General features: G+C 34.8%; 7 protein-coding genes and 3 long non-coding RNA genes across 46 annotated transcripts in view; 6 read left to right on the top strand and 4 right to left on the bottom strand.

Moving 5' to 3' along the window:
- Positions 1-138277, bottom strand: part of nrxn3a (neurexin 3a) — a 546951-nt gene extending 408674 nt beyond the window's left edge. For 8 of the 25 annotated variants that reach the window (XR_002455904.3, XM_021467197.3, XM_073927380.1 and 5 more), the window contains exons 1-9: positions 138102-138277; positions 131123-132317; positions 123843-123860; positions 120104-120133; positions 119888-119899; positions 36558-36859; positions 30233-30394; positions 7987-8425; positions 3139-3522 (exon numbers count right to left, since the gene is read on the bottom strand). Coding sequence is in view for 24 of the 25 variants with exons in the window: in XM_021467197.3 (XP_021322872.1) it covers positions 3139-3522; positions 7987-8425; positions 30233-30394; positions 36558-36859; positions 119888-119899; positions 120104-120133; positions 123843-123860; positions 131123-131819 (2044 nt within the window). In the remaining variant the exon portion in view is untranslated. Of the gene's footprint in view, positions 1-3138; positions 3523-7986; positions 8426-30232; positions 30395-34392; positions 34438-36557; positions 36860-119887; positions 119900-120103; positions 120134-123842; positions 123861-131122; positions 132318-138101 lie in introns of those variants that run through there. The other 17 variants (XM_021467201.3, XM_021467198.3, NM_001430850.1 and 14 more) reach the window with 6 other exon arrangements.
- Positions 138278-182574: 44297 nt separating this feature from the next.
- adck1 (aarF domain containing kinase 1) lies at positions 182575-449747 on the bottom strand. Of its 8 annotated transcripts, none has more exon segments than NM_001123049.1 (11): positions 182575-183466; positions 192604-192797; positions 235113-235310; positions 240654-240803; positions 277146-277262; positions 283220-283378; positions 285659-285817; positions 337967-338170; positions 446020-446103; positions 446748-446887; positions 449722-449731. In NM_001123049.1, coding segments are annotated over 10 exon segments (1566 nt in total). In that variant the 5' UTR covers positions 446880-446887; positions 449722-449731; the 3' UTR covers positions 182575-183297.
- Positions 251877-254846, top strand: LOC141378548 (uncharacterized). Its single transcript, XR_012393319.1, has 2 exons — positions 251877-252786; positions 252933-254846. It is a non-coding gene; the product is annotated as an uncharacterized lncRNA (long non-coding RNA).
- On the top strand, positions 359982-367120 carry LOC137488086 (uncharacterized). 2 transcript variants are annotated; one of them, XR_011006984.2, is made up of 7 exons: positions 361044-361606; positions 362573-362919; positions 363235-363352; positions 364311-364437; positions 364615-364700; positions 365033-365075; positions 365173-365609. It is a non-coding gene; the product is annotated as an uncharacterized lncRNA (long non-coding RNA). The 2 variants fall into 2 exon arrangements; XR_012393312.1 differs by lacking the exons at positions 361044-361606; positions 362573-362919; positions 363235-363352; ... (1 more) ...; positions 365033-365075; positions 365173-365609 and adding exons at positions 359982-360028; positions 360349-360457; positions 366155-366240; positions 366567-366609; positions 366707-367120.
- Positions 369544-396935, bottom strand: LOC141378542 (uncharacterized). The gene is made up of 4 exons (XR_012393313.1): positions 396878-396935; positions 396582-396777; positions 394727-395073; positions 369544-370845 (listed from the first exon to the last, which is right to left on the bottom strand). It is a non-coding gene; the product is annotated as an uncharacterized lncRNA (long non-coding RNA).
- On the top strand, positions 373209-379435 carry LOC137488037 (uncharacterized). The gene is made up of 3 exons (XM_068214479.2): positions 373209-375212; positions 376289-376429; positions 376568-379435. Exons 1-3 carry the CDS (start codon positions 374906-374908, stop codon positions 377512-377514), a joined length of 1395 nt encoding a protein of 464 aa, XP_068070580.1. The 5' UTR covers positions 373209-374905; the 3' UTR covers positions 377515-379435.
- Positions 401372-405465, top strand: LOC137488087 (uncharacterized). Of its 3 annotated transcripts, XM_073928372.1 has the most exons (4): positions 401372-402706; positions 403772-403912; positions 404051-404643; positions 404724-405081. In XM_073928372.1, the coding sequence occupies exons 1-4, from the start codon at positions 402400-402402 to the stop codon at positions 405018-405020; spliced, it is 1338 nt and encodes a 445-aa protein (XP_073784473.1). In that variant the 5' UTR covers positions 401372-402399; the 3' UTR covers positions 405021-405081. The 3 variants fall into 3 exon arrangements, with proteins under 3 accessions (XP_073784473.1, XP_068070669.1, XP_073784474.1); XM_068214568.2 differs by having other exon boundaries at positions 404051-405465; XM_073928373.1 differs by lacking the exon at positions 403772-403912 and having other exon boundaries at positions 401517-402706; positions 404051-405056.
- A 73-nt stretch (positions 449748-449820) lies between the features above and the next one.
- On the top strand, positions 449821-465801 carry alkbh1 (alkB homolog 1, histone H2A dioxygenase). Of its 3 annotated transcripts, XM_005158674.5 has the most exons (7): positions 455600-455735; positions 455939-455983; positions 456180-456288; positions 458661-458823; positions 459112-459202; positions 463281-463474; positions 465293-465801. In XM_005158674.5, the coding sequence occupies exons 2-7, from the start codon at positions 455960-455962 to the stop codon at positions 465699-465701; spliced, it is 990 nt and encodes a 329-aa protein (XP_005158731.1). In that variant the 5' UTR covers positions 455600-455735; positions 455939-455959; the 3' UTR covers positions 465702-465801.
- slirp (SRA stem-loop interacting RNA binding protein) lies at positions 453622-455422 on the bottom strand. The gene is made up of 4 exons (NM_001305612.1): positions 455303-455422; positions 455098-455156; positions 454882-454989; positions 453622-454048 (listed from the first exon to the last, which is right to left on the bottom strand). Exons 1-4 carry the CDS (start codon positions 455379-455381, stop codon positions 453983-453985), a joined length of 312 nt encoding a protein of 103 aa, NP_001292541.1. The 5' UTR covers positions 455382-455422; the 3' UTR covers positions 453622-453982.
- Positions 465802-495656: 29855 nt separating the features above from the next.
- Positions 495657-540000, top strand: part of sptlc2a (serine palmitoyltransferase, long chain base subunit 2a) — a 56954-nt gene continuing 12610 nt past the window's right edge. Inside the window, 9 exon segments of the mRNA NM_001020619.2 lie at positions 495657-495918; positions 498864-499058; positions 502595-502749; positions 503037-503185; positions 506978-507102; positions 510912-511005; positions 514450-514555; positions 514668-514887; positions 516565-516691. Coding sequence (NP_001018455.2) covers positions 495799-495918; positions 498864-499058; positions 502595-502749; positions 503037-503185; positions 506978-507102; positions 510912-511005; positions 514450-514555; positions 514668-514887; positions 516565-516691 — 1291 coding nt within the window. The 5' untranslated portion in view covers positions 495657-495798.

A 540000-nucleotide genomic window follows, 5' to 3' on the forward strand; every position in this document is an offset into this window, starting at 1 on the left:
AATAAACGATAAATGAATGGATGGATGAATAAACAAATGGATAAATGACTAAAACAATTAATTAATGAATAAACAAATGGATGATCAAATAAACAAATGGATAAATGAATAAACAAATGTATGGATGGATGGATGAATAAACAAATAGATAGATGATGGATGAATAAACAGATGGATGGATGGATGAATGGATGGATAAATGAATAAATGACTGAACAAATTAATTAATGAACAAACGAACAAATGGATGAATGATTGAACAAGTGGATAAATAAATAAATAGATGGATGGATGGGTGGGTGGATTAATAAATGAATGAACAAACAATGAATGAATGAATAAACGAATGAATGGATGAATAAACAAATGGATGGATGGGTTGGTGAATGAATAAACGAATTGATGCATGGATGGATGAATAAACAAACAAAGGAATGAATGAACGAATAAACAAATTAATGAACAAGCAAATGACAAACAAACAAGTGAGTAAAAGAGTGAGTGAACAAACGATCAAACAAACAAACGGATTGATGAATGAATAAAAGAATAGATTAATAAACAAAGAAATAGATGAATGAACGAATGAATGAAGGGAAAAATTGAACGAATATGAACGAACTATCACACACAAATTGCTAATGGTTTTAAATAAATTATTGTTATCAGGTTTAATTGTGATCTGATATTGAAGAGTTATCCAAACTGAGACATTATCTTTATTACATTTCAAAATATTTAAAACCTACTGCTTTACTGCACTTGAAATTCAAATATCGTTATCAAAATATGTTAAGACTAAACATTAAAACAAACATCAAATCAAATAACTGAACAAAGCAAAAAGCAGCCCACCCGAGAAACCAACTCTCATGCCAAAATAACAAGCATTATGTTTTGCTCCATGTTCACAGAGATGCTGGAAGTCCCTCTATTACCTGGTTACCTGGAACCCCTGCGTACCTGTCCATATGGAGCCTAACACGCAGACACAACAGAAAACACTAAAGATCCTGACCCACTGAAAACACACTCATCTCATTTCATCTCCTCTCCTCGGTATACCGAAGCATCAACCTGTGCATTGCTCCTGTTTCACCTTCATGCACACTCAAATGTTAAATGCAGAATTATGTATTAGTTACGCATGAACACACTTGTAATTAGTTATTAATTAATACTGTGCTCATGCTTAACTTATGCAACAGTTAATCAACAAATGATTAACTTGTTCACAACTATGCATAAGTTAAGCATGGGCACACTAGTAATTAATCGTTAACATCATCTATAGTTGCCTTTTTTAACTATAAATTAAACATCTGAAAGATCCACATTAGTGTAATAAATAAGTCATTAATAACTGATGTACCTGAATGTACTAAAAATGCCTAAGACATTTATTTAGAACTTCTCAACAAATGCAATATGATTTTTTTGTGCGTGTAATGACAATCTTTTACCTATTCATAATCTGTTAAGGGAACAATATGAAGCTAAAACTATTCCCTTGGGCTTATTTTACAGCTATAAATGACTAAAATTGTGTAATAAAGACAGATCATATTACAGAATAACTGCTAAACGAACCACTAGTGTAAATAATTGTGTATAAAAATAAATAAATAAAAACACTTTAAATCCGATGGTCAAATGTTCATGAATACTGCTTAGTGGCAGTATAACTATAATACAATTTTTATGTCTATTTTAGGCAAGTTTAATTAAGTTTTAATCCACATTTTATTGGTTATTTTGGTCAAGAAGCAAATATATTCCCACAAATATCATAATAATGATGTAATTAATTTTATAAAAACATTTATTAATCAAGTTAGCAATCATAACTAATCAACAAGAATTAAAAACTTTTACTTGAGAACATGAGGTCAAATTGTCTTTTTTACACAATTAGCAAAACTAATTTAAAAACTAATTTAATTTAAACATTTATAGCTTCATATTGTTCAGTAAATTTAAAGGATGGTTATAAAAATTCTACACAAAAATAATATATGGTTTGCTAAGTTGTAAATAATGGCTTCAAGATGTTTTCTGTACATCCTTTCAAACATGAATTACTACCTTAATTTTGCTTTATTTTGTGACTAATATGCCCTTACAATATGTTAAGTAAATAAGTAGTGCGTTCATGCATAAGTAATACGCAATTCTGAACCCTTAAAATACAGTGTAACCAAAATGGTTGGCCCTTTTCCAAGTTATGACATCATCACAAACCCCAAACCATCAGCTTTCATACAGCAACATGCAGAGATATTAATGAGCTTAGTTTAACTGATTATGTGCGAGCTAATCCGCTGTTTACAAACAGCAGCAGATGGGATTTTACAGGTGAGAAGCTAAACAAACTGGCGTGACGGTGATTTTTTCTTTTTCTTTTTTGTTCTATTCAATATTGAAATGAAGGCAAGACTCTCCAGGTAAATGAAGTAAAAAAAAGTAACCCATAGTAAGTTGCAAGAATTAAACGTCTTTGTTTTACAAAGTTTCTAAAATGTTATGTTTTATCAAATATGTCAATGTTGGGTCTTGTAAGAATGAATGCAAATTTAGATAAATTTCTAGCATGAAAATCTGAACATCAAATGAAGTTTTGTTTTAAATATGTGCTTTTTAAAAACATAGTGGGGTGTTATCTTTTTATCATCTATAATTCTGAAAATACTGAGAACAGCTAATTGGAGTGGAATAAAATGTTTTGTAAAATCAGACAAATTATGTATGAACAAATCCATCTTTAAAAACCATCAGGACCCAAAAATTTTAATTACCTCATCATCTACTCTCCCTCATGTGATTTTAAACCTATATAAATTTCTTTCTTCTGTTGAACATGAAGAAAGGAAGAAGAAAAAAACATTAATTTCCACAGTAGTAAAAAAAAATACATTGGACTTCAATGGATCTCAACAACCAGCCTTTTTAAAAATATCTTCTTTTATGTTTAACAAAAGAGAGAAGTTCAAATAGGTTTTGAACAAGTCAAGAGTAACTAAATGATGACAAAATTTTCATTTTTGGGTGAACTATCCCTATTAACCCCAACACTTGGGTTTATTCTTGCACCCAAACTCCATAAATCCAGGCTTGTAAGTGTAAAATCAGTGAACTCACCCCTCTCGCAGGTGCGGGACCAGTAACCAGTGCCTGTGCAGTCACAGATAAACCGATTCCAGCCTTCTTTGCACAAGCCTTTGTTTTTGCATGGGTAACTGTCGCACTGTTTGCCTGACATCTTGTTGCAGGATGGTTTGATGCCTGCTCCGTTCTGGGCCTCAGCGATCTGCCGGATGTCTTTACTGCGACCATCAATGAACAGGTCCCGAATGCAGCCCACATAGCCGTAGTTCAACATGGCGGTCCACAGTTCGGTGGGCAGGATGAGACTACCCCGGCTGTCAGGAAGGCCGCCTAAGTACATGTCACCCTCCAGGTCCAGAATCTCATTTTCCCCACTGGCAGTGAAAGGAGTGCGGCGGCTGTTTACTGATATGGTGCCTGGAAAAAAAGACCAAAAATGCACTAAACTTTCAATCATAAAACTTAAAAGAAGTTTTGTCGCATGAACTGAAGAACTTTTTAACTGAAAAATCAAACAAAAGATTATTTCTGTTAACTGATGAAGAAATGTTTTAATGTAAATTTAGTTTAAATAAAATTTTAGATTTCTTGTTTTCACTTTAAAGTGTGTACATAGTATTCCTTGCGTTGTGGGGACCCCACAAATACTAGTCAATTTTGATAAATCACACTCAAAATCACACCGAATAAAGCGTGTTTGTGTGACTGTGTGTAACTTTGGTCTGTGTTTACTACACACATTGGCTGTTTCTCAATATGCATTCACACGATCTTGTGTCCTCGTGTTCTTGTGTCAAGTCATCATCAGCTGCCAAAGTTCAGTTCCAAAACACAAGACCGGAGGACATGTGAAAGTTCCCGAATGTGTTCTTGGTATCGAGGACGAATGGATGCAGACTTGAGCACAGAACTCGCTCGAGATGTCCCAGAAGTCATTGCGACTGGAGGTAGGAAGCGCAGCATTTTATAAAGATTTACTATTAAAATTCAGAGATATAACTTATTTGCCTCGGGCTTTTCCCTAAATGAAATGGTGAAAGTAAACATTTCCATGAAAATCTTGGTAAAGGAATAAACGCTTAAGGGTGTTTATTTGCTAAAATTAGTATTAAAATTAGTTTTATTTGTATTGTGCAAAGTATATTTGTAAATTCTTTATGCATAGTATATATTGCAAATGGGATAAATAACAAATTGCTGTATGAATTATGTAATTAGATAATTTTCCATTAAAAACACATGAAGGTCACATGACCATCAGGAAGAATGCAGCATCTCATTTCTCACAAGACGCGTTCTGTGTTCTCATGGTCTCCCGAGTTCATTTTTCCAAGGTGACCTTCACAGGAACTTAAGTCCATGCAATGCGTTCTTGGAATTGAGAAACAGCCATTAATAACATGAATAAAATTTAATTAATAACAATTAAAAACAGTACCTATTAATAAAAAAACTAATACCTGAATTATACAGGTTAATGTTAACATTATTGATGTTACAGTTTGTTTTAACAACTTAATGTTTTAACCCAATAAAATGTTAGCAAAAATCATTTTAAGCTGTACAAGATATTAAAGAATAAAATATAGTTCCAAATATTAATAAAAACAACATTATACAACCATAATCCTGTGAAATTTAGATTTTTTTATGTTCAAATATGTTTAATGTTTCAAAATTGTTGTTTATCTGGGATTTTTTTTTTTTTCAAAATGTTTAAACATAATAGTCTTAAAAATTAATTTCTAATAACCATTTTCTTTAGCCATAATGACAGTACATACAGGTAAAATATTTAAGTAGGTTAATTAGGCTAGTTAGGGTAATAAGGCAAGTCATTCAACAACAACAGTTGATTGTTTTGTAGCCAATCAAAAGATATATAGTAAGGGAGCTAATAATATTGACATCAATTCTTATATATATATATATATATATATATATATATATATATATATATATATATATATATATATATATATATATATATATATATATATATATATATATAAGAATATATACACACACACACACACATACATACATACATACATGTGCACACACACACATATACACATACAGTTGAAGTCAGAATTATTAGCCCCCCTTTTAATTTTTTTTTTTTTTTTTTTTTGCTTTTTTAAATATTTCACAAATAATACAAAATACATACAAAATGAGTTATGGGACATACATAATGCATAATCATAATTTTATTATCTATTAGAAATCCTCTTTATTAAATTAAACTGTTATAGAATATTATAACTGTTGTAGAATAAATGAATGAATAAATGAATGAATGAACGAATGAAGTACGAACGAGCAAACAAGCAAACGAACGAATTAATGTTTCTTGGCTGCTAACTAAAATAGCTTTTGACTAATATAGCAAACTTTTCATGGTGATGTTAAAATGCTTCCAAAAAAATGCTTGTTTAGATGTGAAGAGACTAAACGGCATTAATGTGTAATCCAGCAGTCTCTTCTGCACAACAGCCAAAGTCAGAGACATGAAGACCATTCACAGTGTATGTGATAGAGAAAGTGTAGAGCTATGAGTGGATTATTTCATATTTATAACCTCGTCAGAGTGTGAATCCTATAAAGCAGTGTCTCTCACGCAGACGCACGGATGTAAACAATGCATCCCATGAGAGTCAGCAGGGATCAATGAGAATAATCTCCTCAATACGGACACCGGTTCAGTCCAAAAACCTGACATTATTGATATCCGACAAGACGTCCCGAGGGCCCCGTGCTATGAAGTGATATGGAGTATTCGTGGATCGATTGAGAAACACAGTGCTGGTGATTCAAGGGCAATGGAAGAAAGAACGAGGTGAAGGAGGAGGATACAGAGACTGATAGAGAGGATAAAACCTAATAGAAAGTTCTGTCAGAGCAGATGTGAAATGAAAATGTCAAGCTACTTTGGTCTAAATCTGCCCATTATTGGTGACAAACCACTGTGCTTTTTGGAATGAAGCGGTTATCTTTGGGCTGCAGAGCTTAAGGCCTATGGAAACACACAAGCAATTACAGTATCCGACTGATTTGATAATGAAACAAAGTGGGAGTTCTTCGAGTGTGTTAAACTTAAAAAATGTGTTTAATAAATTGATAGGTGATGCCTTTTTCCTCCCACCAAGGATATTTCTCACATGTGAGATGTAAAAAAAATAAAATAAAAATAATAATAATATATTAATTTACATATAAATTTCATTTCTTTCCTTCTTCCTTTCTTTCAGTATGCTATTGCTTTTGTGTGTGAAATATTAAATATAAGTTTTAATTGATAATTATTTAAATTAGTTTTATTATGAATTGTTATTTTTATAATTATGATTTTGGCAAGGCAGTGGCGCAGTAGGTAGTGCTGTCACCTCACAGCAAGAAGGTTGCTGGTTTGAACCTCGGCTCAGTTGGCGTTTCTGTGTGGAGTTTGCATGTTCTCTCTGCCTTCGCGTGGGTTTCCTTCAGGTGCTCCGGTTTCCCCCACAGTCCAAAGACATGCGGTACAGGTGAATTGGGTAGGTTAAATTGCCCGTAGTGTATGAGTGTGTGTGTGAATGTGTGTGTGGATGTTTCCCAGAGATGGGTTGCGGCTGCAAGGGCATCCGCTGCGTAAAAACTTGCTGGATAAGTTGGCGGTTCATTCCGCTGTGGCGACCCCGGATTAATAAAGGGACTAAGCCGACAAGAAAATGAATGAATAAATTATGATTTTATTTTTCTAAATGATAAATTAAGTTATGTGCATAAAAACCAATTTGTTAAATAACTGATAATAAATGTGTAATAATATTAATAATAATAATAATCATCATCATCATCACAATATTACTACTAATAATAAAAATAGTAATGATATTAATAATAATAATAATATTATTATTATTCCTATTAATATTATTCCTTTTAATATTATTATTATTTTCATTATAACCATTAAAATAGCAATCATTATTGTTATTACTATTATAAAAACTATTATTATAACTTTGCATCTGTAATCCCCAATAATTATAAAAAATCTGAAATACTGTATTTGCAGAAAAATATTAACTATTATTTTGCTTTTTATTCCATAATGTGTATATTTTTATTTAGTAACTATAATCATCATTATCATTTAATTTATCATCATATTACAGCTTAAATAATGATTACAAAAACAATGTTAGCAACAAACAATAAAGAGCCCCTATTATGGGTTTTTGAAAATGACCATCCATGCAGTGTCTAACACAGCTCTAAGTGTAGCAAAATTTCTAGCTAAGGCTTAAATCTGAAAGTGCACCATGTTTAAAACTATTGATTCATCTATAAAAGAGTTGACTTAGAGTGGTTCGAATGAATAGTCGCTGTAACGAGTCTTTAGCCTTGTCGGCGTGATGTCAATATGGAACTTAAGCCCCGCCTTTGTTGCGCGTGCAGACCCAGGAAAGGGGTTTGGGAACAAATGAATTACTAAACGAATCATATGGGAGTCGTTAGAATAATTAGGTAAAAGTAAATGCATAATATAAGACAAATTTTGGAGACCCCCAAAACCAAAATATGACCCTTTTGAATACATAATAGTTCTTTAATAATTAATCACTAGTACTATTTCTTTAGCAACAACAACAGCTTAACAACCTTAGCATACTTATAGGCTTAGCATAAATATTAGCTGAACTGTTTAAATACAATACGTTGTATTTAATACAAAAGCTATAAAATACAAAAACATTATATTATATTATATTATATTATATTATATTATATTATATTATATTATATTATATTATCTGAATGTTTAATAAAAAAAGTCACAACCATTTAATAATTTCAACATCTTGTAAAAAGCCCCTTTAAGTGTGTGTAACTGACCTGATCTTCCATCTCTCTGGATGTCCACATGGTACCAGGCCCCGTCGTTCACCTTGTTCTGTGTGGCTTTCACTTTGATTGTCCCAGAGCCCATATCCAGCAGCAAGTACAGACTTCCATCCAGCAGCTCCACGGCAAAGAAGTCCACTTTTGTGTTCTTCTGGCTGCGGGCGTCCTTTCTCTCCTGTGGCTTGCCGTGGGTGAAGAGAATAAGGCCGTTGGGTTCGGTGGTGCGGAAGTCAAAAGAGATGGAGCCCATGCGTTTGGTGTTCCACTTAGGCAGGCTGATGTAGGCCTCAGGCGTCTCGAACGAAATCGGATCCAGCGTTGCCACGTTTTCACACTTGAACACCACATCGCCCTGGATCTTCATCTTGGGGTCCACAATGCGGGCGAGCCGGGACAGCTCCAGCCGGATGTCATTGTTTTTGTAAACAACCTGCGTGGATGCAAGCAAAGAATCACTCAATTGCTCCTTTTAAAGAGTTCATTTGCAAAACCTGACAACTCATTTAAAATGTTCATAAATCTTTTTTTTATATATAGTTTTTTGTGTGAACATATGTTACATGAATAAATGAAATTTAAAAAAGGCATACTGGATAGAAGCAGAAAATGATTTTTTTTTTATTACCTCTTCATTTCCATCCATGTTTTATGCATATTTAATGATATCACATCTAAAATTTAAATTAAAAACAAACACTAAATGAAAACACAAAGATGTAAAGAAATTACATGGATTATAAAAATTGCTCATTTAAGATACATGCTTGACCTAATTATATAAACTTGAAATACGTTGCTACATTTTGTTACATATTTGAGACTACAGCTGCGTCCCAAATGGCACACTATACACTATGCACTCATGCACTATGTACTTATGCACTTACACACTCAACAGCATAGTATATGTATGTAGTGTCGTCCCAAATGGCACATTAATGTTTTTTTTACTAAGCGGAAATTCAAACCGTTTCCCTGATGACGTTTGAGGCTTGCCAAATCAGTGAAATAAACGACCGAATTATCAGATAATACCTGCCGTGAGTATAACCGCATTCACTATCGGGAGGCGCTATAATCACTCTCGTAGTAGAATTTTGCTTTCACCATCCAAAATAAATAAAGTTATTCAACATGTGCGTCCGATAGCTCCGCCCCTTCCGCTACGTAAGCAAACCTGCGTTCGTTGAGTGCGTGAAGTGTCCATCATTACACACTTGAGTGCACTGAGTGCAATGAGTGCATCATCCGGGTAACTAAAGTGCACTTATTATTTGTAGAGTTTTCAGTGTGAACACACTACTTGCACTATTTATACTACAAAATGGCGTAGAATAGTGCATAAGTATGCGATTTGGGACGCAGCTTATAAATCCACTAGAGGGTGCTGTATACATTTTTGCTAAATCTGAAAGGTTTCTTAGGCCTGGTTTACACCAATACATTTTTGTTTCAAAACGCTTTAGTTTTGTTACGGTTACGCCATCTGTCCACACTACCCTGGAGTTTTCGAGCGCCACCTCTCCGATTGGGGCTTTTCCTCTATATTAAGTAGCCTACACAAAGTTCAGTCTTGCATCCTTTCCTTGTAAGTTCCTTTGCAAGTTTGAAATGGAAAACAAACTCCAGAGGACATGTTGGGTAAATCTTCAAAGGGAACAGTGTACTTTATAATGTCATTCACATCACCCTGGCACATCTTAACAATAAAATTAAAACAATTTGTCAACTTTCACCGTTAATTTTCATTTTGATATTAACAACTTAACAAACACCAAAAATGTTGAGGCGTTGTGTAGCTACATATTTCCATGAGTGTCATCTTTACTGTATGCATATTTACAACAAAATTGAGTCTATAACATACTGTAACTGCCACCTTTTATTTTCAGTGAAAAATACAAAACATACTTCTTTTACTGAATATCAGTTTTAATAATCAATAATGACCATTAAATACAGTATAACGTACAATACATTTAGACATTAAAGGAAATTAAGGCAAGCAATCAGTCAAATGTGCAGAATCAGTGTACGTGGTTACATAAATTAATAGATAAGCTTATCTTTGCCCTGAGCCAAAACACCTGAGAACAATAGATTCAAAAAAACAAAGTTAGAGAATGTATCATTAGACCTAGACAACCAGATTAATTAAACATCACGTTTAACAAATATATTGATATTAGATTTTTGATGAACCTTCCCAAGTGCATAGCTCTCACCAAGGTTCTGTGCTCAAAGCACCCGCTGGCTGCCTGGAGCTCAGACTAGCACATCCGCTGCAGCGCATGCCAGAGTGTTTGTGGTCACATGATGTGCGTTTTCAGCGGTGTAGCATGAAAAGAGAGCTGTTCAGAAATGCTAGGTGAAACGCCAGTGTGGATGTGGATCGTTTTCATTCTAAAACACAGTTTTAAAATGTATTAGTGTAAACGGGGCCCTAGAGTATGCTTTGTTTTAGGCTTCAGATACTTCTTCTCCACCAATAAAAAAGGGCAGGAAACTGTCTTACAGAACCATTTTTCACCGGACTCTATCTCAGGCACTCTGCATGACAAGTTCAGAAAAAGCCAGGAAAGTTGTCCATATGGATGGACATACAGCAGATAGGTAAGGCAAATTATTAAATAACAATTCATGGACATTGTTAAAGTGTGTTGTGGTATTTATTTGGTGTTGTGCAAAGAACTGCAGAAACATAATTCTCTATTTGTCGATATTATGTCCCTGTAAATATCATTAGCAAGAGAATAAACAAAAGTAGCCTCATTTTTTTTTTTAAATTAAATCACTTTTTGTTGCTATTTTCGTTGTCGAAGACCTACTCCTCAGTAGATACTGCATTTGAATTTAAATGTACAACTTGGTCGTTAGAAAAGTACATTCTATGAATGTCAGCAGTACGAATGAAACTCGGACGTACTACATCCACAATATTCTCATCATCACATGACCTTCCCGCATAAGATACCTCTCTTCACTCCCATTCATGAATTCTCTCGCAGTGCATCATGGGATACAGTAGTGTCTATCCAATGCAAACTTCTGAATCTTGCCGGAAGTAGTAGGAGTAGGTAATTTGGAGACTTTTCATATACTGTTTTTTTAATTCAATGAAGTAGGACATACTACTCAGCTAGTATACCGGTTTTAGCGTACTCTATTGTATGGAAGTATGCAAATTCAGACGCAGCTTATGCCTTTTTGCTTCCACCATCACATGGTAAAACTGCCACACCTTAAATGTTATCCATTTTACCCTGGACCAACATAAAAGAGGTTGTAACACCCTGAAATTGCATGCATTTGAACCCTGGGATTTGTCAGTTGCATGTTGTTGTTGCTTTTTTGTGTGGTTTTACAAAAACGTAGGCTAAAGCATGTTTCAAATGAGTCTGTTTTGCAATAAACACATTATGTTCAAATGACTCAGATACTGAACATATTTAATCCAATAAAAGTAAAAGTACATATACTTCAGTTGTCATGAGTCTGGTTTGCCTGTGTTGTGTTCAAGATGTTGTCATTGTGTATATTTGTTATGTGATTCTGGATGTGCTGTGCCCCATGTGCTTTATGTTATATCATGTGATTCCTATGTTCAGTTTTCCCACCATGTTGTTAATTTCAGTAGTTCCACCTGTGTCACAACCCTGTTTTTAATCCATTTAATCATGTATTCTGTATTTGTACCCCCAGTTCAGCCGCAGTTACACTAGTAACTATCAATATTGGTAGGCAGGGGGACCACACTCCTACATCAAGTCGCGGTCAATCTAAAAACCGCTCCAATTGGTCCACCGTTGTTATGTTGTTAAATTGAAAAAAATTTATTAGGTGTGTTTATATCACCCCAATATGATGGTCTATACACTATACTTACACACATGTCTGTCCAAAAAGCTTGAAAAGTAGATTTTTCACCATAGGTGCCCTTTAAAACAATCTCTTCAAAAAAATAAAATAACATGACAGAATTTATTACTTTGTATTTCGTCTGCCATTTCAATGTACAATCTATTTCCTATGAAACACAACTTTCCCAAAAAGTGATGATCTTTAACCTCTTTATTTGCAAATTTTTGATGTCATATTTTAAAATAAACATCGCAACGTTGAATGGAAACATAACTAATGGCCATGATTTATGGAAATATCTTTATCTGGCTTTAGAAAATACTGAATATGAATATTCAGATTAGTTTTTTTTTAATGCCGGATGCTAAATAGATAGACCAGGAAAGGTGGCTTTATTCAAATACGACCTGTGATAATACCAATAGGCCAGGCCATTGCCTACCTCTCAATGGTAATTGACTCGGGCGACGCTGGCACAAGCTGCTGGGTCAGGTTTCCTTGATAACTATGGTAATGGCTTGACAAAGCTGCACTGACACTTCTTCTGCCACAAAAAGCTCTGAGGAAGTCCTGGCCCTAGCCCTGCTTCCCAAATCTGACTGTGTGCTCAGGGTCCTAAGAGGCTGTCATTCAAAGGCAAGATTTTATGTGTGGTGAAATAGTATCTAGGATGGAGCTGCATAATATTGGGAAGGGGAATAAAAATATGATGTTTGCTTTTCTGCAATATAAAAAAATAAAAATAAAAACACAGGAAGTTTCACTAGATGGCTTGAAATAATCATTCTACAATGACTAAATGATTCAGTGTAGAGTATGAAAAGAGCAAAAATGACAATAGCACTATTTATTATTATTCACTAATTATTAGTATTAAAATATTAGCAAATACAAAATTATTTTGAAATATCAGTAACATTTTAGTGTAAGTCACAATTCATGGTGTCAACTGCTAGCCTATTGCCTGCCTACTATTAAGTTATTAACTGTTCATTAGCAATAATAATTCCTTACATTTATATCTCACTTTTAGACACATCTAGACACATCTAGACACTTAAAGCGCTTTACACATTGGAGGGAATCTCCTCATCCACCACCAGTGTGTAGCATCCACCTAGATGATGCAACGACAGCCATATTGCGCCGCACACCAGCTGATTGGTGGAGAGGAGACAATTATGATATGGAAAGCTTAAGAGTCCATGGTGGACAGAGGCCAGTGGGAGTTTTCATAAGCACAGGGAGTCAGGACTTCGGTTTAACGTCTCATCTGAAAGATGGCGCTCACTGAGCAGTAGCAACATAGGTTTCCAATTTGGTCTCCCATCCAGGTACTGACCAGACGTAGACCTGCATAGCTTCAGTGGGCGACCATGTGAGTAGTTATAAAGTATTATCTTATTCTACATCCCTACCCCAAACCTAAACCCATCTGCAACCTTATTATTATTATTAAGCAGCTAATTAGAATTTATTAAGCTTGCAGTGTTTATTCATTCATTCATTTATTTTCCTTTGGCTAAGTCCCTTTATTGTTTAGGGGTCGCCACAGCGGAATGAACCACCAACTTATTACATAGCTGATGTTCTTCCAGCCGCAACCCAGTACTGACAAACATCCATACACACTCAATCACACACACTAGAGCCAATTTAGTTTTTCAAGTCACCTATAAACATGTCTTTGGACTGTTGGGGAAACCGGAGCATCCAGAGAGAACCAACGCAAACACAGAAAGAACATGCAAACTCCAAACAGAAATGCCAGCCAGGACTCGAAGAAGTAACCTTCATGCTATAAGTTGACAGTGCTAACCACAAAGCCACTGTGTCGCTGCTAGCAGCGATAGTTAATGATTTGTTAATACCGTGAATTGTGACTAAAAATAAAGTGTTACGGAAATATCAACTTTAGTGTTACATTTTAGGTCACACTTTATTTTAATGTGCAAATTATGCTATTAACAAACCGCTATTTACATGCATGCTATTTTAAAATTATGTTGTAAAAAAAAGTTTCTTTTTGTGTAAATGCACCTTTTCCATTTACAATAAATAAAAAAATACTCTAACATAAATCAAAAGATCTATTTTTTGCTAAACATTTCACAACACTTTTTCACAAACATGTTATAGAAATACATTCTTCCATGTACAAACTTTTTTTCTCCAATTTTCTCACAAAACCTGTGTATTACTTAAGTGGAATCACTTAAAAGTTAGTTTAATTTACTTAATTTTAAAATAGAAATAGAAATATGCAAAAGTATTGTAATGAGATATGCACAATGTCTGATTAGTTTTACAATACTAAAATGTCAGCATGAACACTTCACATATGCAGGACTTTTGCCAATTCATGTGCGTAGTGGAAAGCAAACGCCAAAAGGAGAAGATATCAATAAGGAAAATGTATTTATCAAAAAATGCTAACCAAACGTTTATTAAAAATGCCTTAAATGTTTAGTTTACAATATCTATAGTTTTGCTTTACCAGTTGTTTTGTATTATAGAACTTAATAATTCATGTTTATGAGTTTCTTTAAACTTATGCTTTTAAATGATGATTCAAGTTTTAATATGGAAGCTATTCAAAAAATAATTTTGCCTCTCCAGTAACATTTATTTTCATAAATATTGTAATAAAGATGGAGTTGTCCAACACTTATGTACCTTTTTAATGAGAACAATTGAGTACCTTCATTTAAATTGTACCATAAAATGTACAGAACAGTACCATAAGATGTCTTTTCTGTACTATATAAGGTACAACTTTTACAAAGGTACAAAACTGTGCCTTAAGGAACATTATTTGTAGAGGTGTGAACCTACACTGGTCTCACGGTTCAGTTACGATTATCATGCCATCGATTTGGTTGGATATCTCAGTGCATCGCCGATGCTTTCCATACACAGTTTTAAATTTGGGGGAGGGTTACAAGCTACAAACAAGCTGTATAAACACACACACACACACGCACGCACGCACACGCACGCACGCACACGCACGCACGCACGCACGCACGCACGCACGCACGCACGCACGCACGCACACACACACACACACACACACACACACACACGCATGTTTGTTTTTGTGAAAAGTGGGGACATTACATAGGTTTCCATTCATTTTATACTGTCCAAACTGTATATTGTATTGCCCTCACCCCACCCCACCCCTAAACCCAACCATCACAGGAGACTGTGTGCAGCTTTACTCTCTGATTAAACTCATTCAGTGTGATTTATAAGCATTTTGAGAAATGAGGACGTCACCAATGTCCTCATATTTCACCTCCTTTTTGTAATACCTGTGTCATACCCATGTCATTATACAGATTTGTGTCCTGATATGTCACAAAAACACGTACACACACACACACACACACACACACACACACAGCACCTAGCAAGCGACACACAGCATCATGCTCTCTCTCATTCACACACAAACATACACACACACACGCACGCACGCACGCACACAGTATCAATATTGTTAGACCACCTGTCTCCGTTCAAAATACACCAGAGTTACTGGCCATTTAGTTCATTACAAAAGGAGATAAATGATTTAAAATAGTTTAAATGTAATGTATTCTCACACAAAAAAATTATTAAAATATAAATACAGAACAATCATAACTGTTTATAGAAAAATCTATTGCTATTCACTGTAAACAAAGTTATTATAAACTTTATTTTCCTTTAAGTCAGGGGTGTCAAAGTCAATTCTTGGAGGGCCGGAGCCCTGCAGAGTTTAGTTCAAGCCCTGCTTCAACACAGCTATCTGTAGGTATCAAACGAGCTTAATCACTCAGTTAGTTTGACCATGTGCATTTAATTAGGGTTGTAATTAAACAGTGCAGAGCTGCGGCTCTCCAGGAACGGGCGTTGACACCTGTGCTTTAAGTGAAACTGCAATTTATCGGGGAAAGTGTGCCAAACAAAAAGTCACAAATCCAAAAGTATGTTTTACTTGCTTGATGTATCTGCATTCTATATAAATTACAGTTTATTTTAATTGACGACACACCATAATTATTTAGCATCTTGTTTGATTTGTCATATCGCAATATTGATTTCATTTCAATATATCATGCAATCCTAAACCAGGCTATTTTTTGCAAGCAGAAGCAGGTGCTTTTCCTCAGTCTGAGTGTACACTATTTAATAAAGATGAAACCAGTATAGACCTGCAAACACACACAAGCTCACCAGGGTGTGAAATTGCCCGCTTTAGCTAATTTCTCCTGGAAAGAGATCTTTTTTTGTGAGTGTGTTCATTTTTAGAACACCGTAATGTTTGTGAGCACAAGCACTCAACGCAAACCTTTCAGCCCTGCTGTTCCAGTTAATCCTGCTGTGAATCAAACATCTTCTCAGGTTCAGGAAGGGCAAAGCGCAATGGAAAGGATTCACTTCTGTTCCTCTAGAAAAGCCACAGTGATATCCAGGCTTTTCTCCTCCATCGTCTTTCTTATCTGATAGATCATAAATATCATTGTCCCTGAGGGGGATCCATTCCTCAGACAAAGCCCTACGTTGGTTCTTCTGCATCTCTTACAAACATTGTCATTTTTCCTCCACAAGACTGAAAATGTTTGCTGCAGTCCCTTATTGTTCTTTCAGAAACAGGATTTCTGCTCTGTAAGCCATCACAGTGCTGTCAGACAGATTGACGCACCACAGCTCTGTTAAAACATCACCAAGGTGAGATTGCTTCAGCTGCAGAATCAGAGATGTTTCAAATACTGTAATCCACAATCTGAAGAATAAGAGTCTGTTTACAGCTGGCACTAAGATGAATTTTCGTCAATCAAAGCACAAGCGGATGACAGTAAATGCAGGTGTAAGCTAGTCATAAAAGCAGTTATGTCTCGACAAAAAAAGTGAAGCATGACGAAATAAGTGTCTCAAAGTTATCTGAAGCAGACATAACAGATGCATTTGAAAGTTGACACCAGGTTAAAATGGAAAACAAAAAAAAGAATTCCTTGTATCAAATATTGGCTGTAACAGACTTTTATTTTGATCAACTATTATGTTAGAGTGATAAAATTAACTAAATTGTCAAATTCATAATTTTTTAAATATTTCCTAAGGGCTGTTTAATGGAGAGATTATATTGACACATTTTTAAACATAATTGTTTAATAACTAATTTCAAATAGATTTTTTTTTTGTCTTTGTCATGATAACAGTACATATTTCACTTGTTATTTTCCCTAGTTATGTGTTTTAATGGTGCCAGCTACAAAAAACAGGAGTTGTGGACAATGTAAAACAGATTGTTCTCAGTAGAGTCCACCTTCATTGTCTTTCTCACATCCGTGAGAGTTACAGTGTGGAGAAGTCCCAAAGAATTGCACCACCCAGACTGTTGCATGGCCAGAGTGAAGCATGGGGTGGATCAGTGATGGTTTGGGCTGCAATATAGCATTCCCTAGGCCTAATACTTGTGCTAGATGGGCGCATCACTGTCAAGGACTACCAAACCATTCTGGAGAACCATGTGAACCCAATGGTTTAAACATTGTATCCTAAAGGCGATGTTGTATATCAGGATGCTAATTCACCAATACATACAGCAAGACTGATGACAGAAGGGTTTGATGAACATGAAAGTGAAGTTAAACATCTCCCATGGCCTGCACAGTCACCAGACCTAAATATTAATTCAGCCAATTTGAGATGTTTTGGAGGAGAGAGTCAGGAAAAATATCCTACACCAGCATCACATAGTGACCTTGGGCCTCATGTACGATGACTTGCGTTGAATTCAAACAAAAACATTGCTTACGCACAAAGCAGTACATGTGCATTCGCAGTAAAAAAAATCATATATATGAAACACTGCGTACGCTAAATCCCACGCATATTATCTTTGTACATCCGAATTAACGTGAAACTGAGCGCACTTGCACGAGCGCAAAATCCCTCCCCTGCCTCCTCCCCCTAATGAATATGGTAATGATTCTACTTTGGCAAAACCAAATTAAAAAGCAATGGCAAAAGAAAGCAAAAAAAAAAGAAACTTTAAACAGAATGTGAATTGGAGGTGCTCCTATCGGAGATAGACCGGGGAAAAACGGTATTATTTGCAGGTTTGTCCTCCGGAATTAATAACACAAGAAAAAATAGAGTGGGAGAGTTTTGCTGATGCGATTAACGCAGTGGGGTCTGAACATCGCACACATAAAGTGGCACACCTCGTTGGACATCAGCAGCGCAAGTGGCGTAGCTTGTAAAGCGCATGGCAACATGTTTTGTCACTATCATTCATGACCCCAGTTCGAATCCAGCGTCTGATAAAGTCATTCTTCTTTTTTCCCCCACTACATATCAGATTTTGCCTACTCTGCATCACGAGAAAGACAAGTAGGAATCATTAATAAGCATGTGTATTATGTTAAGCGCATTTGAGAATCACATATTATTTGCACATTTATTGAATGGAAATGTTTCCGATTCACGTAGCCTATGCAAATTCATCTTCAGATGGAGCCTTTATGGCAATGTGTGTGCAGTGTGTGTGGGCAATCTCTGCAAGTTGCGCTTTAATGTTTGGCTTGTCAACTGCATGGTATGGAAACCTTATATACCTGCTAAACATGCGGATGATCCCGTCCCATACAGCTGCTATTGCACGGTTCAAAGATACTTTGTAGTGTGCAATTTAACACAATTGCCTCTAGGAGTCGCCAATGAAAATAAAACAAACACACAGACGAAATGCACAAAGGCCAGAGAGGAAGTTGGCGTGGACCAACGCACATTCTCACTTTAATTTCATCTTTAGTTAATCCAAACATGAGCGTAAAATCTGGCTTATGCAAAGTTTTTGTGCGTACGCACCATTGATACATGAGGCTCCTGGCCACTATTCTGCAAGAGGAATAGCTCAAAATCCATCTGGCCACAGTGCAGGACTGCTTTCTGTCATTCCCAAGACAAAGTGATGCTGTACTTGCTGCAAAAGCGGAGACCCTACACCATATTAAAGAATTATTGTGGCCTAAAACCAGGGGGGGTAGTTTCATTGTCCAACCCCTGTACATATAAGTTTAGAACCTAAGGGTAGTAATTGTTAAACAGCCAAAATGATAGAATAGCAAAATATCTGTATATAAACCATTTCTGTCTCTGAAACAAGTATAATATAGTAGTTGTAGTAGTAGTAGTAGTAGTAGTAGTAGTAGCAGTAGTAGTAGTGGTATTTCTGAAATAATATGAAAACAGAACAGCAATGGCAAATATGTCTTCAGTGATTCTTCAAAAAGATTTGACAATTAATGGAACCAGAATATTAAAAAAACAGCATTTGTTTAATTTATTCCTTCTGGGGAAAATAGTATTATTACCTTACTACTTATCAATAAATTAGAATCAATCTCTAAACGCAAAGAAAGGACCAGTAGTAATGGAGAAAGTGAATATATGCTGAATCACTGCATGGATCTCCCAGGCCTCAAAAATGACCTTGAGGAGTTTGACATGACTGAAAACTGCCAGACGCTGATTAGACAATGATTGCTGTTATTTGTAACATTATCATTTCTATTTATCCTGTCTGGTATGTTTTTCATCACCTAAATCAAGTTTCATCTTTGCAAATTGCCCACAACACCAGGGGCAGCCATAGTGTCTGACACAAATTGATACTCTGCAATTTGGTCCGTTCCGTGGCATTGTCATTTTGATGCGTACGGGCGGCCCGTGAAATGTCAGCCGGTTAATTCAGCTGATGAGCCGCTCAGAGCTGTGAAACATCCGCACCAATCCTCTAGTCTGTAACCAAGCTGGCAAATCGTATTCCAGTTGTCCAAACTGTTAAACCTCTTCCAGGACATGTACTTTAATTGTTTTAATAGACTTTTGGAGCAACAAAATTGCCATTTCAAATGTTTAATCCGCTAGGAGAACTGAGAATTTACTTGAATACAGAGAGAAAACATTTGACATTGAATATAATGCCAATGCTTTATCTAACAACGCCTGGTACTGTAAGTGGAAAGAGCCAAGCTGGTGTAACTGAAATATAATCTACAGATAGACACGAGAAGACTCACAGTAAGGATCTGTCTGTCTGCGTGGAGCTATATCCTGGCTTTATGGATTCTGCCGTGAGGGGACGTATAAGGATTGACTGTTTCCAGACACGGAAAGGAATTTGTATGTGTGGTTGGACTAAAAATTTCAGTAGGTTGTTATCTTGTCTTGCAGACTCTGAATAAAACTGGAAAAAGGAAGACAAACTAAATAAAATGGATGGGTAGAGCAGTGTTTCTTGTGCTACTCTTTGCTGTACAGCTAAGCTATTTACAAGCAGAGAGGTTCAGCGTACACAACATCAGTCTGATTTTGGAACAATCCACTTGATGTTTGAGTGTTGTAGGGGTTTGTGAATGACAATGGGTGCTGGGAAGTAAAAATCAATGGTTTTATCCCATTTAGTGACACAGTGGACAACAACTATTTCCACTTCTGAGACTCTTCATAATGTGCAACATAAAGGTCTGAATACTTTTTTTTTCTGATCCTGCATGACTTGTTTAAGTAAAATGCGTTTTATTCTCCAAGGCCTGTTAAAATGTCTTTCTAAATTAGAGAATTTTTATAACACGCTTGTTATGATGGAAAATTAAGTCTATTCCAAGAAATATTGACTTCATAACTCTTTCAGAAGTTAAAATATATTTCTGTTGTCTAAAAATGACTAAATATAGCAAAAACATGGGACCTTGTGTCACGATCACCAGCAATCTAGCATTTGCAGATCCCTGGGGAACTACACATTTGCCACTACATAAACTACAACTCCCAGAATTATTTGCACGCACACACCCGTTTCTGATTCCCCTGATTACACACACATAGATGGAAGCTCATGTACTGACTACCAAGAATATGAACGCATCTTACATACACTTTGCTGAGTTTTGTCAACTGAAAAGGTTATTGTACACTGAATCTGAAATTTTCGTTCTTATTTTTTTAGCACGTAAAATAAATAAATAAATAAATAAAATAATTTTAGCATCCGAAAAATCTTTTGAGGGGTGTTTTGACAGTTCAGAGCCACTGTACAAGCAATAAAGCTAAATACAGGTTACCGTCAATTAAGCTACATTGCATAAAATAAAGACAGAATATGGTGGACAGATGAGAACCCCTAAATGCTGGATTCAGTGACTGCCGCACCTCTGAACTGACTCCAAAATGTTTTGTGCTTTGTAATTATATTTCTGCAATATATATGTATTCCTCATTTGTAAATCCCCTTGGATAAACGTCCCACTTTCGCTTTCCACTAAATTAATAAACTTAAATTCATAAAACGATATCAGAATGCACTGCACCAAGCTTCATGGAAAAAGAAACAGAGAATAATCCACAATTTATTTAGAATACTCAATGAATTGTTTTTATTTACTTAATATTTTATGTATCACTGATGTTGTATTTGTGATATACTTGTATATAATAATGTTTATGCATGGTTTATAACTTTTCTAATTCCTCATTTCTAAGTCACTTTGGATGGAAAAACTCCACTAAATCAATAAATCTAATTTCATAAAACATTAACAGAATGCACTGCAACGAGCTTCATAGAAAAACATATCCAGTTGAATATTTTGAATAATAAATACATGTTTTTCTTTGTTTAATTTATCTAATACTGTATATAAAAGTTGTCCAAGCTAAGATGCTCCCACTTAGCTTCAACAATAATAAATGGTATTATTGTGCACCAGAATGCCGATTCTGCTTATGAAATATTGAAAATATGTCTTTTCTCAAAACAAATAAAAAATCCAGTGCATTGAAGGTTGTGAAAGACAGTAAAGAATTAAATCCCAGTAAAGACAGTAAATCCCATCAGATGATGCCTCACTAAGAGCTCTGGATGTAAAATAAGCAAAGGGTGATTTGCCTGATCTGCAGCTCAGGTTATGTTGATCTGAGGTCTAGATGTGCCCATTCTGCGGGTTCGTCCCGTGCCTGCGGCCTCCTCTCTGCCTGTGCCGGGCCTGTAGTGACATCCGCATTCATCATCCACAGCTGTCTGCTTCTACTATAAATCTCTGCCTACAGTGCCAACCCACCACTCTCAAGGAATTAATAGCCCTCGGGGTCAAACTGGAGAAAACTTGGAAATGGGTATAGATTATTCACTAGTCGAGCGTGCCAGGTGGCCCTTTGTGGATGTTTTGCATGGGAGCTTGGGGCAGCAAGGTGCAGATAGGTCTGGATGGACTGGTTTGACACGGTCTGACAGGTTAAGGCTCGGGCAACGAGACATTTGACTGTAGCTATTAAAGCTTTTGTTTGCCGTTTATTTGGGCCTAGATTTACAACAAGCCATATATTTATCTTTGTTTAGTGTGTCCTTTGGGAGAGGTGAATGTGGTCACATATACAGTTGACGTTAAAATGTTAAGATCTGATTACAAGTGGACAATACTTCATTCAAATGGTTAAAAATGGGTCTAAAAATGTTTGTCCACTTTCGAAAATGCTTTAAGACAGGTCTATATATGGTTGCTTTCATTTATTGCTTTAAAAAAAAGACTATTTCTTAATTGTGAAGCAAAATAAAGTCATCGTTTAGTCTCTTGTTGTTCCAAACTTGCATAACTTTAACCAAAAATTTGAATTCCTTATATTGATTTAACATATTGTTTTTATTTATTTTATAACACTGGCAGTTTATATTTCTTTTCTACTTTATTTAAAATTGCTGACTTTCTTATGAATGATAGATATAAGAGAAAGAATAGATAAGAGAGTGTTAGTATAATATAATAAATTTGGATTTCTAACACTAGCAATTCCTTTTCTTTTTTCTAGTTTAAGTTTTTTATTGATAGATATTAGTGAAACAGCCAAAGCACCAAATACATACAATCACTAGACATCAACTGCTTTAATCTAGCAGTAGAACACAATTTGCTCACATTTTCTCTCTCTCTGAATAAAGTAATACAATGACATATTCCTGCATTAAGGAAAAAAACACAAAACAATTAAAAAATGTAATAATAATAATAATAATAGCAGTGGCAGTGGCACAGTAGATTGTGCTGTTGCCTCACAGCAAGAAGGTCGCTGGTTCGAGCCCCGGCTGGGTCAGTTGGCGTTTCTGTGTGAAGTTTGCATGTTCTCCCTGCCTTCGCATGGGTTTCCTCCGGGTGCTCTGGTTTCCCCCACAGTCCAAAGACATGCGGTACAGGTGAATTGGGTAGGCTAAATTGTCCGTAGTGTATGAGTATATTTCATATTTATATATTTTATAATTTCATATTTAAAAATATTTCTTCATTAAATATTTAACAGACCAAGGAAATATTCACAGTATTTATCATGACATGTTTTTCTTCTGGAGAAACTCTTATTTCATTTAGTTTGGCTGGAATTGACATGATCTACAAATCTGCCAGCAAAAGAACTACAAGAGCCAGTCATGAATCACTTACACACCTGGTCTAAATCCTGTCTGATTGCAAACACCCACAGCTGAAGCCGCTTATGAACTGATTACAGGGACTATAAAGTCAGTACACAAGCACACAGAAATTGCTGAGTCTTGTGAACATTACAACGCACTTTCCTTGCCTAGTTTTTGACCCAGTGCCTTGTTTTGTTTATTTACATTGCTGCCTGCCTTCAGACCTCTCGCCTGATATTTAACCACGATTCTGGATTTGCCTGTATATGTCTGTTTGCCCCTGTGTTGACCGTTGCTTGCCTGACTATTCTTAATAAACCTGTGTTTGAATCCACACAACCATGTTGTCAGTGTCCACATTACAGAAATGAAAACAGTGTTTAATGTTTTTCTTCAATTTGCTACAAAACAAACCACATATACCTTGCCTAATTAACCTTACTTGCCTAGTTAACGTAAGCTAGTTAAGCCTTTGGGTAATATATTTGGCTTTCATTAATATTTTGGCACATTAAGCTGAATACTAGCATCTTGCAAAAAAAGTAGAACACTATTATGAACTGTCAGGATGGCAAAGTCGACAGAAATTGGTTATTAAAAACTAGTTATTAAAAGCTAAATTCTCTCTCCATGACACGTACAGTAGTATCATTTTAAATGAAGGTTTGTTTTATTTTACCAACAGATCCTAGCACATCTTACATGCCCCTTTTATTTGAACACTACCCAACAGATACAGAAGACTGAGAGCACCCCTGGTGTTTTAGTCTGGCCAGTTTTTCCAGCAATGAGCCTTTGCTAAATATTGCCAATCCTGCGGTGCACACTGAAACAAATCTGCTAGACGGAGAAAGAGCAAGAGAGAGCGACTATCTATCAGACCTCTCAGAGCCATCTCACATCCATGGAGCAGGGCTGGCTCTGAAGAGTCCAGAGAGCAGCGACAGTTTTATCCAGCCGCACCAGCAAAAGTGACAAACGACCATCACCCGGCGCACATCCTGGAAAGAGATTGTGATGGCGAAGCACAGAGTCCAGCTCAGTGTCCAGTCATTAGTGCTGGCAGAACCCTGTGCAGTGAGCAGCCCAACATACCCTGATTACTGCCCTTCATGCTCAAGCTGAAAGACAGACACAAGATGCTCTCAGGAGAGGCCTTTTCAATTCAAGATGCTGCAGGTCAATAGAGTAATAAAAAAAAAAAAAAAAAAAAATATATATATATATATATATATATATATATATATATATATATATATATATATATATATATATATACACACACTGTAAAAATATTCATAAACTAGCAGTTTTCTTTTTTTTTGATTTATGTTTAATTGTTTTATTAACCTAACTGATTTATCCTTTTGAATTGCATTATGGGACCTTGATCTTTCTACATTTAACCTTGAAAAGTATAACAATAAAAGTGAGTTTTATTAACTCTTTAAATATTTTAAAGTGATATATTATCTGGATTGGTGTAGTATATTATGGCATATTTCTTTATATATTATCTCCTAAACATTATACTATTTCATTAGTAAAATGTCAATGAAAGTCACTTTGTTAGACTGCAGTTAAATTTTTAACATCCAAAGTCGACAGATCAAAGATTAACATGCCATAATGCAATTCACAACCATAAATAAATGGAAAACATGTGAATCACAAAATACAGAAACAGTTAATTAACAGATAAGTTTACATTGTAGTTATCAATTATTTACAGTTAATTGTGTTAAGAACATCAAACCTTTTTTTTACATTACCAATTATTCAAATAAGTTAATTAGGCATTATTTATTTAAATATTTTCATATTTTATTCATTAATTCACTAATCACTAATTTCCATGCATTTCTAAAAAAAAAAATCTGAATATTGAATCTGAATATTGCATCAAGTAAATATTGTTTAAAGAAATTATTGCTTTATCATTATTGTTTTATTTTTAAGAATAATCCTTGTAAATAATCCAAAAATATGAATGAACAGATTTCTCTGCAAACACCATCAGAGCTCAAATATGATTAAAACATAAGTTAATAAGCTTGGTTTATTTAAGTTATGCTAAAGTGGAAATTTATGAAAAATATTTGGAGAAAATGGCCTTTAAATATAAAGACAACAAATGAATCAAGTCTGAAAAAAGGAACACTTCACATCTCGCCTTAAGAAAGAAAACAAAATTCACTGTGCTAAAGAAAAGCTGGTAATCAATCATTTATATTTAGCTAATGCCATATTTCTTATATTAAGAACACTCATTTTCTTTTTCAGTCATCAGCCATATCTGCAAAGCTTCATGTGTCTGTGTTTCACCCTTTCTATATCACTACTGCAGTAAGCAACCTGTGCCACAGGGTGGTACATTACACATTTTGTCTTCAAATAATAGATTTATTTATTTACTTATTTTTACGATTAGCTTGAATTAAAGTTTATTTATATATATTTTCTGTTTGGCTGCATTTCTGTGTGGAGTTTGCATGTTCTCTTCATGTTCCTGTGGGTTTCCTCTGGGTGCTCTGGTTTCCCTGCCACAACCAAAGACATTTGGTATAGGTGAATTGGGTAGGCTAAATTGTCCGTAGGGTATGATGTATGTGAATGAGTGTGTATGGATGTTTCCCAGTGATTGGTTGCAGCTGGAAGGGCATTCACTGCGTAAAACTTATGCTAAATAAATTGGCAGTTCATTCCGCTGTGGCGACCCCAAATTAAAAAGGGTAATGAATAAATGAATGAATGAATATCTCCTGTTGTATACGACTTCAATTTCAGTTGTGCTTTTAGATTATTTACTTCCATATAGTTTTATTAATATTAATTTTAAGATATTCATCCAGTTAATCTTAATATTTTTAACTCTTTAGTTAATTATATAATTTTTTATCTTCTCTTATGTCTTTCCATAAACATAATAAATGACATGATGTAAATATGAATTAATATAAATAAAATAAATAAAAATAAATAAATAAAAATAAAAGTCAATAAAAAGGTAACATTTATGTTAAACAATATTTATTTTTTTATAAGTTTATAATATTTTTATATTTAAAAATATGCTGTTTTTTGAATATTATTATTACTATTATTATTCATTTATTTATTTATTTATTGCTGATTGAAGTATTAATTTACTTACAAAGTGATAAAAAGAGACACTGAAAATTCTTTAACTAAAACATTTGAGTCTGCTGTGTTTAAAATAATTATAAGATAAACAGTAACTTCATTTAATGCTCATCTTTCTGTGCTAGAAATGTACACAATTCAATCCGTATCTCACTAAATATTACAGAATTTTCATATTTAAATATAACCTTTTGGAAAGCTTAAAAAAATCTATTAATGCAATCCTGGTGAAGTATAGTGATATTAGTTAACTTTTTCACCCTATTCATCTGCCGCACCTTGCCTTGAAGCAGAGAAGCACATACAGTAAAAATGTCTTTTCATTATTAAGCTCAGAGTAAGAGAAAGCGAGAAGAGTCTGAAGTAATTATAATTACGGCCACTCTTGGGTGGTTGAAGAATGTATACAAGTTCAGATATCTCGTCTTGAGCCGCTCTTAGCATTCTATTTAGCCACCTAACGCAGCAGTGTTATGTAAGCATTCGCTATACTGCAGCACATATGAGGCTGATTACTGTAATCTCTGACATGGCTAGCAGTTTATTCGAACTCAGCACAGCAAAGAGCAAAAGAAATGTGTTTTTTTTTTTTTTTTGCACAAACGCCGATGTTGCAGGTTTTTAGCCATGCGATAGGAGGGTTGGTCTGTGATGGAAACGGCAGTGATAGCTTGATGGCGGGTCATTAAAAGATAGCAAGCTGTTGTAGAGCTCACTTGCGAAGAGGAGGTTCTGTTGTCTGCTGTTTGTTCCGAATGAATTAATGGAGGATCTCACCGGCAGCCGCACACCAGAGTAATTGCCTATTTCCAGCTAAATTAAAGATTAGTCCATTTGCTGATAATGTAATCCAAAACCTGACAACTGAGAAATGTGGAAACGAACAGCTGATCAAAGAAATTAGCATCTGACTTCCGCAAACAGCGTATAATGGCTCTCGGAGTGATGGAGAATTTCTTGAAATCTGCTTAGATTGAAAGAAACTAAATGAATTAAACATAATAAATGAATTCATTAATGCAACTTTGGTCACACTTTGTTTTATAGGTACAATTATTGATAGTAAATTGCAAATGAAATCAAAACTAACCTTAGAATTTTGTTAGCTCACATTGCTAGTTTGTGGTGAATAAATCATCTTTGCCTGTCATTAAGAAAAAAATAGTTTGTTCTTGTAATGTAAAACCTAAATCTGCAAAATCTCTTTCTGTTTGCTTTTAGACAGATTGTCAGATTACGTCTGTCTGAGGTACTGGGCGTGGCTCACATATTTAACCACGCCCCTCCAACTGTTAGTTCGACAACAAATGGTGACGACGTGTCTTGTAGTTTGTAATAACTCTCCCAAAACCCTTTTCCCAATCTTTCTGGGAAAGACCAGCCAGCTCACAGTGTATATATATATATATATATATATATATATATATATATATATATATATATATATATATATATATATATATATATATATATATATATATAAAATACAACAGTTCTGTCTAATTCTTAAATCTGATTGGCTGATAGCCGTGCAATATTCTGCCAGTAACAGCACTCATACCCCCTTTTCACCCTTCACCCTTGTGTATTACTCCACCCAAATACAGCAAAAAGCTGAGGATACTCTACAGCTTGACAAATATTGCTGCTGTTGGGCAATGTACTTTTGAGGCTTTTTTAGTCGAGAATGTGGCTGTTTAGATTGCAACTATGCAGTTTATTTACAAATATAGTGCCTATTTTAAAATATTTATAATTTCTGTGAGACACTGCGAAAGCGGCCATTAGCCTGCCATTCTGAGCAGACCAACGATGGCTGACGTTGTCCATCCGAAAGAAAACGATAGAGATAATAAACCCTTAGAGGAGGAGAAACCCAGCACAATTTTAAAATACAGCTGATCAAATCATTATTAAACTGGTAAGTCACTTTCTAAGTTGATCTCTCTCTCTTTTGTATGTTGTGGTAATGCTAAAGTAAAGTTTTCACTACGGCAGACAAGTTCAGTAAACAGAAAGAAAGTAGAAATGCCCGCATGTGTTTAGCGTCTCTTTTAGCGTTTTTCTTATCACAAACACAACAGTACTCTGGTGATTGCGTTGCTTTGGCTTTTTCTGGGTTAATTGTTGTAAACTGATTGCAACAGAGAAATCTGTCGACTGATGGAATTTCATGCCTTTCAGCCTTATAATCTAATAATGTCAGCAAAATTACCTGTTTTGTCAACACTTCAGACATTATGTTAGAATCATTCAAATACTTTATATACACGAATATGCCGTCAATCTGTTGTATAAACACAATATCACACTTTTAGCAGTGCGATGTGGCTGTGTATCATCACTGGTGGAAATATGCACTTTATAAGTACTAATAAAAATCCAGACAGGTAATAAGTCTATAGTTAATAGTGAGAATTACTACTTAAACTAAAGTGTTACCAAAGTGTTTTTGACTACTAACATAATATGCACTTTCATAAAAGATACAGTTTTTCTCATTATTGTTATATATTAGTTTTAATTTTTATGAGTCAGTTTTGTGTTATGATCAAAATCAAGTTGAACTATTTTAACTAGTTATATAGTTTAACCATTTCATTGAAACCACTAGGCTTTACCCTTTTCTCAGTCCAGCACTACATTTTATTATTTAAAAGTATTAAACATACTTAGTAAGATGAAAAGTTATGAATTAAGTTCAATATTTATTTATTTTAATAATTATTTTTATTTGATTATTTGATTTTTTTTTTTTTTTTATTCTTTAATTCTATACATTTATTTATGCATTTATACTGTTTGTTTGTTTATTTTGTATGCTTTTTTTTATTAAAAATCAAACCATCTAACCAAATCAGCAGCATCAGCTATAATCATGGCAATAAATAAGGTTAATAAATATTCAATACATAATTTACAAACATAGCAGCTTCTTAATAAACTGGCATTATACTGATAATAACAATACTTAAAATATAAGATCTATCAATTTAGTTAGTGATAAATATTCTAAAATTCTTCCAGGAGACACTTTCTTAAACATTTCCCTTGAAATATTGTATAGTAACATTTTCTTATATCATTTGAAACTATACTTTATAAAATATGTTTCATAATCAAACTATTTTTTTAACAAGTCAACAACTGCTTTTTATTCCGTTTTCAATAAATATCAGTGTGTATGAGTGGCCACTTCTATATCCTGCATGTAAAACCTTGCCAGGTGTATTTTTTAAATTAATATGTTCAGTATATTGTTTTATTTTAAAATATACATTGAATAACAATAGTTTAATGGTAAAACATGATTTGTTATCTTTAAAGATTCTTCCGATGGAGAGTCACAGATGTCTACACGTCCAATTGTTCAAAACAATCTCTTCGGAGTTCCCTTTCTGAGCCTGATGCATATGATTATGCAAAGTCTCATCTCATTCAATCACCTCATCTTCTTCTCTGTCCTCTGAAACCTTAATCAAATGAATCATCACAATTGAAAAGTCAAATTAAATACGCCTGAAACAATTTTGCGTCAAGCCCAAAAAAAAAAAAAAAGAAAAAAAACCTGTATAACTCCAGTGGATTTCATTAGAGAAACACACCACAGGTTATGATGTCTGCTCTATCTTTTTCACAAGATAAGCTGTACTGAATCTATTATTCTGCTCAGACTATGGTCTATTCAAACTTGTTCCCTCCCAGTCCAGACAAGGACACTCTGATATGATGCATGTAGACGAAAAATTGCAATGGAGTTTGACAACCTACCTCTTTCAGGCAACCCATAAAGTTGTTGCTGACGGGCGACCCAGGTAAGTCTGCTGTACTCGGAGATCCACCGACATAGAAAAAGTCATCTGATCCCAGCATTGTATAGTCTTCCTGCGTGTAGCCTGTCGTGGTCAGGATGCCATCCACAGATATCGTCACCTGATTGAGAGGAACGACAAAAAAAAAGAAGAGGGAAAAATCCATTCATGAGCGTCAAGGTTGTGATGGCGATTCTACCAGGAATAGGTTTGCTTCGTCTTGCTGGTTGTGGTCTGTCTTTGATTGTGTACCTGCACTTCAAGACTTTGAGTAGGCCGTTCTTGTCTAGTGTTGGTGGACTTTACAAAGGACAGGTAAAGAAAATATTTGCCGGCATATTTTCTTTATCCTTGATGGTGTCAGAAATGGTATTCTGGTTAGTTTTGAGGGATTAGTGTTATGTGACAAACTACAGACAAATTGCTTGTGCTTGATTTATTTGAAATTCTGTGCAACACTGGGTTAGTAGACAGAAATATTAGCATGCATTCATAATGCTAAAACTAGGGGTGTGCGATTTTGACACAAATCTTAGTATTTTTTGGGATGGTTGAGGCCTGTCATAAAATTACCAATTGGTGCCGGAAAGCCATGCATTAATAAGTAATTGAATCATTCATTCAAATTATTTATTCAAAAAAGCCAATTAATTTAGAAACCAAAAAACTATGTTTATAATTCTTTCTCCATAGCTAGCTAGAGGAAAGAGCGCTTTATGTCTTTTTTTATTTAACAAAGTACATATCAGAAAAAAGGGTACTCAAAACTGAAATAATTGATTATCGCCCATATTGCTGATTACATTACACTTATGTAACCAAGACAAGGATTGACACATTTGTTTTACATTTTAAAGAGTAAATGTTTCATGTTTTTTTTTTTTTTTTTTTTTTAGACATATCTAATTATCGTCCATATTGCTGTTTACATTACACTTATGTAACCAAGACAAGGATTGACACATTTGTTTTACATTTTAAAGAGTAAATGTTTCATGTTTTTTTTTATTTATTTATTTTTTTAAACATATCTAATTATCGTCCATATTGCTGTTTACGTTACATTTATGTTACCAAGGCAATGACTAACTGTTAAGTCTATGACGTTATACAGTTTGGGGACTGTTGTTTCGCTTTTGCTGGTTTCATTTTGCGTTTATAGGACACGCAGGTTGGCTGTATTGGATGTCAGTTATCCGGGACATGGACTGATGAAGCAAATAAAGAATAGCTCCAATCGTTGCGCTGCAGTTGCGATCAGTTTGGGATAGCCGGCGTTTAATGTGAACTTGAGTGTTTCTTCTCCTTTTGCTTTGATCAATCACTGTTTGATTAACTTTTGTTGGTGTGCTTTGTTTGCCATGTAAATTAAAATGTTTTTTCAAACTCTTGAGAACTGGAGTGTGAACTTCTTATCAGTGTATTATTCTAGATGGAGGAGATGCAAGTAAGATACGATGTCTCACACGTTGAAGGTTTAATTTTTGTTTTATTTTGTAGTTCTAGGGGAAGAGTTTATTGGCTTAGTTAGTTGATTTTTGTAATATTCTTTTCTTTGGCACAGTCCCTCCGCTTTGTCCTCCTTATGTCTGTTAAACTTGGTTAATTATTTTTGATGAAATCATTGTCTTATTTTTAACTCATTTTGTGTGAAACTTTATTTTTCCATAAATATTTAAAAAAAACACAGCTTGTTTATAATAAGCAAGTTTATCTAAATAGCACTTTGGCGTCTTGTTGTTCCTCATCTATTGCAAATGGTAGCAATAATTACAACTGGCATAATGTTTTTCTCTTCATTCCCCCATGACCATTGAATGGAATAGATGTAACACTGACGCATGTGTATTACATTCTAAAGAGTAAATATCCCTATATATAACGTAAATATCAGAAAAAAGGAGTCCCAAAAATAGAAATATCTTATGTTTCATATGGCTGATTGCATTACACTTATGTTACCAAAGCAATGATTGACACATCTGTATTACATTCCAAAGAGTTCTACTATCAGCTTCACCATAGAAAATGAAATGGTTTCCATGCTAACTGAACCGAATAGGCCCGAAATGAAGCAGTTTAGCAAACAGAAGCATTCAGCCTGATAGTGGAAAAGCGGCTTAAGTGTTTTTAACTTTTTCTTTCCCCGATAACTCATTCGGAAAATCATTATGGCGGATGTTGGTCAGTTTATGGAATTTATATCACAGCCACTAGCAATTATTTTGAATGCAAACAAGACGTAGGCACATTATTCAGGCATTAATGAAAGGAAAGGCTTTTATATTTGGGAGAGACCCAGTATGAGGCACTTCTGTAAAGTAACTGTACAGAGGACTCATGGATTCAAATTTCCGGCTGAACAGATCAACTTTTTTAAGTTGTACAATTCAATAATGTCCCTTGTAGTGCCTCGTGCATCATGCCCAAGGAATCCAATTTCTACAAATAAATGCATACAAGTATCTTTAAAAATCGTCATGTGACTTTTATGTGGGTCAGCGTGTTATGTGGTATATTAGAAAGATTTTCAATTTGCTGTGTTATGAGCCCAAGTGTAATAGGTCAAAAGGAAGGAGAGTAACATTCATTTTGGGACGGAACCAAACATAAACAAATACATAATGTTAATTTCAGTTTGTGCAATTTGAAGGGCAATGGAAATGCAGTTTCTCACTCAAATGATTAATTCAAACCAAGATTAATTCTGCAAACAACACAGCAGTGTTGCTTTGAGACAGAAATATTTGTGCCAACTTTATTTGGAACAGGCAAAGGATGACTGTATTATGTGTAAAATGCAATTCAAGCAACATTAACTTGAACGCTAACTTCATTTTTGAAGTGTTTTATAAAATTAAATGACATTTTGCTCACAAGCTGATTACTTGTGTTATGTAGTTGAAGGCATAGTTCACCCGAATATGAAAATGACCTCATCATTTACTCCTCCTCATGGTTTTACACCTTTATGAGTTTCGTTCTTCTGTTGAACACAAAAGATGATATTTTGAAGAATGCTGGCTGTGGCACCTATAGACTACCATAGTAGAAGAAAAAATATTATGTAAGTCAATGGGTACCAACTACCTGCATTTTTAAAAACTATCTTCTCTGTGTTTAACAGAAGAATTACCTCAAACAGGTTTTGTGAAGAGTGAATTTTTTATTTTTGTGTGAACAATCTATTTTATCATTCCCTGTAAATTACAACAACAACAAGTAAATGTATTGCTTTCATAACTTCCCATTCTAACTGCCTTCAAATAGGCTTCAACATGCACTTGATGTTCTGGATTCTCAGGAAGTGTTTGATTGTTTTTTTTTGCAAAGTTATTGGCACTAAAATATGTCAGCTTAAATAAATGTTATTATCATATACTTATCAGAAACTAAACGCACACCCCTAGCTAATGCTACCAAAAAAAGCATGCAACACAGATTTTACATGTTTTTTTCCTAATAAAAGGGTTAACAGTGAGGTATACAACCACTGCAAACATGGAAGCATGCAAAAAAACATGGAATCAGACACAACATGCTAAAGGAAGCAGCACACCAGAACAGAGCAAAAGCCATGAGAGGTAATGAGGGAAGACACAGGAAGTCATGACCTTCACCACGATACAGACAAGACAGGACACTGGGCAGATGGTGGGCTGCTCACACAAGAGTTTTGGTGTTAGTAACACAAGGACAGGTCAGCATGGCATGCGCAAACAACTGGAATCAACTGTCAGAGCTCCATTGCTGAAGTAGCTTTTTTTATTCTTGCACTTTGTATGCTGTTGTTTTTGACACTTTTCCCATTTTGGAAAGCTTCTGCCAGTTTCTGTCAGTATTTGACTTGGAAAATAAAACAAAAAACAAGGGCTTTTTAAAAAAGACTAAGCCTTCAAAACTTAAAAAAAGGGCCACAGAGGAAGTTCAAAGAAGGGAAATGGCGGTGAAGCTGTGGCGAAAAATGGGATGAAGACAATTTGAACTGAAAAGGAAATCCCCGAAATACAAACCCCAGACTGTCTATTTTTTATGATGCCATGAAACCCCAAAAAAGAAGAAAGAGGGCCAGGAAAACACACGGTAAACCCAAAAAAGGACAATAAGAATGATATCTACCAGACAATGTAGTTTGTTTACCATAGCGTGTCCAATACCTGAATGCTTTGAGAAAAGGGGGAAGAAAGGAAATTAAACAATGAACAAAAGGGTTGTTAATAAAATGGAATAAACGCAAATGAAGTTATGATTAGTTTAGGTTCTGTTTAGTAAATTAGTTAATGGTTCATGAGTGGTTAGTTTGGATCTGAACAAATGTTATCCATAGACAAGCAAAGCATATGAGTGAGTAAGAAAAGGTGGAAAAGAAAAAGGATCATAGCCACATTCTCCAAAATTTCTCTGGCTTCTGTTCAAAATATTAGAGCGCATACTCACTTGAAAAAGAACACAGACAGTATTTTTCCCTAACTAAAATACATCTAGATTTTATTTTTTTTTTAGATCCCTTCTAATAGTGGTGTAACAGATCACAAATCTCACGATTCGGATTGGACCTTTTTCAGATCAGCCAAAAAGAGTAGGAAACAAATGTATTTTGCTTTCCATTTATTACAAAAACAGCACTGAAAGACTTTTGGTTTCATAAAATAAAATAAAGAAATAATCAGTTGAATAAAAATAAATTGTAAAATATTCAGCACTGTGAAAAATTCACTGTTTCTACTACTGTTTCTGATCACGCTAAATGCAGATATCTAACATTATAATTTGTACAATATATTTATTTTGAAACTCATTTTCAATAAATGATTCAGTTATTCACATTAAACTTCATGTTTCATTGCTAGATGTGTCATTTTTTGAAGAATTATTTAGTGGCATATTTTTGATGGCTGCCACCTATTAGTTAAATAATGTAATTGCTGCCTACAACTTTTAAGCGCATGATGGTGATTTTAATCTTTACCATAAGCCATACCCGTCAACCCTCCTGTTTTTCCCGGGATTCTCCTGTATTTTACAATTCTATCCTGTTATCATGGCGTGAAGGTAATTTATGTATTTCTCCTGTATTTTCAATCAAAGGGTGGCAATAAACATTAAAGAGCCAAACCTCCCTATGCGCAACCCATACCGCCAAACCACCATTATTTGACTGTTTTGTAAATTCATAACTAACTCAAAAGACTGAAATCTCTTAGGATTAATAAAGATCACCATCATTTATAATTTATGCTGCATGAGTGTTGAGATACCGATCTTTTAATGATAATCGTGCAGCTTACACTGAATGCATTAATACAGGCTAAACAGGTAGTGACGAAAACACCTTTAATAAACTAAGAAACCCACCACATCCCAAATAACCAACCACAACGTCTTCTTTTACCATCAGTAGTTTTTACAGGATAGCTTAAATGCCTCCATACATGTGATTTGAACGCCCCGAGAGGTGATCTCTCCGCAATCCTTACAAATTAAGGATTAATCTACAAGTACAAGTAAAAAATTACTAATCCGTGGGTTATGTGCGTTTCGAACCGCGAGTTGTGATCCGACGAATCACAAATTCACCATTATCCATTACACCCCTGCCTTCCAATGTAATGTTTCATAACATGCCGCTTTCTACTACAACCACAACTGCTGACCTCTATCTAGCTGGCACTTTGTTGTGATTCATATTGTTTCGACTTTCCTCAGGCAATTGTATAAGGTAATTCTAATGCATGTTCTTGGCGTAATAGTAAAACAGCTATTAAACAAAGCGGGAAAAAAAGTGACAGTCCAAGTGGATCAGAGCAAAAATAGCTTATGCTTGTGGGCACTCGCGCCTCCACACACACTCCCGCGCAAAAGCAACATCCTTTCACTCCTGAGGGGCAAAACCACCCAAACTATTTACATATTTTAAAATGCAGCGGCGGAGTGATTTAACAGTTCAACAAAGATTGGCTGTGAGTAAATGGAACGGTTGAGGTTGGATGGAGCCTCTCCCCGTTGCCCTGATAAGACAGACTATTTGGAGAAGCGAGGTGAATATCTAGACGGGTGAGAGAGACAGCCTCTTGAAGCCATCACACTTCTGATAGCTTCAGACATAGGTAACTGCCTGAGGAGGCAAAACATGAGGCAAGGTAGAAGAACTCAGAGAAGAAACAGTTACGTTAGCATTTCGGAGAACTCAAAAAAAGATCTAACTTAAATTTAACCAATATTTTGAAGCATTTAGCTCTGAATGGCATCAATAAAACACTTTTATTTTGTATTTTTAGCGTTACCTGTCTGAGGTTGCGCGTGACCTTCACATCATGCCAAGAGTTGTCATTGAATTTGCCATTGACAGGTTCGACAATGGCCTCGAAGGCTCCGGAACCCAAGTTGATGACCAATGAAACAGCCCCATCTTTCAAGGCCAGGTTGACGTAGTCCGCTGATTTGCCCGTGTGGAGGATAAGCCCATTTCTTTGCCAGGTCTTGAAGGACAACGTGATCTCATCACTGCTGCTCTGGATGGGATTCTGAGATAAGTCGTAGCAGAAGAACTCCGAGCCTCGGAAAGTGGCCACATTCTCTTCTCGTGCTACAAAAGAGGAGATAAATGCTATTAGAGCTTCTTGAAATCAAAATAAACTCAACTCTATGAATTATGGAAGCTTTCCAAAAAACTGACCACTCAAGATCAGACCAAATGAAACAAGATGACGCACTTCAAAAGGCAGAGTGGGCAGCAAAACACTCAAAGTGCTGCGCGTTTGAAGCCATAAATCTGATGAGATCATCAATGAGATCATTTCCCTCGTTGAGGCATATACCGTATGCACTAATGTTCACAGTGTTTGTGTAGCACGTCTGAGTCATGATTCAAGAAGTTGCAGTGCCCCACAATCCATCAACATCAAGTCTGTTTAAGCTCCTCAAACTTTAACCATATGCCTGATCTATGAGATCCTCCACAGATGATGCAGAGGCTGCATTTAAAGTGGCATTTAGATTTATTTGTTTTTGGAGAGGATTTACCCAACTGAAAAGACTACTCCAGCACATCTCAAAGACTTTTAGTGGTGTTAATGTGTGAAAATAAAGCTTTCTTTGATATCGCTTTGCATCGTCGTCCTGCAATATGACCATGCATGCATCTTCTAACATTGGTTATCTTTTTTAAAAATTGCACATTCCTCAAACTGGGGATAAAATAATTTTTGTCAAACCTATAACATGCCACAAAGAGGCCTGTCGCAATAATTAAATAACCATCTAATTGTGTTCAGTCCAAGAGAAGCTGTTTCAGACAACTGTGATTGCTGCAATGACTGTAATACCCCAAAGAAGAAACATAAAACAAAATAGTCATTTTACTTTCACTTTTTAAATCTGCAATAGTGAGTGTGTCTCTCTAATAACTAGTCATAACTCGTTAAAAAACATCAGACAACAGCAAGCCAACAACATGCTGAGAAAGTAGCAACAAATAACTAAAGAAACTATGCCATTTAGTGTTTTAGGCCAATTTGTTGTGATTTTGTGGCTCGTAGCCACCAACAACTTAATCATTGCAATAAAGGTCAATATCTATCATTATTGTGTTTGGTGTGATCTGTTTGATGTTTGATTAGTGGTGGTGTGGTGAGACCCCTCTCATGATTGTAAAGCGCTTTGGGGGATAAATGCGTTATATAAAAACACATTACATTAAGCATTTGCTCATTACATTCCTTCAGAGGATGTGTAGTGTGAGTTTTGCGCCATTTATTTTGTATGACAGAGTTTTGTAGCCTGTAAATGCTAACTCCTACCACATGTTTCAAACTGTACAACAAACAAACTTAAAAAAAAATAAAAAATTTAATCATTATCATCTTCTTGTGAACTATCAAAACATGATTGAAAAATGGTGACCATGTTTACTCATATTTTGTGTCCACTCCATTGGCACTCAAAAGTGTTTGAAAATCAACATAATAATGGACCATACACTCTGTTTGTGATGCTTCCATGCATAATACAGTATTTTTCATCTTTTTACCTGGATCTGTGTGAAAGGAAATCGTATTGACTGCATTGTTGTCTATACACAAAACATCAAACTAAGAAGAAAAATTTTACTGGGGTAAGGGATTTTTCTAAGTAAATAATAATAATAATAATAATAATAATAATGACAAATAACAACAATAGGACATATCTTAAATTTTTCCATCATAATTTAATTGGATCATGAATATTATTCATTGAATTTCCTTCAGCGTAGTGCCTTATGAGGGGTTGCCACTGTGGAATGAACTGCCAACTATTCCAGCATATGTTTTAATCAGTGGATGCTTTTCCAGCCACAAGTCAGTACTGGGAAACATCCATACACTAGCGCATTCACACAAGCACTTATACACTAAGGCCAATTTCAGTTCATTCAATTCTCCAATAGCACATGTCTTTGAACTCTGGGGGAAACCAAAGCACCTGGAGCAAACCCATGCGAACATAAGGAGAACATGCAAACTCCACACAGAAATAGCAACTGGCCCGGCCAGGACTCGAACTAGAGGTCTGCATACCACGAGAGCCGTGGGACCGGAACAGATTTTTTGCGTCGTGGAAATAAATTGGCGAATAAAATGCGGTAGCGGTCGGTAACTCTGGTGTAATTTGAATAGGAGCAGGCGGTCTAACAATACAGCGCTTCAGTCCCAACATTATTTCGGAACAGCATATCTGGGATTTCCTCATTCTTATTGAGCTCCGGTACAGCCAGTGCTCACAACTGTTACACATGATGAACGCATGGACCAGTGTTTACTGCATATGCCTTTTTTTCCCCACAGTCTGTGCATCTATCATCGGCATTAAAGTCTTCAGAGCATTTACTAACATGAGAGATACAAGTGAAGGTGCGCTGTCTTTCAGTTTGCAGTAGAAAATAGTCAGTTTACTGTTAGAAAACCCACATCAGTCAAATTTGATGTGAGAGTCTTTTTCATGCATCATACAGTAGCTGGTAGTAGTTGGTAATTTAAACCCAATTTAAAAACCCAATTTAAAAACCCAATTTAAACGTACGATTTTGGAAACCAATGGCTGAATATACAGTACAGCGGGAGTGGTCGGGTGCAGAATGAAACCTTGCGGGAGCGCAAGACCTGTAACCATACGTTCACACCGAAAGCGGCTAGAGCATCAAAGTAGCTGGAAATCATTCATGTAGGCGCGCAGAAGAGTTTAAATCAAATCACCTTTATGGCAATAAGCTATGATGCGGTTCAGCGGCAAGCAATCAGAATGTAGAAATCCACCGCTTGAGAGGAGAACATAGACCTGTGATTTTTGGTTCCGACCACAGTTGTTCCCAAGGGTTTGATTATTGTTGTCGCCGGATTTCCAGTATTTACAATGTTTTCTTACAGGAACATGCATTAAATAAGCGAGTTACCGATGTACATTAATGTTATATATTTATTTTATAGTAAAAAAAAACGGGAATCTCATGCGACAGTACAAAACAGTATTGCTGCTTCAGGATATTTCAGACAAATAGACGCATTGGATTATCAAGTGGAGCAAAGCCACACCACATGCAACTTGATCTTCCATTGTTAAATGAATTTGATAAAAAAAAATGTGCAACATTTTTATGGTAGAAAGCATGTTTTATGCAGGAATGTAACTGATGCGCTACAATGGCCCATTTAAATACGAGATCAATGTTGCGAATTTTGACGCTCTTGCCACCGGAGCTGAAGGACCTTAGATGCTCTCACCGCTTTTGGTGTGAACGCACAGTAACTCAAGCCAGTGACCATCTTGCTGTAAGGTCACAGTGCAAACCACTGAGCCACTGTCCTCAAATCATGAATATCATCTATAATAAAAAATTAAATCTGAAAAAAGTCAACTGAGCAATTAAATCATTTCAAAGTTGGTAGATCAATTTTGAGAACAAATGTCTTCTTGTGTATTAAGAGAAAAACAAATTCCGACATCAAACTGACTTCAAGTGTTAGTGACTGCATGCTAAGCTCCCATTGGTCATTGGGATTCAGAGTAGATAATCTACTGCATCCACACTCATGGAAATCAGTTCACTCTAGGTCTCTATGGTCCCCAGTCCATTAATCACCAAGCCACAGAGATGCACACATAACACACACATATCCTCCAAACCAACAGTGAACATCATTTACATCAGGTGGCCAGAGGAGGACCGTAACACTAATGACACCATTGATTTATCAGCGCTTCATTTGGGCCATTGTGAGGTCGATAGATTTTCGGCCCAAATGTTGACAAAACAGTCACACGTCCAAGTCTATGCTCCACCTCAGCCATCAGCATTAGTGGATGTAGTTTGTGTTTTAACAGAGCAGGTAAAGATGTCTTGAGCTGTTTTGCACTGGACTAAGGGAGTCTGCAGGGTTGTGGATTTTCTCATCATGCCTGTTTCTGCAGTGCCTCTGATAAACTTCACATGGTAATACACTCAAGGTTATAAATAAATAAATAAATAAATAAACTGACTGATTCCATTGGAAATGCATGAGACTTTGGTGCAGCTGATGAACAACAAAATGGTGATTCTATAACTGCGGATGCAAAAATGGCAAATATGAAAATAAAAACCTATTAAAATAATTATTTCTGGTATCCTATTTTATTTATTTTTTAATTGTCAAACTTGTACAATAACTGGGAAATATGACAATTATATCTTTTAAGTATTAAGATATCACACAGAGGGGAAAAAAAATTAACAATAACAAGAAAATGAATAAAAATATGTGGGTTTGCATGAATTAAAGCCATTACATTCATTCATTCATTTTCTTTTCAGCTTAGTCCCTTTATTAATCTGGGGTCACCACAGCGGAATGAACCGCCAACTTATCCAGCATATGTTTTACGCAGCAAATACCCTTCCAGCTGCAACCCATCTCTGGGAAACATCCATACACACTTATTCACACTCATACACTACGGACAATTAAGCCTACCCTATTGACACGTACTGCATGTCTTTGGACTGCTGGGGAAACAGGAGCACCCAGAGGAAACTTACGCAAATGCGGAGAGAACATGCAAACTCCACACAGAAACGCCAACTGACCCAGCCGAGGCTCGAACTAGCGACCTTCTTGCTGTGAGGAAACAGTACTTCCTACTGCGCCACCGCGATTACCAAGGTATTACATAATAGAGAAAAATAAATAAAATCTGCAAGGGTTTATGTGTCCTTTAAAAGGTTGTCAATGTATCAAAAAGTTGCACTTGAAAACTGTTTTACGCAGCGGATGCTCTTCCAGCTGCATCCCATCACTGGGAAACATCCACTCACTCATTCACACTCATACACTACGGCCAATTTAGCTCATTCAATTCACCTATACCACATGTTTTTTGATACGTGGGGGAAACCGGAGCACCCGGAGGAAACCCACACGAACACGAGGAGAACATGCAAACTCAACACAGAAATGCTGACCCAGCTGTGGCTCAAAGCAGCTACCTTCATGCTGTGAGGCGATTGTGCTACCTACTGTGCCACGGTGCTGCCCACTAATGCATTATTAAAATCCAAATTCATGCTTGTTTACATTAGTTAATGCAGTGTGAGTTAACATGAACTAACAATCTACAACTTTATTTCCATTAACTAATGTCAACTAACATGAGCAAACAGTAGCCTATTGTTTTTAAACTATTTAAAATCATTGAATTAGAAAATGATGAATATGTCTTTTTCAATAACTAAACTAAATACAAAGGAAAGGAAAATAAAATAAAATATTTGATTACAACAAACAATACATGATAGAAAAGAAATACTCTGAAAATCATGTTTTGCAAAAAAATAAAATAAAAAAATACAATATTACCATGGCCTGTGACATATTGTGATCCAAGACGATGTGTGACAAAACCTTTTCAATGATCTTCCCTTTCCCACACGGACTTCTGATTCACTAATACCATTTAAATGACAACTAAAAAGCCATTTCTCTGGGAACAACTGAACCAAGTGTGACCAAAACCAAGACCAGCTTTTCTCTCCCCTCCACCACAACATAAGACAACCTCAGAACAAAATGAAATTTTGAGTGTGCCTCACACAGGTAAGTAGGTTTGACAAACTCTCTGAAACTAACTGACACTTGCACCCATTTTGCACATTTACATCAGATACTTTAACAAAAACTACAATGTACATTTATGAAAAGTGCTTCACATAGGTGAGTGGGCTTGACAAACCACCTGTAGAAACATTCTTCTCTCTATAAAAGAAAAATACTCTTCCCCTCCTCATTCTAGCACTTCCATTCTATACAGCATCACAGTAGCATTCCTTGTGTGTATTGCCTCCTCTTGTTAAACTGCTTAAATGCCTCCTCTATTGTACGTGATAATAAATGTCTAAATATGACAAATAAATACAATTATAATATTCCAAAAAGGTGACGCAGTGGCGCAGTAGGTAGTGCTGTTGCCTCACAGCAAGAAGGTCGCTGGTTCGAGCCCCGGCTGGGTCAGTTGGCATTTCTGTGTGGAGTTTGCATGTTCTTCCTGCGTTCGCGTGGGTTTTCTCTGGGTGCTCCGGTTTCCCTTATAGTCCAAAGACATGCAATACAGGTGGGTAGACTAAATTGTCCATAGTGTGTTTGTGTGTGTGTTTGTGCGAATGAGTGTTTGTGGATGTTTCCCAGAGATGGATTGCGGCTGGAAGGGCATCCGCTGCGTAAAAACGTGCTGGAGAAGCTGGCGGTTCATTCCGCTGTGGCAACCCCAGATTAATAAAGGGACTAAGTTAAAAAGAAAATGAATGATTAAATGAATATTCCAAAAACAAAAACTTAAAGAAATAATGACTTTGGACACCAAATACATGCAATTGCAGAATGACCCAAAATTTGAATATTTCTCTGCAGTCAGAGAGATGACTCAGATTATATGAAAATGCAGCCTAATGGAAGATGACGGGATAAATATTGGGAAAGAGTTTTGTCCAGCAGAGGAGGATGGCGTATCATCCATGTGTCAAAAACTGGCAGTTCAATGTACTTGGCTACTCGCAAATCCCACAGTGCTCAAGAGATTCTCAAGTCTATTAATATTTGGCTAGACGGAACAGGAAAAAAAAAAAGAGCTTAATGTTTAGCCTGTGGAGATTACTGGACCACACCAACAGGGTCAAGGAGTTTCTCTAGCACTCACAAAAATTTATGTGGAAACTCACAGATGCTCAACAGATATCACAGACCTCTGATCTGTATGTGTTTTGCTAACTACTGAAGAGATTTCTTCTGATTTTAAAATAAAATAAACGCTGCTTTTTACATGTTTGGTTTACCATGTAAAAGTGTACAAAAAATTACAACAAACAACAATAAATTTAGAGCAAGTACTGATGGTGTTGGGATTGATAAGTGATTGATGGGGAGACAGGGATTTTACTTCAGGTGCGCTGGTTTTGAACTGATTATGCATTTAATTTATAAAATAAATGTAGAAAAACTATTTATTTTTCAGTTAGTTTCCAAGAACTTAAATTCATGTTTTTTTTTCATATTTACATTTAATAAACTAAAATACAAGCAATGAAACAAAAAGTATTAAAATGAAAATAGCTATACTATACTAAAGATGACTATTACAATAACTAATATTTTACAATAATGAAATCTAAATAAATAAAATCGAAATATTAAATGAAAACAAACTCAAATAATATTAATAGTACTTAATACTTAATAATAATTAAAAAGAACTGAGAAACTTAATTATATCAAAATAACGGCAGCTTGTACATGTTAAAATATACTTCTATATCTATCATATCTATAATATCTATTTTTATGTAAATTTCAACAAAACAACAGCATGGATCTTATCCGTTTTTTTTTTTTTTTTAAGAGCGTTCACCCAAGAGCCAGTTTCTCGATCGGGTTGTCATGATCCTAACCGGGTTGATGTGGTCCTAACCTTCAATCACCACCCGTTCCACAATGCACCGGCCCCTTACAGCTCCCCCTGTAGGTGAAGGGCCTGCAGGAAGATGGTCCCACGTTGCTCCTTTGGGCTAAGCCCGGCCGGGTTTCGTGGGAAAAAACCCCAGCCACCAGGCACTCTCATACGAGCCCCAACCCCAGGCCTGGCTCCAGGGTGGGGCCCTGGCTGCGCCATGGTGCTCCACCGGAAAAAGGTGGTTTGCCATCTCCAGGTTGGAGGAGAGTCCTTACCCCAGGTGGAGGAGTTTAAGTATCTAGGGATTTTGTTTATGAATGAGGGAAGGATGGAACATGAGATGGACAGGCGGAGTAGCAGCAGTAATGCGATTGATGTACTAGAAGGAGCTGAGCCTATAAAGGCAAAGCTTTCAATTTACTGGTCAATCTACAATCCTACTCTCACCTATGGTCATGAGCTTTGGGTCATGACCGAAAGGACAAGATCCCGGACACAAGCGGATGAAATTAGTTTCCTTCGAAGGGTGGCAGTGCGCACCCTTATAGACTGGGTGAGGAGCTCTGACACTCGGAAGGAGCTCAGAGTAGAGCCGCTGCTCCTCCACATCGAGAGAAGTAAGCTGAGGTGGCTCAGGCATCTGTTTCAGATGCCTCCTGGATGCCTACATAGGGAAGTGTTGCAGGCATGTCCCACCGGGAGAAGGCCCGCGGTTCTCTCCTAAGACTGCTGCCTCCGCGACCAGGCCCCGGAAAAAGTGGTAGAAAATGAATGAATGAATGATAGTTCACCCAAAAATGTTTGAATGCATGCCATTTACTCTAGTGGTTAAAAATCTATAATGAAGAAAGCTTAAAACCTTTAACTATTGGCTTCCTTTTGTAAAAAAAAAATAAAATAAATACTATGGAGGTCGATGGTTATTGGTAACCTTTTTTCAGCTTTCCTCAAAAACGTTTCTATGTGTTCAAAAGAAGAAATGAAATAAAACAGGTTTGGAAAAAGTAAAAAATAAAGAAAGTTTTCATTTTCATGTGAACTATACCATTAGGGCTTTGTCTGTGTAAAATAAAGTGAATGCATTTGATCAAAATCCTCCACTAAACTCCAAATCTCATCGAAGTCCATCAGTTGCTCAATATAACTCAAGCAAATCTCCAAGAGTCTTTCAGAGAACAACCCCGAGTGTTATCCCTCAGTGAAGCTCATGTCCACACCTCAGCAGATACATTATTTCTCCCCAGAGCCTGGCTGCTGTTTCTGGCCCTTCAAACAGCTCCTCGACACCTGATCTGTCTCCTCCTGCTGGACTCAGAGCGGTAACCGCATCCCTGAGATCCACACACACAGTTAAAAGTGCCTAGAGAGAGTACTGATCAATTATTAATTAAACAGGGTGTTGTTTTTACTGAAGACACCGCTCCACGTTCCTGCCAGATTCTACACTGTACAGTCATCTTCAGCTCTAAATGCTTAATAGGAGTGAAGCCCTCATGCTGACATTATGATCAGCAAAATAGTGCAGAGTGGAAAATATGAAGAAAAAGAGGAAATATTTTTGGCTATCTAATCAATAAAGTTAAAAAAAAAATCACAAAAAAATAGATAATATGATAATTAATCAATTTAATTTCATAATGAGATAATGAATGAATATCACTTTTCTGGAATTGTTATTATATTTGCTCTAATAATAATATATTTATATTAAAAAGTAAGTAATATAAATTTAAAAATATGTAATTAAATATAATTCATATTTAAACATTTGGCATTTTTGCAAAGTCTGGGGTTAGATGGTTTATAAAAAAACTCACTGCTCACTAGTTTATTTTAGTAAATATGCAAATTACAATAAAATACTATAATACAGTAATAGTGCAGGGCTGGAAGATAAAATCGGTATCAATATTTATTGACCAAACACCATTGCCAATAAATTATATTACATATTAATATTAAAATGTGGCTGTTGAGCGCACGCCTTGAAAGCAATGCCAATAATCTTGGAGTGTCAGTTCGTCATTTCCAATGGAGGAGTGTGACTTGTATGATGCACCGCATGAACATGTGCAAGCGGCGCACACATACACACGTGACATTTGTTTTTGACTATTAAAACTATTTGCTTTAGTAATGTTGGTAAACTAAAATAAAGTTTTTAAAAAATCCTTATATTCCTAACTGGATGGTTATAAAATATTTAATAATTATCAATATCGAATGATCTGAAACATGAAATTATGACAATTTTATTGCAATAATCACATCTTTAAATTACTTCATAAATAAAGAAATAATTACTTGCATGAAAAAGTTTTAGTCTTAATTTTAGCTTTATAAATAGTAGAAATAAAATTAATATTTTCTTGGCAGCTGGTTATGTTTCAGGATCAGAATATTCTGTTTTGAGTTTTTGGTTAAAACTGCAGTAATCTTATTTTTTTGTTTATTTATTTTTTTCTCAGGGAATATTAAATTTAATTTTCTTTTTTTCAGATGTATTACTTTCATATTTAAACAAAATAAATTGATGAATATTTATTTGTCAGTTAGCTGAAATAAAACGTTTAATTTTTGCAATTTCATTTAGTTATAATTTTTTTTTTCCCAGGCCATAATATAAAGTTACAGAAAAAAAACTATCCTCTTCGCCAGATTCTTGGCCAAGAAAATAAATTGATTTGCCTCCAAAAAGTTATGTGTTCATTACAGTACACGGTGTACAATAATTAAACTGCAATATCAGAAGACATACTGCTGGCCACCTACAGTAGCACACGCACAATCAATACCAGCCTTTCAGAAAACCCAACAGAGATTAAAACACCCAATACCATTTATTCATCCCTTTGTATTTGTTTCAAGACGTGCTCCTCTAAAGCTTCCACAGCCTATCATCTAGAAACTGTGAACAAAAACCCGAGCGCAGAAGCACATTTCCACCAGTTTCTGTCTGGTCACAGCACTCCTTTCAAAACAAACCTTATCTGTCCAGATATTTAATGAAAATCCTCAGGGGGGGCAAAGGTACTTAATCTCCTCCATAATGGAGAATCCCACAGAAAGCAGGGCCATGTGCGAGATAGTTAACGTGCTGAAATTATGAAATCTTAATGAAAACATCATTATTAGTCAAATAGCACCGGGGACAGAGATTGTTATCGGGTCATAATTACAATATTTGGCTAATGCCATTTCTCTGCTGCATGCAGAGACAGACAGTGTTTTATTTTTATTTTTTCGGACAGAGACGTGTTCATGCGTACAGCTGTCAGAGGCTCACGAATGGAGAAAAGTAGTGTCGTTAGAGGAGCCATTAAATCCGGCATGCTTTGGGGAGGAGACCATTACAGAGAAAGAGCTCTCAAAATGTCAATCACATGTGAGAGGATGCAGGACACTTTCTGACCGATTGGCCTCTCGACTCCTGAGAACAAAACTGGCGTTTGCCACTAGGTGCCCTTCACAGAACTACAGTCTGCCATGACAGACGCTGATGGAAAGATGATGGCTGTGTATAGCACTACGAACTTTATAGCTCATATCAAGCAAAGATGAACATTGTCATTCCCCTTCGGGGGGAACTTCAGCACTATAAGTGGATTTGATTGTAAAATCCACGCATTGGGAGGTTCGGTTCAGAAGCTACTCGTCTGAAAGAGTATTGAACGGGCCAATTAAGAATGAATTGGCAGCGCAAGCCTGCGCAGGTGAGCGGCATAAGCAATCAACTGAGTATATAAGCTCACCTGGCGCAGCAGACGCTATCCTTTTCGCTTCAGAGACTTTCTGATCGAGTCGATGAGGGTTCCTCCTGCTGTGACCAGCGATTCTGAGCGAACGAGAGCATTCTCCCGGTCCAGAGTGTGTACACGCAGTGGCAGACGGTCGAGCTGGGTTTCTCCCTTGCCTGGCGTTCTTTGGGTCCGGTCCTCCAGAGCGGTGCGTATAAAGTTGCAAACTTCACAGAAAGAGCAACACAGTCGTGCAGCACGTCCTTATCAGGACGGCGCTCCGACTGTGCGTTTCTGGATGCGGTGGTTTCCTGTCCTCGGATGATGGGCGCGGGCACTGTGTTACATGTCTGGGGGTCCAGCATGTTAATGCGCTGCTCGCGGGCAGTTCATGTCGTCATCGCGATGCCATGACTGTTGCGCAAGATCGCGGTTAGCCTTTGCAAAAAGGCGAACCACCCCAGTTGTCCCCTGCTCTGCAGCGGGCACTCGGGCAGATCTGAGGGTTTCAGCGAGAGATAATCCGTCGCCCACGGGCCCGCGGACCTCCCGCTCCTCTAAGCGCTCCATCCAAGCTTCGGGCGGAGGAAGCGATCCGTCTAACAGATGGTAGCCCTTACGCCCGATGACACCGGAGACCAGATGTCCACCGCGGCATCGGAGGGTGGGCTTTCATTGTCCGATGATGATCCAGACCCGCTCGCCCCCTTCGGGCTGGTGAGCGCTGTCACTACGGATCCTGAAACGGACATGTTAGCCGTGCTTTCCCGGGCTGCTTCGGCCGTGGGTTGGAGATGGTTTATCCCCCAGCTCCGCGGCCGGACCGACTAGAGGGGCGTTCCCTTCTTCCCGGAGGTGCACAGTAGGCTCACGCGGTCTTGTAAAGCACTTTTTTTCTGCTCGTGCTGCGTGTTCCTCCACCCTAACCACTCTTGACGGTGAAACAGCCAGGGGGTATGTGGCGATTCCTCAGGTTGAGTGCGCGATGGCGGTAAATCCGCGCGGCGCCTCTTCTTGGCGGGGTCCGCCTCGTCTCCCATCCAAAGCCTGTAAGTTATCTACCTCCCTCGGAGCTAGAGCTTACATAGCTGCGGGCCAGGCTGCTTCCGCCTTGCATGCGATAGCCACCTACCAGCGCTACCAAGCGCAGGCGCTGGCCGAGCTGCACGAGGGTGGGTCCAACCCAGGCTTACGAGCTTCGCACCGCCGCCGACTTAGCTCTTCGGACTACTGAGTCCGCTGCGTGTGCGTTGGGGAGGACGATGTCCACATTAGTGGTCCAGGAGCGCCACCCCTGGCTGATATGCGCAAAGTCGACAAAGTCCGCTTTCTTGACTTCCCCATATCCCCAGCCAGGTTCGGCGACACTGTCTGTGAATTCACCCAGGAATTCAAGGCGGTGAGAGAGCAGTTGGTGGGTGATGTCTTATCGGCGGTCCGTAGCCCGCTCCGCCCGCCGTGCCATTCATACCTGCTCCTCGCCGAAGGCGCCCGCCTACGAGAGCTGCTCCGCCCCCGCACACGCCTAAGGCGAAGCGAGCGCGTCGGGCACCTCGGAAGCAGGCAGCCCCCCTGCCCAGAACGCCGCTAAGTCCGGCAACGGACCGCGAAGCGCCCCTGGGACAGGCCATCTGGAGAAGAGGGAACTTGCTCTTTCCCCGCTGGAGGGCGGGGCCCCATTCCAACGGCACTTTTTACTGCCATGAAAACATTATGAAAGGGCACTTTTCACTTCCCCAGATGTGACAGCCCGAAATCTGCCAGTCTGGGACGCTATGCTTTCTAGCTTGCAGATTCGGTGCGTTTCGCCAGTGGCTCACGAGCGCTGGGAGGACGGTCTCCTTTCTCCCACCCCTCGAGCCTCCCCTCCGGAGCTCGGGTTTGGAGTGAGAGCAAATATCTCACCTCCAGCTTTTCTGTGGGACCCGCGAGCTTCCCGGATCAGCACACCCACTCCGCGCTGCCCCACTGCTGGTACGTCAGCGATTGTAGCGATGAGTCCATTAGCGAGAGCTCTGCCTGCCTGGTTAGCGCGGGCCAGCTCTTCGCGGTGGCTCATACGCACAATCAGACTCGGCTATGCGATTCAGTTCGCGAAACGGCCCCCCAAGTCACGGGTGTGTATTCACCAGGGTCAGCCCCCTGTCCGCCCCTGTCTTGCGAGAGGAGATTGCTGTCCTCCTGGCGAAGGATGCAATCGAGCCGCTCCCTCCAGCCGAGATGGAGAGCGGGTTTTACAGCCCACGCTTCATCGTGCCCAAAAAGAGCGGTGGGTCACGGCCAATCCTAGATCTGCGCGTTTTGAACCGCTGCCTGCACAAGCTGCCGTTCAGAATGCTCACGCAGAAGCGCATCCTCCGGTGCGTTCGTCCTCTGGGTTGGTCTGCAGCATTAGACCTGATGGACGCGTATTTCCATGTCTCCACTCTTCCTCGCCACCGACAGTTTCTGCGGTTTGCGTTTGAAGGTCGAGCTTGGCAATACAAAGCCCTCCCCTTCGGGCTCTCTCTGTCTCCGCGGGTCCTCACCAAGCCCGCGGAGGGTGCCTCAGCGCCCCTTCGGCTCGCGGGCATCTGCATACTCAATTTCTTTACGACTGGCTGAATTGCCCTCTCTTTTGATTATGCACAGAGTTGATTATGCACAGAGACAAAGTGCTCTGGCACTTCCACCTGTGGGGGTTTCAGGTCAACCGAGAAAAGAGCAAACTCGCCCCCGTGCAGAGGATCTCTTCTCTCGGGCTGGAGCTGGACTCGGTCACCATGGCAGCGCGCCTCTCCGGAGAGCGCGCTCAGCTGATGCTGTACTGTCTGAGAGAGCTCGACAGTAAAATAGTGGTCCCACTGAAACAATTTCAGAGGCTCCTGGGGCATATGGCATCCGCAGCCGCTTCATGCCGCTCGGATTATTCTATATGAGACCACTTCAGCACTGGCTTCACAATCGAGTCCCCAGACGCGCATGGCACGCGCGCGCACACCGAGTCTCTGTTACTGCGCTGTGTCGCCGCGCCCTCAGCCCTTGGAGCGACCCCTCGTTCCTACAGGCCTGGGTGTCTCTAGAACAGGCGTCCAGTCTTGTTGTCGTTTCAGCAGACGCTTCCAACACGGGCTGGGGGGCTGTGCGTTGCGGGCATGCGGCTGCGGACCTGTGGAAAGGTACCCAGTTGCATTGGCATATCGCCTGGAGCTGTTGGCAGTGTTCCCCGCTCTCCACCGTTTTTTTCCGGTGTTGGAGCGGCAACACGTGCTGGTCAGGACGGACAGTACGGCGGCGGTGGCGTATATCTGCCGTATAGGGGGTATGCGCTCTCGCCGCATGTCTCAGCTCGCCCGCCGTCTGCTCCTCTGGAGTCATCCGCGGCTGAAATCGCTGCACGCCATTCATATTCAGGCAAGCTCAACCGTGCAGCCGATGCGCTCTCACGGCAGCCTTGCGTCCTGGAGAATGGAGACTCCACCCCGAGTCTGTTCAGCTGATATGGGCGCGATTCGGGGAAGCCCAGATCGATCTGTTGCTTCCCCCGAGATCGCTCATTGCCAGTTGTTCTTTCCCTGACCGAGTGCTCTCGGCACGGATGCACTGGCTTACAGCTGGCCTCGGGGCACGCGCAATACGCGTTTCCCCCAGTGAGCCTGCTCGCGCAGTTACTGTGCATGGTCAGGGAGGACGAGGAACAGGTTGCTGGTTGCGCCCCTCTGGCTCAACCGGACCTGGATGTCAGAGCTCTCCCTCGCGATAGCCCTCCCCTGGCAGTCCCTTCGAGAGAGCACCTACTCTCTCAGGGACAGGGCACCACCTGGCACCCTCGCCGATCTTTGAAGAGATTTTTAGACGCGAGGAAGACTTAGGTAACCTCCGATTGCGGTGGCTAATACCGTCACTCGGGCTAGAGCCCCCTCCCCGAGCGCGCCTATGCCCTGACGTGAAGTCTATTCACTGAATGGTGTGTCTCTCGCTGAGAAGACCCCCGTAATTTGCCAGATCAGCGTTGTGCTTTCTTTACGCCGAGAGAAGTTGGAGAGCAGGCTGTCGCCCTCCACACTCAAGGTTACGTGGCTGCCATCTCCGCTCTCATAACGCGGTGGCTGGCAGCACCGTGGGAACGCATAACCTCATCATCCGGTTCCTCAGGGGCGTTAAGCGAATTAATCCACTCCGCCCCCTCTCATGCCCTCTTAGGATCTCGCCCTCGCTACACAAGCCGCGTCAGATCCCTTTGATCCTCGACTCAGTATTTTCTGTCCCTGAAGACAGCTCTGCTGGTCGCGTTGATATCGATTAGAGGGTCGGGGACCCGGAGGCATTTTTCGGTCAGTGACTCGTGCCTGTAATTGGGCTGGCTTCTCTCACGTATGAGACCCCGCCCGCGATATGTGCCCAAGGTTCCTACCACTCCGTTTTAATACGAGGTAGTGAGCCTGCAAGCGCTGCCCTCGGAGGAGGCAGACCCAGCCCTTATTTATTGTCCAGTTCGCGTTTTGCGTATTATCCGGACCGCACTCAGAGTTTAGATCATCTGAGCAGCTCTTCGTCTGTTATAGCGGTCGGCAGCAGGGAAGTGCCGTACCGAAATAAGTTCCCACTAGATTGTGGATGCCTTTCTTTCACTATCAGAGCCGAGATGAGCCGCGTCCCCCGAGAGCGCGTGCGCACTCCACTCGGAGCTTCGCATCCTCTCGAGCGCGCGCACGCGGCGCCCCTCTAACAGACATCTGTAGAGCTGCGGGCTGGGTGACACCCAACACATTTGCAAGGTTTTACAATCTGCGAGTGGAGCCGGTTTCCTCAAGGGTATTAGGTAACCCTTGGTGATTGAGGAAACAATTCGGTAGGGTGTTGAAACACGCTTGCTGCGCCATTTTCCCTAACACGGAGATACGTGCGCCTTTTTATCTGTCAGTAAAGTTCCCCGTCAGGTGAGCCCTGCAGATTCCTCCGTGGCCCCCAGCACTGACTCAGCGGAGGAGTCACTTGCAGGCCCACTACGTTGTAGGTCTGCCCGCTGGTCAGCCCGCGTTTTGGGTAAAGGTGCCTGCTATGCGTGGTCCCCACTAGGCGATCCCATATGCTTATTCAGCCACGGTTAAGTCCCCCCCCCCCCCCCCCCCCTGGGCGGACCCGTGTCTTCCCTCCCCGCTAACCACTCTTTTGCTATGCGTACTCCCCCTTTTAGGGCTAGTCCATATGTAAATTCTGCCATCTATCCCCCCTTGGGTAACGGATGGCCTCCGCAGCGTCCTCCCTATCGGGATTGCACGCTTCCCAACGTACTGTCGTATTTTCCTAGAATTATCTAGATGCTCACGACTTCCCAAAAAATATATATAAATCCGTAAAACTTCTGTTGAAGTAGGATAAATTAGGGCCAGGGACACGTTGGAGGACCGCGCCCCCCATGATGTGGGTGCGTCACGCTTGCTTGACTATCTCCTCATCGGGGGTGTTGGTAAGGTGCAGTCATTATGGCGCTTTCAATGGGCTCCCAATGCGTGGATTTTACAATCAAATCCACTTATAGTGCTGAAGTTCCCCCCGAAGGGGAACGTTCGAGGTTACTAAAGTAACCCTTCGTTCCCCGAGGAGGGGAACGGAAGCACTATACTCCGTCGCCATAATGACTGTCCCTTAGCTGTTGAAAGTCTCTTCAGCTTAAAAAGGATAGCGTCTGCTGCGCCAGGTGAGCTTATATACTCAGTTGATTGCTTATGCCGCTCACCTGCGCAGGCTTGCGCTGCCAATTCATTCTTAATTGGCCCGTTCAATACTCTTTCAGACGAGTAGCTTCTGAACCGAACCTCCCAATGCGTGGATTTTACAATCAAATCCACTTATAGTGCTTCCGTTCCCCTCCTCGGGGAACGAAGGGTTACTTTAGTAACCTCGAACGTTACTGACTATGTGTTTACATTTGCAAACAGGATGAGATATATACATATCTCATCCTCATGTTTGTTACACACACACACACACACACAAACACAGACACAGACACAGACACACAGACACAGACACACAGAGTGTTGAAGTCAGAATTATTATTTTCTCCCCAATTTCTGTTTAAGGGAGAGATCTATTTAACACGTTGCTAAACACAAGTTTTAATAACTACTTTCTAAAAACGGATTTATCTTTGACATGACATTAAATAACATTTTACTAGACATTTTTCAAGACACTTCTATACAGTTTAAAATGGCATTTAAAAGCTTACCATAGGTTAATTAGGTTAACTACGCAGGTTAGGTTAATTAGGCAAGTTATTGTATAACAATGGTTTGTTCTGTAGACTGTCGGGGAAAAAAAATAGCTCAAAGGGGCAAATAATTTTGACCTTAGAATGTTTTTTTTGTTTGTTTGTTTTTTTTTTCAACAGATAACATTTTCTCCACACGTAAAAATATTTTCAGACATACTGTGAACATTTCCTTGATCGGTTAAACATCATGCTGAAAACTGTTTGAAAATTTTTTTTAAATCTTTTACTTTTTTGTTTCAAGTCATATTAAACAATCTTAAGAAACGTTACATGCATTCCAGCTAATCTAACATAAATAAATTAAAAAGAAACAATTAACAAAACATTACCATGTAATCAATATTATCATGTTGTAACTCAATACAAAAAGCTGATGTGAAAAACACACAGATTCACTCACTTATTCATTTTCTTATCGGCTTAGTCCCTTTATTAATCTGGGGTTGCCACAGCGGAATGAACCACCAACTTATCCAGCATGTTTTGCGCAGTGGATGCCCTTCAGCCGCGACCTATCCCTGGGAAACATCCATAAACACTCATACACTACGGACAATTTAGCTTAATGCCGATTTGCAATCAGCAGTCCACCAAAATCACTAATCATTCCATGTGACCAGAAGTGAAGAGAAGTCATTTTGCAGATAAGGTAGATAAGGTTATGGTATTTGATTAAAGATTTTGAGGGCTAATTATTTTGTATAAAATAATAGAGTGCACAGATTTGTTTATAACAAGCCCTACTACACTACAGTATAAACAAATGAAACTAAAAAGAGTAGATGTTGAATTCACGTCGAGTTTAAAGTGAGCAAAAGATGAGTGCATTCTTTAAAACAGAGTAGATAATGAGAGCTAATCAATCTGGCTCAGTCTTTGTCTCTGTCAAGCGAAGGCAGCGTTAAGGCTAATCTATGGCTGCAGATCCAGAGGGAGCTTCCAGACAGTGTGGCCTGAGCATCCGTCATGCAGAGCTGATGGAGGAGATCAATAAAGAGAGAAGGAGAAGCGGAGCTCGTCTCCCTTAGAATGACCTGGAGAGACCCCGATGACCAAACTCCTGCTGACTCACTCGGTTTTACAACCTGGGATGGTCAACTCACTGCACATAGACTTTACAACTGTATACTGACTTCAATATAAGGTCTATTTGTCATCTGTCTAAAGCATCCAACTACAACTCGAGGTGCTGTTCAAAAAAATCACCCAAACTCACACCCCAGAGCACAACTCGCATACATACTGTCACCCTAGGCAGTATATAGATTGTTAATATTTTGGCAAACATTTGTCTTTCTATAGAGACCTGTAATATTATAGATTAAAGTTAATTTTAGACCTAAATTTAAGTCTTTGACACCACTTTGCTCATTCTTGAAGTAAACTTTTTGTTAAGAAATTATGATTTATTTTACATGTATTGACGGTCAAGTATCAAGCATAGTAAGGACAGTAACATTTTAAAATATTTATACAAATGAGATGTGTTGAAATATCTGTCCAGAAACATGAATATAGTGATGTTATAATTTGAAAATAAGTTGAACCATTAATGAATTAATTGTTAAATGCTATTACTGCATTGGTAATAACAGAAAAAAACAATATTATATGAGAAATTAACACCTATAAATAAATATATGACTATATATATGACTATATATATATATATATATATATATATATATATATATATATATATATATATATATATATATATATATATACATACATATATATATACATATATATATATATATATATATATATATATATATATATATATATATATATATACACATATATATATACACATTTATATATATATATATATATATATATATATATATATATATATATATATATATATATATATATACACACACACACACACATATATAAATATATACATATTTATATACATACATATATATACACATATATATATATATATATATATATATATATATATATATATATATATATATAACTCTCTCTCTCTCTCTCTCTCTCTCTCTCTATATATATATATATATATATATATATATATATATATATATATATATATATATATATATATATATATATATATATATATATATATATATATATATATATATATATATATATATATATATATTTATTTATTTATTTTATTTTTTTATTTTTTTTGCATGTTATAATTAATTCAATGTTTCTTGCCCTAATTATTAAAAACCAAGAAACACTGTATTTTTTTTTAAATAGATCAGTTTATTGCAGTAAAAAAATAATAAAAAATTTATGAGGGAAATTTTATGATGTTTTGTACTTTTTATATTTAGTCCAATATTTCAAAAAAGCTACATCTAAGGTGAGAAAAGAAAATACACATTCCAAATAACATTTGACATAAAAAAGCTTTAAAGCATGATTTTTAACCTCTTAAACATGGGATTAAAAACATTTATTCGCAAATGTTTTGTCATATTTTAAAGTAAGTATCGCAACTTTAAACAGAAACTAATGAGCATGATAATACAGTATGGTGATATCTTTATCTGGCTTTTTGAAGATACTGAATATGAATATGCAGATAATATTATTTTATTTTTTTGCATAATTTTTTTTATAAAAGTTTCTTATTTAGTGTTTTTTTTTTCATAGAAAGTTGGGTTTGCTTCTGTAAGTGTGTGTCTGAGAGCAGACTGTGGTTAGGAAAGGCCTGCCGCAGTCTGTGTTCAGCTTCAATGACTCGCTCCTCCTTTCTGCAGATTTTAGCAGCTACTATTTAGCTTTCTCTCAGTCCGTCTGCTTCCTGCTGCTGTCTGGGTCACAGACTACAGATCTTAACCTGCATGCATTTTTTTTTTCTGGGCAAAAATATAAGCTTAATATGTTTAATTACTGTGAGTCTCAAAATTATTTTTTAAAATCAAAAATTTAATTACAACTTTCAAATGTCACAATATTTCAAAAAGGGTTTCAAGGTCAAAAAAAATCATTGCCAAATTTACAACAAAATGTGGATGGAGCTCTAAAGAATCCTCCTTTTAATCCAAAAAATTAATTTACTAAGAATGACAAAATTCTAAAACATCTTATAGAGCTATTTATTCATGTATTCATGTATTTATTTATTCATTTATGCACTTTTATTTTTTAATTATTTTTATTAGCGCATTTTTATTTTTTTTGGCATGTTTATGCATATGTATGCATATTTATGCATATTTATTTATTTGTGCATTTTTATTTTATTTATTTATTTATTTATTTATTTATGCATTTTTACTTATTTGTTTATTTTTTTTTATTTGTGCATATTTATGTATATTTATTTACTTAATTATTTATTTGTGCCCTTTATTTATCTGTGCATTTTATTTATTTATTTATTTATTCATTATTATTTACTCATCAATTTGTGCATATTTATTTATTTATTTATTTATTTATTTATTCATTTATTTACTTGTTTATTGTTTTTGCATTTTTATCTACTTGTTTATTTGTGTTTTGACATAAAAAATATTTTCTTCACTTTTACATACATATTTTCTTTAAACTAGTAAAATGTACATTGTAAATATTTATATATATATATTTAAACAAAAAATATAAAAATATATTTGAACAAAATATATTTATGTAAATATGTATTTTTAAATATTTTAAGCAAAATAATTTTTGGGCCACTTTTTGAAACATTTGTATTATAACAAGAAGTCCAAAGTTATTAAAACCTGAACAGTGAATTTAGTTTTGTCCACTTGAACCTAAAAACTGATTAGTCAGGTCAGACAAGCTCACCAGCAACTGCACAGATCAGAAGTACAGATGGCTGTATTGAGCGTGGTGTAGGAATGACGTAATGTTATGGTTGTGGGGAGTGTGTGTGTGCGCATGTGTGTCTGATCGTGTCTGACTGTGGGTGTGTGACGTGTCTTGTTAGGACAGGAGTGGGAGTGAAATCAGCATGGATTTTGGACTCAGACCAGGTACAAGAAGACAAGGAATTCCAGATCCGACCATCTGCTGGACTTTCTCTGAGCAAGCAAACATGCAAACTTAAGTTTTAAACAGGGTTATTAGAGGTTACTGGAATTACAAACCACACACACAGGCACTCAAATTGTGATATACCTAAAATAAAACTGAAACAAAATACAGACATATTTATTAATAGTCTAATAAAAATTCCTAAATCACCAAAATTACAAATATAATAAGGTGAAAATATTTATTTCTGAATATTACAATTCTATTTTTTTTACATAAAAAACATGGCTAAAATTAAACAAAATATTAAAATGTTTATTTTATTTATGTTTCTTTCTAACACAACATTTATAATTTCCATTAAGTTGAAGTTGAAGTGCTAAAATAACTAAAAGCAAAATGTAAATGAAAATAAATAGGCACTGTATATAGAGATATTTACAACAACAAAAAGCTTTTTTTTTACTTAATAATATTATTTATTTATTAAGTTATGTCAATTTTAACTTGATATTTTAAGCGCATTTAAATTGATTGAATTGACTTTAAAAGGTATCTCAAATTAAAAAAAGATATGCATTTATGTTTATTTATTTATCTATATATAAAAGATATAATAATCACATCACAGAAAGTGTAATGTTGAGTTTAAATGTCACAGTTCAGAACACAGAAGATGTTTGGAGTCACTGATGAGTTTATTCATAAAGGAGGAAAAGTTTATCATTTGTGTGTGTTTTAAGCCCTGTAATTGTGCAGGCATTTAGACAGGAGAGTTTAAAGCATTTAAACACAGATAAATTGTACCATTTGTAACTCTAATAATTATATTTTTGTTGCTTTGTTTATACAATAAAGACTATACAGTGTTATTTCGCAGTTGACTATTTAATTTCTGCACCTGATTAATATGATGTAAAACATTTTACTTTTTTTCTTTCCAATAATGATTCAAAACAACCCTCATAATCTTCCAGAATACTCCTAATCAGCCTAAATGAATGAATCTTTCCAAATAGAGCTATTCAAGTTATCTGGTGAAACTGTATTCATATCGCAATATATAAATCACGGCAAAACAAAATATCGCAATGTCAAATTTTTCCAATATTATGCAGCCCTGATACATATATTTATCTTAAAATATCACTTATGCTCACCTTTAAATCTGTATAAAAGCCATATACAAACAAAACATATAATAATGCTTTGCCGGTTTAAATACATAAGCATAACGCATTAAAACACACAAGCATTACCAAACTTGACGTCATGAAGACAGCTCTAAAGTTCACAGCACAACAGAGTTTAGGCATTTTTTGCAACATTTCTTTAAAATCTTGTGAGATGAGATCCGTTAAACACTGAGTGGCAGATTAAACAAACTTCCACCAAACCAGCAAAGCCTTTTCCTCATGTGAATAAAGAAATGAAAAGATAGCAGTGTCCAATCTACACCCTGTTAAAGGCCATGTTCTATCAGTTCATCTGTCGGCAACGAGAGTATTATCTGTTTTACTGCAGCAAAAGTGAAACTACATGCAGTTCAGCTCTTGAAATGAGGAGCACCGCTGCTCTCTGTTCCACTCAAATTGTTATTCGTCTTTTGAAAAGCTTCGGGATACTGTTTAAGCATTTGCTTTCACAATCGAGGGAAAGCAATTTCATACCCAGCTATTTTAAACTTGCAGCTCTTTTTGATCTCTGGAATTAAATGTATTTCATTAACTTTTTTCCCTTGTGTATTCAATTACAGGTATGGCGCTGCAGGATTGAGGTACTGAGGATTAATAATGGAAAGAAATATAACTATTTAAGACTACCAGTAAGGTCTTCACTGATGGTGCATTTCCAGAAACGGATTGTTAAATAAGCACAGGACATGTGAAGGCATTAAGGGATCAGGATTTCAAGAAAGTTGAAATCCAGGGTTGATCTGATTGATGCTCTCTTATAAAAGGGCAGCTGTTATTAAAGTCTTTCAGGCTCATTTAGGATGGATATTGTCCAAAATGTGTCCAAAAATAAATAAATGTCAATCTTACATTTTACATATAGCCAATAAAATGTCATTTAGTAGAGGGGTTTACTCAGAGGCCCACCTTCTCTGAATATTCTTTGAAGGTCCAATAATAATAAAAATTGTATGTATATATATATATATATATATATATATATATATATATATATATATATATATATATATATATATATATATATAGACATTATTTTATTATTTTATTATTACTATATTTTAAATAATATATATATTAAACCTGACAGGACAACAGGAGATGGCAAAAAAAACTACTGCTGCTTTGAATTAGACTGACTACTGTTTACAAATTGATCTACTATTCATATCCGTTAAAATAAATGTAAAACACTGTAAAACATGGTAAATCTGTTGAAACATCGATCTGAAGGCGGTTGGGTATGTAGCTGGACATTATTGGAGTTTGCTGACAGGAACAGTTAACAGCTGTTCAAGGACGAGCCTCACTGGAACCTACTGTACTGGCGAACATCTGTTATAAAACGCTTGCAAGACATTAATTTAGACAACTATGCGGGTATTTTAAAGTGTTCACACAAAGACAGCACACATAGTTTGTGAATCAACTTGTGCGACTCTGATACAGTGCGAGTTGCAGACATGAGGCACGCGCAAGCTGGTTATATAACTGTAATCATCATTACCTTTACCTTTCCATGACGGTTTAATTTATACAACTGAGGATGTTGTCCTAGTTGTTGCGCAGGGGTTGGAAATTTAAGCCGCAGTCTGGATTTAACAGTGAGGCTGTTTTTACACCGAGTCCTAATTAGCTTATTCAATCACATAAAACGGGAAACGCCATTACTTTGATCTTTTTAATATGACATATTTAATAATGAAATCAAATAAGTATAGTATAATATTAAATTAATTTAAAGCTATCTCGCGGCCCTCCTGCAGGATCACTAGGGGCCACCAGTGGGCCGCGGCCCACCGGTTAAGAATCCCTGATTTAGTACATACTGCATATAGTGAATATAAACAGTGCTCAGCACATACTGTATGAGTACACACCTCACATTTATCGCTTTTTTTAAATTTCTTTTTTTTAAATTGGATGCTTACAATGTTATATTTATACATAAAATTTGTTAGTATTATTTTAACAAAATAACTTAATGGTATAAAATGATAATGGTATAAAAAATTGTAGCACAAATGGATATGTTAGGGGAAAATATAGATTTTTTTTTTTGCACACACAATTAAAACACACGCATGTATGCAATTTAATTTGACGTGAACAGCAAAATCAGTCTTCTTTTTAAGCAAAAGTGTTTAATTTGGGATGTATTTGTGTAATGTTATAATGTTATTTGTGATTCTGCAATATTTATCGTTTTACTGTGTTATTAATGTGATTTTATTATGCAAACTTGCTATTCTGTTTTTGGTTGTATTCTGATTGTGTATACTCGTGGTTTTAGTTTAAGAAAAGCGCATAATAAATATTTTTATTATTTTTATAATAATAATAATAATAGACACAAATAAATAAATCATTTGCATTATTTTCATCCACAGGCCTTCAACGACATTCAAAATAACCTACAAAAACAAACTAAAGATGCACCAGAGTTTTTGCACCACTGGAGATGCTGTTGACTTTAGGAGTAATGATGCCACTAATGATGCATCACACAATTATTAAACACACAAACATTCAAATATGCACTGGAGAAAATACAAATCCTTTCACACATGTTCCTCTCTAGAATCTACATTCCCTTTATATAAATATATATATATATATAAATATATATATATATATATATATTTATTTATTTATTTATTTATTTGTATCTACATTGAAGAGATATACTGAAATTTCCTTCTGAAAAATATAATTATACTGAAATACCTCTGCTGCTGTAATTTGGTGTAATGGTTGATGTAATCCTGAAAAAGCTAAATAAAAGCAGAGGAAAACTACAACGAGCATGCTTGATATCAAAGGAGAAAGACACTGCCATCTCAGGAGAAAGACGAGGGCGAGACAAGCTAAAATACAGCTCAAAATGAGAGTCGGGCTGAAGAGGAGAGATTCCGCCAATAGAACGGAGAAGAGATAATCATCAGAAATGTCTGCACACACAAGAGAAATCATTTGTTAGTCCTCACAACCAATGAAAGGCCCGGATGTCTGTGAATTTAACGTCACAAACAACAGCAGGAAAACACTGGCTTCCATTTTTACTACAATCAATCGTGATGGATGTGGCTTTTTTCATGTAACACACACACACTATATATTAACAATATACAGATCTATGTCACATCTACGTAGATCTATGCAGTATACAATAAGTTGAGGATATATACATTATTTGTGTATTTATTTACACACTTTTCATTTTAAAAAAATGTACTGGATTTACTAGCCATGCATTTGAGTAACTGATCCCACTGATGTTTTTTTTTTTTTTTTTTTTTTTTGCTTGCTTGCTTGTTTTTCAAATTTATTATTAAAATTGTGTTGTTTAGAGCATTTATTTTTGACCAAAAATGAAAATTCATAACAACAACAAATGTTTTGTTGTGATGGAAAAAATAGGGTTATTTCATCAAATACTGCTTTCTTGTTTCATCTGAAGTGAAAACATTGTATTATGTTGTCTAAAAATGTTGTCTAAAAATCTGAAAACATGCCACCTTTTTTTTTTATTGTATGCAAAAAAGCTCTAAATGAGCTTATGCTTTAAAAGGGGCATTATAAACACAATTGTGATTATAATAAATAATAAATAACAATACTATTAATAACAACAACAATAATAATAATACTATTATGATCATTATTTTTTACCCAAATAAATAAAAGAATAAATAAATGAATATATAACTAAATAGATAAATAAATGTATAAATAAATAAATAAATAAATAAATATATAGATAAATAGATGAATTGATAGATGATAGACAGATAGATCATAGATAGATAGATGACAGACAGACAGACACATAAATAAAATAAATAAATAAATAAATATATAGATAAATAGATGAATTGATAGATGATAGACAGATATATAGATAGATGACAGACATACACATAAATAAAATAAATAAATAAATATATATATATATATATATATATATATATATATATATATATATATATATATATATATATATATATATATATATATATATATATATATATATCCTCTGCACAATTTTCATATAAATAACTGTCCTACAGAAATATTTGAAACAGAGTATTTAAAGCAGTCTCTTCATATTTTACCCCACAGCTGTGAAGCTTCATTCACAAAGCACACAACCACAAATTGACCACTAACTCTGTATTTGTGAGCACTGGCTAGTGAGTTATGCAGAGAGGCCGTGTTATTCATATATATGCCTGTTCTTTTGGGTCAGTATGTATTCTCGCCCTAGGCATGACAACCGGTCCCATGAGCATTTCATTTACTTTCAACATAATACAGTGTTATTGGCCATTATCTCCGCTGTCAGCTGCTGTGCTGATATTTAATGAAGGGGCATCTATGTCTGGGTGCCATTTTTCAGCTGCCTTGGCGTTGCCGTGGAGACGTGCCGGTGGAGGGCAGCGGGGCTTGGCCCATCATTTTCCACTTGAACCAGATAAGACAGGCATTTAGTGCCAGAGCCCAGATTCAATATTTATTTTCCAGCCCCCTTCATTTGCATCTTACAATGTTTCACCCAGAGAGAGAGAGAGAAAGAGAGAGAGAGAGAGAGAGAGAGAGAGAGAGAGAGAGAGAGAGAGAGAGAGAGAGAGAGAGAGAGAGAGAGAGAGAGAGAGAGAGAGAGCGAGAGCTTGTTAGTAGGATTACTGTTTTGTAACATGCATTGGAAGGTTATATTGGGGGATAGAGGACAGATATATTTCACAATTCTACTGTGATGTGAAATAGCACTGCATCAGAAGTGTACACATTATTGTTAACAACTGAGTGCACTTAGAGAGGTCAAATAATGCCACTTGATTTCCATGTGCATTTGCATTTATATTCCAAATGCAAATGCATCCGAGTAAACAACAATAAATTGCATGCACCATGTAAATGGGATGTAGCTGGACAGGTGGGAGAAGACATTAAATGCTAAGCTTGGTATAATACATAAAAAATAAAAATAAAAAGAAATAACTGAAAATAAAATGCATTGTGGGTTTTTTGTTACTAAATTAATATAATTATAGAATCACAAACATAGCACAGAGTCTTAGACAGAGGCAGGAATGATAGCACAAAACATTTGTAGTGCAGATGTAGAAAAACAGAAGTTACTATTGGGATTTTTTTTTAAATCATACAATAATTGCTCAGGCAATATTAAATGATAAATGAAATGGAAACAAAGTTTTCATAAACTGATAAAGCTGATAAAACATACTAAAACTAAATAAAACTGGCCCAAAGCCTTCTAGACAAGTGCATGAATGCAAATATTTCACATGATTTACACAAGCTACTTTAATATTATTAGTAGTAGTAGTAGCAGTAATAGTAGTAGTAGTAGCAGCAGTAGTAGTAGTAGTAGTAGTAGTAGTAGTAGTAGTAGCTGTAGTAGTAGTAGTAGTAGTAGCAGTGCTGGTAGCTGTAGTAGTAGTATTAGAACACCTCATTTTGAATTCCACATAAAAGCATATTAAATGCAAGTAAAGTTTCTAATTTAATGTTTCAAATAACATTTGTGAAAATAAAAAGGCAAAGCAATATGAGAGTGCAGTAATATGCAATCATCGAGCAGAATATATATTTTATTGCAAAAAAGAAACAACTCATTCCTACCTGTGCTTAGAAAACATTGAAAACACTAAAATTACCATTTATATTGAATGAATACAAACTTTCTGACAATAGGGCAAAACCTAGTAGTTTGAAAATAGGGGCAAAATAAAAAGATTTATAATGACAATCACTTATTATTTGGTGGATGAACTTTTTTGGACGGTGCATTTTTGAATAGTGCCTTAATGACATCAAATAATGCATGTATTTGGTATGTAAACAATTTTTTAACTAAATTACAATTGTGTATTTTGTAAATAAAATTGTAAAAAATATATAAAAGATTTTTTAATATGCAAATAAATAAATAAATAAATAAATAAACAATTTGTTGTGTGGCAAGAAGCAATTATATGCTTTCAAACCTTTCATGAATTATTATCAGAACAAAAGGATGCATTTCAGTTTCTGCATTGTCACCGTTTGGTACTATATGATGTATTGGCATAAAAAATTTTCTACTGTTAAGTTTCTCTTTCAATTTAATTAAACCTATTTTGCTGACCCACTTAAGTCACTTTAATGTCAACGTGTGCATAGTTACCCATGTGAATATTCCAAATATTAGACTATGCATAGGATCAATAGTTTAAAAAAAAAAGAAGTGAAATTCTTTACATAAAATTTTATTTTTATTGTATTACTTGCCCATCTGAATTAATAGCCCCCTGTATATTTTTCCCCAATTTCTGTTTAACAAATGATTTTAACACATTTGTAGTTTTAATACAAACATTTTTTAACTGATTCATGCTTTACTGGGTTAAAACAGCAAATTAGGGTAACTAGGCAAGTCATTGTATAACATTGTTTAACAAATATTGCTTAAGGGAGCTAATAATATCGATTTTAAAATTGTTTTGAAAAAATTAAAAACCTCATTTTATTTAAGCTGAAATAAAACAAATAAGATTTTCTCAAGAAGGAAAAATATTATCAGACATACTGTGAAAATGTCCTTGCTTTGTTAAACATCAATTAGGAAATATTCAAAAAAGAAAAGATAATTCACAGGAGGGCTTATAATTTTGACTTCAACCCTATATCAAAAAACTACAGCCACAAAAGGACAAACAGGACAGTACTCTGTCTCCTATGAGCAAATACTACAAAAACACATTAGCTCTGCTCCACAAACATAACCAGAATGCCCTTTACCCTCCACAGAGGTATATCCATGCCTCGCACCAGTCAATAAACTCACGACCCCAAGAAACACCATTAAACACAAAGTAATAGCCCATTCACTTCCAAAGAAAAAGAGCAGGTGACACTGATAAAGGATATTGATCAAGCAAGGGCATCTATTCCCTAGATATCTCTTTATTCGTCCGTACATCTATTCATCTGCATTTGGAAAAGCAGCGGCTGAATCTTAAATCTCCACATTTCATGCTTCGCATCTTTTCTGCTTGGGAATCAAAGAAAGGTCGTAAAACGGCATGAAGATTCTATTGAATCACATCTAACATATTATTGGTTCTGAATGATTAGTGATTATAGAGACTCAAAGGCTGTGTATGCGTGCGATTCATAAGTGTTGAAGACGCCTGTCTCCTTGGCTTTCCATAATTCCTCATAAAGCCTGTGCCACGTTCCAGTTAGAGGGAATAATTGACGCTTTGACGTGAGAGATCGCACAAGCTGAGATTAATCAAAATGTTAAACTAATTTACGGAAGGATTTAGAGTGTTTGTGATCAATTACACATATTAAAGTCAATGTGCTTTCTCCGTTTAGGTAAGTGAATGGGACAGGCAAAAAAAGGAAAAAGTTGCAAAAGAACATTTAACAGAGCTAAGGAAAGGTCATTTGAGCGGTGTCTACAAACATGCATTAAAAATTTGAAATCTTTATAAAATATTTTTAACAATCTCTTTATGTTGAAATAAGGGCAATGTGTCAACAGAACCGGTTTAATTTTTTGTCGTCAGTTAACTATAATCATTGTGGAAAAAAAATTACAATTTCTTTCTGAAGTGTATTCAGTAAGTCTGGAACCTGATGCTAGTATTGGACTCTTAGGCGTTGTCTACACTGCCAGTAAATGTCACCCTATTCCGACTTTTTGCTCAAATGTGACACAGATCAGGGGCCTCATGTACGAAGACTTGCTTTGAAATCATACTAAAACACTGCATTCGCACAAAGCTGTAAATGTGCATACGCAGTAAAAAATTTAGATGTATGAAACACTGCGTATGCCATATCACACGCATATTCTCTCTACATCCGCAAGAACGTGAAACTGAGCACACCTGCACGAGCTCAAAACTCAATCTACAAATAAAATACAAATTCATCTTCAGATAGAGCCTTTATAGCAATGAGTATGCAGTAGATTGCACCGATTATAATGGGCAACCGCTGCAAATTGCGCTTTAATGTTTGGCTGGTCAACTGCATAGTATGGAAACCTTATATACCTGCTAGACATGCGGATGAACCCGTCTCATACAGCTGCCATAGCACAGCTCTAAGACACTTTGTAGAGTGAAATTTAACACAGCTGCCTCTAGGAGTCGCCAATGGAAATAAAACAGACACACACAAGAAATGTGCGTAAGCCAGTCATGAAGTTGGCGTGGACCTGCGCACATTCCCACGTTGATTTCATTGTTAGTAAATCCAAACGCAAGCGTGAAACCTGCTGTATGCAAAGTTTTTGTGCATACGCAGCGTTGATACATGAGGCCCCAGATCTGTTCAATGACCATGCGAACAAAAAAAAAATGCATGCATTTGAATATTCAAAGATCGGTTTCAGGCTTCCTTCATATGTGGAAATAAATCAGATATAAATTGGATTTGTGACAATGCGACTATAATGTAAACAGGCAGATTGGATTTCCATAAATAAAAAACAATAGTTGCCTTAACGTTTTAAGTTGACTCAAATGAACCCTTATTTAAGTTATTTTAACTTCAATGACATTTTTTTTTTCCACCTAACAAAAGTTTTTCTTATAACACATGCAAAGCATAATGAGACAAAAAGAACATGGATACATGAATAAATCTGTGCACATTAAGTCACTTTAAGCATCAAATAAAAACAAAACCTGCTTCTATGTGTAGGACATTGCGGCATGATTGGTTGTCCACATGTAACCAGTGGCAAAAACAACAAGCCGTCCTTTAAAGTGACATAGGTCTAGGCTGAACTTTCCCTGAGGGAAGAAAAACAAATCAAGGTTTCAGAATTGTAGAAGCGTTCCTTTGACGTTACTGTACTTGTTTTGCCACTGTTTAACTCCACAGTGCATTAAGCCCATATTGAACAACTTGCAAACAAAAAGAAATGAGACCAAAAAAAAAAAAATAAATAAAGTGACAATATTTACAGTCTCAAGGGACTAGGTTGACAAAATACCTGTGAGTTTTAGCTGTCCTTTCAGTACAGACTGGATAGAGAAGTGCACTGCTCACAGTGTTGTTGGCTAGCATTCACACAGAGAAGCTCAGGAAGTGTTAGCTCATCAGTGTGAATAAACAGCCTGAATGTGATTCTCTAGAGAGAGGGACACTATTATGCCCCGTGGCCCAGGGAAATGTTTCCTCATTTGAGGAACATTAATTGTAATGACAATGATGGACATTTTGTATGCCTGTCAACACCAATCTTCGTATTAGTCTAGCAAAAATAAATAAATAAATATTGTTATATTCTATTGCTTTAAATAAATAAATAAATAAATAAATGATATTGTTATTTTATATTGCTATAAATAAATAAATATTGTTATTTTATACTGCTGTAAATAAATAAATTTTGTTATTTTATATTGCTATAAATAAATAAATAAATTATACTGTAATTTTATATTGCTGTAAATAAATAAATATTGTTATTTTAAATTGCTATTAATAAATTAACATAGTTATTTTATATTGCTATGAATAAATAAATAAATGATATTGTTATTTTAAATTGTGATAAATAAATAAATGATATTGTTATTTTATATTAGTATATATAAACAAAATGATATTGTTAATCAGGGTTTCTGCAGGTTTAAAGAGAAATTTAAGACTTTAAGACATTTTTAAGACCATTATGACTGAAATTTTAGACTCATAAAGCACTAAAGCCTAAGGATTTTTTTCAAATGGACCAGATGGAAAAGATTTTTATTTGCTCTATCAAAAATATGTTATTATAATTTAATACATGTAATAATACAATAACACATAAATAATTTAAAAAATAAATATTTTAGATTCAAAATATTTTAAATATTGTGTAAAAACAAGCTTGTATCCATACACTTTTTTCCCAACATACACTTTTTTTTAAAATAAAAAAAATGAACAAATGTTTTAAAGGTTTTAAAAACTGTTATAAAGTAAATCTACGTGGAGAACTTTTAAAGAAATGTTATTTTAAGGAAAATAATTAACCCATTATGATAAACAGAGTTAAAAAAGTTTTTTTTTAAATAAAACGTAAAAGTTTTATTGAGATAGATTGTTGATGATTGTATGGATTTTGGCTATTGGATTTACTATTGTGTAGCAATTTATGAACAAAGGAAAATTAAGACTTGTTAAAAAAAGATTTAAGACATAAAACACAATATTTTAGTAAATTTAAGACATTTTAAGGCCTAAAATTTGGATTTTGAGATTTAAGACATTTTAAGACTTTTTAAGGCACTGCAGAAACCCTGTTTTTATATTGCTAATATTGCTATTTTATATAGCTATAAATGAAAAATAAACAAACATTGATATTGCTATTTTACATTGCTATAAATAAAAAATAATAATATTGATATTGCTATTTTATATTGTTTAAAATAAATAAATAAATAAAATAAATATTGATATTGCTATTTTTATTGCTATAAATAAATAACTGAATAAATAAATAAATAAATAAATAAATAAATAAACATTTATATTGCTATTTTATATTGCTATAAATAAAATAAATAAATAAATAAATAAACATTGCTATTGCTATTTTATATTGCTATAAATAAACAAACAAATAAACATTGGTATTAGTATTTTATATTGATATATATAAATAAATAAATAAATAAATAATATTGACATTGCTATTTGATATTGCTGAACTAAAAAATAAAAATAAAAACAGGGAAAGAATTTGCGAAAGAGCTCACCATAAAAAAATCATATTGTTTCTTTATTTATTATTTATTATTCAAATAAAACCACAGCAAACTGAATCCAGGGTGTTTCCACTAATTACTGATATCTAAACTATTTAAAGTATAATCAATAGTATTGTGTTCTCTTAAAAATTAAAATTAGCAGGTAAAACTGACTCATACTTTTATTTTGTAAAACTGGCTTTTAATTTGATCAAGTATTATTAACTACATTCATTAGCACAAATTAGCTACAGATCTACAAATCATGCTGTAGAATTAATATTCCTCAAGAAGCTACATGGGAGCCGTTTCTCAGTCGCATTAATGACACTTTAATGAATTTGCAGATTAACTGCAGATTGTAGCTATGGCTGTGAACATGTTCAATAAAGTGTAAGAGACAGAAAGACAGATGCGTCTGACAGATCCACTGCTGGGCTCTTGCTCACAGGAACGGGATCTCGGCCAACAGCAGCTCCTCACAGGGCCCTCGGCAAACCAGTGTCAAACACAATGACCCTGCAAACACTCGCGCAAGTCCATATTATCCATAAGGGACCTGAGTCAAGAGCAGAGAGACAGGAAAGCCTATTTTTCATATACCCCTCCTCCTATACCCAGTCTATACAGCCCAAACCAAACCCCCCTGGGCTAAGTGTTTTTAACCCGCTCTCTCATGGGTACCAGACAGAAGGAGTCCCCAGGCGGCCCATAATCACCTCCTTTCAGAATGACTCCCCCTCCACACTCTCTCACTCTCGCTCTCTCTCTCTTTCTGATTCACTCTCCTATTGCAAGGAATTCCTCAGACTGCATTGTCTAAATCTGTCCAAAATTCCCTTTGATTCGGATGTTTTTCTTGACCCAATTAAGACTACTGTGGTGGGCAAAAAAGCCATACTGTATGCTCAGTAAACATTTTAATGAAGTAATAAACTAAACATATTTAAAATTCCAAAGGAGACATTTCAATTGAAAAGGATTAGAGTAATTTAGACTAAATCTGACTGAGTATTATTATTTATTATTATTTTACTTGTTACTTTTATTTTGTATATTGTATATTTTATTGATAATCGTTGTATAAATGTTTGTTGGACAAACTTTGTAAGTCAATGTGTTTGAATGTTTAAAAAAATATATAAAAACACATAAACAGACTCATACATACCACGTAAACATTCATAAATATACAGTGTGTGCGAGTGTGTGTGGGTGTGTGTTACATAAAACAATGTCTTGACCCAATTAAGACTGTGGTGGGCAAAAAAGCCATACTCTATACCCTAGGAACAACTTAATGAAGTAATAAAATAAACAAATTAGAAATTCTACAGAAGAATTTCAATTGAAAAGGATTAGACTATATTAGATTAAATCTTACAGTGAGTTTTTTGTTTATACTTTTTATAATTTATTTTATTTATTTTTTTTATTTACTTAATTTTTTTTATCAAGTTATATAAAAAACACAAACTAGTAAAAACACGCATAAACATAGATACATACATCTGCTTAAACATTCATAAATATACAGTAAGTGTGTGTGTGTGTGTGTGTGTGTGTGTGTGTGTGTGTGTGTGTGTGTGTGTGTGTGTGTGTGTGTGTGTGTGTGTGTGTGTGTGTGTGTGTGTGTGTGTGTGTGTTTGGTACACTAAACAATTTATAACTAATAATTATGAAACACATTATTAACATACAGTAAATATGAATATATGCAAAAACATAGTAATGGGATGCGAAATTAAAAAATACAAAAAACGTAATTTTGCTGTATCTTTATTGTGTTTCCAATTGTTAAATGTGCATGTTGGTTTATATTATTTTAGAAGTAAAAGTAAGTAGTACAAGTAGTAGGGCTGCATGATTAATCGAAGAAAGATCACGTTCTTGATTCGACCCCTATACACGATCTTAATTCTGCTTTTTTACCATTCAGCCAATAATATTTTCAAGGTCAGGAGAAGCATTAAGGCAGTCGCACAAGATCTAACATTGTTTTATATACGTGGCTCAGCAACATGGACACCTCCATATTGTGTTAAAAGAGTCACACTCTGTATTAATAAGTCCTCATGTAAAGATGTATTCGCAGCTGTGAAATCACACGGGAGCTGACCGTGAGCTGTGTGTTTACCACAGAGAGGACGTACGAGAAGTATGATTTTCATGTATGCTTGCGTTTTCAGAATGACAGCAGCCATGACATGAACTGCACTGAAACCGATAGTGTGCATGTCATTTAAAAAATAATGTCATATTTTAGAATTATGATTACGACAAGCATTGGATATGTGGATATGGATATGTTTTTTTTTTTTTTTTTCATAGCAAATAGAGTTGTGCCAATATAACATTGAATATGATGCCAGAGGGAATCTGATAATGACAAAACTCTCATTTTACCAGTGAATAAATAGTCTAATAATGTTGTCAATGACAAATTGCAAGCATAGGTCTCAAATACAATTCACCTTCAGAATTCTTCAGAATTATGAATAGCTGCATTCTGATTTAATAACTTTACTGTGCATTAGTGACCAGGGCAAAGTTAAAGTCTATTCAAGTCCGCCATGACAAATCTATACAAAATCTAGCATTAACCAATAGCAGACCTACACATACAGTAGGCCTAATATCATTAGTGCTGTTTTACAATATGTTTGAGAAATAACAATAATATTAGCCTACTCATATTAATTTTTATTTTACAAGCAAAACAATTAGAGATTCTCATTTTAGTCAGAATCGTGTCACCCTTAGTAGTCTTAGTTTTAGTGATACATAGTTTTAATAATACTATTAGTTTTGGGAGGCTTATTTTATGATTATTTAGACAGTAAAAAGTTTGTATTTTTTTAAAGCAAAATAAATTCCATTGTAAAACAGTTATAGAATAAACAGTATTAATACGGATTATTAATAATATTATTTTTCACATTTTAACAATGCAAAACAATAATACTAATTTACATGATTATACCTAAAAAGAATATACTATATATCATGTCTTATATGAGAAAGGAAGCAAATAAAGGTACAGGGCTACAGAGGGGGGAAGAGCTTGAGCCTGCTGCTCAGTCAAGAGGAATGATGGGAGAATGCAGGCATAAACCGAACGATATTATTCCATGACCTGAGTCTAAATCATTCTTTTCCTTCAGTCTGGGCCAGCGGCCACCAAACAAAAGGACGCTTCTCTACCAGCAGATCCCTTACGGCCAGGTTAAACCTGATGGATAAACCTAGAAAGCGGGGTTTGTGTGTGCGGGCCGCTTTGGATTGGCTCTGTGTTAGAGATGGCAGGACGGCAGAGAGGAAGCCACTCATGTGTGAAGCTCCACACGCCGGACTGATTGCCTGCTTCTGCGCATGTAGTTTTTCAAAGAGAAGATTGACAGTGATGTCTCTGGCCGTCCCTCCTTCCTCTACCGCTCAGTGCACCTCAATGGAAAACTTGAAATCCAAGCCATGACTGGCTGTTTAGGGTTTGTTTATACCTCAGTTTGTATTATTGAAAAAAAAAAATTATGAAAAAGTCTAAAGCAACGTCTTACTGTAGAGCTTAGATATATGACATCTACTCTGTGACCATTTCAGTTTAGTCTTATCTCAATATCAAAATAATATTTTTTTTGTAAACTGCAGTGAGTGGCCCAATCCACGCTTATCAATAGTTGTTCAATGCAATATGAAAGAAAAACTCCATCTACCAAAAGGCATTGCACAACAGTTGCAGAACGTTTTTTATATTAGAAAATTTGTTTACCTAGTAAAAGAGGTTACCATAAACTGTTAACAAAATGAGTATTAATTTCATCTAAATGTTTTCATGAAAATTGCAGCTTTCATGATTATCACACCAACAAGAGTGCCATTATACACAAATATCAGCACAAGTGCTAAAGCAAATTATTATTAAGATAAGAACACCAAGATGTTAATACTTGTTATCGAAATATAGCAAAATACACAGCACAATTGTTTGATCCGGTAAAAAATCAGTTTCCTGTAGTTTGTGTTTTTATTTATACCCTTTTATTATTGCTTTTACATTGCATTATGGGACCTTGACCTTTCTTCTAACAACTTTTAATCTTGAAAATTTTAAAGTGATTTTTTTTATTAACATTTTTTATAGTTTAAAGTTATTTATGGTCTGGTTTGTTGTTTTACATTACGCTACAAAACAACTTGTAATAACCTGCCAGTATATTTTCTGTTATTTTACACACTTCTCTAAATGTCATTTTAATCTACTAACATGTCAATAAAAGTCTCTTTGACAAATCAAAAGTAGGCAGAACAGAGATCAAGCTGCCATAATGCTATTCACAACCGTAAATAAATGAAAAAACTTGTGTGAATTACAAAATACAGAAACTGTTATTAAACCAATATATTTACAGTGTAATAAGAGAGGACATGGCGGTTTTCTTATCCAAAAATATGTAATGATTTTTGTATGGGAGTCAAAATATGGCCAAGCATTCAGCATTTTCTAATAGTACACTTTTTTACTGTAATCAGGGTTCACACTCTTTTATAAAGAGCAGACACAAGAACTTTTAAATCTCAATTAATTTACAATCAAGTACTTTTGTAATTTAAACCACCAGCACACAAGCCCTAAAATTCCTTACTGTATTAACATTTCCCATACAACATATTTACAATAAAATGTCAGAGTAATGATGATGTTTTGAATGTGTAATTTGCAAAAGTTATAGACCTTCATGCTCCAAGAACTTTAATAAAATGTGTTGAAATCAATACTGGTAATATTCAAATGCAGAGCTTGAAAAAGAGCTTGATTTGTGGGTTCAGGTGTGTTTAATGGAAGTTGGAGCTAAAATATGCCGGACGCCGGCCCTCCAAAACTGAGTTTGCAAACCCCCTGTAGTACAAGATGTATTTTTTTTTCTGTTATTGACAGCAGCAAAATACAATTGTTGAAATGGTATCAAATTCAAACACTTTCAAGCATCCATGTTTGTTTTTAAGTGCTTTCCAGGCCTTGAACGCAAATGTCTAAAATTCAAGTACTTTCAAAAAGCATGGAACCCTGTGTAATTATGACAACAAATCCATATTTGGTGTGAAAAAGATGCCTTTTAAAAACTACAAACATCCTTATGGTTATTTGAACATATGGTCGCATTAAAAATCAGTAGTAAACACAGGAGACTAAATATCTACCATGCCACAACACCACAATGTTCTCATCAAATTAAATGCGGCATTTACTCTGACTAAAGTGGTCTAGGTGAGCGTCTGTAGGGACTTGTTTGTTTTCTCTGCTGTTCATTTAATTTCAGCTTCTGTCTGCTGCATCATTACAATGCACTTTGTGGTTGAAAGGTGAAGGAACCAATGTGAGAAACGCATAGCATAATTGCACAAATGTGTACAGACCCAAATAGGTTTCCTCCAAATGGCTTACAGTCTAATGCATTCTTTTGCCGTATAACGAGAGCGTAATTAATTACCATCATTTAGGACATGAAGTAAAGTTTTCAGCTGCAATTAAACAATCTGGATATGAAAATAATGATGCACGATGGTGGAAAAAACTGACATTGCAATATTTTGTTTACCTGCAATTATATATGAATATAATTTCACAAAATGACTATTTTACATAGAATTATATTATATTATATTATATATATATATATATATATATATATATATATATATATATATATATATATATATATATATATATATATAAATAAAATATATACACTTGAAGTCAGAATTATTAGCTCCCCTGAATAATTAGCGCCCCTGTTTATTTTTTTCTCCAATTTCTGTTTAATGGAGGGAAGATTGTTTCAGCAAATTTCGAAGCATAATAGTTTTTAAAACTTATTTCTAATAACTGATTTATTTTATCTTTTCCATGATGACAGTAAATAATATTTTACTAGATATTTTTCAAGACACTTTTATACAGCTTAAAGAGACATTTAAAGGCTTAACTAAGTTAATTAGGTTAACTAGGCAGTTTAGGGTAATTAGGCAAGTTATTCTATATCAATGGTTTGTTCTGAAGACGGAAAAAAATTAGCTTAAAGGGGCTAATAATTTTGTCCCAAAAATGTTTTTAAAAAAATTAAAAACTGCTTTTATTCTTGCCGAAATAAAACAAATAAGACTTTTTCCAGAACAAAAAATATTATCAGACATACTGTAAAAATTTCCTTGCTCTGCTTAAAATCATTTGGGAAATATTTAAAAAAGAAAAAAAAAATCTAAAGGGGGCTAATAATTCTGACTTCAATTGTGTGTGTGTGTATATATATATATATATATATATATATATATATATATATATATATATATATATATATATATATATATATATATATATATACACACACACACACACACACACACACACACACACACACACACACACACACACACACACACACACACACACACAACACATTTATGTCAGGATCTCGAATCCGATTGGCTGATAGCCGTGATATATTTAATTAACATCAGCATCCATACAACTCATTTAGTTAATCTTTGCCATGATGACAGTAAATATTATTTTACTAGAAATTTTTTCAAGACACTTCTATACAGCTTAAAGTGACACTTAAAGGCTTAACTAGGTTAATTAGGTTAACTAGATTGGGTAGGGGTATGTAGGCAAGGTATTGTATAACATTGGTAAGTCTATCGGGGAAAAAAAACTTAAATCCTGTAAAATATAAAATAAATTAATTAATTTATAATTTTATTTTTATTTATAGTTGAAGTCAGAGTTAATAGACCCCCTTTTAATTAATTAATTAATTAATTAAAAGAGGGTCTAATAATTCTGACTTCAACTATAAATAAAAAATAAAATGAAAGCACTGATAAAAACAATAGACAAAAAAAACACAAATTCCAATACCTAAATGTAAAATAGCATGGTGTAATCTTAATTGTACAAACAATTAATTTAATCTTTGTTAAAGTGGCTTTATTTAATTTCTTGTAAAATGGTTTAAATTCCTTTGCAATAAGATTAAGCAATTTCAGATTCGCACATTACAATGCTGAAACTATATATTGTACAGCCTTAATTTGAATCACCAATTTCTATGTGGCAGTCAGACTGGTGTCCCTAGACTGAATTCCTCAGGTTTGGTCAAAGGTGAACTGCGATTTTAATTAATTCTGAAGCCTGATTTGCATAATGCTAACTTTGGAGGTTGAAGATGGCAGCCATGTTTGCTCAGTTTCATGACAGCAGATCGGCCTGTAACAACAACGACAGGACAAGATAAAAAGATTGTTTATCTGCTCAGAGTATCTGTGAAGACCGTGTAGGGCTTTCATTCTGACCTTTTTCAGTCAAAGACTGAATGAGTTATTCATAAGATAGCAGAAAACACTGCTTGCTTAGTATTAGGGTCAATCCATGTACATTGATGTACGTTTAAAGACACTTTTGAAAAGTTCACTTTGCTCACACGTCTTCAGCCATTTAGACTCTTGTTTTCAGTGACAAGACATAAATTTGGTACATTTATGTGACTGTTAAATATAATATAAACAAAAATATAAATATACTATCATACATTAGATTTAAGACCAAAAGTGACATCTATTCATATGCATATTGTAAAAAAAAATTATAATAAAATAAAAAGAAAATAGAATAAAATAAAATGGAAAAGAATAAAATAAAACATAATATATTATAATAAAAATGTAATATAAAATAAAGTAAAATAATATAAAAAATAAAATAAAATAAAAAAGAATAAAAAGAATAAAATAAAATAGAATAAAATTAAATTAAATTAAATGCAGTTAAGTTAAAATTGTAGGTTTTTGAGAAAAAATAAAAATCTCATATTTAACCAGGCTTTCTTTAGTTAAAAACACAGCAATATTACTAACCATTTAGCCAATTTTAAAGGAAGGCTCTATTTTAATATATGTAAAAATGGAATTTCCAACTGATATTAAAAAAAGAATATTATAAATAAATAAAGAAAGAAAGAAAGAAAGAAAGAAAGAAAGAAAGAAAGAAAGAAAGAAAGAAAGAAAGAAAGAAAGAAAGAAAGAAAGAAAGAAAGAAAGAAAGAAAGAAAGAAAGAAAGAAAGAAAGAAAGAAAGAAAGAAAGAAAGAAATTATCATGATCACAAAATAAAAGAACATAATATCTTGTCAACGATTGATGACCATGATTTAATTCCTGCTACACTCAATGTCCTTGAGATTCCAAATATAACAAATGACCAAATAATAAAAATGTCCAAATTCTTCAATATTTAGAGTAATAAATCCGTGTGGCTGCACAGTTCATCAAAACAGGAAGAAAAATCAGAGCAGAAGGATTGTAATCTCCCAGTGGAGCTGCAGTCAAAGTTGCAGTGAAGTGCAGACGCAGGCCTTTTTGTTTATCTGAGTCTGTTCAGCTGTCACAGACACAAAAGGACAGACACAGCGGCAAAGTGACTGTCAGAAACCCACTGAAACAAAAGAAGAGGAGGCTTTTTCTTTCCTATTCTCTGTCTCTCTTCCAGCTTAGTTTCCTCCTAGCCTTATCTCACACTGCTAACAGTCACTGCACTCAACAAGGTGCTCCTTTGCAAAACAAAACAAAATCTAAATTGTGTTGCTTCATGTTCGTAAGCTTTGTAAAAATAATTGAATTGAAAACAAATTATAATTTACAATACACAACTAAACATTAAAAGGAACATTTTTATTGCAGTTATGTCCTGAACTGTCAAGGTTCACAACTTTTAAAAAGTTTCAATTCATTATCAATTTACCATTAACCCTAAATAAATTTTTCAGGCAAAAATGACAATTACCTCACCATTTACTCTACCTTATGTGGTTATAAACCTTTATGAACTCAAAAGAAGATATTTTGAAGAATGCTTGATGACGCCACCATATTGACTTCTACAGTAGGATGTAATTACAATGGAAGTAAATGGGTGACATCAACCAGCATTCTTCAAAATATCTTGTTTTGTGTTCAGAAATAATATTCTAATTGGTTTTAAAAGTGAAGGGTGACTAAAAGATGACATATTTTAATTTGAGGTAAACTATCCCTTCAATAATCTTAATGGCTACATAAGTGAAACATTGGCACCAATGTATGCAAGAATATGTATTTTACTTAAAATGCAAACATGCACACCCAAAAGAAAAAGTTTCTGTTTTTTTTACTAAACATGAAAGGCTTGTAGGATTGTAAATTAATTAACCAGTGATAAAACATTTAATGATTAAATGTAAAGACAAATATACAACCTCAATAGGGCTGTCTCAAATGTATGTGTTGATATAAGAAAATAGTTAGTTACTGCAGGTGGAATATTTCCTTCCTAAATGCAAAGTGGCTATTGCGTGAATCACTGCATTAGATGATGGTTAATGCCTTTAGACCCTTTCCACTCAAAATGTGTCTTGAAAAATTAGAATCAATGAACTCCTTGTTGCAGGTCAAAATAAACTCATTTAATTTCAAAGTAAATGCATTTCTGCACTGATTATTTATATTAACACGAACAAATAGTCTTGGAGAAAGTTTTTCGTGTTGTCATGAACGTGACATACAGTTTGAATTGTGAATTAATGGAGAATGATTGACAGGCGCAGCAGCGGAAAGCGCTGAATTGAACATGAATTTAACCACGTGAATATTCATTTGTACTTCACATTAAACAATAGAATGGCTTTAGAACATTTGGGATATGGTAGGCCCTCTAGTGACATGACAACCCTCTAGTGCTTTATAATAGGCTACCTTCATGACTTTTGTTGGCTCATAAATTACACAGAATATAGCAAACGCAAGATCGGATTTGGATCGGTACCAGCTGGTCCAGTAAAAATATGCAGTATAAAACCAATATTCGATCCAAGTATTAGGATCAGTGCATCCCTACAAATTTTTGAAGTAAAAACTCTAGGCTACAAGATTCAGTTCTCAAAAGACTTTGAGATAAATATATTATGTGTGTTTTTCAGTGTTTTTCCACCAACCACGCATAAATGTTTCTCTCAAAAACACAATCAAGTACATCAACTTTGGAAACATGGTATTGTCCATTTTGTGCTGTTTACATTGTTGTTAGACTTTAGTCACTTTTCTGTTTATAAGCAACTGAAAAATGCATAAATGCCAAGGCATGTCAGAACAGCTCCAGTCCCCCAAAACAGCCTCAGACCCCAAAGGATTAAAAGGTACACTTCACCAAAAAAAATTTTCAAAAACACTATTTAATCACTTACAGATGTTTCAAAACATTTATGAATTTCTTCATTCTGTTTAACACAAAATAGAATACTCTGAAGAAAGCAGATAACCGATAAGCATTGACTTCCATAGTAGGGAAAACAAATACTATGGAAGTCAATGGTTACCGAATTTCCTCAAAATAACTGTTTAAAAGAAGAATAAAACTCAAACAGCTCTGAAATGTGTGAAAGCAGGGTTAATAATAGCAACTTTCAATTTTGGGTGAATTTTCCCTTCAAGGAAAATTTGGAGAATGCGAAAAAATGTGAATGTGAAAGCCTAATGTTTACTCAATGTTTGTAACATGATAATTGACCCTACTAGTCGAGCAAGTTGATATGCAAATATTTTTCAGATAATTACCTATTATTAATATTGAGTAAGGGCAGGGCGCCTCACAGCAAGAAGGTCGCTGATTCAAGTCCCAGCTGGGTCAATTGGCATTTCTGTGTGGAGTTTGCATGTTCTCCCCGTGTTTGTATGGGTTTCCTCCGGGTGCTCCGGTTTCCCCCACTGTCCAAACATATGCGCTATAGGCGAATTGAATAAAATAAATTGGACGTAGTGCATGAGTTTAAATGTGAGAGTGTATGGGTGTTTCCCAGTACTGGGTTGCAGATGGAAGGACAACCGCTGTGTAAAACATTTGCTGATTAAATTGGTTGTTCTTTCCGCTGTGGCGGCCCCCTGATGAATATAGTGACTAAGCCAAGGGAAAATGAATGAATGAATGAATGAGTAGGGGCGGGATTTTCTTTTTTCACATCAATCTGTTGGAGCAAACTAACCGTAAAAGGGGTGTGGTTAAGAATATTGTGGCTGAAACCATTAAACTGATGTCAACGGAAGAAATGCAACTCCAAATGTGGAATTAGACTTCGGTTAAAGATTACCAAAACAAACCGTTTTTTTTTTTTTAGTGGACTAGCTTGCATGGGTTATTTGTTCTCCTGTAACAATGTGCGCTAGCAAAATAAACATAGTAAATTTTGATTTCACAAACACTTTAAGGGTATTCAGAAATAATTAATCATATATTTACTGTTGACATCCCATCACCAGTCATACATATAAACCACTGCTCTTTTATCTGTATTCATCCATAAATCCAGTGCTTTTATCAACACTGGTGCTCTTTTCACTAAGCATAAGACTAAAACTCTCAAGGGCAACTGTGGAATGATAATAGGCTTTTTGCAAAAAACAAAAAAAGCTTTACTTCCATTTCATTTTCAAGGTACTGTAATCTGAGCCTTCAAAAGTCATTGCTGTTTTCCCTGAGTAAACTCAATGAGCTAAAGTCCTGCGAGGCACAAGCGCTGGAGAAATCAAATATTAGCTAATCAAGAAAACTCGCTACACAAACGGCTATGATTCCACTCATTAGCCCCACAAGGCATCAGTCTTTGTTCTCCTCCTTCCTGTTCCTTGCTTCAAAGACAATCTCCTGGAGAACACAGACAACGCAAGAAGAACACAAGACATTTAGTGTAATGCGTTTTCTAGATCTCCCTTTAATATGTTAATCTCTGTGTACTGTGGTTTCAACAAAAAGAAAAGAAAAGAAAAATAACACTGAATGCATTACAGGCAAAGACAGAAGCTGTAAATTATAACTATACAAATACACCAGCAGATACATTTCAATTCTCATTATGAGTAATATCTAATGTAGCACGAAATGCATCTACTCGCATCTGATCTTAGTATTACTTTATAACAAAATGTTTAATGTCCTTAAATAAATTTTATTGTACTACTACTAATAACAATATATATATATATATATATATATATATATATATATATATATATATATATATATATATATATATATATATATATATATATATATATATATATATATATATATGATAAATATATATTATAGGAGCTTTTTGATTTTGGGTATACATTAAACAATTTAAATCTAAAAAATTCTCAGATAGTTTTTTTTTTTTTTTTTTGCTGTATTGAAAACATACTAAATCGTGACACCACTGTGTCGTATCAAACCGAGCCATAATTTTTATAAACAGTTACACCCCTAATATATCTACTTTAATTATTAAATTATGTATACCTTAATATATACATTTACATTATATTTTTGTGTTTAATAATATTATATAATAAAATATACAGATATTATATATCAAAACAGCATCAAAACAGCAGAAGCAGTTACTGATTCATCAACATCACTTTAGAGCTAGTATTTGAATGATTCTCTATAGCATAATGTCTAAAGTGATGACAGAACAGCTGATTTTGCTCACATTTTAAGATTATAAGGCTGAATGTGTAATGAAATGCCATCCCCCTACAGGGATATCTCCCTACAGTCTATTACAGTCTACAGTACTTCTCTGTTGCCATCTGTATTACGACGGGTGACAGCGTTTACCCGGAGATTTTAAGGAATGAAAAAAAACGAGACAAACTATTTCACTCTTCCTATTGGCCTTTATGCGTTTCTGCCAGTCAACGACAATGAGTAGGCTAAAGAAAAATAAAAAGACACTCAAACATCCATTGCAAAATAAAATGTTACAATATTGAAATAAAAGAATAATACATTGGTAGAGCGTCCATCATAAACTTCTCTTCAGAGCTCGCCTGAACTGAAACAAGCTCCCATGCATGCGTGCTTACAACTCATAGGTTAATCAACCACAGAAGAAGTCCTCTTGAAGGGCACATTTATACACAATGCATATCAAACATTAAGCGACCATTACAACCATTTAGTGACCGTTACAATATTACAATAATTAACCACGAAAAAGCAGCGCAATCACTACCAGACTGCCGTTGTGTTTGCGATAAGGAGGGACGAGGCTGAATCTAGCTTCTTATTTGCAGCTTCTTATTGACTATCCGGTCCACCTTAAAAATCACGATGCTTCTGTTTTTCAGCTTCTTATGCATGCTCAAGAAAACACAACAGTTTTAATCTTCTAAGCAAGGGCTTATTATGCGGTACTGGCGTAACCGTCTTTGACTAATGGACACCGAGGCGCAATCTCTCAGAAATAATAGGCACTATCTTTATAAATAAACTGCATAGTTGCAATCTAAACAACTAAATTTTTTACTTAAATGGCCTCAAAAGTGCATTATGTTGCCAAACAGCAGGAATATTTGTCAAACTATAGAGCGTCCTCTGCTTGTATGTGGGCGGAGCAACATCTTAACAAAGGTGAAGAGGCCTTTGTGTGCTGTTACTGGCAAAATATCTCACGGCTATCAGCCAATCAGATTCAAGAACCAGACAGAACTGTTGTGTGTGTGCCTGTATAAATAAACTATTACTATTACACACAAAACAATCGTTGTATTTGCAGCTTTAACAATGTTTGGGATGGACAAATACATCCCTGTATAGGACAGAGAAGTTAAAAGAGATGCAGCTTGTGTCTTTTCTCATTTCGTCCATGACTGAAGCACACCGTGCTGTCTGGGGCTGATTACAGTAATTGCCTGAACCTTTATATGACGTCTTAGACCCCCAAAAATGACAGGGGCCTCTTCCGCCCTCAATTTCAAAGTGCTGAACACGGCCTGCAATTACTCTCGTCTGGATAGGAGCAGGGTACTGATTAAGGGGCATAATTGGGTTAATTTTCTCTCAGTACATGTGCTCAAATTGACTTGCTTTATATAAACAGCCCGAGGCAGATTGTACAGCTGTCTGGACTTATTTGTAGAGCAAACACTTTTGGGACATAAGTCACAGCACGTTTCAGACGATACAGTATACAGAGCTCTTTGGTTTCTGCTTTATTGTTTGTCACAGTGCTGCTGATGTCTTGTTTGTGGAACAACATACAGGATTAACTATTCTTTCACAAAGATTTACAGATAATGAATTTTGCACCCATGCAGACAAAGCATCATCAAAATGAACTCAAAGAGCACAGTTTTGTGTCAGTGGGCATGTGGTAGGGGGTCAAACAAAAGAGGATTAACCCAAACCAATTCACTGAAATCATCAAAATCATCTCCCCATGAAATCGCAAGAGACTCAAGCCGTGCACTCGGTGGAAGCCCCATCCTTTCAGAACAAATTATGAGGAAGAGCGAAGAGCGCCTGATAATCTGTCCTTGGGGGCACCAGACACTACTACAGCACTATTGTTCTTGAGTTCAGCACCATGGAGAGCTCTCAACCAATCACACGGCTGAGAGAGAGAACACCATCACATGCCAATCACAATGCATGTAAATCTCTCCAAATTTGTCAGTGCGTCTCCCTGCACCCTCTTTTGACTGGGTGAGCAGTGCTTTTAGGCATAAAATATATTTCTTGGCTTCATGTATGTCCATTTATTGAGTGCTCTAAGAATAATGTAAAGCAAGTATTTTGATTGTTTGTTTTGTCACCCCAAACTACACCTAAAATATATCACCAAAAAACATTATTTTATATTATATTATATTATATTATATTATATTATATTATATTATATTATATTATATTATATTATATGCACAATACATTTTATACTGTTGTTACATATTATTTGCCCAATTTCTGTACTTATCTAAAAATAATTTGATAGTGAATGGTGCCTCATATTCTTCTCCAGTCTCAGTGGGAAAGCTGTGCATTTGGACTTACTCCCAGTCTCCCTGTCTTTCCAAAATAAGGCCGTCTTCACCTAAAAACAACCCTCGCATCTCTCTGGACAGTTAAAAAGGATGACGCCAACGTGGACCGTTTCTGACAATCTGCTAACTGTATGAGTACAAAGCAATGAAGGCAAAGTGTCACAGACTAATCTGTACTGAAAGCAGCCAGGAACTAGAATGATTGGTAAGACACCCAATCCATCAGCCTACTTGCAGAATGCAGAGACAGAGAGAGAGAAAAAAAGAGGGGGATGAGTAATGTGCATCATTATGACTGTAACAACTAAATAGACCATTTACTTTGCTTCAAATGCATCATCAAAAGGAACATAAAAGCATATAGGTGACTGTATAGCACATAAGCATGGATGGGGAAAGCATCCAATAGCTATAGAAATAACAGAGACCACTTGACAATTCTCAATTTCTATAGATTTACTGAATTTATTAGGTTTGGGTTTGAGTAAAACGTTAATATTTGTCTGAGTATGTTTCTGCCAAATCTATTTATTTATTTATTTATTTATTTGTTTATTTATTTATTTATTTATTTATTTGTTTGTTTATTTAAATTAATAAGTAAATAAATTTGGAATTTATTTACTCAGAAAATGACAGTTGGTCGTAAAAACAATTGCTTTCAAAACATGGCATTTTTGAGGGTCATATAATGCAAAATAAAATAATAGTTCTAATTAGCAATATTTTAATAACATTTGGAATAAACTTCATCAGTAGGCCAAAAAAAAAAAAACATTTTACTGAAATCCATTCACTCTGGATGAATCAATTCATCTAGAATTAGTAGAAACAGAGTAAATGAGAACTTTTAAGTGGTGTCTTACTTCGTTCCACAAATGTAAATCTGCAGAATATTAAATCCATGCATACCAAAACAAACTTGAGAAGCACAAACAAAAAGCACTTCCATTTCAGTGCTGTGTTTTTAAATGCTAATGTTCTTTGATAATGCAGACCTAGTAAGAGATATTTACCCTTAGGGAAATTTTTCCACCGTGGGGAAAAAAAAAAGCCAACCAGTTTGTCTGAAGAAAATGGCGGTGTTTTTAGATGAGCCATTTTGTTTGGCAAACCAAACCGAAAGCCAGAGGCAGGACAGAAGGTTTTTGGTATCTCCCCCACAAAAAAAGGACAGATGAGTATGAGGGCAGGCAGCTTACTGACAAAATCATAACACAGTAAAACCATGTACTGAATCAGTATCATGTACCGAATCACAGTTGTACTTAGTGCTGCACAATATTGGAAAAAAATAGACATTGCAATATTTTGTTTTACTGTGATTATATATTGCAATATGAATACAGTTTCACCAGATAACTTGAATAGCTCTATTATTAGAATTAATATATTTAGGCTGATTGTGATTATTCCGAAAGATTGGGGTTTTTCTGGATTATTATTGGGAAGTGAAATGTTTTACATCCCAGTATTTAGGTACAGAAATTAAATAACGAATAATATATATATAATTATTAGAGTTAAAAACTCAATTTCATGTGCCTGAAAACTTTAAACACTCCTGCCTAAATGAATGCACAGCCACAGACCTTAAAACACACACTCATAAACGATAAACTTTCACTCATTTATGGGTAAACTCATCAGTGACTCCAAATATCTTGTATTCTGAACTGTGACTTCTGCAATGTGACTATTGCGGATGCGCGCATTGCGATATCAATGCGGGAACGATATATTGTGCAGCTCTAGTTGTAGTATACAAAATAATAGATATTGCAAAAGTAAAACACTTTTCCCTACAGTAAGCTTCATGTTTGGTCAACTAATAAAGTATAAAAAAAAATCCAAAAATCCAAATTTATGCATGTCTGTTATCAAGACTTCAGTATTATTACTACAGTTATACGGCAGCTAAATGTTTATTATCTTCATACACTAAATATCAGGTTTCCTATTTATCAGGTATCTATTTGATGATGAACTGTAATCAAAACTGTGGGTAAAACAAAAAATACTTCAATCTGAAATGCCCGGAGGTCATATTCCTATAGACCAATAAATATACAATTAAATACACACATACAATTATTTTTGGTAAAATATAGTTGTAAATTTAGAAATAAAATCACATTCAGGAAGCAAACCCTTAGTTGATACCACATCATATTGTTTTTACAATGATTTCAGTGTTTCAAATTGATCAGAGTACTCTCAATCAAGGAAACATAAATAACGGTATTTCAAAAAAATCAGCAAAGAATTATAATTCATATTAAATGAAGTCAGTGGAATGAATTTTTTTAGTGCATATACTAGTTAATATTTGCAATAAGATTAAATATTAGAGAGAATAAACTGCTTTTTTCTTAGCACACGTAAATGACAGCAAGATTACAACAAATTATCAATGGCCCTTACCAGTTCTCTAAAAGAGTGACCATCAACCCACAATGCACTGCACATTATCAGATAGTAGAAGGGCACTCTGGAAAAGGGCAAATATAGGAATCAAACAAATACACACACGCTTAAACACTTGTTCTTTTCCTTGACGCTCCAACAGGTAATTTTGCGATGCCAGACTGAAGCTAAAACCCCATCACACACTGCGTGTTTATCTCTTCCAATATAATCTAAGCACCAGCGACTTATGTGTCGGATAGGGATCCCACATATGAGGAGCTCACTATCCGATAACAGACAGAAACCTTTCTATAATTAAACTACGATGGAAATTATTACGAGGAATAATTGGTGCTGATTAAAATAAAAGGGTCACAAGTATTCTCACCTTGCATAACATGCAATCAGATACATCGCTCTCATTGGCTTCAAAAATCCATATAGGCCATTCAGCTATCTTGATCATCATGCTGTTGGAAATATATCATTTTCCTGTATTAATGAGGTCACTTTCATAAAGGCAATAAGCGAGCATACACGTGTGGGAGTTTCAGTCCCAACTCTAGTGAAATGTTCATAGTAGATACAAAATTTAAAAAAATAAATAAATAAATAATTTAATATAAAATAACATAAAAATTCTATAAATTAAATAAAAGTTAAACAAATAAAAAATTAAACAAATACAAAAAAAATAAAATAAGACAAAAATAAAAAAGTGTACTTAAATAAAAACTAATAAAAAAATAAAAAATGTACAAATCAAAAATAAAATAAAATAATAAAATAAAAATTACAAAAATTACAAAAAAGTAATAAAAATTAAATCAAAATATAAACATTAAACAATTATAAAAAAATTATTAAATAAACATTTAACAAAACAAATAAAATAAAATGTCAAAAAACAAATCAAGTTTAAAAGAAATTATAAAAATATTAACAAAGAAAATAACAAACTAAAATGAATAAAATGAAAATATAAACATTTAATTTAATATAAAATAACATGAAAAATTCAAAAAAAAAAAAATTTATGACAAATGTTATGTTAGTCATGTTTAGTGCATGTGTGCTTAACAGTGATAGATTAATTCAACAGTGGCAACACAAACCTGCATAAAGTTTTTTTTTTCATACATGCAGTACATTAAGCTTTTAAAATGCTAAGATTTGCAAAAATTTACCAAAAATATGCTCATCCAGGCAACAAAATCAGGCCTGTCAGAATTTTTTTTTTTTTCTAGATACACAGACCAGAATCTCAGTAATGTCATTTTGATTACTCTTCTGCTTATCAATTAGTGGAAAGAGCTAAACAAATCAAATGCATAAAAATCAGTACAATAACTGAGTGCGTGGGAAGCAGCCAGTGCTGTTCATTTTCCACAGATTTTTTGCCCAAAGGGGGACATCTACAATATCTTTGTTTTTTAGAGTTTTTTTCCCCACAAATAAATGCATCATTAAGTTGCACTTTTTATTGTACTTCTGATCAATATTGCCCCCAAGTTTTATTGTCAGGATCAAGAAATTCATTTTTGTCCTCTGTAGATCTTTTTTTTTTTTTTTTGCTTAATGTCACTGGGAAGACAGATACTGTATAAAATTAAAAAGAACATTGTGTGCTTTAGAAAGAGACTTGTTAAAACTAGAGAAAACATTATTCAAGAAGATAACTACAGGTGACACTAATGTTAAGACAAACTTTCACTTGGGAATGTAAAAGCAATCTAAGGGTTTGCTTGTTGAGATGTGAATGACAAAACTCAAGGTTATATCTATGATAAAGATCATCACAGAATAAAGATGCTTTTTTGCTAAATATCATTTTTCTTTCATATTAAACATGATTTTTTTCATACTTTACTACAATGCTCCAAAAAGCAATAATTTTCTATAATATTTTTTATATTTATAAGCTCATTATTCAGGAAAAATGTATATATTTATATAATCTGTTTTATCTATTATTTTCTGTAAAGCTGCTTCTGACCATGACATGATCACACCTAAATTGCTATAAGAGAGGTGTTTAAGGGATTTATATGCAGTACCCTAATTTAGCCTTTTAGTTAAGGAGAGATCTCCACTTAAGTATCATACTTAGAGGGAAAATGTTCTTTATGCATCATTGTGTTATACATCAGAATTGATACTTTGTATCGGCCGATCTCCATGACAAAGAAACAGTACAAAATTAAAGCCTATGAATGTAAATATATATATATATATATATATATATATATATATATATATATATATATATATATATATATATATATATATATATATATTATGTAAAAAAATGTATAATAAATGTAATGTTTCTAATTATTTTATCTGAAATGCATTTTTTTCAAAGCAGAAATAACAAAAAAAGACAAGTCTCTTAAACTAGTAATACAGACTAGTAGTAATATTAAATTAGTAATACAGAAAAAACTTTATTTTCAGTTTGAAGTGGTGATGATCAGATAAAATGAATGTTATAATCCATGTTAATTAGTTCAAATGCATATCTTCAAAATACACAATTTCCAAGCTAAACTGACTGTAAATATGATGTATGTTTTGACAAAACTAGCTGAAATGTATGTTTTGAAATGTTATTTAATTCATTTCACAAAACTGCACACAAAGAAAGAAAGGTAGCGTCTTCCTTTACCCAAAAAAACAAAGGAAAAAAAAAGATTTCTCTGTTAGCGTGAGGGTGCAGGCGCTCATGGCCCAGGCCCAGGCACAAGAAAGATGAATGATGGGCCCTAAATGAAATGTCACTCCCAGTAATGGGAAAAGTCGAAGCCGGAAAGCAGGTCACTTAAATTGCAAAAGATACACTTAAGCGCTTTCGCCACAGGCACAGTAGAGTTGACAAAACTGTTAATATTAGCTGCTGCTAAAAATAGAAATGAGAAAGAATAAACATTTTGGCGTAGCTAACCAAGGCCTGAATCATCCAGCACGATGACATTTATTTTAAATCAGTTGTTCTTTGATGTTTCTCAACACCCCATTCCTTGATGCTAATATCTACTTTAGCTTAAACTACATTAATTTCAGCAATTTTACCGAGCATCTAATAAATATATATGACCAAAATTCATAGTTAGGGCTCCATGATAAAATGAAAAAAATTACATAAATAAATAAACTAAAGTAAACTTGGTTCCCAGTTACATTTTCAGCATTTTCTCTTTTCCTTTAAAGCTAAAATGTCTAGGGAGAGGGAAAAAAACTGAGTCTGTAATACAAGGATGGGTTATCTGTCATTCCTCCAAGCCTCTGGCTCTCTGTGCTCTGTCATTGGCAGATGTGAGGAATGACACCTTAAACTCACCAAATGTTGGATGAATGTGAAAATAACACCAATGGAGTATTCATTATTTTAAGCTTCAAAATGTTGCACAAGTTCTCATTATTCACAGACACTGGTGTGTAACAAATTGCTGTAAGCGCAGCAGCAAATGCCAGCTACATCTGATGTGCCAGAGCAAACTTAAAATATTTTTTTCTTTACAAAACAAGCCTGATAGGAGTATTAAAGGTCATACACATGAGAACTATAAAAAAAATAATAAAAAAATCTAAATTTGAGATTTATGGAAGATGTTTAAACTTTCCACAAAAACTTAAGACCATCATTTTAATGGCGATTAAAATATTCTCACAATTTCTGTATCATGTAAACTTTAACTGAGTAACCCACTTTCAATTGATGTTAACTGCTGGAACAATACTGGAATTTGAATACGATACCAAGAAAAATCAATATTTATCAAAAACACGCTATTGAACTACAGTACAATAACTATATTAACTTGAAAGATTTTTAAAAAAGTGACAACAGGCATATCGGCAACACTTATTTAATGCATTATTAATATTGCGATGGAAGCAGTAATAATAAAATAATAATTGAAAATAATATTAAAAATCATGTAAACTTTAACTGTAACCCATGTTCAATTAATGTTACCTATGTTGTCACAATACTGTAATTTCAATATGATACCAAAAAAAACGCAGATATTTGAAACCATTTTTGATATTATGAATATGTATCGAATACACACTATTGAACTGCAATAACTGTTAACTTGAGAGATTTAAAAAAAATAAAAGAGATTTTAAAAGAGGCAACGGCCATATCGGCAACACTTATTTAATGCATTATTAATATTGAGATGAAAGCAATTACCAACCTCTCAAAATTGTTTTTACAACTCTGCATGTGTTTTTTTTTTTGTTTGTTTTTGCTTTGCTATTAGTGCATTTACTTAGCGCCGCTCTGTAGCAATGCTTCCATATTGGCTTGTTTGTGTTCTTGCTTACTTGTTCGTTTGTTCGCAAACCAAAAATCTTTAACCAAAACTGGTCGAAAGGGTCAAATAAAATAAAATAAAATAAAAAACAAAACAAAAAGCAAAATAAATAGCTTCTTTTAGTTTAATGTTACACAATTGCCGTCATTAAAGACTAAATTTGTCCACAGATACAAAACTGTGTAAAGGGTTTACATTAATGTGTGTATAAGCTACTCCTCCTTAAAACATTGTGCCTTTGTTAATGAAATAAAATGTAGTTATTTCGTTTACAGAGGCACTATGGTTACATGATGCATATCTATCATGATGTTAATTTTACATTCTAGTTTTATGCCTTAATGGTTAATCCTGAAGTGGTTTGAGCAATTAGATTTACAGTCTGTCCATCGCAAGTGCGTCTCGAATGCATTTTCAAGGGCATTTACACCTGCCCTTTCACAATCAGATAGACATCTAATCAGAAAAAAATGCATGAAGTGACCATCAGATTTGAAACTAAGGCACTGAAGTTGATCTTGACCTTCAGTCTTCGCCTTCATTTATTTTCAAGAAGCCCTCAAAAAGTGACGCCACACTCACATCTAAGACTGTGAACAATTTCTATTTTAATCCAAATTGAAGTTAAAAAGTTGCAGATTTACTTTCAGTAACAATGAAAAGAATGAAAGCTACATTTTCTTCTGTACATTTAATGCATAGAAACAGCACATCTAATTAACAATTGTGTTTTTGTCCAAAATTAAATGTAATTAAATTAAATTTAAAAAGAAAAAAGAAGAAAAATAATAAATAAATAAATAAATAAAAGAAAAAAAGAAAAAAAAAATTAAAAAAATATATATATATTTAAATTAAAAAGCAAAAAATAAAATAAAATAAAATAAAATAAAATAGGGAATATAAACGATAAAATAATTTTTAATAATAATTTCCAAGCTTTTTTTTTTTGTTTGTTTTCTTTCAGTGATCGCCACTGGCAGTAAATTAAATTTATTTGCAATTTATGTCATATTACGCAGTACTTTTTAGCTGATTGTTATGTGATGAGAAGACTATCACATCTTCTGTTGTACTGAAGGTATAAAATGAGATGATACACAGTTTAATGAGTTTTAGCAACCAAAATAACAACAGGAAAGGCAAGTATTAGTCTAGTAGCGTATATTCCATCAAATAATTGCAATAAGCATTAGATTTTTTATATGTTAGAGTCAAATTTTGAATTCTGGGGAGGGGCAAAGTAGCATACATTATACGTTTTCTTCCTTTTTTTCCTGTGAAAATTAAATTATTAGTTTTCGGCCTGTCTAAACTGCACCAGTAATTTCCCTCAATTAACACCATTAACTAATAAACCTAGCCTGCCTTCAGCAAATATTTCAGGTAAACAGCTTCTCTTGTGGTAGAGCTGAACTAAAATTGCTGAATATTTTATTCAATCCAGTCAACTTACCCAAAATAGCAACCGATCTCATACCAAAGGTCGGCTATGTTAAATTCATAAGCCATGTCGGATGCCAGTGGGTGTAAACAGAGGAAGTCCTCATCTAGCGTAATGCTCCTGGCACATACGAGCAAGACTTGCAAAACCCTGGCAGCAAACTTGACACATGAGCACATGATGACATCCAAACAACAGCTTGTGATTAGCCAGAAGCATGAATGTCTGGTGGTCTCGCTCTCAGCTATGTTACCCATCACTCCCACAGAGCTCAGACGATGTAGAAAGTGACAGGGGAAATGGTAATCAAAGCAGTGACCTCCTCACAGGAAGTCCACACCTTCAGCATGAAGCTGCCAGCTATACTGAGTAAGATCTTTACATGATAAATTAGAGTTTGGTAAAAAAAACAAAAAACAAAAATACTTTTCAATTAATGTGTTTTTGTTTTATTATTATTATTATTTATTCATTTTTCTTCGTTTGTTTCAAAGTAGCTGATTCTATAGGTTGCCAAAAGCTGTGAACAGCATTGTATTTTTAAAAATTATACTATGTAATATCCATGCAGCACATTATTGCTTACTGTTTATACTGTACATTAGAGTAGCAAAGACACATGGTTGAACACAATGTGCGATCTGTTTGATTTTTAATGGCTCATCTTTCAGAGACACCTCAGCATGTTGATTTTCTTATTGCTATATTGCTATATTGCAAAATGAACAGTCAAATATACAGTTATAATATAATCACATAAACAAGGAGTCAAGTCTAAAGTGAAAGCAATTTGGAGACGTGGTCAGTGTATAACTTCCCTAAAAAAGACACTGTTTATTATAATATTTTTATTATAAAGGAATAATATTAATAATAATAATAACATCTTCCAATTAATTATGTATTATTGATAAGATTAATATTAACCCAAAATAAATAAATAAATAATGACTGCTATTGGCTGAATGTTTCATAGCTCTCTTATATGTAGAATTTGCTGGACCTAAATGTATTCATATGTATCCTTATACTTATGTGTGTGTAAATGTGCATTTATATATAATATATTTTTGCAATATTATTGTTATTTATATATTTATATTGCGATAAAAATGCAATTTCAGCAGATGACTTATATATTAAAGAATTCATAATTTTAGATCGATTGGGATGATTGTGTAAGGCAACATATCTGCATACAATATATTTTAAAAATGACAAGCAAAGTTAAATTCAACAGAGAAAATATGCAAATAAACAAGGATTTATGATTTTCTTGGGAGTCGAACAGTTTTGAGAAGCAGAAATTAAATAATCACTGTGTAATAATAATAATAATAATAATAATAATAACACTGTGTCATTTTAATTGAGTAAATAATTATATAACGTACAATTAATCTTTTAGCTACGAATATTTAATTTATTGTGCAAGGATGGCTTAAATTTGTGGTTTTTCTAAGTTGTTCTAAGGATAAAATCTGAAATTAATCCACTATGTTTAAACTGAAATGCCTTGTCAATACTGTGTGTCGTTTCACAGTATTTCATATTATATATACACTAGAGCTGTAATCGGGCCATAAAAGTTAGGCCCGATAGAGCCAGAGCCCGACAAGTACATTTTGGTTGACAGCTTTTTAAAAGCCCAAACCCGCGTAAAGCCAGACATTATTCAAATATGCTCTGTGGCCTTTTTTCAAGAATGAGTAGTTTATATGCGTTTTAACAATTTATTCATAACAAACAAATAGGCCACTTAGAAGTTGGAACAAAGAATTAAAATAAGTCCACTGTAACATCATAATACCTCAGCACTCTAAATAGGTATATACAGTAGACTACACTTAGCCTTTTTAACTGGTTACACACCATTAAAAATAAGTCTTTGTTAAAAAATTAAATTAAGATAAATTCTAAATTATGCCAGGTATTTGGCAATAACGAAATTAAAAGAAAGGCTCTGCGGGATTTGTTTCACCACTTCTCTTCACAATCCAGCCTTAGAGCGACGGTGAAGCTGAATGTTAAAAGAATAATGCCAATTTTAGTCTATATACTCTGACTACATTACACATTTTTGATTTTATATGTTTTTAGTTATAATTTGAAAATCCTTTACTCACCAAGATTAGGCTTTGTAAACGTGTTTATGTGGAGGAACATTATTGAATCCACTGTAGATGTCTTTAGCGCAGTCCTGCACTCACTGATGGTGTGTCCAGTAGCACTGAACACCCTTTCACTGCTGCTGCTGCAACTGACAAGTTTTGGGTATTGCTTGTTCATCTTCCACCAGCCAAGAACATCCATTTCATTTTCCATGACGGCAGTTTTAATGTAGCGAGGGACCTCGTCATTTTCCCCGTCAGCTTGCTGTACATTTTCCCACTCCACAAAATTCACTCTTTTTGACTATTCCGTCATCGTTTGTTTTACCTTTGCAGAGATGGTGTTTGATGTTGATAGAAATGCATCACATGACAGCCGGAGTGCAAACCCGAGCCCAACTCAACCCTGTCTAAAATGAGGGGGGGAAAGGGATCTCGTCTTCAGCTCTAATATACACACATTTATATATTTTTTTATTTTTTTATTATAAAGCAATTCAATTTTACAGGTAATAATACATTTGTCTTTAACTGTATATTAAATTAAAGCCAACTGTTTTGAAAAAAACCCTGCTACATTTCATTTTATGAATATTATTCAATGTATCTGTATTACAGATGTCAATGTGTTACAGGTTGTCAATGCACCTGAAATAAAATATTTACAAATATTTGTTAGTAATATCAATAGCATTTGTATTCAAATTCACTGAAAGATTCTCTAAAGCGAATTGAGGATCAAATCAACACAATCTAATCATTAGAACTGCACTGACACCCAGCCCTAATGGAGCAAATATATGTATTTGTCAGATGTGGCATGTGTCGAACAAAATCAAACCGATGTACGACAAGAAAAGAATATTAACACAGCAGACAATCTCATAATCTGATGCGTCACCTCCTGCCTTATTTCCATTCAACACCAATCTCTTCACAAGCATCTTGTGCACAAATCTGCATATCACAGAAGCTAAATGTCATGCAGAGGAACACCTATAAATTTTCCTACACGTATGATGAGAGCCCGGATTTCCCTGCGTGTGGAGCAGACCCACTCGTGCAGCGTGCAGTGTTTAATCTGGGACATGAAAGGGCACAACACAGCCTTTGAAGTCTTTCATTTCCTAAATCGAGGTTTCTGAGAGACGAAGACCCACAGTGTCTATTAAAAAAAAGAATACCGGCAGCTTTTTTCCCTCCCTATGCTTTTGTGATGGTGTCATCATGGCGGATGGTGGATCTGAAGGCCTTAAAACATTAACCGCCCCACTATAAAGGAGCGGCAGTGCTTGTGTCTTTTGGATTACTAACACCGGAAACAGTGGCTTTACTAGCAGCTAAAAATAAAAATGCTTGAGTATCTATAAGTATTACTCATCTAGAAAATGCATTTGTTTATTTATAACTATAATTTCTTCAAAATTTACAATTTGAACTTATTAAAATGTGAAAATAAAAATTGACATTATTGACATTATTATTATTGACATTATTGATATTATATTAACTGACATTATAACAATTGACATTACTGACATAATATTAATTGACATTAAACTCTCCCAATCATTGCTCTCTAAGATTGTTTTTTCGGCTGATGAAAAAACTGGAAATGTGAAAAGGGTCTATATTAGGGATGCAACGATTAACCAATTTCACAATTAAATCGCACTTTAATTAATTACTGTTAATAAATTGTAAAGGTTTCTCAACACCCCATTTCAGCACAGATCAAAACTGCTGCTACTAAACAAAGTTACACTAACTGTGCGCTAGTTTGAAGTACCAAGCTTGTACACAGAGGCTAATACACACACACACACACACACACACACACACACACACACACACACACACAGAGAGAGACACACAGAGACACACAGAGACACACACGATTAACTATGACTGAGGCTATTAACTATTCGTTCACATAACATCCTTTGTGTGTACAAGTTTGTTATTTCCAATTGAGGTGCACGGCTTGCATATGCATATTGGGGGTGATGCAAGGCACTCATGATTTCCAGATGCACCTAGTTGAAAGAATGCCACAAGGGCACTCCGAGTCTCATGACAAGAAATGACCAGTCAGCTTCATACTTTGTATAGAATATACACTTTTCTACTCTAACTATATTCATTTTGTTTTTTTTTTTCTCTTTGATCAAAAGTGCCTTTCAGACAGAGGTTCAACAGCCTTTGACTATATTTGTTTATTAAGATAAATACTTAACTAATATGTAGCTTAGATTTACGTAAGACAAATACATTTTTTTATTCTTGTTTATTCATTGTTCTGTCATTTATTTTCAGTGTAAAAATATTACTTATGTTTAAATCTCAAAAACAAAAGACTATTGTTTGTTTTTAATATTATTTTGTGCTGTATTATTTAGCCACTGAGCAGCAAATAAATTACACTTTAAAATATAAAAAGGTTATCAGATTTTTTTTTTAAACTAGTAGTGTCTTGAAATTATTGAATGGATAATAATCATGATAACCATGAAACTGTGATTATTCCTCAAACTGTAATCGTACAACCAAATTCTATAATCATTGCATCCCTAGTCTATATACAGTAATAACTTTTGTTCATATCTAACACAACTTAATTTTTTACTGACAGCACAGACACTTTGGGCATTTTTAAACCCATTTAAATAACTGTTAATTTCCTAGAAAACAAAAGACTGACCTCTAGATTTTATTGTCTTTAAATTAAACAATATCACCATGGGTCAATTTAATTTGTTGTAACTGCAAATGGTGATCCCTTAACACTTCAAAAATGTGATTTTGGCCACAGAGTATGTATTTATGTGTCCTAATTATCTTTATATTTTGTCACTATATTCAAGCCTCTAAGTTTTACTCTTTTTTTTTTTTCAGCAAGACACTTTTAAATAATTAATGATATAATCAAACTTAGTATTACCATTTATTTTATAAATCTTAATAGGGACAGGTAAAACTAATTATGATGAAACGGTATTTTAAGCATATGATAACATTAGGTATTTCAAATAGGAAAGTACATTACGTGCATTTGCTATAGTTTCAATAGAAAATCACTTTTGTCCATTTAATTGCATGCAAACAGCAAAATGGGTAAAAATATACTATTTGATTTGACAATTAATATGGCTATTTTACTGTCTCCAAATACATACTCAGAAGAGCTGAATACCATATTCTTACTGGTACAAGAAATGATAAGTAGGCTTTTAATAACGGTTTGCTGGCTGTTCATCAGTATTCTGATGTGGATCTGTTGGTGTCTGGCCCCTATGCTTTCTAAACACAACAGATGTGTGCAACAGATAAATCACGCTCTGCCCTCTGCTATTGACTTTGCCTGAGGTAAAACTGTCTTTTGGGCCAATTGGGAATTCTCATCTGATTTACGGAAACTACAGATTATATCATAACACTATTAAATGAACGGTATTCGATTTTATTTTGTCAGCCTCCACTGACATGTTTGTACAGACACATAAATTGAATGTCTTTTCTAGAAGACAGCTTGATCGAACAGCAACTTGCATTATAAAAAGTTTAAAGGAGACATATGCCACTTTTCAAAAGACATAAAAACAAATCTCTGGTTTTCAGCTCAAAATATACCCCACAAATTATTTATTGTAGCTTGTTAAATATGCTCTGATGTGGTTGGGAGCCAAAATAGGGCCTTTTTGTACAAGCTGATGCTTCCCAGAGGAGAGCGGAGCCTTTACATGCTAATCTGATACTCCAGAAACAACAAAATAAGTGAATCTCACTCAGAAATGAGCAGAGGTGGATTAAAGCCTTGTTTGTTCAAACTAGAGTCAGACAATGATGGTAGAGATTACAACTTTGAGACTACAACATTTAGAACAGTTAGTGGAAGAATAGTTATTCAACTAGCATACTACTGATGTTCGGCCTTTGCAAGTAAACCTTACACTATAAGAAAAATACAGACATCTACAGATTTTGAAATACAGTCAGAGACAATGGTAACTTTAGCCACATTAGCAAACAACATATTAACAAGCATATACAGATTTTTTTTTTTTTTTTTATTTGAAGTGAAATCCTTGGTTTGAATATAATTGAGACAAAAAAATGGTGATATTGGCTCCTCATTCAGAAATGGCATTGAACTGACCATCGTTGCCAAAGCAGTTTACTAAAACATTTTTTTACATATATAACTGGATGATTTTTAAAATTCACAAAATATACACACTGTTTATGTTATACTAGAAAATGTATTCTATTCTTCTCCCAGTTAAAGTCACTTACTTGCATACATTTCAATAGAAAATGATGACTAGGCATATTGTAAATCCAGATGATCTGATTCCTCCTTCAACGTAAACTAAATATCACCCATTATATGCTCAAATAATATGATCATTATTAAGCTGACTAAATAAATGTTCTTACATCAGATATTTTATAATTAGGAAGTTTGTCATAAACCTGATATATAAATAACTCATTTTGGCTGCGGTGTGTCACGTGATAAATGTGACACGTCACTATGGGAATTTTAAAGGGGGGTCCAGAGTGTATTTTTAAGGCTTGGTTGTGTTTATGACATGCAAAGCAATGTGTGCTCATGCCTTATTTGTAGAAAATCACGTTACTTTTGTCATATATCATACTTTGATTATATACAGCTACTCAGCTAATATTAAAACGACTGTCATATTTCCTAGTTCCTCCAAAAGGCCCACCCTCAACAGGCTCTGATTGGTCAGCTAACATAATGTGCTGTGATTCGCGGATCAGCTCCACATCCGCCCCTACAAGTGCACACATTTGCATTGTGTAAACAGTGGCTGAATCAGAAAGAAAATGACGAGCACACAGCTGAACCTCAAGCCTACACTCTAAAATAAAATCTGACAAGTGTCTTTCACATATATTTAGGTTATAAGCATGTGTAAGTAATATGAAACCTTCAAATTTCTTTTGCAAGTTTGTTAATTGGGATGTAGAACGCATGGAAAGCGGCCACATAGAGAGACACTGCAGCGCTACTGAAGATTGTTGGTGTTTTAAGGGGTTACATCCTTGTTTACGTCCTCACTACAACATACCATTAATGCTAAACACTATGCATGTAATAGATCAATTTTAACAAACAAAAATACTTTCAGGTTGTGGCTCACAATCCACAAGTCCGTCTATTATGGTTGGAGAAGTTTTAGCAGAATCCAGCACCGAACTGGGAGAGACTCTGGAAGCTGTCCTGTGTCAAATGCTAGCTGTATATTTTTTTTATTTCTCTGGAACATAATAAAAATTAAATTGTAAGCATTTCACTCTTTGTGTCGTGTCGTTTTGAAGCCCAAATACAGAAACAGAAGAAGATCTGTGGAAATAGCAACGTTTGGACGGCATTTTAGCTTTCTCTGCTATAACATTACAGTGTCTTTGGCAACGCACCGTTGTTGCAGGGTGTATGCGCGTGGTGAATGCAGGTAACCTGAAGCACTTGTGATCTCACTAGCCCAGATGGGTTTTTTTTTTGTAGTCCCCAAATGTGTTTGCTGTAAGCTTTGCTAAGCTAAACCCTGTAAAAGCCATTGTCTCCCATTGCATTGAACTTTGACCATATTAGATTTAAGAGATCATTCACACAGCTACATTACACATCAAATAAAGTTTAAAATATGATATTGGGACCACCCTTTTAAAGCGATGCATTCTAAATAACAATCACAAAAAATTAAAATAAAAAACTCACAAATGATAGTCAGTAGAAGTATTTAGAATTTACATGCGAAAAGGTTAGTTAATGTGTTGTAATTTTCATGTTTTTTGACTCTGAAGATGCACTAAGAACCCGATTAAAACACTGAAACATGATTTTCATGATATGTCTCCTTTAAGTCTTGGATGGAGTACTCAGGAGCACAGTAATTGCCCTTTGATGAAATACTGTTTGCTTGGAAAAAGACAATCATCCTTCATTATTGTTTTGCCTGGCTTTTGTCAGCAGAGCATCTCATCTGGCTTGAGGTCACAAACTCTATCCTTTCACAGCAAGGCCAGATCAGGTGATGATCTCAGGCTTACAAAGCACCAAGGGGGGTTACCAACACCAAACATAGGCCTGACACCGACACCACTTACGTTCAGTGTGTATGTGTGTGTGTGTTCTAGGAAACAGAAGAGCAGGAAGGCAAGATGTGCAGCGTTTAACCAAAAGCACAGGTCAGAATGTGCACTGTAAGAACAGGATCCTGTCCCCAAACACCATTAAAGTGATTCAGCCATTAAATAAAAGAGGGAAAGTGTGATTAAAATTAACAACAACAAAAAACACTACAAATTGAAAATAACCTTTTACAAAATTTAACTATACAATTATTATCTTTGTACAAGGCAAGGTGATTTTTTTAATTAATTAATGATTTTTTTATATTGTGCAGCCAAAAACAATTTTTTCATTCATTTTATTTTCGGCTTAGTCCCTTTATTAATCTGGGGTCTCCACAGAGGAATGAACTGCCAACTTATTCAGCATATATACAAATATATTTTGCATTCCTAGCAAAAAAAATAAATAAGAAATAGATGTTCAAATCTATCAAACAAGGTTTCTCTGCTTCTTTTTTAGTGACTGTAAAAATACCTGCTGTTGAGCATGTGCTCAGAAAGGTCCTGTGGTGTGTGTGTTTTTGTGTGTGTATACACACTTAACAGGTTCTCAAGACCAGGCCAGAGCTGACCTGCTTCCTCATGGCTCTTTGCCCAGGCAAGACTCATGCATTTTTCACAACGCACACAATTCAAACGGTGCTCTGTACACACACACACACACACACACACACACACACACACACACACACACACACACACACACACACACACACACACGCTGCAGGTTAGCCATGCCTGGGTAAAAAGTGGGTCAGAATCTGCCATCCACACTGAGATTTTTCCAGCAGTCATAGGGATCAGTTGCTGTACTGTGTAGCAAGTAGTTTAGCACTGCTATTAAATCATTTGCTATAGAATGAATGTTAACTTTTGAATGTCTCTATTCTGAAACGCACAAATAACTGATAAATGGGAAAACATTCTGCTACATTCACATATTTACAAATGTTCTGTTACTTGCTAAAGTTGTATTGAAAAATAAGTATACACCTTAGTTTTTATATTAGTAAACTACATGTGTTTGATTTTGTTTAGAATGAGGATTTGGTTTAGGGTTAGTTGCATGTACCATGAATTCTTATTACGATAGTAAATGTTACCCACTTTTCCATGTCTGACATCAAGTGGCATTTACTTTGGCACTATAATTCTCCAAGTTATTCTTAGCCCTTAAGCATTGTCACGCATTGTGAGAAATGCCTACGTGCAACATGTCATTATAAGGGTCTATATTGTGAAAGCGTGAGTTAGTGCTTTGATGCACTATTAAATCCCACATGCAGATTACAACAGCAAAGAAAATTAGCGTGAGGAAGAGCAGCGTGAGCGAGGCTAAGAATTCCATGGATGCACAAAAATGTCGGCTGGAGTTAGACTAAGCTAAGAAAATGGAGAACGGGCCAGGGACAATGCTAGCACAAACCATCCCAAGAAAACCGCTTGACAGAGGTTACTATGGCAGGCAGGCTCTGCTTGACAAGGGTATTGATTACTTGCAGGTGTAGGTTGTCTCACACAGACCTACACACACATTTACTTAGTTAACCACATGACTGTTGTTTTTATATCAGACTCGTAACTATAAATGCTTATTAAAGAGTTTCATCAAATCAACAGCAAACAGAATAATGAGTAAAACAGAAAAGTTGATTTATAAGTTATATTGTTGCAAAAGTCACATGTTGTAATGTAATTCAGGAATAATGTAGAATAGTCTACCGGTACTAAATAAAACTAACACCTTGATTTCACTGAGTGCTATGATGCAGTTTAATACAATAAGATAAAGTTCATCCTGATGAGATGCTTCTCTTTAAACCAATAGTGTATATTGATATAGTTAGTGTAAACCAGCAGCAGACTGTTCAGCTCCATCTGTTCACAACAGTATTATTATGTTAGATACCATTACAAAAGGGCCACAAGAACGTGGTATGGTACGGTTTGCTATATTGGTGTTCGGAAACTGGCAATGTAAATAATTAAGTAGTGTACTGTGCCAAATCCACCAATTATTTAACTTTTTTTATTTTAAACATTACAGACAAGTACTTTACTACTCCCACATCTACAAGAAATTCTTTAAATTTAACTCAAATTGTTTCATGTAGTTAAAAAAAAAAAAAAGTTATTGAAAGCAAATCTGACTCTATTAGTGTGTGATGAATGCATGGCATGATTACGTATCTCTCTTATTCAGCACCCAGCTAGACTTACGTGTGCTTTGAGCATATTTTGCATTCCTGACAATAATTGCATTATATAATCAGCCATATTTGTGATGCCTTTTGGCAGTTCATCCAAGACCAAAGTCCTATCTGAACGAATAGGGGAAATACTGCACTTAAATCTCAAAAATTACTCACTGGACTTAAACGACCAATTTCAAACCAGCAACACAATCTGAAGTGACCATTATTTTTGTTGATAAGTTCTAATTACTTAAATTTGATCAGATTCAACTTATTACATACTCAAATTACATTAAACTGACTTAAAATAGTTTGTATTACTTTATAAACTAACTTAGAAATAGGCCCAGTTTGGCTAATCAGAAAGAGCGGGTGAATTTCTGGTGGGCCAGTCCATTCATTGGCCGCAAGGGAGGGTGTCCCTAGCTGCCTGCACTCTCAGAAGTTGCACTTTTTTTATTCATTCATTCATTCATTCATTCATTCTTTCATTCATTCTTTCATTCATTCTTTCATTAAGACAATAGCCTCACTCTTTTGATTCATTAGTTAGTTTCATTAGTAGAATGAAGCCTGCAGGTTAATGATGATAATTATCATTCGACTCCCCAACAGCAGTTAAGAGATATGCAAGAGATAAAAAATTAATTTAAAAAAAGGCCAGAATTAAAAAATTTGAAGTATATTTTTCAATAAAACCAGCGGCAGTGAGAGTATAACAACATATGAAGATGATAAAACGACGGGTAAGTTAATGCTAAGCTAGTTAGGAGCAGTGCAAAAAAAACGATCTCACCAAACCACCGTTTATGTACCAAACTTTTTCTTGTGCTGTAGCTCATCAGCAGCAGCCTCTCGTCCAGTTTGCTAACAGTGATGAGACAGGTCCCATCATGTTAGCAAGCACCAGTCATGAGCCATAAACACTAGAATGGGCAAGTAGGATTGTCATTGAGTGAATATAAGAATTCAAATTATTAACATTATTATTAATGAATATCACACCAGCTCAATAAAAAATGCCCTGGCTGAGACAATTAATGAAATCAGATGACTAAACTACATTAATAAATCTTAACTTAACTTGATCTTAACTTGATCAGAAATCTAAAAAAAGGGGAAAAAAAGATGAAGCCATGATTAGAAAGTAATACTGTGGTTAAAAATGTCTGGCAGATAACAGTGCAATACTTGTTTTATTCTTTATTTTTTAGGACTGGATATCTGCAATCAATTTTACACAGATTATATTCAGATATTATGGAAAAGGACAGTGTGATGTTTTAAAGAAAAGTGCTGGAGATTTAGCTACCCTTTAATGTTCTTATATTTATGAGAAAATGTTTAAGTTTAAAGCACCTGTGTCCTTGAAAAGGACACGATAGTTTCATTAGAAAATCCAATACATTTAAATGTAATCTTTATATATATATATATATATATATATATATATATATATATATATATATATATATATATATATATGTGTGTGTGTGTGTGTGTGTGTGTGTGTATTTATTTGATATTTTTTCATTTCAAGGTTTAGATTTGTCTTTCAATCCTTTTAATAAATAGTAAATAATGTTCTTTCAATGTCCAGCAAAATGACCAGCAGAAACAATCATCCCAAATAACTCTCAATCAATGCATCTTAATAGTGCTAAATATGCTCGTTTCATGCTTGTCACAATTAAAGAGTGATTGTGGGAGTGAAAGCCCTCTGCTGTCTCCAAGTACACAAAGTAATGAGGATCAATAGGTGCATTGCAGGACACCAGATGTTCACTTCTGCCCACTGCTGCTAACAACACAATTACAGCTTGGCACTGCATGACCTCTATGCAGAACCAGGTAATATGTATATCACAGGGACTATCTCATGGAAAGTCTCATTACAAACAACATAGCAATAACTACTCTGAAATTATTCATTATATTTACTTAGTTTTTAAGGTAAGTGGATGCAAACAATTTATATGGGCTGAATTTAAACAAACAAATTAAGTTGAACATTACTAAATTTAATTTGCTTGTTAAAAATGATACCCATTTAAATTGTTTGCAGCCACTTGCCTTAAAGTTAGTAAACAAGCATAAACAATAAACAATATTTAAACAATAATGGTCCTTTGTTTAACCTTACAACCAACACAACATTAGAATACAAATATTCATCACAAATTCCAAAGACTAAATGCTGAAAATATCCATAAGTCTGTGTGCAAATAAAAGCAGGTTCTATTTCTCCATTGTTTTGTTCTATGAAAACTAGAGAACTCCATTACCTCTGTCCCAGTCTTATTTTTTGTCAGTGTCATGAAGACAAGTTGTGTCATTTCTGAATCAATTCCCATTACTGAAACATGACATTTCCAAATGACAAATAACAGGCCAATGTCATTTATTCAGAAGGTAGGGGGAAAAAAATCTTATTAGAGTCTGAAGCGCAACATTTTCAAAAAGATGTAACCAAGTGATTGAGATGTCTCAAAACAGAAAGAGAGAGAGATGCGGAATATCTTAAAGAAGTTACCAAACTAAGCACAAAAAAAAGCATGAAGGAAGAAACAACTTTAAGTGACCCTATAATAATTTAGCAGCAAAGATGGATTCATGTATATATAAATATCTATACTTTAAATATTTAATCCATACATTCTTTCGCTTCATCACCAGAATGGAGAGGTTAAATTTTCCTAACTGAAGTGGTTTTAAATAAGTAGTCATTTTTGCAAATGTGCCTCCTACTTCTGCATGTCTGATGAGCCTGGCCAAAAATATCTTGCACTCAGGCAAAATATATGCAGGCAAGCAAACAGAAAGTAAGCAATAAGCTATACAAGATTGTGTTTATTGATTGGTGAGGAGGCACAGTGTGAAATGGAGTCCTTAAAATCGTAATACTGTAAACGACATCCTTGAATGAATAATTGCCTTTCTTTTACAAACAAAAAAATAAGTTATAAAAGCTATTTTAAAAAAGCTATTAATGCTCTCATAAATATTAATAAAATAATCTTATTATTTATAAAATAATTAATAAAATGAAATAAATAATGATTGCCGTTAGTAGTAATAGTAATAGTAGCAGCAGTATAATATAAAGGTTATTATATCGTCATTTAAATAATAATTTATTTTGGATAATATAAATATTTAATGTCTAAAAAAATAAATAAAAATAAAATTTAACATTCTATAACATACTATGCTTACTATAAATGTACCACAAACATGTTGCGTTGCTTGCTTTAAACTTAAATAACTTTTTTTTGCACAATATTGAAAATTAAATATCTTTTTTGCACAATATTCAACTGTTAATTCTTCTCATAAAGGTACTTGTATAACCTGTCTTGTGTATAATTAAGTAAATGTAATTATCTTACAGTATATGTTATGCATACTGTAGGTTTTTAAAATAGCTCTAATGTCCAGTGTTGTGTTTGTATTTATGATTAAATATTTAGCACCATTGTCCTGTAAAACACAACATTTTGTTCCTCTATAGGTCTACACATGAAACAGAATGAAAAAAAACTATTCAACAAACTATCTTGTGACAGAATCTTTTTTCCCGCATAATTCCTGATTCCCCCTGATTTCTTTTTGTCGTTTATTCCATTGTGTCTATGATTGCTTATTTAGACAAATAATTAGCTGTTTTTATGCTCAGTGGGCAACAACATCCGGCCTGGTCCATCACAATCAAGAGTGCCCGGCCTTGTTCTCTTGTTTTGGACAAAAGACCGCCACGAGGCAAGAGGACAATAATCACATTTAGCCATAATCAAATGGCACTTGTTCCCTCCGGGGACCAGAAAGGAAATCGTTGTGTACAGTAGCTTAATATGTCAGGTGTGACTCAGGGAAATTGGAGGCAATTATGAGCATAACTGCATTCAGATGGGTGGACGGGAAGGGAGGTAATGCTTCATTTTTTGTTTGTTTGCGTGTGCATCGGGTGTGATTGATGGTCTTTTTGGTGTTGCACTGAAGAAAAAGCCATTGGGAATTGAGGGCTCTGCTGTCTCTATTTCAGCATTTGGAGAGAGGGTAATTTGGTGTGCGTTTTTGGGATTTTTCTGATTTAGTTAAATATATTTCTTCAGAGTATTCAGAATTTTTCTTTTCTTCCATTAATATTTTATTTAATATTTTGTAGTTTTTAATTTAAACTAAATGAAAATAAGTAGGGGTGTCAAAATTAATTGTTTCTTCAGTGCACCGCGATGCAGATGAGGACAAGTCGATATCGGATCAGTAATAGATCATAACCGGTTATTAAGTACTGACGTCATTTATTTCCTATATGCGTGATGTCGCAGTAGAATACTATAGCAAAGGAGGCGAGGGCGACTAAATAAAGTGCACCTACTACTTAAAAGGTAGATAATTATGTTCATAATTATGCTGCTATTTCACTACTAAGGAGAGATGCTGTAAAAATCCATCTCTGCCTCTCTCACACACATTTTGGACATTTAACTCGCTGCGTTAGCCTATTTGTGAGGTAACTTTTTCTCTCCTCTCGGCAGTTAAATCGTCACTTGTGGATCTAGACTCATCGTTGAACATCGCTTTCATTTCTAAAGCCAAACACAGCTCTTTATGTTGAACGGGTGAAGAAGACAAGGACCAATCATAGGGGTATAAGGCAGCGTTTAAAAAAACAAGCGGGATAATATTTACATTAGTTTATTTGCTATAAATGCTCGTTTTGTCTTCTGTGCATGTATTGTACGCAATACTTGATACATAAAAAAAAAAAGAGTGTTTTCTTTGAGCAGGTCAAATTAAAGGTGCAGTTCATATATCTTACTGCTTGTATTAAAGGACAAAATTTTATTACAAATATAATATAAATATTAATATATTTATAGATTTTAATTAAAAAAATATATAAATTATATATATATATGTAGTGTTGTGAAAAAAAAATCTAATTATGTTTGGAAAGCATCATCAATGCACCGTGATGCACCCAGATATCAAATTGAACCGAATCAATGACATAATAATCGTGAGACTAGTGTAGGTTCACACCCCTAAAAATAAGAAATATTCCCTTGACAAATATATTAAAAATCAAATATTCATTCATTCGTTTTCCTTCAGCTTAGTCACTTTATTAATCAGGGATCCACAGCGGAATGAACCTCCAACTGTTCCAGCATATGTTTTACACAGCGGACACCCTTTCAGCTGCAACCCATTACTAAGAAACACCCATTCACGCTCATTCACATATACGGCCAATTAAACTATAGCGCATGCCTTTGGACTGTGGGAGAAACAGGAGCACCTGGAGGAAACCCATGCAAACACGGGTAGAAATGCTTCCTCCACATAGAAATGCCAACCGACCCAGCTGAGGCTCAAACCAGCGACGTTCTTGCTGTGAGATGACACCAGTACCTACTGTGCCACCGCATAACCCTTATTTTCAAGGTTTTGAAAAGTAAAAAAAAAATAAGTTAGATTATTTGATTTCCAATGATATTTTCCATCCCTGTTATTTTTTCCATTATTATATTTGTATTAATCTATTTAATTAATTTTATTTAATTTAAAGAACCGAGAAATATGTGATTGTGAGGTATATATGTCTGCATTTTATGTGTAAAACGAAGGCTACGGGGTGGTACTTGAAACGCAGAGTGGAACAGAACCCAGAGTCCGAGTTTGGCGATAGATGGTTCCAGAAACCAGGTAAAACGAGACCCAAAAAATAGCACATAAGGTCTCTTCTAGTTTGCTTTAAAAAAAATAAAAATAAATAATAATAATAATAATAATAATAATATATATATATATATATATATATATATATATATATATATATATATATATATATATATATATATATATATATATATATATATAATATTAGGGAAGGAGGTGTGTGGGTTAGTCCAGTGTTTCTCAACCACATTCCTGGAGGACCACTAGTACGGCACATTTTTGTCTCCCTAACCAAGCACACTTGATTCAGATGATCAGCTCATTACCAAAGACCACAAAATCTGAAAAGGGTGTGGCAGACAAAGAAGACATGCAAAATGTGTAATGCTGGTGGTCCAATGTGGTTGAGATCCACTGGGTTAGTCGATATTATTATTTGCAGAAATGTATACATCGGCCTTTGGTAGATTTACAAAAATCCCAATTCTATCCCAATTCTAACCCTTTGTTCTTCCCCTTACCCCTCATATTGAGAGCCCACGTGAAGGGGTAGGGGTGTCCTAATTAATAAAGGGACTAAGCCGAAAAGAAAATGAACAAGTTAATAAATTACGTTTTACGGTACTTCCAAAATCATTCACACATTAATCTGCAGATTTTTGACAAAATTCTGCACAGACATAGTAAAAAAAACATCCACAGATTCTGTCTGGCTGAAGTTATAGGTTATGAGTTTCAGTTTTGTTTCTTTTTAGTTGTGTCCCAGCCTTAGTCGGAATATTTGATGAGAAACTGAAGTATGAGGTGACTTCCTAAGAATCGTTGATTTACACTGGCAGAAGAGAAAAACTGTTCGCTTATATGCTTAGCTTCAAACATACTGATACGAAATCCCCAAAAATAAAACTTTAATCTTGATTTCTGGGGAACTTTATTATGTGAGGTGTGACTCAGGTAAACTATAGATAATAATGGGCATAACTGCATTCAGATGGGTGGACGGGGAGCGAGTTATGCTTCACTTTATCTTTGTTTGTGTGCGTCAGTGTGATCGATGCTCTTTTCACTGTTGCGCTGAAGAAAGAGCCTTTGGGAGGTGGAAACAGAGGGGTGGTGAGGGCTCTGCTGTCTCGGTTTCAGCGTTTGGAGAGGGGGGGTGTCACGCTGGGGGAGGTGATGAGGTTATTCTGTTGGAGGACGCCCTGTGCGGCGCTCCTGATTACACAAGAGAGGCCATCGCTCTCTCTGATCAGCAGACAGCCTCAATCAGCCTCTTCTAAGAGCTCTTCCTGCACTGATGAGGCCTGAGGAGGCTTCAGTGCATGACATTTAACAAAAAAAATATATGTAAAAAAAAAAAAAATACAAACTATGGACAGCATCAAATATAAAACACCAAGTAACACCAGGCTGGCCTGTTTCCCATAACATGCATTTTATTGAAAATGAGTAGTGATGCTTTTTAATTTTTCTGAAATGTGCTGTAACTGAAACACTGTTCCAATGTAACTTACTATAATGCAATAATATCAATCAAGCTAAACACGCACAAATTCACAAAGTGAATAGAAACTTGTGCAGAATGAGAAAGTAATGTCAGTACTTTTAAGACTTTTCCCAATATTGCTATTTTAACATCACTGAGTAACTATTGTAGTTTTGATTTTTTTTTTTTTTTTTTTTTGCTTTAATTTTTGTTAAAGATTTAGTAATTTGGAAGCATTTTGGGCATTTGTATTTATTTACTTGCAATCAAATAAATATGTTAAATATATGATTGTTGTTTTGAATTTTGTATTGATTTTTAGCTTTGGTTTTATAGGGATAATCTAATATTTAATGTGTCTGAAAAAAGGTTATTCTTTGGGTTTCTTTAGTTTTAGGTTTTTAATTTAGTCTTTTGTTGTTAATTAATGGTATTGACGCCAGCACACTAATTTTGGCTGCTGTCATAAAAAGAAATTCTTCCACCAATGTGTACCTTCACTTTAGACTGTTAAATATGGGTATTCTAACACTATGTCACTTGCATTCCTACTATATGTTGACGCACAAGAACATCTTGAATTAAAAAAAAGCATCATTTCTGAGCTGAGAGAGAAACGCACACAAGCATGAGTATTGAGTTTCTGCTGCGTCTTGCCACCCCACGCCCATCATCTACTACAAATTTAAATAAGTTTGATTAAAATGTTCCCTGGCAGGTTTTATTTTTAAAGGTAGTTTGAAAAGTATTTTTTTATTTGTATATCTTTTTTTTTTTTTTTTTCAATTTTATTTTCCATTTCTGTTCTAATATTTATAGACATCTTGTTTTATTTAGGGCTACTGAAAGCCTACTTTTTATATATAGTGTGATTTATACACTAATGAGACTTGTGAATCTGAGATATATATATATATATACTAGACTGTTGTAATCTAAATTTTGCAATTTAGCAAATGGGTTTGTTCATATTTGACTGAATGTTGCGTTAAAACAAAGACTATAGAATACACTAGACATGTTATTCGTAAAGTTTTGGGGAAAAGTGTAACAATAAATATGGCGAATGAAGCCCCACCTTCTAGTACAGGAGCCAATCAACGATCAACTATAGACTGAAGGGGGAGGGGAGGGCCTCGGACCAGACGTGAGCTTCTGCAGATTTTATGTGATTCAAACGTTTAGAAATGAAACTAAAGAGACAGTTCAGTTGTTGTTTTATTTTATTGGTGATTCCCAATATGAATTTTAATACCAAGCTTGGCAAGCAAATTATGAGAATTTAAAGTTTCCCCATTCAAACAGAATGCACGAGCATACTGCCTGAAAAGCATTACAAAGATGGCCACTTAATAAAATGACTTGCCTTAAAGTGACTTTGGTAACAACCAAGCATTTTTTAGAGTGCATGCTGCAACCTGTATTCATAAACATTCATCTCTTCCAAAAACTGTTTTTGACTTAAAATGTTGTTGTTGTTTTAATGTTGTTAAGTTGATTTAATTAAGAAAGCAATTGGGGTCCATTTAATTTAAATGTAGCCTCATTTAGGCTCATTGCATTGGTACAATTAACCATAAGTGTAAACTGTAGATCAATAAAACAGGAATTCTGGTTAGATGGGTTTGTTCAGCAAGTGACCAATGGATTAGTAGAGCAAATGTTATTACAGGCCTCCCAAACATGTGATAAAGATTTCACTATCTTCCTCACACACACACACACACACACGCACACACGCACACACGCACACGCGCACACACACACACACACACACACACACACACACACACACACACACACACACACACACACACACACACACACAAAATGTGTCACCACACCATCAGGGAGACCTGCTTTCAGATGTGTGGTAATGGAGAATGAAAGCTGTTCAGTGCCACAAAAATCACCACACTTGGAGAAACAGGCTTTGTGTTACAGCAAATAAAGTGTAAATGTGAGACTATATTTAAAACGAGACTCCTCAATAGTCTAAATCAATGGTTTGAAAAGGAACGGTTTTGTTTTAGGATGGTAATACTGAGATTTAAAAAAATCTCATTAGTCCAAGTGTAAATTAAATTAAATATTTTCTAGAAGTGTCGCCATTGTGTGACAAATGTCAGTTTTTTAGATTCCAACCTGTCTCATTCCTATCCTATGTGTCCCAAATTACAGAGTTTCTGGAACAAAATATTTCAAGTTTTTCACATACATTAGACATTCCGATTGAACCAGATTCTATATTAATTATAATTGGAGCTTTCGAAGAATTTTTGAGACTTACAAGGGTACAACAACAGTTTGTTTCATATGGGTTGATATCTGTCCAAACACTTTTCTTACAAGAAATGTAAGAAAAATTGCAAAAAGCAAGAAAATATAAAAAAGAAAAAAAAATGAGTGTATTTTGTAAAAAGAGTGAGCTTATCAGTCCCAGCATTCTCAAGGTTAGAAAGCTGGGTACATCCCTAATGGAATCAAATCTGATTAGATAATTAGCATAGTATTTGCATAATGGCACCGCAATTCATTACCTTGCATGTGAGTTCATCAGCATAGTGTGAGCTACAGTATTTCTGTTCCCCTCCATTCTGAAACAAGGCAGACTCTCCACTACCATCTGAAAAGGTCAACTCATTTACTGTCTCCTGTACCAACTAATATCTATCAAAGACTGGCACACTTGCCAAATGCCTTACAAAAAAAATCTCTGGGTGGTCTGGACCAGAGCCACAGTAACCAATATAACCGCTGTGCAAAGCGAACAATATTTGCAGTCTCATATTGACTCAATTTTATTACAATGAATATTTTTGCAAATGATTTAAGAAGAGCAGAAGAATCAGACTGAATTGTGTCTATTGACAATAAAAGGAAATATCTCTTAGAATTTCCATTTACTGTGATATCCGAAAAGCTCTACAGCAAACAAAGCAAAGATGGGTATAATACAAAAGCGTACTACCATTAGGCAATCAAATTATCACAATTGTTTCTCATAGAAGAGGAAATGGCGACTTCAGCTAAAGTCTCCTTTTCTCCTTAAAAAAACTTCAATTTGAAGCAGAAATATCTCCAAAAATCAGACACATACTCCATTAAAATATGAATGAGGAATTGAAACAAAGAGCCAATAATAAATTATCTGCATGTAATCTGCTTTGAATTTTAGGCCTTTTAGAATGTAAACAGCTATGCATATATTTACTCATTTATGATTAGCAAGTCAGCGGCAATGCCTATCATTCAAACAGTATAATTTTATTAAAACATTTACATAAACAGTATTCAATAGCAGTGCAAACAGTGGTATATATAGACTACATGTAAAAAAATCGTTTTTATTTGCAGTAAGTGGACATTATTTTTCGTCAGTGGAAAAACTACCAGATGTTCAGTATTAGGATTAGAATTAGGGTTGGGTCAATAAACTATGCCATCATCCAATCGCTGATGGCCAATAGACATCACTATGCTGAGCCGGCATCACGATCCCCTGCCCCCAATCGCAGCAGCAACCCATTCCCGAAAAATACACACTTAGGCACTGTTTATACACCTTTGTTTTAGTTCTAAAATGCCATTTTAAAACGGTCCACATCCACACTGGAATTTCATCTAGCATTTCTAAAAACCCTCCTTCCACACTATACCACTGAAAACCGCACATCACGTGACCACAGACTGACACACAGACAGACAGACAGACAGACAGACAGACAGACACACACAGACACACACACAGACACACACACACACAGACACACACAGACACACACACACACAGACACACACGTCTTAGCTCCAAGCAGTCAGTGGGTGCTTTGAGCACAAAAAACCTGAGAGCAGTGCATGTCAGACAGTTTATCAAGGATGTACCGCTGGATGGCTGTCTGTATCGTGATGTTTAATTAATCTTGTCTCTATCTAACAACTCTTCGGTCTTTTGAATCTATCAGGTAATGCGTCAGAGCGTCAGTACACTGCTTCAATCTTTCGCTTTCATGCTTGTACTAAGTAATTTTAGTGAAAACCTCAGATACTGTTGGTTGTGCACCTTTTTTACCAAAAAAATTTGTCGACGCTATTATAACGACACAGATCACTCTGCCTATTCATGCCAGAGTCCCACGAAAAAAGTGATTGACAGGTGGTAATTTGTGTGCAACTCATCTTTTTTTATTTATTATTTGGTTATGGGTAAAACAAAGATTAAGCGGGTCAGGTAGTTGAAACGGTAGGCTACAAATTATTAATTCGTTATGAATTAATAATTGTTCATAATTAATAACTTCACCGCTGCCTCTGATGATGATGTCATCGTCCATCGCAATGTTTCTCATTAGACATCGTACGATGCCAATTTGTTCAACATCGCCCAACCCTAGTTGGAATATTAAAAAGTGTGCAACATTGAATGTAAATTAGAATATTTATAAAACTGATGCAGTCTTTTGGTAGAATAAAACCCTTTCAACACCCAACCATAATCATTTTAAATACACATTCCTTTGTTTATTTAGACTTTATAAATATATAAAAATACTTTTAAAATATTTTTTTGCTTCTTTTTTGGAGAAAAACATATAAAAGGGGTCTGAAACATCTGGCAAACAATGTCATAAAACTTTCTATGCAACTCAATGAACACATTAGACAATTTACTTATTATAATGTTATTATAATGTTGTTCTAATAAAAATTGCACTACATGCAATTGTATACAATTGTTTATTACTGTACAAATCTCTTTATCAGGCCATATCTGGGTGAAATATGAACAAACTCAACCATATGTTTAAAGTTAGTTTATAAATGTCATTTAAAAAAAGTTACCTAGTGTCTGGGTTTGCCATATTTTACCTACATTTGGGCTGGAATAACCCAGGACTTTTAAGAGCGATAAAGCTGAACAATCTAAACTCCATACTCAGGATTACTCAATTGATTGCTTTACTTATAGTTTCATTGATTAATTAATTATCAAAACATTTTTGCAGCCTTAAAATGGACAATTCACCCAAAAATGAAATTCTCTAATAAATGTAATCTTCCGCAACTTGATCTAAACTGGTTTTAGTTTCTTTCTTATGTTGAATACAAACGAAGATATGCTAAAGATGGTTGGAAAAATCATTGACTTATATAGGGTTTTATCATAAACAAGGGATCTCAATTGCTGCTTTGACCCAATATTCTTCAGAATATGTTATTTATGAAATAATTTATGAATATGTTCTTCAGAATAAATATATTTATAAATGTTTAAACCACTTAAGTGAGTATACCGGGTACACTATCCCTTTGATGAGAAAGTAACAGTTCAGCAATCCACAAATGAGAACTATAACAAGCAACTTCTCATCATAAAGAAGACTTCTGGAAATCCCAAAACTTTCATTTGACTTAATTCAATGAGACGTACATCAGAACTCTATGATCATCTCACGTAAGTCACCTTCAAAAGAAATCTTAATAGATGCCACAAAGGGGGCTCCCAATTTTCTGATATCCTTAAAGCAGATACAGGACCTCAAAGAGAAATTATAATTCCCAAACCATAAAAGAACAATCTCTGAGCACCAAAATGTTCATCTGGGAACAAAAAAAAGGAAGTTACATCACAGTTAAACCAACAGATGGAAAGAAAGAGGACAATATCAAAAACAACGAGAGACAGGAAGTTCCCTAGAGAGCCTTCTTCATCTTTGTCCTCTGACGTTCTGCTGTTTTCTGACATATGCCTGTGCCAGAGAGGAGAACAGAGTGCTGACTGATATGATTGACTACAAGAATGGCGTCCGAGAGAGCCTTGAGATACGCAGACATGAGCTACAAGCTCTGGGCAACCCAAAAAAAAAAAAAAAACAGCTGCTCCCTCTCGCTTCCACCATCTACTGAACCGCAGACACAACACTGTCAAACATTACAAAGCACCACAATTAGGAAAACCTTCCAGAGGTGTAACTGCAGGAGGTTTCTGAGGAAAGAAATTTTAAAAAGGAACGTTTCAAGATTTGCGTGCTGTACAAAGAGAAGACGGGTTAGAAACAAATGCAGATGAATAAACATTTCGTAGTATCTTTCAGCTAGACGGAGATGCAAATAGGCTCCTAAATGGAAGCCCTTGTCGTCTTAACTTGGGCGCACAGCCAGGCTGATTTGTAATAATGTCCCCCTGTCTAGCGGAGGGATTTAACGCAGGGCGGTAGACAGACAGTGTTGGAGACATCGCTACAATGCCACCGCTTTTGATGCGATGCAGGCAAATACGCGCTAATGCATCTGACTGGCTATACTGTATTGTCTGTCTGCCAGGTTCTTGCTGACTGCGCTCTGACTTAGCACTTAAATTGGGTTGAGAGAGAAAACTAGGTTGGCAAGTAAAATCGCAGCATATGCCCGGATTCGTTTTAATTCATTTCAGCATTTATGCGATTGAAGACTGGACGCTTTACTGTATTACGCATTTGGCTTGATCACCAACTTCTGCATTCATCTGCAAACAGAGTGTAGGCAAAAGAATAATTCTTTAGAATAATGGACTATTAGTTTATGTATTTACTAACATTAAGGACGAATAATCTTGTAAGGCATTTAATAATTATAATAAATAAATATATTAAGTTGTGCTTGTTAACATGAACTAACATTAACAAAGATTAATAAATACTAATATAAATGTATTTATAATTGGTTGCTCATGATAGTAACTAAATACATTAACTAATGGACCACTATTTTAAAGTGTTACTGGCAAAATTCTTCATATGTTCAGTATGTCAGCAAAAAGCCTGGTTAGTGGAACCGGTGATTCCTCTATGTTTTATATCCTTGCTTCCACCTTCTCAATGAAATTACATAGATTATTTGAGACTGACAAGTAATAACTTGTCAGGATGCAACACGTTGCTTGACATGTTTCCTGCCAACAGCAAGACAAGAATTTAGGTGTAATTATAATATATTAATCTGAAACAATAGCCATCATGCTGACAAAACAATTGTGGTCTGAATCCGACACAGGGAAGTTAAAAAAAATCTCAAATCAAGTATTCATTTAGCAGACATGTATACTCAAAATGACTAAGAAATGTTAGTGGCCCTGTACTACAAAACCAGTCTTGTGTGAATGACTGAACCCAGAAAAACTAGAGGGTCCATTAAATGACATAACATATTTTTGGCCGATAAATGTTCGGTGGCGGAAAATTTGATACATCTCTCAAATAAACACTTCTAGATTCCCATTGTTGCACATTTCTGCAGTGTAATTGGTAATTTCCAAAATCAAATTGTTTTATCTCCAAATATTGTCCTGTTCAAAATTTAAAGGGAAGCCTATTTTTAAGGTTTTATATAATCCTAATTTAAAGATGTTTTTTATTTATTTTATTTTTTTTGGTGAGGGGGGGGGGGGGGGGAGTGTTGTGGTCCAGGGAAAAAAATAAGGAACATTACAATTTATCCTATAGTAAACAAAGTTTGTACTCCAGTATCCAATTCAATGCATTCTTACTGTGATATACAGTTGTAGTCAGAGTTATTAGCCCCCCATTTGATTTTAGATTTTTTTTGTTATTTTTTGAATATTTCTTAAATGATGTTCAACAGAGCAAAGGAATTTTTACAGTATGTCTGATAATATTTTTTCTTCTGGAGAAAGTCTTATTTATTTATTTTTTTCAGCTAGAATAAAAGCAGTTTTTATTTTTTTATAAAAAAATTTAAGGTAAAAATTATTAGCCCCTTTAAGCTATAGATTTTTTTGATAGCAAACCAATGTTATACAATAAATTGCTTAATTAACCTAACCTGACTAGTTAACCTAATTAACCTTTTAAGCCTAAAGGTATAGAAGAATCTTGAAAAATATTTAGTAAAATATAATTTACTGTCATCATGGCTAGAATAAAATAAATCAATTATTAGAAATGAATTATTAAAACTATTATGTTTAGAAATGTGTTTAAAAAAATCTCCTCGCCATTAATCGGAAATTGGGGTAAACAAATAAACAGGGGGCTAATAATTCAGGGGTGGCTAATAATTCTGACTTCAACTGTTCAACCCTCCAAAAAAGCCACAGTAACCAACATAATATTACAAACAAGATGTTAAAAAAGTTGAAAAAATTTTGCATTCATGTTTTCATAAAAATCGCTCACTGCAATCAATCAATCAATTCCCAAAAAAAACAAGCATAGCCATAGGTTTTCACATTCTACACCAACAAAACAAACCAACTCTGAAGCTTTAGTAAGCGTACTCAGGTCTGCACCAATATGTCTACAGGGAAAGAATAAAAAAACACAGAGAAAAACACCCTAAACAAACAGGGAAGCATAAATAAGTCAACTAGTATACTAGTGTATGATTGCACCTTGGTGATTGCATTCGAAGTCTTGCAAAAATATCCAGCCCCGTGCAGGCCCTTTTTGTTACAGAATGAAGTTATTTGGCCTCTCCGAAACATACTGAAATATTGGTTTGTGTGCAATGAAGGAAGGACATGTGCTACAACAGGGAGAGGCTCAGCCCAGCAGCAAGTCATGGCTAAATCGAGCCTATCTACAAGCCTCCCTTGAGAAGGCAGCAATGAAATAGCATGACAGCACGCATGTACTGCTGCAGCTGGACAGAAATATCACAGTACTTTCATTCTCTTCTGTTCTTTCCAAAAAAAAAAAAAAGCAGAAATCATTCCGACACCTGAACAAACAACATTCTTAAAATCTCACATGCAAGATCCAAACCACAACAAGCACAGCAGGTCTTGAGATGAACCCTCACAATACTGAAACAGACCATTGATACAAATATATATTGGATTATAAGCCATTCAGATTCAGAACACCTTTTTGTATTTCCCTTCATTTAACTATCATTTACTCATCATACTCTTGATCCAATCATTAATGGAGAGCAGCTAGCAAAAGGAAAAGTACTAAAAACTAAGATGGTAAACACCAAGATAGCACAACTTGAGGAAGAAAATGGTTCTGTACCTTTGCCCTTGGCTTGAGAAAGGAGATGATAGGCAACAGAGAGACGAAGAGTGTCCACAGAAGGAAAGCATGGAGAGATATATGAAGAAACGGTCAAAGCAGAGTCCACATCTATGCATTTAAGATTCAGAATTACAGTGCACAGCAATTCAGTCAATTCAGGCATGCAACATATAACCAACCACAACAGAGCAACAGTGAAGGAGTGTGGCATACCTTGATCCGCCATCATCATGTGTGCAAAACCTTTAAGTAACAGGAAACGGTGACAGAAAAAGAAGAACATCTTTAGGGACAGTATGTGGCAGAGCGTACAGTGACATCACATCTTTGCAGGAGATAAAATGGTTTCTGAACATATTCAGTAGCCGTTCAGTTTCAGGCTTTAACTTCCATCTTAATTTTGTTTACTTTGAGTTACTATCATATCCTGAATAAATATTTCATTGCAATGTTTATCACTGACCTATCTGTCTGCTTCGTTCTGAAATCAACATGTTTATTTTCTCGAAATTGTTAATTTTTTCCACAGGGAGTGCAGAAATTAGTGGAATTGCCATGGCTGATAGCAAAAACTTGTCGGACATGGAAGAGAGGGAGGCATTTCTTGCAGGCTTTGACTTATAACACTTCACTCTTTTTTTTTTTTTTTTTTTTTTTTTTTACAGATTACAAGATGGAGACTCTATTTTTTATATTTTTTATATTTTTTATCAATTTATGTTCATTTATTAAATGTATTTTAATCTAATGTGATTTACTGAAATTTGTATTTTATAAAACAATACCACAAAAAATAAATAGTAGAGCTGTGGTGGAAAATCTTCAAAATGCATTGGTTTTCTCTCTTGAATCGATGCTGAGCTTAGTTTTTAACCGCAGATGGCACTTTAAAATACAGCCAAACGCTCATAAGGAAGAGTGGTTATGTTTTCGGCTGAGTGTTGTTGACTTATATCACAAGATTATTGCAAACACAACTCACTATGAACAACACTTAAACCAGTGGTTTCAAACTCCATTCTTAGGGCCGCAGCTCAACATAGCTTAGCTCAGGGGTTTTCAAAGTGTGAGGCGCGCCTCCCCTGGGGGGCGCCAGAGAATGTCAGGGAAGGCGGGGGAAAAAATATAATATAATAAAAATATAATTAAGTTTAATTATTATATGTATTTTTTATTATATTTAAACGTTTTAATAAAACAAAGCAAAAAAAATAATAAGAAAACCTTTTTACCAAGAAGGCCATAGCTGTGAATTCGCTTCTGTTTGGCAAGCCCGCCAATACAGGTATATGCCTGCTAATACAACCTAAAATACTAACGGAGACTGCCGTCAAACTGAAAGCAAAAGTAAAATATGTCCGGGCCCGGTGCTCTCTCGGCTTCCTCTGTCCTCGTTCCTCCTTTTATGATCCAGAGCTCCTTTCGTGGGATCCGAGGCAGGTGCGCACCGCAGGTGTATCCACTTACGCGGTGGCCTCACTCCGTTCCCACGGCTCTCGGCCACGCCCCCTCGCCACAAAAGCCTTCAAGTTCAGGGCTTAAACCCAAAAGACGACGATATGATGATCAGTATTTGAGTTTAGGATTTACGTGGACAGGACCAGCTGATGAACCACGACCTTTATGTGTGGTTTGTCAAGATATTTTGACTAATGACAGCATGAGACCCGCAAAACTTCGACTGTTTTGACTGGGATGGACAGTTCTTGGATCTGTTCTATTCATATTGAACCATCATCCTAGTTTTAAAAATGTTATATTAAAATACTTGTTATTACTCTGTAAATAATTGCACTTTCATGCAAATGATGATAAAAGTGAGTTAACAGTCTGACATCTGTCTGTCTCTTTATATATACTGTATATATATATATATATATATATATATATATATATATATATATATATATATATATATATATGTGTGTGTGTGTGTGTGTGTGTGTGTGTGTGCGTGCGTGCGTGTTTGAGAGGAGGGGGGCGCCAATGGATAAGTTGTGTCAAAAGGGAGGCCCACTGTCTTAGACTTTGAAAAACCCTGGCTTAGCTCTAACTACCTCCAACTCACACCTGCTTATTAGTCTTTAGTAGTCTTAACCACCTTAATTATTTGAATCAGCTGTGTTTGATTAGGGTTGGAGCAAAACTTTACAGAGTAGCGGCTTTCCAGGAATCAAGTCTGAGACCAATGACTTAAACCATGGCTAACTTGGTTATTTTAGGTTCAAGTTTTATTTGTAATGAGTTGCATGTGAGCCATCCGCTGTTAAAAAACTAAACTCAAAATCGAATAGAATATCGAATCGAATAGAATATAGAATATACTAAAATAGAAGTAACAGCATTTTGAAAATCTCAGAATCAATGCAGAATTTATTTGAGAACAATTTTTCACCACAGCCCATTAAAAATAGGCAAGCAAAAGCTATCAAACTGTGTATTTAGCACAAGCAGAACATGGTGTTGTTCAGGGGGGGCGATCATTCAGGGGTGCGTTTACCAAACAACGACATAACTCGCAACTGAACTATCCATAGTACGATGCATCGTTCGGGAAAAGATTGTTTGAACCACATACAACGCAGTTATAATGTAAAACATCAATAATAACGATCTAAACGGGGTGGAGTACAACTTTTTAAATTAAAAACCCCATAATTTTTGTGCAAATTATATTGTTTTACACACATACGCATTAAAAAAAATCCAATATTAGTTTCATAACATGCACTCGTTTTCCATATTAATTTAAATATATGTAAACAACACATATAGGGCCTGTGTTTCCTTTACAAATATCATTGAGAATATTCCATATAAAAGCACTAAGCAAACACGTATTCTAATCTCATATATAAATCACAAATAGTTAATAGTTGAAGGCCTAATTTACAGTAGGCTATTTAGTAAGAAACTAAAAAAAATTCTACTTGATGATAATAATAATAATAATTATTATTATTATTATTATTACTATTATTATTATTATTATTCATTCATTCATTCATTCATTTTCTTTTCGGCTTGGTCCCTTTATTAATCTAGGGTCACCACAGCGGAATGAACTGCCAGTTTATGTTGCCAATATGCTTTACGCAGCGAATGACTTTCCAGCTGTAACCCATCACTGGGAAAATTATTATTATTATTAAGTAGGATATTGTTTATTTATTTTTTATTTGACGGATTCAAACAACTGCAGAAATCTTCTAACCAACAGGTTAAATGTTGAAACATTCTAAATGAAAAGGCATAGGGGGATAATTTGGAATAGAACACAACCAGGAAATATACTTCTAACTACAGCTCTAGTAGTTGCAAGCGTACAAGTTTGCGATACAGTTAGCAAATGTTCGTTGGAACGACGGATTGTGGAAACGCCAAATCAACAAACTATGTTTGTAACGATGGAACTTGCGACCTTAGTCGGCCAACGGTGGTTTTCAGAAACGCACCCCAGATCAGTTATTATTTACAAAAATAAAATGTAAATTCATTTTTCTGTGAGGACATGGTTTTGAAGATTGTTTTTATGATGTAGGTTACCATAAAATAAATTCAGCTATTTTTACTATTGTTCTAAATGCAGTTTAAAGGTTTGGACACTACTGATTAATTAATTGATTCATTTTCACTCGAAACGTCATAACTCGATTTACATAAATGACTGACTTCTCTCTGGTGATGCAACCCGGAGCACATAAACCTGAAATCATATGTTCATCTGCCTAAATTTTTTACTTTTTTTTTTTTTTTTTTTTTAAGTGCATAGAACCAAACTGTCAGAAATGGTATACTTCTTTAATCTCTAGTTTTAATGCAAATTGTCATTATGTTAACCCTTACAATAACCCTCAAATGGCCTGTTTGAAAGCTTATGTTTACGGTAGCACATCAATACCTTGCAGATTGCAAAACTATTTCAATGCATCTTAAAGGAGATTGAGCTCACCTGGGATGTTGTTGGCCTCTGGCGGGTTGCAGCAAAGAAGACACAATGGAAAAAAGATAAAAGAAAAAAAAAGAAGAGAAACATTGCAACCATTAGAGCCCACTCATATTTCCTTTGCATGAAGACTATCATGCAAACTCTTGGCACACCTGCCAGCATGCACCGAGCAGACATCTGCCCTGTGCATGTACACAGAAACCCTTGAATACCCCTGCAACAATCCATCCATCCACCCCATTTTCTCCCTGGAAAATAAGAAGCTTGGGTGGGGTGGAGGATCAGATCTGTGGTGTATGAAACACCACGACACACACCAACATCTAAAAGGTCTAGTTCATCTTCCACATCATACACACTCTCCCAAAGCCCACATCCACGCCTGGGTCATAAATCCAAACAGGCAACAAAACCTGCTCCCTTTAGAGAGGGTTGTGGATTTATGGGACGCTGATGTTTGTCTAAAGCACTGTTCCATACTCAGAGCCTGGTAGCGTTTACTCTCATTGTAGACACACGCACACACTCCCTCTCTTTCTCTGTCATGGGCTGCCTTTGGCACTGAAGCACTGGACTGACTCATTTCATTAATGCATGCTGGTCGTCTCCCAAACCAAAGGGCATCCAACACTGATAAACGGGTTTTGCATTGCTCTGTGTGATGAAAAACAGCTAATATACAGTTTTTTTCTAATCTGCTGCAGTTAGGGATGGTTCAAAACATCCAACTACTAATATTAATGACGTTAGTTGAACTGTTTAGCAGTGGTGCTGTCTATTGTGCAGTGAATAACTGTTAGACGTGAGAAAAATCCAAAAAAGGATGTAATTTTATTAAATGTTTTTATTTAAATAAAATATTTGTGCTAAAATGTAAAGTAAACTAATAGTATAAATATCTAGTTTTATTTGTTATAATATTGCATGATATTCCTGGATTAAATTGGGAAAATAATATATATTATTTAAAATAATTATTGGTTTTGTAATTATTCTGTTTTCACATGAGAAAATAATAGTAATGTTAGATTATTCTACATTTTTATGAAATGCTTCAAACATTATTAGTGATATTTCTTTAATGATTTGAATATTTTTTAATTAATAATAACAAATATAAAACACTAATTAAAAATATCAATAGTATACCACATAATTAGATGTGTCACCCTAATATGCTGTTGCCTGTTTTTATTTAAATAATACCCAGAGTTACATTAAAAATACTTATGGAAGGTGAAATTACTAACCACTGGAAAGTACACACCAAAAAAATAACTCTGTATGAACGCAATTCAATTGGGGTTCAATTAAATGAAATGGAGTTGGTCCAAAATGATTTTATCAAATAAAAGTTTAAATACATTTGTATTTTTATTTAACTTAAACTCAAAAGTCTGATAATATCATGTGTCAATTATGTTTTGTACATTTCAAGGTCTTCGTTTTATTTGAAGTAATCCTAAATGAACTACAGTTAAAGAGCCATGTTTAAGTAGGGCTGCACGATTAATCGAAAAAAGGCTGCAATCTCGATTAGACCCTACACACGATCTTAATTCAGCTTTTCTACGATTCAGCCAATTATATTTTCAAGGTCAGGAAAGTAGCGTAAAGGCAGTATATAGCACAAGTCTTCACAGCTACATGGACCCCTCCAAATGGCGCTAAAAGTGTCACAATGTATTTATAAAGGTATATCTCAATAAAAAAAAATTAATTTCTTTCTTTTTGTAATGATGTATGATTTGCAGCCACGAAACCACATGTGAGCTGACCGTGAGCTGTTTGTTGGCTACAGAGAGGACACGCACGTGCCTGCCAATGATGCCTACTTGGTTAACAGAACCTGCATAGGTGAAGAACATTTAAAAGTTGAAAATAACTTTCAGTTTGTAGCACAGAGCGATCAAGCGGGAAGTATGATTTGCATGTGTGTTTTTTTTTTTTTTCCTCACATTAACGGCGGCATGAGACGCAGTCGGAAGTGTAAGTAAAACCAAAAGTGTGCACATAATTTAAATCAGGGGTGTCAAACTGAATTCCTGGAGGGCCGAAGCCCTGCACAGTTTAGTTCCAACCCTGCTCCAACACACTTACCTGTAGGTTTCAAACAAGCCTGAAGGACTCAATTAGTTTGATCAGGTGTGTTTAATTAGGGTTGGAACTAAACTGTGCAGAGCTGCGGCCCTTTTGGAACTGAGTTTGACACCTGTGATTTAAATGATCATATCACATTTTAGAGTTGTGATCACGACAAGCATTTGGTATTTTTTTTTTTTTCTTTCATAGCAAACACAAAGTGTTGTGCATACAAATAAATGTTTATGGTGTCAGTACAACTACGCTAGTCTATGTAATGTTGAATATAATACAAGAGGGAATCTGATAACGACAACGGTCTTATTTTACCAGTGACAAAAATGATCTAATAATGTTGTCAATGACAAATGGCAAGCATCTTAAGCTTAATAGTTCAACTTCAGAATAATGAATAGTTGTATTGTGATGTTATCACTTTTTTTGTGAATTAACAAACAGGACATATTTAGTCTGTTCAGTCCAGTTTATACAAAATTTAGCATTTTAAAATCAACAGTAGACCTGCACACAGGCCTAATATTACTATTGTTGTTTTACCATATGTTTGAGAATTAACAATATTAATAGCCTACTGATATTAACCTTTATTTTACATCTACAGAATGAGAAAATAGTGACCTTGATTTTAAGCAAAACAAAATTGTGATTCTCATTTTAGCCAGAATTGTGCAGCCCTAGGTTTAAGTATATTTCATGGGTTACAAATAAAGTTGATTGAGTATGATCTCAAAAATAAATTTATGACAGTTATTACTTACTGAGCAACCCAATCATGGGTGCTTCTGCAAAGTGGTAACCTCAAAACTCGAAGCTTTACACGAAACTCTTCTAACTTTTCCAACTAAAGTGAAGATTAAACTCTAAAAGTAATCTTGGGTGTTTAAAGTTAATAGAAAGACTTGTTACTGTCAACATTTACCTATCTTAATTTAATCTGATGTAAAGCATGCTGGGAACTAATCTCCTAATCACGTAGTTGGACCAACACAATTCCTTCAGGTTGTCCTAACACAAAACACTTTTGGCAGAGAGAATTTAGATTTTATTTATATGTCATGGCAAAAAAACAGAACAATCATAAACACCACTTTTTCTATAAATATAAAAATATTCTAACAATTAAAAGCCATCAACTGCAATAAATAATACACAAGGTAAATACATTATTAATAATAATAATAATAATAATAATAATAATGATAATATATAACAAAAAATCTAAAACAGTTTAAGGTTTACTTTTGATAAAAAATTGTACAGTTTCCATTCCCATTTTAAAATATTTAATTAAAAGTCTCTCCAGATAAAAATTGTTGTCTAATAACATTACAAATAGAGCCTTCCACAAGTATATGTTTAATAGTTTGGTTACAAAACACTTAAGTTAACCTAATGATTTACAAATTTAAGTGGACTGGACATAAAACAAGTAAATTGGCCAAAGAAATTACAAGAATTGTGTCATTTCAGCTCATTTAAAACAAATAAGTTTTAACAAGTAGCGGTAATCATTTTTGGAGTGTAAGGAAAATCTTTATAAGATATTTTAGTTTTAGACACCGACCGACATGCTGAAGAACCAATTTATCCTTTGCCAGTGCACACAAACTGCAGCTAGTAGAGAAGATTAAGGGAACCCTGATGGGGTCTGCCTCCATGAAATGCTTTTAGTGCAGAGTAATTATAGCTACATTAGACATTAATTTAGTCCTGTATGTGTTGATGTCTGCACTGGCTGAAAATGCAATATGTTGTCTCTCATGGTCGCTCATTTTCGGGACACGTTCCAATGTGTAAGTGTGTGTCTGTCTGCCGTGCTTGTTAAAGGCTGGTACAGGACATTAAGTCCACTGATGAGATGCATTAACCTGGATGGGGAAAGTATTAGGATGTGATTGGAGAGCGGGGAATGCTGAGATACAGTCTGGATGTGAGTGCCATGGTGGCTTGATTGATGTGTTCGGCTCTTGAGTCGACCTGTGCTGAAGTTCTGATGTCTGGCTGGAATACAATTGTCTGCATGCACTGTCAGCCTTCTTTGATGACCTAGTTTCTTGAAAACAGTGCTGAACATTTCGCAAAAGCAACAAGTGATTGAGGGTTTTACTAGTTTAATCTGGATTTATGTCAGTGTTAGGGATCCCTGCAACAGAGTCACATAAGATGGTTTCTCATTATACAACAAAATGAATTACATAAATATTTCCAATTCACCAAACAAAATCACCGCAATATATATATATTTTTTTCGCCAATCCGGTTTCACCAACCATGTTCCAAGATTAACATCTATGTCTATCCTAGAACAAGATTCCAATCAGCCAATCAGAATTAAGGAATGGGTTTACAGTTTATGTTAAATTTAGGCTTGTTTATGAACTTCTATACGTGATTGTTAACCAACTATTATTGCCCTCTGATTTTGGGATTATTTTATAGTTATAGATGGGTTAAGGGGTAGGGAATAGGTATGGATTACATTTTCAAACAAAAACAATGTTCTAGGATCAACATAGATGTTCATCTACAGGTAGAATCTCATCGAACTTAATAAAATCGTGACATGCTATTTTTTTTTTTAGACTTTGATAATTTTGTATTTACTTGCATAACGCAGCTAGAACAATAAAAACTGAGCAGAACTTCTGCATAATAATAATAATAATAATAATAATAATAATAATAATAATAATAATAATAAATAAATAAATAAATAAATAAATAAATAAACCTGTTTTTATACTTATTTAATGGACCTCTATTAAAAAAAATTGATTTATTGTAGCGATAAACTAGCCATACAGTACATGGCAACATTATACCATAGTACATGTTTTTAAATTGTGCTTATTTAAAACGTCATCAAAACACATTTATTTTCAAAGAAAAATATTAAATTTATGACCAACTGTCAAATATTGAAAAATAGTTGCTTATTAAATATCATATTGGTGCATTACTCCTTAATTAATATGTTTATTTTCTTTGTATTACTTTTTTTTCTGTAGTATTATTTTGTCTTTTATTTACATTACTGTGTGATGTTCACAACAGTATGACGCATTACATTTTTGTAGAATAATAAAAATAAAAAAACATGTTCCTCATATCCATGATGCATTTTTTAATTTTACTTTGTTTATATTAAAAATAAATAAATAAACAAGGAGATTTGTAAAGAGTGGCCGGCTTAAACCTCATCTTACCAATTCAGAGCCCATCCACATGGGAAGACAGATTGAGAGTTTGCTTGGCTGCCAAATGTTTATTATTCTAATCCGCCAAAAGATTACGCGCTTTCGCAAATGATGTAGCACCGTGGCTATCACGATTTTCACAGAGCGAGGAACATACGCCACAGCAACGCAAAACGGTTCCGAGGCCATTTTAGCCATCTGGCCATCAAGAGGAGCGTCAGATTGTTGATGCCACTGGTATGGCAATTGGATTCAGTCAAACGTATGTAAGGCTAATGCTTAACACTTCAGACCAGCTTGCCATATGGCTCTGACCTGATATTTATTACACATACAGATGTTTCAAAAGCCTGAAGACACAAGATTAAGATGGAATTAAGATTGTTTAGTGGATTTTCGTAATGTTGTTATCAACAACATTATGTCATGCATTAACGTGCAATTTCACAATACTGGTCTTGATTTGGCTTTGTAAGTGATGCCAGTAGGAAAAGTTCACTGGTAGTCATACAAACTGCACAGCGGAGCCTTTAAGTTCTGGCTGCCCCTGTGCACCAATATTAATAGCCTCTAAAAAAGGTTTATTTATTCTTTTATGATTGGCTGAACTGATTCCCACATTCAAAGCCATCAAAGCTGCTTTTACGTCTGGCTTCAGCTCCTATCAGTGGACTGCAGAACCCAGTCAGCCAAACAAGATGGAGAGGAACAACGGCTGTAAATCAAGCCCAAAACTCTGTTCTCTTTACAGCCTATAAATCCACCCCTAGTGATCGCTCTTCAATGCATACCACTTTCTTTTATTCTCTCTTGCGCTCTGAAACTGGCCATACATATAAATACACAAACATACAAATGTTAGAGTACATAGACTTTAACAATACAATTACATTGGATAATTGTGTAATTAAGGAGTGAATCGCAAGATAGGTTGTGTCTACAATGAGGGTAACAACTCAAGGGACTCAGAGCAATGATCATCGATCAATCACCCAGCTTAAACACTCCAATCACAAGGGGAAATCAAAGCAGGATATACAGGCACTCATTTCTGCAACTGTTTTCTACTAATTAAAAGTAATTTGTATTGTTTTGTTAGCATTTGAAGCACTCCAGATGCTATATTTAAAGTAAAAGAAGCAAAGAAATATGGGGGGAAAAAACTCATGATGTACCTTTCAATACCATCAGGATCATCTATCAGGATCTAAAACGCCTTCCATGGGGAAGAACTCAAAGTTGTGATTTTTCTTCTGCAAATTTTATTTAGTTGTTATTATACCAAAATAATGTTGAACAAAGCATAAGATCTGTATAAGAAATGACTTGGGTGGCCATAAAATTCTCTCTCCGGGAAAAGCAGTAATGACATTATAAAGAATTGCAATTGACATGTTTAAAATAGGCAATTATCCCCCGTCTCTGATTCATTCTCTGTTGAAGAGGTGCAACAACAAAACCCAGAGCTGTGAAATGGCCTCCTCAAATCCCCAGAGAAACTAAAATGGCCACTTCAGAAAAACAACCAAGGGATCTGAAAAGGCACCTTAACATCCTCGTAACACCCCACCTCCTCAGCAGGGTGCGATTAACACACACACACACATAACCGCAAAACGCTTGCCAGAAACAAACAGCTTAGTGCTTTACAGAGGTAAAAACGTAGGCTTTGCTAGTAGAGCATTTCAATGACATTCGATTTCAATTGATCGTAAGAAGCGATGGGGGAATAGAGGTGGCAGATCAAGAATTTCCCTGCACAATAACACCTGCCAAATGCACAGAACAGGGCAGCTTTCTGTAGGCAAGTTAAGAGATGTCATTAACCAGGACCTCAGAATCAAACTTCAGTAGCATGGAGCAGCTGAGGATGTAGGATTCTGGTAAGCATTATTCACATTTCAGCAAGTAGAGTTAGACCTTTGCCAATAAATTTAAAGATTTTACACTGTATCTGCTTTGATATATAAACCATATATTTACCTTCGTTGCAGAATCGGCCAACATATTCCGTCTTAGAACAATCACAAAGTGGTTCCCCATCTACAACAGAGCACGTCCCTCCGTTTTCGCATGGGTTCTCCATGCAGATCCCCTCGATGTCCATGCGGACCCTCTGGCTGCTAAGTAGAATAGGTTCCTTGCTATTGTACTTCAGTTCCCTGATAATTCCCTTAAACGGCGGAAGATCCTTCACTGTCGGGAGAGTGAGCACAGAAATGCGAATATCTTGAGGGACTCCGCCCAGGAAGAGGTCACTAACGATCTTCATGTACTGCCTCAGTGGCCGCACTTCGGCCCATTTGCTCACTCCATCCAGACCCAGCACAGTTCTCAGGTTGTACCTGCTCAGGGTGGCAGAATGCCAGCTGCTGTCATTGACTCGCTTGTCCGATACAACAGTGGTCTCGGCGCAGTCAATGCTAAACTGCAATTGGAGCTTCCCCTCAACCACCATGAGTTGCAGGAAGTCGCAGAAGCCGCCATCGTCAAAGTACAGGATTAAGGCAGTGGACACGTCTGTTTTGAACTGGAAGCTGAGGTCACTTCTGGTGCTGGCGTCCCAGCGGAGATAGCGTGCCCACTGGCCTTGCAACCCTGTAAACTCCAGGCCCAAGCAGGGCCCAAGCACAGTACTGATCAGCAGCTGCAACTGGACTGGAAATCTGAAGAAATTCATTGTAAAAGTGCTGGAGATTTGGGGTTATTATCCTGAACAGAAGGAAATCATTGAATTCGCTTTGGTTCAAAGGTCAGTAAATCCAAAGTACATCCCACGATATGCCCAGAGATACTAGAGAAGAGGTGAGATCGTCAACGCAGCGTGAAACGGAAAAAAAAAGTATCCTAAAAGAGGAGAGGGACTTAATAAGGAGAACAGTCTTAAATAACAGTCATAAGGCCAATGACATTGCACAACAATCCAATCTCTTTCAGGCGACAATCAGGTTCTTCTTGCTCGCTTCCTGGAATGAATCGACTTGAGAAGACTAGCAGATGAGGTTCTGTGTGTCTGCTGAGGTGTTGTTTTCTTCTAGTATCTCCTCAGACCTCAATCATCCAGACAGGTCCTCCAGGTCGGACTTTTTTTGTATTTAAGGAAACCAGCACAGTCTGCATGATGCCATGTGGGTAATGTAGTCCATGTGGTTACTCTGCCTCATCTAGCGCACAATAGCTGTCAAAATAGAAAAGCATCAAATTACAAACAAATGCACAGTTGTGTTAGTAAATCTAGTGTATGCACAAAACAAAGAAGTATACATTTAACAAAAAATATGCGGTGCACTTTCACTATTAAAACCATGAAAAAGGCTTTATTTTACACTTCCATTAAATGAAACTCTTGATCATATAATCAAAAAGTTAACATTTTGCAAAAAAAATATATATATATTTTTTCTATTATTTGTCATCTAGTGTAAACAACATCACCATTATTCAACAGCTGCAAGTCCATGTTTATCTGATGGTGTGGAAAATTAAAAGACTTTCTGCAGAATGTCTACACAGTAGCAGGACTCACTACAAATTTGGAACAGCACAGTTATCTAATAAAAAAATCTATTTACAATAGGTGTGGTCCTGTAATTTGAACAAAAAATAATAATTGCATCGCATAAATGACAAATTTCACATTTAAACATGCACTAATAATATATAGAATAAATTAAAGGATAGGGGATCCAACATCCACATCCAACATCCACCAACTATTGAAATGTCCCCAATAATTTAGTTCACTTAAAAATACATATTAAAAAAAAACAAAATGGCACTATCAACATTAACCAAGACATGCAGAAAGGGCTAAATCATGATCTTTCCTCGAGTTGCACCACCCTCCAAACACATATGAACATTGTGATTGGCTGAGCCTTTCCCTGCTGTCATGCGAGAGGCTGTAAAATGTTTTGATACAAGCAGCGTCAAAACTGTGAGATAATTTCCCATGCAAGAAAGAGGTGTGTGAGGTTAGCGACACACACAAGTAAGGATGGCAGCAGCAAAAAAATAAAAATAAATAAATAAATAAATAAATAAATAAAAGATAGCTTTTTTACGAAAGTGTAAGTCACTTAAACTCAAGTTCGCTACTAGTCCATCATCATGATGGTGTTAATGCTCATGTTTTTTTTCCCATTTTAATGCACAGTCTATCGTTACAGAAGGCTGATATAGTCTGTGAATAGCCTAATATGTATATGTAAAATAATATGACACCTGCCAGTTCATCCAATCTCTCAGTTGCATGCCCAATTTTGGTTGAAAGAATTTGTCAGAAAACTACAGTCTGTGCTCCAATTGTTATTAATACCTATATATGTGACATGTTTCATTTGCACTATGGCTAAAATAAACAGAAATCTTATATGTTAATATATTAAACTAATATTATACTGCCTCTTTATCGGTTAATAAACATTCTCTTAACATTACACTATCAGGCCCATAGACAGATTTTTAAAAGGGTTGGTTATTGGTTTATGAAAAACATTTTTTATTTTTTTTGCAGTTATTCCCCTAATTTTATGCTTAATTATGAGGTATAAATATACCATCTTAGTGACATTTTAAAAACAAATGTTTGCTGGATTGTTTGGGATGGTTATAACCACACTTTTTGATGCACTTTACCATACTATTTTAAGTGTGTATTTACAAATGTGCATTTAAACTGTACGTTTTATACTACAGTTTTATAAATAATGAAAATTTAGAAGAAGAATATAGTAAAATATACTTATTTTTAAAATACAAATGTATTATCGTCTATCATTAATTTTTTTTCCTTTTTTTTTCTAGAAATAGGTTAAAACTGGTTTTAAATAAAAACTGAAGCCTATAGGCAAATGACAAACTGGCCAGCACATTCAACTTTCTGTAGTTAGAATTTGGCCATTTGAATAAAAAGAAAAATTTAAGTGTAATAATAATCTAAATTTTGGTCTTTCAAACCACCCGAACCTCCCTTGGCTATGGGCCGGACTATTTAATTTAACTTAATTATATATATATATATATATATATATATATATATATATATATATATATATATATATATATATATATACATACACAGGTGCGGTGGGGGATTGTATTCACCCATCCCCAATGTCAAGTGCAAACCTATGCCCTTGCGATCTAAAATCCTCAAGCACAACCCAAACACCCAGTATAGTTCTTCAAATTTGAGAGAAGATTCACATACTGAGTTGATGTCTGGCCTAGAACCAACACAGATTAGTAAGACTTTTGTGAAGGCAAAACGCAGCTCTGCCTCCTCTTAACATGTGTCCCCTACGTGCATAAATGAATAGGCTCCAATTACATGGCAACATGCGAGGTGTAACCTAATAGACATCTAATATTGCCCGTGTCCTTGCCAGAGGCGTAGGCAGCAGGTACGGCAGGACAATAGTGCTACCAACCCACGCGATTCAACCAAGCCGAAACACAATGCATGCCGTCAGAGCTCTGCCTGCTGCAGCTGAAGAGGGAAAAAAGAGCCAGAGACTGCAAGCTTGTAACAGATACTCCACATTGGCTTGCACCCACACCTCAAAATATGCATGTGTGCTTTCTCTTTTTTTTTTTTTTTTTTTTTTTTTTGTCAAGCGAGAGTTTGCATAGAGGAGGAGAGAGGTGAAAAGGCTAAACTGAGCACATCATTGTCCTCATTGATATGTGATTGACACACCCCACTGGGAACGGCACACGACACCACAACAAAATAAAACCCCTGCATTTTGGAGCCAGCTTAAAAAGTCAGCGAATGCGAGAGGGAGGTGTAATGGTGGAAGGGGGGCAGGTTAATGACGACAGGCCCAGCCATTCATCAGACACACAAAGCTGGGTTTTACCACAGGTGCCTCAATTACGCTCTGCCATTACACCAGAAGAGCTGCGACAAAATGTCCTCCAGTGCACCCCGATGATATCATGGAGGCTTAGGGAGGAGGCGCACGCCATTTCAGCGCGCTCAGCTCCATACGTGACACGGTTGCTGTCGAGCATCCGTGTGGTGGAGCGGAGGTGTGGGCGAGGTAGAGATGGGCCAAAATGGATGACATCAGCGTCCGGTGCTCTCCTCCTGGGCTGCCAGCCGGTGAAAGGGAGGCATGAGACTCCTACCTGGCCTCATCCAGCATCCCAGAGTGGGCACGGGTACCACCAGCAACCCCCAATCAACCCACTGCAGAGGAACAGCTATTTGTGAAAAGATTAAAGCAGGAGTGGTTCTGCAGCAGTTCTTGACAGCATTACATCACCTTGCCTAAAAACACCATGCATGTGGTGGTGTTCACTATAATGACTCTCACTATAATACCCCTTATAAGCAAAAAGCAAAAGATTACTAATATGATTTATAACCCATTTTCTATGATGTAAAGGTGCGGAGTGTGTACATTTTTATAGGGCTCTGATCAAGACAGAAAGATCACGTCACACTGCGGTGTATTGGAAAGGCAGAGCACATTCGATGAGTGTTTTGGAGGGTGAGCATTACACAACGCCAATAGGAAATATTCTTCTCTGCGACACAGACAATAAGGCGATTTTACAGTATTAAAAATAACTAAACGCGAAAGAACAATATTCGTTAGCAAAAAATAAAAATAAAATAAAGGGGAAAAAAGACGGAAAGATGGAAAAACACTTTCTGTTCGGTAAATAAAATTAAAATCTAAATGTAGCCTATATATTAGATTTTGCATCGCAGCATTTATATCAGCGCACAGAATATACATCTGTGTATTTGTGAAGCTTCCGATTTCGAGTCTGCATTATTGTAATTCGTTTATCTCTATGGAAAATACCTCAGTTAGACTAAGATAATTTGGCTGCGTTGGCTAGATATGCAAATTGAGGTTATAAAGCATCACGCGTGAAATCAAAATAATACAAAAACCCAGGACAACGACAAAATATAAATGTAAACGGTTACTATCAGAAAACTCATAAATTGTAAGCAACAATCTATTTTATAAAAATGCAATAATTATGCTTACATACCCTAACAAAAATATTAAGAATGCATGATATGCTTCGCATATATTAAGATTTTAGATTTTAGGCTCCTTTTTTCGTTTTTAAAATAGCATTTTGCAAGATTTAAAAGTGTGAGGCATTTATAAATATGCCAAATTGTGCTTGAGTACATCGAAATAATAATAAAATATATATTGATGCACATTATTAGTGCACAATTCAGTTATATAAAATAAGACATTTTCAAAGAAAATGTGCACATGAATTAACACCGACAAAACCATTTACATTTTGCTGAAAGGACACTGCATTATTTCCCACACAAAAGAGGTCACACAACACCACAGGGTGAAATTATACTTAAGCGACGAGGAGAAATTAAACACGCTCGAATAAATATATGATGTATTATTTTAATTTCGACATACGTGTTCGTTTTTAATCCCATCAACTGTGAAATAATTCGTCGATGAAAGTGTGTGTGTGTTTGTGTGTGACAAGGCCGCGCTGAGGAGAATCATCTAACCCGACAATTCCACCACAAAGGATGCTGCCTGTGTGGATTTGTCAACGGTGGAAAATCTTAAGACACAAATACAGTGCGTGCAGCCTAATATTAATTTTGGTAAAATACCAAATGCATTTAGATAAGTGAGCACGAATAGCCTATCTTTAAAATGTGTGAGCGCGCGAGTATGTGATGGTGGATTATTACCAAGTCTATTAAATGCCAGGAGATCTAAACGAGCCACTACAAATTGATGAGACTGAATTAAGATATTCTAATAATGCACTGCACTCACTTGAGCACTTCAAAGCGACAGAAGAGCTTAATATGCATCTTATATCCCAAAAAGCACGCTCCAAAAATCATGACATTTCAATTATTGTGGCATGAAAACAGAAATTAATTATCTAAAAAATTAAAAAGGTTAGTAATATTTTCAAATCACAAAAAATGTATTTACCGCCGATATTAATTTAAATAACAGGCCTATTTAATATTGCATATATTATTTTTTATATAAATAGATATGCAGCTTAAAAATTCCCTGTCTATTTTTAAATAGCCTACCTAATACATCATAATAGTGAAATATAAAAGGCTAGCTAATTAAACCACACGAGTGCGTTTTTAAAATAAATTAAGCTTACTAAAATAGGAATCATTTTATGCATTATTTTTATTTTTACACTCGAAATACTTTTTGCGCTCCTGTGCATTTGACCAGTCCATGTCTAGGTGCATCCACAAGGTTGGACCTGCAGTGGGCATGCGTGTTGTTTATCCTGACTGGCAGTTGAACATGGGCTCCACAGATACCTGAGAACTCTTATTCATTATTCACAGCTACTTCTAAAGATTAAGAAAAACACAGGTCTCCAGAGATCAACGCGCGAAATTGTTTGTTATAGGTTCACAGAGAGAGAGAGAGAAAGGCATGCGTGTTATTTCGTTCCTACATACTACTAGAATATTATAGGCCTATATTGTCAAACTTTTTAAAGATAAACGAAATATTTTTTTAAACACCGACTAAACAAGGAACATATTGGTTTATTAATTTTGTTTCATGTATTGTCTCAAAAACCGGTTAACTCTGAGAGAAATAAACTACTGTGTCCACATGGTGCTCTGTGCGCTACAGAATGTCTGGCTATCCTTGAAGAAGAATGAACTCCCCCTAAACGTATGTTACAGTTTAATCGGTTGTTTAATTTGCGTTTATTGTGAGCCTGAAATATAATGTAGTTTGATACTGTCATCGCGCTTCTCTGCGAAACAACGCGAATACAATTTATTTTGATTACGAGAACACGCCACGTTCAGTGAAATAAAAGTGACATTCGTCAACATCCGCGATTTACAATGTAAAAACAAAACAACCTCGTGTAAATAGTAATGAACTTCCCACATCCTGACTAGCTTCCACTCATTCCGTGCCCAAAAAAACACAAACAGACTAACCTCAATTTTCGTAAAAATATCCCAAAGCGCAATAATCCACATTACATTCCCAACAGGCTCCGTGTGTTTGGTCCACGCCACTAAAATAACGTTTTTCGCGGTCTTGTGATGATGTTTTACCCGCGTGCACTTGCCTCTTTCTGTGCTCGCTTGCAGTTACAGAGAGCCGCGCGCTCAGAGATACTGTTGGACAATCACGAGATTTTCACACACGCGCCGCGCGACCCCGCCTTCCCCTTACTGGGAGGCTCGCGCCATTTAAAGGTGTAGTAAAACCTGAGAGAAAACTTGGCCAAAACAAACCAGTTTATGTTACTAGCGACAAACATGCCAAGGCTGCATTTACATGTGGAAATAGGTAAATGAAACGTCTATAAGATGGCTGTGTTTGCTCACTTGTATGTCCATGTCCGTGGATTGACGGCGTCCCATCAGAAACGGTGTTTCTTCAAAATACCACAGTCATCCTCTTTTCCCAAAGAAGGCTAGTGCAAGAAATTAAAGTACAGTTGCCATGTGCTACGTCCCATCCAAACCAACAAGAAACGCGTTTTGTGTGGTAGTGTTGTTATGTGTTCAGAGTCCAGTTTCATTGTCCAGTTTAAAAGTTACAGTAGTTTATAAGAACAATAACGCTTTGTGGTATTGTCAAAAATATTAAAACACTCTTTTAAATTTGTAATAAATTAAATATTACTTTTATAGCATATAAGCTATATGCTAAGCCTGCTAAAACATCAAAACCATCACACAAGAAGCAATGATTTCAACCAAGTCTGCTTAAAAAATTACAAACATTCAACCGTTTCTAGTTAGTTAGGCCACTGACAGAAGCCAACAACACATTACAAATAGAGACTGACAGGGACCATTATACTTTCCATTACAACTTATACAATCTTTATTAAAACCATTAAAACAACTTAAATTCTACGAGGGTTGAAATGTTTCTCTTTGTAAGGAAGTGTTTTGGATGTCTAGTGGAAAAACTTGTCATAATTTTGACCCAAATACTTTTCTTCCCTTAGACTTAACTGTTAAACAAAAAGGTATTTATTATAATGGCACTAAAGCTGTCGTTTGATCGTAAAATACAAAATAATTATATGTTTTCAATTGGGTGTCACAGTGGTGCAGTGGGTAGCACGATCACCTCACAGCAAAAAAGTCGCTGGTTCGAGCCTCAGTTGGGTCAGTTGGCATTTCTGTGTGGAGTTTGCATGTTCTGTCCATGTTCACGTGGGTTTCCTCTGGGTGCTCTGGTTTCCCCCATAGTCCAAAGACATGCAATATATGTGAATTGGGTAAAATAAATTGTTTGTAGTGTATGTGTGTGATTGAGTGTGTATGGCTATGTCCCAGTGATAAGTTGCAGCTGGAAGGCTATCCGCTGAGTAAAACACATGCTGGATAAGTTGGCGGTTCATTTCGTTGTGGCGATTCAGGTTAATAAAATTATTAAAAAATGAATGAATGCTTTGGATTAAATAATAGCATTTTGCTATTTCACATTTTTAACATAAAATTATTTATTTGTTTGTATTTTTAGAGTATCTCTAAAATTGCAGTCAAAAAAGATCTGAGATAAATTTAGACAAAATCAAGCCAAATGTTTCTTTGGATTCAGGAGTTCAAAACAGATTACCAAACTCTACAGCTGGTGTTAGCGATGAGATAAGTGTCCCTCAGGGGCTCTTCCTTCTTTGACATGGAAGTGTTTTCCACATAACTTCTTCTGTTCAAGACATGGGAACTCTTTGATGGTCAATTTGAGTATTAGTAGACTGTCTGCTTAATATCCGTTGATACTGCTCCTTCAACAGACATTTAACTGACTATAAGAAACTTTGCAAGTACATGTCAACTTTCACTAACCCTAACCCCAACCTGCTTGTAATCTAATGAGAATTATTTGGCATGTAACTTAAACTCAAGAAACAGACCATCAAAATAAAGTGTGTCCAAGACATTCAAGGGGGAACTATATACAGTGAAAAACTGAAAAAAAAACTTCTAATTAAAACCAAAGTTTTTACTGTGATGTGTAATGATGTGATTTTACATGTCTGAAGTGTTGAAAGGCAGAGATGCCTCCCAACAGACCGCCACTGCTCATCTTCAAACATCTGTTTAGATCTAAATCAAGAGCAAAAAATAATTTACTGTGAGTATGTCATAGCTTTTTAGGGGCCTGAGAAAGTTGCTGTCCTTGGTGCTGAACTTACAACACAACTGCACTACAGTAGCTCCATTTTAAACTGAGGGGGGTTTAAGCATTTATTATTATCTTCTACAAGACTCTCAAGCTATTTTCCAGATAGTTTGCTACTTGGAACGTAAGTGAAATCTACACACTCAAAAAACAAACATTCTGATCAATAAGCGTTGACCATGTCATTGATTTGCAGGACAAATGATCCATCATAGATCCTACAGAATATTGAGTGCATCTTCGAGCTGAATGGATCGAACCTCTCCGGCCTACAGAGTCAAGCTCATCTAAAGCTGTATGATGTGTGTTTGAGGCAGTGACGCTATTAGAGGTAAGCATGTTGCAATAATGGGATTCTTCTAGTAGCACTCCATCACATGCAGTCCCTATGGTGTGATATTTGAGATATTTGGTCACATTCGCACAGTATGAATGAAAGTTAGGCTTCAACTCTTTTGTCCGCTTGTCCGTTCTAGTATTCACCAGCGACTAATAGGTCTTGAGGCATCTACAAGCCCTGTGTGACAGACTGGCTCTCTTTATCCACCTCAGGACATTTCAGACACTATACAAAGACAAGCTTTCCAAACCAGCCTAACAAACAATCCCTTCACCTGAAAGCTTGACATTCTTCTCTCTCACTCACATCCTACCAATTTTCTGTCATTCCTAGTACACAACCTGGCCCTGTGGCATGGCAGTACTGATTTGGTTTCTTACTGCTGGTTTTATGCAAACTTCAGGACCCTTTATCTTCTAAATTAGGAGATGCAAAAAAGAGCCAACATGAGCCTATGCATGACACTGTTTATACAAAACAATATATATATTTTTGACCTTTTAAAACAGTAACACGATGTATTCTGGACTTTTTATTTAGTCAGCTTTATCTCCTTACAATTATATGTACAAAAGCTGTATAAGCTTAGAATGTTAAATACATAGTTCATCCTAAAATTGAAATTCTTTCATTGTTTACTCACCGTTGACTTGTTCTAAACCAATTTGAGTTGTTTTTTCTTCTTCTGTTGTACATGATATACTAAAAAAGCATGGAAAGTAACAATTGACTTTGTAGTTGTTTCCTATTATGGATGTTAATGGTTATCAGTTTCCAGCATTCTTCAAAATATCTTCTTTTGTGTTCAACAGAACAAAAAAACAACAACTTCAAATTGGTTTGAAACAAGTCAAAGGTGAGGAAATGATGACAGAATAAAAAGTTTTGAGTGAACTGTCAGTTTAACTTGCTAATCTAATAGAGTTTTAGTACATAAATGACTAAATTAAAGCAAAAATGGCCAAAATAACTGTGAATGTAGCAATTTAAATCATACAATTAGTAATAAAATGTAGTATATAAAGAATATAATATGTAATTTAATAAATAGTATGCAGATTATAATGAATAATGATAACGAAAAACTATTTGTAAAAGTATGTTACGTGATTGCACTGATCCGTCTGTACTGATTCTGTGTTTACGTTAAGAATATTAATACCACTATTTTCCAGCATTGCATATTTATTTATAATAGGGGTGTACAAACTTGTTTTTGGAGGCAGGGATGGAAAAAATACATTGAAATGTACTTAAAATAAATAAATAAAATAAAATAAACTATATACCCCAATTTTACAAATATCAAAATAAACTACAAAATACAGCAGCCAAAAATATATCAACATAAAATACTGTATTTTGAAAATACTACAAAACAATTTTGAGCACGACATTTTTTTGCAAACCTTTCATCAATTCATTTTAATCAATCCCTTCACCATTCAACTGACTTACATTTTAGCATAAATTTTGCACAAATTACATACGGAAAGTCCTGACTTGAAGATGATCTCTTTAATCGCTGTAAAAACCATCTAATGCAGATAATGAGTTGGAATATATTACTATATCTCTTTATTGTGTTTCCATCCATTGCTAGGCATCCATCTCTTAACAGTCTTACATTTATAGGGTGAAATATGAAGAGGTTATTTTATTTTATTTTTTCAATAAATGTAGTTTTTTGCATTTGAAATCTTCAATACTTAATGTAAAAACATGATGTCTGAAAGTTACTAAAATCTCAAGTTTTAGTCATTTCCATAAATCATGTTTTTGCAATTGTAATCTTCAATGCACAACTTAAAACATGATATCTCTAAAAATGGAGTTATTTCTTTTTATAAATAAACTTTTTATATACATTCTGCTGCCGTATTGACTGGAGTATTATTAAATATTTGTGTCTCCTATACTGTGTTGTGCCATTTTGAGATCTCTTCATTAACAGTACAGTTAATCTGCAGATCATCTTCTGGCATTTGATACAGTTTATCAAGTATTATATCGCCACTATACTGCAGGAATTTTTGGTATGTTGTTTGTCTTATTTTCTTGGCATCTATGTCAGCAATCCATCCAAAACTATTATTATTTGTACTGTATACTCATTCTTCCAAGATGTTTTAGTTCTTCTTTAACTGGAAGTGTCTCGGTTTACCCTCTTAGTGAACACAAGTACACAGTCTTTAAGTGTTTTATATTTCTAAAGTTCTTCTGCATTTCCACCTGCAGCACTGAGACTGATTATGTCCTGAAGGCTCCAAAGCCTGTTCTTAGGGACTGATATTATATTCCATCTCATTTCTTAAGTAAAGATTCTGATGTTGAAATGTACACCATACTGCCATTATATATTACTGGTCTTAGCATTATTTTCAGTAATTTGTTGACTTGCTCCCAAATCTACCCATGCCATTTGTCAGTTATTTTCTTTATGTGTGTTGCATAATTTCTATTCATACTCCAAGCATTGACCACCATCTCAATCAAGTTTCTGTTCCGATCTCAAGCCTAGGCAAATAACTAAGAAAGCACAGATCTGAAGCCCGATTTTTATGATGTCATCATGTAGACTTCTTACAAAATATTTTAAAATACAAAAATATAAGACCCTTAAGTATTTTGATACAAAATATTAACCAATTTTCATAAACCCCATTAATAGTATTATAAATACTGCCCATCCCTGCCTAAAGGGCCGGTGTCCTGCAGATTTTGGCTCCAACCACAAAAAACACCTGAACCAGCCAATCAAGCTCTTACTATGTACACCAGAAACTTCAGGTGTGCTAAAACAAGTCAAAGTTAAACCTTTTAGTTTTGGAACCACTTATATAGGAACTATAACCTGCCTACATAGAGCAAACACGCCTTTTGGAACAAGAGGTTCATCTGTAGACATTATATACCACAGTGCATTACAGTTTTATGTTACAATATTAGCCACCTGTAGTTATTTACTATGGCTAGTGGTCAATAATATCTAAATTATAAAGTACAATGACATAAAACCAATAAAAGCAACAGATGACAGCCGAGCACGGTAATAAAACAGCACAGCATACCTGTACAGTAATCAGTAATCTGATTACACTCTAAAAACTGCAAACAACCTGCCTGCTGTAGCAGCTCTGCTATGGTCGACGTGGAAAGACAGAGTTTACAGGGTGGTATTCTGCAGATATTGATTTCCGCAGTTAATTCATAAAGGTCTCAGCTGTTCTTTTTCAATTAAACCTGGAAGCCGCCCGGGTCAAGTGGATCAATGTTGCGCCCGCAGGTATGAGTTCAGAGCAGATTTACTTAGATTGACTAAGTAAACAACATATTGACTGACACGCTCACGATCTTGAGCTTCCTGAGTTGCAGCTGATGACACAAGCTGAAAAGGAGAGCACGCTGGGAGAGATTGACAGCTCTGTTCTTGTATTCTGTTTAACTTTGCTCTGGAAGACTGACCTATGGAGTTATCGGTTGCAGGGTTTACTTTTAACCATATTTTTGTTGTTGTTGTTGTTGTAATAAGTATATTTTTAATGCCTTTTTTGGTTAACGTAGATTCGAGGCACCGGCTAAGGCATTTTACAGTCTCACGCACTCATTCAAGTCAGGAAATCAGACAAGCAACACAGGCTTTGTTGTAAAAGGATGATAAGGGAAAAAAGGATAAGTTCAGTCACTGCATAATGGCTGGCTTTACTATGAAAGACCTCTGTTTGCAAAGCGCATAAGAAAGTCAGGTTTCTGCTGCATGATTTTAAGTCTTAGTCTGAGCAAATCTAAAGCCACCATTTCATCAAATCGGATAAAGTACAGAGGAGCTTCATGCTGGGGCTTATGAAATAATAATAAACTGTACACAGAATAATTTAACCTTTAGGGGGAATGTGCAGTGCAAACAATCAGTTAAGTTGACTGATTCATAATGATCTCTAATGAATATTAATTACACTTCTCATTGGGTCATTCCACACTCAAAGGGCTTTTATTTTTCTGCAAAACAAAAAAGCAAAGAAAACCAGTATATATAGTTTATATATAATTTTATAAAAGGTCCTAATCTCAGCTTCACTTCAAGGGCCATACATAGAAATTGACAGAATGATGATAATAATAGATACCATTAATAATAGTTCAAAATAATAATAATAATTCATTAATATAAATAAAAAATACATGAACAAATAACTAAAATATACTAAAATGACATTCATATATATAGTTGAAGTCAATATTATTAGCCCCCTTTGAATTTCTTTTTTTTTCTTTTCTTTTTTTTTTTTATATTACCCAAATTATATGTTTAACAGAGCAAGGAAATTTTCACAGTATGTCTGATTTTTTTTTCTTCCAGAGAAAGTCTTATTTGTTTTATTTTGGCTAGAATAAAAGCAGTTTTTATTTTTTTTTAAACTATTTTAAGGTCAAAATTATTAGCCCCTTTAAGCTATATATTTTATCCGATAGTCTACAGAACAAACCATCATTATACAATAACTTGCCTAATTACCCTATCCTGCCTTGCTAACCTCATTCACCTATTTAAGCTGTATAGAAGTGTCTTAAAAAATATCTAGTCAAATATTATTTACTGTCATCATGGCAAAGATATGATAAATCAGTTATTAGAAATGAGTTATTAAAACTATTATGTTTAAAAATGTGTTGAAAAAATCTTCTAAAATTGTACTAACACAAACATTTTTATGTCTTTCTAAATATTTGTAAAGTTTTAAATTATAGATTAATTTCATTTCACATTTTGTAATAAGTAAAGAAACAGTGTCAACTCTAGAAGCTTCCAGACTCTTTTAAACATGCTCAGGATAGCTGCTGAGGCTTAATTTAAAGTAATAATTTTGTAAACGTTTGTTGTACAGACTGATCATTTCCCTTTAAAAGCATTCAATGTCTCATCAGGAGCTACTGGTATTATTTTAGTTTTGCCTGTATGGGTCTTTTAACTCTAAAAGTGCCTGTAGGCATTAAATGGTTTCTCTAAAAGTAATAAAAGAGGAAAAATATTTGGTTAAAAAAAAAATATTTTAATTATGTCATAATTTTCTCATTCTTACTTGTTTCAACAATTTTCTTTGTTCTGTTAAACACACAAAAAAGATATCTTAAAGAAAGCTATAAATCTGTAACCATCGACTTTCATGGTTACAGACATTTCAGCTTTCTTCAATATATGTTCTTTAGTGTTCAACAAAGAAACATAAATGTTTGTAACCACTTGAGGCTGAGTAGATAATGTGTAAACGTCCAGCTTTAAGTGAACCATCCCTTTAACAATTAGCTCAAATTAAAAGATAATAGCAAAGTTAAATTTTTGGGTGAACTGTTGCTTTAAGAAAACAGAAATACAGCACTGCAAGAGACAATCTGACAGATAGAAACAAAGAGATTGAAAACTAGAGAAAGAAGAGCGAGCGATAACACACTGAGTCACTGGAGCATCCACTGACATTTCCTCTGAGATTCATCAAGCAAGATCTCCATATCGCACATGCATCTCTCAGTTTCTCTGACTGTGATCAGCCTTCTGTGAGCATCTGCTCAGCCTCTCTACACTGAAGCTGTGCTGGAGATCTCACATTTACAGCCTGTTTAACTTACTCAACCCTTGCTTTCTCAGAGCACAGACCCACCTGCTTCATTTCTTTTACACTTAAGATCATACGTCCTACTGGCTTCCTTGTTTTTGTGTTGCCCCATGCACAAACATAGCCATTTCTAACTGTTTGATAAGTAGCAGACACTAAATCACAGCGCAAACGTGCCTTCACAACCACATAGCTTTCCATCTGGCATACTGAGATCAAAGTGTTTTAAATAACAAGTGCAGACCTGCTAATGATACCTTTATTTGGCTTTCCAAACCTGCTGATACCAAATCAGTCCAAAGTCACTGCCACCTAGCCTTGCTTTTTAAAGAGAATGGCTTCTGGTTTAATTCATTACGTTAAAACAATACCTGCAATTGTTTGAGGTAAAGTCTAACAGTTAGAAAGGCAAGTTTAAATTCAACTAATTCAACCCTCATCACTTCCTGATATTTAATATTATGTCAATTCATTATTATAGTGGCTTGAGAAAGCCAACATACTGTTATACTACATAACAGTCTTCTTCTTCTTCTGAGACTAATTGCTATATGCATCTCCTTCTTGACCAGGGATGGGCAAACTTGATCCTCGAGGGCCGGTGTCCCTGCAGTTTTGTTCCAACACTAGTCAAACACACTTGAACAAACTAATCAGTGTCTTCAAGATCACTTGAACTCTATAGGGAGGTCTGTTTGAATAGGGTTGGAGCTAAACTTTGCAGGGACACCGGCCCTCGAGGATCAAGTTTGCCCACACCTGTTCTAGACCGTTCATACTACAACCATCAAACTAACACCAAACTTTCAAACTGGTCTGACTCGGGTTGCTATATCTTTTCCAATTGATCCAACTAACAGTTTTCCTAAAACTAACCCGGAAAATTCTCAAAAGTCCCATTGACTTAACATTGGACCAAACTGAATGACCTCATAACTTTGCACCAGACTGTCATACAGACTTAAGGAGGTTGAGCTCATTTAACTCAGAAGCAATCTGCCAATCAATGATGACCTTTCAAATTACTAGCCACACCCTAGCAACTGTCCTATAGACTTCCATTGAAAAAAAAAAAATGTCATTGACTTCACATAAGGCATACTAATGACATATCAGTTAATACTAACAATATACTGATCTATACATACTAATTCATACTAGAAACATGCGCTCTCGCTCAGCACAGTGGAGATTTCTCTATGTCATTATATCATTTTAGTAATTTGAGATGCAGTGACACACAGTCAAATATTTCGCCAAACAGATCAGCCGCTTTTGACTCTCATAAACAATCATAGAGTCCTCGTGCTGCAGGAATTAGGAGGTTTGCTAAAGGTGCAACAATTGCTAACAATCTTAAAGGTGGTCAGTCAAGTAGGGAGGGAGTAACATGAATTTTGGATGAAACACATGAGCAAACCCACAATATCAACGAGTGGGGACAAAATATCACGAATAAACAATAAAGTGAGTTTTATTTACAAAAGATAGTAATAATTAGCTCGCTCCTAACTTAGTGTGTCTAACAAAACTGATATTCAAAGTCTATGTGTGCACAATGTACTGTATGTCATGTGACATTCATACCTCTTCAACCTCAGATGAGCGTAAAACTGACAGTGGACAAATGGAGAATAGACAGCAAAAGCAGACATATACCAAAATGTAACACTGACTGAACGGATAGAAATGATTCACTGACACACAACACAGAAATTCAAAGTGTCCCGGGCCTCACAACAAGTAGCGTCCTGTCACCACTTTTATGCCACAGTGGCAGCGGCCGGATTGGATACAATATGATGATGTCGAGGGGGACACAGCAAACAGATGTACAGCTGTGCGAGAGCCAATAGGAAGCAACAGTAGAGATGAAAGTGGGAGAAAAGAGAGAGAAAGACTGACTGGCAAAAGTAAAAAAAAATAGTCATGATCACAAAACAACACGGACATAACCATTATGAATGGGTAAACTTTACTGATTGTTAACATTTTACAGTATATTCACCCAGAATAACAAATTAAATGATAAGTCCCAGTGGGTGGCTACTGTTTTATAATCTTTCTTTTCGTTTTCTTTTTGGCTTAGTCCCTTTATTAATCAGGGGTCGCCATAGCAGAATGAACTGCCAGCTTATTCAAAGTCCCTTTAAGGCAAGTCATTTCACTCGGCAGCCATCTCGGAAACGTCTCTCAGGCAGTATGCTCGGGCATTCTGTTTGAATGGGGAAACATCAAATTCTCCAAAACTATTTGCCAGGCGTACGATTACATTCCATTTTATGAAAAACCAATAAAATTATACAATAACTATCCATGTATTTTTATTTCTAAATGTTCGCATCACACAAAATCTGCAAAATCACGTCTGGTCTGAGCCCCTTCCCTGGAGAATTGTCATTCTATAGCGATTGCTGATTGGCTCCTGTACTAGAAGGTGGGGCTTTATTCGCCATATTTCCAGTTGCACTTTTCCATATTCAAAAGTATATGCGTGACATGTCTTGTGTATTCTATAGTCTTTGGTTTTACGCAGCGGATGCCCTTCCAGCTGCAACCCATCACTGGGAAACACCCATATACTCTCCTTCACACACATACACTTTGGCCAATTTAGCTTACCCAATTCACGTATACCACATGTTTTTGGACTTGTGGAGGAAACTGAAGGACCCGGAGGAAATCCACGCGAACATGGGGAGAACATGCAAACTCCACACAGAAATGCCAACTGACCCCGCAGAGGCTAGAATCAGTGGCCTTCTTGCTGTGAGGCCATCATGCTACTAACTGTGCCACTGTGAAGCCACTGTATTATATGTTATTTAATAAAAAAATAGTGGCTTTAGATTTGCTCAGACTATGACTTAAACATTATATCATTATTAGACACATGCATCATTAATACGAGTAAAAGTATCTTGTTTTAATGTTTGTTAAATGAAAAAAGAAAAGCCAAAGAAGACAAAGAAAAGAAAACAAACAATAAAAAGCTAAGAAAAAAATAGCAAAACAAACAACATGAAATTGTCAAAAAATAAATCTCCAAACCGCAAAGCAAAAGCAAACAAACAAACAAACAAACAAACAAACAAACAAACAAACAAACAAACAAAAGAACTGACTAAATAACTAAAATCCCCAAATAAATAAATAAACAAATATTTTTGCAGTGGAAGAAGTTTGTTCTCATACTTTCATATAGAATGATCCATGCATTACAGAAGGTTCTCTCTCATTCTCTCTCTCTCTCTCTCTCTCTCTCTCTCTCACACACACACACACACACACACACACATGCACGCACGCACGCACGCACACACACACACACACACACACACACACACACACACACACACACACACACACACACACACACACACACACACACACACACACACACGCTTCTTTTCAATGCCTCCTTTCTTTCCAAAGAAGTATGGCCATTGCCTTGGTTCTGGGAATGACATTATCAAAGCCTCATTTGCTTGATGTCGGGAGGCTCATTACTTGCCCCGACATCATAAGTACATTACACTAGACACGTCCTGTCCTTTCCCTAAACCGGTCCAACTTCCATTACATTTCCAGAGCTGATTCTATAGAGATTATCTCTGTCTCTCTGAATTTGTTATCTGATTCTATCGACTTCCACCTCCTGAAAACTCATCCAGTCTTAGCCTTCAGTACTGCATGTATGTGTGTATATATATATATATATATATATATTGATTTAATCTGTTAATACATTCCATAATTATATTAATTGTGCAATACACCCAACATACTTATTTAAAATGAGTTGAATCAACAAAATTATTGAGTTTTTTGGGGGACAACTTGTATTGTATTGAATTTGTAAAAACAATTATGTTAACTTAATCAGTTTGTGTTGGGACATCATGAAGAAATAATCCATTAGGTTTGTGCCCATTAACGTGAAAAAGCATTGCCAATGTGAAAAGAAAAATACAGTGCTCAGCAATTGAGTATACCCTATTTTGAAAATTAATATTTTTATCAATTTCTCAGTGAATGAAGGCAATGTATCTTGGTGCATTTAAACAAAACTGATTTATTAAACAGATATACAGTATTTATTAAAATAAAATTGTCACCAAACATATTTAAAAATCAAAGATAATACAATTACATTTAAGCAAAATATTGCAAAAAAAAAAAATTACAACATACAATATTTCAACTAAATTCTTCTTCTTCTTCTTCTTTTTTTTTTTTTTTTTTGCTTTTCTTGATTTTTTCCTCTTTCCAAAATTTGTATTTAATATTTTTCTGTAACATAAATTTGGGTGTTCTTGTTTATGGACCATTATCGTAAAGTTTTTTTGTTATATAAGCTCCAGATTTGGCTTCAGTACTGACTAATCAAATTTTTTCACAAATATAACATTGTATAGCTTCCTATTAAAACTGTGAATTTAAAAGATTTGTGAGGAGTGTACTTATATATTCTGAGCACTGTACAGTATGTATTCACTTTTACATCTTATTTATTTATTGGTTTATTTGTGTGCTAATTTACAGTGTGTTCAAAGCATACATTTCTTTGACATGCTAGATTTCTGAAAAACTTGCCAGTGAGCCAAAAGTATTTTATTTTATTTGGAGCTCCAGTTTTAACCTTCAGTCAAATGCGCTTGGTTGAAATGAATGAGATCGCTTCCAATTGTTCTTTCATTGCCGAGACATAAACAGTAATGCAGACAGTGTTTGCCGTTGTTCTGTGGCTGCGCTGGATCTTTCATCTTGGTTCCTGAGTGCTCGTCCTCCCACCTCCACTCTAATTACTGTGATTACACTGCCATCTTTTAAAGTCTTCATTGGCTCATTCCTCAACATGACCATTTATTTTTCCAGCCAAGAAGAACTTATCTATGTCAAGCCGATTCTGCTGGCTTTAAATAGAAGTGTGGAGCCACGAGGGTGGAGGAAATACATCACTGCCTGCACTTACACTGCCATTTCTGCTTCACATGAGTCTGGTGCTTCATCTTACTGCAGTGCTTAAATATCCTGTTCCGCTCCAAAGATTTATTTGATATTTTTAATAGTTTGTCTGCTTTACAATTTATTGCATATACCGTTGAAGTCAGAGTTATTAGCCCCTGAATATTTTTTCTTCAATTTCTGTTTAATGGAAACAAGATTTCCCCCCCTCAACACATTTCTAAACTTAATAGTTTTAAAAACTTATTTCTAAAAACTGATTTTTTTAATCTTTGCCATAATGACAGTTCATAATATTTTACAATATATTTTTTTAAGATATTAGTATTCAGCTTAAAGTGTGATTTAAAGGCTTAACTAGGTTATTTAAGTTAATTAGGCAGGTTAAGGTATTTAGGCAAATCATTGTATAAAAATTGTTTATTCTGTAGACAATCAGAAAAAAATATTGCTTAAGAGGGCTAATAATATTGACCTAAAAATGTTTTTTAAAAAAATGAAAACTGCTTTTATTCTAACCAAAATAAAACAAATAACATAAATGAACTTTTTCCAGAAGAAAAATGGGAAATGCTGTGAAAAACTCCTTGCTTTGTTAATGTTATGTTCAACAGCGATCTAGCAGCTGCAGGTCATTGGTAAACATGCAACTTTCACCTGAACTATAATTCTGTCACTTAACAAACTACGAATCCCGTCATGCACTTTGTACTCACACCTGTTCCGGTGTTCTGTTGATTACACACTCACAGACACACACAGTCTTTTTGTGCTGTTTGTGAACATTACGGCGTTTCCTTTGTCTAGCCTAGCCGTGTTCTGACCCTTTGCCTTGTTCTCTAATTTGAATTCCTTGCTGCCTGTGCCAAACCTTTGCCTGTTCTTCGACCACGACATTGGATTGCTCTGCCTGTACCTGTTTGAACTGTTGACCATTGCCTGCCTGACCATTCTTGAAATAAACTGCATGTGGATTCTCAACTCCGTTGTCCAGTGTCTCTCACATGACAGATAAACATAATTAGGAAAAAAATAAAAAAGATTCAAAGGAGGGCTAATAAATTTGACTTCAACTGTTTATCAGTCTGTTCCCAGTGATGGGTTGAGGCTGGAAGGGCATCTGCTGCGTAAAATATATGCTAGATGAGTTGGTGGTTGATTCCGTTGTGGCGACCCCAGATTAATAAAGGGACTAAGACGAAAAGAAAATGAATGAATGTATATCAGTCTGATCTCGTTCCAATCTGCATTCATTTAATGTTTTTCAAAAATTAGATTATTCTTTAAAAACTGCAATCATTCTCAAAGTGTATTAGGTATGTAGGTATAAATATGAAATAAAAATGGCAACGTGAATATAAAAATACTCAAGAGCATCTCTGAATGCACAACACATTGAACCTTGAGGAAGATGGGGATTTCTGCTGCCACGTTCAGATTTAGGGTTTGAATTTGGTATCAACAACATTAAAGCATGGATCTATCTTGCCTGGTATCAACGGTTCAGGCTGGTGGTGGTGATGGTGTAATGGTGTGGACATGAATGCTTTCTCTTTTAATTTACTTATTAAATTTGTTGTTTGTTTGTTTAAGAGTATAGATTTAAGTTTAGATTTACAAAAAGAATTGCCTTTTTTGTTTCAAGCTGATTTTGCATTCTTTAAAGTTTCTTATATACTTGTATAATATTTACACTTGTGCATTTTGTTTTTTAATAATCTTTTGTTATTGTGGTTATTTTTGGCATCCACACTACATCAGCATCTTCAACCCATAAAAATGGAGTGGTGTGATGTTTTTTTAGATTGTTTATTTGAAATCCATAAAAAAGGTCAATATGGATGAGAAGCATTTTCATTATAAAATGAGTGTAAATTCAGCAAAAGGGGCCATTTACACAACAACAAGTTTTTACATTTTAATGCATTATTAATTGACATACTTTTTTATGTAAACATTGGCTTGACGGATGTGCACAGCCTCTATATCTTGCATTTTTTTGCAGTGCCTCACAATTTATGACTGTTTTAAATTAAAATACACAGGCATCATTTTATTTGACGTCAACATGGCATACCTCTCATCCATACTGGCATGTTTTGAGCGTTTCAGACAAAGGATCTCCATCCACACTGTTTAACCTAAAATGCATGACCATTCATGCTCACTGGGCATGTGCACATTTTGCTAGTATTTCATACTTGCCATCTAAATAGCACAGTGGCTCAGTGGTTAGCACTGTCATCTCATAGCATGAAGGTCACTGGTTCAAGTCCTGGCTGGGCCAATTGGCATTACTGTGAGGGGTTTGCATGTTCTCCCCGTGTTCACATGGGTTTCCTTCTTGTGTTTCGGTTTTCCCCACAGTACAAAAACTTGTACTATAAGTGAATTAAATAAACTTAATTGGTCATAGTGTATGAGTGTATGAGTATATGTGTGTATGGGTGTTTCCCAGTACTGGGTTGTGGCTGGAAGAGCATCAGTCTCTGCTTTCTATAGCTTGGAAATTTTTCTTAATAACTTTTTTCTACATTTTGGTCTGTCCAGGTCAGATGTAGGTTGAAACATGAAGACACAAACCCTTTTTTGTTTGTATATTGTGTGTCCAACATTTAAATTATTAATTATAAATAACTTTTATAAATTCCTCAGCTGGTGTAAATCTATTTACCTTACAATGATCAGATACTTTCTTAACTGCTGTTTTCTTATTTTCTAAAGTTGTTTGTTTGGCAGCACATGTCTTGTCCCCTCCTATCATTGTATGAAAAAGTGTCAGGAATAACCCTCTGTTTTTTTAAAAATTCAAATAAAAATTTCGTATTTACACTAAAGGCGAGTTAATCATGAGCACATGTTCATTTTTGGGTGAACTATCCTTGTAAAAGTATTGCAAAATGTTCCAAGAGCTCAGAAAATGATCAGTTTTGTGCAGGGAATTGTCATGCCTTTTGATAACAGCAGAGTGTGAGAGTGGGATTGCTGCAGTGTAAACTGGCGTTGTCATTACAGCTGCTTTAATGCGCTGAAATGTGTTAATCCACAGGGAAGAATGGAGTTTTCATAGTCACGCCAATATCTCTGCAGAACGATTAGAGCAGAACAATGATTCACACCTTTCTGAAAGCTCTCACTTCACACCTTTACACCAACAACATGACTGATTCAAGCCCACACTAGTGTACGTTTGCAACAGAGTGTAACACATTTTGACAACAATGATCTGTACCCAATTGAATGTTTTTAGAGTTCAAAGCTTCTATGAAGTACTTAAAAAACGTAAACAATGTTTTTATTACTCAGATCCATTATTATACTACTACAACTTCTATTTTCTGTTTTAGTATTTAATCATGATACCAAAGTCATCCAGATTTCAGTGTCAGAAATCTTTCTAATATGCTAATTAACTGTTTAAGGATGTCAAAATGCTTAATATTTCTTTAGTAACAGTGATAAACATTTAACATTTTAGTATACAATGTTAAATAGTAACTTTTGCAACATTTATAATTGTTTTAAAGACCCTGAAAGCTTAAATTGTCTTTGAATACTAAAAACTGTAAACATATTTGATAATTGTAAAAAGTATTTTAACAATCGAAGTTTTCAAAGGACTTTTTTCATTGTTTATCTATAAACACTTTAATGTATTTATGTGTGCAAAATGTGTTGGTTTAATTTGGTCTATAATCAGACTATTTCTTTTATAAATATTGAATCGGTTCATTTTAAACTTTGAACGCATTTCATTTAAAAAAATGTTTTTTTAAGCAACTATTGTTGCTTATTTGTAACATTATGGATATATTTATTTTGTAATAAATTACTTTTTTTTCACCCATTTCATTGTATTTAGTATTCACATTACTTTTTTATATTACGGGTTGCTTATCCACAACTTTTTAAGTGCATTTAATGTTCAAACGGCATTTAAAATATTGGTTTGTTTGCTCATCAACGACCTTTGACATGTAAGTGCTATTAAAATGACATTTTTAATTATTGGTTTACAGTGGTGTAAAGTAACAAATTACAAATACATAAATAGTACTGTAACTTAGTAGTTTTTCTCAGAAATTGTAATTTAATAAGTAGTTCAATAAAATGTGTTCTTTTACTTTCCCTTGAGTACATTTTTAATGAAGTATTGGTACTTTCACTCCACTACTTTATTTTTTTCTTTTCTACGGGGATTAGAAAAATCACACCCAGTCCGATTGGATTCACCAGTGTAATCAAATTGAACACAGAAGGTAAATCGCATCTAATGAACTACCTCAAGACATGGGTAATTTATAATTGCAGCAAACTATTTGGAAGCATTAAAAGTGTCCAAGAAGACGACCAAGTTCTTTACAAGCAATGACACAGAGACTGTTTAGATTCATGTCACTAATGAGAAGATGACGGATGTTTACTGCATGATGACTGAAATGGCATTAAACACCCAGCAAGCACAAGACGTCAACATAAAGTTGTACCTCAACGTCGTGGGGACGTTGTGTTTTGTTTGGAAATAAAAATCGTTTGAAGTCAAAACTCCGATGACCAACCTAAAATCAACCAGATATCAATGTCTAATGATGTTACAGCTTGAGGTTGTGTGGACGTTACCAAAATGACATCTATCAGATCTTGGATTTTAGATGCCATATACCTGACGAATAAAGATACGTTTTTGACGTCAATATGAGTTAAGATGTTGGCTCAACGTTAAATTTTAATCACTTTCCAACACAACCTAAAGTTAACTAAATATCAATGTTATTTGACGTTAGTTTTTGGTTTGTATGTAACAAAATCTAGCATTTAAAAGTTAGCACTTGTAAACAGATAAATAAACATCCTTATAAATCAGTCTGTTTATAATCAAAGCACATGGCTTGGCCGCCTCTGTTATCTGAAACATAGTTTGCCATCATTTCCTCCAAAGTACAGTCTGAATGATCTATTGTGCAGTCATCTTTTATAAAAGAGGCAGTAGGGAGAGTATGCATAATCGATATATATATGTATAGACAAAACCCCAGCAACAATGAGCGATGGAAGAAGACGAAGGGAAAATGATCCCACATTGATCTCTGTCTTACTATGCTTTATTGCTTCAGAGCGTGGAGTGAGATGGCAAAGACAATGAACACAATATTATTTATTTTGAAACCCAGAGAAGTGCCGTGCGTCTCCAACAGTCGGACAGTGATTAACTCGCATCCCTATTTTTACTAGAAGCCCATTATGAGCTGGATTCAGTCACGCATCGAGCTTGACATTTCATTTAACTCATCCAACAGTCTCATCATGCACTGCTGAAATGATGTTTCTTTTATTAGTGCTGCAGATATTCTGCTTTTTTGTTTTGGCTTGTTTTGCTTGTTTTGGGATTGGTAGTATATGGAGGTTGTGACCCATGGAAGTAGCAGGGTTGAATTTCAGGCGTTCTGGTCAGATGACGTTTTCATCAAGTTACAAACATCTGACCTTCATTGACCTGCTTAAGTTGTCCTGTCAGTTTCACTGTTCATTTAGTTCCCGTTGGTTGTGGACCACTAGCCACTAGGGTGAATCGCTTTCCTTTCTTGTATGCCATGTAGTATTACTTTGTGAGTTATTCTGTATTATAAAGCCATAATGGAGTTAATATACAATTATGGAAACAAACACTTGAACATTTTAGTTATATGTTTGAGTAAAAGCCACATAAAAAATACTATAGAATTGTTTAGTATGACAGTCAGACCAGGTTCTCCTTCAATCAAACACCAAGATACCAATATCTTGGTACTCACAATATCAATTATCAATATTAATTACTCACAGACCAGAACTTCATCACTGTCATCATCTCCTGCACCATAAAGTCCCCTCACACAGTTTGGCGTGCGGCCTCGTTGCTAGACAGAAAGAAGTCATATTGACAAGTCAGTGTTAATACTCTAAGAAATATAACTTACCTTCCTTGTCTCCTGTGATCTCCAGTCCTTCCTCGTCTTTGTCGCTAGTGGCGTGTTCTCCTGGTTCCTCGTCCTGGTTTTCATCATTGGTTCCTGTATGCACTGTCATCCTGCAATAGACTATAACCTGGTGTCTGTCATCTACTTCATACTCCCAGATTATTATTGTTACTTGCATTTACAGCTGCTTATTACTGCCATCATTCACAACATCTGATACAAGTCCCGTCCTGTCCCTTCTGTGATATATAGTTAATAGTATTGTAATTTTGAAGCATTCATAGTAAAGTACTTGAATTAATCTGTTGTGATATTCTATAGGTGTTATGGTAATACAAAAAAACTATAGTTATATAAACAATTTACCCAACATTGTACTGTCATTGTACTTTAAATATTATCATACATACCAAGGTATACTGTAAAAAAAAAGAAAGTTTATGGAAGTATTTGTTAGTTTATCAGTTAACTATTATCAGTTATCAGTTATTAACAGTTATTATTTTAGTATGCTGTATCATTCATTAACAGAGTTTATACAACAGTTCTGTCTGGTTCTTGAATATGATTGGTTGATAGCTGTGCAATATTCAGCCAGTAACTGCACTTGTACTGCCTCTTTACCCTTAACCTTTTTGTATTACTTCGCCCACATAGAGCAACAAGCAGAGGACACTCTACAGCTTGACGTTTTATTTATAAGGATAGTGCCTTAAATTTTAAAATATATCTATAATTTCTGAGACAGCTGACAACGCTTCAGCGGCTATTAGCCTGTCATAGCGAGCAGACCAAAGACGGTTGATGTTGTCTATCCACAAGATGGCTTCAGGACCACATAATAATCCCTTAGAAGATTAAAACAGGTGTGAATGAATGGCGGAAGAGAGTAGTTCCTGATACAAAAGGGTTTTGAGACTCTCCGTGTTTGAGATTCTATTTTTCGAACTGTTATAAACGCAATACACTCGAAGCAGCGAGATAGGGATGTATTTCAGCACTGGTGGAACACTAAGGCAAACAACGCACGCCTCCCACCAGTGCTGATATACAGCCATATTGCACTGCTACGAGTGTGATATTGCTCATATATCTCTATACTATATACAGTATTATACACTTACTATAATAAATTACCATATTATTTAAATTACTTGATTTTTTATGTGTATGGTTTTATTCTGTAAAATGTTATTATTATTATTACTTTTTAATTGCAACAAATGATAACATTTGATATTTTGAAGAACTGAAGTAATTTTCTTTAAAAACAGTTAAATGCAAAAAACTCTAAAATAAGGTCAACATTGTAAGAAATGTTATCAGACTTTAAAAATAATAATATTTTTAAAATTAATATTAATATTAATGTTTTACTCAAACTCATACCGACAGTAAAAATAAATTCAGATACATTTGTTTCCATAGCTATAAATTTACTGCATACAGTATTGTTTGGCAGCTTACAGTATTTCTTGTTCATAATAATGTTCAGACTTTCTTGTTCAGACTTTTGGGGTAATTTCCAGTTTTTATTTATTTATTTTTTATTTTAGGCTTATTTTGGTCAGTGACAATTTCTCTTAAAGTGTGAAGAACAATCTAAAGCAAGGCTTCCCAAACTTGACCCCAAAAATAACAATGCTAGTGACTCAGGACCCCCAATATCCTCTGAAGTGTTTATAAATATACAAAAGTTGCATGCAACAGTGCACACACACCAATAGGCCCAAGTCTATTTTTCCTTTAATTTTGAAGAACGTCGCTCTTAGACCCTCTTCCATATTCAGTCACGGCCTTTATTTTTAGTGTATGTGAGTGCCATAAAGATGTCAAAGTTTACCCTGGTGCCATAAAATCAGTCTACTGCATTTTATGCTATTGTTGTGTTTTTAATATATTGTAATAACCTCAGGGGTTGTAATCAAATAGAAAAAAAAACAAGGCTTCTTATTTGCATGTTGTTTTTTTAAATGTAATCACTAAATACATATATTTTCTTCTGTAGGTTATGGATAAAACATGGTAATACTAATAGTTTAATAAAATTTTTGGAAATCACCAAGCGACCCCACTCATTGACTGCCACCCCCCACTTTGGGAACCACTGATCTAAAGAACCATTTGTCCACAGTACAGAACCTTTTGTGCAATGAAAAGATTGTATGGATGTTAATGGTTTTTCCTGGAACCATAAAATCTAATAAAGAACCTTTATATTTTGGAATTGCATGCCCTTGGAGAGAAATATATTATAGATATGAATCATTATATCAATAAATTAACTTTTTTATTGTATTGTAGTGCAATGCTATATCCATGACAAAAAAAGTCACCCTTGCTGTGACTCAAAGAAAAAAAGCATGGATTCAGAACATACGTGAGCCAATCAGCAATAACATTGATGATTGAGTGGGTTTCTATTTAAAAGCAGGTGACTCATCATTGACGTAAAAGTGAGCATATAAAAATAATTTAGCAGAACTTATAGAACTTTCCATTGACATTATAAACGCTTCCATTCATGTGTAACTTGCTGCTTTTAATCCCCCCATAAAAGCAATGACATGTCACGTTACACAATTTGTCATTTCTATTGTTGCTGTGCATTGTGAAAACGGTATGTTGGGTTTGCAGTGCTTCTCAGTTTCTGTCTCAGGCATAGACAGCATCTGCCATCAGGTATTCCTGTTGCATAACGTTGCCATGTATTATTGATGTGGATATTCCTGCCCTTAAACACACAGGCCAAGATGCAGTGACACATTATACCTCTGCTATATCCATGTGAATAGCTGATGCACTCTTGCCAAAAGACCAAGAAAGACTGTTAAATCAATATTGAATTATAGTTAATATTAAACATGCCAGTCTAAATCAGGGTTACTGTACACTGTAAAGAATGCTTTCACACGATTGCTTTATGTGGTCCCAACACAAACTGATTAAGTTATCTCAATAGTTTTTACAAATGTAAGTGGATTGAACTTAAAACAATTGAGTTGTTTAAAAAAAACTCAAGAACTGTTTTGATTCAACTCATTTTAAAAAAGTAGTTTGAACAAGTAGCAAAAATATTTAGACACTTACTGTTAAAAATGACAAAAACCAAGAAATAAAATAAAAACAAATATAAAACAAACAAGCATTCAAAGTATTAAAGGTGCAGTAGGTGATCTGCTAAAATGCTATCCGTTAGCATAATAGTTTTGAAAACACAGTCCCTCCCCTGCTGTCCAAAGCCACGCCTCCTGAAATCATGAACATGCATCTTAAAAATGACAGTAGACAACCCACTAGATCATGTCATTCGCCAGTTAGAAAACTCTACAGTACTTTATAATTCTACAATTCTGAATGTAAAACTGTATTATATCTAGCTTGTTTTTAGTTGTGTAGCAAGCAAAACTTGTCATAATGTGCAATATTTCATGCATGCAAGGACCACTGGCCTCACTCTCTCACATGCTTTGTCCTAAAGAGACTACTGTGTACTTAGTGGTTGGTCGGGAGAGTAATACCACTTGTTACTAAGCCATACTTACATGCTATTTTGTGAAGTTTCACAAACTAATTTCGAGAGGAGCACGTGATATGATTGACCGAAGCTGGTCTCTCATCTACAATCATTAGTTAGCCAATCAGATTAATCCAAACTCACTTTAAGTAGCCTAACAAAAATCGACAAGGCGGAAGCCCTGGGCTCATTTATCTCAGAGCTCAGGGTTCTCTCCAGGGACAGCATACCAAACCTGCTAATAGCATCAAGCAATATCTAAGTCTGAACTCTTGAAGGACCGAATATTTCGTCACAGGTTATCATTGTTTAAAAAATGAAACAATATGAATATAAAACCAAGTTCAGCTCAGTAAAGCAGGCTAGGTGCAATATCGCTGTTTACTGATGTTTTGTTGTTAAACTAAATAAAAATCTACATTACTGATGCTGTAAAGGGTCCCTTATGAAATTGAAAATGGTCACATCAAATTATCACTAGATTTTACTAGATTCTAGATTTTAGTGGCTGAACAACACTTACATGCATATAACCCATTCGAAAAACAACAAAATCTACATCAGCTTTGCATGACTAAAATAGTTTTAGAACATAACTTCAATTGTCTAAAAGAAATACTTCATCCATGGTGTCGTAACTCCAGTATTGATTTAGGACTTTTAAAAGTTTTGATTCAGCATTTGTTTTAAATGGCGGATCTGTCTGCGTGAAAGAGGTGCGCAGATGTACAAATCTACATTTGCTAGACAGTTTGGGCTACTTATCAGAATTATGGGAATTATTGGTCAAACTAATTTTAATTGGACAAACTTTTTTAGTCTTATGCCTTACCTAGAATAAAAATCATATAAACACATTTAGATCATTTTCTTTAATCATTACTATTAGGTTGTTAAGAGATTTTCAACCAGCACAACTCAAAATGTTTCTGAAGACAATCACCTACTGCACCTTTAATAAAAGTGACTTGATACTAAAACTATAATGTTAAATCGTTAAAAATACATCTACCCATTTAAGAAATGGCAAAAATAAGAATGAATATATAAATTAATAATTAATTAACAAAATAAAATTGAAAAATAAAACTTTTTTGTTTATATAAATGAATTAAATACATACTAAAATAAGATTAATATCTTTTTTAAAAAATCCATCTATATAAGACACAGTAGTTATGATACCAACCAAAATTAATATTACAAAACAAAAATCACAAATAACTTACTAACTAACTAACTAACTAACTAACTAACTAACTAACTAACTAACTAACTAACTAACTAACTAACTAACTAACTACTAACTAACTAAATAAAAAATAAATAAATAATCATATAAACAAGTATCTTAATAATATCATTATTTCAGAATATTTGCTAAATGTAATTCAGTGATGCCCAAACTAGGGCCAGCGGGCCAAAGATGGCCCTTTGTATTCTTTGATTTGGCCCACCAGAGGAAAAATGTTTAGAAAGGGTTAGGGATTGTCTTTAAAAGAGATTTTTGTTTTTATTTTACTATAACCTTTTGTTTGTTAGTTTTATTGTTGAGCTACAAAAAAGCTGAAATTAAATGTTTCAATTAAATGTTGCAAATGAATCAGATTTTTTTTTAAAATTTACATACTGTCACTTAACAAAGCAAAAGACATCAGCGTAAATCAAGGCAAAGGCAGGTTCAGCATGACTACTGCATTAAAATCCATTGTTGGATTAAAAAAAAAAAAACATTTAATGGTTTTAATATAATAGGTTAGTTAAAATAATAGATATTTTCCAAAAAATTTATATTGCACAAGTAAATACAGTTCAAGTAATTTTTTATATTTATTTTTAAATATTATTAAACAAATTAGGAAATTACCCATGGCTTGCTATATTTTCCTTCAGCCTACAGCTGTCAATCAAGCTTGGATTTTGGCCCTAAACCATCCTTTTTTTCAATGTTTGCCTAGAAAACATTTTAATTGAGTTTAACTTAATGTATTAAAACAGTTAAGCTTTAAATAATACACATAAAATATTATACCAAAACAATAACTAAATAAACAATTCAAACTATAAAAAATACAGAGTTTACAGATTAATAATTTAAGGACTGTTAAACATTAGTACTAATTTACAAACATTAATTCTCTCCTTGATATGTATATTGGATTTAAACAAGCGTTATCCTCCTTTCTCTGTAGCAGAAGTCATTGTTGATGGACTGACAGGTGGATGCACATATGTCTATATATGTGTGTGTACAGTGTGTGCATGCATGACCTCCTCTGCTGTCATCAGTTTACATGGCAGATAAAGGCTCTCTAGGGAAAACAAGTCTTTTTCTGACAGCCACAAGACCACAATGACCACCACCAGCCCACCGGGAACAAAGCTTTATCATCCTCGGGTCCTCATTAAGACTACAAATCAAATGCAAACTGATACTTCTGAATAGATTTTATAGTGCGGTGGTCATTAAAGCATATAGCTTCTATACTAACATGCAATGTTTGACTGTATGCATTAGTGGAGGATAATAAAAGCCCCATGACCAACAGCACCTTGACTGTTCAAATAACATTTACAAATGAACAATAACTGCCATTGTTGGCTCAGCAGCTGCTAAACTTGAGTCAATAGAAAGAGCTGTTTACTCAACCTCGATAAGTCATTTCCGGACTGTTAATGCACTTTCATTGTTTCACCTTGCTCAGATTTTCTCCTTTTTTTTCATTCATTCATTTATTTCTTGTCAGCTCAGTCCCTTTATTAATCCAGGGTTGCCACAGCGAAACGAACCGCCAACCCATCCAGCACTATTCTACGCAGCGGATGCCCTTCCAGCCACATCCCATCTCCTGGAAAAACACACACATACTCATACACTATGGACAATTTAGCCTAGCCAATTCACCTGTACTGCATGTCTTTGGACTGTGGGGGAAACCGGAGCACCCGGAGGAAACCCACGCGAAAGCTGGGAGAACATGCAAACTCTACACAGAAACGCCAACTGAGCCGAGGTTCGAACCAGCGACCTTCTTGCTGTGAGGCGACAGCACTACCTCCTTTTTTTATCCCTTTAATTTGAACTCGAAAAAAATGTTAGACCAATTTTTTCAATTGTGTTCCTAATATCACAACTCGACAGAGCCACCTATGCACGTTTGATAGAGTGGGCCCCAAGCTACGTTTCACGCACACGTATGGAAATTGGGAAAGTCTCTTGAAGTGAAATCTGAAACCCAACAGGAAGTCATTTTTAACTTCCTCTGCCGAAAAAGTGCCATTTTTGCCATTTCCAGGTATTGTATTTTAATGAACTCCTCCTAGGTATTTTTTTAGATCAACAATAAAATTAGGTATTGTCATCTAAAGGCCTTGACGATGTTAAATTGCGAAGATCTAGAGTTTTCATTGAAGGGCATGTCCGTGTCTTTCATCTCCTTCTCTTCATATTCTCTTCCTCTTCCATCTCCTCCTCCTTCGTCATTTCCTCCTCCATCACCTCCACCACTTCCATCATTTTCTCCTCTTCTATAATCTCATATTCTCCTCCTATTCCATCCTCTCTTCCTTCTTTGTCATTTTCTCCTCCTCCATCACCTCCACCTCTTCCATCATGTCCTTCTCCTCCTCTATTATCTCCTCCTCCTACTTCTTTATTATCTCTTCGTCCTCCACCATGCTCTCTTTCTCCACCATCTCCCCCTCTTCCTCTTTCACCATAATCTTCTGCTCATGGATCTCATTCTCATCATCTGTTAAAAGAGAAATGTACACATTGTACATAGTTATTTTCAAGGAGACATTTAACTCCAGATTAGGGGAAGTAAAAATACAGTTTGTTTATAACATTATAGTCTAAAAAATATGTAGATGCAAAAACGGTGGTTCATTTTGCTGTGGAAACTCCAGATTAATAAAGAAACTAAGCCGAAAAGAAAATGAATGAATGAATGTTATGTCAGGAAAACCCTGAATATCCATATCACAATGTAAATATGACGCAGTACTAGTGCTGTTTATAGGTGTTTCGAGCTGCATTTTTTTCTGGCTCTGGGAGTTCTCACAGGCTTCGAGGAAGGAGATCTTCTCAAGTTCCACTCTCACTCCATCTTCCTCCATTTCAGCAACCGTTGTTGCAGGTTCGAGATCCAGTGTTGAAGGTGTGGTATCGTTATCACACTGGTCGGCCATTGAAAATATTGTTAGAGGGTTTCTGGAATTCACCTTGAACCATTCAGATGTTCGGGGTTTGCACTCGCTGGACAGCTGGAATACTGTGAGGATTTTTATTTTGCATCGTGAATCACTCATTGAACTGGGATGTTTTTCACTAAGACAGCCTTGAAACACTGGAAAACTTAGATAGTCAAACACGGCAAAAGGTAAAATAGCTCTCTTTAACCTTTCACGTATAAGTTCTAAAGACTCTAGCTCACCCCCTTGCTTTAGTTTTTAGGTTGACAGTTGCAGTATTTAGTTCCCATTCAACATTGTCAATCCAGTGAATCATGCATATATCGTTTTTTGTTTCTTTTTTCCCTTTTTTGCAAATATTGACAAACGTCAGAACTAAATAGTGAAATATCTACAGTAATATTTAGATTTTCAAATATGTGTAAGAACATGTGCGTCGATGTTATAACAGTTTAACATGATTGTATTCTTTGATATGGCTGATCTATGTTTAGTCTACACTGTAGCTACTGACTTTTCTGTTTGTTGATTGGTCAGGATTTGCTTATTTCTTTTTTGCATGCTAATTAGAGATAACCTTAAGACGAACACATTGCAAAAAAAAAAAAAAAAGGTTAATTTTGATTTCAGAGGGACTTCAGGAATGCTTTCTCATGTTGTTTGCCTACATCTTGAGATAAGCCTGACTAAATAGAGTTTCATTTATAAAATAGGCAAAGATTTTCCCATTTACTCCAGCAATTAAGAGCTCAGAGCTGTTTTGAATGCATTCCCAGTGTGTATTTTCATATGATGGAGTATTTTGGTGTGATTATAGCGTGATTGTGCACTTAGCTGGTGCTAGGGTCGAGGCGCTCGCCACTCGAAGTCAATATCGTGACGCGGTGGACGGGAAAACAACTCGCTTTTGCGTAGGCCGCTCTCCGCAGATCCACTCAGCATCATTTATTTGGTAACATGGGTCACGCGTATGGGATGTGCTTTTAAAGCTCTTACAATGGAGTTAAGTTTACAGAGTCAAATGTCACTGTAACATCGTGTTCAATGGTAAATTTCATGATACTCTAAAAACTTCATGGGATGAAAGATGGCAGGAAATTACTCTGGTTATAGAAAAATTTGCCTGCATCTGAAAGTAGTCTATGTGATACCTAATATAAGGAATATTAAATGTTTTAGATCCACAGACCACTAACTAACTAACTAACTAACTAACTAACTAACTAACTAACTAACTAACCAACCAACCAACCAACCAACCAACCAACCAACCAACCAACCAACTAACTAACTAACTAACTAACTAACTAAATAAATAAATAAATAAATAAATAAATAAATAAAAATTAAGAGACCAATCAGTTTCTTTTCATTTATGATTGTTAGTTCTGTTTTATTTATAATTTCAATTTATAATTTCAATTTGTTTTACTTTGCAAACTATTTATGAGATCTCTTCCAAATTACAAACAAAAATGTTGACATATTTTGCATAAAAATGTTTTTATTCAGTTTTAGAAAATACAATATCAACATTATACTTAAGTGAAGAAATTCATATTTGGTGGGATAATCCTGATTTTCAATGACAACAGATGAAAATAATATTTTATTGGAAAATAATAAATTATTAAAATGTATATACAGTTGAACTTGTTGTTTTTTTATCCTGTTTATTTTTTTGTTTAACGGAGAGAAGATTTTTTTCAACCCATTTCTAAACATAATAGTTTTAATAACTCGTTTCTAATAACTGATTTATTTTATCTTTGCCATGATGACAATAAATTATATTTTTCTAGATATTTGTCAAGACACTTCTATACAGCTTAAAGTGACATTTAAAGGCTTAACTAGGTTAACTAGACAGGATAGAGTAATTAGGCAAGTTATTGTATAATGGCTTGTTCTGCAGGCAAACAAGAAAAAAAGCTTGAAGGGGATAATAATTTTGACCTAAAAATAATTATTAAAAAATTAAAAACTGCTTTTATTCTAGCCAAAATAAAACGAATAAGACTTTCTCTAGAAAAAAAAACAAATAAATTAGACATACTGTAATAAATTTCCTTGCTTTGTTTTTCATCATTTGGGAAATATTTTAAAAAGAAAAAAATTCAAAGGGGGTGAATAATTCTGACTTCAAATTCTGATGTAAAAATATGCTTAATATTTACTGTAAATAAATAATATACTAATTGTTTACACACTCAAAAAATGACATTTGTTGTTTTTTTGAACTACTTCAAAGTTGTATATTTAAAGTATAAAGTAGTCTTTTCTTTCTTTTTTTGCTCTTTCAAACTACTAATTTTAAATGAGCTGAAACGACACAATTCTAGAGGTTTCAAGAATAAGTTCAATCCACATCAAAGTGTTAAGTTAATTTAATCAATCTGTGTTGGGATAACATGAATACATTGTGGAAACCAGCATTTTTACAGTGTATTTAAAATGAGCTAAAACAACACAATTATTAAGTTTTTTTAATGTTCAATCCGCTTAAATTTGTAATTGTATTTTAAATAATTGAATGTGATTGTGTTGTATTCATTTAAATGTAAAGATAATGAGTTATCTTAATTGCTTCATTTTGTCCAAATCACAAATTGATAGTGTGGAACAGCATTTTTTTACAGTCTGTAAATGACAGTTATGACAGATAATGCTGTGTCAAAACCCTTCAATAGTGAGGTGGCATTAATTCCATTTCTATGCAATGACATTACCAACCAAAACAGTAGCAATTTACTGACAAGCCTTAAATAATCCACTACACTGTAAAACATCGATTAGTATTCTTTATAAATTCTGTACTTAAAAACATAAGTAAACCTATTGCCGTAAAGCGACATGTTGCTTTTATTTAAAAGTAAGCAAACCCATTGCAACTTTGAACTGTTAAGTTTACTTGACTAAATCTTTATAATTATTCAATTATTTAATTTACTCAATAATTTTAAGGCAACCAGTTTACTTTTTAAGTACCCATCAAATTGCATTAAAAGCTACAAATTAACTTTTTTTAAAGTAATGTCAACTTATTATACTTTGTATAAACTATATTTACAAAAAAAAAATAAATAAAAAAAAAATTAAATCTAGTTTACTAACATTATTTTTGGCTGAACTATTCCTTTAAAGGTCCCATGAAATTAAAACAAGGGTTTTTTAGAGGTTAGTATTAGTATTGTTCGTTTTTAAGATATCTTAAAGCTCTAAAACAGTGACAAAATTAGAATTTTGAAAATATAAAACTAATATAAACATAAGCTTGCAAATAGTCACTTCCGCCTAAATGGATTAACAAATTTATTTACGTCACCTTATTCTTCAGTTTCTCATCAAATTATAACCAATCAAATTCTCTCTAGTATCTGACATGCCCCGCCCCTTCAAGACGCTTCTCATTTGCTTTGAGAAAAATGGATGCTCAACCCCTCTCACTGGCAGAGCAGTGACAAAAACAAAACTGGAGGAGCTACTCTGTCCCATCCTCTCTTCATGTTTTGGTTGAGATTACGTGAAACATCGAATAAAAATGCATATTTCAAAGCACTTTTAAAAAAGTGGTAAAGATTCTTGCCATAAGTGAGTTTATAAAACTTGAGTCCCCTTTTTCCAGAATATGAATGTAAATAAACAATGGCAATTCAACTTTTAGTTGATCTGTCTCTTTAATGACGTTAACATCACCCTCTAGGGTGGATTCAATTCTGTAGGCATCGATTCTAAACACCGCCGTGACATATTTCCAAATGAATTCCTTTTCATTCAAAATGACGTGACTTCAGATCTTAATTCTTCAGTCGGTAAACCCAAACAACCCCGTCTATTTTTCCACATCATCTCCAAGCTTTCTCATAAAACCCATATACATCTGGAGTTTTTTCTAATTATATTCCCAATGGCTAAACCAGTGGAAAAGTGCTCTTTTTTTCCTCAAGAGAGCACAAATACTCTTACATAAGACCACATTGGCATGTTTTTGAAGCAGGGCACAATTCTTCGCTGCCTGTTTATTGAAACGGTCTGAGCTTAGCCTGAATCAGTAAGATTAGTATTGATCGTTGCGAGGCAGAGTGGCAGTTAACTAAGAGTGCTCTGACTGGCCTCAAGACTAACTGCACTTTTGTTATCGGTGGACAAATCTCAAGAGCAACTCACAGACAATGTGTTTCATCTAAGCCTAATTAATGATTGTGTGCTTCATTTACAGGGCTTTGCATAAGCAAGCTCTTCTTTAATTACAACAGACGATCAATGCGGCAGTGAGAAGAGGCCTGGCCAGAACAGCACCTGCTAACAATCGTCGGGTTGTGTTGCTTGTACACTCAAAAAATTACTTTGGCTTCTTGTTCATTCATTCATTTTTCTTCAGCCTAGTCCCATTATTTAATAGGGGTCGCCACAGCGGAATGAACCGCCAACTTATCCAGCATATGTTTTACACACCGGATGCCCTTCCAGCTGCAGCCCAGTACTCGGAAACATCCATACACTCTCATTTACACACATAAACTACGGCCAATTAAGTTTATTCAATTCACCTATAGTGCATGTCTTTGGACTTGTGGGGGAAACCGGAGCACCCATTGGATCACCACGCAAGCACAAAGAGAACATGCACATTCCACACAGAAATGCCAACTGACTCAGCTGGGACTCAAACCAGCAATCTTCTTGCTGTGAGGGGACAGTGCTAACCACTGAGCCACCATGTTGCCTTTTGCTTCTTGTTCAAACTATTTATTTAGGATGAGTTAAAACAACACAATTCTTAAGTCTTTTTTGGGACACCTTAATTGTTTTATGTTCAAACTACTTACATTTGTAAGAGCAATTTTGATTTGAGACAACATGAAGTATTTGTTTGAATTTCAGCATTTTTTACAGTATATTCAATAGAGTCTGTTCTGACTATTTAAATATTGTTGCTATAAAAACATGATGGTGTGGTTATGTGAATGCTGTTGATATGTATTGGATATTTATATTAGTCTAGGGGGAGCTACAGAAAGATCATAACTTTTCAATCTTATCCTACCTGTTTGATGACCATGGTCATTTCAGTTAGGACCACATTTGAGCTATTGCTGAATAGCATTTCTTAAGTGTGTTATCTTAAAGGGATAGTATTCCAATGAAATAAAATAAAATAAATCTTTATTTCTATAGCGCTTTTAAAATTTAAAATTAACACAGATGTTCTAGTAAATTGAAACAGTGTCAGTAAAGTTTACAGAGATGAAGTTCAGTGTGATAAAAATTTCACTGCTGTAAGTCCAAACACTGAAGAACAAATCCATTGATGTGCCATTGGCGACAGTGGTGACAAACCTCACCAATTGACAAAAGTGAAGGAAAAAAAAAAAAAAAAACAGGAGAGAAACCAAGCTCAGTTGGGCACAACCGTTTCTACTCCGGCAAAGCTTCCTGTGCAGAGAAAAAAAATTTGATAGGAAAACTTTTTTCTTTTTTTTTTTCCCTCGCAAAATAGTTTTTCCACAAACACTTCCTGTTCACTTCATACATGTCAACCCTCCCGTTTTTGTGGGGATTCTACTGTATTTTACCATTCTATCCCACTATCATCTTATTATTAAGTGAAGAAAAATGGGAACATACTTAATGATTGGATGATAGTATAGAATGGTAAAATACAACAGCATCCTGGCAAAAATGGTAGGGCTGACATGCATGAAGTAAACAGGAAGTGTTTGTGAAACATCTTTGTGAAAGAAAGTAAAAACTTATATATGTATCACTTTTTTTTTCTCCCACCCATTTTTTTTTCTTTCACCTATTTTTTTCCTCACAATCACATCCCTTTCGTGTCTCCGTAAGTCTAGGCGCTGGAGGCTGGAGAATGAATGGAAAATAAATAATTACACACTATTTACTTCCTATCCAGTGGTTGTAAACCTTTATGATTTTTTTTTTTTGTTTGTTAAGCTAAATTGTCAGTAGTATATGTGTGTGAATGAGCATGTTTCCCAGTGATGGGTTGCAGCTAAGGAACCGCTGCGCAAAACATATGCTGGATAAGTTGGCAATTCATTCTGCTGCAGCAACCCCTGATAAAGAAGGGATTAAGCCGAAAAGAAAACGAAACATATGGCTCTATATCACTGATTGATTAGTGTGTGTATATTTTAATTTGTAAAATATTATGTAATATTGTAAATATACCCCAACATAATAAACATATTATCCAAACATAATAGATTTAATGACTAATTTATAATAACTCATTTCTTTTGTCTTTGCCATGATGACAGTACATAATATTTGACTTGTCAATTAGTAAGCATTGTCTCTTAATTAATGAGATATCTCATCAATGTCAGTGTAAAAGATGTCACGTGCGCGGTCAAATCTCGCACAACAAAGTAAAGAGCCAAGTGCAATTTAATAATGCAATAGTCAAAACAAGGGCAAAGCAGGTGCATACAGGTCAAAAACTAAGCGGCTGTCAGAATATAACAAAAAACAAAAAAAACAAAAAACAAAGCTAAGATCAGGAACACAGCAGGCAAAAACAAATAGCAAACTAAACTAACACATGATGACTGCAAACAAAGACTTGGTACTGAACTGGTGTATGTGTGGTGTATAAGTAGTCCAGATGATCAGTGCTGACAGGATTTAGCTGTGTGTGAGTCATCAGTGGTGAATGGCAACAGGTGTGGTGTAAACAGCATGATGGGAATTGTAGTTTGCTAGTGTGATATTTGTAGATCACAAGCGATCTGCCAGGAATGGATCGCTGGTGATCATGACAAAAAGTTCAAAACTATCTTAAAAAACTAAAAAACAGTTTTCATTCCAGCCAAACAAAAATAAATTTAACAAGAAGAAAAAAAAGTATTATAAGAAACACTGAAAAAAAATATTGGCTCTATTAAACACAACTTAGCAAAATAAAATCTTTTAAGTTATAATAATTTTGCTTTCAATGGTGTAAACAAATATAACATACAGACATACTTTAACACAGGGGTGGCCAATCCTGTTCCCAGAGATCTACCTTCCTGCAGATTTCAGTTGCAACCCTTATCAAACACACCTGTCTGTAATTATCAAGTGGATTTCAGGTCCTGATTAACTGGTTCAGGTGAGTTTGATGAGGGTAGGAGCTAAACTGTACAGGAAGGTAGATCTCCAGGAACAGGATTGAGCATCCCTGCTTTAATATATCTGACATCCTAAAGATCACAATGTATGAAGCTAATCCATTGTTCATACCTGTCAACCCTCCCATTTTCCCCGGGATTCCCCCGTATTTTACAGTTCTATCCCGCTATCATCCCGTTAAGGTACTTTCCTCCATTTCTCCCATATTTTTAATCTTTCTATGAAGGGCGGCAATAAACATGAGAGGCGATCCTCCCTATACGCAACCCATACCGCCACCCATAGCGGCTGCCCCTTGCTCTTAAATGTGAGTCTGTTCTGTGCTTTTGTTTTATTTAGGCATGAAAACATATTTGAAATAAATTTAAAAATGGCATGATTCCCTTTCTTTTCATTAGAGGTGTCGTCACCCCTCCTATGCAATCCTCATATCCCTTATTTTCACATCCCAATTGACAGGTATGCCACTGTAGCATAAAATATAAATAATCATAAATGTCCTGAATTTTCACAGAGTATCAAATCTATTAGTGTTAGAAGGTGTTGCACTTGTTATATTGTTTTCATTGCCCTAATTTTAGTTTCGTTGCCAAACGCTTGAAAATTGATTTGAACTTTACACATTTCCACATGAGGTGAACGTGTACACACGCAATAAGGTCATTCACTTCTGGTCTGTTTCCAAAGCAACAGTTAAGCCATTTTTGCGATTACAGAGATTAAATCTCTGAATAAATATGTTTTGGCCGTTTCATCAGAGTTGGTCTTATGGGGGAATTATAAGTGTGTAAGAGGGCCTGCGAACGGCCTGCTTGCTCTACAAAATCGTCATGTTCTCTTCTAATGGAATTTCACAGTATTAAATGAACTCATTTCCCAGTGCAGCCAGAGAACGCAGAGGAATTGCACACATGCTCACTGGATTTATTGTTCTTTGGTCATGCACACTTCTTTCTAGACTCTTTGGTGTTTTTTTTAGCCCTTCTGTTCATCTATTTTCCCTGTCTTTCATGAACTATTTCTCCAGACACTTGTCGGCCTGAAGTCCTTCTTATCATTTTAATATCATCAAATAATGCAAAAGACAGAGAATAAAAATGCTATTACATGTAGGAACAGTGCTCAACTGGAAATAATACATCTACAGTACAGTGTGGGTTTGATTTGTAACTTTGAACCATGTCTGTTTCAATAAACATATAATAGCTTTTTAAATAATAATAACAATAACAATAATAATAATAATAATAATAATAATAATAATAATAATAATAATAATAATAATAATAATAATAATAATAATAATATATTTAAATATAATTTAAATATATATTTAAATATAATATATAATTATTAGCCCTCTTGTGAAATTTCAATTCTATTTTTAATATTTCCCAAGTGCTGTTTAACACATTTTTAAACATATTAATTTTAATAACTAATTAATAGCTAATTTGTTTTAACGTTGCCATGATGACAGTACTTAAAATTTTACTAGTTATTTTGCTTGGCTTAGTGAAATTTAAAGGCTTAACAACGTTAGTTAGGTCAATCAGGAAAGTTTGTTCTGTAGCCAACTGATAATATTTATAAACAAAGTCAGCATAATTGAGTACTACCCATTTTGAAAATGAATAGTTCTATCCATTTCTCAGTGAATATAGACATATTATTTTGGTGCATTTTAAACAAAACAGATTTATTAAACAGATATAGTTATTAAAATAATATTTTAGTCACCAAACAAATTTAGAAAATAAAAGATAATACAATTAACTGCAAGCAAAATATTGCAAAAAAAGTATAACCTACAAAATTTTCACAAAATTTACAACATTTTTTGCTTCACTTGATTTTCCCTCTTTTATAAATTTTTGTTTAATATTTTTCTTTAACATATGAATTTGGGTGTACTAGTTTTTGGAAGGTTATCATTAGTTATTTTGTTAGATAGATCCAGATTTGGCTTCAGTACTGACTAATCTAATGTATGTGCACAAATATAATATTGTTTAGCTTCCTAATCCAAATATGAATTTAAAAACAAAGATTTGTCAGAGGTGTACTTAAATATATGCTGAGCACTGTATCTAATGATAATTTACCTATATTTATAATAATATTTACCTTTAAATATTTTATAAATTTTTATTTTTATTTTTTTTGTTTCAGGCAAACTAAAAGAAAGCATTCTTCAAAAGAAAAATATTATTTTTGCATTATATATCATCTATAGATCTCTTTATTTAATTTCATGCCATTATAACAGTTATTTATACATATTTAATATCTAATAACATTATATAATAATACATATATTACATATGTATATGATGTTATGAATATGTGCTGGAATCTATTATATTATTAATTTGTAAGCTACTATAAAAGCATTTGCTAAACAAATAAATATAAATATTTTATTATTATATGTCTTCCACACCATACATTATGCATTATATTGTGCTAAAACAAAAACAAACAAATAAATATACAAAAAAACAAACAAACAAATAAATTAATTAAAAGATCTGTGACAGCATATATTATGGAAATGTTTAGACAGAAACTGGAAGAGTGATACTGGGGGGATAAATGTCTAGCTAAGTGAAGCAAGTGGAGTTTTCTTTACCTGGAAGATGATGACTGGCAGGATTACATGAACATCAGTTTCCCCATACTAAGTCATCAGACAAGTGAAACACTGAAGATGCTCTGGATCAACCAAACACACACATACACCTGATGAAAAAAATGGGGTGCAATGAGAAAAAGTCCATGCTGCATAAGAGCAGATGAAGATAATCCCAGGGGAAAGAGCAGTAATCTCCATCTCAAATGCTGGGCTTTTACCATGCAAACGGCCAGAAGAAAAGTGGCTCCATCCAAGCCTGCGCTGCAATCCAGAACCTATAATAATGTACACTAAAGACGAGGCAAATTGGAGAGGAAAAATGTAATGTGATTTTCCATTAGCAGATTAAAATGTCTTTCATGGCTGCCGTTCCTCTTAAATCTATAGCTTCGCTTAAACCGCCGTATCTCAGAAAAACCTCAAAATTTCACCAAATGGCCATGAAACTGTGCTTTCCCTTTCTTCTCAGTGTTTTCACATGGACACTTTTTCCAAATTATTACTGAAAAGAAAAAATATGATCTAATTAATGCACTGATACTACAGAGTGGATTTACCTTCTAAGAATACTGTCTTTAACTAATGACAAATGTTAAATGAGTAAGCAAAAGGTGCCAAATATGGATGTCCCACTTTTGGTTGGGTTTGATCCAATAATCTAAGATTTCACAAGACTAGAGAACAGGTCAATCCAGTGATACAAAATCATCAACGGATATAGAAGTTTACATGAAAGCAAGGATAATTTAATTTAATTAATTTGTTTTAATATTATTATTTTATTTTTATTAATTTATTCAGTCAATTATTTAGTAATGGTACAGAAACAGCGTTTATCCAGTGATGTAGCATGGGTGTTAAATGTTTTATTTTATTTTATAAATTTAATAACATTTTTTAGAAAAATATTGCTCATTTATTCATTCATTCATTCATTTATTTATTTATTGGCCCTTTTCCACTGAGTGGTACTGTAAAGTATGGCTCGGTTCGGTGCACTTTTATGGCCGTTTCCACTGTCAAAAGGTACCTAAAAGTGAACCGTACCGTATCACTTTTTGGGTACCCTTTGCAATGTGTACCTAGCGTGACAAAAGGGTACCAAAAGGCGAAGCAAGACGCGCAACTGGAAGCTATTGGTTTACATCACTTGCTCGTGCAACAAGCCAGAAGAATGAAAACAAAGGAATTGCCATTTAAAAATACACGGCCGAGACATTACGTTGTAATAATATATACATTTAATAACAAGCCATGGTTGACCCGAGCTCAAACAAACCTTGTCGTCGTCTTGATGAACAGCCACAAAGGCAAGAAGCAGAGCAGAATCTACCCTGTGCCCCGTAGGTTTTTACAAGGTCATCTAAAGCGTGAGCGGTTTTGCTTTCTCGCATGCGTTCGCCGCGTGTCTATATTTGAAATAACGAAATTTTTGAGCTCATGATAATAACGTGTGCATGATTATTGAAGTGCTTCTGACATCAGATCCTGTCAGAAACGGAGAGATGCGAGAGTGACACGAAAAAACAAAGGAGAAGCCGGAAAAAAACAAAGAAGCAAATAATTATTTCAGCAACCTAAAACATGAACAAACTGCCATGTTTAACTATTATCCACACCTTTTGGACTATTATGAACTCGGAATGACGGAATTACTTTCTAACAAGAGGTTACGTGCTGGTGAAGATTAAAGAGACATATAAGAGGTTTGCACTGACTGTGAGATATATGTTGCATGGTGTTTTTGAAACCAAATAAGGACTAAATATATGCTGTGTGTAGTTTTTCTGTAATTAGTAACATATCGGAGACTGAAAGGGGTTGTATGTGTTTATATATGTTGCATTTATTTATTTATTTTATATAATTGCAGATGTTGCAGTAGGTTATTTTGCAATATTATCATTAATCTGCAGTTATAATCAGATCGTGTTCATAGAAAGGTTAGAAATGAACGCTTATACACAAGTATTTATGTGTATAAAGCTTCTGTTTTGTGAGAAGTGCTTCTCATATGATATGTGAACGACCCGTACAGCTATACTGTAGACATTTCCTTAAGCGAGAATGACATCAACTGAAACTTTGTCATACACCACGCCCACCAAAAGAGTACACAAGCCTGACGCGTACCGACCCGTATAATGATAATGATATAAGTGATTTTAGCACCAATGAGCTATTTTATTTCTATTACTTATTTTGTATATATTATTTAGCTGCTATTTAATGTTTTTAGCACCAATAAGATTTTTTATCTGATTGGATTTTGTTTTATAATCAAGTTAATTGAAATATAATCTTTTTACATTTATTTTGTTTTATTATATTATTATTTTATTTTATTTTATTATTTATTTTGTTTTATTTAATTTTATATTTATTTAATTTTTTATTTAATTTATTTATTTTTATTTTTAATTTTATGTATTTTTTATTATGATATATTTTATAATTTTATTATTTTGAATTATTTATTTATTTTATTTTATATTAAATTTATTTTAAAATTTAGTTAATTTATTTTTTATTCAATTTAATTGTATTTTTTAAATTATATAAATATTATTTTATATGTTATTTTATGTTTTATTATATTATTATTTTGAAATATTTTATTATTTTAATTTATATTTTAATTTTGTATTTAATTTAATTTAATTTAATTTAAATTGAATTTAACACAACACTGGGTTGTTTCAACACAATGTTTAGTCCAATATAGACAAATTTCTAACCTTTAAACCACTTTTAATATGTGATTGAGGACCACTTTAACAATATGTTCAAATTTTCAGAAACACAAAGATAAATCTTTCTCTCTCAAACCCTAAATGTAAATGATTTATTTAAATAGTTACATCTTATACAAACTGTACTGAAGGTAAAGCAAAAGCACACACCTGAAACTGAACTTCACCTCAGCATTGCTGGCCTTCTTTCTGTCCCACTGGAGGCTTCGGACACATTACCAGAGTGATTACATTTGGCAGCTCCAGCCTCAGCTTTTTGATCAAGATGGATGGATTTTTTATTCTAGGCAGACACAGGCTTAACGCTGGCTCTGGGTTTGCCTACAGAGGTCGAGCCTAATTAAGAGATGGGAAGAAAGTGATAAGGGAAAGCAGCCATTGTCCGTTTGTGAGTCAGCAGAGAGAGATGGAGAGAGATTTTCCACTTCTGACTCATCAAAAGCAGAGGACCAGAGAAACAGCAGAGCCATGTTTGTGTTAAACACCAAAGATAAGACGCATTTTTTTATCAACTAAACTGCAATAACAAGACCAAAAAAAAAAAATGCATGTGCAAAAAGCGAACCAATATATTAACTGCATCACAAAAAGGTAAATTGGTGAATTAACACACAAAGAAAAATCTTTATAGATTATTAAAAAGGTAAAACTTTACAATGAGTAACACTTTATTTTAGGTAACAATTCACGGTTTTTACCAATAACTAACACTACAAGCTTTATAAATGACTAAGGTGTTTAGAGGTTGGGTTTAGGTTATAAATAGGATTAGGGGTGCAGAATAAGATCATACTTTATAATTATGAATAAATAGTTAATTACTTAATAATAGACAGGTAATAAGCCAGTAGTTAATAGCATGAATTGTGACCTAAACTAAAGTGTTACCCAATAAGAAAGTTCATGTTAGTTAATGCATTTATTGTATTTGAACTATACATTTATTGCTGTATTTGTTCAAGTTAGTTAAGGTTAGTTAATGAAAATACATTTGTTTATAGTTAGCTCATGTTAACTCATAGCGCATTAACAAGCATGCATTTGGATGCAAATGTTTAACTATAATTAATAAATGCTGTACAAGTACTGTTCGTTTTTAGTTCTTAGCAAATTGTGACCAAACAATTTTTTTTTCAATTACTTTAGGTGTTACTAATTGAAGTAATTTTTGAAAGTTGTTCTTTCCATATATTATTATCCTTTGTTAAAGTAGTAAAATTGAAGTTTGATCATTTTTTAGACTAGATTCAGGAGACAGTGAAAAATAAGAATACATAGTGGGAGTCTTTAAGTTCATATTTTTAAGACAAACTTTCCTTAAATAGGCATACTAATATTATTTTTTAGCAAGGGTGTAGGTTTGTACTTGACATTGGTGGGGACGGGTGAATACCATATCATTTAGTAGCCAACTTGAGTTTATGTGACCAGCTTTTTTTTTTGCTGCCGCCATCCTCACTTGTGTGTGTCACACACCTCACACATCTTATTCTTGCATGGGAAATTCCCCTGCATAGTTTTGGCACTGTGTGTATATCAACACAGCTACAGTCACTCACATGGAAGCAGGGAAAGACAGCCAATCACAGAGTTCATATGCAGGGGTGATTCTAGCTTAAATGGCACCCTGGCTGAATCATCCCATATACGACAACTACCACACATACTTTGGGAAAAATATGGACAAAACTAGAACTGAGATTATTAAAAATATTTAGCTTTACTGTAAATTAAATTATTATTAATATTAATATAATACAATTATTATTTTAAATAAATAACAATCCTAAATGTAACTGGAAAACAACATTAAGACAAAACTGGAGTGAGCTAAGTATGCTAAGTATGCTGCTAAAATCACAAGAAATATTTTGCATGTATATTAATTATGACAATTCTAAAGAATACAAAAGAATATGTTTTATAGAATTATCTGTTCATCTTAGACCTGGCTCAAGGTGAGAATTAATTTGATAAAGTCTTACCTCCCTGACTCTATCTCTCCTTTCTGCTTTATAGCCATGCTTAGTCAAAATACGATCCTCATCATATTATAAGCTTCAGTTTTGTCAACTTGTAAAACTTGAGGTGTCAACACAAGGTGTCATAGAAGTGACAGAAAAGGCCTTTACTTGGTTTCACAACGCATGAATGGTGCATACTTTGTCGTAGTGCATGTAAACAAGAGCAGGAGCAGCGCACAGGAATGGTTTTCTGTGCGCATGTATCGATTTGCTTTCACCAGGGTTGTTTCGGTTGCATATAGAGACTAACAAACTTGCGCGTGCAAAATATGCCAAATGTGACTGGCCCTATTGTCTTTATTATGCAATTACCTTTCTAAATTAATACATTTGCAGAAAGTAAATTGTATCTCTCAAAGCTTTTTTTTTTGCACCATCTCCCTGTGCCGCCCCCAGCAAGACACCACCCTGGGCGATAGGCCAAATTAACCATGCCTAAATCTGCCACTGTTCATATGTGTTTGCGGGGGTGGTGCGACTCGAGGAGAGAACGTGATTCAACCTTTTCTGCATGTCTAGGTTAATATTGACAGTGCGATGTTCTTTTTTTTTAGTGAATTAAATTATTTTTGGGGAGATTTGAATAGTTGATGGATATTGGTGGGGACACGTCCCCTCTGTCCATGCTAAATCTACACCCCTGATTTTTAGCGATAACTGGATATAAGTTGTGCTATTGTTCAGAATTGTTTCATAAAAATGTATGCTTTTGAAAATGATAGAAGGTTAATCTTGTAGATGCAAAAATACTCACAATTCTAGAATCACCCATATAAAATCAAATATAATATGGCAATATCAATTTAAATATGCATTTAAATTTGTATGTATATATATATATATATATATATATATATATATATATATATATATATATATATATATATATATATAATTTTATTTTATTTTTTCATTTTTTGGGGGACACAGTTAGCACTGACGCCTCACAGCAAGAAGGTCGCTGGTTTGAGTGTAGTTGAGTTAGTAGGCATTTCTTTGTGGAGTTTGTATGTTGTCCCCGTAATCGCGTGGGTTTCCTCTGGGTGCTGCGGTTTCCCCCATAGGCCAAAGACATAAGCTATAGGTTAATTGAATAAACTAAATTGGGCTTAGTGTATGTTTGTAAATTAGTGTGTATGAATGTTTCCCAGTACTGGGTTGCAGCTGGAAGGGCATCCGCTCTCTAAAACATGTGCAGGATAAGTTGGCGGTTCATTCCGCTGTGGCGAACCCTGATGAATAAAGGGACTAAGCCGAAAAGAAATTTAATAAATGACTGAATAATTCATTTTATAATGTTATTTATCTGTGATTCAAAGCTGAAAATTTATCTTCATTACTCCTGTTGTCAACACCATATGGTAAACAAAAACAAAAATTAAATATGACACAAATATTGGCATTAGAAAAACACATTAATTAATTACGAAAATAATCGGAAATAAATTAGTTAAAAAAATTACCTCCATTTACCACGACAAACAACAGCACATCACCTAAAAAAACAACACAACAGAGGGCCAAAGAGCTACAGCATAATAATAAAAAATAATAATAATTAAATAAATAAAAAAGTATAATAATAATAATAATAATAATTATTATTATTATTATTATTATTAAATTAAACAAACAGGACAGCATAACAGTGCACTTACTCAGTCGGAGAGCACCTCAGCCCCTAAAATTATTAATTACAAGTTTGCACAGTTCCTGGAAACACGCTAGAGCTGCAATTCAAGCCTGACAGGATTAGCTGTGGACACAGTAAATGACACATTATTGTGGAACGGGAAGCCGGGATCCAGCAATTTGGTTTTTGAGACTTGTTGAGCAGATAACTGAGTCCATCAGCCACAATCTGCTCTCCAGCTGCAGGGCTTTAGTATTTCAGCTGCTGGCTCTTGCCTTCAGGCCTGATGACGAGAGGGATTTTCTGTGGGACTCAGGGTCCTGCATAAAAAAATTAAAAAAAAACCTGGAAGGGAAGGTGTAACTGGGTGTAACAGATGTAAAAGCTACCCTCTGAATCAGATCTAGTCTGATACAATAATGCATTTGTAAGCTGATATTGATGCACTGGACTACTGAAAAAGTTATAGTGATATTCTGACTTGGAAATATAATATAGGCATTCGAGAATGATGTCGATCACAGTTCTCATCCAATAACTAAAACATTTGTTATTCATTATTATTATTTAATATATAAACCCATACCTAATCTAGTTAATCAAAAAAAAAAAAAAAAAAAAAAAATTGTTGGTCACACTTTATTTTGATGGTCCGTTTCTTAAATTTAAGTTACATGCCAACTAATTCTCATTAGATTATAAGTAGATTGTGAGGTTGGGGTTAGTGTAAGTTGACATGTACTTGCAAAGTTACATATAGTCAGTTAGATGTTTGTTGAAGGAGCAGTATTAGCAGATATTACGCAGACAGTCTACTAATACTCAAATGGACCATCAAAACAAAGTGTTAACAAATAGTCTTCTTCCACGACACATTTTACAAGTACAATAATAATATTAATATTACTACAACTTAATAATAATAATAATAATAATAATAACAATAATAACAATAATAATAAATAAATAAATAAATAAATAAATAAATAAATAAATAAATAAATAAATAAATAAATAAATAAATAAATAAATAAATTAATTAATTAATTTTAAAAAAGTATTTGCATTTTCCTATTTTTTGGATGAGTAAGCACTATTTATGTTAACAATTTTCTTTTATTTTCTGATATTTGTAGTTATTTGTGATTTATATTGAAGACAATGTATCACCTTAGCTAAAATGACAATGAAAAAAAGAAAATATAGCAATATGTAATTCTTTAGATGCAATAATATGTAATAGTTTAGAAAAACTGCAATAGTATTTTATTAATAGTACAACAACACCCACTAACCTCTTTATTTTCTTGGCCACCATAACCCGTTGTAGACAACACTGTAGAGTGAATGTTATTCAAAGCTTCAACTGTTGCATTCAGTGAGGTTTAAAAACACAATACTCCTAAACTTACTGACTGCTTCCTTCATTAATGTGAAAACATTTTCCCATTAAAAAAAATTCACAAAAGGAAAAATCCAAACAAACACAGATAAATACAAATGCCCCCATTTATTGAGCCAGGATGACCAAAAAATAAAAATAAAACACCCGTTTACCCAATAAAAAGTCCTAAAATAAATATATATTTTTTTTATTTTTTGCCACAGATGTTATATATTTAAATGTCTAATCAGTAACACTTTAAAATAATGATCCATTAGTTATGTTAGGATTTACTAACATAAACTAAAAGTAATACATTTATTATTATATTTATTACTTTCTTAACACTAGTCAATGTTATTACAACATGTTATTTATAAAGTAAAAAAGCTAGTCAGTTTTACCTAATGTTAACAAGTACGACTTTGGATTTTATTAATGCATTAGTTAATGTTAAACAATGATTAATAAATGCTTTAAAAGATTGTTGGTACTTAGTTATTGCTAGTAAATACATTAACTAACAAACTAATGAAGCATTAATCTAAAGTGTTACCATTTAATCTTCTCATCAACAGTATGAGATTAGGAAATAAAAGATTTCCATGAATTTTTGAGATGTGACATATGCGCAGTTCAAGGCATTATACTAAAGCACAGTACTTTAAAATAACATATTAACAAGGACGTAAAACATGCAAGAAGAATTTGATTTGACACATCATAATCTCACTGTAAGTCAAGTTCCATGACTGTGGAAAACATTATAAAAAAAAAAAAAAGACTTTTTACAGTCAGCTTCCGTTAAAAACCGAGTGTGTTCAAGCCTCTCAGTTTGTGTGTGGTAGGCAGTTAAGGAGATAACAGAGGCATCTGGCCAAAGCAGAGCTGCGAAGCCACAACACAAGTTCATACAGGTTGATTTGGCACAGAGACCAGCGCTCAGACAGCCAGATCCGCACACGCCGACTCCGAGAGCTTGCTTTGCTCCTCTTGTGCCTGGAAAAAAACACACAGAAGATAAGAAAGATGAAGAACCATAAGAGGAGAGCGGAGATTACATTGGCTAAAGGAATTACAGTGTCCTATACATTAATATTGACTCTTCTTTCTCACCAAATATTAAATACAAAACCAAAGTCATGCTCATAGCCTAGTGGTTAATGCGTCAACATATAGCACTGATGCCTCATTCACACTAGCAGCCACTTTGTAGCTGCCTATTGCTCTACTGTAGGTGGCAACCTGCTGCAAACACAGGTCTGTGTAGGTCTACAGCATGAAGAATTTGACCGGCATCTGAGCGAGTTGAGAAAGGATCACAAGAGCTCTACTGGTGCTCCTATTGGCTGCCACTCAAGAAAGACTTTGTAGCATAAATCGACATGCCCACCGTGTTGCCAGTGGTTGTTGTCGCTCACGTAGATGGAGTCGCCGGAAGTTGCTCACTCAAATGAATGATCACTGGCAATGTGAATGAGGCTTAAGGTGCTCATGGAGAACCAAACAAACAAAACAAAAATGGCTGAGTTTGTTTTTGGATAAGAATAGAGACTTCCCAGCAAGCTTTTAAGCATTTAAAAGACATCTAAGAAACGTTCAAAAATAGATGTCTTTGTTAAAATAAGGCAGTCAGTGAAAATATAGACATCTAGTCCAAAAATAGACTACCAATCAAATAGACAGACTTTACATGTGTAGTTATTCATTCCTGTCTAATTGATGGCTACATTTGGACTATGGTTAGATATCTATATTTATACTGAAAGCCCAAATTTAGCCTTGTTTTAGCAAAGAGGTTTACATTTGGACGTTTATTAGACATCTTTTAAACAAGGTTTGCTTCTTGTTTTTTTTTTTTCTTCTAGAAACCCTTTTAAATCAGTTTGTTGTGATGCAGGTGATGTTGGATTTTGAAGACTTTCTGAGCCCAATCTGCATTTCTGAGGTTTTTGGAGATTTTTTGGACAATTTAGAACCATCATCCAAACAAATATCTTGGTCCTGTACCAGGTGGATTTATAACACATTTTGTTGACTGAAGATTATTCGTTGTTACTCTGATGGTAGAAATAGGCAATTTCAGTGTTTTTACTATTACATTTTCCTGCAAATCACAGCTGTTCTTTGGTTTTACCCATTGAGATGAATGATTGAGTGAGTTTGGTCTTTGTGGTTCCTCATTTTTACACCACTGTGAAAAAGCAGATAATGTTTATACAACCTCCCTTTTCTCATCACCCAAATGTACTAAAAAAGTAAAGTAATGGGATTATTGTGCCAATATTAATTCATACGGTTGGCATACTTATTTAACAAATAATGTTTTTGATATTTTTTTGATAAAACTGTCCTGTATTTGCAATTATTTGTTCTTAGTTTTTGTTTAAACTCTAACGTGCACATCCAAAAAAAAAAAAAAAAAAAAAAAAAACGCAAGTTCAAATTAAACATTCATTTGTTGAAAAACAAAAATCGCCACACTGTTTATTAAAACAACAATGTTTTGAACAAAAATGTTTTCATCAGGTCAATTAAAGACTTGTGCAGAACTGATAAAACTGTAGTCGCTTTCTTTTAAACAGTTTTTTGAGAGCAACATTTAGTCGATATTTGTTTATGGCTGATTTTGGTCACACTTTACAATAAGGTTCCATTATAGTATAATAAATGTATATACCAATCATAGTTCAATACTTAATTTATTCATTCATTTTCTTTTCAGCTTAGTCCTTTATAGATCTGGGGTCGCCACAGCAGAATGAACTGCCAACTTATCCATCATGTGTTTTACACAGCAGATGCTTTTCTAGCTGCAACCCATCACTGGGAAACATCATACATACTTATTCACACTCATACACTAAGGCCAATTTAGCTTGCCTAATTCACCTGTACCACATGTTTTGGACTTGTGGGGATAAACCGGAGCACCTGGAGGAAACCCACACGAACACAGGGAGAACATGCAAACTCCACACAGAAATGGCTGGCTGGGCCAGTTGGCATTTCTGTGTGGAGTTTGCATGTTCTCCCCATGTTTGCGAGGGTTTCCTCTGGTTGCTCCAGTACCCCCCACAGCCCAAAAACTGTGCTATAAGTCAATTGGATGAACTTATTGGCAGTAGTGTAGGAGTGGGTATGTGTGAATGAGTGTGTATGGGTGTTTTCCAGTAATGTAAGGCTATCCACTGCATAAAACATATGCTGGAATAGTTGGTTGGTTCATTCTGCTGTGGCGAACTCTGAAAAAGAGACTAAGCCGAAGGAAAATTAATGAATGAACATTTACAAAATTTTACTTGTAATAAAAGTAATGTTCATAGCTTGTTCATGTTAATAAATATATTAACAGTGTTTGATGGAAACTTATTGTAAAGTATTTACAGTATTTTGAGCAAAAGGTAAACTTTGCTGTGTTTGCAGAGGTTCACTTTGGGAGCGCGCAACATTATTTCGGCAGGCGGAGCACATGTTTTTTTTTTTTGAGTTGAATATGAATAACTTTTAAGAGATTTGTCTCAAACTTTTTATGATCCGTGATCATAGAGATAACCTGATGATCAATAATTCTTGGCTAGAAATTGCAACAGCCGTGGGAAAGAAGGAAAGTTTTTGTTAAAAGGTTTGGAAAAACTTGAGGGATAAGTTTGTTAAAGCTAAAAGAGGCCATGGCAAAAGTGGAGACCCAGATACACAATTACAGAATATGTTTTTCCACCAGTCATAGGTTTTACACTGATGTATGTATCACAATTTTGAATTTAAAACAATTACAATAGTTACAAAACTAAAATTAAGGAACAAACTATTTCTTTGATAACTAGAAAGGAATATTTGATCCTATCGGTTTGATCCTACTAAAAATCTGTATTTTTAGTAAGTGTACTTTTTTTGCCTTTATTCTTGCCATAATAAAAAATATATATTTATAGAGCAACCCATGCTCTCTTGTCAATAATAATTTAATAAACTTTAATAGATAAAACTGTCTGCGAAATGAACAAAAGCAAGAGATGCATCAGAGTTTGATTAAAAATATTGAATAGTTATAACAAACCTTACAATCATAAAAATAACTTATAAAAACAATAAAAATAGCTAGTTTAAAAATATTGAATGATATTATTGACATGACGTAGTTCCGGAAACTTTCTACTTCTCTGTTTATTCATCTGTTTATCCATAATTTTAAAGAATATCACAACGGCGAATGCGGCGAGTAAAAAAAAAGCCTTGACCATTTTGCAGTCAGTGGAAAGTATAAATCCAGCTTAAGGGTGCCAATACTAGTGGCGGACACTATACTGTATGTGTAAATGATTCAGTTTGTATTGGTGATAAGTGAGGACTTTAGACAGACCACACCAGCTCATGTATTATTAACAGCGACAGAGAAAGACGGACAGCAGTAAGTGGGATTTCCTTGGGGGGAAAAACAATGATTCCTCTGCATCATAGTGAACAGCTTTGAAAAGACAAACAGTACATGAAATTGCATTCATTTCCTTACACGTTTCTTTGGGTAAACAAGGCAGATGAGAAGACTGAGCGGGTAATGGTGATGTCGGCTCTATGTTTTGAGTGTCGAACCTGCGTGAGGATTTTTGTCGGGACTGGTTTGACATTTCAGACCATTGCTTGGGCTTCTGCTGCTGTGTCAGAGTGAAGGTGTTACACGGACACATCATTTCCTGCATCTGACAGGAGCACAGCGACAGCATGAACTGAATACAGAGAGCAGGGGCTGATGGGAACCCAGGAGTCAGTCACAAATCATCACCCGTCATGCTTCGGCAAAAACCTGCACGGGGGAAAATGTCAACAGAAACTTGTTGCATGCCTGGTGCACAGACCTGGCAAATCTAAGTGAATTGTACTGAAAAAAATTAACAACACATTGGCCAAACTATTTATTACCGATCACTGAGGGACAATTTGCATTTTTAAACTGAAAATGATTAAATATAGTTTCATTATTTTATTGAGGTCTTACCAATGCTCACAAATACTGCATTTGTTTGATCAAATAGACAGTAATATTAGTACAAATAAATTAATGCTTTTTGCTATGAAAAGCATTTTAAGTGAGTCATTATTTACATCTAAACATGACATTTTACATCTAAACATGACATTTGTGTGACTAAAGTTACAGTAAAACAGTAATAACGTGTCTCATGGTTCTTCAGTCTAATACACTGTCATATTTTCTCTAAATAACTACTATTATTATCAATATTATTATTATTATTATTATTTTATTACCACAATTTTTTTTTTTTCATGATTGATACTTGTAATATAACATGTAAATAAAATGTGATAATTACTGTAAAGATCACTGCAAATTCTAGATAGCCGGAGAACTACACATCTGCCACTTTAATGAACTACAACACCCATTGTGCACCACACACACACACACTAGTTCCTGATTCCCCCTGATTACACACACACATGCATGCATGCACGCATGCACGCACGCACGCACGCACGCACGCACGCACGCACGCACGCACGCACGCACGCACACACACACACACACACACACACACACACACACACACACACACACACACACACACACACACAGAGCTGGATGCTCATTATGGACTGATTACAAGAACTATAAATGTATCTTTTCACCTTTGTTATGTTTTATTGTTTATACTGTTTTGCTGCATGTCCTGACCATTGGCCTGTTACTCTGACTACGCTCTTGGATTTCCTGTATGCTCCTGTTTGCCCCTGTTTTGACTGTTGCATGCCGGACTATTTTCTTATATAAACTGCACAAGGATGCTCATCTCCATTGTTCCTGGTGTTACAATTACACTATGTATTTGGAATAGTGTTTCTGGTTAAATTAAAAAATGTTTTTAATGATTTAAAATGTAAATAAAATAAAATAAAATAATTTAAATAAATAAAATAAATGAATTAAAATAAAATAAAAGAATAAATATATGATTAAATACTTAAAATAAATAAAATAAAAACAATTAAAATTAGAATAATAATAAAAATGACAAATTACATAAAAATATAAATTAAATTAATTAAATTAAATTAAATTAAATTAAATTAAATTAATCTGATTTGCCTGTTTTCACATTACTAACATGCTAAAGCTAATTTTGGACCTATGGAGCAGAATTTAAAGTCGAGGTAACATTGCATAATTTGTTGACTCCCGGATTATCCATGCTAAATATTTCATAGCGAGATATAGTGGACGTTGTTACAGCTGAGCGGGAGATAAATTATTAAGTAAGGGCCCTTCAGTCTGTCCCTCCTATGCATGAGGGATGAAAGAACGATAGAAAGAGTGAACCCAGAATGCACTTTCAGGCCTCCTCATCTCATTACATAACTCTTTCGGAAGTCAAAACGTTGGTATTGTATAGTGTAGTCTGATTTAATATAAAAATATCCAAAAAGCATAGACTTGTTTTATTGTTATTATTTGTTTTAAATAAAAATCTCTAAATTATAAAAAAAAAATTATATATAATTTTGGAAGAAATTTTGCTGATTAAAACTAAAATGATGTTTTACTTGAGCACATAACAATAAACTATAAACCCCCCAAAACTGCACATTTTCAAGCAGCCTTATAATTTTTTCCCCCATAGCTGTATGTTAGTGATAAAGAGTATCCCTGCAATCTCACCTTCATAAATACGACTGTTTATTACAGATTGCTGACTGGGCCAAAGCAGAGATAAAAAGAAGCAGTCACTCATATTGCCCATCAAGCCATGCAGAAACGCCACATGCTGACGTTAAAAGGAGTTAAATCTAAATTTAATCATAACAGGCTAAGCAAACATGTGAGAGGATATAGGAAGATTTATTTTTTTGGAATTTAATTTTTTTCCGTCAACATTCTGTACAGTAAAAAAAAGGTTAACAGTGTGAGGCTACAGAATAAATGCTGATTTCACTCCCTTTTCATTGGGAAAACTAGGAAAAGTAACCTAATTTCTTCATGATCCTATTTCTTGGAAATACTGTTTGAAACTGCGTAAAATAGACTACTTAAACAGTCACATTACTGTTCTAAGAAAGAAAAAATAGTATAATAAAATAATACATATAATAACATATAATAAGTTTGTTGTAGTTTTATCTAAAACACAAAAGAAGAAACTTTTTTTCATTAGTTTATTTTATTATAGTTTATTAGAAAAACAAAGGCTTGGGGGGGAAAAAAATCACTTTTTACACATTTTTTATGTTTTATGTGATATTTCAGGGTTTTTATTTTTAATAAATTTGCAACAATTTAAAAAAATATTTTTTCACATTGTCATTACAGGATATTGTGTGTAGAATTGAGGAAATAAATTCATTTAATTGACTTTCGAATAAGGCTGTAACATAAAAATTGTGGAAAAAGTGAAGCACTATATGAATACTTTCCAGATGCACTGTATATACTGTATTTGTGCCATCTTATATTAAAAAAAAACATGCTGGCAAGATGAGATTTTTCCTTCCAATTGTTTGTATGAATTTAGAAGAGGTTGAACATTGTGTTGTTTGAGTATCAAAAATCTTGGTGCTTTTGAATTATGATAAGTTTTGAAAAGCGTTTTTAGTCACAATTAATTTTATTGTACAATTTACACTTCTCATAAACCATTAACAAAGATTATTAGCGCTAATTACCTGTTTATTAATAGTTAGTAAGGAAGTAGTTGGGTTTATGTATTGGTAATAGAATTAGGGCTGTAGAATAAGATCACCCTTTATAAGAATCAATAGTTAATATTAGGGATGCTCCAATCGATCGTCTGGAGATCGCTATCGGCCGATTATCACATTTTATGACTGGATCGGTACTCGCCAATCTGGCCGATCTCATGTACGACATAAAAATCACAAATCAGACTTTTTCCCCTCAGAACTTTATTAAGTACACCTGTCCAACTGCTCATTAACACAAACAGCAACTCAACGCATTTAGGCATGTAGACATGGTCACGACGATCTGCTGCAGTTCAAACCAAGCATCAGAATGGGGAAGAAAGATGATTTAAGTGACTTTAAACGTGGCATGATTGTTGGTGCCAAACGGGCTGGTCTGAGTATTTCAGAAACTGCTGATCTACTGGTTTTTTTAAGCACAGCCGTCTGTAGGGTTTACAGAGAATAGTCTGAAAAAAGAAAATATCCAAATTCCTTGGTGCTAATACCTTGTTGATGCCAAAAGTCAGAGGAAAATGGCCAGACTGGTTCCAGCTGATAGATAGGCAACAGTAAGTCAAATAACCACTTGCTACAACCGAGCTATGCAGAAGAGCATCACTGAACACACAAACATGACCAACCTTGAGGCGGATGGGTTACAGCAGCAGAAGACCACACCGTGTGGACTTCTGTCAGCTAAGAACAGGAAACTGAGGCTAAAATTCGCACAGGACCACCAAAACTGGACAACAGAAGACTGGAAAAAATGTTGCCTGGTCTGATGAGTCTTGATTTCTGCGGTGACAGTCAGATGGTAGGGTCAGAATTTGGCATCAACAACATGAAAGCATAGCTCCATCCTGCCTTGTGTCAACAGTTCAGGCTGGTGGTGGTGTAATTGTGTGGGGGATATTTTCTTGGCACACTTTGGGTCCATTAGCTCATTACCTGAGTATTGTTGCTAACCATGTCCATCCCTTTATGACCACAGTGTATCCATCTTCTTATGGCTACTTCCAGCAGGATAACACACCAAGTGCAAATCATCTCAGACTGGTATCTTGAACATGACAATGAGTTCACTGTACTCAAACGATCTCCACAGTCACCAGAGTTCAATCCAATAGAGCATCTTTAGGATGTAGTGAAACATGAGATTTGCATCATAGATGTGCAGCTGACAAATCTGCAGCAACTGCGCGATGCTATCATGTCAATATTGACCAAAATCTCTGAGGAATATTATACAGTACCTTGTTGAATCTATGCCATGAAGGATTAAGGCAGTTTTGAAAGCAAAAGGGGGTCCAAGCCGCTACTAGAAAGGTGTACCTAATAAAGTGGCCGGTGAGTGTATATTACAATTCTGCATTTCATATCTCGCCCACAATTAAGATTACTCAATTGTGAGATAAAAAGTTGAATTTATCTAGTTAATACTTCCTTTCTATTGAATTTTCGTTTTTGGATCATGTATTCCTACAGCTTGTATATGAAAACCTAACTCACCATAATAGATGCTACTGCAAACATTTCTCCTCACATCAAGCTAAATCAGCGTGTATGTTTGTGTGATGGTCCGGTTACTTCTCTAGATCTGCCTCTCTCTTTCTGCTGTGCCTCAGAGTACAGCAATTGGAAATGGATTTCAGATTTTGCATTCCGCACTTTGCTGCCATTTGGTTTTAATAAAGAAGCGTTGAGGCAGACGACATTGAGTTTCATGTCTGGATGCTTCTTTCTTTCTGTACCGCACAGAAATCCTTTACGAGCAGACGTGAGCGTCTCTGCAGCTGACAACCGTCCCTCAAACCCCAACGATTTTCTCCCCCAATCACAGTGTTCTTCATTAGAATGGTGAGAATAAATCAATATGATCACTGCTCACTGCTGCGGAAAGTACAATATAGTGCAATATAGTGGCATTTAGTCACTCACGTCCATTTGAGGGTGGGGGAGTTTGAACTGAGCGCTTGTCAAGGGGTGTCTGAGTGCATTTAAGGCTACTTTTACTCTAGAGCTTTTTTATTTTTAAACAGTGTTTTAAATTGTAAATGATCCTTTTCCATACTGATGTTTCCACTATGTTTCAGAAAAGGTTTCTATCCACAATATGTGAAAGCAATTTCATGTCATAAGCCAATAGTATAGTAAAACTATTGTACAAAACTGTAGCCTATGTATAATTTTTTTCAATATAAAATCATGTATATGGTAACATTATTTACATTCAACTATGGTATTAGTGTTGAGAGAATTTTAAGTTGGCAGCAAATCCTTCAAATGGGTGATGTCAAAAGATTAATAAGATTAAATGTATCCAAAATAAAAACTTGTATTTCCATATATATATGGAAATGCAAGCTTTTATTATATTTTCCGTGTAAAATCGTGTACAAGAAATAAAAGACAAAGTGCCATTATCAATGATGTTTTACCTGGCAACGGCTCGAGTACAGCAGCGGGACATGTTGATGAAGGAGCTGGAGCTGGCTCTGGTCTGCAGGATGGTCTCGATGCCTCTCAGCAGGTCGTTGGTTTTCAGAAGCAGCAGCATCTGTCGGGGAATCCTGTTCAACAGCTCACTGATCTGAGGGAGGTACAGCGCCGCGTTTGTTCGGATCTCCACATCCTAAGCAGCAAAAACACAAAACCTTGTGATTAGGAGATATTCTGATGATAATAGTTTGATTAAGCTGCTTATATGTCTGTGCTGCACAATAATGCGACTATAATTGGCATAATTCACATGTCTTAATTCGATTTCTGTTTAGTTCGATGACGAAATCGCCATTTATATGGTAGACTCTTAATCAGAGTATCGTTTTAATAGTATTAAAATCTAATTATTGGTGTCCATGTAAACATACTCACTGTGAGCTAACAGTAAATGGTTAGTTTTGATTTCATTTGTACTTTAAGGAGCAGCAGATATTTCATATTTGCTCATGGAAGGGAATTACATAAGAGATGATCTCCAGCCTAGCCTGACTAAGGGGCACACCCACCTAAATGAGTTATTAAAGATATTCAGTATTAGGGGCATAGTGCTGGAAAGTGTGTGTGTATGAGAGAGAGAGGGAGAGAGAGAGGGGTGCAGAAAAATGGAGTAGCTTATTTCACAGACAACTGAGAAACTAAGTGCTTGAAACTGCGACTGTGAAGATTAGCTATTTTGGCTGTGTCACTTCAGCAACATCAGCCCCCTGAGTTGATACTCCCAGCAAATTTTTATTAGTAATCAGGCATGAAGACCTCCCTTCCTTCCCCTGCCTGACTGGAAAAATATGATTCCAGAAGATGTCGATAGTGGACACATTCAAGTGTCTGTAAGCAGATCTTTATTTTTTCTTTTACCCTGCGCAGGCTATATATGCTGCACCTAACCTGATGGATTGTCATATAATTTAATGTCTTTTTTAGTTGATAAATTTCCCTCTTCATTTATCCATTGTATTATTTTTTATATATCAAACAAGCTGGTTTGATTGAACAAGCAGCCTTTGACATCAACATCCAAAAAAAAGGAAAGAAAAGAACATGTAATCATTATTTAAGATTAATTTCTATAACAGTGCATGAGATTAGTGCCTTTATTTGCAGTTTGGATTATAAAGTACCATTTTTGTTTATGTGAAAACATTTAAATAAAGTTAAAATATTTTTGTCTGTAGGGCTGTGCAACTAATCGAAATTCGATTTCAATTTTGGCTTCTAATGATTATGAAAAAACAATAATCGAGATAAAACAATTATTGCATCATATACCGCCCCTTTTCAAGTTATACACATTTGTTACTCTGCAAAGCTCAGTTTCACGTGAAAATGACTAAAGCATGTACTGTAATGAAACTTTTGCAGCACGGGATGCGCACCAACTATTGATGTACATTCGAATCATTCATGTTTTTAAAAGAGATCGCATGCTGTTGTGTTTGTGTGCTCAGCCTCAGAGACGAGCAGAGCACACACATCTAAAGTCATCTTAATGTGAGTGCTTTAATGGTCAAATGCATGCAAGTGTCAAAACGTGGTGTTTAGTGATTATTCATATGACCCTCAATTATGTAATTAACAAATGAGTTGAGAATCAAAAGACATGTGGAATTAAAACAATAAATCAGAACGGTACTGCTCTTAAAGTGACAGTGTGCAATATTCCTGCTGCCAACTGTATTTAGCAAAATTAATCAAACAACAAAAAGGGAAAATCCCTCACTGCTCTTGACTTTTCTAGCGATAATCAATTATTTTTTTCTTACCGATGGCCGATAGACATCACGATGCTGAACATCGTGATCCTCTGCCCCGCACCCATCGCAGCAGCAACCCGCTCGTAAAAAATACACACAGTGCCAATTACAATAATACATCTTTGTTTTAAAAAGGCATTTTAGTATGAAAACGATCCACGTCTACACTTTTCATCTAGCATTAATAAAAAGCCCTCCTTCCACAGTATATTGCTGAAAACGTACATCACGTGTCACAGCATTATTACATCGCTTTAGTCTTTCGCTTTCACGTTTGTACTTTGTAATTTTAGCAAAAACCTCAAATACTGTTGGTTGTGCTGCTTTTTTATCAACCAAGTTTGTCAATACCATTATTAATCGTGACACAGATCACTGATGATTTGGTTATGGGTAAAACAAAGGCCAAGCGGGTCCGGTAGTTGAAATGGTAGGCTACAAATAATAAATTCGTTATGAATGAATTAATTATAAATAATTTATTCATTGCCTATGACAGCGATGATGCCATCGTCTATCGCAATGTTTCACATTAGACATCATACGATGCCAAATTGGTCGACATCGCCCAACCCTTGTACAAATATACAGTTGAAGTCAGAATTATTAGCCTCCCTGTTCATTTCTAAAGGAGAGAAGTTTTTTTTCAACACATTTCTAAACATAATAGTTTTAATAACTCATCTCTAATAACGGATTTCTTTTATCTTTGCCATGATGACAGTCAATAATATTTTACTTGATATTTTTCAAGACACTTCTATACAGCTTAAAGTGACATTTAAAGGCTTAAAAAGGTTAATTAGGGTAACTATGCAGTTTAGGGTAATTAGGCAAGTCATTGTATAACGATGGTTTGTTCTGTAGACTATTAGGAAAAATATTATTAGGTTAAAAATGCTAATCATTTTTTCCTTAAAATGGCTTTTAAAAAATTAAAAACTGCTTTTATTCAAGCCGAGATAAAATGAATAAGATTTTTACCAGAAGCAAAAAAATTATCAGACATACTGTGAACATTTCCTTGCTCTGTTAAACATCATTTTGGAAATATTTATAATTATTTGTAATAATTCTGACTCTTTAACTGTAGATTAATTATCACAATATACAGTAATTTTCACGATGCAACTTTAAAATACATAACATACCGCATAACTGACCTACAGTTCTTATTACAGTTAAAAACTTTGCAATTTACAGAAATCGAAATTAGCATAAAAAACCTCAAACCTCTTAATTGCAAATCTGAAAAAAAAGTCGATAAAAACTTTAAAGTGGTCTCTTAATTTATTCTAGAGCTGCAAACACAGTATAGGGGCCACACTATACAGAAATGAGAAAAAAACTGAACAATAATGAATCTGTGGACTCTAGTTCTTTAGCTGAGCATTGACGAGAGGGCCAATTTGCAACAACAGCTATTAATTCCACTGACCAGCAGACCAAGTGATTAAAATCACAATTCACAATTAACAATCACAAACCTCAATTAAGGCCATTAAATGTCAATTAGTCCCTAGAAAAGCTTAAGCCTTTAGTATCACGAAGTGACAATAATGAAGAAGACAAAGTGCACTGCATTTCAGTAAGATTTGCCCACAATGCAAAGTGTGCACTATTTTATAAGGCCTACTAATATAATATCACACTGTCAACAGTCTCTTTGGGCCAGAATAAAATAATAAAGTAAATAAAGTAATTAAATAAATGAACAATTAATTAAATAAACAATGAAATTAATAAAAATAAATAAATAAATAGATAAATAAATAAATAAATAAATAAATAAATAAATAAATAAATCAATCAATCAATCAATCAATCAATCAATCAATCAATCAATCAATCAATCAATCAATCAAATATTTGGGAAAAAAATTATTTTTAGCAAGATGTACTAAAATAACTTTGAAAAAAACAACAACATAGTATATGTTTTGCAGAAAAAAAAGTCTAATAAAAATGTCAAAACAACAAAATTACAAAATATTCAAACTATTGCTAAAACCTACACGTGTTAATGATGCTAAAATGTCAAAGATCCAGAGAAGAACTGATCACACTTTTAAAACCCCAAAAAAAGTGACCTTAAGTCAAACTCAAAGCCCTGTGTGGTTCCAGAAAATATTCTTTTAAATCACAGTCAACCAAATGGATATAGGGTAACACTACATAAGCGCTGAAGTATTTCTGCTTTCGGCAGTGGTGTGAAGAACAGGCGAGGTGGATGTGACAGCAGGTGCTCCAGACACCCTGTGTCCTTGTCCTGAAATAACCCAACTTTACAGGATACAAACAGACACTCAAAAGAGCCATAAGGACAAACAGGGTCAAACACCAGAGTGCCAAAATCTTACTGAAATCTTTTAAGGGTGCTTTCACACTTGGTTCGAATACCTGGTCCGAACCCAAGTTTGATAGCTCGGCTGGTTTGTGTTCACATTGTCATTTTTCCTTCTGAATCCCAGGACACTTAAGTCATCAAGCTGCTGTTTTGTGTATAGCTGTTGCTAGGTGAAAGTCACAAAAGCAAACCGCCAAAATGGAGGTGCACGCATATCACAGTCATTCTGCTTTTACTGAAACTTTTGATTTTGTAATCAAAACCAAAATACAGAGAGTAACTTGCATCTATCTGCCGAAAAAAAAAAAAAAAAAAAAATATATATATATATATATATATATTAAAAATGTTCAGAACATCACACAATGTCTGCAGAAGTGGTTTTTGGTGGAGACAAGCAGACATTATCACTGTTTGCACTGGGTCAGCCCCGCTTGTTGCTAAGGTAGGTGATACACAGTCACAGACACACACATTAATTAATGTTATAAAAACAAAAATTTGTTTTAAGCAGATATTTTTTTTTTGTTCTTTTCAGAATTTGTTCTTTCAGGCAGACTCAGGTACCATTCACCAATCAGAAGACAACGTTTACACTAGCTAAACGTACTGTACACTAACGTCAAACAAACCCGGGTGCGGACCAAAAGTGCTAGTGTGAAAGCAGCCTAAAGGTCCCTTGAAGTGGCTTGAAATGTGCAGATTGGTTTGATGTGTGACATAAAAGCAACTAAAACATGAAGGCAGGGCGGTGCATACAGTAGCTCCTCCTCCTTTTAAAATAATTTATCTAAAATCTAAACTTTCATTTATATCACAGCTCTGCCAGCCAGAGTTGTTGAGATAAAACACATCAGACCAATGACAGACAAAGTTTAAAAATTCAACTTAGATGTACTTGAACAATTTGTGTAAAGCAAAAAAGATCCCGTGAGTAATCTAATGCTGGGTTAACACCAAATGCAAAACACTAAGTCATTCTAGATTCTGCCACTTGGCAGAAGTTCAACTCTATTCAAACGTTGGCATTGACTGTATGTAATCCCCTCATGTACATACTTACTGTATATAACCACATTTGGTGTTAAGGCAAGTGAATAAAATATATTAAGGTGAGGAAATGTTTTGTATCTGGTGTGAACCCAGCATAACAGTGTGTAACAGACTTTATTTTTTAAACGTATTCTGCATACTGATTGTATGTGTGTGTGCAGTGTGTTTCCTTATAGTTTGTCATAGAAGTAAGTATACAGTATATGAGCACAATGCATTTCAGCATCCCGGCTTGGAGTTCCTCCTAATAGAGTAATGTTTACTCTATGAGGTGATGTCATAACTGCTGATTCCTATTGATAGAATAGAGAAACTACACGTCTTGAATATCTTCTAAATTATAAATTCTGTCACTGTTTTGGAGTACACTAGCTTATAGATAACCTTATATTGAACATATTGATATAAACATTAAAAAACTTACATATTGATTTCAGTGGGACTTTAATGATCTTTAATATGGGGTTATAATAATAAAATATTATAACATTCTATTGTATTAAGGCCTGATTGTTCATGCACTCATCTCCGGATGGTGTAACATAGGCTCTGCTACCATGGCTGGCATCAACCTAGTTGTGTCTGGCTCTAATTTACCCCAGGGCTAATCTATCCTGAGACGGCCAGGAGCCAAGAGACATGTCTGGGGCCTGCAGAGACCCATGAAGACCCCCAGCAGCCCAGGGCTCACAACAAGCTGCTGCAACAGCCAAGACAGGTGTAGAGAGTCTCAATGCCAAACACATGTCTCCCAAATAATGGCGGCAGTGACCATACAATATGCACCAGCTAGATGAAAAAACTGGCCCAGAATGATAGGAGGAGCAAGATATATTAAATCATGCATAACACATGAATAAATTAATGCATTTATTCATACATATATATATATATATATATATATATATATATATATATATATATATATATATATATATATATATATATATATATATATATATATATATATATATATATATATATATATATAATTTGTTTATTTATTTATTTATTTTTATATATGTATGTATGTATTACCAAATTAGATCGTATAAATAATACACTCAAGAGCCACTTTATTACGGACACCTTTCCAACTGCTCTTTAACGCAAATTTCTAATCAGCCAATCACATGGCAGCAACTCAATTCATTTAGGCATGTAGACATGGTCAAGACGATCTGCTGCAGATCAATTCGAACATCAGGATGGGGAAGAAAGATGATCTAAGCGATTGAACATGGCATGATTGTCGGTGCAAGATGGGCTGGTCTAAGTATTTCAGAAACTGCTGATCTACTGGGATTTTCATGCACATCCATGTCTAGGGTTACAAAGAATGGTCAGAAAAAGAGAAAATATTCAGTGAGCGGCAGTTCTGTGGGCGCAAACGTCTTGTTGATGCTAGAGTTTAAAGGAGAATGGCCAGATTGGTTCGAGCTGATAGAGAGGCAACAGTAACTCAAATAACCATTCGTTATAACCGAGGTATGCAGAGAAGCATCTCTAATCTCACAAAATGTCTTGACTTGACGCAGATGGGCTACAGCCGCAGAGGACCACACGGGGTGCCGCTCCTGTCAGCTAAGATCAGGAAACTGAGGCTACAAATCGCAAAGGCTCACCAAAATTGGACAATAGAAAATTGGAAAAACGTTGCCTGCTGATGTGTCTCGGTTTCTGCTAGGACATTTGGATGGTAGGGTCAGAATTTGGCATCAACAACATGAAAGCATGAATCCACCTTGCCTTGTATCAACAGTTAAGGCTGGTGGTGGTGGTGTAATGGTTTGGGAAATATTTTCCTGGCACATTTTGGGCCCATCTGGAACCAAGTAAGCATCACGTCAACACCACAGCCTACCTGGGTATTGTTGCTGAGTGCTGACCGTGTCCATTCCTTTATGACCACAGTGTACCTATCATTTGATGGATACTTCCAGCAGGATAACGCTCCAAGTCATAAAGCACGAATCTTGAACATGATAATGAGTTCACTGTACTCAAATGGCCTCCACAGTCACTAGATCTGAATCCAATAGAGCACTTTTCGAATGTGGTGGAACGAGAGATTCGCATCATGGATGTGGAGCTGACAAATCTGCAGCAACTGCATGATCATGTCAATATGGACCAAGATCTCTGATTAATATTCTACAGTACCTTGCTAATTCTATGCCACAAAAGATTAAGACAGCTCTAAAGGCAAAAGGGGGTCCAACTCGGTACTAGTAAGTTGTTCCTAGTAAAGTGGCCGGTGTGTTTATATAAACTTAATTTTGATATAGATTTTTCAGATTCACTAAAAATAACGGATTTGTAAAAAACACACTTTTGTCTATAAAATTGACACAGATTAGATTTGATTCACTATAAATATCCAGCTCATGAGAGTCATTGTACTACACTAATTGCACATGTGGGATTGATTCTCTAAAATGTTCTGATTTATAAATGTTAAAATGAAGTACTCTTGTGAAAACTCCTAATTCCTAATTCCAGTATGAAATATTTGTGCTGCCATGATAGTAACAATGATGCTTTCAATTAATATTTTAGCCAATCATACAGCAGAAGGGAATATTTTACACAGATTAACTGGATACAAATATAAATTTGTACTGTTCTGGCACAAGAAATCAATGCAATAAGTACTTTCAGAGAAAGTTTTGGTATTAAAAAGGTTCTTTTAGAAAACAACACTTTGGATTAAGGATGTCTGATGTTAAGGTTTTTTTTTCTAGCAAATCAAAATGAGTGAAGCTACCGTTTAGATACACAGCGACTGGTCAGAGCATCTGATGGCTTTTTATCACCCATCGGCAATCATCTAAAGTAAGCAGCAAAGCAGGTCAGAGTGTCAAAATCCCCTAACATATGATCATTTCCCAAAAGGGAATAGTGAGAAATCATGGCTCTTCCTTAGATAGATATAAAGTCTGTCAGTGAGTGCACTCCAGCAGCAATAGTATTTTAATAACTGATTGCTGTGCCATAACTTGAGCTCGAAAAACATGTGCAAGCTCCATTTTCCTGTCCATTTATCTGCTAATCCTTAAATCTCAATCTCTAAAATTTCAGAGGAGGAGGAGGGGGGGATTAGGTGCTAAATTAAGTGGATTTAAGTTTGCTATCGCTTGGGTGGGATTTACAGGCGCCGGCAGCAGCGGCAAGCAGAAGTGAGGGGTTCGGATTAAAATAGGACACTGAACACTTGGTCTATGACCTAAAGCTACTGCTCCAACATTCAACCCACATGCCCTCACGACTCTCTGCATATACATCCCAGCGCTGAAAGCAACTTTAAGACACATGCACTTCATCCGTGTGCACGTGCTGTCTTCAAGGAAAACTTACATGACTGGCTCACTGCCTCATTGTGTTTCACTGCTAATAGTTTAATTCTGACTATGGACCTGTTCCAGCATCTCTATCTCTGACTGTGCACAGATTAATGAGATTCCCACTCCTCATTTTTGGATGCTAGATGCCAGAGCTTTTTATACACAATTTTTTCCCTCATTGCATATTATATTAATATACATTAGTATACATTGGACTAAATCATACTGGTAATGCAAAACAAAAACATTTAAAAACAAATCCTGATTATACGACAGTAAATTTCCATGGGTTCTTGAAGTCTTGAAAATACAATTTTAAAGATTAGTTCACCCCAAGATGAATATTCTGTCATTAATTACTCACCCTTGTGTCGGTCCAAACCCCTGAGACCTTTGTTTGTCTTTGAAGGACAAATTAAGATATTTTAGATAAAATCCAAGAGCTCTCTCATCCTTCATATAGAGCAGGGATGTCAAATTCACAACCCAACGCTTCAACACACTAACCTGGAGGTTTAAAACAAGCCTGAAGGTCTCAATTAGTTTGATCTAGAGGTTTGATGTTTACATAGGGTTAAAGCTAAACTTTGCAGAGTCGCGGCCCTCCAGGAACTGAGTTTGACACCTGTGATATAGAGCAATAGTCCCAAGATGCTTAAAGTCCAAAAAATACCCTAAACATTGTCAAATAATTCTGTGTCTTTAGCAGTTAAACTACTATAATACGAAGCCCCAAGGGCACTTCTGTGGGCAAATAAAACTATAAAAATAGCTTTGTTTGTATATGTCTTACCCCTCAGATCAGGTTGTGTATTTACTAAAGGCACTGCGATGCTTGCAGGTTGACTACAATGGCAATACATCATACGGCCCTGAGTAAATGTAAATGCCAACCTGACTTAATGTGAAAGAGAAGACATTGGCCAACAAAGTCATTTTTAAATTTTTTGTTTGTTTGTTTTTACACTAAAATATCTAAATGTGTGCTCTAAAGATGAATGAAGGTCTCAGGGGATTGTAATGACATGAGGGTGAGTAATTAATAGACTTTTCAGTTTGGGGTGAACTAACCCTTAAAATTTCAGTAAACTTATTTTGATTCTTTTAAAATGTACTATATGTAAAAACACCCAAAGATGTGCCCAGTTTTTTTCAGGCAAGGCAATGCAAGTTTAATTATATAAAACATTTTATAAACACAATGTCAATTCAAAGTGCTTTACATAAACAGGAAGAAAAGAGACAAGTATAAGAAAATAAAACAAATAATAAAAGTGACTAAAAACTAATTACAATGTGTTAAAACAGGTTATAAGTGAATGAAAATGAAAAGAAAGACACTATAGTGTGATCTGTCGGATGTAGCACAGTGCTCATTCAGTAAAGGCACAGCTAAACAGATGTTTTCTCAGTCTTGATTGGGATGTGCCTAACGTTGGAGCACATCTGATCATTTCTGAAAGCTGATTCCAGCTGGGAGGGGCTTAGTAGCTGAAAGTAGATTCACCCTGCCTTGACTGAACTTTTGGAATTTGTAGTTTTTGTGTTCCTAAAGATCTGACACATCTGTCATGTATTGAGGTCCTAGGCCATTTAGTGATTTATAGACAAGTAATAATACTTTAAAATCTATTCCAAATGTAACTGGGAACTAGTGTAAAGACCTGAGAACAGGTGTGATGTGCTCTGATTTTCTGGTTCTGGTCAGAATCCTGGCCGCACCATTATGGATGAGCTAAAACTGTCTGACTGTCTTTTTTTTCATGCTAATTCTATTATGTGTGACCAGAAATAGGTTAATTATTAAACTTTTTAGGTTAAAAAAAGAATTATGGTCCCAAAAAAGGTTTATAGTAGAGGAAATCAGCTTTTCATCCTAAGATTTTCAACTGTATTAATCTAATTTACCAGAGTAACGACGTGTCATGTAACACATTATCCTTCACTGTTATATTCTATATCTGACGTGCCTCATGATGCATTCTGCAGCCGGGTCTCGTTTCTCTGCTTTCACGTCCTGCTTTTGAAGTTAGTCGGCACTTCAAAGTTCAACTTCAAGGCATCTTTCCACTTTAAAGACGAGGGGTAATCACGAGGTAAGTCACCCCGCTGCTCCGTTCATGCGCCATTGTCCCCTGATGACTCTTAGGTGGACACGGTACGCTGAATAAAAGGGTCAATCGCTCAGTGTGGACGTGATTTGAACCAAATCAGACAGCCCAACTGTGTCGTGCTACCAGCTCAGACAGCTGGAGAGAGAGAGACAGTCGTGATTAGCCATGCCTCTCTCTCTATCTCTGGCTGCTCGGTACAGCAGAAGTTGAGAATATGGTCATGTCCTAGCGGCCCTCCCTCTAGGGATCTCACCGTGCAGACAGAGAAAGCCCACGTCTGCACATAACTAACCGGCCAGCGGAGTCGCTACCCATCAAATCACTCAGCATGCAGGAGCATTGAGATTGATAGTCTGTCCTGCAGTCGAATACTTAATGAAGAAAAATTCACAGCTCGCCCTAGGAGGAAATAACGAAGAGGACGTTAAAATAACAATGCGACCGTCCTCGTGCATATTCAAGAGTGCTTCAAATACGCATTCCATTTCATCCCCGTGAGGAGTCAAAATCACTACATAAAAGGATTAACCGCTTAGTGCTCTCAGCTCTGCAGCTTTCTGTATCAAGGCACTGAGGAAATGGGTCAATCTGATCAAGCCCGCGGAGGTCCAATGGGAGATTTGTGGGAGAAACGTGGGGAAGCCGCCTTCTGATTTGAGTGAAGACCTATATGTGGCAGGATAAGGATATAATCACTGGAAACATGCACACAAATTAAGTAAAACAAGTATATCTGAAGCAATTTTGCTTCAGAAGAACTGAATTAACAAGTAGCGAATGATCAATAGTACCAAAACAGCAGAAAAACCATGAAGCAGGTGAGCTACAGCAGCAGAAGATTATACCGCGTGACAGTTCTCTCAGGTCGTGCCCAACTGAGCCTGATTTCTCTCAAGGTTTTTTTTTTTTCACTTTCATCAGTTGCTGAAGTTTGTTCCTCGTCACTGGTTTGCTTGGTTTGGGACTTGTGGAGCTGCGCATCGATGGATTTTCTCTTCAGTGTTTGTACTTAGAGCAGTGAAATATAAACCACACTGAACTGAACTAAACTGAAATTTAACTCTGAAAACTGGACTGACTGTTTCAATTAACTAACTTCTATGTTAAGCTGCTTTGACACAATCTTCATTGTAACAGCTCTATAGAAATAAAGATGAATTGAATTGAATTGAATTAAATAAAAACAGGAAACCAAGGCTATACTTTAGATTGAAGGACTGGAAAAAGTTGCTTTGTTAGCTAAATAGTAATTATGCAGCAATATTCAGATGGTAGGATCAGAATTTGGCCTAAACAATATAACATATTGGATTTATTCTATCTTCTATCAAGCGCCTGGTGGTGTAATAGAGTGCAGGATGTTTCTTGGGACACTGTATCCCTCAGTGCCAATAAGAACCACTTAAATGCAAATACCTGAGTATTGCTTTTGACCATTGTCCATTTCTTTTCATCCACAGTGAAGTCATCTTGTGATGGCTACTTCCAGCAGCATAATAAATACTATTGCAAAGCTTAAATCATCTAAAACTGGTTCAATGAACATGAAAAAGAGTTCCCTATACTCAAGTGACATCCACAGATACACCATCTTATGCCAGATCAATTCTGCTGGATTTTATAACTGACCACAAATTTGTACAACTAAAAAAACACTGCATGATGCAGAAATATCAGCTAACTAATTATGTCAAATAATGTCTGAAACTTTGTAGGATGAAGAGGGAAAATATACTTGAAAGTTTGTAAAGAGAAGAGGTGGAGGTACTTTTCTATTTTGGAAAAAAAATGGCCTAGAGGAACAATAAACACCAAGCTGACTTTGCAAATGTGACACTGGTTTCTTGTGGCCAAATGCTGATAAGTGCAAACAGACACTTTTCATTTTTTTCTGAACAGTTTTAAAACAAAGGTTAGCCTGAGGCTAAACCAACAAACCTTGAAGTGAATTTGTTCCACATTAAGGCAATAAACCAGAGACCAGTGTTACTGCTAAAAAAAGCACAATGTCTGGGTTATTTTGTATGCTTATGAAAGCTGTGGTTCCTAATGCTATTAAAATGAGTTGATGCCAAAATGAGCATGATCGAAGGTTAGGACAGTAACAAGTTAAATGGTTAATGAATAAAATATCATAAAATTTATCCATCAATACCTATCCGTCTTAAAGTCTTAAAGGGCTGGTCCACTACGATATGATATGTTAAACTTTAGTTGATGTGTAATGTAGCTGCGTGAAAATTAAAAACATCTCTGAATGTAATTCAAAGTTCAATGCAAAGAATGACATTGGCTTTTACAGGGTTAGCTTAGCAAAGCCTACAGTGAACAAACTTTCGGCACTACAAAAAAATACATCCAGGCAAGTGAGATTACAGGGGCTTCCAGTTATGCGCATTCACCGAGCGCATACACTATGTGCAGCAACAGGCCGTGGTCATAGGCGCTGTAATGTTACAGCAGAGAAAGCTAAAATGTCACCCAAACAGTGCTATTTCCAGAGCTCACTCGATTTCTGTATTTGGGCTTCAAAAGTTCTATTTTAAATATGTTCCAGAGAATTATAAATAATATATAGCTAGCATTTGACAAAGGACAGCTTCCAGAATCTCTCCCAGTTTAGTGCTGGATTCAGCTGAAAACTCCTTCAACAGATAAAGCTGTGTATTGTGAACCACAACCTTGTAGTATTTCATTTGTTAAAATGTATCTATTACATGCAGTTTCTAGCATTATTGGTATGTTGTAGCGATGCCGTAAACAAGGATGCAAACAATGGGAAGAACGGCGAAAGAACACTAACAATTTCTCTATACGGCTGCTTTCCCTGCGTTCTACATCTCAAATAACTACCTCGCAAAAGATATGTGAATGTTTTTTTTACTTACACATGCTTTTTCCGAATATACAGTATGAGAAAGACACTTGTCAGATTCGATTTTAAAGAGCAGGTGTGAGGTTCAGCTGTGTGCACTTCATTTTCTGTCAGATTCAAGCACAAACTGCTGCGGCTAAAGCACATGCTTCCTGATAACGTGGAGCCAATCCGCGAATCCCACCACATTATGTTAGCTCACCAATCAGAGCCTCTTGAGGGCGGGCCTTTCAGAGGAACTAGGAAATATGACAGTCATTTTCATGGTAGCAGAGTAGTTGTATATAATCAAAGTAAGATATATATATATATATAAAAAAAGAAGATGATTTTCTACAAATGAAGCATGAGCACATCAAGCATGAGCTTTGCATCTTATGAACACAAACAAGCCTTAAAAATAAACTGTGGACCACTCCTTTAACAAGTAATTTAATATAAAAAAACAGATTTTTTCAAAAATTAAGTCTTTATGAGAGAACCACTGAATCATTATTTCAAGAGATGGGTTAAAAAATGAATGCACATAGCTGAATTCAAAATTAGTAGCCCTCCAGTGAATTATTTTTTCTTTTAAAATATTTTCCAAATGGTGTTTAACAGAGCATGGAATTTTTCACAGTATTTTCTTTTATATTTTTCTTCTAGAGAAAATCTTATTTAATAAATTTCAGCTAAAGAAAACATTTAAAAAAAAAAAAAAACTTTTTAAGCTCAATATTATTAGCCCTCTTAAATATTTTTTCCAAGTGTCTACAAAACAAACCACTGTTATACCATTACTTGCCTAACTAGCAAAGCCTTTAAATGTCACTTTAAGCTGTATAGTAGTATCTTGAAAAATATGTAGTAGAATATTATGTACTGTCATCATGACAAAGATAAAATAAATCAGTTATTAGAAATGAGTTATTAAAATTATTATGCTTAAAAATGTGTTAAAAATCTTCTCTATGTTAAACAGAAATTGGGAGAAAAAATATACAGGGAGGCTAATAATCCAGTTCTACTAATTCTCATCATGATTCTCAATTCATCTAGATTCATGCAGCTCTAACCAGTTACCATTACGTTCTTTACACATCAGAAATTGATTTAACTTCTTAACACAAGCTCACTGGATGAAAGACTACTTAGAGCTCAGCGTTCTGACAGTAAGCCACACCAGGACAACCCAACTTTCCACAGCTGTCCACCAAATAAAAAGGCCAGAGCCACTGAGAGGAGAGCTTAACTTCTTTCTTTTAGCTGAGTGTATGTCCCTGTCACAAAGCATGAGGCTCAACACTGGCTACTGAAGGCTACTTCATAAATAGAGGCCTAGAATGAAATGAGCACACTCAAGTTCTGTCTTTTTTTTTCTTCACACTATCTCCTATGACCAGCTAGGTGAGACTGATAGGTGTGAAGCCATGCAGGGATACAACTGACCCGTCTGTTTACACTCTGCTATTCTCAGATGCCCCGGCAAAAACAGATGACTATAGGAGGTCATATAAACGTATAGGGTTATGGCAGACAGGCTCAACAGTCTCTAGCCAACTATGCGTTGCTCCAGGGCAGACATTATGAGACATGGGTCTGATCATGGAGGACAGCTATGAAGAGCCCCCAAAAAAGCTCTCCCCTGGGACAAACACAAAAGCAATTACACAGGAGGAAGGCTATTCATCCTGTCTGCCACCACAATTCATTATTCACATATGGGCCTTTGAGGGCTCTGCACTAACAGAGTAGACTTAGTAGGAGGTAATAAGGGGACGCTCTTGCCAAGGGGAGTTTAACTATAATTTAAAATAATAACAATAAAAGAAAAAAGTGAATTGAGTTTATTCATAGGGGTTTTTGACTTATTTTGTATTTTATACTACATTTTTGGGTTATATACTATATACCAGGGGTCACCAATCTCGGTCCAGGAGGGGCAGTGTCCCTGCAGGGTTTAGCTCCAACTTGCCTCAACACACCTGCCTGGGTGTTTCTAGTATACCTAGTAAGAGCTTGATTAGCTTGTTCAGGTGTGTTTGATTAGGGTTGGAGCTAAAATCTGCAGGACACCGGCCCTCCAGGAACAAGTTTGATGACCCCTGCTATACTATAAGCATTTAACAGATTATGTTTTTTTCCTGGGAAGAATATTTCTAAAGGAGCTGTTGAAATGGAATTAAACCACATTTTGGTAAAAACCCAAACAATGCAAACATAATAATAAAACAAAACAAAACAAATTTGAAAAATTAGTTCAAAATTATTTCATAATAATAACAATGAAATGACACAAGGAGATTAAAAGGCTTTTTGATAATGGCAGCCTAAAGATGCTTCCGATATGGAGAATAGTCACATGAATTGCTCAGGTGTGAGTTTTTTCACAGACTTCAACAGAGTATAAAATCTTGATGGTTCTGTGGGTCTCGTCTATCCAATATTCCCAAATTTTTTCTTTTTAAGAAATTTTATTTCGTATTTTTACCCTAACATACGGATTTGGGTGTTTCTGGACCTTTTGGTTATTTTGGTTATATTTGGCTTCAGTAGTATCACTAATCTATAGAGAATATTAACTTAAAAGAGAGATTTGTAAAGGGTGTTAAACACTTTGTGTAAAGTTGCAATCAGAATTATTAAATTAGTTATTATATTTTTCCCCAATTTCTGTTATTTTAATAACTGATTTATTTAATCTTTGCCATAATGACAGTAAATAATATTTGACTAGATATTTTTTAAACACTTCTATACATCTTAAAGTGACATGTAAAGGCTGAACTAGGTTAATTAGGTTAGCTAGGCAGGTTAGAGTAATTAGGCAAGTTATTTTATAATGATGGTTTGTTCTGTAGATTATCGAAAAAATATATGGCTTAAAGGCCTAATATTTTTTAACTCAATTATTTATATATATCTTTTTTAAAAACTGCTTTTATTCTAGCTGAAATAAAAACAAATAAGACTTTCTCGAGAAGGTATTTTTCTTGAAAATATGATCAGACATACTGTAAAAAATTCTTGCTCTGTTAAACATCATTTGGGAAACATTTAATAAAGAAAAAAAGTATTAAAAGGGAGGCTAATAATTCTTATTGCAATGGCAAAAATAAATGAAACATAGCAACATTTCTTAAATACCATAACAATTGCAAACATTTCCACAATTTATACAATTTATTTTTAAGATGAATTCTTTAAAAAAATATATTTAAAAAATCTAACATTTTTAAATACATTGCCCTCATATTACACATTTCTAAACCGAGTGCCCTGAGCTTCAGTCAAACTCTACAACTTATACAGATTTTAAATGAAATTAGCCTTTCAAGAAAATTCTGCTTTTCTCTAAAACTCTTTTTCTCTAACTCTTTAAGCACAGTCAGAAAAACAATCCATTTGAAGATGGTGAAAGAATCTCCGAAAAGACAAAGTAGTAGGTACATTCTATAAGAACAATGCGGAGCTCTGAGAACTTGCATTTAAGCAGTCATATCATTTCAGAGAAGTGTAAAGGGCAAAGCTATTACGTTCAATTCTATGTTCTCAGCATCATCTAAGAGGGTCAGCTTTGTCAGACACATTTTCCATCACGTATTGTAAAACTCATCCTTCATATTCTGCAAAATGACTGCTGCACATTAAAAGGCAATAACATTTATTTAATGGATATTACAAATAGATGATGATGCTAATTGTTTTTTATTATTAATATTACTATGATGAGTATACATTATTATTAAGAGCATTGCTATAACTACCTGACTGAACACGTACAGTATGTCACTGTACAACACCAATAGCAACATACTGTATACAAAATATGAAAGAACTTTGACTATATATGGATTATTAAAAAAAAAACCTGACATACACTGCATCTCCAGTTGCTTCCAATGTTTCTTTCACTGAAAACAAAGCCAACACTGGCCAGGGGTCTATTCTTCATAGGTGGATTACTGAGTTAGCTGGATTTGGATATTGACGATTTTACATGATCCAGGATCGTATAGTTCTCCAAAACTCATCTAAGAGTTGTTGTAGGCCTGGGCTTCTTAATAAAGAAAATCTTCTCTAAACGTAGAACTAAATACATTGATATGCATTAAAATACATGATGAATACTCTTGTCTTTACAAATAAAAGTGTAAAGCCGGCAGCTTATATGGAAAGCAATTTGCTCATCATATTTAATCAACCATTTACTGCTAATTTTATGTCATTTTGCTCACATGGATATTTGAATATTAATCAGATGATGTGATAACACTGCTGTGCCGTCAGCCAATCGTTGCATTGCTGATTATGATTTCGGGAATCAATAGATTTGTGCTTCACAACAGACGCAGTGATGTCAGATTAGTTCATTCAGACATTTTAATCTGATTCGCGAACTTGTTTGAAGAACCAATTTAGCCAGAGATCAGTTATTGAGATTAAAAGATCCAGGATCTGCCAAATCATCTTAGATCATTTAAGCATGGTACGATGAAAGGACTCCAGGTGTGGTCGCTGTCATATTGATCTGATGATGTCATTTGTAGTCAGTGTCTGCCCCTCCCCTCCAGAAGAACCAATCACTACACAATACCCTTTTAATTTTACCCTTATAATTTTATAGCATTAAATAACTAAACAAGTCTATTTAAAAATGGACAAAAACTAACAACAGTGTGATAAAAAAGTACTTAAAATGGTGGAAACAATCTTTACAAAACATGCGTGATTTGACTTTGTTTGGCTCACATCTTGCTACTTTAAATGGAATGAGTGTTTTTTTATTTTTTTATAGTTTTTTAGTATAGTATAGTATAGTATAGTATAGTATAGTATAGTATAGTATAGTATAGTATAGTATAGTATATGGTAATTTTTTTAATATATTTTTTCTATACTGCTGCTGACAACCAGGGGGCGAAATACTGAAATATTTTGGCTTCATAAAAAAGATAGTTATTCATGTAATAAAGCATGAGTAAATATTTTGATTTCACTTTTAAGGCACAGTTGAGAAAAAGGAGAAGATAAAGGATGAAAAGGGTTAAACCCGATTGATATTTATGTAATAAAAAGTACTCTATGAGTAACTTTACGTTTCATCATTTACCTTTAATTTTAAGACCACAACTCCCCTCTGTCCAAGAAAAACATCTTATTTGGAAGCCACATTGATATGTGTGTATCTGTCAACTTTTAATATTATTTTTTTTTCTTTTACAGTTTAATGGCTCATCTGATAGACAAAATCACTGTGCCATGAAAATACTGATTTAATCTAAAATACAGACACCCAACATTTTATTTTTTAGACCACATGCAAGTACATATATACAGGGTTTCTGCAAGTTTCACCAACTTAAATGAGACTTTTTTTTGGGTTTTTTGGATGACCCAGATGGAAAATATTTTTTATTGGCCCTATAAAAAAATATACATAATTCAATACATTCATTAATACAATAATAATTACACAATATAAATATTTATTTTATATATTTCTTATCAAAATATTTTAAACATTATGTCAAAACAGACAAGCTTGTAAACACACACAAATGTTTTACATTTTTCAAAAACTAAATGATAAACTAAATGTATGCACAACATTCTGTCCAGGTCAGTGTCCTCAGCAGTAAATACATAGATAACTTTTAAACAAATGTTATTATAAGGAAAATAATTAAACAATTATATTAAATAAAGTGAAAATTTTGTCTTTTAATTAAAAATAAGTTTTATTATGATACGATTGTTGGTGATAGGACAGGTGTTGGTCAGATCGGGTAGCTACATGAACAAAGGAAAATTAAGATCTGTTCAAAAAATATATTTTTTTAGACCCCTAACACAATATTTCAGTAAATTTAAGACTTTTTATGGCCAAAAATTGAGTTTTTGCAATTTAAGACTTTTTAAAACCCCACAGATACACTGTATAGTGTTTAAAATAAATGAAATTTTAATATTAATACCACTATTTAACAATCACATGTATTCCTGTATTTTTTGAATATATGTATTTTTGATGCTCACTGTAGCATGCTGATTATCTACGTCAACGTTTTTGTTTGTTTACAATTTCAAAATAAAATAAAGATTTGGTGGCAAAAAGTGCACGAGATCTAACATTTTATCAGTTCTATAATAGAACAAAAGCATAAAACTAAACAATTTCCATACATGACTGCAGATACATTGGCTTTAATACTTTTTAAAAATATTAGATTTACAGAGTCAGGCATGGTGCCAGGCAGACAAGGCAAACAGTGTGATGCCAGGCAGACGTGGCGCACTCTCATTTTCTGCACTGGATGCCCTCTAGGTCTTAGTTTTCACTTAGCATTCTTTGGTTCAAAGCTCAGTAGTTACTTTTCTATTTTAGCATAAACTCAATTTCAGATAACGGACCCAAAGCCAACAAAAACTTTGATTAGGACTGAGGAGAAACCTCTGGAGATGGAGGTGTTTGCAAAGAAGGCGTCTCTTCATCTTCTGGAGGAGATCCATCCAAAGAAAGATTCTCTTTTTAACCCCGTAAGTAAAACCAGGGGTTACATTTATGAGCTAGACATAAAGTTTACATACCGTATAGACAAGTGTCATAACGTAAAGAGATATAAAAAGTTCTGATTTGTGGATGGTATTGATTTTTAAATACCCTAAAGGGATGGTTCACTATAAAAATGAAAATTACCTCACCATTTACTCTCCTTCATGTGGTTTTAAGAGTTTATGAGTTTCTTTCTTCTGTTGAAAACAAGATAAGATATTCTGAAATGCTGGTATAGTAGGAAAAAATACTATGGAACCAGCATTCTTCAAAATAACTACTTTTGTTTTCAACAGAAAACAGAAACTCAAATAAATTACATAACATTAAAGTAAAGACAACTAACAAGCAGCATTGGCTAAGTAACCTCAACCTATACATAACTAGCATACCAGAGAGGTAATCTAACTATACTAAATATTACCTATATACCTAAATTATACACATAAACTAAGAGAGGGCTGTCGCCTCACAGCAAGAAGGACACTGGTTCGAGCCTCGGCTTTCCCCCACAAGTCCAAAGACATGTGCTATAGGAGAATTGGGTAAGCTAAATTGTCTGTAGTGTATATGTGTGAATGAAAGTGTATGGGTGTTTCCCAGTGACGGGTTGCAGTTATGTAGTTATGATGAGTTATGACTAGTTATTAGAGAGACACTCTTACTATTGCAGATTTAAAAAGTGAAAGTATATTGGCTCTATTTAGTTTTATGTCTCTACTTTTGGGTATTACAGAAATTGCAGCGATCATAGTTGTCTGAAACAGCCTCTGTTAGACTGAACACAGTTAGATGGTTATTTAATTATTGCGACAGGCCTCTTTGTGGCATGTTATACGTTTGACAACAATTATTTTAACTCGAGTTTAAAGAAAGTGTAGCATTATAAAAGATAACCATGATAGAAGATGCATGTATGGTCATATTCAAGGATAAAGATGCAAAGAGAAAAAAGATTTTAGGCAAAAGATTTTAGGATGGCGTGGTGGTGCAATGGGTAGCGATGTCACTTCACAACAAGAAGGTCGCTGATTCGAGCCTCGGCTGGGTCAGTTGGCATTTCTGTGTGAAGTTTGCATGTTCTCCCCATGGGTTTCCTTCGAGTGCTCCGGTTTCTCTCACAGTCCAAAGACATGTGCTATAGGTGAATTGGATAACCTAAATTGTCTGTAGTGCATGTGTGTGAATGGGAGTATATGGGTGTTTCCCAGTGTTGGGTTGCAGCTGGAAGGGCATCCGCTGTGAAAAACATGCTGGATAAGTTGGCGGTTCATCCCGCTGTGGCAACCCCTGATTAATAAAGGGACTAAGCCGAAAAGAAAATGAATGAATGAATAAACTTAGAGAGACTGTTTTACCTAAGACGGAAGAACATTATTGTGCATGTTACTGTGTAAAAAATGTATTTTAAGGCTGAAGAATAGTGCAACATGATTTGTGGTACATTAACAGGTGAACACTGTTTTCCCCATTTAGGTAAGTAAGTGAAGTGTCTGGTACATAACAGTGTTTCTACAGGTGGTTTGTCAAGCACACTCACCTGTGTAAAGCACACTTCAGAAATGTACAATGGTTTTTTTGTTGTTGTTGTTGTTTTACCACTATACAGAAAAAAACACTCAAAATATTGTTTGCTTTTTGTTCAAACTACTTACATAAAATAAGCTAAAACAACATAATTATTAGGCTTTTTGGGGGGCACAACTTTATTGTTTTATGTTTGATGCACTTAAATTTGAAAAAAAAAAAAAAAAACGTAATTCCTTCACGCTGTCCCAACACAGATCGATTGTGTGGGACCCAGCATGTTTTCCAGTGTGTCTTAAAATACAAATAGGTTTCTGGTTGTAATTAACTTAAATATGCAGGTAAGTCACCTAAGTTTAAGCTCTACAAGCTAAAAAAAAAGATAAATAATTCTAATAATCGTACACAATCAGATTTTGCATAACATTGTATTATTAAGACAATGGAAATATAATTTTTTGCCTACAAATAAGATTGTAACTCTTGATTAGATACAATGTCTTTGCAGTCTTAACCCAACACTATGAACAAGTGAAGCACGAGTAAATAGTGAGATTTTTATTATAACTGTTATCTATTCACATAAGATGCTTTTTTTTGCTCAGTATTTTTTAACCCATATCTGCTGTATGATCTATAGAAAGACTATCTCTCATTTTCTTTTTTTTTTCTCTTTGCCCCATCCTCCTCGTCATTCTCCAAAAGTGATTGCAGCACTCAATTTATCCACAAAGCGAGCATTTCTCCAGCACAATGAATGTAAATTGCATTCATTTCAATTTCGCCACTAATGTTCTTGATGTTTGTTCCTGTTTTACGGCAAAACAAACAAAATGGAATACAGTTCCGTTCGGTGGCTTGCAAGATTAGGATTTAGAGCATATTTTGCGGCCAAGTCGTTCCGTCATCCCTGAGAGAAACTCTAGTTCATTTGGCTGCCGTCCTACAGATGATTATGTTCTGTCTAATCAGGCATGTAATTAGACTGCAACAAGTAAAGAAATATAATAGGAATGAGATAAAAAATAAAATCATGTCAGTGTCATATATGAACATGAATCCAGTATTTTTAGGTAATTGCATATAGTTCTAGCATGATGTGTTAAGTCCAGCCTGTGGCATGTTTTGAACTAGAGAATTTTTTTATGAAATCTTATTTTTTGTTAGCACATACAAGTAAATGTTAAAAGATTAACCAGAGTTTAGAAATTAGACTTATTTTTATAACCATGATAAAACAATAATCATAAATTATGAACTACTTATGATTTCATTCTTAAAAAAATGTATTTGTATGAATGATTTGTAAACAAATGTACATCTTTTAAATGGTTTACATTTTAGATGCCCACGACAATGTTAATAAAAGTGTCTTCATAACATGGGTATTATAGTCAAGTAAAACCTTTTCAACAACAACAACAACAACAATAACATCTAAAACAAATAAAATATCTAAAATAACCCTATTTTACTTCTCCTGGTGGCCTACAATATATATTTTTATTTATTTATGATGTAAACAAATAAACAAACAAACAAACAAAGAAAAAAATAGAATAATAAATAAATAAATAAATAAATAAGCTACTCAACGTACTACAACTTTAAAATTAAAATGAATTTACTTGCTCTTGCTTACTCCCAAGGCCATTTATATTGAAGTTGATATTTAGCCGCACCATATTGGTGTTTCGTGAAATCTAGTTTTTATGAGGTGGGTTGTTAGCCAGGACCAGGACATACACATATATATACTATGGAGAGTTTAGCTTAACCAATTCACCTACAGCACATAACTTTGGACGGGAGTACCCGGAGGAAATCTACGTAAACATGGAGAGAACATGCAAACTCCACACAGAAATGCCAACTGACCCAGCCGGAGCTCGAACCAGCGACCTTCTTGCTGTAAGGTGACAATGCTACCCACTGCACCACCGTGTCGCCACAGTTAAAATAAAATTGAAAAATATAAATCAAATATAAATCAAATTTAATTAATGTAATTACAACACTTGTTATTAACAATTCTTGATTTCTACTGCAATGTTCAGATGACGTTTTGGTGGTAAAATCTGATAAATGTACTCATAATTTTCGAACTGCACATTTACGTAAGATAATAAATGAACTAAATAGAAAGACTTGAATATTAATATTTACTTGTAATAAATGTTTTCAAATTAATACCTAATTAAATAAACCTAATAAATTGAAATTGCTAAGAAGAAAAAAAAATAATTAAACGACTCATTGATTGTCCCACACATCATATCGTGGGAAAACATCCCAAACATATAATAATTGTAGTATTAGGAAAATGTGCCTGTGTTATTTTGTAAACCCTTCTTTTTGGTATATATTTTACACCTATTTGACAACTATTTGTCTAAAGATAAAAGAAAGGAGTAAAGATGAATGAATTGTAAATGTAATGATATAACATTTGTTATTTTTGTAATAAACATGCCATTTATTTAAATTTTATTTCAGGGCTTGTAAAATTCAATAGTCCAACATCCCAGGCTATGGTTGTTTTTAGCCGGGCTACCAAAATCTGTCCACAAGCTGCCTGGTGGGCCAGTGAGAGGAAACTATTTTTCTATGCCTTTACATTCTCTCAAAAAGTTGATAATTATGTATGTGCTGTGCTGCTTATTCAGCCATGGTCTTAAGCCTCTTTGTTAGAGCAACTGACTCCCATGCAAAGGTCGCTGGGAGCCGGTTGGTTGGTAGGACTGGTGGGGTTATACAATTATTCAATATTAAGATCAGCATACGTTAGTTAGTCATTCTGACTGTAATTAAAAAAACATTCATTTTTAAACTAAGCTAGTGCGCACGTCTCTGTGAAAAGCGCATGCTGGAGTGTGTGAAGAACAGATGCATGTGCTTAAGAAAGATAGAATACACGTTATAAGTTAATAAGGATAAGTTAAAGCAAAGACTACAGAATACATAAGACATGTCACTCGTATCTTTTTGAATGAGGAAAAGTGTAACTCAATATGGTGAATAAAGGCCCGCCCTACTAGTACAGGAGCCAATCATCGATATACTCTGGGGGAGGGGCTCAAACCAGACGTGAGTTTTTGAAGATTTTATGTGATTTGGATGTTTAGAAATGAAACTGAAGGTACGGTTGTTGTTTAATTTTATTGGTAATTACTAATATGAAATTCAATAGTAGACTTGGCAAGCAATTTTGGAGAATTTGATGTTTCCCTATTCAAACAGAATACCCGAGCATATTGCCAGAGAGGTGTTTCAAAGATGACCACTGAGGGAAATTACTTACCTTAAAGGGACTTTGGTAAATGTCATCTGTCTAGTTTTTGTTGTTATTCAACAGCATCAGTAAACAGTTGACAGTCAGCTTGTAAAAGGAAATGTCCATTTTTCTATTTGACTTGCTCTTAAAGGGATAGTTAAAGGGGCAGTTACCTGAAAATGAAATTGCATGCACGATTTACACCCTTCACTTGTTTTAAACCTGTCTGAGTCTTTATTCTTTATGTTAAACACAGATAAAGATATTCTGAAGAACACATTTTATGTTCAAACCAGCCTGATTTTTGTCAGTTTAGTGGCTAAATCGTACAAATTCGTACGAGTTCAGTCTTATGAGAATGTACGATTTTAAAAAGTAGGCGTGGCACCCAACCGTCATTGGGTGATGAGCAAACCGTACTAAATTGCACGTATTAGATTGTACGAATTCATACGAATTAGCCACTAAATCAAAAAGTTACGAATTGCGGTGAGATTGCAGTGGTTCAAATAATGAAAATAGTGTCTTCTCTACCTCAGAGCTAAAATTATTCCGATTTTTACAGGTAGCAGTAATTTAGTTTTATAAGAAATAATGAAAAATAATACACGGGAACATTCCTACTGCACCCAACCCAATCTGAGCTGGGATAGAACCGGCGATTCTTTGCATAGGAGTCAGTTGCTCTAACAAGGAGGCTAAAGACCATGGCCTCTTGCATCTGTCGCATGGGCACCTTTAGAAGTCAGAGGAGTGAGGTTTACTTGCACAGCACTTCACTAGCTGGCCTCTGCTACAAAATAATCTATTTTCTATTTGGGCTACCTAAATTTATATTTGGGCTATACCAAAAACTGAATAGTGCCTGAGTGCTACCAGGAATTCAGAAATTTTGTGAGCCCTGTATTCCGTGTGATATGTCAAAGATTTTGTCAAAATGATTATAGTGTACTTTAAAAAATACATAATTATAGGAAGAAGCATTCAGTACATTAATAAAAAGAAAAATATTACAGAAAGAAAAATTATTTTTAACTTTATTGAATAAAAATGCAAAAAAAAAAAAAAAAATTTCTTTTACTTACATAATTTAAATAAATGTGAATTAAAAATGTAAATAAGTTTAAATTAAGTTCAATCAATGAACTTTTTTCAGTACATTAATAAAAATAAAAAATATTACAGAAAAAAAAATTCTAAAAAAGATAATAATGTAACATTACTTGAATAATTTAAATAAATGTAAATTCAAAATTTAAGACAAATTCAGTTCAATCAATGAACATTTACCTAATTTATTTATGAGTGTTAGGTTAAACATTAAGTAAATTTACATAATTCAAGATTAGTACTTGAATTTTACTTGTGCAAATTGTTATGATGATTTTATTTAGTAGTAAACCTAAGAGACTTTTTTTTTTCAGTGCAAGAATTCATCCTGCCCTGTATCAATAGTTCAGTCTGCAAATGATCTGCAGATAGTAAAATAAAGACAGTGAATGGAAAGCAGCACACTATACGCTGGAATAAAGCCATGTGTGGTTGTAGTTTGGGCTAATAGGCTGTGGTTTTGTGTGGGCAGCAGATAATTGTTGAGGCAGACCTATGAGAGGCCGGTGGAGAGAAGGCTTTTATCTGTGGAGGTCTGGCAGACGAGCTTCTCTAATGAGGAGGCAGACCCATATTGACCAGCACTCCACTTCATTCGCAACACTAATGGTGTGTGTTTATCAAAATGTTTGAGTGCTTTTGCCTTTACTGCACTTCAAATCCAGAAACCAGTAGCTTCAGTTGAGTTGTGTGTGTGTGTGTTTGCTTTTTATGTGGACTGTTGGAATGAATGCTGCTGTCAAGAGGGAAACAACAAAGCTGAACAACAGAAGTACTGCTTTTTGATACTGATCTCATTCGTGGATATATACACTAAAGTCTAGACATGCAAGACTGATGTTGGGTTTTTCATGAAGTTATTTTGAATTCAAGACGTATGCATAAAGGCTTGAAATTAGTGTTTTGCAAATATGTCAACAAGACTGAAAAAAATGATTAATTGGGTTTACAACATTTTTTTAAATAACTGGTTTTAAACAATTGATATGGGGTGAATTTAAACAAACAAAATACATTTAGTAATGTTTAAATTCAGCCCATATAAAATGTTTCCAAACAGTTTTCTTAAAAAATCTATTAATATTTTTTTTCAGTGAAGTTATTTTGAAATAAGCATTCATTATATGCTTGTATTGTGTATGTCAATAAAAGAAAATACACATTTTAAAAATTAGTTTTTTAAAATTTTGAAGTCTTCTATTCATATTTTTCCTATTATTGCCCCCTTTAGGATGTTTTCAAAAATGAGTTTATTTAAACACTTTATATATTAGTTTTTAAAAATAAATAAAAATATATAACAGAACAAACACCTGTTGTCCAGTGACTTGTTGAATTTACCTAATTTGCCAAGTTAACCTAATTAAGCCTTTAAATTCCATTTCAAGCTGGAAAATAACAAAATATGAAGTACTGTAATCATGGTGTCTCAATCAACAGCTATCTAGTCCACACAGATCGCTGGAGAACTACAAACCTGTCACCAAAAGAACTTCAAATCTAATCTTCCCTGTTTACACACACTAGTTGCAGTTCACTCGCTGGTTGTGCACACACAGCTGGAAGCTGATCAAGAACTTAATACAGACTATTTATACACCACATTTGCACACACACATTGCTGAGTGTTTTTTGTTTGTTTTGCTAGTTAAACGAACCTGTACCTTTACAAAGCATTTCATATCCATGTCTGGTTGTGTTCTTTGATCCTTGTCTTGTGTAATGCAATCTATTCCTAGTCTTGTTCCTTGTTTATTGTTCCTTTCTCTGGTTTTGACCATTTGTCTGTTCATCAACGATGACTTCTGGATGATCTGTATGTACCCGATTGCTCCTCTTATTGACCCTTGCCTATTATTTGACTTTATATTTACAGTAAATTACTGGCTAACAATTGCATTATTTTCACAGTTAGGTACTTTAAGTAAATTCACAGTAAATTAATGTGAGGTACTTCATAATAACAATAATTCTGTAAATATTTATTTATTAAGTGCCTGTACTAGCATAAAAGTTCACGTGCATTAATTTATATGCTGAATAAAATATTAACAGTGTTTAAATTCCTATAACTAATGTGGACAAGATATAGCCATTTTACAGTAATTTGTTGTAATCATGATGCCTGCCTTAATTTCACAATATAATTCTGAATGCATAAAATTTAGCAGTTAAATCCTGTGACACTAATGTAACTTACTGTAAAAATAGTACAGGTACAGTAACATGTTGTGAAATTCTGGGAATTGAACCCAGTGTACAGTTACAATTCTTGTCAATAAATCTGCATTTGGATTTGCAGCTCGGTGAAAGCCTTCTTCAGTTACTCATGGCAAGGACAAAGGAAACTAGTTAGTAAAACTAGTTATTAACACAATTATGTTTATAAATAAAAGTATAGGTATTTCATAGCCTTAAGCACTTGGGAAATATTTAAAAAGAATGAAAATTTCAAAGAAGTGCAAATAATTTTGTCTTCAATTATATGTGTATGTTTATTATTTATTATTAATCTTCTCTTAAATAATGCTAAATGTGTAATCTACTAAAATGTATTAAAATATTGATTTAAATTATGTACTAAAATAAATTATTATACATGTATTAAAAAACAGAACTACATCCTTACAATGAATTTGACAAACAAATAAATATTCCTGGTGCTTTCATATTTTATCGTTTAATGAACATGCATAAAGCTGAATGCTGAAATTGAATGCAAGTGCATCTCTATTCAGTGTAGAATTGTCAGAGAGCAGCCTCTGATGCTGCCGCTGGTTTCAGTAGAGACGCCTGCATTAATATTGATAGTCCTGTACAAAGCAGGCTGACAGTGAATAGGAAACACACAGCACTGGACACTGAGTGTTTAGACACTGAGAGCCCTTCAGATGCTCAGAGGGGCACCTGTGATCTCAATCACACAATGAGAGCACGAAACCCTGTTATTTAAACAAACACCAGCTTACATACAAAAATACTGTATGAGTCCATGTATTTGTAAGAATCTCTCTCATAAATCAAGTTTACCTTGGATGTAACTGTAATAGTTCTCTAAAATAAAATAAAAAACAGGTCAATGAGTTGCCTTCAAAATATAAAGGGGATCTATTATGCAATATCGTTACAATATGTAAAATAAGTTTCCGTAATGTCCCTAAAGTGTGAATGAGACTTTTCAGCTCAAAATACTCCAGAAATAATGTTTTATGACTCTTTGAAACTACTCCCTTTTAGTTTTTGCTTCATTTAGTGCTGTTTTGGTCGCTTTAAATTCAAATGAGATTGTCTTCCCAAAAGAGGGTGGAGCTACAAAAGCCTGTGCAATACCATAGAGGCAGATTCAAAACTCTAATGGCGGATGGCTGCTTCACACTCAGGGCTGTTTATGCTAATGAGAGAGAGATCATCACCAATGGGCAGGCCTTTCTCCCTCTCATGAAATGTACAAAGGAAGAATGTCAATCAAAGTGTTTCTGCAGACTGTTTTGATCAAATGTGATTAAAAAAAATAGAGTTCTTTTTTTTTTCCATTAAAGGCTGGATAAATTCACACACTGCTGGTACACAACTGTGTTTAAAGCCCTTATAAAAATGATTTTTGCACATTAGCCCCCTTTTAATAAAGCTTCTTAAAAGTGGTCATCATAAATCTGACGCTCTTACTGATAACTCCAAATCACCTCCAAATGTTTTCTTATATTTATTCTTTTTTTTTTTTCAGAAAAACTGCCTGCACAGGTACAGTATAACAAAATAAGTGCACAAGCAACAATACATTATTGATCCTCTTACTAAGAAAATACCAATTTCTGTTCTACTCATGCTGTCAAAAATACAATGTACAACACTTAAAATCACCAAATACCAGACAAGAGTTCTGAAAAAACCAACTGCGAGTATCTTAAGAAAAAAATAACAGTGCCATGCAAATGTCTGGAGTAATAAATTACATATGTTTAGATGCACAGCAATTTAGCACTTGTAATAATCCAAAGGACTGTCATTTCTGTCCATGCCTTGCCTTTGTAGACATTTACAGAGAGCAGAAAATGTAAAGAAGTAATTCAGTCCTATTATCCTCAGGAGAACAACTGCTTTAAGAAAGCTGAGAAGTCTCTCCATAGCTTCACTTGTACAGTATCTCTTATAAGTCTAAACTTACCCAGCATACTGACTTACTGTCCAGCTCTGCAGTCCAAGTAGAAGACTCGAGGTCAATTCAAGCATGTAACTACCTCTCCTGACTGGAAAGCACAAACTGTCCATTCCTGTACAATTTCTAGCATGGAGTAAGAACAAATAACAAAGAAACTCTAAAAGCATACGAATCTAGGAAATAATTAATTCACTGATTGATTTGCATTGATATTGATATAGTGACTTTATTATTTAGACCGACAAACTACAATTCTACACTTTATAAATTACATATCCCATCATGCACATCACACACACCTGTTGCGGAATCACTGTTGATTACATACACACAGCTGATCTAAGACTGATTACATGGACTATATAGACTGCTCACATCGACACACTGCTGAGTTTTGTTGGTTTATACCTGTAACAATACAAAGCGTTCTCCTAGTTTAGTCTTTCCGTGTTTGACCCTTACCTTGTTCCCTTGTTTACGTTGTCTGCCACCTGCATTGATCATTTGCCTGTGACCTGACTACGATTCTGGATTTCTCTGTGTGTACCTGTTTGCTCCTGACCATTGCCTGTCTGATGTTTCTGAATAAAGCTGCATGTGGATCCTCTTGCTGTTGTCATCTGACTCGCCTTTTGCTACACAGACAGATAGATAGACCTCGTTTGAGATAAAGTTTAAGAAATAAAGAAAATATCAAAGCAAATCAATCATTCATTTTAATAACGTAGGTTTACAAACAGCTTAACATACAGCCATATAACGACTTATGGGTATCACTTTATTTTGATGGTCCTAATTGCACATTTTGTTGACAAAACGTTGCATTGCAGCTACATGCCAATTATTATATATAATTATTATATACTTCTTATTTGAGTATTAGTAGACTGCATGCTTAATATTTACAAATACTGCTTCTTCAACTCATTTAACTGACCATAAGAAACTTTGCAAGTACATGTCAACTTATACTAACTCTAATCCCTACCTTTCAGTCTTACTTATAATTTATTGAGAATTAGTTGGAATGTATATGCAATGTAACTTAAATTCAACAAAATGCATTAAAGGGACCATCAAAATAAAGTGATACCAATTTATATAATAAAGCTAAATTAGCTAAATATATAAACGTAACTATTAATCTAAGGGGGATTAATAATAATAACCGATAATCTAAAAGTATTTGAATATACAATATAAAATAAAAGGTAAACAATTTTTATAATATAAACAAATTATTAGCAACAAAAAACTATTTTCACTCAAAAATGATTTTAGAGTAAAAGACTAATTTGAAGCAAAAAGATGAATGGCAACTGAGAGTGGCTTTATTGTATCAGATAAATGACACTGTAGGGTGCACTCACACTAGGCTATCCGAGCAGTGCCTGGGAGCATTTCCCGGTTTGTTTGTCAAGTGTGAGTTCTCTGAATCGTGCCCAGGAGCGGTTAAGCGCGCCCTGTTAGAAGAGGTGTGTCAAAGTGCGGTTCAGTTGGGCTTTGGTGTGGCACGCTTGTAGTGTTAGTGCAAAGCGCACATGAGTGCGAAACTGAAGATGCAACGTCACATTTAAGTTACTGTTTCATGTGGATTTATTCATCATTCTTACATTTCAATGAACGCAAAGAGTCAGTTTTTATTAAAGACGCAAACCCCGCACTGTACATTAGCTGCACCTTCAGCAAACCTCCTAATACCTGCAACATGAGGACTTTGATGATAATTTATCACCTCCATCTACATGAGCGACAGCAAACGTTGGTGACCTGGTGGGCGCGTCATGCAACGCAACAAAGTTGAGAATCTTTCAACTTTATGCAAATGAAAAGTGACTTTCTTCAGTGATAGCCAGTAGAGCTCACATGATCCTCTCTCAGCTCGCTCAGAGGCCAATTGTATTCTCCGTGCTGTAGACCTACACAGACCAGAGCGACAGGCAGCTATAAAGTCACTGATAGTATGAATGAGGCATAAGTCACAGTGGCGATCAAACTGGAACAAAACCAACCCAACCTTTTGAGTCTGAAAACTCTCAATTTGCTCAAGATAAACACAAACTTACACTTACCATACAACAGACTAACATTAAGGCTAACATTAAGGGCCCTATCATACACCGGGTGCAATGCGGTGCAAGGCGCCACACAATTGTTGTTTGCTAGTTTCAGCTCGACGCAAAAGTCGTTTTGGCATCCCTTACACATTGCTTAATACACACAGGATGTACAGCAATACGCAAATATCATTACAAATTAAAAAGAACTGAAGGATTAAAACATTACAAAAATAATTTTCTACATAAATATAAAAAACACTGCCTCCATGCCTTCTTCATCTCAAGGAAATAACTCAGTTTTTTTTTTACACACTTTGTTATTATGGCTCATTTATTCGTTTGCTGAAAATTAGAACTGAATTTAGAAATAGTTTTGAAACAAATCTTTGCGCTTAACAACATAAATTAATTATGTAGGCTAATGGATGTCCGAACGTAAAACACGTTTCCTTAGTGAAAGTAAAGATTGAGAAGGCTCTTTCTCTCATTCTCACATGGCAGATGGTCTGATTAAGTGCGCTATGGCGCGACACAACTGACTCCTAAAGGGAATGGGAGATGAGCCTCTGATTGGTTTATTCTCAAAACACACCTATAACTCATTAAGAGAATAAGCTCCACCCTGTTAGAGCGTGCACCACGGTGCAAAGCGGATTTTTCCGTCCTTAAAATAACAAAAGTAGATTCTGACACACCCTTAATGCGAGTTTATTTTGGCAAACTATTTTGTCTAGTAGTAAATGTTTAAAATCTATTAAAATTGCACAAAGCCGGATTTTTCAAATGAGTTCCTCTCTATCTTGGTTAAAGGTTTAGCTCAACAGCAACAGTTTAAAACTCTAAATAAAATAAAAGGTACATGTAAAACTTGTGGGGGAATAAATTGTGTGGGCTAGTGACACCAGGAGTCAAGCATGATTCATCCTATACAATGGATAATCAAAGATTTCTTTAATTAGCGCATTTTACATTACTTCAATCCAAACAGCGAAAATGACAAAGGAAGTAAATTAGCAAACGCCTCTTTTTCTTGCAAACTCAAACTCTCTTGTAAAGAAATTAAAAACTGTGTACTGAAAAACATCACCAATCTTTTAGTTTTAACTACGCCACATATCAAATTGAAATTTTAGTTTTAGTTTTTTTGGATCCAAACACTCGAGACATCACCTGCTGGTTTGCGGATGAGCTGCAGTCAGTGAATGGAGTAATGGTGTGCAGGGTCAGGTGAGGTAGGTGTGAGGTGTGTGTTTGCATCTGACCTTTAAGCTTGGTCATGTACACAGATATCCAATGCATAGCTATAGGCAGGATGCAGACACTAAACCTAACAATGGTAACACTCCAAAAATACATCATGAACAGAGGAAGTGGATGCTAAGTCTGAACCACATGACATATAACTGCAAAAAGGATGACACGAACATTGTTGGGTTAAAATTCTTAGGGGAAAGGCTGACACAATTAACTGTGATCTACAAATTAATAAACACTGTTAAAATATTTTATCTAGAAGTCTCAGAATTTTTCTTTCTTTCTTTTTTTTTTTGCAAATGAAAACAAGTGTGTTGCTTGTTTATTTCTGTTGAAAACATGTTGCAACAGGCTCATTCAGAAAACATACCTATATATATTTGTGAAGATCGTAAATTATGAAGCTAAAGGAGCGCATGGTTCCATTTTGTCTTTAAAACGAACACTATGGGCCGGTATGATGGCGTTCCTTTTCGCACTTACCAGCTGATCGATTACCTCTGTGTGGATGGCTTCCTCGCTGTTACCAGTTTGTCAAGTGGCTCGCCGTGTACATCAGAGGATTTGAAATGCAAAGCGGAGTTGACCGTGACGATGGGGTTCGAGTCTGGTGAAGAATAGTTGCAGAAAGCAGGTAAAACAATACAAAATCAAAAAAAAAAATTAACTAGTAAATAACAGATTGAGAATGTGGTAAAATCTGAAAATGTGGTAAAAAATAAGGCTGCCAAAAGGGCTTTTCTTTTTCTGGATTGCTTTTAAAAACACTGTCAGTTATATTGAGGGAAGTGGGTGGGTGCTTGTCGATTGGTGCTTTTTAAAACACTATCAGTTTGGTTTAGGGATTGATTGGTCAGTCAGTCAGTCAGTAGACAGAGGCCTCTGGTGGATTTACGTGAGAACAGCAGCCGTGAATGACACTCGCGAGAGAAATTTGAGACCTTCAAAAGCATACACAGTGGCCTCTGGTGGATTTACGCGAGAACAGCAGCTTTGAATGGCACTCGCGAGAGAAATTTGAGATCTTCAAAAGCATACACAGCGGCCTCTGGTGGATTTACGCGAGAACAGCAGGCGTGAATGGCACTCACGAGAGAAATTTGAGATCTTAAAAAGCATACACAGCGACCTCTGGTCTGATTTGAGGAAACAAAAACTGCAAAAAAAGTAGCTCCTGAAACTTATTTGGCACTCTCCAGAAATGTATATAGGGGTACATAATCAGATTGAGCCCGAGTTGTTATTTTTCATTATGAAACACTATGGGCCCTACGCTTCACCTAGTGCAATGAGGTGCAAGACCTGTATGATGCAATTTGTTGCTATTTTCATACCAGCGCAACAGTAATTTTCATGTTTTGCATCATGTTCTTTAAATTTCAAATCCAATTTCGCCACTTTGTGAAATCATGGGTGTGCTGGTCTTTAAAGGTGCTGTGTTAAGGTGCATTGTTGGCACATTGCTATTTTGAAGAACTAAAACAGACCACGTCATTGATAAACAAAAAGCTGGTCTAAAGTCCAGAGCAAAGCACATTAGTTATGTGCCTATGCAGGTTCAATTGGTTATACATTGCTGAACACACATACAAAAATACACAACTATCTTTACATATGAAAAAATTAAACGATTAAAATGTAGGAGGAGGAGGCTTGTTCCTTATTCTCACTGCAGATGGTCTGTTTAACTGTTTTCTCACTAGTGAAGCCTTCAGTTCTTCCACTTACAAAGTCCGCCAAGTAAATAGCAAATGCACTATGGCATGACACTGATTGATATATTGCACATTATACTTAAAACACACCCATAACTCAATAAGAGAATAAGCATAACCCTATAAGTCCCTGCGCTATGGCGCAAAGCATATTTTTCCATCCTTAAAACAGCAAAAGTGAATTCAGACACCCCTTGATGCTTTCGCACCATGCACTTTAGACTTTGTGCCTAGATTGTTGAAATAGAGCCCATTGTCACTTTTTAAAATTACAATTCTCTCTAATAATTATACAATAACTGTTTTTTTTTTCTCAATAAAAATTTCCTCAAATTGCTGCTATTGGGGTAGCAGTTACATTTACGTATTAGTTACTAATTACGGAATGCAGAATACAAACATAATAAGTAATAAACAAACATTTTAATAATATTCTGATAATAAGCCACAATAAATAGTGAAAATTGATCCTTAAACTGGAACTGCAGTGTTACCATTATTTTGTTTCTTAAACAAAACATTTACCCAAACATTATCTATTTGAAATAGCAAATACTTATATGTATATGGTGGTAAACACACAAATAATTAGTAGAACAATTAAATGCATTCAGCAGAATGCATTTCTTTCATAAAAAAGAAGGTTTTACTTATTTTATGACTAACCCAAACCTTTGCAAGTGTAAATGCATTTATATTAATTTTAGCATGCAATAATGAATAATGCAGACTTGATGAATGGTTGTGGTCCTGCGGCAGTCAGATTCCACTACCTAAATCATCAACAAAACCCTTGAACAAAGCGTATTCTTATATATAAATATATAGACTCAAAGATCCTTTGTCTTCGCTTCTGGAACATAGCGCATGAAGCTCTGTTGTTGTACTTTTTGCCGCCCATTATTCTCCGCTGGCAATACAATATGTTCTTATCTCTCCTTTCTTATGCAGATGAGACGGCGTCCCTTTCTGCAAATGCCACAGCTGTACATGTGCAATCCGCCTTTATAACTGCCTGTAATTATGGAAGACCAGACTACTTCAAAAACATCCTGGTAATTTGATGATGTTGGAGCAAGAAACGACTGCAGTGACTTGGAGAATCGGACACTTTTATAGGGGTGGAGAGAAAGGAAGAGGTACTACAACCCCCTGAAAAAAACAAAAAAAACACACCATACACCCAACACGAGTGGCCATGAACCGGGCCCGTAATTATCCTCGCAAGGGCTTCTGGGTAATTATTCTACAAAGGAAAGCCACCTGCAGAAAAGTGCACTCAAAAATGCCACACGCTGACATGACTGACTAAGTAAATAGACGTAAGTGGAACTGATGAGGAGGATCACAAAACAAGCCAGCAACAAATCAGCTAATAGTCAAGTATAAGTGATGATGTCAATCGCTCTTACTGTCTCCTGTCTGCTTTTGTCAAATTTAAAAGAGTAAAATGTATCAAAGGTACAGACATATTTAAAGTGATGTATAGCAGACTGCCTGTTATGCTAATACTGGGGAAAGTATTCTATAATAATAATAATACATGATCTAAAACACACAGTCTAAGATGCAAGTTATGTATTACAAAATGAAATTTATAAACATGTAAAAATGCTTATACATTTACTTGAATCTTTATGCATGTTGTGATATATCAGAAGAAATTATCTGAATTAGTTTTAAAATACACACTTTATATAATGTTATTATAACCATTTAAATTTGTTATTACATTTAATGAATGACCTACTAATTAGACACATATGTATGCTAATTTTGCATATGTGTTAGAGTATATTATGTTACACACTTTAAAAATAAAGGTACAAAATCTGTCACTGTGCCGGCACCTTTTAAAAACGTAAGCTTTTCAGGTGGACATGACTATCTTTAACTACTTTTGTACACATATGCACATGTATTAATATGCACTCCAAGGGCCTTTTAGGCGCAAAAATGTATCCTGTGATTGTCCCAGTGATTTTGTACCTTTATTTCTGAGTGTGTAAAGTAAAATACACACTTTAAGCTTTATATAATGTTTTCATATTTGATTTAAACTTATACAAATGCAAAAAGGTTAATAAATACAACCTGAATGGTTTACTTATACTTGATTATGCATATTATGTGAGAGAAAAAAATAAGAATAAGTTTTAAACATTATTTCAAATGCATAAATATACATAAATAGTGTTCATTTACTGCAAAGTATGTTAGTATATGAGAAAGAAGTTTTAAATACACACTTTAGACTTAATATAAATTGTTTTGTATAATTATTTCAACTTTATATAGTGCAAAATGTTAATTAATGCAACCTGAATGGCTTACTTATACTTCATTAAACATATCATGTACAGTTGAAGTCAGAATTAATAAACCCCTCAGGAGTTTTAGCCCTCCTGTTTATTCTTTTCCCAATTTCTGTTTACCGGAGAGAAGATTTTTTAACACATTTGAACTAATTTATTTGATCTTTGACATGCTGACAGTAAATAATATTTTACTAAATATTTTTTCAACACACTTCTATACAGCTTAAAGTGAGATTTAAAGGCTTAACTAGGTTAAATAAGTTAACTAGGCTGGTTAGTGTAATTAGGCAAGTTGTATAACGATGGTTTGTTCTGTAGACGATCAGAAAACAAAATACAGCTTAAAGGGGCTAGTGATTTTGATCTAAAAATGTTTTTTAAGAAATTAAAAACCGCTTTTATTCTAGCCGAAATAAAACAAATAAGACTTTCCCCAGAAGAAAAAAATATTATTAGACATACTGTGAAAACTTTCTTGCTCTGTTAAACATCATTTGGGAAATATTTAAAAAAGAAAAAAAATCAAAGGGGGATAAATAATTCTGACTTTAACTTTAAGAGAAAATATTCAGAATAAGCATAAAAATACACTTTGTAAGCGTTAATGCTAGGTTTTCAAATATTACAGTATTTAAAATACATATATAATGCGCATTGACTGCATATTATGTTAGTATAAGAAAAAGTATTTAGAACTGGCAATAAATACACACTTTAGACTTAACATAATGTTTTTTTTTAGAAATATTTCAACTTTATATGAAATGTAAAAATGTTTATCAAGGAAATTTAAAAGGTCTATAGTTGATTATGCATATGTAAAAACTGTAGAATATATTCACTTTAACCCACTTTAAGCTTAACAGCAATTTTTTTTAATAATAAATTCACTTAGATTGGCTCATTTATACTACATATGACATAAATACGACTAATGTATTACTCAAATCAAGCACTATAGTCATAAATGCATCTATAAATATAGAATATAATGCATTGTATTAATAAGTATCAATGCATTGTCTTTTAGGGATGATAAAAATGTCTGTAAATGTCCTAGCACAATTCTTAACAAATGTATTTGTTTGTTATTACAAACAAAGTATGAAAAGTATGAAAAATGATTAACTATAAACAATAAATACATTATAACAATGTTTTAGTGAAAGACCAACTAAGTTTATACACAATAAAAACGTTACATAATGCTTTTAAAATATTATATCAAATGTTTCTTAGTATAATTGAACTACTGTTAGTCGCACACAAATATGATATGGTTTATTTCTACAGGTTTACAGGAGTAGAAGACAGAATAAACACTACCCTTATAAAAAATGTAACACTCTGATATAACATGTTTGTGCAGCCTGAACTCTGTTTTACGTCCTGTAAAAGGTTATGCAATAAAAGTATAAATAAATGTCCCTGACACCCTCCAGATGGCCAAATGTCCCCCACAGAGGTGAGCTCCGGTTAGGCCTTCAGAAACTCTCTACAGTATACCACCAACACACTGACCAAAACACACTCCTCTGGCCACGATCAGCCACCAGATCAGCCACCTGGACAGTGTAGTTAAAAGAGTGGACAGGTCAACCTTGCTCTGAATTGTGGCCATTTGTGCCCACTAACAACTGTCAATTATTAATTGAAACAGGACTAATATTATCTGTAAAAAACTGAAAAGTCTCTCAGATGAAGTTAGTCTATAGAGACATTTCATTTGTGCATCCTAAAACTCCATATTTATAATGCCTCTGAGTCGCCGACATTATCTTCATCAGGTGAAAAGTCTAGTGGCGGATGTCTGCTTCTCACTCAGGGAGGTTTATGTTAATGAGGGAGAGATCGTCCTCAATGGGAGGGCCTTTCCCTCTCTGATGACACATACAATAAGAGAATGTCAACCAAAGTGTTTCTGTGGACTGTTTTTATCGAGTGTTAGTATAAAAAAATAATAATTGTCTTACTATCAAAGACTGGCTATATTTACACTGTTGCCACACAAATGTGCTTACACCACTTATAAAAGTAATTTTTGCATAATAGGTCCTCTTCAATATTCTTACTAAACATTATTTTCGAATGATTATGCTCAAGTTTATCGGTCGAAAAACCTAAACTGTGCCTTTGGAAAAAAAAAGGAAATGATGGACTATATTAAAAGGAAAAACGGCCAATAAGTTTCCAGGAGTTTTAAAAGCCGCTTTGGATGAAAAAGATTGTTGTTGCTTTTTTTTTGTATTGAAATAGACAATTTTTCTTCTGTGTTCAAAAACCCAATATTCATCACATAATATCGAGTATTACAACCTTCTTAAAAGATCAGAGTGCTCTGATTGGCCAGCTGATCAAGAGTGCTGTGATTGGCCAAACACCTCAAATGTGTGGTGGAAATGTAACACATTGTTCTAATCACCAATTTTAGCTTCCAAGTTTTATATAAAGCTGTTGGTTATTTTGTACAAGTTTGTCCATCTTTTGGCCTCTTTAAATGAGTCATGAATTGAGGAAAAAAATGAGCTGGATTTTTTGACACACATCGGGACAATTTTCAAGTGCAATTATAGCTGACGTTTAAAAGGGGGAGGTAAGACACAAGTGGAAAAGCTTACCTGGTAAATACACATGAAAAAAGAATGAAAGTGATATCTTGTTCTGTCCAACAAGTGAGTATCTTGTCTAACAAGCCATTTTGTCTATTTCTGCTTTTCATTAAGATCCATTTAACGTCATGATTTTGCGTGCTCACCGACAGTGAAAATCACTTTGGCATGAATGTCCAAAAATATCTTGAAAAACGCTGCTAATAAGCAAGGCTTAAGATGTTGTGGCATTACAAAAACATCTCATACATTTATTAACTCAAGAGTCGTTCTTAATCACCACCTGTTTAGCCGTTTTGGGGGGGGGGCTCACAACTTATATGTTTTATGTTCAATCCTATTGAATTTGTAAAAACAATTAATTTAATTTAGTTTGTGTTGAGACAACATGAAGAAATTGGGTGGAATTTTTTTTACAGTGTATTAAGGATGCAGGCTGTCAAACATGCATGCAAACGTTTATCGCTGGGCACCATTGATGGGAATAATGGTGCTATAAATAAACAGCATTATTAATGGCGATACTTTATTCAGTAATGAGTAATCAAATAAATAACTGTTCCGCCTGTTACAACGACATTGCCGTTACTGACAATAAATAAGCATTACTAGAATTGAGATCACTGAAGTGGCTTTCATCCAAGCAGTGAGTCTCTCAGACATAGGACCTCTCTTTCTCTGGGATATGCATGTGTGTGTGTGTTTGAGTATTTGTGTGTGTGTGTGTGTGTGTGTGAGTGTGTGTGTGTGTGTGTGTGTGTGTGTTCAGGGCTGGGGCGGGGCAACCAGTGATGATGATTGGTGTGTTTGTGAATGCTATGTAACTGAGAATGCGATGATTGGTTTAGAGTACATTTCCATCGTTTGCCAATTAGAGGCAAAGTAGTGCGGGTGTTTACACACAAGCACATGCACAGGTATGCTGAGTTCAGACGGCATTATTTTCAAAATAGTCGTGTCACAGATGTTTTCGCACTGCATGACTATCTGGGCTAGCGTTTTGTCGCTGCTTTGTTTATACTGCAAGATGGATTGGCGACAGGGGTTTCACTCTGCATGACTTTAAAATAAGAAGAATCGCAGACAACTTTGTCCAAACTTCGTCTCACAACCAAAAACATGTATATCTTTTGTTATTAACTACATAATAAGAAAGAAGCCTTTAATGGGGTAGAAAATGTACCTATTTGCTCACCTGGGTTTAAGGGGGTTAGCAATTTCTCCTCAACTTTTTTCTTTTTTGACCCGGTTGTGATATCGCTCACGACACGGCAAACAGACACGGGTGCTCCTGCCAAATTTACACTAGTTTTTCCTCCATTTCTTGAGTCCAAATTAATTCAAAATAAGCACTTTTAACTTCTCCCCCAACCTCCCACTACCCACATTAGTGGATGCTGCTCTCTCATAGGCTGTAGGTTATAACCGATATTATTTTCAGTCAAAACTTGCCAACAGCTCCAGATATTTAGCACGCCAAATATTTCACAGGCATGGGCGACTCATCGGCGATTCTCTCAGATCGTGTCTTTGATAGTACACATTGTGTAATTGTTACTCGCGTGAACGAGCACGATTTTTCTTTGTAATTTTAGGCATTTGTCTGCAATTTCTTAAAACCTGTAGGCGAGTCAAAATTGGGGCTATTAGTCGCACAAACAAACGACTAGAAGTCTGAACGATGAAAAAACCAACAAGTTCAAAGGTAGCTTTTGCAAACTGAAATTATAAAAGCACTACTTTTCTTTTAAAGTTCATTTATTGTGTTTTATTGTGCAACTATAGTAATGATAATATGTATAATGATGTTGAATTTGATGGTTGTCTCTCACATTGTCCCACAACAACATTAAAATAGTGTAGATTAGGGTACAATGTTTTATATTTATTTTAAAGTCAATTGACAAATTAGATTAAGTAACAAAGTAGTTACTTTTCCTGGTAAGTAGTTACTTTAATAATTATGTAACTCAGTTCCTACCTTATTTAGTAGTAAGTTAGTTATTTACTTAGTTATTTCTGAAAAGTAACTAACTTTAACTAATTACTCTTTTAAAGGAACATACGCAACACTGGTGGGCACACAGCTGTTTTTTAACAAACTTTTGAAAGCTTCAGTCAAACAAATTCAAACTTTGTGTTTTGATCAGGGAGGTCAAGACAGGACAGAAAACACCCATTACTTCTGAATTATAATTCTTTTTTTTTTCTTTGATAATATTATAAAAGGACCTTAGAGAACGGCTCAAAAGAGAAAAAAAAAAAGAAGAAAAAAAGTTAGACCCATTTAAGATAAAATGTTAAAGGTACATTTAAAGTCTCAGTAAAAACAAGCATTTAATCTAAATACTATGCCTGAAACTCTGAAAGATATCAGATGTGTTTGGAGAGTGTTACCTCAGACTGAGTGACAGGCGTCTGACTGATGCCGGCGTTAACTGATGTCCAAGAGCGAGCGGTGAGGACGCAGGCGAACAGTGGGTACAGATCTCCAGCTCCCAGACGCCTGCTGTAGCGCTCGATGCCTTTCAGGTCTCCCTTTATCAAACTCTGCCACAGCCTGCAGTAGTCCAGCCTGAAGTCCTGGTTCAGCACCTTCCACAGAAACTTCTGTTACTGTTTGGCCTTTTGAACAGATCTAACACAAGCTTAAAATCATTCAAATTGTTACCGGTTGGAATGTTAAGCCGTCTCTTTTGCTCAGCAAGGAAGCAATAGTTGATCAAAATGCAACAAACACAGTAATGTTTTGAAATATCACTAGCATTTCAACAAATCTCGACAGATTTGGTGATCAAGATAGTTTTTTTCTTAAAGATTATGGAAGCTTGTTTCCACCATGAAATAATTTAACTCACAAACATTTTACTATGTATGTGTTTGAGTAAACTGTTTATCCACTTTTTAAGTCTTGATGTATCGAATACTGTTTTTGGGTCCAAGCTGCTACTCATTTGAACTGAGAAAATCACACATTACAGTGAATGTTTTATAAAACCATGTTGTACACTACAGTTTGCATCACAGACACCAATATTTTAATAATATATAGAAAACTAATCACTTTCTGGCCATCTGACATTAGGCATGAATATATACACTCGCCTTAATACAACCTAAAATTAACAGATATATAGAGTTGTCAGAGCAATTTCTCTTAAATAGTAATAGAAAGTGTTAGTATTACAAGGCAAGATAAAAAACAGAAGGTAAAATAATTAAAAGATTAAATTAATGATTAATCACGTCTATCATTTTTTGTTAAGATAACTTTGTATTTACAATATATACATGTGTAATGTGCATATTTAATTATATATGTATAAATATACAGATACTATACATAAAATACAAAAATATACAAAAGAAAAAATATGAACATTTATATTTAGATGATGGCGACGCAGTGGCGCTGTAGGTAGTGCTGTCACCTCACAGCAAGAAAGTCGCTGGGTTGCTGGTTCGATCCTCGGGTCAGTTGGCGTTTCTGTGTTGAGTTTGCATGTTCTCCCTGTGTTCGCATGGGTTTCCTCCGGGTGCTTAGGTTTCCCCCACAGTCCAAAGACATGCGGTACAGGTGAATTGGTTAAGCTAAATTGTCCGTTGTGTATGAGTGTGTGTGTGAATGTGTGTGTGGATGTCTCCCAGAGATAAGTTGCGGCTGGAAGGGCATCCGCTGCATAAAAATGTGCTGGATAAGTTGGCGGTTCATTCTGCTGTGGCGACGTCAGATTAATAAAGGGACTAAGCCGACAAGAAAATGAATGAATGAATGAATATTTAGATGATGTGTTTAATTTGTATATATGTATTGTATTATAATGTTGTGACTGTGGTTTTTGATTGTATCACAGTGAGTTGCAAACATTTATTATTACCATTTGTTAACAAGCAGATATTAGTTTTATTCTAAAAATGTCTGGTAACATTTCTTTTTATATTTTGAATAAAAACATTATAATTTAGAGCACATATTTTTCCAGAAAAAAACACATTTGGAGGAGTTATGACATTTTCTTAACAAGTTGTGATTGAATATCAATGTTATTCTACTACATTTTGCCTTCTTTATTCTTCTGAAGTTGGAAATAGAAATGTAACACTCTCAGATATACAGCAGTGCTGACAAAGACTTTTTATTGTTGTTTGTGATTGAGTGATCATAATGATTTTCACATCGAAGCCTTTCTAGGCTGCAAGACTCATTTGTCAAAGGTTTGGTGTAGAGCTTTTTAGTTTGTGTTTTAGGCCTCGTTTCAGTGATTTCCCGTCCGAAAAACCATGCATAATATATATACTTTTAAATAATGTAACAATCATCCATCTTGTTCACATATTATTGTAGCACAGCTTGTGCTGAACATTTCAAATGTACAGTTGAATTAAGAATTATTAGCCCCCTGTTAATTACCCCCATTTCTGTTTATTGGAGAGACGTTTTTTTTTTCCAACACATTTCTAAACACAATAGTTTTAATAACTTACTTCTAATAACTAATTTATTTTATCTTTGCCATGATGACAGTAAATAATATTTAAGGCGTAACTAGGTTAATTAGATTAACTAGGCAGGTTAGGGTAATTAGGCAAGTTATTGTATAAAGATGGTTTGTTCTGTAGACTACATAAAAATATATAGCTTAAAGTGGCTAATAATTTTGACCTTAAAATGTTTTTTAAAAAATTAAAAACTGCTTTTATTATAGCCTAAATAAAACAAATAAGACTTTCTCCAGAAGAAAAAATGTTATCAGACATACTGTGAAAATGTCCTTGCTCTGTTAAACATTATTTTGGAAATATTTAAAAAAAGAAAAAAAAACTAAAAGAGAGTTAAATAATTCTGATTTAAATAAGTACAAATATCAGGATACGCAAAACTTCCGAAGGGCCCCAAAATCACATCAGACCCCTGGGGTTAATAAAAAAATGTTTAAATATATACTTTATATATTTTTTGTTGTTATTTTGACCAATTATCATTTTATGTACAATTTTTGTATTTTGCAATGTCAGAAAGATTGTATTATAAGCGCTTTATGATGCAATTGTAATTCACTCTGGGGGAAAAAAAAAACATCTGCTAAATGACTAAATTTAATTGTAGAAGATGTGGAAAATGTCAAAATAGAGGTGACTCTTAGGTATCAATATTTAAGCATTGGCATAACAACATTAGTGCTCTGTAAAAAGTTCATTTATTATTATTTTTAATTATTCACAAAGTATTCATTTACTAAAAAAAAAATGAAGGTTTACTCAATATTTTGAAAGGTTTACTTTTTTTTTAAGTAAAGTTATCCAATTGGTTTTTACAGTGTGATTCATATTGATGCATAGTTACTCTATAATTTTAATTGGTTTTACACTGGAAAATTAACAAACATCATCATTAACTACTAACCCAAAAACTACAGCTATCTAAAGTTTACATTCATAGTCTTAGAGACCCGAATAAATGGGAACTTGTGTTTTGCGAAGTTGTTAGTATCACAGAAAGACAGATGAGATTACTGGATAGTTGCTAATATGAAATCTTATGGGCCTCATTAAATGTTGGGGTTAAATTAAAGGCCAGCAAATCCCTCATTGAGACAAACAGAACTCGTTGAGACACCACTAGGACTGCAGCATTTTGCCACTCCAATTAATCAACACTGACACAAACTAAACACCACATGCCATGTGTTAGAGTTTTGGACCAAGAGAGCAACCAAATGTTAATGTCATATTTATCACCGTATAATCTCCAAGGATTTATTAAAACGAAGAAAAACATCATGTGGGATTACAGAAGTTCAGTGATCTGCATGGATGGTGTGTTTGCATACACTATCGGTCAAAAGTTTGGGATCAGTATAAGAATGTAATTTTAATGTTTTTACAAACTTATTCTGCTCACCAAAGCTGTATTTGTTGGCAAAATTGTGAAATATTATTACAAATTAAAATAACACATTTCATTATGAATGTACTTTAAGATGTAAATTATTCCTGTGATTTAAAGCAGAATTTTCAGCATCATTACTTACCACTAATAATAATAATAATAATAATAATAATAATAATAATAATAATAATAATAATAATAATAATAATAATAATAATAATAATAATAGTAGTAGTAATAATAATAATAATAATTATTATTATTATTATTATCCATTTTAAAAAATCTTAATTGTTCAAAAAAGAAAATAAAAAATCTATTAAAAATAATAAGAAAAAAATTTTCATCTCAAATAAATGCTGTTATTTTTGGTGCATTATTTTTTTTTTATATAAATATGCATCACAGTTTGTCAGAAAAAAGTACCATTTATAATAATTGAAAACAGTTAATAACTGATCATAACATAACAGCGATTCATAATATTATAATTTCTTTTTTCAACTTTATTTATATTGATTTTAATTATATTATAAAACCCAGCAAATAGTATAGAATATCAACTTATATAATATTTCAGAATGTACTTTCCCACCCCAACATTAGTGAAAGAGAAATGACATTTAAATGAATTATAAAAGAAAAGGAAACACTATTAAAAAATACATTTAAATTGACCAATAAAAGCATTCTACAAATTAGGAAAGCATTTTTAAAAAGGCAGAAAGTAGTTGTGGGATTGGCGTTGCCCAACTTTACGTATCACAATTGGTCTTGTAACATTGATAAATTTATTTGACAGATCCTGAAAATTAGGAGAATGAACTTGTATGGATAGAGATGGAGAAGGTATCCTGCGGGACAGTTTCTCTATTTTCAATGCTTTGTGCCCCACTAACATGTAATAGAAAGCATCTGTCAAACAATCTTATTGTCAAATGGATTATTCTTTATTAAGACCATAAGTTTTATTCTTATGGTCTTATGGATTCAAAGAGCAGCAAGGATAAAACTTCTATACAGCTTAAAGTGACATTTAAAGGCTTAACTAGGTTAATTAGGTGAACTAGGCAGGTTCGGGTATTTAGGCAAGTTATTGTATAATTATGGTTTGTTCTGAAGGCAGTCGAAAAAAATAGCTTAAAGGGACTAATAATTTTGAACTTAAAATGGTTAATAAAAAAAATATTTATTTATCTATTCTAGCTGAAATGAAACAAATAAGATTTTCTCCAGAAGAAAAAATATTATCAGACATATTGTAACAAGTATTCCTTGCTCTGTTAAACATCAATTGGGAAGTATTTAAAAAAGAAAACTAAACTACAGGGGGGGGGGGGGGTTCTCTTCCTTGTTGTCTCAAAGGCTTATACTTCTACAGTGGAAGTCAACTACTAAACCACCAACACACACTAAATGGGTAGAAAATGTCATGGCACATATCAAGCTAGAAAAAATATTGCACCCAAAGCTCATACAATAGATTCTTCATAGATTAGAGTCCATTCCTGTCATATTTTTGACAACAAATTTATTCCAAATACTTGAATTTTCTTTAAGTCTATCCAGTAATGTCTTATAAAACAAGGATATCATTCCTCTATTATTTATGTGATTTAAAAATAAGTTGTTTTAATGTAGAATTTATGATGATTTCTGAATGATCACAACACTGTCGACCAGACTAAATTTAGCTTAGAATCACATGAATAAATGACAATACAAAAAATCATTTAAATCTATACAATATTATTGGAGTTATGATCAAACAAACACAGCCTTGGTAGAGAGAACAGACTTTTTCAAAACAATAAAAAAGTCCTGATAATGTATTTTTCCAGTAGTGCATCTCAGCTTATAATAAGAAAGAGGTGAAAATGTGCAGTTCCTAAAACACACTGGAGCTTCAGGGCCACTTAAATGAAATGCTTTTAGTCTGCAGCCGCATATAAAGGCATGAGTGCTGCTGACCCGGGGGCCGCGGGTGAATAATGGGGTGTAATATGTGATGAATTTGCTTCTCTGTCGAGTCTGTGCCGATGTCTTACCTGATACAGGCCGTGATCGAGTAACACAATTTCCGTTTTATTGCTTTCAGGACTCTTTCGAACCAGCACGTTGCCTGGGTGAGGATCGCAGTGCACGAAGCCGTTGACGAAGATCATCTCGCTGTATATCTTGCCCAGGTTTCTGGAGATCTGAGAGAGAGAGCAAAAAAAAAAAAAAGAGAGAGAATAAGAGATGCAATCATGCACATTCACTGGAGATCTTTTTTCTCTCTTGTATGCTTAGGTTAAGTATTTGCTTATAAATTCAAATATTTTATTGTTAATCATTGTTTTTAACCTTGCACACACCCAATAAGAAACACCACTCATTTTAATGGTCTGGCTTTTGACTTGATTAGATGACTAGATTACTGTAATTATTTCTATTTAAACTTCTAAATATAACAAAATATAACTAAATATATCTGAGTGAGCTAAAGAACAAACTAAATAACATGTACAATGAAAAAAAAAGTTATGACTAACAAAATGTCACAAAATAGCATATCATTTGTAATATACATTCATTAATTAATTGGTAAAAATATTTATTAATTATTTTTTATTTTTCTTTATATTTATTTATTTATTTGTTTGTTTAATTATTCATTCATTTAGTTATCTATTTATTTATTATAGATCTATCTATACGTTTATTTATCTATTTATTAATTAATTTATTATTTATTTATTTATCCATATATTTATCTATTTATTTATTTGTTCATTTATTTATCTATCTATTTATCTAGTTATTTATTTATCTATCTATTCATTTATTTATTTATCTAGATATTTATTTATTTTTCTATTTATTTCTTTATTTGAATGAAATTTTTATTTGACAGATTTTAGACAAACTGTATACAAATACAAGCATCCCATACATTTTGAAATAAAATTGTCGAGGATAAAACACAATAAAGCCCTGAGCTGGATTCCATTGTGGTCCTCGCAGTTAAAAACAACAACATATGGCTGTAAATTACAGTTAATAAATAAAACAAAAAGTACCAGTAACAAAATTATTCACAATACAATAACATAAAAAAACATCATCGTTTACCATGCAAACTAACTGCCCTCATCAAACAACCAATTTTTGATAGCTTTTTTGAACAACCTTAAGTCTTTTATTTCCTTGATCAATTTTAATAATTTGCTCCACGTTTGCACTTGCATATAAAAACATATTTAAATATGTTAATAACCAAATATTTAAATAACCAAATAATAAAAATCACAACCCAGGACTATATAAGTGCTGTTGCCTCACCATTCGAAAAACACTTTACCAAGTAACTAGAAACCATTTTATGTATCATTTTATTAACATTTATTTATCATTTACAGACACATTTTATTGTATATTATTATTGTTTTCCACTGCTTTATAATGCTATAATGTATGTATAATGTTCATTTAACTTTTATCATATTAGTTACTGCTCTTAGTATATGAAATTGTAAAATAAAAACGTATATTTTTAGTTTTCTATATCTAGTTTTTTATTTTTTTATTTTAATAGAGGGCCAATTATTGCAAGTTATTTGAAATAAAAAAATGTTTTATTTTGCTATTTTATATAGTGACTGCAAAACCATAAATGTAAAAAATATTAAATGAAAATTTGATTTATCTGAAAGCTGAAAAAATAAGCCTCCTATTTATGAATACTCAGGAAATGGCAGTATTTAGAGAGATTTTATTTTTTTTGACAGTTGTGGATCTAATAAAAACACCTTTAAATTTGTCTAAATCAGGGGTCTCAACCCAAAATTGGCAGGGGGCCAAACAAATTACTGACAAATCATTGGAGGGCCACTTTACATTTACATTTACATTTAGTCATTTAGCAGACGCTTTTATCCAAAGCGACTTACAAATGAGGACAAGGAAGCAATTTACACAACTAAGAGCAACAATGAATAAGTGCTTTAGGCAAGTTTCAGGTCTGTAAAGTCTAAGAAGGGAAGTATTAGTAGTATTAGTTTTTTTTTTTTTTTTTTTTTGTACAGTTAGTGTGATATTCAAAGAGGCAATTGCAGATTAGGAAGTGAAGTGGAGACTAAATAGTTAAGTTTTTAGTCGTTTCTTGAAAGTAGCGAGTGACTCTGCTGTTCTGATGCAGTTAGGGAGTTCATTCCACCAACTGGGCAGATTGAGCGTGAGCGTTCGTGAAAGTGATTTTTTCCCTCTTTGGGATGGAACCACGAGGCGACGTTCATTCACAGAACGCAAGTTTCTGGAGGGCACATAGATCTGCAGAAGTGAGAGCAGATAAGAAGGAGCAAGGCCAGAAGTCACTTTGTAGGCAAACATCAGAGCTTTGAATTTGATGCGAGCAGCAACTGGCAGCCAGTGCAAACGGACTAGCAGCGGAGTGACATGTGCTCGTTTAGGTTCATTGAAGACAACTCGTGCTGCTGCATTCTGGAGCAGTTGAAGAGGCTTGATAGAGTTAGCTGGAAGCCCAGCTAGTAGAGAGTTACAGTAATCCAGTTTGGAGAGAACAAGAGCTTGAACAAGGAGTTGAGCTGCATGTTCAGATAAGAAGGGTCGGATCTTTCTGATGTTATAGAGTGCGAATCTGCACGATCGAGCAGTTCTAGAAATGTGGTCAGAGAAGTTTAGTTGGTCATCAATCATTACTCCAAGGCTTTTCACCATTTTGGATGCAGTAATGGTTGCCCCATCCATCTGGATTGAAAAGTTATGGTGTAGAGTTAACTTTAACATTAAAGCACAACAAAAAGTGCAAACATAATGCATAGATACACTAAGACATAGTTCCCCAGACTATATGCAGTCAAAGCTCCTTCTTTTTTATTCTTATTGTACATATTGAAGGGGTAGTTTAAATTGCTATGAAAATACTGCAATTTAATAACAGGCATAATAACAATTATTATTACTCTGTCCCAGTCTTTGCTCAACCAAAAGTTTAACAGATACCGCAAGAAAGCAGAAACCAGATTGGGTAACTTTAGTGACTTTACTGGCAATTGTTCTTCTCAATATCTTGCTTTTTTTGTAAAACTACAACAAAGAGGGGGGAAGTGTATACAGTTGAAGTCAGAATTATTAGACCCCCTAAATTATTAGTCCCCTGTTTTTTTTTTTTTTTTTTTTTTTTTTTTTTACAATTTCTGTTTAACGGAGAGAAGATCTGTCACATCACATTTCTTAACATAATAGTTTTAATAACTCATTTCTAATAACTGATTTATTTTATCTTTGCAATGATGACATTACATAATATTTTACTAGATTTTTTTTTAACGACATTTCAATACAGCTTAACGTGACATTTAAAGGCTTAATTAGGTTAACTAGGCAAGTTAGGGTATTTAATGATGGTTTGTTCTGTAGATTATCGAGAAAAAATATAACTTAAAGGGCTAATAATTATGACCTTAAAATGGTTTTTTAAAATTCAAAAACTGCTTTTAATGTTGTCAAAATAAAACAAATAAGACTTTCTCCAGAAGAAAAAATATTATCAGACATACTGTAAAAATGTCTTTTCTTTGTTAAAGATCGTTTAGGAAATAATAAAAAAAAGAAAAAAATCTAAGAGGGGCTCATAATTCTGACTTTAACTGTATATTCACTTTTACTTTAACACATTCAATTCAGTCAGCAGTCAATTTTTATTATTGTCTTAATATGCATATAAGGAAAATCTATTAAATGAGACCATTTGAATCGAATGTTAGAAAAAGGACCCTATTTACACCACCAGCATAACATGTACGCCATGGAGATGTGTTTGCACAACACAATACAGGTGGTATAAAACTAATTGTAATCAAATAACTTTTGAATATTTTCAAAAATACAGCTTTAGTAAAAATAGAGCACATACGGAAGTATATTTTAACTTTTCAATCAGGCCCAAAAATAATCTGCTTGTGCGTTACTCTCGATCGGACGCTGAGAGAAACCGAAAGTAACCGTAGCATATAGTATTGTGTATATGAGACTGCACAACACTGGCACTAACAATGATCGTGATTCAGAATTATGTCTCATTAAATTTTTGATGTCAGTTGCGGGCTGGAGAGAGGAGGGGGGTGGTCCGCTATTGGCCCATGGGCCGGCAGTTTAAGACCCCTGAACTAAATGAAGTGAATGATAAAATCGGAGTTCTGATATATTTACAGTTAAAAACTACTAAAATGTTATGATATTTATTCAAAGAAATTGATATTTAATTAATTTTCTAAAGATTTGAAATTTGAAATGATATATATATATATATGAGTATGTAAGTATATACTAGTATACATAACAAATCCAATGAATGAAATTGACCTTAATGTGTGCCGTTTCAAAATAAAAGACGCAAAGAATACAGAAAAGAAAAAAAAGAACTAAAAAATAAGTCTACAACCTATGGCATAAATAGCACATGTCCATTTCAATGCAGGGTCGATGGGCAAAGAAATAAGGAGTCCATTTATGATTATGTAAAGCGTTTTTCCCGAAGATGCCTTGGCCCCAACAGAAGAGAAAGTATTTATTATAAAACAACCCCCGATGCAATTATTCCACCCACTCTCGCTCTCTTTGAAGATAAGTTGCGATAAGCATCTCCCCTCAGCTGTGTTATAATGCAGAGAGAGCCAGTGTGAAGTACCATGAGGAAATGTCAGTCTGAAGCACACAGAATAAATCAAACATCTAGTCACACTCCCCTGGCTGCTGTTGTTATGTGCTTTCCCCCAATAATTGGAATTAACTTTAATTGTTTAGCGTAATTGTTTAGTATTTACTTTTTTCCTGATGGCGTGTAAACGTTGCTTCTGGGAATGCAAATAGTGCTATTTTTAAAATGTATGAGGAAAAAGAAGTGAATTGTGGTGATGCATATGTCTTTTTCAGTTTATATAGTTGAAGATAAAATTATTAACCATCATGTAATTTTTTTTTTTACAAATATTTCCTAAATGCTATGGAGAAAACATTTCTTTAACACATTTTTAAATGTATATAGTTTCAATAATTGATTTTTAACAACATTTTTTTGTCTTTGTCATGATGACAATATAAACTGTAGCACAATTATTAGGCAAGTGATTATTTTAACCATATCATCATTTTATCCACAATGTCCAACTCCAAGCTGTATAAACTTGAATGTTTATTGTTTTCATGTTTTTTTATTATGAGAATTTTTTTTATCTTTTATTATTATTTTTATTAAATACAAGAATAATAACATCACTGCATTGGAGAAAAAGTACAATAACAAAACATTATGAAAAAACAACAAAAAACTATACAAAGCCTCAATCATTAAGAAAAAAAAAATACTATCATAAGCTCTAAGAAACTTCTACTTATTATAATTATTAATTAGCTTAAGAGATTCAATATTGAAAACAATTTCAGCAAGAAGTCTTAAATCTAGGTATTGCCTTTAGGAACTTATTTTTGTGTATTAAAAAAAAAATTCAGTGTAAGCCAAAAAAAAAATATCAATAAGATTGAGAGCATGGCTATTACCAGAGAAATACAGAAATATATCTTTTATAGACAAATTTAAGTCATATTTAAATAAGGACGATAAAAAAAATTATGTTATTCCAAAGAAGTTTAACATGAGTGCAACTATAAATAAAGTCTTTTCATGTATATTGCAGAAAGTACACAAATTAGATATACAAAAATAATTAGCAATTTGGGAATTTGTAGGATATCCATTACAAAGAAATCTTAAACTGTATCTCTCTTATTTTGTTGGATATGCTGAATTTTTCAGGTAATAACCATGCTCTCTTCTATTGAATGCTGTAAGAAAATTGGTCCAGAAAAATGTACAACTTGGGGAGGCCTGACATATCTGTTGTCACATTTATTTTTATTTTTTTAAAAAGACACAGCATTCAAAAAAAAAAAAAAAAAAGTTTAAGCATAATGGTTTTCCTCTAATTAAACTGAAGAAACATTTTAAACAAATGTGCATAACTTGGTGACAAACTCTTTAAAACACAATCAAAGGATTTATATGACAGAGGAAAATTATACAACGTCATAAATTTTTCATATTCCAGAATATTGCCATCATTTTTAAATAATTCCAAAACAAAAACGGTTCCTCTTTCAACCCACCTACCACTAAAAAGAGATTTCCCACAAATTAAGACAGAGTAATTCCAAAGAATTTCTTCGTGTGGGGACAAAATTGTGCACGTAACACAATTTCCAAGCAAGTAAAACTTTAGAAGGTATTAAATGACATTTTAAACGAAAGTATGAGCCACTTAATTTATCAAATATAACATTGGGAATATAATACCAAACTGAGTTATTACTACAGAGACATCTTTGTAACCAATTACTTCTAATGGTTATTGATTTTAATGATTATCAGGTGTATTTGTTTAACGAGAGAGGGTGTGGCCAATACCAAAAGAATCTGAAGGAATTCTGTAAAGAAAACGTGTCTCTAATCTCTTTCTAGGGTTATCTCCAAACTCATATGACATTTTAGGAGACAATAAAATTTGCTTGGCAAATGGAGATTGCAAAAATGTTCGAATAAAAGGGTTCTAGTAGTTCTGACCAATAGGTTTTGGAGAAAACTATTTGATAACACTTAAGCTTTTTTTATTAAAATTTCCAAGGTTTTCTGGGTACAACAGAATAAACAAACACAATTGTCTCAATATATACACACTTTACCGGTAAGTATAATATGAATTGCCATACATGTGTGTTCAGCTGGAGTAACAATGTAGTGTTACAGAGTATGTAGTCACCAAAAAGTCCAAACTCTGGTCTGGAGGGCCGGTGTCCTGCATATTTTAGTTCCAACCCAAATTAAACACACCTGAACCAGCTGAACAAGCTCTTTTTATGTATGCTAGAAACTTCCAGACAGGTGTGTTGAAGGAAGTTGGAGCTAAACTATGCAGGACACTAGCCCTCCATGACCGAGTTTGGACACCCCTGTTCTAAAAGGTGGTGTGTCAGCCAGTTTTCAAGAGGGATGCTGGATTTGGATTGAGCATGTTTCAGGTCTAAGTATTCAAGAAAGGGTTCCCAGGAAGGTTCTCCGTTAGAATTGGACCTCATAAATCCGTAGGAGCCTTTCCAAATGGATGACGGAGACCATACCCATTAACCAAATTCAAAAAGAAGATTTCCAGGTTTTTAGAATTAGCCGCTTGGCCAAAGTCATGCCTAGAGTGAAGGATGTTTTGGAAGGGTTAAACACCAACTTTAGTTTAAGTACCAATTCTCACTATGGACCCTTTTCACATTTCTGGGTATCTCAGCAGCTGAAGCCATCAGTTGGGTAAACTTAGAGAGCAGTAAATAGGAAAGTACCACATAAACTTCTATTATGTCCCACCTTTTATTGTGTAGTTTCGAATTTTGATTGGCTTGCCTACCAGTCAATCTTCATTCACCAATCCTGACGTCACAGATCGCACATTCCGTGGAGAGGATTTTTAAAAGGGCAGTGAGGTGCAAAAGGAGTAAGATGGATTGCGCTGGGTTGGGTGTGTGTTTACATTTGTGTTTGTGTGACACCATCTGTTCTTACTATGTATTTTTGATTTAAGCTCAATAAACAAAAACTGCCATTCTTGATTTAAAACTAGCCGCTTATCCGTTTGGTCTTTGCGATTGAAATCATGGTTGAACAGCTTCAGCAATTTACGTGACATACACATCTGCACTTCGCTTTTTTTTTTTTTTTTTACCAAGATAATAAAATAAAAGCAAGACGATAGTGTTTTCATGACAATCAAATAATAATAATAATAAAATAATAATAATAATAATAAATTGTGTGAGAATAATAATGACAGCTAAAGTTGAAAACAATGTCTAATTTACCGGCCCTGCCTATAGACACTGCATTACAAACACCTTGCATACTTAGTTTTTTAATGATATGTTACAAAGTATGGTTCAATAAATGTACATACGTTAAAAATAAATAAATAAATAAAATAAAATAAAAACCAAGACATAAAAAACTTTCAAGGAATTAAGATGCTGATGACCTTCTTGTGAAAAAGGTTCATTAACTAGTGGCTTATTACATGCCGATTATCATGATTAAATAATTACTGTACTTCACAGCAGCGGAATGAACTGCCATCTATTCCGGCATAGGTTTTACACAGTGGATACAATTCCAGCAGCAACCCAGTACTATGGACTGTGAGGGAAACCAGAGGAAACCCAATCGAGCGCAGAGAAAACATATAAACTCTACAACGAAAAGCCAACTCAAGCTCAGCCAGGACTCGAACCAGCGACCTTCTTGCTGTGAGGCGACAGTGCTAACCACTGAGCCTACCTGCTGCCCCTATTATTAGAAATCGGATGTTTATTAGTATTTATAAAGTAATATCTTAAAACACAAAACCAACTACTACCTTAATAACAATTAATAAAAAGCAAAGTAGGACTAAAATGCACACTGTAGGTAGTGTTTTTTTAATAGTGAGAATTATACCTTAAATCAAAGCATGACCCAACCTTTATTTCACAATAAGATATCTCATCCACTTTCAATTGTTTTATTTTAATGAAAGGTTACTTTGAGTGAAAGATAAAAAAAAGGATGAATAAACAAGCGTGTCAATAATTATGACTGCAAATGCCCAATGCCTGGGTGGTTTGGGAAGGCCTTGTGAACTGTTGTGAATCATCGCAAATTGCTTTCTGAGATTGTGCGGCTTAAAAAGCGGTGATCTAAATCCATTATGTCATCCAAAATGTAAAACAATGACTCATGAATGCTGCATGAATGACCAAACACCTAAAGGGCTCTCTTGAAAACAGGCACGTGTCACCGTCAAAACTGGTACATATGCGTCATGCAATTTTTTTTCTAATTCATTTCTGTTCAACAGGATTTTTTTTTTGTTTTTATTCATAACTCCATCTAACTTCTAAATCAACAAATGAAAGTGTGCAAAATATGCAGAAAGGTCATGCAGTCAGATCCTTAAGTTACTCAAAGCCCACAATAATAAGCGCTATACTAAAAGCAATGCATCCTGGGATGGTGGAGGACCCCTGAAGGCCTGATTGGGCATGCATAGACAGCGAGAGGAGTTTTAGTATGCTAATAAACACTTTAGGATGCGGCAGATGAAAAGCTCATCAACAGTGCCCTTGGAGGGAAGACGCAGACGAATATCCCCCAGGCAGGGCGCCACGCGAAGGGTATGCAAAAGGCAGATTAAAGGGAGTTCTGTGGACCAAAGTGAACTTGATGAAGCGAACGAGAAAGTGGGTAAGGCTATCTAAAGGTGAAGGGAATAGTTTGGTTTGGTGCCCCTTATCTGACTGTATAAATTCAATATCAATATATCACATTGCTGCTACTTAGATAAAGACTAAACAAACAAAAAGGCAATAACTCATATTAAAAAAGATTTTCAACAGCCTGTCCAAAAACTACCTTTTGTCTTTTGTCTCCAAAAATAAAAAAAGATGTTGACTATGCTCTGTGCTGCTTTATGTGTGCACACTGATATATGTCTGTTAACCGTTTTCCTGGTATAATATTTGCAAGACATCAACCTTAAAAACATGAGCAAGCAACATCTAGGTTTTGTTCGAAAATATTTATATATATATATATATATATATATATATATAGATTTTTTTTTAAATGTATTTACATTTATAAAGCCATACTTTCTATTATATCATAAAAAACTAATTATGCGAGGTGTAATGCAGTGTCTATAGGGAGGGCCAGCATATTAGGCATTTTCCTCTCATCTGGCTGTCAATAACAGTTCAGTCTTAAAATAAAAGTTCAGTCTCCAACGCAAAACCCAAAACTCACAGGAACTGTGGGACGAAGTTTGTTTATTATGGACTAAAATACCAGTTTGAAAAGAATTAAAATAAAAGTTCAGTCTCCAACGCAAAACCTAAAATTCACAGGAACTGTAGGACGAAGTTTGTTTATTATGGACTGAAATACCAGTTTCTGGGTTCCAAAATGTTTTTAAAGGTTCAAGACACACTGGAGTATTTTTTTTAACAGATTTGTGTGTGTTGAGCATCATTTAAAATAATGCTGGCAGTCATGTGCAAATTTTCCACTATATTTCAAACAAGAAAAGCCTTTAAAAAATATTTGAAGAGTTTAAATGAAAAAACCTCTAAATGCAGCTTGATATTTTCTTCTAAAATTAGCATTTTTCTCAGACTCTTGTGTGTAGGCTCGGATATGTTATTCTTATAGTGATGAATAAGCTCTTTCCATTGCCTTTAAAGTGAAATAACTAAACATAAACATATAAACATATGAAGAACTCTTCATTTGCACTTAATTCCCTTATTTAAGGCACTGCCAATTTTTGAACATAACTGTTTTATTGTAAATAGTATTAATTGCACATTATACGCGACTTAATCTAACAACGGAGATGGGGATTGTAAGGGGCAGAAGTTACTGTGAACCAAGCCAATTTGAGACACTGAAAACACTGAAATCATGAGCTGCTAAGTGGGTAAGACCATTTCATAAAATTGCCATAAGCAAGTGTACTTATTTACATGCATTTTATTGATTGGAAAGTGTTCATTTTAGGCCGTTTGATCGTAAAATGACCACTTTTGTCATTTCTAATGCAATCTCAGAGCAATTCATAACATTTCCGAATCAGTAGCTATGCAAAGTCTACACAGAAATGCCAACTGACCCAGCCGAGGTTCGAACCAGCGACCTTCTTGCTGTGAGGCGACAGCACTATACTGCACCACTGCGTCACCCACTTTTTATTTTACCAAGATAATAAAAGTCAGACAATAGTGCTTTTACGGCTATCAAAAATTATTTAATTAAATAAAATTGTGTGAGAATGTAAATGACAGCCAGATGAGAGGAAAATGTCTAATATGCTGGCCCTGCCCATAGACACTGCATTACACCTTGCATAATTAGTTTTTTTAATGATATAATACAAAGCATGGCTTTATAAATGTACATACATAAAAAATAAATAAATAAATAAAAATCCAGAAATTAAAAACTTTTATGGAATAAAGATGCTGATGACTGTCCTGTGAAAAGGGTTTATTAACTAGTGGCTATTAAAGATATTGGATGTTTATTAGTACTTATATAGTACAAATTCTGCATGATCTTGTTCGGTATCCTTATCCTAATACACACACCCAGCTACAACCTTAATAACAGTTTATTTATTTATTTATTCATTTATTTATTTATCGATTGATTAGGGCAAATTCATACTTAAAAGTGAAATTTATATATTGAAATAAAGCTTGACCACACTTTTTTTTTTTTTCACGGAAAAGACTCAATATGTTAACTGCCTGCTGCTATAGTTAATCTAATGTGCGTGCGTATTTGCATAACATGTTTAGTTGCAGCAGTTTTGTTCCATGCAACAGAAGCACATCATTGAGAAGCCTTTATGATTAATCAACTGTAATGAATTAAAGCACTGGTAATAGGGAAATCTGCTAATCATTGCAACCCTATTAACGATATCAGTGCGTTGTACAAAAGGCCTTTTCTATAACCATATCCAAATGTTTTTGGCTGCTCGTGCCACTCGCTTAAGGTCAGGTGACTCTGCGCAGAACAGACGCATATCATTTCATTACTATAGCGGCCGTTTTTCCACTGAACTAAATTTTTTTTGATGTCTTGGTCACACTATTTGGAGGGCCGGAAGAAATTGCCTCGGGCTGGGTTTGGCCAGCAAATTGAATAGCCCTGGTTTAGGGCATGGGTTGGTGGTATGCTTACCTTTAAAAACCATATGTTTTATATGATCCAAAAGAATTCGTACAAATAAGTCATTTTCCCGACAACAAAAAAACTGTTAAATAATTTCCTCACTGTCATTTCACTTGAGACAATGCAGAATTAAATCGATATCTCACAGAAGGAACGACAAAATGATCAATGTCATCTTTTGAGAAAACTACACTGCAAAAGATGCTTTTCTTACTTAGATTTTTTGTCTTGTTTCTAGTCCAAATATCTAACAATTCCTAAATCAAGAAGAATTTTCTAGACAAGCAAAACATACTGTCTTGTTTTGAGAAATAATATGCCAATATTAAGTGAGTTTTTCCTTAAAACAAGCAAAATAATCTGCCAATGGGGTAAGCAAAATAATCTTACGTCAAAAGAAAAAACAAGATTATTTTGCTTACCCCATTGGCAGATTATTTAGCTTGTTTTAAGGAAAAACTCACTTAAAATTGGCATTTTATTTCTCAAAACAAGACAATTTGTTTTGCTTGTCTAGAAAATAATTCTTAATATAAGAAATTTTAGATATTTAGACTAGAAATAAGACAAAAAATCTAAGCAAGAAAAGCATTTTTTGCAGTGTATGACCCATATAAGGTCACCAGGCTCTGCCAACACCAGCAATTAAAAAACGGCCATGATGAGAACAAACATTTACCATTGACTAAAGAACGCGTCAATGAAGTGCAAAATTAGCTTGCAGGATAGCAAACAAAGGGTCAATCCTCCGATTCCTCCATAAACCGAATTTATAAGATCCCTTTCCACTCGGTTCTTCTGCTGGGTTAAGACTAAGCGCATGCAGAGAATATGTCACATGTTCTGTCCCATTTTACCAAACTGATGAGTCCGATTCCCAGCCAGGCTGCTCTGACAACTTCACCAGCGCTGAATACCAAACACACAGAGAGGAAAGAGGGGGCTAACACGTACATGCACCAAACCAATGTGTGTTTGAAGTCCCAGCGTATCACACACACGTGCATGCAGACACACAGTCAGAATGACTCAGCACAGGATCCCTTTAATGCTGGAGTCGCTTTTTTAGAAGGACGTCAATGTAGCGAGCCACAATAGACATCACGAACGCAATAGTGCCTTTCAACATTGTGCTAAAAATAGCCAGTAGTGGAAATGTGAAACAACTCGATTGAGGATGCGGGACACAAAGAAATCACCTGCCAAAGATGCTCTCTGTTTGCAGAAAAAGATGAAGACGACAAAGAGAAAGGTGCCTTTGTGTGTGCACGTGTTATTACCTGCGAGGACGGTCAGATCGGATGATGTCTACCTGAGCATTACCTGAACACAGCTGGCTTGTCGCGTTGCTCTAGATTGAATTTTCGTTCACTTTTTTTCAGAAGGGACGATGCAATTACTCCTACCGGGGCTCTTGACACTGAATAAAACTCTCCATATGGACCTGTTCTGCTGGCCGAGTGAATATCATGTCATTGCGGAAGAGCAGAACGATGAGAGAGATAAAAAAAAAAAAAACACAACTCAAATACTTTCTGTCTATTGGGAAAAAGCAGGTGTTACTGACAATTCGATGAAATGAAAGCTGGGTTTTGTTCTAGGATGTACTAAAAATAAAGTATTGCTTGTAATTTGTATTATTTATGCAGTATATGAGTGAAAAACTATATATAGTCAGGTTACAAATGTAGGGCTACCTATCTATCTATCTATCACGGTGAAAACAAGTATTAAATAGGTCACCATTTTTCTCAGAAAACATATTTCTAAAGGTGTCGTTGAGATAAATTAAGTTTAGGGGAAATAAAACGAAAAGACACAGAAAGAAGGTTATTAAACACATGAAGAAAGGGAAGTGTAGAAAGGCAGTGAAAGCCCAGACTGCAGCTGAAATCTCTCAGTCGTTATTCAGCAACCCTCTGCCCTTCGTTACTGTTCATTATTATCTGCTTCAGTCAAACATCTACATTTCCAGGATGGTGAAGATGAAACCAGGGTGGACATTTCAGCAAGATAATGATCCAAAACACAGAAAAGGAAACTCTCAAATGGATTCAGAGAAAGAAAATCAAGCAGTAGAATGGTCCAGCCAATCACCTGACTTGAATCTAATATAAAATGCAAATTACAGATCAGATTTGATAGATGAGACCAGCAAAACCATCAATGTGTTTACACTCTGTTGAAGTCTGAGAAAAACTCACACCTGAGCAATTCATGTGACTTCATTCTCCATATGAGAAGCGTCTTTAAGCTGCCATCACCAACGTATTTTATATAATGTACTAAATACATTTCAATAGTTCAGAACTGTCTCTTTATGTCACTTCAATCCTACCACATGTAACAAAATTGTCAGATTTTTTTGGTTTTGCTTTATTTTTATGTTTGGATTGTTCTTTCTTTCTTTCTTTCTTTCTTTCTTTCTTTCTTTCTATCAATAAAAATATAGCAAGTTTTACAGTTTTTCCTCAGTGGCTTTACATTTCCCAGATCAGAATTGAAATTTAGCAAAACAGTAAGTGCATTTCTCAAAACAACATCTACAAATAGCAAAACACCATGTATGACCTGCAACTGCCAGTCTCTTGTTCAAAATTCTTAGTTCATCTATTAAAACTACATTTCTGTGTCAATGAATGTGTTAGTGCCATCGGAACATAAAATCCATTGTGTCAAAATAACTGTGTACTCTAGGAGGGTGTTCTGATATAAAATATGGGTATTTTTATTTATTTATTTTTTGCTCTTTGTACTGTAATTTGTTAGCAGATCATGTCATTGCGATACAAAAAGGAAAAGACAGCACTGCACATCAAAAAGAAAAAACAGGAATTTCTTCTGTGATGCACCTTCATTAGAAAAAGTTAAGATTCACCTGGGAGTAATTTACCAATTGTATACTGATTCAGAAAATAAAATTCTAATGGAAATGTACAGAAAAAAATGCATTATAACAAAATACAACGTGTTCAGCCATTTTGCATGTTAAAACTTGTTATGCCAACAAACAATTAAATGTTGTGGGGGGTGAGACTATTCAACAGAGACCAAAATACTGAATTTTGATCAACATGACATCATTTGGATGGATGTACAAAAGCGTTTGCAACTTGTTTAAAAGAATAAGAAACTGCTTTTCTGATGTGCACAAGTGACACAATGATGTGAAGATTGAACAGGTTGTTTTGAGAATTTCAATTCTGATCTGAGAAATGGACCAAGGTGACTGAGAAAAACTGAGAATTTTAATTTTAAAAAGTCTGAATTGTGAGATTTAAACTCATAATTCTGAGACAACTATGTTTGAACTGAAAATTTAAAAATGGAGAATCGTGAAATTTAAATTCACAATTCCAAGGGAATAGTTAGAGTTTAAAATGTAAACTCAGAATTTCAAGCAGAATATAGAGACATACAGTAAACAAGTGCAATTGTGGGGTAATTCATATAAACTCAAATCAGATTGTATTTGTCTACCCACAAAAAATAAAAATAAAAATACAAAGACTAACCCCAAATTCCTTATCTTTCAGGATGATCAACCAACAATTCGCCCTTGTCCTGACTTGAGCTCAAAACAATAAATAAATAAATAACCCAGACACATCCATATCACTCACACTCGCTGTCCTGAGCAGCTGAGCCGATTACATCTGCTTATTTACGGAGACAATATAAAGCGAATGTCATTGGATTTAACTCCAAAAAAGCAGATTTATTTAAACCTTCCTGTTGTAATCTTGGCCCTGCGCTGATCAATACGGAGCAAGACAAAGAGTAAAGCTTTTAACAGAGCGCAGCACTAAATCTAATGAGCCGCTCTCAGAGTCTGGCACATGTGCGGCTGAATTGGCAGATCTGGGAGAGAGATAAGAAGGTCCAACCCTCCGGCGACGTCAATCTCTGCGTACACAACACACACACTAACGTCTATGACAAAGGCTTTTATTATCTGTACCGGCATCTCTGGGGCGTACAGTGTGCTTCAACCTACAGTCACCATAAGGCATTACGAAGAGATGGCTTAAGGGTTTACATTTACAGACAGTGTGGGGTATAAAATAAGGATCAAATATAACAGGTTTAACATGTTCAATGTCGAAATTTTGACTGATAAATCATCCCATCCTCATAACAATATACAATATTGGCTATAACAAGAGTATACTTACCATAAAATACTTTCAGGCATATTTAGAACAAGAAGGAATGCAGTGATATTTGTCCCTTTAGTGTTATTGGATAAATATATGAGGCATCCCCCCAACCAAAACACACCCACATGCACACATATATGCACACAAACCATTATTCGACACAAATAAATACCTTTAATATTTTAGATCTTACATTTGAACCAATAATTTTACATTTTCTAAAACAAAAATGTGAAATTTATCTGTGTAAAACCCCCGGGTGCAACAGGACATTGCAATATAAATACGTTCTTTAGTAATTAATTACTTTTGGATAACTGATTTAATAATCAGAGTTGTATCATTTAAAAGTAACTAATCACCAGAGAAAGTAACTGTTACTTTTAAAAAATGTAAACAAAAATAAAATAAATGCAATGTACACTAAATTAAATGAATGATAATTATTATTATAAAACACTCTACACCAGTGGTATTCAAACCTTTTCATCAAGTACCACCTCAGAAAAAAATGTCTCTCCAAGTACCAGCAAATTAAGCAGTATTGAAATACAATAGCGTAGTAGGCCCAGGAAAGCTGCTACAACTCTATGTGCCAGATTACCTTAGAAATAGGCTATATGTCATACATTTTTTAATGTGTAGCACGTACATGACATATTTCATTTCTCCGCGTACCACTAGTGGTACACGTACCACAGTTTGAGAACCACTGCTCTACACTATTCCTCACTATTATAATGTTGCTGACGGACAAGTTTAATGTATAGTAAATATAAATATTTAAATACTGTAACAAATTGTCTGGCATTACGGTGGCGCAGAGGGAAGCATGATCGACTCACAGCAAGAAGGTGTTCGCAAGAAGTGTTCGCGTGGGTTTCCTCCATGTGCTCCGGTTTCCCCCACAAATCCAAAGACATGCACTATAGGTGAATTGGGAAAGCTAAATTGTCCATAGTGTATGAGTGAATGTGTGTGTATGGATAGATATAGATTTAAAATATCACAAACAAGTGATGCTTAATGCAAATGTCAAGATGAGCATCCATTTTAAAAATGTGCACAAAAAAGTATGCGTAAAACACACTAGAATAAACTTTTTATCTGATAAGAAACTAAATTTATACGTAGAAACACATTTACCAAATAAATCCAGTATGTCCATCAAAAAAGTCATGTGATTTTGTTTTGACAGATCATATGATAACAAATATGGGTGCAATAGTACACCATTAATGGACAAACCATCAGACAGACCACATTGCAAAACATCTGAAATGTTTTTTTGGTCACTCCAAAATCCATCAGCCAAAGCCAAACCTTAAATCTGAATATACAACGAAAAGTAACACAGAGACATATTTTCAGTATCTAATGTAAATGTAGAATACTCATGTTAATTAGTCATCTAAAGTGTAAATTAATGATGTAATCAATCCTTATTAATGTCCTTATAAGTTATGACCAACTTCTTAATGCTTATATAAATTAGAGTATAATGAACATGTGGATTGAAAAATGCCTAAAACACTGAAAGAAAAATGATTCATTGGATTTACAAATTAATTTAAGGTAATTGGTTGCAAACAATGTATCTGGGATGAATTTAAACAAACAAATTAGGTTGAACCTCACTAAATTTAATTAGTTTGCTTAAATTCAGCGTATATAAATGGTTATTTATAAATAAATTCGGTCCCACTTTATATTAAGTGTCCCTAACTACTATGTACTTACATCAAAAAAATAAATACAATGTACTTACTGTGTTTATAATGTATTTGAGAACACTTGTGGTGCTTTTGAGTTGGGATAGAGGTTGGGTTATGGACAGGTTTGGCGGCATGGGTAGGTTTAGGGGTAGGTTAAGGTGTAAGGGATGGTCAACAGTGTATTTACAAATGTACTTACAAAAGTTAATTACAGATGTAATTACATACATGTATTTAATCAAGCTTACGTACACAATAAATACATGTATTTACACAATAAGTACATTGTAACAAACTATTAATTCCTATGTAAGTACATATTAGTTAAGGCCACTTAATATAAAGTGGGACCATATATTCTAAACATTTTTTTCAGAGTAGGTATTCTTACCAATACCTTCAATATCATTATAGCTGTCATTACAATACAGTATAGTTTTTGTTGTGTCTATATAGATACATTTACAAACCTGTTATGCTTGATTATAGATACTTACAAACAGTTATAATTCATTATGAGAACAGGCTTCATAAAAAGCGCCTTCATTCATGAAATGTTGTACTGCTCCTAAAATTTTTGACCAGTACAGTGTACATTTGCATAGGCATCATTTACAGCAACTGATCCGCTCTGATTGAGCATTATGTGTGACTACAGCGGTTGAGTGTAGATTCAGCGCTCAGTTAAAGGCCCAGGCCGATCGTCAGGTACTGAAAGCAGTGTTTGTTTCAATCTGCAAGCATGTCATCCACTCTAAGACAAGCTGTCTTCTTTAATATCTCACCTCCGCCGCGCTTGTCAGTCGGGATTTCCTGTTAGGACGCCTCTGTTTGACCTAAATACTGACAACTGCGATGCACACATGAACAGCCCGTTCCGGCACCTCGACACACACACACTCCAAAACGAGACGAAAAAAGTAGACGAAAAAAAAAACGGTGTGTGTTTATAATATCAATTATACAGTGTATCATTATCCACAAGTCGCTTTCAGCAGGAGGATAAGCCAGAGAACGCTTTCTGTACTGTCAGCGCCGAGCGTGTAGAAACACGACTCACAGTCACCTTAAAGAGGACGAGCTGTTTGACAGGCAGAGCTGGAGAGAGAGGAGAAAAAAAAAGTCCTCCATTACAAGCTGCTAATGCATAACAACAGGCAGCATTACTGAGAGGCCGTTTACAGTCCTGCGTGCCATTAATCAGCGGCCACTGGGAGAAAGAGCCACCAGCACTGCAAACAATTGATCTCAAAGGGACGGCGTCTTTGGGTGATGGTAATTAATTATGTCTTTTCTGTGTGTTATCTGGTGGGCTGGACAGGGGCGACAGTGAATAGAGAGTGCGAGTGTGTTGCAGCAAGAGAAGAGCGATGGAGTGCTGTTCTTCACTGTCACACTGCAGCGACACAGCCAGCAGCTTTGATTGGACGACGGTGTGTGGGCACTGAAAGATGGCCGAGCAACTTTATGGGGGCGGTTATGATGGTGTAAGTATTCTGTTGATAAAAAGATATCGCACCTTTTTTGTTACATCTAAATTTTGTTGTCGTTTTAATAACTTCTTTTATTCAAGACAAATTTTATGTTGTTGTTTTTTTTTTCCAAAGTCAGTGGGGTTCAAAACAACTTTGGCTTCCACTGAGATTCATTTAAGGGGAAGATGGAAAAAAAACAACAACACAAGGAATGAGAAATGATGACAGAATTTGTTAAATATGATATGTGACAATGAATTATTTGATTCCAAATTAAATACATATACACTCACTGGCCACTTTATTAGATACACCTGTCCAACTGCTCGTTAACGCAAATTTCTAATCAGCTGATCACATGGCAGCAACTGCATTTAGACATGTAGAAATGGTCAAGACAATCTGCTGCTGTTTAAACCAAGCATCAGGATGGGGAAGAAAGATGATTTAAGTGACTTTGAATGTGGCATGATTGTTGGTGCCAGACGAGCTGGTCTGAGTATTTCAGAAACTGCTAATCTACTTCTATTTTTTTTCACACAACCATCTCTAGGGTTTACAGAGAAAGGTCAGTAAAAAAACAAATATTTGTGTTATGTGGGCAGTTCTGTGGGCGCTAATGTCTTGTTGATGACAGAGGTCGGAGGAGAATGGCCAGACTGGTTCGAGCTGATAGAAAGGCAACAATAACTCAAATACCCACTCGTTACAACCGCTGTATGCAGAAGAGCAACTCTGACCGCACAACACATTGAACCTATAGGCGGATGGGCTACAGCAGCAGCAGACCACACTGGGTTCCACTCATGTCAGCTAAGAACAGGAAACTGAGGCTACAATTGACACAGGACCACCAAAACTGGACAACAAAAGACTGGGAAAATGTTGCCTGGTCTGATCTGTCTTGATTTCTGCTGCGACATTCAGATGGTAGGGTAAGAATTTGGCATCAATGACATGAAATCATGGATCCATCCTGCCTTGCATCAACAGTTAAAGCTGATGGTGGTGGTGTAAGGGTGTGGGGAATATTTTCTTGGCACAATTTTAAGTCCATAAGTACTAATTAAGCATCATGTCAATGCCACAGCCTACCTGAGTATTGTTGCTGACCATGTCCGTCCCTTCATGACCACAGTGTACCCATCTTCTGATGGCTACTTCCAGCAAGTTAACGCGGCACTTCATAAAACGTAAATCATCTCATACTGGTTTCTTGAACATGACAATGAGTAGTTCAGTGTACTCAAATGGCCTCCACGGTTACAAGATTTTAATCAAATAGAGCACCTTTGTTTAGTTAATAATTGAAATATTGTTATAACTAAAAACAAACAAATAAACAAACATTTAAGCACTGGTTTATTTCAATAAACAATAATATTTTATAAATTATATAAATACTTATCATTTAATTCAATTACTTTTTTTATAAATAAATTAGTTTTTTTAAATAATTATTTTCTTGTGCTATTTCCCTTCATATTTTATTAATGTTTTAATGCACACCTGCTTGATGTGCTTAATGTGTAAAACAAACAAATAAATAATAAACAAAATACACAAAATTATTTTAACAGTGTATGGAATAAAACTGAACATTTCAAAACTCCCAGCCCATTCAGGAGTCAATTATTATTATATCGTCTTCAATACTGTTAGTGTTGTTAAAGACGAACAGTCCAAACATTAAAAAAAATAAAAATGAAAAATTGTAAAAGTGATAACCTTTCAGAAATGAAGCTTTTGAAAATGAATAAGGCATCTGAAAATAAAAAAAAAAACGTTTGGAAACCTGCAAAAAATTTCGATAGACTGCCTATATTATCATAACGTAATTTCATCAATACCACAGAAGAAATGATGTCCCACACAGGTGAGTGGGCTTGAAAAACCACCTGTAGAAAACACAATCTTTCATCTCTCTGACATTTCAATCAACACTTGCACCAGTTTTGAACATTTGCAGCAGACACATTCTTATAAAAAACACTGCATTTATGAAGTGTTTCACACAGGTGAGTAAGCTTGACATACCACCTGTAAAACGCCCTAAAAAAACTCCCCCTTACTCTAGCATTAAATTTACTGAGCATTAACATTTTCTTTGTTTAATTAGAACTTCTTGTGTGTATTGACTCTTCTTGTTGAATTGCTGAATGCCTACTTAACTGTAAGTCGCAAGTGTAAGTCAAACAAGTATGATTTCATTATCAGACAGTGGGGTCTCCATCTTTGTGTCCGAGGCTGCTTTCACATCTGTGGTTCGTTCATTTGGTCAGGCAACAAATGATACATTGTAGCATTTTTCTGTCATTTTTGGGTCCTTTTCATTGATTGCTTTAATCAAAACCAGTTTAAAAGAACCAAAATACAGTCATGTGACATAATCCACATCACTCATTGGCCAGATGTTTCTGAACGTATTTCCTAAACTGTCTTTCGATTGGTCAGAATTAATGTGCGGGAAAATGCCAATGGAAATCCAGCAAGTAAACAAACCGGCAGACACAAAATGTGGCTTTTTACTATGGAGGCATGACTGTGCTGGCTGATTGTATCCCTGATAATAGTATACTATAAAGTTTTTGTGTATCCCTGATCATAGTATACTATATAGTTTGTATACATCACATTAGACAAACTATATACTTCGAGAAGGAAGTTTGGCTGCAGCTAAAACAAAAACAACAGTGTTTTAATGCATTGCAAACTGAGAAAGGCGCATCGCAAGTCACTTCAGGAGGAGGCGTGAATTAATTTAGCTAAACTACATCATGGTCATCTTCAGGAAATATTACAAACGATTCATCAGGTAATGTTTTTCCCTCTCTCCCTCTCTCTCTCTCTCTCTCTCTCTCTCTCTCTCTCTTTCTCTGTTTAAAATTGTTGGTAAAGCAATGTCAACAAATATTTTTCCTCCACATCCCATATTACACAGTGCATCGGACTACATTAGCTGGATTTGTCCGAAAAGGCACAGCAATTTTTGGGGTTGTGTCTGTTCTAGTTTAGGTCATGTTCTCACCACAAGTGAACCACTCCCGGGTTCGTTTGAAAGCGTACCAACACCACCTCTTCAAGGAGGTTTAGGTACACTTTTTTGGTCTGCTTTTGGTGCGCACTAGAGCGCGATTGCTGCATTCACAACTGTTCAAACGAACCGCATCAAGAGAAAAAAAACAACTCTAGCCTGATACAACCAAACTAAATAAGGCAGGTTTGAAAACACCCTAAGACATACCTTGGCTTTTCATATAAAATCCTCTACATGAAGGGCATTGAAGCTCAAACTGATCCATCAGTAACACTTCATAACGCATAAAAAAACAAACATAAAGTGGTTCCAAACTTTGACTTAGAACATGCGGATTACAGTAATTGGCACCTTATAATTGCGGTAATGACTCTTTGAGACAAACCGAATCATTTAAGCGGGCTTCACAACAGCGTCTCTCAAAGGAGACTCGACTTCCTGATGAATAATTGAGTTTGAGGCTTTTAATAGGCGCTGAAATGAAGGAGCAACACTTGACAAGCGGCTTGACTCCAGCGCTGGCTCTGCTCTGTGTGACAGCTGTGCGTCTTCACCTCCTCATTACATACTTCATAATAATCACAAATAATATCAACACATGCACAAAGTCTGCCAGGCCCAGTCAGATCACATAGACAAGCGCACTTGGGTGAATGAAGTTTGGATGACTCAGCAAAACAACTCTCGGAGGAAGTTAGTCTTTTAAAGGCTTACTTCACTTTAAAATGATGATTATAAAATCATACCACGTTCAAACTTAAGAAAAGATTTTTAATCAAATAAAAGATTTCTGATCTTTCATTTAAAGGAAAAACTTTGACGCTTTAAAAATGTCATTTAGAAAAAATAAATGTATACATTTTAACGAAACATGTTCACTAGATATAATTCACAGATTTAATTTTCAGTATTAATTCAGATTAATTCAGTATTAATGCATTCAAAGTTACTTCTCGAGTAGGTACTACAGTGCATTGGATTTACGTCATGCGACCTTTAGAAAAGTACATTCATTAGTATGAATGTGAGAAGTATGAATGGGATTTGGATGCAGCCTACAACATCTGACATGTTGTCATTATCACATGACTTTCTGTATCAGCTGTGTCAATTCACTCCTATTCATATAATCACTCTTGGGGGCTCATGGGATAGTATCGGACTCTGTTTTAATTATCTAAATGCATAGTCTCATGCGTACTGTGCATTGTGCACTTAGGGTGCATTCAAATGCACTTTTGCTATTTGAAGAATGGGAACAACTGTTGGTGCACCCAGTGCATCTCCATATTCTTTGATTGTGTTATGGGTGTGTTTTGGGGCATAACATGTATTAAACCAATCAGAGTCTCATCTCCCATTTTCTTCAAGAGAGAGTTGAGTTGTGCTATTTGCTATCTACATGGCTTTAGGTGGAAAAACGAAATGCTTCACTAGCGAGGAAATAGATTTGCTTGTGCGCGAGGTTAAAGACAATCTACGGAATGAGGCTGAGGTGTCGACCTGTTCGATTCGACTATTGATCTACAGTATGAAATTGTTGTTTCGAATGTACTTCACTCAAGTCATTCCATTTTATAAGTTTAATTTCTTAATTTAGCTTTTTAAAAGCAAAGATTGAAGTGGATTTTATATTCTTTAAAGTGTGAAGTTAATCTATATATTCAAATTGTATGTGTATAATCTGTTTGTAGACTTGCATATCATTAGAAGAATTACCATATCACAAGAAATGGATAAGTTATATAGTTACCAGGTTTGGGTCAGGGGTTAACCTAGGTGGAAATTGAGGTCTGGGGTTAAACTAGGTGGAATTTGGGGTCAGGGGTTAAACTAGGTGGGATTTTGAGTGACAATTTGAAAAACAGTTGCAAAAGAGCATTTAAGCAGGCCAGAACATCAGTGAGACAGAATTTTTCAGACAGAGATGCTACTGGGGGTCTCCTGAAAGTTCTCCTTTGTTGTTGACAATAAAGTATATTCTTCTGATATTCATAACCTCCAGACTGAGTTTGATTCAGTAAGAGAAAAACCAAAAAACCACTACATGATTTGTCCAAAACAGTTTCTCAATCCAGTTTTGATTTCCAGCAAATAGTGCATTTTATTCTGAAAGAGGGAAAGAGCAAAAATAAAAGAAGCAGAGGCAAAGAAAAATGTAAGAAAAAAATGTAAAAAAATATATAAAGAAGAATAAGCACTACTATTTAAGCAAAAATAGCATCGTGGCCATTTCCCCCTCCTTGTTCGGTCTCTCTCAGAGCAGCATGGATGCTGTAACAGATCCAGGGCCCTCTAGAGACCTCGAGGAGTAGAGGAGGACTCTCACAGCAGCCCAAAGGCTCATGTGGTTATTTAAAGAGCGCTCAATTCTCTGTGATGTAGGAATCACTGCTAATAGAGATAATTCCTCACACTGCCTGACCCACAAGGATTGGCCAGATGGGATTTGACTTACCACGCACAGACAGGCTATAAACACACTGGATACTTTCTCTTAGCTAAATGCTAAAAGGGTTTTATTTACCAGTACCGATAATTTCACTGTTTACAATTATAGTTATATAGACAAAAAAAAAAAATAATAAAAAATAATAATAATAATAATAATAATATTATTATTATTATTATTATTATTATTATTATTATTATACAATCAGTCCTCAAACAAAATACAAAACAAAGTGATGTGTACAAACTAAGCATGCTTATTTTGCATACAAAATAAATGTTTGTATACGTTTATGTACAGTTTATAGAAACACATGGGTCAATATATTTGTGTAATTTTAGAATGAAAAAAAAATGTTTGTATATATAAAATACAAATTATACATACATTTAAATGTTGATTCTATATGTGTATTTATAAATAAATAAATAAATTAATTAATTAATAAATAATGTAAAAACACACTTTATTGTCCAGCCCTAATTTGAATCAGTTCAGACAGCAATTCAATTCAATTCAAACAGCAGCAGGAATTACTCAAGCAAGCAGGGACACATATTGCCTTAGCCGCTATTATGTAATATGGAAAATCACTACTATAATGAGAAAAACCAAGTCCATTTGAGCACTCTGTCCTTTTAAAGATTGCATCTTGTAACATTATGTCCCATTTTTGGGTCATGAAGACATCTTTGGTCCATACTGCATTCATGTTTCAGTCCAACTGCACCAGAGCTCATTTATGGGTGGAATGAGGATCTCAGACTGTGTGTTGGGTGAGCAACAAGTTTAGAGGGAAACATTAAATACACTTAATACATTTTGTATTATTTAATTAAGGGTTTCCTTTTCAATAAATAAACCAGAAAACACTAAAAAGCCCATTTTTAGCACTGTTTGACAAGCGTTTTTTTTTTTTTTTTAAATGCATGGGCAGTTGGAGAATTGGTGGACATGTGCAATATTAAATTCTGACAATTTATTTTTTTTAGTCCATAATCTTCCAAAACAATTTAAAGTGAACAAATTTAGATCATCTAACTTAATGAGTTCAACAAGCATACAGTAGTCACTTTATTTATCAGGGTTCGCCACTAGAACTCTGGCATATGTGTCACGCAGAGGATGCCCTTCCAGCCACAACCCAGCATGACACCCATAAACTCTCTCATTCACACACACATTCTTATGGCCGTTTAAATAATAATAATAATAAGAAGAAGAAGAAGAAGAAGAAGAAGAAGAAGAAGAATTCCTTACATTTATATACCACTTTTCTGGACAATCAAAGTGCTTTATACATTGTAGGAATCTCCTCATCCACCACTGGTGTGCAGCATCCACCTGGATGATGGTACAGCAGCCATATTGGGCCAGACAGCACACCACACAACAGCTGATTGGTGAAGGGGAGACAGAGTGATGAAGCCAATTATGATATGGGGATGGTTGGGACATGATGGACAGAGGCCAGTGGGCAAATTTGGCCAGGAGTTTTAACTTTCATTCGAAAGAAAGGGCTCACTGAGCAGTATAGAGTCCCCATCAATATACTGAGGCTTTAAGACCCACACAGACCACAGATTGAGTGCCCCTTGCTGGTCTCACTAATACCACTTCCGGCAGCAAAACAAACCGTTTTGTGTGTGTGGATTAACTTGTTTCAATTATTCACATAAAAAAATAACAAAGTGAACAATCAAAATACAAATTAAACATTTTGATTTCACCCAGACTTTAAGCATAAACAATACGCAACTTGCATATTTCAGTAATAATCCGAATGAGCTATTTACAAATTCGTTTGATTTCCCCTAGAGAATGCTTTTTTTATGCTGAGCTCTTTGCAGTGCATTCTGGGATTGCATCATTCACGATGAAGCTTTAGAATTTGGTCAAAACAAGCAGAACTGCTGCAATCTACTATATAAAACAGCACCTGCACACAGAAAACATGCCTAGCACAGCTATAGTTATTGATTACTGGCTTCATCGCACACAAAGCCATCATTATTGCTACTATTAAAATACGCTCAATATGGACCTCAGCCCAAGTTAATTTACAACGTCTTTACACAGGATTACAGGATCTGGATAGTAAAGAAAACAATCAAACGTTCCGACATTCTGTGCACGTTGGCAGAACACAGAGAGAAAAGTCCATTCCAGCCATCATCAATCTTTTGATTACTTACACGCCAGCTCCCACACAGAAGCTCGCAGATGCCAGAGCCAGTTAATAATTCTATCCATTTTCAGAGGTAGACTCCATCATTTATTATGTTCTGTATCTATCTCATCAGCTGTCTAATAACTCTCATCATCATTGGCTAATGCCAGAGCCAGTATGCGGCCCTGATAAAGCGCTTGGCTACACTGTTTGCTTTATTTATTTTGGTGAGCATTGTAAAGGCTGACCGCTACTAATGAGTACCGCAGGAGAAGCAGACGAGGTTACGGAGGGCAGGATCATCCGTGATGCAGACTAATACAGCGTTGCGTTTAATCATTATCACTTATTCTGCATGCATCTGGGAGGAACATTTTTGCATGCGTTGACTATAATGTATTCTCGACCTCTGAGAATGAAAAGGGCTTTTAAATAATCACATAGAAAAAACTATAGCATATACGCTACCTGACAAAAGTCTTGACTTCTGGTGGATCATTTGGAAAAGTGGCAGAAGGTAGATTTTTCAAATGAATCATCTGTTGAACAGCATCCCAATCATCACAAATACTGCAGAAGACCTATTGGAACCAGCATGGACTCAAGATTCTCACAGAAATCAGTCAAGTTTGGTGAAGGAAAAATCATAGTTTGGAGATACCTTCATTATGGGGGGGTGGGGGTGGGGGGGACATCAACAGCCTGAGGTACCAAGAAATTTGTGCTGGCCATTACATTACAAACCAGAGGAGAGGGCAAATTCTTCAGCAGGATAGCGCTAATTTCAATCTTCAGCCTCCACAAAGTTCCTAAAAGCAAAGGAGTTCAAGGAGTTCCAGGATTGGCCAGCCCAGTCACCAGACATGAACTTTATTGAGCATGTCTGAGGTAAGATGTAGGAGGTATTGAAGATGAATCTAAAAAATCTTGATGAACTCTAGAAGTCCTGCAAGAATACGTTCTTTGCCATTCCAGATGATTTTATTGATTTATAGTTATAGTTATATATATAGTTATAGTTATTTGAGTTATATAAATAACATAGTTATTCGAGTCTTTGCATAGATCAGGGGTGTCCACACTCGGTCCTGGAGGGCCGGAGTCCTGGAGAGTTTAGCTCCAACACTAATCAAACACACCTGAATCATCTAATCAAGCTCTTGCTAGATACACTAGAAACTTCCTGGCAGGTGTGTTCAAGTTGGAGCGAAACTCAGCAGGACACAGGCCCTCCAGGAACGAGTTTGGACACCCCTGGCATAGACGTATAGATGCAGTCCTCCAAGCTCATGGGAGTCATACACAATTAGAATTCTTTTTCCACCGCACCATGACTTTATACTCTATACTGTACATTATTTCTGTTAAGTGACAAGACTTTTGTCTAAGGAAAGTCAGACCTTACTGTCCTAATTAATTAATTTAAAATCAAGGCACATTTTATTTAGGTAAAATAAGCATATTCTAGAGGCCTTTGCCTTTCAAATAAGCCACTTTTGATACCAAATGTTTAACTAGAAGTCAAGTTTTTATTTGTTGCTCCTAAAACTTGGATAGACGACAAGACTTTTGTCAGGTAGTGTAGTTTCACACTGAAAAACAATGGGCCCTACCGTCACAAGACGCATCGCAATTGTTGTTTGCTTGTTTCAGCTCGGCGCAAGAGTCGTTTTGACGTTTTGCGCCATGACGTTTAAATAGCAAATACATTTGCGCTCATATGTGTGCCCATGCGTTCTCGTCTAAAAAAAAGGAGGTGTGTTGAGGCGCATTGCTGATGCGTTGCTATTTTGAGGAACTTAAATAGAGGGTTCAATAGATCAGATCAAAGCACCTTGCTTACACATTGCTTAATACACACAGGATGTAAAGCAATACGCAAATATCTTTACAAATGAAACAGAATTAAAGCATTAAAATATAAAAAATATATATATTTTTTCAAGCCTACATAAATATAAAAACCATACTTTTATGCCTTCTTCATCTCGGGGGGCTTTTTCAGTTTATTCGTGACGATTTGCGTTTGTATAAGGTTATTATTATCATTAGTATTATTTATAATATGCATATTTATATTTGTTTTATTAAAAACAAGCTTAGATTTGTCCACCTGTGAGGTTTTAGACCATATAGGGCATAGCATGTGTATTTGGAAATAAATCATTATTATTGCTCAATTATTCATTTGCTGGAAATTAGAACTGAATTAAATAAAATAAATTAAAGAAAATAGTTTTGAAGCAAATCTTTGCGCTTAACAAGCTAAATTAATTATGTATAGGCTAATGGATGTCTGTGTGTACAACACGTTTCCCTATCCATGAGAGTGAAAACAAAAGTAAAAAATGAGGAGGCTCATTGTCATCTCTCATTCTCACGCTGTAGATTCTCTGCTTAACTGTTTTCTCTCTGGTGAAGTGTTCAGTTTTTAAACTTACAAAGTCCACCATGTAAATAGCAAATGCGCTATGACGCGACACAAAGGGAATGGGAGATGAGACTCTGATTGGTTTATTCTCAAAACACACCCATAACTCATTAAGGAAAATAAGCTCAATCCTTTTAGACCATGCGTCACAGTGCAAAATGGATTTTTCCATTCTTAAAATAGCAAAAGTGGATTCTGACACGCCCTTAATGCGTCTGCGCCCTGCGCTTTGCACTTTGAGCATGGATTGTCAAAATAGAACCCAATGTCTTTCTTACTTTACTCATTTCTTGTCTAAATAACTAAAAATTCACAAATCAAAGTGCATTTTTTAGACAAGCTAAAAATGCTGTCTGGTTTACAGAAAAAATGTTGAAATATTTGCATTTACAGCAAAAACAAGATTATTTAGCTTGTTTTAAGAAAAACTCACTTAATTTTGATATATTATTTCTGAAAACAAGACAATATATTTTGCTTGTCTAAAAAAATGTTTATTGATTTATGATTGTTTTTAGATATTTGGACTAAAAATAAGAAAAAAACTTATTTTTGCAGAGCAGCTGCCAAGTACTTAAAATCTGTTGCATTTATGAAAATGTGTAATATTAAGAACCAGTGACATCTACCTACAAAATCAACAGAGCAAAAGAGGAAGAAATAGGGCAGTGATTGACAGATTGAGGATAAATAAAGGTGTCCGGGGAGGAGAGCTGACTGATCTTGACCCTCTTTTATGCAAGTCACAAAACTAATTCATCACGCGGGATGCAATTACTTACAGCCATATGCCATTTTCACCCATTTTAAAATAGTCTTCCATGATGATATCATACCAAATGACAACACATTATGACAGCTAACAATGACATCATACTATTGTTTAATGTACTTACCATTGAATGGGCAAGCAAACTTAGATGATTTCTTTCAATTGTTTAGGACATTATTTATTGGGTTTAGCTAGGACACTGGCCAGTTAAAGGGATAGTTCCCAAAAAAACTAAAGATTCTGTCATTAATTACTGACACTTTACTTGTTCCAAACCTGTCTAAGTTCTTTCTTCTGTTAAACACAAAGATATTTCTAAGAAAGCTGGAAACCTGTATCCATTGACTTCCATAGTATTTGTTTAGAAGTCAGTAGTTACAGGTTTTTAGCATTTTTTTTAAATATCCTGTAAAGAACAAAACTTAAACAGGTTTGGAACCAGTAAAGGGACAATAAATTATAAAAGACAATGGCTTTTTAGGTGAACTATCCCTTTAAAGCCCACTATATTATCAAACTCTGATGACATTACATTAATATGAGATCTTACATAGTCAAAAATATAATGTCCAGTTCATCACTACAAAAACTGTACATTTCGTTGTACTCTATACACCACATGTCTCTGCTCAGCCCCACAGTTTCTCATTTTAACATTTGTTAGCATATGCTTTGGGAGCCACAAAATCCAATGACAGTATGAAATCTAACACTGATTGGAATTTCACACAACTAATTTCCCAAAGGGTCTTCCCCTATTTGCCAAGATTTCCAACCAACAAACTGAAATTTAATAGTGCTTATAAAATTAGCATGTGTCCAGTTGATGAATCCAATGGATTTAGTGACATATAGTGGAAAATGGCAGGAAATGGAAGCCTATAGCATTTATAATAATTCAACTTGCAGAAACATGCTGTGCAGTAACTGGGTGGTCTTTCTGTCTATATACAGTGCTTCCAGAAAGTATTCATAGCACTTCACTTTTTCCACATTTTTTTATGTTACAGCCTTATTCCAAATTAGTTTAAATTAATTTATTTCCTCAACATTCTACACACAATACACCATAATGTCAATGTTAAAAAAAAAAGATTTTTTTAAACTGTTGCAAATTTATTAAAAATAAAAAACCTGTAAAATCACATGTACAGAAGTATTCACAGCCTTTGCCGTGAAGCTCTTAATTGAGCTCAGGTATATTCTGTTTCCACTGATCATTCTTGATATGTTACAGCAGCTTATTCACCTGTGGTAAATTCAGTTGATTGGACATGATTACTTGAACAGACATACACCTGTCTATATAAGGTCCCAGGGTTGACAGTGCATGTCAAAGCACAAACCAAGCATGAAGACAAAGGAATCGTCTGTAGACCTCCAAGACAGGATTGTCTTGAGGCAAAAGGCTGGGAAAGTTACAGAAGAAATATCTGCTGCTCTGAAAGTTCCAATAAGCACAGTGGCCTCCATCATCCGTAAGTGGAAGATGTTTGGAACCACCAGGACTCTTCCTAGAGCAGGCCGGCCATCTAAGCTGAGTGATCAGGGGAGAAGGGCCTTAGTCAAGGAGGTGATCAATAACCCGAGGGTCACTCTGTCTGAGCTCCAGCGTTCTTCTCTGGATAATCTTATAGAAGGACAACCATCTGTGCAGCAATCCACCAATCATGCCTGTATGGTAGAGTGGTCAGACGGAAATCACTCCCTGCCTGGAATTTGCCAAAAGGCATCTGAAGGACTCTCAGACCATACAAAACAAAATTCTCTGGTTTCATGAGATTAAAATTGAACTCTTTGGAGTGAATGTTAGGTGTTTCGCTTGGAGAAAACCAGGCACCGCTCATCACCAGAATAATACCATCCTTACAGTGAAGCATGGTGGTGGCAGCATCATGATGTGGGGATGTTTTTCAGCAGCAGGAAGGGGTAGACTGGTCAGGATGGAGAGAAAGATGAATGCAGCAAAGTAAAGAGACTTCCTGAATAAAAAACCTGCTTGACCTTAGTCTGGGGTGATGCTTCATCTTTCAGCAGGACAAAGACCCAAAGCACACCACCAAAATATCAACGGAGTGGCTTCACAACAACTCGGTGAATGTCATTGAGTGGCCAAGCCAGAGCCCAGACCTAAATTCTATTGAACATCTCTGGTAGATCTAAAAATGGCTGTACACTGTTGCTTCCCATCCAACCTGATAGAGCTTGAGAGGTACTGCAAAGAGGAATGGACAAAAATTTCCAAAGACAGGTGTGCCAAGCTTGTGGCATCATATTCAAAAAGACTCGAGGCTGTAATTGCTGCCAAAGGTGCATCAACAAAGTATTGAGCAAAGGCTGTGAATACTTATACATGTGATTTTTCAGGGTTTTTATTTTTTATAAATTTGCAACAATTTAAACAAATCTTTTTTTCACATTTTCATTATGGGGTATTGTGTGAAGAGTTTTGAGGAAATAAATTAATTTATTCCATTTTGGAATAAGCACTATGAATGCTTTCCGGAAGCACTGTAGATGTATGAATAACATAAGATGCTGTAGACTGACAGACAGACAAACAGACATACAGATAGATAGATAGATTTCATGCATTTATGCTCCATTTCTCTGAATATAAAGCACTGGGTTTTTTTTTTACGCAGAACTATGACTGTGGGTGCGGTTTAAGGCTCTGAAAATACGCTCTCCATAGTCTTCAGGTCCTGCTGCTCGGATGCCCTTCCAGAGAGCAGACTCATTTCCTCCTGCAGCCTCCAGCTCTGTTTCCCACCGGCTCTGCTAACCCCCCACTGCTCTGCAATTTCAAAATAAAGTGTCTTTTTAAGCAAGCGGGCTGTACTGCCTTTTCAACCTGTTCCAATGGAGAGCGTCTCTTTAGCAAAGCCCCATTGAGAGACCACGTGGCACGCTTGCTAATACCACGATCACTTTCATTCCCCCGTACCTCTAAAACCCTCTTAAACACGCCGGCGGCACATTAAAACGGGAGAGGGGAAATATAAGCGGAAGCGCTCGCTAAATTGCTCCACTCCAAATGAGTCTGATGAACCGAGCCCTTTGATTGCGTTTTCAAGCTCTGCATAAAATTTGTACGCCATTTTCTTTGCCACACTGTACCAATCGGTTAATCAGTGCCGCCCAAAACCCAGTCGGCTATCTGCAAAGAAAAAGAACCATGTCTTGGCAGGAGAAATCCAAGCGGTGGTTGTGTGTGACACTGCGTAAAGGGAAATAAATGTTATGTGCACTCGTGTGTACGTGCGAGAGGGGAGTGTGATAAATGCTTGATGTGCCGACCGTTCCCTCCTCCGTCTTTCAAAGGTGTGCGGTGCCCTTTAAGCACGGCTCGGTGGCTTATGAGAGCGGTTTCAGGCCGTGTTTACCCGTCTGTCAGGCTCACTGATGCCTGGGTGTACAACGATAAGGAAAGGTTGCCGTTTAAAGCCTCGGCGAGCTTTGCAAAACAAACTGGCAGCAAATGTGCATATTAATTCAGGCAGACAAAACAGGTCGGAGGAAATATAATGACAGAGTGACACAAACAAAGCAGGTGCTAAAATGATCCCATTTAGTCATTTAACAAAAGCTGGCGCGTTCACACAGCTTTCAGTGGACGCCGTCTTTTCCTCGCTCCGCTTTTTTAACCAACTCATCATCGCTCTCGCTGGCGCTTTTCATATCTTGCTCTCTTGCATGGAAGAGCGATGCATGAAATCTGGAGAAATGATGAAGGAAGCTGCTTGTGAAATAACAAAAATATTGAATGGAACAAAACCTGATACTTGGGTGAGTGGGATGGAGCATCATTGCTTATAGAAACTGTTATGAGGAGACTAGAACTTGCTGGAGACTAGAACTTGCTAGAGACTAGACGTTAGACATGCATAGATAGACGTGCATAGATAAGTATGCAAAAATAAACTTTTTAAAAAATAAAGTTTTGTCCATTTCTCACAGTGAATATGGACAATTTGGTACATTCAAACAAAACCATTTTATTCATCGACAAACATGTTTGGGAATAGAAAAAATAATTCAAATGAATGATTTAATTTAAAATGACATGTTGCAAAAAACATATACACAATTTACAAATTTTAACTGAATTGTATGTTTTAAAAAATATTTTCTCACAAACTTTTCTCTATTAAAATTTTATTGAATAGTTTCCCTATTTAATATAACTGTATTTATATTATAAAATAATTATTATTAGTTAATTGCATTAATAATATATGTCATTTCAAATAACTGATTTATTTTATCTTTGCTATGATGACAGTAAATAATATTTTACTAGATATTTTTCAAGACACTTCTATACAGCTTAAAGTGACATTTAAAAGCTTAACTAGGTTAATTAGGTTAGCTAGGCAGGTTAGGGTAATTAGGCAAGTAATTTTACAACGATGGTTTGTACATTATTATTTCATTATTTTCTTAAGGGGGAAAAGTGCTCTCCAATAATAACAGAGTAGTTTTGTTGCAAGGGTTGCATTTCTTTTTTGTTCTGTTGATGAACTCACAAACAACAAACATTTACCGCTGCTGCGCATCTCGATGTTTAGGTTACGGTTGTTTATTCAGCCGAAATGACAGTAACGGCATGGATTATTGCAAAACAAGATGGAGATTTCATTGCAGCAATTACATGGCAGGGTAAATTATTTATATTCTCCTGGATTTTGTATAAGTGTAGAGGTGTTTGTATCTGATTTGTATATAGCACATTAACATATTTATACACATAGCTAGGCTTGTATTAAATATTTATTGGTGATGTCAAAAAATTATCGCGTTAAAAAAAAGTTTGTTCACATGAATGAATTAAACATGCATAACTTTTTTTTTTTTTTTTTTTAGCATTATAAACTCTACATGTTGGATAATAAAGCCCAAATTGCCTTTTTTTCCAAAGATACATGAACTGTTACTGTTTTAGTTTGGGAAGGTCATTAAAAGTGCCTCTGACGGTGAGGAAAAGGACACTGATAGAGTATTAATAAACTTTTGACAGAAATCTCATGTTATCAAACTTGAAACATAAACTCATGAAACATTTGGCTTTCAAGTCATTTTCTTGGATATAACAATAATGTTTTCCTGTGTTAGTATATAGGAAAACAAATATTAAACACAAAACAACTTTTTCTGATGACCTAATATTATATAACTTTTTTATATTTTTGAGCATGAAACATCCCCTTTTACCACAATAAAGCCCACCGTATCTTCTTTTCAATGATGCCTGATAATTTGTTTTGTAGCTTCCTGGAGACAAAAACTGCTACTATTTAAAGTTAGGTAGGTATAACTCCCCAAAAGTGAGTGCTGGCTAACAGGTTTAAATAAATATTTCTCACTTGCTGCCTCTTCTTCTGGAAGTTCTTTCTGGAACTTTTCATCATTTGTTAGCAAAAACATTTGGAAGTCTGTAAAGCATTTGTTATTTTGGCCAATTTAAACAATTATAAACAACACAAAACTTAAACATTTTGATGTTCTGATAGCAATTCCTATGTAAAAGAATCACTTCCTGCCCTCCATCTGAATTTGGCATATCATCAATTAAGTCATGTGAAAACAACCCCTCCCTCCCTCTATATATAAATATATACACACACACACACACACACACACACACACACACACACACACACACACACACACATACATATGCAAAGTGTGTGAACGTTACTTATCTTTTTTTTGTGCATTAATTTTTAAAAAACAATTCCCAGCTAGCTGACAAAAAGTAATAACTCTACTCTATTCCACCATCAATAAATAACAAGAAAGTGATAATGCAGTGGCAATCTTGACGTAAAATATCCCCATGTGAAGAGACGCAGACTCATCGATCAATAGTCCATTAGCATCCGTTCCTCTGTTATTCTCCGGACCTCATGAGAGTCTACATTTATTGGTCTCTCTGCTGTCCCCTGGCCCCACATAACTACAGATTAGCTCACTCTGTAGGGCCTCCATTCTAACTGAAGCTATTGTGTGTAAACGCATTCACCCTGAGACGGGAGTCACCTTAACCAAAGTGCAAAATTAAAAAGGCGCTCGATCTCGCGGCGAGCCCTTGTGCTGACAAAAGTGGCGGAGTAGAATAAATTGCAGCCGCGACAGAAAAACAGTCTGTGATATAAATATGAAAAAGAGCCTGATTTAATTTAGTGCTCATCTGCTAAGGGCTAGAAAAATGAAATGAAATTTGAGAGGCATAATTCATCAAACCAAGCAGGCTCCATTTCAGCGGTGTCAGAGTCTCACGGAACAGGGCAACGAGAAACGTCTTCAAAGCTTCCAGAACCCACGGCATCAAACATCGCAGGAAACGTGACTGCTTCATTAGCATTCGCAAGCACTTTTCCATGCTCAAATTAACATCGGCAAAGTGAAATTACTGATTAAGCGATCTTGAGTGGTGGAATTGTGACACGTGTCGTTTGTTGGAGGAACCGAGGCTGTGTTTTACAGTTATGCAGAGATAAGGATGTATATCTTACCTCATTGACATTGATGCCGTGTCTTCTCATGTACTCCCGGTCGTTGACCTGACCGCCCTCTGCAAAGTCCATGGTTAGAATACGTTTGGTGGAAAGATCCCAGTGAATCTTCGGGATCTAGAAGAAAACCAAACTTATCCTTAGCAATTGTCATGTATTTTCAGAAAACTTTTAAAGGAAGAAAGTGGGCTAATTCTTTTTTTACTTTATTAGTTCTAGGTGAATTACTTTTATAAAAGTGCTAAAATAAATCCTAAAACACCATGGACCACAAGCGTTTTTTTTAATCTTGGTCCTAAGCCCCAAACTCTGCACATTTCACGTTTCTCTTTTCATAGGTTTGCTCTGATTTGACCATAAGTGCTCTGCAAAGTGGGCTCCACAGGATATTTCACCATGATTTCAGTTTAAAGAGAGCATATATGTTTTATTCAAATTACATTTTTTATTTGTGATACGTAAAATTAAAAAAGTTTTCATTATATGGAGGTACATTACGTCACTTCCCCAATAATGTGGATATTTTATGACACTTCCCCAACTTCAGATTTGGGTATTATTGTATTTAAATACATACTTCTCTGTAATCTATTTAGATCATCTGTGTGGGTGATTCCATTCTGCCCCTATAATGTTTAGGTATGAACTCTGTGGAGGCCATTTTATGACTTTCAGCGTTTGATCATCTTGTTTTTTCCTCCCAATAATTCACTGATCAGGTAAAGACTGAGAGTTAATTATATTTGTTCTTCATACATGTGTGAAACAACTTCAAATGCTGGCCTTTTGTACAGTAGTTTATTAGGGTGTTTTAATGGAGCTGCTATACTACTGTATTCTATTATAAAGTAATGAATAAATAAATAAATAAATGAATTAATAAAATAATAAATAAATAAACAAATAAATATGAATAATTTAAAATAAAAACAAACAAATGAATGAATGAATAATTGAATGAATGAATACATACATACCTACCTACCTACCTACCTACCTACCTACATACCTACATACATACCTACATACCTACATACATACCTACATACCTACATACATACCTACATACCTACATACATACCTACATACCTACATACATACCTACCTACCTACCTACCTACCTACCTACCTACCTACCTACCTACCTACCTACCTACCTACCTACCTACCTACCTACCTACCTACCTACCTACCTACATACATACATACATACATACATACATACATACATACATACATACATACATACATACATACATACATACATACATACATACATACATACATACATACATACATACATACATACATACATACATACATACATACATACATACATACATACATACATACATACATACATGAATGAATGAATGAATGAATGAATGAATGAATGAATGAATGAATGAATGAATGAATGAATGAATGAATGAATAAATAAATAAATAAATAAATAAATAGTTGATATGCAGTTCCAACATTTTTGTTGTAAGCATTGCAGTGTTATTATCCAATTTAATGTTTTAAGGGATTTTTAGACTGTTGCTGTGTGATTTCTAGGGACAAAAGCTTTTTAATAAGCTCTTTAAGATGTGATGTGCAACTTAAATGTGGTGTTACTGGGAATGCTATGCAAGTTTAAAAGGTAACAATTAATACCTAAACCCATGTACAAGTGAGGCATATTATGTCACATATTAAGGAACTTCCCCAATAGTATGGATACATGTCTCATATGGCACTTCCCCAACTTCGTTTTCAGCTTCGGGAATTTTGGTATTTATTTGCTTCCTCTGTGCAGGTGATTCCCTTTTCCCTCTATAATGTTCAGGTCTGGATTCCCAGGCCATTTCGTTTGAATAGCTTGTTTTTTCTGCCAATATAATTTCACTGCTCTATTGAAGACAAAGATAATTATATTTGGTCATTATACATCTGCTAAAACAGTAGTGAATGCTGGCCTTTTGTATAGTAGTTGCAGGTTTACTACGTTTATATATAATACCTTTAACTGTTAAAAGCGATTAGTAACTAGTCAATAAGTTAAAGGTTTTAGTAGCTAATAAATTTATAGTAACTAATAACTAGGCCCACACAGAATCTGAAAGTGCAGAAATATTATTAATTTATTAATTTAGACGATTAATTTAGTTGTGTGTAAAGGTGTAAATTTATATTTATTCCCGTTCTTACAATAATTTCAGTAATATTACTGACTAATACTTTATGAAAATTTTTATATGATTTACTTACAACACAGTTCGTAAAGTAATAATTTCTGTCTTTTAGTAGATATATTGCTGATATATATATAATATATGAGAGACTTGCTATTACCAAATAAATAGATCTAATAGGATTTGCATTGTAAACACTGAAAACAAGTTAAAAATGTATAACTTTTTATTTAACACACACACACACACACACACACACATATATATATATATATATATATATATATATATATATATATATATATATATATATATATATCTGATATATTATGATCTATATATAAGAAAATAATAATAATAATAAATAAATATATATATATATATATATATATATATATATATATATATATATATATATATATATATATATATATATATATTATTATTATTATTTTTACAATACACCCAAAATCATTCCACAAAAATCTGCAGATTCTGCCTGGCTCTACTAATTAACTTAACTGAATTGAATAGGTTAATTTGGTAAACAAACAAACAAACAAACAAACAAACACAGACACACACGCGCATGTTTGCATGCATGCATGCACGCGCGCACACACACACACACAAACACACACACGAATGAATGAATGAATGAATGAATGAATGAATGAATGAATGAATGAATGAATGAATGAATGAATGAATGAATGAACTTTCTATGCATTTACCAAAATGTTTTGTGCATTGCAGAGTGTTGCTATCCAGTTTCTGGGGAGATAAGCTTTTTAATGTTAAGCTCTTAAAAATGCGATGAGCAACTTTAATGTGGTTCTGTTGGGAGTTTGAAACATTACAATTAATATCTATACTTATTTGAAAGAAAAGAGCCCTAGTAATGCTTGATAAACCAATGGCAAAGCATTGCCCTATGACCAAGCAGTATTTTCAGCCACACCACAATCACCAATTAGTGTCCTGGTAAGAATCACTATCTGTACTTCCTGACGATCGTATAGAGAAAATGAACCCCAGCAAAAAGTCTCCTCGTGACGGATAATGCCAGATGCTAAGAATTAGCTATAATCTGCACATAAAGCTCAAAGCAGCAGGCTTTTTCTTGATGCTTCAGATGACCTTGCCCTTCCACACGACGGCTTCCTTTTCCTGAACATCACAGCTTATCTTGTGCATCTCGTTACTGACTCGTCGCACTAATTAAAAAAAACTTTCTCCATATAATGGGGGAGATTTAGTGATATGTGTTTTCATTGATAGCTTCCCTCCACCTGACACAAAGGCCTGGCTTTTGCCACCACACTGGCAGCACTCTGAGCCTAGTTCCTCTCTGCTCTTTTTATCAAACAAATGTCAACAAATGATACAAAAAAATCCCTGCGTTACCACCACATGAACAGAGCCATTTTTCAGCTCAGTGTCTGCCTTGTGAAGCAGCCACACTCTCTGAACTGCCTGTGACTCCGCTGTGCCACTGCCGCTGTATAATCATGCTTGTTTTACAGGGCGAGAGTCTGATGCAGGGAGCCGGGGATTTATTCCTGACATGGCGGCTTGTGCTTCGCTGTCAAACGTTTTGACAGAGCTAATAGTGTGCATTAGAAGCACAAATCTGCGGGTGTAAACCCAGGCAATTCTCATTACCCCGCAGGGCCAGCCAGGTCTCTTTGTTATTCATTAAAAATGAAAAGGGGACTTGCCTGCAAGCATTTGGCAGTTGTTATGACAGATTATTTACCTTCCAAAGTCTTTTTGCGGGGTAGGAATACAAGGGTAGTCTGATACATGGAGTCTAGCTGAGACAGTGTGGAAAAGTGCAAGCTAGTACGCCGCTTTAGTAGGACATGCAATGTGACCGGCTTCACTTAAAGTTGACAAAACACTCAGAATAAGATGTTGAAATGTCAAAAAGTCTCAGCTTTTTGCTTTATAGTGCTGAAGTCTGATGAAATATGAGTTTTTCATTCATTTTTCACTGCATTCGCGCAGCCTTGAAGGGCACACTACTCAAGAGTTGTTTCAGACTAAAATGAGCAACTGATTTTTATCCAGAAGGCCGCTGGCAAACTATATATATATATAAGACATTAGAAATATTTTCAGAGCTGTAGATCATTTGTATTGCTTGGAGAAGGAAATTAAAATAATTATAATAGCTATTTATTTATGTGCACAATAGGATAAGAAAAGGCATACATGAAAAAAAAATACAGGTGTACATTATCATTTTAAAAATGCTTTATAAGTCAGATTGCAGCTTCATCTGTAGCTGCTGTTTCACACGAACACACACACACAAACATAGTTATCGTTTCTGCTGATATGCAAAACACATGGAATATTGTTAGTGTGGGAATCGAGGTTTCATTAAAGAAGACCAATTAGACAATAATTTAGATGAACAGAATCAGACACTGCTGTTTTTTATGTTACGAATTTCTCATTATAAATTACGATACCACTTGGTTCATTGGTCTGTTGGGTATGATTACTTTCTTACATTAATTGAACCTTGTCAAGGTTAATTGGGCCAAGACCACCAGGATGGACTGTTATGGTGTGGATTTAAGTGTAATAATGCTGTTCATATATACATAAGCAAAAGCTTGACCAACTACTCCTGAACATGAATATTAACAAGAGGTTTCTTTTAAATGCTTTTTCAGGGTACAGTTGAAGTCAGAATTATTAGCCCCCTGAATTATTAGCCCCACTGTTTATTTTTTTCCCCAATTTCTGTTTAATGGAGAGATTTTTTAAACACATTTCTAAACATAATAGATTTAATAACTAATTTCTAATAACTGATTTATTTTATCTTTGCCATGATGACAGTAAATAATATTTTACTAAATATTTTTCAAGACACTTCTACACAGCTTAAAGTGACATTTAAAGGCTTAACTAGGTTAATTAGATTAACTAGGCAGGTTAGGGAAATTAGGCAAGTTATTGTATAACTGTGGTTTGTTCTGTAGACTATCGAAAAAATAGTTAGCTTAAAGGGACTAATAATTTTGACCTTAAAATGATTCATAAAAAAATTAAAAACACCTTTTATTCTAGCCAAAATAAAACAAATTAGATTTTCTCCAGAAGCAAAAATATTATCTGACACACTATAAATAATTTCCCAGAGTTGCGGATGGATGGGCATCCGATACGTTAAAACATATGATGGATAAGTTGGCAGTTCATTCTGCTGTGGCGACCCCAGATTATTAAAGGGACTAAGCCGAAAAGAAAATGAATAGATGAATATTGTGAAAATTTCTTCAACTGAATATGCAGAAATCCTAAAGGTAATTTCAAAACCTTTTTAAAACTTTTTAAAGACCTTCTCAGAATATTTTAAGACCTCATTGCCACTTCAAGTTCTTATCAGCATCAAAACTTAAACTTAATAAACAATTTTTAATTAACAATTGTAGTAAAATAAATCAATGGAGCACAACCACGCAACAGAACTCAGATAAGCTCGGAAAAAACAAAGCTTGAAAGAATAAATTATGTGGTTGTTTTCAGCAACAGGCTTCAGCAATTGTTTAAACTCGTCACATTACCTCTTTCTCGTTTGTTGCAAATTACGTGACATCACCCAGATGAGGGAGCTTGGCTAAACACGCCCCAGCCCGAACCAATAGTGTGAATTGTGCATGCCATTGTTAATATTACTAGAAAAATAAATATATTTATGCTTTATTAAAGTCAAAAACTTTGAATAACACTTGATCAAAATTTAAGACCTAGTAAAAACATCATTAAGACTTTTAATACCTTTTAAGGGCCTTCATTTTCTCATAATTGATTTATCAACTTTTAATACCTTTAAAGACCCCGCGGACACCCTGTTTTTAAACCCACACTTTCACATACCTTCAAAAAGCTGAACTGCTTGAGCATGTCTGCTATTTTCTCAGCATTGCGGCCCTCATTGAGGAAGTCCAGCTCCAGGGGCATGTTCTTCTTGGCCTCTTCCACCAGCCACATAAAGGCAAAGTCTGGAAACAACCAGTGGACAACCTGAAGGAGAAACTGAAAACAAACATAGTAGGCTACAGTTATTTATATTTGATTTTGCAATTTACAAAAGTAAACCTTAAAAAAGTAATCTGGAATTCCCTGACAAGAGGAAAACTGTGGGGATCACAGTGGCGCAGTGGGTAGCACATCACACACATACACTACGGCCAATTTAGCTTATTCACCTATAGCGCATGTCTTTGGACTTTGGGGAAACCGGAGAACCCAGAGGAAACCCACACTAATATGCGGTATAATCCAATACCGTTCATATCGATATGCTTTAAGGCCACACCTGTGCATTCGGCGCAAAACAGACCACTCCAAGGTAGAACACGGGCTCCACTTGCACTAATGTGTGCATGCGCAAGTGAATAATTCACTCCATGACTCATACAAAAGATTTGTTCAAAATGAACGAATCGTTAAAGAACGACCCATCAATAAACGCGACATGGAGGAACCAGTCATTGGGAGGAACATGCAGTGCAGGTGTTGTATTGAAATCTGACTCCCCGGATAAATCTGACTTCCCTTCGTGTGCACGCACGTCACAGCGGTTTATTAGAAACCTTTAATCAATCATTTCTTCTGCAATTGACAACAAGAACGAACATAGAAGTCTTGTCAAATTGCCAAGCAGCACCTGAATGTGTTTAAAAGTCTAATCTTTCGGATGATCTTTTTTCGGATGATAGTTTAATCTTTCGGATGAGATGTTAAACCGAGGTCCTGCCTCTCTGTGGTCATTAAAAATCCCATGGCACTTCTCGTGAAGAGTAGGGGTGTTACCCCAGTGTCCTGGCCAAAGTCCCTCTATCGCCCCTTACGATCATGGCCTCCCACTCATCCCCATCCACCAAATTGGCTCATCACTGTCTCTGCACTCCACCAATAGCTAGTGTGTGGTGAGCGCACTGGCGCCGTTGTCCTGTGGCAGCAGTCGCATCATCATCTAAGTGGATGCTGCACACTAGAGGTGGTGTGGAGAGCCCCCCCTCATGATTGTAAAGTGCTTTGGGTGTATGGCCATACACTATAAATGCACTATATAAAATACACATTACATTAAAAGAATAAAAACGCCAAAATGGGAAGAATTTATTTCCCATTTCGAAAGTGAAACGGCCTCATATACACTGATTAGTCTGTTATAATGACTGTTTACATTTATATGCTTAACCAGCATTTCATCACAGCACTATCTATAGTCAAATTCGTTTTCAGCTCCTTATTTAATATTTAGTAAAACAAGTTCGATCAACACAAAAGAAAAAGTGTAAGATTTTTTTACATAGAGTGAAAGACTTCTCTTTAGATATCTTCGATATGTGCACTGTTTATTAATTGCGCACAATACTTATGTAAATGTGTAACTAAAAAACATACAGCTGATTTAATTGCTGTTTGTAAATCACACAACTGTGGTATAAGATTACTTAAAACAACACTGCAATTGTGACATTAAATACTGTGTTTCATATTTATATTCAATGTGGTTCTTTTCTATCCTACAATACTTTTTGTTGTGTTTCTATTTAAGTGTGTTCCTTTTTTGCCCTGACAATGTAGCTCTGTTTTCTATGGTTCTGTTTACTTTGTTATTTGCACAACAGCACATTAGCGCTGTCTATAGTGTTAAGCAGGAAAAAACCCTGTACTGTATTGATTTATTAAAGATTTTGTTTATAATTGTAAATGTTGTGCAACAGTTTTAAGCAGAAGAGAAACCTTTAATGTATTTATTTATCAAAGATTTTGTGCAGCTGTTTTTTTTGTGCAGCTGTTTATTTGTAGACAGGGAGGGAAACCCGTGTTATTTTTAATTATATAATTATATAATTATGTAATTATATTTTGCTCAAAAAAATGTTAAATAATGTTTTAAGGCTTTAACTCTCAAGTAACTATTAACGGGAAAATACCGGATATATATATCGTATACTTTCATTCCTCCTAAAAATACCGGGATATGATATTTCACCTATATATCGCCCAGCCCTAATAGGACCCCTTTAAACTGAAGCTCAAATCTCTAAACAAGACCTAGCCATAATAGAGTAATTATATGTGATACAAATGAAATTGTAGGCGCATGGACAAATGGTTATTTGCGATCAAATAAATGAATAAAACTGTAGCTTGAATGATGGATTCTATTTTTTAAGCACTAATGGGAGGTGAATAGGCCCCCAGACGAATCGAGCTATACATGGGCGTGTGACAATGACAGAGCGTGTGAATTAGGCATCAGAAGGCAGGCATCGGCAGCCCTGCTCCCTCGGTAATTACCTCCATCACAACAATGTCCTTGGAGCTTTGGCGCTGGACCTTGGGATGTTGTACTTTCACTGCCACCGTCCTCCCGTCTGGAAGTACTGCTTTGTGGACCTGAGCGAGAGACGCGGCCCCGTGAGGTGTCTCGTCAAACTGGATGAAAAGATCGCTGAGCTGAGGAGGGAATTTTGTTTAAAGGTTAGAAAACTGGAAAAGAGGCAAGAACTCTATCACACCTGAATGCCGTAGGTGTTTTGACACTGAAAAGCAAGCAGGCAGTTGTCTAAATGGCAGTATTATTCAAAGCAACTTGCGCTACGCTCTGGGGCAAATTCGGGTAGGTAGAAGGTACCACACAAATATCAACATTATTTTCCGTAATTGTTTAAATCAAAGTTTAAACAATTATCTTCTTTGAAAAAAAGATGATAATTGTGATATTTATGATAATAATAATAATAATAATATTAATAATAATAATGTGTTAATAATCCGACCCACATAGAATCTATAGAATTCTTTTAAATATTGAATTGATTTTAAAATTTGATTATTCATCTACAAAGCCATCAATCTTGCTCCTCGGTACCTTACTGACTTGCTCTGTCCGTATACCTCATCGAGTGTTCCAGAGTTTAGGACCATCAACCGCAAAAGCTAGATCACCTCGTTTTTTAAGGTGTGTTCTTGGCATGGTGAGTAAATTGGGATTAAAATTCTCTCCTTAATCACTGCTTTATTGCTTTTATTGGTTAAATGTTTATTTTATATTCTGCTTTCTGTTTTTATTACTCCTACTGTATGTACAGCACTTTTTTTATTTTGTTATGCTTATAAAATGTTTTATTGTCATGCTGTACTTAGTCATACTTTATTAAGTATTCATATTGATAAAAGTAATGTTTGAAATATATTTTAGCATAGTTGAGTGGCTAATAATCAAACTAAGTTTTATTTAAGGGTCCTCTGTTTTTATTTACATCTTTAAAGGTTTGGGCTTTGTAGCGCTTTTGTCTAAAATATAATACAATATAATAAAATTCATATAATATAATATAATATAATATAATATAATATAATATAATATAATATAATATGATATGATATGATATGATATGATATGATATAATATAATATAATATAATATAATATAATATAATATAATATAATATAATATAATATAATATAATATAATAGAATAGAACGGAACATAATAGAATAGAATATAATAGAATAGAATAAAACAGAACAAAACAGAACAGATCAGAATAGAATAAAATAGAATAGAAATGAATAGAACAGAACAGAACAGAACAAGATTGAATAGAGTAGAATAGTATAGAACAAAAGTGAAGATAATAGAGTAGAATAGAGTAGAACAGAATAGAACAGACCAGAACAAAACAAGATAGAATAGAATAGAACAAAAGAGAATAGAATAGAACAGAATAGAATAGAATAGAATAGAATAGAATAGAATAGAATAGAATAGAATAGAATAGAATAGAATAGAATAGAATAGAATAGAACAGATCAAATTAGAACAGGATAGAATAGAACAGAACAAAACAGAATGGGATAGAATAGAATTGAATAGAACAAAATGGAATAGAATAGAATAGAATAGAATAGAATAGAATAGAATAGAATTAAAATGGAATAGAGCAGGACTGAAAAGAACAGAATAGGATAGAGAAGAGAAGAGAAGAGAAGAGAAGAGAAGAGAAGAGAAGAGAAGAGAAGAGAAGAGAAGAGAAGAGAAGAGAAGAGAAGAGAAGAGGGGATTTAAATAATATAATAGAACAGAACAAAATAAAATAGAATAAAATAGAATAGAACGAAACAAAATAGAATAGAATAAAATAGAATGAGATTTAAATAATAGAATATAATAGAATATAATAGAATAGAATAGAATAGAATAGAATAGAATAGAACAAAACTGAATAGAATAGAATAGAACAGAATTTTATATAATTTTCTGTACATACCGCAATACAATTATTTTAATATCACTCATCTGAACTCAAATGCAGCGACATGTTCTCTTTTGCATTATTTCTTCTAAAATGTGTTCTACTAAATGTAAATACTGTCTATGAAGAAATATGATTTTCAACAAGGAACAAATCGTTTAATTGCCAGTTCAGTTATAACAGCGGGGGAAATTATGTTGAGCAGGGTGTAAGCAGGGCATCTTGTAAATGCAGTTGGTGAAAAATAGCATGACTGATCAGTATGCCACTTTTTTACTGCGATGCCAACTGCAATGAATATTCAACACAGACACTACAGGGGCAATGGAAGGGGATGCCAAAAGGAAGTGACAAATTTCTCATTTGTGTGTGCACAAGAGGAGTTAACCATAAATAAATACTCAAAAAAGGAATATCAAGCTGCTCGGCTCTGAAGCAGAATATTTTCAAATGCGTTTCGCCTCTCCTTTGAGGACAAAAAGAATGTATCTGCTTATAAAAATGAAACGCATTGGACCTTTTAACACTGAGTGCTAGAAATCCCAGCTTTTACTCAATTAACGTCACCTGGCAACATCTACACAAACAGAGGAAAGAGTAGCAGATGAAGGTCAACTCAAATTTGGTTGTTCTTTTCAAACCTCCAAAGTACAGAGTGAGTAGAGAATATAAAAGGCGTATTAAGCATTTGGAGCATGCCTGCTTTCAACCACTTCCAGAGAAATTGGTTTCGAAATTATTGGTCAAAAAACTTTGAACAAGCAAAAAAAGACCACCCACTCTCAACCTGCTGAACTACTGTGATTGCTATGGGACATGCTGTGAGACAATGCACCAAAACAAGGTACAGTATAACCATACTTTGTAGCATTAATAACCAAACACAGATTATAGTCAAAATCATAGCATCCACAAAATCATCCACCTCCTTTACATCTGCTTGTTCACAAGCTGTGCAAAATGGGTTCATTCATTCATTCAGCAGTACTGCACTTTTGTAGCTTGAATAAAGAAGAAATATAGGCCTTGAGAGCTCAAAAATGTTTTGAGTTAAGAAAAACACATGCACACACTGGGGAAAAACTTGAACAATTTGAGAAAAATTATCAATTTAACAACATGTGTGCATAAATAATCACAACACATGCAAATAGAGATATGCACTGCAAATAGCCTAGACCACAATACAAATGTGTTGAGGGATCCCAAAAAGTGACAAAGGCTATTTCTCAATTCCAAGAATGCTAAGAACGTACTCCTGTTTTTGCGGCGACCATTCTTGCCAAGCTACCTTGGAAGAACGAACTCGGGAGGCTGTGAGAACAGAGAACGCGTTCTATAAGAAATGAGATGCTGCATTTTTTTTCTGATGGTCACATGACCTTCACGCATTTTTAACAAAAAATTGTTTGAATATCAAATCATTCATACAACAATTTATTGTTTTTCCCCTTTTCACAATATATACCATACATAAAGACATTACAAATATACTTTTCACAATAAAAATTAAAACTATTTTTATTATGAATTTCAGCAAATAAATACCTTTAATGTGCTTAGGCCTTTATTAAGATGTTCATGATAATGTTTACTTTCACCGTCTCATTTAGGGAAACTCCTGAGACAAATAAATGTTATCTCTGAACTTTAATAATAAATCTATATAAATATCCTGGCTCAGCTGCAATGACTTTTGGGACTCCTCGAGCGAATTTGGCTCTCAAGTCTGCATCAGCGCATCCTTGATATCTAGAACTGGAACTGATTGGAACTGAACTTTGGCAGCTGATGATGACGTTACATGAGAACACGAGGATGCAAGAACGCTGAAGAACGCATATTGAGAAAGAGCCTAACTCTTCTGCTTCTTGTTTAGAATCACCGGTGTTGCCTGAGATATGAGAGGTGAGTTTTTCCTGCTTATTTTAATGCTCTGTTCATATAGTTCCTTGTTGTTTGTATATTTTTAGATCTGAGAGTAACTATTGCTAACATTAAAATAATATTAAAATTAAAACTGCATTTTTTTTATTTGTGCAGTGGAGATTTGAGATGTTTTTTTTTGGTGATTTTAACAACCGGATTGTATGGTTTCCTGTTTGTGTATTTTTACTCCTAACAATCAAAGTAATCCACTTGTTAGGTGGTGACGTGTTTGTGACGTATGTAATACTGTTTCCAGGTCCAAGCTGCCATTCATTTGAGTGGAGAAATCATTTGTTTATGATCACGTTTTATTCCTATCACACATTAAAGTTAATTTTATATAAAATCATAGTGTACACAACAATCTCTGGGCTTGCTGCATAACAAATACCAAAAAGTTAACAATTTCTAAAAAAATTAATAACTTTCTGGCCATCGGATTTTAGGCATGGACATACTGTATATACTGTGATCGTGATTTTCGAAAGCATTAAATTGCTTTGTAAACGTTTATTATTATCATTTCATGAGTCTCCCCATTCAGTTGAATAGAGCGCTTGGACCCGGAAGCCGCTTCGCATGAAGTCACACTTAACAAGCGGATTGCACAATAAACATTCAATGTAACATTACTTTACCTTTAACACATTTTTCTTTATGCTAACAAGAGTTACTCTCAGAACTAAAAATATACAAACAATAAGGAACCAGGACTTTAAAATAAACAAAGCACTCAGATCTCAGACAACACTGCTGACTCATCATTTTTTCAGGATCCCCTGACACGTCCGTGCATTTGAGGGAATTTTTTGTGATCAAAACCACAGAAGGTGAAATTATACTAATACCTCACTCTTTCCAATATTTGCATGAATTCTTCATGCAAACCTAAGAGTCTTATATGATGAGCTTGTTGATTTTGCACCCAAGATACAATATGGGTAGTCCTAAGAGAAATCAATAATAACTATATTCATATACAGTCTTTGATTAAATGATGCTTATATCTCTGAACGTGTAAATAATGTTATCTAGTACTGTATGCACAAACCTTTTTTTGCAGGTCAGAATTATGCTTACTAAATCAATTGTTAGCACTTGCCATACTTATTTAAAGCCAAGTCAACAATCATAAACATTTGAGCCGTATAAATGGAAAGTTAATCTGCATTAACGGTTTAGATTTTTTCATAATGAGTCCAATAACCAGCAAAGCCTATTTGGCAGTAGCTAAAAACGGAATTAAGAAAAGGCACGGCTGATGACTAAGTTAGTGGATTTTATCATGGTCCAGGTTGGAATTTTGCCATCAGTGTCAGCTGAGTGGCATAGTACTGCTTTCTGCTTTTCTATAGAGACAGAGACGGGATGCCAGGATCTGCCGTCTCAGGTGAAGGACCATTTAGAAACAGTCACTTCTCACCTTAAGCATTCACCCAGAAATTTCCACTGCAAATAATGGCTCTGATCCAGCCTGCTGACGTCTGGACAGCACCCAGGGTGATAACTACAAGTTACATGCAAAAGAACAGAGCATAAAGCTGCTGTGAATAACACATACCGACATACGAGAATGGCTTTAGTGACACGACCAGTTTAAAAATAGTTCCTTTGTGTCATGATTCAGATTTGCCAGATTCTGGAAGAGTTAGCAACACTTTAAATACATGATATACTTTACTAATGACACTAAAATGAACAAAAATGCCCCACATTCTCAAGATAATGGGGGTTGGGAGGAAATCCCACTGCAATAAAATGTCAAAATGAAAATTACTATTTTAAATCCTTAGAATTCTGAATACTAGTCTTGTATATAGTCTTCGTGAAAATAGACAATGGTCAATTTTTAATAATTTTTTTAACAACATTTTAGAAAAATCATCGAACATTGGCTAATAAGCTGCATTTACAGTAGATCATCACTACTCAAAACACCAGAGTTTTGAAACAAATACGAGACCAATCTCACTGCATGCTCCAGCGATTACCATAGGTAATTCCTTTTTTATGTAATCTCTTGACAGTCTAATGAGGTCTGATAGTTGTAAAAATTCCATAGAACAACCAATTTGGATTGCCTAAAGCAAAAGGGCTCTTAAAGATCCATAATTTTTCATAGTGTTTTGTAAAAATGTTGCATGTTTTGAGTAAGAGAGCCACACTAGGACAGAGTCTATCTGACCATCATGTAAAATACGGCTTGTTTTATTTTCTCTTACTGCCAGTAGTTAGATGTTTCTGAAATAGGTGCTACCACAGTAATAGCCAAAGACATTGAAATAACTGCACAGCAATAACCCAGTACGCAATTTTACAGACAACACAGAAGAAAAGTGCAGAAATGTGTGTAGACTTTGTGATCAAAACATCCTGTCCAGATAACAGCTATAAGCACCAATTATTTTACAAACATAACTCTTGTATTGACTAAAATACCTGTTTTCTTATGCCAACTTATGTGCCTTAAACAATGAAGGCTCTAACCTGCCAAACTCATTGACTTTATGGTATTACGTTTGAGATCTTTGGCTGTACATCCTCAAATGTGCTCATGTTATATTAGACCCCTATAGTGTACAAAATATTAATCATAATTACTTTCCTTGCAGAGTACTAAAAACATGTGCCTAACACCATCAAATTTGCATAAAAACAACATTATACTCTTGACATAAGTACATATATAGCTGTACAGTTTATAGATTGTGCTGGTCAGAACAGTAAGTACGCCATTTGAAATGAAATCCACTTTATAAGACCATGTAAAGAAATTGATCAACCCATAATTAAAATTCTGTCATCATTTACTTAAAAACCCATTATAAAACTCATTAAGACATTAATACCTCAAACTGAAAACACATAAGCAGTGACTAGTAAACAAACAAAAGCTCAGCAACACCTGCTTGACACACAAGAACAAACCTCATTGGTCAAACATGTTAAATAACAGGCAAGAAGGAATTTCATTGGCTTTCAAGCAACAAGCTTATAATAATGAAATATTATTAACCAATCATGTCTCTCCATCGTATGATACTCTGTATCGGTATATACAATTATAATTTGAAAATTAAAAGATTTGTGTGTGTTGTGCATCAGTTAAAACAACGCTAGCAACTGTCAGCTTTAATTGTGGGGAAAACTGGAAAATTTTGAGTTTTTGACAGCTAATTTTATCTTTCAGGTTAAAAATAATTTTTGGGCCAGGATTAAAATCGATGACGTATCACGAATCTGCTAGTGGGGTGATGACACGTCGGTTTCTCATTACTATTCATAGCTGAGTTTTCTTTTCCTATGAGAAGACCCTGCTTCTAAATTATTCATGAGAGCATGTGCTTTCCAAAGGCAAGGCAGACCTGCCAAGCTGTGAGTTTCAATGATTGGGCGAGACGTATGTGTCGTATGTGTTTGTTTTTATGATCCACGTGGTTTGTTGCTTGTTTTTCTCCTAGATACAGATACAGCAAAGCTGTTGGTTTGCAGCAAGCATTTTTGCAGAGAGAGCTATGAGAACTGGAGAATGGCAGACTTTGTCTTTTATCAGTTGAGTTTACCATTCAGACAGATTGCTTATATTCGTGCTGCTGTGTTTGTAGGTATAAAATCCTCCAGATTACCAGTGGGGTTATTGGTTGTATTAGACAGGGCAAGAGACCTGCTGCACTGCTATCCACTGTGTCTGCATTCAGACCCGGGGATTGAGAATTGGGAGAGAAGTCCTCCTCATTTATAGTGTTAATATAAAAATGTTTATCTTTATAATGATGTACAGAGGTGGGTAGCGTATGCACAATCCATACTCCAGTAAAAGTACAAGTACTTGCAGACATTTTACTCAAGTAAAAGTATCTTAAAAATTACTCGAGTAAGAGTAAAAAAGTATCTGATGAAAAAATTACTCAAGTAAATTTTTACAAGTATATATATATACACACACACACACACACACACACACACACACACATATACATATTACAAACCATTTGTATGCTAAAAAATAATGTTTGTATGTTATATCTTTAAGGGTTAAAAGTGTGAATGACTAGTATGTGCAGGGCTAATCAGTTTTTCCATTAAACAGCAGTTTCTTTAGTTATCCCATAGTTACCATAAATATAGTTCAAATTGGGATCCTTTTGACACTTACTTTTGACACTTACTACTACGTGTTTTTTTTTTTTCAGGTTAGAGCTGTAGTTCATGCAAAGTCAGTTACAGCGTGCATCGCATTATCAAACTATTCTTGTTGACATCTTGGAGTAGAAACATAGACTGAACTTGTGGCCGTGGGTGACCTGGTCCGATAAACTAACTGCACTGACTGTCCTCTTGCAACAGCAGGTGGCCATGACGTGACCGCAGTATAAACTCGCACGTCTTCCTTGACTACAGCCATCATTCCAACATGCTTAGACCAAAAGCGGGAGATTCGTCTCTTTAGCAACCTCTGGCGACACAACCTTTCCAATGCTGCGCCTCGCGATATTTGGAAACAAGTCATATGAATCATAATTATTATCATTTGACAATAATGGAGGAACGCTGCCAAATGTACCAAGGAGTAATGATTTTTCTCCAACAATTTACTTGAGTAAGAGTAAGAGTAAAAGTACAAATTTTTAAATGTACTCAAAAAGTACACGTTACCAAACAATTTTACTCAACTAAATGTAACGAAGTAAATGTAATTCGTTACTACCAACCTCTGATGACATAAGTGTGGTTATGTGTATATGAAATTACGAATAACATATGTAGCAGGACATTAAATTACTTACTGTTTATTTTCTTGCATTAGATTTTGTAAACTATAAAATCATGGGTCTCCTTATAATTTATGTCTTATTTTGTGACCCAACTGACAAGAGTTGTTCGCTCCCCTTTTATTCCCCTGCTCCGCTGGCCACACCCACTCCTCCCTCTGCTGCAGCACTCCACATCCATCTCACAGCTTTTTTTTTTTAATTCTGAGGTAAACTTGAACCAAAAGAGGGGGGTTTCATGGCCCTTTAAATGTTGGAATTTATTAACTTTGCTAACTAAATATAGTGCCCTGACACTTTCTCAATGCGTGTATATATTTCATTCTATAATTGAAATCTTATAAAAATGACAAAAACATAAATTAATTCTGATTATTTCTTCCTTGAATGGACAAAATGTTCAAAATGACTGCATGCACTTCAGTTCAATTCAATTCATGTTTATTTATATAGTGCTTTTACAATGTAGATTGTATCAAAGCAGCTTAACACAGAAGTTCTAGTAAAGTCCAGAATTCAGAGTTGAAGTTCAGTGCCTGCTACTTTTTAATGTGCCTGTGAATATGCTTGCCTCTGTTGCCAAGCAACTTTCTGCGAACAAAAGTACAACTTCTGAATAACAAAAACATAACTTTACTTCAGACATGTCTTTCAAACTTTCATATATAACATTTTTACTGCAGTGAAAACAAACTGCTCTACCGCTTGAAGGACAAAAGTGAGGTACCTGTACACACCTTCAGGTGATCTATTAACTTGTACACAATCATAAGCTATATTCCAAAATTATATATATATATTTAGGGTGATGACTTCATAGAATATAAAGACAGATCTTCAAATATTATTTCTAATATCTCAACAAGAGCTGTTTTATGATGCCACTTTGGATTAGTCAATTGACTTATATTGTATGTCTTTGACGGTGGGAGGAAACCAGGGAACCAGGAGAAGAGCCAAGGGAGCACAGGGAGAACATGCAAACAAACTCTGCACAGAAACGCTGACTGGCCGGGTAAAGACTTGAACATGTGGCATTCTTGCAGTGAGGCAACAATGCTAACCACTAGGCCACCATGCCGCCCTATCAGGAGAAGAGGGAGGAGTAGGGGTGGAAGGGGGGATTCTTAAAAATGAAGAAGACTGAAGTGGAAAACTCTAGTTATATATAGTGAGTTAGTATTCATCTGATTCGCACAATATGTGAAGCTGATGTGGGACCAGCCGTGATCAATCATAAGCACGTGATCTTTTTGAAATGAGTTTCAAAATAAACCGCAGGTCATACAGTATAGTTTTACATGAATGGTCAGAATCTTGACTATGCTCATTCCAGTAATTATATAATTCTGGTTGTTCCAGGGTTAAATGACTCTGGAACAAAACTTGATCAAGACTATTATTTAGCTCATTTTTGAACTTTAAAAAGTTAGTGTGCCTTTACATGTGCAGCAAGCCAAACAAGGCTTACAAAACAGTTTTACAGCAACAACAACAACAGATTCAGCAAGTGGACACGATTGGTGACATCGATCCAAAATCAGTGTTTTAGTCGGAGATGGATTCATTCTCTTACGTACATAGACTACTTGTCTGATTAGGCTAATGTAAACCTGGCCATGGTTAGTTGCTCAAAGGGACCTTTGGGCATTCCCGAGGCGACTCTCCTATAAACTGTATGACTAGCACTTGCACCGCTGGAGTTACGCAACTGTATCTCTGGAAAAACTCTCATTACACCACCATATCCATGCAGGTGCTTTTTTCCAGTTTGACATATAGAACTGACAAAAATAGCTGATTTCTAGCTTTACATGAAATTGATATAATGCATTGCTTTATGAAACAGTTGAAAGCCTAAGATACTATAGGAAGAATGCTGCATTACTCTTTACACTGTAAAAAATTTATAAGTTACATAAGTTAAAAAAGTTAGTAAACCCCTTACGATAAAAGCAACAAGTTGACTTTACTTTAAAAAGTGAGTAAATCCAATGTAACTTGGAATGGTTAAGTTGACTTAATATAGGAATGTTCAGTGTCTTTATCCCCATCTGTGTCTGTCAAAACTCTATTTTCAGGAGCCACCAAACCAGATCGTATGTCATGGAGATCTCTTGAGTGGAACTGCAGGGCCTGATGACTGAAAACAACAGTCCCTATTGTCATTGCTATGTGTAAATACTGCCTGAAGTGATGTTGTTATTTTTATGTGTTAATTCTGTTTAAATTTATTTCTATTTATGCAAGATAGATTTTGTGTAGTATGATGCGAGCAGCCTGAATGGTGATTGCACCAGTTTTAAACCAGTTTGATAAGACAGCTGAGAGTACAAAGAAACAACCTTGAGTAAGTATAACAGATTGTTCACATGCTGGTCTGGGATCACCACTGAATAGTCTGCAGGTGACTTGACCCAAGAACTGTGTCTCCATCCCTATCTGGACTTAGATATGACCCTGCATTGACGTACCTACAATATTTAGTATTGTCTATCTTTGCTTTAACCAATCTGAACCTTTCACACCATTCAACCCCATTTCTGGTTTAGTTAAAAGAGTATAATTGGGGTGTTAAAATAAAATAAAATAAAATGGGATTTAATTAAAGAAAATGAAATATACATAAGGCATACACACCTTGCACAGAAAACACATAAACATTACTTAGTAAACCAACAAAAGCTCAGTAACACCTGCTCCACGCACAAGAACAAATTGGTCAAACATGTTTGATAACCGGCAAGAAGGAACTTCATTGGCTTTCAAGCAACAAGCTCATAATAACAAATTATTATAAACTAATCATGTCTCTCCAACATTTGATACTCTTTATCAGACGAGACACATTATTAACAGTAGAACTATAGAAGCAGTCATTTTGGTCAATGGGTGACCAAAGACACTGTGACAAAAACATAAAATAAAATAAAATAAAATAAAATAAAAGAAAGCAATTAAAGATGGTTTGTTCTGTAGACTATGTAAAATATATATTGCTTGAGGGGGCTAATAATATTGACCTTAAATGTTTTATTATTATTAAAAACAAATAAGACTTTCTACAGAAGAAAAAATATTTTCGAAAATACTGTGAAAAATTACTTGCTCTGTTAAACATCATTTTGGAAATATGTAAAACTGTGGAGAAAACTATATAATATTGAGCTTTGTCTGCTGATTTCATCTTCCGGGATTAAAATAATTATTGGGGTAGGATTAAAATCGGTGACGTAGCGCGCATCTACTAGTGGAGGAATCGTTTACTCATTATTATCCATAGATGAGCTTTTTTTATCCTATGAAAAGAAGTTGCTTCTTAATTATTCATAACAGTACGTGCATTCCGATGACAGGCTAATATGGACAGACCACAGACCTGCCAAGCTGTGAGACGGTGCACAACACGCAGGATTTAAACACATAAAGGCTTGTATTTGTTTGTTTACATGATCAACAGAGTTTGTTGCATTGCTTTCTCTGCGATGCTGTCAGGGCCGATAAAGCCAACCTGTTTTTGTGCAGCAAGCATTTTTGTTGGGAGAGCTGTACGAGAAGCATTTTTGTTGGGAGAGCTGTACGAGAATTGGAGAATGGCGGACTTTGTCTTTTATCAGTTAAGATTTTTACCATACAGACACATCACTTATATCTTTGCTGCTGTGTTTGCCTATGTTTAAAATCCTCCAGATTACTGGCAAGGTAGACTTCTGAGGCAATTCTGAGGTAGACTTCAACTGAAAGAGGGGGGTTTCATGACCCATTAAGTATAGCAAACAAATCTCTTTTTACAGTGTGGACTGTTTCCCTCATCTGTCATTCAAAGCCTTCAAGGGGTGGAGCCATTATAGGCCACTCCCATTCCATTCTTCTCAATGTGGGAGAAGTATAATAAAAGTAATTAGCTATATCAGAGGTCATGAAGAATTCCCCTGACAGCTGTAGCCGTTAAACTATCCTATCTTTTGTCATTTGCAATATGCTCACCGCACATACAACAAGAGCGTTTGCTACAGAAGCCGGCGTATCAGACTTCAATTGTGCGCTAATTCCCACTGGAGTTGGGTTTCAATGTGTCCAGCAAAGCGTACAAAGCACACGTCTGACATTTGTACTTTTGCACTATTTCGCCTCTCTGTCCTTTCTCGATTTTGTCATCTTGTTTTTTTTTTCTTTCACCGGAGCGTTCACACAGTTGACCCAGTTTGTCCTTTCTGAAATGATCAGATAATCAGAGTTTTGTCTCTTTTTTCGTGCGAGCTTATCTAAAGCCACAGATGACTGGGAGCACAGATCAGCCAGTGCCTGCGATGGCCTGATAGCACAGCGCGACCTCTGACCTCCCGCTGAGCAGCCGGAGCCATTATTGTGCCTCACTGTAATCACAGTCAGCTGAGAGACGGATGCACAGGGGATACACAAACAGAGCCCTCCAAACAAACAGAGGCTGCCCAATGACTGACCAATGACACTGTGGCATATATTTGCCAGTTTAATAAATTAAAATAAATAAATAAAATAAAAATATTTCATAAATAATTACAAAGTGAATCAGCCAAATAAAAAACTAAATAAATAAAATAAAAAAAATAAATAATAATAATAATGATAATACAGAGCAGCTTGTTTAATCTGTATCACAAATACTGTAATTTTGGCAGTTCTGAATGTAAATAGTGATCGAACCTGGTTCTTGCAAGGTGCATCTAATGAGGTGCTGTAGATTTAATAAGAAAAACAGAACATTTTCCCTCAAACTAAGAATACATCAGCTTTAGTTAGTTTCAGATTAGTTCAGTCTGAAAGCGCTTTTTAGCTTTATATAGATTACTTACTAACCCCACTGAAACTAATAACACAAGTGATATGTCAACTATAGAGTCAACAGTCAACTATAAATGTAACATTTAAAATCAAATAGATTTCTGTACCAGTACTTTATTATATGGCTGTTGATTGCCATTTAAAATATAATAACATATATAAGGCATTCATTCATTCATTCATTTTCTTGTCGGCTTAGTCCCTTTATTAATCCGGGGTCGCCACAGCGGAATGAACCGCCAACTTATCCAGCAAGTTTTTTTGCAGCGGATGCCCTTTCAGCCGCAACCCATCTCTGGTAAACATTCACACACAAATTCACACACACACTCATACACTACAGACAATTTAGCCTAGCCAATTCACCTGTACCGCATGTCTTTGGATTGTGGGGGAAACTGGAGCACCCGGAGGAAACCCACGCGAACACAGGGAGAACATGCAAACTCCACACAGAAACGCCAACATAAGGCATTAAACAAATGTGTAGCCTCAGCAGCAGCAACAGTATAGTAATAGTAGTAGTAATGGTAGTAGTAGTTGTTGTTATATTAGTAGTTGTGGTTGTTGTTGTTATTGTTGTTAAAATAGTAGTTGTGGTTATAGTAGTAGCTGTGGTTGTTGAAGTAGTAGTAGTAGTAGTTGTAGTAGTAGTAGTACTGTAGTAGTGGTGGTGGTGGTGGTAGTAGTGGTGGTGGTGGTTGAAGTAGCAGTAGTTGAAGTAGTAGTAGTAGTAGTAGTAGTAGTAGTAGTAGTAGTGGTGGTGGTGATAGTTGAAGTAGTAGTAGTAGAAGTATTATTATTAGTAGAAGTAGTAGTACTAGTTCTTGTTGAAGTAGTAGTTGAGGTTGAAGCAGTAGTAGTAATAGTTGTAGTAGTAGTAGTGGAGGTGGGGGTGGTGGTTAAAGTAGCAGTAGTAGTAGCAGTAGTGGTGGTGGTGGTTGAAGTAGTAGTAGTAGTAGTAGTAGTAGTAATAGTAGTAGTACTAGTTCTTGTTGAAGTAGTAGTAGTGGTTGAAGCAGTAGTAGTAGTAGTAGTAGTAGTTGTTGTTGTTATCATTGTTAAAGTAGTAGTAGTAGTAGTAGTAGTAGTAGTAGTTGCTGAAGTAGTAGTAATAGTGGTTGTAGTGGTTGACGCAGCAGAAGTAGTAGTAGTAGTGGTAGTAGTAGAACTAGTTGTTGTTGAAGTAGTAGCAGAAGTAGTAGCAGTAGCAGAAGTAGTAGTAGCTGTAGTAGAAGTGGTTGAAGTAGTAGTAGTGGCTGAAGTAGTAGTAGTAATAGTAATAATAGTAGAAGTAGTAGTAGTAGTGTAGTAGTATTAGTTGTTGTTGTTGAAGTGGTAGTAGTAGTTGTAGTAGTGGTGGTTGAAGTAGTAGTAGTAATAGGAGAGGGGTCTGGCTGCAGACCTGGTGCAGTGCAATCTAGGCTGCATCCAATGCTTTTTAATAGGCTCACCTAACCCCACCCCTAATCCTACCCACCACAGTGACGTCACAAGCTCCATTTGAGTGCATTGCGTCTGACATTGCTGAGTGATGCAGTCTCAGCTTGCATCATAAAGGCTGCATCCAGATACTATTGAGTAATAGTAGTAGTACTAGTTGTTGTTGAAGTAGTAGTAGTAGTAGTAGTTGAAGTTGCGGTTGAAGTAGTAGTAGTAGTTGAAGTAGTAGTAGTGGTGGTTGAAGTAGTAGTAGTTGTTGTTAAAGTTTTTCTCTCTCTCTCTCTCTCTCTCTCTCTCTCTCTCTCTCTCTCTCTTTCATTCATTTGTATGTGATCACAATTTGTGTATCTTTTGCATAAAATTATAACGAAATAAATAAATAATAAAAAAAAAAGTGTGTGTTCTTGCTTAAAATAAGTTGTGAGGACTATTTTAAGAATAACCAACCAAGAAAGCCTGGCACTTCTGACATTTAGGGAAGTGGCCAGAAGTCTACTATTATGTCTTTATTTTATTTTTTTTACGTTTAAACCCTGTTTTAACACATTTATTCTGCTTTTATCTGTTTGTAATATTTTTAATTTTTGTTGTTTCTACATGTTCTTGTTTCATTTATTGTTTTCTTGTTTATGTAAAGCACGTTGAATCACCATGGTGTATGAAATGTGCTATATAAATAAACTTGCCTTGCCACAAAATGAGTAAAATATATTAAAATGAATAAATATTGCAGCCTCATTTCTAGTTCAAATGTGTAAAAATGATTAAATCAAGAAAAATGTTCTAGACAAAGAATAAATATTGTCTTGTTTTAAGAGATAACATAATATGCCAAAATTTTTGCTTACCCAATAGGCAGATTTCAATCTTTTCATTAAAACTCACTAAATTTTGGCATATCATTTCTTAAAACAAGACAATATTTTTTGCTTGTCTAGAAAATGCATCTTGATTGAATAATTTTAAGATATTTGAATTAGAAACAAGACACAAACTCTAAGTAAGATAAGCCTTTTTGCAGTGCATTTATTTATATTCTATATGGCAGGACCTCACAAAGATACTATAAGCTGTACAAACGGTGTTAGTTTGTTTTCCAAAACTATAAATACCCCTGATATCTCAGACGGCTCAAAGATAACTCATCATATTTGTGGTCACACAAACACTGACAACCCTCGCTGAATCAAATGAAGAGAAGCCTTGGTTTACTGCACTAAAAGACATAGCTGTGTATCGTGCAGTATTTACTGCAGACAAATCCAAGAGATTTCTATTGCAGCAAAGCCCATTAGCATTTTTATTGTAAACAGACTTTTCCATTATTCTTTGAGAAGCACTTTCTTTGTGGGCAGCTATTATTCATCCTGCTGAAAACAGTGATCTTATCTTAATTACATAAATACAAAAACTTGTTCAGCAATATAAAATGCTACAATTTCAGAATTTTTGTTTAAATGTTCACTGGAATTAATTACCTTGAAATGGAAAAAATAAATAAATAATAATAATACATTTTATTTGTATAGCACTTTTCCTACATGCAACTCAAAGCGCTTCACAAACAACAAACAAGCATTGTTAAATAATACAAATGAGAAAAATGTATAGACAAATAAAGCATAATAAACAACAAATATATACTCAGATAAAAGCATACATGTACATGCATATATCTACACAATCACACACACAATAGTCCTTACATATGTATATACATGAACACACTGTACATGATTACATACCTACACAATATACATATATAAATACACTTCACATACTGTTATATTCATATGCAATTTTAAAAAGGTGCGTATTAACACGCTTTTTAAAAACATGAATGCTGGGGAATTTTTTTTACTTCATTTGGGAGACAATTCAAAATTTATGGCACATAGTTACAAAAAGAGGTGCTGCCAGATCGCATCAGATTTACAGAATGAAATTCTAAAAGTCCAGCGCTAGAAGAGCGTAGCAAACGATTTGGATTATATTTTGATAAGCAGTCAGAAAAGTAAGAAGGTATCGTGTTGTGTAATGCCTTTTATTCCAACAAAAGAATCTTAAAATCTATGCTTTGGTGGACTGGTAACCAGTGTAATTCTATTATTGTTGGTGTGATTTGTTCTTGTTTCTTCAATTTCTTTAAAACTCTGGCTGCTGCATTTTGCATCAGTTGCAACTTCCTCATAGAACCCTTAGGTAAACCAAAAAAAAATGACGTCAGATTTTTGATATAACTGTGATTTGGGAACAACAAAAAAAATTAAACCAACAGTTGGGACTAAAAGCAGCTTATTTTTTTAGGGGGAAAAGTGCTAAAATAATCAACAAATTTAAAAAGGCTGGGGTCAATAAATGTATATTTTTTTAATCAACTACATATTAAATGTACTTCTGAGATTTTGATCACCAAATAATCCTTAAAAATTTATTCCACAAAAGTATTATGCAACAGTCAAGATAAGAAATGTTACTTGAAAACATAACCAACGATTTAGAATGATTTATGAAAAATCATCTGTCACTGAAGACTGAAAAAAATCTAAAGTAAACTACACTAAATCTAAATGAATCACTTTTTCCAGTGTGGGCTTTTCCCCTCATCTAAATGGTGCAGTAATAATAGACCCTTTCCATTCCATTCTTCTTAATGTGGAAGAAGTATAAAAGAAGTAATTAGATATATCAGAGGGAGAAAATAACAAATGTTAAAAAAATGAAAAATCACATTAATATATAGCATTTAAAAACTAAAATAAGTATTTATTAATACTTGAAATCATATTTCATATTATTTCTATATTTTAATTAAGTAATGCAGCCCTGCCAGTATAAGAGATTTTTGTGCATCGCTAATACTAATACTTCTAATAATATGTCCACAATACAACAGTGTAAAAAAAAGTGTTTAGTTGATTTTACTTTTAAAAAGTGAGTAAACCCGTTCCTTTTAAAGTGATTGTTGACTTAAAAAGGTAAGTATACCTGTTGCATTTAAATTACTAAGCAAATCACCTATGTGCATCTATGTGCATGATTACAAAATATAAGTTGCAGGTTTACTTCAAGTAATATAAGTGGCATTCGTAGCTCAATGGTTAGCAGTGTCACCTCCTAGCTGGGCCAGTTGGAATTTCTGAGTTTGCATGTTCTCCCCGTGTTCATGTGGGTTTCGGCCGGGTGCTCCGGTTTCATTCACAGTCCAAACACATGCGCTATACTGTAGGTGAATTGAATAAACTAAATTGGCTGTAGTGTATGAGTGTGTGGGTGAATGAGAGTGTATGGGTGTTTCCCAGTACTGGCTTGCGGCTGGAAGGGCACCCACTGCATAAAAACATATGCCAAAATAGTTTGCGGTTCATTCCACTGTGGCGACATCTGAAATATAGACTAAGCTTAAGGAAAATGAATGAATGAATGAATAATATAACCAATTGCTTTTTACAGTAAATCATGTACAGCCTATTTCCAGAAATGCATTCCACTTTCTTTAGTTTTGGGTTTGATAGTCAAGTGAGGGACATTTCAGTATTACCCTATCCAGCCAATTAACCTATTAATTCCGTGACTTTATCTTTAAACAGAGGAGATCAAGATGTACTCCAACTGAAAGTCAACTTGACTCGGGACATAATTTGTGCTCTCTGAGGGAGACGTACTGTACTCGTGTTTGTTGCCTTTGCTTCTCCTCCTCCCCTCAGACACAATCCACAAATAAAGAGCGGCAAACCACTTAAATCCGTCCCTTGCCATCGCCTGTACTTTTGTGAAATTGTAGGGGAAGCAACAAAGGCAAAGGAGCTTCTCTCACGCTGAGCTCCGCTGGAAACAGGGCAGCTGGAAATCTGTGCTCCAATTTCTGTCCTGAAATCATAGAATGCTCCAAACAGGCAGACCTGCAGATTCAGCCATTTTCGTGAGATCTTTGGGGTCTGCATCCCAACCCTTCAAGCCTGAGAATCATTGGGGTGTTACGGACAATGCACAAGCATTTTACGGGGGTGACCCCTCACAGCATGTCCTGAACCACCAGCATTAAAAACACTCAGCAGTGTGTCAGAGAGACTCTGAGCAGACCACCTCCAAAGATTTAGACATCAATTCCATCGGCTCAGATTTCTACAGCTACTTGAGATTTTTTCTACAGCTAACTTGAGTTTTGATAAAATATCAGATTTTACATAAAGTTTAGACTTGGTCGGCATCGTGTCATAGCTGAGGGCATAGCCTAGGGGTTGAGTCGGCATGGGGGAAAACATTCTCTCTTCCTCCATTGAAAATAGCGGTAACCTGGAGCTGTACCGAAAATTGTGCTTTTTAACACCAAAAAGGACACCCCTGGCAAATTAACCATCCCTTCCTTGAAATCTCCAGGCAATTTCTCCTTTTAATATTAATGTTACCATTAAATAATCCACTTAATATTTCTTATTCTGGTGAATGAGCTGAGGCATAGGCCGCGTTTACACTAGTACATTTTAGTTTTAAAACGGTGTTTTAGAATGAAAACAATCCGCGTCCACACTAGCATTTATAATATTTACCAAAGCAGATTTAGTTTTTTTTATTAATATATTAAAAAAATTATATTATTATTATTATTATTAAAAGAAATAAAAGAAGAAAAATTAAGAAAAATATAAAAGGCCATGCTGTGAAATATTTCTTTGCTCTTCCAATAATCAATTTAAGAAATGTCTAAAAAAGAATGCAAATTTCAAAGTAGGACTTGTAATAATTATGTCTTCAAATGTATATATTTTAAGAACTATTAATACTGATTAATCTAATTAATGTGGTAAACTGCCATTAATAATAACTAAAAATATCATACAATAGCAACATAAAAGATGTAGCCTAAATGTTACTTGACATCCCTATTACAATCACTAATGAGACCATGTCAATATATTGACGACTGACTAAGACTGTGAAGTACTGAATTAAACCTTGATCACCTGCTTTGATGAGACACCGATCCTACAGCATTGAATCTCCAGGGAAATGAGTCACTAGGGTCTTATTTGCATTGTCACCATCACAGTCTCATTCCCTCTACTTTTCTTTATTTTTATCTCTCTCGGGTCTCAGAAACAGGTGAAGAGCATCTTCAAGTACTTACTGTAATAGCTTTGCGTAAGAGGGGCCACTGAACTGAATGCAGTCGAAGCCCAAGAGCAAAGAATAACAAAAAAGCAGAGAAACAGGAGAGAATTGATTACTCTCACCAATCCCATTCAGCTAATTGCACAATAACTACTCACAATAAAAGACCGTCTGAAAATCAAGATCTAGCCAGAGTGACTCCACAAAAGACTTCTCTTTTCTTTTTTTACACATTCATCTTGACAACACATTGTCACTCCTGACTTGTCACATATTGATGCTCGGTCAAGACTTCCTCTCGTCACTCGAAGTATAAGCCTCCAGTGTCATTTTACAATGCTCAGGGTCCTCCATTGATTTAAATGGGAAACCTTTGGCATATAAAGTACTGTGCAAAAGTCTTAGCCAATCACCAGGTTTGGGGGGCTAAGACTTTTGCACAAATCTATCTAAAAGGTATGGAGCAAGTGCAGGGTCATAAATATGGGAAATGTGTACACAATATCCAGAACTAATTACTTTTGCAATCAAAAGACTATGATCAAAGGTCTGTGTTTAACATGACCTCTTAATTAGCTTGAAATTCTTTGTTGAGTCTTTTCTGACATTATGTGCTGTTTATAATTAAGCATCGTTCAGCATTACTAATAGTTCTTCCTTAGATTTAGCATGTTCTATCTTTATTTTTCTCTCCAGGTGAACATCAAATAATGCCTATAATATTGTAAATAATATTCGGTCTGGACTCTGTGGAGGCCATTTCATGACTGTCTTTGCTTCATCAGCTGTGTTTCTCTCCAAATATGATTTCATTAACTCTGTTTCATTTGTCTTAAACAGTTAGAAAGCCCCAAAAAATTCAACTAGAACCTGTATTCGGATTGTATTTTAATGAAACAAATGAGAAGTTATTTATAATATCATTATACCTTCACTAAAACAACAAATGTAACTGATGCTGTGTTCACACCAGACGCGGAACGCGTGGATAAATCGCGCTATTCGCGTGTAAATAGCCGCGTGAACATTTGAGGTTACTCGCTTCATTTGCGTGTCAAATTCACTTCAGAACAGACGCGGATTCGCGTGATGGGCAGGGCTTCTGTCTGCCCCATGACTCTAGTTTCATAGCTAAAGGGCTAACATGGATTTTATGAAGAAAATAACAGTGTTTATGTGCTTTATGATGGATGATAAATAGCGTCGATACGTTTAGGGCCGTGTCTGAGTCCACTACATCCTTTCAGAGGTGCATCCAGCTCTTTAAGCTCATAGACTCCTCCAGAAACTGAACCTGGCTGATGGAGGTTTTCAGCGGTGCTTCTGACTGAGCCCAGCCCAGTTTGATGAACTTCTTGTCTGTGTCTGCTGGGGGATTTCCCCTGGGACACCGAAAACAGGCGATACGTCACAATCACGCCCCCACAAGAGCAAGCTCCTGATTGGTTAACGCGGCGCGAATGTCCGCTGAAGTTCAGATTTTCAAACTCGAGTGATTCGCGCGAAACGCGCATTAAGCGCGTCAAACACGCAAAACGCTCAATTCACGCCATGCCATTCGCGCCATGCGCACGGCGCAATTCTCGTCATTTGCGCTGCACCATTCGCGCGTATTGCACCACAGGATATCTATTCGCGGGTTTGCATTGACTTAACATGTAAATCACTCTCGCTTGACGCGTCATATGCTGATGTGAATGGCATTGGCAATTTTATCATTATGATTAAATGACTAGACTAATATAATCTAAATCTTAGTACTATTTTATTTACAATGAACTAAGAACACATTTATGAGCACACAAGCCAGTTCGTAGCACTAACCATGTGTCAATTTAAAACAAAGGATATAGCAAGCTGACACAACTTTATTCAAAGTTTATTCAAAAGATATGATTATTCTAGGTCTTCCGAGAAGTTATTTCTGGGAGAAACTGTTCACCATACAGCTTAAGGCCGAATCCCTGTTCTACCCCTTAGCCTTACCGTGAAGGAGTACGGGTGTTACAATTCTTTAGCTTGAAGGTGTAGGGCCAAGGAGAAAAGCTACATAGCCCTCGAAACTAATATTTTCCTAGAATACACCATCTACAACAACATCATGGCTGTACACGGAAGTAAGGAGATACATTCATAACCGCGTAAGTGTTTTACGGTCATGCATTTAAAAAAAAAAACGCTATCTATAATCCCTAATAATAACTCCGGTACAGCAGTCCCACACCATTCTGTCACTCGATGACACTCGAATACCCTGTCAGAAAAGACTAGTGGCTGGGAATGAGCTTTTACAGTGTCTGCTATAATGTTAATGTTGTTTTGGTGTGTTTACATAGATGAAAATAGCCACAGTGTAAATATAAAGTACAGTTACAATCTTATTGCCACATTATATCATTATGATTACATGATATCGATGCCTTCAATGATTTCCCAAGAATAAATACCAAAAAATAACGCAACTGGAATAACTACAGCAGTCGCGATCGCCAATCTCATATGAAGCAAGAGATTGAGATGACATATGATGATGTGTGCAGGTGTTGTAGTGGTGTCCCATTTGGTAGGGGTAAATTTTAAAGCCCTCCCACTTCACACTCTGTTTTAAGGGCCAAGGGGAGGTGGTATGGGTCCAAAAATAGAATTGGGAGTGGGCCTATATGTTTTTTGTCACTAGTTTGAATGTTGTTGCTGGAAAAAAAGTGTCTTTCATCAGTTTTGGTTGTTGAATGTCTTTGGCTTCCTTTGTGTCTTGTGACTGATCCCGTCAAATGCTAATGGCTCCCTCTGTGCCTCGTGACTGATCGATTCACAGTAATATGCTGAAGTATGTTTTAAATTATATTTTTGGAGGATTTCAGAAGACGGGAGCTGGATCATTTTCAGCAATTAAAACCTCAGGAATTTCTCTGTTCTTCATATAAATGCTTATCAGGACTTGGAATGCAAATTGTTTGTACCACTTTTATATGGTATTTGTTTTTGTTTTTTTAATAAATACATGCGACTACACTTTTATTTGCCTGCTGGTTATTTATGTTCTTCAAAAGTGGGTAGTACATAATATTCTACTATTTATTTTCCAATATTATTTAGCTTAAAGTGCACTTAAAAGGCTTAACTAGGTTAATTAGGTAAACTATGCAAGTTAGGGTAATTAGGCAAGTCATTGTAAATTGATGGTTAGTTTTGTAAACAATATTTAGGGTGACAAATAATTGACCTATAAAATGTTTTTCCAAACATTAAAAACAGCTTTTATCCTATCCAAAATAAAACAAATAAGACTTTCTCCAGTCTTATTTTCTTATCTCCAGTCCGGTCAATATGTGATGAGTCAGGAGTGAAAATGTGTTGATCTTGAAGATACCCGTTTCATTTTCTATGTGAGGCGCTCTGAATGAAATCTAACATATTGTAAACGATTGCAACAGCTAATTTGCCAAACTCCCTATAGACTACGGAAACTCCTCAAGGAAGGCGTTAGTCATTTTTCTAGCAAGCTTGTGAAGCTCTCGGCTGTGGGCTGAAACTCCGCTGGTAACGTCTGACAGGACTCTCATTCATATGCTGGCTCTGAAACGACATTGCAAGCCTTCGGGGTGCTTAGTCACGTTACCAGCATCGGGAAAAGTGACACTCCCAAAGGCTTCCAATCACCAAGCACTTCTGCCATGACATACATTACCCTGCTGCTGCAGCCCTGACAGTCCAAACTCCTCGCGGCCATTACATCTCCAGCTTCCTGCAGAGAGCAACTCGGAGTAAGCATGATGACTCGCAAAGGTTGCAGACGAGGGTAATTGCATGATGCAAGCAATTATAACTCTCAAAAAACGTCCTGAAGAATGAGGATGCTGAATTTTTTAGAGTTAGAAAACAATGGCGAGGGCTGTGTGTGTTTCTGCAGCCCGAGGGCCCTCGGTGATGAACGCTGACGGTTTTACAAGGAGCGTTTAAGAGGCAAATGTTTCATCTGGGAGCTTTAAAAAGCAAATTACTGAGATCTCTAGCCCTGGGGCAACTGGCTAATTTGATTTGGTGTGGAGGTGGGATGGTGACGGGTCTGTTTATGTTTTTGGTGGTGTGTAGAAACAGTACTATAGGAACCAATTTGCTGTTTGTTTTGGGGCTTTTACTCCTTTTTATAAATAGGGACTTAACCCTTGTGCATCACAATAAAAAATAGCCAAAATTGACAAAAATGTCTGTCCTAAAACATCATAAAAATATCTTCTTTTTTTCACCAGCGTCAATTCTAATCATAAATGCCAAGAATTTAAAAATTGTTTGGTTTGTTTACAAAAATGACAGGTGTTTGTTTATGAAAAAAGGGAAAAAGTAGCTGCCCTGTAGGAAGTGGAATTGTAGGCAGAGCTTTTATTATACTGGATATGTCTGCAGAGTCAAATGGATCTTATTAAAGATGGAACAGGTATGAATTTTGTTGATTTTAGAGATTTAGGGAGCTGTATGTGTGCTTTGTTTGATTATTTGACTTTGTTAATTACACTCTTGGATGTGTCAATGATTAACAACACCAATAATTCTGAGGCACTCATATTTTTCATGTAGTGTTACTTTTTGTAATTATTATTATTACCAATCTGGTCTTTCATGTCCAAAAACTGTCTTAAAATATCATATATTATTTTGATAATTTTTGTTAAGCAATTGAAAGCATACAATGTGGCCGGTGCAGTTCACAAACAAACCACTCTTATAAACGACGTTAGGGAATGAAAAGCTCAGAATGTGACCAGAGTGATTTACACAAAGAAATAATTATTATGAGCAGGTTCTTGTTAAGAAATCAAAAACAAACAATGTGGTCCGTGCAGTCTGACTGCCTGATTCATAAATAAATGACTCTTCTGAACAAGGGTCAATTAAGATATCCAAAACTTGCAATGTGACCAGTGTTATCTTATTCACAAAATGGCTCTTAAAAAACACTTCTCTATTGGAGGTGTCAGTGTCATTATGGTTTAAAAAACACTATATTATTTACAATAGTATATTTTTATCTGTGTATCTAACAACTGAAAATAGACCTGTTATACCTGTTTTTTCTAGGTTTTTTTACCTTTTGCATTTTTGTTAACATCTATCATTAGTATTATTTATCTGTTTTAGATGTTGCATTTTCACCTTCTGATTTTAATGCCTAATTATTAAAGTGTTAAAATGACTATAATTAAAGTAAATTATAAAATATTCTTAAGAATAACATATTATGTGTTCTTTGGAAGAGTGTATATACTAAATCATCATCTAAACATCAGAATCACTTATTAATCACCAAGTGAGCATTATTTTCACTCACATATTTATCACAATAAAGCAAGATTTAAGCTGGTACTTTACATCCAATCCATCAGAGATCAGGTCATACCAAAAAAGCAATAAAACAAACATGGTTGCGGGTTCTGCCAACAAACGCTTGTTCTCAGAGGTGTAACTCCTTTCCAACTCACTTGAACGCCACTGAACACAACACACTCAGCAAAACTGCTCTCATTATTTATCGAATCTTGCATAAAACAGTGCCTGTAAAGATTGCATACAAGCAAGACAGACAGGTAAGTATTTTAAGTTTTGACGCCATATATTTCCATTTGAAAGTAGCCACTGCTGCGCTGAACGTCCAGACATGAAATGCTAATAACCACATCAGTGTTCACCCCGATCGGCTGCTACCAATAACCTTTGTATAGAACAGTATGGTGCCACATGGTACAGCGACCTCATTTACAATTCAAAGAGCTTGGCGTTCAGCTGTGTGTTCTAGAGGATGATTCTCATCTGCCGCCTTTCATGTTGTACGCAGTCATTTTGAAGACGTTTGGCAGGAATAATAAGAAGGTTTCTTACACGATTGCATATGTATAATCATGAGCAACATATTCTTTGTGATGATGAGCGCCATACCGCTGACACTATAATGGCTGTGGTGAGCTCGCATTTCCCCTCCGTCTCAGAGGTATAATTAAAACATGCTGTAATCATTTTTGTCCCCCTTTAAGAGCCAAACACGGGCACGCCTACCATAGAAATGTGACGCATCTGAAACACACAACAGAGTTCAGTAATTAACAAAAGAACAAGGTTTCAGATCATCCTCCATTCCATTCTCACAATGGTTGACTAGGGGAATTTGCTGTAATGATTTGATAGTAATGCATATTTCATTTTGCACATTATTATTATTATTATCATCATTATTATTATTATTATTATTATTATTATTATTATTATTATATTGCTTTATGCAACTGTAAGCTGCACAGTATTGCAGACTGTATGCACAGGCACAGTTGAAGACAAAATTATTAACCCTCCTGTCAGATTGTAACTCTTTAATTATTTCCCAAGTGTTGTTCAACAAAGATATTTATTTCAATAAATTTTAAACATAATTTCAATAAGAAATTTCTAATAACTAACCATTTTGCCACAATGACAATATTTTACCATTTATTTAAACCAGTATTCTGTTAATGAAGTTAATTACACTCAAATTATTCGTCTATCATTTACTATGTTGTCAGATTCCTTAGAATCAATGTGAATCTGTTCAAATCAAAAAATTTTAGATTTAATCTGTTAAAGAATATGACTATGGCATGAATAAATCTAGCTGTAATAGGCAGGTTGATCTATTAGTTAAATTCAGTCAGATTGGTTTACTGAATAATCAGGGGCAAATTTTACACAGCAACATACTCCACATAACAGAAAAATTAATAAGAAGCATTTAAACACATTTGATTTATTGACATTATCACATAAATTTTGTTCTTATTTGTTTAATATATGTTTAAATAACAAATTTCAATTAAATAATGTTTATTATTTCAATGTTAAACATATGTAATCCAAATGCATGAAAACTTGATATGCAATCAGAAAGCACAAATCTCATTTCTTAATATTATTCTAATTTTGAGTATAGGCAAATCTAAAAAAAATAAATAATAATAATTAATAAATAATATTTATATATTGTCTTCAATTCTATTTTTGTTTGTTTGTTTATTTATTTAAAGGAATAATTCACACATGAAAAAAAATTGTATGGTCATTCATACTCATGTCATTCCAAACCACTAAGATTTTCCCCTTTTTTTTTAAATAAATTATAATATAATAGTTTGCACTGCTCTTTTCCATAAAACAAAGCATGCAATGGTGGCTAGGGTCCAAAATCTTTTAGATCATTAAACTATACCATTTGACATCATTTCGCAATCTTGCTCTTTTACAAAAATGCAGTGTGTTGCCAGGTTCCTCACCCTTCCCCACTGTTAATTTCCCTGTCCCTGATACACCTTTTCTTGCTTTTATTTTATAAACAATAACTACATTAATAACCAAAGTTATTTGCTGTCCTCAAATATTTCACAAAGGTGACATAAAAAAAACTAAAAGCCACAGAATTTAAATTAAAAGCTACTAAATAAAATCTAAATGTATTTAACATGTTGAAAGGAATTAGATAGTCAATATTTAAATCATATAGAAAACTAATAACTGCATACTCTTTGAATCAATTTTAAACATTTTACTTTAAAACTATGAACATATTTAGTTACACTCAGTAAGTGAGACCTATATTTTTTATATTAATTACACAAACAGCAGGTTTACTACATTAAGACCTAATGCATAGACTTAATAACATCATGAAAAAGATTACAGTATATTCCACAACTCTTACACTAAATGTTCTAAAGGGTGTACACACTTCAACTCTGAAAACTGGACTGGCACAGTTTTAATTTACTAGAAATTCTAAGTTAAACTGCTTTAACACAATCTACATTGTAAAAGCATTATAGAAATAAACAAACTGAATTTAATGTAATTGAAAATGTAAAGCTTTAACTTCTGTCTGAGATTGCGAAAATACCAGTTTCTGCTAACGGCATTACATAAAAAATGTATTACCTGAATAATTTAGACAATTTAAGGATTTACACATTTGCACACCGACGGTTGACAAGTCATTCCATTAAAGTACTCTCATGTTAACTCATGTAATGCTTTATTATAATTCTCATAAATCCAAATTTCTGGAGCTGCCTGTTTGTCTGCTAAACCTTCCATGGAACTACACTTAATATTTCTGCTTTTGAAACCACAGAATTTTAATAAGAGCCACTTATCTTTTCATTCTCTGTAAAAGAAACTGTTGCAGAAACTGATATTTTAAGCTCATTTTAAGCTCACTGCACAGTGGAATCAGTCAGACTTCCACTGTACTGAAGCTTGTCCACTTACAATTACAACAAAAGGTTGTTAACGTCTTAAAAGTGCTTTCCACATCTCACCTGAGGAGAGCTTAAGTTCTTGTTGGATACTCTGAAACACTCTTGATGTGTAGAAATGTCAGGCTTTAAAAAAAATTGAGAAATTGCATGTCAGCATGAAGCTATTGAACAGCATGTGTGAAAAGTGCCGCAATTAACCATTACTTGTGCAGTTAAGTGCAATAACCTTCTTTTCAGCATACTTCACATCTGAGCATTGCGCTTTTCCTGGGAAATGGATCAAAGTAACAAGCCTGAAGCCAAAAAATTCAGAGTATTTGAGAAGGCAGAGCCCTTTTGCAGGGAAAAGAGAAGATGCCTTTGACCTGAACACGGAAAAGCTTAGAAATGGCAGTCGAGCCATAGAGCGGAGTGATTGTTTAGGATGTTAATTACACTGAAAGAAGCTGTAAAACAAGCCACAAGACTGCTAAATGAATAGGGAAGTAGGCACAGCTGGGATGCTTATAATCAAAAGCAGAGCTGCAAAAAACAGATTAGTGATTTAGAGATTAAATATTATCTTTTCACAGCATTAAATAAATCAATTTCTTTGGAGCTCCATTCACTCACACTGACGAGTATCTCACATCACTGACCCTTTTTCCCCCTCATGTCACCTGCCTTCCGTTTGCCATTTATGGTGATCTATTGGTATGAAGTAAACAATCTTTGGTCCTGTTGGATTCAACACAATTTTACGACAATTTTGTAACTTTTTGATTGAGGGGCTAATTTGTTTGAAAGCATACGATCTCATTCGTACAATTTACTTGTCCCCCAATGACGATTGGGTTCAGGAGTGAGGTTGGGTGCCAAACGTATATTTTCGCATGACTGAATTCTTACAAATTAGCCACTAAACTGACAAAACTTAAAATAGTTACATTTCCTTGTGAGATTAGGCTGATGAGATTATGGTTATATAAAAAAAAATATTAATCTTTTATCACCTTTAAGCCTGACAAACAAAGCAAGCTTTCAGGAAAAGTATGGTTTGTCTGGTAAACACATTTGAACTACACTGAAAAAAATTATTCATTATATTTCAAACTATTTACTGTACATGGGTTGTATTTAAACAAAACAAAATTAATTTAGTAATGTTTAACTCAATTTGATTGTTTAAATTCAGCCCAAATAAATTGTTAACAACCACGTTTCTTTGTAAATCATCTTTGAATATTTTATTCAGTGTAGTTACAGTTATTCAGAGTGTTACAGGTGGGTGTGGATCTGAGGCTCAGCCTTCTTTGGCTTGGAATTCTATTGATTCATTTGCTCTGATAAGTCTGTCAACAGAAAAACATCACTCCTGAACCTACAGTTAAAGTCAGAATTATTAGCCCTCCCTGAATAATCTATTCTTTTTCAAATATTTCACAAATGATGTTTAACAGAGCAAGAATTTTTTTTCACAGTATTTCCTAAAATACATTTTCTTCAGAAGAAAGTCTTATTTGTTTTATTTCTGCTAGAATAAAAGCAGTTTTTATAAAAAACAATAATAAAAAAATTCAGTTCAGTATTATTAGACCCCTTAAGCAATTATAAAAAATATACACAAGGGTTAATAATTCAGGAGAGCTAATAATTCTGACTTCAACTGTATGTTATGTTTGATACTGCAAAGCTATTGGCTTATATTATTCTTTTTTCTCTTTAGGGTTCTCACTAACTGGATAGGCTTCTTTTTACCTTAAAATGAAGATACTTTGAGTATATCAGGGCTTTTATGTCATTCTAACCTGCATGACTTACTTCAGTGAAACATTATGAACTTTTACTGAAGGGAGACTGGAGATTTCCAGCTTCAAAAAAGACCATAAAATTATCAAGGTAATATCTTTAAGTATCACTGTAGACTACAAAACTTGTATTGCTATATTCCTAGCGGTCTGATAGCTTTGCGTGAGAAAAAGACCAACATTTGGAAAGTTTTTGAATATCTGAAGTAACTTCACAGAAGGTTTAATATGTGCAATTTGTAAAAGTGAGAAATGAAAAATGGAGGCTAGATATTTTCTACAATTTTTTTTATCACAAAAGTCTGTCAAAAAGCTCCATATGAACTACGTTTGAATATTAATATTTTAAAACGGGTAGCTTTATTTAAAATTTTATTCTTTTGTATAAATAAATTACAAACAAAAAAATAAATTGAAACTACACTGAACTGAACTAAACTGAACTTCAACTCTGAAATCTGGACTTTACTAGAACTTTGTTAAGCAGCTACACAATCTACATTGTAAAAAGCTCTGTATAAATAAATATGAATTGAATTGAATTAAATTAACTTGAACTTGAAGTGCAAAATAAAGAGTAATGTTCACTCATAAATCAAAAGAACACTGTAAAAAAAATGCGGAGTTCCACACAATTCATTTATTTGGTCCCGACACATATCAGTTAAATTACCATAACAAATTTAAGTAGATTGAACATAAAACAATTTCCTTGAAAAATCTTACGAATTGTGTTGTTTTAGCTAATTTTAAATTAGTTTGAATCAGCAAAAAAAAAAAAAAAAATTTGGAGTGAGTTTTCTCATTTTTATCTAAAATTAATTCTGAATACAGAATATTTATCACAAGTGTATAGTCAAATTTATTTTTAGGTATATTCGGAAACAAGCATTATTAAACTCTAAAGCATGCAGGGGTCATCAAACTTGTTCCTGGAGGGCCGGTGTCCTGCAGAGTTTACCGCTAATTAAGCACACCTGAACCAACTAATTAAAGTATTACTAGGTATACTTGAAACATCCAGGCAGGTGTACTGAGGCAAGTTAGACCTAAACCCTGCAGGGACAACGGCCGGCCAGGACTAAGATTGGTGACCCCTGCTCTAAAGCAATATTCTATTAGAATTAAGCTACTAGCTAAAATGTTAAATAAAGCATAAACAAAACAAAATAACACAAAAATATAAAATATATTAAAACAAACTAATAAAACAAATCAATTAAATAAAAATAATAACAAAGAAATTTTAAATAAATACTTTTAGGAGGAATTTAGCAATGTTAAGAGTCACATAATTGGTAATTTTAATTTGCTTGTTAAAGATATTAGCTGGTGAAGGCCAGCCTAGTTTTAGCAAATGTGAATGTCCCTCCACAATCCCACATATTACACAAAAGAGACATGCAATTTATTATTTTATTTTTTAAATGCTTTTCCCTGCATTATTTCTCACTATTATTTGATTCTGTTTTGTCAAATGCATTGTGGCGCTCCCATGAAATGCATATGCTATAAAAGATGGCATGATTCCACTTGACATGACTGAGATTTGTAGAAAGACAAAAGCCCTTAAAACGCTCTTGCATGGGCACCATCACTGCCATTGACGCTAATGCAAAAGAAACAGTAATGGGGAGCAACTTTCAACAGCCGACTGGTTTGGCATCAGACCAGTCTCACAAGAAAGAGATATGCAATCACTTTTTAGCAGTGTTATGGTCCTATTCAGAGCAGAGCCAGTGTGTTGGGTGGATGAATGGCTTGCTAATGGAGCAGATATTCATGCTGAGGAGATGGAGAGATAACATTCTGCTGTGGGGCGTATGGGAGAGAAACTCTGCTGAGTGAGATAATGCAGTGTTTATGGTAATATTTTAATCTCTTATCGTGCTAGAGGAGAAACCCGGAGGGTATTTATCAGCTTTTGAACTAACGCACCACTGCTTTATTCATTTTTATCTTTATTCTTTAAAAAAAAACTATTTTCCCATCTTTGTGGTGCCCTATCAAAAGCAACAAGAGATGTTTTTTTGCCTCCTCCTTTGCTCTCTCTTTTATGTGATTGATGTGTTATTTTAATATTTCATTTTTTATAAATGTCAGCTTTAGACAATTTTGTGTGATGTAAATGAAAAGGTGCTTATATTAAACAAAAGCCTTCTTAGTGTTAAGTACCAAAAAGTCAGTAGTTGCTACTTGTTCTATGAAGCGGGACGCTAACAAAGTAAGTGCGGATGCAAATGCAGGTTTTGTTAACAGGAAAGGTCAGGCAAGCAACAGTCAACACAGGAGCAAACAGATGTATGGAGGCAATCAAGAGTTGTGGTGGGTGATCAAAAGGTAGGCAGCAGATAGGAATATACAAAAAAACAAGGCACGGGTCTAAACACGGCAAAGCAAGGCAAGGAAAATGTGTCGTAATGTACACACAAACAGTTAAACAAGACTATGTGATCAATAGATTGAGGAACTGGTGCGTGTGAGCGGTGCATGACAGGGATATGTGGTCCATGTAATGACAGATATGTAGCCCGTTAGCGATCTGTGTGTTTACCAGCATCTGCACAGGCTGGATCGCTGGTTCAACCACAGAAACCTGCACATGAAAAATTGGTGTGTGAAGTTTTTATTTCATTATTATAATAAAGCTATGTAATTATTTTCTGGGATATTCATTAAATCATTCATTAATGCTTTTATCACCGATTTAAGATGGTGGTTGTCAGTATCAATGCAATCTCACAGAAATTGTACGATCTCATTTATTCATACATTCATTAAATAATTTATTTATTCATTAATATTTCTTTGGCATAGTCACTTTATTCATTCAACTTATCCAGCATATGTTTTACACAGCGGATACCCTTCCAGCTGCAACCCAGTACTGGGAAACATCCATACACCCTTATTCACACATACACTATGGCCAATTTAGATCACCTATATCGCATGTCTTTGGACTGTGGGGGAAACCGGAGCACCCAGGGGAAACCCAAGCGAACACGGGAGAACATGCAAACTCCACACAGAAACGCCAACTGACCCAGCTGGGACTTGAACCGGCAGCCTTTTTGCTGTGAGGCAAAAGTGCTAACCACTGAGCCACTGTGTCACCCCTCATTCATACATTTTAATACAATTTGATCATCCATCAATGAGGATCAGCAAATTAAGGGTGGGGTTCTTCTTTTAAAAATTACATTGTAAGAGTCATTAGGTCATATGAATTTCACTGAATTAGCCACATTTCTGACAATATGTAAAACAGTTTACTTGTGAAATCTGCAGCATCTAGTCTACACAATGGGATAAAAAAAATTTGTAGAAGTGAATGCTATTAGATTTACCAGAATAAATGTAGTTAATTTATTACGCAATGATATTGTACATATGTATTACCCCTTAGCTTAGATATACTGTTCCACTTATCACATGGCTATACTTGCCGTAACGCTAATCAGTTACACACAAAACATTGATCTGTGCTGTAATAATTTACTAGCTTTTTATTAAACAAAGCTGAGAGAAAGAGAAAATGGCTGAATGGAGCACACACTAACCTATTTATTATTTAGTTACAAGATGGCAAGACAGACAGGCATATGAATACGGATATTATGTATTCACTAACAGTCAAGATGATTTGTAGTTACCAGATGAGCTTGTGTTATTAGTTTTATTGGTTGTTAACCTGTAAATAACATATTGTAATGTTGTCAGTTTTCTGTTGTTTAGCTGCAAGAAATAGAAACCATTTCTAAAATATAATTTCCAGGTATTGGTTAGGACAAAGCATACTTTTGATATGAAAATATTCCTTTTATAGCGTGCCATTGCTTTTATTCAGAAGCCAATTTAAATTAAACTTAAATCAGCATCTAGGCTTGATTATCAGGCTCCCTCCTGTTGGTTGTCAATCTGGAAACCTGCGCTTGCTGGTGTTTTAATCCAAGAATGCAATATTGTACATATTTATTATCCCTTAGCCTAGATTTACATTATACAACATGCCTATATTTGCCACAAACATTGATCTGTGCTGTGGTAATTTACTAGCTTTTTATTAAACAAAGCTGAGAGAAAGACAAAAAGGCTGAATGGAGCATACGCTAACCTACTTATTACTGAGTCAAAAGATGGCAAGACAGACTAGCATACTGTATGAATATGGATATGAATGTACCCAAGATGATTTGTAGTTATTAGTTTCAGTGGTTGTTAACCCAGGAATAACATACTGTATCTTGCAATGTTGACCAATCAGAATCAACTATTGCATCTTAAGGCACATTGATGTCAAAACTACATTGAATTGACATTAACTTTGATGCCAAAAACACATCAAAAACATTTTGATGTCAAAACCTTTAGGTCCATTTGACATCCACACATTGATGCCATTTTGACCACCCCAATGGAAATAAAATAGAAGACATTTTGTTCTGAAAAGCTTAAATTACAAATGATGAATTTACACTGGATTTTAGAATAGATGTAAATTACCTTAATGTCAAAAAAAGATTGATCGAAATATAAATTTATAACATTGGTGTAAAAAAACACAGCAAAAATCGATTACAGGACTGCCCTGTACTTAATTTTAAATGTGTTTTTGACACCTACTGTATGTTAGATGTCAATTTGATGTCATTTTGAGACATCAAAATTTGCATTTTGAAATGCTTTTTGGTGTCGTTACTGACATCAAAGTGCCTGCTGGGATACTATGAAAAGTGTGCTTTGATGTGGTCAATTAGTATTGTATTCATCAACATCATTAGGTTGGTGTGAGGACAAATAAAGTCATAATCATGTCATAATCTAATATAAGTTTCTTACATGTAAAGATGCATTTTATTATTTTGCTATGATTAGGTATGTGGTGCTGATCTGCAGCTTAGAGAAGTGCATGAGGGTCCTCTTTTCAGATACGAGTGGACAGATTGTCGAGTCACTTTTCTACGCCACACTCCAGATTCACACTGTACCACATATGCCACCACAAATGCTACAGTTCCGTTTTGCTACTCATTTTTCATGTTTTTTTTTTTTTTTTTTTGGCTTTTTGCTGACTCCAAGTAAATTTGGCTGTTCACTTTATAATAAAAAGGCACATCTGTTCTATATTGGCTGGGTGCAATGTAATCTGCAGCACATCCATGAGTCAAATAAAAAATTATCTGATATAAAAGTCTTGTAGATATTTAAATCAGTGGTCTGTTAGAATATATATAAATGAATAAATTATTAATTAGATTATGTAGAACTTATTCAGTAAATTGATCACATTTATTATTAGATTGGCAACATTCTTCGTCATTTTTATGTTTTCAAGAAAAATGTAAACAGCTACAGTAAAAATGAGGGTTAATAAATTATTATTTTTTAACATATTTGTCAGTTCAATCGAATACAATAACAAAATTATTCATTTTTTTAGTACAGAAAAAAAACAATTATGTTTTAGTTAAATACTTTAAAAGTTTATTTTTAATCCGTTACATTTTTTTACTTAGTTTTATATGATTTCTTCTACAATTTAACAAATGTATTTGCATCATTTAAGGCTCGTGTGTATTTACATGAGTAATGACTATTTGAGAAACTAGTTTAGTTATTTTTTATATTTATTTTGTTGCTTTTACCACCTTCAGTATTAATTAGGGGTGTAACAAGATGCTTACTCCAAAAGATGAGACGAGACACAAGATTGAGTTCAAGAAAATGAGACCAGATGAGATTTTTATCCTATTTTTAAGAAATCTATGATAAAATATAAACATGAAAATAGTATTTTATTAATCTGGTTAAAAACAAAAATAAAATAAAAATCACATAAAATAATGCAATAAGTAAATACAAATGCAAAACTATCTAGGTTTTTTTTTAAATCAACTTGTAATGAATGTTATTTTACTTTAATTTTAATATTTTAAAGACCACTAAATATTTTGCTAATATTTGAATGGAAAAGAGTGTTTATACAAAAATCAAACAGTAAAACTCAGTACCTTTTAAGACCTTTTTAAGACTCTTTTCATACATTTTAAGACCTCATAGTTACTTTAGGCTTCAACTGGAAACACTGGTGACATTTTAACTTACAGCATATTTACTAAATATTAATGTGAGAAACTAATCCAAAACTAAAACATTATTTATATAGTGGATACAAATTTATTAACTCTTGCTAAATAAGCAGGTTGGCGCCTGTAGAACTTCAGAAATAATGGTGTTGCCTTGGTTACTGCAGTAAACCAAGCAGAATGATGTCAAATCTAGTAGGATTTTATTGATTTCATAAATACACATCATCCTGATATTCGCAGGTTTAATTTAGCCAAACTTTAGCATACAGTCATACATTGCATATTCAAAGATTATATTGAATTTAATACCTTGCAAAATACCCTCTAAGTCTTTTTAATACTTTTTAAGGGCCTTGAATTTATCTAAAGTACATTAATTTATCAACTTTAAGACCTACTGGACACCCTGAATAATAGTAAATATTAGCAAAATATTAGCTAAAACATTAATAAAAAATACATTTTTATTCAACTGAAAAATAAAATAAAAATAACAAAATGCAATTCAATTTAGGTGCTTTCTTAAATCTACTTGTAATGAACGGCAACCCTTAAATCTTGGGATCTCTTTAATAGCAACCCGAGATCCCTAGTATTGAGGTTGCTGTCAGTTTAGGGTACATAATGGTACAAAAGATCAAAAGAATATCGGCACACTGCCACTTTAGCTCTCAAAACAAAAATTAAATAAATAAATAATGTCACATAAAAAAATTGTAACATAAATTTTTTTTAGAGCTGAAGTGGCAGTGTGCCAATTTTCTTTGGATCTTTTGCTGCTGTGTTTGTTTTTGATCAAGCATCTGCCTTTGTGATTCCTAGATGTGCGCACATTTCTGTTTCTTGGTTGCTTAATAACAATGGTAACAGATTTTAGTAGCAGTATGAGTGGTTAGGATTACTAGGATATAGTAGTTTTGTTTTTTTGTTTGTTTGTATTTTTGCAAGTTACAGTTTTACTACTATACATACCATATGTTATGTTAGGTATACTTTTTACAAAGAAAATTATATGGCCACAGGTGCCATATTGTTTAAAAAATACCTAAATAGTATATAACTAACTATATCACATTATATATATATTTTTTAACCTATTCAATTTCATTCTTATCTTCAAACACACACACACACGCGCGCGCAAACAAAAATAAGTGGGAAAAACAAGCAATCTCACTGCATCATCTATCATTATTTGTGGAAGACAAAGCCTGGTGGTTTGCCAGAGTGTTGGTGTTGCAGTAAAGGGTTTGGCATGGGGTGGCAGTGAGTGCCATGCGTTTGTAGGGAACGGCCCATATGGATACAGGAAGCACTGGGACAGCCTGCACTCTGCGAGGGTGGAAAGCACTGAAGCAGAGAGGGCTGAGTCTGGATATTTACAGGCTCCAACAAATCATCTACGCCAAACACGTCCAGCCACCCACATGCTTCTTTACTACCATTAACCAGTGCCAAGACAGACCACATGCTCATTTCGCAGACCCTCATGCTAAGTATAACCGATCCTTCAACGTCCTGCGGCTTCATGGGGCGTTCAAATCATTTACGGATCAAATCGTGACATCAACTTAACTTAAGTTTGAAGAAGCAAAAGAAATTACATTTATAGAATTGAAGCCTATTGCGGGAAAGCTTACAGTATGGAAGATTTATAAAAGAACACCGTACCTAAATTATTTTATTTATTCTTATTATTTGGACAGTTAAATTATATTAAATGTTATTCACATTTCAAAACAAGTGTTTATTTTAAAGTACTGTGCTTACAATGCACATGATACAAAAAATTGTTTGAGATAATCTGGCCCAAAAAAAAAAGACAAAGGACAAAACAAAATTAAAGAATACATTTTGCAAATGAAATTGCATTAAATAATAATAATAATAATTAATTAAGTAAAAATAAAAACAAAAGCATAAGACAAAATGAACTAAACGTATAATGAAAAAATGGCAAAATAACAAAAAGAATAATCAACAGAAATAACAGAGGACTAAACACAAAATAAAGAAAATAAAACAGAAACAAAATAACAAACAATTACAGAAAAGCAGAAAAGCAGAAAAGAGAGATGACAAGAGCAAACAAGCTATAAAGAAAGAAAGAAAGAAAGAAAGAAAGAAAGAAAGAAAGAAAGAAAGAAAGAAAGAAGGAAGGAAGGAAGGAAGGAAGGATGAAGGGAAGGAAGGAAGGAAGGAAGGAAGGAAGGATGAAGGGAAGGAAGGAAGGAGGGAAGGAAGGATGAAAGAAAGAAAGAAAGAAAAAGAAAGAAAGAAAGAAAGAAAGAAAAGAAAAAAGAAAAGAATAAATGTGGAAAAAACAACTGATTTAAGCTAGTGTAGTGGGTGAAAGAGCAGTATTGTGGATGGTGATTAATCTGGGCATGCAGCGACTCTAGTTGCTCCGTGTCTGTGCAGGCAGGATGGCATCGCTGAGCAGTAGAAACACACCCTGTATGATTCCACACATCCAGCACATCATTACAGCAAATGATGCACATTTACGTGCTCGGCTGGCCGTTGTGCCATTGAGAATGAGGCAGCAGCAGCGCAGCTTTCCAAGAGATCCACCCTTTTTCCACATGCAGCACCGATTCCTCCAGAAACACACACAAACACACACAGAGACTAGTCCTAAGCTGGCACTCGTCTGCCATCTGTTGTTTAATGGTGTCCTGTAATGGATCCCTGGCCCCAGGGCCCAGGCTTTTCTCTGAGGGACACCCACAGACCTGCAGGCCAGAGAGATCACATTGCAGGGAGCAGATCAGTCGTAACCCTGGCTGAAGATGAATGAGGCTACAGGGGACAAATCAGGCTATGCTTGCAGGATGGACTCTTCCCTTAAACAGGGGTTTGTAAATAAGAGCACTCAAATAATAAAGCACCCTTCTGAGGGAACAGCATATATGAAGCCAAAAGAAAAAAGAAAAAAAAACTTACAAATAAAACAAAAAAAAATTGAATAAAAAATATGAGGAATGGAAGAAAGAACAAACGAAGAAGAAAGAGTGCAAAGGAATTCTGAAAGAAACAAAAAACCTACAAACAAAAAATATTAAAAGGAAACATGAATAACGAATATTAGAAACGAGAGAAGCTAACAAAAGACTAAAGAGAGAGGAAAGAGTGGAAAAAAAAATGCTGAAAGAAAGAAAATAAATTACGAAATAGCAAATAAAAATAATAAAAACAATTAAACAAACATTGAAACAAACAGTATGAAAGTATTGAACATATAAAAGAAACAAAACATTGATTTTCTTTTCGGCTTAGTCCCTTTATTAATCTGGGGTCGCCACAGTGGAATGAACCACCAACTTATCCAGCATACGTTGTACGCAGCGGATGCCCTTTCAAGAGAACTGAGAGAGAACTCAAAGAACAAATGACAAAAAAAGAACAAATGAATAACAAATGTACATACACAGAAAAACCAAACAAACAACAGAAATGTCAAATTAAAGAATGAAAACAAAAAAAAGTACAAAAAAAAAAAAGAAAGAAATTAAGGAGTAAAAATTATGAATAAATATTATAAATTGAATGAAACAATGAAAGAACGGGGAATATATATATATATATATATATATATATATATATATATATATATATATATATATATATATATATAAATTTTTTTTTTTTTTTGTCAATTAATTTTGTGGCTAGAAAGTATTGATTCAGGCACCGTTTTGCAACCGGTATCATTTTAAATGTATCGATTTAGCACCAGTATCGGGGAAAAAAAAAAAAAAACAATACCCATGCCTACATAATAGAATGGTTTATGATTTCAACTTAGATACAACTCCATTAAAGTAGTAGAGTTTGGTCAGAGGAAAAATGATCGTGCCCAACTGAGCCTGGTTTCTCTCAAAGATTTTCCTTCACTTTTGTCAATTGCTGAAGTTTGTTTGTTGGGACTTGTGGAGCTGCACATCAATGGATTTGCTCTTCAGTGTTTGGACTTTTAGCAGTTAAACGCACTGAACTGAACTTCAACTCTGAAAGCTGGACTGACAGAGTTTCAATTTACTAGAACTTCTATGTTAAGCTGATTTGACACAATCTTGTAAAAGTGCTATAGACATAAAGATGAATTGAATTAAATAGTTTTTTTATTATTGTAATCTTACACTATCTTCTTAAAAAAGTAACCCAATATTTTATGAACAGTAGTATAAAATGTACAAATGAAAAAGTTTCCACAACTAATTATAAAGCACATTTTAAAACGCAAAAGTACCAGCAAAAACTTAAATACATAACTAAAACAAATGCCTTTTAAGCTAAACTCTATCCTCCACAAGGGCAGACAGCCGAGCTAATGGTTCAGGAAGTTTGCAAACGAATATTAGGGAAGGAGGAAAAGACATGGGAGAGCAGAGATGGGATCTATTTATACCAGGCTGACAGAGCGGTTAAGAACTTCATCTCGTAGCTCAGATGGCACGATTGCTCAACTGAGGAGGGATTTGACAAGAAGCCTACGTGTCGATTAGAGATTATATTGCATGCTCCGCTGCAGAAAAAAGTGATGATGTGACCAAACACTGACACTAAATACAATATTGTGGAAGGGTCTTACAGACAGATCCTATCTCTGGACTCTACATGAACCTGTGCGGGGCGAGAACGATATTTATGAAGGTGAGCTGTTTTTATATCAATGACAGCTTAAAGAGCATTTCTCTGGCAAATGACAGAAAACTCGTAGAGCGATAGGTCTGTCTTTGTCAATGCCGAGAACTGCGGTGGTGTGGTAGATAACATGCTCAAGCCCACTGTCTCACAAAAGGTTAATTGAGTCTCCTTTAGTTAATGAGCGGCAGGGTCTTTTCATGGGTTAACTAGTCTAGCTTTCAGACCTAAACATCTGCCAGCAAAATCTCCAGCCGGCCCACACAAGGTCCATTTCAGAGGATTTAAATTAGAGGGTTTTTTTCTACTCATGAATTTGGCAGACACTTTTATTCAAAGCAACTTGCTTTGAATTGAAGATAATCATTTTATTAGTTCTTGCTCTCTCAGGGACTTGAACCCACAACCCAAAAGAGCTGATTGCATTGTTGGTAAAACGTCTTTTGGTCAAGCTGTTTTTTTCTTTTAGAGTATCACATCATGTGGAATTTTACACCACAATCTATTAGAGAAGGAGTATAGTTTAATTCAAGTATCATTTTAAGAAATGGCTTCTTATTAATCAACATTATTAATTCCTTCATTTTACTTTAGTTTAGTCCCTAAATATCAGGGGTCACCACACCGGAATGAACCGTAAACTATTTCAGCATATGTTTTACGCAGCGGATGCACTTACAGCCACAACCCAGTACTGGGAAACACGCCATACACTCTCGCATTCAAACACACTCTCATACACTGAGATCAATTTAGTACATCCAACTAATCTGTACAACATGTCTTTGGACTGTGGGGGAAACCAGAGCACCCGAGAAGGGTATAAATGGAGGTTGGAGCCAGCTTCAAGTGATTGGGACATGAGCTCCAAGTGGGCAGTACCAGCCTGTAGTTATAATTTTATTAATGTCTTTTATACGACACAGAATCTAACCTATTGTGTTTTATGAATGTCTACACCTACCCCAATCCTAAACCCAACCTCCCAGTAACCTGTTGTTTTATTTATGTCTACTACACCTACAGCTACCCAGCCCACCTGCGGCATAAGTCCTTCCCACTACGAGTTTACCCAGCCTACTTGCAGTAAAACCACTCCTACATGGAGATCTTCGGGCTGCAGCATAACCTTCATGGAGTACCCGGAGGAAACCCACACAGACACGAGGAGAACAAACAAACTCCACAGAGAAATGCTAACTGATCCAGCCAGGACTTGAACCAGCAACTTTCTTGCTGTGAGGGGACAGTGCTAACCACTGAGCCACCGTGTAACCCTTAATCAACATTATGATGAACATTATTATTATTACTCTATTGTTCATTTGTATGGTCTAATTTGGGTGCATTTACAGTCCTGAGCAATTCGTTGTGAAAACAATATATAAATCGTTGTATTGTTAGTGCCATTCTATATTATCTGAGCTACAGGAAAGCCTAGATAAGTATGAGGCCATTTTATACTACATATGAATCACATTCAAAAATTAAAACTATTTTATACAGTAAGATGAAAATGATGTATTATGAAATGATAATATTAAATTATAATGAATACAAAGAGACAGGAGGCTGATGTGTTTATTAATTTTTTTTTATGTATTCTGCATACTCTGAGTCTACATCCCTAATCCTATCTAGTATTTACACCTAACTAACTACTACCATAAAAAACATAGTAAATTAGAAGTTTATTGAGGCAAAAGTCTAAACTAATAATTGAATAATAGCGAGAATAGACGCTTAAAATAATGTGCGAACAAAAAGTGATCTAGAAAAGATATTTAAGTAGTATGAAAGTACACAAACTATGCAATTCACCACACTTAAAATATAGCTTTCGCTGCTTGTTTAAACTACTTATTCAAAATGAGTTGAAACAACACAATTCTTAAGTTTTTTTTTTTTTGGACAACTTAATTGTTTTATGTTCAATCCACTTAAATTTGTAAAATGAATTAAGTTAATAATTAATTAGAGTTGGGTCAACATGAAGGAATTGTATGGAATTTTACCAATTACGACAGTAATATGATATGAAGTATGTTTAAGACAAGACTATCTAAATCGACAGTGTAGTTCATATTAATCTCTTTTCTTTGACATTTATTACAGTACAGTATGATTCTTTCAGAATGATCGAAACATTTGTCATAGAACTCAGATGCAAGCAAAAAGGCAAACAAAAGGTTACACCTGTATGATTATCCTGTGGGAAAAAAAATGCTTCAAATCCTACATATAAAAATCAATCTACAAAATTTAATATAGACAATAGGAAGTCTGGGAAGGTTTGTCTCATTGTCTTCAGTTTCATTACAAGATGTTCACAGATTGGCCATTTAAAAATAAAAGAAGCAATTAATGCATGAAACTCTAACAGATTTAGTCAATTTAAGGTCTACTATTATTATTAATGTTCACAATAATCTACAAACAGCCCCTTAGGCTCACTGTTTATAGTCCTTGCTCAAATTGTCATGTGTGCTGCCTTTCCCCCAACTGTGGGCTCAAAACTAGGTGGTGTTGAGTAATTAGCTTCATTTTTCAACAGAACGTGATAATTACTTTTGATAAATATTTGCATAATTGAACTACTAAGTGCCTCGTCCTCTTTTTTTTTCTGTGCCTCCACCCAACCCTGTCTTTACAGTGTGCTGGAGGTTAATGCTGTTCACCAGCTTGCAACATTCCTCTAGAAAGCCATGCACTGCAATGGAACAGGGTAATAGCTGTTCTTTTGTTGTGCGCAGAGAGCAATCACACATTAACAAAGCTAGAAAAACAGAAATGTATAGCTATAATGGGACACAGTGCAGCCCAAAATTATTCATTGTTTGTTACTTCAGAATGTGTGCATGTCAAACATGATATATATATATATATATATATATATATATATATATATATATATATATATATATATATATATATATATATATATATATATACTGTATATCAACGTTCTATATAGTACAAAAGCATATAACTGTGTATACATATGCACACATACAGACCGGCCACTTTATTAGGTACACCTATCCAACTGCTCGTTTTGTTGGCCGGAGGCCGCAGGCAGAGTGCTTTAGTGTCCTACAAGTGACAATACACAGCCATATCGCACTGCTACTAGTGTGATATTGTGTTTAAGCAACACTTTGACAGCATAATCATGTACATAAAAACTAAAATTAAACAAGGAGAGTCTCAAACACCCTTTTTAGAAGGAACTACTACCTTCCACCATTCATACAAATCTGCAGCTGACCATCAGAACAGCTGAAACCGTTGTTCATTCACCAACATCACTTTACATTTAGTATTTGAATGATTCTATAGCATAATGTCTAAAAATGATGACAAAACATTTGATTTTGCTCACATTTTAGGATTATAAGGCTGAACCGCATGAAATGCCATCAGTTTAAAGAGATTACCCAGTATTTATGTTGCAATCGGGAGATCACAATAATTAACCTTAAAAAAGCCACAGCAAACACTACCAGATTACTATGGTATAAATACAGCACTATAAAAACAAAAGAGAGAGATCGACCTGGAATGACACTTGCCTGTTCTGTAATGATTTGTTCAGCTGTAGTTTAAAACATATATATATATATATATATATATATATATATATATATTCTATAGCTAAAGAATTACTGTTTTTCTCCCCTAAGGACTTATGCTGTCCCTGTTGTCATCTTGTGGCGGAATATCAACCGTCTTTGGTCTGCTCAGTATGGCAGGCTTACAGCCACCAACGTGCTAAATCTCAGAAATTCTGAATATTTAAAATAGGCACTATCCTTAAAACTAAACTGCATAGTTACAATCCAAACAACTACATTCTTGCCTAAAAAAAAACCCTCAAAAGTACATAATGTTGTCCAACAGTTGCAATATTTGTCAAACTGTAGTCCTCTGCTTGCCACTGGTGTGGGCGGAGTAATGCAAAAGGGTGAAGAAGCTGTACGAGTGCTGGTATTACTTTAATATCTCATGGCTATCAGCCAACTATATATATTTATTCATTCATTCATTTTCTTTTCAGCTTTGTCCCTTTATTAATCTGGGGTCACCACAGCGGAATGAATTTTTAGCTTACCCATATCACCTGTACCACATGTCTTTGGACTTGTGGAGGAAACCAGAGCACCCGGAGGAAACCCACACGAACATGTAAACTCCACACAGAAATGCCAACTGACCCAGCCGAGGCTCGAACCAGCGACCTTGCTGTGAGGTGACAGCACTACCTACTGCACCACTGCGTTGCCATATATAATTAATGGGTACACCTTACTAGTACTGAGTTGGACCCCCTTTTACTTTTAACAGTACATGTATTTGTTCCAAACTTAATGGTACGAAGCTCACAGTTCAGATTATGCACAATCATGACAATTACAGTCAATCCAAATGTGCAATAGCTGAAATTAGACAGAAATGAAAGGGAAGCCATTTACAAATAATGTGTTTTAGCATCTAAAAATGCGAGACTAGTGCTCAGGAGTGGTTCCGCCATATTGTTGTTGCCATGCCAACTAGCGAGCTTGTAAACAGAAGCGCACCACCCTAGTTCTGCCTCCGAGTTCTTCGGATTGGTCTACTGCTCTGGAACTGACAGTATGACAAATGAGCGCTGCTGCGGGTGAAATCAATTTATCTTCACATGCCATTTAAAAAACAAACACAATGCTACAAAAGATGCCAATGTATAACGGTCATATATATGCCAAACAATAGAAAACTAAGATTTGTTTACACTGTTTCTACAAATATGTACATATATATTCACACAAATAAAATATTAGGCATTCACATATCCATGTACATGAAAAGAGCTAACTCAGCTGCTTTTACTGGCCCAACTACACATAAATAAGGCTAGGCTGTATCAACTGGAGATTCTTGTGGAATAACATTTCAGTTGCTCACAGGCTTAAAGAAAAGCGAATTAAAGAGATAGAGCAAAGGCAGGCTGAGAGGAAAACCAGGACCAGTGTCTTTCTTCCTCCCCACACCTTTGTGATATCAATAATTCCTTATCTAAATGGATCCAGAGCTGCCCGTAACAGCTTTTTGATTTCGTGTGAGACCATGCCAGGCCTCATAAATAAATATGAGGGGAGGTGGGGGAATTCTGGGATGCTGTAGTTTACCTCATGATGCAGGAGACACTCGCTAAAAGCCCTGGCAGAGGCTCAATCTGTCGGGCACTGCCAGGCTGTCACGGCACAGCACATTGGAAACCGCAGGTTGATGGCGTGCAGGAGTCTTTACAAATGATGAGGCAAAGTTCCCTCTCCAGGGTTTGGGGTTTTAGTCATTTTAGTGTATACTCATAATTTATTCACAATTCTGAGGTTTACATGATTTTTAAATTTAAGACGCATGAACTAGATTAACTTGTAAGAATAATAATGTTTCTATGTTTATTGAACAATAAAATGTTTTAACATACAATACTGAAATGCTGTTAATATATAATGTATAATGTTATAACCTATATCAGTGTTTCTCAACCACATTCCTGGAGGACTACCAGCTCTGCACATGTTCCCTGTCTCCTTACCCAAACATGCCCGATTCTGATCATCAGCTCATTAGTAGAGATTGAAAGACCAGTAATGGGTGCGACAAACAACCACAACATGTAGTGCTGGTGGTCCTCCAGGAACATGGTTGAGAAACACTGACTTACATTATTATATTTATATAATATATAACTATATTTTATTATGATTTGAATACTAAGAAATCACTTCTTAGGTTATCTGGGTTTCCCATTTATAGTACATAAATTTTAAGACGGGCACTGCCAGGCTGTCACAACACATCTGAAACCACAAGCTGGTGGTGTGCAGGAGACTTCACAAATGAGGAGGCAAAGTTCTCTCTCTATAGGTTTGGGGTTTTAGACATTTTAGTGATACTCATAATTTAATCAAAATAATTTATTTATTTTTTTAAGGCACATGAACTAAATTAACTTGAAAGAATAATAATGTTTCTGTTTACAGTATAAAACTATTTGAAACTACTTTCCTAGTTTCTCTGGGTTCTCAATTTAAAGGTTAGGGTTAGGTTGGGTTATAACAATGTTTTAATTGAACAGAAAAGTTAAACAAGCAACATTTGGGTAAACAAAGTAAACATTCTAAGCACAGCGGTGTAATCTTAAGCTTCAGGGAACAGCCAATGCTGTCTAATCACATGAGTCTCAGTGTTATAGCATCCGTCAAGGGGTTAAAAGTGTGTTCATTTTATTCTTTTATTATTAAGAGATTATTCTGTGTATCACTAGAAGGAAGCCACAGCTTGAGAACCACTGGAATACATTGTTTTCAGGTTTCACATTACACTTTTTCCACTCAAATTTTACTTGCAAACACATCACTACCCTTTTCTCCTCCCAGAAGCATCTCCCTGCTACAGTAAAGCCGGATGAGTGATGTTCATTAAAAACACTTGCGCTGACCTGACACAGAGCATACCAAAACACATTATTCTTACACAACATTAGAAGCCCAATCCTCAGCTAATCTACATATCCACACGCTTGTATGCAGAGACTGTAATGGAGAGGACGAGAGACAAAAAGAGAGTACTGAGGGGACTTTTATTGTGACACGGAGGCAGACGGATTATTCTCCTGCCGCACTGAGCCCAACGAGCCGTGACGGGTCCATCTCCAGTTCCCGACACACACAGCAGCAGCGCCATCTCCAATGCTTCTTATTTCGCACACACACACACACAGCCAAAAAAATAAATAAAAAAGCCTAAACCTCCACAAGCCAGTCGTGACCTGGCTGGAATTACGTAATGCTGCAGTTGTCATAGGCTTGTGTTGAGAGGGAGAAAAATGGGAGGTGGAAAGGCAGTGAAGCAAGAAGTCAGACTGATCTATTAGAGCTAATAATTACAATAATAAAACTGTAAAGATGCAGTCATCACCCCAGAGGCGACGGGTACAAGCGTAGCCCTCTCAAGGTCAGACGAGGGAGGGTCGCATTTTAACGGTTACCTGCTCAGACTCTGGCTGACTGATTACAGGTTCCAGATGTCCTTCTCGTTCAAGGTCATTTCACCAGAACTGACAAGTTATCTGACCTTGACTGTGCCTGGAATTCTGGAAAGTGAAGAGATTTGCCATTGCATCGTGTGGGAATATATTAAGGGTGGTTTGAAATGGAAGTTTAAATTGTGGTTTATATTACTACCATGATGTATATTGGAGTGAATTGACTGTTTAGACAAGAAGAAAAACTCCTCAAAATGAAATTTTACTCACTACTTATTTACCTGAAGATTTTTTCCTCTGCTAAACACAAAAGCAGATATAGTATTTTGAAAAACGTCAGTAACCAAAAAGTTGATGATCCCCAGTTGATGACTTCAATCCTGGTGAGAAAAATACATTGAAAGTCAATAGGGGACCAACATTGGTTTAAAGCAGTTGGTCTCAATCCTGGTCCTAAGCCCCCTTCCCGCTCTGCGCATATTGTATGTCTCTTATTGAGGGTAGGGGGCAAAGACCAGAATTGAGAACTGCTTGTTTAAAGGAACACTCCACCTTTTTGTGGGGAAAAAAAGGCTAATTTTACAAGTCACCTTGAGTTCAACAGTTGAGATTTATCATTTTTAAATCACTTCAGCTGATCTCTGGGTCTGGTGGGAGCACTTTTACATTAGATTAGCAGTTGAATTGGATTAGACCATTAGCATGTCGCTCAAAAAAACATCAAAAAGGGTTTTGACACATTTCCTACACTATAAAACCCAACAGTCAACTTTGTCAAATGAATTGAGTGTTGGTAGCTCAAATTTTACTAAAAGTTAATTCTACTCATTTGAAAAGAGTCCTGAAGGTAAGGAGTTCCTTAAATACCTTATTACTTCAACTTTAATGGAGTGAGTTCACAGTACTCACATAGATTAGTTTTTTTAACTCAAATGGTTTGCAGCAATCTGTTTTCCTCAACCGGTTTTAGTTGACTTATCTTATTAGATTTTACAGTACTCAGTTGGTTTGAGTTCTTTTCATTTATTGGCTTTTACTGTGCTTATATTTCTTCATTTACTCAAATGGATTAAGTTCAAAGTACTCAATAGGATTAGTATTTAAACTTATATGGTTTGTTTCAATCAGTTTCCTGAAATAGTTTATTTTACCTTAACTTTTTGGGTTTCACAGTGTATTTAAAGTTTTTCTTTTCTGTAGTTACACTGTGTACTAAGAAAAATTATAGAAACTAAACTTTCATTCCAGCATACCAATCATGGAAATTTGCTACCAGCATGCTGCAGCAGGCACAATAATATTACTCAGTGCTGTTACCTAGTTACCTAGCTGGGGACTTTTTAGGTACTCTTTTATATCATTCCGGCTGCTGTCATCTAGACAGACTTGTGAAAAATTTCGCAGAACAGATTAGACACTTTTGATGCTCATAAACAATCATAAAGTCCTCGTGCTGCAGGATTTATGAGGTTTGCTAAAGGTGCAACTGTCATGCAGTGAGGGGTTTGCGTCTTTAATAAACTACAACAGTTTGGATTCATTAAACAGGAAGAATGATTAATAAATCCATATGAAATAGTCCTCAATTGAACCGCAGTCTGGCCCACCTCTTCCAACCGGGCCAAGGCCAGCCAAGTGAATCATGCCTGAGCCCGATTCAGAGCACTCACACTTCTCAAACGATCTGGGAAACGGGCATGGGCATGGTTTGGATAGCATAGTGTGAATAAAATAAAATAGAATTGAAAAAAAAAAAACACGTTTTAAAGCACTTTAAGAACCTTAAAGTCATATTGCGAATGCAGTTTTCTTATCCCAAAAACTCAGGACATAAAATAAAAGGTTCTAGAATCACCTCCAGTCTAGACTGATAGAAACAAACAAGTTTGAACATCCATATTTATCTGCTTTATTGACAGAAAACTAGACTGCACATCTATTATTTTCTCACCTCTACAAAATGTCTTGAATGCCTCCTTTCCGTTTCATCTCAAAAAGACACAAAACACCTCTACTCAACAAGCCGCATAAATGAGATGGTTTGTTCCTGTGTAATGTGAGAAACAGCCGGATACAAATACAAAATATTGGGACACGAGCTGATGCATGATTTGCATGGGTCATCTTCAGAACTGAACAATTATCTCCAGCGAAATGTAAACACCTGTCAAAGCGTTCCTGAGATGAAGCACTTTCAGGACGACTGCTCTGACGAGAGACACAAAACACTGACAGGAGAGAACGAGGGAGACCGCAGCTTCTCTCGTGTGACATTAACCCTGTCCACCCACAGGGACCTGCACAATTACTGAATAACAGATCGCGGCTCTACAAGAGTAGCCTGCGGTAAAGACTGAGGGTGTGTGATTTACATCATTAAAGGGTGAGTTCATCCAAAAATCTAAATTTGCAATTAATTTACTCACGCCTAAAATATGCCAAAACAATCTGAATCTGAATTATGTTCATTTGAATTATTAGTCATTGTAATTTAATAAAACTGAAAATTACAAGCCATTAAACAAATTTTATTTCATTTCATTGATTTTAATTCGAATTTATTAATTTGAATTAAAATCTATTAATTTGAATTTATTCAATTGAATTTGAATTAAATAATTAGATTTTATTAATATGAATTTATTAATTTGAGTTTCATTTTATTAACTTGAATATTAAACATCTAAAACTCAAGACAACTGAATTTTTAAGTCAGGTTTTTACAGATGTATTTTTAAACTTTTTTGATCTGAATGTATAGACTGCAGATATTGAGTTTGTAAAAATACAGTTTCAAGTTTTCAAGATGAAGAAATTCAGAGTAACAAATTTAACATTCTAAAATTCAAAAACAGAAATCCAAATCAACGGGGCCGGGTCTGGAAATAGGTAAAAAAAAAAAAAAATGTGTTTTTAATCTACATATAGCCTAATGTAAAAAATAAACTCATGTATTTTAATAGATGCCTATGGTCGCACATAATAAAATTGGCTAATAAAATGGGCTAATAATATTGTCCTTAAAATGGTGTTTAAAAAACTGCTTTTATTCTAGCCCCAAAAAAAACAATAAAACTTTCTCCAGATGAAAAAATATTATCAGACATACTGTGAAAAAAAAATTCACACAAACAGTTCACCAACATCTTTGGAGTATGGAGCTAATATTATGCCAAAACTATATATATATATATATATATATATATATATATATATATATATATATATATATATATATATATATATATATACGCTAAAGAGACTTTTAGATCATTTTATTGGCACTTTGAAAGTAAAACATAATGTTAAAACATTTAATACATATTTGTTATTTGTTTATTATTTATTATACATAGAAATAATACTTGTGAATACTGATGCTCTGATTGTCAAACGTCATTAGGTTACAAACACTTGGTAATAAACCACCAGTGCTTTTTTGTTATTAATTCACTACATATCATTTATTGTACAATACATTATTTTTAACATCAAAAGTTGATAAAGAAGAGATGAATGTTCCTCAATGCAATTTATAACAGTAAATATACAGAAAAAATTATCTGTAAATCACAAACAATGAACTTGTTAATGCGATTATTAAAATAACCAAATAACAATGTAAAACACACATGCCTAATGCATATATACTGAACAAACACGTCTTCATCATACAGACCTTGTAAAAAACATGTGGAAACCGAACAACTTTATTGTTTCTTTTTATGTGCTTGACTTGGAACTGATTCATAAGCTCAGTCACTGACATTGTTAGATTGAATAAAGCCGTACTGTATATTGAACCATTTTGAGCCTGTCAGTGACGACTAAAAAGCAAGTTTTGTTGAGATTTGTGCTGGATCAAATATGATTAACTCAAAAAATATTCACTAAAATATTGTATTTCAAAAGAATGATTCATTTGTTACTGTGAATGTTTGCTGAGACTCTGGATTAAAGGCAATAGTTGAATTAAGTATTTAATGTTCAGTTTCTTGCACGAGCTGATCATTTCACTACCTGAGATGTCAATGAATCATCAGAAGCCACATTTTTTCACAATATATTGAAAGATATTTTGTTTTTTTTTTAACTGTCAAAGTGCTAGTAGTCATTTGCGTGCATCTTATGAACCAATAAAGTTAAACCACAGTTTAAAAATCTTCTTTAAAGTTTGCATAAAATGGAAGTTGCAAAGACTTTTATTTAAGTATGTTGACGTGCTTACTACTAAAACATAATATTGAGTAGGGAGTGGGGCTTTCTTTTTGTGCATCATTCCCTCATAGCAAACCAATGGTTAGTATGGTGTGGTAAGAATATTTTGGTTGAAGCCGTCAAACCGACATTGACAGAGAAGCACTGCCACTCCTGATTACCAAAACAATTTATTTTAGGTTTTGTTTTGTGTTTTTTTAGACAGTGAAAAACGTACCTCTTTCCCCAGGTCTTCTCGTATGACCTGTCTGATGTGCTCCATGCTGCTGTGCGGAGCTCTGCTGTGCAGGATCTTCAGCGTGCTGGTGTACTCCTCAGGCAGTAGGTACTCCAGGGCTCCCAGGTGCTGGCCTACTTTAATGAAGGTGCCTCTGTTCGCACAACACAAGTCCAGCAGCCTCTCCGCTGAGCGCCTGTGAACCTGAAGAAAAAGGACCAGTTCAACAAACGCAGTTCAAGACATACACCAAAGAGAATCAAATGAAAGATACATGGGAAATGATTTATAATAGCTGTCATTAATCTTATTAATCCACTGCTGTTACAAGAAAAACTTTTATTCAGCAATGAAGCATCAAACAAATGATTTAAAGGGGCAAATACATTTTTAGTAAAACATATGCATATTAAATAAATGCTTTACTGTTTTGCATGTCATATTCATTAAGAAAAATATATGAGTTTTTGCAAAAATATTAAGCATCACAAACTGCTTTAATAGCATTAATAGTAAATGCTTGAGCACTAATTCAGCATACAAGAATCATTTATGAAGGACAGTGTGACATTAACCGCTGCAGGAAATTTAGCTTTGATGTTACAGGCAGGGATGGCCAAAAATACACTGAAATGTATTTTAAAATAAAATACCAAATACCTCAGTTTTACATGCATCAAAATAAACAGCAGCCATAACAAGTATGAAAATAAAATACAGTATTTTGAAAATACTACAAAATGGAGCATGAAATTTCTTCGCAAACCTCCTATCAATAAGTCTAGTTGATCAATCCCTTCACCATTGAACTGATTTCATGAAGTAAACAATGATTGATAACAACAGGCTTTGTTATCAGCAAGTAAGCTTCTCTGCACCTCATTCACCTCTACTGTAGATGAAGATGTAAATGTAAAAAAGTAACTTGTTTTTCTCTTTGATTTTATTGTAGATTTTATACAAATTTCATACAGAAAGTCCTGTCTTGAAGATGATACATTTAATCACTGTAAATGCCATTTAATGCAGATAATAATTTGGAATACTGTACTATTGATAGTGAAAATTGCCCCCATCTCTTGAAAGTCTTATGTTTCAAACTTTTTGCAAAATCATCATTTTTGAAAATGACTAAAATTTCAGTTTTAGTCATTTCCATAAATCTTTGTTATTGTTTTTTTTTTGTTGTACTCTTCAATACACAATATAAAACACAAGATCTCAAAAAACGTTGCTGCCATAAAACCTGAGTTTATATATATATATATATATATATATATATATATATATATATATATATATATATATATATATATATATATTTTTTTTTTTTTTTTTTTTTATATCAGTAAAATTTTATTTGACGACCAAAGAGACAGAGAAGTTGACTGTATTAATAAGTTCTGATATATCAGAAAGGTGCTTGCACATTCAGTGCTTTTAAAACAATAAGTAAAATCTTGAACTGAATTCTAAAATTAACAGGAAGCCAATGAAAGAATGCTAAAACTGGTGAGATATGAGCATGTTTTTTGGTGCCTGTTAAAAGTCTAGCTGCTGCATTTTGAACCAGCTGCAACCGTGCCAATGAAGATTGAAGGAAGACCAACATACAAGGAATTGCAATAGTCTAGGTGGGACGTGATAAAAGCATGAATGACTTTTTCCAGATCTTGAAAGGAAAGAATGGATTCTGAAGATGATGCTCAGCTCAAATTAACTATTCTTAATGACTGAGCTAATTTGTTTTTTGAGACAAAGCTCTGAATCAACGATAACTCCCAGATTTTATACTTGCAATTTAACATGTGTTGTAAGACTTCCCAAGCCCCCAATTTAAGACATTCTTGATGGGCCGAAGAGAATAACCTCAGTTTTGTCGTTATTAAGCTGAAGGACGGTTTTTGCCATCCAACATTTATCATCCTCAAGACAATCAATTAGAGTCTGCAGGGAGTTCTGATATTTTAAAAGAAAATGCAACTTAGAGTCATCTGCATAAAAGTGAAAAGAGATGTTATGTTTCCTTATAATATTACCAAAAGACATTGTTTGTTTGTGTTAACTCATGCTACATTTACTAATGTAACTTTTTAAAAATAATGCATTAGTAAATGTGTAAACTATGATTAAGAAATAATGTACAAGTACTGTTTGTTATTAGTCCATGTTAGTAAACACAATAACTAACAAAACATTATTGTTTACATTATTTATTTACATAATAGTACATTGACAATAATTAGATGCACTTGAATAACATTTACATAACATGAAATTTACAGTACAAAATTTGTCAGTGTGCTCCAATCAAAATAAATTGCCCCTGGAGAAATTATGATGTCCATTAAAAACATGCGCAATATAACAATAAAATGACAGTTTAATATGTATATATTATGCCATCAAAATTCAAATGCTATACAGTTACATAGTACTCTATGACTATAGTCTTTTTTTATTATTTAGAGAATATAATTATTATTGAATATATTTATTGAATTGAATATATATTACTTTATACCAAAAAAGAAACCTAAAAATAAATCATTTTTTGATAAGTAGTCTGCATCATTCATACTTAAAAAAAAACTAATACAAAAACACAGAGAGAGAGAGAGAGAGAGAGAGAGAGAAAGAGAGAGAGAGAGAGAGAGAGAGAGAGAGAGAGAGAGAGAGAGAGAGAGGGAGGGAAAATAGCTTCTCTCATCTCAATAGGTTCCCTCATCTCATTTGTCTTAAATGCTGCTTAAACGGGACGTCAGTTTTAAGGGGGTCTTTGTGGTGTCCTGTCCCAACACCAGCTGGTGGAGTTGATAGTACTCTTGGAGGGACGTCCCTTTGGGACCTGAGCAAATAAACTGCCGTGAAATGAGCTCTCTTAACCCTCTCACCCTGACAAAAGACTGTCTTTTGTGCTCCAAATGGGGCCACATATGAGGCCGGTCGTCCGATTCGAATCATCCCTCAAAAGACAAAGTCCACATGCACCTAATTATACTGGGTGGGGAGTCTATATGTGTGTGCGGGGATTAAACCGGGACGCAATGATCTGGAAAAACATTCAGCACATTGATTCAAAAATAGATACAAATTATCGGCAGCTGTGTCAATGCATTTCATTTCCTATACGATCTTGGTTTTGTGTGTGTGTGTGTGTGTGTGTGTATATATATATATGTATATATATACATTAAAGTTTTTTTTAAAAGCCTCTTCAGCTCATCAAGACCTAATTTAATAACTATTTTTCCACATTTTATATATATATATATATATATATATATATATATATATATATATATATATATATATATATATATAGTTATATTCATAAATTTTCTTGTCGGCTTAGTCACTTTATTAATCCGGGGTCGCCACAGCGGAATGAACTGTCAACTTATCCAGCAAGTTTTTACGCAGCGGATGCCCTTTCAGCCGCAACCCATTTCCAGGAAAATATATATAAATATATCTGTGATAGTTGTCTGACAAACCAAGGTCATGTGGTAGAAATGTTAGAAAAACAAGATTAAAAAAAAACTTATAATGTATATGTGTCAATATATTTTTTTATCTTTGTGTTTGTTTTTATGTAAATATGTTTCCACAGTATAGTCACAAATTGTCTTCAACAATGATAATCATGCATTTTGTAGATAACCTAGACATCATAATCACAACAACACACGATTTTACGGTTCCACACCCCCAGGATCTTAATTTAACCCCATATGTGTGTGTGTGTGTTTTCATTTCTGGAGTGCTTTCCTTAGGCGACACCCCCTCAGGTCCAAAAAACTTCTATGGCAGAGCTGATATTTCTGACAGGATGTTTGAGGGGAGAGTAAACACTCTTCCGTCAGGCAGGATTTGAGTTAATCCTTGCACGCAGTGGATGGGAGATTTGAAGGTTGTCCTATGGGCATTTTCTGCTGCACTCTTCGCGCTCATCTCCGCCGCCACCGACGGCAGCCCGGGCTGCCCGGCTGGCTTTTCGGCACGCACAAAAACCCCATTTTCCTTGCCCAGAGAATCCAATAGGATGTGACAGCTCGGAGATAATTACGAGCGTGATGAGAAGACACTTTATTTCGCTGGATACAAAACATGTGCTTCTCGCCTTCCCAGCCCAGAGCCCAAACAGGCTTTTGATAGCGAGGATGTGTCGAGGAGTAAGGCAGGGCTAATAAGAGACCAAGCAGGCAGTAATAACAGTCATGATCTCCATCTGCTCATCTTCAACACCTTCTACATTGGATCTGTGGAACCAATAAAGCAAAGTGGAGGGACGGCAGCCTGAGAAAAAGGATAAGAAGAGGAGGTCTACCCTTTTATTTTTTATTCTTCGCTGGCTAATCCCCCAGGGAGAGAAAGCTGTGCCACCTGCCATCATACAGTCCTGGCACTGGAAAACGCTATTGGCAGGCAGTCAGAGTTTTTCATTTCTCTCACTATTCCAGCTTCACGTTTCTCCAAGCCACCCACCGCAAATGAAATCGCACAAATAGTCCACTAGGGGCATCGTGTTGGCTTTTTATACACAATTATTTTGCTGCTTCTGTCGTAATTCGACTTCCTATCAATTAGAAATTATCAGACAGGAGGTTTTGAATATCAGAAAATAGACTTTATTCTCCATAATAAAGCCGAGAAAGTGCAGAGCAGACCCCAGAGCATTCTGAAGTCTCTCCTGGACACTTCCTTTCTTTGGTTCTCTCTTTCTCTGCTCCTTCTCAAGTCTCTGTGTTTTCCACAATCTTTATACAGGTTATTTTCCACACCCCTAGGTGTCTTGCTTTAACTCTTGACCATTTTTGAATAGGTTTCTAGTCTAAAGGGTCCTGCTATTCTTGGCTCTCAGCCCACTAGCTCATGTCAACAGAGATGTTACAGGTCTATGTCAGCAAAGTATAGATGCAACTTACTGTATGCAAAGGAACTAAGTGTTTACATACATTGTCATGATAGGATAATAACTTGATAATATGTTACTCATTGTAACGCCGGGGAGTGACACCAACAACAGAAGGTAGGATCCAAATGCAGGTTTATTCAAAGTCAGGCAAGCGATGGTCAACACAGGTGCAAACAGATCTATACAGGCAGTCCAGAATCGTAGTCAAACACAGGCGAGAGGTCAAAAGGCAGACGGCTAAACAGGAGAACTGGATAAACAAGGCTAAGATCAAAACACAGGAAAACAAGACCAGGATAACGCGTTGTAATGTCACCTTACAGATAAACAAGACTCGGCAATGTGAATGAGTGTGTGTGCTGCTTAAATATTGTGTGTAATCAGTCTTGAAGCAGGATCAGCTGTGGGAGTCTAATCAGTGGAGACTTGGAGCAGGTGTGTGTGTGTGTGGCATGACTGAATATGTAGTTTATCAGCAGATTTGTAGTTCTAAGTGTGTGTGTGTTTACCAGCGACATCTGGTGGTTGTTCGCTGGTGTATATGACACTCATTCTAACTTCTGACACATATAGCTTCATACAAGTATTTAACATATATAATCAGTGCTTTATATATTCAGTTATTCTACACAATCATTCTTCAGCATAGCCTTCTCCTAGTGTTGCTCCTGTTCAGGCATACTCATTTTACACAGTATTTTAAACACACGCTGCCATGTTTGCTGCAAACACTACATACTGTTTAAGAAGAGAAAATGAACTGCTTTACACTTAGAAAACGCTTCACACTGAGAGAATAGAAATCTTCTTCACTTCTTCATACTAGGTTGTTTTCATATGACGTCATTGATGACGTACAAAATTCAGATGGAGGGCAGGAAGTGATTCTTCTACATAGGAATCTAGGTTGGCCGGGAAATGCAAAACAACATTACAAAGTGTGAAACACTTTTACAAAAGCTCAAAACAAATTTACATTTGAAAAACATTTTTACCCATCATAAGACACAAAGGAAAAACAATTCTACCAATGATGGAACAAATTTACATTTTGGAAAAAAAATTAGCAGGACGCAAAACATTTTTACCAGTCCCAAAACAAGTTTACAATGACAGATTCTTTACAGAAAGGGAATGTACTACACAGTGGAAGTGATGCTTTAAAAGGTATTGTTGCTGTTAGTGGTGAGCGTGGTAAATTCATGTTGTTCAGTACATGGTGTAAATAAAGTTTATGGTGACTGAACATGGACTGCAGTCGAGGGTTGTTTGCCCAGTTTGTCGCAAACACATGAGCAGCTTAACACGGTTTTGCTTTACATGTGGTCGGTGTTTGGAGTTTCTTAAGAACGCGTACCAGGCAGAAACACCAGACATACTACATTAATGTGTTCAATATTTTAACGAGGTCTACTCGTACGCTGTAATCGTGGATATGATGTCAAATCTACACGGTGTAAACATCAGCTTGAGGACTCTTAAAAGTAAACTGAACGAAGCCGTTGTTACAGTTTAATAGGTGTCTGTGTTAACTTTCCAGATGTAATCTATTCACATTTGCAGATTGGCAGGTTCGTCAATTATTCACAGCAACAAAACATACCCATACAAAATAATTTAGAGGTGTGAACATGCACTGGTCTCATGGTTTGATAACGATTATCATGCCATCGATTCGGTTCAGTTCGATATCAGAGTGCATTGACGATGCTTTTCATACACAGTTTTATATTTTCTTCACATCACAGCAATTCTTGTATTAAATGTATAAATATATTTATATTCATATACTATCTGTAATACAATTTTGTTCTTTAATACAAACACTCAGATATATTATAAACTGTACTTTTAAAAACTCAAGTACATGCACAGAACAACATGAGCATTTATATCAAATAAACAAATATCGCGCTCGCCTTGTCTAGTGAATTCGTTCTTACACTCCTTTGATTGGTCATGCGCTCAACAGAAAGGGCTGTAATTGGCTCTAAAGCTCTGACTGCTGCTGTTCACCGATGATAAACACTGATAAACGGCAGCTGTGATCATTAACAGCTGATCCATGATAAATGAGGAAGAGAACACTATTGCAGACACGCAGTCGTGTCTGTATCCAGAAGTATTGCTGTAACGAAAGAGGAGAGAAAAGTCATGCCAGCAGGTCAAATGGGCCACAGTGAGAGAGAGTACTTTCATTTTCTCAATCGCAGTAAAATAGGGGCTTCTGCCGAAAGTGTCAGTGAAAGACTGTCCAGCAAACACGCGCGCAGTGAAATTGTGCAGTTTCTGAGTTTTTAAGTAGTTGGAGAAATGTAAATACTCAAGCTCGCCTCCCTCGCCATAGTTAACTACAGCGAAATAGCACATATGAGATAAATGACATAAGTACATAATAACCGGTTATGATTATTTTTGAACCAATACCGAATTGTCTGCGTCTGCATTGCGGTGCACCGAAGAAACAATTCGTATTACTTGTTGTCAGTGTCATTGTAAACATTATTGATTTTAATATTTGTGTGGCAGAACAGTATATAACCATAATTATAATTGACATGTCATCAACGGGATTCAAACCAAAGTCAAAAAGTTCAGCACGAGTATCGATCGACCTATCTAACTGAGCTAGTCAGGACTACACACTGATGTCGGTTTTGATATTTTTATCAGTCAACATCTGTTGTGCTTTGGTTGTCGACTCGTGTTAACTTGTTTCCATGTACTCGCGTTTACATGCTTCTACATACTCTCATGCTGATATTTTCTCAAAATATCTCTGAATGACAAAACAATTTTTTATTGCAGTTGGTTAAACCATGATATTTATAGTTGTAGACTCATGTTAAACGTGTCAACAAAGTCACACACAAGCTGATATTTTCCCGTTTGTGGTACATTCCGCATCACTTCAGTGTACATTCCCTTTTCGAAAAGAATTTGTCATTGTAAATGTGTTTTGGGACTGGTAAAAGTGTTTTGCATCTTGTAAATTTTTTTTCTAAAATGTAAATGTTTCATCCTTGTTAAAATAGTTTTTCCTATGTAATTGTGTCTTACGATGACTAAAAAAAATTTCCAAAATGTAAATTTGTCTTCGTAAAAGTATTTCATACATTGTAATGCTGTTTTGCACTTTCCGGCCAATGTAGGAATTGTTATCAGAACATCAAAATGTTTCTTTTTTTTTTTTTTTTTTTTTAAAAACAATTTTTGTTTATAATTGTTTAAATTGGCCAAAATAAGAAATGCCAAACAGGTTTTACAGACTTTCAAAAGTTTTGCTCATAAAGAGGAGAAAGTTCAGCAAACTGGATGAAAAACGAAAGAAAAGGAGGCATGCAATAAACATTTAATCAATACATTCATGTGTACAAAAGGTTTGAATGTGATAGTTCGTTTAACAGCACCATTAAAGATTATATACAGGCCTAGCTATGTGTATAAATATGTTAATGTGTTGCATAAAATCAGATACAAACACTTATACAAAATTCAGGAAAATAAATAAAATAACCTACCCTGACATTTAATTGCTGTAATGAAATTGCATTATCAACTGAAAAAATAAAATAAAAAATAAATGCAACCCTTGCAACAAAGCTATATGGTTATCATACAAAAATAAATAAACAATAATGCAGACTACGAGTCCACACTTTAGTATGCTGTCATCTGTTATTTTGTGATGTCTAGAAGATATCCGAAAGGGGAAAAATGTTTTTGAAGCACATAGTAAAGTGTATAATGTGTACAACTTTGTTAATGAAGGCTACAGAATACTGTAACATAGTAAACTAATAAACTGTAATAAACACTGTATTTTGATGGTGTATAATTATAGCGTAGAAATCAGAAGCCTATTGAATTTGTTTATTACTACAGTTGTGTCATACCACAGCAAAAATAAAATTACTACGACAGGAACTACGTCAAGTAATTATCAATAGTATGGTTTTTAAACACTATAGTATTTACTATAATATTTTTTTATGTGACAGCTTATACAATATCTCAATGTGCCTCAATGACATGCAAATATATTTTAGTTCAGTAGAAAACTCAGCCCTTTTTATGATATAAGGATCATGTCCAACATATGTGGTTATTTTCTATTTATATCTCCTTTGAAATATGGTAAAATGACAAAAATACAAATTTTCCTCTATGTCTCCCATTCAGATTTTTACTTCCTGCCCTCCATCTAAACTTTGCACATCAACAGAATCACGTGATTAAAAACAACCTATTGAAAATGAGCTTAATCAGCGCAACTCTTGAGGTTTTTGGGAGGACAACATGAAGAAATTGTGTAGAACCCAGCATTTTTAACAATGTAGGGAGTGAATGCAAAGCTGCTTTGGGATTGGCTGATTTGCCAGTTTGTTGCATGCAGCTGGCCAATCAACTGCTTATTATTAGGTTCTATTTTAGGTTTCCCTGTCGTATTTATATGCTTTTTTTTACATAGTGACTTTCAAAAAGAATAAATAAATACAAAAAGAGAAAGGGAACCTCCAGGCACAACTATTTGTCTTCAGAAAAACATTTATAAAAAAAATAAAAAAAAAAAACAGGCCAGCAATTTACCGTGAGCCAGCGGAGAGCGAAATAACACAAGAGCGCTCTTTGTATCTGATGAGGCGTCAATCATGTCTCCCATCAAGGCAATGCTGAAGAGTCTTTTGTCACAGGAGTTGTTCGGCAAACACAAGTGTGACAGCCAATCAAGTCCTCAGAGCTGCACGGGAAGGCGCAGAAGAAGTCCTCCACATGTTCACAGAGTAATAAGATGGGCAAAATCTGCGTAAAACGCCGAATTTATGTGAGCAGGCAAAAGAGAAATGAGAACTCTGGATATAGATTAAAAAGATCACAAACGTACATAGAAAAACTAATATACAATCTGTTAAAAGTTCTGTCTGACTTTAGGTATCTCACCAAGAAAGGATAACTCTGGAGGGCACAAAATATTCCTTGTTAACATTAGAACTGTATTAGCACTGCATAAATGAGACAAGCACAAGAAGAAAGAGCAGGAACTACAAGAACTCCAATTTTAGTTGAACTACATGTTCCTAATAAGTGCCCTTATTATGCTAATTGTATTCATTCATTCATTCATTCATTTTCTTGTCGGCTTGTCCCTTTATTAATCCGGGGTCGCCACACTGAATGAACCGCCAACTTATCCAGCAAGTTTTTACGCAGCGGATGCCCTTCCAGCCACAACCCATCTCTGGGAAACATCCACACACACATTCACACACACTCATACACTACGGACAATTTAGCCTAGCCAATTCACCTGTACCACATGTCTTTGGACTGTGGGGGAAACCGGAGCACCCGGAGGAAACCCACGCGAAGGCAGGGAGAACTTGCAAACTCCACACAGAAACATCAACTGAGCCGAGGTTCGAACCAGCGACCCAGTGACCTTCTTGCTGTAAGGCGACAGCACTACCTACTGCGAATGCCTCACACTATGCTAATTTTAAAAAGTGTTTAATTTTGTTTTGGACATCTCTTACAATAGGTTAATATCCATAAAGCATCAAAAACACTTCATCATATACTGTGTAGTATCTATAGGGTGAATAGGTTTTTCTTTGGACAGCGCCATACTTCAGCTCTACTTTTATCTTCCAAACATCCAGTTTTGTCCCATATTTCACTTTTTCTTAAAATTCTAAATTTCTGAGGGCTAGTAATAGTTTCAATCACATGAAAATAACCAAAATCAGTTGTAGCCAATCATGTCATATGTTTTGAAAAACAAAATTCCTATCCAGTCACCTATCCATGTCAATTAAGTTTCAGTTAGTGATATGATAGCCAGCAGTGCGGAAAGGGTCTGCACTGTATGAAAAAATACAGTAGTGAAACATAATCCTGAATATTCCTAAGTGAAACATTACGTTTGACTGTCTGCGCACTCAGATTTTTGCTGCTTATTCAAACTACTTATTCAATTCAATTCTTGAGATTTTGGGCCACATTAATATTTTTGTTTAATCAACTTAAACTTGGCGAGGCAGTGGCGCAGTGGGTAGTGCTGTCGGCTCACAGCAAGAAGGTCGCTGGGTCGAACCTCGGCTCAGTTGTTGATTCTGTGTGGAGTTTCCATGTTCTCCCTGCATTCGCGTGAGTTTCCTCCGGGTGCTGTGGTTTCCCCCACAGTCCAAAGACATGCGGTACAGGTGAATTGGGTAGGCTAAATTGTCTGTAGTGTATGAGTGTGTGTGTGAATGTGTGTGTGGATGTTTTTTCTAGAGATGGGTTGCGGCTGGAAGGGCACCCACTGCGTAAAAACTAAGTTGGCGGTTCATTCCGCTGTGGCGACCCCGGAATAATAAAGAGACTAAGCCGACAAGAAAATGATGATGATGATGATGAACTTAAACTTCATGAAAATATTAACTTAACTTAATCGATTTGTGTTGGGACAACATAATTGAATTGTGTGGAACCCTCAATTTTTTTTTACAGTGCAGTTTTTTTGGCATGTGTCCTCTCTGCATCTGTGAAGGTAAACCAGGCCCTGCACAATTAATACCCAAATAGAGCAAATCCCTCTACCTCCCCGTCACCTCCTTTACCGTTCCCTTTCTCCTCCCCAAAAGCCCTCCCTTCATCCCTCTCTCTCTCTCTCTCTCTCTCTTCGCGCAACCCTTTCATCCGTAGACAGAGCGGCACAAAGCCGGAGCTCTGACAACTCTCGTAATTGCCACAGACATTAATGACATATTTCAGCAGCAGGCAGAAGCCATTAGATGGCCTTTGAAAAATGCTTTGTAGGACCATCATCAGAGCATGTTATTGCCAGAGGACTAATGGGGAGGCAGCAGAGGTTCCTCTTATGCTGTCCGTGCTCTCACTGTGCACAAAACACCAAAGAATAATGATCAGTCTTACATCAAAGGAAACATGAATTAGCAATACTGTCACAAACTTGACATGCCAAGACGAACTGTTAACCTCAGCGCATCAATACGGCAAAAGTGGCAAGTCAAACCGCAGTTTGGCATCAAGGATAAGTAAATACATTTTAGTTTGGTTTACGATGCAATTTAAAATATTGAAATACTATTTAAATTTTACGATGGAAAGTTTATTGCCGGGGACAACTAAATGCATAAACAAATAAATATGAAGATGAATAAAATATAAATGCAGAAATAAATAAGTGGATCTGTGCATGGTAAACAACACAACACGGAATGCAAACAATCTAAAGGCTATTATTGTAAAACAAACAGTGGCATAAATATTCCAGACACTCTAATTATAGACAGAACGATGTTTCTGGGATTCGTGGTCTATAAAACTCTCTTTATGTCACGAACTGAAATGATATGACTGTTTATTTATTATTGAATGTATTAAATATATGTGGTGCATCAAACGAGTAAATCTCACACTGCGTCTTAATTCAAAGCCATAGGAGTAAAAATAAAATCTTACACATTACTTAAAGAGAGTGTTCATAAGACTGTCATGAAACCTTTATAACCATGACACATGTCATGATGGTGAATGAGACTTTGTGCATGCCTATCTGTTAAGTGTCATTTGCTCAGTTACAGTCAAGCCCGAAATGATTCATACCTCAGGGCTATGACTGTATCTTATTTTAAATGTAAAGATGACATTGTTTGTTATGACAACTTGACATTATTAAGACAACATAAATTTGCATGAATATAAACATAAGCATGATTCTAATGATGTGGCGAACCCTGATTGTCAGAGGGACTAAGCCAAAAAGATAATGAATAAATGAAGGAATAAATGTATTTGTGAATAATTTTGCTCCTGTTTTAAAATGTAGAGGTACTGTTTGTTTTTTGCATCAACTGTATTAGAAGCCATTCTTTGTTTTTTTCACAGCGAGGACCACAAAGAAAACAAGCCCAGGGCTTTATTGTGTTTTGTCCTTGGAAGTTTTTATTTCAAAATGTATGGAATGCCTGTATTTTGTACAGCTTGTCTAAAATCAGTCAAATAAAAATTCAATTCAGTTCAATGGTAAATAAGATTTGATGCATGCTTTTGACATCTGTTATTAAGTGTCATTTACTCAGTTACAGTCAAGCCCGAAATTATTCATACCTAGGGCCAGACGGAATCTACAGATGTTTTTTGCTATTTCTGCTGAGAATGTTGGTAAAAATCTGCGGATTTCTGCGGAAATATTTAGGGAGTATCTCAACTAAAACCTTAATATATTAAATTAAAAAATATATCTTTTTAACTTTTATTTCATGTTTGAAATGCATATGCAATTAGATTCACTTGCTTAAAGCAAGTTTGTCATAAAACATATCTAGTAAAAGTCACAGTAAAAGTTGAACATTTTCACATTAGTTAATAATATTACTGTAATTAAATTAAAAACTGGAAAAATATAGATTTACACACATTTACTCAAGTAAATAAACCGAATTAATGATGGGCTAAAAATCTGGGGAAATTTGCAGAAAATCTGCGGTATTCTGTGCGCAAAGATTTCAGTTGGGCCTATACCCCAGGGGTATGAATACATTTGGGCTTGCCTGTACGTCATTTTAAATGCAAAGAAGACATTGTTTGTCATGACAACTTTACATAAACAAATACATCACAACTGGGTTTTTATCTTTATCATGACAACTTGACATTACCATGACAACCTAACCTGTCATAAATCTGTCATAAACATGATTGTCACGAGGCCATTATAATTTTGTCATGAATATTTTTCTGATCATTTTTTTTTTGTGGACGAACTGCTTTTGTCATGTAACTGTCTCATTGAAAGTGTCATTACTCAAATAATCAAATAATATAAATGTCATTATATTCATTAATATTTCATGACATTTTAATGACAAATACAGCTTGTACCACTGTAGTTAAGGTAAACAAAATAAATCTATGCTGCCATAAAATTTATGACATTTTTATAATGGCCTCATGACAATTATGTTTATGATAGATTTATGACAAGTTATGTTGTCTTGAAAATGTCAAGTTGTCATGACGAAGACAAAGACCGTATTTGATTTTGTCAAGTTGTCATAATAAACAACGTCATGTGCATTTAAAATGTCATAACTGAGCGAATGACACTTGTTTTAAGCAGTTGCTAACATGACAGTTGTTATAAGCATGCATAAAATCCCTTTACCTTCATGGCACACGTCATTCACGACTTGTAAAGTAGAAGTAGGAGAAAGTAGGCTATTTCTTAAAGGGTAAAACTTTCACTATTGTAAATAATGATTTTCTTATAAAACCACCACTTTAAGATTGTCTGCAAAGCTAACATCTTGCTAAAAGAATGACAGAAAACAAAAAAAAAAGTCTTTAGAGACTTAAAATTAGTGCTGTAAAATATCGGAAAAATCTGGTATTTTATTTTTCCTTGATAACTACTGCGATAGGCGACGCAGTGGCGCAGTAGGTAGTGCTGTCGCCTCACAGCAAGAAGGTCACTAGTTCGAGCCTCGGCTGGATTAGTTGACGTTTCTGTGTGGAGTTTTCATGTTCTCCCTGCGTTTGCGTGGGTTTCCTCCGGGTGCTCTGGTTTCCCCAAAGTCCAAAGACATGCGGTACAGGTGAATTGGGTAGGCTAAATTGTCCGTAGTGTATGAGTGTGTAGGAGTTTGTATGGTTGTTTCCCAGAGATGGGTTGTGGCTAAAAGGGCATCTGCTGCGTAAAAAGGTTCATCCCGCTGTGGCGACCCCAGGTTTATAAAGAGACTAAGCCGAAAAGAAAATGAATGAATGAACTATATAGTTTCACAAGATGGACAGCTCTATTTAGCAATTTTCTGGGGAGTCTAACACTATTCAGGTACATTAATAATAGTGCCTATAATGCTATCTTTGCTTTCATCATCTTGTTTCTAGTCCAAGTATCGGAAGAACTCTTAGATCAAGTAAACATATTGTATTATTTTCACCTTCAGAAGAAATATCCCAAAATCCTTACAACAAGAAATATGATCTGCCATTAGGGTAAGTAAAACAATCTTGTTTTTGGATTGAAATGTTGATATTGGACTAGAAACAAGACAAATTCCAGTGCGAAGTAAGATTTTATTTTGCATAAATTATATATATTTTGTATAAATAATTAAATGCAATTAATTGTTACATCCTAATTGTTTGTGGCCACATGTTATAAACTCCTGATGTGCTCAGTCACAGGCCTTGAAAATACATGCAAATGATAAACTTTTATTCTATTATTAAACAGTAACTAAAAAATCACGTGTTGTGTAGCTCCGGGTCAACTGCAATTCAGACTCAACATTGCATATCTTAGGATGTGACTATTGCAGATACGCACATTGCGATATCGACGTTGAAAAAATGCATTGAGTAGCCCTAAAACAAGTAAGACTATTTAATAAAACTATTTCAGCTCTGTAAAATAAAACAACAGAAGAAAAAAACATCCAAAGATAACTTGTGAATGAATAAAAACATCCTCCACGTAAAAAACTTCACCTCAAAGAATGCCAGGTATGGTGTTACAGTTTGCCAGGCCATTCATTCTAAGCAAGCGTCTTATTGACTTCTTTCTCATATAGCAAGCATGCTTTTGTAGTAAAAGCACAAGTAATCAATGACCTCCAAAATGCCGGAATCCTGCATTACAACCCTATTGATCAAGCAACCAAAAGCAACTTTAAACCGACAGACAACAGATACCAGTAGAAATGACAATAATAATAACAGTGAGCTTCCTCATTTCTCTCTTTAGCTTGTTTAATAAAGTGATTTCATGTATATGAAAGGTCTGTACACCCTTGCCAGGGAGGAAAGCCACACAATGACTGCTATAAAGCACTTCTGCGATCACTTTCGCTTGTGTAGAAAAGATGCTCTGTGCACTTCCATCATTACACGGGGGCTTAGCCAGTCGCTCCTTTTGTAAGCAAAGTGGACTGACATGCGTTCATAGAAATTGCATCTACTATTGCCAGTGCAATTATTGCTTTACATTGTGACTTCATGAATAACTCGGAGGGAGCAGGCAATTTAGCGGCTGCCCAATCTCAGAAAATTCCCAGCAGTCAATAAATGCACACTAGACCATTAAAAAGCCCCTCTTATTCATCTTTTCCCCCCACCTCGGCGAGCAGCACCTACCGCCGCCACATCTCAGTTTGAAATTGCCTGGCCAGATGGAGGGCTGTGGGGTCTGTTTGGCTAGCTCCTGGTGCTAGCAACAAATTAGCATAAAGTAATGAATTGCCCGAGTAAAACAGAGATGCACTTAGCCCTTTAGCAACGAATGGAGGAGTGTATCTCACTCTTGACAGACGTAAAACAAACACAAATTACCCTTACAATTTACACATCTGCTTTGTGCGGCGTGCTGTTGAACACAAAATCATGTGTTCGATGCTTCTGTTTACTCACAGTGCGAGCGCTGGAAATATTGGCAGGCGTTTGTCAATGGTCTTTTAACTTTGGGACTACTAGCATGTCTTCAACACCTAAATTTATGGCCATGCTGTGAAGCTCCCTTTCCAACTTCAGCTTTTTTCCGCCTGGTGGGACTTCAATGGATTCAAATGAGCTCGCTATTATTCCTGACAAGCAACAGTGGGTTCTTAGTCATAAGGTTAACTGGCCTATTTGGCCAAAGAAAGATTAGCCCTGATTAAAATGATAAGAGGAGGTCAAATGGCAAAGTCTGAAATAAATACACAAGGGAGCGCTTGCAGAGGGTCATATTTATTAGGTTGGTAACACATTAGGTTGGCTTATAAACATTAATAGTCTTTTTTTAGTTATTTATCAAAAATATGTTCAGGTGAACTATCTAATGGACATTATTAGTTTGGAATACACCACAGCCAAAATAAAAGGTGCCAGTAAAAAAACTGTACAATTTTGGTTAAATATAAGACTGTATGATTTATGTTTTAAACCTGATTTTGTACTTATTATTAAAATATTACTGTTTTTATTTTATTTTACACTTTTTGTTGGGTAGATCTCGGGCTTTGTTCAAAATCAAAATGTTCAATAAAAATAGAATAATAATAATAATAATAATATATATATATATATATATATATATATATATATATATATATATATATATATATATATATATATATATATATATATATATATATATATATATATATATATATATATATATATATATATATATATATATATATATATATATATATATATATATGTGTGTCTGTGGCGAAGCAGTGGCGCAGTAGGTAGTGATGTTGCCTCACAGCAAGAAGGTCGCTGGGTTGCTGGTTCGAGCCTCGGCTCAGTTGGCGTTTCTGTGTGGAGTTTGCATGTGCTCCCTGCGTTTGTGTGGGTTTCCTCAGGGTGCTCCGGTTTCCCCCACAGTCCAAAGACATGTGGTACAGGTGAATTGGGTAAGCTAAATTGTCTGTAGTGTATGAGTGTGTGTGAATGTGTGTGTGGATCTTTTCCAGAGATGGGTTGCGGCTGGAAGGGCATCCGCTGCATACAAACTTGCTGAATAAGTTGGTGGTTCATTTCACTGTGGCGACCCCGGACTAAGCCGACAAGAATGAATGATATATGTATATGTTTGGGTATTGAAGCTTTGAAACTTGAAACTTCTCATTTGTATAGTGGTAATCAATATAAATTTAAATGAGAATAAGTCTAAAAAAATTGCTGTAACATTATTATGGAACTTCTATAATCCATAATAATTTATTTTTATATGATAGATAACTACAATCCTGGGTTACATGGTGGCTCAGTGGCTAGTACTTTTGCCTCACAGCAAGAAGGTCACTTGTTCAAGCCTTGGCTGGGTCAGTTGGCATTTCTGTGTGGAGTTTGTATGTTCTCTCCGTGTTCGCGTGGGTTTCTTCCGGGTGCTTCGGTTTCCCCCACAGTCCAAAGACAAGCGCTATAGGTGAATTGAATAAACTAAATTGGCCGTAGTGGATGTGTATGAATGTGAGTGTGCATGGGTGTTTCCCAGCACTGGGTTGCAGCTGGAAGGGCATCCGCTTTGTAGCATGAATGATGAATAAAGTGACTGCTGAAGGAAAATTAACGATTGAACAACTACACTCATTACTACTCATAACTACAATTCCCACACATTTGTGTTATTTCAAATTACAATTATTTACCATAATTATTAGATTAAATAATTACAACAACATACTTAACATTATATAAAAGAAAATTAAACTAATTTATCAAATGTAAATGTGCATATCCTGTATGTATCTGTGTGTATATACATATACAGTTGCAACCTGAATTATCTCCCGTTTATTTTTTTCCCCAATTTCAGTTTAACGGAGAGAAGATTATTTCAACACATTTCTAAACATAATAGTTTTAATAACTCATTTCTAATAACTGATTTATTTTTTCTTTGCCATGATGAAAGTAAATAATATATGACTAGATATTTTTCAAGACACTTTTATACAGTTTAAAGTGACATTTAAAGGCTTAACTAGGTTAATTGAGGTAACTAGGCAGTTTAGGGTAATTGCCAGTTTAGGGTAACGATGGTTTGTTCTGTAGACTATCAAAAAATATATATAGTTTAAAGGGGCTGATAATTTTGACCTTAAAATGGTTTATAAAAAATTTAAAACTGCTTTTATTCTAGCCGAAATCAAACAAATAAGACTTTCTCCAGAAGAAATAAATATTATCAGACATACTGTAAAAGCATCATTTGGGAAATATTTAAAAATATTTAAGAAAGAAAAATAATTACAAAAGGGGGCTAGTAATTCTGATTGCAACTGTATATTGCTCATGTGCACACACATTTAATAAAATATGAATGAAATAATGGTTGGTTGAGCAGTGTAAAAGAATGTATCCAAAAAATAACCAAAAAAAAAACATTATTTAATTCATATTTTAACATTTTCTTTCTACCACAAATATATTATGCTTTCTACATACTGTATACCAGTGGCAGATTTAGGCATGGACAATGTGGGCGATTACCCAGGGTGGCAACATAGGGAGATGGTGCAAAAAAACTAAGACAAAAAAAAAAAATAATAAAAAACGTGTAAAATCATCTGGGCCCCAGTAAGCTTTGAGATATGATTTGCTTTACGCAAGTGTATTCATTTAGAGTGGTTATCCCAGAATAAAGACGTAAGGGGTCATTCACATTTGAGTCTTTTGCATGCGCAAGTTTGTTATTCTTAATGTGCAACTGTAACACCGCTGGTAAAAGCAAACTGACGCATGTGCACAGAAAACCATTCCTATTCTAATTTATCTTGGGTCGTCACAGCAGAATGAACCGCCAACTACTCCAGCATTAGTTTTATGCAACGGATGTCTTTCTAGCCGCATCCAAGTACTAGAAAACACTCATTTACTCTTACACTCACACAAACTCATACACTAGGGTCGATTTAATTTAATGCACCTATAGCACATGTGTTTGGACTGTGGGGGAAACCAGAGCACTCGGAGGAAACCCACGCCAACAAAGGGAGAACATGCAAACTCTGACTCGAAATGCCGAATGGGCCCTGCCGGGACTCTAACCAGCGTCCTTCTTGCTGTGAGAATAATAATAATATTAATAATGATTTTTTAATAAATTATGGGGTGGTTTGCCCAGGGTAACATTTAAGCTAGAAATGTCACTGCTGTATACAAAAAACACATTTGTAAAAATGTATCTGATGCACGATAAAACATGATCAAATCTCTTATAATGCGAACAATTTCACACATTATTACAAAATATGATAACTGGTTTTGGAATTGATTTTCATTATTCATTATATTGTATTACTTGCTTATGACTTTGGGGTGCGAATCGTGACCTTTGTGTAATTTTCAAACACAAGCTCACATTCCTTAGTGTCCAGTTGTGATAAAAGCATGCAGAGACGTTCAGAAAAGCACTTGAAACAGACAGCAGAACCTGATCGCCTACAGCCGCCACAGCCCTCAAGAATAACTCGCCATTAGCAGCGACTACATCGCATTCATTTAATAAAAACAGACATCGCAAATTACATCTGCAGCAAAAGGGCTTGAATTATGCAATCCCACACTTCATTACTGAATGCTCTGTGAGTCAAATCAATACACTTTCTGTCATATTAGCTTTCTTTTCCTTTTCTATTCTGGGTGTGGAACTTTAAGATGAAGTGTTTGTCTGAACAAGACCTCAGAGAAGATGGGTCTTGGTTCCCTTCCAAAGTAATTGTCTGGTTCTGGCAAGGGATAGTTCACCCAAAAAATTGTATGAACTATTTGCTCACCCTCAAGTGATTCCAAAGCTTTATAAATTTCTTCTTCAGCTAAACACAAATTAAGATATTTTGAAGAAAGCAAAAAAAAAAAAAAAAAAAACTGTAACCATTAGTTTTATTGCTAAATTATTACACCGACATTACTAAATTTATGAAAATAAATAAATAAATATATAAACCAAACAAACTGAATACAAATCAAATACAATAAAGTGTTATTAAATCAACACAATTGACAAGTTAATTTTAATACATAAATTATTATTTTTAATTAAATAAAGTTAAAATAAATAAATAAATAAAATGAAAATAACTTGGTACAATTGAGTGGAAACTGCACATGCATACAGAATTGAATCACAAACAATGTATCTGTTTAAATGAGCAAAAAGCTTATTTTTTACTTACTACAAATTAAACTGAAATGTAAAAATATCAAATTGTCTTAAAATACAATTTAATTAAACCAACAAAACAATAAATAACAAAACAAAACACAAAATAAAATAACATAAAAACTAAACTAAACGATATTATTTGTATTAGTTGAGTCAATAAAGCACAAAGTGGGTTTAAATCAATACAATTTATTACTTTAAATGAGCAAAAACCTATGCTTATTGTATGCAAAAATGTTTACAAAAATAAATAATAAAATAACATTTAAAATAAAACTAAATTACAGCAAAATATTAAAATGTAAAAATATCAAATTGTGTTAAAATACTATTTAATTAAATCAACAAAACAAAACAAAATAACAAAAATCTAAACCAGGGGTCACCAATCACGGTCCTGGAGGGCCGGTGTCCCTGCAGGGTTTAGCTCCAACTTGCCTCAACACACCTGCCTGGGTGTTTCAAGTATACCTAGTAAGAGCTTGATTGGCTTGTTCAGGTGTGTTTGATTAGGGTTGGAGCTAAAACTTGCAGGACACCGGCCCTCCAGGAACAAGTTTGGTGACAACTGATCTAAACTAAAAGATATTATTTGTATTAGTTGAGTCAATAAAGCACAAACAAAGTGGGTTTAAATCACATACAATGTATCTCTTCAAATTAGAAAAACCCTGTGATTATGAAACACTATTTATTAAAATAAATAATACAATTAAACTTAATAAAAGTTTAATTGTAGTTTAATAAAACTAAATTACTACAAATTAAACTAAAATGTAAAAATATCAAAATTGTGATAAAATACAATGTCATTAAATCAACAAAACAATACATTATAAAACAAAACACAAAATAAAATAACATAAAAACTAAACTAAACTAAAAGATATCATTTGTATTAGTTGAGACAATAAAGCACTAACAGTCGTGGGTTTAAATCTCATACAATGTATCTCTTTAAATGAGCAAAAGGCTAGAATTATGAAACAATATTCATGAAAATAATTGATAAAATTAAATTTTTTAAATAAAGCTAAGTTACTACAAATTAAACTGAAATGTAAATATATCAAACAGTGTTAAAATACAATTTAATTAAATCAACAAAACAAAATAAAAAAACTAAAAAAACTAAACTGAACTGCATTACACTACACTAAACAAGATTTTATTTGTATTAGTTGAGTCAATAAAGCACAAACAAACAGACGTGGGTTTAAATCTCATACACAGCAAATTCATCAGAGTTAAATTCTCGGTGTTGAAGCATTTCAGAGTAAAGTGTTGACGTTAAAGAGTTAGATTTTGATAAATGAATATAATAAGAGTTAAAATTGATTTTATTGAATGCGAAATCAAGGAGTTATCTTTTCAACACTTGGTGGTGTTATTTCCAACATCCGGGAATTCATGCAGCCCTAGTCACTGAAGAATTTTCCAGACGCCATTTTCCATCTGAGGTTTAGAACAGCAACTGGTGAGTCAAACTACCTAAATGTTGGTATTTTACTGACTTTCTTTAAGGAAATACAGTTGTAAACATATTGTTAAGTTAATAACTTTAGAATGGAGTGACAATTTTAATCTTCTGCGGTTCATTCATGGTCGTTTGTGTATCTAGCTTAACTGCATTACTATTGACTTCTTTTCAAGAATGTTTTTATATATGCTCACGCATACATAGTGCATAAAAACATCAAATGTACATGTTCAACACATTTCTGTCACGCTTAATGCTATTTTGTGCGTTGTTACCCATCTGTAAAATAAAATCGACACTTCTCCTTTAATTCGAAGCAAACTAGCGAGGGAATCCCCGGAACCGCCTAGCCTACTCTGCCCGGATGCTAACGGCAACACAGGACGGTTTCCATAAGCTCAGGAAAGTTTCTAAAACATATCTGGGGCCTCATGTATCAACGCTGCGTACGCACAAAAACTTTGCGTACGCCAGGTTTCACGCTCAGATTCGCTCACGTTTGGATTTACTAACAATGAACTGAACGTGGGAATGTGCGCAGGTTCACGGCAGCTTTCTGGCAGGCGTACGCACATTTTTTGTGCGTGTCTGTTTTATTTCCATTGGCGACTCCTAGAAGCAGTTGTGTTAAATTGCACTTTACAAAGTGACTGAGCCTTGCAATGGCAGCTGTATGAGACGGGTTCATCGATCTAGCAGGTAAATAAGATTTCCATACCATACAGTTGAGCAGCTAAACATTAAAGCACAATTTGCAGCAGTCGGCTGTTTTCCCAATGTAATCTGAGCTATCTACTGCACGCACATTGCTATAAAGGCACCATCTGAAGATGAATTTGCATTCGTGAATCAGAAACATTTCCATTCAATAAATGTGCAAATAAAATATGATGCACAAACTTATTGATGATTCCTACTTGTCTTTCTCGTAATAAATAGAAGGCAAAATCTGATTTGTAGCGGGGGAAAAAACAAGAAAGAGTTAATCAGACGCTGGATTCGAGCCGAGTTCATGCTCGAACGTGTCAAAACATGATGACATGCGTCTTAGGAGCGCGCCACTGAGACTGTTGCAAGTGTTGCAACATTTTACAAATATAAACCACACTATTTCCTTTTTTAATGCACTCAGTGCGATGTTCAGACCCAACTGTGTTAACCGGATCAGCTAAACTCTCCCACTCTATTTTTTTCTTTTGTTGTTAATTCCGGAGAACAAACTTGCAAATAACACCGCTTTTCTCCGGTCTACCTCCGAAAGCAGCACCTCCAATTCACATTCTGTTCAAAGTTTCTCTTCTTGCTTGCTTTTGCCTTTGCTTTTTCGTTGGGTTTTGCCATTAGCATAGTCATTAGCATATTCATACGGGGGAGGAGGCAGGGAGGGGTTTTGCGCTCGTGCATGTTGCGCTCAGTATCACGTTCATTAAGATGTACAAAAGAATATGCGTGAGATTTGGCGTACGCAGTGTTTCATACATCTGAATTTTTTTCTGCGTACGCACATTTACAGCTTTGTGCGTACGCAATGTTTTAGTAAGATTTCCACGCAAGTCTTCGTACATGAGGCCCCTGGTGAGTAAATGAACATGCTTACTTGTAAAAGGTTTCCTGACTGAAACATATGATTGTTTGTTATTCGTGTAGGTTAATTTGGTTATTTTAAATACCGCGGCCCTTTTAAACTGGTTCATTCGTGGCCGTCCATATAACGTTAGTCCATAGACTCGTGTGATAACGTAACAGTTACGCTTGAATTATATTAAGTGTTGACAACCATTAAAGTCGGAATGTTAACATTAATGTCTTTAAATGACCGCGTTTGCACTTTATCAGACATTTGACGTTACAGAAGTCTCCCGGAAGTTGCGGGACTAACGTTAACGTTATCCCGCAAATGCACAGAGACTCCCAGATGCCCAAGTAGATGCCCGCAAATGAATGATAATCTCCTGGAAATCGCGCGTCTCCCGCCCGGTCATTAAACACTTTGCACACCCCTCTCCACCGCATCCCTTCCAGCTCTTCAGGTACGTCGCGCGCAAGTCACCCCCACCGCTCTTTAGGTACGTCGCGCGCAACTTATCTCATTGCTCTTCAGGTACTCATCTCTCCCGCTACCTCCCGCAAATCAACTCTGTATCCCCCGAAAATGAATTTTCCCAATTCGGGATGTCTGACGTTAGTAAGTTAGGCTATTTCTGTAGTCAGGAACATCTTAGTCAAGCTTTTTCTCCCACATGATATTGTGCTTAAAACTATAGGCTAAACTTAGCATGTACTGTACACAACATTTCCGTTTTATTAAAGACAATTTAGTGCGTTGTAAACAGCCACCTGTCTGTAAAATTAATCAACTGATTCATATTTGAGCAGCCTAATGATGATACAGGTTTCATTTGTAGATTTATTATCAATAATCAACATCTGAATCAAAAGATATCTGAAAAAGTGTGAGGCATACTTTGTGATGTTTATCTCTCTTTTATCTGAAGGTTATGCATATGTGTTAGATACTAATGTGTTGTTGTTTTTTAACAGCCACAGTTCTCTATACAATAACACAAGACCCTGTGACGGTGGCTGATTAGAGACGGATGGTGTATTTCCAGAGTTGGTGAAATGACCAAGCACACCTTCACAGCAAATTCATCAGAGTTAAATTCTCGGTGTTGAAGCATTTGAGAGTAAAGTGTTGACGTTAAAGAGTTAGATTTTGATAAATGAATATAATAAGAGTTAGAATTGATTTTATTCAGTGCGAAATCAAGGAGTTATCTTTTCAACACTTGGTGGTGTTATTTCCAACATCCGGGAATTCATGCAGCCCCAGTCACTGAAGAATTTTCCAGACGCCATTTTCCATCTGAGGTTTAGAACAGCAACTGGTGAGTCAAACTACCTAAATGTTGGTATTTTACTGACTTTCTTTAAGGAAATACAGTTGTAAACATGTTAAGTTAATAACTTTAGAATGGAGTGACAATTTTAAACTTCTGCAGTTCATTCATGGTCGTTTGTGTATCTAGCTTAACTGCATTACTATTGACTTCTTTTCAAGAATGTTTAAATATGCCCACGCATACATAGTGCATAAAAACATCAAATGTACATGTTCAACACATTTCTGTCACGCTTAATGCCATTTTGTGCGTTGTTACCCATCTGTAAAATAAAATCGACTCTTCTCCTTTAATTCCAAGCAAACTAGCGAGGGAATCCCCGGAGCCGCCTAACGTTAGCCTAACTTACTCTGCCCAGATGCTAACGGCAACACAGGACGGTTTCCATAAGCTCTGGAGAGTTTCTAAAACATATCTGGTGAGTAAATGAACACATGCTTACTTGTAAAAGGCTTCCTGACTGAAACAAATGATTGTTTGTTATTCGTGTACGTTAATTTGGTTATTTTAAACACCGCGGCCCTTTTAAACTGGTTCATTCGTGGCCGTCCATATACCGTTAGTCCATAACTTAGACTCGTGTGATAACGTACGCTTGAATTATATTAAGTGTTGACAACCATTAAAGTCGGAATGTTAACATTAATGTCTTTAAATGACCGCGTTTGCACTTTATCAGACATTTAACGTTACAGAAGTCTCCCGGAAGTTGCGGGACTAACGTTAACGTTATCCCGCAAATGCACAGAGACTCCCAGATGCCCAAGTAGATGCCCGCAAATGAATGATAATCTCCCGGAAATCGCGCGTCTCCCGCCCGGTCATTAAACACTTTGCACGCCCCTCTCCACCGCATCCCTCCCAGCTCTTCAGGTACGTCGCGCACAAGTCACCCCCACCGCTCTTCAGGTACGTCGCGCGCAACTCATCCCATTGCTCTTTAGGTACTCATCTCTCCCGCTACCTCCCGCAAATCAACTCTGTATCCCCCGAAAATGACTTTCTTCAACTCGGGATGTCTGACGTTAGTAAGTTAGGCTATTTCTGTAGTCAGGAACATCTTAGTCAAGCTTTTTCTCCCGCATGATGTTGTGCTTAAAACTATAGGCTAAACTTAGCATGTACTGTACACAACATTTCCGTTTTATTAGTGCGTTGTAAAAAGCCACCTGTCTGTAAAATTAATCAACTGATTCATATTTGAGCAGCCTAATGATGATACAGGTTTGATTTGTAGATTTATTATCAATAATCAACATCTGAATCAAAAGATATGTGAAAATGTGTGAGGCATACTTTGTGATGTTCATCTCTCTTTTTTTATCTGAAGGTTATGCATATGTGTTAGATACTAATGTGTTGTTGTTTTTTAACAGCCACAGTTCTCTATACAATAACACAAGACCCTGTGACGGTGGCTGATTAGAGACGGATGGTGTATTTCCAGAGTTGGTGAAATGACCAAGCACACCTTCTTGGTCATATGTGGTGATAATAATGAAGGTATGTTTGATAAAGTTCTGTATTTGTTTTACAATAAGCTGAGAGGGTATTAGAGCATTAAAGAATAACAAATGACATGAAGGTGATAAGTTTTGTATTGTGGGTGAACTGTTACTTAAATAATGTTTTGCTCTTTGCTTTGCACCTTTTCTTCTTCTGCTTATCCTAATATTTTAGATTATATTTGGACCTGAAACATCTGCTAGACTCCAGTAAAGGTGGCGTCAATACTGGACTTGAAAGGGCCTAACAAGTTGAATCTGGTAAAGAAACACGCACACACACACACACACACACACACACACACACACACACACACACACACACGCACGCACACGCTTACAGAAAACTGTAAGTTTATGAATATTTTTTACACTGTGGCCAATATTTTGGGGAAGTCAGCATCACTAAATGATATAAAAGATTTTAAGCTCCTCTAAATTTTGCTCCAAGTGTTGTGTTAAATTCAGGATTCTGGACAGACAGCTGCCTGTTTTTCCAGTTCTAGTCATAGTGGTTAACCTAATTGTTTTTGGAGATCCAACAGTGATATATGTGTTTTTTCTACTTTTCCATATCCTGTCACCTCAACCAGCTGGGACAGTCAAGTTGTGGATCATCATGAAGATTTTCAAAAGGTGAGTTTAGATTTCTTGAATGTTTTATTTACTTTAAATGTTCTTTTAAATATATCATAGAATTTGATTGCAATTTGTTTTCAAACATTTTTCTTAGTCATACTGGAGTCTTGAAGAGTTCTTAGATGAGCATCACCCTACAGTATATCCGTGCATCAGGAACCACCAGACGAGCGATCAGCAGCTACTACTGTACATCGTCATGGATAAAAAGGTCATCCTGTGGCTGGGAAGCACATCTTTCACAGGACATGCTTGATGAGATTTCCTAGCTCCAGTTTGTTTTCACACAAGTTTACAGCATTTATACCTTCATTTAAACTGCTGTGTTTGATATGGAGGACCAAGGAAACACCCGAAGTGAAAGATTTGCAAGCCAAGTTGTTTAAAATGTAATTTCAGAAGAAAACTATGAGTTCAGAAGAAAACTATGAGTGACGCTATATTGAACTTTCAAATTGCTCTGATGAAACATCAAGTTTGGACATCATATTTTGTTGATACTGTCTGTACTAATAAAACATTTAAAGCATATTTGACATTGTTGCATTTTAAAAATTGAATGAATTGTTGAAGTTGTGAATGTTTTCAAATAAAATGTTTTTTATTTTGTAATTTACAGTCTATTTGACCTTTTTACCATATTTACACTCAAGAGAGTTGAATAAAATAACAATATATTACACCAGGTGGTGTTAAATATAGTTACATTTTTTAACTCTGCCCTGAGTTAAAATTAACCCTTACTTCGGTGTCAATGTGCCAACCCTTTTGAAAGTGTTGATTTAAGTCTGTTTTGAGTGGACCCCATGAGACACTTTCAAAGTGTTGAAATTAACACCCATAGAGTTGTTTTGGTGCCCCATATTTTGCTGTGTTCTTGGTCATATGTGGTGATAATAATGAAGGTATGTTTAATAAAGTTCTGTATTTGTTTCACAAGCTGAGAGGGTATTAGAGCATTAGAGAATAACAAATGACATGAAGGTGATAAGTTTTGTAATGTGGGTGAACTGTTACTTAAATAATGTTTTGCTCTGCTTTGCACTTTTCCTCTTCTGCTTATCCTAATATTTTAGATTATATTTGGACCTGAAACATCTGCTAGACTCCAGGAAAGGTGGCATCAATACTGGACCTGAAAGGGCCTAACAAGTTGAATCTGGTAAAGAAACACGCACGCACGCACACACACACACACACACACACACGCACACACACATGCACGCACACGCTTACAGAAAACTGTAAGTTTATGAATATTTTTTACACTGTGGCCAATATTTTGGGGAAGTCAGCATCACTAAATGATATAAAAGATTTAAGCTCCTCTAAATTTTGCTCCAAGTGTTGTGTTAAATTCAGGATTCTGGACAGACAGCTGCCTGTTTTTCCAGTTCTAGCCATAGTGGTTAACCTAATTGTTTTTGGAGATCCAACAGTGATGTATGTGTTTTTTTCTACTTTTCCAAATCCTGTCACCTCAACCAGCTGGGAGAGTCAAGTTGTGGATCATCATGAAGATTTTCAAAAGGTGAGTTTAGATTTCTTGAATGTTTTATTTACTTTAAATGTTCTTTTAAATATATCATAGAATTTGATTGCAATTTGTTTTCAAACATTTTTCTTAGTCATGCTGGAGTCTTGAAGAGTTCTTAGATGAGCATCACCCTATATCCGTGCATCAGGAACCACCAGACGAGCGATCAGCAGCTGCTACATCGTCATGGATATAAAGGTCATCCTGTGGCTGGGAAGCACTTCATTCACAGGACATGCTTGATGAGATTTCCTAGCTCCAGTTTGTTTTCACACAAGTTTACAGCATTTGTACCTTTATTTAAACTGCTGTGTTTGATATGGAGGACCAAGGAAACACCAGAAGTGAAAGATTTGCATGCCAAGTTGTTTAAAATGTAATTTCAGAAGAAAACTATGCGTTCAGAAGAAAACTATGAGTGACGCTATATTGAACTTTCAAATGGCTCTGATGAAACATCAAGTTTGGACCAAAGGACTGAAACAGCCTTTTTGAGCACTGGTCATACATATTTTGTTGATACTGTTTGTACTAATAAAACATTTAAAGCATATTTGATATTGTTGCATTTTAAAAACTGGATGAATGGTTGAAGTGGTGAATGTTTTCAAATAAAATGTTTTTTATATTGTAATTTACAGTCTATTTGACCTTTTTACCATATTTACACTCAAGAGAGTTGAATGAAATAACAATATATTACACCAGGCGGTGTTAAATATAGTTACATATTTTAACTCTGCCCAGAGTTAAAATTAACCCTTACTTCGGTGTCAATGTGCCAACCCTTTTGAAAGTGTTGATTTAACTCTTTTTTGAGTGGACCCCATGAGACACTTTCAAAGGGTTGAAATTAACACCCATAGAGTTGTTTTGGGTCCCCATATTTTGCTGTGTACAATGCATCTCTTTAAATGAGCAAAAACATACACTTATGTAATAATAGTATGATATCCATGCACAAAGTTATTTTGTGAAAATAAATAAAACAAAATGTAAAAAATAAAATACATTTGATAAAACTAAATTACTACAAATAATAATCTGAAATCAAAAATATCAAGCTGCATTAAAATGCATTTTGAATCAACAAAATAAAATAATAAACAAAACAAAACAAAGATTAATAAAATAGTCGTTAATGCACAAACAAACAAGTGGGTTTAAATCTCATGCAGTTTATCTCTTGAAATGAGCTATATGGAAACAATAGCATAATACCCATGCACTAATACACCAGACAATCATTTTAACACAAGTTTGCAGTGTTAACGCTGTAAAACTCTTGTGAAAACTTCATTTGGAGCTGCGTCTATTTATTACAAGCTTTGCTGCGATAAGAATGCAATTTGCATTTTAGAATATGAGACGATTATCAGAAGTGAGAACTCAATGGAAGAATTGAGACAGAGGCTAAAGCATGCTAATGTGCCGGCCGCAGATTCATTACTGCAGCCATTTCATGCACCGGTGGAGCCCAAGCAGCGGCTGATTTACTGTTCTCCTCTCAGAGACGCAGCACACCAGTTCATACCTCTGCAAATCTCCACTGTTCTCCAGACAGCCGAGACGCCATCTTTATTTGCCAATGCTAGATCATGTTCAGTGTGAGATTATAAAAAAAATACACACTGCATTCATGAAAATGTTGTCTGTAAACACTAACAGTATTTTCCATCAAGGAACGCAAAAGTCAATATTCTCGAAAAAAGGAATCAGATATAAATAAAATAAATAAAGTTTAATAACAGTAAATAAATAAATGATTTTATTATCATAAATAAATCATCAAATGTATTATAAAATGCAAACAAAAAAATTATTAAAATTAATAAATAGTTAAACCAAGGTTAACAAAAAATAAATAAATAAAGTTTAATAACAGTAAATAACTAAATAAATAAATAAATAATTTTAATATTATATTATATAATATTATAATAACTAAATAATCAAATGTATTATAAAATTCAAGCAAAAAAATAAAAAAATAGTAAAACTAAGGTAAACAACAAAATTAATGAATTAAAATAAACTTAAGTAACTATAAAAATAAAAAAATAAAAACAAAAGAAATTTTAAAGAAATTAAATGAAATAAAATAATCTGACTTTACGTGTGGTACAACTGGTGGTAGTAATGTCTAATGATTGAGACTGGTTCGAGCAACTTACAACATTTTTACATCAAACAAACAGAAATGTGAAGTCAATATTTTGGGAAAGGAGAAATATGATTTCAGCTAAAAACAAAACAAATAAAGACTTAAAAATAATTTTAAAAAGAATTGCGTTAAATAATTAAATCATCAAATAGATTACACAATAAAACAAATGTATTATTTAAAATAATTAAATAGTAAAACTATTTAAACTAAAATAATAATATAATATAATAATAATAAGTAATAAAATTCAATTAAAAATATCAAGACAAAATAAAATAAAATAATCTGACTTTACATGTGGTACAACTGGTGGCTGTAATGTCTAATGATAAAATAAAGAAACAAAATGATTTTTTAATAATCTGACATGTGGTACAACTGGCAGCAGTAACATCTAAAGATTGAGATTGGTTTGGGAAAAAACAACAATAAAATACCAGAAATGGTAAAAAAAAAAATTTGTAATTTGAATTTTAAACACTTGCAGTATTTTTCCATTAAACAAACAGAAATGTAAAGTCAATATTTTCTAAATGTGAAATCATATTACATATCAAAACTTAGCAAATAAAGACTAAAGATAATAAACAAAAAAAGAATTATTAAAATAAATAAATCATCAAATAGACTACACATTAAAACAAATGAATTGTTTAAAATCATTAAATAGTAAAACTAAAATAACAATAAAAATAAATAAATAAATAAATAAATAAAAGATAAGATAATAATGAAATTAAATGAAATTAGATTTTTTTTTTATCTGACTTTATGGTACAACTGGCGGCAGTAAAGTCTAAAGATTAAGACAAAAACAACAATAAAATAACAAAAACAGTAAAAATGTTGTTTGTAATTTGAATTTTAAACACTTACAATATTTCTCCATCATACAAACAGAAACGTAAAGTCAATATTTGCGAAGAAGAAATCAGATTTCAGCTAAAAACAAAACAAATAAAGACTAAAATAATAAATAAATAACACTTGGTCTTCATAAAAATAAACTGACTTTACATGTTGTGCAACTGGTGGCAGAAATTTCTTAGGATTGAGACTGGTTTGGGCAAAAGTAATACCCTGCAAGTCACAATTTAATCTGGACACATTTATTTAAAGTTAAAAAAAATGCCCAAAAAGAGAAACAAATTATAAACAATAATGAATAAAAAAATAGACCAAATATGAAGAACTGTGGCTAATTCTAATAAATGTATTTCCGTAGGTCTGGGTAAACAGTGGTCTATTTTAGCTGTCAGCCTTAGGGTATAATCATCAGTACGTTCACCAAGGTTGCCAAATATGACATTAAACAGGAACACAATTTCTTTCCTCTTCTTGTTTTCTGATTATGCCAGTCTGTGCTAATCAGCATCACATCCTTCTCATTTAAAACACAAGGCTCTCCAAGATGCAGATACAAGCATTGAAACACACAGAGTCTTCAGCAAATTACCCAAACATGAACAAGTACTGTATGTCTGAAAGCAGAACTGGAAATACAAGGTTTGTAGCCTTCAGTCGATCAAGAGGTGGTCTAATTGTAAATATTCAATATGTTGAATATGATCGGGAATCCTGAGGTCTGTTGTACAAAGCTGTTTTGGGTTTTTACCCATTTTAAGTTTGTGCTTAGTTTGAGCAAACTCTGAGTTTTCAGGCTCAAGAAAGTGGGTTGGTTTTGATCGAGGATAGTCGCTGTGGTAACTTATACTGTATCACACCTTTTTTACACATGTAAAAAATGTCTGTAGTTTCAATGGTTAAAATAAAGTAAAAATGCTACAGTATAAAAATGTACCTGGTTAATACTAGTTTTCCATAATATACTGTATACAGTAAATAACTGTAAACTGACTTTCCCAGAATTCCCTGGATGACACTTGGTACAAGTGAATTGAGTATGCTAAAGTTGACCGTAGTTTATGAGTGTTTGTGTGAATTAGTGCGTATGGATGGTTCCCAGTGATGGGTTGCGGCTGGAAGGGCATATGCTGCGTAAAACATGTGCTGGATAAGTTGGAGGTTCATTCCGCTGTGGCAACCCCAGATTAATAAAGGGCCTAAGTCAAAAAGAAAATGAAAGAATGAATGAAAATCACAAAAAAATAATAATAATAATAATTCTCAAAAACTACATATACTGTACTTGTTTTGCAAATAGCACACATTTAAGGGGAGCTGCAATTGCATTATAAAAAACTTAATTTAACTGCCTAAATCTGCTAATGGTCTGGTTTTATTAGTCTACTAATCTTACAATTATCCCGCTTTTACTTAATTGTTAACAAAAGTTAAAATATATTTATAGTTATTTAGTTTATTTAAAAATAGAATTGAACAAAGTTTTCCATTCATCATGCAAACAAAATCTTCTCGTCATACACGGCACATGTATACTGTAGTTCAGTCAAAGGCAAAAATTATAAAACGCAGACAGTACGAATAAACATTTAGCTGTCGGCGTCTGCTGGTCAGAGAAGCCAAGAAACAGTAATGGACCTTTAAAAGACTCCCGCTTTTTCACATCACGAGAGACCGCCATTAATTAATGTAGAGTGAAGCTAAAAGCCAGTAACTACAATGAGTGCTTTCTCCCTCCATTGCAGCTAATTATCTGCCTTTTTTTACTGAAAGCTTTGAGATAATAAATTCCAAGAGTGCAGATGGATGTGCAGACTAGCCTTTTCTACCGTTCCCATTGACTTGCACATACTGTACGCTTCCACCATAAACCAAGTCTCTTATAGAGCGTGCAATGTACTGCGCACCACATATAGAAACCCACTGTCTAATGCAAGGAGAAGATAAGAAACAGAGAAAGAGAATAAGAGAGAGAGAGTGGGAACATAAGGCAATTTAGCTTTCAGCCATGTATAATTTTCATGTACGGCTCCACCATGCTTCAGTAGTCCAGAGAGACGATTTGTGAAACGATTTGTGCTGTGATTTTTCGGTTTCAGTGACTCAAAAACTGGTCCAGATCACATGACAAAGCTTCTAGATGTCCATTAGGGCTGCAATAAAATTGTCAAGCAGAACTATTGATGGTACGACATCCAAATTGTGATAAAGATCTAAATGACCGCGATATCATTATCCACCTAGAAAACTAAATTGCTATGCAGGCTTATCGTTACCGCTCACGTTTCAAGTTAATTTGTCACTATAGACAAACGCAAGAACACACTGGAACAAAATAACATTGATTCAGCTCAATGGTGCAATTAGAAAAAAGACACTTTGTACATAAGAACATATATATAGTGCTCAGCATATATGAGTACACCCTTCACAAATCTCTTGTTTAATTCATATTTTCTATAGGATGCAATTTACAATATTATATTTGTGCATATACATTAGATTAGTCATTACTAAAGACAAATCTATAGCTAGTCTAACAACTTAGGATAACCGTCCAAAAATTATAAGCACAAATTTATATGTTAGAGAAACATATTAAATAAAAATGTATTTGATGTAAATAATAAAATGTACATGCAAATTAATTTAAATGTATAATGTATCTATTTCTAAAGATGTTCTGTAGCTAAAATAATATTTTAATAAATTTATTCATTTACTAAATCTGTTTTGTTCAAATGCACCAAAATATACAGTGTGGGGAAAGAATTGAACAAGTCATGTTTTCTTTTCTGGGAAAAATATTTTAAAGGACCTGTTAACATGGATACAAACATAAAATTCAAACATAAAAATTAAACAAAACAAAAAAACAAAAACTGAAAAATGAGTTAGGTGTAAGAACAATAAAATGACACAAGGACAAAGTACTAAAACTATTAAAAATGTATTTAATACTTTATATAAAAACGGTAATGACAGCTTAAAGACGCTTCTTATATGGAGAATGAAGTCACATGAATTGCTCAGGTGTGAGTTTTTCACAAACTTCAACAGAGTGTAAAAATCTTGATGGTTCTGCTGCTAGTCTCGTCTATCAAATCTAATCTTTAATTTGTATTTTCTATTAGATTCAAGTCAGGTTTTTGGCTATTCTACAGCTTGATTTTCCTTCTCTGAATCCATTTAAGCGTTTCCTTGGCTGCGTTTTGGATCATTGTCTTGCTGAATTGTCCACTCTGGTTTCATCTTCATCTTCTTGGAAATGTAGATGTTCGACTGAAACAGCTGATATTAATTTACACTGATAAAAGCCAGAGGGTTGCTGAATAACTATTGAGACATTTCAACTGCTGTCTAGGCTTTCACTGCATTTCTACACCTCGCTTCCTTCATGTGTTCAATACCTTTTTTCTGTGTCTATTTATTTTATTTCACATAACTTAATTTGAAAATTGGTGTAGGGGTGTACTCATTTATGCTGAGCACTGTGTGTATACATATATATATATATATATATATATATATATATATATATATATATATATATATATATATATGTGTGTGTGTGTGTGTGTGTGTGTGTGTGTGTGTGTGTGTGTGTGTGTGTGTGTGTGTGTGTGTGTGTGTGTGTGTGTATGAATGTATCTTTGATTTTTTTTTCTTTTTTAAATATTTCCCAAATCATGTTTAACAGAGCAAGCAAATTTTCACAGTATGGTTAATAATATTTTTTTCTTCTGGAGAAAGTCTTATTTGTTTTATTTTGGCTAGAATAAAAGCAGTTATTATTGATTTAAAAGCCATTTTAAGGACAAAATTATTAAACCTTTAAGCTAATTTTTTTTTCGGTAGTCTACAGAACAAACCATTGTTATACAATAACTTGCCTAATTACCACAACCTGCCTACAGTAGTGAACTTAGTAGTAACCTACTTAAGTCTTTAAATGTCACTTTAAGCTGTATAGAAGTGTCTTGAAAAATATATGTCGATGATAGAGGCACAACACCAAAATAAAAATAAAAAAACAGTTTTTTGGTGTATTTTTCTTTCTTTTGAGACACTTTTCCACTATTTGATGCTATTACCAATTTGGGTAATTAGGTTTCCGCTTTGAAATCTCCTACTATATGTTAGGCAAAAGATTATGCTTAAGATGATAAATGTCACTGTAAACTAAATATAACTCATTGAAAGAACTCAAAATGACTCAACACAAGCTGAAGTGTTATATACCCTACACTTGAAACATAAACTTTATCCATATATGTCAAGATACAGTAGAAGTTTTTTTTTTTTTGCAAAAACAACTGACCCAAAAATCATGAATATAATCCGTGACAAGTATAGCGCGGTGTAAGCTGTAAAAGTCTATAAAAGTCACTATTTAGGCATTTTATTTTTGGTCACATTTTATTTAAGCATTAAATATGATTTTTGCCTCAATAAACTATTAATTTGCTGCTTATTAATATTTGTAAACGTAGTAATTAGGTTTAGGTTTTAGTACAGCTTGATTCTAAACTATTTTCTTAATTTTGATTTATTTAAAAATATACATAAACTGTTCAAAGAAAAGAAAATTATTTAACTAACTGAAGGATTAAATACTAAAGGATTAAACTAAATTATTAATCCTTAATGTATATTTTTTTGATTTTTGTTTTTCTGCGCGTTGTTTTGCGCTCCACACATGACATTGTTGGAAAAACACTAATGACAAAAGTTTTTTTTTTTTCTTATATGGCATGTATATTTGCAGTATGTCATGCTGGATTGATGACATTAAAGGAGAACATTTCAAATTAATTTAATTTAAATTATTTCAGTCAATATATGACAGTTCTGTGGTTTGAGTTTCTCAAAAAAACAACCAATGTTTCATTTGTTGTGCTTCTTTGTCTACAGTTATATCAATTTCTAATTAAATATTTATTTAAGATTGATTTTGTGCTTTGTATCAATTTATTTAGTGGATTTTATTTGTTTTCATGTCATTTGCACATTTCCCCAGTCATTTGACTTCAAAAGAAAACATTTTAGTGTATGCCTCGTTACCATAGTGATGATAGAACATGTTCTATAAGAATGGAATGTTGCAAAGTGTACAAGAATTCTTGCATCCTAAAGAAGCTCTTGTTGGTTTGTTGAAGTGACAGTGAACGGGTTGTGTCTTTTGGCTTTGTAGTGTTTTTGAATACTTTTGTTTTCCAGTGTTTTATCGCTGTCTTAGCTATAAAACATCTCTGTTCAATGAGTGATTCACGGTGCAAGACCGAAATCCTCACAGTATTCCAGCTGTCCAGCGAGTGCAAACCCCGAACATCTGAGTGGTTCAAGGTGAATACCCGAAACCTTCTACCAATTGATTTAATGGCCGACCAGTGTGATAGAGATACTACATCCTCAACACTGGATCTCGAACCTGCAACAACGGTTGCTGAAATGGAGGAAGACGGAGTGAGAGTAGAACTTGAGAAGGTCTCCTTCCCTAAAGCCTGCGAGGACTCCCAGAGCCAGAAAAAAGTGCAGCTTGAAACACCTATAAACAGCACTAGTAGTGAGTCATATTTACATTGTAATATGAATATTTAGGGTTTTCCCAACATAACTTACTATTAAAAAATAATGTTGGCAGAGGGTAAATATTTAAATGTGTAAATGTTTGTACAGTATAATAGACAGCTGGTTGAATTGCTGTTTTCCTGAAGGGGCTATAGCAGGATGCAAATGTGATAATTATTTGTTTTTAATAACTACTGGCATTATTAGTTCATATTTATGATGTTGGCCAAATCAAGTGTTTTGAAATGAGACTATTTAGCCTACAGAGGACAGATCTCATCAACAGGCAACCGTTAATAAGCAATAATAACATTTGTAATGACTTTTATCAAAGTGATTTTAAAACTTTTTTTAAAGCTATTCGAGGGCAAATCAAGGTCTCCAAAAGCTAGAAATAGATTTCCTTTGATCCACACATGTACACATAAAAATGTAAACAGTCTATATAATCACTTTTTAGTAAGACATTTCCTACTCTATTTGTTTTTTTAACATGCGTTTAGATATCCAAGTAAAATAATCCTAATTCATACATTTAATCTGGAGATTTCTATTAAACATATCCTGCCATTATCAGCACGCAATGAATATTGTGAACACAGGTTGTGTTCATTAATACCTGGGAAAAAAAGAAAGCATTTAGAGGCTGCTTTTGAAGGAGACTTTGAATTTTTTTAAATGAGACTGTCCACACTGTGATGATGCAGTGCACTTCGATGCAGACTAATCACTGTGGTACACGGTTAACACATAGCAGAAACAGTATATGCTGAATTAGTGAAATTTAAATATTACTATATTTAATGATATATATATATAAAATAATTATTTGAATATTATTGGGCTATTATTGCATTAAAGTGCATCTTAATAAAACAATCCTGTAAATTAATGTCATTTCTCATTTTCAGCTTTTCTGATACAACTTTAATCTCCAATCTCTTAGTAAAACTAAATATTTTACTTGACTTGGATTTTGGTCAATGTTTATAATAGATATATATATTCTTAATTTCCTCAAATTACTGTGGAAAAGTGTGTACAGATGTGCAATCTTTTCTCTTATAACAGATGGGGAGAAGGTGAAGGAGAAGAAAAAGAAGAAGAAAAAGAGCAGGATTGCCTCTTTCTTCAGAGCTGTCGGCAGAATCTTTTGTTTCACTGCAAGGAAAGAGCAGCTCAGTACTCTCAGCTCAGAACCATGCTCTGATGGTAAATGATTGTTTTTGCATCTACATATTTTTTAGACTAAAATATTATAAACAAACTGTATTTTTACTTTGACTGATCTGAAGTTTAATGTCTCCTTAAAAATGACTGTGTACAATGTGTACATTTCTCTTTCAACAGATCATGAAAATGAGATCTATGAGCAGAGGACTATGGTGAAAGAGGAAGATGAGGAGATGGTGGAGGAGGAAGAGATAAAAAAGATGGAGGAGGAGTTAATAGAAGAGGTGGAGGAGATGATGGAAACGGTGGAGGAGATGATGGAAGAGGTGGAGGTGATAGAGAAGGAGGAGGAAATGACAAAGAATGAGAGGATGGAAAAAGAGGAGAATATGAAGATGGAGGAAGTGAAAAAGAAAAGCAAGGAAAAGACTGATGAAGGGTGGACAATGGTGGGAGATGAGCGGCGGGAGGAGATTGAGTGGCCGATCTGGAAGCCGAAACCTATGGCTACTGTTCCCCACATCCCTGAACTGGGCAAAAATCAATTTGTAGTTTTAAAAATAAGCAAGCTTAAGAAGTTGCAGAACAAACAAAAAGAGGAGGAGAAGAGACTCAAGGAAAAGATCAGTAGACAGATAACAGTGGCAAAGTTTATAAGTCTGAAAATTAAAGAGGAGAACGAAAAGATAAGGCTGGAAGAGGAGGAGGAAAAACAAAAGAAAACAGTAAACAGAAGGGTATCCAGCACAAAGACTTTAATAGTGAAAATGGAGGAGAAAGAGAAGATGGGGGAAAAGAAAGTAAAGAATGATGAAAAGGAGGAGGTGGATAACATAGAGAAGGTACAGAAGAGGAGGAGGAGGAGACGGAGAAATCACAACATGAAAGAAGAGCAGAAGAAGGAGGAGGAGAAGAAGAAGGAGGAGGAGGAGAAAAAAGAGAAAGCAAAAAAGAAGAGAAGGAGGAGACCAAGGGGAAATTCCACAAAGGAGGAGGAGGAAAAGACAGACATAAGGAAAGAGAATGCAGAGAAGAAGTGGTGGAGGAATCCAGATCCCCACAGAAGTGCCAGAAGTCATCAATGGCCCCACACCAGACCTGCTCCAATGCGGAGGCAGCTTTAAGAGCAGGAAAGCATGTCACCTTTTATTCTGGTGGTGGAGAATGAGGAGATGTAAAATAATGTAAATAAATGTCTGTTGTACAAAAAAAATGTTTGTTTTTCTGTGCCGAGTTTATTTGGTCAATTGTCTGTTTCAAAAGTGTTGAATTACTTGACTGGTGTTGTGTTGCTAGTTATTCCCTTGATTCTAAAAAAACAAACACGTTCAAAACTTGAATATTATCGTCATCCTTCCACTTATTGTATTTTCATGCTTTCTCCCCATTTTATCCTGAAAAAGACGATATGGTAATGTGTTTAATATTCACCTACTTTACAAAGCCTGAAAAGTTAAGACTATTAAAGCATTTAACTAGAATCACAGGCCAGTCTGTTTCTACGACTATTATTAAATTGTAACAGGTATGGTTAGTATGATTGTTTCAATGTGAATGGATTTATTTCTTAAAGGTATTAGATTTGTAGAATTAGTAATTCGAGTATAATTGATCAGTTAAGTTTGATTGACAGTTGAAACTGTGGCTAAATTTCATGATGCTACATTGAAGTTTCTGTTTAGAACCAACAAACTGACGATGCTGATGTTATAAAATGTTATTTGTAATGTCACATACTTGTCTTAATGTAAATAATATGAAGGAGAGCAAAGTGTAAGTGCACAAGACTCTGGGTCAGTTGTAACAACAAAACTCGAAATGTCCAAAAATCCAGATTGGCCAGGTTACCCACAAAACTTTTGTTCTTAAAAGTTCTCACAGCTAAAAGCTCCAAACATAACAGCGGTGATTTGACGTTGGTTTAATTGTGTGAATTTGTTCAGAGTGGTAAATTGTTGGTCATTTTAAGTGATGATCAGAAAATAACATCTGAGCCAAACGCTTAAATCAAGGAAGGCAGAGTTTATGCCAGACTATTCACCATTAGCAACAAAATTATTATGCTACTTTAATTATTACATTACATGAGCAGTTAGTCTGCATGGCACTCTAAACTGGCAGTTAAAGTGTGTAAATTTTGGAAGAGGGGTCTGGATGCAGACCTAGGGCCTCATGTACGAAGACTTGCGTTGAAATCATACTAAAACATTGCGGACGCACAAAGCTGTAAATGTGCGAAACCCACGCATATTCTCTTTGTACATCCGAATGAACGTAAAACTGAGCGCACGCGAACGAGAGCAAAACCCCTCCCTGCTCCCTCCCCTGTATAATTATATGCTTATTACTATACTTTGGCAAAACCCTACGAAAAAGCAATGGCAAAAGCAAGCAAAAAGAGAAACTTTGAACAGAATGTGATTTGGAGATGCTGCTTTCGGAGGTAGACCAGAGAAAACTGTGTTATTTGCAAGTTTGTTCTCCGGAACTAATAACAAATGAAAAAAATATTTTTCATATTTTATTTGCACATTTATTGAATGGAAATGTTTCTGATTCACGAATGCAAATTCCTCTTCAGATGGCGCCTTTATAGCAATGTGTGTGCAGTAGATCGCTCCGATTACATTGAGAAAACCGGCGACCGCTGCAAATTGTGCGTTAATGTTTGGCTGGTCAACTGCATGGTATGGAAACCTTATATACCTGCTAGACATGCGGATGAACCCGTCTCATACAGCTGCTATTGCACGTACGGCTCAGACACTTTGTTGCAATTTAACACCTAACCCCACCCCTAACCCTACTCCTCACAATGACGTCGCTAGCTCCATTTGAGTGCTTTGTGTCTGACATTGTATTTCTGAGTGATGCTATCTCAGCTTGCATCATAAAGGCTGCATCCAGATACTTTTAAAATTTTGGACTACCAAATGTAATTGCCAAAACAGTGTTTATAAACCATCTGCCACCGATCTAATAACTGTTCTGCCTTTAAGGCAATGTTGCAAGTCGATGTGATCAAACAATTACAAACTAATATTTTATATGATTATACATTACTATTATAATATTTTATAACAATAAAAGTGGTTAATACTGTCACCACACAGCAAGAAGCTCACTGGTTTGTTGTCTCGGCTGGGACAGTTGGTACTTCTGTGTTTGCATGTTCTCCCTGTGTTCTAGTGGGTTTCCTCCGGGTGCTCCAGTTTCTCCCACATTCCAAAGACATGTGCTACAGGTGAATTGGGTTAACTAAACTGGCTGTAGTGTATGAGTGGGTGTGTGAATGCGAGAGTGTATGGATAGTTCCCAGTACTGGGTTGCGGCAGGAAGGGCATCTGCTGCATAAAACAAATGCTGGAATAGTTGGCGGTTCATTCCATTGTGGCAATCCCTGATAAATACTAAGCTAGAACTAAGCAGACTAAGCAAAGAGGAAAATACGGCATGAATAAAATATAGTATTATAATATTATTAAAAGGGTCAGGTTACCCTCAAATTTCATTCACAAACGCATTCCACTGACTTTGATTCATCTAATAAATCAAATACTCATTATTTTAAAAAATATTCATTATTTTAAAAAGTAATTTGTGTTTTACTGAACATATTTCATGAACATAAGCATATTTTAATCATTCTGGGAGAAACACCCTGCTTAATGTTTTAGAACAACCTCATGACTTTTGAGGTTTAAAAATGAATTGCATTTTTGAGCTCCTTGCATCAAATTTGAATGCTGTAAACAATGTAATATGTTTATTATAATTTTTACTGAATAGTAACATGTTACCCCCAGGATGCTCCAAATGAAATTCAAGGCTTTTTAAGACCTTTTCAATGCCATTTTAAATTAAATTCAATGCCAACTTCGTACCCATTCCGACAGAAGTATGAGGGGAAAATGTCAAATCTGTATAAAGTTTGAACCCTAGAAAATAATTATGTACAAGTGGGCTACTTAAATTAAATAAAGCATTTAATTTCAATTTTCAGTTATATGTAATACATACGCAACAGTGTGGTCATCCACCCAGTAGTGAACATAAAGGTCCAACTGAAGGTCAAACATGACCACAAACCCGTTGGCCTTATTGACCTGGTCAGTCAGTTCTTAGTTTTAAAGGATCTGAATAAAGTAATATATGCAGTTTTGTTGCTTCCGTATAAGAATGTAGCTGCAACCTTAGAGTCAGGAAACATGGTTTTGAAAACCTCTGTAATGTTCTCATTCGATGTGTAAGAGTGGTGCCCAGAGATTGTTTTAAGGACCCACATCACATCTGCCTGCAGAGTTGGTGTTGAGCCACAGTAAGATAGGATGTTCCTTTGCTGTAAGGGCAGTGTAGGGCAAGCTACTTGAAAATGTAGTGAGCTAAGCTATAAGCTACTCTGCTCAAAATGTAGCTTAACTACACTAAAAATTACAATTTTCATTTTTAAATCGAAGCAACTTAAATCCGAGTCAATCATATCTTAGTGATCAATAAAACTGTAAATGTAACATAACTCAGTTATTTATTGTGAATAATATGCTGTACCAAACAGAAACAAATTATGTTATTAACAGCAAAAACAAAAAATCAAATAAAACCAGGTGTTACACAATTAAAATACTATAGTAATTTATAGAAGAGGGAAATACTTTGCAATAAGCATTATATTGTATATATATTTACAACTCTTCATTAATAAATTACACCCTAATGTAATATCATTAATAACTATCATGAACTAATAGTAAATACCATACTATACTTTAGCATACTTTATGTGTGTGTGTGTGTGTGTGTGTGTGTGTGTGTGTGTGTGTGTGTATTAACCTACATTAGTAACAGTTAATTTTGTTATGGTATAAACTTAATCTTAGGAAAGGCAAAAAAATGAATAAAATTAAGACCTTTGTAACGAAATTCAAGACTTTGTATACCAAATGCAAGGCTTTTCCGGCCTTAATTTGAGAATCGTGAGAATTGTGAATCATTTTTGAATCATGTTTGTCGCCACCCATTGGTTACACAATGTCATTTTTACAACATTTACCAGTGTCAAGTTCTATTAAACAGTGATTTTAAACTTTACCATAACAATTAGTGCAGCGCTTATATCTGTACTACAAACTAATTCCCCAGTACTTGTGTTATTTAATTGTAAAGAACTGAAAAAGTGCAAAATAAAACTCTCAGAAGACCCAGTGTCACGTAAGATTTTAACTGGCACTTTAAGAAGAACTTTTACTCAACGAAACGAGCCCTGAAGTAATAAACGGACCATAATCTGGCGAAAATTTTAAAGGATCTTGACTGCGGTCAGGAATTTCCCCAGACAACGCTGTGTCATCTGAAACACATGTGGACGCAAACCCGACAGCTTTCAAATTGGGCTTGTGTTTGCCCTTCAACACCGGACATTCATTTTTCCAGCGACCCTTATCTAGGCAATATCTACATGTGGAATTTAGATCTTTCTGGTGTACTCACCCCGCGATGACGCAGATCTACCCGAGTTTTCATAAGAACGATCTCTCTGATAATTACCTGAATTTTTGTGTATTAACACAAATGCTCCAAAACTATCAGGTCACAAAGATCTTTAAAAGACTTGATCTCTAAAAAAACACACCAGCGATTGAAATGACATAAAAGCTCTCTCGCAACTTCAACGTGAGTTTGTCGCTCTCCCTTTTTCCATCCCCTAAAACGCTGACGATAAGCATCAGGAACAAGCTCATAGATTTTTAATACTGCATCTTTCACAATTTTGTAATCTTTTCTGCCTGCATACGACAGCGAAATAAATGCGTCTTGGGCTTTACCCACTAACACACTTTGCAACAAGAGCGTGCGTTTTGCATCATTTCAACCCTGATCATCTGCTACATTCTCAAACAGAGAAAAGAAAACCTCTATATTTTTCTCATCGAACTTGGGCAACAACCTATTCATGTTTAAAATATTTACATCTTTAGTTGACAGATTTACATTTCCCTCAGACAACAGTTTTAATCTATCAGCCTCCTGAGCTAATTTAGCTTCCTGAATCTTTTTTTCATACCTAAATTTTTCGTATTCACGTTCTTGCTCTCGTTCTTTAAGCTTTAGTTTTTCTAACTCGAGCTGTCTATCCAGTTCGCGTTCTTTACTCTGCATATTTAGGATTTCTATTTGTTGCTCAAAAGATAACCCACTCTGTGCTAAACTTGCTGTAGCAAGTGGCGTTGATGAACTCTCTACAGAAACTTCGGTTGGCACATCCTCACTTAATATCATCCGTTCTAATAATTTCTCTTTTACAATCTCGCGAAGCATTTTTATTTTTACGCTCTTAGAACTGGCTATCTAAAAATCAAAATGAAGCAGTTGCTCTTTAATAAGAGAATCCAATTTCTCCAATGTGGGGGCAGCAATAAATTGCTTTAACTGATCCATTTTAACGAAATAATTTTAACAAATCCAAACAACAAGAAAAACTTACCCAATCGCACATGGACCGGCATAAGACAAAAAGTAAGACTAGAGCGGTACAGATTTCATCACAATGCCAAAAGATAAAGCCTTCCCGTATCTAATAAATAACTCAACCCTAGTCTTCAGTGCGCCCACATGCAGCTCAGCGGCTAGTCCGCCTACCCGCGTCCGACACACCAAAAACAACAAACCAAAATAACAAACTAAAATAATAAACAGCGTTAAGCGCTCTACAACCTAACACGGGAGTTCACGTGGCTTTGACGGTCAAATCCGCCTTAAACAACACTTTATTGGCATTATAATGAAATCATTCACTCACCTCTAGTCTTTAGCAGGAACATCCTTTCCTCTTCAGTTCAAAAAACTTCTCAATACTCGAAAAATATCCCCAAGCCTCTCTCAGTGACATTTGTTACAACCTCCTGGCTCAAGAAAGTAGCAACAAAACCAAATAAAGATCCAAACCAGAAAATCAAATTAACTTAAATATATTTAATCAAAAATTAAGTCAAATGATACATGAATATAAAGAAAAGAAAACAAAAAAACTCCAAAACTGAAGAGGGAAGGATGAACACCCGCAGTCCTGTTCTCTTGGTTTTTATCCAAACGCACATCACAGGTAACACCGCACCTGTTCAAAACTCCAGAAGAATACCAGATCATAGAACACCTCCATCTAGTGGACACTGGTTAACAAAACCTTACGATCGTCACACACTACATGGAAGGGCATTTTCAAAAACCCATAATATGGGCTCTTTAAGGATTTATTTACATGAATAATTTTTATCCAAGTTAAATTTTCCTATTAAATTTGAAGAATTTTCGACAGTGATCAAAGCTATCCCCTTGGGACTTGTTATAGGGTCATACAACACCAAAACACATTTTTTGAGCTGTTGACAGTCGTATATGTGTCCCACACTGCTAAAAACACTATTAGGACAAATATTTCAATAAAAAGTGAATAGTGGTTGTTTTTGTATTATTTCGAGCAAATTCGTACTTGCGTAACAAATTTTTGAAGATGCGTCATGGCCATGAGATCTTTGTGTGTATTCCAGCTTGTAGACTGGTTGTCTGTACCTAGGAGTACCTTATTACGTCTCTGAGTGTGCTGCATTCATTCATGTTTAAGACTTGGTTCAAACCAATCAGCGCGCTCTATTGTGTATGCGGTGCAACTTCATTAATATGCATGCTAGCTTCGAAGACTGTTTGTACCTGAAAGTGTTCAGACGGCAGAGAGACGGCACGTTGTGTTGCTAAAAGAAGTGAAAAAAGAATACTGTAAGAATTGTTTGGAGATACGGGTCGTTAATATTGCTTTTATAATGTGCTGCAGTGAAGATTTTGTTTTCATTTTCCCTCTATGACAGCGCAACTAGACTCGAGTGTAAATCAGTGCACATGATACGCGGAAGAAATATGTTTGTACGGAACATTTTTTACTCAAGAGCTTTTCGCATCTGGAAATTGTGAAATCCGGATTTGCTACTTGTCTTCTTTTAAAAAAGACGCAGCTCCAGTTGGTGTTGATAGTCCTGTGTCTACAGATCTGGTAAGTGGGTGCGATCAGTGCCCTGTCTTTGTTCATTCAGATGGCAAAGTTATAGTTCGTATCAACAGCAGAACTCTTTTAGGGCTCTATTTTGACGGTCCATGCCCAGAGCGCAAAACGCAGGGCGCAAACGCTTTCAGGGCGTCAGAATGCATTTTTGATAATTTAAGGATGGAAAAATCCACTTTGCGCCGTGGCGCATGGTCTAAAAGGGCTGAGTTTACTTTCTTAATGAGTTATAGGTGTTTTGAGAATAAACCAATTAGAGTCTCATCTCACATTCCCTTTAAGAGTCATGCTATTTACATGATGTAAATTAAGTGTAAGTGGAAAAACTGAGCATTTCACTAGCAAACAGTTAACAGTTTTTTTTTAACAGAAAACAGTTAAACAGAGCATCTACCGCGCAAGAATGAGAGATAAATTATCTACTTTCACTTTCGCTCTCGTGGATAGGGAAACCTTTACGCACAGACATCAATTAGTCTATAAATAATTAATTTCATTTATTAAGTGCAAATATTTGTTTTAAAACTATTTCTAGATTCAGTTCTAATTTCCAGCAAATGAATAAATGAACAATAATAACAAAGTGTGTTCAAAAACCTGAGTTATATCCTAAAACACAAGCTGTGCCCCATATGATCTAAAACCTGCAGGTTGGCAAATCTAAGCTTGTTTTAATAAAACAAATATAAATATGGATTTAATAAATAATACTACTAATAATAATAACATTTTACAAAAGCAAATTGTTATGAATGAAATGAAAAAGCCTCCCGAGATGAAGAAGACATAAAAGCAATGGTTTTTCATATTTATGTAGGCTAGAAAATAATATGCTTTGTAATATTTTAATCCTTTATATTTATATCCTATATATATTCTTATTATATCCTTAATATTTTAATTCTTTTTCATATGTAAAGATATTTGCGTATTGCTCAAGATCTTGTGTGTATTAAGCGGTGTGTAAGCGAGGTGCAACTCTGTGCTGGACTTTAGACCGGGTTTCTTTTGGTCTAATGAAAAATCTATTATAGTTTCTCAAAATAGCAACGCGCCAGCAATGCGCCTCAGATCTGCTTCCTTTTTAGACCAGAACGCCTATGGGTGCACATATGAGCGCAAATGCCTTTGCTAATTAAAGAGTGTGGCGCAACGCCTCAAAATGACTCTTGCGACAAGCTGAAACTAGCAAACCGAGGGGTTTCATGGCCCTTTAATTTAATGTGCAGTCATTTAACTTATAAGATAGAAAATAAAGAATGCAATTTAATTAATAAATATACTAACAAAGACATTAGTCAAGTACTTCATGATAAAAATAGAGTTTTTCCAAAAGGAAATTTTATTGGATTTTTTTATTATGGGAGAATATTTAGAGAAAAGCATGGCTGCTACCATACAAATTTATTATTTCAAATAAAGTAAAATAAATTCACTTAAAGATTTTACATCAAATATACCCAACCAACGAGCTACTTTCCAAATTTACAGCTTTTTAGAAGGAACGTTCATTTAAAAAAAAAAAAAACTGTGAGAAATCCTCATGACACTTATTTGTTCATTGTCAGAGGGTGCAATTACTTTGGAAAGACTTTTTTTCTGATTATTCTGCCAAAAATAATGTTGATAACATTGAATGCAAAAGTATATATCTGTTATTTTGAAAATGGTGATGAACAAATTAACAATTTTGTTAATTTTATTATATTAAATGGTAAATTCCTTGTCAACAAATATTGACTTTCAAAATCTCCTCCTTTATATAAGATTCTTGTCAACAAAATGATTCTGTTAATGAAGTCTCTCAAAGCTGTAAAAAAAATGTAAACGCTCTGCCTATTGTAAGCTATTAATCTGTTTTTGGCATCTTCCTTTTTTTTTTTTTTTTTTTTCATTTCAATTATCTTTGGAATTTTTGTTTGTTGCCTGTTTTTGCTGTATTTGTAAATTACTAATGCATAATAAAGAAATAATTAAAAAAAAAAACATTCCCGCCACGTTGTGTTGCCGCGTCCGGCGATGACGTCATAAGCAGGCGCCGCCGCCTGCTCTGGTTGGCCGACACAACGGGCAAACAGAAATACTTTACAAACAAACAAACGGGACAAAATAATGTATGTATGTGTGTATGAAGACAGGGAATGGGGTCATGCTGTGGAAAATGCGTGAGAGACTGTCTATGAGCTATCGGATCCGTGTGTGCACTCACATTGCCAACAGCAGGATAACAGGTAAGACGCAACGACGATGAATGGGTGTGTGTGTGTGCGCGCGCTGTTCTGTGTATTTGTGTGTGTGCGTGCGTGTATGTGTGTGTGCACGCGCTGCGCCGTGCTCTGTGTGTGTGTGTGTGTGTGTGTGTATTTGTTTGAGCTGTGTGCTGCTCGCTCAGCGGGGACCAAGCTCCACTTTGTCACAGCACCTTATAGCTTGATTCTGGATTATTTTGTTAATTTTGATTTATTTAAAAAATAAATATTATCTGTTCAATGAAAAAAAATTAAACTAAATTAAGCATTAAATATTAAAGGATTACAGTACATTATTATTCATTTACATATATTTTTGTTTTTATGTGTGTTGTTTTTGTTAATTATCTATTTAACCCTTCAATGCACAAGCTATAAAATAGTTATGGAAAAAGTAACTTTAGACGGGTCACTTTAGACCAGTGGTGGGCAAACCTTTTAGACCCAAGGGCATCAAGTTTTGCAAACCAAGTGAAGGGCCACATGTCAAATCCTTCAAAAATAACTTTTATTTAAAGTGGCAGTTTGCATGAAACATAATATTGGACAGAAACATGTCACATTAACAGAAAACAGATTTTTTTTCTCATTATTAAGTCAAATTTACTAGTCAAATTAATTTGCACTGCTATTTAAATTTAATTATCAATCATCATAAAACAATAAAATAATCTCTTATAAAATATAATACTAATGTTATAATTTTTACAGTGGAGAAAAGAAAAGATATTGTCTGATAGAACAAATCTCATGTTAACAAAAAAAACTATTCTTAAATTTTACTATTATGTCTAATTTATCTGATTTGCACTGCTTTTAGAATATAGAGATCAGTCATCATAAAACTCGATGAAAACACAAATCTTTGATAAAATAACTTTTTAAAGTGGATGTATGCATGGAAAATGTATTCTATGACAAAAATGAACACATTTAACCAGCAACTATTATATAATTTGAGTCAAATTCACAACAATCTCATTTGAGCTTGTATTAATATGCTCATATGAATCATAAAACTATAAGATAAAACGGGAGAAGAATCTTAGTCTTTGTTATTCCAAGTCATGTTATTATAGGTGTGTTAATGTGAACAATGAGGCTGGTCCCCTCTCTTCGCAAGGGTGTCAAAGTCTGGAGTTTGCTACGGCAAAAACGTGAGGCGCAACAGGCGGTTAAAATGCAAGGGGCACACAAGCAGCGCGCAAAACCCTCACGGCTGTTAGTAAATAAATTAAAAGAGGCGATTCTTAGCGCATAAAGCGCATTTGGTGTGATCAATCCCTCAGGTTGTAGTCTTTAGAAACAGCAATACTTTCTCTGCATAGTAGACAACCTTTTTTGCCAGACTCATTTTCAGTCATTAACGGTCAAGTGCATTTTAATATTTGAGAGTGTGTTCTTATTCAACTAGTTGCGCTAACGCTAGTTGGCGTTCACTTGTAACTGCATCATTAATTTACTAATTCTGAACCAAACCGTTACTCAGAAGCAGCATTTTAAAAACTCCCTTGCGGGCTGGATGAAAGTGTTAAGGCGGCTGCATATGGCCCATGTTAATCAAAGGGTTAAGATTGATTTTGTGCCTTGTATCAATTTATTTAGCTAATTTTATTTGCTTTTATGTCATTTGCACATTTCCCCAGTCATTAGACTTTAAAAGAAAACATTTCTTAGTGTATGTCTCGTTACCATACGAGTGACTGCATTTAAAGGAGACTTCAAATTTTTTTTTTTTAAATTAGACTGTCTTCGCCACACCGTGATGATGCAGCGCACTTCGAATGCATCCTCCAGAGGTTGCAGCCTTTGAAATATGAGACAGCTATTATTTAATCAGTAGGCAAATCACTGTGGTACACAGTTAACACATAGCAGAAACAGTATATGCTAAATTAGTGAAATTTAAAAAAGTACTATATTTAATAACCATATTTACTATATTAATATATTTACTTGAATATTCACTTGAATATTATTGGGATATTATTGAATTAAAGTGCATCTTAATAAAACAATCCTGTAAATTAATGTCATTTCTCATTTTCAGGTTTTCTGATACAACTTTACTCTCCAATCTCTTAGTAAAACTAAATATTTACTTGACTTGGATTTTGGTCAGTGTTCATAATATATATATATATATATATATATATATATATATATATATATATATATATATATATATATATATATATATATTCTTAATTTCCTCAAATAACTTTGGAAAGGTGTGTAAATATGTGTAATCTTTTCTCTTATAACAGATAAGAAGGAGAAAGTGAAGAAGAAGAAAAATAAAAGCTGTCGGAAGAATCTTTAATTTCACTGCAAGGAAAGAGCAGCTCAGTAGTTCAGCAGAACCATGCTCTGATGGTAAATGATCATTTTTGCATCTACATATTTTTAGACTATAATATTATAAATAAACTGTATTTTTACTTCCACTTATCTGAACTTTAATGTCTCCTTGAAAATGACTGTACAATGTGTACATTTCTATTTCAACAGATGATGAGAACGACATCTATGAGCAGAAGATTATGGTGAAAGAGGAAAATAAAGAGATGGGGGAGGAGGAAGAGATAAAAAAGATGGAGGAGGAGTTAATAGAAGAGGTGGAGGAGATGATGGAAGTGGTGGAGGTGATAGAAAAGGAGGAGGAAATGACAAAAAATGAGAGGATGGAAAAAAAGAAGAGAATATAAAGATGGAGGAGGAGAAAAAGAGAAGGAAGGATAAGACTGATAAAGTGTGGACAATGGTGGACGATGAGCAGCGGAAGGAGATCGAGTGGCCGATCTGGAAGCCAAAACCCATCGCTACTGCTCCCCACATCCCTGAACAGGGCAAAAGTGAATATGTGGTCTTAAAAATAAGCAAGTTAAAGAAGTTGCAAAGCAAACAAAAGAAGGAGAAGAGATGCAAGGAAAAGATCAGTAGACAGATAACAGTGGCAAAGATTATCAGTCTGAAAATTAAGGAGGAGAATGAAAAGATGAGGCTGGAAGAGGAGGAGGAGAGACAAAAGAAAACAACAAGCAGAAGGGTATTCAGCACAAAGACTTTGATAGTGAAAAAAGGAGAAAGAGAAGATGGAGGAAAAGAAAGGAAAGGAAAGCAAAGGAAGGTGAAGAGGAGGAGGATAACATAGGGGAGGTAAAGAAGAGGAGGAGGAGGAGCAGATTGAGAAATCACAAGATGAAAGATGAGAAGGAGGAGGAGAAAATAGAGAAAGTAAAAAAGAAGAGGAGACCAAGGGGAAATTCAACAAAGGAGGAGGAGGAAAAGACAGACAAAAAGAAAGAGAATGCAGAGAAGAAGTGGTGGAGGAATCCAGATCCCCACAAAAGAAGTGACAGAAGTCATCAATGGCCCCACACCAGACCTGCTCCAATGCGGAGGCAGCTTTAAGAGCAGGAAAGACTGTCACCTTTTATTCTGGTGGTGGAGAATGAGGAGATGTAAAATAATGTAAATAAATGTCTGTTGTAAAAAAAAAAAAGGTTTGTTTTTCTGTGTCGAGTTTATTTGGTCAATTGTCTGTTTCAAAAGTGTTTATATATTCTTAATTTCCTCAGATGACTTTGGAAAGGTGTGTAAAGATGTGCAACCTTTTCTCTTATAACAGATGAGATAGAGAAAGCGAAGAAGAGAAAAAGAGCCGGATTGCCTCTTTCTTTAGAGCTGTCGGCAGGATCTTTAATTTCACTGCAAGGAAAGAGCAGCTCAGTAGTTCAGCAGGACCATGCTGATGGTAAATTATAATTTTTTGCAACTACATATTTTTAAGACTATAACATTATAAATAAACTGTATTTTTACTTCCCCTTATCTGGAGTTTAATGTCTCCCTGAAAATGACTGTACAATGTGTACATTTCTCTTTCAACAGATGATGAGAACGACATCTATGAGCAGAAAATTATGGTGAAAGAGGAGGAAGAGGAGATGGTGGAGGAGGAACAGATAAAAAAAGATGGAGGAGGAGCTAATAGAAGAGGTTGAGGAGATGATGGAAGAGGTGAAGGTGATAGAGAAGGAGAAGGAAATGACAAAGAATGAGAGGATGGAAAAAGAGGAGAATATGAAGATGGAGGAGGAGAAAAAGAGAAGGAAGGATAAGATCGATGAAGGGTGGACAATGGTGGGAGATGAGCGGCGGGAGGAGATTGAGTGGCCGATCTGAAAGTCGAAACCTATTGCTACTGTTCCCCACATCCCTGAACTGGGCTAAAGTGAATATGTGGTCTTAAAAATAAGCAAATTAAAGAAGTTGCAAAACAAACAAAAGGAGAAGAAGAGACTCAAGGAAAAGATCAGTAGACAAATAACAGTGGCAAAGTTTATCAGTCTGAAAATTAAGGAGAATGAAAAGATGAGGCTGGAAGAGGAGGAGGAGAGACAAAGACTTTGATAGTGAAAATGGAGGAGAAAGAGAAGATAGAGGAAAAGAAAGTCAAGGAAGATGAAAAGGAGGAGGATAAAATAGAGAAGGTAAAGAAGAGGAGGAAGAGAAGGAGACCGAGAAATCACAAGATGAAAGATGAGGAGGAGGAGAAAAAAGAGAAAGTAAAAAAGAAGAGGAGGAGACCAAGGGGAAATTCAACAAAGGATGATGAGGAAAAGACGTGGTGGAGGAATCTAGATCCCCACAAAAGAAGTGACAGAAGTCATCAATAGCCCCATACCCGACCTGCTCCAATGTTGAGGCAGAAGGAAAGACTACAAGGAAGAGCAGTAAAGACTACAAGCTTTTATTCTGCTGGTTTAAGCAAATTTAAAGAAATAGAGAAGGAAAAGACAAAGAATAAGAAAGAGAATGCAGAGAAGAAGTGGTGGAGGAATCCAGATCCCCACAAAAGAAGTGACAGAAGTCATCAATGGCCCCACACCAGACCTGCTAAAATGTGGAGGCAGCTTTAAGAGCAGAAAAGACTGTAACCTTTTATTCTGGTGGTGGAGAATGAGGAGATGTAAAAGAATGCAAATAACTGCCTGTTCTACAAAAAATGTTTGTTTTTCTGTGTGTTGAGTTTATTTGGTCAATTGTCTGTTTCAAAAGTGTTGAATTACTTGACTGGTGTTGTGTTGCTAGTTATTCCCTTGATTCTAAAAAACAAACACGTTCAAAACTTGAATATTATCGTCATCCTTCCACTTATTTTATTTTCATGCTTTCTTCCCATTTTATCCTGAAAAAGACGATATGGTAATGTGTTTTTTTATTCACCTACTTTACAATGGCTGAAAAGTTAAGACTATTAAAGTATTTACCTAGAACCTAAGGCCACAATGTTTCTAAGACTATTATTAAATTGTAACAGGTATGGTTAGTATGATTGTTTCAATGTGAATGGATTTATTTCCTAAAGGTATTAGATTTGTAGAATTAGTAACGATTGACGATGCTGATGTTATAAAATGTTATTTGTAATGTCACATATTTGTCTTAATGTAAATAATATGAAGGAGAGCAAAGTGTAAGTGCACAAGACTCTGGGTCAGTTGTAACAACAAAACTCGAAATGTCCAAAAATCCAGATTGGCCAGGTTACCCACAAAACTTCTGTTCTTAAAAGTTCTCACAGCTAAAAGCTTTAAACATAACAGCGGTGATTTGACGTTGGTTTAATTGTGTGAATTTGTTCAGAGTGGTAAATTGATGATCAGAAAATAACATCTGAGCCAAACGCTTAAATCAAGGAAGGCAGAGTTTATGCCAGACTATTCACCATTAGCAACAAAATGATTATGCTACTGTAATTATTACTGTACATGAGCAGTTAGTCTACATGGCACTCTAAACTGGCAGTTAAAGTGTGTACATTTTGGGCTTCCAAATCTTATTCCCAAAACATTGTTTATAAACCATCTGCCACTGATCTAATAAATGTTCTGCCTTTAAGGCAATGTTGCAAGTCAATGTGATCAAACAATTACAAATTAATATTCAGGGCTCGACAATAAGGACTGCCCGATGGCCTGGGGCCAGCATGTGAAACACTCGGGCCAGTGTATAGAATGTTACTGGCCCAATCGGGCCAGTGTTGCCTTGTTGCCTGCCAGATCGAGCCAGAGCTGCCTGCTGCGACTGTCTGTCAATTGTGTGCAAATACAATCTTACGGTGCTTTCACACATAGACGTTTGTTTCGGTATATGTCTCGTTTCCCCCGTTAGCGCGGTTTGTTTGGCATATATCCAGCAGTTGCGCTCGCATCCGCGCCAAATCAATCAGTCCGAGATCGCCTGAATGAGACGGTCTCTGACCTATTGGGCGGATTGATTGTAGTGAGAAAACAAAACAATGCAACGAACTAACGACCCAGGCTATATCACAGTGTATTTTGATCGTGTAATAGCCATTTATACGGCTATATGAAGAGAGAATGATGAGCAGGGCGAGATGTCATTCTTACAGGTAAATGCGAAAGTGAAAGCATGCTGAAATATTACTAAGAGCTGTTTATCCAGCCTGATCTCGGTTTATCCGTTAGGAAAATTGACTGAAATTACTATCTGGTAATTTTTTTTTCCATATTTCAATCGTATAATATGTTGTGTTAGGCCTGTTGTTTTGTTCATTTCCGCACTGACAGCTCGAAAGAAAGATCAACATCTGCTTTGCGATATGATGCAGTCTCGGTTCATCTGCTATGTTTCTGTAATTAAAGCCTAAAATACAGAATTCTAGCCAACGTTTCTTTAAAAGATTGATTAATTCAATAGATCGATTTTTACAAAACCTGACAATTAAAATGAGGCTCTGTAATAGAAAGTCTGACCTCTTTGAGTTATTTTTGGTGACGATGTCTGTGGGTTGTTAAAATTAAAGTGCACATTTTTGCTTATAAAATATTCTAAACACAACTGCTCAAAAGTTTGACTGTTAAATATGTTTAAATAAGCTTCTTCTGATCACCAAGGCTGAAATTATTTCATCATAAATACAAATTGTGAAATGTTGCACTAAATAACTGTTCAAAAGAAGTTTATCATTTAATTTATTCCAGTGATTTTAAAGATAAAATTTCAGCTTCATTACTCCAGTCACATGATCCTTTAGAAATCACTAATATTAATTATTATATTTATTAATGGTAATAGTAATAAAAGCAATAATGTCTGGAGTAATAATTTTATTTGAAACTACATACAATAACAAAGCATTTATTTAAAATTGATAAATATTTAACAAAATATTTTTTTTACATTTAATAAATGTAGCCTTGATGAACTGAATAATTTTCCTTAAAAAAACATTTTAAAAGTTACTGTAAATATATATACACAGTTAAAGTCAAAATTATTGGCCCCTTTTGTTGTTTTTTTCTTTTTAAAATATTTTGTAAATTATGTTTAACAGAGCAAAGAAATGTTAATAGTATGTCTGATAATATTTTTTCCTCTGAACAAAGTCTTATTTGTTTTATTTTGGCTAGAATAAAAGCAGTTTTTATTTTTTTATGAACAAATTTAAGGTCAAATTTATTAGCCCCTTAAGCTAATTGTTTTTCAGACTGTCTCCAGAACAAACCATCGTTATACAATAACTTACCTAATTACCATAACCTGCCTAGTTAACATAATTAACCTAGTTAAGCCTTTAAATGTCACTTTAAGCTGTATAGAAGTGTCTTAAAGAATATCTAGTCAAATATTATTTACTGTCATCATGGCAAAGATAAATCAATTCTTAGAGATGAGTTATTAACACTATTATGATTAGAAATGTGTTGAATAAAATTTCTCACTGTTAAACAGAAATTGGGGAAAAAATAAACAGGCAGGCAAGTAATTCTGAAATCAACTGTGTGTTTGTGTGTGTGTCACACACAGTCAAATAGCTATTAACTTCTTTTTTATGGTGGGGTCAGTGAAAATTTTGGCAGGGCAAGTAAAAATCAGAACCACTGGCCCGACCGGGCCAGTAGAAAAAATCCTTAGCGTTGAACCCTGATATTATATATGATTATATATTACTATAATAATATTTTATAACAATAAAAGTGGTTAGCAACACAGCAAGAAACTCACTGGTTCGAGTCTTGGCTGGGACAGTTGGTATTTCTGTGTTTGCATGTTCTCCCTGTGTTCTAGTAGGTTTCCTCCGGGTGCTCCAGTTTCCCCCACATTCCAAAGACATGCGCTACAGGTGAATTGGATTAACTAAATAGGCTGTAGTGTATGAGTGTTTGTGTGTGTGTGTGTGTGTGTGTGTGTGTGTGTGTGTGTGTGTGTGTGTGTGTGTGTGTGTGAGAATGCGAGAGTGCATGGATGTTTCCCAGTACTGGATTGCGGCTGGAAGGGCATCCACTGCATAAAACATATGCTGGAATAGTTGGCGGTTCATTGCGTTGTGGCGCTCCCTGATAAATAGGGGACTAAGCAGAAGGAAAAATAATGCATGAATAAAATATAGTGTTATAATACTATTAAAAAGTCAGTTTACCCCAAAATTTCATTCAAATGTAACCCTGGTACAGGTAAGTACACACTAGGTTCGCTAATTAAATATATATAATGATAAGTAAAATCCACAATCCGATGTAAATAAATAAAATCTGAAACCTCAAGTTGCATACATTAATTATTGCTTGTATTTTTTCTTTTGAACAGTAATTGCAAAAACAATACAATAAACAAGTGTGTGTGTATATCAGTCAGGGCTCGAAATTGCGACCATTTTGGTCGCATATGCGCCCGAAATTTTATCTATGCGACCTTAAAATATATTTGGGAGCAATTCTGCGAATGCTTAAAATTGTTGTGTGCGACCAGTTTTTACTGCAAAATGTTCAGCACATGCGCGGATTCGGGAGACATTCACGCAGAATGCATCTCTAAGCTCTCTGTCTGCACTTGAAGCGCTAAACGCAGCGCTCAGGAATGGTTTAAAACAGCTGTCATGTCAACTTGCTGCAGTAAACAAATCCACGTCCGTAATGCTTGCCCCGCCTTCGCGCTCTTCTTATTGGCCCACCACTGCTCTAGCAATGAACGCGAATGATTGGTTAATATCAGCTGTCAATCACTCAGCACCTTCTGGCTTGGGATGACAGAGAGCTACTACCGCGAAAAACTGTAAAGCGCTGAAGATGAGAATGAAGATAACGCGGACAGATATATTTTTAGAAACCATCTAGTTACAATTAATGAAACATCTTACTAGTGACCATGTGCTGAATCTTTATCCACCATCTACACTTTTCCAAGAGTAGAAGACTTCCATTGGCTTCAAGTCCGCTTTGAAAAGTTTGTGGGATGGGATTTTCAGGTAACTGTTTGCCACATCTAGCACGAGAGCTTCTGTTTAATCCTTCATATAATCTTAAAATGCTGTCCGCCGTGAAAGTGGCAGATTTATGTCAAATTTAACTCCACGTACACCATCGCAAACGGACTTACACTGAGTAAGCTAATATCGCTACTCATAAAAAGACTGGTATGGCTATTAACATGTATGCATATAATAAGGTACAGTATATGTCAAAAGCATCAGTGCAATATCAGACAGCACTTGTGAGAACAGCACAGTTATACCGTTAACAGATTCATTCAAGCAGTGCTTGCAGGGCCAGTGAGTGCTTCGTGTATGCTTTAATCACTCAGTTCTGTTATAAAAATGTATTTTCTTGTGATAACGGGATTTCGTTGAGACATATTTTCCTCACGCTTGCATATATGTTTTTTTTTGCTAGTTAGTTTGATTAGTGTTCATTTCAAATACAATAAATAAGTTTGTATAAAACTTGTAATAACGGTGCTCATAATTGGTGTGTGCGACTAAATTTTTAAAGTTAGGAGCACCGGTGCTACCAAGCAAAATTAATTTCGATTAGTTTCGAGCCCTGTCAGTGTATGTGTATTTTCTTGATGAATTTTGAATCACCAGTTTTTTTATGTCCATTCAGTTCGCGTTGCTGAGCTCAGATCAAATGTTCCCATTCACAGGAATCGAGATTCTTCTTTGTCCAATATCAAGTGGAAAAAAATCTGAATCGCAGTCCTACCGAATTGCTGGAAGCAACACACTGAAAATCCAATACAAATCAGTGACTCAAGCTGTGTGGCTCGCCATCTTCCATCTAAAAGAAAATCAGACAACCAAAAACGCTATTAACAATTCTTCCGCCCTTCTTTTGTGATAATATGCTCCGTTCACTTAACTAACAAGGGCAATTTTACTTTGTTTATGCAGCTAAAGCTGTATCTTTCCATCTCATCTAAATCTCCCGACTGCACTGAAAGTCCCGCTTACACCCTACCTCAGCATAGTGGGCGGAGCTTGAAAATTAACCAATCACAATACTTTATTCCTTCCAGCTCAACAGTCGCTAGGCGGATTTTCAAGATTTTGGTTTCATCTAGCATTATAATTTAAGAAATAAAATAAATGAAAATATAAAGCAATATTAACCTAAAACGAGGGAGTAACTGTAAAAATAACATACCATAAAGACTTTTTATGGGGGTTACACCAACACATTTCACTGACTTTGATTCATCTACTGAACACAAATAAGAATATTTTAATCATTCTGGGAGAAATATCCTGATTAACGTTTGAGAACAATCCTTATGCCTTGTGACGTGCAAAAATGAATCGCAATTTTGAGCTCCTGGCACCAAATTTGATTTTACTGAATAGCAGAGATGGGGGACTCGAGTCACATGACTTGACTCGAGTCAGACTTAAGTCACAAAATTTAGGACTTAAGACTTGCTTGACAAATATACAAAAAAGACTCGACTTGACTTGGACTTGAGTTAAATGGACTTAAAATAACTTGTTTTTGTTAAATACACACCATTTGTTATATATTATGCGTTTAAAAACAAAACCTAAAGTTCTAAATCACGCATGCGCAGTATCAACTGGATTTGGACTGGATCATTTTGTTCAGAAGAACCCATAGATATTTACATTAGATGTCGCCTACCCTGTTGTTGTCAATTAGAGGAAATGCGTCAATAGAGCCGCCATTTTAGTACAGCGTAGCGCTCCTTTGAAATGAACGCGGGACCAAGCTGCAGTGGAGGACTGTGGCCTTCCAGAGCCAGATAATTACACATATATTTATGATCGGGAGTTTTCCCAGAGGTCAGTATGGAATTTTACATTTTTTTTTATTACGAAACTTATAATTTTACACCACTTTTCTACATGGATGGATAAGTGATCGCACAGGCATTCCTGGCAAAAAGCTTGTGTCTGTGTGTATGAAAATGTACTATCCTTCTGGCACCGCAGCATGTCCTTGTCATATTTCCTTGGCATTGTTTTCTTAATTTATTCAACAAAACTAGCATAAGCCGAGTGTTTAGTGTGAGTTGGTGCTGTTTTGCCTTATAGTGAATGCAGTAAGTGACTGTATTATCATCAATAACGTTACCTGTTTAGCACAAAAGTTCATGACATACAAAAACGTAAAAAAAAACTGAATCTTACCAATGAAATGTTCTGCCTTTGTGCTTTGTTTTCTTTGTTTGCTCGTTACTACACCCGTAGACAGCGTTAAAGTTCAGCATCTTTATGTAATAACACTGTCTTGACTGGTGCGGTTGAATAACATTTGTCCTGGGAGCACTGTTCAAATATGGCGGCGCTATTGACGCATGCTTAGGGTCCTTATGCGATATCTAGTGTATACATCTATGAGAAGAACCACTTTAAATGATTCATTAGATTCATTTGAACAATTTTTTTGCTATTTGGCTATCAGATAATGCGGTGATGTAAAAATGGAAGGTGCTCCGCCAAAGATAGCCTATTTTACAGGTTTAAAGATTACAAACAAGACAGCTAATCGATGTTTATACTAGTCTGACTCAGTATAAACATATACTTTACTTGGGCGGGCCGTCTAAGTATATCTAGTGACACGGTTTTTTACGGTTATTATCATTCTTCTACACTGTTTTGTATCAACCTAATTTAACCAAACATCCGCGATCGATGTAGTGGAAAATCCTCTCTCGTTACTTGTTTCGTTCTGTGCACCCGTGAACTGTCAGCACTCCCACACTGCAGACTGTGACTTAAAAAATCGTCTGGCCGGGTTTCGAAATGTCCTAAAATGTCCAGGATTTGACCTTTCTAAAGCTGTCATTCGTTATTCGTATTTGCATTTTTTATTTTTTATTTTTTATTAAAGCCTACATTAGCTTGGCTTTGCAGCAAACTGCTCGCACAGTCACGAGAGAAACACAATTCATTCTTGAATCTAAATGACTCAAAAAAACCTTACTGTCATGGAAAGGAGGAAAGTGCTTTGGTAAAATTTGGAAAAACCTGAGGGATAAGTTTGTTAAAACAATAAAAGAGGCCATGGCAAAAGTGGAGACCCAGGTGGTTTTAATATTACAGAAGATGTTTTTCATTTATAGGTTTTACACTGATGTATATTTTTGAAGTTAAAACAATGTAACAGCTACAAACTAAAATTAAGTAACAAATTATGTATTTGATAACTGGAAAATAATATTTTAATCTATCGGTTTACAGTACACTTATGCACAATTTCTAGGCTTTATTGGTGATAATGGACAGGATTGTGGGACCATTATTGCGTTTTCAGCTTATAAGTAGAGGACAGAAACTAGCCAGACAATAATGTGTCAATTGTAGAGTGGGCAAAATAATAAAACATTTTTCTGCTATTTTTCTTGCCATGAAAAAATATAATTGTAGAGTAACCAATTTTCTCTTGTCATTGATATTTAACTTTAATAGGTAGAACTGTCCGAGATATGAACAAAAGCAACTGATGCATCAAAGTTTGATTAAAAAATCTTGAATGGTTATAAAGTTTTACATTCATGCATTCATTTTCTTTTCGGCTAAGTTCCTTTATTAATCTGGGGTCACCACAGCGGAATGAACCGCCAACTTATCCAGCACATGTTTTCCACAGCGGATGCCCTTTCAGCTGCAACCCATCACTAAGAAAAACACACATACATTGTGGGGGAAACTGGAGACTGTGGGGGAAACTGGAGCATCCGGAGCAAACCCATGAAAACGTGGGGAAAACATGCAAACTCCACACAGAAACACCAACTGACCCAGCCGAGGCTTGAACCAGCATCGTTTTTGCTTTGACTCGAGAGTGCTACCCACTCCGCCACCCCGTCGTCCAACTTTGTAATCACAATAAATTATAAAAATAATACAAAATAATTTGTTTTAAAATCTTGAACAATATTAATGATATGACGTAGTTCTGGAAACTTTCTACTTCTCTGTTTATCCGTCTGACTTCAAGATGGGTTTCATCATACTGTATATTTCATCAAGTACTGTATATAAAAGCATCATCCATTTTGTGAGGTGCGCGCACAGTCAGCAGAGGTGTGCAATACGGAGTCAGGCGAAAGTATAAATCAGCCTCAAGATGTTTGTCTGTTTGTTTGTTTTTCCTGTAATGGTGCATTCAACCTGTCTTTAGTACTGGTTAATTTAAATAATTTTATTTTACTACAAATTTTGTGATTTTGCATTTTCTTTTGCTTGTTTTTGATATTGTGATATAGGTCTTAAATTAAATACGTAATGGTCTTAAATTTGACATGATATCTACAGAAACCCTGTTACAAGACACATTATCATAAGAAGACTTATAACTTAATTTGTGTGATATTACATTTATTAATAATACGTTTAGGCACTAGGCAGTGTTGTTCTGTGGTTTTTGACTATTCAGTTCGTGAATTAGGTAATTAGCAAAGTTTCTCAAAAATGTTTTTTCTAGTTAAATTCTAGTTAAATTATCTATTGATCATACAGATAAGGGAGACATCATTTGAAATTATAGTCTATTTTTATTTTTGTGCATATTTCTGATGTGTTTATACTCACAATAGCAAAATATTGTTTTTGTAAAATAATCATGGTGCGCTATTGATAAGATAATTATCACAAGAAAATGTAAATCCGTCATCATTGTAATGCAGACTGTATTAATTCATTAATTCCTAATTTGTTTATTTGTTCTTATTTTATTGCTTACTGTGTACTTGTTTTAATATCTTAAATGTATATTAATAAGGCAAAATGTTTTTTACTTGCAAGTTATGACACTTGGACAAGTTATTACTGTTTTTAAAGTTACAAAAGTGTTTTATAAAACACAATATTAAGAAGACTTACAATATAATTTTGTGACATTTTATTTATTTTATTTCACACACAAATTATATATATATATATATATATATATATATATATATATATATATATATATATATATATATATATATATATATATATATATATATAATTTGTGTTTTGAACATGGATTAATTCTGGGTTTGGAACAAAACAAAAATCTGACTCATTGAAAGAACTCAAAGCCAACAAACATTACTCAACACAAGCTGTGTTATAAACCCTATAGTTGAAACATACTGTATACATTTTATCTATAAATGTCAACATACAGTAGCGCTGGGTCTTTTTAATGGGTCATCAAAAATAAATGTTATTTTGCAATGTTTTTTTTTTTTTTTTTTGCAAAAATAACTGACAAAAAAATATGAGTATAATTTAACTATATTATATATAATTTAAGTTAATTTAAGTATATTATTTTTGGCCACTTTATGTGAGCATTAAATATGATTTTTGCCTCAATAAACTCCTAATTTGCTGATATTAACATTTGTAAACGTAGTAACCAGGTTTAGGTTTTAGGTAGGATTAGGAATGTAGAATATGATCATACAGAATATGTACCAGCCGTCCCGTTTTCTGCCTGTTATTTTTATTATTAACATTTTTGCATATACTGTAGGTCAGCTGCATGCCAGGATACATGTTCACAAAAGCCATGCTAGTTTAGCATTATCTAAAACATATTCTGGCTTTGCTGTCATAACTTATTTGTATCTTAATTTGTAATTCTTTTATTGATCATGTATATTTTGATTCACGTTTGGAATAGCCTAAAAGTTGCTTGCATTTTGCACACATTTGCTCTGCACCTTACAGCTTGATTCCAGATTATTTTGTTAATTTTGATTTATTTAAAACATATATATCATCTGTTCAAAGAAAGAAAATCTTGAACTAAATTAAGGATTGAATATTACAGGATTAAAGTAAATTATTATGCTTTTACGTATATTTTTGATTTTTGTTTTTCTGCATGTTGTTTTTGCTTTTCAAACATGACATTGTGGAAAAACACTAATGAATATAGTATTTTTTTCTTATAGTAATGGCATGTATATTTGCAGTATGTCTTGCTGGATTGATCACATTAAAGGAGAATATTTCAAATTAATTTATGATAAATTATTTCTGTCAAAATAATTTGTGTTTTGTGGTTTGAGTTTCATTTGTTGTGCTTTTTTGTCTACAGTTATATCAATTTCTAATTAATTATTTATTTAAGATTGATTTTGTGCCTTTAATCAATTATTTTTGCGAGTTTTATTCTTTTTCATGTCATTTGCACATTTCCCCAGTAATTTGACTTCAAAAGAAAACATTTTAGTGTATGCCTCGTTACCATAGTGATGATAGAACATGTTCTATAAGAATGGAATGTTGCAAAGTGTACAAGAATTCTTGCATCCTAAAGAAGCTCTTGTTGGTTTGTTGAAGTGACAGTGAACTGGTTGTGTCTTTTGGCTTTGCAGTGTTTTTGAATACTTGTGTTTTCCAGTGTTTTATCGCTGTCTTAGCTATAAAACATCTCTGTTCAATGAGTGATTCACGGTGCAAGACCGAAATCCTCACAGTATTCCAGCTGTCCAGCGAGTGCAATCCCCGAACATCTGAGTGGTTCAAGGTGAATACCCGAAACCTTCTACCAATTGATTTAATGGCCGACCAGTGTGATAGAGATACTACATCTTCAACACTGGATCTCGAACCTGCAACAACGGTTGCTGAAATGGAGGAAGACGGAGTGAGAGTAGAACTCAAGAAGACCTCCTTCCCCGAAGCCTGCGAGAACTCCCAGAGCCAGAAAAAAGTGCAGCTCGAAACACCTATAAACAGCACTAGTAGTGAGTCATATTTACATTGTGATATGAATATTCAGGGTTTTCCCAACAAAACATACTTACTATTAAAAAATAATGTTGGCAGAGGGTAAATATTTAAATGTGTAAATGTTTGTACAGTATAATAGACAGCTGGTTGAATTGCTGTTTTCCTGAAGAGGCTATAGCAGGATGCAAATGTGATAATTATTTGTTTATAATAACTACAGGCATTATTAGTTCATATTTATGATATTGGCCAAATCAAGTGTTTTGAAATGAGACTATTTAGCCTACAGAGGACAGATCTCATCAACAGGCAACCGTTAATCAGCAATAATAACATTTGTAATGACTAGAAATAGATTTCCTTTGATCCACACATGTACACATAAAAATGTAAACAGTCTATATAATCACTTTTTAGTAAGACATTTCCTACTCTATTTGTTTTTTAACATGCGTTTAGATATCCAAGTAAAATAAACCTAATTCATACATTTAATCTGGAGATTTCTATTAAACATGTCCTGCCATTATTAGCACGCAATGAATATTGTGAACACAGGTTGTGTTCTTTAATACCTGGGAAACAAAGGACGTATTTGGAGGATGCTTTTGAAGGAGACTGAATTTTTTTAAATGAGACTGTCCACACTGTGATGATGAAGTTCACTTCGAATGCATCCTCCGGATGATGCAGCCTCTGAAATGAGACACAGCTATTATTTTATCAGTGGGCTAATCACTGTGGTACACGGTTAAGACATAGCAGAAACAGTATATGCTGAATTAGTGAAATTTAAATATTACTATATTTAATAATATTAAATGGTGAATAATCACTTGAATATTATTGGGCTATTATTGCTTTAAAGTGCATCTTAATAAAACAATCCTGTAAATTAATGTCATTTCTCATTTTCAGCTTTTCTGATACAACTTTAATCTCCAATCTCTTAGTAAAACTAAATATTTACTTGACTTGGATTTTGGTCAATGTTCATAATAGATATATATATATTCTTAAATTCCTCAAATTATTGTGGAAAAGTGTGTACAGATGTGCAATCTTTTCTCTTATAACAGATGGGGAGAAGGTGAAGGAGAAGAAAAAGAAGAAGAAAAAAAGCAGGATTGCCTCTTTCTTCAGAGCTGTCGGCAGAATCTTTTGTTTCACTGCAAGGAAAGAGCAGCTCAGTACTCTCAGCTCAGAACCATGCTCTGATGGTAAATGATTGTTTTTGCATCTACATATTTTTTAGACTAAAATATTATAAACAAACTGTATTTTTACTTTGACTGATCTGAAGTTTAATGTCTCCTTAAAAATGACTGTGTACAATGTGTACATTTCTCTTTCAACAGATCATGAAAATGAGATCTATGAGCAGAGGACTATGGTGAAAGAGGAAGATGAGGAGATGGTGGAGGAGGAAGAGATAAAAAAGATGGAGGAGGAGTTAATAGAAGAGGTGGAGGAGATGATGGAAGAGGTGGAGGTGATAGAGAAGGAGGAGGAAATGACAAAGAATGAGAGGATGGAAAAAGAGGAGAATATGAAGATGGAGGAGGAGAAAAAGAAAAGCGAGGAAAAGACTGATGAAGGGTGGACAATGGTGGGAGATGAGCGGCGGGAGGAGATTGAGTGGCCGATCTGGAAGCCGAAACCTATTGCTACTGTTCCCCACATCCCTGAACTGGGCAAAAATCAATTTGTAGTTTTAAAAATAAGCAAGCTTAAGAAGCTGCAGAACAAACAAAAGGAGGAGGAGAAGAGACTCAAGGAAAAGATCAGTAGACAGATAACAGTGGCAAAGTTTATAAGTCTGAAAATTAAGGAGGAGAATGAAAAGATAAGGCTGGAAGAGGAGGAGGAAAAACAAAAGAAAACAGTAAACAGAAGGGTATTCAGCACAAAGACTTTAATAGTGAAAATGGAGGAGGACGAGAAGATGGAGGTTAAGAAAGTAAAGGATGATGAAATGGAGGAGGAGGATAACATAGAGAAGGTAAAGAAGAGGAGGAGGAGGAGACGGAGAAATCACAACATGAAAGAAGAGGAGAAGAAGGAGGAGGAGAAGAAGAAGGAGGAGGAGGAGGAGAAAAAAGAGAAAGTAGAAAAGAAGAGAAGGAGGAGACCAAGGGGAAATTCCACAAAGGAGGAGGAAAAGACAGACATAAGGAAAGAGAATGCAGAGAAGAAGTGGTGGAGGAATCCAGATCCCCACAGAAGTGCCAGAAGTCATCAATGGCCCCACACCAGACCTGCTCCAATGCGGAGGCAGCTTTAAGAGCAGGAAAACATGTAACCTTTTATTCTGGTGGTGGAGAATGAGGAGATGTAAAATAATGTAAATAAATGTCTGTTGTACAAAAAAAGGTTTGTTTTTCTGTGTGTTGAGTTTATTTGGTCAATTGTCTGTTTCAAAAGTGTTGAATTACTTGACTGGTGTTGTGTTGCTAGTTATTCCCTTGATTCTAAAAACAAACCACAAAAAATTATTCCCCAAAAATGATAATTTTTTTCTTTTATTACAAAAAACTTTGTTGTATTTTCATGCTTTCTCCCCATTTTATCCTAAAAAAAGACGATATGGTAATGTGTTTAATATTCACCTACTTTACAAAGCCTGAAAAGTTAAGACTATTAAAGCATTTAACTAGAATCACAGGCCAGTCTGTTTCTACGACTATTATTAAATTGTAACAGGTATGGTTAGTATGATTGTTTCAATGTGAATGGATTTATTTCTTAAAGGTATTAGATTTGTAGAATTAGTAATTCGAGTATAATTGATCAGTTAAGTTTAGTTGAAAGTTGAAACTGTGGCTAAATTTCATGATGCTACATTGAAGTTTCTGTTTAGAACCAACAAACTGACGATGTTGATGTTATAAAATGTTATTTGTAATGTCACATATTTGTCTTAATGTAAATAATATAAAGGAGAGCAAAGTGTAAGTGCACAAGACTCTGGATCAGTTGTAACAACAAAACTCGAAATGTCCAAAAATCCAGATTGGCCAGGTTACCCACAAAACTTCTGTTCTTAAAAGTTCTCACAGCTAAAAGCTTTAAACATAAAAGCAGTGATTTGACGTTGGTTTAATTGTGTGAATTTGTTGGTAAAATGATGTTGTGTGAAAATGAGTGGTAAATTGTTGGTCATTTTAAGTGATGATCAGAAAATAACATCTGAGCCAAACGCTTAAATCAAGGAGTTTATGCCAAACTAATCACCCTTGGCAAAATGATTATGCTACTGTAATTATTACTGTACATGAGCAGTTCGTCTACATGGCACTCTAAACTGGCAGTTAAAGTGTGTACATTTTGGGCTACCAAATCTAATTCCCAAAACATTGTTTATAAACCATCTGCCACTGATCTAATAAATGTTCTGCCTTTAAGCCAATGTTGCAAGTCAATGTGATCAAACAATTACAAATTAATATTATATATGATTATATATTACTATTATAATATTTTATAACAATAAAAGTGGTTAATACTGTCACCACATAACAAGAAGCTCGCTGGTTCGAGTTTCAGCTGGGCCAGTTGGCATTTCTGTGTTTGCATGTTCTCCCTGTGTTCTAGTAGGTTTACCCCATTCCAAAGACATGCACTACAGGTGAATTGGATGAACTAAATTGGCTGTAGGGCATGAGTGTGTGTGAGAATGCGAGAGTGTATGGATGTTTCCCAGTACTGGGTTGCGGCTAGAAGGGCATCCGCTGCATAAAACATATGCTGGAATAGTTGGCGGTTCATGCCATTGTGGCGATCCCTGATAAATAGGGGACTAAGCAGAAGGAAAAATAATGCATGAATAAAATATAGTGTTATAATATTATTAATACACAAACACATTCCACTGACTTTGACAAATAAGCATATTTTAATCATTCTGGGAGAAATACCCTGCTTACTGTTTGAGAATAAACCTCATGCCTTGTGATGTGCAAAAATGAATTGCATTGGTCCTCACACATCAAGGAAGCATTTTTGAGCTCCTGGCACTAAAATTGAATGCTGTAAACGATGTAATATGCTTTTTAATTATTACTGAATAGTAAATGTGTTTATGTGAATAACATTTTTAATTAAATCTATCATAATATAAATCATTATATAAAGTTCTCACGTTTTTAATAAAGACTTAATCTGCTCGATTCATATGGATTTAATTTTCAGGTCACACTTTATTTTAAGGTATATTCTTACCATAACTAAGACTTTCAGCACAATAAACTCCCATTTTGCTGTTTTTTAATTAGTGTTGTAACAGATCACAAATCTCACAGTTCGGATCACAATACGGTTTTAAGTCATGGATCGGACCATTTTACGGATCAGCAAAAAAGGGAGGAGACAAAATGTCATTTGCTTTCCATTTATACAAAAATTTCACTGCAAAAAGCATTGGTTTTAACAAAGAAAACTTAGGACCTGCATTTTTACTAAAAAAATTAAAAAATCAAGAAAGAACCTGCTGAAAAAAAAGGAAATGTTCAATGCAAAAAATGATCTTTGCTACTGATGCTAAATATAGAAACCTAACATCTTGTACAACATATATTTTCAATCAATGATTCAACAATTCACACATAAAACTTCACGTTTCATTATAGGTGAATCATTTTTAAAACATATTCAGTGACATAATCTTGACGGTTGTTTGTCACCACCCATTGGTTACACAATGTAATTTCTACAACATTTACCAAGTTCCACTAAACAGTAAACATCAGTGTTTAAATCTGAACTATAAACTGTTGTTCCAGTACTTCTGTCATTTAATTGTTTGTAACTGAAAAAGTGCAAAAAGTGAATCTATCTCAACCAAACGCGTATTTGCAGCGCTTTAAAAGGATTAATAAACATTCGCAAATCTTTATCAATTATGATTCATGTTGCGCAGGTTTGAATTGATATCACGATCTTCTAATGTTTAATTTTGCAGCTAGACACTAAAAGCATTAATGCAGGGTAAACAAGCAGTGCCAGATAATAATCTAAGAAAGTATTTAGGTCAGATCACAACTTTTTCCATCATTATTATATTTTACAGGGGAACCAAAATGCTTTCATACACGTGAATTGAATGGCAATCTCTCTGCAATTGCTATAAATGTTGGATTAACCTACAAGTTCAAAAAAGTTATTAATTCGCAGGTCACATGCGTTCTGAACTGTGGGTTGTGATCTGCAAGGACCACAGATCAACTCTGATCGGTTACACTTCAATTATTAATGGTTATCAAGTTAATAGTTAGGTTTAAGTAAAGTAGGTTTAGGGACGTATGAAAAGATCATGGAGAATAAGTATTTTAAAAGTACTAATAAATAGGGTGGGGCGACGCGGTGGCGCAGTAGGTAGTGCTGTCGCCTCACAGCAAGAAGGTTGCTGGTTCGAGCCTCGTCTGGCATTTCTGTGTGGAGTTTGCATGTTCTCCCTGCATTCCAAAGCGTTTCCCCCGCAGTCCAAGGACATGTGGTACAGGTGAATTGGGTAGGCTAAACTGTCCATAGTGTATGGGTATATTTACATGGACACCAATACTCTGATCAAGAGTCTACCATGTAAACAGTGATTTTTGATTATTTTAAAGGACCACAGACACAAACTGCGGAGAAAACATTTATAAGCTGGTGACGCAATGATGTTAATGGATCTGTGTGCTATAACATGTAACTGGGAATCATGAATGTAACGTTCATAAAGCAGTTCATGTAAACACCTGAAACATATCATTGTCTTATTCAGATTAAGGCAATTTAATGTAATGTTAATAGCATAATGCAAATCTTAAATTCATGCTAACAAACATATGCTCAAAAGAAATATATGAATGCAATTCAAATATATAAAATATGAATTGATGTTTACTTTAAACCTATTTTAAATATATATTTATATTTTTCAATTATAATGATTAAAATAATTTTGTCAAATAACTTTGCGGCAAAAAAGTATCGGGTCAGGCACCGGTACCCTACTAATAAACAGCTAATATATTAATAATAGGCAGGTCACTAATCAATAGTGAGAATTGGTACTTAAACTAATTAGTACCTTTTTTATCTCTCTCTGAATGTTTTAAAAAGTTTTGGGTAATTATATCTGAGCTTTAATAAAAAAAAAAAACTATAATAATTTGTGTTTTGAACATGGATTAATTCTGAGTTTGGAAAAAACAGCCATTTTCACTCACCCTTGTGAGGTGAACTAACCCTTTGAAATATTCCAATCCAAATCAGACTTACCTTCAAAAAAAAAAAAAAAAAAAAACTTTGTAAACTAAACAGCTGAATCATTAGACACATGCCACCTGCCATCTGAGCGCTGTACGTTGCTAAACAAGCACATAATGTGTTTACCAACTGCATTTTTGAATACATCCGCATAAATACAACTGCACAGCCATTTATACAGATTGTCCACTTAGCTCTAATCAAAACAAAGTTATAATGGGTGTCAAATGTAAAGCAGGACAGGCTGGTGTGTGACTGGATGTCTCTCCAAGACCCCCCCGAGAGCGGCGCCAATGTTAATAACGACAAACAGCAACAAAGCCCATTAGGAAAATGAGATCACCCTCTGTGCGGTGAGGACTCCCTGCCAAGAGCCCATACAACCGGCCCCGGGCAGAGCCACACAGAAAGAGGCCCATCACCTCTTCATCATCATCATCATCCCTGATGCACAATGAGAGAGCAGCTTCCACAGCTTAACCAGGGTTAACAGCCTAGATAATGTATGCGTTCTGTGTTAATGCTATTTAAAGAAAAAAAGAGATGTTGCATTTCGTTTGGCAAAAAAAAAAAAAAAAGATTGATGTCTTGTATTCTGTAAAGATCACTCAAAGTTGTTTTGACAGTATCACCAAAAAAATTTTTAATTACAACATTTTTTTCATTCATTTTGTTTTTCAGATTAGTCCCTTTCAGTGGATCAGGGGTCGCCACAGCAGAATGAACCACCAACTTATCCAGCATATGTTTTATGCAGCAGATGCCCTTCCAGCTGCAACCCAACACTGGGAAACACCGGCTTGAAATTATATTCAGAACGTGCAAACTCTACACAAAAACGCCAAACATTTTTATATAATGGCAAATCAAATGATCAGATATAAAATAAATAACTAATATAATCCATAATTTGCTGCTTTTTATGAGTTATTAAGGTAATTGTAAGGTTTAGGTATTGGGTAGGAGGATTAGGGAGGTAAAATACAAAATGAGATCATGCAAAAAAAATTACTAATAAACAGCAAATATCTTTATAATAGGCGGGTAATAAGCCACTATTAATAGTGAGACTTGGAGAATTGGTACTTACGCTTAAGTGTTACCCAATTTTTATATTTAAATTCCTGATACACAGTTGAAGTCATAATTATTTTTCATGACACTTCTATAAAGCTTAAAGTGACATTTAAAGGCATTACTAGGTTAATTAGGGTAACTAGGAAGGTTAGGGTAATTAGGCAAGTTATTGTATAACGATGGTTTGTTCTGTAGACAATCAAAAAAATATAGCTTAAAGGGGCTAATAATTTTGACCTTAAAATGGTTCATAATAAATTATATATAAGGGGCTAATAATTTTGACCTTGAGTTTTTTTTATTATTATTAAAAACTGCTTTTTAATAATAATAAAATTGCAGACGTCAATAATGCAGCGTAATGGAATATCCCGATCAAACTCCGCTACAAGTTTATAAACTGCCTCTGGAACCCAGGTAAGGTACAAAAATCTGTTTAACAAAAATAGCGATGCAGTAAAGTATTTTTACTTTTAGCCGAGCCTTCTCTGTTGCTGTTTGGAGAAGCTGTGCCAGTCACCTTTACATCCACTCCGCCCACCGTCTTACTCACTCTCTCACTCACTCACTCACTCACGTGGGCATGCACTGCGGTCTCATGAGGAAACGCAGCTGTTTGATATAATGTTTTTCTTGTTCCCGAATACAAATAATTTTTCAAGTATTTGTTCGAAATAAGTATTCGTAAAAACACGCTATTCGTGCCTTTCCAAATACGGTATTCGGGTTCGGCTCCGCCCATAATATATATATATATATATATATATATATATATATATATATATATATATATATATATATATATATATATATATATATATATATATATATATATGCTGCAGAGTATATACATTACTTTACATATATTATATTCTATATAAAGTTCCATGAACAAATATTGTAATACATTTTTTACAAAATAGCAGCACAACTCTGTTTTCAAGAATAAAATATATAATTATCATATCATTAATAACGTTTAGCATATTATCTTATTTCAGTAGAATTATGGGATTGCAGTTATGACTGCTAAAAATTAACCTTTGCCAATAAAAAATATTATTCACATTTATATATCACAAGACTACGCTGCCCTTTCAGATTGCAATACTATTAAAATACAAAAGCAAACCTTCTCTCAGAAATCTCACAAACCCTCAAACTTTTCCATTTGATTTTCACGCCGACCAGACCAGGGCATGCTTTGGCGAGATTCAGCCATAAGTTCAGTGCTTCCACCAGCACTTCACAGCCCTTTAGTGCATGATCTTCAGCTGGAGCTCTAAAGCAGTGAACTAGCTTGAGGATCTCCAAAATGCAGGACGGTAACCGGTGACGATAAGAGCGAGAGTCTGGCTGTGGTAGACTTGCTGAAGCAGGAAACAGAAGATATCAGGGCGTCCAGCATCTGTGGGCTTCACCTCCATGAATACCCAGCAGACCTTGAAATTCAACACACACTTCTGCGCACACACATACGGTCCCTCAATCTTCAGTGGCGCACACCAGGCTAATAGCTCAAAGCATAAACAAGGATATTAACACAGAAACTCCAGCTGGATCATTTGTATCAGAACAAAATATGGCGTATAAAAGTGCTGGTTCGTCTTTAGATTTTGAGGACATTGTTCAATGACACGACAAGCTGATAGTCGTGGATCCAACACAACTGCCGTGGATGGTGGCTTTCGGGGTGAACGGAGCAATAAACATTTAGACGTGAAGCAACAAAATCCATCAGACCATAAACAGCCAAAGCAGGCATTTTTACACACAACACGCACACAAACAAGGAAAATAAATGTGTTGAGGGACTAATGATCATAGCAACAATGTTCAAAATAATGGCTAAATTTAATTACAGAATGAAACGTCATATGATCCTTTAGGGATGGGAAATTAATCGAAAAGTAAAGGAAATCGACATTAAGAATCTATAATCGATTTCATTTTTCCAGGTCAATTTTTTCAATTACTTTGCCTAATATGTGTAGTCATGTGACCCCGCTTTGTTAAGGCTGAATTACTTACTATATTATGATTTATACTTATTATAATAATATGATATTATACTTCTTCCAAGGGCACAAATACAGTCTGGAGCAGCACCTCTCAAAGAAATACTGTACACTTCACAACGATGTGTAGCGCAAGCTTTGTGATTGGTTGGTTTAGTATCGATGATGATGGTAGGCAGGGCAGAGAGCCACGTTTTAGGCAATGTGTGTTTTAATTTTGTTTGTTCAGGGTTAATGTTCAATAAATAATCATAGATAATAGATACTGTATGTTTGCTTCAATTATTTTAAAATCAAGTAATGTACCCTTCATTCAGATATCTCTTACTTGTATGTGAGCATATTTAATATGCAAAACTTGTCAGTGAACTATGTGCACAAGAACATAAAATAAATAAATTAAATATTAGTTCATTAATCGTAATTGAGTCAAAATGTTTAATTAATCGAGATTTTAATTTTAGGCCAAATCGCCTTATGATCCTTGAGAAATCATTGTGATATGTTATTATAATTCAATATCAATGATGAAAACATACATGTATACTGCTATTGTGCTCTCTAAAATTAGTATAAACAAATTTAATAAAGTATGTTAATTGTTTTGGCTTGAATAAAAGCACTTTAAATAAAAAAACTATTAGAATTAGAATCAATGTTATTAGTCCCTCTATTAGTCTTTTTAAATTGTTTAAAAAAAAAACACTGTTGTCCAATGACTTGCCTAATTAATGTAACTATTCAACCTAATTAACCTAGTTAAGCTTTTAGATTGCAAGTAAAATTAAAACTAGTCAAATATTATGTACTTTCCTCATGGAAGACAAAAGAAATTGATTGGAAATTAGTTATTAAAGGGGTGGTCCACTACAATATCATTTTAAAACTTTAGATGATGTGTAATGTAGCTGTGTGAACATAAACAACATCTCTGAATGTAAGATGCTCATAGTTCAATGCAAAGGGAGACATTGGCTTTTACAGAGTTAGCTTAGCAAAGCATACAGTGAACGAAGTTTGGGGACTACAAAAAAATATATATCCGGGTTATTGATGTCATAAAACCTTCAAAGCATGCGCATACACCCCGTGCAGCGAAGGGGCATGGAAAGAGATTATAACAGAGACACTTCCTGTTGATGTGGAGCTAATCCGTGAATCAGATCACAATACATTAGCTGGCCATTCAGAGCCTTTTAAGGGTGGGCTTTCAGAGGAACTAGAAAAATATGACAGTCATTTTCATGTTAGCTTAGTAGTATAAAATCAAAGTAAGCTATATGAAAAAATAACGTGATTTTCCACAAATGAAGCATGAGCACACATTGCTTTGCGCCCCATGAACACAACCAAGCCTTAAAAATATACTTTGGACCGCCGCTCTAAAATTATTGCACTTTAGATGAAGTAACAAGTCACACTATATTTTTTAAGATACTAGTATTTAACTTAAAGTGCAATTTAAAGGCTTTACTAGATTAATGATGCCAGTTAGGGTAATTTGGCTAATTATTGTTTAACGATGGTTTGTTCTGTGGACAATGGAAAAAATATATTGTTTAAGAGGGCTAATAATATTGCCCTTAAAATGGTTTTAAACAAATAAAATAAAATTTTAATCCTAGTTGAAATAAAACATGTAAGACTTTCTCCAGAAGAAAAAAATATTACAGGAAATACTGTGAAAAAATTGCTTGATTAGTTTAACATCATTTGGGAAATATTTGAAAATGAACAGGACGGCTAATAATTATGACTTCAACTTTATAGTACATGCTCTGCCAAAAAAACCTAATTATATGATCAATATCCCTCCAATCCTGTTATAAACTGTCTTGAAACACACTTGACATCCTCTAAATAATATTTATTTTTTTAAACACAAAAGGCAGAGGCACGGAATTAGCCAAAATGAACAAAGTACAAATTAATTAATAATGTTTTTGTGCTAATTAGTGAGAGCATAGAGGGTAATAAACACAATTAAATATCGATTATTAGATGCATTTTCTTTTCTGTAAAGGGAGGGCTTCAGCTTTTCTGCAGTAGTTGTGTTTTCACCGCACGCTGCCAAACCTCAAGCTTAGACTGACAGCATAGTGAACATGACAGAAAAATTAAGTATTTATGTGGGCTGCTTGAATTGGGGCTGTCAGCATTCCTACAGACTCTGGCCGTGATTGAATGAAAATGTTAAACGCCTCAATTTCTCCCATCATATTCCCAGAGGGATTCCAACTTTTTTCTGCTTTTTTTAACCCAGAATGCCACTGTGAGAAAAGCCTTGAAGGACTTGAGTTATGTATACCCATATTTACATATGCCCCTCAGAACTGTTTGTTCTTTTCACACTTTCAACATAACTTGCGTGGCAAAGACAAACTCCAAGATGTCAATGAGAAAGAGCCAGTGCTGTCATCTAGTGCATGTAATGAGAATTACAACTCAAATTACAAAGAAAAAAATATATATATACACAAATTTTTAAGCGCCTCCCTTTTACCTAATTATTCTAAATACAGACAAAATAACCATACAAAACAAACTAATCAAAAAATTAAAAAGAAAAATAAATGGAATCCAATCTTGCAATATGTATGCCTCCATAAACTGAAATTGTGTTTTTATGTATTCTTAAGAGCAAACATTAAACACTGCTCCTTTATTGTACAGTTGTGATGTTGGGAAATAGAATATTACAAGTCTATAGGTGCAAAGACTTTAGACTTTAGAGGAAAGATAAGGTTGAAGCTTCACTTGCATGTATAAGAAATGGCTAAAGTTGTTTCTTTTATTTTTTTATAACAAGTATAAAACAATAAATGCATAACACATACAGTATACAAACATACCTGCCTATTTAAAGTGTATGATATTATTACTATTGTAAATGACATATTATATTTTAGACCTTTACAATTTAAAATAACCGTTCGCTACTTGCATTTTAAAATGCTTGTATTATTGTTACAAAGCTGAATTTGTTTTAAGTTTTTAGTGTCACATAATCCTACAAAAGTTGTTCTAAAAACATGGCCACACTTTATTTTAAGGTACAATTCTTGCTATTATTAAACTATTAACTATGCATTTTGCCTAAAACTCCTACTGTAGTTTAATAATAATTAGTGGTTAGGTTTAGGTATTATAGGGGTGTAGAGAATAATATCATGCAAAATGTGTAATTTTTAATTATTACTAAACAGTCAATATCTAAATAACAATCAGGTAATAACAAGCCACTATAGTGAAGAGTGAGAATTTAACTTAAACTGAAGTGTTACCAGAAAAAATGTATTATCATCAATGTTGGAAACATTGCAGTGTACAATGTATTGAGCGTAAATTAACAGCATATTTTTAAATAATCAAAATGCCTAAATTGACAAAAATGGTAACATTTTTAGTTTACACTCTCAAAAAAAATACATGGTGGGAAAAATAATGCTCCTTATGGAACAGTTTTGTACCTTTGTAAAAGTTCCATCTTATATAGTACAGAAAGACCTCTTATGATACTGTTCTGTACTTTTTATGATACAATAGAAATGAAGGTACACAATTGTTCTCATTAAAAAAGTGCATATGTATTCCTCCTGTATTGCATTATCTATAAAAATAAATATGACTGGAAAGGGAAAATGATTTTATGAATGATTTCCATATTAAAACACGAATCATCATTTAAAAGCATATGTTTAGAAACTCATAAACATTAATTAAGAAGTTTAATACAAAACAACTGGTAAAACAAAACGATATGTACTGTAAACTAAACATTTGGTAAGCATTTTCTGATAATACGTTTTCATTATGGATATCCACACCTTTTGGCATTTGCTTTCCACTACGCACGTGAGCTGACAAAAGTCCTGCATATGCAAAGTGTTCATGCAGATATTTTAGTATTGTAAAGCCAATCAAACATTGTGCATATCTCGTTACAATACCTTTGCATAATCCTATTTCTATTTTAAAATTGAGTAAATTAAATGAACTTTTGAGTGATTACAAAGGTGAGAAAATTGGAGAAAAAATGTTTTATATTGTACATGGAAATATACATATATAGTGGTGTTGTGAAATGTTTAGCAAAGAAATTATTTTGATATATATTGAAGTATTTGTTATTCTTTATTGTAAATTGAACATGTGCATTTACACACAAATATTTTTTTTTTTTGTAAACTGTAACATTGTTTAAAAATGTATTTGATGTTTCATATTTACTGAAAATAAATCGACACATTTTGGAAACAGCAAAATGCCTTTAAATAGTTCTTGAAACACATTTGACACTGTTAAGGTACAAAGTGTCTTGTCACTGTAAGGGCACCTTCGTGGATCAGATTTGTACCTTTGGTGAATATTGGTTCAATATTGTATTTGCAGGTTTTAAAAATCAAAAGCTACATTTGGTTTCACATGGTACAAATCAAGTCCTTAAAGGTACAAACTGCAATAGTACAAATTTGTTTCTTGTGGTACAATTCTGTTCCATAAGGTACTGCCCCGGTGACAAGGGTTTGTACCTTCTTTGGTTCAACATTGTACCACTTTTTTTTTTTGAGAGTGCAGGTAACAATCCCAGCCATTAATACTGGTCTATTACCTGCAGATTATTAAAATATTAACTGTTCATGTATAAACTACAGTATAAAGTAAAGATTGTTTCATCTTCAATCCACTTGAATTTGTAAAAACAATCAAGATAACTTAATCGATAACTATTAATAAACAGCTGATTAGTAGTTTATTAAGTTAGTATTTAAGTTAATGGTTTTTTAATACCATGAATTGAGTTACTAAAATAAAATAAATTGAGAGTATATTCAAATGTGCTTTATATAAAATTTAAAGTCAGATATATAGTCAAGACAGTAAGTACAGCCATTCAAGCATAACCTGTTTAATAATTAAAACCCTTCACTGCCACTTCATAAAATGATCTTTCTAGGATCCCTTAAAGAATCTCCATCTTCAGCAAATGCATTTTGAATGACACCCTCCAGATGTAACGCGAATCAGGCGATATGAATGCAGCCTTAAATATGTTTACAGTTCCTCCACCCTAATGGCACAGCTGAGAAACTCGGAAAAATCAACCCTGTTTGTCCTCCGTCCGTGCGCACATTCTCCTGCCGCCTGCTCGCCGGCTTCATTTCGAAAGGATGAGCACAATGCAACATCTGTGTGACTTTTGGCTCGCTCTCCACCATTTCCTGACAGTGAATCAGCATCTGATGGCGGCGCAGTGTGGTAATGAAATGCAGCACTCTCTCCCCATCAGCCCTTACATTATCTGATACCCGGGCGAGATCATTTGTAGCGCTATTGAACACATCATCTGCCTGAATCACATGCTTGTCATGAAGTACAAGGACGCCAATTTGTTAGCATGTGCCCATAATGGTAATCTAGGCAGAACGTTCCACGCAGTTACTCCATCGCCACAGGGAGGCTTTTCTGACCAGTAAAGCCAATCTGAAGTCTATGGAGAAACTGAGCTGGCTTGTTCAGTGTTCTGAAGCTACGAATGACAAAGTTATAGTTAGCAATATCACATGCTAATAATAATGAAAACGTTGAAGTCATATCGGTAAATACTAGCTATTGAACAAATTAAAGCAACAGCTCACACTAAAATGCAAATGTATCAGTATATACTCACACTGAAGCAATTCCAGATCTTTGAGGGTTTTTTTTCTTTCTTTTTTTCTCTCTATTATTAATTATTTAGTTATTTTGGAAGAATGATGCAAACCTGTAACCATTGACATCCACAGTAGAACAAAAACAAACATGTGGAAGTCAATGGTTTTATAAAACACATAAGAAAATTTATGCAATTTTATAAAATAAATAGTTATGCACTGGATTAAAATGTCACTACTGTTAAGTTCTGTGAGCTACTGATGACAATCGTCAATAACAGGAGGAAACAGGTACAGTACAATAAGGGCAATCCAAAAGAGTAGTCGGTACACAGGTAAAGAGATGGGTCTAGGTGGCTAACTACCAGAAACAATAAACAAAGCAAAGGTCAGGAAACACAAATATCAAAACAAGGAAAACAAGTTCCACCTTAGCTCTACTCAGAGCTCCTCCTGGGTGTCAGAGTTCCTCACCCTATCTGTAAGAGTGCGCCCTGCCACCCTTGAAAGAAACTCATTTCAACCGCTTGTACCTAAAATCTTGTCCTTTCGGTCATGACCCAAAGCTCATGACCATAGGTGAGAGTAGAAACGTAAATTGACCGGTAAATCGAGAGCTTTGCCTTTCGGTTCAGCTCCTTCTTTACCACAACGGACCGGTACATCAACCGCGTTACTGCTGTCGCTGCACCAATCAGCCTGTCAATCTCACGTTCCATACGAACCGGACCCCCACCACCCTAAGGCTGCGCCTTCAAATTCAGTCCATAAAAAATTATGAACAGAACTGGTGAAAGGGGCAACCCTGCCGGAGTCCAATATGCACTGGAAACAAATCTGACTTATTGCCGGCAATGATAACCAGACTCCTACTCTGTTCATACAGGGACGAGACGGCCGTCAACAGATCGCCTCTGACCCCAAACTCCCCGAGCACCCTCCACAGAATGCCACGACGGACATGATCGAATGCCTTCTCCAAGTCCACAAAACACATGTGGACTGGTTGGGCATACTCCCATGGACCCTCGAGCACCCTGGTGAGGGTATAGAACTGGTCCAGATTACCACGGCCCGGACAAAAACCACATTACAAATAATATGTAAATATAAATTATAAATTTTAATACAAGAATTATTGTGTTGACAAGAAGAATATCAAATTGTTTACGGAAAGCATCGTCAATGCACCGTGATGCACCAAGGTATCAAATTGAACCGAATCGATGGCATGATAATCGTAACCGAATCAAACCGTAAGACCAGTGTAGGTTCACACCTCTAATACATACAAAATAACTTTTTATGGTAGTTCAAACTACTTATTTAAAATTAGTTGGTTTATTGGGGGGACAAATGAATTGTTTTATGTTCAATCCACTTAAATTTGTAAAAACAATTAGGTTAACTTAATTTGTGTTGGGGTAACTTAAAGGATTTGCGTGGAACCAAGCATTTTTTACCATGAACCTCCATTCATACATACTCTAGGTGATCCGTAATCACTTATAATTGGATGCCGAGTATGTTGTCCTTTATACTATATATAAGGACAACATGCTCAACATTCAATTATAAGTGATTACAGAGCACAAAACTTTCAGACGTTTAGTTGAAGCACCTGTGAGGCAAAAACAGGATCTTACACATCATTACGAGTCATCTCAGACCAGATTTAGATAATGTTGTTTACAAATAACAGCCAGAGTGGAAGTTAATTGGCTGCCAGGACATGAAACGTGGCTGACGTAAGCTCTTCTCCATGGATGTACACAACAGGGTTAAGGTTAAATAGGTTTGCTCTGAATCCACTGGATGTTTTGAAAGGAAGAATTAAAATAGAAGGCGTTCATTAGCAAGTGTTATATTGTTCTGCACATTACTCCATCATGATGTATCCTGGGAGAAATAAACGCAAAGATCTGTAGGCCTGTGACGCAAAATTTGGAGCAAGAATTGAAAAATAAATAAAACCCACAGCACTTTGACTCATTCTTACTCAAAGTGCAGCTATTTCCGCACGAGTGTCCATCTGGTGTGCTCTCCCTTTTATTGACGCCGCATTTGGTGGCCCATTACAACTGATTCTCCTTTCCCCAGCCTACATCTGGCGCTCTGGCGGTTGTTTTGTATTTTTCTTACTTTGTCTTCTTTGATGAAGCCATTTCAGTTCGCTGTGTGATTTGCTCCACTTGAGTTGAGTGACATTGGGGAAAATGGATAGAAATTTAAGATTTTTTTGTTCATCCAGTGACGTCAAGTACCCCATAACATGAAAAACTGACTATCTACAGTTAAAGTCAAAATTATTTTCCCTTCTGTGAACATTTTTCTTTTTGAAATATTTCCCAAAGAATGTTTAACAGAGCAAATAATTGTTCACAGTATTTCCAATAATATTTTTTATTCTGGCGGAAGTCTTCTTTGTTTTATATTAACTAGGATAAAAGCAGTTTTTTTTTTAAAAGACATTTTAAAGTCAATATTATTAGCCCCCTTAAACAGTATTTTTTTTCAATTGTCTACAGAATAAACCACGGTTGTACAATGATTTGCCTAACTACTCTAACTTGCCTAATTAACCTAGTTAAGCTTTTAAATTGCACTTTAAGCTGAATATTAGTATCCATAAAAATATCTAGTCAAATATTATGTGCTGTCATCATGGCAAAAAAAAAACTGTTATTAGAAATGAGTTATTAAAACTAATATGTCTAGAAATGTGTTGGAAAAAAATCTTCTCTCTATTAAACATATTAACAGATATATATATATAGCAAAATAGATAAAAAATAAGATTAGCAGACTAGTCTATATCCTGGTTTTATTATAAATTGCAAAATAGACAATTCGGATAATATTAAATGTGTATGTTCTGCTTCATCTACTGCATGTTCAGCGGTTTCATCTACTACATATTCAAATGCGCATGAAGCTTGTGATGTTATGAGCATCTGCCATCTCTCTACGACACTCTCCACAGGAGCTTTATTTTTAGAGCTGATTGGAGTTTAATTCACATGAATTTCAGTTGATCCAATTATTGTCAGATACACACAGAAGCTCTAATGTTTTTACAAGAACCTAAAGAACTCAAAGTTCAATTTAACTTTATGGCTGTAAAGATGCACTCAAGTCATGACTTTCAACACAAAGTTCTAATGATATGTCTTCTAAGGTAAATAATAATAAAAAAAAAAAAATTGTTTCAGTTTATATAATTTTTTTAGACCACACAAATCCCTTAAAACCAGAAGAGTTTAGACAGCAATATTTAGAGAAAAAACACCGATTTTCAATCACAATGAATAAAAACATAAGTCTTGGAAAATAAAATGTAATTAAATACTATTTTAAAAGTTTTAAGTATTTAACATTTTCTTACATTTTCAAATCAAACAGCAAAAAAATGTAATTAATAATTCTAAAATAATGACTAAATAATTACTAAACAAAAACAATAATAATAATAATAACAAAAACAATAATAATAATGATTATGAAGATGATAATTACAATAATAATAATAATAATAACAAAACCAACAACAACAACAACAGTGCCATAAAACAACAACAACAACAACAACAACAACAACAGCAACAACAACAACAGTAATAATATTATTCTAATTCTAATTATAATCCTAATCCTAATTATAATAATAAATAGCAATAATAAAAAATAACAAATAATAATAACAATGTAAATGTAAAATGTTGTAATAATAATAATAATAATAATAATAATAAATATAATGCTACTATAATAATATTATTGTAATACATAATCATAACATAAAAGTTTGCATTAATCAAAAGATTAATACATATTTATGAATTTTCCAGATTATGTGGATTTCAAAGCAGGAACCTTTAAGTTACAATTGACGATATTAAACTGCTCTGCTTCATCATTGTCCAACTGCTACGCTCCTAAACTCAACTTTCCAAGTCATAAAGCTGTTGAGATGATTGGCTTCCTATCGGTTTCAGAAGGCTAAAGATGTGGTCATAAAAGCAGAATGGAACAGTTAACCAAGCCTTTCATTCAGTTCCTTCAGTCTGTCCTCTCTGACATTGCAACCCTCCCATGTCTCCTCCTATAACGCCTGCACTTGTCAGCATGTCCATGACGATCTGATATGCATTATTCATTAGGGCTAAGTAAGCTACATTTAATTTCCAAATCAGCTGCTCACATTCCCTTTAATGATATGCTAATAGCTAAGGAGATTCAATTCCCTTAGCAGCGGTCCCTCAGACTGGGAAAGTGTTTAGGATTGCATAATCGTGCCACGATAAGCGTCGCATTAGCCTTTATGTTTTCCTGTCTGCCGTGTCCTGTTCTATCTCAGTCAGCAGAGTTTGCAGAACAATTATCTCCGGGAAACATGAGGTGTGTTAGCGCACATGCATATATATATATATATATATATATATATATATATATATATGTGCCGAGCTAAGTGCTTTTTTATTGGCTTATAGGTTATAAGCTTCAGGAAAACACACTTTGTACACTGAATATATCTTGCTTTAAAGCAAATTGGAACTTGTAATGCACAGGTTAATTTACATTTCAAACATGGTGGTTTGATTTTGGTTTTAGCATTATTATGCAACTTGAAAATGTTTGATCTGCTAAAACTAGCCGGCAGAGAAGTCTGTATTCCACCACAGCAAAGGTATGAAATTCTTTTTCTTTCTTTAGCTGATCCTTTTCTTTTGGCATTAGCCTCTGGACAGCCAAAAGACAGATGAAAGTTGAGTTGATAAAATAATGCAGATCCTTTCATTTGTTGCTAATTCCTCTAAATTCCTGTGGCAGTTTTTTTTTTCCTTTCTGTTTTTTTTCTTCTTTTATTTATTTATTTTTTTTAAATGACCTCTCCTTCTTTCAGCAGTTTCGTTTCTAAATAGCTTATTTAGGGTTTTCCAAAGCAAAAGTAAAAATATATAAAAACATAAAATAATATTTTAAAATAAATGGATTACAAGCAAATAAACAAAGTTAGCAAGACACACATTAGTATCAACAGGACTCAGCAATAAGGACTGCCCAGTGACCAGGGGCCACCGTGTGAGGTGGTTGGGACAGTAGACAGGATTGTTACTGGCCTGATCTGTGCTGTCTTGCCAAAAAAGTTCAATTTGGTAAAAACCAGTACAGCGAAGTGACGGCAACATCAAATTATTAGGCTAAAAGATTGTCTTGGAAGCAGACATTTATGTCGGTACAATGCGACAATTTGCTCATTATATATTTTAAAAATATAAAAATTCTAGATTCAAACACAATTGACAAAATATTTACAACATGTGGCTAAGAAATAGCTATAAACTTTTCTTTTTTTATTTATTTTTTTGGTGGGGCCAGTGAAAAAACTGGCAGGGCAAGTAAAAATCTGAACCGCTGGACCAATCAGGTCAGTAGAAAAAATCCTTAGCGCTAGACTGGATCAAATAAACAAGACAATAAAACATTGAAAAGAATAATAATGAAAATAATAAGCCATGGCTTGCATGGTTCAGGATCTGTAGAGCTACGCATCGATGAATTTGCTCTTCAGTGTTTGGACTCTCAGTAATGATTTCAAACCACACTGAACTGAGCTAAACTAAACTGAACTTAAAAAAAAACTGAACTACCTTGACCCAGTTACTATGACCATTTATCTGAAGCTGCTTTGACACAATCTACATTGTAAAAGCGCTATACAAATAAAGCTGAACTGAATTTAATACATACACATACATTATGACAAAACAATTATTTTGGATGCAATTAATTCTGATCAGTCTTTACCCAGCACAAGAATTTATATAATCTTTTTCTTTTTTAGATTCAAATTTTTTCACAGATAAAGCAAACAGGCTTTTGCAAGTTGAAAACAGGGCTGAAACTTTTTCAAAACCGAGTTGTCCTATAAACTTTCATGAAGGCAGAAATGATTTCCTAAAAAGCTGGCAGCAACCTGGGGTTTTGCAGTCGGAGCTAGGGAAATGAATATAAGGCCCATCCATATGTTTAGTTTTCCAGTCTGCAGCAAACCTATGAACTGATGAGCGCAGCATTGTTCCTTCATGTGTGCAATCCACTTCTGTGTCCTCCGCTTTCTCTCTATTTCCCAAAACTCATTTCATTAGTTTAGATCTAGAGATGATAAATGCCACCTGTTGCAAGTTTTCCAAGATACTTTTTGTAATTGCTTGTGATTAACAGCCCACACCCTCTTGATACCACCATCCGATACAGATGTTTGCCAAAAATGGAAGATACAACCGCATTACCTAAAGATGCTAAAAGTAGAATTCAGAAACCTGTATTATTAGTGACACCAATGGCTGTTATGTGAACTGCAACTTATTCCGTGTTCATGTATAAGACATCTTTGTACTGCAAGGTACAAAGCAGTTTGGCATGGCTCACTTCAGTTCTGTTTTGATCTACTCTTTTTGCATTTACACTGCAGTTTAGTACCACATAACATGTGTGGGATTATTAATATTAGTTGACCTCTACTCAGGGGCCAACTAGGGGAAGGAAAGCTGGAATAATTCGAAGGGTCCATGCTGTTTTGGGGGCCCCAGAGTTAGTATTAGGGGCCCCCCAATCTCTGCTTTGTCTGCGCCAAATTTCACCGCCCAATTCCGACTATACCATCCACCCACCCACACCACCCACGCCAACATTTGATTGCTTGATCGCGTTCTTGAACAGCGTTTCGAAGTCACGTCTTTCAGCTGGTCTGTCTATGAGCTGACAAATGAGTAATCCACTGATAGATCGACTGATCTTCATGACTTTGAAATGCTCCAGTGTGTGAAGCGTGAAGTTTCAGTGGTGAACTAATGAATTTCACGGCCAATCACAGTCATTTCTGTTAAACATGAGAACCCAATGGCCAATCAGCCGTGTTTAAGTACGGGCTCAAATGTTAGCAGGAAATGGATGTTTTTAACATTTCAGAACTGACTGGTACCAAAAGTCCAATATCATGACAACACTACTGGCATGATTTCCTGTTAAACGTTTTAATTCCAGGTTCTCCCATCTAGCTCCTCAGCTACCAATGAGGGAAACATCTGAACATCCACTGTCCAAGATGCTGTCGCTTCAGGTGTTTATTTCTTGCTATGGTTTAAAAACGGTTTGGTCATGTGAACTAACTTCATACCTGTCAACCCTCCTGTTTTTCCTGCGATTCTCCTGTATTTTACAGTTCTATCCTGCTATCATCCCGTAAAGGTATTTTCCCATATTTCTCCAGCAATTTTAATCTTTCTATGAAAGGTGGCAATAATATACGCAACTCATATCGCCGAATCACCTGGGGACACCCCTTGCTCTTAAATGTAAGTCTGTTCTGTGCTTTCATTTTATTTAGGCATTTATTTAAACACTTTGAAATAAATCTAAAAACAGCAGGATTCCCTTTCCTTTTCATTACAGGTGTTGTTGCCTCTCCTATGCAATCCTCAATTCAGTCATATAGCGGTGCATGACCGTCAGCTAACATGCTCCATAGTAACAAATACTGTTAAGCTGTCTCCCAAACAGATTCTGTACATGCAATTTGAAGCGGAGCGAAAGTCTGGGTTTTGGGTGCGTGTTTGAATAGACATATACACATAATTAATAATAATAACAACAACAAGAACAACATCTAAAGTTTAAAGTTTAAAGTCTAAAGTTTTTTTTTCCAAGCACAACTAGTTTTGTCCTAAATGAGCATAAAATGTTAGGAAAGCAATGGAATGCTTTCATTATGTTAGATGTGTGCATTTTTAAAGTGACCCCTTTGTTATTTAATGTAATCAAATGAAATACCTAAATAAATGAGATTCATTCATTGCTCTTTATTCAGAATGTGTTAATTATACAGTGAAGAAAAGATTAATGAGATCTGATAACCTAATTATATTTCTTTATAATAGCTATTAATTTTAATAAGCTAAACTGCTAGCTAGTTTATTTGCTGCTAGTGTATTTTTTTTTCTTTTGTAAATTATAATAATAAAACATGTTACTGACAGTTTAACTGTTTATTTACAATGAAACAGCTCCAGATTAACATATTTAGTAATTTAGGGATTTTTTTTAGGGGGGTGGGGGGCATATCCCTTATTTTCACATCCTAATGGTGACAGGTATGACTAACTGGCTGCAGATTATTTAAATACAGAGGGTTTGGGGTCTCATGATAAATTCAACAATTCTCGTAGTGACGATTCTCTCTGAAAAAATCAGTGATCATCAGTGTGTATGTCACATTTTGGTAAGGGTCGACTCTCTTGGAACCTCATCCGAGGTGGTACTACAAAAAGATACCAGGTACTACAAGGTAGAGAATGCAGTGGACAAGTCACCAAAAGTAAGCCATACTAAACTAAACTATGCCTATAATGTATAGTATAATGTATAAGAATTGCCATTAATGTATACAAGGACTAATTTACCCCTTAGAAATTCTCAAAGCAAAGTTTTTATTTTTATTTTTGAATAGAAGTAAAAAATAATTTAGAAATAATTTTGCAGTGATTTACTGATATATATATATATATATATATATATATATATATATATATATATATATATATATATATATATATATATATATATATATATATATACAGTTGAAGTCAGAATTATTAGCCCCGTTAAATTATTAGACCGCTTGTTTATTTTTTCCTCAATTTCTGTTTAAGGGAGAGAAGATTTTTTCAACACATTTCTAAACATAATAATTTTAATAACTCATTTCTAACAACTGATTTATTTTATCTTTGCCGTGATTACTGTAAATAATATTTTAAATGATATTTTTAAGACACTTCTATACAGCTTAAAGTGACATTTAAAGGCTTAACTAGGTTAATTAAGTTAACTAGGCAGGTTAGGGGAATTAGGCAAGTTATTGTATAACAGTGGTTTGTTTTGTAGACTATCAAGAAAAAATATAGCTTAAAGAGGCTAATAATTTTGTCCCTAAAATGGTTCATAAAAAATTAAAAACTGCTTTTATCCTAGCTGAAATAAAACTAATCAGACTTTCTCCAGAAGAAAAAATATTATCAGACATACTGTAAAAATGACCTTGCTCTGTTGAACACCATTTGGAAATTATTTAAAAAAGAAGAAAAAAAATCGAAGGGGGCTAATAATTCTGACTTCAACTGTATATATATATATATATATATATATATATATATAGCACATCCATATGCTGTTCATGCTCCTGAAAGTGACATTTCAATGAATATGTAAATTGCTCACAGTAACAAAATAAACACACAAGAAAAATTACAATGGTATTGAAAAAAGCAGTCAAGAAAGCATCTGATCATAGCAATGTAAATATAACTGCATGAGCACTTCTCCAGCATCATGTTGACAGATGAGGTATTTAAAAACACACTGTTATGATTGTCCGATTATAAAGTATGCATCAACCACAGAAAGGCTTCCTTCTGTCCTCAAGTGACCTTTAATGACAACTAACCAAGTCTATGGAACTGCGCATCGCAATTTCAAGCTAAATCACAGAGAAAATCAAGACCAATGGTGTTCCCGAAATCAATTTTATGCCAACTTCAAACCATGCTCATTTGCATGTCCGTAGCAGTCCCATCTTCCCGGGTGCTATGAAAATACAGTATTGGTGCAAGCTAAAAAAACGATGATGAATTAGACGTCTAAGAGCACGCCCGAGCTAATGATAATCCGAAGGCGAAAATCGGAGATGACCTTCAGCCAGCACCTGCACATTAATCATCCAGTGATACGGCCAGCATTTCATTACCGGCCCCCGTATGATAGGTGCTTTCCTACACGCCTGTGATCTATTACATCATCACAATTAACATGGCAGCGCAGGCTGGTGGCGGAGCGGAGAGACTAGAACGTGGCATAACAGGTGGCCAAGTCATTGAGGTTGTGAATCTACACACGCAGACGATGCATTAAAAATTGTTCAGTTAGACTGAAGTGCATAGAATCACATTTATGGACCCGCAGCCAACAAGTCTCTACTTCAGGGAAAGGAAAACACAATATTACATCACCTCGACCGCATTCTGGTAGAGTGGCTGTTTCTGATTTTGTTAAGGCCTCTGCCAACAAACACTCCAGGCTTGTTTTTCTCTCCAATACTACAAGCCAAGATGCTGACTTACTTGGAACAACAACCTGTGCGAGGAACAGATTAATCATTTAGACAAGGAGGAAGGAACGGTTCTACAGTGAAAGTGAAAAGAATGGAAGTGGGAAAAGACTTTTCTCGCATCAACAGTGTTTTCCTTTAAAAGAATGAGTCAAGCCAAAGTCAATTCAAATTCCATTTTGCCTGCAATCAGATTACTGTCAATCCTCTTTCTTGCTGCTCAACTGAATCAGGAAGTCACGAGTCATGACTACTCTGTTGCTACATTTTGAATGTTCAAGGAAAGTTCATACGATCTTTAAAGGTGCAGTATGTAAGTTTGACACCCAATGGTTGAACTAGGTATTGCATTCCTGGATTAAAACAAACGCAAGTGCAGGTTTCCAGATGACATACAGGGGCCTGTTTCAGTAAGGAGGTTCAACCAACTCAGAGTTTAAACTTGAATTCTGAGTTGACTTATTGAGAGATTAAAAACTCAGAGTTTTCAGATTCAGAATAGCTGATCTGAGTTGGGTCAATAAACTTTGAGTAGACCAACTCAGAGTTAAGCGCGCACACCGCAACTATAAAAAGGTATTATCAATGGAGCTCATATATTACCATGGCAACATCTGAAAAAAGAGATCAGCATTTCTTTCTCCGGCTGAACTTGATGTGCTCATGAAAAGTTAGAGCAAATATGACCATAAATGACCATGCATTTAAAAAAAGCAACCCCACTGCATCACTGAAACAGAGACAGGTCAAGTAAACGCGCAAGTTTACATTTAAAGTATTTCAATACTCAAGTATAATAAAAAAAGTAATGTAACGTTTATTAACTTTTCACTTGATCAAGTGGAGAATTGGCCGTAATTTTTGAGCTATTTCAGATGTAATTGCATTAAATTACATAAAATAGGAAACTGCATAATTTCTACAACAAATTTGACAAAACACAAGAACGCATATAACCTTAACTTAATGCTTAGTTTAAATGCTTAATTTAAGGTTCCCACTTTTACACACATTGATCAGTTTAAGATAACATTTTTTAAAAGATTTAAAAGTGCACTTGTGTGTCTACCGTTTACATTGATCAAGTGGTAGAGGTTGATACAACATTTAGAATGTAAGCACAACTAAAAAAAATGTTTTTAGAACGAGTAATAATCTCATTAATCTAGTTACAGTACACGTCCCTGCGGAAGGTCAGTGAATTTAAGCTAATTATTCATCAAAAAAGAACAAACCATTCTTGTACGTGACTTTGTTCTTTGTGTGACTGAAATGTAGGCAATAGCCATGTTTTCATCCAAAAATTATAATTCAATTTTTATGTGCAAAACTGGAATACCACATAAAAGACATGAATAATGCAGCGTTTCTATCCAATGAATAAAAGAGAACAAAATCGTCACTTCCTGATTAACTGGTGCCAAATATCAACAGTAAAAACAGAATTTACTGCGGTAGAAAGTGCGTGATTCTTTTCTTTATTTAATAAATGACTTTCACCTCAGAGGACAATGCCGATACACAATGAACACGTGGTGGCATTTGAAGCCATGAGATTTGGAGAACAGAAGCTCTTGACACGATCCAGATGCTCTGCAGGTCATTAATAATATAATAACATTAATACTAAAATGGTTAAGGCATTTTAAAAATGACCAAAACATTTCAGATGTGTTACAATGTGCTCAGGCTGCTGCTTTCATCATCATATGATCTCTTATAACAAACCTTTTTTAATGCACATTCCATTAACAATTTTTTTGCGCATATCCAAATCGCACATAAAAATAGGTGGATGGAAACGTAAGGCTAAGGCGAGAAATACTGCTTCGTCTTTAAAAAAAAAAGGGGAGGAGACCGACAGAAACTCAGAGTTTAGAGAATAAAACCTGCTCCTGACCAGGTTAGGTTTTACAGTGTAAGTTACCACGGTAACTGACTCTGAGTTAAAGTTACCTCTCTTTCAGAAACAGGCCTGACTGACCCTGCTTTCTCGAGTTTGTCAACCCTGCCATTTTGAAACGGAAAACCCAGAGTTTCTCTTATTTCAGGGTTAACATACTCTCGTTTTTACTTAACCTCATTTCTGAAACGGGGCCTAGGAGTGAGTCTCAAGCCTATAGGCTGATGTGTTCTAAATAAAAGCAACGGCACGTGATAGAAGGAATATTTTCCATATTAAGAGGAGTTTTTGTCCTAACAACACCTCAAATTGATTATTACTAGAAATGGCTAGTTTGCAAGTTTGAATGACATTTTACATAAAATTTATTGCCATACTACTAAAAGCAGCAGCAGACAGTTCACCTCAGATCTTAAAAAATAAAATAAACCATTAGAAATTGAACTTTAGAACTGTGAAATGATGCAAACCAACACATATCAGTAATTCAGCATGTACATATAATAATGTTAAAGAGGTTTAATATGTATTATTAGATTATAAACCTTACCATTTCGTGAGTGAGTGCATAGTCTGCGCTTCTGAATGGCTGTAATTAAATTTCTGTCATGTTGTAACGGTGGCCCAACCTTAAGTCCCAAGTAAGTAATATTTTACTTTTTGTTCAGGTGCCAGACAAAATAAATCTGTCAATATTACAAATTTAACTTTAGCCCAGGTAGCTATAAGCCACCAACTACAATACTAAACATAACAAACAAAATACACAAAAAATATACACAAATTCAACAAATGAGTATGTATTGAAATATTTATATTTTCCAGCACTGAAATATCATCACCAACATCTCGCTCACAACCAAAATTGAAAATAAACTGTTTTATAAAAATATCATGATCAATTTATACCACACCCAAAGAAAAATGTATCCACTGAAATAATAATGATCAGTATCTACTACAAGGACAACCAGGGAGCATTTCATCAGTATACAAAAACAAACTCTAAAAAAGTTACACCCCTCACAATTAATGGCTCTCAGGCCATGCAACGGTAAACAACATGTAAAGAATTAATTCAAGAAAACACAGTTCAGTCGCATCAGAGTTCCGTTTTCTCTCAATTAACAACCACACTGCAGGCACTGCTGGGATCTGAGTGTTAAACAGTTAGTGCAATGTATGCGTGTGTCCAGCGGTCACTATGCACTGAAAGTATATGTCCACTAACAATTCATTCAACGAGTATGGATAAGGTCAAGAGCTGAAAACACATCGCTTTGGCAGTCAACCCGTCAACAATGCTGGTATGTTAGCATTTTGTTTTCCTTATGTGTTGTGAATATGTAAAGTACCTGAGGCTGGTGAACTAGAGGGAAATCACCTAGGGTACGTGACTATGTACAGCGACGTGACTTAACTCCCTTTGTTGTGGAAACCGCAAATGATCTCGGGCAACGGCTAAACCCACCATTTCAGCCAAAAGTCTCTCCAAGCGCTCTTAACAGCAGTTACTCTTCACTGGATGCAGTCACCGCCGGCACACTTGTGCAGACACTCGCTTTTTGGCGTTTACAACTTGTTGCTTTCAACCAGAGCCAACTCATTCGACCACTCTGTTTGCGGTGCTCTTCCCCGTACCGTTCTTCCCACTTCCCTTTCCACTCTTTTTTTCCTACCTTTGTATCTGTCCTGCCCTTATTTAACCTTTAATAATTTTCCCCCAGGTGGTATGGATTTAGATCCTAATTGCCACAATGTTTTATCTGATGCAAGCAGCCAAACACTTCAAGTCACGTAGCATGTTGTTATGACACACAGTTATAATGTAACCTGCTCACCTAATGTTTACGTTAGTAATATTTATATTATTTGCTCATTAATAACCTCATGTGGAACTCTGAATCTGCGTCTCATTTCGGAGTCTGCTACTGTCCACCGGAGATCACATTTCGATAACAGATACATGCTTTGAGATCATTTCTGAATGAATGAATAAATGAAATACACGGTTTTCCAACAAGGGTGCTGAAATATAAATGGCTAAACTGCCATTGTTTTGGTTCTTTTAACCTGCCCAAAGACATTGTTGCGGCACGTAACAGACATTTTCAAAGCAGAATATCTGACTTCAGCACTGTTTTTCAGATAAACAAGAATATTCACTTAGCATGTTTTTTAAATATCTGCAAGCATGTCATGGCATTTGTATGCTTTAGAAAAGTCAAAAACTTACATACAGCACTTTAATCAATCTGATTTTATTCTTTCGTGAGAAGCTGGACCCCCGGGGCCTGCTGGAGATCAGGTTTTGACAACTAACTGCAGCAGCAAACTTATCAATGTACTCTTTAGCAGAGATAACACGATGACAATGAGAGAAAAATCTCCACCGATGTCCTTTCTGCCTCTGTGAGCTATGGCTGCTGTAACCCTGTAATCAGCCTCTCAGACCCCGGTACTGCTACGCTTCAGCAGGAGGGTCATGAGGAGGACGTTCCGGCTTCTCTGGGGGAAGTCGTGTGGAATAAGCCCTCGCTGAAGTCTAATCTGCTGTGCAAATGCTCCGCGAGGGCTGGTCAAGGACTTGGAGACCTCTGCAAACTATCACACTTATACACAGATAAACAAACAGTCAAAAACGCAAAGAAGCGCACACACATATTAACCTACCAACACACACAGTGACTCCATATCAGCTCAGGCAAACTCCCTGAGGAATAGAGGATGATGCTAAGTCAGCCTTAAATAAGTGAAAATTGCTCAGTCGACTGTGAAAACAGCCTCTAATACCTTTCCAGCAGGTTGAAGAACAGTAATCTGCCTTTTGCCAAATAAGCCAATAAACAACATCTAATTTGGCAATGATATTCATCCTATTTTTTATGTAAGAGTGGGCATGGCCATTTGTAAGTGTGGCGTGGCCATTTGTAATGCCCTTCTAATTCTTTATATACAGTACATTATCAACTGGCATTTCATGTTTTTTAATCATTTGTTTTATGTTTACACCTGTTATTACTATACGCTTTCATCAGTCCAATTACAAGTGGCTGATGATAACTTAAAACGGGTCTAAAATATTTAGATGATGTCCACTTTCAACCATTTCAAGAGGTGGTCTGGTTTGAACAGATGGCTTTTGTGGTGTGGACAGACACAAGTAGTAAAATGAATTCAAACTAGGGTTGTCATGATACTGGAATTCGTTACCAATCAATTCTGAAATTTCAAAAACGTCCATTTCAGTTCCTAAACAGCACTGATTTGCTATTGTGCTCAAGTGCTCAACAGAAATGACTGTGATTGGCCGTGAAGGTCATCGGTTCATGCAACTCATCACTGTTTAATGCATGTAACCACAGACACAGGGACACCCAAGCTTTTTAAGGACAGTGGATCGCTCGAATGTCAAAAAGCTCAACAAAGGCGGTACTTTCTTCATCAGCTGAGGAAGTTCAACCCTCCAAAGGAAGTGAAACAGTTCTACACCTCCATCATTGAATCAGTCATCTTAACATCAATAACTGTCTGGTTTAGCTCAGCTACCAAATCTGACCTTCGAAGACTACGTCCAATAGTTCGAACTGCTAAGTAAATCACTGGTACAACCCTCCCTGCTCTCCAAGAACAACTTATCAAGAGTGAGCAGAAGGGCTGCCAAAATCACTCTGGACCCTTCACACCCAGCACACTGCCTCTTTGAACTTTTACCTTCTGGTCGACGCTACAGGACACAGTGCACCAGAAACAGAAACAGTTTCTTCCCTCAGGCAATTCATCTCATGAACACTTGATGCTAGTAATTATGACACAAACAACACTACTTGCTATACACTATTTATACACATATACACTTATTTAACAACATACTTTACAAGCCAATTTGCACATTACAGCTGCACATCTAACGTTGTATATAGTAATATACATGTACATACACTTGTCAATTTATATATTTGCATTAACTACTTACTTCTGTTTTATAATATATTTCCTATCTGTTTTTTTCCTGTCTCTGTCATTCTGTTGCAATTCAGTGGCTTGACAAAAAAATTAAAATAAACAACTATACTACAGTACCTTGTTAAAATATGTATCACCTAAACAATGTGGGACAAAAATCGCATCTAATAAGTTCTAAAAGTGTGTTCATTAATGTAGAGATTGTGTAAAGATATAAATGTATAAATGTTGTATTAGGATCTCATTAAAAATAAAAGTCATTTTAACATTTACTCAGAATTTTGATGTAAAATGCACATGAATGTCTACTTGTTATCTGATTGACCAAAACACATCTTAATACGAGGTGTAAACAGGGTGTATTAACACACTGCTTTGTGTCAACAGTTTAACCAATTTACTATAATTATATTGTTCTCATAATTCCCTGAATCAGATGTCTAACACTCTCTAAATTAAGCTTTTATTTTCTGAAAACTACAACTTGCTCAACAGGACCCTGAGCAGTTTTGAGTTGCATGTTATGTGTCGTCATCCTGAAATTAGGGGAAATATATGACATGGTGCGAACACAGCTATACTAACAGATGTGCGCGAGTCCACTGCAGAGCTCTATTATACTAGATTTACACTACACGGTAAAACAGTACACTTTACAAGTGAAATTAGTGTTGTTAACTCAATTTACTGAAAGTTAATTATGCTCAATAAAAAAGAGTTTTGAGCTCAGTGTTGAAGGTAATGAGGAAATGAAATACCTCACAACTTCAACTTAAAAGAAGTTCACAGAACTCATAAAGATACATTTTTTATCTCAAATGGTTTGTAGCAATCAGTTTCCTCTGATGGTTTGAGTTGCCTTAACTTATTTGGTTTTACAGTACTCAGTTGGTTCAAGTTCTCTTCATTTATTGGGTTTTTCTGTGCTTAAATTGCTTTGTTTATACAAATACATTAAGTTCGCAGTACTCATTAGGATTAGTTTTTAAACTTAAATGGTTTGTTGCAATCGGTTTCCCTTAAATGATTTCAGTTACCTTAACTTTTTGGGTTTTACTGTGTAGCTTTATAGCTTTTAGCAAGAGCCAGACGGAATCTGCGGCCATTTTTTGCTATTTCTGCAAAGAATTTAGGTAAAAATCATCATAACTAATATCAATCATAACTAAAACATTCATATGTGAAATAAAAAATAATATCTTTTAAACTTTTATTTAATGTTTAAAATGTGAATCCAATTAGATTTACTTAATTTGGTAAACATAGTAAGTATCTCATATAATATATATACTAAAAGACAGAAAATATCACTTTACAAACTGCATTGTACATAAATCGGATGAACATTTTCATATTAGTCAATAATATTACTGTAATTAATTTAAAAACTGAATAAACTTAGATTTACTCAAGTAAATAAACAGAAAGAATGATGGGCTAAAAATCTGGGGAAATCTGCGGAATTCTGCGGAAAATCTGCAGAATTCTGTGCGCGCAGACTCCGTGTGGGCCTACTTTTAGCACTGGTTTTATCCCAAAATGGATAAGAACTACTAATTTACACTGATATTCAAGGGAACGATTCACATTACCTCCTCAGACTGTTCATAAAGTATTCGATCAACCCCCATTTGACACATATCGTCTCCTCAACGCAGACCCCACATAGGGTAAGAGATCATCCAGCCAGACTATTTTCAGAGCAGTGGGTAGAAAAAGTGAGTTTTACAGCAAGCCTCTCAGTGGCAGGGAAAACAGATTACATCCGTTTGTGCTCGGATGCCCGTCTGACAGCGCCAGCGCCTGGTACACCTGCCCTCCAACTTTGAGTGCATGCATTATTCAGCATCACTACAGCTCTGCGTGCCACCGGTGTTGTCGTCTAAAACTGCGGGCGTCCATGTGCCATAATCAAAGCAGGCCGGTGAGCAGCTTGTCTCGCTGCGATATCCTGCAGTTTCTACATGATAGTTTTTGAGAGACTAGGGTGGGAGGGGGTTGACTCTAGTTTCCAGATTCACATTCATTTTTGTGGGTTAGCTGTAACCACTGCTGATGGTATGCTGTAGTTGAAAGTCAGAGAATCTCTGTTTTCCTTTTGACCAAAGGTCTTTTGCCGATCTGAAAATTTTATTTTTTGATTGAAAAGATCATTCAAATAATTCTAATTTAAACAATGACATTTCAGGATCCTAGAAGTCTTAGAAGCTGGATGTTTTTAGGTGAATTATCATAGGTCTTACAAAGGCTTATGATAACTGGATGGGGATTCAGGATTTTTAGAAGCAAGTTTAACTCCTATTTTATTTTGCTGCGGTTTACATAGCCATTTGAATAAAATTTCGGCAGATGACTTGAATAGCTCTATTTGCAATGAAATCATTAACTTAGATCCACTGGAATAATCTTGTAGACGAGTGAATCAAAGAAATTGCAAGAATAAATAAATAAATAAGATAGAGCAAAGATAAAAGTGTAATAATTAGTCAGGTATTCAGGTACAGCAACACAATACGACACAATACTATCATGATATTTTGCCCCTGATAATGATAGATCACGATATCAGCAATATATAACAAGAAAACCATTAACAATATGTCATGATATTTGTAAATGAAGAGTAAAAAATGCATCAAAAAGTTATATGTATTTCTTTTAATAGCAGCACAAACATGTCTTAAAATTGCAACATTGATATATGTTCGCTCTGCCATTACGAAAAGCACCACCCCATGCATATCCCTATTTTGTCCTGCCCCTATTATTGAATAATCAAATGTAATGTAAAATGTAAACACTGTACATTCTTTATTGTTGATCAACAATAATCCCAACTCCACATTGCAGATGCTGTGATGTGACTATTGAAAATGCACACATTGCAATATCGATGCTGAACTGATATATATGCAGCCCTACTCACTATTTTATCTCAATTTTTTTACATCATTTTTTTAAAAATGAATACTATTTTTTATATGCTAGAAATCAAGATTTTCCAAACATAAATATAAAAATAATATAAATTATATATTTATAATAATATTAATAATATATAATTTCTATAAAGATTATAATAATATATTTAAATAATAATATTTACATTTACATATACCATTCTCTGGGACTGTTTTAAAGATAATAACATGAACAGTTTGAGGGGTAAATATTTCAAAATTATACATTTTTAATAATAATAATACTAAGAATATAATAAACGTTAAATGTAATATTTATTAAAGCATGTATTTAATTTATAAATGAAGACAACAAGCAGTGTAATCTACAAAATGATGAAAATGTATTCCCTCTGCAATCTTGTCAACAGGGATTAATACATAAAATTTATTGACTGATATACATGTAAATTACGCCCATCATTAAAAACATCAGTCAACTGAAGCAAATTAACAAATGCCATTTTAATTTGTTTTAAATTAAGTTTTAATTAACCATTTGAAGTACCCAGCAGTCTAATGACTTCTTTACTTCCAAAATACATGACAGAAAACAAAAATAGCATCAGCAACTGGGGAGAGAACAATGTTTAAAGTGTGTCTAATCAGGCACAACACAGCAGCCTGGAGTTTGGGTGTCAGCAATGTTCACCGGTGGTCTTTCCAGAAGCAGATAACAGACATAATCTCTCCCATCTCACTCTCACTGCTGGGCTACTTTCACTGGAGTCACACTGACATTGGGGGGGGGTGCTTTTCCTTACTTTTCATAGAATGCATTATCAGGACACATCAGCTGTGGGTTAAAAGGGCCAAAAGCATCTATTTAAGAGAAACAGCAACTGTGGACCCAGTGATTTCTCACTCCCCAGGAATACTTTCTAAGTAGTCCATTTTGCCACCTATGACTGCTAATTATGTTCCAGCGCAGTGGGAGAAACAGAGGAAAATGGATGCAAATCTTTCACACAATATCCAACCGCAGAGATTATACGACTGAAGAAGAAGCAGAAGATTGTCAGATCTAGGTCTTAGACTCCATGTGAAGACAATATGTGCTTCAAGAACAAGAATATTTAGTGCAGAAGACAAAGAAACATGGTATATTGCTAAAAATAACAACAATTAATAAGATGCGATGATCAGTGAACAAAAAATAATTGTATGTTGAACAAATGCACTCAAAAAATATTTTGGCTGCTTGTTGTTACAGCTTATTTAAAATAAGATGAAACAAAATTCTTGAGTTTTTTAGTAGGACAGCTTAAATTTATGTTCAATAAACGTAAAATTGTAATATATATATATATATATATATATATATATATATATATATATATATATATATATATATATATATATATATATATATATATTAATAAGTTAATTTAAAGGGCACCTATGATAAAAATCGTTTTTTGTATGCTGCTTGGACAGAAGTGTGTGTAGGTATAGTGTGTACACAGTCATATTGGGGTGATAGAAACACAATAAGCCTCTTTTTTTACATTTCCTGACATCAAAATAGAATCCAAATCCCTCCCAATTTGAGGCCCACCGCAATTTGATGTAGGAGTGCAATTTTCCCGCCCACCGAGTTGATTGACAGCTGCGTATTACCATGTCTCCATAGTATTGTGTACAATCATATCAACAAGACAGGTTGTGCGCAAAGCAAATGGGACTAAAACATCTGTTCAGATCTCTGTGATCAACAATCATCATCAAATGAATGAGTTTTAAATGTTTAAAACATTTATAAAACAGTGTGTGTTTGTATTGAATTACAGCGATCTTACCGTCTTTATCACCACAGTCACATGTCAGTCCAATTCTAAAAGAAGATGCTTCAATTCCAGTTTGAAGACGTCAAATCAGGTTTATTTTGTACATTAACATACCAGATATCCATACAGCAGTGAATAATAATGTGTATACGGTCACATTTGCGTTCAAAAACAATGCAAAGATGTGTGCTTTGTGAGTGTATGCGTGTTATCTGCGTGTATGTTTCTGTGTGTATGAGTGAACTTTGTAATGACATTGGGTGCGACTCATCGTTGCAGAAAAGCTTGAATTAACTCCACAACAAATACATCAAATAATCATTGGGAAAGTTCTAACTAGTATTTCTCACAAACATTACGTGACATCTGCTTCCTTTATGTCTGTCACAGCTGAGGCGGAGACTGAGCAGAGGCACACTGACAGGCAAGTGGGATCGGTGGGTGGGGAGAACTAGCATTAAAGTCACAAGCCACAAAAATAGCTACATGGTTGTTCAGAGTAGAAAATCCAATGTTCTGAAGGGTATAATAAATAATCTGATAGGTGTTTTGAGCTGAATCTTTGCAGACACATTCTGGAGACATAAAAGACTTGTCTTAAATCATGAAAAAGGGATAAAATAGGTGCCCTTTAATTGATTTACACTAGGACAATATGAAGGAATTGTGTGGAACCCAGCATTTTTACTGTGTGATTGCTTTGCACTGTACAAAATGCTGGGTTCTTTATGTTGTCCTAACACAAATTGATTAAGTTAGCTTGTTTATTTTTACAAATGTAAGTAGATTTAACATAAAACTACCAAGTTGTTTCAAATCATATTAAGAATTGGATTTTTAACTCATTTTAAATAAGAAGTTTTAACAAGCAGTCAAAGTATTGTTTTGAGTGTAGATATATAGGTTTTGGGGCCACAGTGGCTCAGTGTTTAGCACTGTTACCTCACAGCAAGAAGGTCACTGGTTCGAGTCCTAGCTGGGTCAGTTGGCATTTTCAGTTTGCATGTTCTCCCTGTGTTCATCTAGGTTTTCTCTGGGTGCTCCGGTTTTCCCTCACAGTTCAAAGACATGTGGTACAGGCTAAAAACTAAATTGGCCGTAGTGTATGAGTGTATGAGTGTGTATGGGTGTTTTTACCAGTGCTGGGTTGCAGCTGGAAGAGTATCCGCTGAAAAAGTTCCTTGTTTATTTTACTGTGGCAACACTTGATGAATAAAAGGACCACCCAAAGAAAAAATGAATAAATGAATGAATGAATGATTTTTTTTTCAATTATATGAAAATAAATCAAACTGAAAAGTTTGTCCATTCAGTGCTGTAGCTATTCTTTCTTTAAAGTAATTTATTTAATTAATTATTCTCAACAACATAATCACATAATCAGCTCAAATACAAACATTATACGATCCATAATGCTTGAATACTTCACTGATCTGTTGGACTAATCAATTCAAAAATCTATTCTGTTTAATGAGCTGTTCAACACGACAACATGAAATCAAACTGGATCGAAATATCACAACCTCCTCAACCACTGCAGTGACTGTTCGGACCAGCTGAGGTCACCAGGTCCTATTTTTTAATCATATTCTTCCATCAACCAGGTGATCAATAAAATCTACTTTTGTCAATCCATTCAAACAGAGTCACTTCCTCAATACAACATTATTTATGTCCATAAAAATAGGCTTCAAATATTGCTGTATATAAGATATTTTTGTATGTTGTTTTTGCAAGAGGTCTCTTAAAAGACTGCACGGATCTGACACATAAAATGTTATATTGTGAAATATTTCACAACAATTATCATTTCTAATTTTAATATACAACTTCATGAAAACAACAAAAATAAAAAAATAAATGCTCAAATGACAATAAATTAATTACAAATGTTTAAGACTTTTTATCAGACTTTTAAAGAATAAATTACATATTAACATTTTATTCAAACCCATAGAAAATAAATCTAAATTCAGATAAACTGTGAATTTTAAGTGGTCTCTTAATTTATCCCATGGATTTATATTAAAAAAGTAATTGATTCATAACACAGTGTCACGTTATGCTTCAGAACTATTTTGAATATATTGATATGGTGCACAAAAGACATTATTATTATTTTTATAATTTCTTTTTTATAATTTATTTTATTTTATTATTAACGTCATCTATAGTGAAAGCAGATGCGGATCAATATTTTGGTGCATTTTTGTCCGGATTTTTCCATGAATAGACTGTTTAAAAAACTACAAATATTTAAAATAGAACATAAGTAGCAATTCCCTTAAAAAAAACTGTTAAAAAACAATGATTTTAGCAAAACAAAATTTTTTATAATTAACACGTATGCCACATTCATGCTGACATGGTAGGTTATAACAAAAAAGTAAAACTACCACGAATCTCAATACTAGTGACATCACAGAAAAGCGAGTAGTGATTTAAGAGCAGAGATGGAAAGCTGTTGGTAGGCTCCGAGAGCAGGTGGTGGGGTCTGCAGAGATCCGAAGCATGGTTAACTGTGTGGAACGCCCCTCATTACATGAGCCACACGCTGAGGCCATTACAGAACCACAACACCTGGGAGATCCCCCATGATCCCCTGCACAGCTCTCATGGAGCAATGAGACAAGATCGTCCTCCTGCATAACATCCAGTGTCCCTAAAACTATCCCTCATTGTGTTTTTGAGCTGAATTATGAAGATGCGGAAATGTGGTGCATATATTAAACTGTCTAGTTTCCTGTAACAAGATTAAGTATACTTTGATCCACTGAATGTTGAGAAGCTCACGATATAATGACCTGAAACATTCACAATGTCAAACATTGAAATATATAATTGGGATTTATCATCCCAGTCATTGCACTTGGTTTCTCAAGATTTGATTCAAAATTTATTATTGAGGTCATCATGCAATTTAAAACAGATTTTTTGACTAGATATTATTCAAATTCCAATTCCCCATACGCTATTATTTCCAGTTCTCTGGCCCACTTTATATTAAGTGGCCTAAAGTACTATGTGCTTCCATTTAAATGAATCATTTGGTACAATGCAATAATTGTTTACATGTTGTCACATTGTACTTATATTTTAAAAGTAATCTGTATGTAATTACATATAAAATTAATTTACAATTACACTGTTGACCCATTACCTTAACCTACCTTAAAAACTATTCATTCAACCAAACCTTAACCTTACCCGTTCCCCACCTCAATAGCACACAAGTAGTCACTTAATATGTAGAGGAGGTTTTCTGTTTAGCGTCACTTTTTTTTCTATTTTAGTTTGTATTTTAGTCAACTTAAAACATATCTATAGTAAAAATTCATTAAAAAAAATCTTAATTTTAGTAAAAACTTTTGCAAAGATAAGCAATAGTGCAATAAAGGGCATTTTTATCTTCTATTAAAGCAAATACAAATAGAGCAAAAAAAAAATTAAATATTTTTACAACAAACAAAAACTGCACCATCTGCACATGTTAAGATAGGATTAAAAGAAGATGACAAATTTATGCAAAGTTGCTAAGACTGTCTCCTGATAGACCATCAAAATAAATGCGTTACTATGCATTTTGATGACATATTTAAACAAAATAACAGTGGCAAAAATGTAATCATTAGCATGATTTGAATATCTCAGCTCATGCATGAACATAATTTCTGCTGAATTCTTCTGTCCTATAGAATGCAATGTACATAACAACTCCCTTAATTCCACACTTGGGCCTAATCTCAATTCAATTTTTGTACCCCTACCTCTTCCCCTTGGCTCTTGAAACAGAGTGTGTATGAGTAATGGGATCAAAATTATACCCCTAAAAAATGGGTCAGCACTACAACACCAGCACACATCATCATATGTCATCACAATCTCTTGCTTCATATGCGATCGATTATAGCAACTGCTGTAGTTATTCCAGTTGTGTTACTTTTTGGTATTTATATTCAGGAAATCACTGAAAGCATATTATGTTATCATAACAATATAATGCGGCAATAAGATTGTAACTGTACTGTGCATTTACACCATGGCCATTTTCATTTAAACACACAAAAAACAACATTAACAATATAGCAGACACTGTAAAAAGCTCATTCCCTAGTGTTCTGCTAGACTTTTCTGACAGGGGATTCGAGTGTCATCGAGTGACAGAATGTTGTGGGACTGCTATACAGGAGTTATTATTAAGGATTATAGATAGCGAAATTTAATGGGTTTTATTTTAGCGTTTTTTTTTTTAAAGCATGACTGTAAAACACAAACACAGTTATGAATGTAGTAAAACATGTGCTTGTTTGATGTAAAGATTTGTAATAATGACAAAAAAAATAATAATTTGTGCATCTTCTGACCTGCGTGTAGCCATGCTGTCATTGTAAATGGTGTATTTTGGGATATTTTCTTACCCCTTAGTTTTGAGTGAGGTCCTGAAAATCTCAGTTTGAAGGGGTATCTATCTAGCCCTTCCCCTTAGCCCTATGCCTTTAAGCTAAAGAGAATTGCGACACCCCTAATAAGGGGTAAGGGGAAGGGTTAAGGAGTAGAATTGGGCCTTAGTCAAAGCACCATCAAAAAACTGTATTGTTTGTTGTGAGTTTACACCCTTTTATGGCAAAAATTAAATATTGTGCCTTTAAGGGTGCTTTCACACTAATACTTTTGGTCTGCACACAGGTTCGTTTGACATCAGAGTACTGTACGCTAAGCTAGTGTGAATGTGTCTTCTGAACTCGGGTGCGCACAAACTGTACACGAGTTTGCCTGAAAGAGGCGGTCTGGGTTACGGTTCACGCAATCTCTGGTATGGTTTACTTCTGATATAAGTGCAATTGTACCAAATACGCGAAAGTAAACCGGCAACTGTACAACAAACTATCATTTTCATAACGTTCATTTTTGTGTGTGTCTGTGTATCACGTACTGTACCTTGGTGACAAGCGGGACAGAGCCAGGGCAATCACAGTGATAATGTCCGCTTGTCTCCTACAAAAACAGCTTCTGCAGACATCGCGTTATATTTTGAAGGTATATAAAAAATTGAGACAGATGGATGTGAGTCATACTTTCTGTATGTCCAAAACCAAAAGATTTAGTAAAAGCAAAACGACCGCGATGTGCGTACGTCTTTCCATTTTGGCGCTTTGCTTTCATGTCGATCACCTAGCAAAAGTTGTTTACACAAAGGCAGCTCAATGACACAAGTGTACCGGGGTTCAGAAGGAGAAAAGGCAGTGAGAAAACAAACTAGTTGAGAAGGTGGCAAGGGGGGACAATCAAACTTGGGTGTGGTCCAGGCAATTGAGAAAGTACCCTAAATTAAAGTCAAATTGTTCATTTCAATTATCCGATTCATAATTTAAAAAAAAAAAAAAAACAGGTATATTGTTATTATGTTATTATGTAAATTACAATGTATATTTAAAAGAAGTGATTATTCAAGTTTTAATAAATACTTTGTTACTAAATGACAAACATTTTTACTACGTGTATGGAACTTCAAAGATGCAACCGTTTTTTAACTGTAAATGCTCCACGGTAAACATGCATAACAACATGTTATTGTCAGCATCGTGTCCAAAAACGACCACAGTAGTAGATTAAACACCCACAAATGAAAGATTTGTAGGTGTACACCATTTAAAAGACTTCATTTGTACAGCTGTCCACAAGGCAGAAAAACAGTAACTGAGAAAAACCTAAGCGAGAACAATCCGAAACAACCTACAACCATTGAACTGAATCGTCTAGTGAGAGAATAATTAGAAGCCAAATCTCTCCTCTATATTAAATCAGGGGTCTGCATTAATTCTAATCAGTGTGTGTAGCCAGGCTTGACTGCGGGCCCCGAGGGGGAAGGAGAACGGCACCCTATCCTGCGCAGCCGGGCTAGGGAGAGAGTGAATCTGGCTCGGACCCTGCTCTTCAGGGTTCAGCGCTTCCCTCCAGCGACTGCCATCAATGCTCAGACTCACACACACAGGTGAGAGACTGCAACCTTTCCCTGCACCAGCTGTTTAACTGTACCTGCCGGAGCTGTTCAAATGGCCTTTATACACAGGGGTGGAAATGGCACAAGAATTATTGCCTGGCATTTGCAGTTATGATCTTACAAACACAGAGCCAGATTGTTTAGGGTGTTTTTAATCTCATGCGTTTTAAAAAACTTGACCACTACACCAATAACAAGACTTCATGTTGATTATTGACTTTTACGCTGTCATTTAGTTTGAGCAATGTGTTGGCGTGGTTGACATTTTATAAAATATTATATACTTGCTTATTATGTTGCATTTGTATTGTACATAATGTTTGTGAACACCCAAAGAAAGGAGCAGAAATAGTGTACATGCAATGATTTACTGAAATCTAAAAAACTAAAAATCACTATGAGCAGAATTTTTAAATAAATATTCTTGAAATACACTGTAAAAAGTAATTAGTTAACTAAAAAAAAACAATAAAGAGTTAACTCTTTACTTTAAGTCTTTACTTTAAAAATGTGAGCAAACCCGTTGGCTTCAAAATGTTAAGTACAACTTATCTTATCGGCAATGGTTATTTGATTTTTTTACAGTGCATCTGGAAAGTATTCATAGCGCTTCATTTTTCCACATTTTTTATGTTACAGCCTCATTTCAAAATTGATTAAATTCATTTATTTCCTCAAAAGTCTACATTCATTTATTTCCTAAAATTCTATTTTTATTTATATTATAGTTTTTATGTTATATTATATATGTATATGTTTGTTCATATATGTGATATTTGAACTTATTTTTTATATACTTATTTAGTGTATAATTATGTTTTTCTGATAATCTCTTGTTTGGTGGTTTGTATCAGTGTGTTTTATATATCTATCAATGTATAAATATTATTTATATTTTATTTATAGTGTGGTTTTCTGTCTGACCTAAGATGAACCTAATAAAGCAAAATCAGTAAATAAATATTAGGTAAATTAACTATGTGCATACTTATAAAAAATAGGTTAAGTCAACTTAACAGTTCCAGGTTCCAATGGATTTCAATAACTTTAAGTCAACGAATCCTTAAGTGCTTAAGTGCTTTTTACAGTGGATTTCATCAACATTTGAAGTGGATCCAAATCTTTTATGAAAGTTTTGTTGATGAAACACCCATTCGTGTCTTGGGACACTTTTGGAAAACGTTTTTGATCCACTTTACACATTGACTACTGTATATCTTTGCAGCATAGTGGTTCCAGAAACACTAAAAGTTATGATTCTTCAGACTTCTTTGAATCTATTAATTCTTCAGTTCAACAATATATAGAACACTTTCAAGAGAAAAGCACAACCTAAAATAGTCAATCATCCAAAGCAAAATTATTTGACTGCAACATCACATTCCTTCCACAAAATGGAAGGACAATCAAGAAAATCTCCACATACACGTTTGGAAATATTCTTATCAGCCTACGCTCGATTTATCATCAAAACAAGGCAAATCGCCACACAGCAGATATTCCTCGTGGATATAACCCATCACCACCAAGACAATAGGTCTTACCTTTGATTTGACAGCCCAGTACTCCTCTGTCCCATACTGTACATCCCTGAGAGTGGTGAGGTAGTCATAACTGATGACAGCCGTCTGAAAACATTCATTTCAGAGACAGAGATGAAAAGTGTGAATAAAAAATCTCCTTCTGTCATGTGCACTGGACAGAACTGTACATTAGCCTTATTTGTAGAAATAATTCACTTATGTGACTTAAAGGGATAGTTTACCCCAAAATGAACATTTACTCACTATTAAAAATAGTTACTTTTGAGTGTGTAACAGAAGAGTGTGCAAGCTTTGAGACATGCTACTTCTTCTTAGCAGATAGTTATGTTGCTTAGTTATGAGCATGGATGGATAGTATGCGAATTAGGGAACAGCAACTATATGCTTAATCTCAGTAAGCACTAATACAGGTATGATTTTTTTGTCTCAACTGTTTACATTCACACATATAACCAACATTATACGCCTATATGAGTTTTGACTTTGATTTAAAAAGTTGTAAAGGCACCACCCTCTTCTGGAAAAGGAGGTAGGAAGCTTATTTGAATAAAAAAAAAAAGACAAAAACTGTACATTTATTCTTCCATTTAAAAAAGAAGCATTAACAGAATGGCATAATAAATGGCCAGTGGTGTATTTTAAGTTGAAGCTTCACAGACACATTCTTTGGATTCCTGTGACTTGTGGAGAAAAAAATAATAAAAATATGAAAGAATAATCACACTTACAGTCGCGGCTGCTCTGCCAAATCTGACAATGCTGAGATCATTGTAGTCCACATTTTTGCTGTACAGGTAAAATCCTGATGATGCAAACACTGCAGTGGCAACAGATGAGACCTTCAGCAGCCGAACAGCCATGTGAGGATCTGCAGAAATAAAAACAACAAATCAACATTTATATCAGCCGTCCCTCAAACACCTCAAATCAACTTTAGTAACTAAGTTTATTAACTTTTTAATTTCTAATAATTTCTCACACGTGTGTGTTCTATATACTCAAGTAGTAAACAATAAGACACCAATAAGTGCATTTGTTTTCGAATAATACATGTATGCTAATATAATTCCACAAATAAAAGACAAATTATTAACACAATTTTAAATTATAAAATGCATATTCATATTCATGCATATTCGCCGAGGTTTATAGCTTATTAAACTTGTAATTGTTTAAGGGAGTATCCAGAGATGGGTTGCAGCTGGAAAGGCATCCGCTTTGTAAAACATATGCTAGATAAGTTCATTCTGCTGTGGCGACCCCAGATAAATAAAGGGACTAAGCTCAAAAGAAAATGACTGAATGAATGAATGTTTGAGGGAGCTCCTGGTGTATTATGGTCTCTCTTGTCCACTATACGCTCAATTAATTCCGGACATTTTATTATCCCCAGAATATCAAAATCAACTGTAGGTGGTAGATCTTCCACCTAGGTGGTCGGTTTTATCTACAAGGTCACATCAAGGTTGTGTCCTTTCTCTTATATTGTTTATTTTGTACACAAATAGTTGTAGAAGTATTTTTAGTAATATGTAGATTTTAAAATTTGTGGATAATTCTGTAATTGTTAGTTTGTTAAGTGAGAAAGACTCCACGCATGGTCCTGTAATTGATTATTTTTCCAGCTGGTGTCAGGAGGCTTTCTTACAAGTGAATATCCTTAAGACTAAAGAGATGACTATTGATTTTAATCGTAAAAGGAGACTGATTAAGGGTAAGCAAACTAGTATTAATGGAGTGGGTGTTGAGAGTGTTGATCAGTATAGGTATTTGGGAACTGTTTTAGATAATAAATTGTCCTTTTCTGTTAGTTTTGTAAGAAGGGGCAACAACGACTATACGGTTTACAGAAATTAAGATCTTTTAATATAGACAAATCACTCATGTACATGTTTTACAGTTCATATATTCAGTCACTGTTATCTTTTTCTTTGCTATGCTGGTTCAATTCTCCAAGTGTGAAAAATAAGAGTTGTCTGGAGAAAATTGTGAACCTTGGAGGAAAAATAACAGGGAGAAAACAGAAGACCATGGCTCACTTATACCATAGACAAGTTTAGAGTAAAGCTCATAGTATTCTGTCAGATGATTCCCATCCTATGCACCACGAGTTTTATCTTCTCCCTTCTGGTATTTGATACAGAACACCTATTAGTAAAACAAATTGGTTTAAACTTTCATTCATTCCCTAAACTGTATAGTTTTTAAATTTAGGGTAGAATTTGTATTATGTAATGTGCTTTTGTGTATTATGTGTGACATGCTTGTATGCTGCAACCAAATTGCCTAAGGGAAATGAATAAAGACTGACTGACTGATCTTTCGCATATCTGGCACCTAAACTCTGGAACAGCCTTCCTAGCACAGTTCGGGAAGCAGACAAACTCTGTCAATTTAAAACTAGATTAAAGGCACATCTCTTTGCATTGGCATAAACATAAAAACCCAAATGCTTTAGAAATCCAAATCCTCTAAAGAATTGTTAGTCTGTATTATTTAAGGCCACTGGGAACACTTCCCAAAAGACATTATAATTTGATCGGCATCTGCGCTCATGTTAGTCTGTTTTTATTATTCCTGATACCAAGCTGTAAGCGGAGCAGCTGCTGTAGTGGTCTTGGAGGAGTGAAGAGCATGAGACTGATCCCTGTAAGACCACAGTGACAGACGAAACCTGTCCCACCTGCAGCTTCTCCATGATGGACGTCCAGTGTGCTCCAGCTGTCATTACCTAGACTGCAGTTCTGCACAACAAGTTTGGCCAGAGGGGAAATGGTCATGCCCAACCGAGCCTGGTTTCTTTTGAGGTTTTTTTCCTTCACTTCCGTCAATTGGTGAAGTTTGTTCCTCGCCTCTGTCGCCACTGGCTTGCATAGTTTGGGACTCGTGAAGCTGCGCACCGATGGATTTGCTCTTCAGTGTTTAGACATTCAGCAGTGAAAATTAAACCACACTGAATTAAACTAAACTAAACTTAAACTCTGAAAACTGGATGACACTGTTTCAGTTTACTACAACTTTTATGTTAAGCTGCTTTGATACAATCAACATTGTAAAAGCACTATGGAATAAAATATGAATTGAACTGAATTGATCTAAACTTCTAATTACTGCTTACCAATAGTAGATAAGATAGCAGCTAGGTAGATAGTAAGACAACTGTTGTTTGTAGGTAAATGTTTATCTATGGAGTAGAATACAGCAATGCAGAATGAGAAATTAATTTTAAATTAAAGTCTGAGTACAAACAAACAGCTAATATGGTAGCAACGTGCATGCTAACAGCAAACTAGTTATTTGTGATAATTTAGGAACATTTTAGGGGGCGTGGCACTTAAGTTGTGTCATCTTTGGCTTTGATGTGAGATCCAGATTATGAAAGGCATTAATTGCACTGGTTTGCACAACTGAAGTGTAAATCAGATGTCGGTTGTGTTAACACGTTAATCAATGCGATAAGTTAAACACCACAGTAAAACAGTTTAACCAAAAAGTATCGGATCTCAATAACACCTGTTTCATTTATAATATGAGTCGGTGCATTGCAGTCAGCTGTTCGCAGATGTTGTTTTTGTTACACAAGCGATTGCGTAACACAGAGAATATAACTAAATAACCCACACGGTTTGTTGTATGACGCCTAAGCTAATGACGCAATATATAATGTATTTTACAGAATCGCAAAACAGCTGAATGATTTACCTTCATTGACTCTCACGCTGTCATCCACTAACCGGTGTCGCTCTGTAACCTTTCAACTCTGACGTCTCCGTTGACACCGCAACGTGCTTTGCGCGCAATGCATCATGGTCATTGTAGTTTACGATTACGACCACTCATTGGTGAATACCAACGGAGAAATAAACATAAAAACCACAAAAAAATGTATTAACGCTAAAATAAATGTTTAGCTGTTAGGATATTAATTAAAGTAAGTGGGTAGCGCTATCGCCTCACAGCAAGAAGGTCGCTGGTTGGAGCCTGTACTGGGTCAGTTGGCGTTTCTGTGTGGAGTAACCGTAACGGTACTGGAACTACATCTTTAATAATGTAAACTGGACACATGGTCATTACCTCATTTTTTAAATTACAAATAAGGCTAAATAAATATCATTTAAATTACTTCATAGAGTTTATCCAACAAAAATATTTCTAAAATTGTAAAATTGATAGAGTTAGAGTGCTGTTTTTGTGAAAGCTTTAATGAAACTATTTCACGTTTATTTTGGTCTCGCCAATATACCAGACTTTTTTGGGATTAATGTTTAAGCCTTTATTGCTCATAATATTTTTAAATAATTTTCCTTATCTTAAAAGCATGTGATTTTGGGTTATTATGTGAAGAATCACTCGTTTTATTATAAACGTTATTTTATTATTATGTATATTTCACATCCATTAGTTCAAATTTGCTGGTGTTGGTGCTAGAAAAAGAGATTCAAATGTATATAAAACTGATTTATAAGTAAAAAAAAAAAGAGAACAGCAATTAAAACAGTTAACATAAGCTCCTCCTTTAACATTTTTGCATAAAATTGCTCGTATACATGCATTTCCTGTAGTAAAAGTGCATGTAATAACTCCTGTTAATAACTAAAATTCGAAAAATGTGTGTAATATATTTGTATGTAATTTAATAATTATGTACCCTCTGTTCTTTTTTTCTCTGTTATTCTATTCTTGTTGAGAAATGAAAAGTGATTTTGTTGTATAAGATAACTGTACATGCTGGTTCTTGTTAATCAAAAAAAAATCTGTGTGGAGTTTGCATGTTCTACTCGCTTTCACGTGGGTTTCCTTTGGGTGAATGATGTATGTGGCTGTTTCCCAGTGATGGGTTGCAGGTGGAAGGGCATCCGCTGCGTAAAACATATGCTGGATAAGTTGGCGGTTCATTCCGCTGTGGCAACCACTGATTAATAAAGGGACTAATCCGAAAAGAATGAATGAATAAACACTGAAAATTCTCAGAAGCCAACACAAAAAGCTCTGATTTAACTAAATGAAAATGAGGAATGAAACTTAATTACAAAACTCACTTTCCATATTAAATGATTTACTGTTATTAAAAAGGCATTCACAAAAATAAAAAGCTGTATAAGTTGAATAAAATATTGAGAGAACAGATGTTTTTTAAACATATAATGTAAAGACGTTATTTACTCCTTTTCATCCGGGTGAAAAGGACAAGATAGTGATGGAGCGTGACAGGATTTAACATGACATGAGCTCGGACAGATAATGTGACCGGAACGTTGGGGGAGTCTTCCTTGATGGAGCCTTGATTAACCTCTAAATAAATTAACAACACTGATTAAATGTTTCATGCATTTGCATAACCCAAAAAACACTCAAGTTATCACTCAGCTGTTACATGTAAAAGTAATTTGGGTTTAAGCCAAATTTGCTCAAGCATCTGTAATTATGTTATTTCCTAGAAAGCATCAAAACAAAAGTGTTAATTTGATTGCTTCTATTGTTTACGTCATGTAAGTCGCTTCCGATAAAAGTGTTTGCTGATGTGCTAAAATAAATGTTTTTCTGAGCCACAAATAATCATTTTCATCATTATTTACTGAAAAACAGATGTTCAGAAAGATGTTACCATAGCAGTAGTTTGTTTATCCAGAAAAATCTTGTCAAGCAAATTAGAATAAGACACATTTGATGATTTAAAACGATGTTAATAATCATTATTTTTAATACATTCCCAATTATCCTTGAGGTGTAACTATGATCAGCAAGAGCTTAACATTCATTTAGAGATGCCATATACTGTATTGGTTTAAGTTGTTGAATTGTTCTATGATATCTACATAGTAGGTTTAAACTCATTTATTACTCCATAAAATACCCATAGAATCAGAAGGTTTATGGTTGACCATATATGGCTCCTGTCGTAAATATTAATGACACACAATGAACACTGACAAATATAAACCCACTTAGAGTAACGTCAACTTATTTTGCTCACCAGATCTGTTATGAATTAAGGCTAACGTATAATTAAACTTGACAAAAGAGAGAGTTCAAATATTTATTAAAATTAACTATTACTCTATTGAACAATGTAGTAAAAGGTGTAGCAGCTTCAACTGTCTATCAGAGATAACCACTGCCTTATTTTTTTTTTTCATTTCATCAGTTTTATATTTAATTTTTTATTAGAGTGGTAGTTTATTCCAATTGACATTTCAAGCTGTCAAAATGCACTACCAATGTTTTTACACCATTCTTTAAGGAGATAGTTCATTCTTATAGACATTTGAAGCTGACTAGATGTGCTAACCCTAGTGCAGATTGAGCTACTGGTATCACATTCTGATGAGGTAGCACATATCGTCAGAAGACCGGATCTATCTTTTACAGTCTATGGTCCGGATGAAGGCCTAAATTAGGCATATATGCAAATGTGGGGGGCATGACCCGTGAGTGTCGTCATAGTTTTTTTTTTTCTGAGTGGGCAGTTGTCTAGCAAGGTTTTACACTCATGGAATTTACATAAGAACGAGGAAACAGTGGTGTCTGAGGCTCACAGTATGCTCATTTGCATATAGTGATCTTTTTTATTCTACTATACCTTGGTACACCCAGAGTTTCATTATATGGCACCTCCTGTAAACAATGTACAGTAATGCTTTCTTTTTGTTTTCATTTTAAAAGTACTGAGTATTTAAACTGAAATAAAGCTATTATGGAACATATCAAAAAACATTGTAAAAAATTAAATAGACACTTGCAATTAATGTTTTCTATCTATAAAATCAATGTTGTACATTTCATTTGACATAGTAGACAGACACGCAGATATTTAATTCAAAATACTATAAACAAGCACAATCAGGCAGGTTTCTTTAAGTCAAATTTAAATTTTAAAACCCTTATAAGACTATTATGAATGAAATTTTAAGACTTATACAGAACTAAACGCTAAGGATTTTTCTTATTTCATTTAGTATTATTGGAAGATCATGTAAAAGGATTTGTTCCTTTAGTTTTCTTTCCCTGATTAGGGAATTTTATTAGAAGAATTTGCTGTAAAAATGTTGTTGTGAATTGCATTTCTTTGCAATAAAAAAACCCTAAATACTAAAAACTGTTTTGAAATGAATTATTAGTGATTGGATAGCTTTAATTGTATATAGGAAAACTGAGACCTGTTTACAATGATTTAAGACCCACAACACAATACTTCAGTGAATATAAGACTTCAAGTCCTAAAATTTTGTTTTTGAAACTTACTACTTTTAAAAACTTTTTAAGACCCTGTGGACACCCTGACAAAATTGATATCGTGGGCACTTCAAAATATTGTCAATAATTTTAATATATAATTACATTTTTAGAGTGCTATTTCAAATCAATCACATTGAATTTTCAATGGTGTTTGTAACAGTGCCAAATGCTTGGAGACTAATTGATTAGCTTTTAAACATGAACATTTAAAGATGAACATTAGCAACTACATGCTAAAACATTGATTAAAAATTAGGTGACTATTTATAGGGCTATTGGACTTAAAATTATACAGTTATAGGCTTCAATGTTTAACATTAAACTAAACTCATGATGAAAACTGCAAAAGCTTTAATTAAAGAGTACATTTTCTAGTTAATACCTAATAGTTATTGACAATTACAATTGTTTTATTAATATATTATTAATTTATTTATTTAAAAATATTTAAAGTATAATATTAAGCATATTATATAAAATAAATACACTCAAACTCAAATAATACTCTAGCAGTCACAAATGGCCTTCCAAAACATCTCATTTTATGACTTCCATGTCTTTGGAAGTTTTATAAGAAAATACACTAGACAGGAAGTCAACACAAGGACTGACACACACTGACACTTTTTGAAAACAGGTATGTCCAGAATAGAGATGGCCACAATAAATAATAGTTCTGAAGACAGTTACTGAAGTAACACCACTTGATAATTGTACCCAGCCCTCTTTATATTTCTTCTCCTTTGTTTAACCTTCTTCCAGAAAATGGCTTTCTGTTTTTCTGCACTTGGAGCTGCAAGAAAAAAGAAAAGTTACATGTTTGATGCAGATGCTTACAGCAGTGTGTCTAATCAGTCTTTGTCAGTCATGTACATGTGTTGTGTGTGGTGTCACACATGCACCATTTTGAGGTTGCGCTTCCAGTGACAACGAGAGAGACACATAACGCAAGAGAGATAACAGCCATAATAAGGTCAAGCTGGAGATGTACAAGAAAATCAAGAATACACGAGACAGCAAAAAATGAAACAAAGATGCCAGGGATTATCATTTTGATAAACTGTATAAGGTTCAGGATATAGGTCTATTTGAAATAACTACAAACCAGTCCCAACCCCTCATTGCTGATAATAATAATGACATGACGTACTGTATATCATTCATGTCTTAATATACATTGTTTTAGTTTGAACACCGTTAAACCCCAGTATTTCTAATTATGTATTGCAGTTTTTAGTTTCATATTTACATCTAATATTTACATTTACAAACAAATTGACAGATGCTTGCATCCAAAGCATTTTACAAATATGAACAATAAATGCAATCAAAACAACAGAACAAAAACTGTAAATACCATTATTATTTCAATTAGTCAAATACATTATAGAGTACATAGAAAACAACAAAAACACATTAAATTAAATTTATACAGCTAACATTAAGATATGTTGAACACAAATACAGATATTATGATGAAAGCTGAAAACCTGCAACCATTGACTTCCATTGTATTTGTTGGTTTTCCTACTATGGAGTCAGTGGTTACAGATTTTCAGCTTTCTTTATAATATCTGTATTTTTGTAAAAATAAATAAACTGATAAAGGTACAACTTGATGCTTACCTTTGCTCCTTCGATGATGTGAGGATCCTTCTGTAATGCATTCTGTAATCCTTCTTCTGTAGTGAACCCTATCCAGCAAAACCCCCGATGAAAACCTGTCTCTTTATCCTGAAAAAACATCAACAACAAAAAAACAACTTAAGATAGATATCAACAGCACAGAAAGCTTAAAAACAACAATAGCATGAACCATTTTGGATCTTTCAAATTACTTACAAGTGGTAGTAGACACCGCTTCACCTGTCCAAACTGGCCAAAGTATTCTTTAACCTCCTCTGAAAACATGACATGACAAACATTAAACGATTATTTAATTTTACATTATCAAATGTTCTTCGGAGTTCGATAATGACTGCGTCCATACTCATATACGCGCAATAAATCTGATGTAAAATAATTGATAGGATGACTTTATACTCACTGGTTGCGACGGTCCATGGTACTTTTGTCACAAATACTTCGAACACCTTCTTGCTTGCTGCTGCTGCCGCCGCCGCCATGTTTCGTCCTTGTCAGTGGATCTTCCGGTGACCTCGAACCACGTGATCAAAATAAAACAGATTTATTTCTTTAAACTGTAAGAAATGATAAACTAAAATGCCACATTTCGATACGTCTTGTGTTCATAATTGTTGTTTTAGTTGCATTGTGTAATAAATACATCTAAATTAAAACAAAGCGATGCGTCGTTGACGTCAGAAGAAGAAAGGTCACAAATGACGGCAAAGATGGCAGCCTCCATAGTGGAGCATGGAGAAGATGCTTTTAGAAAATTGTTCAAGTTTTATAGGAGGAGAAACCCTCCTCCAGACTTCAGTGAAGTTATTAACTTTTCCAAACCATGTAATGACAAGGTGAGCCATTCAGACGTGAGGAATGTTTGCGTATTTATTAGCATTTTTACTAAACTGTTCATGCTAATATTAGTACACTTAACGTTATTATTAATATTCAGTTAGTAGATGATTGTATATTATGTATGTGCTACATAATTTGACTATGTTTATTCGATGTTACATATGTTTAACTATGTTTATTCTTGACAAATCTTTTTCAGGCGTGAGGAATATGATATGACATGAAAATGAGAAAAAATGTTAACGTTAGTAGGTTAACTGTTTATATTGTTATCGTTAACACGTTTTTTTATGATTAAGTTCATTAACATTTTTACCTATGAACTTTGTTGATTAATTTTGCCTTGAAGTATAATATTGCTTAACTACTGCACAATTGTGTCATGTTGTTGTGCCTTTGTGTCACTTTTGTGCTGGTCATCAGTATTTTCTGTTTTCTAGGTTTTTCCTTGTGAACTGAACTCCACTTCTCTAAGTGAGGATGATGTTTCTAAAGTTGGTCTTCAACCGATTAAAGACTGGAGAGCTTTTGGTCTGCATGGGTATCCAGGTATGATGAATATATTACATACCGTATACTCTCAAAAATGTAACAGATATAACAGATCTAATATTTTTTGTAATACCTGATTATATCAAGGCTTATGAGTGTTTCGTATTTGCTTTATATTATGTTCACTATTTTCAAGCTATGTTCAAATTGTTAAATGTTCAAAGTCAACAAGTGTTTCAAACTATTTAATTACAAAATGAAATGCAAAAGTGCAACAGTTATACTTTACAGTATGAGATGCAATATTTCCATTTAGTTATTGATATAATAGTGATAATGATGTTTTTGCTAGTTATTATGTTAGTCTAAGGTTTAACAAAATACGATGCAGAACAGAATTTTATTAGTTGTTAGCTCCATGATCCAATAAAATAGTTTAATTAAATGGACAGCTGCGATTAATAAATGCTTTGCAAGTGTTTTGGTCACCAGTTTAGTTTATTTGACTAATGTTAATTAATTAAGCCTTATTGTAAAGTGTTAACAAACAATAGGCTTATAAAGTATCAGAACAGGGCAGCACGGTGGCGCAGTGGATAGCACAATCACCTCACAGCAAAAAGGTTGCTGGTTCGAGCCCCAGCTGGGTTAGTTGGCGTTTCTGTGTGGAGTTTGCATGTTCTCCCTGTGTTTGCGTGGGTTTCCTCCGGGGGCTCCGGTTTCCCCCACAGTCCAAAGACTAGGTGAATTGGGTACGCTAAATTGTCCGTAGTGTATGTGTGTGAATGAGTGTGTCTGGTTGTTTCCCAGTGATTGGTTGCAGCTGGAAGGGCATCCCCTGTGTAAAACATGTGCTGGATAAGTTGGTGGTTCATTCCGCTGTGGCGACCCTTAATGAAAAAAGAGACTTAGCCAAAAACAAAATGAATATATGAATGAATGAATGTTTGAGGGAGCTTCTCGTGTATTATAGTCCCTCTTGTAAACTATGCTCAATTAATTCCGGACATGAAATATCTTTAAAAAGGCTAAAATAACATACAGTAACACATACTTTCACATTACTTTCCTTAACCAGTTAAGCTCTGCCGTGGCGTCATCGACTTTCGCTTTAAGATTTAAAGGGCTAGCATTGCACCAGAGGCCCTTAAGTGGTTTCGTTTGAAAGTGTAGAATCTATATTTTATGCACAAATGCATCACTTTGGTTTTTATTTTACTGTACAAAAGTTATTTACACTTACATACACAGTATTTTGGATTCCCGAGCTGGGTATTTTACATTGGTTCATTTTCATATTTTTCATATGACACATGTACAAGTTATAGCTCAATTGAAAGCTCTTGCCGGTGCTCATACAGTTCTAGCATTCTTTTTACTGAATTATATTCACATATCAAACAGTTGCCGAATGAGTAACGGTGTTTCCATAGCGCAGAAGTGAAAACAATACATTTATGATTTACACTTTCAAATTTGAGAATTATAAAAAAAAATTTTTAAAAGCACCTCTTTTTTTAAGGTGTTTATTATAACACAGACAACATATACAGTTATTTTAAACACTTTCAGTAGTGTTTTATGAAAATTAAAAGGGTTTTCTTTGATACCAAATTTTTGCATTTATGCCTCTGCATGTGGATTTGGGAAGCTTTTAAATTTGAGTCGGCAAAATCCAGGCGAAAGTCCCAAAATAACAGCAGAGTTTAACTGGTTAAAGTAATTGGGTAACTTTTTTTATAGACCTAAAATTGTAATGTTATAAATGTATTTTTACCCAACACTGCGGAGAACAAATTAGCATATGAAAATGTTTATTATTTTAAATAAAATGATCTGTTTACTCTACAAGAATTCAGTGCTGTGATGTGACAATCTGAATATTCTTAAAATGATTTTGAATAGATTGCACTGTTTTGAAGTGCCAATGATAACAATATCATAAATGTTTATCGGCATGGTGGCTCAGTGGGTAGCGCTGTCGCCTCACAGCAAGAAGGTCGCTGGTTTAAGTCCTGCCTGGGCCAGTTAGCATTTCTGTGTGGAGTTTGCATGTTTTCCCTGTGTTTGCGTGTGTATTTGTGTGAATGCTGCGTAAAACATATGCTGGAATAGTTGGTGGTTCATTTCGCTGTTGTGAGCTCTGAAACAAGAGACTAAGCTGAAGAAAAATGAATGAATGAATGAAATGTTTATCGTTATTATATACTGTATTATTGAAAATCAGAAAATTTCAACATCTGCTGTCTTGCATTATTTCTCCAGTGATGGATTTTTAATATTGGTGGCATTAAGGCATAAATATATGAAATAAATCACAAAAAAACACAGAATATTGCTTCTTTACATGTTGTCATATAAATCTTCAATGTATTAATGTTTCATTTGGATGAAATGACATTGATTGTATTGTAATTGTTGAAATGCAGGTTTTATATTTATATCCAACCCATTCCTACCGGGCTCTCAGCAGTTCTGGGTAAAACAGTGTCTGAAGATCTATCCACAGAAACCCAACGTGTGTAACCTAGATATGCATATGTCTTCTGTGGATACTGAAAACATCTGGGAAAGAAGCATAGATGCTATTCAGTAAGTCAATGGTATCATGCATTGTTATTTTGTGGAATATTATTTTGGTGTTATTATCTAAAATTAAACAGTTTTTGTGCTTTGTAGCTTGAGACTTCTGTGATTGGTTATTTTACCTTCTGATGCTTCTAGGCTTATTCTTGTGTTTTTCTGCTGTGAATTAGATGGCTTTGAGGAAATGCAGTTTATTAGAGTCCTTTATCAGGAAATGTGTGAATGGTTTGTGCTATTGGATTCTGATCCATCTCAGACTTTTCCTTATCTAAATGGGTCTGTGTGTCATTGCAGGAGAAAAGGCAATAGGAAAAGAGAGCCAAAAACACTGTTGGAAAAACTGCGATGGGTTACTCTTGGTTACCACTATGACTGGAACTCTAAGGTATTAATGTTGCGTTTTAAATGCTTTAGCTGTTGTCTTGTGCGAAATAAAATTTTAATACAGATCTAACAATCCGTACAACAATTGGATTAATTATATATATTGTTACGTGTTTATGATGTTAAATAATTAAAGGGATGATACGTAACAATCAGTGAGTCTATTGATGCTGGGTGAATGAGGAGAAGACACATACGCTTGATAAGTGAAACAAAAAGTAAGTATTTATTAATGGATAATGTCAAACAATGAATATGAGATGGAAGATAATTGTAAATTTTAAATAATTGAATTAAATAAAGAAAAATAGGAGTGTAATAAATATAACAAAACAAACTAACTAAACCCCAACCCACTAAACTGACTGATCAAAGAAAAATGCAGAAACAAAACCGTAATCTTCAGCACGTAGCTTAACTAAACTTCATAACTAACATCATAATTACACATGTGGCAACTAATACAAAATTATACTAAGCTGCTCGAAATGCTAGAATTCTCCTAAAGTACACACTGTTAGCCATTAGCAAAACAAGATCTCAGGTAATCCAATTCTCATAAAGATCGTTCAAAATCTCACTATACATTAACAAGAGCAGCACAAGTTTAACTGATAAATCAATATCAACAGAGAAAAAAACTAGAACACAGCACTCGCAAACGAATGAAGCGGAACAAACAAAAACAGTCCGGCCGACACACGTGAGGAGATCCAGAACAGCGCAAGCACACCGGTTTTATACTGCGCGGACCCGATCCTTATTGGCGCGCCGATTGAGGGACGAAGGTGAATGACAGCTCACTCGACCAATGGTAGCACACCTGAAACAGGATAGGACCACAACAAGAGAGAGAGAAGAGAGAAGGGCGCAAAGCAGAAAACAACAAAAATACCACAAAACATACGTGAAACGTAACAATATAATTAATCCAATTTATATATGTGTGTATATATACAGCATTACAACATACAAAAGAGAGAGATTGACCCAGAAAGTCAATTACTAGTTTAATAATGATTTGATCAGCTGTAGTTTAAAATTACGCTAGGTTTTCCTCTTGTAAGGGGTTATTATGCTGTCTCTGTTGTCATCTTGTGGATGGACAACGTCAACCGTCTTTGGTCTGCTCAATGACAGGCTAATGGCCGCTGGCGCAGTATCTCTCAGAAATTAAACATTTTTTAAAAATAGGTACTACATTTTCAACTAAAAAAAACCTTGAAAGTAAATTATGATGTCCAAAAGCAGCAATATTTGTCAAACTACAGAGTGTCCTCTGCTTGTTGCTGTATGTGGGTGGAGTAAAGGGTAAAGAGGTGGTACGAGTCCTGTTACTGGCAAAATAATGCACAGCTTTAAGCCAATCAGATTCAAGAACCAGACAGAACTTTTGTATATAATATAATATAATATAGCATAATATAATATAGCAAAATATAATATAGCAAAATATAATATAATATAATATATAATAATTTTTCCTTTCCAGCAAAAATAAGCATATTGCTGCAAAGCTTATTGTGCCATTGTTTTTCCTGGAGAGATAGAACGAGCAAGAAAAAGAGGAAGGAAACATTGTCCACAATCTTATTAGCATTATTTGCTCCTTTCAGGACATTTCATCTCTAATTGTACAGGCCTGATGTCTGCCTGTCTCGTTTATATGCTAATTACATAAAAGTGTTTAGTCTTCTGTCCTATTAAATCAGTCAGGAGGTGCACACCGGATTCATTAGCTCTGATGTTAGCTTGACACGGCAAACGTCTGACGGCAATCAGTTGAATTTTAAGCAGAGACTCTGTCCTCCTCCTTTAAGTAGAACTGAAGGCTGAGGCATTCGGTGCGCTCGGATCAGAAGCGTAAGCCGCTAATTCAGCCCTTTGGAGAGGCTGTGATCATATGATTGTTCATTGATTACACTTTCATGCAGAACCGCTGACAATGAGCCACTGCAAAAGCCACAGAGCTGAAAGAATGCTGCAAAAGCTCTTTTATCAGTTATGCCAAAGCATTTGTAGCTACAATGACAAAACGTCTCTGGTTTTTACATTTCATGGTCAAAGGAGTCAGGATTGAAGCTTGTTTTCACCACAAAATAAATGTGTATATAAAACATGACAGAAAAAAGAATGCAACTTTGATCTATAAACTTATAATAATAATAACAGTACTCGTCCAGCCATTTCACCCTTGTGTTACTTCGGCCACATACAGCAACAAGCAGAGGACACTCTACAGTTTGACAAATATTGCTGCTGTTGGGCAACAATGTACTTTTGAGGCTTCTTTAGTCGAGAATGTAGTTGTTTAGATTGCAATTATGAAGTTTATTTATAAAGGTAATGCCTATTTTAAATATGTATAAAGTCTGAGAGACATTGCGTTGGCGGCCATAAGCCTGTCATTGAGCAGACGAAAGACGGTTGACGTTGTCCATCCACAGGATGGCGACAGAGACTGCATAATAAGCCATTAGAGTAGGAAAAACAGTGTAATTTCAAACTACAGCTGATCAAATGTGTTTTGAGTGTGAGATGGGGATCAGAAATTTAGGCATTTTGTGTTGGCCACTCTTTGTATAACCCTGAGATACTTTTTGGTTGCCCATCTGTTTGTTTCTAATTCATCTCCTGTTTTTTTCTCTGTACACTAGTTCAGTAAGAAAGAAGAAATGCCCACGTGTTTAACGTTTTTTCTTATCGCAAATGCAACAGTAATCTGGTAGAATTTGCGCTGATTTAGCTTTTTCAGGGATAACTACTGTGATCTTCTGATTGCAACAGAGAAATATTGGGAGAAATCTCTGTAGACTGATGGCATTATATGCCGTTCAGCCTTATAATCTTTAAATGTGAGCAAAATCACCTGTTTTGTCATCACTTTAGACATTACGCTGGAGAATCATTCAAAAACTAGCTCTAAAGTGACGTTGGTAAGGTAGCAACGGTTTCTCCTGTTATGGTATCAGCTGCAGATATGATTGAATTGCCGAAGAAAGTAGTTCCTCATACACAAGAGTTTTTTGACTCTCGTATTAGATATTCTTTTTTAAAAATACATTTATGCTGTTAAACTGTTGTATAAACGCAATATCACATTCGTAGCAGTGCGATATGGCTGTATATTGTCAATGGTGGGACACTAAGGCACCACCAGTGCTGATATACAGTGCACCCATATCGCATTGCTACGAGTGTGATAATGCGTTTATACGACAGTTTAACAGCATAAATGTATATAAAAAAAAAAAATCTAACACGAGAGTCTAAAAACCCTTGTGTATGAGGATATATATATATATATATATATATATATATATATATATATATATATATATATATATATATATATATAAAGCTAAAACTCTTTTATCAGTTAAAATAATTTTTATTGTTTGTTTAAAAAAAAAATCAAATAATAATTGGTTAATTATTAGAGGGCTACGATTCTACTGACTTCAACTGTATACATTATAATATAAAAATTTAATTCTGAGATCAAAAGTTAAATTTATCTATTAATTTAGTTTTTTACAATTTGAAATTTAAAGTTCAGAAAATAAATAATTTAAAAGAAATGTAATAATTTTATATTGAAGTATTTGTTCTTTTCAGTATGTTTTGCTTGGGGTTTTGAATTTGCATCTCTGACTTATCTGACTGACTTCTTGCCCATATGGGTTTTAGATGTGACCATATTCAATAATATAATAAATAATTGTAATGAACATTTGTGTCATTATCATGCACTCTTAAAAAATCTGAATAGTTATTATTTTAACTTTTTAAGAATATCTGAATTATCTATTTATTTATTTATTATTTATTTATTTTAATTCCATAGTTAAAATAAGCTTACATTTAGGTTAGTGTGGTGTACTATTCTGTTTAATGATCTAGGCTGCCAATTGTGCCCTTAAGCAAGGCATTTATCTTACTTGTCCAGTAAATCTCTGAATAAAATAATCTGCTAAATGACTACCTGCTTACCTCCTGCAGTGATAGGCATTTTTACTGCATTTTACTAAAATAAGGCATGTAACGCCGTATTCTTCTGGCTTGCTTTCATTTCTCAGACTTACTCCCCCGAACACTATACTCCTTTCCCAAAGGAACTTCAATCGCTTTCTCATAAAGTAGCTGCAGCTTGTGGCTTTTCAGAATTTGACGCTGAAGCTGGTATTCTCAACTATTACCGATCCGATTCATCGCTTGGAATCCATGTTGATGAATCAGAGCTCGATCATACACGACCTTTGTTGTCTTACAGGTGAGGAATATCATTATTATTACAATTTTAGCTGCGTTTACTGATTGAGTAGAACTTCTGATATGCTTTTTACTTATGATTGTGGGAGTCAGTCTTCTTTTAATTGACATGGATTTTTTTTTTTATACGGGAAGCTTTTTTAGAGAAATTTTAATACTAAATTTATTCTTTTATTCAGCATCATTGTGTAAAGTTCTATAAAAGTGACAGTAAATAGATTTATAATATAAAAAAAAATTTGTTTCAATAAATGCTTTATATACTGTACATCGAAAATCCTGAAAAAAAGTATAGAATTTGCACAAAGATATTAAGCAGTGCAACTGTCAGGAGTTGTTGAAATAAATCAGAAACTGTTTTTTGAAAGTTCATGTGACACTAAGGACTGGATGTTGCAGTTTCAACAGAGGAATGAATTATTATTTTACAATTCTAAAAAAATGAATATTGGTTATTTGAATAATATTTGACAAGTTTATGGTTTTTACTGCATTTCTGATTAAATTTTCATTTTCTGATTAAATAAAATCACTGGTAACCTGGCTGAGCATCATCCACAAAATGTTATAGTATTCTGTATATATTTTAATACTTATGTGGACAAAGGTGCCAAAACGGCACTAACAGGAAGAATGAATAAATGCAAAATCCCACCTTCAGACTGAAAGCCTTTAATAAAAGTCTAATGGCAAGCAGAATGGAATCAGTTCTCAAAAAAGAAACTTTTTGAAATCCAGCCAGTAGTAGGAAGAAAACTGAACAGCTTTTTAAACTCAAGACATGATGAAGTTGCTTACACAAGATGCTGTATCAAACACTTCACTCAACTGTATATTTACTCAAAGCAAAAGTTTCCATGTAACATCAATATTTCAACAGAAACCAAACTGTTAAACATATACTTTTGGAATGTACTATTTTTTTTATGTTACCAGACATAAGGATCCTTCAAAAAATGCTGGAATGTTTATCAAATGTTAACCTAAAGATTTTTATCTTATGTATTATTTATTGCTGATGATGTCTTTTTATTGTTTGAATTTTAATATAATTATTTTTTTAATAATGTTATAAAACTCTCGCTGATATTTTTGTGCATCAATACAAAATGATAGGAAATGGTGTTTAGTCATGGAAACTTTTCTCATATAAAAGTAAATACATTTAGTTGAACTTTCTTGTACTTTATCTGAAGGGATTTTATTTTTGAAACAATTGAAATGCATAACAACTGTGCTCATATGGCTGAAACTTATTTTAATATAAATACAATTAAATAAGTTGATAAATGAGAATATAAGTTGTAACACTTTAGTTTAGGTCACAATTCATGCTAAGAACTACTGGCTTTATACAGTGCCTGCCTATTATCAACATACTAACTGTTCATTAGTACTAGTAGTTATTAAGTAAACCCAAACCCAACTTCTATCTTACTAACTATTAACAAACAACTAATTAGTAGTATGTTAAGGTGGTAGTGTTAGTTAATGATTTGCTAATACCATACATTGTGAGCTAAACTAAAGTGTTTTCATTAAAAATACTAATTTCATCAGTTAACAAAACTAAATCATAATGATAGTTTAATAAAAGTTTGTATTATTATCTTTAGCACAGTTTAATTACTGTTGCAATACATATCCCTGAAGAAGTTGGGGTCGATTTGGAATTTATATACATTCTTTGATCATTCTGGCATAACATAAATGTAGCCTTTGTTGATGGGAGATACAAGCGCATGTTAAAGTGCATGCAGGGTCTAATCCATCAGCATTAGAAATGCATTCATAACCACGTTTGTCCTTTTAATGCTAGTTTTGGTCAGACTGCAGTTTTCCTGTTGGGTGGGACTAAAAGAGAAGACCGTCCCACTGCTTTATTCATGCACAGCGGTGACATAATGGTGATGTCAGGACCCAGTCGGCTACATTACCATGCAGTACCCTGCATCGTCCCATCGCCTGCTGGAAACGTCCTGCCACCCGGCCTGTGCCAGAGACTAGAGACAGAGGTGCAGGATGAGGACGTCATTCAAAGTGTTTCTCAAGAAGATTGGGACATTTGCTCATGGTACTTGCAGACGTCTCGGGTAAATGTGACTGTTCGACAGGTACTTGCTTCTGGTCAGAGCTTTCCAGCTACACAGACATCACAAATGTCAGAAGAAGAACCTCAAATGATTAAGAAGAGGAAAAGCGAATCTGGCTATGAGCGCGACACCTAGCATGTCTGTTTTGGACTGGATACATATTTAATTCATGTAAAATGCACCTGGTTTTAAGCTTTGTACATAAGATTGTGAATAAAAGCATTATTCTAATTTATTCGCTGTTAGCAACTCAATTGGGGCAAATTACGAAATGATATATATATTAATGTATTATTAAACTTTAAAGAGTTATGTGATATTATTATTATTTATAATTATTATAAGCATGCAACAAATAAAAAGGTGACAAAAAGCTATTTTTAAATTATTAGTATTAATATTCTCTTTACAGATTATGTTTTTAATTTTTGCCAGAAATCTTTATTACACCATGGTATTGTAGTGGGTTGTAGAAAAATGCTGGGTTCTACACAATCGATTTGTGTTCGGACAACAAGAAAGAATTAAGATAACTCATTAGTTTTTTACAAATTCAAATGGATGAGCATAAAACAGTTAGAATAACCCCTAAAAAATTTTATACCCCAAAAAACCCCAAGAATTTTGTTGTTTCAGCTCATATATATATATATATATATATATATATATATATATATATATATATATATATATATATATATATATATATATATTGCATTTGAATGCATTCAATAAATGCATTTTACTGACTGTTTGATATGTTCATGTATTCATTTCAAGGAATTGTCATTGCCAAAAAGAAAGAAAACAAATACTGAACTTAAAGCATTTTGTGACCTCTTCAATAGAGCAGGTTTTACACATTATACACCATGGTATACTGTTTTATACAGGCTAATACTTTTCGGTTGTGGGGGTTATTGTTACCATAAGATTAAAATTAACTCACAACGAGTTGTTGTTTTCTTTTGAAGATATTTTGAAGAATGTTGAAAACTGGTAGCCGTTCATAGTAGAGGGACAAAACATACTATCAAGTTAATGTTTAAAGTAACTTTAAACAACTTCATTAACTTGCCTAAACAAAGATGGATAAATACTGTAATGTATTGTTTATTGTTTGTTCATGTTAGTAAAGGCATTAACTAGCATTTACTAATGGAACCTTGTTTGTTTGCTTTATTTATATAATGGGTTTAAAAACAACATATGTTGACCAAAGTGCTTTACAAATTCTATCAACACACAAAATCTTTGTATATGTAAACAAAATAAAATTAATTACAAACAAGTGCAAGAGACAGACGATGATTTTTTAATGATATTTAAAAGGCAAACCATTCCACAGACAGTCTGCTTTTGATGTTTTATCAAGACTTGGGAACAACTAGATGGATCTGTTGTGCCAACCAAAGAGACCTAGATTAAGTATGTCAATGAAGAATCTCACCAGTAGGTGCCATTCAAGACCATTCAAACCTTTAAAAGCAAATTACAATAACTTGTACTGAATCCTAAATTGGACTGGGAGTCAGTGAAGGGATGATAAAAACAACCTTATTAAATGGTTACCAATCAGTTTTATAATATTCATGCTTTTCAAGATATACCAAGGTAACTCATTGCAAATTTCCAAAAAAAACAAAAATGTATAAAGCATTGTTATGGTCTTTTCCCAGTAAATGAGTCTTTGCTCGAGAGCAGGTGTTGGAAATCTGCGATCGCTTCTGCGCCACATCAAGTCCGCTTAGTTCTTCTTTTTTTCCCCCTGTCATGACCAACTTCACACACAATGCTTCTCCGTCTGTGAACAGCGGTGACATTCAGTCCAGTCTGTTGTGAGTCGTGACAGTTTGCCAGGCGCAGGTCTGTTGATTTAAGGCCGGTTGCCATGTTTGCTCACCCAGGGCTGTAACACTAAACAGACCTGACCTTCAGAGGAAAAGCAGAGAGACGGCGTATAATCTTTTTAATCTGGTCAAGCGGTGTCACGACATGTCAAAGCCAGTGTGAGATTGCCTATGACAAGTTCCCCGAGGGACCCGGGCTGTCAGTGCCATTGTGACTGAAAACACGCGATAAAACACTTCTGTCTCTGCGTCTGCCTCCCGTGAAACACTATCAAAAGTTCACGTCTGCATGATTTGTAGGATTAACGTTTCTGGTCTTTTACATGCTGTAAAAAACATAGCTGCTCAGCTGCGTTTATCAGTTTGTGGTACTGTCAGGGCTGGGTAAAATGATCTCAGTTGGTGTGTGGTGAGTGCACTCAAAATGAATATATCATTTGCTGCTTGTTGAAACCCCATTTAAAATGAGATGTCAACACAATTATTGAATTATTTGGACAACTTAATTCTTTTATTTTCAATCCACTTAAATTTGTAATAGCAATTAAGTCAATTTAATCAATTTATTAGATTAGATTCAACTTTATTGTCATTACACATGTACAAGTACAATGCAACGAAATAGGTCTAACAAGTAGTGCAATAGCAGTAAGTGCAGGATACAGGTATGTTATAAAGTGCAGTTATAGAAAAACTATGGTGATATTTACAGATGGATGTACTATGAACATTATATACAGGTTGTAATAGCTATGAACAGATTTAAAATAGATGAATATGAATATCTGTACAGGTTGCTATTAATAATAATAAGTGTGCAGATAAATAAACATAATTACAAATGTATGTACAGTGGGTGTGTACAAAATTACAAATGTCCATGTGCAGTGGGTATGTACAGTTCAATAAGTAAATCAGTGTAATGTAGTGCAGTGAATATGTGCAAAAGTTTCAATGTGCAAATGTTAAACAGTGCAGTGATTGTGAGGAGTTTAAGTTAGAGGAGAGTGGAGGGAGTATTGGGGGGCCAAAAGAGTCAGTGAGGGGCAGAGTTCAAGAGGGAGACAGCTCTGGGGAAAAAGCTGTTCCTCAGTCTGCTTGTTTTTGTCCGGGGTAGCCTGAAGCGCCTGCCGGAGGGCAGGAGAGAAAACAGTATGTGAGCGGGGTGAGAGGTGTCCTTCAGAATACTGCGTGCTCGGCGCAGACAGTGTTTCTTCTGGATGTCCTCTATGGCTGGCAGTGTGGTCCCTGTGATGCGTTGGGCAGTTTTCACCACCCGCTGCAGTGCCTTACGCTCAGCAACAGAGCAGCTTCCATACCAGACTGTGACGCAGTTTGTCAGGATGCTTTCTATTGTGCAGTGGTAGAAGTTCACCAAGACTGCTGATGAAAGCTGGTTCTTTTTAAGTTGCCTTAAGAAGAATAGGCGCTGGTGAGCCTTCTTTACCAGGCTGGAGGTGTTGGTGGTCCAGAAAAGGTCCTTTGAGATGTGGGTCCCCAGGAACTTGAAGGATGAGACGAGTGCAACGGCCGTCCCATTGATGTGGATAGGATCATGTGAGCCTGTTCGTCCCTTCCTGAAGTCCACAATGAGTTGGTATAACATGTTGAAATTGTGTGGAACCCAGTATTTTTACACTGAATACAGGCTGTGGTGGGTTATATTGTGATCAATGATTGTAAAAAAAAAAAATATGGACGACATTACAGCTCCTTTTCTCATTGGATGCTTAAATGTGAATGCTGCGCTGTGTAAACGCAGAAGGAAAATTGCCGAAAAGAGCGAGTTCACATCTAGAACGTGCTGACGTGAGGTGTCTACTTTAGCCAATCAGAACACTAGACGCATTAAAGTTCGTGCTGTTTATGAAAATAAAAGCCGTTGAATATTTTTCCAGATACATTTAGCTGCTAGATGTTATTCGGATTTAGACATTAGATCAGTGCACTTACCACACACCAACTTTAGTTCCAGAGGAGAGACAGTGATAGAGCCAACTGAGCAGATGTGAACTGATGGTGGAAAATTGTCCAATACACCAGAGGTACACCACCACACTTTGTGTACCATGGGAGCTTGGTTTAACATCTCATCCAAAAGCACTCATGTCTGTCACTATACTGGGACATTAGGAACTACATAAGCATCAGGAATACCACTTCCAACAGCAACCGTTTTTCGAAGTTGGTCTCCCATCTATGTGCTGACCAGGCTCATCTTTGCTTAGCTTCAATTGGCAAATTCTTGGGCTACAGACAGTGGCCTAGCCGACGGGCACGCTCTACAGTGGGACTCCGCATCCTGGGGGTCCCCCCAAAATTAAGGTTAATTTCTGTAATTTGAAGAAAAACTAGTGTCAACCGAACATTAACACAATTAACAGATTGTTCGGTTTGATTCATTGATCAATAAAAATACAAACAATCCATTACATCCCATACACGATACTAGTTACATTTTAATAATTCATACATTACAATATACTCAAGACGTCATTTTGACCATTTTTTATTCTGTAATTTAATAAGTTAAAATAAAACCCACATTTCAATACCCTAATTTTTCCTAAATATATATTTATTTGTAACATTGTTATTTGATTAAATTTATAAATCACAAAAGAATTTTGATTATTTCTACCTTGAACAATGTGGCCAGAATTACCATATGCGTTTTAGTGTGTTATACCTTTGCAGTGCATAAGAATGCTGCCTTTTGCCCAAAAACTTCCTACTAATAAACATAACTTTATGTAAAAAAAAAATGCATAACTTCAGATATGTCTTTCAAAACAACATATCAAGAAAAAAAACTTGCTCTCCGGATTGTAAAGTGAAAGCAAGGTGGCGGTGTTCTGTCGATTTGTTGTCCTATCTTGTTAGATTGTCCCACCTTGCATTCAAAATATAGGTAGCACATTTTGATGATGCAATATGCTACCTATCAGATAATGCCAGTGTAAATTTGAACGTGGATTAGTGTGATATGAAGCTGTAATATCAACCTATCTAATCCCTAACCCCTTCCTTACAATCATTCAAATACAGTGTTGGTAGCATAATCTGATGAGTAGGATAAAATGTCAGGACACATACATATTTATAGGCTGTATTAACAAAAAGATCACACTTTTAGGGTAATGCCTCCATAAAATATGATGACAAACATATAGAGCTTCTCAGAAGCTTTGAATATAAATATGATGTAACTATATGACTTATGAGAATGGTCAGAATTACTGTAGGTTCAATGAGGTGAGAATTCTGGTAGTTCCTGTGTTAACAAAATCACATTATTAAATAAAAAGAGTGTGACAGAAGGTGCATTTAAGCACACGCATTTGCTCTCTTGCAAGTTTTTTCGTTTGTTTTTCCAATTTTTCAGTTTATCATAAGGACGTAGTAACTATTTTTATAATTTTAAATTTCTGCTCAAAGAGATGTGTCTTTTTAAAATAATTTAGTTTGCTATATTTACTTTGTATTTTAATTTTAATAATCTGTATTTAATTTTTTTTTGTCAGTTATCTACAAAATAAACAAGCACAACGAATAAAATTTTAGGTGAAAGTTCGTAGCCACTTCAATTTAGCAGCCAATATAAATAAGCAAAACACAAAGCCTCCTTTCCACTGCACACGACAACGACAAGCGACAGACCGGACGTCATACATTTCCAATGGAGCATAGAGCTGCGTGGAGTTGCGATCATCTCCGTATGCGAAAAATTCAGATCCGATTTGAGCTGCGAATCCGTTAAAATATTTGAACTCCTGCGACTAGACCATATGTGACCGGCCGACCGGATGTGATGTATTCCAGTGTTGTTCAAGCAGATCTGTGCGCATGAGATGAGAAATAGGAGTTTTTTCATTATTTTGTTAACCAGAAAAAAAGTCTATATTAAAAAAAACATTTATGTTCATAAATGAGTAATAAAAATATTATATTTTAATGTTGTCTCTGCATTCCCTTCAAAATTCTTAGCGGTCTTTGAGTTTCTATTATTCATTCATTCATTCAACCATGTAAAATAAAGGCTCTTGCTTTTGTACTTTTTTATTTCGGACACTGCCTGAACTGCTTCTCTCCCATTGTGCACGTCAGAACTGAACATTCTGTGTGCGGCTTTAGCCTAAATAAAAGTTAAATATTTATGAATAATGTCTTATTATTAACTATAACCAAAAATAACACAGTAGCTTTGGCTATTTAAAATGTTTTTGCTGTAATGACAAAATCATCCATCATGCCAGTGCAGTTTCATTTTGATTTATTTAATCAAGTCGTTTTACCACAATGAGCCAAACAGGCTTTCCAAATGTAATATTTTCAGCTTTGAAATCGCACGTCAGATGGACATTTTTAAAGGCTTGTTGGATTCTTGTAGTGATTCAGATTCTGCACACAGTATACAGTGAGGAGCCTCACCTTCACTCTTGCGGGTGGGCCCAAGCAGATTGCGCTACGCCACTGGATACAGACTGATAAGGCTGAGGTGCTTGGTAAGATTATTTTGGGCACTAATAATACCAAAATGAAATCAGCATATTCAGTTCAATTCAATGGTAAGAGACATTTCTGTAAAAACATAAAAAAGACAATTTTGCTGTTTCCATATTTACCATTGAACGATAGAGTGTAGGCCTAAGTAAGTCCACATGAAAAACCACAGTGACTTTAGTCAAAGAACAACTATGCTGTTTAATCCTTAAAAATACATCAATGTTTACAATCCCTACTGTTTCCCTCTGCGTGCGCTTTTCGTGGCTTTGTAAAGCAGTAAACAGAATTCCTTTATTAATAATCCAGATGTCCTTCTGAGACGTCAGAAGAATACAGCGCTGGATTAATTACCTCCTGTTTTTGCTTATTGTATGACCATGGGAGGCTCACAGAAGAAGAAAGTAATTGGTTTTTCGTTAAAGGCCTTTCCGCCGGCCCTCTAAGAAAGCCACACAGACACCTCTCCATTAACCAAAGCGATTGTCACTCGCGCGAGGACGTACCGCTGAGACGCTTTCCACCAATTGCGCGATGGTGATTATCCTATTTTTGGGTTCACTCGAGTTCCTCTATAATTACATCAAATGAGAATGCATTTCAATTCAATTGTCTGAAACCGAACGATTCCTTTGCTCCCTAAAGAAGTGTGCTATAAATGCCCAAAAAGTGAAATTCTCAAGTTTCCTGTGGGAGTCAAAAGGACACTGAACATAGCATTATGTAAAAAGCTATTAAACGCCCACAGCCCACCAGAGGAGCATCAAGTATGTAGAAAGAGGCATCGGTGAGTGAAGATGAGGAGGCTTTCCTCTTCTAGCACCTCTACGCACGCCAGACCGGTTCCAGGTACCACATCCATTTCAAAGCAAGCAGAAAGGCCCTGCCCTCTCAGATAAAATTATACGCTGTCAGGATGATGTATGTAGTCATATAATTTTTATTGCTGCCACTTTATCTGCTCTTCCTGCTGGCGCCGTGTTTCTGCCCTGTTGCCCTCCCGTTTTCCCGCATCCCTCCCATTACTCTGTCATTAGCAGTCACCGGCAGGTAGCGGCGGTGGGCACGGGAGAGCGGGACCTGCTCGGCCTCCGTCTTAAATCAGGGGAGAGACTCGGCGCAACTCGAAATTTACAGCCTGGTCAGTCACGCATCCCTCCGCCAGGAAGAGAGAGATTGAGCATCACGTCAGACTACAATGTACTCAATTTGTATGCAACCTTTTTATCTGTTGTGGGAAATTTCGCTGCAGTGTTTACCTTACGAGGTGAACTACGGCTGGAAGATGACGCTAGAAGTAAATTCTTGCATTCACTGGTTGTAACCCATACAGCTGGGTTACAGTTACCCATACAGTGTTGTAGATTTATGGGCAGTCACTAATGTACATAATATTTATAAATATATAAATAAATGTTTTAATATTTTTCATAGTGCTTCCTACACTGTAAAAAAATATCCTGCTACTGTAATGGAGGCCAGCTAGTAAGTGCTGTGCAGGTAAACCTTACACCTCTGACCTCAAAAGGTGCTTCAGCGACAGACACTTGAGGCCATGGTCTTATTGCCTCCTTGGTAGAGCAACCAATTCTAATGCAGAAAGTCGTTGGCTCGATCCCAGCTCGGAACAGGTAGGGTGGTTTAGGACAGGCGGGGTTACATTACCGTAATATTTTTTTAGTTTTATCTAAAACTTACAAACTTAAAACTTTCTAGTCATCTCAACTTCAAAGTAACTAAAAATATTAAGTTTAATTTAAATTGTTAAAACCTGATTAACTTATTTAAAGAAACTAAAGTAAGTAAACAATTTGTGGTCATGACTTTTTTCATACATTTTTTACAGTATATGAACACATATATGAAATATTAGGCCTATGTTAGGGTGCTTTCACACCTGTGAATCGATTCAGTTGTTCCGAAACAGAGATTACAATAGTTACATTGTTGCTCTATGCTCTTGGAGTGGTTCGCTTTCACACTGCAAAGTTTCTAAACGGACCAAAAGAGCTAAAACAAGTCACGTGCGAGTAAACTCTCCTTACATTGGTCAGTGTCAGGGTTTATTTTGCAGCGTCCCGCTAAGCTGTCAGGAGAGATGGTGGTTTGGTGGTGATTGACAGGGTGCGCGCGCGCGCGCGACGTGTCTGAGGAGAGACGCGGTGGGGAGGGGTGAGAAGGGTGCGCGACGATGCCTATTTGAGGACCGGGAGGGAGACGCAAGATTACCGGGAGATCATCACTCATTTGCGGGCATCCGGAGATTCGCGAAACTTCCCGCCCTACTCATAATTCTCTCTTTATATAGCCGTAAGCCTATTACATATCCATAAAACACAGTGATACAACCGCGCTCGAATCGGATCACTTTCTCACTGCAATCGAACCGCTCCAGGGTTCATTTCAATCGAGCCGAGACCACCTCATTCAAGCGATCTCAGAGCGATTACTTTGGCGCGGAACAGATATTGCCCTGTTCACATATGCCAAATGAACCGCGCTAACTGGGCAAACAAGATACGTTCCGAAACAAAAGTGTAGGTGTGAAAGCACCCTTAAACAGGTATTTAATGCTATAAAACTCAAGGGGTGGATTTTACCCATAAGCGAGTCAAGCAGGCAGTGATGCAGTGGTGCAGTAGGTAGTGCTGTCGACTCACAGCATGGTCAGTTGGCGTTTCTGTGTAGAGTTTGCATGTTCTCCCTGCGTTTGTGTGGATTTCCTCCGGGTGCTCTGGTTTTCCCTACAAGTCCCAAGGTTAGCGGTACAGTTGAATTGGGTAAGCTAAAATTGTCCGTAGTGTATAAGTGTATGTGGATGTTTTCCAAAGATGGGTTGCTGCTGGAAGGGCATTAACCCGGATAAATACCCCGGATTAATAAAGGGACTAAGCCAAAAAGAAAATGAATGAATGAATGAGTAAAGCAGGAAGGAAAATCTTGATGCCCCTAATAAATGTCTAGAAGTATAAATTATACCTATATATTATATAACCATCGTTTTCTATTATATTTTGTATGGTAGGGGTCTAATTAATCAAATGTAAGCTTTATAAGATCTATGCAAATGTGTCCCCTACCCCCAATCACGGAGCAGTCCAGCAGCCAAATCGGGTTAAGATTTAATACTAAAAAACAAAATAGTTTATTTATTATTTTTAGTTGTGATTTCATTTTAAGGAACAAACCATTTAATATGTAGAGATTGCATTAAGATAGATGTAGAAAAGTAGAAAGAAAAAAACACCAAAATAAATAAAAGTACGAAGGGTGCATTTGTGGACTTTTGAACTCCTTGGCTGGAATTGCTTAGGGTCTCCAAATTAGTAAATCCATCCCTGGTTATAATTACTGCATGTACAAATACTGCAAAAACCTATCCAAACATATGCAAGCAAAATGAAAGCATGAATTTGTTTAAAGCTTCATATTACCCTACTGTAATGAATATTTATAGTAGTGTAAAGCTTTCTATTGATTAGCTTTCTTTAATATAAAGTTGCAGAACACACATAACCACAAAAAACTCCTATGCTCGACATATACAGCAATACTGAATTGTGCAATAATTTATTTCAAGCTCAAATTACAATTCACAAATGTGTATATGGAGGCAGTCAGGGCAAACTGGAGGACTTCGACTGTTGCTTTCACACAGTAAAGCTTATCATCCATCCACAAATGTTCTCACTCTAGAGGAAGATCTCTGATCTGAAGATCCCAGTTGTGTAAAATGTTAATGTTTGTACAAAAATACAATTCTATAATATGTGTGACTAATTTGACTTTATTTCAGGCTAAATCTAGATATAAACACCTATTTTACAAGAAAACAAAGTCTTGTGCCTTTTTTCTCGAACAGACAGATTGGCGCGGTTAGGATTTCACAATGGTTTTAATCGTTATAGGGGTGGTCAAATGTATATTTATATTATCTATTATTTTAATTATACAGATCAGAGTGAAATATTTGTCAGTATTAAAGGACTGACACCCCCAACCATACATCTTGCTTTGACCTCTTTCAGGGGGGATCAAGCGTTAATTAGGGGGGTCAATATCCCCTAACCCCCCCCCTGTAATTTGTACCATGGATATAGGATAATAGCATTAGATAACTAGATATAGATATCTGATATGCATATCACATGACATGCAAGAAACATGTTTGGATTGCACACATAAAAATAATGTGATATCTACATATGCAACATATATTTAAAAATATGGTTTACGTGTGATTTTATTTCAACCATAAGAAGTAAATGATTTTAAATGTACATATTCACAGCACTTCACTTTTTCCACATTTTTTTATGTTACAGCCTTATTCCAAAATGGATTAAATTCATTTATTTTCCTCAAAATTCTACACACAATACCCCAAAATGACAATGTGAAAAAAGATTTTTTGAAATTGTTGAAATTTTATTGAAAATAAAAAAGCTGAAAAATCACAAAGTATTCACAGCCTTTGCCGTGAAGCTCTAAATTGAGCTCAGGTACATTCTGTTTCCACTGATCATTCTCGAGATGTTTCATCAGCTTATTCACCTGTGGTAAATTCAGTTGATTGGACATGATTACTTGAACAGACATACACCTGTCTAAATAAGGTCCCAGGGTTGATAGTGCATGTCAAAGCACAAACCAAGCATGAAGACAAAGGAATTGTCTGTCGACCCCTGAAACAGGATTGTCTCGAGGCACAAGGTTGGGAAAGGTTACAGAAATTTTTTTGCTGCTCTAAAAGTTCTAATGAGCACAGTGGCCTCCAACATCCAAAAGTGGAAGATGTTTGGGACCACCACGACTCTTCCTAGAGCTGGCCGGCCGTCTAGGCTGAGTGATCGGTGGAAAAGGGCCTTAGTCAGGGAGGTGATCAATAACCTGATAGTCACTCTACTTTAGCTCCAGCGTTTTTCTGTGGAGAGAGGAGAGCCTTACTGAAGGACAACCATTTGTGCAGCAATCCACGAATCAGGCCTGTATGGTAGAGTGGCCTGAAGGAAATCACTCGCTGCCTAGAATTTGCCAAAAGACATCTGAAGGACTCTCAGACCATAAGAAACAAACTTCTCTGGTCTGATGAGACCAAAATTGAACTCTTTGGAGTGAATGCCAGGCGCTACGTTTGGAGAATACTAGGCACTGCTCATCACCAGGCTAATACCATTCCTACAGTGAAGCATGATGGTGGAAGCATCATGCTGTGGGGATGTCTTTCAGCAGCAGGAACTGGAAGACTAGTCAGCATAGAGGGAAAGATGAATGCAGCAATGTACAGAGACATCCTGAATGAAAACCTGCTTCAGAGTGCTCTTGACCTCAGATTGAGGTGACGGTTTATCTTCCAGCAGGACAATGACCCAAAGCACACCGCCAAAATATCAATGGGATGGCTTCACAACAACTCAGTGAATGTCCTTGAGTGGCTCAGCCAGAGCCAGACCTAAATCCTATTGAACACCTCTGGAGAGATTTGAAAATGGCTGTACACTGTTGCTTCCCATCCAACCTGATAGAGCTTTAGAGGCACTGCAAAGAGAAATGGGCAACAAATCCCAAAGACAGGTGTGCCAAGCTTGTGGCATCATATTCTAAACGACTTGAGGCTGTAATTGCTGCCAAAGGTGCATCAACAAAGTGCTGAGCAAAGGCTGTGAATACTTCTGTACATTTGATTTTCTGTTTTTTTATTTTTAATAAATTTGCAACAATTTCAAAAAGTTTTTTTTTCCTCATATTGTTATTATGGGGTATTGTGTGTAGAATTCTAATGAAAATAAATGAATTCAATCCAATTTGGAATAAGGCTTTAACATAAAAATGTGGAAAAAGTGAAGCACTATGAATATTTCCTGGATGCACTATAAGTAGTACATATGGCCATATTTCCAGCTTAGTTTACACTTAACATTAGGATTCCATTAAAACTAAAGAACAATTTGCACATCCTTAATCAATCATAGATCTAAATTTAACAGAGTTGTGTTTGTTGATGTTTCATGCTCAGTGAGTTAACAAGAACTAAAAAAAATGACTTTATTTCAATGTTAACAAAGATAAAATACAAATATGGTATATTGTTTGTTCATGTTAATAAAAACACTAACTCACTTTCACAAATGGAACCTTTTTAAAGCGTGATTTCAGTCACTGGTATACCTTTAGGCTATTTTTAATAGTATCACAATCACGTCTTTGCACCCATAGGTGCTAAAATGCATTTGAGTACAGCGATTAATCCTCAAGACAAAGGCAAAATGTGGTTTTACCTTCAAAAGCCCTCATTTCGGGAGCTAATTAAGGAACATTAGCTTTGCAAATTGGGGCAAAATTGCGTTTGCTGTGTCATTTTTATAATCACTGCCATTACCAATAATTACTGCAGCAGTCGCATTGAGATGCAGGACAGAGGCTCTGGGAACAGACCTGAACCCTCGTTCTCTTAGCAAAACACTCCCCCTAGTGCTTCTAAACATGATCATTTCAGCTACATCCACTTCTAAATCTGTCTATCCTTACGTCATCTCATTTCATCCTTTCAGCTGAATTAAGTTGCTGAAGAAAATGTAAAAATAAAACACGACAGTATCTTGTCTCTGTTCTTACTGGCTGCTGGTGTGGGCTTTCCAGACCATTAGCATGCTTAGCTTTTGCCCTTTCTTTGTGCTTTACAGAGCAGTCAGAGCTTGTCAGAACAGCTGCTCTGGGTCCTGTGAGGTGAGCTGATCAGAGATTTCACCATCAGGAACGACAGCGGCGGAATACCGAAATGGAAGTGGGATTTTTAGATGCTGCTTTTCCGCTGAGGGTAACAGTGCAGGCAGCCTGTTTATTCATTAACTGTTCATTAGTGACAGAATTAGATGCTGAATGCACAATTCATTCAAACTTAAATTTGCCAATTAAGAGGGCAATGAAATTGAAATGGTTCTGTCAATGCATGAGATGATCCATAGCTGTATGGGAGCGAATGTGTAGTGATTTTTCCAAGGATGCAAGGATGCATGTTTTTGAGTGATTTTTTATTTTTGAGAGATTGTGAATGCACGACTGTAGGAACATTTATTTTATACTGATAATGAAGCACTTGCATAATGAATGCACTTTTAGACTTCTGTATGAGGTCTATATTATGATCTATATTTTGTTTTTTAATCATGGCATCCATCCTATTAAAAAAATTAATTAACTGCATTATATATATGAACAAAACAATAAATTAAAACTTTAAAAATAAAAATTCTTTCTTCTCTTATAACATCTTCTTTTATATATATATATATATATATATATATATATATATATATATATATATATATATATATATATATATATATACACACACACACACAGGATGTCACAAAAGTGAGTACACCCCTCATATTTCTGCAAATATTTATTTATATCTTTTCATAGGACAACACTGCAGAAATCACTCTTTAACACAATGAAAAGTAGTCAGTGTAAAGTTTGTATAGCAGTCTAAATGTATTGTCCTCTCAAAATAACTAAAAATACAGCCAATAATAGCTGAGCCCCTGGCAACAAAAGTGAGTATACTATATATATGTATGTATAATTACATACAATTTATTATAGTTATAAAAAGTATATTTAGAATTATTTTTACTTCTATTATTTAATAATAATATTACCTATATAATATTTATTTTCTATTGATATATTTTCTATTATATTTAACATATTTTTTTACTTCTGTACGAGGTATATATTATGGTTTATACGTTTTTTAGTGATGTCATCCATCTTATTTAAAAAAATGAATTAACTGCATTATACATACTGTATATTACTATATTATTTAACATTTAATATTTAATATATTCATCCCACATCCCAGCTGAAATTCTTAGCACTTTTTCCTATGTTTTTCTGTCTTGCCTTTTGTCTTTCTGTATTTAAAATACCGGTCTCTGTCTCTTTTTTCAGCTCTTTTTTTTTCTCTTTTCATGTATATCTCTACTTTGCAGTTTAAGCTTTCATTCACTTCATACTCAACCCGAGTGTTTGAAATGTCAGCGAGTGCTTCTTTACAGCACAATTTAAGCCTTTGAAAGGTCACACTATTCAATGGCCTGTGCATTGTGCGAATTTGTTTCTTTTGTTTTTTTCTTTTTTTTCTCTCTCTTGCATTGGTTTTGAGGGATATGACAGATGAATCGAAGCACGGTTTCGTCTCATCACACAAACTCCTCTCGCGCTATGCCAGAGTAACTCGCTGAGCTTGTGTTTGCTCATGAGAGACGCTGATGGCTGTGGCTTGGGGACGTGTTTCTCTTTTTTATTTCCTACCTTCCCAAATAACACAACCATAATGTCAGAGTACAAAGTCAAATATGCCCAAACTGGAAAAACAGTTTTGCTTGCTAATGCATAAATCACAGATTGCCCCTAGTGCCTCTTCTGGAGTTGTTTTGTGAGACTATCATCTGTAAAGATGCTGGATAGTTTGCGCTGTGTCACACTGATATATCAGACACTGTATGAACAGCATGAGGGCACTCGTCTCGATCTGACCTGAATCATGTACCAATCCTGCTGCTTTTTCTCTCTGATTTCTTATAAGAAAAAAACTTCAATTCTGGAACCTGACATTGGAGTGCTGTTGCCTTTAAAACTCTCAACTATGAGGCAAAAGTATTTCTATGTAATTGCTTATTTTTTATCATTTAATTATGTTGAATTTCTTATGTTATTTATGTTGAAGTGTGTGGTTACTAGGCCAACACGGTAGCTCAGTGGTTAGCACTGTTGCCTCACAGCAAGAAGGTCTCTGGTTTGAGTCCCGACTGGTTCAATTGGCATTTCTGTGTGAGTTTGCATGTTCTCACCATGCTTTGGTGTTTTCTCCAGGTGCTCTGGTGTCCCCCACAGTCTAAATACATGTGGTACAGGTGAATTGAATAAACTAAATTGGCCATAGTGTATGCAGGGCCGCCGCAAGGTGGGGAAAGTTAGGACTATTCTAAGCCCCTACGCAGTTTTGGGTTCCACAGAGATGTTATTTTCACTTTTGTCCGAGACTCCCCACCCCCACCACATAACAAAATTACCTTAATTCACTGGAAAGCAAAACCTGATTGTGTGGGCCAAAGCTGGGCCAGAGAAATTTTGTTATGTGGCGCAAACTTCAGAATCTCACCAGAAGTGATGTACTGTAGGTCAATTGGGTACTTCTCGTCTACTTTTTTTTTTTGGAATGCTTTGATTTAAACTGAACCAAGTCTGGCTTCCAGACAAGGGCCAAACATGGACCATATCTGGGTCAAGTCACAGCCATCTGGGCCAAATACTACACTTTACATCTGGCCCAAATCTTGTTTGCCGCCTTAAAGACGGTGCCACCTCTGCCAAACCTGGGCCATGTTTAGCCCACATGCTGTGAGCCAGTGCCAGATGAATGCCATGCTGTGCCAGCTTAATGCCAAATCTGGGCCAGAATACTTTGCTACCTAGCTTAGATAAACTTTAAAAAGGGGGAAAATATGATAACTGTTTTAATACCACTGGGAAACATTGTGGCCAATCAAACACAGCCTGGGATGTGCATATTAATGATCCCATGTACAACATAAACAAGCCTGTTTGTTTTGTTCGAATAGACCTGTTTTTACCAGGATTTTACATTCATGTTATCTCATTTCCATGTGCTGAACTCTTATTTTTCAGCTATGTAAATGCAGATCTTTTATTATCTGGCACCTTTAAACATGAATAGTATGCAGTTTTCTGTGACCATCAGAGACTTTGATGTTAATGGATACCTTTGCACTGAGATTATCTACATATAAAAAAAACTACACACAGACACTCCCATCGCCCCACCGCTGTCCTCAACATCCAAACATGTAACCGGTAAACAAACAGCTGCGAAAACCCTCCAAATCACTGCCCCATCCACGTTGCCATGGCAACGGGTGCAGGCCGATTAAAAACAATGTCTGCGCAAATAACATAATGGGCCATAATCAACACACCGGGAAGCAGGGGCATCGCCATAACAACGGCAGCTGGTGCTCCTCAGTGTGTCTGAACATTCACTCTCCTAATCTGCGATTTCATGATAGAGTGAAGGAGAGCAAGAGAGTCTGATGCTGAGGCTGGGAAAGACAGAGAGAGAGAGAGATGGAAAGTAATTCAACAGCTGACCTTACCAAGTCTACTGAAACCACAACCATGCTGAGATTAAAGAAGACATTCCTTTTCTCAAATACAGTACGATTGAATATATCTTATTTGGTAGTTAAACACTGATAAACCACAAAACTTATATTGGAATGTAGTAATGTGTGTGTATATATATATATATATATATATATATATATATATATATATATATATATATATATATATATATATATATATATATATATATATAAAAGAAGATGTTATAAGAGAAGAAAGAATTTTTATTTTTAAAGTTTTAATTTATTGTTTTGTTTTGTTGTTGTTGTTGTTGTTGTTGTTGTCGTTGTTGTTGTTTTTACAAACTTATTGTGAGTGTGTTGTGTTTTTTGGCCCTTTTTTTGTGATTTATTGCTTATTATTCAATTTGAAGCATTTTATATGTGTGTGTATTTAAAGTCATAATTATTAGCCTCCCTTTGAATTTTTTTTTCTTTTTTAAATATTTCCCAAATGATGTTTAACAGATTTTCAGTATGTCTGAAAGTCTTATTTGTTTTATTTCGGCTAGAGTAAAAGCAGTTTTAATTTTTTTAACCATTTTAAGGCCAATATTATTAATTTTTTTTCTACAGAACAAGCCATCGTTACACAATAACTTGCCTGATTACTCTAACCTGCCTAACCTAATTAACCTAGTTAAGCCTTTAAATGTCACGTTAAGCTGTATAGAAGTGTCTTGAAACATATTTAGTCAAATATTATTTACTGTTATCATGTCAACGGTAAAATTAATCATTTATTGAAAATGAGTTATTAAAACTATGTTTAGAAATGTGTTGAAACAGAAACTGGGGGGGGGGGGGTGGTTGGATACAAAGGGGCTAATAATCCAGGGGGCTAATAATTTTGACTTCAGCTTTATATGTATACACTAGTGGTCCAAAGTTTGGGGTCAGTTTTTTTTTTCTTTTTTTTTTTTAAAGAAAATGATTCTGTTCATCAAGGCGGCATTTATTAAATGTAAAACAAATCATAAAACATTTCCTAACGTTTTAAATAACTGCTTTCTTATACGTAGTTTCAAATGAAATTTTTACTCCAGTCATTATTGCTTTTATTACTATTACCATTAATACAAATATTATTAATAATATTTATAACAATAATAATTATAATATTAGAGTGATTTCTGAAGGTTCATGTGACACTAAAGACTGGAGTAATGAGGCTAAAAATCCTTTTTTGAAATCAATGCAATAAATTAATAAATTAAATTATTATCTACTTTTGAACAGTTATTTTATAGTGCAACAACATTTTACCATTTTAAAATTTTTAATAAATTTTCGATTAAATAAATGCAGCCTTGGTGAGCAGAATATACTTATTTTAAAACATATAAAAATTCTACTGACCCCAAACTTTTGGCGAGTAGTGTATATACATTAAAATTCTTGAAAATCTATAAAATACATTTTTATTTATTCAATTTTTCTGTTAATATCCATTTTATTTCTATGAACAGAACTATTTTAGTTTTATAGTTTTAGTCAAATGCGAAAACAAACAAACAACAATAAAACTGATACAACAAAACAACAGAAATGAAATGATATTCTAATAAGGTACAAACAAAAGTGCATAGTAAAAATACAATAGTTATTCTCCAGAAAACATTAATGAGTCAATAATGGGTCCATTAAATACATAATTGTTTATATTTGTGTCACTATTGGTGTAAAAATTTGCAGTAGTGAAATTGCACCAATACTTTGTAAACTTTGCTACTTTTTAACCTTTTCATAACATGAATAAATGAACAAATGTAAGATTAAACCCTTTTTAATTTCACAGTTTAGGTTCTGCTGTGCACCGTGTCTGCAAAATCTTACCTTCTGAAAGTATTTAACTATGATACTTCAGACTACCTAAAGGTGAAAAGACAATTGTTTGCATTTTATCAAATATCTTGCATGTTGCAGAGAACAAAATGCTCTCTTTTTTTCTTGTCTCCATCTCTCTCTTCTCTTTTGGCAGCCTGTAATTTGTCTTTTTCAATCACGCTGTTTCCCATGGCAACTCTATGTGCTGAGTGGCCACAGTCGCGCTGTGAAATTGTTGCAGGGCTGCTGTAATTGTGTCCGGGTTCGATGTGGAGAGTAATGCAGTTCGCCAGAGAACATTATAGATGCCTGCTGTATGCACTGCTGGCTTTGATGTGACTGTGTTACCTTTCACATTATTTAGGCCATAACTGCTCTTTTGATAAAAGGGCCTAAAATAAAGAAGGAAAAGGTTTGCGTTTTCACAGCCTCTTGGGATGTGAACCGTATGAAAAACATGCTGTTTGGAGCATCATGTGTGAATAAATAGCTAGTATATTTGGTGAAGAAATGCAGGATTTTATTTATTTATTTATTTATTTATTTATTTATTTATTTATACATTAAAAAACTACTTATTTAGAAATATGAAAATTGTAAAAGTGATTGATTTATGCATTAAAAAATATAAGTGACTATTTTATACATTATATAAATGTTAGTGTGATGTAAATATTGTAAGTGTGTTTAAAAATGTATTTGGAATGTTTTTTATTATTTTATTATATTATATTATATTATATTATATTATATTATATTATATTATATTATATTATATTATATTATATTATATTATATTATATTATATTATATTATATTATACTTATTATATTATGGTTATTATTTTTTCTTGTTTGTATTTTTTTATTGATCAAAGATCAATAAAAATGTATTTATTTATTTTTCTTGTTTGTATGGTTATTATTTTTTCTTGTTTGTATATATACAATAACGGTCCAAAAACTAGCACACCCAAATTTATATGTTATAGAAAAATATTAAATAAACATTAAAAAAAATTTAAGAGAAGAAAAGCTTTAAATTGATCTAAAATAGAAAATAGATTTAAAAAAAATATTTTTTGCTTGAATATAATTGTATTATTTTTCAATTTCCAAATATGTTTGGTAACTAAATATTATTTTAATTAATATATCTGTTTAATAAATATGTTTTGTTTAGATGCACCAAAATAAACTGACAAATGAATAAAATATCCATTTCCAAAATGGGGTTTACTCAATTATACTGAACACTGTATGTATGTATGTATGTATGTATGTATGTATGTATGTATGTATGTATATATATATATATTAGAGAGTTAGAGTGTTAACATATATAAACAGTATATTGTAGATTTTGTTTAAAGATAATTTATTTATTTGTTTAGTTTAAATAACAAAAAAATAAATATTTTATGGAAATTTACATCTATGCTGACTGCTTCACTGATTTGAAAGCAGTTTGTCTGTGGTGACTATTATAGTCCATTAGCGACCCCTAAAGGACATTTTAAATAAAAAAAAAAACCTAAGCCGGTGATTTTATTGGGTTTGATTATCCCCTGAGGAAAGCCAGCTTCAGCACAAACATGTTTACACACACGATTCACAATCTGATAAATAGAAAAAGAATTAAAGGCTTCTGATCAAACTATCAGATAAAGAGACTGTCTAGATCTATGATTTTCTCTTCACAATAAAACCTGTTTTTGCAGTTGCCACTTTTAATTAAAACTATTCCCAAATATGCCACTGTATCGTGTTTGTCATAATTGATTGTTTTCTGTGAACACTGTCGCTTAAAGGTTACAAAATGATTTATGCAACTGCTGAAAGGAACACACTGCTATCATCAGGCAGAAATATGATAGTCGACACACTATACCTACTCACAGTTCTGTCTAAACAGCTTCCAAAAGTTGATTTTTCATAGGTGCCCTTTAAATATAAATTAACTATTAATATAAAATATATTTATTAATTTAAATTAAATACATTTTGTCATATATTATCATATTATTAAAGACTAATTAAATGTGTGTTTTAAAATGTAGAATTTATGTTATGTTTTATGTTAATCATTCAATTACTATAATCTGCACCAAAACATATATTATTTGTTAATTTTAACTATTTATTACTTATTTTTGTCGTCTAGAGGCTCCAAATCATTTGCGTTTGTTTGCACAGGGCCTCATGTGTCATCATCTGATAACGGGCTCCAGGAAGACAGAGGTTTCCTTCCAAATGTCCTAAAGCAAACAGGAAAGTGGGAGGAAATGAAAGCTGGAAAGTGTGTGTCGGGGAATCCAAAACACTTCCAGCAGATCAGCAGGAGCTCTAGCGTGTTGTGCTTCCTCAGCTTTTCCTTCCTCTGGGGGGGGAGAGAGAGGATGAGCTCCTGTTGAAGATCCTTCATTTCAGTCTGCTTTTTTTCTTCTTCTTCTTCTTCATCATTTCTGCTGTTCAGTGGAGTGAATTCTCCGCTTGCTGTAATAGGTTTTGGGATGTGGTTTGTAATGTAGCTCTTTTTTTCCCCCTCCTGTCACGTGTGTTTTGCCGGAGAGCGCCTGATAACATGCTCTGAATACTGAATCATCCAGACGACATGTTCCTGTCGTTCAGCACTGTCATCTGCATATTTATGTAACAGGGATGTGCACCGTGTAAATCAACTGCTGTCATCTTTAGGGGCCTAATTATTAGTGGCACTTGCCAAATCCAACATAACAATTATTGTTATGTAGGCTTCAGATTAGGGATTTAAACAAACCCTTAATCCAAAGCATTAAAGTGGAGGTGTGTAACTTGTTCTCAAAGACATGAATCATACCTCAAATTGTGCAGTTTATTGTAAAGAGGTGTGCTGTTACTTGACCTGGACTTTTCTGAAAAATCCACAAAGATTATGTTGCAGTATATATTAAAACATATGGGTATTTTTTATTAGGAAGAAGGTCTAAACATTTGAATTGTTCAAACTTATTTAAAATGAGCTGAATCAACACAATTCCTGAGTGTATTTTTGTGATAACATAACTGTTTTATGTTAAATCTACCTAAATTTTTAAAAACAATTACTTGTGTTGGGACAACATGGAGGAATTGTGTTAAATGTGGCTTTTTTACAGTTAATATAAAATCTAAATGAAAAATACAGCTATTTTATTTATATAAAATGCTAAAAAAAAATACAACCAGGGATGGGCAAAAATACATTGAAATGTATTTTTTTAAAATAAAATACCAAATACCTCAGTGTTAAATGTATCTCAGAAATTGTGTTGATTCAGCTCATTTTAAATAAGTAGTTTGAACAATTTGAGTGTTTTAACCCTTTCCCCAGTTAAAAAAAAACACCCATATATTATAATATACTGTATATCATTCTTGTACACCATCTTTAGGTGTTTTTTAATTTCTCAACCTTCTCTGCATTTCCACCTGCAGCACTGAGACTGAGAATGATTGTGCTGTAGGCTCTGCATTACACTGATATTTTACATCTCATTTTCTAGGCGAATATGCTGATGCATTGTACACTACACTTCAATGAAATATCACTGGTCTTAGCATTGTGCAGTATACTATTTTCAATGATTGTGGACTTGCTCCCAAATATACCCATTTGTCTGTTTTTTTTCTTTATGTATGTTGTAGAATTTCTATGCATGCATTGAACACCTTCTTAAATATTAATCAATGTTCTGGTCTAAAGCACCAAACAGAGGTCGCATTTTTATGACGTCAATATTCTTATAAAATATTTTACAGTCTTTTAAAAATAAAAAAAAAATACAAGACAACAAAGTATTTTGATACAAAATATTAACCCATTTACAAACCTTATCAAATACAAATGACAAAATACTATTTTGTGTTTGAAATACATACTGCCCATCCCTGATTACAACACTAAATATTTACAAATGGCAAAATGCACGAGAGAAAATGTGAAAAAATACATATTGTTAATTTTTTAAACAAAACTTTTTTGTGAGTATTTTTATAGAAATATTGAGTGTAACATTGATTTATGATCAATACATGTATGTGTGTACCCTAAAAAATGACATTTGTTGTTTGTTCAAGCTACTTATTTAAATTGAGCTGAAATAACACAATTCTTGAGGCTTTTTTTTTGCAACAGCTTAAATGTTTTGTGTTCAATCTACTTAAATTTATATAAAAAAATAATAAGCTACCTTAATTCTTTCATGTTGTCACAACACAATTTGATTGTGTGCAATCCAGCATTTTTTTTTTTACAGTGTATGTATTTATAATTTGATAATAGACATTAATTAAAAATTATGACATTGGGAGATTTTTTTCTTTATTAACCATAGGCTTAATGTCCTCATCCTTCTTTTCTTATATAACCATCATTGTTGTTATAATATTAACAGTTACAGATAGTTAAAATGAATTACATCATATTCTCAGTAAAAAATAAACTCTGTTTTTTTTTTTTGTTGTTGTAATTATCAGTCCTTTATAGGCTAAATATGGTGTATAATTGAACCTATGGTTTCATTGTGATATTGGATCAATATACACTCAAAAATATATAATTTTTTTTTACTTGTTTTAACAACTTAATCAAAATGAACTGAAACAACACTATTTGAGAAACTTGAGATTTCATTGGGACAACTTAATTTTTTATGTTCAACCCACATAAATTTGTAAAAAGTGTTAACTTAATCAATTTGTGTTGGGACAACAGGAATGAATTGTTTGGAACCCTGCATGTTTTTACAGTGTAATTGCATCCGCAATGGCATTGTACCTGGCTGTATTTTATCTGCAACAAGAAAGTGATACAAATTTATCAACACTGCTGATTTGCCATAGTAGCCTATTCACCAGTGCTCAACAGAAATGACCAAACACATTGAGGAATCGACTGATGTTCGTGGCTTTAAAAAAAACTCTACTGTCCATTTATCTGTTTGCCAGAAATCTTCACACCAAGCTAAAACCATAAGTTGGCAGCCCTTGTGTGTTTGTGTGTGTAGGCACATATAGGGTATTATGTTGAAGTGATAAATGTGTTGTACAGTAGTTTCACCACAATCTTAACACAATGAACTGATAAGCTCTTATGTCCGTTGATAGCTAACAAATATAAACCTGTTCACATAAAAGCCCTCATAGTTTCAGTCAACACACACTGCGTTTTGATATCCTCCTCATCCGCACTGCGCCGTGACTTAAGAAAATGGCCACCTTTACTCAGTTTCCCGCGCTCTCTTTTTCTCCGGGTCTCTCTCCCACTCACTTTCCAACTCCAGTGCATGAGAGAGAGAGAGAGAGAGAGAGAGAGAGAGAGAGAGAGAGAGAGAGAGATCCCCCGCCTCACGGACGCTTTATTCCCGTCAGCTGCAGTCTCTTATCGCGGCCGTCCAGATGCGCGGCGGCCAAGAGTCTCCATAATTAGGTGGCGAGATCTCGGTCTCCGATCACTTTGGTACGTTATCAGCTCTGACACCAATCTCCTTGAGTGACATTCTACCCAAAAAAACGCTTATATAAACCACAGTCCAGCATCCGAGAGTGAAAAGTCAATGCAGCGAGAAGATGAAGTGGGGAAAAAACGAGCGTTTAGAGCGTTTAAAGGCTCCGTGCGAACGCTTTCCTACACTTCTTGCCTTTATTGTTTCTTTTTTTTCTCTTCTTAATTAAACATAGAGCGGTTTGTGTGGAGAAGAAGGGAGAGGGGAGATAAAGGGCTTGTGTTTAATGTTTCTGGCGCAGATTTCTTTGGTGGTGCTGTAAAAATCCTAGTCTGCCTGAGGCGGAGAGTGTGGAGATAGACGCAGAAGAACAGAAGAGAGTGTTTGTGCTCAAAACTGATTCGCTGAACGAGGTTTTCACAGCTTCTGGGTGATAAAAACAACCAAATGCTGTACGTTTCATCAGATTCTCTTGAAATCATTAAAAAATGTATCTTTCTTTCTTTCTTTCTTCACTGTAAACATGTTGGGCTCCTCACAACTCCTTTATGTTGTCCCAACACTAATTGATTAAACTAACTTAATTGTTTAAAAAATGAAGTGGATTGAACTTAAAACAATTAAGTTATCCCACAAAAAAAACTAAAGAATTGTGTGGGTTCAGCTCATTTTTAATAAGTAGTTTCAACAAGCAGCAACGATATTTTTTTTATTCTCAAACAAATTTGATTCAATTACAAATGACAAAAGTACAATTACAATATAACCACAATGATGAAAATGAAGAAAGAAAATTATAACTTTAACTGAAAATCGCAAATTAATTTTCGTTCTATAAAATATTTTAAGAGACTGTTTCTATCTATCTATCTATCTATCTATCTATCTATCTATCTATCTATCTATCTATCTATCTATCTATCTATCTATCTATCTATCTATCTATCTATCTATCTATCTATCTATCTATCTATCTATCTATCTATCTGTCTGTCTGTCTGTCTGTCTGTCTGTCTGTCTGTCTGTCTGTCTGTCTGTCTGTCTGTATGTCTGTCTTTCTATTCATCCATCCATCCATCCATTCATCCATCCATCCATCCATCCATCCATCCATTCATCCATCCATCCATCCATCCATCCATCCATCCATCCATCCATCCATCAATCCATCCATCCATCCATCCATCCATCCATCCATCCATCCATCCATCCATCCATCCATCCATCCATCCATCCATCCATCTATCCATCTAGTGTTCACATTGGTTTTATTGGTGCCGCGACCCGGATAGGAGTGAGATTGAGCAGGGTGAGTGTAGCAGAGGCCATGATCTTTAGCCTCCTTTGTAGAACAACCGACTCACATGCGGAAAGTCGCTGGTTCGATCCCTGCTTGAAGCGAGTTAGATGGTGTAGGACTGGTGGGGTTACACATCCATCCATCTATCTACAACACACACACGCAATTGCAATAGCAAGAAGGTCGCTGGTTCTAGCCCCGGCTGGGTTAGTTGATATTTCTGTGTGGAGTTTGCATGGTCTTCCTGTGTTTGCGTGGGTTTCCTCCGGGTGCTCCGGTTTCCCACACAAGTCCAAAGACATGTGCTATAGGTGAATTGGGAAAGCTAAATTGTCCGTACTGTATAAGGGTGTATGTATGTTTCCCATTGATGGGTTGCAGCTGGAAGGGCATCCACTGCGTAAAAACATATGCTGGATAAGTTGGCGGTTCATTCCACTGTTGCGACCCCAGATTAATAAAGAGACTAAGCCGAAAAGAAAACGAATGAATGTATTTAACTCTATTGTGTTATAAATGAGATTGTTTATGGTTTTATTCTAAAAAGTACATTATAAAATGTCAAATATATATATATATATATATATATATATATATATATATATATATATATATATATATATATATATATATATATATATATATATATATATATATATATATTACTATTGATACGATTAAATATTTTTCTACGTTAACGTTGCCATGGTAACTACCTAATTTAATAATATTTAAAAACAGAAAAATATTTAATTGTATCAATAGTAATATATATATATATATATATATATATATATATATATATATATATATATATATATATATATATATATATATATATATATATATATATATATATATATTACTATTGATACGATTAAATATTTTTCTATGTTTTTAAATATTATTAAATTAGGTAGTTACCATGGCAACGTTAACGTAATACAGTTTGGTATATTTAGCTTCGGCCAACCATCCTCAATCAAGTTTGGTTTTTGGCCCTTCATGAGAAAACGTTTGGCACCCCTGGTCTACACAAATGTATGCTGTCAAGATCAAGGATGTAAATATATAGTTTAGATTCACAACAGGATAAATTAAGAAAAAAGAAAACATCTGCCGTCATTAATGTGAATATCTAGCGCAGATTGTCCTGCTCAATGTCAATGGTGATTATATAGCCCAGTCTGTTTTCCACTGACCCTCACAGATGTTTTATCTCAGAGTAATGACTCCTGTGCATGATCCAGTTCCACTGTCCCTCAGGCTTTACTCAACTTTTGCACTCATGTTTTTTTTCTCTTTATATCACACGTCATTTCTCACTCTGGTTTATATCTTTTACAGACTTTTTTTTGAGCCTAACAATAAAAAAAAAACAGCTGCCATTGTTTAATTCAAGCCAACTGAACAGTCTTATCTTGGTCGGGCAGCATGAGATTACGTGTTTTTATTCATTCATTTGTGTTTATTTATTTCCAGGCCTCGAACAGCAAGTTCAAAGCGACAATGATGTGATTGTGTGGAGAAACAGAGGGAAGGGCTTTTCTTGGTTTTGTCTTGGCTGTGGTTTGGACAGGGCGTTTACAGTCTTTTCTGTCTGCAGGAGACATTGGGTGTTGTTGGAGATGTGCAGTGCGCTGATTCAGGTTAAATCCCTGTAGTTATAGATGAGCTGTGTGAGCGGTGAGGTAAGAGAGACACCAACTGGCCCACAGCGTTTACTCCAGCATAAAGAGATGTGATGGACAGTCTCACACTGCTCTCGCTGAAACACTGAGAAATGAATAGATGTCTATATAATGTAACATGTCATTTATTCATGTTATTTGCTTATGTATGGGTATATGTTCCTGTGTGTTCGATAAAATGTAAAATAGCTTTAGGTTTTAATGTATATTATACTTTAGGGTTTTAAATGATGGCATATTTACACTGATACGTATCTAAATTTATTGGCATACCTAAATTCATAAAATGCGTATCCTGTATTTGGGTTTTATTCATTCATTCATTCATCTTCCTTAGGCTTTGTCTCTAATACATCAGAGGTTGTCACAGCGTAATGAACCGCCAACTTATCCAGCATATGTTTTAAGCAGTGGATGCCCCTCCAGCTGCAACCCATCACTGTGAAACATCCATACACACTCATTCACACACATATGCTGCAGAAAATTTAGCCTACCCTATTGACCTATCCCGCATGTCTTTGGACTTGTGGGGGAAGCCCAGAGGAAACCCATGCCAACACGGGGAGAACATGAAACAAACAAATAAATATTCTTTAAAAATAAGTATACTTTAAAATTTGTTTTTGGAATCCCAGATGTCAATGTACTGTATGTTTCTTGTATGAAATAGACAAGTGTAAATTCAGAAATACAGTACATATTAGTAAATAAAAAGTAAATTATTTCTATTATAAATATATTCATGGGCGGTGTGGTGGCACAGTGGGTAGCGCTGTTGCTTCACAGCAAAAAGGTTGCTGGTTTGAGCCTCAGCTGGGTCTGTTGGCATTTCTGTGTGGAGTGTGCATGTTCTCCCCATGTTGGCGTTGGTTTCCTCCGGGTGCTTTGGTTTCCCCCACAGTCCACACTGTGGTGAATTGGGTAAGCTTAATTGGCTGTAGTGTATGTTTGTGAATAAGAGTGTATGGGTATTTCCCAGTGATGGGTTGCAGCTGGAAGGGCATACACTGCGTAAAACATATGCTGGATAAGTTGGTGGTTCATCCCGCTGCGTTGACCCCTGATGAATAAAGGGACTAAGCAGAAAGAAAATCAATTACGAATATTTTTATTTTTTGTGTCCTAGATTTTAATATATACTTAATGTTTAAAACTGACATTCACAAACAGGAAATATTCGCTTGAGTATCAGGTGTCCCGTATTTTTTAATGCTGTACAATATAATTAATAATGATGATTTGGATTTAAAGAAAAATAATATTTACATTAGAAACTGAATGGAATACACCCCATTTTGAAAATGATTATTTGTATCTATTTCTCAGCTAATGTATAGGCAATGCATTTTGGTGCATCTAAACAAAACAGATTTATCAAACATATATATATATATATATATATATATATATATATATATATATATATATATATATATATATATATATATATATATATATATATATATATATATATATTTTTTTTTTTTTCATATATATATTAATACCTGCAAACTTTCAACTAAATCTTTCACTTTTTTTGCTTCTCTTGACTTTTCCTATTTTAAATTTGTATTTAATATTTTTCTATAACATATAAATTTGGGTGTACTAGTTTTTGGACCGTTATTGTAATGGAGGCCAGCTAGTAGGTGCTGTGCAGGTAAACCTCACTCCTCTGACCTCTAAAGGTGCTCTAGCGATGGATGCTCGAGGCCATGGTCTTTAGCCTCCTTGTTAGAGCAACCGACTCCCATGCGGCAGGTCGCTGGTTTGATCCCAGTTTGGGGCGGGTTGGGTGGCGTAGGACCGGCGGGGAAAACAATGGTGCTGTGACCCGGATGGGAGTGAGGTTTAAGGGGGTGAGTGTAATGGAGGCCAGCTAGTAGGTGCTGTGCAGGTAAACCTCACTCCTCTGACCTCTAAAGGTGCTCTAGCGATAGACGCTAGAGGCCATGGTCTTTAGTCTCCTTGTTAGAGCAACCGACTCCCATGCGGACAGTCACCGGTACGATCCCAGTTTGGGGCGGGTTGGGTGGTGTAGGACCGGTGGGGTTACATTATCGATAGCTATTTTGTTAGATTAGCTCTAGATTTGGCTTCAGTACTGACTGATCAAATGAATATTCACAAATATTGTATAGCTTCCTATTAAAAATATGAATTTAAAAGATTGATTTGTGAGGGGTGTAGTTATATAGGCTGAGCACTACATACATACATACATACAGTTAAAGTCAAAATGATTAGCCGCCTTGAATTATTAGCCCTCCTATTTATTTTCTTTCCCCAATTTCTGTATAGCGAAAAGAAGCTTTTTTCCCAACACATTTCTAAACACAATAGTTTTAATAACTCATCTCTAATAACTTTTTTTTTATCTTTGCCCTGATGACAGTAAATATTTTTTACTGGATATTGTTTTAGACACTTCTATACAGCTTAAAGTGACATTTAAAGGCTTAACTAGGTTAATTAGGTTAACTAGGCAAGTTAGGATAATTAGGCAAGTTATTGTATAATGATGGTTTGTTCAGTAGTCCATCGAAAAAAAATATAGCTTAAAGGGGCTAATAATTTTGATCCTTAAATGATTTAAAAAAATTAATAACTGCTTTTATTCTAGCCGAAATAAAATAAATAAGATTTTCTCCAGAAGAAAAAACATATTATCAGACATACTGTGACCATTTTCTTGCTCTGTTAAACATAATTTAGGAAATATTTAGAAAAGAAAAAAAATCAAAGGGGGGCTAATAATTCTGACTTTAACTGTACATACATAGATACATACATACATACATACATACATACATACATACTTGTATACATGCATACATACATACATACCTTATTGTCATCTATTAACTTTTAAATACTCATACATGGAAAAGTTGCGTTACAGGAATATTAACAAAACAATAAAAAAAAGAGGAAACGGATGCAGTCTTGATCATGTCTATGAGATGCTGCTTCCTCGTGCTTTTGTAACCCAAGCGTAAAAGTGTTCGCAGATTATAGCTAATCAGATTTGATTTCAAGTTCAAGCATCAGTAGAGTATTTGAGCAATGCAGAGTCAGTCAGTTATTCAGACACAGGTGAAACACCCTGAGGTTATTAGAGTTCATTCCTCTCAGCAGCTGAAGCGCTCTCATCCGCCACGCCCTTTTATACACGAGTCACGCCCATGATCTCAACTCCACGCTCCGATTGGCTGGCGCGAGTAACGGGGCGTCGATTTCCGGTATGCGGAGGCTGGAATTTCAGGTTTCTCTCTTGTGGTGTTTGGGGTAGCGGGGACGCGCGTCGCCCTGAACGCGGCTCATTTCCATCTTTCCGTCTTCATGCATTTGATTGTATGTGTGTTTAGTCTTGGATAAGTATGACTGAAAGCGCGGGGACTAAAACTGAGGATTGTCATGCAGCCAATGGTGTGAAACCAGGAAGAAATGGCATGGTGAAGAACCATCATCACCATCTTCAGTATCAAAAGCAGGAGAAGGTGAGGCCACATCATCCGCTGAGATTTCTGAGTAGTGCACGTTTAATTTTCCACACTGCATGTGCGTTTTGTTGGAAGGTAATAATGGTGATGATGATGCATGGCATCATAAAGCAAACGGCAGCTGGTCTCAATACTGAATGGTGCTCCGTTAGTGCATGGCGTGCAGTTTCACTGTTTATGGCATGATCACATGTGGAAAAGTAAAGTTTGACAGACGGATGATATGCAGACTTTTTCCTCGTAATATCTTTTTATCAGCCCTATAAAATCAGATAAGATCCAGCTAATGATACTGCTACAAGTGGAAACTCAACTGTGTTTGTTGAACCAGAAAGTTAATATGCAACCTCATGCTGTCTTTGCGTTAATGCAAGGCAAATGCAATAAGAAGTCAAGATATTGGCAGCTTAACATCTTTTGTTTAGCACCCAGTACTTGGTGAATCTGTAAATATTGAAAGGGTGTGAATGAGTACTTAAAAATCATACTCGAGTTAAAGTACCTTTACTTGCCTTAAAATATAGTGCAAGTAGAGTAAAAGTATCTGTTGTCAATATTACTCAAAGTATGAGTAAGAAGTAGCCCCTTTTAAAGTACTCAAGAGTAGTGATTATTGAGTAATGCGCTGTGAAAAGCTGATATGTTTACATGCAATTTGTGCATGTGTGTAAACGTAACATTCTGTAGTGCATTTTGTGCAAGATTTCTGACATCTTCTTGGGCACTTAATGCTTCCAAGCGGTTTGCTGCATTTATAAAGCGCTCCTGTATAGGGATTTCATGATAACCGTTTTCAAGGTATACCGCCAATTGGAAAAAGTCAAGGTTTTGAAACCTCTACAATTTCCTGTAATACCAATCCTAAGGTATGAGTAAGATTTTTTTTATTTACATTTACATAAAAAACAACAACAACAACAACAACAACAGTATATCCAGCAGAAAATATATCCAAAGATGCCGTTTTAAATTTAAATCTGTGTTTTTGAAACTAATGAACAGCAGAATTTAATGATTCATTATCATTATTTAGCCTGACATGTTTACTGCTCCAAAAATTTTTAAATCTTTCACAAAATAAAATATATTGTGTTTAAAGGGCAAAAAGTAAAGTTTTTTTTAGACAGACATTTAAAAAAAAAAACATTTGCGCAGTAATTACAATACGGTGATGCTTTCTATGTGCAATTTGACTGGACAGAAATCGCACAACTAATTTTTATACTTCGCCAATCCTTACAGACAAGAATAAATAAAATAGTGTCTGCAGGTTGAAAGAAAGTGAAGTAAAAGTACCGATACAGCACTGAAGATGTACTCAAGGGAAAGTAAAAGTACACATTTTTAAAACTACAATTCCTCAGAAAAACTACTTAATTACAGTAATTTAAGTATTTGTAATTTGTTACTTTACACCACTGCCAATTATACTGTACAACAAAACAGAAGCAACAACTGAAGCAAATAACGCCTTTAGTTTTGACCAAACCAGGGATTAATTTGTAATATTTGCCTGTAGTAGTTTCTTTAAGTTAAACCAAATTTTTGTTTTGGTCATCATGACAAAGATTGAGTTTCTATTTGTATGCAGTGACTAACGTTTTTCCTCTTTTAAGATGTTGAAATCTTGTGAAATGACTCTCAGAGTTCTGGAGATGAAGTGCATGTGTTCATGTCGTCATATGAGAGGACAAACACTAAAAACAGTGTCACACCTGCTTTAAAATCTGTGTAAACAAAACATAATTCATTCACAGAGACATGCCAGACTTCATATTTACATAGTTCTTTTTGCTGTTGGATATTCTAATTTTAACATTGAAGTTTATTTAGGTATATAATGCTTCTTTTGATTTATTCATCTAGTGTTCAACATCTAAAAGTGTCTTTAATGACGGGATTCAGCAATTTTGTCCTCATTTTTGGAAATTACAAAAGTATTAATTACATTAAGATAATATATTTGGTAACATACGTTTAATTTATGCATTATTACCATTTTTAGCATTTATTTCTTTATACATCTATTTATAAATGATAAATCTGTAGTCAATTGAAATGCACCACGAAATCCAAGTCAAGACGTTTGGATCATACCAGTGTCTTGTGCAAGTTATTGGAGGCAACTCATGATTCACGTTAAAGCTTTAGGAATGTCTGTCATGTGCTTCCTGCACTAGAAGTGTTTGAGTGGGAGTTCAGCTTCATGTATTTCAAGATTGTTTCCAGTTTGTTTAACTTTAATGTTATTGTTTCTGTCTTTACACTACTAACCTGACTAGTAATGTTCATAAACGCTCAAAATTGTGCTTGTGTTTTTTTGTTGTTGTTCGTCTTGTTCAGCAAATATTTAATTAACAAAATCTTTCATTAAAGACATTAAAAAACATAATATTCTATTTTAAGTATATTTTATGCCCTCATGAATCATATTTAAAACCTAATGAGCAACAATAATGTTTTAAACATCAACAATATTGATAGTAAATGTTAATGACACAGTAAAAGTCAGCTACTGTCTTCAAAAGCAAATCACACAGATCTTCTGTAAATCTGTTATCTTCAATAAGCTTTTTCCTGGAAGCCGCTTTCAGCTGTGCAGTTGAATGCAAAGTTGTGCTGCAATCTTGGAGCTGATGGCGGCTCACGTGGATGTCACTGTTGCTAGACTCTGTGGTATTTGTTAGCGGGGCATGACTAGTCACATGTGCCTGCAAATCACTGGGTTTTGAATGAACGACTTGATCTGAAACTTGTGTGTCCTGTGGGTCACCATGAGTAACAGTTCTTGACAATGGGAGACCGAACTTAATCTGACTTCTTATAAATGCACGCTATTGTTTTGAACCAGAAGCTGTTTTGCAAATGTCTGCGTTGCATGGGTGTTTCTTGTAATCAGTAACCTACAGTGTGATGTACCATGACTTGATTTTGCTTTACAGGTTTACCATGCTGCATGCAATGGAGAACTGTACAGCAGGCCGTTCATCGAGTCCTTCGAGGAAACTCCCATGCTGGTTGCCGTGCTCACGTACATGGGCTACGGCATCCTTACGATCTTTGGATATCTGCGGGATTTTATGAGGGAGTGGAAAATAGAAAAATGCCACATCGCCAGAGAAAGGGAGGAGCAGAAGGTAAACATTATGATGTGCCTGGTGGAACAAGTAAATGTATACAAGACCGCTCAAAATTGTGTGTTTCTTTTCAGAGTTATTAATTTTTTTTAGCAAGGGTGCATTAAATTAACTACAGGAGACTGTAAAGACTAGCTGCTAAAAGTTCTGCTTTAACATCACTGGATTAAATGCCTCAGCCTACATTTTGCACAATATAAAATATGGTGCTCAGGGTACATTTTGTTGCACATTTCAGATGACAAATCCACTAGAGGGTGCTGTCTACATTTTTACAAATGTTAAAAAGGGCCATGAAACCCCCCCCCCCCCCATCCATCCTGTCTCAGCAGGGTGTTTTCATACCTCTAGTTTAAAAAAAGTCAGAAAAGTTGGTGAATCCAGCTAATTTTAGGTTGGAGTGTCATGTGGCAAAAGAGGGAAGGGTTTGCATGACAAGGGGAGTTTCATTGTCTTGTAGTTTCTGCCAACTCGACTCTACACCATAACTTTTCAATCCAGATGGATGGGGTAACCATTACTGCATCCAAAATGGTGAAAAGCCTTGGAGTAACGATTGATGACCAACTAAACTTCTCTGACCACATTATTAGAACTGCTCGATCGTGCAGATTCGCACTCTATAACATAAGAAAGATCCGACCCTTCTTATCTGAACATGCAGCTCAACTCCTTGTTCAAGCTCTTGTTCTCTCCAAACTGGATTACTGCAACTCTCTACTAGCTGGGCTTCCAGCTAACTCTATCAAGCCTTTTCAACTGCTCCAGAACGCAGTATGAGTGGTCTTCAATGAACCTAAACGAGCACATGTCACTCCACTGCTAGTCCGTTTGCACTGGCTGCCAGTTGCTGCTCGCATCAAATTCAAAGCTCTGATGTTTGCCTACAAAGTGACTTCTGGCCTTGCTCCTACTTATCTGCTCTCACTTCTGCAGATCTATGTGCCCTCCAGAAACTTGCGTTCTGTGAATGAACATCGCCTCGTGGTTCCATCCCAAAGAGGGAAGAAATCACTTTCGCTCACGCTCACGCTCACGCTCAATCTGCCCAGTTGGTGGAATGAACTCCCTAACTGCATCAGAAGAGCAGAGTCACTCGCTACTTTCAAGAAACGACTAAAAACTCAACTATTTACTCTCCACTACACTTACTAATCTGCAATTGCCTCTCTGAATATCACACTAACTGTACAAAAACAAAAAAAAAAAGACTAATACTACTAATACTTCCCTTCTTAGACTTTACAGACCTGAAACTTGCCTATAGCACTTATTCATTGTTGCTCTTAGTTGTGAAAATTGCTTCCTTGTCCTCATTTGTAAGTCGCTTTGGATAAAAGCGTCTGCTAAATGACTAAATGTAAATGTAAATGTCATTAAATGAACTACCGCTGATTTTCACACCAGCAACACAGACGCAGAGATAAACAGTAACTACGTTTACATGGACATCAGTAATGGAATTATTTGCTTAAATGTGAATAAGGCAATAATTTAACTAAGGTGTTTACATGAGTTGCTTTTTGAATGTTCCTTTCATGATCCCGTTTTACATGTTATAGCACGTAATTAGACATCATGCTATCCACATTTCCTCCGGAGTTTAATGTCATTTCGGGTGTTTCATTCTTAATTTGTCAACTTTAACTTCAGTTTGGCACTTTCACTTTAATTCAGGAACATTTCATGCATGCCCCCCGTGACAAATGAGATATTGGATGTGAGGAACTGCTGGGAGAGTGTTGTTTTAATGAAATTATGATAACACACATCGTATGAGAGAAAAAAACGCTCCGCATTTCCCGGTAGAAACACAGCCGTGTGTGTATAGTCTATCTTGTCACAAAATGCAGCGAAAATCCTACCCGACGGTAATAGTTTGTTTAAGATGTTTACATTCGGAGGGCTGCATTTACAGAGGATCTTCCAGTCTATAATGTTGTAGTGATATTACTGTAAACTTAGTAACTAAATCATTTTGACTAAGTTATGTCTTTAAAAACTGGAAGAGTACTGCTGATGATACAAACTAACTTTACCGCTGAATAAACATAAACAAAGAACACATCACACTCTTACCAAATCCGTAGAGACAAGACAATCAACACCAACCGGAACCGCATCTTTTTTAAAAGGAGAGGAGCAGCAAGCTCTTGGGTAAATAAGTTGTTCCAAACGAACCTATTTTTGTTCGCAGACCACTGTAATTCACACGCGAGTCCAGCTGTGCTCTCATAGCAGGGAAATGAAAACAAAACCTTCGTTGCGGCACATTTATAAACGCAACACTGACAACCCATGTCTCCAAGCAATTCTTCTTCACTTGTTTTAATTACGGTTGGCAACACAACAAGGCGTCTCTCTGAACACTGTAGCAAGTAAAAGGAGTCTTCAAAGCTAAATCATGCTATACCATGCTGGAATTTGTGCAAGGATCTCATGGCCATGACGTTGCTTCAAAATTTATTTTCAAACTAGAAGAATAAATTTGCTCTAAACAATGCAAAAACAACCCATTTTCACTTGGTTGTGAAATATATGTTCTAGTAGTATTTTGTTTTACACCGTGGGACATGTATATGACTATCAACATCTCAAAAAATGTGTTTTGTTGTTTTGTGACCCTTTAAATGTATTACTTAGTTAAGTGTTGTCATTATACTGGAATTTCGATACTAATCAGTACTGAATTTTTAAAAACATCCATTTCCCACTACCATTTGAGCGTGTACTTAACGCTGAGTGGCTATTGTGTTCACGTGCTGTTTGCAGCAAATGGAGATGTATAAATGAGGCAAACTTATTCAATTAAGTCATAAACACTGCTAAGTTGTTTTATGGTATTGATTTGGTGTTGTGCAAAAAACTGCATGAAAATATTTTTTTTTACTTGTTAATAATATGTTCCTTTGAATATCATTAGTGCGAAAAGGAACTTTTTTTGTCATCATACTATCCTGTAGAGTTCATTTTAACTAGAAACTGCAGTTAAGCGATTGCTTTTGTGATTTTAGAAACTTTTAGGATGAAATGTGTTTTCAATGAGTCTGTGATAGATAATATTTAAAGAAATCTATTTATATTTGATTCACAAAAGTCATACTTCTTTCAATAAACAAAACTTAGTCTTTTTTTTGAGTTTTTAATGCAACATTTCTTAACTTTTCATGGTTAATTGGTACAAAAAGTATTTATACTTATGCCGGAAAGGTAATTTCCTTCCTACTTTTTAGTGACTTTCTGAAAAATGAAGCTGTGTGTAAAGCATTACGGAAATTTATTGGTGAATAAGTTTGGGAGGAAGAGGTTATTCTGACATAGGAAGGATATTGTGCAGTTTACCGTTACTGTAAAGTACTTTAGGGCACTGAAAGGTTGAGCTTTGTTTTGCTAGCCGCCTTTTATGGATGTTATTCTTTCTAAAATATTGGATCCAAGACAACTCTGTCACCAAAAAGTAAGGAGCTGTTTTCTGTTAGTGAAATAAAAAAAGATCAGACATGAGAATGTGTTCCTGTTTCTTTTTGTTTCTGAAGGACTTTGTTCCACTTTATCAAGACTTTGAGAATTTCTACACCAGGAATTTATACATGAGGATTCGGGACAGCTGGAACAGGCCCATTTGCAGTGTTCCCGGGGCCAAGTTTGACCTTGTTGAGCGCAGTTCCAATGATTACAACTGGACCTTTGAGTAAGTGGGCTGTCTTCAATCTGAACGGAAGGAAAAAAAAATCACATCTTGCTTTTTTTTTTTTAACCTTCCAAAATGAGAGCTGAATTAATGATTCTAATATCAAAGTCACTTTCGAGTGCATGTATAATAAACTTTCATAAGGAAGGCTGCTTTAAAGTATAACCTGAAATATGAGGTGGCTGAGGTTGCATGTACCTAATAATCCAGTCTAGAGATTGATGAGGTCATCAAGGTGTAGTGTTCACTCAAAAGAAATCTCACACAAGCGTATTGTGCTCTTTCAGGTACACTGGGCGAGTGGTGAAGGATGTGATCAACCTGGGATCGTATAATTACCTGGGCTTTGCAGAGAACACTGGCTCATGTGCTACAGCTGCTGGAGAGGTGACTGTGAAATTTGGGGTGGGCGTGGCCAGCACCAGGCAGGAAATGGGTAAGTGCTCATTGGTTAGTCATGCTTTTTAAGATAATTCGCCACAATGCACTTGTCATGATTGTAATGTTTAGATTCATGCAAGGGATTAGAGCGTAAAGCCGCGGTCACACTGTACTTTTCTCCCCATAGACTTCCATTCATACCACAGACCGGAAACGCAAGCTCATGCGACAAGTTTCGCTGTTTGCTGTGTTGGAAAGTTCAAGCTTGGGGAACTGTGACCTGTAAAATCACATCACGTGATTTCGTAAGCCCAATCAAAGATCAAATCATGACCTCTCTGTACCAAGATGTAAAATATGGACCATTCGCTCATTTAAAAAAAAAATCTTCTTGTTTAATCTGGCCTCTTTTCGCAGCGCCGTACTACAGAATTTTGCATGCTTACACTATAGTGTGACTGCGGCATCAGACAGTGATTCATATTTTATAGAGCATTAAAAAAATTGGTGTCTTGGATATACAGCAAGTCTAGAAACTTTACTGTACACCATCATTTTGCTAAATATTAACTGTAATGTTTGATATAATTTATAACATAGTGATCTTAAATATGATATTATTAAGGTTTTTTTTAATTCAAATAAGTTAAAACTTGGACCTGGAAACATTATTCAAGCTAGCATTCTGAGTGATTTTAAGATATTCAATGTTTATGCGCACCATAAAAAAAATTATATGAGGGTCAAGTTTTCTAAATAAAAAGTCACAATGTACGTAACTTAAATGAAAAATCACCAAATGTAAATATGTAATCACACAAAAACATACCTGTCAACATATCCCCCATCCCTATTAAAAAAAGAAACACCCTCAAACTTACTCACAACAACTCGCAAAATTAAAATAAAATTAAAAGGTCGACAGAAACTTAATTTAAGCAACTACCGGAAAACTGTGCAGAACCCCCTAGCTAGACAACTCGGTCACCAAAAAGTAAGAAGCTTTTTTCTGTTAGTAAAGCTATAAGAAAAACTGACTTAATGTGTTCTTGTATCCTTTTGTTTCTGAAGGACTTTGTTCCACTTTATTAATAAGTTTTACACCAGAAATGCATAAATCCGGTAAATTGCCCAGAACCCCCTATCTAGAGGGGTCATTCATACAGATTTAGTTTCTGCATTTAAATGTGAGATTAAATATAGTGGAATTTGGAATAAATAAAAGGTCTAGAGTTGAAATTATAAAATGTGTAGTTTATCTAAAGTCTAACTTATCTAATTTTACATCTTGCATTCCAAAACAGCCGAGCTGAATGCATCTGAGTGGATGGAAAGTTCTTGAGATGCCTATTTATATAAAAGTCAACCATGTGAAGGTTCATGACTACACAAACATGAAATTTGTGTTTGTTTCTTTAGCTCTTTGAGAATTTTATTGAATAAGTTTAAAATTGTAATTAAAGAAGTTTGGATAAGGAAATAAAACGATAAATGAATGGATATGTTGAATCCAATCTAGTTGGTATATATAAAAATCTATTTACACCCTAGCAATCACCAATTACAGCCTTTCAACAGTTTTCAAGTCATGCTGTGTATACATTTTTTTAACTGGATCAACATTTGCACTTATATAATGATTTCTTAAAGGGATAGTGTACCCAAAAATGAAAATGTCCTCATTTACTTAAGTTCTTCTAAACTTATATGAATTTCTTTCTTCTGTTGAACACAAAACAAAAAAATTCTGAAGAATTCTGAACAAAAAAAGCAGCCACTGGCATCCATCGTAGCAAACAAAAAATAATATGAAAGTCAAAGGGTGAATTTATTTATTTTTTTCTCTTTTCTCTCCCCCAAACATTCTTCAGTACTGTATATTGTCTTTTGTGTTCAACAGAAAAAAAGAAACTCAAACAGGTTTGGAACAAGTGGAGGAGGTGTACAAGATGACAGAATTAAAATTTGTGGGTAAACTATACCTTTAATGAAATTGCAATGAAACTCAATTCATGGCCAAGTCTTTTCTTCTGTATTGTGAAATCAGGCGTGTACAAAATTGACAAATTATATATTTCAAAATTTTTATCTAAAAATGATTCGATGATTACTATAATTATATGACCAGGGTATCTGCAGCATTTTAAAAAGTCTTAATGTCTTAAATTTCAAAAACAAAGTCTTAGGCCTTAAAAAGTCTTGGATTCACTGAAATATTGTCTTGTAGGTCTTAAATCATTTTAAAAGACAATCATTTTCCTTTATGTAAAGCTACCCAATTGATCCAGCACACATCCAATCGCCAGCAATACATCTCAATAAAACTATATTTATTAATAATATCATAGCAGACTGGTGTACATACATTTAGTTTGTAAAAAGTTGCGTTGGAAAAAAAAATCTATACAACTGGGATCCTGCTTGTTTTGACACATTATTTGAAATCCATGGCTTAGAAATAAGTAATTGGAATTAGTTTTTTTGATTGGGCTAATACATTTTTTTTTTCTGCTGGCTCATTAAAATAAATTATTAGCATTTAGCCCTATATCGGTCTGAAATTTCCTCCTTTATGGTTGTTAAAAGTTAACTTGGGGAAACCTCCAGAAACCCTAAATGACTCGTTGGCATTCGATAATGTCAGATTGCTCATCATTAAAACCACAATTGCTCTGGGGTTCTAAAGGTTTGTCTGACTTTTCAGGAATGTTTACCTCTTAAATTTTGAAATCATTTGAACAAATTAGAACATATTTTGATATTACCCCTGAAGACTTTTTTAATATCTTCAAATTTGGCATTTTATAGTTTCCCTATTAAAGCAAAGCTAATTTTGTTTTAAATTATGGAAACTGGAAGAAACCATGCTGTCATTAAATTCTTTTAAAGGGCTTATTTCTAAATTCTATGCCATATTAGTTAACTCTGATTCCTCAGTTTATGATTCCTTGAAACCACAATGGGGATTTGGACCTAGGGGTTCTGTTTGATTCTGAAGATTGGTCCAAGATCTGTGATGGTACTTTTTCCAAATTGTACCTCAATTTCCATACATGAACAAAGTTTTAAGTTTTTCCACAGAATTTATTTTACACGTTCACCGCCTTAAAATGTTCCCAGCCTGTTCTGACCTCTGTTTTAAATGCAAAACTTAAGGGCAAATTTTTTTCATGTATTTTATTCCTGTGTTCACATCCAACCATTTTGGAGAGGGGTTCATTCTGCAATCCAAGAGAGAATTGAAAAACGTTTTACCTCCCCTTCACTTTTTTGTTGAATGACATTCCTGAAGACCTTTTTGACTCAGACCTCAAACCTCTGTTTACAACTCTTACATTTCTGGTTAAGAAATGTACATTGCTAAAACAGTCTATTTCTCAAATCCAACTATTTCCATGTGGATTTCTTCCTTTGTTGAAATGTACTTTTAACCCTAACTACAAACAGTACGTTTTTTAAACTTACATTTGTAAATTTCATTTAATTTGCAACGCTTGGCCATGGTTTGTTTGTTTGTTTGTCTGATTGTCTTTGTTGTTTGTACTATTTGAAAATCCTTAATAAAGAAAAAAACACAATTGCAATATTATCATTAATATAAGACCTTTTTATTACATTAAAACATACATTGATGAATATGCGATCACTAACATGCATCTAAAAAGGAACGTGAATTATCAGTTCATGCCAACTTTAAATATTTATTGCATGGGTTTATGCAGGAGCTTTCTAGATTATATTTGCTTTCGAAATATACACAGGTGCCTGTAGGTTCTCCAGCTACTGTTTATAGTGAGTGAGTGAGTGTTTGCATGCATTAGCTGATTTATATGTGTGATTTGCTTAGGCAACCTTGACAGACACGAGAAGTTGGAGAAACTGGTGGCGTCATTTCTGAGAGTGGAGTCTGCCATGGCGTTCGGAATGGGATTTGCAACTAACTCCATGAACATTCCTGCATTAGCTGGCAAGGTTTGCAGTGCTACACTATTTAGAGTGCTTACTATCTTTTTCTCACTTTGCCAGCTCCTCTGTCTCTATATTTTTTTACTGTGATGAACCACCCAAGGCAACTCCTACAAACGTTAGGAGTGTCCATACAGGCGGATCCCGCTTTGACCTGTCAGTGCTTGTTTAAATGATACATACGTTTTTTGTGTGTGTGAATGTTTCCAGTTATTGGTTTAAGCACGCTGGCTGTATTTTATCACCAGTGCAGGGGGAGAAGCTCAGTGTAATAGTAAAGATAGACCAACCTAAAGAGTTTGCGTAGCTCACACACACTGGAATGTACTTGATAAGGCACAAAAATTACCTCAGGAAACGTGTGTTTGGCTGAAAGGGTAACCAGAGAGATTTCCCAACCTCACTTCCTGTTGCAGGCCAGAGGGCGAGTGATTTAGTGTTGAAATGCCTGACTTTCCTGATTTACATAATCGAAACTGATTTGAAAGGATGTGTATTGTATTATTGCATAAAACAAACAAAAACAAGCTGCAAGATAAGAGACACAAGAAGCTTCTAGTAACATTGAAAAAAAAAGCATTTGTAAACATTTTGAAAGTGAATGGAAAAAGTTGTGAAAGACCACATTTATATTAAATGCATTCATTCATTCATTTTCTTGTCGGCTTAGTCACTTTATTAATCCGGGGTCGCCACAGCAGAATGAACCGGCAACTCATTCAGCAAGTTTTTACGCAGCGGATGCCCTTCCAGCCACAACCCATCTCTGGGAAATATTAAATACATATTAAATTCTAATTAAAAAATATATTTTTTAAATCTACAGAGAGCACAGTGAATGCAAGCAAAATTGCTAGTTTAATGTTTAAATCTTGAAATCAAATATTTTGAAAATGCTTTTTGTCGTCTTTATTATTATTCAACATACGCGTACACAAATGATAATACTATATTTTATTATATTTTAAAGGGGTGGTCCACTATGATATTTTAAACTTGAGTTGATGTGTAATGTAGCTGTGTGAACAACATTTCTGAATGTAATATGCTCAAAGTAAGACATTGGCTTTTACAGAGTTAGCTTAGGAAAGATTACAGCGAACAAATTTTGGGGACTACAGAAAAGACACCCAGGCTAGTGAGATCACAGAAGCTTTAGGTTACGCGCATACACTGTGTGCAGCGAAGGGGTATGGCCAGAGACGCTGTAATGCTATAGCAGAGAAAGCTAAAATGCTGTCCAAATGCTGCTAATTTCACAGAGCTCATTCGATTTCTGTATTTGGGCTTCCAAGGAACACGACACAAAGAGTGTAGTGCTCACAGTTTAATTTTAAGTATGTTCCAGAGAATTATAAAAAAATGTATAGCTCTAGCATTTGACAAAGGACAGCTTCCAGAATCTTTCCCAGATCAGGGCTGGATTCAGCTAAAGACTCCTCAAAGAAGGAAAAGTTCAACCATAATAGATGGAAGATGTGGAATGTGAGTCACAACCTGTACGTATTTTGATTTGTTAAAATTGATCTATTATATGCATGGTATCTAGCATTAGTGACATGTTGTAGTAAGGGTGCAAACAAGGATGTAAACAATGGGAAATGCTGTTTGGCACCGCTAACAATTTAACTACAAGTTCAAATTTATCCATCAAACTGCTGTAAACAGCCACAATCTTCAGCAGTGCTGCTATGTCTCTCCATGCGACCGCTTTTCCAGTTCTACATCTCAAATAATGAACTCGCAAAAGATATGTGAATGTTTATATATATGTGTGAAAGACACGTGTCAGAGGTTCTGCTGTGTGCTTTTCATTTTCTGTCTGACTCAAACTGATACAGCTAACAACCAATCTGACGAATCACAACATATTATGCTAGCTGACTAATCAGAGCCTCTTAAGGGCAGGCCTTTTAGAGGAACTAGGAAATATGACGGTCGTTTTCATGTTAGCAGAGTAGTTGTATATAAATTCAAAATAAGATATATGAAAAAATAATGTGATTTTCTACAAATGAAGCATGAGCACACATTGCATCTTATAAACACAGCCAAGCCTTCAAAATACACTCTGGGCCACCCCTTTAAATGAAAGCTTTTTAGATTGAAAATATTCAGCTGACAATTTGAATGAAAATAGTAGAAAATATAAAGTAGAAAGATTGAACACAATAATTAGTTACTATTTTAGAGCAGCACTTTGTTCAATTGAGATTTTGATAGGTTACAATGTAACCCCGTATCCTAACAATACGCTACATGACAAGATTTTCAGTGATAAGAAATTTGGCTGTTTGCACCAGACAAAACACAACAAAAATTTAAATACAGCCATTCAGAAACACAGAATATGCACTCACGAAATGGTGAGGTTTATAATCTAATTTATACATATTAACCCTCTTTAACATTATTAAGTGAACATGCTGAATCACTCATATGTGTTTAGTTTTAAAGTTCAATTTCAAACGGTTCATTTTATTTTCAAGATTTGCTACTGCTTTCAGTAGTATGGTAAAAAATGTCTTGTCAAATGACATTCAAACTCGCATTGTTACATAGTCATAGTCTTCTGTTGTTCACCTGTGCGAAATAGACGCCATTTCTAATATGTCAATTCGAGGAGTTGGTTAGAACAAAAACTCATTTTAATATGAAAAATATTCCTTCAATCAGCTGTTGCTTTTATTTAGAACACTGTTTAAATCACTCATTCCTGTCTTCAATCTGGCAACCTACCCGCGTGTTTGTTTTGATCTAGGAGTGCAATACTTGGCACTGGGTGTCAAACTTACATACTGCACCTTTAAAGCTAAAAATATATTTAAATAGTTACAAATATTTATATTTTAATAAATTCTGCTTTTTAAACTTTGTTTATCAAACAAAATAAAACCATGGATATCTTAATATCTCAAGCAACTTAAAAATAGTGTGCATTCCCTCCATGTGCATGGCTTTTTACTGTAATTTCAGTAATGAGTAATCACAGCTTCTAAATTTACCCAAAGCCACTACAATTTTACTCAAGGTTTTCACAGATCATTACAGATTCCCCTCAAGCCACTTTTAGTTTCGAAGCTCATTTATTAAGCACTGACAGTCATCGGTCGTGGCCTAATGTTTAAAGAGTTCGACTAAAGGTCGCAGGTTCAGGTCCTGGCACAACACAGCCCACTGCTCCAGATAAGTTTGCTAAACTAACTAAATGCAATGTGACACTGCAAGCTTCAATAAATACCTTTTTTTCCCCTTGTTAAAAGAAGTTTTTGTACTAACCATCCATGATGTGATGTGAAATTTATATTTTAGAAACTTTTTATTTCTGCATCATTGCTGCTGGACAACAGCATATGATAATGATCACTTTAGATGCTTTTTTTCAGTGTTTAATGCTAGTAATGTGAGTTTGCCATTACAGGTGACATTTATTGCCATACTGACAGCAGAAGCAGATAGTTTACCACTCATCTTGAAAATAACATAAGGATAGGATATATAGTTTAGGACCATATAATTTAAAAATAAAAGTTAGAACTGTGACTCAGCTAAAACAAACTTACATCAGTCACACAGCTTGTTAATAATGTATTTAATAATTACATTATAATTATGAAGTGCGTTATTCTGTGTTTCTGAATGGCTCTGCTATTTAAATGTTTTTGTGATCTCACTGGAATCTTGTCACATCACTTATAGCTAGGACATTGTGTAAATAACTTTAAATAAAACCGTCTGCTAAATAAATAAATGTAAATATTTTTATGCACATTTCTTTATGTAAATTTCCACTTAATTTTTTTTTCTGTTTACAGGGATGTCTGATTCTGAGTGATGAGTTAAACCATGCCTCTCTAGTACTGGGAGCTCGTCTTTCAGGCTCCACCATCCGGGTCTTTAAGCACAATAGTGAGTTTGCACATTTCTTTTCTTGCCATAAATGCATGTCTAAACACCCACACTCATTATTCTCAGCTGTAAACAACACATGTAAAGATAGCTATAAGTTGAGTTCCGATGTATACAAAACATCACCATGCTTTTAGCTTTTGCATGCACTCTTTTTGCATGCAAATGTGACAGGATAAAGGTTAATCTCCACTGCTGTGTGGATATCTGTTATGTTATTGTACAAAATAAACCTGATTTAACATCCACAAAGCGGGATTAAAACAGGTGATTTTATTTATAACAGATTTTATTTCCCGGTTGCTTTGTGCACGTCCTGTCTTGTTGATATGAGTATACACGTGACTCCCTGGACTTGTTAATATGCAGCTGTCAATCAATTCGATGGGCGGGGGAACTGCACTCCTACGTCAAGTATATCTGAAAACCGCTGCAGTTGGTCCACCGTTTTTATTTTGTTAAATTGAGGGGAAAAAAAGGACTGGTTGTGTTTATATCACCCCAATATGACAGCCTATACGCTATATCTACACACATGTCTTGCCAAACAGCTTGAAAAGTAGATTTTTCACCATAGGTGCCCTTTAAATATTCAGTCTGAAATAACATGCAAGTATGGCTCAGTAATAAGTGTAATTCCTGCACTTCGCTGGCCAAGCAGCACTAAGCATACAGTAGTCGCTTTAAAACAAGCACGTGAGTGAGTGAGACCAGCAATCCTTGCATGCATGAAATATTGCACATTATGACAAGTTTTGCTTGCTACACAACTGTAAACATGCTAGATTATAATATAGTTTTACATTCAGAATTGTAGTGTTTTTAAGTACTGTTAAGTTTTCTAACTGGCGTATGACATGATCTGGTGGGTTGTCTACTGTCATCTTTAAGGTGCGTGTTCATGATTTCAGGAGGGGTAGCTTTGGATGGCATTGTGCTTTCAAAGCTTTTATGCTAACGGATAGCATTTTGGCAGATTACCTACTGAACCTTTTAATATTATTATTTTTCAGTTGGCTATAGAACAAAGCACTGTTATGCAATGACTTGCTTAAATAACTTGCCTAGTTATCCTAATAACCTAGGTAACCCTTTTGTGCTTTTGGGGATGTTTTCATCCACTCTAGGTTGATTTTTAAGGCTTCATTTGGCCACAACTTTCTCTGTGTTTCAACAACTGGAATGATTTTTGGAGGTAAATCTTTTTTTGACGGGTATTTTGGCAAAATTCTTTAGAAAGTTTTAAAAAATTCCACAATACACTCTGGCCAAATTTACCACCCTTTCGTTATGTTTGTGGATGTTTATGCCCCGTTGACCTTCGATATAATGACATTGTATGCAAAGCCATGACAGCAAAAGACCTTTGTGCACTTACCTTGATATGTCTGAGAAAATCAAGAAAAGCCCCTCAGCTCTCAGAACTTAGTGAATGTAGTAAGTGTATTTATGCACACTATAATGTGCTGTTTTACTCCATAGAAACGTTTTGCTCAAGCCTATCTAGAGGGTCAGTGCTGCCAACTGATGATTAGCAGTAAAAATACAAATTGTACTTCTTCCCACCAGTAGAAACCAGCAACAATCAAGAATGCATGATTATTTTGTGTCATGGCTTTTCAATCAAAAATTGTCCTCATAATGTAAGTCAGTGGGGCAAAAACGGCTATGAACAATGAAAAATGAAAGGTTAGTCAATAGAACAGAACACAAGTTAAGTTAATTTTGCTTTAAGCAGAATACTTGTTTCTCTTAAAATAACTTTAAAAATATTATGTACTGTTACCAGAGATTAGTATAGCTTATGTTTAAAAATGTGTTGGGAAGTATTTTTTTGTCAAAAAAGCTGTTGTGAAATATTTAAAAAATAATTTCTAATATTTTGATTTTGTAGATGTGTGTTTAAAATCTTGAAACTGAGACCTTGAAGTTTTGCAAGATCGCTTGTTGTATGGATTGTTTATTTTAGTTAATGTCCAGCCAAACCACAATTAATGCAGATTTTAATACTAGAAAGGTCAACTCCTTATCACATTTAGCTGTGTTATTCTAAATGAATCATTTAAATTGGCAATGCTGACAGATGACTGTCAGTGCTTAATAAATGAGCCTCTAAACTAAGAGTAACATGAGGGGAATCTGTAATGATCCTTGAAAACCTCGAGTTGTAGAGGCTTTGGGGAAACTTTAGCACTTCTGATTACTTATTACTGAAATGCTTGGAGCAGTTCATTCACTGACAGTTTCTAATCCGTTTATGCGTGTGGTTCACTAATTTACAGCCAAAGATGCAGGCAATATTTGACTACAGAAAACCTCATGCTTTTCATATGACCGATAAATGACACTCACTTTATCAGGAGCTGCTGTTACCAGTATTATTATTATTATTATTATTATTGTAGTATTATTTAAAGCAGTTTTTTGCAACAATTGGTTGATTTTTTAAAAAAAAAATATTTTATTATTAATTTTTTTTTGTGTCTATCAAAGAATTCTGTCCTATATAAATGAATGAATATTTATTTATTTTCTGGCTGTAGCAGCAGTATTAATAATAATTTATTTTGTATTTTATTTATTATATTAATACTTTTATTATTATTGTTGTTATGAAACTCGCTATTATAAAAGTGTATTTTGACTGTGTATCTGTATATATAAATTATTTATACCCCTGGCAAATTCTGACCTAAAGTTTTTGTTAAAATGTAAATAAAAGCTGATGAATATTTTTACCCACAATCATGCCTTGATGCAATGATGGCTTATTATCTTTTAGGAGAAGCCTGTGCCATTTCCTGTCAAAAAAAGCAAGAACTTGCTGGTTGAATAAAAGTAACTGAGTCAGAATTTGCTAGGGGTATGCATAATTTCTTGACAGTATACATGTGTGTGTGTGTGTGTGTGTGTGTGTGTTTGAGTATCAAATTAAAGTGACATTTAAATATATTTGTAAATAGCTAAAAAAAAACATATATATTTTTGAAAATGTCCATCAAAAAAAAAAAAAAAAAAAAAGTAATCACAATTTTTTCCAGATCATTAAGCAGCTCATCTTTCAATATTTTTCACCAATGTAATTATTAATAATGTTATACATGAGCACAAAAACGGTTTATTGGAATTCCGAATTTTTATATAATGCAGATTTTGTATAAATAAATAAGGTTTATATAATGCTGAAGACAAAAATAATGCCTTTAAAAAAATTTGCTTAGCTATCACATAAGTAAATGACATTAAAATAGAAAAGATTTAATTTTAATTTTTAACAATATTTCATGATATTTCAGTTTTTGTTATATTTGTAACTTTGTTAACCTACTGCATATTCAACAATCAAATATACCAACACCAGACATTTGAAAGGTACTGCACTGAATGTTACTGTATATTACTGAATGTTATCAGCCTACTAATATTTTATTATTTTTCATCCAGATATGCAGAGCCTGGAGAAATTACTCAGAGACGCAATCGTTCATGGCCAACCTCGAACACATCGACCGTGGAAGAAAATCCTTATTCTTGTAGAGGGAATCTACAGGTGATTAAACTCCTACTTTCTAAGAATAAATCTAAAGTTTTGATCATGATGTTTCACAGTTTACTCATTCAATAAAAGTTCACACATTTCAAAGTTAAATGTTCCTTCTCAGTATGGAGGGCTCCATAATTCGGCTGCCAGAAGTTATAGCTCTGAAAAAGAAGTACAAAGCCTACCTTTACCTGGACGAAGCCCACAGTATTGGCGCTTTGGGACCCGGCGGTCGAGGGGTGGTGGAGTATTTCGGACTCGACCCCAGAGATGTAGACATCATGATGGGCACTTTCACAAAGAGCTTTGGGGCTGCTGGAGGATACATAGGAGGGAGGAAGGTATGATTTAAAAAAATATGGTAGTAATGAAAATTTAAAGCTGGGCGCTTAAACGAAAACTAGTTTCATGTGTATTTTATCAGTAAAGCTGGTTTTAGTAAATCTCCTGCAGCATTTACTACACAGTTGAGTAGTAGTACACTGACTAACTACATAAACTCGCATTCAAAATTGACATTGATTTGAGTGGACGACAATGAGATAATGTTAACCATTCTGTGGTAATGACAGCTGTTTGCATTTATTTCTCAGTGAATTACAGCTTTGTGCAGTAAATGCTATTCGTAAAAATACCAAATAAAGCAACAAGTTTTTACTCTAAACTTCAAAACTTCAGTCAAGTGTTTGAATGGAATCTGTCTATAAGACAATTCTGTAATCATGTGATTATTAGTCGCACTGAAAGCAGTTGAAATCTTCTGTTTTCTGAATAGTTTGGTGATTTCAGTGTTGCCAACTATTTCCAATAAAAAGTAGCTTAAGGCTGCCCGAAAAGTAGCTAAATGTAATTTACATATCAGTGACATCATCACGTAGTATCTGACAAGCATTAGTCCGTTATGTCTCTACTCTCTAAGGTGCCATGTACTATATTATATTAAAACATTACATCCAGATGCACAATAAATAGGTTCTTATTAACATATTACTTTGTGTGATGACGTCATTGCATAATTAAAAAAAAATCATTTTATGTAGTATACTAAATAATTAATGTTTTCTCAAATTGACTGTCCATCTCGGCAAAAACAATATTTGAAATATGTCCATTTTAGATATGTATGAAAAATATAGTTGAGTATTTGTAAAAGTAATACAAACACTTTTTGATAAGAACTTTTTATTTTTAGAACTGATAATGAACAGTTACAATTTTTAAACAATCACAGCTTGTGTACTTTTTTTACTTGTGAAATTAACACAATTGTGAAAGTGACACCAATTATAGCACTATTAAAATTTATTGATACTTAAATTAACAACAATTATACATGTTAACAAATATCAGTAAATTAACTGTTATGGAAAACAGTCTGAGCTTGCAATTTACTCTACTGAGTAAAGCCCGCAGCCACTTCTCCTTTGAGTCACTTTTTAAAAATTGCTAAAAGTAGCCAAATGAATGTTAAAAATTGCTAAATTTGTTGCTAGGTGCTTTTTGAAAAAAAAAGTTGCTAGGGTAGTATGAAAAGTTGCTAAATCTAGCAACAAAATTGCTAAGTTCTTCTTTGTGGGTGTTTGGTGAAGCGCACCTTCTGGCCTGTGCAGGATATTTACTGCTGATTGTACAACTGTGGTTACATGAAAAATATTTGCTCAACAATAGCAGCTTTGCTTGATTGTACTTGCAATTTCATTTCAGTAAATCACCCAGCTCTGTGAATTACATTCATTTATTTATTTTTAAAGCTGTTTCATATTTTAAAATGTATTTTGTTGTTGTTATGGCAAAGGCTATTCTAGTTTTTATGATCTTTAGAAATTATTCTGATATTCTGATTTGATGCTCGGGAAGCAGAATTACAATACTGTACTGTCTTTTGTGATCAATTCAATACAAAAAGGTTGAAATACATTTGAACAATAGTGTGCATTTGCTTTTATTCTTCTTGAACTCAGTTCTATATAATCTATAAAATATTTATGCATTATGAAATTTGCTTTGTTTTTCTTCAGGATTTGATAGACTACTTGCGAACTCACTCCCACAGTGCTGTTTATGCCTCCTCCATGTCTGCTCCTGTTGTGGAGCAAATCATCACTTCTATGAAGTGCATTATGGGAGAGGATGGAACGACAATAGGTAAGTGTTACTCCTGTTTCTTTGATTTAATTTAAGATTTTACAAAAAAAAAAAAAGCAAGATTAGAGACAACCTAAAATAATACTCATCATTTACTCTTCGTTTGCCCTCATGTCATCCCAGTGCCATATGATGTTATTTATTCAAGAAAATACAAAATAAAATTGAGGAATATACTGAACACAAGCATTCTTGATGGATGTGTTCAGATGCTTAAATCAATTTGTAGAGAACGATAGAAATATTTTCACTTCTGAAGAGTTGAATACAAAAATCAAAGTTGTTTCACCAAATAATACAATTCCAACTAATAAAATCAGCTGTTAATTAAACTCTGAAGCAAAACAACAACAAAATATACAACAAAATGTAATCCAGTATTTGTAGTGGATTAAAAAAAAAACTTTTTAAAAATTGTCCTAAAACTATAAGGGGTGTAGTTCAATAGTTTTAGGACAACTTCCATGAAAGACTTTGATCCATTTCAAACGTTGACTACCATATATATATATATATATATATATATAATTTTTTATTTGTAAACTGGAAGAAGCATTATCAGATTGTTATGTAGTTAAACAAATATAAACACTTTTAACATACCTAGTAAATACAGGTAAAGAAAATAAATCATCATTTAAAGTCTATCAAAAAACTTTTTTATTCAATAGTTTTAGGACAACTTTGATGAAAGGGTTTGATCTACTTCAAATGTTGACTAGTTTGCATATCTAAATTTGTACATTTTTTAAGTAAATAATTAATAATATGTTCATTGTGTATTGTCAAGCATGTGTTGAGTGAACCACAAGGTGGCAGCATTGACTTAAACATAGATCATTAGTTTCCAATGGTGTAAATGAAAGGTCTTCAGGCTGCTTAACATTACAAATGTGCATTTATTAACCAATCAAATGTTCAATGATGTGCTAGAACTTTCATATTGCAACAAATAATCAAACTGCCAATGAAAGCAGTATTAAATCAAGAATTTTCTGTTCTGTTTGTAAGCGTTCTGCTTAAATCATCTCAGCATTCAGTCACTATTCTGCAGTCTCTCCTTTTTTGCATCTGGCAATCAGTCGTACAGTAAACAGTCACGGTGTCTTCCTCTGTATGTAATTTCCTGTTCTCACGTACGGTACATCTGCACATCATTCACCGAAAAACGTCTCTTTACTTTATCAGCTCCATTGTTCTTGTCTTTGCTTTATGGTTCGTTTTATTTCCCAGTGAACATGCGCTCTTAAAGTTTGTTTGCTCTGTGTGCTCTGGATAAACTTGGCCCAGAAATCGAAATAAGTGTTTCTCAAGGACCTCTTTGAAGTCGAGTGGAGAGATCTGTCGATGTGAGAATTTTTTTTGTTGTTGTATTTTTTTAGTCTTCATACAATTTCCCAGCGCTCATGAAATGAGACTGATTAGTTCAACAGCTGTACACAGACTTCGTCCAGGTAAAATATTTAGCTCGGAGTTTAAACCTCAGAAATGTGTTAACAATTACCCAAGTAACTAGTGTGATCTGGCTGTTCGGTTTGGACTCAGAGCAAAGCCTGTTTTCCTCCTGCCACTCAATCAACACTTGCAGCTTCAAAACACCACGGGCTCTGCTGATTTGCTGGTGTTCAGGTGAAGGGCTTAATATGACTGATATAAGTAATGGATGGGAGATGTTTTCATCTCTCCATGAAGACTTTTTGTTCCTATTATGTTTAAAGATGTCCGCTGAGAAACTCTTGCTGTTTCCCATTGACTTTTCTCTGCTCTTTCACCTGTTGATGGACTTCTTGACTTTTTTTTTTTTCCAATATGTTTATTGATTTTTTTCCTTTTCACCCCATCAACTAGGCATACAGACAACAATGCAGCCTACACAGCACATACCTACACCCTTTCTATATATATGTATATACACCCATACATACATACAAAAAAAATAATAATAATATATATATATATATACATACACATATATATATATATATATATATATATACATACACATAGTAATAAATATATACATACACATACATACACACACATACGCACATACATACATATACAATATTTGAATTATATATATGTGTGACATGAACAATAACGCAATAATACAAAAGAAAAAGAAAAAAGAAAAAAAGAAAAGAAAAAAAAAAAAAAAAAAAAGGGAAGAGAAAAAAAAGGAAGAAAAAAAAGGTATTAATAAATAAAAAACATGTTTACAAACACACAATTTACATAATATTCATATATGGTTCCCAAAGATAGTCAAAGTTCTTCTGCTTGCCTTTGATGATATAAGTTAGTCTCTCCAGTCCAATACAGTTCAATATTTCTTTTTTCCACATTTCTATGGATGGAGCATCCATGTGTTTCCAGTATAATGCAATAGCCCTTCTAGCTTGAAGGAAACCAAAATCCAAAATTCTTGTATTTCCAATTGTAAGTTCCTTAGGATACAACCCAAGAATACAGAGCTTGGCATTTAAAGGAATTTTAATATTAAACATGTCTGACATACATACAGTTATATCTTTCCAAAACTTTTGTATTTTAGGACATTGCCAGAGGCAGTGATATAGTGTACCTTTATCATCTAAACATTTAGAACACACATCTGGAATATTAGCAGACATATGATGAAGTTTCACAGGGGTTATATACATTCTCATTAACCATTTATATTGAAGTAGTTTAAACCTGGTATTTATTGTTTACGTTTGAGCTTTTAAGCAAACATAATTCCAGTCTGCCTCGTCTATCTCCTCTTGCATATCTGCTTTCCAGGCATTTAATTTATCCAATGTTGATTCATTACTATGTTTGACCATAAAATTGTAATATATAGAAACATGACCTCTTCCTTCTAAATTTTGGATAGTTATCTCCTCCAATTTTGATAAAGATGGTATACAACTAATCTGTGTTTCTTTTGATGACATGTAACTTTTTAACTGTAGGTATTTAAAGAAATGTTTTTTAGGAACCACATATTTTTTACATAAAAGCTCAAAGGAAAGTAAAATCCCATCTTCATACAAATCTCTTATACTTTGGATGCCTCTTGTATTCCACAACTTGAAACCTCCATCTTTATTACCAGGAATAAATTGTTTATTACCCCAGATAGGAGTGAACTGTGACGACAATTTGGGTACATTATCTATATGTTTATGAGAGGAATGCCAAATTGAAATTGTATTTTTTAGAAATGGATTTTTGGTATTTTTTTTCAGTGACTTAATATCTGATGAATATAAATACATTTTTAATGGTAAATCTGGGGTGGAGGTTTGTTCAATATCTACCCATGCTGGGGGCGTTGTTGTGTAGAAATAATATACTGCTGTGGTCAGCTGGGCAGCCATGTAATACCATCTGAAATTTGGAAATTGCAGACCTCCCCTTTCATAAGGTAAATGTAATAGCTTGAGGCGAAGTCTGGCTTTTCTGTCATTCCAAATGAACTGGGCAAGCAGTTTATTTAGTTTATCATAAAATGTATTTGGTAACGGTAGTGGGAGTGTTTGAAAATAATATAAAAATTTAGGTAAAATAGACATTTTTATTATATTAATTCGGCCAATCATAGATATTGGTAGATTTGACCATTTTTGTAATACTTTAGTGGTTCTGTCCATAAGGGGATCATAGTTTGTTGATACAATTTTATTAAGGTCGGGGATAATTTTAACACCTAAATAACTAAAACCATCAGTAGTTACTCTAAATGGAGTCTTTATTGTGGGCTTATGTCTTTCTTCTTCATTTAGAAATAATAATACTGACTTTGAGTTGTTAATTTTATATCCAGAAACAAGTCCAAAATTTTCAATTAGTTTCATAATTTTAGGAATAGTATTTAACAAATCTGTCATAAATAGTATTATGTCATCTGCAAATAAAGAAATGCGGTGATCTTTCCTCCCAATTGTAATACCTGATATCTCTGGATTTGTTCTTACTGACATAGCTAAAGGCTCAACTGCCAGTACAAATAACAGTGGGGACAAGGGGCATCCTTGACGGGTAGATCGCTGCAAATTAAAAGGTTTTGAAATTATATTATTGGTTAGTATTTCAACAGTTGGGCTTGTATACAAAAGCCGAATCCATTTAAGAAATGTTTCACCAAGTCCAAATCTTGGGAGCACTTCAAAAAGATAGTCCCATTCTATCCGGTCAAATGCTTGGCATGCATCTATTGATAGCATTGCTGTATTTTTCTTATTATGTTTCTCATATAATATATTCAAGACCCTTCTGATATTATGGTATCCCTGTCTTTTTTGTATAAAACCTTGTTGATCATCAGCAATTAACTGAGGGAGGTACTGGTCTAGTCTTTTAGAAAGTATTTTGCAAAGTATCTTTATATCACATCCCATTAAGCTAATGGGTCTGTAAGACGAGCATTCGGTTGGGGGTTTATTAGGTTTTAATATTAAAGTTATTATTGCTAATCTTAATGAGTCGGGAAGCATTCCTACTTTAAATGATTCTTCATACATATCTAATAATGGCCTTAAAAGTTGTTTTTTAAATGTTTTATAGAATTCAATAGGAAGACCGTCCGGTCCTGGTGCTTTGCCACTATTCATATCACCAATAGCTTCACTAAGATCTTCTACAGTTAATGGACTATCTAGTGTTGTCTTTTCATCCTCTGATAAGGTCCTGAATTGTAACTGATCCAGAAATATTTTTTTCACATTAATATTTTTATTACTTTCAGATTTATATAGAGTTTGGTAAAAATCACTAAACCGTTCATTAATCTCTTTTGAATCTGAAGTTAAATTTCCAGATTTCGATTTTATACTTTTAATTGTCCTTTCAGATTGCATTTTCTTTATCCTCCATGCTAATAATTTACCAGCTTTTTCCCCTTGATCGTAATACATTTGTTTGGTCCATAAAAGACTTTTTGCCACTTTTTCAATTGCTAGCTTATCATAATTGGCTCTCATAATAGCTAAATTATGTAATTTGTCAGGGTTATTATCAATACTAATTTCAATTTCATATTTTTTAATTTGGTCTTCTAGTAATTTCAATTCTTGATTTTTTTGTTTCGTTTTGGCGCTTGTGTAACTTATAAATTCTCCCCTTATATAGGCCTTGAAAGCTTCCCATCTAATATTAGCCGTAGTTTCATTTGTGTTTAATTCAAAATATTGGTCAATACTCTTTTCTACAAATGTAGTAAAATCTGGGTCTTTTAACAAGTAGGTTTGTAACCTCCATCTAGGATGACGATCAACCGTACCTAAATGAATTTCCAGAGACACTGCTGCATGATCACTAATTACTATGCTGTTTACCAGCATTTCTTTATGTTTGGCAAAAGTTCCATTGAAATAAGAAAATAATCGATCCTTGAATGGGTTTTATATGTACTTGAGTAGCAAGAATATTCTTTTTTACTTGGGTTTAATCTTCTCCATATTTCAATTAAGCTTAAGTCTTTCATATAACCAATTACCATTTTCCTATTTTGAATATGAGTTGTATCAATTTGAGTGGACCTATCCAATTTTGGATCGAGTGTACAATTAAAATCTCCTCCAATTATATTAAATCCCTCTAATGCAGACACAGTCAGAAAGACTTTCTCAAAAAAGGGAGTATTATCATTGGGACCATAAATATTTATTAAGTTTATTTTTTGTTTTAAAATATTTCCTTGAACAATAATATATCTTCCTGAAGGGTCTTGAATAGTTTTTGTTACTTGTAATGATAGAGACCTATGAATAAGAATAGCTACACCCCTTGCATGTGAGTTAAAGGTTGCATGAAATACCTGGCCTGGCCATCTTCTACCCAAGCTATGGATATCGGACGCAGTTAAATGTGTCTCCTGCAAAAAAACTATTTTAGATTTGAGATAAATTAATCTATTCAGCACTAATTTTAGTTTTATCAATTTTCTTATCCCCCGGACATTCCAACTTGTAATTATAATATTTTCTAAGGTACTACTTTGTTTTGTTTTATCCATAGGTTATAGTCCCAGTATACAAAGAAAGAAAAGAAAAGAAAAAGATAAAATAAAATTGTAAGAAGATAAAATAATAAATGGGAAAGGAAAAAATAAAAAATGAATAAAAAAAATAAAAAAAATTGGTGGTGTGAGTGCAAACGATTCCCTCCCCCCTTACATTTTTAACTCTGGCATTTTCAACAAAAATGCCTAACCCTCCCCTTGATTGGAAACGCTGGGGACGCTGATCCACAGTCTTCGAGGAGCAACTAGTCTGCGTAGCCCAGCCCATGACCTTCAACCGTGCAAAATCATCTTACTTTTTGCACGTATTACCAAACATAAAAGTGTATTTTAAACATATAGAACATATAGAACAATACCCTTTGAATATTAAACCAACGATAATACCCAATACAATCCTATTAGGTTAACTTATATACCAAAGTGACATAAATTACCTTTACAAATTATAACGTTATTAACTTAAACAACAACTTTTATAACGTTATATTTTAAACACAACCCTACTGTAACATCTACGTCGATCGTCCACCGTTGACCACGACTGGTGGAATATTTCTGCAAAGTTTTTGATTAGTCCAGCAGGTAGTCAACAGTAAACCATCCCTTATATTGGCTGCGGGATGCTTTTATAGAATTTCTCGACTTCTTGCGGCTTCGAAAAGAGATGAATCTTGCCATCATGCAACACTCTCAGCTTGCAAGGATTATGTTGAAACCCTCGGAAAGCGTTGATATCCACAAATAGCTTTGTGACTGGGTTGAATCCCCGTCGGATGCGCACCGTCTCCGCCGAAAGATCTTGTGAGAAATAGATCTTTGCCCCATCGTAAGTGATGTCTCGCTTCCTGGATTCACGGTAGACGAATTCCTTCTCTTGAAACTTTAAAAAGCGGATGAGGATTGCTCTGTTTTTGTTGGGCTTTTCAGGTGCTAGCGTGCGGTGAACCCGTTCCAAAGTAAACGTCTTGTCAGGATCCATCTCGAGCCACTGTGGTAGCTTGGCACTTACAAACTCAAAAAGAGACTTTTGGCCTTCGGCACCTTCCCGAATTCCATTAAGCCGAAGGTTTTTCCTTCTGCCTCGATTTTCCAGGTCGTCTGTCTTTGATTCAAGATAAGTTATGCGTTTCATAGCCGAATCGAGGGCAGCCTCTGCTTTCTCAAGTGCCCTTTCCGTATCGTGAATGCGTCCTTCGGCTACTTCTACACGAGCGGCGTTGGAAGAAACATCGCGTTTCATCTCGGACACTTTACTTTCCAGCGCTGACATTGAGCTAGCCATATCGGTCAATCGACTGTCAATGTTGTCCAGCTTGGTTCCGATATCTGCTCTGAGCGATTTCAGTTCACTTAAAACTTCTGTTAAGTTATCCATGTGTGTGGCGTTATCTTCCACTTCACTTGATCCACTCGTCGAAGTTTTAACGGCGGCCTTACGTCCTCGGGTAAAAATGTCACATTGTTTGGTCACGGAAGGTTTTGACATATCAGCGCCGATGTTATTTTCTAAGTTTGATGGTTTTTTTGAGGGTATTTAATTTAGATTTTGCACGGTTTGTCGGAGCTCTCAAATCAAGCTGCCATCTTAGTCCTGGCTACGTGACCCCCCCATCGACTTCTTGACTTTTAGCCGTCTTTTTTGTTTTTGGTTAGATTTATTTTGTGGTCCAGGGGACCGTTCTTCGTACATTGACTATTCAGTTTTCTGGATTCAGTTATTGACAATTTGACATGATCCAGGATCATTTCATTCTTCCAAACCCATCTTAGACTTGTTGTTATAAAAACGGGTGTGCTAGCTCAACCTACTGGGGAGCAGGCTGATTTCATATTGGATTACATCTGGGGCCTCGTATCAACGCTGCGTACACACAAAAACTTTGCATACGCCAGGTTTCACGCTCAAGTTTGGATTTACTAACGATGAAATGAATGTGAGTGTGCGTTGGTCCACGCTAACTTTATGTCTGGCGTATGTGCATTTCTTCTGTGTGTTTGTTTTATTTACATTGGCGACTCCTAGAGGCAATTGTGTTAAATTGCACACTACAAAGCATCTTTGAGCCGTGCAATGGCAGCTGTATGGGATAGGGTCATCCACATGTCTAGCAGGTATATAAGGTTTCCATACCATGCAGTTGACAAGCCAAACATTAAAGCGCTACTTGCAGCAATCGCCAGTTTTTCCCAATGTAATCAGAGCGATCTACTGCACGCACATTGCTGTAAAGGCTCCATCTGAAGATAAATTTGCATAGGCTACGTTAATCGGAAACATTTCTATTAAATAAAAGTGCAAATAATATGTGATGCTCAAATGCGCTTAACATAATACATACACTTATTAATAATTCCTACTTGTCTTCCTCTTGTTAAAGAGTAGGCAAAATCTGATGTGTAGTGGGGGGGAAAATAGAAGAATGAGTTTATAAGACAATGGATTCGAACCGGGGTCATGAATGATAGTGTCAAATAGGGTTGTAACGGTATGAATTTTTTACGGTATGATAATCGTCTAAAACAATACCACGGTTTGACGGTTTCGCGGTATACGGTATGTTACAAATGTTACAAAATAATAGAACAGTGAAGCAAATTTGACTTTTTCCAAATAATATATTTTCAGTTACTATAAACAACACCACTTACAATGAACAAATAAAAAAATAAGAAAATAATAAATAATGTGTCAAAGTCCAAATAAAGTCCAAATAAACATGGTGCAAATCCTCAGTAAAAAAAATAGATATAAATATTTACTATACTATAAATAGTTACATAACAAAACTAGAATCAATATGGAACATCCTCAGGTTTTATGTGCCAGCATGGATATGGTTGTCTGTGGATATGGATTTGGATATGGTTGTCTGCAATGCAGACAAACAGCTGCACCTTCATTTGCGTCTTTTGAAAACGGCAAGAGCAGCAGTTCGTCTTTGCTGTGTCACTGTTTTGTCATGTTTCTGTGCTGCTGTGCATTCAAAAGTACTTAGTATGAGAATTATTTCATGCAAAACTATTTTTTTGCGTTTTATTTAGCTGCACATAAATGTATGCCTATCTCTCATTCAGTGTTGTTCAAAAAGCTCATTGTTGGTCCACAAACAAAAGCGAAACCTATGCTTATTGGTTGTGATATAGCGAGTTTGAACCAATCTGGGCATGGAGGAGGGACTATGCATCAATGTATCGTGTCTGGTTTGTCAGGAGACACAGTGACGAGCGTTTCTTTGTCAAATCAGCGTTGTCAAATTTTGATGACGTAACCGCACTGATTCCGGAGCCTCCGGAGCCGCGAATGTTATGTGATACAGCACTGGAAAGCTGAGATTCTTTTCTTTATGCCAATCTTTGAATTGTATGAATCGGATCAGCGGATCAAAAGTTATTAAACATTTAAGAGCAATACTTATTTTTAGCCGCGGGCGGCTGTCTCGGTCTTTAAGGGTTAAAACCGTTGATATGCAATTGTTCATGGTATGATAATCGTGCACGTTCAAATCGTGGTAGACCATCATACCGGTATATTGTTACAACCCTAGTGTCAAAACATGTTGTCATGCCCTTTACGAGCTACGCCACTTGCACTGATGATGTCCACTCTCTTTAGCTTTGTTGTCTCTGTCGATCAAACGGGCAAATAACACAGTTTTTCTCTGGTCTACCTCCAATAGGAGCACCTCCAATTCACATTCTGTTTAAAGTTTCTCTTTTTGCTCATTAACTGAAATGACTAATGATTATATGATTAAAAAAACAGTTAAGTTACAAATATATACACAATGATATACACAACAAATAAACAAATATATACACAAATGAAAATAATACACAACACAAATGAATGGTTGCTTTCTTGAAACAACACACACATACGTTTGCTACAAGTATTTTCAGCTCCTGGGTTAGTTTCTTCAAGTATCATTCCTTAATTTAAAGAGTTCAGATGCAAAAACTTCTAAATCGTGTCTGAAATTGTCCTCTAATATGAGCATTTTTATCAGGCTCCTGTGAAAATGTTCAGTAACATCCCTTTAATTGCAAAAAAATAAGTATTTTTCCTGGCCTTCAAAGTGAAATATCTCAACATAAATAAAAGAGGCTGAGAAAATGTTTCTTTTTTTTTTTATGGAAACGTCTGACGGCACTTAGAGGTTGTTGCATCTGAACTCTTCGTTTATTCTTTCTTTTTTAAGGCCAGTTAAAATATTTGCAAATATATGACATTATTGATTCTTTGACTCTTTGATTATTTTATGTGGACGTATAGATAGATATATGTTAAAAATGCATATATATATATATTATTTAACAAAATTTACATTACACCCAAAATTCAAGATCTGTCCAAAACTACAAGGAATTGCTTTGCAACAGTATTTGACTGCAAGGGCTTTTAAGCACTTACCCTAATTACAGGTTACGGATTAACCGATGACATTTATTGTAGATTAACTGATATTGGAGCATCTAAGAGTGAGAACAAAGGTGGAGCCGAACAATCCGAGTGTTTGTCTGAGTTTGTTGGGGGTTTTGATGCACAAAGAAAACCAATCAAGCAAAGGTCAACTAGGAGACATCCTGTGTTTCCTCAAGGGAGCAAAAACCTTTTCTGTCCTTCTTTCTTTGGCCCTTTCATTCCCAGTTTTCATGCAGCCACTCTTGTTCTGCTGTTTTACCCATAAGTCAGCGATGGTCATGTTAGCCTACAGTACGGTATTGATCTAACAAATGACTTCGGTGTGTAACAAATTGCCTCCAGCTCTCATTTACTGCCAGGCTCACAATTTATATGCTTTAATAACTTGTGATTAATTTTGGTTGTGTTGAAACAAAGATCTCAATCGCTTTTTTCTAGCTTATGCAATATTAAATTGTTACAATAATTCCTAAAGGCAATTTAACACGTACTTAAATCATGTGCCAAGTTAGTTTTCTTAGGATGTGCACACACTGAGCTTTTTTCATCCAAGTTGGTTTTGGACGTCATACTTTTTATGTTTTAATGTTTTTAGGTCGGTTTAGTTAGTGTGGTAAAAACTTTCAAAACAAATACAAAAAATAGTAAATTCTTCCATGTAGCCCTTTTAAAAGGATATTCACCCAAAATTAAAATTATATAATAATTTGCTCAACCTAATCTTGTTTCAAACCCGATTGAGTTTATTTCTTCTGCTCAACACCAGAGAACATATTTTGAAGAATGTTAGAATTCAGTAGCCATTGACTTCCATAATATTTTTTGTTCATGTTATAAATGTCAAAGAATTGCTGGTTCCCAACTTTCTTCAAAATATCTTCTACGTGTTCAACAGACAAAAAAATTCAAAGGTTGGGATACTTGTAAATTGGGTCAACAATCACTTTCAAACATCTAATATGCCTTTTAAAACATATGAGCTTATTCAAAGGGTTAGTTCATCCACAAATTAAAATTGTCATTATTTATTCAAACTTTACTTGTTCCAACAGGGTATCTTAAAGTCTTAACCCTCTACCGCATGGTGTTATGGCAACATGAAATGCATGTTATTTCCTTGCCACTGTTTCTTTAGGACAAACGTTCTATTTTTTTGTTGGAAAGAGAAGACCATAGTTTAGCCAATGATGTGCTTTGGTTAAGTCAGATGATGTGCAGTTTATTTCTGTGGCACGATTTCTGACAGACTGGTGTTTATTGTGAGTAGTTGCTGAAAGCAAATAAAAAAAAAAGAATCAACTCATGTCAGATCCACAAAATAGTCACCATAAATATTCACCGAGACATCACCTTCAGTAAGTTATAATGACATATTCACAACTCGAAAAAGATTTTATCAAATTAGTTGTTTGTAAATCGATCAAATGTATGTGTTGCCAAATGGCAACACTGCAGTAGTGGAATGTGCAATATTGCAATGAGTTAGCTAGCTAGCAAGGTCAGCTGTGATCTTTTAACTTGTAACAATAACAACATGGATGCTAGTAATATAATTTTGAGTCATATGTTAATGGCATTTGAATTATGGATCAAATTAACTTTTTAATACATACAGAGAACAGTGTATTACAGAGGACCATCATGTTCTATGCTAAGTGAAGGAAGAAAAGGTGATAAAAGGGATGAATGTGAAGATGAGATGGGTTTTAGTGACAATGAGAATTATGCAGATTGGACTTTTGATAAGAGCAAGGATGGTCACATTTCAGGAAAGTTAGCTCAGGGGCAGATTAGACAGGCGTAGTATAGTGTATATAGTATAATATATAAACATTGTTAGCTAGTAGCTACATTATTCTGATGCATTTGGATATACTAGACTTGTTATTTATTTGTTATAATATTTAATAAAGGTAATACTATATGTTGTATACATGATCATACAATATTATGTTTGTTTTCAATAATATTCAGCAAAAAAAGAATGGGATAAATGAAAGCTGTTGGAATAACAGTTGTTGGAAAGTATGTATAAGGTGTCAAGTTCTGTGTTAAAGCTTATAATACTGCAACACCAGTTAGATTAAATTAAATCATTTCAAACAAAACAAACAAACAAAAAAAATAAGTAAAGTTCTAAATTTAAAATGTCTAAGTTAGATCTACTGTTGAATCTTGTCACATGGCAACATATCATATAATACCTTAAAAAAGAGAATTCCCCCAGTTTTTTTTTCAACACTTCAAGTCAAGCCATTCTAAGAAAAGAAAAAGTCCATTATTTTATATAGATCTATCATAATGTGTGCAATAGAGGGTTCAAATCAATGAAATGTTGTACTGTAGATCTTAAATCATTTTAAACAGGTCTTAATTTTCCTACAACCATACAAAGTTACTCAGTCGAGCCAACACCTATCAAACTACCAGCAATCCATTTATTTATTACTCTATTTACCAATGTGGTTTGATTATCATCCTTGCAACAAGTTTGTTTTAACATTCTATGTGTATTTCTAGAGCAGGCACTGGCCTGGACAGACTGTTTAGATAATAATAGTTTTTAAAGAGTTTTTTTTTTTTTTTTGTAAGGAAAGTTATGTTAAAATAACATGCATGCACACATTTAGGGTTTACTTGTTTTGATGCTTTTTAAAAAAAATATGTAGCTAAGAAATGACTAATTCATTTTTTGTTTGTTTTCATGAAGCAAAAATCTTTTGCTGGCCATAAGAAAAGAAAGTCCTGTACAAGTCTGAAATTTCGTTCATAATGATCATTAAAACGTTTAAATTTGACTTTGTAAAACCTGCTGAAATATTACTTGTTCAAACATTGATCTGGTTCTTCTATTAAACACAAAAAGAAGATATTTTGAAGAATGTTGGAAACCTAATTGTTTTTCCTTGTATGGAAGACAATGACTACAGGTTTTCAGCATTCTTCAAATGATCTTCTTTTGTGTTCGACAAAAGAAAGAAACTCAAAGATTTAAAACTACCTGAAAGAGAGTAAATAGTGAGTACATTTTTATTTTAGATTGAATTTATTTTGGATGAATCTCTTTAGGAAGCAACACCGCATACAAAACAGACAGAGAATGTGGAAAAAGAATTTGTATAATTTTTAAAATCTAATTAAATTTGATCTAAATGCAACTTCACTCCTGTTTAATTAATTGAAAACTAAGACGAAAAAGAATCTGTCAGTGGAATTTTTCTATATCTTATTGTTTCTCAAGTCATTTTATCTTATGCAACCGTTTATATATTTTTTCTGGAAAACAAGCCTGTTAAAAACTCAAAGTCAGTGAGGTTTACCCCGATCTGGCGTACAATTTCAATTCATTTATTGTTTCTGATGCAGATGCTTTCACAGTCTAGTGGTTTCACAGTCCGACGTGTCCCTGGCCTGAGGGGAAATAAAGTTCTCTTTCAATCAGATCTGGCTTTCAAGTCATCCAAAACTTCTGGCGTCCCCATACAAACAAGCAGATAAGAAATATTCCTGGCCTCGTTGATTCTCAAGAGGACGCGAGCTGAAGATATGAGGGAATGCGAAGGATTTTGCCTTGTAAATCACAGTTTTAGGCAAGTTGGCATTGTTATCTGCTGTGTGTGTATGTGGTGGTGATGGGCATTCCTGATCTCATTGTTTAGCCTGACCTCTTCTCTGTACACACAGGCGGACTTGACAAACACAGGACATTCGTCTCTGTCTCCAAGTGTTGACTTGCTCTGTGAGAGAGGGCAGGTACACATGTTTTAGGTGTAAGAATGTGTTTACCCACAGCCCCCTTTAGAGCTTGCTAATGGATTGTTATTCCAGATGGTATGATGAGCTTCTGTTTCTTTTGACGCTTCTATTGTCGTGCAAGTGTTTTAGACTAACAGACCTGGCATTCATTGACAACTAGAGCTGCAGTCTGGTAATGAAAAGAATAAATAATTAATTTCTTTATTGATTTTTAAACTCTGTGTGTCTTATGCAAATAGAAAGTCTGTCAATGTTGTCGCTTAAAAGTTTTGTGGTTTCAAAAAAGGCATCTTCGAAAAACAGAGTTAAGGATCAGAATTGGAATTAAGTAAATTTGTATTGTTTGGGAGAAAGATTTCAATGACATTATTAAGTGTTAAGATGAGCTTTGGTTTGATTAGACGATGGAGACACATTCCCATTTACACCGGTGCCTCATGTATCAACGCTGCATACGCACAGAAACTTTGAGTACGCCAGATTTCACGCTCCCGTTTGGATTTACTAACGATGAAATTAACGTGAGAATGTGCGTTGGTCCACACCAACTTCATGTCTGGTGTATGTGTATTTGTTGTGCTTGTTTTTTTTCCATTGACTCAGTAAAGTGTTGCCCACAATTAAGGCAACTCTCTTTTCAAAGGATGTTAGTTAAGCATCCCCTGTTCCCCTGCATGTTCTGTACACACTTTGACGGTGCGCCGCTGTTCTCCTCTTAACCTACACCTTTACATCGGACCATTTCTTTTTTTTAATTCGTTCACAGTGCAATGTTCAGACCCCACTGCATTAATCGCTTCAGCTAAACTCTCCCACTCTATTTTTTCTTTTGTTATTAATTCCAGAAGACAAATTTGCCAAAAAAAAAAAAAAACAGTTTCTCTCCGGTCTACCTCCGATATGAGCACTGCCAATCCGCATTCTGTGAAGTTTCTCTTATGGCTTGTTTTTGCCATTACTTTTTCGTTTGGTTTTGCCAAAGTGGAGTCATTACCATTTTCATATGGGGAGGAGGCTGGGAGGGGTTTTGCACTCGTGCATATGCACTCAGTTTTAAGTTAATTCAGATGTACAAAGAGAATATGCGTGGGATTCCACGTACGCAGTGTTTCATACATCTGAATTTTTTACTGCGTACGCACATTTACAGATTTGTCTGTATGCAATGTTTTAGTATGAATTCAACACAATTTTGTACATGAGGCCCCTGGTGTTTTAGGGTTTGCTTTCCATTATATTTCTTCAAGCATAGCGTTTAATGCATATATGGGATTTTTCAGATTTATTTATTTTTTCATTCAATATTACAATATACACTACCAGATAAACGTCTTGTCTCATTTCAACAAACACCTCTAGATTACCCTTATTTTAATAAAATAAAATATGATCATGCCTTTATTTTAACTAATTAGGACTGTAAGGTCTGTCTTTGCTTAGAAAAAGTCTTATCACTTAACAGAAATAATGTACAGTATAGAAAATAAAGTCATGTTGCAGTGGAAAAACAATCAGTATTGTTTGTGACCCCCATGAGCTTCTGTCCAGGTGTAAACATGGCCTCTGTTAATTTCATATTTACAAATGAGTGGGGTATTTTTCATGGCAATAACTTGTAGTGTAGGTATCTGTGCAATAATATATTGTAAAAATTTAAACAAGTATTTATTTTACAATTATTTTTATCATTTAAGTCAACTGAAACCAGCACTTAACACAATTAATGTTGTTTTTAACTTTTTTTTTTTTTTACGAGAAAAGCATTTATTCTTAAATACATGGAAAAAAACTGTACAAATACTGTATGAAAACAGATGTTGTAAAATATGACTATAGTTTATTAATATATTTATAAAATAAATAAATAAAATAAATAATATTTATTAGTTGATTTAAAATAACTGTTTTATATTTTGATGTAATTTATAAATTTTAATTGTATAAATTGGCATATAAACACTTAACTGCAGAATCACTATACTGACCAATGTAAACATGTACTCAGACATAAATGGCTGCCTCCTCTTTGCCTACTGATGTAATTGTTTAATATTTAGGGGCATGTAGTTAAAGTGAATTAGTCAGAATGATTTAAAGGAATAGTTAACCCAGAACTGAAAATATACTCGCTATTTACTCACCCTCAAATGGTTCGGTTAAGAAAACAGATAACCATTGACATCCATAGAAAAAGCTAATTCTATGGAAGTCAATGGTTACGAGTTTCTACAAAATATTTTCAACAGATGAAAGGAAGTCAAACGGGTTTGGAACAAGTGAAGGTAAATAAATGACATTCCTTTAAATGTTCCTGCATGAAATCGCAAGTTTGGTTTGAAAGTAAATGTTTGTTAAAGGCACAATGTTTCTTACCAGTCCTCATTATAACACAATCCTAGAGTGTAGTTTTGTCACTGTTAAAGCAGAAACAAAACCTCTGTTGCCTCCTTTCACATTTATATGCAATTTATTTTGACACATTAGGTGAAAAGATTAGAAAAAAGCCACAACATACATCCGTACCTAAACTCTGCCTTCAAAGAAGTCAGGAAAGTGGATCCACAAGAGGTGGATTATTACATCAGGAGTAGATAGGAATGTGTTTCACTCATCTACTTGTGATCCAGTCGACAAAAATGCATCTTAATACCAGATGTCCTTACGTTTTATAGCAAAAATGATCAGAGGATTGGATGTGTACGACTGTGAAATGAATCAACCTGTAAACGGGGTGTAAAATCCCCATTCACTTTTCCGCTGACTCAAGCATTCACATCCGGATCAGGGACAGCTGCGAGGCCGCGAGCGCCACCATAGAACCATGAATGATTGGGGCTGGAAGGAGCCGCTGTTCTCCAGAGAGGGCCTCGTAAGGGGCGAGGAGCCTTTCGGCATGTCAGCCACACTGGTGCTTTTACTTATCTCCTCCCTTCAGATGAAAAGGAAGTGAGGAGGAACTGGCTTTGCAAAAAAGGGAAACGGTCCCCACATCTGGAAGCTCTTTTGGTCCCTTTTGCTGCCTCTCTCGCTCCAGATCCTCCAGCTCCGGGTCTGGAAGAAGTTAGCGGGGGTGTGTGTTGTGAAACTAGCTGTTGAAAAGGTACCCCAGAAAGATTTACTTTTGGAGGCTCGTGCTCTGCTCGCCCTCCCCCATTACTCCTTGGCCCTTGCCGGGCCAATGTTGGGCAGCTTGAACTTCCGTTAATGGCTATTGATTTCAGATGCTCTTTTTTTTCATAGAGCTGTTCACCTGAGCTGATCAGTTCTCTTCAGCTGTTCATTAGAAACTCCACCGGTTGCATAGTTCGGAGGGCTGCACTGTAAAAAAGCTGGGCTCCACACAACTCCTTCAAGGTGTCGCAACAACACAAATCAATTAAATTAACTTAATATTTTTTACAAACTTAAGTGGATTGAACACAAACCAGTTAAGCCATCCCCACAAAACTCAATTCTGTTGATTCATTTTAAAGAAGCAGTTTGAAAAAGCTGAACAAATCATTTCTTAAGTGTGTAAGACTTAAAGGAATTTGTTTGCCTTAAAAAGAAAATAATTTTCTCACTCTTCAGTATTTCCAAATCTTTTTGGCTTTCTTTGTTCCGTTAAACACAAAAGAAGATATTTTAAAGAATTTTGGAAAGCAGCAGCCATTTACATCCATAATATTTTGGTTGAAACTATGGATTTTATTGCTGCTGGTAAGTAAATGATAATTTTCTCTTTAATGCCTGCAGCTTAACTTCAGTCTTCCTGATTGCAATGAGATTTATTCTGAGGATTCTTTGAGTGTGATTCAGCTTCTTATTGAAGTTGGTGTTGGACAAGTACTAGGGCTGTAGGAAAATTTGGAAAATCTATCTTTTTTTTCTTTCTTTCTAAAAGATATTGCGATTCTAGTCAAGATTCAGCTCAATAATATTTATTGTAGCTTCTTACTGCAGTGAGTGTTAGTTCAAAACAGAAACTGAAAGTATATTAACTTACTCCAACATTTACTTTGAGTGTCATTGGCAATACTATCAGTTGACTTTTTTGCAAGACACTCTTCATATAGCCGCGTGTGGTGCTTTTTTTTTTTTTAGGTGCTGGTTGTTGTATTTCCTCATGCTGTGGCAACAGTTCTGCGACAGCTCTTACAAATGACCTGTTTTTGTTTGATGTCTGTGACTTTAAAACCAAAATACTTCCATAATACAGATGTTCTGTTTTTCTTTTATATTAATTTGTCCATTACTGCTTCTTTTTATTCTTTCTATTCTATTTATTTTCTCTCTTGTTCCACTTAGTCCCGTTGCGCAATTCTGTTTGGGCAGAGTGAATGTGCCCTCATTTAATTGGCTAGTAAGACTGTCACACACAGACGGCAGTCACGCATGTGCTCTGAAATGAAATAATACAAACATCTTTCATATCGCAGCCTCTTGCAATTAGCTAATCGCAACATTGCAAACTGTGATTTGATTTCAAATAATCGCACAGCCATAAAACATTAAATGTATTTTAAGACATTTTGTTAATACAAATTTTTTGTTATTTAATATCTTTTTTTACATTTTTTTTTTTAGAAGTATTTAAAGAGTCAACACTGCTAAATTGTTACAAATTCATAAAAACACACAACTGTTTTAAGTGGTCTCATCAATGGTATATTTGTTTATTTGAACTTAAATATATAAAACTGTCAAATATTGTGAAATGTTATTTAAAAACTAAACTTTTAAATACATTCAGTCATTCATTTTCTTTTCGGCTTAGTCCCTTTATTAATCCGGGTTCGCCACAGCGGAATGAACCGCCAACTTATCCAGCATGTTTTTAGGCAGCAGATGCCCTTCCAGCCGCAACCCATGTCTGGGAAACTTTTAAATACATTTTGTAATAATTTTATTTATTTTCAAATCGTTTAGTTTAGAATTTGTTTAAAAAAAGAAAAGTAATACATTTGTCCCACAATAAATGTACTGAGCCCTGTGTTCTGTTTGATATTGCTGTTTTTAAATGGTTGGCATTTTTTTTCTTATGTGTTTGAGCTGGATATCATTTTACAGGCCTTTTGACAGGGGGGGTTCGGGTGGTTCGGAAGACCCACCCTTCACTGACAAAGGTCCAGAATTTGTCTCATACATGAGCTTATTTTCCTGTTTTGACTGCTATGCCATAATGAGTTGTGAAAATAACTCGGCGAAAAAAGACCAATCGAAATCCTGTATTGGCTGTTGGTACAGAATTTAGAACACAGATTTTGGCAATTTAGTCCCAAATTCTGACTGGGGAAGGTTGAATGCTGGCCAGTTTGTTATTTGCCTAATAAATGATAATAGGCTGCACTTTTCTTTATTTTTAAACAGATTTTATTTTTTTCTTATTATATATGATGTAATCAATTTGAATTTTAAAATAAGTATTGTATTTTTTGTATATGTTATTGTATTATTTTTTTATTCTAAATCTTTAGGAAATGCTTTGCGTACATCAAAAAGTGGGACCATGCGACAAGCTAATCCAGCAAAAATAAGTGCTCAAAATGCAGCTTTTACACCTCGTAGTTAAATTGAAAATAAAGTGAATAACTGCAAAAAGCTCCACTTTATGAGAAAAAATAAACACCCATTTCGCCAGGCTGGCTAACGGACCTGTTTAATAATTTGATATAATGCAAGACTAAAATTGACTTTCACACCAGTATGACCTACAGAAATATTGATGTGATATGAAAAGTTTTATAAAATGACTCTGGGTTTTCTTGTCTGCACAATAAAGGTCAGTTTAGTCAAGTAGTGCATTTAACCCCACCGCCACTTACTGTTTTGACAAAAACTGAAATATTCTTGGTCTATAATCTTTGTTGACCCACTGAATAATACCCGGTGGTTTGGAATGCTATGATTATAAATAATGAAACAATTTTCATTTTGGGTAAACCCGCTGGGATTGAAACCTTGTATCCTCATATCACTTTATGTGGGTGAGGCATTGATTGTAGGAATCTGCAAAAACCTGATTGGGCTTCCAGCGTGTTTAACGTTACACATTGGCCAGGCTTAATTTCCTCACTACAGAGCGACTGACCCGGTCATGACTTGTGGAACCTGCTTTATCTGTCAGTGGCCAATTTACATTGGGGGATTGAGGAAGGAGTCCAGTTTCACAGCCAGCCAAGTCTTCTTTCACAAGCAAGCGCTCATCTGATAGAACCTCAACAGCCCAAGTGTTCGCCCTGGTTTCTTTTATGACCCTTGTTCTGCAAAACCAATAAAATGCAGAATTTTATAAGGCCAGACAGAATGTAAAGTCATAACAGCACAGCAACTTTTCGGGAGATTGTACTTGCTTCACTCTACAGGCACCGCAAGAATAACAATCACTAGATTTTAGTTGTCTGGATGACACCGGGGTGAGACATTGTCACAGAGCAGGAAATTCCTCCGTTCAAGCTTTTAACATGTGTGGAATGTTTGACGAAGCAGAACCAAGGCTTTCAGAAATGTAGAACGTGAGGCTTTCAGATCCCTTCGCTGGACTGAGTGTTTTAAGAAATCCATTGACGTGGATCGCTAAGCAATCCCCCCCTCAGGGAACTTGCGTCCCACTTCCACTGGGAGCTGTTGAACAAACAAGACACTAAATTTCCTAAACTAATTTTGTGGAGGATTATTGTAACAATATTGGGAATTTGTTTGTAGAAATCTTGTAGTTACTGTATTCTTTCTCTCCACCAATCACATGTAGGTTCATACCAGTGTGATCAGAGCGCCATGTAGTCGGGACACTTTCCCCGCAATGGCTTGCGCTGAGCCAGAAAAAGACTAGGGATGGTATAGTTTAGTTTTTAACAGTATTACTACTTTTATCAATACCACTTATTGGTTCGGTACTTTACAGATTCTCTTATTGGTACTTTTTGCAGTGTTACTTTTTGCAATATATATATATATATATATATATATTTTTTTTTTTTTTGTATTGTGTTTTTTTATGAAGAAACAAAAACAAATTGGACAGAATTAACAACACTCTGTTATTATTACATTTTTAATGTAAAATGAAACTAAACCAGTAATTGTAAAACAAACAAATATATATATATATATATATAATAAAAAATATATACATTATAAAAAAACAATTCTTTACCAAAAAAAAAAAAAAAAAATATATATATATATATATATATATATATATATATATATATATATATATATATATATATGTATATATATATATATGTGTGTATATATATATATATATATATATATATATATATATATATATATATATATATATATATATATATATATATATATATATATATATTTTTTTTTTTTTTTTTTTGGTTAAAGAATTATTTTTTTAACCATTCTTCTGAAGAAAAATCAACATGTTTGCCTTCTCTGGCAGAAGTCGAGAGCTTTTTTGGTTTATTGTGCAATCTAAGGATCCCTGCATTTGAAAATACCCTGTTTGAGGTGCAAAATGCAGTTAAATGAGATCATGTTTATGATTTTTACTTAACGCATTCACATAAATAAGTTAATGATGTTTTGGGAGTTAACTGTGTTTTTAATACAGTTTTGGAGCATCTTGCAATGTAAAATAAAATTTTTTTTTTTTTTTTTCATTTCTTAATAAGCATAGTTTATTATTAGGCTATTCATGGGCTATATTTGTAAATACAGCTGATGTAAGAGTATTTTATTGTTTAAGATCTATTTAGGCCACTGCAGAAAAAATACAGTTTTTATTGTAACCAAATGTGTGTTTATTTAACTATTAATAATATACTCATTTAGGTAATTGACTGCTGACATAGTGATGTGGATGATGTAACGTTACGTTATCTAGGCAGTCAAAAACTTTTCATTTGTCTATCTGCAGTTATTGCACTTTTAAAATATACTTTCTCTTAGCCAGATAGCTTGAGTTTCCGCTTATACAAGAAAACAACTTGTTGCGTTTGTTGCAATTGGCATTGACACTATCCACTCGGGAAATAAACCCGTTTGGTTCACTCCACAAGCTTACGAGCTGTGTGTGCGAGTCTGTGTCGCGAGTTATGTGTGTGTGCTTAGTGCGAGCTTCCGCTAGGTGTGAACTCACAGCTGGGAACTGTGAAAGTTTTTATTCTTGATGCGCTCGCCGGAAACACAAGCATTTCTCATGTGAGATTGCCAACTGTGCAGTTCAAATATCGCAAATTAGAAAAGGTTGGTCAGTTAAATTATGCTACTTTATAGCACCGAGTGGGGAAGTGCCAGAGTAAAATGAGAAAACATGATACACCGGTGTTTTCGAATACGGAAAAACAGTTTTCATCTGTTTTGATATTATTTGTTTTTATTTTATTTATACTTGTCTCTTTTATTGCCGTTTATGTAAAGCACTTTGAATTGCCACTGTGCATGAAATGTTGTATATAAGTAAATTGCCTTGCTATGTGTGTATATATACCAGCCTTGACAAATTTAATTTAAAGGATAGTTCACCAAATCTGTCTTCATTCACTCATCTTTCACTTGTTCAAAACCGATTTGAGTTTCTTTGGTCTGTTGAACACATAGGAAGATATTTTGAATAATGCTGGTTGCTACAACCCATTAAATTAATGGTAATTTTTTGAACTATTATGGAAGTCAGTGGGCACCAACAACTAGCATTCTTCAAATCATCCTATGTGGTTGTCAACAGAAGACAGAAATTCATAAAGGCTTAAAACCGTGTGAGGTAATGTAAATGAAACTGGCCATTTTCAATTTAGGGTGAACTATCCCTATGGGTTAAAGTCTCCTCGACTTGATTACTTTCCATACTTACCCTAGCTTCACAGCTTAACATGTCAGATGTTTGTATGCATATTTTCCATCTGACTATTACTTCATATGCAAATATAGTCTCAAATACATCATTATAATTTCCTGGTGTCATACACCATAAAATATTATCTTTCATTTAACACCACCCCCCCATCCCCGAAACACCTGGCTATCGCCTAGTTTCCTGATTCATCTTGATGTCTGTTTATTTTTCAACAAACCATTATGTCAAATATGCAAATACAGCAGTTGAATTACCTGCTTTGTCTGTTGGTGCACAGGATCAAATTTAACACATTCTGGTTTTAA

This window comes from Danio rerio, chromosome 17 (genome assembly GCF_049306965.1).
Source record: "Danio rerio strain Tuebingen ecotype United States chromosome 17, GRCz12tu, whole genome shotgun sequence".
Lineage (NCBI taxonomy): Eukaryota > Metazoa > Chordata > Actinopteri > Cypriniformes > Danionidae > Danio > Danio rerio.

Excerpts from the sequence above, each read along its gene's own strand:
- slirp (NM_001305612.1), bottom strand. The coding sequence starts at position 455,381 with ATGGCGGCGGCGGCAGCAGCAGCAAGCAAGAAGGTGTTCGAAGTATTT. Across the intron at positions 455,157-455,302 it reads ACCATGGACCGTCGCAACCA|AGGAGGTTAAAGAATACTTT; the intron begins GTGAGTATAAAG and ends TCATGTTTTCAG. Across the intron at positions 454,990-455,097 it reads AGCGGTGTCTACTACCACTT|GATAAAGAGACAGGTTTTCA; the intron begins GTAAGTAATTTG and ends ATGTTTTTTCAG.
- LOC137488037 (XM_068214479.2), top strand. The coding sequence starts at position 374,906 with ATGAGTGATTCACGGTGCAAGACCGAAATCCTCACAGTATTCCAGCTG. Across the intron at positions 375,213-376,288 it reads ACCTATAAACAGCACTAGTA|ATGGGGAGAAGGTGAAGGAG; the intron begins GTGAGTCATATT and ends CTCTTATAACAG. Across the intron at positions 376,430-376,567 it reads CTCAGAACCATGCTCTGATG|ATCATGAAAATGAGATCTAT; the intron begins GTAAATGATTGT and ends CTCTTTCAACAG.
- LOC137488087 (XM_068214568.2), top strand. The coding sequence starts at position 402,400 with ATGAGTGATTCACGGTGCAAGACCGAAATCCTCACAGTATTCCAGCTG. Across the intron at positions 402,707-403,771 it reads ACCTATAAACAGCACTAGTA|ATGGGGAGAAGGTGAAGGAG; the intron begins GTGAGTCATATT and ends CTCTTATAACAG. Across the intron at positions 403,913-404,050 it reads CTCAGAACCATGCTCTGATG|ATCATGAAAATGAGATCTAT; the intron begins GTAAATGATTGT and ends CTCTTTCAACAG.
- adck1 (XM_073926849.1), bottom strand. The coding sequence starts at position 446,879 with ATGGCTGTTCGGCTGCTGAAGGTCTCATCTGTTGCCACTGCAGTGTTT. Across the intron at positions 446,104-446,747 it reads TTGGCAGAGCAGCCGCGACT|ACGGCTGTCATCAGTTATGA; the intron begins GTAAGTGTGATT and ends GAATGTTTTCAG. Across the intron at positions 285,818-337,966 it reads GAGAAGACCTGGGGAAAGAG|CTCAGCGATCTTTTCATCCA; the intron begins GTACGTTTTTCA and ends TTCCCTCCTCAG.
- alkbh1 (XM_005158674.5), top strand. The coding sequence starts at position 455,960 with ATGAAAATGAGAAAAAATGTTAAC. Across the intron at positions 459,203-463,280 it reads ACTATGACTGGAACTCTAAG|ACTTACTCCCCCGAACACTA; the intron begins GTATTAATGTTG and ends TTCATTTCTCAG. Across the intron at positions 463,475-465,292 it reads CGACCTTTGTTGTCTTACAG|TTTTGGTCAGACTGCAGTTT; the intron begins GTGAGGAATATC and ends TTTTAATGCTAG.